The sequence below is a fragment of the Phocoena sinus genome, chromosome 4 (genome assembly GCF_008692025.1).
Source record: "Phocoena sinus isolate mPhoSin1 chromosome 4, mPhoSin1.pri, whole genome shotgun sequence".
Taxonomy (NCBI): Eukaryota; Metazoa; Chordata; class Mammalia; order Artiodactyla; family Phocoenidae; genus Phocoena; species Phocoena sinus.
In genome coordinates this window covers 145,491,180-146,062,090 of record NC_045766.1, presented here as the reverse complement: position 1 = coordinate 146,062,090, position 570,911 = coordinate 145,491,180, and the positions used below count along the sequence as shown (strand labels likewise).

Sequence of the window (570,911 nt, the reverse complement as noted above, 5' to 3'; positions counted from 1 at the left end):
GCACCAGCTGTGGCTCATCCTCCTCCAGGTTCTGGAACTGGACACTGAACCAGGCTGTGAATCCGTGGAGGGTGCCTGCCTTCTTGATGTCAAAGTGAAGCTCACCTTTCATCATCTGTGTTCAAGCAAATGAGTCAGAAAAGGGCGCTGGGGACCGGGAAGCAGCTCCCGCCTCCATGGGGCTCCATCCTGGATCCCACAGCACTGCCCCAGGCAGCCACGCCGTCTATTGCAGTAGTTATGCCACAAATCTGTAACTTGCTAGTTAGCTGAACACATCAAAAACCATATCTCCTCCTAGGGAAAGTAAATGTTAAAACCTGCATCCTGAACTCAAAGGCTGCAGATAATCAGAAAAGGTTTTGAGCAATTTGGGTCTCATTTGCCTAATTTTCTGTCCCCAGATTCAGGTGGAATACTTCCTCTTCTCAATTCTTTGTACAAATATAAAGCTCCAGACTGAGTCTCTACAATCCCCAAACTAACTAAAGCCTCAAAAGTTCAGTTTGCACGTGGTTTTGCCCATCTAAGCTCCAGAAGGGGCTTCCTCCACCTCAGAGCAGCCCTTATAATGGGGTCGTCCGGAGCCCACACACGCCACCTCGTGGCCACAGAGGGTAAGTAAAAGAATTTTAAGAATTTTATCATCAACGGGAGTTAAAAAACCTTAGAAAAAAAATCTAATTCAAATTCCATGATGAAACATATAATTTATTTGAATCTGAAGATGCTGAGAATATTACACATAAATCTAAAAGTAACTGAAGGCGTTAAAGAGGGTAACTATGAAGAAAATAACCTAAAAATACAAAAAAACAAAATCAGAATAGGAAAAAAAAAAGACTGTGGGAAAATCAATAGCAACAAGTTTAACTTGTTTATTTGAACAGGAAGGAAGGGTCACCTCTTCTCACCTCGAGGTCGGCGATCTGCACGGTTCTCATGTCCAGCTGTAATATGGTGCATGGCTCAGAGAGACAGTCTTCTGGTTTCAAAATGTGGTTATACTTGGGCTTCGAAAAAAACTCCTTAATTGCTAAAGATCTGGGGAAAAGTCAAAGCAATTTTGCTCAATATCATTTACCCACATCTCAGGCTATCACGCCTCCTCTGCGTCAGCAGGAATTCTAACTCACCGGGCGAGAGGCAGGGCTGAGACGGCCAGCCCTCCGGGGACCCTCAGTGTCCTACTCGCGGGGTCTCAGCACACACCCAGAGAACACGGAATCCACGGGAAATTAAATGTTAACGAATGGTGTGAGAGGAGAACAGACATCTCCTCCAAGGGGCCAACCAGTGTCCCGGATAACGTGCGGCCCCAGCACATTATCCCCCCACCCTCCAGTTCACGGTGCGCCTTTTCCGGACACCACAGACCGTGTTCAGAGCTTCCTCCGTCTTTCCTTGTCGCTTTCATTACGGAGCGTTAATTCGGGCAGCATGAGAAACCCCACCCCACCCCCACCCCCTGCTCTTTTCAAACCTTCCCAGCCCTTCCCACACATTAGTCCTACATGAACCACGGAACGACTCTGTCGGAGACCCTTCCTCTCCATCCCCTTTGGGATCTGGGTTGAGAGTACATTGACTAGGGAAGATTCCATACCTTTATGTTGATACATTTTCTTTTTTTGAGTTTTTAAACAAAAAACAAAAAGGCCCAGAGGCCCCCATCTTGCTGCCAACTCCCCCAGCTGGACACTTAGCAGGTGTCCAGGCTCATTGAACAGAAGCTTCTTTCTGCCTCTGACAAAGGGGCCCTTCCCTAATTCCAGGGCTGCTGCTGGGTCTCTCCTGCCCACGTCCCATGGCACCTCAGAGGGGACGCAGCCGACACGTGTCACTATCCTTCTCAGAGGAGGCGATGTGACAACCATGAAGGCCTTGAGAGAAGACTGTTTTATGTTAAAACCTGAAGCTCTACCACAAGCCTGATGTATGTTACACACGAGGAAATGAACTTTTGTGGAGCACCACTTTCTTTGCCAAATGCCAGCGATGCCTTCACTAACACATTTTCCGACTCCTGTTAAAAAGTTACGGCTCTTAGTGGGAACATCCATTTGTTTTAACAGCCCACGCATTTATAAACATGACTTTATTTTTCCCATTATATTTGGGGTCTTATAAATGGGACACTTCAATTTCCCATCACATCTGTTGGTTTAAAGCCCTGTAAGGCAACGTGCAAACTTCTTAGTCACGTGAGCAAACAGCTCAGCACGGTGGCAGCTCTGAGACCTGCAGCCCGCCCCGCATGCTCCCGCAGCCCGGGAGCGCCCGGTGACACTCACTTGAGGGCACTGAGGTCGAACTCGTAGGCGTTGTCCCAGAAGAGCACCTTGCTGCGGTAGTCCCTGTCGGCGCTGCAGGGCACCAGGTGCAGCGCGGCCGTGGTCGGCCAGATGACCCCGTCCTCCTTCAGCCACGCGTCCCGGGCATAGAGGATGGACTCGATCATGAACTCAAACTGCAGGGAGACGCACAGGAGACACCATGTCTGTGCAGCCCCCTCGCTGCTCAGATTCTGGGGTCTTCACGTCTGTCACCTCCAGAGGCACTGAACGGGCTGAGCTGCCCGGCCCACGGGAGGGCTTCTCTTGCGCCCACACGGCAGTGGTCACCGAGTCCAGTCACAGCCTGGGTTTAAGCGCCATCGAGCCGCGTGGAGCTCGGAACTGGGCATGGCTAATGGTCGGGAAATCAGCCTCTCGCCCACCCCACTCACTCAGCAGTCAGCTGTCCCCACGTTCCTAAAGCCCTCAAGTGTTTCAGGGTGTTAACTCTCCAGCAATATCAACCTGGTCTGGGGTATCCTCAGGATTCTCACCACCCTTTAAGTTGGCTGAAGTCACTTCTTAAAAACGTGGAACACCGGGGGCGGAGTCAAGATGGCGTACTAGGAGGACGCGGAATTTGCGTCTCCACACAACTAGGGCACCTACCAGGCACCGGTGGGGACCCATGGACACCTAAGGGGACGGGAGGAACCCTCAACGACCGGTAGGAAGTGGGGGGAGTGAGGGGGAAGGAGAAGCAGAGGTGGGACGGGATTGGCTCCCCTAAGGGGCGCCTGGGGGAGGGGAAGGGATCCCACACCCGAAAGGGGAAATTGGTGGACCGTTGGGAGGGCAAAGGATCAAAAGGGAGCGTGGCCAGGTCTCCCCTGCCCACTCGGGCCCCCAGAAGCCCAGCCTGATCCTCTGCCCTCCCAGCCTCCCTCCTGCTGTGCAGAGCCCAAGCCACACCCCTACACTCAAAGACCCCCTCTGAGATCTGCCCCAATGCGCTGGGTCTAAACCCCACCCACACACCCCCACTCAGGGCCCTACCTCCAAACTCCTTAGCTCCACACTCCAGACGCCCTCCTTTCCACGTGCTGCCTCCCCCCTTCCACCCTAAGCAGAGGCCCCACCCCACGCTCAAACGTCACCCCCCACCCACCTAGGTCCCGCCCCACCCTAAACCCCACCCCTGCCTATTCCACCTTCACCAGAACTCCGCCCTCATAGCCAAGGCTTTTTTTTTTTTTTTCTTTTTCTTTTGTCCTCTTTTAGATTGGGGTTCCATTTTACCTTGTTGATTCACTGTCATTGATTCTTTTAGATTTTTGTTTTTTCTAATAAACCTTTTATTTTTCTAATTTTATTTTATTCTTTATACTTCGTTAGTGATCCCTCCTCCTGGCTTGTTGCTCCCCCCCACTTTTTTTTTCTTTTTTCTGCTGTGGTTTTATTTTACCTTGTTGCAGTTGTTTCAATTATAGTTTTATTTTTCCTAATATATTTTTTATCTTTCTAATTTTATTTTGTTTTTCATTCTTTGATATTGTACTGCTCCATTTTTTCTTTATTTCTTCCTTTTTTTTTTTTTTTTTTTTTTAATGTGCCATGAAGCTTGCAGGATCCTGGTTCCCAGGCTGGAGGTCAGGCCCGAGCTCCCATGGTGGGAGCTTGGAGTCCAAACCACTGGACTAACAGAGAACCTCAGACCCCAGGGAATATCAATTGGAGCCAGACCTCCAGGAGGTCTTCATCTCAGCACCAAGACCCAGCTCTATCCAACTGCCTGCCAACTCCACTGCTGGACATCTCAGGCCAAACAACCAGTAAGACAGGAATACAGCACCACCCATCAAAAAATATATATATAATGACAAAAAAATATGTTACAGACAAAGGAGCAAGGTAAAAACCTACAAGACCAAATAAATGAAGACGAAATATGCAACCTACCGGACAAAGAATTCAGAGTAATGATAGTAAAGATGATCCAAAATCTCAGAAACAGAATGGAGAAAATACAAGAAACATTTAACAAGGATCTAGAAGAAATAAAGAGCAAACAAACAGTGATGAATAACACAACTACTGAAATTAAAAATACCCTAGAACGGGGCTTCCCTGGTGGCGCAGTGGTTGAGAGTCCGCCTGCCAATGCAGGGGACGCGGGTTCGTGCCCCGGTCCGGGAAGATCCCACATGCCGCGGAGCGGCTGGGCCCGTGAGCCATGGCCGCTGGGCCTGCGCGTCCGGAGCCTGTGCTCCGCGGCGGGAGAGGCCACAGCATTGAGAGGCCCGCGTAACGCAAAAAAAAAAAAAAAAAAAATACCCTAGAACGAATTAATAACAGAATAACTGAGGCAGAAGAACGGATAAGTGACCTGGAAGATAAAAGGGTGGAAATAACCTCCAGGGAGCAGAATAAAGAAAAAAGAATGAAAAGAATTGAGGACAGTCTCAGAGACTTCTGGGACAACATTAAACGCACCAACATTCAAATTATAGGGGTCCCAGAAGAAGAAGAGAAAAAGAAAGGGTCTGAGAAAATATTTGAAGAGATTATAGTCAAAAACTTCGCTAACATGGGAAAGGAAATAGTCAATCAAGTCCAGGAAGCACAGAGAGTACCACACAGGATAAATCCAAAGAGAAACATGCCGAGACACATACTAATCAAACTATCAAAAATTAAACACAAAGAAAAAAATATTAAAAGCATCGAGGGAACAGCAACAAAGAACATACAAGGGAATCCCCATAAGGTTAACAGATGATTTTTCAGCAGAAACTCTGCAAGCCAGAAGGGAGTGGCAGGACATACTTAAAGTGATGAAAGGGAAAAACCTACAACCAAGATTACTCTACCCAGCAAGGATCTCATTCAGATTCGATGGAGAAATTAAAACCTTTACGGATAAGCAAAAGTTAAGAGAATTCAGCACCACCAAACCAGCTTTACAACAAATGCTAAAGGAACTTCTCCAGACAGGAGACACAAGAGAAGGAAAAAACCTACAAAAACCAACCCAAAACAATTAAGAAAATGGTAATAGGAACATACATATCGATAATTACCTTACACGTGAATGGATTAAATGCTCCAATCAAAAGACATAGACTGGCTGAATGGATACAAAAACAAGACCCGTACATATGCTGTCTACAGAGACCCACTTCAGACCTAGGGACACATACAGACTGAAAGTCAGGTGATGGAAAAAGATATTCCATGCAAATGGAAATCAAAAGAAAGCTGGAGTAGCAATTCTCATATCAGACAAAACAGACTTTAAAATAGACTATTACAAGAGGCAAAGAAGGACACTACATAATGATCAAGGGATCAATCCAAGAAGAAGATATAACAATTGTAAATATTTATGCACCCAACACAGGAGCACCTCAATACATAAGGCAAATGCTAACACCCATAAAAGGGGAAATCGACAATAACACAATAATAGTAGGGGACTTTAACACCCCACTTTCCTCAATGGACAGATCATCCAAAATGAAAATAAATAAGGAAACACAAGCTTTAAATGACACATTAAACAAGATGGACTTAATTGATATTTATATGATATTCCATCCAAAAACAAACAGAATACTTTCTTCTCAATTGCTCACAGAACATTCTCCAGGATACATCATATCCTGGGTCCCAAATCAAGCCCTGGTAAATTTAATAAAATTGAAATCGTATCAGGTATCTTTTCTGACCACAACCTATGAGACTAGATATCAAAAACAGGAAAAAATCTGTAAAAAATACGAACACATGGAGGCTAAACAGTACACTACTAAATAACCAAGAGATCACTGAAAAGATCATAGAGGAAATAAAAAAATACCTAGAAACAAATGACAATGAAAACACAATGACCCAAAAACTATGGGATGCAGCAAAAGCAGTTCTAAGAGGGAAGTTTATAGCAATACAATCCTACCTCAAGAAACAAGAAAAATCTCAAACAACCTAACTTTACACCTAAAGCAATTAGAGAAAGAAGAACAAAAAACTCCCAAAGCAGAAGGAAAGAAATAATAAAGATCAGATCAAAAATAAATGAAAACGAAATGAAAGAAATGATAGCAAAGATCAATAAAACTAAAAGTTGGTTCTTTGAAAAGATAAACAGAATTGATAAACCATTAGCCAGACTCACCAAGAAAAAAGGGAGAAGACTCAAATCAACAGAAATAGAAATGAAAAAGGAGAAGTAACAACTGACACTGCAGAAATACAAAGGATCATGAGAGATTACTACAAGCAACTCTATGCCAATAAAATGGACAACCTGGAAGAAATGGACAAATTCTTAGGAAAGCACAACCTTCCACGACTGAACCAGGAAGAAACAGAAAATATAAACAGACGAAACACAAGCACTGAAATTGAAACTGTGATTAAAAATCTTCCAACAAACAAAAGCCCAGGACCAGATGGCTTCACAGGCGAATTCTATCAAACATTTAGAGAAGAGCTAACACCCATCCTTCTCAAACTCTTCCAAAATATAGCAGAGGGAGGAACACTCCCAAACTCATTCTACGAGGCCACCATCACCCGGATACCAAAACCAAACAACGATGTCACAAAAAAAGAAAACTACAGCCAATATCTCTGATGAACACAGATGCAAAAATCCTCAACAAAATACTAGCAAACAGAATCCAACAGCACAATTAAAAGGATCATACACCATGATCAAGTGGGGTTTATCCCAGGAATGCAAGGATTCTTCAATATATGCAAATCAATCAATGTGATAAACAATATTAGCAACTGAAGGAGAAAAACCATATGATAATCTCAATAGATGCAGAAAAAGCTTTTGACAAAATTCAACACCCATTTATGATAAAAGCTCTCCAGAAAGTAGGCATACAGGGAACCTACCTTAACATAATAAAGGCCATATATGACAAACCCACAGTCAACATCATTCTCAATGGTGAAAAACTCAAACCATTTCCTCTAAGATCAGGAACAAGACAAGGTTGCCCACTCTCACCACTATTATTCAACATAGTTTTGGAAGTTTTAACCACAGCAATCAGAGAAGAAAAATAAATAAAAGGAATCCAAATCAGAAAAGAAGAACTGTCACTGTTTGCAGATTACATGATACTATACATAGAGAATCCTAAAGATGCTACCAGAAAACTACTAGAGCTAATTAATGAATTTCGTAGAATAGCAGGATACAAAATTAATGCACAGAAATCTCCTGCATTCCTATACACTAATGATGAAAAATCTGAAAGAGAAATTAAAGAAACACTCCAATTTACTATTGCAACATAAAAATTAAAATACCTAGGAATAAACCTACCTAAGGAGACAAACGACCTGTATGCAGAAAACTATAAGACACTGATGAAAGAAATTAAAGATGATACAAACAGATGGAGAGATATACCATGTTCTTGGATTGGAAGAATCAACATTGTGAAAATGACTGTACCACCCAAAGCAATCTACAGATTCAATGCAATCCCTATCAAACTACCAAAGGCATTTTTCACAGAACTAGAACAAAAAATTGCACAATTTGTATGGAAACACAAAAGACCCCAAATAGCCAAAACAATCTTCAGAAAGAAAAACAGAGCTGGAGGAATGAGGCTCCCGGACTTCAGACTAAACTACAAAGCTACAGTAATCAAGACAGTATGGTACTGGCATAAAAACAGAAATATAGATCAATGGAACAGGATATAGAAAGCCCAAAGATAAAGCCGCACACATGTCACCTTATCTTTGATAAAGGAGGCAAGAGTATACAATGGAGAAAAGACAGCCTCTTCAAAAGTGGTGCTGGGAAAACTAGACAGCTACATGTAAAAGGATGAAATTAGAACACTTCCTAACACCATACCCAGAAATAAACTCAAAATGGATTAAAGACCTAAATGCAAAGCTAGACAGTATAAAACTCTTAGAGGAAAACATAGGCAGAACACTCTGTGACATAAATCAGAGCAAGATCCTTTTTGACCCACCTCCTAGAGAAATGGAAATAAAAACAAAAATAAACAAATGGGACCTAATGAAACTTCAAAGCTTTTGCACAGCAAAGGAAACCATAAATAAGACCAAAAGACAACCCTCAGAATGGGAGAAAATATTTGCAAATGAAGCAACTGACAAAGGATTAATCTCTAAAATATACAAGCAGCTCATGCAGCTCAATATCAAAAAAACAAAAACCCAATCCAAAAATGGGCAGAAGAACTAAATAGACATTTATCCAAAGAAGATATACAGACTGCCAACAAACACATGAAAAGATGCTCAACATCACTAATCATTAGAGAAATGCAAATCAAAACTACAATGAGGTATCACCTCACACCAGTCACCAAAAAATCTACAAAAAATAAATGCTTGAGAGGGTGTGGAGAAAAGGGAACCCTCTTGAACTGTTGGTGGGAATGTAAATTGATACAGCCACTATGGAGAACAGTATGGAGGTTCCTTAAAAAACTAAAAATAGAGCTACCATATGACCCAACAATCCCACTACTGGGCATATACCCTGAGAAAACCATAATTCAAAGAGTCATGTACCACAATGTTCACTGCAGCACTATTTACAATAGCCAGGACATGGAAGCAACCTAAGTGTCCATCAACAGATGAATGGAGAAAGAAGATGTGACACATGTATACAATGGAATATTACTCAGCCATAAAAAGAAACGAAACTGAGTTATTTGTAGTGAGGTGGATGCACCTAGAGTCTGTCATAAAGAGTGAAGTCAGTCAGAAAGAGAAAAACAAATACCGTATGCTAACACATATGTATGGAATCTAAAAAAAGAAAAAAAGGTTCTGATGAACCTAGGAGCAGGACAGGAATAAAGACACAGAGATAGGGTATGGACTTGAGGACACAGGGAGGGGGAAGGGTAAGCTGGGACGAAGTGAGAGAGTGGCATGGACATATATACACTACCAAACGTAAAACAGATAGCTAGCGGGAAGCAGCTGCATGACACAGGGAGATCAGCTTGGTGCTTTGTGACCACCTAGAGGGGTGGGATAGGGAGGGTGGGAGGGAGACGCAAGAGGGAGGGGATGTGGGGATATACGTACACATATAGCTGATTCACTTTGTTACACAGCAGCATCCAACACACCATTCTAAAGCAATTATAGTCCAATAAAGATGTTAAAAAAAAAAAAGTAACTGTTCCTAGATTATATTTGACTATGTCAATTTCCTGGCCTAATTTTGAATAAAATGTTGATGTTTATTTAACAAAGAAAAAAAAAGTGGAACATCAAAGCAGGAGTGCCACAGGGGTCACGTTGCACTGAAGTCAAGAGCGGCCCAGCGCCCCTAGGTGCCCCTCGGGAGTGTTGAATTTTGAGAATTCTTTGTATATTCAGGATACACACTGGATATGTGATTTGCAAATATTTTCTCCTAACCTTAGCCTGTCTTTTCATTCTCTTAACACTGTCTTTTACAGGACAGACATTTTTACTTTTGATGAAGTCCAATTTATCAACTTTTTCTTTAATAGATTATGCTTTTAGAGTCACACCTAAAAACCCTTTGACTAACCCAGGAACACTTTCTCCTGTGATTTCTTCTGAGAGTTTTATAGTTTTATGTTCTAAGCAATTAGATCTGTAATCAATTTTGAGTTCATTGTTTAGTATGAGGTATGAGGTTTAAAGATGAAGTTCTTTTTTTTTTTTGCACATGGATGGCCAACTGTTCCAATATAATTAGGTGAAAAGACTATCTTTTCTCCATTAAATTAACTTTGCCCCTCTGTTAAGAATCAGTTGACCGTATTTGTAGGAATATACTGTCTATTCTGTTCCATCGACTTACGTGTCTATCGTTTCACCAGTTTCACAGTCTTGACTACCAGAGCTTTATACTAAGTTTTAAAGTCAGGTACTATAATTCTTCCAATTTTGTTCTTTTAAAAATTGTATCAGCTATTCTAGTTTGTTTACATTCCACATAAATTTTACAATGAACTTATCTACAAAAACTCCTGCTTAGATTGTTACTGGAATTGTATTAAATCTACAGATTAATCTGGGGAGAAGAGACATCCTTAGAAGGTTGTCTTCCAGCCCATGAACAATGTGTATCTACCAGCATCACGTAGTTTTCAGCATACAGATCTTGTACGTTTTGTCAGATTTCATCATTTTGGAGCTACTGTAAATAGTATTGTACAGTGCTAGTATTTATATAAAAATATGACTGGTTTTTGTATGTTGACTTTGTGATCTTCTTAAACTTGCCTACTAGTCTAGGAAAGTTTCTGGAGATTCCTTGGGATTTTCTACAAAGACAATCATGCTGTCTGAGAAAGGGATGGTTTATTTCTTTGTCTTCGTTCTGTGTGCCTTTCACTTCTTCTCTCCCTTTTGCACTGGTTAGGTTTCCCAGTACAATATGGAGTAGAAGTGGTGGAGCGGCCCTCCCTGCATCACTCCTGCTCTTAGGGGGAAGTTGCCATTCTGTCCTAACAAGTAAAAAGCTGAACAAACTGAAACATCAAGAACTCTTCCTAGATCCGTAAGAGAAATGAGGTCACGGAGCAAACTGCTGCCCCCAAATAGGAGAAATTGAGAGACTAATACAGACGGTCCCCTACTTATGATGGTTCAACTTTACAACGGTGCAATAGGAATTCAGTAAAGGCTATGCCTCAGATTTTGAATTTTGATCTTTTCCCAGCTAGCGATACACAGTGCAATGCATGAGCCACACAAGCCACAGCCCTGTCAGCCATGAGATTGCTAGGGTGGACGACACTTTCAGTACAGTACTGAGTCAATTACATGAGATAGTCAACGCTTTATTATCAAATGGGCTTTGGTTATGATTTTGCCCAACTGTAGGCTCATGTGAGTGCTCTGAGCACATTTAAGGCAGGCAAGGCTCAGCTGTGATGTTCAGGAACTTAGGTGTGTTATGTGCATTTTGAAGTTTTTTGTTTATAAATTTATTTATTTATTTTTGACTGTGTTGGGTCTTCGTTGCTGCACGCGGGCTTTCTCTAGTTGCAGCGAGCGGGGGATACTCTTCGTTGCGGTGCACAGGCTTCTCATTGTGGTGGCTTCTCTTGTTGCGGAGCACAGGCTCTAGGCGTGCGGGATTCGGTAGTTGTGGCACGTAGGCTCTAGAGCACAGGCTCAGTAGTTGTGGCTCACAGGCTTAGCTGCTCTGTGGCATGTGGGATCTTCCCGGACCAGGGCTCAAACCCGTGTCCCCTGCATTGGTAGGCGGATTCTTAACCACTGCGCCACCAGGGAAGTCCCTGCATTTTGGACTTTGATATTTTCAACTTATGATGGGTGTGTCGGGATGCAGCCCCATCATAAGTCGAGGAGGATCGTACAGAGAATCACAACTTGCCAGGGGAGGAAACATGAACTGTGGTTGACAAGTTGCTGGGGCCCACTGTGGACAAGCCTGAGAGTCAAAGCTCCAGATGGGCTCAGTCACAGGGGTCCCCACAGTAAACGTCAGAGAAAAGTCCCCTCGTGCTTCTGACAAGTTCAAAAGGAAGCATTTGAAATACACCAGAGTATTCTGTTCTTCTTAACAGGGTCTGCACTCAGGAGAAACTAGTTAACAGAACCTAACCAGCTGGAGAACGAGAAATATCCAACTTGAGCCCCCTCCAGCCATCCTGTCCCACCTAAAAGAGGAAAAGAAACTGAGAAGCACCTGTGAAGTTCACAGTGCAGAGGCCCAGGCTCACTGAACACTGAGACCCCAGAAGGACCACAGAACACTCCCCGACCCACATCTCACCACCACATCACTACAGGCCTGTTTGCACTGAACCTTTATCCAGTCATCAAGCCTGGCTATCAGGAGAAAACCACAAGACATACTAACAGTATAAGACACACAGCAAGGCTTAGAACCAGACTCAGACACAGCAGGGATGCTGTAATTATCAGGCTGGGAATTTAACAACTATGATTCATATGCTCAGGGCTCTAATGGATAAAGCAGACAGCGTGCAGGAACAGATGGGCAATGTAAGCAGAGAAAGGAAAATTCTTGAAAAGAACCGAAAACAAATGCTCAAGATGAAAAACAATGTAACAGAAACGAAGGATGTCTTCAATGGGCTCATTAGTTAGGACACAGCTGAGCAACAAGCCTCCAAGCTTGAGGAAATGACAACAGAAACCTCCAAAGCTGAAAAGCACAGGAAACAGGCTAAAAAATACAACAACATATTCAAGGGCTGTAGGACAACAAAAGGTATAGTAGACACAAAACGGAAGTACCAGGAGAAGAATGAGAGGTGGGACCAGAAGAAGTAGTTGAAAAACTAATGACAGAATTTCCCCAAATTAATGTCAAACACCAACCCACAGATCCAGGAGTGCAGAGCACACCAAGCAAGATAAATGTGGGGGAAAAAAAAAAAAAAAGTAAAACTAGGCATGTCATTTTCAAACTACAGACACTCAAAAGATAAAGAAAAAATCCTGAAAGAAGCTGGGGAGAAAAGACACCTACCTACTGGGGAACAAAGATAAAATTTCATCTGAATTCTCAGAAACCATGCAAGCAAGAAGAGAGTGGCGTGAAATATTTAAAGTGTTGAGAGAAAAAACCCCACCAACCTAGAATTCTGCACCCTGTGAAATTATCCTTCAGAAGTGAAGGAGAAATAAAGACTTTCTCAGACAAACAAAATAGAGGGAACTTGTTGCCAGTAGACCTGCAAGAAATGTTAAAAGAAGTTCTTTAGAAAGAAGGAAAATGATATACAGGCAGATCTCATTTTATTGTGCCTCACAGATACCGTACTTTTTACAAATTGAAGGCTGTGGCAACCTTGCATCGAGCAACCCTGTTGGCACCATTTTCCAACAGCCTTTGCTCACTTTGTGTCTGTGTGTCACATTTTGGTAATTCTCGCAACATTTCAAACTTTTTCATTATTATTGTATTTGTTATGGTAATCTGTGATTAACATCTTTGATGTTACTATTGCAAAAAGATTAGAACTCACTGAAGGCTCAGATGATGGTCAGCATTTTTTAGCAATAAAGTATATTTTAATTAAGGTATGTACATTGTTGTTTTAGACATAATGCTACTGCACACCTAACAGACTACAGCATAGTGTAAACAAAACTTTTATATGCACTGGGAAACCAAAAAATTCGTGCAACTTGCTTTATTGCGGTGGTCTGGAACTGAACCTGCAATATCTCTGAGGTCTGCCTGTAGATCAGAAATACGGATCTGCATAAAGAAAGAAAATCACTGAAACAGAAATAAATGAAGATAAAACTAAAACTTTTATTTTTCCTATTCTTAATCAATTTAACATCTTGTCCAAAATAATAGCAACACAGTATTTAACCATGTATGCTTATGTGCGTATGTATATCTATACTTATATACAATAAAATGAATGAAAATGATGATACAAGGGACAGGAGGGAGAAATCAGGATTACCCTGTTATCCTAAAGTGCTCACACTAACCATGAAGCCTAAGAGTGTTAGATGAAAACAGACTCGGAACAGCTGTAAATACACATTGAAAACTGTACGGAAACCAATTAAAAAAGCAAAAAAGAGGGCTTCCCTGGTGGCGCAGTGGTTGAGAGTCCGCCTGCCGATGCAGGGGACACGGGTTCGTGCCCCGGTCTGGGAAGATCCCACATGCCGCGGAGCGGCTGGGCCCGTGAGCCATGGCCGCTGAGCCTGCGCGTCCGGAGCCTGTCCTCCGCAACGGGAGAGGCCACAACAGTGAGAGGCCCGCGTAACGCATAAAAAAAAAAAAAAAAAAAAAAAAAAGCAAAAAAGAGCAAGTATAACTGCTATGCTGAGAAAATGGAGTCATATAACATGCTCAATTAAAACCTCAAAAGACAGAGCACCTAAATATTATCGAAAATATTAAGAGAGCTGAAGAGAGAAATGGACAGCAATCCAATAACTGTAGGGGACTTTAATAGCCAATTTTCAACAATGGATAAGTCATCCAGGCAGAAAATCATAAGGCGACACTTGACTTAAACTACACATTAGACCAGATGGATTAACAGACCTGTACAACATTTCAGGCAACAGCAGCAGAGTATATACATTTTCTCAAGAACTCAAGGAACATTCTCCAGGATAGGTCATATGTTAAACCACAAAACAAGTCTTAATAAATTTAAGAAGACTGAAATCATATCAAACATCTTTTCTCATAGCAATGGTATGAAACTAGAAATCAATCACAAGAAGAAAACTGGAAAATTCACAAATATGTGGAGATTAAACAACATGCTCCCAAACAACCAGTGGGTCAAAGAAGAATTCAAAAGGGAAATCAAAAACTATCTTGAGACACACAAAAATGGAAATACAACACACCAAAACTTATGGGATGCAGCAAAAGCAGTTCTAAGAGGGAAGTTTACGGTAATACTGCCTACATTAAGAAAAAACGAATATCTCAAATAAGCAAATCTAACTTTGCACCTCAAGGAACTAGAAAAAGAAGAACAAATTAGCCCAAACTTAGTAGAAGGAAGGAAATAAATGAGATAGATACTAACAAGACAACAGAAAAGATCAACGAGTTTCCTTTTTTAAAAGATAAACAAAATAGACAAATCTTTAGCTAGACTTACCAAGAAGAGGACTGAAATACATAAAATTTTAAATGAAAGAGGAGCTATTATAACTGATATCACACAACGGATCATAAGAGACAGTATGAATAATTATATGCCAACAAATTGGATAACCTAGAAGAAATTGATAAATTCCTAGAAACACAGAGCCTACCAAGAATAAATCATGAAGATACAAGAAATCTGAACAGACCAATTACTATTAGGAGATTGAATCAGTAATCAAAAACCTCCCAACAAACAAAAGTCCAGGACCAAACTGCTTCACTGACAAATTCCACCAAAAATTTAAAGAATTCATACCTAACCTTCTCAAATTCTTCCAAAAACAAGAGGAGGGAACTCTTCCAAACTCATTTCTCATTCTACAAGAGGCCAGCATTACCCTGATACCTAAGCCAGACAAGAACACTACAAGAAAAGAAAATCACAGGCCAATATCCCTAATGAACATAGTTGGAAAATCCTCAATACAATATTAGCAAATCAATTCAACAATACATTAGGGGGAAAGGTCGGGGGAGGGTATGAATTGGGAGGTTGGGATTGGCATATGCTCGCTACTAAATGTAAAACAGACAATCAACAAGAACCTACTGTACAGCACAGGGAACTCTACTCAATACTCTGTAATAACCTACATGGGAAAGAATTTGAAAAAGAATAGATATATGAGTATGTATAACTAAGTCACTTTGCTGTACACCTGAAACTAACACAACATTGTGAATTAACTATACTCTAATATAAAATTAAAAATTAAAAACAATACATTAAAAGGATCACACACCATAATCAAGTGGGATTTATTCCTGGGATGCAGGGATGATTCAACTTAGCAAATCCATAAATGTAATATGCCACATTAACAAAATGAAGGATAAAAATCATATGATCATCTCAATATATGCAGAAAAAGCATTTGATAAAATTCAACTACCTACCATTATAAAACCTCTCAAAAAACTGGGTATAGGTGGGACATACCACAACATAATAAAGGCCATATATGACAAGCCCACATCTAATATCATACTCAATGGTGAAAAGCTAAAAGCTTTTCCTCTAAGATCAGGAACAAGAAAAGGATGCCCCTCTTACCACTTTTATTCAACACAGTCCTAAAAGTCCCAGCACAGCTATTTGGAAAGAAAAAGAAAGAAAAGGCATCCAAATTGCACAGGAAGAAGCAAAAATGTCTCCATTTGAAGATGACATGACACTATATATAGAAAACCCTAAAGACTCCACCAAAAAACTGTTAGAACTAATAAACAAAATTAGTAAAGTTGCAGGATACAAAATCAACAAAAATCAGTTGCATTTCTATACACCAACAATGAACTATCAGAAAGAGAAATTAAGAAAACAATCCCATTTATAATTATATCAAAAAAAAAAAAACCTAGGAATAAATTTAACCAAGGAGGTGAAAGATCTGTACATTGAAAACTAAAAGATACTAATGAAAGAAATTGAAGGAGACACAAACAAATGGAAAGATATCCCGTGTTCACGGATAGGAAGAATCAGTATTGTTTAAATGTTCATACTACCTGAAGAAAGCTACAGATACAATGCAATCACTATCAAAATTTCAATGGCATTTTTCACAGAAATAGAAAAAACAATCCTAAAATTTGTATGGAACCACAAAAGACCCCAAATAACCACAGCAATCTTGATAATGAAGAACAAAGCTAGAGGCATCACACTTCCTGATTTCAAACTAGAGTAATCAAAACTGTATGGAATTGGCATAAAAACAGACACATAGATCAATGGAACAGAATGGAGAGCCTAGAAATTAACCCATACATATGAGGTCAACTAATTTTCAACAAATAAGCCAAGAACACACAATGGGGAAAAGATAATCTCTTCAAAACAGTGCTGGGAAAACTCGATAGCCACTTGCATAAGAATGAAAGCTCCCTGAGACACTGGTCTTGCCAATAATTTTACGGATTAGACACCAAAAGCAAAGGCAACAAAAGCAAAAATAAGTAAGAAGGACTACATTGAACTAAAAAGCTTCCACACAGCAAAGGAAACCATCAACAAAGTGAAAAGATATACTATAGAATTGGATAAAATGTCTGTAAACCACCTATCTAATAAGGGATTAATATGCAAAATATATAAAGAACTCATACAACTCAATAGCAAAAATAATAACAAAAACAACCCAATTTAAACTGGGCAAAGACCCTGAATAGATATTTTTCCAAAGAAGACATATAACTGGCCAATAAGTACATGAAAAAGTGCTCAATATCACTAATCATCAGGGAAATGCTAATCAAAACCACAATGAGATATCACCTCACACCTGTTAGGATATGTATTATCAAAAAGATAAGCAGTAACAAAAGCTGGCGAGGATGTGGAGAAAAGGGAAACTCTGTACACAGTTAGTGGGACAGACACAGTGGAGCTCCTCAAAAAATTAAAGATAGAACTACCATATGATCCAGCAATTCCACATCTGGGTTTATATCTAAAGGAAATGAAACCATTGTCTCAAAGAGATACCTATACTCCCATGTTCACTGCAGCATTATCACAATAACCAAGATATGGAAAGAACCTATCCATTGACAGAGGAATAGATGAGGAAAATGTGATTTTATATATTCACACACACAATGGAGTATTATTCAGCCATGAAAAAGAAAGAAATCTTGCCATTTGCAACAACATGGATGAACCTAGAAGGCATTCTGCTAAGTGAAAGAAGCTGGACAAATACTTCATGGTATCACTCATATGTGGAATCTAAAACTAATCTGAACTCAGAGAAACAGTAGGAAAGTGGTTGCCAGGGGCTGTGGGGGTGAAGGAAATAGGGAGAGTCTGGTAATCGGGCACAAGCTTTCAGTAACGAGGTGAACAAGGTCTGAGGATCTGCTGTATACCATAGTGGCCACAGTTGATAACACTGTGCTATGTAACTGAAATTTGCTAAGAGAGTAGAACTTAAGTATTCTCACTTTAAAAATAAAGGTAAATATGAGAGGTGACAGATGTATTAATTAGCTCAATGGGGGCAATTCATTGACAATGTATACAGATATCAAATCATCATTCTGTACACTTAAATACCTTACAATTTTGTCAGTTATACCTTAATAAAAGTGAAAATAGATAAAAGAAGTGAGCTTCAGGAGAGAGGAATTTAAAAACTGAGAATTTTTAAAACTTGGAAATGGGCTATTAAGTGAATATCCCATCAATTTATGAAAACATATATATTTTTTAATTGGGGTATAGTTGCTTCACCACGTTGTGACGGTTTCTGCAAAGCAAACCAGCCATATGTACACACATATCCTCTCCTTTTGGGATTTCTTTCCCATTTAGCTCACCACAGAGCACCGAGCAGAGTTCCCTGTGCTATACAGCGGGTTCTCATTAGTTATCTATTTTATACATAGTAGTATATATATGTCAGTCCCAATCTCCCAATTCATCCCACCCCCCACGTCCCCCCTTGGTCTCCATATGTTTGTTCTCTATGTCTGTGTCTCTATTTCTGCTTTGCAAAAAAGTTCATCTGTACCATTTTTCTAGATTCCACATATATGCATTAATATATGATGTTTATTTTTCTCTTTCTGACTTACTTCACTCTGTATGACAGTCTCTAGGTCCATCCACGTATCTATAAATGACCCAATTTGGTTCCTTTCTATGGCTGAATAATATTCTATTCTATATATGTACCACATCTTCTTTATCCATTCATCTGTCGATGGACATGTAGGTCACTTCCATGTCCTGGCTATTGTAAATAGTGCTGCAGTGAACAGGGAACCCTCTTGCACTGTTAGTGGGAATGTAAATTGATACAGCCACTATGGAGAACAGTATGGAGGTTCCTTAAAAAACTAAACATAGAACTACCATACAACCCAGCCATCCCACTACTGGACATATACCCTGTGAAAATATGTATCTTAAGTTTACTTTTATCAAAGCATGTTCATGTCAGGCTCTAAACCAACATATGTGTAAGCACTGAATTAATTCACCCTTAATTCATGCTGATTAAACTCCCTACCTTTAGCTGCTTAAAACACACACACAAACACACACACACACACACACACACACAAACAGAAACAAAAAAGCAGAAAAAGAGAAGAAGAAAACAACAAAGAACAAGGGCAACAAATAGAAAATGGTAATAAATACTGTAGATATCAATCCAACTATATCAATAATCACTTTGAATACCAATAGTCTAAATACACCAATTAAAAGAGAGACTGTCACAGTGGATCAAACAACAAGAAACAATTATACATGGTCTATAAGAACCCACTTTAAATATACAGTTATAGATTAAAAGTAAATGGATGGGGGACGTGGTCCAGTGGTTAGGACTCTGCACTTCCACTGCAGGGGGCACAGGTTCCATCCCTGGTTAGGGAACTAAAATCCCACATACTGTGCGGCGCAGCTCAAAAGAAACAAACAAAAAAGTAAATGGATGGAGAAAGATTTACCATGTAAACACTAATCAAAAGAAAGCAGAAGTAGCTATGTTAATTTCAGACAGAGCAGACTTCAAAGTAAGGAAAGTGATCAGGGATAGTGAGGGGCATTACACAACGATAAAGGGACAGCTCTCCAAGAAGACATAGCAATCTTTAATGTGTACGCACCTAACAACAGAGCATCAAACTGCATGAGCAGAAAAGTGATAGAACTGCAAAGACCAACAGATCAATCCACTGTCATAGTTGGAGACTTTGACAACCCTTTCCCAGAAAGGGACAGAGCCAGCAGGCAGAGAACCAGTAAGGACATAGTTGAACTGACCACCACCATCAATCATCAGGATATAATTGACATTTATAGACTATTTCATCTAACAACAGCAGGATACACATTCTTTTCAAGCTCACACGGAACATTCGCCAAGGGAGACCACATTCCGGGACAAGAACAAACCTTAACAAATTTAAAAGAATAGAAATCATACAGTGTCTTCTCTCAGACCACAGTGGAAGTAACCTAGAAATCAGTAACAGAAAGATAACTGTAAAATTCAAAATACTTGGAAATTAAACACACTTCTAAATAACAAGGGGTCAAAAAAGAAATCATAACAGAAATTGTTCAAGTATTTTGAATTTTGTCAAATTTTTGTGCATTAATTGGTAGTCATGTGATTTTTCTTCTTTAGATTATTAATAGTCAATTACATTGAATGACTTTAATATACTGAACCAGCCTTGAATTCTGAAGATAATCTCTCCTCTGTTGCAGTGTGGTATTCATCTTATGTATTGCTCAATTCAATTTGCTATGATTTTCAAGGATTTTTACATCAATGTTCCTGAGTGCTACTGGTCTGTAGTTTTCATTTTTTGTACTAACTTTGGTTTTGGTATTAGTGTAATGCTGGTCTCATAAAATTAATCAAATATTTTATAGTTTCTCTATGTGCTTTGTTCTTAGAAAGATCTTCCCATTCCAACATCAGATATATTTTTAGTGATTGTTTCATGTTTCTTTCCTTAAAAAAAAAGCTTAACTCTATAACCCATCTGGAATTTATTTCAGCATATGGTATGAGGAGGAATCTAATCATTTTCTCCAAAATAATCAATTGCTTCAGACCCATCTTTGAATGATTATATAGCTGTACCTCACTGATTAGAAACCTCTTATTATTATAAACTAAATACACGTATATTTGGGGGTTTTCCCCAACTTTCTACATGTCAGCAGCAGAGTAGGAAGATGGGAGGGAGACTGGGGACCTGAGGTCTGAGAACAGGCAGTGGACAGGAGGGGAGATGCCAGGGAGGCAAAAAAGCACAGAAGAGGGGCAGCCACAGGGGACGGAGGGTTCTGTGCGGGACACGGTATGGTCCAGCTGATGGATTTGTGATACTGCCGGACTCACAGCCCCGTCTCCACGTCTGCCACTTGGCCCACAACGGCCACCACCGCCACACGGCCCCTCCCGGTCTGCACAAAACCACCAGGCCCTCCAGTTCCACGTGGTCAGGCACTTCGCCCTGAGCCACTCGGTACCCCAGGCTGTCCTCACTGTCCCGTCGCCACAGTCCTCACTGCCCCTCTGACCATACCTTCTGCAATGGACAGGCGGGGACCAGACTGCCGCAGGCTTTCTCCACCCCTTCGTTGCACGTGCTCCGCCCCGGCTGCCCCCCGAGACCACGCCCCCTACCGGCCCAGCCACGCCCCCTCCGCGGACCCGGCACCTGCCGGTGAACAGGCCTCCCCAACCCCGCTGGCCCACCCCTCCGCCCCGCTCCAGCCCTTTCCTCAGCCGCCCCCAGTGGCCTCTGCTGTGCGTGCAAGGCCCCTCCCCCGCACGCCCCAGGGGTCCCTGCACCGTCCCCCCTCTGCTCCGCAGGCCTCACTGTGCCCTGCAGTCCTGGGGCCTCCGCATCATGACCCCTACCCCACTCCTTCCAAGTCCTGGACGCCGCTGGCTGGCTACCTGACACACGCACATCAGGGGAGGCACAGAGCCCGAGTCCAGCCTCCCCCGCTGGACACACGCAGTCCCTACCCCAGCCCACACCACTGGGCTTCAGGCATATAGGGGCAAGGACACCGAAACCCAGGTTTCTGCGCCCCGCCCCCTCTCCGACCCCCTCACCCCTCCCCTCCTCCCTCTTCCCCCTCCCCGCCCCCCACCCCTCCTCTCTGTCTCCACATAACCCCTCCCAGGGGCAGAGCGGGACCCTAGGCAGCCAGGCTTCCCCGACCCGCACCGCGCCAAAGGACACATCACCGCAGCCGGGCTCTCTGTGTCCCCACCACCCCAAGGTGCTCAATAACATTTACCGAAAGAACGCTAGCGTTCTGGGGGCAAAGGCTAATGCCCACTTCATGGATTAAAGGTGTAGCAAGTCCCTTTTTCCCGTGCATCATCTTGGGAATCCACAGCTGTTATTAACAAAATTCTATAGTGGATGTTGAGTCTACTTACACTCTATCTCCAGACAACACAATTTCAACGAGGCTAAAGGCCCAATGTCATTTACTATCATTTTCCTCATCTTTGCGATCTGTAAGAAGTTAGGGCCGGCATTCTTGTCATTCATACAAGTTACTCACTTACTATTTGAATGGATTTCTTGCTGGAAACCCTGGTGGTGCTCTCCTCCCCTTCCCCCAGATGTCATTTTTCTGGGTTTTGACAGAGACTAAACTTCAGACTGCTGAGCCAGAAAGAGGGGTGGGCTGAGGGTCTGAGGAGACCCGCAGGCCCGGCTTCCACCCACCTCTCACTTACCCTCGGAGCACAGAGAGTTCGTAAGCAGGGTGGGTGGGCAGAACCAGAAAACACTCCACCCCGACCCACGTGAGACTGGGGAGAGAATGTGGGAGAGCCTGGGCCTCGAGCTGGTCACGGATGCAAATCAGGCGCTGCAGAAAAAGATTCTGCTGGCATTAAAAAGCCACACATCAAGCACTGGCTATTCGCAGGTTCCCAAAGAGAACAGAGTTTATGTAAATCACTCACGAGAAAGTCACATTAACTTTGATTTAGATTTCTCATAAAGGCATTTTTTTAATCAGTTAAATATTCAAGACATTGAGCCAATGTTCACTCAAGAAATCAACTACACATCACCTTAGGAAAAAGGTCAAAATGAATCATGATTTATGAAGATTCCAGAGCCCAGAGCAGCCGCCCCAGCAGTGCCCGCTGCCCCTTACCAGCAGGCAGGTCCCCATCCACTCGGACACCAGCACGTCCACCTTCTCCGGCAGCAGCACGTCCTCCACCTTCTGCTGGAACACGGTGATGATGTCAGCGAAGCCGTTCTGCATGACCAGCTGCCCTGTGTGCTGGGCCATCTCACTGGCCTCCACCGCGTACACCTGCACGTGACAGAAGCACCATCCGTGCGCGCCCCAGCCCCAGACCGCAGCCCGCCGTCCATTCCCCCAAGCCTGAGTCTCCTCGGCTGAGTCAGAGCCAGCAACAGAAGGCAGGCAGCGTGCTGGACGGCGGACGGCCATGCTGTGCCACCTCCACCTGACGGAGCCCTGGGAGGACCTGCCTCGACTCGTAACTCCACTTTCTGCCTAAACGCAGACACAGGGCTGCAGGTGGACAGAAGCCTCTGCACCCACGTGGGCCGCCCACCCCAGAGCCCCAGGTTCCAACACACGCAGCGACACACTCGGTAACCGACACAGGAGATTCTTGGCACTCAAGTGAACAGTCAGACTTTTAGGGTAGCAGCGGCTAATTACAAATCCAGATTCTCAGGAGGCCCTGCATGCTACCTCCTGGTCCTGGCAGGGTCTGGACTCAGACGGTCACTGCCCTGCAGTTGCACCTGTGAGCTAGGAACCTCATCCACCTGTGCTGGGGCCGTCGAGAGGCGGCACCTCTCCTTGGCCTGGACAGACTTTAACAGGAGGAGGACAGGAGCCCAGGAGGAGTCCCAGAGAGTGGTCCACCCTGTCCCTGCCAAGGGTCACTTTCGGCGGGGGAGGACACGGGACGGTGGTCTACACAAGCAGCCCAGCCCAGACACGTGGACGCACGTGTCTCCTTGCGTGACTGAAATAAGTTTCACAAACACAGCCCACCAGCTGCAACTCACTGGGATATTTTCTATTCTGTCCTATTCACCGTGCTGTCTGCGACTCATTAAACCCACGTCGCGGCCTCTGGCGGCCTCAGCCTACAAGAACGCGCCGCCGGTTTCACCTACGAGGCGGGCGCTTCACCAAGACCCGGCTTCGAAGTTGTGAAAGAGCTGCTGCCTCCTACTCACTGCTCTCGGCTGAGCATAATGTGCACAGAAGAGGCTGATGATCCCAGTTCCACAGCCGACATCCAGAATCACTTTATCTTTCAGGGATTCTTTATTCTGCAGGATAACGTTGTGGTACTTAGTCGTTCGTGGCTGGTCTGCCAACATCTCCAAGTGAAGTTTCTAGAGGAAATACACATGAAGGGAGGGTCACTGCCTGCAGCTGGAGCTCTGGCTTAAGGCTGAGGGTTAGAGCCTGACCTACCCGCTCGGCCCCACCACCCCACACCTAAACTACGAGTGACAGCGTTTAAAAAATAAAAGTCCAAAATATGCAGCAGACACAAGTCAGAGTAGACAGTGAAGGAATGACAGGGAAGCTTCCGGAACCCTCCCCGCTCAGCGCGCTGCACCGCCCCAACAGCCAGGCGAGCGGAGGGGCAGGTGTGGACCACGGAGACGGCGGCGGAGGAACGGCCACGTTGCCGTCCAGACGCAACGTGGCCACGATCCGCCCAGAGCGGACGGCCAAGACTGGGGGAGGCTGCGGGAGGCGCACGCCCCCGCCGCGTCCTCTCCGAGCGGGGCCCTCCAAGGCCCTTCACGTGACCCCCCCTCGCTGCCTGGGGACAGCAGGAGCCTCAGCGCTGGAGGGAGGAGCGACCCCGCCGGCGCTCGGGCCTGAGCGCAAGTCCCCAGCTGCACTGCGGGCGGGACTTCCAACCTGAGGACACACTCCACGGGAATCGGCCGGTCCCCAGGGAGGCACAGCAAGGCTCCTCCAGACAGTCTGGGGCCACAGAGGCTGCTGGAGCCCCGGCTGCCAGCGAGGCGGCACCCCCAGCACCCGTCCCCACGCCCCACACCATGGAGACCCAGCTCAAGCGGCACCACGCACAGGGGGACAGGCGGCCCGGTCCCCCAGACCAGGTCAGCACTAACAGGAGGCCTGCACGGGCCTCGCGGGCCCCATGGCTCCTCGGAGACGGACAAAGGGAGGCCACCGGGGTGGACGGAGTTGACACCCAGCTGTCCTGCCTTGCGGGGCCACCTGACGCGGAGTCAGAAGCAGGATGCGGAGGCCCCAGGGGAGGAGGCCGGCATGGCTGCATTCGCCTCAGACACGATACACTTCAGAGCGAAGAGCATCAGGTCATCACACGACAGGGATCACTTCAGCAAGAGGACATAATAATTCTAAATATTCTTGTACCTAATAACAGAGCTTCGAAGTACACACAGCAAAAACCAGTAAAACTGCAACAAGAAACAGACAAATTCCCAGTTATAGTCAGAGCCTTCGACACCCTTCTCTCAGCAACTGACAGAAGCAGAAAATCAAAAAAGACAGAGACGTGAACAACACTTTCAGCCAACTTAATCCAACTGATAGAACACTTCACCCAGCCATTTACAATAATACACAAAAATATCTAGGAACAGATTTACCTAGAAAGGTACACAACCCTGTATGATCAAAACCTTAAAACTCCGACACATCACACAAGGCTTAAGAAATGAGAAAAGTCATCACAGAGATGTCACTTCTCCGTAAATTAATGCACGTTTTCCATGTAACACATTAGAATGCCAGACAACTGGATGGCGTGGAGTTAGGAGCACAACAAAACGATAATAAAACTAGTTTCGTTGCAGCAAAAATAGAAATGAGACTTTTCTGATAAACAAGAACAACAAGCAACAATGAACAGGCTGGGGAAACAGCATAAACAGGCCTGAAAGAGTTAAGCCATCTTGGTTATTCTTTAGCTGTTACTACTAACAAACACTGGTAGCTAGACTTGTCCTTCACAAAGCTAAACAAAGTTAATTACTCTGATTCCACATGAATCCGTACCCTGCACCTGGCATTTACTCGATGCATTCACTTGTAGCAAATCACTCCTCGTAGCTGTTTACATTTCAGAAAGAAGGTCGCAGGCCGATAACCCAGAGATGAATGGACCCAATTACCAGGCTGCCTGACGCCAGCAGTGACTGTTTTAAAATACTGCAAGAAGAAGAAGAATGCAAGACCTACACCACTTTGATCCTATCACTTCTCCTGGACTGTGAGTTCTACCTACCAGACCCCCTGTAATTCCCCAGAGCAGGGGGGCACAGTTCTTCAGGCGCTAGCCTGCTGGGTCTTCCCTTTGCCTGGCAAAGAAAATATTTCTTATCCTCCAAATCTCTGTCTCTTTATTTCTATTCGGCATCGGTGCACAGGGAGCCAAAATTTGCTGGCAACAGTTTCAAAAAAATAAACAGACGAGGCCATGAAAATGCTAAAAATGAGGAGAACTGCTAGAGGCCTAGCTCTTCCAATCATTGAAAAGCATCTGGACCTGCAGAAGAAATAACCAGATAAATGACACAGAACAGAGATTCCCAAAACAGACCCTAACAATTTGACATATGATAAATGAGCGTTTCACATTATGCAGAAAAGGAAGATTAACCAAAAGCTGGAACAGCTGTATATTTGTGGGGAAATTAAGTCGGAATTTTACCTTATTCTTTACAAGTAAATTCCGGACTGATTAAATATTTCATTGTTAAAAAAATGCAATCACAAAAGTTCTAAAAGAAAGCATGGATATTTATAATCTCGGAGTGAAGGCCTTGAAAATAGGACACAAACGCAGAAGCTACAAAGAAAAGAAGGACAAATTAGACCATATAAAGATAAAAAGTTCCATGGGGGAAAAACAGCAGCAAATGGTCAGTGTGATAGATATAAATACAAGCTAAACTGCCTATTTAACATATAAATTGACAGAAATCAAACGAAAAATGGGCAAATTATATGAAAGTTTATCAAAAAATAAGAAATACAAAAGGCCAATAAGATATGAAAGAAGATCAATCTCACTTTAAAAAATGGAAATCAAAACCGAGATACATATTTCACCTTTAAGACTGGAAATCTTTTTTCACTCTGAAGACTTGTGGTGGTGAAATACCCCTTCTATGCTGTTGGTATCTTTCTGGCCGTCAACTTGGCAAGATCCACCCAAGTAAAAAACACATACATACACCCTTCAAATTTACCCAGTGGAAATTCCAGCAGAGGTTTAGCAGGATTTATGTAGGAGGACATCCATTACAGCATTGCTTGCTGTGATGAAAACTAAATATGATCCTTTTCAAATCAACACAATACTCCACAACTGTTGTAAAGAACAGACGTTCAAAACAGTACAGCTGCGTGAGAAGAGCAAGGTGAAAAACAGTGTGTGTGAAACTATTCCTCTTCTATAAATTTAAAAGAATAAAACAGATGCAGCTTAGATTTGGAAGAAGCATAAGCACTGTTGCTGAAAGAAATCTCAAGGAGCAGAGTGAAGAGACAGACTTCAGATTATCACTATGTCTTTCTTAGTAGATGGAAACCTCTAAATATGTACACACATCAGTGGTTTTTCATCTCCTTTAACATTTTTAATTGTCAAATATGACATACCTACAAAAAAGTACTTTAGAGTTTACTTAACATAGTTACATTCCAAACACTCTTGTACCCACACCAGAACCCTGCCAGTACCCCTGAGCATCTCACCCGGCCTTGCCATAGAACACCCCCGTACCAGTAACCCCCACCCAGATTCTCAGGGGAATCAGGTCCCTGATCTCTAGAGCTCCACAACTTATATATACATTCATAGGCAACGCCTTTTAACGCTGCCTTATAACTTATATAACTGAATCAAACATAAGGTATTCTTTGATGTCTTCCTTCTTTCACTCAACATTGTATCTGCAACGTTCATCATGCATTTAGTTTTATTTAGTTTAAAATATAAACAGGGTTGTCTGGACCACAGGACTTTGGGTCTTTATTCACATTGGAAAAAAAACAAACTAATAAGCTAGTTATTTATAGGTATTACTGTTGATTTATATAATTTTTTTGTATTTCATTTTTAATGTAAACGTTATTACTTTATTTTTTAAATACTGAGAAAGGTTCATAACTCCACTGCTCAAACAATATCTCTAAACCAGTGGTCTGCACATTACAGCCCGTGGGCCAGTCCAGCCCTCCACCTGCTTTTATATGGCCTACAAGCTAAGAATGGCTTTTACATTTTTAAACGGTTTTTAAAAATCAAAAGAAGAATATGACACATGAAAATCATATGGAAGTCAAATTTCAGTGTCTATGGATAAAGTTTTATTGGAACGCAGCCCTGCTCACTTGAAATTCTGTACAGCTGCCTCAGCATGTGGATGGCAGGGCTGTGCAGCTAAGGTGAAGAAAACATCTGTGGGCCCTGCTCTGAATGATGAGTAGAAGCCCAGAAATTAATTTTAAACTTAGAACCTAAAACTAGCGAGAAGCTAGCGCCAGCTGGCTGGGCGGGCAAGGGAGGCAGTACCAGGGTCCCGTAGCTGCCGAAGTACTCCTCGTCCTGCCACGAGTCCTCGGGGCCCCAGTCCTCCAGGTGCTTCCCCAGGTGGTTCGCAGGGATGTATCCGCAGCAGCCGGCACGCTCACCCCACCACCAGTCGGCGGTGGTTTGTCTCAGGATGAGAATTTTTTCTCCTCTCGAAAAGCTGAGCTATAAAAACATACAGAGAAATGAAAATTAAAGAAAAACCTGCAGTTCGTATTTCCGTGATAAATCCCCCATCACTGGGGCCCAAATCACAGCAATTTCGAAAAGGAGTCAATGGGTAAATGCATCAACTGACAAGATATGAAAATGATACCAGGATTTTAAGATTTTTGTGGAATATCTACACGAAACAAAAGCACACCTTAATTGATATTTTTTTTAAAAAAAAGATTAAACATTTTCAAACAGTGTAAATTTCTTAGAACAAAATTTCTAACAGCCTCTTCACCGTAACTCAGCTAGGTGGTAGCTGATTCGGTTACTGGAGGCTTATGCTAAGAAATTCCTATTACAAAGTAAACAATGCTACATTCAAGTAGATATTTTTATTTACACCCAATTTTTCATTAATTAGAATAGGTTCTAAGTAAGGGTTTCAAAGCAGAAACTGAAGCAGGTACCTCCACCCCCAGTTCCTCACCCGGGAATCCTTCACATCAGGCTTGGGACCCGAATTTGTTAGGCTGGGAGGGTCACCCACAGGTCTCCTGTGGCAGTGAAGTATCTGAATACTTCTTTATTTAAATCTGCCATGGCTTCTGCAAATTTTACATCTAATCCTGCCCCTGAACATGCTGAATCCACAAAGCATAACCCACATGGCTACCTGCGTCTCATCGGTGGCAGAATAGTCTGCGATGGCCACGAACTCCTCGGGGTGCACACCACCCTGGAGGTTCCCCTCCTCGCCCTGCACGGCGGGGTCCTCTCCCTCCTGTTCAAAGCAAGGGAGAAAGGGAGGTGACTGTGGGGCTGCCCTTCCTCTCCTCCCTTCTCTCTGCCTGTCTCTCCATCTGTCTCACTCCACCTCTGTTTCTGTCTCTCTCTCCGCCTCTGTCCTCTCCATCTGTCTCTCTGTCTCCGTCTGTTTGTCTCTGTCCCTCTCCGTCTGTCTGTCTCTGCTGTCTCTGACTCTCTGTCTCCATCTCCATCTCCGTCTCTGTCTCTGTCCCTCTCCATCTGTCTCCGTCTCTGTCTGTCTCTGCCTCTCTGTATCTCTGTCTCTGCCTCTGTTTCTGCCTCTTTCTCCGCCTCTGTCCCTCTCCATCTCTGTCTCTGTCTCTGCCTCTCTCTCTGTCTCCATCTCCATCTCCATCTCTGTCCCTCTCCATCTCTGTCTCCATCTCTGTTTCTGTCTCTCTCCACCTCTGCCTCTCTGTCTCTGTCTGTCTCTCTTGGCTCCAGGTTATTAGGATGGTTTCAAATCAAGATTCACATGACCACGTTTTCATCCTACAAACACTTGGGGTCGTGTCCACCAGCAGAATGAAAGGATCTCACCCTTCCTCCACCTTGACTTTAGTCTCTAGTACAAAATGACTCGCATCCGTAAGTGAACGTCAGAGAAAGAACAGGAGGCACCGTGAGTGACCACTTAGTGACTGACCCCATCAGCAGCGACGCTCTTAAGGTGGTGACCGGCCCAGGAGAAAGCAGCCCTGTCTGGGTGTCAGACCCAAGGGCAGAGCTGGGCGGCCGTGCTGAGGGCGGACAGGGGGCAGGGTGCAGCCCTCGGGGCGCACTGCTGCTCAGGACTCGGAGAGCGCGCCCTGGGTCTCGGGTCTTCGCTGCACGCGGCCCGCCTCCTTTTGTGTCCAAACGGGTCTCCCTGGAGGCCACCCCAGAGGCGGCAGGGCCCCAGCTCGCGATCCAGTTCACTGCAGCAACCCCGCCCGGACATACGTTTAAACAGATTTTCCTAAACGTAACCATCATTCATGTTCATTTTAGAAAATGTGTGGAAGAACAAGAGCACAAAGAGGAAAATTAAAACTAAGTGTGAGCTTTGCTCACTGGTCAGAGATCAATGACGGTAACATGCAACCATTACAGCGCTTCAGGCTTTCTTCACGTGCACACGCAATACCTCCTTATATGGTATTTACCGGGATCATAAAGTTCTGCCTCATGACATATTTTGCACTTATTAAATTCTGAACATTTTCCCCCATCATTAAATACACTTCTAAGCACATTTTCAGTATCTCATAGTATTCTATTCCATGAATTATTGTAACTTATCAAATCGCCTATAAACATTTAAACGGTTTTCAGTTTTGACTAGTATAAAGTATGTCAAGGTGAACTTTAATATGAATCGGTCTGTCCCTGATAGTTTTCTTAGGACAAATTCCTGAATATGACACTGAGGGTCAAGGTCTTTTACGGCTTTGACACCACCACCTGATGCCTTCCGTGGGGCGGCCGCTCGAGCTCCTGCACGCGAGGACACAGCCTCGTGAGTTCCCCGCTCCTGACCAATAGAGGATGCTCATCACTGCAGCCTCTGCCAGTCTGAAGGCGAGAAATTACCTCTTGGTTACCTCCATTTGCCTTCCTTTGATTATTAGTGATCAAACATGATTTTACCTATACACTGGTCGTCTTTTTTAATAATCACCTGTTTGTATCCTTTGCACATTTTCCTATCACAGTAACGCGATTCGTTTCTGCTCACCCTCGTCCTGTGCGGCTCCACCCGCACTGTCACCGGCCCCCCACACCCCCGACCCTCATGGTTGCCTGGTGTACACGGAGAGGGAGGAGGGTCCCCACACCTCCCGTGCTCGTGTCACACATGCGCGCAACTTATTTTTTCTTTTGACATCGATTTTTTTTTTTTGCGGTACACGGGCCTCTCACTGTTGTGGCCTCTCCCGTTGCGGAGCACAGGCTCCGGACACCCAGGTCCAGCGGCCATGGCTCACGGGCCCAGCCGCTCCGCGGCACGTGGGATCTTCCCAGACCGGGGCACGAACCCGTGTCCCCTGCATCGGCAGGCGGACTCTCAACCACTGTGCCACCAGGGAAGCCCTGACATGGCTTTTTGTAAGATACCAGACAGTTTAAAAATTTTTTTCTTTTTCACTCACACAATAACTTGTGGCAAACTCCCCACCTGCAGAACTCTACATAACATACGTATATATGTTACGTACGTACACATGTACATACATAACATATGGCTACATAACATTCCGCAGCAGGGATTCTGCCTGAGCTTTAAGTCATCTTCGACTGATGGACTTGCTCTGGATGTCCAGTCTTCTACCGCCACAACGTCTGTGCACATTTATCCTGACATGATGACATTTTATCTCTATGAGATAGAGTGACAGGGCTGAAACATAAACATAGTTTTCACTCAAACATTTGTCAGATTCTTTCCATAAAGGATGCGGCACTTCACACTTCAGCAGCAGTGCATGGAGTAACCGTCTTTAATTTTTGCCAGAGGAATAGGTGTAAAGACTCCAGAAAAGGTAAACATGTGGGGAAACACTATTACTTATACTTTATAAAAAAGACTTTTGATAGTATAGAGAAACAATAATAATTTATTGTGGGGTTTATAGCATATATAGAAGTAAAATATGTTACAACAACAGCACAAAAATAGCGGCTGGTAAATGGAACTAATTTAGAGGATTCTTGTGAAGTGGTCAAAAAAAAAAAGACTAGGTTAAGGATGCATATCGTAATTTCTCGGGTAACCATCAGAATAATATTGGAGTGGCCAAGAAGCTTGTTCAGGTTTTTCCATAACGTCTTCAGAAAAACGCAAGCGAACTTTCTGGCCAGCCCAAAAAGGTACAGCTAAAAAGTCAACAGAGGAAATAACATGGAATTACAGAGAATGTTTTATTAATCTAAACGAAGGCAAGAATGGAGAAAGGTAGAAAGGAAGAATTGTGACAAACAGAAAATAAACAGTAAGATGTTAGGCTCATGTTAGACTTATGTTACATGTTAATGGACTGAATACTCTGATTAAATGGCAAATATTATCCGACAGGAAAATAAAAGACATAACTATAAGCTCTTTACAAGAGGAACACTTTAAATATATGGAGTTAGTTTGGCTGAAAATATAGGTATATATGTGTCTGTGTGCCATGCAAACACTAAGACAAAGTAGATGCAAGGCAAGAAGTATTAATAGGTAAAAAGAGACTTCATAAAAATAAAAGGGTCAACTAATCTAGAAAACAAAAACTAACCTAAACATATGCACCAAATAACAGAGATTCAAAATATATGAAGCAGGGGCTTCCCTGGTGGCGCAGTGGTTGAGAGTCCGCCTGCCGATGCAGGGGACACGGGTTCGTGCCCCGGTCTGGGAGGATCCCACGTGCCGCGGAGCGGCTGGGCCCGTGAGCCATGGCCGCTGGGCCTGCGCGTCCGGAGCCTGTGCTCCGCAACGGGAGAGGCCACAACAGTGAGAGGCCCGCATACCGCAAAAAAAAAAAAAAATATATGAAGCAAAAAGAGATAGATCCAAAAGGAAATAACAAAAAAAACAGACAAATCCACAGTCACTGTGGAGATTTTTGAAACTCATCTCTCTCAGTAATTGATAGAACAAATGGACAAAACATCAAACAGGATATAGATTTGAGCAATACTAATAACCCATTTGACAGTGAAGACATTGAACTCTACACCCAACAACTGCAGGATAACTTAGCCTCTGCAAGTACACATGGAACATCCACCAAATAACCCTTACGATGAGACCATGAAGCAGGCCTGAATAAATTTCCAAAGATTGAAATGTTATATTTTCTGACCAAACATAATCAAACCAAAATTAAATAACAAAAATATAAAATTTCCCACGTTTGGAAATTAAGCAACACACTTCTGAATAGCCCGGAAAATTTCTAATTTCCATTGTGATATATTAGAAAGTATTTTAAGTGAACAATAATGAAAATACAATGCATTTAAATGTGTGAGGTGCAGCTAAAGCAGTGAATAGAGGAAAAGTTACAGCTTTAAAGATATATATATATATATATATATATATATATATATATATATATACACACACACACACACACAAATATATATGAAAAGAAAGGTTTAAAATCAGTGATCCAAGCTTCCATCTCAGGATGCTATGAAAAGAGAAAATTAGACCCAAATAGAATAGAATAAAGGAAATAAAAGCAGAAATCAATGAACTAGAACACAGATGGACAAAGAGAAAATTAACAAAGGTTTCTTTGAAAACATAAAATTGATAAAATCCTAAAAAGATAAAATGCAAACTGTGACTATCAGGCATCTCTTCTGTGATGAAGAATGTTATCACCAGGATGAACACAAATATTATTGAAATACTACCATGACTCATAAATAACCAGGAAAACTAAAATCACAAGATACCATTTCTAACCCACAGACTGACCAAAATTAAAAAGCCTGATGTTCTCAAGTGTTAGCAAGCACTTTGGGCTCCTGGCAGACCTGTGAACTTGGTAAACCACCTGGGAGAACAATTGCTCATTATCTAGTAAAACTGAAAATATGCAATCCCTTCCATCCTACAATGCCATTATTGGGTAAATACCCTGGAGCACATGTGCACAAAGAGACACATTGAAGGATGTTCACTGCAGCACTGTTTGAAATGAGAAAAACTGGAAGCAATGTAAGTGTCCAACAAAAGGGAAAGAGATAAAATGTAGTATACACCTAACGTACAACAGTAAGACTGAACCGACCTACATACCTACCTGTGAATGTGATACATTTCATATAAGGAACACACTACAGGGACCATCCTTCACGACTAAACCAGCTGTACCCATACATTAAAGACAAATCCCTCAAAAGTAACGTAGGTGGAAAAGGCAGGCTGCAGAGCACACACAGACTATGACACCACTTAGGTAAATTCTAAAAAGCACACAAAAACAATATCATATGCTGCTCAAAGATGCCTACTTAAGGTATAAAAGTATAAAAGATGGTGCAGGGCTTCCCTGGTGGCTCAGTGGTTGATAGTCCGCCTGCCGATGCGGGGGACACGGCTTCGTGCCCTGGTCCGGGAAGATCCCACAAGCCGCGGAGCGGCTGGGCCCGTGAGCCATGGCCGCTGAGCCTGCGCGTCCGGAGCCTGTGCTCCGCAACGGGAGAGGCCACAACAGTGAGAGGCCCGCGTACTGCGCAAAAAAAAAAAAAAAAAAAAAGATGGTGCAGAAGCACAAATATCAATTCATAATTCATAGTAGTGTTTGCACTTGAGACAGAGGAAGAAGAATGGGACTGGGGTTGGGGAACAAACTTTATTTATGTTTTTTTATTCATATATATACTTATATTCTGAAGTAAATATAACAAAATGTTAGCAAGTTTCCACTTCTGTGTAATATGTATTGATACTTGATGTCTGCAATGTTATTCTGTAAATGTTCCAGTAGTTTTTAAATTTCTCAAAAGAAAATTAAGAGATCCATGAAATTAAAACTTTTATGATTAATTTTAATCATATTTTAAGAATCATATTTTCATAATTTTAAGAAACAGATTAATGAAATGATCCAACTATAAATAAAATTTCTATATATAAAAACCCAAATGAATTTAGAACAATAATTAGAATGTAAAGAGCAAAAAAATGTTAAAATTGACATCACAGACATGAAAATGTTTTTTAAAAAACATCATTTATTAGAGTATTCTGGTTCTTAATTTTACATAATTGACATTCCTTTAAATTTAAGGTGACTTTTTTTTTTACTGTTAACTTGAATGAAATTATATGTGTGTCCCAGGCAGATAAACAGTATGAATATATAAATCTTTTCTAATGTCCAACCTGTCTCTAACATATTATGTCTGGGATGTTTTTAAACAACGAAAAAAAAAATGTGCTTTCTTCACCAGCTCAGGTGCCAAAAATGGAACCCTAGATTCCTGGGAAGTGTTTACAGTGCCCATTTCAGAATGTCATGTGTGACCTTTACACTGTGCATTTCCTTTATTTAAGCATCCCCTGGTTAGTGGCCACCCTCTAAGGTCCAAGGAAAATGCCATCACTCTGGGCTGAGCTCCACTCTCTGTAATGGTCCTGGTCTTTAAATACAAGTTCTCACACAGCAGAACTGAAATTACCTGCAACTCACTTCTGGGGCAGTCACCTGGTGTTGCCATAATTCCTTTGGGATCTGCACATAGCTGCTGCTTTAATGTTTCATTTTCCCCTCCATTTCTATTTTAAAAAGAGAATGAGAAAATGCTTGTTATGTTGCATAATAATTAAGTCCACATAACTTCTAAAGTCCACGAAAAAGGTCCTCTACCAAATGGAAATAAATGTAAAGAATGTAAAGAATGAACAGAAATGAAATTTATAAACACAATTCTTACAAAATCAATTGAAAGCATTTAAAATTTATGAACTCCAAACAGTGTATATTTTCATCACTAGCCTGCAAGGTGTTAACTTTTTCATTGGCCAAAGACTGTTAGTTTCTGTTAGATCACTGGGTTGAATTAAAACAATAAATTGATGTCAATTCCTTCCTTGGGGCCCTGACTACTTTAACTCCAATTAGAATTTCCTATCTGGGGCTTTAAAGTGTTTCCACTAACAGGAACCAAGGTCTGCATCTCTCAGAGGCTTTTCTTCTCATTCTCAATCTTATTTTTCCGGTGACAGTGTAACCCATACTACGCTCTGAGATGGATGTGTGCTTTTTTCAATTATACAGCAATTCTTTGTTTGAAATGAGGGCTTCACTTTATCAATCAAGACCCAATACTTCTTTGGGTGACGTTTGTAATTATAAATACTAATACACATGCATTGCATTTTCGCTGGAAACACTGCACTGGGGCCAGAATGGGGCTGGGCCGGTGGGAGGGCGGGGCCGGGTTGACGGATGGGGCCAGGGTGGGCGGAGCGGGATAATGGGGCGGGGCCTGGATGGGGCGGAGCTCGGTTGAGGGGCGGGGCAGGGTTGGGGGAGAGGGCCAAGGATCCTGAAGGGCAGGTGGCCAACGGGGTGGGGAGAGAAACAGGGGAAGAGAGGATGAAGGGAGGGGCAGGGCGTGACGCGTGAGCAGAATGGGTAGTGAGGGAACGGAATGTGACCTGCTCTCTGAGAGGGTGGGAGATCGGCCCGGAAGCCAAAGGCCGACTGGATGTGGGCGTGGCACTGGGGCGGGGCTAGGGGAAGGGCGGGGCACTGTGGGCGTGGTTGGGGAGATAGCGGGGCAGCGGGGCGATGGGTGTGGCGCCGTAGGCGTGCTCGGCAGGAGGGCGTGGCCCTGGCGGGGGCGGGGCCCCAAGCTCGAGGTCAGCACAGAGGCGGGAAGGCGCGGAGAAATCTCGATAGGGGGCGGCGGCCTCGGACCGTCCGCTGACGCACACTTCGGGCGAGGACCCCTCACCTGGCATGTCCTGCCCTACGCGCGGTCCAGCCGCCCGAGCTGCCCACGGGAAACCTACCTCAGCCGCGCTTCTCCGCTGAGGTTGGCGTCCACACCTCCGACACGGAGGGGCAGCCAGCACCCACCAAGAGCCCGAGCCGCCGCCCTCAGCCCGCGCAGGCGCAATGTACGCAGGCTGCCCGCGTAGAAAGCCCCGCCCTGGAACCGGCTTCGCGCGCATGCGCCGCCGTACACGCCCCGCTGTCCGGAGAGGGGAGCCAACGCCCTGGACTGCGCAGGCGCAGTGCGCTCGGGGGCATCCCGGCGAAGACCCGGTCCTGGACCGAGCGCCCAGCGCAGGCGCGCCTCGCGGATCCCGCCTTCGGCCGTTGCGCGAGCCCGGGCGCTGTGCTCCAAGCGTGCGGGCTCGGGCTTGCGTCCCCGGGCGCTGGGGGCAGCCCGGGGAGGGGGCGGGGTGGCGGCGCAGGCGACGGGGAGCGGGAGCCATCCTGGTCTGGGGGTCAGAAACCCGCTATGAATGACAGAAGCGGCTGATTTCCGGAGCAGGACCCGCTTTCTTGTGCTTTTCTTGTAGTAATTAAGTTAACCTTCCCAACCACACTGTGAAGTGTGAACCTTGTGTCGTTCTTTCCAGTTGACAAATGGAAGCAGGGTGATTTTTTAGTTATAAACTTCGGAGAGGAAGTTTGGGCTTTAAAGAAAAACAATAACGTTATTTATTGGCCACTGCTACGTGGTGGCCTAATGGGGGTGGGGCAGGTGGTGGCTGGAGCCGGAAAGGTAGGAGAAGGTGGTCAAAATCCTAGAGAAAGTAGGGTGGCGGGTGCCAGGGCCTGCGAGAGCGGAAAATAGGGAGACGATGTGAATGGGTGTAGGGTTTCAGTTTCACAGGATGATGAGAATTAACGGGGATGAATGCTGGCGATTGTTGCACAGCAATGTGAGCTATTTAATATCACTGAACTGTACACTTATAAATGGTTAAGATAAGTTTTATGTGTATCTTACCATAATAAAAAAAAGCAGGAACACAAATTACCAATATACGAAATGAAAAAGGAATTCAGTACAGATGCTGTAGATTTTTGTAAAGATAATATACTAATGTTATGAAACTTTGTCCAAAAATTTTAACAAATTAGACAAATTCCTTGAAGAACAACTTACCAAAACTAAACGAGAATATTTAGGAAATCTACATAGTTCTAGATTTTCGAAAGGAATTAATTTCATAATTAAAAATCTTCTTACAAAGAATACTCCAGGGGCTTCCCTGGTGGCGCAGTGGTTAAGAGTCTGCCTGCCGATGCAGGGGACACGGGTTCGTGCCCCGGTCCAGGAAGATCCCACGTGCCGCGGAGCGGCTGGGCGCGTGAGCCATGGCCGCTGGGCCTGGGTGTCCGGAGCCTGTGCTCCGCAACGGGAGAGGCCACAACAGTGAGAGGCCCGCATACCGCAAAAAAAAAAAAGAATACTCCAGGAGCAGATGGCTTCACTAGTAAATGCTTCCAAACATATAAGGAGAAAATAATACTGTTACACAAATTCTTCCAAAAAATAAAGAAAACTGAAACACTTCCTAACTGGTTCTATGAGGCCAGCATAACCCTGCTATAAAATACTAAAAGACACAGAAAAAAAGTTAAAATGGCTAAGACAGAGAGCATTGCTCACCACGAAGTTCTACAAGGGTTAAGTCGTAACCCACTGCGGTTGGACGACAGGGCACCCTGAGAGGAATTCAGGATTTGGCACTCTGTGCTTTGGATACACAGACCCCTAGATGCATCACTCAGGAAGAATTTCAATGACCTGGATTCTTGTATCTTCCCATACATAGAAAAGTACTAAAATCATTAACTTGAGATAACTGTGCTTTGTGATTAACAGCAATCTTCTACCAAAATGTATGCTTGACTGCATGTATTCCCAGGCCAAAAATCATACATAAACTGGCCCCTCCCCTACCTCTTCCGAGCAGTTCCCTCAGAGCCACTGAGAGGCTGTCTCCCGAGCTATAATGCTCAGCAAGACCCTACATAAAACTTAAACTCACAACTCTTATGTTGTGCGTCTTTCTTTAACTGGAATTCAGCAAAAGCAATCCGGTGATATATAAAATGATTACATATCATGACTGAGTGTGGTTTATTCTAGGAATGAAAGAATGTTTAATATTTAAAAATCAATGTTATTTCCACATTACAGATTAGAGGGAAAAAAACATGAGCATCTACATAGGTGCAGAAAAAAACATTTCATAAAATTCCACACCCAATAAACTCTTACAAAACTAGAAATACCTTAGTTTGTGAAAGGACACACAGATAATATTTAATAACAAAACAGTGGATGCTTTCCTCCTGGATTCAGGCACAGGACAAGAATGTCCTCTATCACCATTTCTATTCAACAGTGTACAGGCAGTCTTATCCAATTCAAGAAAGACAGAGAAAGACAAAGAATGTAAAGATTGAAAGGAAAAAGTAAAACTGTCTTTGTTCACAGATGGTATGATTGTGTTTGCAGATAATCCAAGATAATCTACAAATAAAGTATTACAATTAATGAGTGAATTTCTAAGGTCTCTGGATGAAGGCCCAATATGGTAACAATCAACAGTTGGAAATTCCAATCTAAAAATGTCATGTACAGTAGCACCAAGTAACATCAAATGTCATCTACCCTTTAGCAACTAACAGAACAACAGGACAAACAAAACAAACACACACAGTAAGGATGTAGAAGATCTAAACAACACTATCACACCCATGATTTAATTAACAATCAAAGTGTCAATAATACACCAAACAACTGCAGAATACACCTTATTATTAAGGTCATATGGAATGTTAACCAAGAGAGACCATAGACTGGCCCGTAAAATAAGTCACAATAAGTTGCAAAGACTGAAATCTTAAAGTGTGTTCTCTGACCATAGTGAAATAAAATTAGAAATCAATGCAGTAAGAAATCTAGAAAAGTCCCAACATTTGGAAATTAAGCAGCATATATCTAAATAACCCATGAGTGAAAGAAAGAAACCAAAGAGATACTATTTTCAATTTCAAATTGAATGTTAATGAAAATATACTCCTATGGACTGAATGTCTGCATCACCCCAAAACTCATATGTTGAAATCCTAACCCCAAGGTGATGGTATTAAGTAGCAGAGCAGTTCAGAGGAGATAAGATCATGAGAGTAGAGCCCTCATGAATGGGATCGATGCTCTTATAAAAGGGATCCGAGAGAGCTCCCTGCCCCTGCTACACATGAGGACACAGCAAGAAGACGGCCGTCTGTGAACCAGGAAGCCCTCACCAGACACAGGAAGTGGGCACCATGATCTTGGACTTCCAGCCTCCACGACTGTGAGAAATAAATGGCTTATGGTATTTTTGTTGTAACAGCCCACTCAGACTAAGATACATATATTAAAATTTGAGTGATGCAGGTAAAGCAGAGCTTAGAGAGAAATTGATGCTTTCAGTGCTTATGTTAGAAATGAAGAAAAATTAAATCCGTGATCTAAACTTCCAACTTAAGAAGCTAAAATTAAAAAATACAGGAAAAGAAAATTAAAACTAAAGTTTCAGCAAACAAAGTTTAGCAAGGTAAGTCAAAGAAGGAAATATTAAAGATATAAACATAAATTACTGAATGAGGAAACAACAGAAAAATTAACAAAGACACAAGTTGGTTCTCTGAAAAAATTAATAGAATTGATAAATTCCTAGCAAGATTTATCAAGAGAAAAAAAAAGAGCTATCAATATTAGAAATGAAAAAGGGACCTCACCCCAGATGACACCAACGTTAAAAAGATAAACGGTAGACTGTGACCAACTTTGTGCCAATACATCTGATAACTTGTATGAAATGGACAACTCCTTTAAAGGCATAACCTAACAATCCTGACCCAAGAGAAAATTAAAGAATATAGAGAGAGGTTTTAAATTTTGTACAAAAACCTTCCCACCAAGAAAATTCCAGTCCCAGATGGTTTAATGGTGAATTCTATCAAATGTGTAAAGAAGAAATAACACCAATGTCAACAAAAAAATTAATCAATAGTGAATCTACAGAAGAAGGGGAAAATATTTCTGGAGCCAACCTGAGGATTATAAGCCAGGAGACAGTCGTTCAGAAAGCTCTGAGAATTGTTCCACCCATTAGAGGTCAAACACAGTTATAGATAAGTTCTTGAGACAAAAGGTTATATGTCAAGTGACATATTGACCACTTACACAATCCAGATCTGCATGTATCAGTACAAAGTGAGTAGCGGGACACCGTGACCCTTTACGAGATTAAGAAGGAATGTTGTCTCCCAAGGAGGTTTGGTCAATGCAGATGCACGACACACACTCAAGGGGAGGGAAGAGGCCCAAACGGGCAGAGAACCATTTTATGTTTAAATTTTTCTTGTACTGCCATAAAATATGAATTTCATTTCATCACCAGTATTAAACAAAATCTTAAGAAAATAGGGCATGGACACTTCCCAATTGTTGTATGAGGCAAACATAACTCTATACAAACACCTCACAAATACAAGGAAGGAAAATTGCAGACAAATAAACTTCGTAAAAATAGATGCAAAAATCCTTAACAAAATATTAGCAAATCAAACCCAACAATATATACAGAGGGCAATACATTATGGCCAAGTGGAATTTATCCCAGTAATGCAAAATTGGACTAACACTTGAAAACCGACGTAAATCACCATTTTAACAGAAGCAAAAAGAAAAATCATATTGATTATTTCAATAAATAGATAATTTTACAAAATGCAACAATCATCATTTTTTTAATCTCAGCAAAAATAGAACATCTTCTATCTGTAAAAAGCCATCTATCAAAAACCATATCACTAAAATCATACTTAAGGACATTATATTAAAAGTTTTCATTAGAAACAAGGTAAATATATCCACTTTCACCACTTCTATTTAACATTTTATAGGAAATCCTGGCCAGCACAATAAGGCAAGTGTGAAATAAAATTCATATTTTATGGCAAGACAAGAAAAATTTATAAACATGAAAAATTTTCTGTGCCCTTTGGCCCCTGTCTCCCCTCACAGTGCATCATGTATCTGCATTAGGCATTGGCCTAACCCTAAGCCATCAGCAGGAATACCTGCTCGGTCGTAAAGAGCAGCATTCTCCCAGCATCAAGACAACTCCTTAAAGATAACATTCCTGGGAATTCCCTGGCGGTCCAGTGGTTAGGGCTCCACACTTCCATTGCAGGGGGCACGGGTTCCATCCCTGGTCAGGGAACTAAGATCCCACAAACCCCACGAAGCGGCAAAAAAAAAAAAAGAAAAGAAAAGGAAGATAACATTCCTTCTTGATCTTATAAAGGGCCACAATGACCCACCACTTTGTACTTACAGATCTGGATTGTGTAAACTATCTACGTCATTTAATGTACAGCCCTCCATCTCAAAAACCTGTATAACTGTGCTTTGACCTCTAGCAGGTGAAACAGTTCTCGGAGCTTTCTGAGAAGCTGTTCCCAGGTTAGAATCCTCAATTTGACTCGAATAAAATTTTCCATTTCTTTGGTAGATCGACTGATTAATTTTTTGTCAACACGAGTAAAGCAATAAAAAAAATACAAGGAATAAATATTAAAAAGGAAGAAATAAAATTATTTATATTCACCAATACTTAGAATGTTTGCATAGAATAGCCTAAGGAATCTACAAAACAATTATTAGCACGAATAAGTGAATTTAACAAAATTGTGGGTTACAAGATCAACCCAGAGAAATAAATGTTTCGATTTATTAGGACCAAAACATCAAAAATGAACTTCTTAAAAAAATCATTTATTGTAGTGTAAGCACCTGACAATTAGCTTTTCGAATATAATGTAACATGTATATGATGCCAGACATTAAGCTTTCCCTGGTTGAGGCATCTACTTCACAGACATCCATCTCAGAAAAGCACATCGCCAGCAACACAACTAGATAAAGAGCCAGGCCACCCCACCCATGATTTTCCCTTTTTCAGGAAACACCAGTTGACCTAGATAACTGACCCTTTGATGGCTTGCTTTCCCTTCCTGTCCCTTAATTCCCACACTGACATTTTAAATTCACCAGTAAAGATTGGGCCAAAAAAACTCTAGACCCTGCCCTCGACCCCAATAAAGGCGGAACCCCAGAGAGAGAGCTTCCTCTCTCCACCTCCCCGCGCCCCACAGTGCAACCTGACTGTGTGCCCCAGACACGCCATGTACCTTCCAGGACCTGTGAGTAGCAAAACTTGCCTGTTTTTTTTTGCAGCGCGCAGGCCTCTCGCCGTTGTGGCCTCTCCCGTTGCAGAACACAGGCTCCGGACGCGCAGGCTCTGTGGCCATGGCTCACGGGCCCAGCCGCTCCGCGGCATGTGGGATCCTCCCGGACCGGGGCACGAACCCGCGTCCCCTGCATCGGCAGGCGGACTCCCAACCACTGCGCCACCGGGGAAGCCCCCAAAACTTGTGTTTTCAAAGCCCTCTGATGGTGGTTGCTGAGGAGCATCTTGCAGTCCCAAGGAGAACCACAAGGGCTGGTCCAGCCGCAACCTGGACACAGCCTTGCGAGATGTCTGAGGGGGCTGCCACAGACAGTAAGGGCCCAGGTGAGGGCCCCCAGGCACTTCCATCTGGTAACATCACTATGGACAGGCTGAGACTGACCGAAATAAGCATTAACATAAAATGCTTAAGAATAAATTTAGCAAAAATATGTGCAAGACTCTACACTATAATAATTTTTAAATGATGAAAACTTGAAAGAGCTAAATAAGTAGAGAGAGAGTCCATGTTCACATATTGGAAGTTCAATATACTTAAGAAGTCAATTCTCCACAATTCTTCAAGCATTTTTAGAAAGATACAGTGGCCAAGACAGTGTGGAACGGGCAAAATGATAGATAAGGAGATCAATGGAACAGAAAAGAAAGTCCAGAAGTAGACCCACACTTTTACAGTCATTGATTTCCAACCAAGGTGCCCAAGCAGTTTGATGGGTTGAAGACAGTCTTTCCAAAAGGTGGGCTGCGAGAACAGGATGTTTGTTTAGAGACGATGAACCTGTCTGCCTGCCTCACACGAGACATAAAAGCTTATTTAGAATGGATCACAAACCTAAATGTAAAACTTTAAAGCTAGAAGCAGCAAAGATTCCTTAGACATAAAAAGCACTAAGTAAAATTAGAAATTGGTAAATTAGACCAGTGGTCAGCAAACATTTTCTGTAAAGGGCAGGCCAGAGAGTAAACATTTTAAGCTTTGCGGGCAGTCGCAGCCAGAATCACTCAACCTTGCTGTTGTAGCGTGAAAACAGCTATAGACAATATGTAAATGAATGGGTGCGGCTGTGTTTCAATAAAACTTTTATTTACAAATCCAGGCAAAAAGGTAACTGTCCCTAGATTGCTGGCAGCTGTACTAGACCATCAAAATTTAAAACTCTGGGGCTTCCCTGGTGGCGCAGTGGTTGAGAGTCCGCCTGCCGATGCAGGGGACACGGGTTCGTGCCCCGGTCTGGGAAGATCCCACATGCCACGGAGCGGCTGGGCCCGTGAGCCATGGCCGCTGAGCCTGTGCGTCCCGAGCCTCTGCTCCGCAACAGGAGAGGCCACAACAGTGAGAGGCCCGCGTACCGAAAAAAAAAAAAAAAAAATTTAAAACTCTGCTCATCAAAAAACACAATTAAGACTAGGCAAGTTATAACAGCAAAGGAAACCATCGATGAAAGGAAACGACAACATACTGAATGGAAGAAAACATTTGCAAATGATATGACAGATAAGGCATTAATATCCAACATATATAAACACCTCATACAACTCAACATCAAACAAACAACCCAATTAAATAATGGTCAGAAAAACTGAATAGACATTTTTCCAAAGAGGAAATGCAGATGACAAACTGGCACAAGAAAAGGTGCTCAACGCTGCTAATGATCAGCGAAGTGCAAATCAAAACCACATGAGAGGCCCCCTCCCACCTGTAGAATGGCTGCCGTCAAAAAGTCTGCGAGCGGCAGTGTTGGCTAGGATGCGGAGGAAAGGGAACCCTCATGAGATGCCCCCTCCCGCCTGTAGAATGGCTGCCGTCAAAAAGTCTGCGAGCGGCAGTGTTGGCTAGGATGCGGAGGAAAGGGAACCCTCATGAGAGGCCCCCTCCCACCTGTAGAATGGCTGCCGTCAAAAAGTCTGCGAGCGGCAGTGTTGGCTAGGATGCGGAGGAAAGGGAACCCTCATGAGATGCCCCCTCCCGCCTGTAGAATGGCTGCCGTCAAAAAGTCTGCGAGCGGCAGTGTTGGCTAGGATGCGGAGGAAAGGGAACCCTCATGAGATGCCCCCTCCCACCTGTAGAATGGCTGCCGTCAAAAAGTCTGCGAGCGGCAGTGTTGGCTAGGATGCGGAGGAAAGGGAACCCTCATGAGAGGCCCCCTCCCGCCTGTAGAATGGCTGCCGTCAAAAAGTCTGCGAGCGGCAGTGTTGGCTAGGATGCGGAGGAAAGGGAACCCTCATGCACTGTTGGTGGGAGTGTAAATTGCTGCAGCCACCATGGAAAACAGTAGGGACGTTTCTCAGAAAACTAAAAATAGAGCTACCATACGATCCAGCAATCCCATTCCTGGGTGTATATCCAAAACAAAAACAATAATTTGAAAAGATACGTGCACCTCAGTGTTCATAGCAACATTATTTACAATAGCCAAGACATGGAAACAGCCTAAATGTCCATCAACAGATCAATGGATAAAGAGGCTGTGGTATATATGTATATATACACAATGGAACACTACTCAGTCATAAAAAAAAGAATGAAGGCTTGCCATTCGCAGCAACATGGATGGACTTGGAGGGCATTATGCTAAGTGAAATAAGTCAGACAGAGAAAGACAGATACTGTATGATAGCACTTATGTGTAGGATCTAAAAAATACAACAAACTAGTGAATATAAAATAAGAGAAGCCGACTTACAGCTATAGAGAACAAACTTGCAGTTATCAGTCGGGGAGGGGCCGTATAGGGGTGGGGGAGTGGGAGGCACAAACTACTGGGTGTGAGACAGGCTACAAGGATGTATGTACTACACGGGGAATAGAGCCAATATTTTGTAATAACTGTAAATGGAAACTAACCTTTAAAATTGTATAAAAACGAAAGAAAGGGCTTCCCTGGTGGCACAGTGGTTGAGAGTCCGCCTGCCGATGCAGGGGACACGGGTTCGTGCTCCTGTCCGGGAAGATCCCACATACCGCGGAACGGCTGGGCCCATGAGCCATGGCCGCTGAGCCTGCGCGTCCGAAGCCTGTGCTCCACAACGGGAGAGGCCACAACAGTGCGAGGCCCGCGTACCGCAAAAAAAAAAAAAATTTTTTTTAAAGAATAGGCAAACCATAGACTGGGAGAAAGTATTTGCAAAACATCTACCTATCAAAAGGTTCCTATATGAAATATATGACTCCTAAAACCGAAAAACTAAATTAATAAACAAATAAATAAATAGAAATGGGCAAATGACTTAATAGACACTTCATGAAAGAAGATATACAGTCAATAAGTACATGAAAAAATTCCTCAATATTGTTAGTTGTTGGGAAAATGAAAATCAAAACTCCAATGAGATACTTTTACACAGACTGGCTAAACTTCAAAAGACTGACACCCAAATGTTGGGACGGCTGTGGAGCAACCATAATTATCATACGTTGCTGTGGGAGTATAAAATACAACAGGCGCTACGGGAAAATGTTTGGCCTTTTCTTGTAAAGTTATACATATTATGTAAGTTGGCTCTGGCTGCCACAATAAAATACCACAGACTGGGCGACTTAAACATCAGACATTTATTTTGTCTCAGTCTGGACGTCCATGATCAAGGTGCCAGCAAGTCCGGTTCCCATGAGTGCGCTCCCCTGGTTTGTGGATGGCCGCCTTCGCGTTCTGTCCCCACAGAGCTCAGAGAGACAGGCTCTGTGTCTCCCCCTCTTCTCATAAGGACACCAGCCCTATCGAATTAGCGCCACGCCCTTCTATCTTCATTTAACCTAAACGGCCCCCTAAAGGCCACCTCCAAGTGCAATCACACTGGGGTTGGAACTTCAACATATGAATACTGGGGGGTCACACTGGTCTACCCTACAGCCCAGAAAAAGAACTCCAAGGCATTCTCCAAAAGAAATGCAAGTGCCTTGCCCAAGAATGTTTATAACAAAAAAGTTGGTACCATTCTAAATGTTAGTGAACAGGAGAATGGATACACAGACTGTGGTGTATTCACACAATGAACACCGCTCACGAGATTTACTTTCACATCGGTGAAATCATGACAGCTTGAACTAAAAGGGGCTGAGATCATTCAAAATGAAACCAGGCTGCCGGGGACCCCGACCTTCTAGGCTGAGGAGTCAGAAAACGAAGGACGGGAGGCTGTGTGCCCTCCCAGGGAGCAGCGGGGGACTCGGACTGGGGAGCCTCCTGTAAGGAGCAGAACAGGCTCTAATCCAAACACACTTACTCCCGGGCCGGGGACCCTGGGAACTTGGCGCTGCTGATTTCGGGGCCGCAGCGAGCGGGCAAAGACAGTGCCTTGTGCTCCACGCTGCGTGAGTGGGAGTGTCTCTCATGTCTACCCTCCTGTCTCACCAGCATGTGCTGGGGGTGTGTGCAGGAAATTCAGACGACTTGTCTTCCTAGCTCACAAGTCTCTGCAACAAGAAGAGGTGCTGCTCAGGAGGCCCAGTGGCTACTAGACCTGACTGAAATCAAGAGATGCTGAGCTTCAAGCCTGATGCCACAGTGGGATAAGATTTGGTGGGCGGTGGGGGGCGGGGTGGGGGGGGGGGGTTCCGGGTACAGGGTGAGCAAACGCTTTATGTTTAAGGAATGTAAATACTTTGTGGCTAGAATGTTAAGTGTGGGAGATTGCAAATGCTGTCCTGAAAAACAAAGCAGCCAGTTATTTTACCAGCAAAATGGACTTATTCGGGAATAGCAGAGGAATCGTAATTTGGGACATGCAGGCTATGGCAAACTGCAGGCAAGTCTAGAGAACACAGGAGAGGAAGGCCATTTCGCAGAGAAAAGGGGCAATTGGGAGGGGCTTCTTTGCAGGCAAGTCCACTGGAGGGAAGGGAGGCTTCAGGGTGACGGCTTCTCATTGGCTGGGCTACTGCTGGGCAGGAAGAAAACCCTCCTTCTCCTGCTGGGTGTAAAGTTGGCTTCCTCCAGCCCAGGAATGTGAACCGAGCTGGGAGGGAAGGTACGGGGCAGGGGATCTCCCCATTCAGGGCATCCTGACTCCATTTTAGATGAGATTTCTCTTTAATTTTTGCCCCCAGATGGCCACAGTACTCTGCAGTTTTTCCCAGCAAGAAGTGGACCCGTTGAATCCTGGCTGGCCTTGCAATGCACCCACAGAAGTCGCAGAAGTGACCGTGTGCAATTTCCAAGTTTAGGATTCAAGAGGCCACTCAGTTTCCAATCTCACTCTTGAAACCCATACCACCGGGTGAAAAGGCATAGGTGAGCCTGCTGGATGAGCAGAGATAGAGGGCTAAATCACCCAGGCACATAAACACACACACACACACACCTGACAACCAGTCACCTCCAGAACCAAAGCCACCTGGCTGACCAGCAGTAACTACAGACAGGAGTGAGTCCAGATGACACCAGCATAAGAACTGCCCAGCTGAACAAATCCCAAATAACCAATGCACAGAATCGTGAGCTAAATAAATGATTGTTGTTTGAAAACACTAAATTTTGGGACAGTTTGGTATGCAGCAAAAGCTAATTGATACATCAAGGAATGCTAATTAAAACCACAATGAGTTGTCGCCATACGCCCATCAGAATGGTTGAAAGACTAAAAATACTGAAGTGTTGGTGAGTACCTTGACCGATTAGAGTTACACGTTGCTAGGGGAGGGAGGATATGAGCCGGTATAATTATGTTAGAAACTATTTGGGAGTTTCTGGTACAGTTAGACATATGCCTGTCCTGTGATTCAACAATTCCACGCATAGGTATGTGCCCCCTCCCCGCAAAATTTCATACGCGCCTCGACAGATAAGTGCAAGAAGGTACACAGTGGAGGGATGGCGTGAAGGAAACTTCTGGGGTCCTGGAGTGGGTCCGTATCTTTAAAAGGGTGCAAATGGGTGTTGTATACTATGTAAGCCACACAATGTAAAGTACACCTCAATTGAAATTAATCTCTCAATGTCTTTAAAAAGATGTGTGCCCTCCACTGTGTGTAAGTAATTTGTGGGTGGAGGGTGAACTGTGGGGGTTTTAAGGGCTGTAAAGTCTTTGACACTCTTCCCATCACATTCCTCTCCCTGAATCTGGGTGGGCTTTAATCAATAGAACAGGAGAACAGCTGTGACCTCTGAGGCCAGCTCACAAGAGGCCATGTAGCATCCTCTAGTTCTGCTGGAATGCTTGCTCTTGGGACCCAAGCCGCTCGGGGACCCACACACATGCCAGATGTGCAACTGTACAGGGGGCCAGGGGACCCACTGCCATCATTTGGGCCATTCCACTGTTCCAGGCTTCCCAGCTGTGGTCCCGGACATCATGGAGCTGAAGCAAGCTGTTCCCCTGCACTCTGACCGACGTGCACACTGAGAATGAGGAAGAGGTTGAGGGCTTTACGCTGTCTGCTGGTGTTTCTTGTGTGGCGGTGGGAACTGGGGTGGAGTTTGGTGCTTTGACGTGGCTGCTGCCAAAGCAGGAGCCTAAAGCCTACAGCACTAGCTTGAAATCAGGCAGGAGCTGGGGGGCCTTCGCACCGGGGGTGGAGGCGTGGTCGACCACGGCAGGGGCAGCAAGGCGATGCTCCTGGAGGCAGGAGGAAAGACCTCTGTTATTCAGCCCAGGAAGCCGGGCACCAGCGTGGCCTGCGTGCAAGTCGAGGTGATGCCAGGACTGGTGAAGCGGCTTCCAGACAGTCAGAGTGTCAGCGGGGGGTCTTGCAGCTACACATCTAAGCTATGGTCAGGGAGAGAGGAACTAAAGAAGGATCATCCAATTCGCAAACAGAACTTAAAAGAGCTATAAAGGAGCCACGATTGGCTCAAAAATGAAACTATTTTTCACCCCCACCCTCTCCCCAGGCCCCCACCCCCAGTCTCTCCCAGCAGAAGATTCTCAAACAAAGAGTGAGCTCAGGACAAAGACTGAATCCGAGACACTGTTGGGGAAGTGTGGTCTCAGAATAAAAGCAAGACGAGGTAGGATTGGAAAACCCTCTAAGACTCGGAAACAAGTTAATTGCTGCCTCATAGACCCGTTCAGGTGGGCAAAAGCCTTCTGTGGACCTGGCACTCGGGCCCTCGGATGCTCTTGTGTTAATCAGCCCCAAACCTGAGGTCACTGGACGCAGAAGTCTCATGGGGACCAATTAGAAAAGGGTCTGTTTCAAAGAGATTCGGGTGTAGGTTTTGTCAAAATGCATGAACACCGATGAACTTTGCAGAAAACCCACAGTTATTAAGAGAATGGTACCAGCAGAATCCACAGCAGCTTGCACTAAAAGAAGCAGAGACAGCACAAGATGGAAAGAGGCGTTTGGACCCTGAACTTCTCCAGGTAGGTGGAGGCTACAAACGGGGGCTACTGTTCATGGAAAAGGAAGAATGACTCAGAACATGGACAGGGGTCAAAGCCAAGTCAGGGGAATCATTCCTGGGCGCTGTGGGCTGATGAAGCCTGGTGCTGTGTGCTGGGCTGGACGGTGCTACCCTGTGCCTCCCATTTCCCCTTCAGAATGGACGGTCCAGCAAAAGCTGTTCTAATATGGAAGTTTATAGAAATTCAATCTCACCTCAAGAAACAAGAAAAATCTCAAACAAGCAATCTAATCCTACACCTAAAGCAACTAGAGAAAGAAGAACAAAGAAAACCCAAAGTCAGTAAAAGGAAGGAAATCATAAAGATCAGAGCAGAAATAAATGAAATAGAAACAAAGAAAACAATGGCAAAGATCAATAAAACTAAAAGCTGGTTCTTTGAGAAGATAAACAAAATTGATAAACCATTAGCCAGACTCACCAAGAAAAAAAGGGAGAAGACTCAAATCAACAGAAATAGAAATGAAAAAGGAGAAGTAACAACTGACACTGCAGAAATACAAAGGATCATGAGAGATTATTACAAGCAACTACATGCCAATAAAACGGACAACCTGGAAGAAATGGACAAATTCTTAGAAAAGCACAACCTTCCAAGACTGAACCAGGAAGAAATAGAAAATATAAACAGACGAAACACAAGCACTGAAATTGAGACTGTGATTAAAAATCTTCCAACAAACAAAAGCCCAGGACCAGATGGCTTCACAGGCAAATGCTATCAAACATTTAGAGAAGAGCTAACACCCATCCTTCTCAAACTCTTCCAAAAAACTGCAGAGGGAGGAACAATCCCAAATTCATTCTATGAAGCCACCATCACCCTGATACCAAAACTAGAAAAAGATATCGCAAAAAAAGGAAATTATAGACCAATATCCCTGATGAACATAGATGCAAAAGTCCTGAACAAAATACTAGCAAACAGAATCCAGCAACATTTTAAAAGGATCATACACCATGATCAAGTGGGATTTATCCCAGGGATGCAAGGATTCTTCAATATACACAGGTCAATCAATGTGATACACCATATTAACAAATTGAAGGATAAAAAGCATCCTGATTTTTATCTACTGATCATCTCAGTAGATGCAGAAAAAGCTTTTGACAAAAGTCAACACCCGTTTATGATAAAAACTCTCCAGAAAGTGAGCATAGAGGGAACCTACTTCAACATAATAAAGATCACCATACTCAACGGTGAAAAACTGAAAGCATTTCCACTAAGATCAGGAACAAGACAAGGATGTCTACTCTCGCCACTATTATTCAACATAATTTTGGAAGTCCTAGCCATGGCAATCAGAGAAGAAAAAGAAATAAAAGGAATAAAAATTGGAAAAGATGATGTAAAACTGTCCCTGTTTGCAGATGACATGATACTATACACAGAAAATCCTAAAGATGCCATCAGAAAACTACTAGAACTAATCAATGAATTTGGTAACGTTGCAGGATACAAAATTAATGCACAGAAATCTCTTGCATTCTTATACACTAACAATGAAAAATCAAAAAGAGAAATTAAGGAAATAATCCTATTTACCATTGCAACAAAAGGAATAAAACACCTAGGAATAAACCTGCCTAAGGAGGTGAAAGACTTGTACTCAGAACACTATAAAATACTGGTGAAAGAAATTAAAGATGATACCAACGGATGGAGAGATATACCATGTTCTTGGATTGGAAGAATCAATATTGTTAAAATGACTATACTACCCAAAGCAATCTACAGATTCAATGCAATCCCCATCAAATTACCAATGGCATTCTTCACAGAATTAGAAAAAAAAAATTTACAATTCATATGGAAACACAAAAGACCCCGAATAGCCAAAGCAATCTTGAGAAGGAAAAACAGAGCTGGAGGAATCAGGCTCCCTGACTTCAAACTATACTACAAAGCTACAGTAATCAAGACAGTATGGTACTGGCACAAAAACAGAAATATATAAGTGGTACAGGATAGAAAGCCCAGAGATAAATCCATGCACATATCGTCACCTAATTTACAACAAAGAAGGCAAGAACATACAATGGAGAAAAGACAGCCTCTTCAATAAGTGGTGCTGGGAAAACTGGACCGCTACATGTAAAAGAGTGAAATTAGAACACTATGTAACATCATACACAAAAATAAACTCCAAATGGATTAAAGACCTAAATGTAAGACCAGACACTATAAAACTCTTAGAGGAAAACCTAAGAAAAACACTCTTTGACATAACCACAGCAAGATCTTTTTTGACCCACCTCCTAGAGTAATGAAAATAAAAACAAAAATAAACAAATGGGACTAATTAAACTTAAAAGCGTTTGCACAGCAAAGGAAACCATAAACAAGATGAAAAGACAACCCTCAGAATGGGAGAAAATATTTGCAAATGAAAGAACGGACAAAGGATTAATCTCCAAAATATACAAACAGCTCATGGAGCTCATTATCAAAAAAAACAAACAATTCAATTAAAAAATGGGCAGAAGACCTAAATATACATTTCACCAAAGAAGACATACAGATGGCCAAGAGGCACATGAAAAGATGCTCAACATCACTAATTATTAGAGAGACGCAAATCAAAACTACAATGAGATATCACCTCACACCAATCAGAATGGCCATTATCAAAAAATCTAGAAACAGTAAATGCTGGAAGGGGTGTGGTGAAAAAGGAACCCTTCTGCATGGTTGGTGGGAATGTAAATTGATACAACCACTATGGAGAATAGTATGGAGGTTCCTTAAAAAACTAAAAATAGAACTACCATATGACCCAGCAATCCCACTACTGGGCATATACCCTGAGAAAACCATAATTCAGAAAGAGACATGTACTACAATGCTCACTGCAGCTCTATTTACAATAGCCAGGACATGGAAGCAACCTAAGTGTCCATCAACAGACGAATGGATAAAGAAGATGTGGCACAGATATACAATGGAATATTACTCAGCCATAAAAAGAAACAAAATTGAGTTATTTGTAGTGAGGTGGATGGACCTAGAGTCTGTCATACAGAGTGAAATAAGTCAGAAAGAGAGAAACAAATACCGTATGCTAACACATATATATGGAATCTAAAAAAAAAAAAAAAATGGTACTGATGAACCTAGTGGCAGGACAGGAATAAAGACATAGATGTAGAGAGTGCACTTGAGGACCCGGAGTGGGAGGGGGAAGCTGGGATGAAGTGAGAGAGTAGCATTGACACATATATACTACCGAAGGTAAAATAGATAGCTAGTGGGAAGCAGCCGCATAGCACAGGGAGATCAGCTCGGTGCTTTTCGATGACCTAGAGGGGTGGGATAGGGAGGGTGGGAGGGAGGCTTGGGGGGAGGGGATATGGGGATGTATGTGTGCATGTGGCTGATTCACTTTGTTGTACAACGGAGACTAACGCAGTATTGTGAAGCAATTATACTGCAATAAAGATCTATTTTAAAAAAAGAAAAGAATGGACTGTCTCAGTCAGGCTCTCTTGCCCCTGTCCTCACACTGGACGTGTGGCCAGCGGATGGAGTCAGGTAACCTGCCTTTTTAGGTCACAGTTTTGAAGGAAACATCCTCAAGCAGCTGTTCCCAAGGAGGCTCTGCGCACGTGGACCAGCTCCTGGGGCTCTGGCCGCCATGGTGGACGCGGCCTGGTAGGCCTGGTTGGCAGGTCTGGGAGGCGGCATTGCTGTGTATGTACGTGGGGTTTGGCAGAGCCTTTTGTCTCCCTTCCCACATGCTCTTCTCCATTGTGGCTGGGCCACCTCTCCATCCCCTCCCTGGGATTCCAGGCAGGCCTTCCACCTGTCTGTAACCAACGGGAAATGACAAAGGGGCCCCCACGACTTCTGAGGTCTCAACGGTGGATGCCACCTCCGCCGGTTCTGACGGGAGCTGCTCTGGGAAAGGCGGCCCCATGTGGGAGGTTGACCACCCCAGGACCACCTTGCTGGTGAGTAATACACACATCAAGAGAACTGTATCGACTTATTCAGTTCTATTATGGAGGCTACGTTGTTTTAATTTCCAAAAATAGTTTATCCTTCCTATGATTTTATCTAAGCATTCTTTACAGTTTTATTTATATTGGCACTCAATTGTACCATTAGATAATAAATATACCTGTGGACATATTTCAGTTAAACTAAAATTCTAAATATCAGGCCAACTCTTTACAGTGTCTTTAACTTAGTTTTTAACAGGCAAAAAATATTATTGTCCTGCAGTAGGAAAACTGCTAGGGATCAGGCTGCCAGATTTACGCGTTCTTGTGTTTAATATTCTCTATTTTGTTTGATAAATTGTTTATTTAAATCTCTAAATAAGTTAACTCATTCCCACCTCCCAGATCATTCTTCTTAGAGATGGTTCAATTCCACAGAGTTGGGTTTTTATTTCTTTTACTTTTTTTGGCAGTACGTGGGCCTCTCACTGCTGTGGCCCCTCCCGTTGCGGAGCACAGGCTCCGGACACGCAGGCTCAGCGGCCATGGCTCACGGGCCCAGCCGCTCCGCGGCATATGGGATCTTCCCGGACAGGGGCACGAACCCGTGTCCCCTGCATCGGCAGGCGGACTCTCAACCACTGCGCCACCAGGGAAGCCCTCCACAGAGTTATTTTTAAAGCAAGGTGTAGGAATCCTCATTACTGACTAATTTTAACAATTGAGCAGATTTTTGTTGTGGTTCACTTGGCTTCATGTGGTTGAATACCGTGTGCTGTGCTGTGTCCACGTGGGACAAGGCAATAAAACGTGCAGTGCTTATCAAGCAGTTAAACAAAAAACGTTCCCATTGAGTAAAAACACCAAGTAGGCTAATCTAGTGACTTTTTTAACCTTAAACCTGGCATGTTTTTATGGTGTCAACGAAAAATTAATCAGTCGATCTAAGAAAGAATTGGAAAATTTTATTTGAGCCAAATTTGAGGATTATAACCCAGGAAGAGCATCTCAGAAAGCCCTAAGAACTGTCCCGGCTGTGAGAAAACACAGTTAATATATAAGTTTTTTGAGACAGAGGCTATACATTAAATAACATATTATTGACAGTTTACATAATCCAGATTTAAGCGCCATCGTGGTGTGTCACGTGACCCTTTATAAGATCAAGAAGAAAAGTTATCTTGGAGGAGTTGTCTTGATGCTGGGAGAATGCTGCTGTTTAAGGTTGAGCAGGTGTTCCTGCCGACGGGGAGGTTTGGTGGATGCCTAATGCGGACGCACAACGCACAGTGGCAGGGGGGCAGGGTGCAAAGGGCAGAGAAGAATTTTGATGTTTAAATTTTTCTTGTCTTGCCGTAGATATGAATTTTATTTCACAATGGCAAATTTCTGAGTCCTTAAAAGTATAACCAGATAAATATTTGCGCTGAGTTCTACCAGGGAAGGCACTGGCCAGTCTCCTCTGGGTGCCTTTCCCAGCATCAATCACTTTCTCTCACATCCCCGGACACAGTTCCAGGGCAACAAACTACACTCACAAAGCAAGGCTGAGGAAGCAGCTTCGTGTGGGGCGTGCTGCACTGCTCCAACCTCCAGCGCCTTCTCAAAATTAAAAAAAAAAAGCACAAAAACAAAAACAAAAACAAAAGCTCTCTTGTCTTGAGCTGGACCCTGACGTCGCCATGGATCCAAAGCAAACCCAGCATCGTGGAGGCTGACAGCTCTGCTCACGCTGTGCTTGCCCTTCTCGAAGGGAGCTCTGGCTTCGGAATGACTGCTTAGAAACTAAATGGATTCATGGAATTTGATGTGGTATAAAAATAATAAAACGTGATACCCATGAAATACAGATGCTCTATCACAATTGGCCAAACTGGGGCCTCCTGGACTCAGAGTTTTCTAAATTAGCCAGTGAGCTCATTCTGCACTGCTGGACCCTGCTATCTGTGGCTCAGAAAGAAATCCCTGCCCTCTGCTTCTTCGCTGCTCTTTGCTTTGCTTTGTCTGCCTCCTGTACCAGGAGTTCACCGGACAGTTGCAGGTTCCTTTGATAGACGAGAATAGTAGCTTTTATGATGATAATGACCATTAATTGGGGGCGTTAGGCACAGCACACTATATACACACGTGTGTGTGTGTGTGTGCGCTCACGTGTGCGTGCACAAATTCCCCTCATTTACTGAGGCTGAGAAGGCTTAAGTCATCCGCCAAAGTTCTGTCCACAGAGACAGGATTTGAACCCAGCTCCAGACTCCAGCCCCAGAGCTGATGGCCGAGCAGCGGTCTCTAGAGCAGGAAAGGCAATTAACCCTCATCTCCTGACACTTGCGTTTGCTACAACAGCAGCCTTGTGTCCCTTCTCCCACATCCCTCTGGAACACAGGCGTCCTTTTCTCCCTGTGGACATGGGTCACTGTGACCCACCTCCTGAGCAGCTTGGTGGTGGATGGCACTGTCCTTTGTGCAAGAGAACAATGTCACTGCCCGAGGCCTTTCCTCCCGGAAACTCAAGCCAGAATGACTGCTTCCCCCTGAGCTGACTCTGCTAGGCTTGGCTCGGGTTACTGAATTAACTGGTGCTCAATGTTTGCCAGGTGGGTGAAGCCTGGGCAGGAGGAAGACCCTGGAAGGAGCTTTGTGCATCGGAGAGGGCACTGTTGACCCACCAGTGTCTCCGTCCACTGGGCGAAGGCACTGCTGCCTGGGAAGAGGACCCCTTCCCCACCATGACTGATGCTGGAAACCCCGCTTAGGAGCCCACCTTCCCTGGCCAGCAGACCCTCACCGTAGAGCACTCGGGGGCCTTTGGCACCAGAGATGCTACAGGGTCTGAGCCTCCTTCACCGCTTCCATTACCCCTGAAGTTCTGCAGGCGGAAAGACGGGGCACTTCTCAGCAATGCCACGACCACCAGCCAAGCGGATGGCTCTGGGCTGTAGAGACGGCAAAGCCGGGGGAGCCGCTTCAGCGTAATTCACAGTAGACACCTTCCTTCCAGGGCCAACGCCCAGCAGCCCCTTGGTCTCAACCTCCTGGAAAAACACCCGCAGTGATGGCCTTCCAACAACCAGCCCTGTCGGGGCTCTGTCTCCTCAAAAGTTTTTCTATTATTTGGGCAATAGTACATATTCCTTTTATAGATGGGCTGTTTATATTTACAAAGTCTCATTACATTTTGTGATATTGTGATATAATGAAGATATGTTTGGTCTTTGTTCCTGGTTCCTGTCACAGAGCTCCTAAACCCCTTGTAATTCCTGGAGTGACAGTGGTGAGAGGAAGATCTTTTGTTATTCACAATAAGCCCCTTTCAACCACACCTGACACCATGCTAACGAGGTGACCCTGAGGCCCCTGGAGAGCTTCAGGATGGGGCTGGTCCCAGAGGAACCCACCGTGATTAGGGGCTGGAACTTAGGCCCCACCCCCAACCTCTAACCACAGAGGGGAGAGGGGCTGGAGATGGAGTTAATCACCAGTGGCCAGTGATTTAATCAACCAATGCCTATGTAATAGCGCCTCCATAGAAACCCCAAACAAAGGGGTTTGGAGAGCTTCCGGGTTGTTGAGCACGCAGAGGGGCTGGCAGGACCGAGCCATGGTTAGGAGGCTGCAGGCCCACCCCCCATTCTCCAGGGTGAGAGGGGCTGGAGATGGAGTTACTGGTGAGTCAGGCCCACGTGAGGAGGCCTCCACACAATCCCACTAGCATAAGGTCAGGGAGCTTCGGGGTCGGTGAGCACGCGGAGGGGCTGGCAGGGAGAGGCACCCAGAGAGCGGGAACCTGGGCTCCTCGCCACCCCTGCCCTCGGCTTCTCCTCCAGCCGGCCGTTCCCGAGTTCTACCCTTCTACAATATACTGGAAACCACGCAAGTAAAATGCTTCTCTGGGTTCTGTGAGCTGCTCTGGCGGGTTAACCAACCCCGAGCAGGGGGCGTGGGACCCCGATTTACAGGCCACCCATGGCCAGGGTCTTGCAGTGGCCGCTGAAGGGGGCAGTCCTGTGGGACTGAGCCCCTAACCTGTGGTGGATGCTGTCAGAATGGACTTAGATTGTAAGACAGCCAGCTGGTATAGGAGAGTGGGTTGCTGTGGGGAAAAGCCCACACACTGGGTGTCAGAAGTGTTTTCTGTTGGTAAAAAACAGCTCGCAGCACATCGTTTGGGGGATTTTATACACTCAAAACTTAACACTTGATTTCTGGCATCAGTGCCTTTTTTCCCTCCACTTTGTCCCTTCTGCCAAGTTTACTCTTTCCTTAGAGCATCTTTTAAATTTTTTATTTTGAAATCATTTTATTTTATTCTTTTAGGTGGCCATTGTTTTTTTAATTTTTATTTGATATTGGAGCACGGTTGTATAACAATGTTGTGTTGAAACCACTTTAGACTAATAAAAGCGTAGTAAAAAATTCATAAAGCCTTTTGTTTTCCTTGTTACGTAGTGTATCAGCCTGGTTCTAATCAAGAGACAGAAACCACACAGGAATTCAAACAGGGCAAGTTTAACATAAAGAATTATGAACCTACAATCGGACAGTAACTGCACAGAGGAATCTAAAGGGCTGCAGGGGAGGGGCTGATGTGAATGCAGTGTCTGGAGTACATGTGTCAAAGAACCAGGGCGAAGTGGCCTCCACGCCAGGCCAGGCTGCAAGGGCAGCAAGGGCAGCCCTCGCTGGCCATGTCCTGGAGCCCAGTGCCAGGAGATGCTGTGAAGGATGGTGAAGCAGGACAGGACAGGCAAACGTGCTCCACCAGGAGGAGGAGAGAAGCTCCTTCCCCACGCAGGGCCTCGAAGGTCCTCCCTCCAAAGCACAACACCAGGCTCCCCGCCAGGAGGCCTGATTAGAGGACGCTGAAGGCAGCCGGACCCAAGAGGCAATGAATTCACAACAGGCGCCCCCGTTTGGTACTCAACGTCCACCAGCAACATTCTACACACGTCTGGACTCCCTTTCAGCAACTAAAGCAGCCCCAGAAGACACAGGTCTCTTTGTTACAAGTGAGCTATTCCTCCCCCAGTGAGAAGATGCAGTCGCCCAGTCATTGTGTCCATCGCTGGCTGTGTTGGTCAGTCCTGAAACCCACCATTCCACAGAAAATTGTTACCTAAAGATTAAACTGAAATGCTAACCTCCAACAACTTGTTTGTAAAATAAAAACGGAGACGCAGAGAAAAGAAAATGGTTAGTAGATAAACACAACATGTAACAAGCAAAACACATGCTCAGCTGCGGCAGCCTCCATCCGTGTAACCGGTCCTGAGGTCCTGGTCGACATGCGTGGCTTCCTTCTCCAACTACCCATCCCATCTCTCCCGGCCCTCAGCGAGAACCTGCTCTGGGTTCCTTATTGGACAGAGTGACCAAACCTTCATTCCTGAGCGGGCTGGGTCCTCAATACTCCTGCTTTAGTTAATTACTGATAATTCATGTTTTGGTCGCTCTGTTTTTTCATTAACCGTTACTACTGGTGGTGGAAGGATTAAAAGGAGCCCCCGAGAATCCCCAGGTTCCAAAATCCTCCCTGCCACCGTCATGTAGCAGTAACACAACTCCCCACCTTGGTATCACTCAAGCCAATGGATTAACCCTTTTTTTGCTTGTTGGTTCAGAGGCATAAGGGGCCCAAAGTGGCCAGTGGCAAAATCTCAGCTTCCAGGTCAGTGGGACCATTGCTCTGAGCCCTGGTGGAAGCCTTCCCCTCTGGAGAGTAAAATTTCCAAACCATCTCAAAGCTGCCAGGACAAGAAACAAAAGTTCTGCAAGGAGGTTATGAAGTGTACCAGTGAGAGGACCACTCATACTTCTAATTCTCGACTCCCACACCCATGCATTCTGGCTCTGGGGGACACAGCACCATATAATGGTCCCTAACTCAAAGTATGGGTCATATCCTACACCCTTTCAGGGTGTTGCCTCCCTCCCCTCCAGCGTTATAACCAACTCTTCAAGAAGCTATTCCAGCTTTCAACCGGGTCAGCCCCTTCTGGGTGATGGGATGTGTGGTAAGACTGCGCTTCCTTTGCTGGGAACTGAGTCCCCAGCTCAGACGCAGTGGAGGCCCTGGGAGGTCATGGATGCTGGTGCCGGCAGCAGCAGTGCAGGCAGGAACGTCTTCCACACCCAGTGCATGTTTATTCCCGTGAGGTCAGATCTCCGCCCCTTCTCTGATGGAAGAGGTCCAATGTAATCCACCTGCCCCCAGGCATCTGGCGGTCACCACGGGACTCAGCGTTAGTCTTGGCTGCCGGCAGACCGGGCACTCAGCGGCAGCAGTGGCCAGGCCAGCTTCGGTGAGGGGAGTGTCCGATTGTTGCTGAGCCCTGCATGCCTCCACCCCTGCCACGTGGCCACTTTGTTTGTGGACACATCGAGTGAGCCCTGGAGTGGCTGCAGTAGGCGCTAGCTGACACCCATGGGGCGGTCGTTCTCCACCTGATCATTGAGGCTCTTCTGCAGGGCACACCCATCGGTGGGCATCCGCCTGGAACACGAATGTGTCCACAGACTCTGCTCCTTCAGAGAGGTCCATCCCCACACCTCTTCCAGAGCCTTCCTTGGACCAATATTCCAATCCTGTTCCTTCCAAGTTGCTGACCAACCAAATCATCGGCAACCACCCATGAATTAATACAGATCCCTGCTCCAGCCACGTCTCACTCCTGACAATGGACAGCCAAACAACCCACTCCAAGTTCTGCCCTGAGAGGACTTCCCTTCACTGTGTCCTTCCGGGTAAGCCTTGGGTGGGGCTGCAGGGCTGCTTCTGTCCACTTCGGGGTGGTCCCAGCATGTCATGCAGACCCCCTGTAAAGCAGGCTCAAGCTTCTTCTTCCACAGCCAATTGGTTATAAGAAACACCCTGGAGACCCCGGACGTGGATTGAGAAGGGAGACGACGCCACAGGAGTCTAAGGAGACTCCAAGGAGTCTGGGCACCTACGCACGTCTCCTGCACTTTCCGTTTGATGGGACGCTGCTGTGACACACCCAGCCCTATGGCGAGGTGGGCTGCGTGGTCTCCTGAGGTCCCTGGGTTAGGTGTTTGGGAGGCTTCCACTAAGGCCCAACAGCAAGGCAGAAGCTCTTCCTGAAATGAGGATCATTAGCTGCCAAGGAGGGCACTGGCCTTCCGAAGTCCTGTGCTAGGATCTCCCGCTGGTGCTTGTCAGAGGGTCCGTACCAGTCCCAGTGCACCGTAGACACTTTGAATACCATCGGACCTGCTGGGCCCTGAGAACTAATGGTGAAGCAGCTCGTACCACAGCCTAAATCTGCTCTGGTCCCCACTTGGCACTGCCAGCCTCATGGGTGAAATAGCAAATGTAGTACATGGCATATGTAATTTCCCCAACCCCCAACTAAATGCTGTGCTTCTCTTCCTGGCAGGTGACGCAAGATGAAACAATTTGTCTTTCACTTGAAGGGGATATTTCAATGTGTCCTGCACCCCTGGAGCCCCAGGGGCTCCTCTGAGGTGGTGGGCCCGACATTTCTGCGGGGCTTATCTCCACTCTCTAGTTTCTATACGTCTTGCTGAGGCATCTACAGTACTTGCCGCTTCCTTCAGACCCAGTCAGCACACGGTCATCAGCAGAGCGGCCCACGGGTGGTCCAGGTCTCTGCAGACAGTGTCTGGCCTAGAGCAGAACTGACATGTCCCTGGGGTGACGCTGAGGGTGCACCTCTGGCCCTGACAGGTGAGAGCAAACTGCTGCTGGTGGTCCTTGGAAACTGGTTTGAAGAAAAAGACATTAGTGAGTCCATAGCTGCACACCAAGCGCTGGAGCCGTGTCGACTTTCTCTGTGGGAGACACCTCACCTGGCACACAGCAGCTGCAGTCAACGCTGAGGGTGGTTGCTTTTCTTAAGAGCCCACAGCCAGCCTCCCAGACCCAGCGGCTTCTGCACAGACCAAAGTGGCAGGTTAAATGGGTTTGTGATCAGCATCGCCCCCTGCTGTGCCAACCCTTTGATCGGGGGGCATTAGTTTCCCAGGGGTGACGCACAGCTTCTGGTTCACGCTCATGATAAGGGAAAGTTGTCCCAGAAGTATGGCCTGGAAATAGCTTGGGCTGTGAGCCTTGGGTTTGAGTTGACCGGCCTGGTCCCCAGCCTGTCCCCACACCCCGTAGCTGGGACCTGAGCCGCGTGCTTTGGCCCTACTTCCTCAGCTGCCCCACAGGCAGAGCAGGTTTGTTCGGGGAAGCACAGAACTTGCCCGCCTCCGAGGAAGGAGCAGCTGTGCTCTGGGGGCTTCACATGGGTGCCAGGCACCACCCCTGTGGGCCTTAGCCATGTCCTGATCTCTGGGTCTGCCCTTCAGTGTGCACAAGGAAAACTTTAGCCTGCTCCCTGAGGAGTAAAAAAAATAGTTTGGAATTCTCTCATCCAACTACTGCACTGCTGAGCGCAGGGCCTGCCCTCTGGGCGCAAACATCGGCCTCCTGGGACAGCCAAGGGCAGGCTGTGTCCCGCCCGGCTCCAGGGCCCACAGGGAGGAGGGGCCGCCCATCGGGATGAGACGGGCTTTCAGGTGCTGCGAGGCCCCCAGGATGGCATCCTCAGATACGGGCTCTGAGTTGATGCCCTGGACCCACCAGTCAAAGGAGGACTCTCTGGTGGTCAGGGGGAGTCTCAACACACTCACGGGGGGCCCAGCTGGTGCACAGAGCACCCCTGTAGTTACTTCTTAGCTCCTGAATGTACAGTCAAGACAGACATGCTTGGCCACTGCAGAATCCCCTCGCTGGCTCCCCTACAGGTAGCCATTGTGATAGGGAAAGCTAGTGAAAGTCCCAAGAACAAGACAGCTGTGTCCACAGACATTGTGTGCTGATCCTTCCGCGGCCACTGTGAACCCGGTCAGCAGAGGGCCTGATTCGGTTCAGACGTCCTTTGATGAGCCTGGGGCCAGTGCGCTTTGTATAATTTGTCTAAAGGAAGGCCTGTAGGGAGCCTCTCAAGACGGCAGTGGGGAGTCTGGACTTGACTTACCTTGGCTGGTTGTGAGGCCTCGGCGAGGGACCCCTGCCTGCACCTCCCCTAAACCGGAACATTTGGACAGGACGTGCCTGGGCACTGTCCAGCTCTGACAGTCTGCGGCCACTCACCCCGGCGGGATGGGGAGACCTTCGGGTGGGCCTGGCATGTGCCCGGGCTCATATTAAACTATTCGCCCCACATTTCAGTCCCTGCAGACGCTGGGCCAGTGGCTTAGCTCGGGATACTGATATCCACGGGTGCCCCGCCTGAGGGTTAGTGGGGCCAGAGCAGGGGCGAAGCTCAGGGGTCTCCCCACTGGAAACCGGCTCGCGGGCCCTGCATCCCTCGCATTCAGCCTGCGCTTGGCTGCACATTTGCTTTGTCGGTTTCAATCAATAGTTCGTCTCCTCTCCCTACCCCCATCCTTGCCTTTAGAGGAACATCAATATTCATGCATAAATTTAAAAACAGCACAAAAAGCTGACTCCCCGCTTTCTGCCCCACGGGCCTTTTTCTTCCTTGGCCCGAGTGCAGGCTTGGCTCCCCAACGAGTGCCCGGTGGCGCCGTCAATGCGGCCCTGTGTGCAGCCCGGCAGCCCCAGCACCCCCCCCCCGCCCCCCGCCCCCACCGGCTGCGGAGCCAGCTGACGCGCCGCCCCCGCCCCCGCCCTCGGCCCCCATTGGCTTCCTGGCCCGCAGGGGGACGGGCGCCGGCCCCGCCCCCGCCCCGCCATCGGCCCCCATTGGCTGCCTGGCCCGCAGAGGGACCGTGCCGGCCCTGCCCCCGCCCGGGAACGAATAAGAGGCTGCCTCCGCCCCACGCCTGCGACTCAGGACGCGGCAGCCGGGAGGTTCCAGGAGCGACAACCAAGGACCACTGACGTGAGGACACTCAGGGGAACCTGCTCTGGTCTTTTGGGGGCAGGGCCCGGAGGGTGGGCTTGGGAACTGGGTGGTAGTTAAAAAACCCCTTTGGGTAATTGGCAGCGTTTCAAAAGTGTGAATCTTACTACTGCTTTGTGGACACGCCTCCCTCAACTGGGGGCAGCTAGAGGTCCATTATGCTTGTTTTTGTCGCCACAAGTCGGGGAAACGTCACGTCTGGTGGCTCAGGTGATTGCTGCAAACAGGCCTCTTCCTTAACTCTTTGAGGACCAGGGGTTTGCGTCCCTCCGCGGAGAAGGACAGGCGGCCTGATGCTCCGAGCGAGCGTCTTCCCCTTGCTCCGCGCAAATGTCAGGGCCCCCTGGACGCCGTGCAGAAACCACAATACATGGCAAGTGAGGAGGTCTTTGCAAGTAAATTACACATCGAGCCCAAGAAATTGCGGTTTATGGCGGGTTTAACCTTCCTCAGTCTTGCAGTTTCTTGGGGAGATCGGTCCACTTGCCCAGAGGGACTCTCACATCTTGTGTGATGTGTCCTTCTGAGGAGTTAACCCCCAAAAGTTCTCTTGCTTTCGAAATAAAAGGTTAATGTAGAACATTCATGGAATGAAGTGAAAGGGAAACATGGATATTTGATTTCCATTTCTCTTAAAAGACAGCCTTTAACCATCAATTGGGAAGAATATAACAGGAAAAACTTTAAAAAGTTAATTTGTAGTGTGGTTATGAAGAAAATCACATTTTATGGAGTTTTCACACGTGGGATATATATTTTATGCCTTTCCTTTAAAAGAAACCCCACTAGTCATACTTCACACAAAGAGTAATTTAGCCTTCCCTCCCCCAAGTCATCGTGAAGCTTGAGAAGCGAAAGGATCACGCAAAAGTTTCTTAGGTTTTTTGTTTTTAAAAAAATTAATAATTGAAAACGAATGCAAAGGATAAGAAAGTATGAAATGCTAAAGATTTTAATCCATCTGCATTATTCTATCTATGTGTGGTATATCTGATTTTTAGGGACTTAGAGCAAAACAAAGTATACTGATTATTAATAGGGTGAATTTAGCAAAGATCAGAGGCCAAGGCAAAAATCCGCAATCCGTTTTCATTTGAAAATCAGAAATAAAAATAAGAATTTAAATGTTATGTTCCAATTTATTTTTAAGATGCAAATGATATTCAACCCAGGAATGGTTTTGCAAAAATTAGACATAATTCTTTTATTTATTTTTAACTATGACATTGCAAAGATTCTTTAATGATTAGAACTCAAGGCCAAAAGTTGGCAAATTTCTCTCGCTGAGTGTCTCGGTTTTGTGAAACAATTGACAAGCAGTTCTTTGTAAACTGCCTGATTCCCAGGGTTGAACAGCTGTTTCCTTAGGTTGCAGGCCATGGTATAAGGTATGCGCTGGGACGGGAGATGGAAGCCTCCTGCTTCGATAAGTGCCGAGAAGTGGATGGCGACGCCTCCATGAATACCAAGTGCCTGGCGGTGGCCCAGCCTCCGGCCCATTTGTTCTGGCTTCAGGGCTGGTGTCGGGGAGGAAGACATTTTCCTCCACCCTTCTAGGTTCTTCTGGCCGGTCTAAGAATTAAATAGACGTGAGACAGGTTAACAGAAGAAACTCAAACCATAGTTTAATAACATGCATACATGGGAGAGACCCAGGAAGACTGAGTCACTCACAAAAAACGCCCCAGACCGTCTGTCACCTTAAATACCATGATCAGCTAAAGACAAAGGAGGCTGTTGGGGGGTGGGGTGGGGTCTGGCAGTTCAAAGGGGAGGAAAGCAATTCAGACGGAGATGGAAAAGCACATGTTTGGTAAAGCAGTGTTTGCTGCGCCATGAAGAGGTGATGGGACACAGCGCGGACTCAGATCTCTAAGAGTTCCCCTACCCACCCTTGGCCCGTGTTCTTTGCTGACAGCTCTAGTGAGTACTCCATTCCTGTAACAGGCCCTCCATCTAAGTTCTGATTCAGGCAGCTAAGGGGAAGGTCAGTGTTTCTTCCTGAAACTTCAGGGCCTGGATCGTTTTCAGCCCAAAATAATCTGCATGCCAAAGAGACATTTGGGGTGGCAACTTTTCTCCCTACAACAGCTTCGTCAGACGACCGTATGATACGTGTTTGTTTCTGGTAGTCAAGGTACCTTTTTTTCATCTTCATTTTCAAAATAATTTGTGGCAATTCTATCATATTTATTTTTCCAGTTGAATTTTACAGCTGTTCCTCACCCATCCAAAAAACAAAAAAATGCCAGAGACATTTTTGTTAAAATTGAGTTTTAAAAAATGAGTTAAATTTATATATCCATTCGAAGGAAAGTAAGTTTCTACATTTTATGCCCTTAGTATCTTTTGGAAGGACCTGCACTTTTCTTGCTAAACTTATTCTTAGTAATCCATGTGTGCTGCTGTAAAATAAGAAGACTTTTCCACTGTGTTTTCTCATTGTTCATTGACAGAACATAGGGATCCTGTTGACTTTCGTATCCTCATTTGGTTCCTAGTCACCGCAGTTCATTCTAACAGCTTGCTCCCCTGCTCTGTCGTCTCATCTCGGAGCCAGGGCAGAGGGGGCCTCGGGTGGGGGTGGTGGAAGGAGTCAGTCCGAAGCCCCTTCACTGCTCTGCCTCTGTATTTTGGCTGAAGTTTCCCACTGGCCAAACCAACCAGAAGCCAGAGGGCGTGGGAACAGAGTGAACAGAGCAGGGGTGGGGAAGAGTGGCCCCAACGGGTGCCTGGAGAGATGCACCACTCTGAGCCCAAAAGGGGAGGTGAGCCGAGGCCGTTGTGCCCCCTGGGGGCTGAGGTCTGAGTAGGTAACACCTTAACTGTTCTGTGCTAGAAGGCATCTTTCTTTGTGGCCCCCAGGATGTCTGAGCTGGAGAAGGCCATGGTGGCCCTAATTGACGTCTTCCATCAATATTCCGGAAGGGAAGGTGACAAGCACAAGCTGAAGAAGTCCGAACTCAAGGAGCTCATCAACAATGAGCTTTCCCACTTTTTAGAGGTGAGTCTTGCTCTTTAAAACTGACAAGTTAATCTGCTCTCCTGTCTGCTTGTAAAACCACCTGTCCACTTTCTCTTCTGAGCTGCCCTGAAGGTGGTTCCAGGTCAGCGTCAGGACTCCTAGGTCGTTTCTGAAAACGTGTTTGCCCTGGTGAGCCCTCAGTACAGAGGCTGGCTTAGGTAGGCCCCACCGTATGCATTTCGTGTGCAGTAGGGGCATCAAGGAAAGACTGCTGTCTCAAATGCAAAAGTACAGGTTCCAAATAACACTGCCCTTTCTCTGAGAAATCCAAGGAGGTACAGCAACAACGATGACAAAAAAAAAAAAAAAAGACAAAAAAAAAGAAACAAGGGCTTCCCTGGTGGCGCAGTGGTTGAGAGTCCGCCTGCCGATGCAGGGGACACGGGTTCGTGCCCCGGTCCGGGAAGATCCCACGTGCCACGGAGTGGCTGGGCCCCTGATCCATGGCCGCTGAGCCTGCGCGTCCAGAGCCTGTGCTCCGCAACGGGAGAGGCCACATCAGTGAGAGGCCCGCGTACCGCAAAAAATAAAAATTAAAAAAAAATAAATAAAGATGACAAAATGGGATGGGAAATATACTCATGACTTATCATGGGTCACAGTGAACATATAAGAAGGCTGTTAAAAATAAGCTTTTGTTCTTGGGAAAAGGACTGTTTCGGCTTTTCCTACATGGTTACATGGTGATAAGATGCCGTTCACTCAGCAGACATTACTGAGCTCTCAGCTCGGTCGATGCTGGGAGAGACACAGGCCCCACAACCTGGTGCATCACTGAGTGGCCACAAGCTGCTCACAAGAGAGGCCCCGGGGCCTTGCAGGGGGCTCTGTGGGGCCAGGGGCCTTGGAGGGGAACTTGAGAAGCTGCGTGAGGGTGCCCAATGAGCCCCGTCCGGCCCTGGCAGCTCCTGCTCTGGTGGACGTGTGTCCAGGCTTCCCCAGCCGCTGCCTCCGCTGCCCTGGGATCAGCCACACGCATTATCTCTGTGGCATGAGCCCCGTGTCCTCGAGGCAATAAACTGCAGTCCACCTGGTGCCTGACCTTCCCTTGGTGCCCAGAACCAAGGTCACTGAAGTGACCAGTCACACACAGAGGAAATGTCCAGACCATGAACCAGTGCACTAGTGTCTGACCAAGAGCTAATTCCGGGGAAGATACGAGAGCCCCAGGCCAGGGCCCTGCCACACAGTGGTGGACAGCTGTCGTCCTGGGCAGGCTGGGCCACCGTGTAAGACAAGCCCCGGGCTCCATGTCCCATGTCTGCAGGGCTCCTCCCGCCCCACTGTCCCCGCCCCGCCCAAACACCCCATTGGCAGAGGAAGTGGCCTGCAGGCTTGGGGTGGGACCCTCTAGTCTGATTCCAGGGCTGGTGTTCTCAGGCGTCCAAGTTCACCTAGTGGCAGCTGCCCCATGCACGCTTTCACTTACCTGGTCCCCCCGATTCTGCCTCGTAACCTAACAATCAGAAGAAGGTCCCCGATTCTTCCATAAAACGAATTGTTGAAAGGATGAAATGAGACAGTGCTTGTCAAGTGTGGCTCAACAAGTGCAGCTACTGTCATTAATTATTGATTTAAAACATAGAAAAAGCTTAGCATGTGGGAACCACAATTTGTAAAAGATAAGTAATTCACAGTAAGTGTATCAAGGTATCATGAACATTTGCTGGCCTGGTTTTATGAGGTAGTTTCTGTCTGGAGGCAAATCTATCATGTAATTGAAATTAATCTTTTAGCAGTTGTGTATAGGTCCCACCCCAATGCCCACAGGAATCGCAACCTTTTACATGTTTTATATCCAAGGCAGCCACTGTACATTACACTCAACTTCTTCAGGCCAAGCTCTCCTGCCCTGAGGACTGGTTATCCAGAACATTCCGCTCAGTGTACCTCTTTCCTTCACTGTGTCCGTTCCTCTGAGACTCTTTCACCACCCACTTGGCTGCACGTTGGGCAGAATGTCAGGAAAAGTCCCAGGACACCTGGAAGGCAACTCAAGTGGCAAAAAGACACAGAAGTTAATAAATTTAGGGCATGTTCCCAAGAGTTATTTCAGCCAAAAACCACTTTCAAAACATGAAAATCCACTGGAAGCCCTCACTATAGGGCCTTCTACACACAGAAGCAATGAAAAACTTACAGGGGCCAAAGGTTCAGACATTTGCATGTAACATGCTCAGGCTGATCTAGACCGTACTATTCTTTTCTGGGTATTTTAACACAAACAACCCGCAGCTTTTCAGATTTTGGCTGTTCCATTCAGTCTTTAAGTAGGCCAGGCCCCACTGGACCTAAAGGAAGGTGGAAAAGAAGGCTCAGACCCCCAGAGACTTCTGCCAGCCAACAGCCTCCTGGTCACAGGACAAGTCCTTTCTGGCATTTTTCATTTCATGTCTGAGGTTGTTTCTGATACAAATTATTAAAGCCAGCCAACTTCTGATCATGTTTTGATATCCTTAAATTTCATTGAGCAACAAGCTGGACAACTGCTCTTATTTCTCTTAGGAAATCAAAGAGCAGGAGGTTGTGGACAAAGTCATGGAAACACTGGACAGCGATGGAGATGGTGAATGCGACTTCCAGGAATTTATGGCTTTTGTTGCCATGGTTACCACTGCCTGCCATGAGTTCTTTGAACACGAATGAACTAGAGAAAGCAGCCGGGCTGTTCCTGTAGCAGAGACGGAGGTTGGGCAGGGAAGCCAAGGCAGGGCTTGCAGGGTAGTAGGGGCTGAGCTTTCCAGCTGTGTCGTAGCTAATTAGGGAGCTTGATTTGCTTCGCGAATGAAAAATTGAAACCTCTTTGCAAAGGGCTGTTTTTAGTGGCCCCCAGCATTATTTCAGCGCTATTAGGCATCCGTGTTAGCTGACTGGCCCCAGGGACTCTTGGTGATCATCACTTAGGAAAGTCAATCCTCAGTCACAAAGCATGTGCTATACTGGCTATCCTGGCTGTATAGACCCCTTAACCCAGAAAAAACAAACTGATTACCAGAAATGACTGGAGCATTGTGGTTTCCGTAAGCTTCCACTATATTTAAAAACACAAAGCTTTGTCCACCATCCTTTGAAAAGGCTGCCCTTCATTAAATCTGCTCATCACTGGGGCAAGTGAAACCTAATGTGGTTGGGTGGCCTGACAGTCTGTCCCACCTACCAAAGAGCATGGTCACATTTAGAGCCCTTTCCTACAGGTGGGCTGTGATTATTGAGCGAGTAGTTGATGCTAACAGTTCTAAATGGAAAATCTGTTTCATAAGCCGACAAGTACTGACATGGTAACTGTAATCAGAACTGAGAATCAAGCTTCTACATTCAGTGGGGTTCTCCCGACAGGGTCACACTTTGCTGGATCTATGGGGCATGGGGCAGCAGGGGCAGGGGGCTCGGGGCGGATCTCAGCTCTGCCTCTGGAGACAGCTGTACCCAAGCACCCACGCCTCCTGTCCTGCCTATAGAATGAGGGTTATGACGGATGTGTTTGGTCTGTTGGTGAAGGTCATTCCCGACCTGTCTGTGCGCAGCAGACAGGGTCTGCTTGTGGCTGTTGGTGAAGCCAGGGAACTTTATGATCTTTATGCTTTTGTATCCACCAATCCAAATAAATCAAGTTACAAATATTAAGAATTACTTCCAGGAAAATTCAAATTAAGCTTATCCACCGTTTTTCTGTTTTGCTTTTTTTTAAGGACACAGACTTGGAAATCATAAACTAATTGTTCGCTTGTATTTGCATTAAATAAAAAGCATTGTAACAAGTCTCTGTAGCTGTAAAACATGAAATAAAAGCTAAATTCCTGCAAAACTGGGAAAAGGAATAAAGTCCACGCACCCTGACGTCATCAGAGCTGCAGATGCTGCACCACCCAGGCCAGGGTCAGGAAGCTTGGGTGGGGAGGGGCAGGTCCAGGGGGAGGGACATAAAGGAGTGGGTCTGTGGAGGGGCGGGGCCATGGGGAAGGACATAAAGGAGCAGGGTGTGGAGGGGTGGGGCCATGGGAGGGAGGTAAAGGGGCGGGGCCATTGGAGGGACATAAAGGGGAGGGGTGGGCCATGGGAGGGACAGAAAGGGCCGGGGGTGTAGAGGGATGGAGCTGGAGGGGCAGTGCCTGTCCGGAGGGATGAGCCTCTCTCTCCTCAGTTGCTCACCACCTCCTGCTAGGAACTTCCAGCCTGGTGGGCATCACGTGGCCCTCTCTGGACCAGTCGCCAGGGAGGGGAAATACACTGGTCCTGGCAGGAACGTCAGAAACCAGAAGTGGCCCCAAATGGGCACCAGCTCTACAGGGGGTCATGGGGACTTGCTTCTCACTTTATATGTGGTTACCTGGACCATGTATCCTTGGTGAACTTTATGCAAATTATCAGTATGTCATTTTGATGTACAATCCTTTGTCTTGAAAATGTATGACTGTGCCTTCAACTTTTAGCAGGTGGAACAATTCTCACAGTTTCTATTTGTCTTCCAGGTTATAATCCTCAGTTTGGCTTGAATAAAATTCCATTTTAAAAAATTTTATCTATTTATTTATGTATTTATTTTTGCTATGTTGGGTCTTCGTTTCTGTGCGAGGGCTTTCTCTAGTTGCGGCGAGCGGGGGGCTGCTCTTCATCGCGGTGCGCGGGCCTCTTACTGTCACGGCCTCTCTTGTTGCGGAGCACAGCCTCCAGACGCGCGGGCTCAGTAGTTGTGGCTCACGGGCCTAGTTGCTCCGCGGCATGTGGGATCTTCCCAGACCAGGGCTAGAACCCGTGTCCCCTGCATCAGCAGGCAGGTTCTCAACCACTGCGCCACCAGGGAAGCCCCATTTTTCTTCTTGATTGCTAGTTGAAGTTTTGTTGACACAGGGACATGCCAGGGTGGGGAGCCTGGAGGGTGGACCACACCTGTCTAGCTCAGCCCAGGGGCCAGCATAGCCTGTGCACGAAAGGTCAGCCAAGGATGGGAGGTGAGCTGGCTCTGGGCTGTGGTGCTGCAGTGGACACACCTCTCCAGCTTGCTTTCAAAACACGTCTCTATGCCTCTGTTCATCACTGCACCGTCTAGTTCCATGAATGGGTGGTGATGGTCCCACACGGCCCCTGGCAGGTGGCATCGCCAGGTGGGTAGGAGGGTGCCTGGGGCATGTGGTTGCGGGGATCACCTGTCTCAGGCATCACCAGGGAAAATCAGTTCGCAACTTTAGCCAGGAGCAAAGACAGTTCACTCAGGGCCTCGGAGACAGGACAAGGGGAACTCTGCCCCAGGCTGCCTTCCCCATGGTCCAGTTCAGCCTCACAGGACTTCCTGTGCTCTACTGGTTTATCAGTTTGGTCCACAGTCACCCAGAGAACTGTCCCTGAGAGAAGCATTGAGTGTCTCGGGGCGAGACCCTGAGGCCATGGCCAGGATCCCATCTGTTGGCCCTGCAGTGTCAAGTGCTGTCAGAGAGTCTGGGGCCTGCTGAGGACCCACCCTTCGCCCTCTGGACAGCGTGGACCACCCTGGCAGGCACGGCTGTCCCTGCCCGCAGTCCAGGCGACAATATCGCCAGACTTTCCTGCCACCAAAGGGAGGACTCCTCACCTCACGATCACAGAGGGAGGGGGGCTCGACGTTTCAGGGCCCCCCCCACCCCCGCACAGAGTCCAGCCACACCCCATCCTCGAGGCCTGCAGGGACCGCGATTCCTGACCCCTGGCCACGCTCCCTCCTTAGTCCTGGCCCTGCCCAGACCACCAGGAGCAGTGACGTGGAGGTGGAGGTTGGGTAGGCCCCCGGCCCTCCCGGCCTTCTCTGGCCCTGGGGTCAGTCCCAGGGGCCTCTGCCAGCCGGCTCTCACTCCCACCCACTGTTTTAGACCTGATCCTGCCCAGCACCGGCCCTGCTTCCCTTCAGCTACAAAGGGAAGCGAGCTTTCCCCTGGACCAGTGGGCGGCCCCACTCTGGGTTTCTTCCTGGGGACAGCTGGTCTCCGCACGATGGCAGCCCCTTGAGCTCCAGAAGCCTGTGAGCTGCTACCTGCAGGACCCCACCCTCATCTCCAAGGCAAGGGGGGCCCTTCAGCCCTGGCCTGCCAGCCCCCAGCTGAGGCCCCAGTTTGACAACTCTTCCCGGAAAGTTCTGGGAAGGCCCACATCTCTGCCCCATGAGGTTTGTTTGCTGTTGTTTCAGGGTTTTAATTTTTATTTACTTTATTTGTTTGAATTTACCAGTTCAAATTTATCACATTTATTCAAATTCAATGAAAAACAAGGCTGTTTTGACGAACACCAAGGATTATAATCAAAAGTAAAATCAGGGGCTCAGACGACAATTGTCTCGTATGAGCCTCAGCAGCCAACTCACATGGTTCATAGTATCGAGATTTTCTTGAGCAGGACATTTAAATTTAGGGATCCATTCCTCTCTGGCCCAGGAAACTTGGGTTCTGGTAACTACAGATGGTGCAGAGACCTCTGGGCGTCAGGACAGTGGCTCTCACCCTTCACCTCAACCAGCTGGAGCTTGGACATGACCTGGGCAGCCCCCGTGCTGGCAGCTGGGTGGCCTTTGGGCCAGGCAGGCGTGGACAGGGGGTGCCCGGTCCCTCATCCTGAAGCAAAGAGAGGGTCCTGCACCCCTTTAATTATGACCCTCATGGCATGTCTGCTAGCCGTCGGCAGAGTAAGACCCTTTCACAACCTCCTTTCACTGCATTTGTGGAGGAAAGGACTGGCCTCTTGCAAAGGAGGGCGTGCGAAAAAGACACGCTATTCAAGCACGTTGGCAGGAGGCCAACCAGGGAAGTTCGGCCTCTCGGCTGGAGCTGGAGCAGAGCCGAGGCTGAGACTGGCAACCTCCTCAGGGACAGAGCCTGACCCCAGCACCATTCACTTATCACGCAGGTCCCTGGAGTAGCTCGCACACAGAGGAGGCCACTCCCGAAATGTTCCCCTCTGTGCTGGGTTGGGTACGGACACCGGGTCATGTGGGCCCCACAGAGCCCTGAACACAAAACTCCCCTGGGAGCTTGTTAAATATCCAAGGCACCAGGCCTCCCAGATCTGGGATGTGACCTTGTCTGTGGGACTGTTTTAATAGGAACTCAGGTGATTCTCATCCTCAGGGAAGTCAGGAAACACCAGGTTAGCCTGGCTAATCCTTCTGGAGGAATTGTGGCTGCCCGCCCTGTATAGCAGGCCTCACTCGAGGCAGAGGGTAGGAAGGAGCAGGGACACTCCAGTCCCTGGCCAGTCTCACTGCACCTGGCCCCTCTGGACTGCAGCGTTCTCGTCCAGGAACAGGTGTTGGCTGGTGCGTGGATGTGCCCTAGGGTACCCCCTTCCCCTTCTCCTGGTTCTTACACCTTGTGTGATCCTCCCCTAAGTGTTCCTGATGGTAGGGGAAAGCATTCGGTCTTCCGTCATTAAGTACGATGTTAGCTGTGGGATTTCTGTAATGTCCTTTATCAGGTTAAGTAAATTCCCTTCTATTCCTAGGGTGCTGAATTTTGTCAAATGCTTTTTCTTCTGTATTTATTGAGGCTGATCATGTGGTTTTGGTTTTTATTCTATTGATATGGTATATTACTTTAATTGCCTCTCAGTTTAAACCAATCTTGCATTCCTGGGGTAAATCCAACTTGGTCATGGTGTGTGATTCTTTCTGTATGTTGATGGATTTGGTTTGCTAGTATTCTGTTGAGGATTTTTGTGTTCATATTCATAAGAGATATTGCTCTGTGGTTTTCTATTCTTGTTAATGTCATTGTCTGGTTTTGGTGTCGGGTAATATTGGCCTTATTAAATGAATGTTCTCTCTTCTATTTTTAGGAAGGGCTTGTGACAAACTGGTATTAATTTGTCCTTAAATGTTTGGTAGAATTCAGTGGTGAAGCCACCTGGGTGGGGAGTATTTGGGTTTTTTGTTTTTTTTTTTAAATTACCTATTCAATATCTTCACTTGCTATAGGTCTATTCAGTTAGTTTCTTCTTGAGTCAAGTTCTATAGTTTATATCTTTCTAGGAATTTGTCCATTTCATCTAAGTTATCTAATTTGTTGGCATACAATTATTTATAGTATTCCTTCATAATTTTTTTAAAAATTTCTCTAAGGTCAGTAGTAATGTCCTTTCTTTCATTCTGATTCTAGTAAGTTGAGTCTTCTCTTTTTTCTTGGTCCACCTAGCTAAAGGTTTGTCAATTTTGTTGATATTTCCAAAGATCTTGTTTTTGTTTCATTGATTTTCTCTATTATTTTTCTCTTATCTAGTTCATTAATTTCCACTCTCTTTTATTACTTTCTTTCTTCTGCTTGCTTTAGGTTTATTTGCTCTTTTTCCAGTGTCTTTTGATGGAAACATGTTATTGACTTGAGATCTTTCTTCTTTTTTTTTTTTTTTTTTTGCGGTACACAGGCCTCTGACCGTTGTGGCTCAGCAGCCATGGCTCATGGGCCCAGCCGCTCCGCAGCATGTGGGATCCTCCTGGACCGGGACGCGAACCCATGTTCCCTGCATCAGCAGGCGGACTCTCAACCACTGCGCCACCAGGGAAGCCCTCTTCTTTCTTAATATAGGCATTTACAGCTATAAATTTACCTCTAAGCACTGCTTTAGCTACATGTCATTCTTCGTTTTCATTAATTTCAAAGTATTTTCTGATTTCCCTTTTGATTTCTTCTTTGATTCATTGTTTATTTAGGAATGTGTTGTTCAATTTCTACATATTTCTCAGCTTCTCAAAAGTTTTTGTTGATTCTTAATTTAATTCCATTGTGGTTGAAGAACGTACTATGTACTACTTTTATCTTTTTAGAATTTATTGAGGTTTGTTTTATGGCCTAGCATACAACCTAGCCTAGAGAATATTCCATGTGTACTTAGGAAGAATGTATATTCTGTTTTTTTTTTTTAAAGCTTTGTATATGCATTTTATCTTTTGAAACAGAACCTATTACATCTTCTTTTTAAATTAATTAATTAATTTATCTTTGGCTGCACTGGGTTTTCGTTGCTGCATGCAGGCTTTCTCTAGTTGCGGTGAGCGGGCTTCTCATTGTGGTGGCTTCTCTTGTTGCTGAGCAGGGGCTCTAGGCGCACAGGCTTCGGTAGTTGTGGCATGCGGGCTCAGAAGTTGTGGCTTGTGGGCTCTAGAGTACAGGCTCAGTAGTTGTGGCACACAGGCTTAGTTGCTCCGCGGCATGTGGGATCTTCCCGGACCAGGGCTCAAACCTGTGTCCCTTGCATGGGCAGGCGGATTCTTAACCACTGCACCACCAGGAAAGTCCCTTCTGCTGTTCTTGGGTAGAGTGTTTTATAGATGTCTTTTAAGTCTAGTTGGTTTATAGTGTTGTTCAAGTCCTCCATTACCTTTTGATGTTCTGCCTAGTTATTCTATCCATTATAGAAAATGTGTATTGATGTCTCCAATATCATCCTTTGTTTTCTATCAGTTTTTGCTCCATATATTTCAGTGCTCTACTGTTAGGTGCATACATATTTATAATTATTAGGTCTTTCTAATGGGTTGGTCCTTTTATCATTATAAAATGTCCCTTTTTATCTCTTCTAGTAAATATTTTTGTTTTAAAGTGTATTTTATCTAATACTAGTAAAGCCATTACAGCTTTCTTGTGGTTGCTACCTGCATGAAATATCTTTTTCCATTGTTTTACTTTCAATCTATCTGTATCTTTGAATCTAAAACGTCTCTTGTTAGTAGCATATAGTAGGGTAATACACACAGAGTCTGAAAAATCTGCCCTTTGAATGAATTTTTTAACCCACATTTACTGTTATTATTGATATAGTTGGATTTACCTCTGCCATTGTACTTTTCGTTTTCTGTATGTCTCGTGTCTTTTTTTTTTTCTTTCTCTTTTTGCCTCTAATCCTCCTCTACCACTTTCTTTGGCATTAAGTAAATATTTTCTAATGAAGCATTTGAATTTCTTGACTGATAGTTTCACTATTTTTTTAGTGGTACGCATCCTAACTTATCAGAATCAGCTTCAGATTTATACTAGCTTACTTCCAGTGAGATATAGAAACATTGTTCCTATATATCTCTATTCCATTTTCCTCCTTTTTATGATTTTTAAATATATATTACATCTATTAATGTTACAAACCCAACAGTACATTGTTATAATTATTATTTTACCGTCTTAAAATTAGCCCAATACAGCTTTGCTCCCACCAACTTCTTTTGTACTGTTATTGGCAAAAATATTACACATACATTTTATTTCTATAAGGCCAAGATTACATTATATAATCATATTTTATACAATTGATTTTTAAATCAGTTGAGAAAAAATTATGCATTTATATCATCTTATAATTACCTTTATCTTTACCAGTGTTCTTTGTTTTTTCATGTGAATTCAAGTTACCATTTGGGGTCACTTGCTTTTAGCCCAAAGGACTTTCTTTAGTATTACTGGTAATGTAAGTTGGCTAGCAACAAATTCAATCGTTTTTTGTATATCTGGGAATGTCTTTATTTGGCCTCCACTTTTGAAAGGTACAATTCTTGGTTGATGATAGTTTTTTTCTTTCAGCTCTTTGAATACGTTACCCCATTGTCTTCTGGCCTCCATTACTGCTGCTGAGAATTCAGCTATCAATCTTATTGGGGTTCCCTAGTAAGTGAAAATAGTTTCTCTCTTGCTGATTTCAAGGTTTCCTCTTTTGTGTTTTGGTATTTTTACCATATGTCTGTGCATCTTTTTGTGTTTATCCTACTTGGAGTTTCTTGAGCTCCCTGATGTGTAGGTTTTCAATATATCTGGGGAGTTCTCAGCCATTATTTCTTTGAATTTTTTTCTGCTCTTTTCTCTCTCTCTCTTCCCCTTCTGGTACTCCCATTACACATATTGTTGGTGAGCTTGGTGTCCCACGTGTCTCTGAGACTATGTTCATTTTTCTTCTTTCTTTTGTCCCTCTCTGTTCTTTGGATTGCATAATATTTATCAATCTACTTTCAAGTTTGCTAATTCTTTCTTCTTCCAGTTCAAAACTACTGTTGAGCCCCTCTAGTGAATTTTTCATTTCAGTGATTGTACTTTCCCAACTCCAGAAATTTCTCTTTGGTTTACATTTATATAAATGATATCTGTAGTTATACATTTATGTTTATATGATACCTATATTATTTACATTATATAAAACATTATACATTATATTTAACATTTTAATCTCTTTATGGGTATTCTTTATTCGATGTGACACTGCCATCATACCTTTACTTCTTTAATCATGGTTTCCTTTAGTTCTGTGACATATTTGGCTACTTTCAAATCTGACATCTGGTTAATCTCACAGGCATTATCTGTCGTCGTCCTTTTTTCCTAGTGTATAAGTCATACTTTTCTGTTTCTTTACGTGTTTTGTAACATGGTGGGGGGGAAACTGGGCATTTTAGATAATACATTGTAGCAGCTCCTGGTTCTTGCCACTCCCTCCTCCCTCCAGGCCTTTGTTTAATGACTGGCTGGATTACTTCAGTGCAATCTCTTCCCCTCGGCCCCTGCAGAAGCTTCTGCTATTGTCCCTCAAGGAGGTGCAGCCTTGGGCAGGCTTAGTCGCCCTGGGCTGATGGTGCTGTTGGCAGGTCTCTCCAGTCCCTTTCCCTGACCACACCCAGCTGTGAAGTTCCACCGACTGCCAGCTCACTGCTCTATCATTTCAGCAGTGCTCAGGGGGCATAAATTGCTCTATAGCCGAATGTGATCCAATTCAGGATTTATTGAGGAAATAGTTCCCAAAGTCAGTGTTTGAGATTTGTTCTAACCCCAGGAGGGCTCTTCCTAGCTGTCTCTTTCCCTGGTTCTCCTGCAAACTACTTGGCCTACAAGTTAGCTTGTATCTTCATTGAATCTATGAACTTCCTCCCAATTGCCTTTCACCACACTTGTACTGCTTTTGAGAGTGTCCTTATGATTGAACTTCTCCACGCTCTGGTGCAAATGAAGTCAGTTCCTTTAGGAAGAGATGGGGAGATACCTGTTTTATAGCTTGCTTCTCCCCCAAGGCAAAATCTCCAAGCCAGGGTTCTGGGCCTAGGAGTGAGAACAATGGTGCATGTCTTTCTGAGTGACACCGCTGCTTTAGGAGCTGAGCACTCAGTGGAGTTGGGGGCAGTAGCCTAAGGTCCTCCCAGCTTGCCTCTCCAGGTATGGAACCACCATCTTAAGAGCTGGGAAGGGAACCCAGGGCCCTGTACCCTCAGAGGCACTTTACCCAAGGTAGAGGCTCCATTCCATGAGCAGAGGCTGGATGGAAGAAGAGATCTCTCATCTCTCACTTGCACTCACCCAGAACTTAGCTGCATCAACAGGTAACTGGGGGCAGGAGCCTGTGTTCTTGGCTGTGCCTGTTTGGAGTGGAATTTCTGCTTGGCTCATCTGGGAGGTGGGAGGGGAGGAGCAGTCTTGGTTCAAATAACAGACTCTTGCTTTTATTAATGAACTTTCGTGTATAGACATTTCTTCATTTGTTGTATACACTTAGGACCATTTCCAAAGGCTTAAAAGTTTTTAAAAAAATAATTTTCACCATTTTGCTGGCAAGCATGTCTATGGAGCTTCTCAGGCCATCATGCCAGAAGCTGACCTTCTTTCTTTATCTTCTCATGTAAAGTAAATGCTAAGCACTGCTTGTCTTTGAACTTGTGTTCCACCCCATCAGAGCACAACAGCCTCCAGACAGCCTCCATCCTGCTGCTTCCACCTGGAGCCCTGCAGCACCTGGGTGCACATACCTGCAAATCCAGCTCGCTGCTGCTGGGGGTGGTGACAGGTGACAATACCTCTGTGCCCCCTCTTCCCCTCAAAGCTTCATCTGGCCCCTTTTGGCCCTTCTTCAACTTTGGGCTTGTGGCATCTGTAATGAACATTCATGATATCTGGCCTTTTCAGTCAATTTCAGAGCCTGGGGAGTAAGGTGCACCATACTCAGTTGGCACTTAAAATTAAGAATAACACCTCGACTTCTCACTTCGCACTGCCCCCGGCAAACTTTACTTCCAAACCATCTCACGGCCTCATGTAAAAAGGTTCCCCCATTGAACCCCGAAAGGCAGACCAGGGGGAGGATCAGAGTGAGGAAGGGAGTGAGCTTACCTGGGGTGAGGCTTCAGGCTCTCAGACCACCCACAGCAGGGAGGGTGACCCAGCCGCCTGCATGGACAATTTAAAGACTATTCCTCTTGAGCACAACAAGTTTTGAAATTTTGCATGTAGTTACCTATTAAAAGAATTCCTCAGGACTTCCCTGGCGGTCCAGTGGTTAAGACTCTGTGCTTCCAATGCAGGGGGTGTGGGTTCGATCCCTGGCTGGGGAACTAAGATCCCATATGCCATGGTGCAGCCAAAAAACCAGAACAAAACAAAAAAAACAAAAAAGAATTCTTCATTACTGAAACTGAGTATCATACAACACTAAATGCACCAACATTCGAATTATAGGGGTCCCAAAAGAAGAAGAGAAAAAGAAATGGTCTGAGAAAATATCTGAAGAGATTATAGTCGAAAACTTCCCTAACGTGGGAAAGGAAATAGTCACCAAAATCCAGGAAGAACAGAGAGTCCCATACAGGATAAACGCTAGGAAAAACACACCAGGACACATATTAATCAAACTAACAAAAATTAAATTCAAAGAAAAAATATTAAAAAGCAGCAAGGGAAAAACAAAAAATAACACACAAAGGAATCCCCATAAGGTTATCAGCTGATTTTTCAGTGGAAACTCTGCAGGCCAGAAGGGAGTGGCAGGATATACTTAAAGTGATGAAAAGAGAAAAACCTACAACCAAGATTACTCTACCCAGCAAGGATCTCATTCAGACGCGATGGAGAAGTCAAAAGCTTTTCAGGCAAGCAAAAGCTAAGAGAATTCGGCAACACCAAACCAGCTTTACAACAAACGCTAAAGAAACTTCTCTAAGCGGGAAACACAAGAGAAGAAAAAGACCCACAAAAACAAACACAAAACAATTAAGAAAATGGTAATAGGAACACACATATCGATAATAACCCTGAATGTATACATGGATTAAATGCTCCCACCAAAAGACACAGACCAGCTGAATGAATACAAAAACAAGACCCATATATATGCTGTCTACAAGAGACCCACTTCAGACCCAGGGACACATACAGACTGAAAGTGAAGGGATGGAAAAAGATATTCCATGCAAATGGGCATCAAAAGAAAGTTGGAGTAGCAATACTCGTATCAGATAAAATAGACTTTAAAATAAAGAATGTTACAAGAGATAAGGGACACTACATAATGATCAAAGGATCAATCCAAGAAGAAGATATAACAATTACAAATGTTTATGCACCAAACATAGGAGTACCTCAATACATAAGGCAAATGCTAACCACCATGAAAGGAGAAATCGACAGTAAAACAATAATAGTAGAGGACTTTAACACCCCACTTACACCCATGGACAGATCATCCAAACAGAAAATAAATAAAGAAACACAAGCTTTAAATGACATAATAAACCAGATAGATCTAATGGATATTTATAGAACATTCCATCAAAAATGGCAGAATACACTTTCTTCTCAAGTGCACACAGAACATTCTCCAGGATAGGTCACATCTTGGTTCACAAATCAAGCCTCGGCAAATTTAAGAAAACTGAAATCGTATCAAGCATCTTTTCTGACCACAATGCTATGAGACTGGAAATCAATTACAGGAAAAAAAATGAAAAAAGCACAAATACATGGAGGCTAAACAGTGCGCTACTAAATAACCAAGAGATCACTGAAGAAATCAAAGAAGAAATTTAAAAATACATAGAAACGAATGACAACGAAAACATGATGACCCAAACCTATGGGACGCAGCAAAAGCAGTTCTAAGAGGGAAGCTTATAGCAATTCAATCTCACTTCAAGAAACAAGAAAAATCTCAAATAAACAATCTAACCCTACACTTAAAACAACTAGAGAAAGAAGAACAAAGAACCAAAGTCAGCAGAAGGAAAGAAATCATAAAGATCAGAGCAGAAATAAATGAAATAGAAACGAAGAAAACAATAGCAAAGATCAATAAAACTCAAAGCTGGTTCTTTGGGAAGATAAACAAAATTGATAAACCCTTAGCCAAACTCATCAGGAAAAAAAGGGAGAGGATGCAAATCAATAAAATTAGAAATGAAAAAGGAGAAATCACAACTGACACTGCAGAAATACAAAGGATTATAAGAGACTACTACAACTATATGCCAATAAGATGGACAACCACAAGGAAATGGACAAATTCTTGGAAAGGTACAATTTTCCAAGACTGAAGCAGGAAGAATTAGAAAATATAAACAGACCTATCACAAGTAATAAAATTGAAACCACAATTAAAAATCTTCCAACAAACAGAAGTCCAGGACCAGATGGCTTCACAGGCGAATGCTATCAAACACTTAGAGAAGAGCTAACACCTATCCTTCTCAAACTCTTCCAAAAAATTGCAGAGGGAGGAATACTCCCAAATTCATTCTACGAAGCCACCATCACCCTGATACCAAAACCAGAAAAAGATATCACAAAAAAAGAAAATTATAGACCAATATCCCTGATGAACATAGATGCAAAAATCCTGAACAAAATACTAGCAAACAGAATCCAAGAGCACATTAGAAGGATCATACACCATGATCAAGTGGGGTTTATCCCAGCGATGCAAGGATTCTTCAATATACTCAAATCAATCCATGTGATACACCACATTAGCAAATTAAGGAATAAAAACCACATGATCATCTCAATAAATGCAGAAAAAGCTTTTGACAAAATTCAACACCCATTTATGATAAAAAAACTCTCCAGAAAAAGGGCACAGAGGGAACCCACCTCAACATAATAAAGGCCATATATGACAAACCCACAGCAAGTATCATACTCAATGGTAAAAAACTGAAAGCATTTCCTCTGAGATCAGGAACAAGACAAGGATGTCCACTCTCACCACTCTTATTCAGCATAGTTTTGGAAGTCCTAGCCACGGCAATCAGAAAAGAAAAAGAAATAAAAGGAATACAAATTGGACAAAGAAGAAGGAAAACTGTCAACATTTGCCGATGACATACTATACACAGATAATCCTAAAGATGTCACCAGAAAACTACTACAACTAATCAATGAATTTGGTAAGGTTGCAGGATACAAAATTAATGCACAGAAATCTCTAGCATTCCTATACACCAACAACGAAAAATCAGAAAAAGAAATTAAGGAAACACTCCCATTTACCATTGCAACAAAAATAAAATACCTAGGAATAAACCTGCCTAAGGAGGCAAAAGACTTGTACTCGGAAAACTATAAAACACTGATGAAAGAAATCAAAGATGACATGAACAGATAGCGAAAGATACCATGTTCTTGGATTGGAAAAATCAATATTGTGAAAATGACTATAATGACTATATAAAGCAATCTATAGATTCAATGCAATCCCTATCAAGCTACCAATGGCATTCTTCACAGAATTAGAACAAAAATTTTCACAATTCTTATGGAAATACAAAAGACCCCAAATAGCCAAAGCAATCTTGAGAAAGAAAAACGGAGTTGGAGGAATCAGGATCCCTGACTTCAAACCATACCACAAAGCAAGAGTAATCAAGACAGTATGGTACTGGCACAAAAACAGAAATATAGATCAGTGGTACAGGATAGAAAGCCCAGAGATAAACCCACGCACACATGGGCACCTAATTTACGACGAAGGAGGCAAGAATGTACAATGGAGAAAAGACAGCCTCTTCAATAAGTGGTGCTGGGAAAACTGGACAGCTACATGTAAAAGAATGAAATTAGAACACTCCCCAACACCACACACAAAAATAAACTCAAAACGTAAGACTAAATGTAAGACCAGACACTATAACACTCTTAGCGGAAAACATACGAAAAACACTCTTTGACATAAACAGCAAGACCTTTTTTGACCCACCTCCTAGAGTAACAGAAATAAAAACAAAAATAAGCAAACGGGACTTAATTAGACATAAAAGCTTTTGCGCAGCAAAGGAAACCATAAACAGGACAAAAATACAACCCTCAGAAAGGGAGAAAATATTTGCAAATAAAACAACAGACAAAGGATTAATCTCCAAAATACACAAACAGCTCATGGAGCTCGATATCAAAAACACAAACAATCCAGTTAAAAAATGGGCGGAAGACCTAAATATACATTTCACCAAGGAAGACATACAGATGGCCAAGAGGCATATGAAAAGATGCTCAACATCACTAATTATTAGAGAAACGCAAATTAAAACTACAATGAGGTATCACCTCACACCAGTCAGAATGGCCATTATCAAAGAATTTAGAAACAATAAATGCGGGAAAGGGTGTGGTGAAAAGGGAACCTTCCTGCACTGTTGGTGGGAATGTAAATTGATACAGCCACTATGGAGAATAGTATGGAGGTTCCTTAAGAAATTAAAAATAGAACTACCATACGACCCAGCAATCCCACTACTGGGCATATACCCTAAGAAAACCATAATTCAGAAAGAGACATGTACTACAATGCTCACTGCAGCACTATTTACAATAGCCAGGACGTGGAAGCAACCTAAGTGTGCATCAACAGACGAATGGATAAAGAAGATGTGGCACAGATATACAATGGAATATTACTCAGCCATAAAAAGAAACGAAACTGAGTTATTTGTAGTGAGGTGGATGGACCTAGAGTCTGTCACACAGAGTGAAGTAAGTCAGAAAAACAAATACTGTATGCTAATGCGTATATATGGAATAAGAAAAAATGGTACTGATGAACTTAGTTGCACGGCAGGAATAAAGAGGCAGACGTAGAGAATGGACTTGAGGACATGGGGTGGGAGGGTGAAGCTGGGGCGAAGCGAGAGTAGCATTGATATATATACACTACCAAATGTAAATAGTTGGCTGGTGGGAAGCAGCAGCACAGCACAGGGAGATCGGCTCCGTGCTTTGCGATGACCTATCGGGTGGGATAGGGAGGACGGGAGGGAGGCTCAAGAGGGAGGGGATCTGGGGACACGTGTGTGCACGTGGCTGATTCGCTTCGTTGTGCAACAGAAACTAACACGATATTGTGAAGCAATTCTACTCCAGTAAAGATTTTTAAAAAACCCTTGAGGGACTTCCCTTTTGGTCCGGTGGTTAAGAATCCGCCTTCCAGCGCAGGGGACGCAGGTTCGATACCTGGTCGGGGAACTAAGATCCCACATGCCGCGGAGCAATTAAGCCTGCACAACGCAACTACTGAGCACGCGTGCTCTGGAGCCTGTGCGCCACAGCTAGAGAGCCACGCGCGGCACAGTTACTGAGCCCGCGTGCTCTGGAGCCTGTGCGCCACAACTAGAGAGCCACGCGCGGCACAGTTACTGAGCCCGCATGCTCTGGAGCCCGCACCACAGCTAGAGAGCCACGCGCGGCACAGTTACTGAGCCCGCGTGCTCTGGAGCCTGTGCGCCACAACTAGAGAGAAGCCCGCGTGCCGCAACTAAGACCCAACGCAGCCAAATAAATAAATTTTAAAAAAGAATTAAAAAAAAAAACCTGCCAAATAGAACACATCAAACAAATTAAAATGACCACAAACACGTGAAAACATACTCAGCATCACTGGACATGATACTTATTTGACTATCAAATTGACAAGGACTTATTTATTTATTGCTGGTGCTCTCAGGCTGCCAGGAAAATGCTTCTCCCACGCTGCCTTGTGCGCTTCCGAGGGCAGGGGCGCCCAAAGCTTCACACCTGGCACGAACTCTACCTGTAGGGACTGAGCCCAAGGCAGGTCTTGCGTCTGAACACACAGCCGCGAGGAGGTTCACGGCAGCACGGCTGAAACGACGCTGACACCGAGCAAGTGAATACAAGCAGCGTGCAGTCGAGCCCCCCTCCCATATGACACAGTCATTAAAACATTTAGAAGGGTATATGTAACAGATTAAAAGTCTAATTTATTAACTACAAAAGCTGATTATAAAATTATAATGAGCGATCCTAATTTTGTAAAAGTGTTTTAAAGGAAAAAATAAATCCTTGAAAGGATTTACATCAAATACTAATGCTGTCATCACCGAGAGGTAGGATTATGGGAGATTTACATTTTCTTCTTTATACTCTAATGTGCTTTGTAGATTTTATGCTGTAGCATAAATGCTTTTATATCCAGGAAAGAAGAATGCATAATAAAATACATCGTATTTGGGGTAATTTTAAAAACCTTTTCACACATTTCAAAATGCAGAATTACAAACAGTCAATAACTTTATTAACATAATGATATAAAAATTTTAGTGTGATATACAGAATTCCCAGAGAGTAATTTTAAAACATTTTAGTGCTTCTTAAAATCTTAATTTACAAGACATCTTGTCTTACTGCCACCGACCTTTCAATACAAAAATTTTATAATATTTGTTTGCTATAAAACTACAACATACAAGGCTGGGTAGTTCTTCCCCTGCTGGCCATTCTGTTATAAGGAATGCCCATTAGTCAACTCCTAGGACCTCTGTATGTCAAACAATAAATTACACAGATTATGTACACAATTACAAGAGGACTATTCAAACTCCAGTATGTTGTTACACACCACACCGCGGGCCAATGCTGCAGGCCGACAGCTACCGAGCGCAAGCCACTTGGAGCCGAATACGAGCCACACGTGAGAGCTGGCCCAGCAAGCCGGGCCTTTTTGGTGGAGAACGTAAAGTGGTAGAGAATTAGTAACAACTTTGTTAGGCACTGATCCAGGCGAATTCCAGAAAAGCCTGGTTGTTCTAGGAAGCATGCATGATTCATAAACTTTCCCACCCTCAGTCCCCGACAACTGGTAACATACTCTTCATTAGTGATACAAAAATACTCTGTCTTAGATTCGAGCTTCACTTCCAATTCTTAGAAGTAACTAAAGGATATCATGTTTTCTTCTTTGATTTAGACTTACTATAATATACCACTCAGTCTGGTCAAGTTAGAATAAAATAACTGAACATGATTTGGCCAGATCTTACAGGCACACAACTCAAAACGCAACAGCAAGGGGCAAGGCTCTCCTGGGCTGGGCCCCTCGGCTGCACTGCCAGTGCTCAGCGGACATCACCGAGGATGGAAACCTCACCCCACCGGGGCTTCCACATCTGCTGACGTGGAATAAAAATAATAATTCAGTACACTTCCGTGCAGTGAGAAGACCTTCTACTGTGGTTATGAAAACAAGCACTTCAGTTGAAGAGCAAGAAATCAGAAACTTAGAGAGTGGTTTAAAACTCAATGCTGGTTTATCTTTCCGAAACAGAGCACCTCACCTGACGGCCCCAGATGGCCCCTGTCGAGCGTTAGTGACCACACAGGCAGACAGCCGTGCACACCTGTTTCAAGAGAGGAAGCATGTGCGTCCAGTGCCTGGTCTGGGGCCCAAAGGTGTGCAGGGCGGCCAGGCCAGGCTCACTCCTGTCCACCAGCCTTTCTGGGCTCCACGCTTTCCTGTGAATCAGCATCGAAACAGCTGTACTTGGGCCTCAAATTCCTCCTAGCATAAATTCTATATATGAACTCGTCATTTGAAGTGAGAAAAACCATTTGAATTTTTAAAATTGAGAACTGTATTTTCAGCCTAAAAAAGTGCAGACTCACACCTGCAGCTCCCGCAGCGCCCACACCAGGCCTCTTTCCCAGTCACCCCATCTGTTAAAATACTGACATTCATTCTTCTGTAAATGTCCTTGATAATAAAAAGATTTCTTTGAATAACTCAGGAAGTGGTTTTTAAAATGAGATGGACCTGTAAGAGCGCAGGAGGCGGGGCACCGTGCTCCCAGGGCCTGGGGTCCGCTCCCTGGGGGCTGCAGATGCTGCCGTGTTCTCACACATCCTAGCACCTCCGACACGCCCCGAGGCCCCTCTCAGGGCCAGGGTGTGAGCTGTGCTCACATGTTGTAGGCGACGTAGATGGGGTCCAGCTGGTCGGCCAGGAAGCGTCACGCAGGTGCATGCGCTGCTTCTCCCCGCGGGAGTTGATGGGGATGGACACCTGGGTCCACGATGACCCACCACGCCCACCACCAGGTGATGTTCCTCCAGCACCACATTCGTCACCAGGGCCACCAGGTCCAGTGCATCCTGTTCCAGTCCATCCAGCTCCACCACCACCACCAGCAGGTTGGTCCAGGTGAACACGGCACTGCAGGGAGAAGGCGGACGGTGTCACACGGGGTCAGGCACAGGCTCTGGGGGCTGGGAAAGGGCATCAGAAAGAGACCAGTGGAAAAAACCAAAGTAGGTTCACTGACGTCACCCTCCTGCTCAAGGTCCGTTACAATTCAAAGGCCAAGTTAAGTGTGCTTTACAGGAATATCTATTCTAATTAAAGTTCTCACTAAGAATCAAGAATATGTGATGTCGAAAGCTGTACCTTCCCCAAGGCAAGCTCCCTAGAAAGTGAAGAAATCCTGAGTCTTAACCATTTAAATTAGGAACTTCATGTTAAAAGCAGAAGCATTTCAGGATAACCATGGAGCTCTCACGTTTTGCCTGTGCATTTGCGGACAGACTCAGCTTAAGACTGATTAGGAAGAGGAAAAACCAAGCAAACCCAAACAAGGGGTCTCTGGCCCACGACCCCAAGAGCGTGTCTGGGGTCTGCTCCTGGAGAGGCAGGTGGCTGCCTCACCGGCACGGCCGAAGTGCCTGCCCTGACCCCGGAGAGCTGGGTGACAGGCGCCCCGGGCCCTCACCACTCGGCGATGCTCCTGTGTGCCCGGATCACTGACGTCTCGATGTCGACGGGGTGATAGCGCATGCCCCTCAGCTCCAGCGTCTCGTCCAGAGACCCCACCACGTACAGCGCATCGTGTCGCTCTGTGGACAGCACAGTTCGCCCGCCTCAGCACGGCACGCGGTGCCAATGGCTGGCGACTCAAACCTTGCCTGACAACAGCCTCCTGCCACCCTCGGCCCCCTGAGATTCAGAGAAGTTACGCCCATGTCTGAATATGTATTTAACAATAACTTTTGCTATCTCTGGAAACGAAGCAGCAGCTACAGGGGCTCCCAAAAGTTCTGATGGCACCTGGCCAGCGTGCTGTGGCCAAGGGACTTTGAAAGCTTGGGGGGCCGTGTGGGGAGGGCCCAACAGATGCCTAGTGAGACGCGCCCACGGCTAAGCCTGGGGGGCCCACAGCCTCTGCCAGCAACCCCACATCCTCCACAGAGGCTGGGGTCCAAGACCAGTGAAGGAAAAAGAGTAATTTTCCGAGAAAACCGTGTCAGGGCACCTAGAGACGCGAGCTCCTAGCGAGGGGCGAGGTGAGTCAGCGGGGGCCCCCGAAATACCACCCGCATGGGGCTCAGGTGCCGGTGTGGGGCTGCACAGGGACCCCTCACCTCCACTGGCGTCGGTGAGCTCTGTCCTTCGGAGGAATCCCAGGAAGCCAGTCCTTGCCCAAACGGTCTGGGTGTCTCCGAAACTCAGCCGGGCACTGAAGTGGTCGGCGTGGAGCCCCTCCTCCCCGTAGACTGTGTAGTACCCAGTGGCGCTGTGCGGGCTACTCACCCAGACCTGGGAGCCCAGGGGACGAGGGGGTCAGTCGCCACAGTGCCCGGCACAGTCTGTGCCGATTCACGGCAGCAACGCCACGGCACACGGGGGCGGGGACGGGGCACTCGAGCTAAGTTACAACAGGCACGGAAAGCAGGCAAGTGACTGTCCTCCTTCAAACGAACCGTTCCCCTCCTTGGACCGCGGAGAGACGCCTGTGGGACAGCGATGTACCGGGAGCAACCTGCACGTGCACACGCACACAGGGCCAGCGAGAGTCGGGGCGCAGACCCGCCCGCACGTGGGCTAACGGTGCCCAGAGCGTCACGGGCCCCCAGGGCACCCTTCTAAAGCCAGGGCCCTCCAGGACCCACAGGCGGCTCCCGACTGACTACCAGGCTCTAGGTATTCCCCAAAAGCAGGGTCCGAAAGAGGAGACAGTGTGGCCACATGTGTCCCGGCCTGGGGCAGACCTGCCAGGACTGTCTTGGGACCCACTCCTGCCCTAACAGGCCTGGGCCCAGCTGGCCAGGAAGGGGGTAGGGTTGGGGCGAGGCCCCAGGCAGAGCACACCCAGCCCTGGGACTGGGACACCTTTCCTAGCCGATGCGGCATGAGCCCCAGGCCCACCCATGCCCTTGTCCCAGCTGGTCAGGGGCCAGGCAGTGTGTGTGGACACCCGTGGGTGCTGCCCTCCGCAGTGCAGGATGCTGGCCCCCAGGCCCGGAACTGGGAGCCGAGACCATTCCCACCGAAACAGACCAGCCTGGGCACCCAGGCTCCACCTGCCATCCTGGCCACCAGGTACTGGGTCCCACCTGTCCCGTTACTCTAGACCAGGTGCTGTACGCAGGCATAACAAGGACCCCAGCACAACCTGTGTCCTGGGGCAGTGAGGAACCCCCTGCCCCGTGTCCCCAGGATGGAGAAGACCATCCCTCTTAGCTATGGGGTCTGCCCCGTGCTGTCCCTCACTGGGGGCTGCAGGAACTTCTCTTCAAGGGACAACTGTTTCCTCCATGGCTGCTGGCTACTGCGAGGCTCCTTAAGCCACCCAGTGCCTGCAACTCAAGGTTTCCCTCTGCTAGTGGGGTAACAGGGTGGGGGGCTTCATCCCAAGGGCAGGACCCTGAAATCCTACCCAGGGACTGGGTCCAGGAGCACAAGCACTGTGGGGACAGGTTCCCCAAAGCACGTGCGACCCCAAAGGTTCAGAACTCCCGAATCCGGGGCAGAACGGGGAGGAGGGTGAAGAGCAGGTCCGGGGCACTGGGGCCCCGCAGCCTCACCTCGCCCAGGTGCGAGTCTCCAAGGGGCCCTCTGGTCTCGCTGTGGGCAATGATGACCTTCACTCCAGGGAGGATCTGCAAGGAGAACCGTGCTCCGGGTCAGAGGCAGCACAGCCCTCCCGACTCAAGTGCGTCAAAACAACGTCCTTCGAAGCTGGTCCAAAGGATGCGACGCATACATGGGGGTGATCAGGTTCAGAAGCCAACCTAAATCTGACTTTGAATTTTAACAGGAGAGATTTTAATAGAGAAAAATAAATTCTGAATCTTAGCAAAATCATCCAGTTCCTGAGAATGGACCCTATTTTGGACGGCAAGAGGGGTCGAGGGGGTCCTTCCCTGAGGCCCCTTGTGAGAGCTCACGAGTGCCGGGGGTCCACATGCCTCGGCTGCATCCCCCCCTCACCCCGGCCCCCCTGAGCCCCCGGCTCTGGATGGAAACCTGGCCCCCAAGAGGCCTTCCTGCCCCCAGACTCAGAGTGGAGCAGCTGCTGAGCACGGGCTCCGGGCCCACCAGGGGCCGTGGAGAAGACTCCAGGGGAGTGTGCCCCGGGTCCAGGACCCCCGCCGGGCCTGCGGGGCCTCACTGGGCTCAAGTCAGACCACCTGGCTGCTCCTGGACACCTGTTCTGTGTCCTCAGTTCCCCAGGTATAAAACAGGAGATGACAGTGGAGACCTGCAGGCAGTGGAGGAAGGGACGAGGGATCACAGGAGGTCGCCGTGGCCGGCGCCAGACCCTCCTCTCCTCGTGCTGCCCCTACAGCCCTGGTGGGGTCGTCCTGTTTCCCCAGATGCTGCTGACCCTCCGACCCCTCCCCGTGTGGCCCCACCCACCCACCCAAACCCTGAAGCCAGGGGTCTTTCCAGGACCCAGGTCTGTCAGCGCCAATTTATCATAACAGAGAAATACGGGGGGAAAGTCCATCAAAAACGGATGCAGAGTCATGTGTGATAGGAAACAAAAAGGCACCAGAAAGAATTAAGAATTGCGTTTGCAGAAAGGACAACGCGGACTGCACACAGGGCGTTTCTGTGCACGTGGGAAGGACAGGAAGGGAGCCCTGGCCTGTGTCCACACTCCCCTCCTCCAGGGTCTGTGCCTTCCTTCCCAGGCCCCATGCCCACCTGCCCACGAGAGCGCCCTTCTCTCCTCCTCCCCTCCCCCCAGTGCAGTTCCCGCACGCAGGCCTCCCCGTGGGCCCAGGACCTTTACGCCAGCTGAGCCTTCTCCCCAGGTCTCTGCTCCTCCTCTGGGGCGGCCCCTGCTGGTGCACAGCCCCCACCTGCTCCTCCCTCACATTCACCGCGGGCTCGTCCTGCGCTGCTGCCCGCGGGCACCTCCCCGTCTCCCTGCGGACAGCTGTGGCGTGCGCTCGGGCAAGTGCGAGCAGAGCAGGGGCTGTGCCGAGCCCTCCTCTGGTTGTGCAGCTGCAGAGGGAGGCCCGAGGCCGGGGCCGGGGCGCAGGCCTTCCCCCCACCATCACATCGTCTGACAGTTCCTGGGGGCCTTCTTCCTTCCTCTGAACCTCCCCTGCTTCTGAGAACGCCTGTTCTCCTGGCTCTATGTCTGCTGACCGCTCACGGTGGCTCAAAGTTTTTCCCTGGGTGCCCTCAGGTGGTCTCACAGCCCTACCACCTGAGCCCACTCTGGGCCCCTGAGATTGCACCAGGCCTGGACTGCTTTAATGGTAAACTGCCACTGTGGTGGGGACCACTTCCTGGCTGTCACCTGGGCCACGGGCTGAGTTCTTCCAGGCCCCAGTGCGCTGCTCCAGGGCCGCCATGAAGGCAACAGGCGCCCCGTGGCCTCAAGACCCAGCAGTGTAGTTCCTTCTAGATCTCTGCATCTGAGGTCCTCCCTTTTGGGAACTGGAGCTCAGATGTAGACGTAAAGACTTAGCAAGTGTGTGTGTGTGGGGGGGGTGTGGTGTGTGTGTGTGTATGTGTGTGGTGTGTGTATGGTGTGTGTGTGGTGTGGTGTGTGTGGTGTGTGTGTGGTGTGTGTGTATGTGTATGTGTGTGTGGTGTGTATGTGTATCTGTGTGTGGTGTGTGTGCGTATGTATGTGTATGTGTATGTGTATCTGTGTGTGGTGTGTGTGTGGTGTGGTGTGTGTGTGGTGTGTGTGTATGTATGTGTATGTATGTGTATGTGTATCTGTGTGTGTGGTGTGTGTGGTGTGTGGTGTGTGTGTGTGGTGTGTGTGTGTGTGCGCGCGCGCGCACGTGTGTGTGTGTGTTTGCAGAGAGGAGAGGCCTCTACGTCAGCCCAGCCCAGCCCGACCACAGGGGTCTGTGCTCATGGCGAGCACCTCCCAGGGACGATGCAAGCGTGGAGGCCCAGTCCCCTGCACTACCTTTCCAGACTCTGTCAATGGCAGACTGTGCGGAGAACCCCGTTCCACCAAACGTACCCTAAAAATTAACAAGGGAAAAATTTCAGAATAAAATTTACTACACAGACAACAATCTCTAAAAAGGCAATTCACAAGGTAGTCAGAAACTGATTATCACTGCGACAGCCAGTCCGTTGACAACAGCCAAGCCTTTAGCTTTTTGATCAGGACCTTGCTGTGACCTTGGAGCAGTGACTTCGGGTGCGTGGCGCACCAAGCACTGCTCAGGGCAGGAGCTGGCTCTATGTCCTCGGGGGGCCCCTGGCCAGCTGGCCTCGCCCCCCCGGGAAGCTCCACCATGGTTTACCTCAAGCTGCATTTGAGGATCCAGAACTGGGATCCGGCTCCAGAGCTGGGAGGGACCCCGACCCGCAGGTACACACCGTGGCCCCCGGGACATGTCTGCTGACGTGATGCCTCTGTCCTGCCCAACGATGGGCTTACTTGTTTTCTACCCCATAAAAAGCCACGTGTCAAATGCTCGGTCACTCTTGGAAGGTCATTCCCTTCCTGGTCGTGGGAATCGACTGATCAAGGGAGGACAGGGATGCAGGGGAGGCCCAGGCTGCCCGGGGGCCTGGGTGCTTTACCTGTCATGGCGCAGTGCCCTCATGTCCACGTAGACGGTCGTGGGGTCCGGGCCGGCCGTGCCCTGCAAGGGGAGCAGCAGAGGTACGTTCCACTCGGGCCTCACACCGTGGTTTCCAGGGGCATCTGCCTCCACACGGGTGCAGCTGGGGGACAGCCTCCTCCGGCCCTGGGGGGTGGGCGGGGCAGGGGGCAGCTGCTCTGCTCCCAGCAAGAGTCTGCCTTCCTGCAAACATCTACAAGGCTTGGTACCATCGAGGGAAACCTCCAGTAACACTGAAGGAAGATGTCAAGTCAAACAGTTCACATTTCAGTCCTGATAGCTCTATTCCCGCTGGTCTCTAAGAAACACTGCTATGGGTTTTGAGGCATTTCCACTGAGCCATGCTCGCTCCGACCTAATTCTCCTGAGGACTGAGCACAGCGAAGCCCCACCAGGGATTTGCCAGAATGACGTCCTCACTCTCTCTCCTCTCATCTGACAGCTGACGTTGGCCCTGATTACAGGACAGCACGTTCCTTTTCATTAGATAAGGAACATCAAGTTACACGGACACTCCGCCCCAGCATCATTCTCTGAAGATCCCAAAGCGACCTATGTTTGCCCTGGAATGAAAATGGAAATTTTTTCATTGAGACTAAACACAGCCTTTCCTCCAGAGGCAACTGATTAAAATGAAGGTTAAATGCTTCTGAAAATACTTTTTGTCTTAAATTCAGTTACAAAGGAGCTTTTGTAATATGTCAAATAACGTCCACTGTGAGCAGAAGAAACACGTATTTGTCTGGAGTTCACGAGAGGCCACGTGAACGCATGGGAAGCACAGAGGCACCTCGAGGGCGAGGTCAAGGTCGTACCTGCTCAGCCAGCTTTCCCAGCCAGTTGGGCGGACAAAGGAGGCCAGCAGAGGGAGACAGGGAGGAGAAGCCACAGGAAACACAGAGGGCACAGGCACGTGAGAAACACAGTTGAGAGAGAGCAAAGTGCGTCACTGCATCTCAAAGTGCAAACCAAGAACGTCCCAGCAAGACTTCTGCTGCCACGTGCTGATAAGCAACACAGATGCCATCGCGTTTCCAGGAAGGAGGGGCTGGGCTGCCAGACGCTGAGCAGACAGAAGGGCTGCGCTGACAGCCACCGACCCTGCGCCAGCAGCCGAGGTGCAGTCGCACTGTCTACAACAGGAGGACCTCACGAAGGACCACCCCGCTCCTCCTGCCACTCAGCAAGGGTCCCGAGCGAGACGGCCAGCCGTCTCCACTGTGGAGAGGCTGTCGCAGGAACGCCAGGACAACAGGATGCCGCCTCTGCAGTCGAGACCCTCCCTGTGTCCGGCAGGCACCGGCCAGTACGGGCTTGGGGAGGAGGAACTGTGGTTCCCGAGGCCTTTCCTCCCAGCAACTCCTGAACGTGGGTGCGTGAGGCATGCACCGTGGTTTAGAAAGAAGTGGGACTGAGGTACTAGTAGGAATCTGGAGAACAGGCAGAGTCCCCTGCGTTCAGCAGCAGTAAACAGCGCTGCGCTGGAGTGAGCTGTTCTGAAACTTCGTTTCCTTTTAATAAGTAAAATATCTTAATGTTCCAAAAGGAATCCTGGGCAATATAAATTATCACACTCGTTAATGTTTCACTCAAAATTGCTAGATGTCTTAAAAAGCAATTAGGTTATTCTTGCTTTAGAATAATTAATTGCATACCATATCCAACTTAGAAATTCTTCCAGATAATAGTCACTGGTCAAAAACATTTTGATTTTTCCAAATAAGTCTTTGTTCATCAAGAACAGAATCTCTGGGCTTCCCTGGTGGCGCAGTGGTTGAGAGTCCGCCTGCCGATGCAGGGGACGCGGGTTCGTGCCCCGGTCTGGGAGGATCCCACGTGCCGCGGAGCGGCTGGGCCCGTGAGCCGTGGCCGCTGAGCCTGCGCGTCCGGAGCCTGTCCTCCGCAACGGGAGAGGCCGCAGCAGTGAGAGGCCCGCGTAACGCATAAAAAAAAAAAAAAAAAAAAAAAAAGAACAGAATCTCTTTTAAAGTAAAATGCTCAGCTCTCAAAGCTAACGTGCTAATTGGAAAACGCAACATCAAAGGCTGGGAGGACCAGAAAGTACCCACGGCCGACGGAGAAGCACAGCGTGTGCACGTGGCGCCCAGCGGGAAACCCTGCCGCCTACCTGGAGGCAGATGGCCACGTTGACCCTGCAGCCAAACGTGGTGCTCACAGCGCGTGCAGGCAGACCCAGGTCCCTGAACAGCTTGGAGAAGGACTGTGTGAGCGCGATCCTGGGCCGCTCCTCGGCCACCACCATGCAGGTGCGCACGCACGACAGGTTCACGCCCTTCATCTGTGGGAGGAGTGGGCGCACACCGCCGGGTCTGAGCGTAAAGGCCAAGCTGCTCGAGCCTCGCTTCCTTGGTTCTGTCTCCCCCGCTCCGCCCTCTCGGTTCCGGCCCCTGAGGCCTCGGGGACCTGGGGTCGGGCCCACCCTGCCCTGCGCCCGGTCCCCTCTCCTCCCAGGAGGTGCACCAGGGTGTGTGTCGGGGTGTGGGGGGGAGCTCACAGCAGGGAGCGGGGCGCCCCGGGAGGGTTTTCGGCTGCTGGGAGAGGTCCGGGGCTCTCTCCAGGCCCGGACGGCACGCACCCTGAGCACCGCTGTCTGCGCGCCCAGGCCCCGGGCACACATCTCCATCACCGAGTAGGAGCAGAAGGTGACACGGGCCTTGTACTGGCTGACAGCCCACAGCCACAGGGACACGTTGGTCTCCAGCTCCGGCGGGGGCACCAGCACCGACTGGTGTCCCGAGTAGACACTGCGACAGCGACAGGGGCGGGGTCAGCACGTGTGCAGGCGCCTCTCCCCTCGAGGACACTGCCCTTCCCGGCAGAGCCCACCCTTTCTGCTCTGGCCGAGTGGGGCTTTCAGTAGAAAACTTGGGGGCGCAGGTCCCGCCACCAGCACTCAAGGATCCAGGGTCGCTGTCAGGGATGGGCCAGCCGGCAAGGACGGGGGGGTTCTGCTTACAAAGATGGGTTCCTACTTCCCTGTTCTGGATGGAATTAGTAGTAACGGAGAGTGTGCACTTAATAAAAAGGCATTTTTACTCTTTTACTCAATTTCAGACCCGAACTCCAACCCACCAAACACCCACACAAACCAACCCACTCACACATGTATCCTCTGCTTGGTGGGCGTCAAAAATGTACCTTAGAAAGGGGGCGTCTGAAGAAGCAATTCAGCTGGGGGTGGGGTAAGGAGTGGGGGGATTCTACCCGCACACCCACCCTCCACTCACCTGCACAGACACCACAGGGCAAAGCCGAGGCCACAGTAGGGGTCGAGGCAGATGGCGATCTGCCTGGAGGGGTACAGCTCACACTGCAGCTTGATGGAGCGGCACAGGGCGCTGGTGGCTGCGTGCGACATCTCAAGGAGTGAAAGGAAAGCTCTGCTCAGTGATGTGAGGGAAGAGGGAGGGCTGACGGTAGTGCCTGCTGCCCACAGCGGCCGGACACCTTCACTTCCTGAAAGGGTGGCTGGCCCCAATCCCACATACACCAATCAGTACCCAGGTATGGCACACTAGGAATCTTCTAGGCGAAAGTTCAGGGTAATAGAGAACTTTAGTGGAGCGTTTGGTGCCTGCTAATGTGACAGACTCATCCGAGTCACCTGGTCCTCGAGGCCAGATAGTCATGAATCAGAAAGTTTAGACATTACCATAAAACACTAAAACACGCGTCACTCTCAGGCTAACCTAATCCTGGGGTATATTGGTATTTAACACAACCTTTAAGGAGCAAAATTGCTGCTTTAAGCTCTGGGAGGAGGAAGGGCCTGCACACACCTGCAGCCAGCACCCTTCTGCCCTTTGCCCGCCCACTGTGTCAGGGGCCGGAGTGGAGGGGAGCTCCAGCCAGAGGACCCACCTTCACACCCGCCAGGATCCCCGTGGTCGACACGCTGAAGTCCAAGTATGCGAGCACGTCTGGGGACGGGGGCCTGAAGATGCTGGCCACCTTCTTCTTGGGTATGTCATCTGTCGGTCAGGAGACATGGGTGGCGTGGATGCTAGCTCAGGTTCTCGTGGGGAGAGAGGAGACAGGACGCACCTGGGGAGCTGGGGAGCTCAGAGCAGAAGTCAGGCTGCGGGAGAGCAGACCGCGTGTGCACGCAGGGAAGGTCACGTGGAACGGACCCTCGCGACCACGCCGAGCATGTGGGGATGGGGACAGGGGACAAGGTGGACACAGAGGGCTGGAGATGGGCCGAGAGAGCCCCACAGGAAAGCTCAGAGGAGCGGGGACTTGGCCAGGGTCCCAGAGCCTGTGATGGAGCCAGGATTACCGACATCTCTGTGCACAGTGAGTGCTAAGGATGGGCCCCCAGGGCTCTGGGTGCTTCACCGCGTTCCTTCAGGACCATGAGATGGGCACAGCACTGACCACGCACAGGTGGGCGCAGGCGAGGCAAGGGCAGGGAGCGGGTGACGTGAGGGGACTCCCCGGAGCCCATCTGCTCCCGGGCCCACCCCTGGGCGCCCCGCCAGCCGCCCTGGACCAGCTCCCCGTGCCTGTTGCTGGTATCAGGCAGGTGGCCACTGACAACACGGTCCCTGACTTCCTCTCGTGGGCAGTGCCCTGGTGGGCAAGGACAGGCACCTATACCCACCAGGTGCGATGGGGAAGGAGGGACCCCTCTCTGCTTGCCGGCTGGCACCCACGTGGCCGTGCGCCTCGAGTTACCGATGGAGCCTGCAGGGTGCTGCTGGTTTGGGGTGTCTTGATGGTTGACCCAACAGGCCAAGGCAGAGGGGGCCCACAAGCATTTCCTGGGGCGCGGGAGCACACACCCATGATGGGGACCCAGGACAGGTGTGTGTGTGCCGTGGGCACCGTCTATGTCCCCGCAACTGCCAACCGCTGCGTGGGCATGAAAGGCAGCAAGGGGAGCTTGTCCACAGGCGCCGGGCCTTGGAAGGACCTCTGCTCCCCACCAGCCGCCCTCCGTTCTGCGCGCCCGGCTCTAGGCTCGAGCTGGTGGACATAGGCTGTCAGGCACCCAGCCGGCGAGCCTCCTGTTAGTAGCCTCTCACCATTTACTGAAGCTGCTAAGCTGCTCTTAGCCAACCTTTATGTTTACGTGGCGACAACGCAATCCCTACAACAAAGGAAGGAAAGGGGGCTGATCCTGGCGGGGCCAGCGAGCACACCAACGCAGCGAGGACGCGCACCTGTATCTAGAATGGTCGGCCAGGTCCTGACGTCCACGGCGGCCAGTGCTTCTTTGGACTTGAGCAGCCGCGTGATGGCCTGCGTCGTGAGTACGCACGCAGACTTGCTGACCTGCAGGGCACAGGGGTTGAAGGCACAAGTGAGACTCGGCGCCTGGGAGTGAACTGCACACGGGCCCACGGTCAGGTCCGCCCTGCCGGCCGTGGTGCCTGCCTACCTCCACAATCATCTTGACGGTGGGAAGTGTGGTGGCGAGGTTCTGGGGGTGCGGGGGCCGCACAGTGACGGGCACGCAGCCGCAGTACAGGCAGCCGTAGAAGGCGGCAATGAGGTCCACCCCTGGGGAGACACAGGGTCAGAGGGCGTCAGCGGGTCAAAGGCTGCTCTCCACATCCAGGGCCATGGATCCACGAGAAAGACCGGGGGCCTCACCTGCTGTGCTTGAATAAAACCACCCTCCTCCACACTAACGGTGTGCACCGAACAGCGCTGTTACGGAGGGACAGAGAGCTACCCCGCTGCAGGTCACCCCCCGCCCAGACAGGAGGTGGGGGGGGCGCAGTCATGGCCCAGAGGAGGCCGTGGAGGGCGGGTAGGCGAGCTGCCCACCCCGGAAGCCCTGCACCTCTCGCGTTCATCTGTGCCCTGACATGGGGGGCCTGGCCACTTCTCCAGGGAGGCCCCCACCCCTGTGGATGGGCCAGGACGTCCCTGCCCCGCTCTCAACCCCGCGCCACAACGTGGGACCACTGGCTGCTCCTTCAACTCTTTCATGTGTTTCAAGTTCGGGGGGAACTGTACCACACTTAAAACCCATCTTCCCCTCTTGAACTCAGTCCGACTTGAGGACACCTGAGTCCCACACCCTGGAGACTCCTCCAGATGTTGTCAAATCACACAAGGCACTGCCTGACAACATCTGGCTACCAGACACCAGTCTCAGGCTGTTTTGATTCCAGGGTCAAAATAAATACACAACGTTTAACCCAGCTCACGGGTTTCACCGGATTACAAGTTCACGATGCTCCAGCAGGGCCAGGGGTACTCAGCACGGTCATCTTTACGGGCCTGAGCCCACCCACCAGGGACCACCCATCTGCGCTGTGCGTGTGGGCAGTTCAGGAGACAGAGCCAGCAGGCAGGTCGGCACGCGTGTGAGCATCCTCACACCCAGCAGGGCCACTCTGCCCCACGCGCCACAGAGGTGTCACCAAACTGAACACAAGAAAGCACCCTCAGCAACTCACTTCCACGCGCTCATGCAGCTCCTGCCGTCCCTGCGTGTGCACCTCCTCCTGTCCTGGCATCACCAGGCGAACATGTGGGGCAGCCCTGTCCCTGCCCGCACCCCACCTGCAGCTCCCAGAGTCACCCCAGGGCCACACACCCCTGTAAGGAGAAAGTCCTGGCCCCTCGCAGTAAATCAGGAAATGCACAACATGTGCGCGCGTGCAACACACACACACACACACACACACACCCCGGTGTGCATGTGCAAAACGTCAAGCAGGGTGGGATCTGCCCTCCGGCTATTCATTATACTCTCCACCTGCTGGTAAGGTTGTAAATTCAGGACTTCAACAAGTATTTTCCTTTATTCACTAAAAATTTTTTATAAACAGTGTCAAACATGCCCCAAAGAGAGAGAGGCGTCGGGCCTCCTTCCGTCTTTTCTCCTATTCTCCTGTTACTTCAGCATCCCTCACCCCCAGCATGTCCTCACGCTGCACGCCTGCAGCTGCAGCCCGGAGCCCCTGCATGGCCGTGGTCCTCCCAGGCTCTCCGCCGGTTGTGGACGGTGATGGCCGGGGCTCCCGAGCGGCTGTGTCCCTGGCCTCATCTCGGCCGGGGAGATGTCTGCCTCACACTGAGGCCAGGGAGACGAGAAGAGTGGGAGCTGCAATCAGTCCTGGAGAGAAGTGACCGCACGTTCCCGGGACCGGAAAGAGCAGCGTAACTGTAACGCCAGTGGGAGCCCGAGGTGTCCGAGCCGCCACGCGTCCACGTCCAGAAACAGGCCGGGCTGCCAGCTCGCCCTGGCTGCCGGGCAGGGAGCCCTCCACGGCAGCGCCCTGGGAAGAGGCCCCCAGATCCCACAAGCAGGGAGAAAGTGCCCAGCACAAGTCGTGTCCTGCCAGACACACTGAAAAGAGACGGTACCCAAAACCTGAGTCAGGAGTTCCAGAAGCATGAAAAAGAGGGAGAAAAGGCAGTAACGAAAAAGAACAGTTTCCTGAGATGAAGATTAAGTGGGCAGGAAAGTGAGAGAGGACCTAGACCCAGGCGTTTCCCAGTAAAATTCCTGAACTAGAACCAACAAGCGTCCAGACAAAACAACAACAGACTTATAAAGGGTGGAAAAAAGAAAATCACCTACAACCCTGGGGAAGCACCTGCCACGCCAGAGAAACCTGTGATTCCTGTTCCAGCGAAGGCCCAGGCCGCCCAGGAAAGGGAAAGGGAAAGGTCTTCCGAGTGCCACCACCTGTGTGCCAGACGCAGGAGAAAGCATCCCCTAACAGCCAAGCAGCAAACTCCCAGAGCCAGGACCCCAAGACAAGGCAGACGAGGCAGAGCAGGCACCGAGCAGGTGAGACGGCGCCGGCGGGAAGACGGGCTATAGGGGCCGCGCTGGGCAGAGTGAGGGGATTCCACAGGAGCCAGGTGGCACCAGAGGGAGCCGGGAGGGCTGGGAGCCCCCAGGAGGCCCAGACGTCCCGACTGGGGAGGCGCAGGCATCTTGTTCCCACAACTGTGGGTCTGATCAGAGAGCAGGGCGAGGGACGGAAACCGTTCACCCACTCACCGGCGCCAGTGAGCAGCGATGAGGGTTAGGGGCCAGCAATCCAGCCCAACACAGAGAGGCCCACAGAGTGGGGCTCGGGGCTCAGGGTGCGGGGCGCAGAAGGAGGCGGGAGGGGTGGGGGGTCCGTGTGGATGGCCCGGGGGCCAAGTCCCACCCAAGGTACAAGGAAAAGAATCAGGGGCAGATCGTCATCTGTCCAGACAAAGTCAGCAGATAAGAACTGCAGCCCATTTTAACATGTGCTAAAATGCATTAAGAAAATGATGCAAGACATGAAAGAATAACCGAAATCAGAACTAGAAAAATGAGGAAAGAAGTAGAAATTATAAAAAATCATTTCAGAAACGAAGATGGAACTAGAAGGAGCCCAAGAGCAAACAAGACAATGGACACAGAAACCACGAAGAGGACGAGACTGGAAACTCAACGGAGACACTCCTGGGGAAAACGACAGAGAAGACCTAACACGTGGGCCACGGGAGCAGTCAGGAGATGCGAAGAAAATCAAAGCAAGGGAAGGGACAGAGAAAAGACTACGGTTCTAGAAAACTTCCTTGAAATTAAAAAAAAAAAAAAAAAAAAAAGAAAAGATTTGCATCTTCTTATTTAGATACCTTATACATTGTACGGCATTGAAGGTACAGTGGTGAGCATAGCTGCCTTCCAAAGATACCTTAGGTAAGAGAATGCTGCCCTGTAATAATCAATGTTACAACCATATGCCGGACTTCAAGAAGGGAAAAAAATGTCCTTTTGGCACCTAGAGCAAAAAGGCCAGTGACTCATAAGAGGAAGAAAATTAGATTATCGTCAGACTTGATGCTTAAGGCCAGGAGAAAATGGACACATATTTGAGAGGCTCAAGAAAAGAAAATGTGAGTCAGGGATTTTTTTATCTAGCAAAAACAACTTTCATTACGAAGTGTACAGACTGTTACCAACAAGCAAGAACTCAGGGGATACTGTTCCCATGAACCCTTCCTGAGAAACCAATTAGAGAACCAGCGTGGCAGAAAGAGACTGAACGCAGTCACCGGGACTGAGGGTGAGGAGAGGCCGGCTTTGCAGGCCCCCAGCCCCACCCGCCCCGGTGACACAGAGAGCACAGCTACAGGGAAAACGGGTTGAGAAAGCACGTGTGAAAATATTTAAGCTGCTTTCAAAAATCACACAGGTGGTCACGTATTACTACCGTTATTTTGGAGGTGCTGCTTGTGACACAGGATAAAGCAAGTGAGTGATCTTGGGATATTTGAATTCTATCGACTCCCATCCTGGAGAATCAGGATTCTCAGTAGGGAAGAAGGGAGACACAGGCGTAAAGCAGATGGAACGTCAAGAAGGGTTCAGTAAAAGCCTGTAACCCTGAATCTGACCGGGTGCAGCAGTATGAACTCATGAGGCACTGCCTGTCTCCAAGATATAATTATTATACTCACTTTAAATCAGAGCTCTGTTCAAGGAAAGGGCCAACGGCCAGCGGCCAGCCCAGGAGGGACGAGCCCCTGGCCCAAACTGGTGCTGTGAACACCAGGCTCCACGGAGAACTGGCCGGGGCACCTGGTCCCAGCAGAGAGCAGGAGGCATTAGGGCGGGAGGTCACACCCGAGGACGTGGGAGCAAGCTCCCACTAGGGTGCGACAAGAAACAGAATTCATTTCATTGATAGAAGGAAAGAAGCAACACTTACTCTACCTTTCACAGCTGAATTCTACCACTGGGTGACCAGATACTAACGAGGGCTTATGGCTGATAAGTGAAAAAGAAAGGACAGAGTTAGAACACCACCATTTAGTGACCCTTAAAGCGTTAATGAACGCGGGACAGAGAATGTCAATGGCTGCTAGCGTGCTAATTCTGCAAAAGAAAGAAACAGCCTTAGGGTCTTGCGCGGGAGTCTGACCGGGGTTCCCTGTGGGAGCCCAGGAGCAGCCGCCCCGGCGGCACACACGGAGCCACTCCAGACGGCGGGGACACTCCAGGGCCACAGAAGAGATGGACAGAAGGCAGCCTGCAGGTTAAAGGAGACTTAAAAATATATCAGATTTAAAGAAAATCGGCAGACTAAACTGTGACGACTAGGACGCTCATCTGGGTGATCAAACTATGGAGAAATGGAAGAAATGGTGACCACAGAGGTCAGGACAGAGGCTACTTTTGGAGAATGGAGGAGGTGGTTGGGACAGGAAAAGCAAACATCCATTTCTCGACCTGGTTGGTGGTTACAAGGGTGTTTGCTTTCTAGTAATAAAACAGAGGGGAGAGATGCGGGAAGAACAGCCAGATGAAGAAAGCAAACAGAAAGGAAAGGCTGCACTAGGACAGGCAAGAGTGGACTCAATTACATACAAGTGCTCACAGGGGTGGAGGCACGTGTGACGGGAGCACAGGGTGGGCACGGGCAGAGGGCAGGCCGGCAGGTCCTTACCTGGGGGGTAGACCAGGGCCACGTGGGCCCCGGTGGTGAGCCTGGCCTTCTCCATCAGAGCAGCGGCCACTCTCTCAGCCTTTTTGTGCAGCTGGATGCAGGTGGTGGTGCTGGTGACTGTGCCCTAGGAAAGCAATCGTGGGCACTGCTGAGCGGGGGGCAGGGGACGACCCATGGACACTCTGCGCACAGCCCGTGTCTGAGCCCCTGTGGTCAGGAACCAGGACAGGTGCCACTCCAGACCCGTCTGCAGTCTTCTCAGAGCCTGGTCGTCCACCACGGTCAAAGACTTGGCGATTGAAGAAAACCCTTTTGGCCATTATGATAAAATATTTTAAATATAACAGTAGTATAAAGAACAATGTAATAAATATCCAGTTTTTCATTACCTAGTATTTTGCCACGTTGTTTCAATGTCTCTTTTATAAAATAAATCATCACCACTCTACATACACCCCCAATTCCATTCTCTCCCTCCCTAAAAGCAACCCTTATCTTGAATATAAACACACATAAGCAAATGAGAAACTGAACCTAAACTGAACCCTGACGCACGTTCAGGCACCCCATCCACCAGGTCCCGGGGCCTGGGCCGCCGCAGGCTGCTCTTTCAGGGAGCCTGGGCGGACGAGTGGCTGGTGGGGCGCCCCGCACCTGGGTCTCTGCGGAGGAGAGCTGGGCCAGGGACCAGCTCCGAGCTGACCCTCCCTCCCCCTGCCGACCCGAGTCAGGCCTCACAGCTCTCTCGGTCCTTCTCAGGAGGAGTACGGCGCCCCTCGGCCTAACCACCACCGGCCTCCAGGACAGCCCGGCGCAGCGTCCAAACCCCTCACTGCTCCTTGGCCGAGGCCGCACCACGCAGGTCCGGGGGCTTTGCACAGCAGGTCAGACTCTCCTCACACCCAAGCCGAGGTACAGAGCGCCATGCCAGGCACGCACCGGGAGCCCAAAGGCCCAGAGCCCCCCCAGTCCCCAAGGCTAGGGGCCACCTCGTGCCAGGGACACCACCTGCTACACAGGCCTCCTCCCGGGTCGAAAGCCGGCATATCCTTGGAGACCTAAGGACAATTCAAACCTGAGAAGGTTGACAAGCCAAATGAAGTGCAGAAACTTACAAGTCTTTGGAATGCACCTGGAGAAGGCCAGGTGGTCTTCTGTTGGTTCCTCCTAAGCTCTGAGCTTTAAAGACGATTATGGGGTCTTCTGGGCTGACTGTGCTCCTGGTGGTGTCTCTGGACACGCCCACCCACAGCCCCCTCCTCCCTGGGAAGCGCCCCATCTGCACAGGCACTCAGCCCCCACGCAGGCCACCCTCGATCCCGCGGGCCTGCCTCTGACCCCCCCCCCCCCCACGTGTCTACATCCCCACGTCCTCTTCTCTGAATGGCCATCTCTCGCCTGGACCACGGCCCCCTGGCACGCTGCTCCCACCCTTGCCCTCTTACAATCCAGAGGAGTCGCTCGGAATCACGGGCCCCGTCACACCCCTCACGGCTCACGCCTGGGGTCAGCCCAGTGCCCCGGCCTTGCCGCCTCACAGCCCCAGCTGCACTGATTTTCAGCTTCTCGCCATGAGCTGACTTTATCTTGGTCAACTGTTACTTATTGGCTTTAGAATTCCATCAGCCACAGGAAGACTTAATTCACTGTCTGGCGAACAGGGGCCTTTTCTGTCTTCTTTAACACTGTGTAGGTAGCAGGCAGCAATCAATGTTTCTGAATGAAGGAGCAGTGGCCAGTAATGAGCAGGACTGAAAGCCAGGCTGCTGTTTCTCTTTCTGTTGTTTTTTGGCTGCACCATGCGGCATGCACGATCTGTGTTCCCCAGCCAGGGACTGAACCTGGGCCCCGCACTGCGAGTGCAGAGTCTTAACCACTGGACCACCAGCGAAGTCCCAAGGCCAGTGTTGCTAAGACGTCAGAGCATGAGCGTCCTTGTGGGCCCGGGAGCGCCTGACAGCGAGTCACGTAGGGTTTTCATTGTTATTTTTCATGTTTCCATAGTTTGTCTACTGGCCCATAACTTACAGTTTCTCCTTTATACCCTAGAAGCCCCTGGTATCATGTAACGCCCGCTGAAAGGTACCCAGGATCAGGGCAGTAAGCAGTATTTGTCATGTTAAAGCTATCAACACATGTAGAAGGTCTAAATTCCTAATCTTTACAAAATAAACATTTCCTTTTAGTTTACTTAGGAGTACTTACATGCATACTATTCATTATCAAAAGACAAGGTAATGAGAATTTTCCTGTTAAATATAAAAGCCACAGAAAGGTAACTGTGTGGCTTGTGTGGAAGCTGAGGCTCCCACAGAGAGAGGCAGGCCAGCCGGGGCCTGGGTGCCAAGGCTTGCTGTTCTCCAAACGTGAGGCCTTGAGCCTGAGCGCCACGGCTGGGAAACAGACCTCAGCCCCCCTCCTAGGCGGGCAGTGCGTGGCCCGCAGGCGTGGGCGGCCTCACCTTGGCACTCAGCAGCAGGAAGAGCAGGTGCTCGGGCGTGGTGCTGGCCCGCCAGCGCAGCACGTCGGGCAGGAACAGGAGCTGCGGGGCGCACCGGGGTGGGGGGGGGGGGCGCTCAGTGCTGGCGGCTTCCCAGCCGCCAGGGAGGCCCCTCCTCCCTCCAGCCACCCGCCCTTACCTTCCTCGCCTGGTCACTGTCCTCCAGGTGAGACAGCTCCCTCCCCGAGGCCTGAGCGATTCTCTTCCCAGCGACCAGGTTCCCAACAACCATGGAGGCTGGCCCAACCTCTAGAAAATGAGGGGGGATGGCGAGTGAGAGGTGGGTGACGTCTGAGAGGCAATCATCACACAACTTTTTATTTGAACAGGCAGGCATTTAATTCTTCACTATGACACAGGTGTTCGGGAAACCAGCTACAAGGGTTATGTATGCTAAGTGACAAACAGAACCTCTCTCTTACAAACAAGCCAGATGGAGACCTTCACCACACGGCAGGTGCCCTGGGGAGGTGTGACTGACCTCAACCACAGCTAAACTCTTCATGGATTTATCTCATTGTTTTACCAGTGTGTTTCATTTAATGATATTTTATGTGTGTAATAATCAACAAAGGTTAGCATTGACTAAAAATTTACATAACCAAAGGAATGAAAAACTGTACATAAGAGTTAAACCAGGGAAGGGAAGTTGACCGTTTGTTGGGGCTTCCTAGGTCAACCCGGTGACTGTGGCTGATGACAGAGCCGAGTAGCAGCACGCGTGGCGCCCACAGGCCCCGTGGCCTCGGCGTGGCCGGCGCCCCACGGCACAATGGTGGCCGCAGCGGCGCTTTAGATTCCAAGCTCCAGGGCTGCTCTTGGGCATCAGTTCTGCCCCCAGGGAGCAGCCTCCACAGCTCAGACGCCAGGCCTGAATCCAGTCCTGGGGTGGGTGCTAACAGGCGGGGAGAACCCCCATGCTGGGGACGTGGGGTTGTGCTCTCCCCTGGGGGGCAGGAGGTGGGGACCGACTCGGTGTGCCGTTCGCTCTAGCTCTTAGCCCCGACCCCAGAGATGGAGCGTTCAACAGGGCTGCACCAGTTAAACACAAGCGTAGCTGCCGCAGTCTGAAGACGGAATAGACGTGTTGTGTGATGTACACTAACCTGGCTGCTTCTGGCGAGGCTTGGGAAGGTTGGTAACACACGTGTGAGGGCACATTAACACGTTACACGGGTGCAGCATCCCCTCCAGAAAGCGCTGTTTGGTTTCAGAAACGTGAATCCCTCCTAGAGGGGCCTTGGGCAAGGTGTTCGCAGGAACCAGGGCCAGACAGTACACGCCCACCTGGTGGATGCTGTCGATGGCCTGGAAGGGGGGGCATGAGACAGGGAACTGTGACCTCTGGGACGTTTTGCTAGAAGAGAAACATGGCGAGGTGAGTGTGCATTTCCTATCACTTACACACACGTTCTGTGTATGTACACAATCGAATATAAATCTGTAACTGCTCACATTAAAAAAAAGCCGTAAAAGTAGTTAAGTGACTTCCTGTGGGAGAAGCAGTGAACAGCAAGGCAGGCAGAAGCTGGACTCCTCTGAATACACCTTGCTTTCAAATTTGGAACCATGTATATATTTTACACACAAAAAACTTAAAATTTAAAAAAGCAATCCCTAACAACTGAAAGTAAAATAAAACAAATGAACTCAACCAAAGTGGAATCAGGTTGGTAGCACAGCCCCAGAGAGAATCTATTTATAGTGACTTTAAACACAGGAATTTCATTAATCCAGTCCCACGGGCAAAAAGAACTGAAAAAACATCTTAAGCTGCGCTCGGAAATTTCACACTTTGAGAGGTAGTGTGGAGACGGTTATTTGGAGACTGTGGTGTGTGCAGAGTGGCCTCAGGGCATGAGTACTTCTGCTGGAAGTATCACCACTGCAATTTTTCATTGTGGAGAAAGATCGGTGACTTAAGAAAAAACCCTGAGGTCTTGAGCTGGAACTAGCAGCATAAACCCATGATGCAGGTAATCTTGCAAAGCAGGCGGACATCACCTCCTACTCTGTCCACTGAAAAAAGCCAGTAACATCAAGTTCCCAGACAGTGCCTAAATTCCACTTCCCCTAGAAGGCAGCGGGGCCCCAGGAGTGTCGGGTCTAGGACACAAAATGCACCACCTCCCCAGGAATCGAGCTTCCTGTTCCCAGGTGTGGCCTCAAAGAACCCAGGAGGTGTGTCTAAAGGGCTCAAGAGCCAGTCCGAAGAGGCTCCCACTGACCACTGTCAAAAATATAACAACTATAATCCACTAGTTCATAGTGAGACAAAAAATTAAAAAAGACTTAAAAGCCTGGCCCCACCAAGTGCCATTTTTACCTTATTTTGATCCTGAGTTTAACACACATACTAAACATTAGATAATCCAGGAAATTTGAATAGTTGACTAAATATTTAATTATATATATATATATATATATATATATATATATATATATATAATTATATACACAATTACATCCAAAAGAACAAAATACCTAGGAATAAATTTAACCAAGGAGGTGAAGTACACACTTAAAACTATGAGACACTGATAAAAGAAATTGAAAAAGATACAAATAAATGGAAAGATATTCTGAGTTCATGGATTGGAAGAATTAATATTGTTGAAATGTCCATACTACCCAAAGCCATCTTCAGATTTAATGCAATATCAAAATACCCATGACATTTTTCACAGAACTAGAAAATACACTAACATTTGTACGGAACCACAAAAGACCCTGAATTGTCAAAGTAATCTTAAGAAAGAAGTACAAAGCTAGAAGTATCATGCTCACTGATTTCAAATATCATAAAGCTATAGTAATCAAAACAGTATGGTATTGGCACAAAAACACATGTAGATCAATGGAACAGAATAGAGAGCCCAGGAATAATCCCACACATATGTGGTCAGTTAACTTACAACAAAGGAGACAAGAACAGACAACAGGGAAAGAGAGCCCCCTCAATGAATGGTGTCGGGAAAACTGGACACCACACACAAAACTAATTCAAAATAGATTAAAGACTTGAATGTAAGACCTGAAACCGTAAAACTCCTAGAATAAAACATAGGCTATGGTAAACTCCTTGACATCAGTCTCGGTGATGATTTTTTTGGATTTGACACCAAAAGCGAAAGCAACAAGAGCAAAAATAAACAAGTGGGACTACATCAAACTAAAAGGTTTCTGCACAGCAAAGGAAACCATCAACAAAACGAAAGGAACCTATTGAATGGGAGAAAATATTTGCAAATAATATATCTGATAAGGGTTAAGATCCAAAATATATAAGAAACTCATACAAATCAACAGCAAAATAAAAAACAAAAATCAAATAATGCAATTAAAAAATGGGCAGAGGACCTGAATAGACATTTTTCCAAAGAAGACATATAAATGGCCAACAGGTATGTAAAAAGATGCTAAACATCACTAATCATCAGGAAAATGCAAATCAAAACCACAATGAGATATCACCTCACACCTGTTGGAATGGCTATTATCAAAAGGACAAGAAACAACAAGTGTTGGCGAGGATGTGGGGAAAAGGCAGCCCTCGTGCCCTGCTGGTGGGAAAGTAAACTGGTGCTGCCGCTATGGAGAACAGTATGGGGGTTCCTCAAAAAACTAAAAATGGAACTACTATATGATCCACCAATTCCACTTCTGGGTATTTATTGGAAAAAAACCAAAAATGCTGGACATCCCTGGTGGCGCAGTGGTTAAGAATCCGCCTGCCAATGCAGGGGCACAGGTTCGAGCCCTGATCCGGGAAGACCCCACAGGCCACGGAGCAACTAAGCCCATGTGCCACAACTACTGAGCCTGCGCTCTAGAGCCCGAGAGCCACAACTACTGAGGCCCATGTGCCTAGAGTCTATGCTCTGCAACAAGAGAAGCCACCGCAATGAGAAGCCCACACACCGCAACAAAGAGTAGCCCCTGTTCACTGCAACTAGAGAAAGCCTGCATGCAGCAACGAAGACCCAATGCAGCCAAAACCAAATAAATAAGTGAATAAAAAAATACCAAAATGCTAACTTAAAAAAAATATATGCACCCCTCTGTTCACTGTAGTATTATTTACAATAGCCAACATACCTAAGCATCCATCAATGGATGAATGGATAAAGAAACTGTGGTACACACACACACACACACACACACACACAGGAATATTAGTCAGCCATAAAAAAGAATGAAATCTTGCCATTTGCAACAACATAGATGGACCTTCATAGTATTATGCTAAGTGAGATAAATTAGATGAAGAAAGACAAAAACATATGATCTCTTACATGTGGAATCTAAAAACAAAAACAAAAAGATGAGCTCACAGACATAGAGAACAGATTGGTGGTTGCCAGAGGTGAGGGGTGGGGGGGTGGGGGGGAGAAATGGGTGAAGGCATCAAAAGGGAGAAACTTCCAGTTATAAGGTGATAAGTACCGGGGATGCCATGTACAGCATGGGACTGTAGTTATTAATGCTGTGCTGTGTGTTTCAAAGTTGCTAAGAGAGTAGATCTTAAAAGTGCTCACCACGAGAAAAAAATACTGTAACTCTGTGTTGACGGACATTAACTAGACGTAGTGACTCTTTCACTACATATACCAAATCAAATCATTGTGTGGTACACCTGAAACTAATACAGTGTTACATGTCAATTATACCTGAATAAAAATGTTATTGTTAATTTTTAAGATGTGATACTGGTACTTCTTTTTTAAAGAAAGAAATACTCAAATTTACAGGTAAAATCTGTGAGTCTGGGATTTGCTTCCAAGCACTCCCGAGGGAGAAGCGGGGAGGATGGGCGGGGCTCGGCTGGGGCCTTGACTGTTGGTCATTGCTGAAGCAGCGATGGACACACAGGGGTTGTTACACTCTCCTTTGTATGTTTCGTATATCAGAAATATTCCATAGCAAAACATTAAAAATTCTCATTAAAAATAAACGTTGTAAATATTAGTAGAAAAACCGATCCTCTGAAGCTCAGAGCTCCCTGGCCTCCCCGACACTGGACTTTGTCTGCTCTGTACAAGTGTCCTTTCTTAGGCGGCTGGGGCCGAGCACACGCCACAAAACCAACCGGAGCTGTCGGGACACCAGAGGGCTTCCCTGAAAAGCCACCAGGACTGAAATTCACCCAAAGATTTGTACACTATTGTCCACAGTAGCCTTATTCACAAGAGCCAAAAATTAACAACCCAACGTCCACCAAGGTGTGAACAGATAAGCAAAAGGACACAACTTGGCAATAAAAAGGAATGAGCCACTGATCCACACACCACGAGGAACCACACAAACGTGATGCCAAGGGAAAGAATGCCAGACCAGGAGCCAACACGGAGATTCGTCTGCACGGACGTCCAGGGAGGGGGCAGGGCTCATCCCCGGCGACACAAAGCAGCCAGCGGTTCCCCGTTAGACGGGAGCGCTCTTACCTGTGGTTACCTGGGTCTGTACGTGTGTCAAAACTCATCAACCTGGACACTTGAAAATGGGCTCCTTCTACATGTAAGTTACATTCAGTAAAGCTGAGTGGACACTTAGTTTGTGCTCTTTACTGAAGGCAAAGTTTACTCCCTTCCCGGCAAAAGAACTTGTTGAATCTAGTTCATTATTTAAGGATGTAAACGTGGACGTGTAGGGAAGGACAGTGCGCAGCACGCGGGTGAGGCCGAGGGCACGTGCGTGTCAAACGGGTGTCACGAGGTGGGAAGCACGCGGAGCCCCAGCCCAGGCGCGAAGGGTTCACTGGGCTGTGCTTCCACCTTGCTACACGTTTGAAATTCTCAAAGCACAACACCGATGCATGCAAGTTTACATCTCTCACCCCGGTGGATGGCAGCTCCGCGGGGCCACCCCTCACCTCGAGGGTCAGCTCGCGCTCAGCCAGTGCCCACACACACCCACCTGTAGCACACGGCTCATCCACTGGAAGCTGTCCTCCTCTGAGGCATCGGGCCGCTGCTCTGCCACCAGCACGATCCGGTCATCGTGCAGCACTGTCACGGAGAACACCGCGATCCTGGGGGAGGAAGGGACAGAGATGATGGCCCAGCAAGGGGGGCCGGGACGCGGACGCCCCATCCTGCCCAGACGGAAGCCACAGCAGGGCTGGAGGGAGACGCTGTCCAACAGAATTTAAAGGGAAGCAGCCACGAACCTCCTCCAATGTGGATGAAATAAGTTTCGATTCACAAAACAGAGAGCACTTCAGTGCACAGCAAACAACCAGGCACACGTTGTAAAGAACGTTTTCCTTAATTGCAATGTTAATCTATGTGATGTACTTCTTTATGCAGAAGCCTCTGTCGAGAAGTTCTGTTAATTATCTATTTCTTCGTCCAGATGAAATCTCGCACCACCCATCACTCTGCTCCTGTCTGTGGCTGACGGCAGTGGTCTTCTTTCTCGCGTCTGATCGAAGAAGTTCGACATGTTCTCCTTTTCTCTGTGCTGCCTTTTTCTTCCTTTGGACTTTGAGTGGATTCTCCTTTTCTTTATGAGACAAGCATCTGTCTCCCCATCACGCCCATCCTGCTGGCACGGCTGCCAAGCTAGCTCTGGGCCCTCACTGACCTACCTTCTCTGGCTTGCTCCTTTGGCCGCTACGCACAGGCACACACACATGCACACGTGCACCCACTCTCTTTAATGCAACAAACTTTACCCAGTATTAACATTTCCTTACTTTCACACATCTTGTTTCTCTTAGTACCTCACCCAAAAGTGTTTTCACAAACATGGTCTTTTTGTGACAAAACTTCTGAACCTCACGGACCCAAGAATACTTTCACTGCAACTGCACAATTAAGTGACATCCTGGGATGAATATAAAATCTAGGTTAATAGTCCCTCTGGGGCTTCCCTGGGGGCGCAGTGGTTGGGAGTCAGCCTGCCGATGCAGGGGACGCGGGTTCGTGCCCCGGTCCGGGAAGATACCACATGCCTCAGAGCGGCTGGGCCCGTGAGCCATGGCCACTGAGCCTGCGCGTCCGGAGCCTGTGCTCCGCAACGGGAGAGGAGGGCACAACGGTGAGAGGCCCGCATACGGCAAAAAAAAAAAAAAAAAAAAAGTTCCTCTGAAAAACTTAAAACGTTACTGCACTGTCATCCTCTGGCTCCAGCCCCTCCGCTGGGGAGTCTGACGCAGCCTGGCTGGAGGCCCACCCCACGGGCCCCCTTCCTCAGGGGCCAGACACGCACCCCCCACCTGAGTCTGCTCTCAGGATGCCAGCCCTTCTTGCTCCGCTTCCCTCTTAATCTTTCTTTTAAACTTTCTATTTCTTGACTTCTGGAGAAATTTCTTTATCTGGCTTTCCAGCTTATCAGCTCACTCTACAGCCGCCTCTGCCCTACATTTACTCCATCCGCTAAACACTGTCCTGTCGGGACACCGTGACCTCGTCCAGTGCACAGCTCCTCCCTGGTGGACGCAGGTAGGCACCTCTCCATCCGCCAGTGCGACCACCCTGCACCCCCACTAGTCGCTGGGCCGGCTTCACCTCCAGGTGCCATCAGGTGTCGGTGGCCATGCGAGGCTCCCTAACGCACCCAGGACCAGGCGTGGGCTACCCCGGAGTCCGCTCGGTGGACACTTGCACTGACGGTGTCTCCGGTTTCTGCTGTGAGTCCTGTGCGCCCCGGCTCCAGGCTGCACGCACCCACCAGGCCTGCCCACCCTGCTGGTTTCTCCCGAGTGCTTATTCGCGGCCGTCATCCTGACCCGGAGAAGGGCCGGCAGACCATGCTCACCTACCACTGGCAGAATTCCCTGATCGTTTCTTTAAGGTATATTCAAAGGACGGCTCCAGCCAGGCTTATAGGCACCTTAGCTTGAGTAACGAAAGCACTACCTTGAGAAGAATACAGTGAAGAAATGCAGTGGCTGAGTGGACCAACTAGGAGAAGGGGCCGCCTCCTCCAGGGCAAAGATAGCTCGGAGCTGGACAAGCTGGACAGGGCGCCCCCTCCCCGCCCCAGCTGCCCGGGGCCCGGGCCAGGGGCCCCCTTACGTGCTCTATGGACATGAGAATCTGTAAAGTGACTGCCTAACACATTCAGAGAAGGCGAACTGACTCTATCCCAGGAGACAACGGCCTCGGGTGATTTCAGGCAAAAGGGTGCCCTCCGCTCCAGCCCGCACTCCCGAGGCTCTCTGGCAGCTGCCCAGGTGCCCTCGCCCTCACGCGCACTGTGCTCCGTGCCCAGGTCGAGGTCTGGATCTCACCCTCTAAGGAACCATGAGCTCTGTGGGCGGTGAGGACTCCAACTCTGGCATCCTCGCTGCAAATGTCATCCTGTTCTTTGTGAAGTTCCTCTGATGAACAGGAATTTTTAGGTTTTGTGTATTCAAATCACCGGGCTTTCCTTCCACTGCAGGAGACCTCTCGAAGGTTAGCTAGAGAAGGAACCTAAAGGCACGGCAAGGGGACCCGCAGCGCATCACCTGCCTCTGTAGACAAACTTCATGGGCTCCACGGCCAGTGCGGTGGCCACGATGTCGTCCGCGTTGTGTCTGCGGACCCCCACCACCATCAGCCCGTCCAGCTTGCCCACGACGAAGACCAGGTTATCCTGAAGGCAAGGACGCTGGTCGGGCCCCGGACACGTGGGCAGGCCCTGTGGCTCAGGCCCTGCTACAGAGACCCGACAGCTCGGAGACCAAGTAACTCACAGGCAGGGCCAGCGGGCCCCCTGCCCACGGTGACAGGGAGACCCAGGCAGGGGCCACCAGGGGTGAAGAGGCCCTAAGCCTGGCAGGCTTTCGGGGCGGGGCGAGGGGCACCCAGGGCAGGCATCAGCACCGGAAAGGTCAGAGATGGGAATGCAGCCGAGGGTGAAGTCTGTCAAGGACTTGATGCCCCTGTGCCACAGAAGGGCTCCCCAGCTCGGCCCCAGTGACGTTCTGGAGCCGGGACTCTGCTGGGGGGCGTCCTGTGCACAGGGCACGCAGAGCAGCACCCCTCCCCAGCTCTGAGCCCATCTGCAGGCCCAGGGCTGCCAGCAGGACATACTCACAGGCCCGATGAAGCCCAGCAGCCCTGTCCTGGTGAAAGGTCTGTCGGAGACGGGCGCGCCCCCTGCCGTGACTGGGACAGTCTGCACAGAGTGGGGAGGACAAGGTCAGGCGCGGTCCACAGGGATCAAGCGAGCGGCAGGCGGGCGCGAGAGAGGGCCAGGCATGCGCTGCCCGCGCCGGGCGTGGCTCCTCAGACGGGCATCACCGCGTCTCCCTGGAGGGGAAGGGGCTCCCACCAGGGCCAGAGTCCCTGCCGTCTGGTGAGACCCCCTTCAGGCTCCCGGCCTGTCCCGTCCCGGCCTGGGGGCTGGGGGGCACTCGCTGGACTCTCCTGACGACCCCACGGCTCCAGCCCGGAGGCCAGCTTCCCTGGGCCAACCTGGATCCGTCAGGGCCACGAGGCGCCCACGCAGGGCTGGCCTGCCAGAGCGGGCACTGCCGAGAGCCGCACTATCCCCTCCCACCCCTCCGCAGCTGCGGACTCGGCCTCTGCACAAAGTAGGGACCAGGCACGGACCTCAAAGATGTTCTTTGTGATCCCAAGCAGCCCATAGTATGCTGTCGCCGTCGCGCTGGAGTTGACGCAGATTTCTCCAACTTCATCGGTTTTACAGAGGTAAGGGGTCCCCTCCACCTTCACAACACACATGTTAGCTAAAGAGAGAAAACAACCCTCAAGGGCACGAACAAAGAGGACACTGAGATGGGCCATCCCCAGAGACCCGCGGGCTTGGCCTCTGCAGGGTGGACACGAACAGTTCGTGTGCTCCAGGCTTGGACACTCACACCCCTCTGGCCACAAGCCTGCATGTTCCACACGCGGTACCTGAAGGTGACAGAAATGCTCCCAGTCACGCGGGCTCTGTCGTCCCCACCGGCACCGCCCTCCTGAACCCGCAGGAGATGGGAGGTGCCATCCGCTCGCACCTTTGCCTTTCGGGCTGGCTCCCACACCAGGCCTGATGACCCCACCCGAGCGTGGGCCCCTCCCGCGGCCCCATGACCCCCTTCTGTCTTCACCAAGCAGCGTGCCCACCGATGCGGCCGCCTGTGGCCCAGAGCCTCAGGAGGGCAGGCAGTGGAGGGTGGCGCTGCTGCGTGTGCGTTTCCCCCCAGATCTGCGCACTCGCCTGCATGCTAATACAACAGAGACCCCGCCCACGCCACAACCAGACCGAAAGGGACAACCCCGGCGTGCCGTGCTAACACAACCCTGGGGCTGACACAGAGAAGGCTGCGCATCTGCCGAAAACAAGACCCCCCAGGTCCTCACTGACTCAGACCTGCAACAATCCCGGCAACAGACACACACGCACCCAGGGGAGCACGTGCACAGACACACACGCACCCAGGGGAGCACGTGCACAGACACACACACACCACACGCACCCGAGGGAGCGCGTGCACAGACACACACGCACCCAGGGGAGCACGTGCACAGACACACACACACCACACGCACCCAGGGGAGCACGTGCACAGACACACACCCCCCCAGGGGAGCACGTGCACAGACACACACCCCCCCAGGGGAGCACGTGCACAGACACACACCACCCCAGGGGAGCACGTGCACAGACACACACGCACCCAGGGGAGCACGTGCACAGACACACACGCCCCCAGGGGAGCACGTGCACAGACACACACCCCCCCAGGGGAGCACGTGCACAGACACACACCCCCCCAGGGGAGCACGTGCACAGACACACACGCGCCCGAGGGAGCGCGTGCACAGACACACCCCCCCCCCGGGGAGCACGTGCACAGACACACACCCCCCCAGGGGAGCACGTGCACAGACACACACCCCCCCAGGGGAGCACGTGCACAGACACACACCCCCCCAGGGGAGCACGTGCACAGACACACACACCCCCAGGGGAGCACGTGCACAGACACACACACCCCCAGGGGAGCACGTGCACAGACACACACACACCACACGCACCCAGGGGAGCACGTGCACAGACACACACACACCCAGGGGAGCACGTGCACAGACACACACGCACCCAGGGGAGCACGTGCACAGACACACACACCCCCAGGGGAGCACGTGCACAGACACACACGCACCCAGGGGAGCACGTGCACAGACACACACACACCCAGGGGAGCACGTGCACAGACACACACACCCCCAGGGGAGCACGTGCACAGACACGCACCCAGGGGAGCACGTGCACAGACACACACCCCCCAGGGGAGCACGTGCACAGACACACACGCACCCAGGGGAGTACGTGCACAGACACACACACACCACACGCACCCGAGGGAGCGCGTGCACAGACACACACGCACCTGAGGGAGCACGTGCACAGACACACACGCACCCAGGGGAGCACGTGCACAGACACACACGCACCCAGGGGAGCACGTGCACAGACACACACACACCACACGCACCCAGGGGAGCACGTGCACAGACACACACACACCTGAGGGAGCACGTGCACAGACACACACGCACCCAGGGGAGCACGTGCACAGACACACACGCACCCAGGGGAGCACGTGCACAGACACACACACACCACACGCACCCGAGGGAGCACACACGTGCCTGGGGGAGTGTGTGCACACACACAGAACCTGGTCCAAGTTTAAGAATAAAACCAAAGTCCTTATACTTTCAATCAAAAGAATCACTATTACAATATTTCACCATCTTTTAAAGAATTACTGTGATCGCCACATAACAACTAAAAATCAGAAAGACCCTGCTCTTTACCCCTCATAAAATGTTTATGCTGGAGTTCCTGCCTCTACAGAACCGCTGAGTCCTTATTTTTGGTAGACTTATGCAAGGAAAAAACAACTCACGCTTCTAAGAAAGTGGAACTAGAAACAAACTCAAACGTCCCGCCTTGTTCTACGTGTCCGACCTCTGGCACACGCACAGGCCCAGACCACGGCCCGTGGCCCTCCCGCTGGTTCCCAGCCTGTCCCCGAGCGTGGGCGGCTCACGCCCCGCCCATGCAGGCCCTGTACCCCGGAGAGCAGCAGACGGGGCGACTGGCGCAGAGATGGGGCCGCTCTCTGGAGGTGCCCAGGTGGGTTGGCAGCTGCCCGGAGCCCAGGAGGGCCAGCACAGGGAGGAGGGGAGCTGGAGCAGCCACAGGGTCACTGCGGTGAGGGGCGCTCCCCAACTCAGTGCCACAGGGCCTCCCGGGTCCGGCTCTGCTCTCAACTCTCCCCCATGACCCTGCGCTGGGTCCCACGTGTGCTCGCGCCTGCGGGGGAGCTTCAGGGCACAGCGCCGTCACCTTCCTGCGCTCGCCGGCTGCCACGGCGGCACAGACACCCCGCGACGCATGTGTCATCTGGGCCCGGGGCCTTTCCGGGAGCACAGGGATCCCTGGGAACCTTCAGGGCCACGCTGCTCCCCTAACAGGCCCTTGTCAGGATGTAGAGACAGTCTCATCACTGGGTTACCTGCAGACGTCCAGGGGCCTGAGATTGACGCCTGGCCTCGAGAGAGGCGTGACGACTGCCTGGTGCGCAGTGAGCACCCAGAACCCAAGCTCTGGCACTACTTCCCCAACGGTGGGGAACCAGAGTCCGGTTCACAGGCCATAGACACACCTCGTATTTCAGCACAACTTTAACTTGATACAAAGGGAGGCAAAAAGCAAAAAATATGTTACTAATTAAAATCCCAATTCACATGGGGAATCACCTGAAGCCCTCTGGTGCTCGCGTGCTCCAGAGCCTCTGCTGCCACCCGGCCGCAGGACAAGACCATCCCCAGCTGTGACCTCACCTCCAGGCATCACCTGACCGACGTCCTGAACCGTCAGGACCGAGAGCTTCTCTTCCGCGTCCAGTCTGATCACCCCGTGACTGAGGCAGCTCATCGACAGCACAGCTCTTCTTGCAGGAGGGCCCCCCAGGTCAGGCGGCCTGGAAACAAAACTGATTAACTGACAAGGGGAAAGAGCCCGTGGGCGTGGGACCACGGCCCCCTGCCGACAGGACGATGAGCAGCCAGGTGCCCGTCTGCGCCGGCTGTGGGGACGTTGGCTGCAGGACCTTGGTGGGCAGCATGTGTCTCCACAGGTCTGCACGACGCCCCACCCCACGCACTCCTCTGCAGGGGGCCCCTGTGGGCCGCAAGGACGCTTCCACCAGGCCGTCCTGGGACATCCCCCGGAGCCCCGAGCAGCAGGTGAGCAGAGCGACACGCCTCCTGGGAGCAAGCCTGCGAGCACCAAAGCCAGGGGAAGGAGTCTGGGACCGCACGCAGGAACAACGCAGCGCCGGCCACTCCCCAGCCCGTGCCAGCCCGAGCCAGCCCGAGACCATCAAACTACCGGCAGAACTGCCCTGAGCAGCCCTTCCCGACCCCTGACCGTGGGAAGCAGGAGAGGCAGGAAAGTGACTGCTGCTGTTTGCGACGCCAAGTTTGGGCCGGACTAGTTTCGCAGCAGCAGGAACCAGGATGCTGAGAAACAAATGTCATATCTTCTCCAGCGGGAAAACACTACTCTGCCGAGCACAAGAAGTCACCATAGAACAAAGGAACGAAGACCACCTCATGGTCTGTGAAGAACAAAGACGCTGTTTTCAATGCTAATTACTACTAAAATTTTACCATCACTTACACCACCATTCATAAATACACACACGTAACACAAGACCGCAGCTGAGGCTAATTTGAGTCGAGGGTGGAAAATTAACACTAAGTCACCCTCAGCTGCGAGGACGCTGCCCTCTAGCCGAGGATGGCGCCCAGGGCAGCGGGGACGACCTGGGCAGGAAGGTGAGCTGAGGGGCACACCGGCGGAGGCCTGCGGAGCGACATGGAAGAGCCCAGAGACAATGCAGCCTGGGGGCGGCGGGGCTGGGGGCACCACTGGGAGGTCAAGGGTCCCGCAGGCACAGGCCCCCGTCCACAGCTGATGCGCGCTGGCCGCCGGCCACCCTGCCCCGGAACAGGGGCGAGTCCTGGCTGCAGTGTTTACTGCGGGACACAAGGCCTTCCGGATCGGAGGGACACTCGGGAAAACCAGCCCCCATGCTGCAAGAATCCAGGGATCGCGACCCAGGGAGCCGCTGTCGAACCTGCGCCACAAACCAGGCCGGTGTGCGACATGCGGCCAACACAGGCTGCTGGATGTGGCACCCGGGGCTGCCCCACTACAGCACCAACACGCCTGGGAAACGGGCCCAGGGCCGGTCGCTGCTCTCGATTTCTCCTGCTCGGGAACAGATCAACCAAATCTGCTACCACAGGTAATTCGGCTGAACGAGGAAGAACTAAGCGTCTACAGCACGGTCTACCTGCGGATGGCCACCGTGAGCGCCTCCGGGGAACTGGCGCAGGGACAGATCACCTCCGGCCTCAGCCCTCTGGCCTGGAAGACGTTGAGGAACGCGTCACAGGAGGATATGGACCCTGCGTGAGACAGAGTGGACGCAAGAGCTGAGTGCAAGGCTGACGGGCACGCGGCGTGGGGGACGCCCGGCGCCGGGCCTGGAGGCTGCACCCCTTCACCTCACAGTCAAAGTCTCACAGGGAGGTGGTGGGGCTCTTTCTATGAAAAACAGGGCGCGTTCTCAAATCACCAGCAAACAAGCAGCCAACTCTCAGCCCGGCGTTGTCTCTGAGGTCTAACCCACGGCCTCACCCGCCTCCTGGCAGCTCTGCCAAAGGGGAGGTGACCCAGGGCACTAATGGAGCCGCAGCCGAACCTTCCACCGCTTGAGGCCCCGGCCACGTGCGCGCCCTCTCCTGGGCGTGCCTTGGAGCTGCAGCCTCTGCCAAGCAGCCCTGCCGTGCCTCTCCTGTGGGCACAGCCTAGCTCTCTGTCCCTGCTTCTCCGCCAGTGTCACCGGGCCATGAAAACTCAGCTCCTAGGAGGCTGGGTGCTGCCCGCTCAGGGCCTGAGTCAGCACAGCCCTGCACCCACTGGGGCCCCGGGGCTGCACCATGACCTGCACCCTCTCTCTGCACAGCGAGGCTCCAGGGAAGGAGGGGACCTGCTCATGGGTCCTTGTGTCCAGCAGAGGACACACAAGACCGTCCAGAGGGCTCGGAGCTACAGGGAAGTGACGGGCACTCGGAGTGGTGGGATCTGGGGTCTGGGGGGCAGCAGCCCCGGGACGGGCTCCTGGTGGCTCGACGGGTGCACCGCAGTGGAGGCTCGGAGAAGCTGGCAGCTCCTGGTGCTTTGGAGGCAGGACGGCGGGGCCCTCGGGGTTCGGGGTGGGTGGAGGGAATGAGAGGCTTTGGGGTGCTAGAATGTAGGGTGCCCTCCCGAGTGTCGGGGCCACAGCTGGACAGGGTATTAGATGAAAGGCAGCCTCTGGTCCAGGGCGGATTCAGTGCACGAACAGTGACACACAGGTGTTAATAAAGCAGTGAGAAAACTCCCCGGGAGGACACGGGGCGGCCGGGAACGCGCAGCGGCCAAGCCAATGCAGTGGGGCACAGGCCACAGGCTGGGAGCCTGAACCGGGCTCTGGCTGTATCTACACTCTGGTCAGACCCGCTCAGGCACGGATCTCCCGTCCACTGTGTCAAAACCACTTTAAACGGAGAGTCCTGACAAACACATCTGAGACGCACCCGTGAGTCACCACGAGACCCCGAGTCACAGAGCAGGAGACGCACCCGTGTCCACGGGGCACCCAACACGTTCCGGCTCAGCCCTGAGCCCCGGCGGCTGGCCCGCGGGGGCGGGGGTGGGCAGGCGGTACTCACACGGGTTCGCACCGTCGGCCACGACCAGCAGGCGCAGGGAGCTGAGGCTGACGTCCCTCTGACCTCGCTGTGCCAAGAGCGACCAGTGCATGTCGCGGGACTTCACCAGCGCGGCCCGGGCTGCGGGGGGGCGGGGACGCGCCTGCGTCAGGGGCGCGTGCACACAGAGCAGGCCGCGTGCTCCCTGCCGCCCGGCCTCCCCGCCCAGCCTACCCAGAAATCAACTCGCTCGTTCGCAACTGATTCTCTCTCGGAGCCTCTCTGCTCTCCCCACACCTGCCCCTCCCTCTCGAGCTGCCCCTCCCACAGCCGTGAGGCTGGGCCTGCCCTGTGCTGGGGGCCCCGGGGACGTGGGGCTGCGGGGAGGCCCCCGATGTGAACAGACCGGCTGGGTCTCATTCCCGGCCCTGCTCTCACCAGCAGAGGCACCCGCCAAACGCCCCACCGGACTTTGGTTCTCCTCCATTAGGCAGGGTAAACAGAGACAGCGTCCAACACGCCGCAGAGCACGGCCCACGTCCACATCGGCAACTGGCACCATCATCGGTGCAGTCGGCAAGCACACGGCCACCCGGGACAAGTCAGTGCGAAGAAAGCCCGAGTCCCCCTCAGGGGTGACTAAAGGTGCCCCCGAGCTCCGCCGAAGCAGAGCCAGAGGGACGCTCAGACCACGCAGGTGTGGCCGTGCTGGGGAAGCACCGACTGACCACAGGTGGACAGCAGGGCAGGCTGGGCCCCACGGGCAGCCCCCTCACTCTGGGTCATAAGCCGCTTTGAGTAAACAGCTTTGCTACTGGTAGCTTGAAGAGCCCTAACTTCAAATCAAAACCACCTCAAGGACTAAGAATTAGGAGCATTTCTGTGAGAGAATAAAGTTAGGAGTCTACGGCCCTTGCAGAGAAGAGCTGTCCTCCACGACCCCCCAGCTCCCCAGCGCTGGCAACTCAGACCCACCACAGCTGTAGGGGAGCCTGGCCCCGGCCCACACACGCCTGCGGTTCTACATGCTGCTTTATTTTTTCTTAATCGCCAAAGATGAATTCAAAGAGACTTCTCTAATGAAGGATGAATGGAGAGATGGTGCTACTTCCGTTACCTTTATACGCACACACTTTCTGAATCCAGGAGAGTGGGTTCGCCTTCATCAGCGCGTACGGGATGCTGACCACGTGCATCCTGTTCATGACACTCTGCAAAGAGACGAGCGGGCGGGGCTGGGCACGAGCCCGCCAGGAAAGGCACAGAGAGCGTCAGAGCTCTGCTCACAGGACAGCTCGGTCCAGAGACGCCGTTCGCACCAACACGACTAAGGGTTACTCCATCAGCTACGATAGGGTTTGCTGTCACCCACCGACGTGAGACGTTAGCAACCCTCCCTCTAACAGTCAGGTCGTTTAGACACAGCACTCACTGTTAACACTCCGTGCCACAGGCCGGCATCCCTTTTGAAATCCAGCACATTTGTTAATGTTTCGGCTGAAAGAGGACAAAGATGGTTAAACCACGTGTTTAACCATGACTTGTGGGGAGTGACCCTCCTCACAAGTCATGTGCATTTTCAGAGAAACCCTGAGATGGTTACATCATCAACATATAAGAGTTTTAGGAAAGATACACAGCGCTCCCAAATGCCATGCACCAATCAATCAATAATCTTGGTTATCAAGTTACTTGGTTATTCAAATTACTGGAAAAACATAAAAGTAGAAGGTCATACAACTGTGGATTAAAACAGAGAATCTGCTGATCACTAATCTGGAAACACAGGGAGCAGCATACACTCCAGAGGCTGCAGGCTTGGATGTGGAGATGAAGGACCGTGGCGGGTCTCTCACCGCTCAACCCTACGCCCGCACACTCCCACTTCTCACGTCATCCTGCAGCCCCGGGAAATGTCACAGGCTCCCCGTGTCACTTCCCTTCAGAGATGTTCCTTCCCTCCTGCCCACTCTCTCTCCCAGAGGCTGTGCCGAGCGTGCTGTAGGGCGCAGCGGTAGCTGGGGTCCCAGGGCCGCTTCCAGCACAGCCCTGAGCTCAGAGCTCAGGCAGAGGACAGAGCCTGGGGCTGCCAGGCACACCCACAGGAGGAACACCCAACAGTGAATAGGAAGTTTGGTTTGTGTGCCAGGAAATGCTGCTGCGTTCTGCTAAGAATACTGTACACACGTTCCCTTGTTGGCTAAAGAGCCCAAGTTATAGGTGATACATGTATGGTTAGCACTGGACCTGAAGAAAAAGGAAACCGGGGGACCCGATTTGATAGAATTTAAAAAAAATTACGCAGGCCCTTGAACACACCTAAAATCCTTTTCCAAATGTCTACCGAAGTCTTGCCCGCTGCCCTCAGCTAGCCCTTGCTTCTAAACACTGAGATTTCAGATTTTACACATACCACTCAATTTACTTCCTAGTTTTGTTCAATTCCAGTATTTTAGTGGAAAGAAGTAAAGTTCTCTACGTTACATAGCTGATATTTCACAGTAAAGGGGGAGCTGCCGGTACATTGCCAAGAGACAAGCCCTGACCACAAATATTCCACTGGTACAGCTGAGTGTGTGACAGCTTAAGCCAAAGCCAGCCACAGAAAACAGTACGAAAAAGTGTGTCCCGATAAGAAAATGCAAAATGCGCTGCCCCTCAGCCCACTGGGCACAGACCAATGGGTAGTGAGTGGGTTTCACGCTCTGTAACGCCAATGTCCAAACTCCACCTGACCAGGAGAGCAGAGGCCCCGAGCTCGCGAGCCGCGCGACCTGGATTAAACAGCAGATGCTACGCGGACAGCGTCCAGGTGCCTTGTGCCCGGCTGGAGAGCCGCCCCACACCCTCACCTTCTGAGTAGCCGCATGCCTGGGTCAGAGCCTGGCACTGTGCCAGCAGGGATGCGTGGGACACTGCGACCCCCACGGTGCTGCCTTCTTTGCTGGTTTTATACTGAAAGATTTCAAAAGCACAAGCTTGTTAGGCGATGTCTCTGGAGGCCGTCCCCCTTCACCAACCATCGGTTCAACTGGAGCGCACCTCACGCCCAGGCCCTCGAGGTGACACCCTCAGCTGAAGTCGGGTCACCCTGGGCAGGTACCGAGGGCGACAGGGCACGCGGGCTGGTCCCCAGGGGAGGATCTCAGTGAGTTCCCACAAGACACCTCATCTTTCTGGGGTGAAGGCAAAGCACAGAAGCTGTTGCCTGTGATCTAAGCAGCAGCAGCTACACTCGGGGAACAAGCCCTGAACACGGGGGTCTGTTTCAGCCTCGCCAGGCGAGGTGGCTACCTCGATGTAGGCGGTCCCGGCCCCCGCGTCCTGCGCCGATGGGTGCCAATCCTTGGGGGGCTTAGTCAGGTGCTTCCCGTCGATCACCAGCCAGGTGAGGGGGGGCCAACCTGTGAGGGTGCAGACAGGGACACGGCAGAGGCGAGGGTCAGGAGTCTTTGCTCCCCGCAACGGCGCCTCTGCCGCCCAACGTGCAGCCCGAGCTGCTGACAGCTGAGGAGCCTCGCCTCACTGAACCTTTATGAACTTATGTCTGACGGCCAGTGGCCCCCAGGCTGGACAGCACAGGTCGAGAGCCTGACCCAGGCGAGGAGGAAGATTCCCCAAGGCCTAGAACACGGCCTTGCTTTTCCTGAAGGCCCTTCCGTCTCTGTAACAGTCACTGGCAGGAAAGGACGCCCGAGGGCCTGGTTTGGCAGAGAACTGGGCCACATGCTGCCCGCCCACAGGCCCACCTTTGAAGGCCGCCACCTCTCCGGTCTGGGCCTTGGGCAGGCCTTTCTGACAAGCGTCCGTGGTCAGGGCCAGGGCGACGCCACAGCTGCCCAGCAGAAACCCAACCTGCTGGCTGCCAGCGTCCTGCAGAAACAGAGAAGGCAGAGGTGCTCAGCTCACACAGAGCAGAACTCTTTCTCTCAGCCCGTGGAAAATTAGGACAATTCAGCCCTGTGTAGGTATATACCATAGGTATATACTATGTTTTCATCCAAATAAAATACAATTGTTTTTAAATTTGAAAGATATATTTTCTGCCATGACATATAAAGTTCTGGGTAATGGGCTAATTTCTCAAACTTTTTTCTTGCAAATGACATTTAATACCGTTTTAATAAACTCCAAACATAACAGCATTGAAATTTACTGATTAATATGGGCAGGCCTAACCTTTAGCAATCTTAATTATTTCCACACAGAATATGTCCTTCAGTAGAGTTTTATCATTTTCTTCTTATAAATTCTACAAACTCTAGTTTTACCCTAAGAATCCTGGTATTCGAATATCTGTTCACCATATATTGTCCTTTGGGATATACTGCTTTGATTCACAAGTTCGCCTTTGGGATCCTTGAATATTTCTTGCTGGTAACGCTCACGTGAACCACTGCCTGAACACTGGGACACCACAGAAAACGAGGATTTTCCAAAACACATGCTGAATCTACTCCTAAAATGATCTATTCTTCAATAATCAGATTACTGGCATTTATACCTAAAATGTAATAGCTACCTAGAACACCAGCAACCCGCCCCCTGCCCCGGCCAGAAGTCATCTGTCAGCGATGAAAGCTGCTCGCTGTTATGCAAGTGAACAGAAACGCAAGAGAATGTCATATGTTTAAAACTATCACTTAGAAGCGAGCTAAAAGACATCTCTGTAATGATTTACTTATCCCCAAGAAATGAAAGTTATTATCAATAAACACACCATTTTGAGAAATGATTTAACAAAACCTCATCAAATCCCAACTTCTATGCATTGGAGGAGAAAATGTTAGTTTCTGTTGGGAAATTCAAGCAACTGATACTGGCCCCACCAACAGCTGTTCCAGTGCCCTTGTCACCAGCGAGATACGTAAAAGGAGCGTCTGGAGATGAAGCTGCTCTAATCTCTCTGAGACCCGCCGGCCTGTCCCCCGGCTCCAGACGGTACCTGGAGTGAGGAGACTAAGGCCTGCGAATGGACACGTGGACTTCAGGACGCAGCCTCAGAGACCGTGAACCTGGGGCCTGCACCGCGCTTGCTACCTTTCTTGTTAGTGGCACTTCGATGGGGACAGGAACCAGCTCTGCCAGGAGACACCCATAGAACGCAACAGTGAACATGACAGGGTCGCTATTAGGAAACACCAGTGCCACCTACGAGAGTACAAAGGAAAACCGTGAAATCCACTGGTGAATAATTCAGTCATCTGAATGCCTGCTGCTGAGACAGAAAACGTTACTTTGAGTGCTAACCCTTGGTCCATAAGTGTCTGCAGCCATGTAACTTCTAATACACAGTCTTTAGGTTACGGTCTTTACCTCGCACGCGACAAAATAATGTTAAACTCCTGGGGCTAGAGGCAAGCGCAGCTGGGTCTGCCCGCGGGGTCTAGGTCCAGCTCCGTCCACTCTGACCATCTGGGCAGCAGCGACTCAGGGAAGGACGCGATGGACCATCACCCACCATCAAGTAGCCCAGGTGAAAAACAATTGGACATGAGGAGGGAACCAGGAATCAAAGTCTATCAAAAGGTCTTCCAAAAGAAAAAATCCTGACACCAACGGTTTACTTGGACAGACCTTCGCTCAAGACCGAAACATTAACAGAGGAGGGTGGTGGGCAGAGAACTCCGCACGACCCCTACGGCTGCCCTCTCAGAGTCTCCACGGGGGGCCCACTCCCTGCTCCCACCTGGTCATCATGCTGCCACTGTTTAAATTACATATTCTATTACATTTACCTTACATTTTTATTTTTATGAAAAAAGTTTTAAAACACAGAATCAAAATGACGAAAAGTACTAACGAAAAGCAACACCCATATCACCCTTCCCCACTCCCCAAGACAGCCACTTTTAACATGTTTTATATCCTCTTTTTGCCAACTGCTCTCATTTTTTTCGATACTATGCTCACACTGCCGTGTCTTACCTGTGAAGGTATTTGGACATGTGTTTTATTTCCTGTTACTGTAGACAAACACTGAGCCCTCTTCATTCCCCACCTTTCTCTTCTCCCATCATCCCACTTCCCATTTCTTATAATGTCTGGTTAAGTTAAAAGCCATTTATGGGATGAGGTTTTTCTAAGTCCCAAATGTTGTAATAATAGTGTGCTCGAAACCTACATAAGTCAGAATAGTATTTGAGGGGACCGTCAACACAGGGCCTTCGAGGGCTTTGGATAATTAATAACCCTGTACTTCATAAGACAAAATTTAAGCGGTATCTGTATCAAAATTCTGTACTTGAGGACTGGAAATCAAGTTTCTAATAAGTTTGTTGAAAACGGCAAAGATCTCCTTTGAAAGTTGGTGTTAATAGCATTTGTCCCACGATTAAGAACTGTGACCTTTAGCCTCAAGACTGGATGTCTGGTAGAACATACATGTCCTTAGAGAATCTGTTATAAAGGTTGTGTGTGTTCACTTTTATAAAGTATATTATCACAGGAGGATGAACTTGCCATTCATTTCCAATCACTAAATCAATTGCTAACTGTGATTTCATCAATCCTTTATAATTAACCCAATTACATGGATTCACTTGCAAGTCAAAGAAGTATCTGGAAGTCCTTGTCCTTGCAAGAACTTTCTTCAAGAGAAAGAAATTTGTGATTCTTAGAATCATTTTAAAGCACAATGTAAGTCAGGGGTTCTGAGAGGTTTGTTCTAAAACACCAGGTATCATAAGGAATCATTCCTGTACTGTTTACGTTTCTACAGCCAAGCGTGCCCCTTCTCTCTGGTGGTGACAGCCACTGCCTCTTTCACCGGCTTCCCTTCCTCTGTGTGCACTGGCCAGCTTGCTCGGAAACGCCCCGCTGGGTGTGTCAAACCTGTCAATAGTATTTCTAAATAGCCAACCGGTCAGGTAAGCTCCTGGGTTTCACCAGCTGCTGACCAGCCTGCCCACCTGGGGCCTCGCCCTTCTGGTCCTGTCCGGCTGCTCCTCGCCCGCAGCTCGCAGTCACCCTGGGCCACCCTGGTGGCTCTCCTGTTTGGACCGCTCACTCCTTTGTGGGAGCGCTCCCTCTGTGAGCTTCCCAAGAAAGAGCCCAGTCTTCTGAGTCCTGCCTGTCTGAGAACGGTGCCCCACCCTCACATCCGCCGACTGCCCAGGAAGACCGCACTCCCTCTGGGCTTCCGAAGCACAGCTGTCTCCCCCAGTGCCACACTGAGAAACTGAGGCCCCCTGGGGTTGCTGGCCTCTGTGCACAGCCCACTTTCCCCAGGAGGCCGCGAGGTTCCTGCCACCTGCCCTAGCAGCACTGAGGTAAGCGCCTCGGTGGGGGTCCCCGCACCGCCTGCCGGTCCTTCACCCCCCACCCCCCACCCCCCCCACCCCCCCCCGCTCCGGGGTATAGTCTTGCATCATCATTAGCATTAAAAACTTTCTACTCTCTGTTCCCCCTTCTCTTTCTGGAAATCCTATTAGTCAGATGTCGGCCTTCTTGATCAAGTCTAATCTGCACCGTTTTTCCTTCCTACTTTCCATCTCGGTCTCCCCCACTAGCATCTTCTTGTTGATTTATGGAGCAATATCTTCACCTCAGATCTCCAGGGATATTAAGACTAATTAAAAAAAAAAACAAACTGTTTTCTGTATCTAGCTTTCCTCCAAGTAGGTCTGCTTCCTCTTCCTCCCTCCCTCCCCCCACTTTCCCCTTTTCTTTTTTTCCCCATTTTTTGCCCTTTGGTTGTGCTCTTTCACGTTGAAGTTTCGTGGTCCATAAATGTCCTTGGCTACTGGTCCACATTAAAGACTGAGGCACTTGAGAGCAGTCTGAAACCCCACACCATCCTGTCAACCTACAGCTTCCCTGCTGGGTGACCTGACCTCAGGCAACCTTTCTCACTGGGGATTTCACGGCTGAGTATGCTGGCTTTCACCATGCTGGACCTCCCGCTACACCAGGGTTCCCCAAGTCTGGCTCAGTTTGCCTAGAGCAGTGCTGTGTAGCAGAACTTCCCACAATGGTGGAATCGTTTTTTCTCCGAGCTATCAAATATGGTAGTTAGCTGTCAGCCACACGCAGTGACTGAACCCTGGAAATGGGGCTCGTGCAACTAAGGAACTAAAACTCTAATTTCATTTAATTTGGGTTAATTTAAACAGCCCCCTGTGGCTATTGCCAACCATGTTGGGCAGTGCAGGACGAGGAACTAAGCCCCAAGCCTCCTCTGAGTTCTGTTCTGGCCACATGGAAGAGGGAAGGAGATGAATATAAAACACACAGAGTTTCAAAGTAAGGTCAACGTTTCTTCACAAAACTTAAGCTTTGGAAATGTAGCACTGATTAATATCTGACATTAATATTTTTATTAAAATCAACACATATGAAGTCAAAGAGAAAAGAGGTTTAAGAATCAGGAAAGGGGCAATAAGGGGGAATGAAAGGAACGATCATTTTACCTACATCAACACAAACTTTTTCCACATTTAATATGTTTTCATTGCTGACTTAAATCCCTTGTATTAATGCTGTAAATCGGAACAACTGAGAGCACACTGATGTCAATGAAACAGATTTTTAGTCTCCATTCTCACTCACTCCAACAAAGGTGCATTTGGTTACTTACTCTGTCTCCGGGTTTAAGTAGCGGTTCATTCTTACTAGTCAGTTTATTAAGTAGAGTATAAGCTAGTTTTAAACTCCGACTCCAAAGTTTGCCTAAAATAAAATAAAAATACTAAGCAATGTAAAATTGAAGAAACTAATAATTAACATTTTAACGTAGCAATCATAACATCCCATTATTACTCTATTGCTGAAATTCAGGTAGTTTCCAATTGATAATTATTTTGCACAATGCTGCAATGAAGTTTTCTCTTAAAAACAACTTACAGATTTATTTTTTTAACAGAAAAGTAAAACAGCATTTTATTATAGAAAATTTAGAATGTAGAAAAGCCAGCTGAAAAAAGCATTCTTTCTGTTATATATGTATACACACAGACGCACACACACACACACACACACACACACACACACACACATATGCATAATTTTTAAGAAATGGGATCATACTTCACCCTTTTTTCAATCAACATTGCACTGTGAATGCGTTTTCCTGTCTTTGAATGTGTCTCAATTATATCCCTGATAAGAGTGGCATATAAATCATTTAACCTTTACAACAACAATTCATGAGGTGGGTCCATCTTCATCTCTGCTTTCACTCAAGAGGAGACAGTCAGGGAGATGTTAGGGAACCTGGCAGAGCCACGGGCGGCTGGAGGGGAGCGTCTGGACCCCTCCTGAAGGTGCCCAGCCCTGTGGGTGCTTCCCTGAGGAACGCGGCACATGATACGCGGGACAGTGAAGGGCAGGGGGAGAGGGGGAGGAAGACAGAAACGCCTGAGTCCACCCCAAACCGGAAGCAGCCCTCCCACTCACCCTGCGCGCGTGTGTGGTGCTGAACGCAGGAAGACAGAGCCGTCCTTCACCCTCCCCACCCCTGGGCAAGCACGCGGCAACCACACGCCCTTTGCTGTAAATAGTCTAAACTCGGGCACAACGTTGTGAGATAAGTGAACTGTGGGGCCTGAGAAATAAATGAGAAAAATAGTCAGCTCAAAACACCGCTGCCTTTGCCCAACTAGAAAGGTCAACTCAAGATGTTAATAACTGTAACGCGTAAAGATTTCCAAACTGAATCCAGATATTTATAAAAAGAAAAACGCATCATGACCTCTCTGCAACCATGCAAAGAGGTTTAACAGAAAATCAACATAATTTGTCACATTAACAGAATAAAGGTGAAAAAAACTAAAATAATTTACCATTCAGGATTTTAAAAATCCTTCTTAAATTTGGGATGAGAGGAAACTTCCTTAATGTGATTGTTAAAAGTCATCTTTAAAAATTCCACAGGCGGCATCATAACTAATGGTCAGATATTGAAAGCTCTCCCTCAGAGAGCAGGAGTAAGTCAAGGACAGCTGCCTTTTACTGAAAGTCTCAGCCAATGCGACTGGGGTGAAAGCGGCAGAGAAGGTAAAACAATAAGAAGCAAAACTGTCATTATTTGCAGAAGACGTGACTGCACATATCATGAATCCTATAACCGAAATCAGCAAGGCTACCAGATATAACAGCAATACGCAAATAGCATTTAATATCTATGTGCCATCAATAAACAGCAAATAAAAATTTTAATGATACTATTTATAATAAGATTTAAATAAACATGCCAAATATCTAAGAGAATGTGTTACAAAAAATATGCAAAGTCTCCCCCCAGAAACTTATAAAACAGTACTGAGGTTGAAAAAGATTTGAATGAACGGAGGAACCTGTTATGTCCATTTGCTAGAAGGCACCGTAATGCAAACGTGCTAATTCTCCTCAAACTGCTCGAGGCAACGATAACCAAAACCTCAACAGGTGTGTTTGTGGCACCTGACACAAACTGACACTGAAATACCAGGGCGAGAGAAGCCTAGACATTCTGGAAGAAGGAGACAAGACAGGAAGACTTTCTCAATGGACATCAAGACTATTATAAAGCGACAGCAATTCAGAGAGCGTGGCTGGGACTTCCTGCGGTCCAGTGGTTAAGACTTCGCCTTCCAATGCAGGGGGTGTGGGTTCGATCCCTGGTTGGGGAGCTAAGATCCCACATGCCTCGAGGCCAAAACACCAAAACATAAAACAGAAGCAACATTGTATGTAACAAATTCAATAAAGACTTTAAAAACTGTCCACAACAAAAAAATCTTTAAAAAAAAAAAAGGCCTTCCCTGGTGGCGCAGTGGTTGAGAGTCCGCCTGCCGATGCAGGGGACACGGGTTCGTGCCCCGGTCCGGGAAGATCCCACATGCCGCGGAGCGGCTGGGCCCGTGAGCCGTGGCCGCTGAGCCTGTGCATCCGGAGCCTGTGCTCCGCGGCGGGAGAGGCCACAACAGTGAGAGGCCCGCGTACCGCAAAAAAAAAAAAAAAAAAAAAAAAGAGCATGCTATTGGCGTAAGGGTAGAATATAAATCAACGTGATAAAACAAAAAACCCCAAACAGACCCACCCCCGTGTGGACAACTCCACTTACAACACAGGTAGCACCGAGGGGACAAGAACGGGACAACTGCCATCATTCCTGAAGAACTGACCCGGAGGCCAGGCCCACACCACACACACAAACTAAACTCCCTCCGGGTGTGCAGCAAGTCTAAACGCGGGTGGGAGAACAGCAGAGCTAGAGCCCAGGAGGGGAGGAGGGAAGCCTGCTGCAGGGCCGTGAGCGGCCAGGGCGCACAGTAAGCCACCAACAAGGACTGGCATCCAGAACACACAAAACGCCCACAAATAACCCTGTATAAAAATGTGCAAAAGATTCAACAACACTTCACAAAAGAGAAAACCCAAATGATCAAAAACAGGAAAAGATCTCAACCTACTTAGTCATCAGGAAAAGGCAAATTAGCACCACAACGACTGTCACCATATTCTCACCAGATTAGCCAAAATTAATAAGCCTGCCAATGACAGGGAGAAGGTGGGACTCATACACTGATCAGGTAAGTGCAAACTGGAAAAGTCTGGAATTATCTGATAAATGTAAAGATGTCATAATCCCAGAACTAGCTAGCACCTCCTCTCCTAAGTTCATACCCTACAAAAATGCACGCTTACACACCAGGTAGCACATACCGGAATGTTCCCGGTAGCACTGTCTGTAACAATTAAAACTGGAAATGACCCAAAAGTCCATCAGCAGTATAATGGAGACATATATTCTGAAATATTCAATATTCATACCTCAATAGAAATGAATGAGCTACAACTATACACAATGATACGGATGAATCTTAAAAGCATAAAGGTCAGAGACTCTGCTTCTACACAGGAAAAAGCAGTGGTGGCAGACCAGCACTCGCACCCAAAATGACTTAAGACTGGATAAAATGCAAAACCATCTGTCGGAAGCAGCAAAGACAACTAGAGGAGTTAAGACCCCCGGGGAAACCCTTGGGAGGTGAGCTGACCTTCGGCAGCCGTTCTTACAAAAGCGGGGGGGGGCGGGGCTTAGCGTCTGGCACCCACAGGAGACGAACATCTCACGGCCTTGCGCCCCTCGGAGTGCTGCTGCTGGGGCGCGGAGACTGGGGCTTCAAGAGGAGTCTGCTGAATCTCGGGGCCATGCACAGCGCGTGGAAACCTCTGAAAGGCCAGGCAGAGCCCCCAAGTCGCCACATAAGACAAAACCCATGGTTGGGGACCTCCCCACAAGAGGAAAGGGTCACACAGATCACACCAGTTTTATAAAATGTGAATAAAGGAAAACAGAAAATCTCCAAACTGAAGTATATATATAAAAAGGATGCCATGGGACTTCCCCGGTGGTCCAGTGGTTAAGAATCAGTCTTGCAATGCAGGGGACGCAGGTTCAATCCCTGGTTGGGGAAGTAAGATCCCACATACCGCAGGGCAACTAAGCCCATGCGCCACAACTACTGAGCCTGCATGCCACAACTAGAGAGCCCACGTGCCACAACTAGAAAGAAGCCTGTGGGCTGCAACGAATAGCCCACGCACCACAATGAAAGATCCTGCATGCTGCAGCTAAGACGCGACACAGCCAAAATTAATCAATTATTAATTTTTTAAAAAAGAACGCAAAATATAAAAAAGGCACATGGGACCCAGAAAAGGTACTAATATAAATGTAATCAGACTCCCAGGAGGATAGGAGAGAAATGGGGAAGAAGCACTATACCAAGAAACTATGGCTATAATTCTCCAAAAACTGATGAAAGGCACCATTCCATTGATCTACGAAGCCCTGTGGGCCCCAAGCAGGAAACTTTCAAAGAACATAACAGCTAAATATGTACATCACAGTAAGACAGATGCAAGCCAAAGCCAAAAAGCCATCACAGGGAAAAAGACACATCCTCATCCAGAGAGGAGCAATAATCTGGCATCTCACTCCTCAAAAGATATCACAAAAGTCTTCAGAGTGCTGACAGATGCCTGTCGCCTTCACAAAGGAAGATGCGGGCAGCCCCACAGCCAGCAGGAGAGGTTACAGTGGGAAACGCGGAGTGGCAGGAAGGAACATTCCGCAAAGGAAAGAAAAAACAGCACGACTCCTGACTTAAAAAGCAAGAATAGTGAGTGGTGTCTTACGGGTGTAGTGGATACAGACTTAAAACGCAAGACAAGGAGAGAAGGACCACAGGCTGGGGTCTTCAGGAAGCACTGAGGCAGAGCGAGGCACAAGAAGGGCTCCCGGGAAGTGCAGGACAGTGAATGCGGGTGACGCCGTCCGGCCGCAGTCCCTGCAGGCTCCCTCACAAGGGAAGTCTGTGCTGAATGGAACACAGGCCTGGTCCCAATGCCTCGTGTAACCCGCACCCGGAAGCTGAATTCCAGGTGGAGGCTGTCAGCAAAGCACACTCATGAGTGCGCAGCGAGCTCCTTTCTTAAAGAATTACAGGGTTTCCCTGGTGGCACAGTGGTTGAGAGTCCGCCTGCCGATGCAGGGGACACGGGTTCGTGCCCCGGTCTGGGAAGATCCCACATGCCGCGGAGCGGCTGGGCCCGTGAGCCGTGGCTGCTGAACCTGCACATCCAGAGCCTGTGCTCCGCAACGGGAGAGGCCACAACAGTGAGAGGCCCGCGTACCGCAGAACAAAAACAAAAACAAAAACAAAACAAAACAAAAGAATTACAGAGCCATCTCTCTAATGAGCACAGATGCGAAGACCCCAAACAGCATACTGGCCACTAGAATCCGGGCGTTTATTGAAAAGATATCTTGGCCAAGTGGGATTTAATCCAGGAATGCAAGGGCTGCTTTACATTTGAAAATTAATCAATGTAATTCATCAAATTAGTGGAGGAGGGCAGAGAAACTGTATGGTCAGCTCGATGAAGCAGAAAAAGCCAACCCATGGTGCGAAACTTTCAGCAAACTAGAAACAGAACTTCATTATGACAAAGAATTTCTACCATAAAAGAAGCAAAAAAGCTACAGTAAACAGCGTACTTCAAGACCAATTGCTTTCCACCTAAGACAGAGAAGGATTCACACTGCACTGGCGGTTCCAGCCTGTGCAGTGAGACAAGAACGGAAACCGAAGGTGTGAGAACTAGAAAGGCCTAGACAACACCGTCATTGCTCACAGGGGCTCAACTTGTGCACAGGATGTCCAAAACTACTCATTAATAGACCAAAAAGAATTAACATGTCACTTTAACAAGATCACTAGATACAAAGTCACCATTTAAAAGATCAATTGCATTTCTATTTACAAGCAGCAATTGAGTAGAAAAAAATTTAATCATTCCATTACAATAGGAATAAATCTAACGAAAGAAGCTCAAGACTCCTGGACTCAAAAGCGTAAAACGTCACTGAGAGAAACTAAAGTAGGCCTTCAAAGGCGGGATATTCCAGGGTCATGAGCTGGAAGATCCCATAAATGCAACGACACCGATTCGCCTCAAGCTGGACAATGGGTTCAGTGCGCTGCCAATCAATATCCCAGAAGGATTTTTTTCTGGAAATGGACAAGCTGATTCTAAAGTTTACTTGGAGGGCTTCCCTGGTTGATGCAGTGGTTAAGAATCCTCCTGCCAATGCAGGGGACACGGGTTCGAGCCCTCGTCCGGGAAGACCCCACATGCCACGGAGCAACAAAGCCTGTGCGCCAAAATTACTGAGTCTGTGCTCTAGAGCCCGCGAGCCACAACTACTGAGCCCGTGTGCCACAACTACTGAAGCTCACGCACCTAGAGCCCGTGCTCCGCAACAAGAGAAGCCACCGCAGTGAGAAGCCTGCGCATTGCAACAAAGAGTAGCTGAGTAGCCCCCGCTCACCGCAACTAGAGAAAGCCCGCCTGTAGCCACGAAGACCCAACACAGCCAAAAATAAATAAATAAGTTTACTTGGAAATGTAAAGGGCCAAGAATAGTCAAGGAGGGCTTCCCTGGTGGCGCAGTGGTTGAGAGTCCGCCTACTGATGCAGGGGACATGGGTTCGTGCCCCGGTCCGGGAAGATCCCACATGCCGCGGAGCGGCTGGGCCCGTGAGCCATGGCCGCTGAGCCTGCGCGTCCGGAGCCTGTGCTCTGCAACGGGAGAGGCCACAACAATGAGAGGCCCGCGTACCGAAAAAAAAAAAAAAAAAAAAAAAAAGAATAGTCAAGGAAATCTTGAGGCGCAATCGCAGAGCTGGAGGACTGACATCCAACACAGACTCGTAAAGCTCCAGCAACTCAGCAAGCGCGGATGGTGAAGAGGACAGACCCACAAGTACAGTTTTCACCTGACGGATGACAAAGCCATATCTAGGGGAAGGGCTGCTTCTCAACAAATGATAGTGGGTCAATTCCATTCAAAGGAGAGAAAATGAGTCCAAGTTCACACCATACACAAAACTAAACTGTAGATGGATCATAACAACAAGTGTGAAAAGTAGAACGAGTCTTCAGAAGAAGACTCGGAGGAGGAGAATGCCTTTGTGACCTTAGGTCTGGCAAAGACTTTCTACACAGAACAGAAAGCACAAACAACGGAGAAAACAGATAAATCAGACTACATTAACCTAAGCCTAGGTTAAGGCTTCTTATTCATCTAAAGCCACAATTAAAAGTGTTAAAAGGCAGTGCAAAGGGTGGAAGAAGATATTTGCAAAACATGTACTGGACAAAAGGTGTGTATCTGAAACATAAAAAGCATTAGCAAGCACACAGAAAAATGAGCCAAAGATCTGGGTACTTCATAGCACGAGGTGTTCAAGCTGCCAGTAAGCACGTTAGAAGCACCCTCAGCACCAGGCACCGGACACCACGATGCTCCTCAAGGAAGGCGAATGGGAACAGGCAGTACCCAGTGCTGGGACTCCTCCCCCAGGGCTGGGGGCGTGGAAAGAGCTCGCCAGCTCGTCCTGAAGCTGACGTGCGAGTCCTACGCCCACAGCAGCACGAATGCCTACACGTCCACCTCAGACCCACAGAGAACGTTCACAACAGCCTGACACGCAGCAGCCCCAGAGCGGACACAACCCAGACGCCCACCTGCCGCTGAGCTCAGACGTTGCATTCTCACAATGAGATACCGTCCATCAACGAGAATGAACTGACCACGCAGCACACAGCACAGGGATGAACCTCAGACAACGCTGAGCAAGACGCAGCCCAGAGCACCTCGGACTGGCTCACACCCAGTGGTCAGCAAGGCGCTGGCCTCGGCTGTGGGGGGCGCCGGCCTGGGGGCCAAAAGTGCCTCGGGGCTGAGTGCTCCGTGAAAACATGTCCAGCCAAATGCATGCGATTCGTGTTACATAAACACATAGAATGGAACCAAAAGACGCCAAACGAAAAACACATACTGCTTGACGCCACTTGTCCAAAGTTCAAAACGAGACAAAACTAAACTCCACTGTTCAGAAATGCACACAGAGATGTGAACTCTCGAAACCACCAGGCAGGAAGTGGTCCCCCGGTGGGGGAAGGGCAGTGGCCCGGGAGGGGCCCCTGGGGGGAGGCGAGGTTCTGTTTCCCTGCCAGTTGTGTCAGCTTGTCAGGAATCTGTTCTCTCACGGTCCTCAAGCTGCACGTCTGTTGTACGACATGTAATATTTCACAGCTAGCCAGCGCCCAGCTGCTTTCTGTTGACACTTGCCATAGGTGAGGGTGTAGACGGCCTTCCCCGTGGTATCCAGGGCGGTCAGGCACGGGGCTTTGGGCTGCGTGGTGCCCCACTGCTGCAAGGTGGCCAGCAGCGACGGCGGCCAGGTGCTGCCCACGGCCAGCAGCTCCCCCTTCAGCACCGCCGTCTGGCCGCCCTCAGGCTTCGGCTGATCTGGATCTGGTTGCTGCGCTACAAGCAAAACCGAGCATGAAAAGCAGCATTTCACAGAACCAGGCACATACTCTACCGTTAGGCATTCACATTTTATACTTTTCTTCCTTAAAAATACCAATTTTAAGAAGGCTATTAGATTTCCCCATCGTTGTAACAGTCACAGACCAACTGAGCAAGGATGGAAAAAGAGCCAGTCATGGATCAAGATGAACCCTGGCTACTGTAACCCCAGGATTACAACGACCCCCAGGCTTTCACCCAGAAGGCACCTGAGAAGCAGGTGTCCCCACTTATAACGGATGAGAGTAGAATCACCACTTCAATTTAGGTGCTCAAACCACGTTGAATGAAAAGAATAAAGTAAAATCTATTACGTTTCCAGTGGATATGTCATCAAGATTTGCCCAAATGTACGAAAGACTTCCTAAAAAGCATTCATAGCATTGAACTCTGAATTTGAAAGGCGTGATCTGATTACACAGACGTGCCCTAACAGCCATGTCTAATCCTCAAGTAGGAGGAGACACCAGAGCTTGTCTGTGGGACTACCGCACAGCAGAGGTGCAAGGCCGGGGGCAGGGGGTGGCCTGGTGTCCCGAGGCCCCAGCCACACGTCACACGCTGCTATCTTGTATGGGGCTTCACTTCTCCTACTTTTCTACAGATTTATACTCCTTTCTGTTTCTTGGTAATTAAAAAAAAATAAGTCTATATTTTTTTTCTCTAAATATATATATCATTCATAAATGAGAGGCTAAAATCCTGAAAAAGAGCCCAAACTTTGCTAAAGATATAATACTTTAAAACCAAGGGGAAAATAAATAAATAAATAAAACCACGGGAAGACAAGTATTTCACATTTAAAGTTTAAATAAAAATTTAAATCGTGGAAGTAAAATGAAATCTTAGATGTATTCTAACAAAGTACTAACCACTGGACCAGAGGCACAGAGAGACGCTGTCTCTTAACTACGAGCTGTTGACACAGAGCCCGAGGTCATGTGTGATGCTGAGGTCCCCACCACACACGATGACCACAGAGTCTGGGTCTGACCCACATATGAAGGATGTTTGCCTGTGTCCTCAGATGTAACGGCCGCCCTGTCTGCACAAACTAGTGTGCCAGAGTTGGGACACTCACCTTCCAACACCTCCTCCAAATCATCCACGAAGAACTCCTTCAGTGGAGGGCGCTTTGGTTTCTTCAGGGTGTTAAGAAGCTGCTGGATCTTGGAGGACACTCTGCTGCTCACGGGGACACCTGCCACGGGAAGAGAGCACTGAGGCTGGATGCGGAATCCAGGTCCAGAGACCACCCGCGTGAGTGCGTCGGAACTTGTAAATCCAACCAAGCGCTGGCCCCCTCAAATGGCCGTTTTGGAATTTATTAGTTCATCTGACAAATGTATACTGAATGCCTTCCAGGAACCAGAACTTGTTCTAAGCTAGCGGTTTTCAGAGTGGCCCAGGGACCCCTGGGGGTGCCCGAGACCCTTTCAGGGATCACATTATAGACACCATTTGCTCCTTCCCTCTCCTCTCTCACACGCGCACAGTGGAGGTTTCCAGAGGCCACACAGTGCGGGACGCCCAGCAGACGGAACCCACCCAGACGCTGCCCTCTCGCCAGCTATGAGAGACCAGCAACCGCAGCAGACAAGCCTACCCTTCTCACGGCATCTCGTTGTATTAGAACTGTTTTCATAAATATGTGCTACTTATGTTAAGAGATAATAAGCTTATTATTTTTTTAAATGAGTTAGTAAATATTTTTTTACATCTTTAGTTTTAATTTCTAATATGGTAAATATACAGAGATATAACCCGCATAAGCTAAAAGCTCTCTGGTGTCCTCCATAATTATTAAGGAACGCCGTTCCGGGAGATGTAAAGTCAGCCAAGACAGATAAGAGTCTGCCCTCAAACAGGTCACCGTCTGCTGCACAAAACCCAGCAGAAATACATACATGTGCTGGTGGAACAGGGCACCAGCCTCGGTGACAAGCGCTCCGAGGAAGAGGCACGTGGGAACACAAGCAGGCGCTCTGGCAGAGGAGGCGAGGGCAAGGCCTGGGGCCCCAGCCACCTCCGTGCACCGCGAGGCAGCTGGCACCTCCCTCCTCCAGGGCTGGGCCAGCGATCGAGAGCTGCACTCACTGGCCTGGTCAGCAGTCTCCCTTGTCCTTTACAACACCAGCACTTTGAAAGAGTCCAGTTCTTTCCATCATTAAGTAGCACTTACCTCATCCTGCGCTTGCTTGAGGTTTTCTCAGGATTCAAGTCAGATGCTGCATTCCTGGCTGAAGCAGTACCTGAGCATCACGTCCAGACCCACGGGACACCCACCTACCCTCCGGGAGACGCAGGTTTCTGTCACCCGGGCCATGTGCCGTGCAGGGCTCCACTATCGGTACTATTTTTGGCTTGTGCCACCAATAAGAGTGTGAGAGGAGACACTTCAGGACCTCACGAGTATCCCGATCTTCACCCAGCTCTCCCTCCATTTAACAGCCACTGGTCGTTCTGCCAGAGGCAAGGTTTACTGCAACGGTTGCCGAATTACTTTCCAGCTTGAGCAGTCCACTGACACTTACAGCTGACGCCTGACTTCCTTCCTCCCTTCCTGGTTCTCCTGAGAGGGACAGGTACTGAAGGCCAAGGCCTGGCGGCTCGGTGTGCTCACTGCTGCTGCTCTGTGTCTTTCTTCTTCTAACACACAGAGCTGAGAACGTATGCTGTGCACATGCACATGTATGTATCCATGGATATGCACACCCCCTACACATACAATACACATGTGCACACGGGCCGCGTAACAGATACAGGTCTCTATCCTAGAGCCCCGAGTCCACGCCAGGGCCCCCAGTGCTATGCTCCACGTCTGGGCGCCTTCCTTCTGCAGCGAGAACCCTGGCTCCTAACACCAACACCTTCGCTCAGTGCTATCACAGATACAGAATCAGTTCCAACTGTTGTACCCAAACCACTACAGAAGCAAAGCTAGGAACAAGAGTTCAGAATTGGTTTTCTGTGCTTCCTACACAGCCTTGTCCCAGACCGAGGGTGCTGTGTCCATCACTGACCTCTGTCAGCTCTCTCCCCTCACCCTCTTAAGGGTGACTACGTAGTTCTTGGAAATACAATCAGGTTTGTTTACTTACGACTCCTTCTAGTTTTAGGGTTTTTCCCTTCCTTCCATCCATTAAGTTTATGTTTCGAATGTGTAGAATGTACTTCTAAAAATCACAACTATATAAAAAGATAAACTCAAAGAAATGTCACTCCCTCCTAAAGTCCTTCTGCCCACCCCACCCCATGCACCTGCGGGTTGAACCAGCCCACTGCTTTCTGGCTTATCCTTCCTGCATTTCCTTCTATAGAGATAGTAGGTTTATGCTTGCTTTATTTTCCTATTTCTCACACAAAAGGCGGTGTACTATAAACGTTCCTTTACTCTTCGCCTTTTCACTTAATGTCTCCTGGAAAAGCACCTCATTCCGGGTCATAAAGGTCTTCTCGCTACTCCTGGCAGCTGCGCGGTCCGCCACAGTGTGAATGTACCAGGTTTATTCAACCGGTTTGAGAGGCTTGGTAACAGGTACTTCCCAACATTTTGGAGGTATAGCAGTGCTGCGACGAACGACCTCGTGTGCGTGTGTTTCCTATTGTTAGAGGTGTGCATTCAGGGTAAACCCTACACTGGCACTGCTGGGTCCAAATGGAAGCACAGACACAGATCTTACCAACTGCTCTTCCAGAGAGGCTGAGCTGCTTTGCATTCCCACCAACAATGTGTATTTCTCTAATTGCGAAAAAGGCTGAGTGAACATCATGTGTAAGAACTATTTTTACATTTCTTTTTGTGACTTGTCTGTATTTTCTGCTTATTTTCCTGTACTAGGAGCTGGCAAACTTTTTCTTAAAGGGCTAGAGAGTAAATATTTGGGGCCGTGGCACCGTCTCTGCCATCACAAAAGCAGCAGACGATGTGGGAGGGGCAGGCGAGGCAGCAACTGAATCAAGACGAACAGAAAAACCTCTCGATAAACACATTCTGGATTTAAAATAAAGAAACTGGAAGAAGAAGAGCAAAGGAAAGCCAGAGTAAGGAGAAGGAAAGAAGTAATATATATGAGTAGAAATAAATGCAATAGAAAAAAAAGATAAACAATAGAGGAAAAACAATTACACTAAAACTGGTTCTTTGAAAGATAAACAAAATCCATTGAACGCTCTAGCTAGAACGATTAAGATGAAGGGTGAGGAGACCCTAACTGCTGGTGTCAGGACCGGGCAGGAGAGCATCACAGGTCCCACACCAACCCACAATGAGGGAACCTGTGGAGTGGAGGCAAGACGGACAAACTCCTCCAAAGACACAAAACTGACGTGAGAACAGAAGAGGAAGGAACACTGCTCAGTTCATTTGAGATGAGTATTATCTTGATACCAAAACCAGACAAAAATCCCAGACCAGTATTTATCTCAAACATAGACACAAATCCTTAACAAAATACTAGTAAATCAAATCCACAATATGTAAGAGGGGTAATACACCATAACCAAGTGGGGTTTATCTTGAGAACACACCTTTGGCTTAATCTTCAAAAATCAGTCAATGAAATGTACTATATTAACAAACTATGAAAGAAAAACCATGTGATGAGTTTAACACATTTTAAAAATCATTTAACAAAAATCATGATAAAAATTTTCAGAAAACTAGGGGAAAAAAAGGAACGTCCCCAACCTGATGAAGAGCATCTATGAAAAACCCATGACTAACACCACAATTAAAAATTGAAAAGCGGATCTTTCCCCTAAAATGGGAAACGAGGCAAGTTGTGTCCACTCTTGACATTTCTAACTGACGTTACTACAAGTCCTAGACACTGCAATAAAGCCAGGAAACTGAATGTTCCTACAGGCAAACAATTTGGAAAGAAAAGTAAAATGGTATTCATAGACAACATGATCATACACGTGGAAATCTTACAGAATCTACCAAAAAGACTACTAGAATTAATGTAAGGTCAATATACAAGAACCGACTATCTTTCTCTAGATGAGCAATAAACAACTGGAAAAAAATTTAAATACCATTTGTACAATAATAGCATCAAAAAATATAACGTAATTTTTTTAATGTACACATTTTTAAAGTATTTATTTATTTATTTGGTTGCACCCGGTCTTGGTTGTGGCAGGTGGGCTCCTTAGCTGCAGCAGGAAGGCTCCTTTGCTGCGGCTCGCAGGCTCCTTTAGTTGTGGCATGGATCGAACCCGGGCTCCCCGCGTTGGGAGCGCAGTCTTAACCGCTGCGCCACCAGGGAAGTCTCTATTCTGAGATAATTTTAACAAAATATGTGCAATACCTGTACACTGAAAGCTACAAAACAGTGCTGAAAAATTTTTTTAAAGAGTTAAGTAAATGGAGAGATATACCATATTTATCAATTGAAACATATGGTATTGTTAAGATGCCAATTCTTTCCAAATTGATCTAGAGAGTCAGTGAAGTACCAGTCAAAACCCAGCAGGAATTCTGGTAGAAGTTAACAAACTGATTTTAAACTATATATTAAGATACAAAGGAACTGGAATAGCTAAGGCAATTTTTTAAATGAAAAGAAGAGTTGAAGACAAACTACAGTACACAATTTCAAGATCTATTATATAATCCCCCCCCACACACACATATACATATATGATCATGACAGTGTGGTACTGGTATAAGGACAGACAAAGCAGTGGAACAGCATACAGAGCCCAGAAACAGGCTTCTCTCATATGCGGTCCACCGATCTTCACTAAAGATGCCAAAGAAACTGGATAGGGAAAGAAGGGTCTTTGTATTACATGATCCTAGAACAACTGGACACCCATATACAGCAAAGTGAACTTAGGTTCATACCTTGCACTGATATTAAACTTAACTCAAAATGAATCATACACCTAAACATAAAACATAAAACTATAGGAGAAAACCTTTATGACCTCGGGTTAGGAAAATATATCTCAGATATGACACAAAAATAGGATCCATGAAAGAAAAAAATGGTAAACTGGACTTCATCAAAACTAAAAACTTCTGCTCTCTGAAAGGCACTATTAAGAGAATGAAAACACAAGCCATAGACTGGGAGAAAGTACAATTTGTAAACCTGATAAAAAACTTGTATCTAGATTATATAAAGAACTCTCAAAACTTAGTAAGAAAACAAACAACACATTTTAAAAAGTAAGCAAAAGATTGGAACAGACTCTTCTAAAAAGATATATAGATGGCAAATAAGCACATGAAAAGATGCTAAACATCATCAGTCATTAGGGAGATGCAAATTAAAACTATAAAGAGATACCTCTACACACCTATTAGGATGGTTAAAATTTAAAAACCGACAATACCAATTCTCGGCAATGATGTGGAGGAACTGGGACTCTTTTTTTTTTTTTTTTTTGCGGTACGCGGGCCTCTCACTGTTGTGGCCTCCCCCGTTGCGGAGCACAGGCTCCAGACGCGCAGACGCAGGGGGCCATGGCTCACGGGCCCAGCGGCTCCGCGGCATGTGGGACCTTCCCGGACCGGGGCACGAACCCGCGTCCCCTGCATCGGCAGGCGGACTCTCAACCACTGCGCCACCAGGCAAGCCCGGAACTGGGACTCTTATCACTAACAGCGGGGATGTAAAATGGTACAACCACTTGGGAAATCAGTCTGGCAATTTCTTAAAAAGCTAAAACATAAACCTACTATATGATCCAGGTTTTCTTCTAGGTATTGACCCCAAATAAATGAATGGAGATACCCACACAAAGACTTGTAAAGGAATAGTCACAGCAGCTTTACCTCTAATAGACAAAAACTGGAAACACCCCAAATATCCATCAGTAGGTGAAAAGATAAACTAGGGTGCATCTGTAGGATGAAATAGATCAAGAAAGGGAATGAACTGTTGATACATGCAAGAACATGGATGAATTTCGAAATGATTTTGCAGAGTGGCAGAGGCCAGACAATAAAGAATAAATGCTGGGCGATTCTATTTATATAAAATCCTAGAAAGTGCAAACTAATCTATAGTGTCAGGAAGTAAATCAGCGGTTGTCTGAGGGAAGCCAAAAAGGGCAGCAAGGACCTGTTACAAAGGCACACAAGGAAGGAAGCCTCCAGGAGCACTGGGTGTGCTGGCTGCAGTGGGGATTTCACGGTGCACATGTCTCTTAAAGCTGATAAAATTACACACGTTAATATGTGCAGTAGAAAATATGTCATTTATACCTCAACCAAGTTCTTAAAATATTTTAAATAGGGACTTCCCTGGTGGTGCGGTGGTTAAGAATCCGTCTTGCAATGCAGGGGATGCTGGTTTGATCCCTGGTCGGGGAACTAAGATCCCACAGGCCACGGGGCAACTAAGCCTGCGAGACGCAACTACAGAGGAGCCCGCGCACCGCGCGCTGCAACGAAAGACCCCACGTGCCACAACTATGTCCCAACGCAGCCAAAAAATAAATAAGTAAATAAATAAATATTTAAAAAAAGAAAATTTAAAGAGTACAAATTAAAATTTTAAGATCTATCTAACAAATGTAAGAGCCTGCTTCATGTTGACTGTTTCTCCTCTCGCACCTGAACAAGGAGCTGAAAGACCTCAACAAAATCTGACCACTGCTCAGGAGTATAAAACACTCCTGAGATACTCTGGATTTTTCTGCAACTCAAATTTGGCACATTGGAAGGAAAACTCCATGTAATTCTGATAAAAGATACTGGAAACTGTTTCAAAAGGAAATAGTACAAATGAGGAGACGAGACTCAGGCTGACATCTCGGGGCCTGCATGTGGGACAGCCCAGCCATGGCCGCACTGATCACAGGGCTGCTGAGGAGGGAGACTGCAGGGGCTGCTGTCCCAGGCGGGCTGCTGTCCCAGGCAGGGCTGCCCTCATCCTACTGGGTCCACGAAAGGAAACTTCCCCAGCTTCTCATTTTCCCACAGTATCGTAGACCCAAACTCTGGGCGCCTGATTTAAATGTGAAGGCTTTCTCCTCCCTACTCCCCTCTTTCCCTATCTGACCAATTCCGAAGCTATTCCTGATTATTTCTCCGCAAGATATACACACGGGCAGTTTAAGTGCACCAGGATGATACCTGATGGCTGGCTCAGGTTTGCTAAACTGAAGACACCAAGGTGAGGTCCAATACCTGGGCTCTGCTGTCTCAAAAGAAGGAAGAGAGGATGCTCACCACCTGCCGTCTCTAGGACGCTCACCGCTGCCCCCCCGAGGGGCTCCTCTCACGGAAGCCAGCTGTGGACGCTCACAGTAGGTGTGCTGATGCTGTGCGAGGCCCGTGGTGACATCGGGAGGGGGCAGAGTGCAGATCTGATTTTGAAAAACAAACCCAGAATAAAGGTGATGTTAATTCAGAAGAGCACTAACCTTAAGTTGCTGTTTAAACCCCATTCGGCTGAAGCTTCACTAGCTGAGCTCTAAGCAAGGCATGGAGCATTCTGACTCATTTTGCTTTTCCGGTTGACCGAGGCACATTGGATCCTGTGAACTCTGAACTCCGGACATGGCCCGACAGCACTGCGTGCAGGTGGCCATCCAGTTCTCAGAGGGAACTAGACCAGAACGACCAACTACGGCACAGAGACGGTGCAAGGAATTCGCCTTTTCCCACGCCTAATGAGGTTTACTTAGAAATCTCCCTCAATGAAGCAGAAACACATTTAAATCATTGTTGTTGGAAACATTTTTCATTGTATTATGAGAAAAATTGCCAGGCTTCTATAACCTATCCCCACGTCCCCAAAAGGCAAGTTGGCTGTCATGCAGACACGAACCTTTGCAGTCTTCACAGAGTAAGCCTACACAGATTAAAAACTATCCCTACTGCCAGTTCAAAAGCCTCACTATTAAGAGGCTGCAATCAGTTCTTAAGGCAGAATGTATTAATGTCATATTTAAAGACAAACTATGTCAGATACAGAAAATGTTTAAAGTCACTCCTCCCACTGTCTGAATGTCGACTCTGGGTTTCGTTTTCACTGTATGGCATTTTTATCTGTTCGGATACTGGTTGGCTGAGAGCTGCTATAGCATCTCTGCTACAACCAAGCCTTCCACCAGGAAAGTACCAAGTCTGGACCTAGCGTGACGCTCGTCTACTCTTGAGAATCGATACTGATCTGTAATCTCTTTAGTCTTCAAATGAATGCTCCCACCATCATAGATGGCACTTTGATACTTAAAATTTTTTAATGCCAATCATTTATCTATCATTTCATAACCTAGGCAGTATGCAATCTAAGAATTTTTAAAAATATGTAGAAAGATGAAATTATGTGGCAGAAAAACACAAACTCACTATTAACATAGCAGAAAACACCACCTGGAAAAACGTAACTTTTTGACAAGAGTTTTCACAACCCTTGAAAAAGCTTGATATTAATGAAATTAGCATTTTAAAGTACGCCTATCCAAAGTTCTTTCAGTTTAAAAGGAATTTCCCTGCCCTTCCGAATCTAGCCAAAAAAAAAAAAACAAAACAAAAGAGTGATTTTAACAGCTATTAATGAAAAAAGGTACAAATGGTAATCTCAACTACAAAGTAGTTTCTTAATAGCTGCATAAAAATAAGCAAACTACACTCAAAATAAAAATTAACTACTAGAACTTACTGGTGGTGCAGTTGTTAAGAATCCACCTGCCAATGCAGGGGACACAGGTTGGAGCCCTGGTCTGGGAAGATCCCACGTGCCGCGGAACAACTAAGCCCGCGCGCCACAACTACTGAGCCTGCGCTCTAGAGCCCACGAGCCACAACTACTGAGCCTGCGCTCTAGAACCCACGAGCCACAACTACTGAGCCTGCGAGCCACAATGACTGAAGCCCGCGTGCCTAGAGCCCGTGCTCTGCAACAAGAGAAGCCACCACAATGAGAAGCCCGCACACCGCAACGAAGAGTAGCCCCCGATCGCCGCAAGTAGAGAAAGCCTGTGCACAGCAATGAAGACCCAATGCAGCCAAAAATAAATAAATAAATAAATAAATAAATTTACAACAAAACAAAACTGAACTACTGTAATTAAATGTACTGCTTTTAAATATAGGTATCTAATTCATGCCCAAATGTTTTATGTATATGATTTTCCTAACCCAAAATTGAAAATTATATATATTTTTAATTACCTTTACCTAACATTTTCTGCCTCCAATTTTTTGTAGTCATCTTCTTTCTACACTTCTTTCCTTAGCCCAAATTGAAGAATTCTCTAGTGTCAGAAACTAAAACAAAGGGTGGTTTTTATAACAAGGAGAGGGAAATGGAGTATTTTTCAGATTTAAAAATTCAGGTCAAACAGGTAGCACATGAAAGTTACAAACAACAGTAAGGTATCAAGTAGAGTCCGAGTTAAGATGTTTAGAATCTACCAGAACGAATCACACAATGTGTACGTGAGGCCAGGCGAGCAGGACGCGAGAAGAGTGGCCTCAGCCACAGCTGCACACCAGGAGTCCTCCACCCACAGAGGTGATAAACCCGCCTGTAAGTCTTTACAGCCAGGACCTTCCGGGGATGGAGACGCCCACTCAAACACACCTTATGTTCAAAACACCCCACAACCCTGAGGAGTCGAGGGCTGTCTGCTTAAACATGCTGAACTGTGGTCAATTTCTCACGCTAAATATGCTTCTATTTCTAACCCACCAGGAAGCCGTGTTTACGACAGCTCGGCAACGGCTGATACAAGCAAACTCTGCCCTATTCCCCTCACCGTCGAACGCAGAAGAGAGCTTCGGGAAGCTGAACTAAGCGAAGAGAACATTCAAACGCTACCGCTTTCCTCACACTGGAGGTACCTGTGTATTTCCAAAATGTGAAATCGCCGTGACAAACAGGAAAATATATCCATCTCAAGCTGTTTTCAAGCTCTCCACTGTAAACCCCCGTGAGGGCAGGTGGGCTATAAACACCAGCCATTTTAGGACCCCCAGGAAAGCTACCGAAACAATCCTGGCAGGCTGTTTCCAAAGGAGCCTTTTTCTCGTAACGCAAACTCCCCAGGACAGTCCTGACAGCCCGACCCCAGCGGTCTTGGAGCCTCCTCCACCTGCCGGAAGCAGGTTGAGGCGTCATGAGTTCTCACCCAAGACTCACAGCACGAGCTCCACAGAAATGTGCAGACGTCTGCAGTGACACAGCCAATGACAAACAAAGAGCGTCCCTGATGTGCCCACAGAGGCCACAGATGGAAGACGTCAGTCACTTAACAATGCCCAGTCCAGCCAATGACCAAGATCTTACATAAAAGCAGTTCAGCACCTGAGAACCTGGGCCTGCCTGGGGGGTGTTAACCCACTGGGAACCCCACCCAAAACACTGGCCAGTCATGGGCACACCTCTGATGCACCATTTTGGTTTTAGCAGAACAGCAGCTAACAGCAAAGAAAATGAACAGGAATCAGAAAACTGTGGGCCAGCCCCGGCTCCAGCACAGCCAGCTGTGTGGTCTCAGGCAGGCTGCAATCACGCGACTTAGCTCTTCCCTCCACACCTGGAAGGAAGAGGGTGTTCAGATGACCCCAGCAATACTGATCACCATCTGAGAAGTACACTTTTTAAGGTACTCGTGCAAGAATGTATATGGGCTTTGCATGCCAGCTACGTTACTAGTTTTGCTTTTTAAAAATGACTTTAAATGGTGAAAGGCTTGCAATGTTTTCCTTCTAAGATTAATGTTATTTATTTATTTATTTATTTTTGGCTGCGTTGGGTCTTCATTGCTGCGCGCGGGCTTTCTCTAATTGCGTTGAGCAGGGGCTACTTTCACTGCAGCGTGCAGGCTTCTCATTGCAGTGGCTTCTCTTGTTGCAGAGCACGGGCTCTAGGTGCACAGGCTTCAGTAGTTGTGGCACGTGTGCTCAGTAGTTGTGGTGCGTGGGCTTCAGTAGCTGTGGCACGTGGACTCAGTTGTGGCTCGTGGGTTCTAGAGCGCAGGCTCAGTAGTTGTGGCGTGCGGGCTCTAGAGCGCAGGCTCAGTAGTTGTGGTGCACCGGCTTAGTTGCTCCGTGGCACGTGAGATCTTCCCGGACCAGGGCTCAAGCCCATGTCCCCCGCACTGGCAGGAGGATTCTTAACCACTGCACCACCAGGGAAGCCCCTAAGGTTAATGTAGTTTAAAGGGCTGGGTGACTTGGAAAAGGTCTGGGCACCCGTATGACTGAGTTCTGACTGACATCTCTTTTCAGGTTGAGGGCTGTCTAACCCTGGTATGTGGAGGAAGAAAGGCCGGACGGCGGCTGCAGCCCCAGCCCTGCCTCGGGATGCGCAGTGCAGGGACAACCGAGGGCTCCAGCTGTACACACAAGGAAGGAGCAAAGGCGGGGACCACGTGCAGGCAGCAGGCCCCCGATCGTCAGGGACTGTCCACCTGTGTGGGGCCGCCCCTCCAGAGCGGAAAACACCAGGCACTCATCAGGGACCCCGGGGGAGGCCCACACGCCACAGGGTCTGGCTGGGGCTGCCAAACCACAGAAGCATCAGGAACCACTTTTGTTACCGAAAGGACATTTTCCGTAGGAAAAGGAGAAGGTGGGTCTGGCTGGGCGCGGGGGCTCCCCTGCCTGGAGGGGCCCCCGCGGCTGTACTGACCTACGCGGGCGAGGGCCTCGGGGCCTGAGGGCACGGCGGCGGCACTGGGCACGGCGGCAGGCCGCCCTCCCGGGCGAGATGAGGTGCAGGATGCGGCGGAGGAGGCGGGCGAGCCCTGAACGGCCTGGTCGAGCCAGGGTGCGACGCCGGCGTGGCTCTGGAGCGGCGCGGAGGCCAGTCGCCCGGGCCGCTGTAAAGAGCCCTCATCTTCTGAGGCGGACGACGTGTCTGTGGTCAGAATAACGAGGACAGGCATGAGGGGGGCGTCCTCCGGGGCGGAGTCCCCACTGGACCCAGCCGGCCCGTGCCCTGGGCCCCTGCACAGCCGCGCCTGCGGGTCCACGAGGGGCCTGCGTCTGACCGGCCGTGAGCCCCGCGGCCGGGCTCCCCCGGCGGCTCGGTCTCGGGGCGCCACGCCCAGAGGCGCAGCCAGCTGCAAGACTGACGGCCTCAGTGCACGCTGTGGGGTCCCGGGAGTCCACCCCCAGGGCACCTGCCTCCCCTCAGCAGACGTGACTGAGCTCTGAAAAGAGCCCCTGCTTGAGACCACCGCCACGGGCAAGGAAAGTGAGGTGAGTTCTGGTTTCATCCAGTCAGCAGGACTGCGTTTTATCACGGGTTTCACAGTTATCAGTAAGTTCTTTAAAAACTGGGTAGTATCTACGGTTATATTCAGTAGAAACAAGAATTTGACAGCCATTTCTAAGACTTTTTTCAACAACATAAACTTTTTTTTAAGTGAGGAAGCATCACCAAAACGCTATGCTTATCTTGCAGACCTGGTGTGTTTGGTTTTTTTACCATGTCTTCAAACCAAACATGCACGTCACCAGTTTCATGACTCAAATAACCAGACAGGCAGCAGCCTCGTGCCCTCAAGCACCTGGACAGGGTTTTCAAAGAAAACTAAGACATACTAACTATCCTGAAGAGAGACTCCACGTAAAAGTTTTCATTTCTAATGGTCACGACAACAAAAGCACAACAACAAAATAAATAACCCTCCAAATAGCCTTATTCTTTCCCATTTAAGGCCTGGTAACAACATAACAAGTAATAGCTAATGAGATAGAATAATTTTAGAATTCTGAATTCAGGGAACTCTGTCATTCCATGAAGCATGTACTCCAGGTTCCTCTCTTTACTAAAAGACACAAACTGCATCTTAGTGAAAAAATTAAAATACACACAGATGTCCTGTAGAAAGGAAGTCGGCATCCCCCCCCCCACACACACCCACACACACACTCTTCACGACAGTCGGAGGCTGTGCCGCCCCAACGGGAAACCCCTCCCAGGCCACCGTGACCCTGCCCAGTACCTGGGGGCGTGTAGGCCTCCACGGCCGTGTGCGTGAGGACGGAACGCCTCTTGGAAGGCATGGGCATCTTCCTCTCTTTGTATTTGGCCAAAGCTGCCTGCACGGCCTCGGTATGAACATCTGCACGGAAAGAACAGCAACAAAAACACGTGTTACAAGATTCCTTATGAAGTAACAAAACCATGGTTCACGTCTTTATTTGTTTTCACTGAGTGTAAAAGGAACACAAGCTCAGCCTACACGTGGGTCCCACACATTGGTCCTAGATTTCCATAAATATTCCTCGGCTTGTAGATTTGACTTTGGAAATATTTTCAGATTTAAATCAAAAAGAAGAAATCCCCCAAACTGAAAATAAAATGAAACATGAACCTAATGTGCTCTGACTGTGGCACAAACCACTCCAAGTGGCGCTAAAGCCCTGTGGTCAGACCGTCAAGTCACTACCCCAGACAAGCCCCAGGACGGCAGAACCGCACAGGGAACGCAGGCTTTCCTGCAGTCTTGCTGCCGGTGGTCACGGGGGCCCCGTCACACTGCCACGCTTGTGGTCAAGTGTGAGAGAGCAAACAAAGAGGGGCCTGACGGTCCCGCTCCATCGCCCCTCCCTGGAGACCAAGACACTCGTGAGGGAAACAAGAGACACAAACAGAGACCAAAGAAGTGCGGGAAAACCCTGCAGTCCTGAATCTGACTGAAAATTATCAGCGTGAACACATGTGGCATTTTATCTTTAGATAGTATGTCTTAACCTCTGTCCCTAAGAATGTCTAGGTATGATGACAAGCCCGATAGCAATGAGCATCCCTACCACCCAGACTGTGGTCGTAAAGTACCATCCTCACTGCAAGCACCCTGAGACATGGCGGATTCTAGGGAGGGGGCAGGGAGCACACAGGGGAGCCTGGAGCATTGCATCCTAACAGCCATAAGTACACGGCCCAGTGACCCAAATGCCAGAGCCGATGTGGAGACGCTCCCAAAGGCTCATAAAGATGGGGCAGTCGGAACATCACCAAGGATAAATGCTGGAAGGACTGAATATCAACTACAGTGCTAAAAAACAAGATAAAAGAAAAGAAAGGAAGGAAGAGAGGAAGCAAAAGTAATTGGCTGCCTTTGGAGGATGCCGGTGACCTAACCCGTTATTTTAAAAAGGAGTAAACAGATGGAAAGAACTGAGCGTTTCTCCAGGCTCTCCTGTGCCCTGTGGTGAGCGAGCACAAGTTTCTCTCCATAGAAGCAGTCCAGCCATTTTGCCACCCTAATGAACAAATGGGTCTGCCAGCATCCCGAAGAGGAGAGAGACTCAGGCCTGCAGTGCCTCTTGATGAGAGAACACAGAACCCTAAGTGACCTGCTGGAGCCATGGAGCCGCCGGACCACAGCCCAGGCCCCAAGACCGAGTTATCAAAGGTGGAAACACACATCAGCCACCTGAGGTATGTGCAACCACATTTGGATCCTGGGTCCAAATAAACTGTTTTTTTTTTTTCAAACAACAGGAACATTTGGGTATTTGATACTAAGGAATTATTGTTAATTATTTTGCGACAATGGCATTATCTTTTAGAGATAACATGCATTCTTTTCAGATACAGAAGCCAAGAATATTATGACCTCTAAATGAAATAACATGATCTCTGAGATGTGCTTCAAAATCACATGGGAAGGGAGGAAGCAGGGGATTGATGAAGAAGCCAAGACTGAGCCTGAGCACGGCAGGAACTGTGGGGGCTGGACGAGTCTGGGGCTCATCACACCACCAAGTCCACTTTTGTACGTGTTCAAATTTTCCCCAACAAAATGTTTTTAAAGCATTTAGAAACCTTATAGTAAAATGGCTCATAGGGTACTATCAGGAAAGATGAAAAATTCACATCTAGGCGTATTAAAGTACAATTTACAAATATCAAAGACAGCCAGCCAATCCTAAAAGCTTCCAGAGAGAAAGAGCAAATCATCTTGAAGGCTCAGGAAACAGACTGACTTTACTCAGGAGTAAACACCGGGTGCAAGAAAGCAACACAGCTGAAGAAACAAGTGTTGAACCTAGAATTTTATATCCAGCCAAAGTATCATTTAAACTTGAGGGTCTAATAAAAATACTCCCAGACATACAACCGAAAACACTCATGAAAGACAGTGCTCAGGAGAGAGACAAACCTAGGAGCCCCTGCAAGAGATCTGGCTGTGATGGGCTGAGCACACACCTTAAACGTTACTGCTGCTTTAGAAACAAACAAAAACCTAAGTACAGATAAGACAACCAACAACTCGAAATCTAGACAATATCAACATTACAGGGTATAAAGCAACAGATCCAAGAAGCTCAACAAACCCCAAGCACAAGAAACAAAGAAAACTACACCAAGGCCCATCATAATCAAGTCACTCAAAACCAGTGACAAAGAGAAAAATCTTAAAAGTACCAGAGGGGAAAAAGGCACAGTATATACAAGGGAACAACAGTAAGGAATAAACTTGGAGGAATAACACTACTGATGTGAACCCATGATTGTTAAGCTACAATCATTAAGAGAGCTGGCTCTGCCATAACAACAGACGAACACATCAACAGAATAGAACAGAGTCCAGAAAGAGAGTCACACATGCGTGCGACCGCTTTTAGACAAAGGAGCAAGGGCATCGGGGACGACGGGATTACCACATACAAAAAAGTAAGCTGTGCGCCATACCTTGAACCATACTAAAATTAACTAAAATCTAAATCATAGACCTAAAGGTAAAACCTAAAACTATAAAACGTCTAGAAGAAAACCCAGGTAAGAATCTTTGTGACCTTGGGTTTGGCAAAGATTTCTTAGATGTGAGAACAAAAGCACTATTCATGAAAAGGAACTGATAAGCTGGACTTCATTCAAATTAAAAACTTCTGCTACAAAAGCCACTGTAAGAGAGTTCAAAGAGAAGACAAAGCCTTAGGGAAAATATGAGCAAACCACATTAATGATAAAGGTCTTGTTTTCAGAAAGTAAAGAATGAGAACCAGATACAGTTCACAAGGGCAGAAAGCAGGTCATCAACGTCAGTTACATGGAAATGGAGGGGGGACAGGGAGTGGGGAGATGAGGACAAGCAGGGACAGGAAGGAGACCTCTGGTGACCCTACTTACGGTGCGTGTACATGCGTGTGCTTTTGTACCCGGGGCTAAAGAAGATGGTATCAGTGGAATGTTGATGGGGCCGTTTCTAATATCCTATGTTACATGTATCATTTATGTAATCAGAAAAGAAACTATTATCAGCGCGAGGAAGTTTTTAAAAATGTATATTAAATTGGTAAGAAATTATCTGATCAAAATTTCTCAAATCACTTCATCACACTCCCATGTTGACATAACATTTAAAATCTTAACGTTCTTTTTAGGTATTCTTAAAACAAAACGGCCATTTCTTTATCTCTCTTGAAAGTTTTTCTTTATACAAAGGTTTACTGAGAGTTTAAATACAAAGGAAATATACAATCACACAATGGTGAAAATGTTAAACAGGCAAAAGAGTGTTCAAAAGTTATCCATATGTAATCTATAATTGAAAGCACAAATTTTTTCAATGGATGTCCTGATGATTCAAATAAAATATCAGAGACAAATTTAAATATTTATAAAAGCACTGACAGAGTGGCAGAAATCTAATTAGAAGGAAATCTCCAAAATTAGAGAGAGAAAAAAATACTAAAACACCTACAGTAGTAAAGCGGTCCTTGATGCACAAATCCACCAATACCAACCCCAAAGATCTAGGTAGAAAAATGGACACAAACATTTACAGAAATTATTCTAATGGGGGAAGGAAGATTTAGCTTTCTCCTGAGATTCCTATGAGCATCCCCTAAGAGGAGAACACTTACACTCCAGGCTACATTAAAACATACTATATTATGTGGAAGTTATATTTTTTCTTGAAAAATATGATGTGGTAAGTTATGGTTCGAGTGAAAATAATTTCCGAATGGGAGGGGACTCTGGGGGAGAATGGATACGTGTATGTATATGTACAGCCGAGTCGCTTTGCTGTGCACCTGAAACTGTCACAACATTGTTAATCGGCCCTACCCCACTATAAAATAAAAAGTTAAACAAAGAAAGAAAGAAAGCAATTTCCTCAGCGGAGACGTGGTGTCCGAGCAGAGGCCCGCAGGCCTCTGGTGCCTACCTGACCTGAAGCGCTCGTCCCGGGCGTGGCTGGGCCTCGTCTTCTGCTGTTCGGGCACGGGGGCCGTGGCTTGTGAGGGCCCGGGGATCCTAGCCTCTGCTCGTAGGGATGGATCTACTCCTGAAACACAGTTTTACAGGAGCACCTGCTGTGAACAACTTGCTTTTCCAGTCATGGAAAAACCCATGTAAAACAGCCCACGCTTCCCGCCCACTGCTGCACAGCAGCCGCTACACGACCACACACGCTGTGGCGGCCCCAACGCCAGGAGACCCTGAGTTTGGAGGTCAGGGCGTAGACGTCAATGTCCGCTTCCAGTCCCACCACGCACAGCCCAGCGCAGCCCCGCGGCCTCACTGCCCACCGGCACCCAGCCGTCCTGGGCCCCGAGCTGGGCACGTGCGCTCGCAGGGCCGGCTCTCCCGCCCCCTCAGTGTCCCTGGTGTCAGCAAGGCCAGTGGGAAACAGACCAAAAAGCCATCACTGGGGGTGTCGCCAGCCGCCCTCAGACACAGGGACGAAGACGGGTGCCAACCAACCCCAACGGGCGGCCGGCCAGCTCTCCACGCCCTGTCGCAGCGCCCCGGGCTCTCACGCCCACAGCCCCGACACCCAGGCCCTCGGACGCCACGTGCCACGGCGCACGAGTGTGCAGCCAGTGTGGCCTGAGCCCTAGTTTGCTGGCATCTGAGAAGAGCACAAAGCAAAGCCTTCAGCTGGGCTTCAACAAAATAATCTGTTCAGTGTTTTAGCCTTTGTTTCAAGACGTCTCCGAAAAATCACCTCCAGGGCCCCCAGCCCTTATCACTGCCCAAAAAGCAGCAGCCTATCCCCACCTGGGCCCGGGTGGGTCCTGACCTCCAACGCTGCTCATGAAAGGCCACCTGTTCCCCAGCTCTCTGTGACGACACACAGAGAGGACAGAGGGGACGGGGGCCACGGGCGCTCGGCTGCCCAAGCCTCCCGGCACTGACGCCACCCCTGTGACTGAGGAGCCCCCAGAACACCAGCTCTGGCTCCACAGGCAGGGAGGAGCTGCCCTCTCAGCCAGGCCTACCTGCAGGTTTGGGGGCAAAGCGCTGCTCTTGCTGTTGTTTCACCTACCAGGTTTGGGGTGTTAGTTATGCAGCATGAGAGGACAGCGACACCCCCCGGAAATCCATGTTCAGCTCTTCGAAGTGTGAACATATACACACATACATATATGCGACATACAGCAATACTGGTCAGCACTGCTTCTGGCTTTTTGCTTCTTGTGACTGGATAAAATTTCTTTAGAGTCCGTAACAGAGAACACAGAATCTTACGTGTTACAGACTATAACCAGGCATGCTGCTAAGTGACATATATGCATATGGACATCCTCACAGTTTTACTCCAAAATACACTGCTTTTATTGAGATCGATTCATTTATTCAACGAAGATACAAAGCCCAGTGGGAAATCACTGGATAAGAGTAGGTATATTTTTAACAGGTATCAAGAGAGAACTTCTCAGAAAGGTCACAGCAATTTGCACTCCCGCAATGTGCTATTTCCCCACGTCTTTGTCAGCGATGGATGTTATAAGGTTTAGAATTTTGCCAATCTGACAAGAGAAAAATGGTTCACTAATTTGCATTCCCATATCTGCTAGTGAGGTTGAACATACTTTACTGTTTATTGCCCATCCGTATGTCCTTTTCTTTGAATTTCTGTTAATTCTATCCAGCCAAGGAGCGCCCCCAAGTGACCTGCAGAAAGCCTCGGGTCAGCTGGAGGCACCACCCTGGGCTGTGCTCGCCCCACAGGCCATGGCCGGCTGGTCGCAATCACTCTGCAGTTTTCATTTCTAGGGAGACAATCATAACCTGTTTTTCTTCCAGGTCTCCTATCTTGTAACCCCCACTCAAAGGTTGTTCAAATGTTCTCTGGAGTTTTGTAGTATTTTATAATTACAAACATATTTAGAGCTTTAATCCTTCTAAAGCTTACGTTCGCTAATGGTGGAGAGGAAGAGGGTCCCACTGTTGCCTCCAAAGGGATGGCGCCGGTTACTAAATAAATCTTCCCTCCTTTGAATTGTCCTGAATCGTTTCTAGACGCCCCTCTCTTACACTGTTGGGCCTTCCACACCGTCCACCAACGCCCTCCGGTTGGGACTAGAAAGTGCATGCGAGCGGGCTGAACACCATGAAGCCCAGGCCTTTCTCACTGGCTCCTTCCCAAAAATGTACTGGCTACTTGAAGAACTTTTCTCCTTCAAGTGGGTTATTACTTCCAATGCCAGGTTTCAGGAAAAAAAAATCAGCCACTGGTATTCCGAATGGACTACATTTTGTTCACACATTAATTTGGAAACTACTACTTTTATAATATTAAATTTTTCCATTTAGGATATTGGTATATTTCTTCATATTTTAGGGTCTTGGTTATTTCTTTCAAACAGACTGCAGGATCCTAACATAGGTCCTGTGGCTTTCTTGCTAAATGTATTAAAAACATTTGATAGTTTATTGCCATTACGAACGTAAGTTGTTTTATAAAGAGCAATATTGCCAGAGAAAAGTTATTGATTCTTGCATATCTGTCTCCTATCAGACCAAAGCTCTTACTAATTCTAATAGCTAAGTAAGGAGTCACCTAGGTTTTCAAGGTATAAAATAACAGCACCTGTGCAAGGATGGCATGCTGTGCTCTCTAACTCTCGCCTGCCTTGTCTGTCTGTGACGCTGCACAGGCACTGGCCACCCCGACGGAGGGCCTGGAAGTGGCATGGCGGGCATGGCTGCCGCTGAGGAAAGGAAGTACGATGGCACATGAACGCCTCGTTGGACAGCTGCTGCTGCTGCCTGGCAAATGGGCTTCAAGATGTGCTCTTTAATAGTTTCCTCCAATTGTACTCAATTTTACTTGTTTTTCCTTTATTTTGATGGATGAATGTCAGTACATAAAGCACCTCCTCAGTATTCTTCTTGTTACTGATTTATTGTAAAATATATCATACCAATACAGGCAGAATAAAGCATGTATTCAGTTCAAAAATTATTACCCAGAAAAAAACTCAATGTAACAACTGCAGCAGTTAAGAAATAAACACTCATGTGCCTTAGAGCTCCTTGTGGCTCCTCCAGTCTCACTCCACACACACAGAAATGCCACACTCACTTCAGGGAAGACCACTTCCCTCCTCCTCTTTCTTTACCAGCTACAAAAAGGTTTGAGAAGTGGCAGTTCGGTGTTTTTTTTAGTTTTACAGGCTATATTCCCGTGTAATCGTTTTATCCCTCCCCGTTAACGCTTATGAGATTCATCCTTGCTGACACACGTAGGCATCCTGCTGATGGATGTGTGAGCACCTGGCAGTTGAGTGTAATCGTTTTATCCCTCCCCGTTAACGCTTATGAGATTCATCCTTGCTGACACACGTAGGCATCCTGCTGATGGATGTGTGAGCACCTGGCAGTTGAGTGTAATCGTTTTATCCCTCCCCGTTAACGCTTATGAGATTCATCCTTGCTGACACACGTAGGCATCCTGCTGATGGATGTGTGAGCACCTGGCAGTTGAGTGTAATCGTTTTATCCCTCCCCGTTAACGCTTATGAGATTCATCCTTGCTGACACACGTAGGCATCCTGCTGATGGATGTGTGAGCACCTGGCAGTTGAGTGTAATCGTTTTATCCCTCCCCGTTAACGCTTATGAGATTCATCCTTGCTGACACACGTAGGCATCCTGCTGATGGATGTGTGAGCACCTGGCAGTTGAGTGTAATCGTTTTATCCCTCCCCGTTAACGCTTATGAGATTCATCCTTGCTGACACACGTAGGCATCCTGCTGATGGATGTGTGAGCACCTGGCAGTTGAGTGTAATCGTTTTATCCCTCCCCTTTAACGCTTATGAGATTCATCCTTGCTGACACACGTAGGCATCCTGCTGATGGATGTGTGAGCACCTGGCAGTTGAGTGTAATCGTTTTATCCCTCCCCGTTAACGCTTATGAGATTCATCCTTGCTGACACACGTAGGCATCCTGCTGATGGATGTGTGAGCACCTGGCAGTTGAGTGTAATCGTTTTATCCCTCCCCGTTAACGCTTATGAGATTCATCCTTGCTGACACACGTAGGCATCCTGCTGATGGATGTGTGAGCACCTGGCAGTTGAGTGTAATCGTTTTATCCCTCCCCGTTGACGTTTATGAGATTCATCCTTGCTGACACACGTAGGCATCCTGCTGATGGATGTGTGAGCACCTGGCAGTTGAGGGAAAACAATGAACATTCTTGTGCACAGAACAAGAACAGGGTGCAGGCATCCAGAGTTTCTCCAGGGCATGCGTGTCCCTGAAGGAGAGCTGCCGGCTGCCTCTGCACCTCTTCTACTCTGCCAGGTCCCACGAGCCGTGCACACCCGTCTGAATCCTCTCCAACAGCCCAAGGTTTAATGTGCATCTCTCTGACTGCTACCAAGCTTAGGTAAGTATCTTTTCGTTTGCTTGCTGGCTATTAGGGTTTCCTCCAATAAAATACTTACTCAAGTCTTTAGCCCATTTTCCTACTGGGCTTTTTAAAAAATCATGTTGGGGGACCTTCTGGCTCTTTAAAGTTGAAATTAATTAAAATTAAATTAAAAATTCAGTCTCTCAGTCACACCACCACACTTCAAATGCTCAGGAGCCACACGTGGCAACGGGTCAGTGTACCAGACAGGGGAGCTACAGACCATTCCCACTATCGCAAAGGGCTCTGCTGACGCTGCTGCCTTGCAGGCTCGGAAAACTAGTCCTTTTCCTGTTATTTCTGCTGGGATTATCCCCTCCCACGCTGTGGCTTGTCTTTAGTCTCTTTATGGGGACTTGTGATAGAATAAAATTCTCAACTTTAACACACCCCGATTTACCAATTTTTTCCTTTACAGTTGCTGCTTATTGGTACCTTTAGGGACTTGAGAAATCCCTCCTATTTAGAGATGGTGAAAGTTTTCCTGTGTGATCTTCCAAAGGTGCTATAATTTTTGCCTTTCTCATTTAGGCCCTTAATATCTGGTTTCCGTGTCTTAAGGAACTGTGCCAGCACCGGGAGCAGCAACACCACCTCCACCATAAGCCTGGTCTCCACAGCGTGCATGTCTGTCTGGGCCCATGTTCTGCTCTGCAATCTAGCTGTCTTCCCTTGTGCCAAACCAGGCTGTCTTAATGACAACAGCTTGATATTAACTCTTCATATCCTGATCAGCAAATCCTCCCACCTCCTTCTTCTTTTTTATCATATTTTGAATCCCTTGGCCCTTTAAACTTGTATATACATTTTTTTTTTTAATAAACCTTTTTTTTTTTTTTTTGGCTGTGCCGCATACAGCACATGGGGTCTTAGTTCCCTGACCAGGGATCGAACCCGCGCCCCCTGGAGTGGAAGGGCAGAGTCTTAACCGCCGGCCTGCCAGGGAAGTCCCAAACTTGTATATAAATTTTAAAATTAGCTTGTTAAATTCCACCCCCAACAACTCTGTTGAAACACTGAATGTGCACTCTACAGATCAATCTAAGGTGGGAAGAACTGACATCTTTATAATATTTGTTCCAAACCTAAGTAAGGAAATGTTCCTTACTAAAACCATAAAAATAATCATGGTCTATGATCATAAAAATAAAAGAAATCCTATTTGGGAATGAAATCTACACCAAACCAGAGATATAAATTATACTCTATGCCTTTGGATTTTATAATCTTATAGTAGACACGCTATTTGCCCAGACCTTCTCAATAAAATATGAAACTATATTGTCAAGCTCTAAAATCAAATTTTAAATCGGTTTTATGAGACACGTGCTGACCTTACCTTGAGTGAGTGGTACATAACGTGCAAGCAGCTTTCCCCTTTTCTTTTCATATCCTTTCTGAGTGATGTCACCTAAAACAACAAGGGAAAAACAGAATTACATTTCTTCTGAAGTTCCCAAAATTTTTTAATTAAAAATTCATTCACAATGGAAACACTGGAAACACTTAGGCCCTTCAGCTGGTGACTGGATAAAGAAAGCATGATGCATCCACACAGTGGAATGCTAACCAGCAGTAAAAAGGAACAAGCTACCGACAGACAACAGTCTGGGTGGATCTTCCACGCACGTTGCTGAGTGACGGAAGCCAGACTCAGAAGGCTACATGCCGAACCATTCCCGTCATGGGACGTTCTGGACAAGAGTCAAAACTGCAGAGACTCCGAGGCCACACCCCAGACCGATAGAATCTGCATCTGCATTTTACCAAGATCCCCAGGTGACCTGTGCAGGTTCAAGCTGCGGAAGTACTGCTGTAAGGGACCCACAGGAAACCAACCCTCGCAGGCCACGGGGTGTCCCTGGGACAGCACTCGGGGAATAGGACCTGAAGAAGAACAGCCTAAAAATGAATTAACCTACCCAGAAACAGGGCAGGAAATGTGTCTGCAGGGAAACACTTCTCAGTCTAAGCACAGCAGCTGGTTTCCTGGATAACTCGGAGCACTCAGGGCAGATCCAGCACGTCTGGGAGACTTTATTTCGACCAGAAGCATGTATCACGGTGTCCACGAGTACCTTGCACTTTGGGTGAGTGGTCTTCAACAGAAATCTTCCAGTGCTCTGCAAGCCCTCCTGGCACCCACTCCGCGCTCCTCCTGCCCCTGCCCCCCGCCCACCCACCCCAAACAAACAGGCAAAGTGGTGAGGCCACCGCACAGAGCCTCCGCTTTGAGGACTGCGCACCCAGTCGGGCGCCCACAGAGCCGCTCCCGGTTGCCACCGACACCCTTTGACTCGGCCTTGATCTGCACCTGATCCCCCACCAACCCCACACAAAACTATTCTACTGCCTTGCGGGCCTTTTAATTTGAATACGTTCTGCAGAACGTATCCTGCCTTGTGTCCGTGTATCTTTACTCTACCTGAATGACATCATATAATAAATCTCACTCTGTTGTCAATTCTTCACTAAGCACTTCGTCTTTATCATCATCCAATCTGTGATGTAATGAGCACACCTAATCCACTGCTGACTGCAGTGGCCCATGGGCTGCGCTGTCCTTGTCTTACACTCACTGGACACTCACAGACCCTGACTGGATCCAGGATATGATTGTATGATTTTGCTTACTGAGTTTCAACTTGTGAACAAATTTAAAGCACATGTGTTTTTTTAAACAATATCTACTAAAAAACTTGTTTCCTCCAGAACATATGAAAATATGTAATTAAGACAAATTTAAATGAAAACAATATTGCAACACTAAACTAAAACAGATAAATCCTCATTTTAAAGCAGAGCATTGGATTTTGCAGGATTTATTTTTCATTTTTAAAATTAATTTTTATTGGAGGACAGTTATTTACAATGTTGTGTTAGTTTCTGCTGTACAGCAAAGAGAATCAGTTACACATATACGTATATCCACTCTTTTTTAGATTCTATTTCCATATAGGTCATTACAGAGTATTGAATAAGGTTCCCTGTGGTATACGGTAGTTTCTTATTAGTTATCTACTTCGTATATGGTAGTGTGTATATGTCAATTCCAATCTCAGAATATTTTAAAATTAAGTACTCATTTCCTAGAAACTGTCTCTTCTCATGCTCCCGTTTCAAATGAACGCTTACATGGTAAAGGTACCAAGAGCATTCAGAAAGGAAACGTGCTAATTCCCCGTTTGGTGTTCATGATATCCTGAAAGCTTTCCAAACCAACTGAATACAACCCGCTACACATTCTCGCGTGTAACCAGTTAGCATATTTTCAAGTATCCAATGTAGACACCAACCTGACACACCTCTGAATGCAAAGCTTCCAGCCACAGACAGCAAAATGGAATCCAAAACAGACTCCAGGGCAAAACTAATGAACTAATAAAGGGACTCACATCCAAGATTTCTGACCCCAGGTTCGGTAAACGCTAGGGAGAGACCAACAGCAGAGCAAGCTCCTCAGTCTGCTGCACAGAACCGGGATGACCCTGACCACCAGCCAGAGGGAATCCCAGACACAGTGGAGGTCTCCCCTGCGTGGGCACCCCGGCCCCAGGGTGATTTTGGAAACACACCAGGCCATCGCAGAAGGTGCCTCTCTGGTGGCCTGTGGGCAGCTGCTCTCACGAATGCTCCAGGCAGGGGCACGATGTGTGGCTCGGGTTGACCTCCACGGCCACAAACCAAATTCACTTTGGATTATAAAGGCAAAACCCCGAATGCTATCATCATGTCTCTACCTCAGCAACACAATTTCTAAAGACCTATTCTCGAAGGCACTCAGTAGCTCCTTAAGGTCACGGGAACGAGGACAGGCGGTGCACATTACATGTAACAGCAAAGTATGTGAGAAAACCTAACTGTCCACGAAAACAAGTAGGAAGAAGTGAATGTGATGCCATACATCACTACTACAGGATACTGTGAGTCCTAAAAAATACTCTGGTACTTGAGGGGGCGGGGAAGGGGTGGGTATCACTTACACGGATTTCATGATATCCTACTGAGTAAAAACAGCAAGCTGAAAAACAATGTACATATGAAATGATGTAATTCTGATAAAAATTTAAAAATAAAACTATATTCACATGCATGTAGGTATATATATTTCTGTATATGCACAAAATGTCTGGAGGTACCCAACAAATTATTAGCAGTGGTTACCCCTAGGAAGTGATTTATTTATTTGGCTTGGGGTGGGTGTTAGATTTCGCTTTTTACTTCATGCACTTTTGAACTCGTTAAATCTTTTAACACAATAATCATACAATTTTTATATATTAAGAATATAATTAAGAATATATGGAATATGGTTTGATAATGTACTATGGCTATATAAGATGTTATTGTGGGAAACTGAATGAATTCTATGTACTAATTTTGCAATTTCTTATGAGATTAAAATTATTCCAAAATTAAAAGTTAAAATATACATGAGAGAGACTATGTAAAATTGGTGTTATTTCTTTTTTAAATGTTTGATAAATTTTGTCAGTGAAACCATCTGGGCTTGTAGATTTATTTTCCAGGTTTTTTTTTTTCCTTCTCTCTTTTGCTTTATTTTACTTTTTTTAGAGCAGTTTAAGGTTCACAAGCAAAATTGAGGGCAAGGCACAGAGAGTTCCCATCCATCCCCTGCCCGCCACATGCACAGCCTCCCCCAATATCAACATCTGCCACCAGAGTGGTGCATTTGTCACAGACGATGAGCTACGCTGACACGTCATCATCACCCAAAGCCCATATGGTTCACTCTTGCTGTCATACATTCCGTGGGCTTGGACCACCGTATAATGACATGTATCTATCATTACGCTACCATACAGAGTATTTCACTGCCCTAAAAATACTCTGTGCTCTGCCTAGTCATCCCTCTCCCCACCCCCTGAACCCCTGAACCCCTGGCAACCACTGACCTTTTTTACTGTCTCCATAGTTTTCCAGAATAGTTGGAATCAGTAGCCTTTTCAGATTGATTTCTTTCACTGAGTAACGTGCATTTGAGATTGTTCTGTGCCTTTTCTTGGCTTGATAACTCATTTCTTTTTAGTGCTAAATAATATTCCATTGTCTCAATGTAAGAGTTTATTTATCCATTCAACTACTGAAGGACATCCATCTTGGTTGCTTCCAAGTTTGGGCAATTATGAATAAAGCCCCTATAAACTGCCACGTGCAGGTTGCTTTTAAACATCCCTTGGTGAGATAAAACGACACTATGGTATGATTCACACTGGATGCTCATGACCAGAACGCAGAACACTCTTGCAGCTGAAAGGAGAACTTAAATATCATCCCCTCCAGGGTTTCCCAACTTTTCAGCTGCACAGCTTCCACTCGAGCGAACTCTTCTGAGGAATGTGAGTGAGAAACTGTGCTGCTGAGGCAGAGGTGGGCCTGCCCTCTGGGCACCCCTTCCTCCCAATGCAGTGGCGTGGCGGACTCCGGAAACCCCTGAGAAAGGCACCCTCTCCTCCCCAGCGCAGAGGCTTCCCCGCCTCAGCCCTGCCTCCCCGCTCCCGCCCCGACCTTGCTCACTGTGCCGACCGACCTTTCTGACTTTCCAGAATCTAGACTGCTGTCAATTTCCTTTCAATTTTTAAAACTGCTACCATTTCCGTGACATCTGGGGAAGGAGAGTCATCTTCACCTGATGACTGGTCATGCGTATTGACCTAGAAAATCCTCCACCCCAAGTAAACGCTCCCTGGCTAGAGACCCTCTCCAGCCTCCGTGCACAGAGGCCCACCCCCTGCTCTGCTCCTGCTGTGGTGTCTTCCTTCTTCAGTCTCCTCTGTGGTCTCCTCCTCTGCCTTTCCCTCTGGGGCTTGGTCCCTCGAGGGTTTATCCTAGGCCTTCTTTGCATTTTTCAGTTCTCCAGACGGGGCAATTGTTGTACCAATGACTTCCAAATTTCTACTTTCAGACTAGCCCTTTCTAAAAGTGCCTGTCCTACACATCCAAATGTTCCCTGGACACCATCCCTCGGATCTCCCAGGGGCACTTCACGCTCAACAGGTATGAAGCAGATGTGTTCTTCCCATGTCCCACATCTTCAGTGAAGAGACCCATCATCTCCCCGGCATTCATTTCAGAAACTCGGGAATCATCCTAGAGCCCCCCAACAAGGGGTCATCCTCCGACGTGCCCCTCTTCACACCAAGGCTGCTGCTTCTATTTCAGAGCACTCTCCCCAGCCCACTGGCTCAGCCTCCAGCCAGGTCAGCACGGTCTCCCGCCCTGGAGCACGGCAACATGCTCTTTAACGTTTCTTATCCCAATGTCACACGCATCCAAACCACTCTCTACATGCCACCAGAAAAATCATTCTAAATCTGAGAGAGAGAGGAGTAAAGAGAGACAGACAGAGATCACACAGGAATATTTCACTTGCTGCTTAATACCTTAAAACCCCGCCGGCTCCATCATTTATGAAGGAAGACCTGCTTAAAGTAAAGCACCCAAGGGTAACCACTCCCTTAGTCCTTTTTCAAAAACAGAAAATTGGCCATCTCTCTTTTCAAGATTTTGTGGGTTCTTGAACGCACACACTCATTTTAATCTTCTCCCACTGTTGAGAGCTGGGGTAGAAGACTGCATAAGGTATACGTTGACGGCATTCCTCTTTTTTAATACAATGCCTTTAGCAGACCACACACTTTGCTGTGTTGTCCAATACAACAGCCACTAGCCATATGTGGCTATTTAAATTTTCATTAATTAAAAGTAAATTAAATGACTATTTAGTCCCCCAGGCCCACCAGCCACATTTCAAGTGTTTAATGCCACAAGTAGCCAGTGGCTACCACACCGGACAGCACAAAACATTTCCACCACCACAGAAGGTTCTACTGTGCCTGTCACCTCACATCCACAACACCCACCTGGCTGCAGGCAGCATGTGAGTTTGTTCCAACACTGGTCTAGACTCCAGAGTCCGGTCCGAATTCCTCTCTGGCATGCATAAATCCTCCTGTGAGAAGCCCCGTCCTTCCAGCCTGCTCTCCCACCACTGGCCAGGGGGACACTGTCTGGACCCCCAGCTCACTCAGCTCTGGCTCACCCTCCTCTGTCCAGCACGTCCTTCCGTGCTCTTCTGCTCCACCCTCCTCACACGTGCCTTCAAAACAAAGCTGGAGGAAACTCTATTTCCTGCTTGCCCAGCCCCGATGGTCACTCCCCTTTTAGTGCCGACGGGGCCCGCACACTTCACCGCACTGCCAGTTCACGCATCTGTCAGCCCCGCTAGGTCATGAGCCTTTCTACTCAGTCTGCTGAAGGTTGCTGAAGGACAGGATGACACGCCGAGGGTCTTAGTCTGCTCGGGCCACTATACCAAAATGCCACAGGCTGGGTGGTCTAAACAACGGTTCTGGAGGCTGGACATCTGAGATCCACATGTCGCAGCAGGGCTGGTCCCTCCCGCGGCCTCTCTCTTCGTGTGCAGACAACCGCCCACCCGGGTCATCACGTAGTCTTTCCTCTGTGTGTGCGTGTCTCTCTCTCTCTCTCTCTCTCTCTTATGAGGACACGGCTCCTAGGGGATTGGGGACCCCACCCTTAGCACCTCATTTAACCTTAATCACCTCCTTAAAGGAATACAGTCACACTGGGGGTTAGGGCTTCGACATATGAATTTGGGGGACACAGTTCAGTCCATAGCACCAAGACTATGTGACGATGAGATGAGAATCTCTATTTCTATAACATTTCTATGACCTTCATTTCAAAACGATCCTAGTTTTAGTGTTTCCTAGCTGTTTCCTGAAAACAGCTTAGCCTCCTTCACCTTTAGAGGTAACCTAAGGACACAAACCCATGAGTCATGGAGGAACTTACTAGGACATGCTCTTTTGAGTTGCCTGTTTTCAACAAGCATAAGCATAGCTTTTGACGTTTCAGATACTCAGTTTAAAGGTTCTTTACCAAAGACCCTGTAGAAAATTTGTGAAGTCTGAAAGGGAATAAAAGTTCCTTCTCTGTTTCCAAAATGGTAGTCTTAAATCACGAATAGTCAGTGTAGACTGAAGGAACAGGATTTCTAGTCTTTCCTTACGGCTGAATGACACAAAGCCAAGTCTGAATGGAAACCCCTGCGTGATCACTGTACCCCGGCGATTACTTGAAGTGCTGCCCCAAGAATGCAGGAACTCTCAAAACACAGGCCATTCATCTCCTGTGTGAAAAGTGGGAAGGAAGCCCTTGGGGGGCATCACTCCAAAAGATTCTTCATCAACAGACGACAGAGGTAACAATGTTTAGGGTTTCCTTCCCTGACCACAGAGGTTTTTCTTTGCCAAATAGTACCTAACTTCCTAGTCATTTTAATACAGAAGCACAACACCAGAAATGTTGGATAACTTACGGGTATACAGACTGATCCACAAGGGTTATGCTGGTCTCACTCAGAAGCAGCTCACTGCAAACAAAATGCTCCAGGAAGAGTCTGTCTTAAGGACGTGCCAGCAGTACGTTTCCCACTCCCACCACCCTGCTTCCTTCCCCCCCTTTCCTCGGCCGTGTCATAGCAGAGTGACCAAATGCTTTGTAGGCGTTCATTTTATATTAAATGGTGTATATCATGTCAGTTAAAAGATGAAAGAGAGATGTGTCTTCAAAGTTACAAGTCTCTGGGTCTTTCCAACTAAGACGACGGAGCACTCACCCTGGAGCCCGACGATGACACGTGCGGGGACGCCCCATGGGGGTGCGGGCCGCATCGGCAGGCAGGGACTCCACCCCCCGGCCCCGCTCCGCGAGGACTCTTCACCCCAGCATAGCAGTGCCCCCGCCCTGGTCTCTTTTCAGACTCTAAGTCCTGAATGTATATTGATCTCACTTTGCGAGGCTGAAGGTCAAAGGAGGGCAGGGAACTGAATGACCACGGAGGCTGCCACGAGTGCACGACTCAGACCCACACACCTGGGCTGAGGCCTGCGCCAGGCGGCTGCCCCCAGAAGGGCACTGTGCCCCGACACACCCGCTCCTTCCTGCCCGCCAGCCGAGGAAAGGGCCTGGCCAGACTGGCCAGTGCCGAGCAGGACGGCAGTCGCTCTCCCCCAGGTGCTGCGACTGCCGAGGGGGAGACGGGACCCTCACGTCTCCATCCCGCGTCCTGGCCCGTGTCACGCGGGAAGCATTTACTGCACAGGGTAGCAGGCGCGCCCCTCCAAGTCTTCCCAACACAGCGGAACGATGGAGCAGACTGGCTGGGGTCCCCACCTCACTCACCACGCCACTCTCTGCCTTCAGCTTCATCCTAGGCAACCAGTTCACTGCCGGGACAGAGATCCGGCACGAGGCACCTGCCAGACCACGGCCCTCCTCCACGGAGCCCCACCCCCCCGGATAAACACTGATACTGCGGAAGCACAAGGGGTCCTGGGGAATCTCCTCCAGCCGCTGCTTGTCCCCCTCTGCTACACACACACACACACACACACACACACACACACACACACACACACACACACGAGATAGTCCTCTCCTGCCCTGGGGCCTCCTCACCTGCAGAGCCCTGCCCACAAACAAACCTCCCAGCAATGCAGTTTCTCTCTGGATTCAAAGGCCCTCCTTGGGGAGGCCTCCCTTGCCCACCCTGGGGAGAACTGCAGCCCCCCCCCCGCCCCAAGTCTACAAGCGTTTCCTCCCCGTCCCTCTTCCCTCCCGGTTTCTCTCAACGCACTTATCGAAATCTAATGTTGCGTACGTTTTTATTCATCTGGCCGTCTGCTCCCCCCACTGAGGACGCACGTCTGTGAGGGTAGAAATTTCTGTCATGTAACACCTCCACGCGGCCACCTCGCACACGAGTCACGGCCCGTGTGTTCGCGCGAGCTCTTCTGCGAATAAAGGAGCAGCCACGCTTTCCCTCAGCCCGGCCCTCCCCGGCCCCTCCCATCTCACGGGGCACACGCAGCAAATCTTGGCGCTCAGTCCTGACTCCTGGCCACCCTCCAGCAACAGCGACAGCGATGCCCTCAGTCCTGATCCGGACCCGCCTCCGATCCAGCCGCGTTTCAGCCCCGTAGCCGCTGCCCTGCGTCCGAGCACGTGCTGCCGCAGCACCTGCCCTGCAGCTGGCCTCGGGCTCGCTCTCCCTCCTCCCAGCAGCCAGGGAGTCTTTAAGGGCACCAGTGGTCAGAGCAGCAAGAGCTCCAGCGGCTCCTCAGCGCACTTGGCGCAGAAGCCCAGGGCCCAGCACACCCGCCCGGCCGGCCCGGGCTGCCTTCCTGGCCCGTCTCCCAGGGCCTGCCCCTCGCGCCGTGACCCGGCCGGCTCCCTCCTCTGCGGCCCCGGCCCAACCAGCCCGCCAGCCGCGACCGCTCCCTCCCCGGCCACAGGGACGGCTCCTCCTGACCCAGTCTAAGGCTACCTCCCCGAAGGCCCAACCTCCCTTTGTCTGCCAGGTGTTAACAGAAGGCAAATGGACAGAGCAAATGGCGCCTTTCTTTACGACAGAGCCTGGAAGTGTAACAGGTCAATGGACACGGCCGATACTTCGGCGGCTCTGGTGCCTGGGACACCGAGGAGAGCAAGGTGGGCTCGGCCCCTGCTCTGGTGAAGCATCACGATGGTCAACTAAGCCAGAGCTGGCCGCGGCCAAGAGAGTCCTGAGAAGAGCAAATAGTTCAGTTCAGTGCACGATGACCACCAACTACGTGCCGGGTACAACCTCGAAGGGCAGACCATCGACGAGGGAGACACACACGTAAACCAGAACACCAAATAAACCAGCCCTCCCAACACGGGTCTAAACCCATGACCCTGTAGGCAGTTCAGGTCCTCCAAGAAGCACACATCATGACAGGATCAGACGTGAAGAGATTTAGGTGGGAAAATGGGGAGGGCCCCGGAGGACGCTGGCGAGCTGTCGGGTGAGACTGCAGAAGGAAGAAGAAAGGCAGGCGGGTGGGGCAGGAAAAGTCCTAGACTCCAGGCAGCCCTAGGAAAGTTTCAGGCCACGTGGGGTCCTTGAGCCAAGGTCCCTATTGGGAGTCACAGCTTCCCAGGCATGCAGCAGCTGCTGTACTCCTGCGGCAGGAGTCGTGACCTCAGTTGTGGTCAGTGTGGACCCGGACCCCAGCAGGGAAGGCCCAGGGGGATCACGGCCACTGTGGCGCCAGATTAGACTGGAGTCTTGGAGCTCCACGTGGCGGGGCTGGACTCCCAGCGCACTCATCTCAGCCTCTTTTCCTCCTAGGAGTTCAGAGCAACAAAGACCACATCCTGGTTCAATGGCTCCCCGAGGCACAGGTCAGTCCTCCCAGGGCTTCACTGAATCTGAAAAACTATTATCAAAAAGCTAAGTATTCAAGCCAATTACGGAGGATTCTTGATTTAAAACTGAGAATAAGCACCATGCGTGGGTCACTCTTCTATTAATTCAGCAAGCGCTCAGTAAAACGCCTAAAATGTGCTAGGCGCTGAGGACATGACGATGGGCAGATCAAACTTCCTCTGGAATTGCTCCCTATGAAGTGGCAAAGAAAAGCCAAACAAACAATAAACACAGAATTGGATAAATCCTGTAAGAATGACACAGTAAGTGCTACAGGGACAAAAAGAGCAGGCACCTAACTTTGAGCGGGCTGTTCTCAGAGGAAGGCAGAGCTTCAAAGAGAAAGTGAAGTTTAAACTTAAGTCTTAAAACGAAGGAAGGAATTCAACACGTACAGAGTTGGCAATGAACAGCATGTGCAAAGTTTTACGATATTAATGGAAATCCTAGTATTGATATTCTTTTAAAAATTTATAAATCAATATTCTTTAAAAAGACAACTGCACTAGGATGATTTGCTATAGAAAGAAAAACATTCTAAAGGGAATACACCTGAATCATGATGATGGATTTTGCGTAAAGTGGGACGGATGTACAAGCAGCTAGTCAGTAAGTACAATTTTTAAAGATTTTCAAACATATGTTTTATAAATTGAAACATCTGATTTCCCTTAAAAATATAAACAGAAATCACATTATACCAGGCAACAGCTAAAAAAATGTTACACAAAGTAAAAGAAAAATACCTCTCATTGGTTCTCCCTATTCCAGTTCATCCTCCGCAGAAATTGCAAACTGTGCCAAACAGGAGGTTAAAGGCACTGACTCTCCAAGTGGGGAGATTGTTAGTAAAGCATCTGGAATGGCGAACCCGAGTACCAGGGGACGAAAAATGAGATGCGTTTTAGATGTTGACATCTAGGTATCTCCTTAAAAGCCCTGTTAGTGTTACGTGGTCTGGTGGTTCTCAAAGGTGTTGCCCTCAAGAACCCTTCACACGCTTAAAAATTATTGAGGACCCCAAAGAGCTGTTGTTTCTTTGTGAGTTATCAATGTTTACCATATTAGCAATTAAAACTATGCAATTTTTAACATTTAATTAATTTTAAAAATTTTATAATGAACCTATCATGTTAACATAAGTAATATTTTAAATTAAAAAAATAATAGATTTCCAAAGCATTTAGTGAGTACAGGTATTGTTTTACTTTTACATGCGTCCTTAATATCTGGCTTCTTAGAAGACAAGTGGATTCTCATATCTGCTTCAGCATTCAGCTGGCTGCAGGATATGTGGGTTGAAGTCTATGAAGCAAATCCTGTCTATGAAGTCTATGAAGCAAAGCCTCACACACACATGGGTTAGAAAAGGGAGGAGTATTTCAGTACCCTTTTCAGATCACTGTGGACATTCTGCTTTATACCACACCAAAACTAGGCAAGTGGTAGTTTCTTAAATGACAGCTGCAATGTAGAATCTAAAACCTTGTCAATGAACTTTTCGTACTGCGACTTTTCGTTGCAATCTATTGGTATATCTTTGAATGGATCTTTTACCCATGCACAAATCTGTAACGTGATACACTGTTCATTTGGAAAATGCTGGTTCACAGAATTACACAGCTCTTCCTAACATTGACACATTTCACTAAATAATATCAATAACTCACATTCATTAATATTGCCACCGATCCCATCAAAATAAGTCTTTAAGTACTGAGAGGCTGTCAAGCTCATGGTAGCAGACAGAAGTTTTAAATTTTTATATTTTTGCTTGAAAGCACAAATATTATCATTGGCTACAATTTCTGACAATTGTTCTTCATTTCTCAGAAAACATCCACCACATACCCAACTCTGAATAACTGTAGCTTGTCTGTCACTCACTTTTTCAAGTAAAAATCACGCTCCACAACAAACGTGGCCCATTTGTTCTGCAGCTCAAACTGCACAACAGGGCCGTTCACAGGCTCTGGACCTCTCAGTGTGGCAGACGTGCTTTACGTACACCTCCCATTCCTCACGAGGAGACTAGAACAAGTACTCAGGGTTGAGATTTAAGAAAGTTAACTGTTACTGCTTCAGCAAGAAAGGATATGTCTAAGTCAAAGTGGCACTGTTTCTACTGCAAGTGGGGAGGTGGTGAAGAATGCACTGATCAGTGTGATTTGGGGCCCTTGCCTCACAGTTTCTGCCAAGGCACCAGTAGTTTTATCCATCACTGCTCCTGCACCATCAGTACAAACATGGAAAACAGAAATGACGTCTTAGTATTATTATAAAAAGACAGTTTTCCCTCATAGGCCCCCAGCAACGGTCTTAGGGAGCCCGGGAGGTGTGTGAACCACTGTATGGGAACCACGGGCAGATTATTTCTAGAAGAAAACACAAGAAATGGATACCACGGGCCACGTCTGGGAAGATGCCAGAGGTAGGAGGGATGCTCACTCCAGCCTACATTTCCTTTAAGTTGTTTCATTTCTCTGCAATGTGTATCTACGTTCCTATTTTAATACAACATTGTGCAAAGCCTTATGATCAGTGGAGAAACAACGCTAAACCTGACCACTACAGCCAAAACATTACCTAGCCCCCAGCAGGTACACAATAATTACTGAATGAATGAATATATATAAATAACAAACGCAAAAAACAAAAGGTGGCAAGAACTCCAAAAGAGGGGGCAGGGTGATGAGAATTCTGAGAAAGGAGCCTCATCAGAGAGGATCAGGAAAGGGTCACGTAAGACACTTGGGCTGGGCTTTGGCAGATGAATGGAATTTGGACATGAGAACTTTAGTATACCACAGAATATTTAGGAAGCACAACAAATGTTTATCGATGTGAAGGCAATGTCAGGCTGTCATTTTGAAAACTAGAGAATTATCAATATATCACAAATTTTAGAAATTAAAGACATTTAATGAGGAAAAACGCTTTTTGTGAAAAGAAGTCCCTTCCTCTACATCCACAAATGGAGCTTTTCCCCTTTCTGGTTGACTCCATCCAGGCTGGAGCCCCTGCACTATCAAACTGCATGAAAACAAGAAACAGACTAAAGTTAAAGCTACAGAATAGACCTATTAACCAGAATGAAAAAACAGGAGTGGGATAAATGTAACCTATTGTGTAGGAATTTGCTCTCTAAACCTCTGCAGGCAACTAAAACAAAGAACAAACTTCACACCATCACCCTTGGTTTTTTGTGAGGTTTTTTTTTCAGGTTTACGAAAAGTTTATTTGAAACAACAGAGATTTCCCACACATCCCCTGCTGTTTACATCTTGTATTACTGTGGTACATACGTTCTAACTGATGAATAAAATTGATACATTATAACTGAAGTCCGCAGCTAACATTAGGGTGCACTCTTCGTGTTGTACAATCTCTGGGCTTTGACAAATGTGGAATGACTTGCATCTACCATTACTGTATTGTACAGAACAGTCGCGCTGCCCTAGAGATCCCCTGTGCTCCACCTGTTCACCCCATCATCCTCGTTTAAAGCAGTTCAGCAGCAACAGCCCCAAGACACTGTTCGGCACCAAAATTAGTTGTGAGGCAAATCGAAGGTAATTTCAGACAGTAATAGGCAAAATGTAAGTGTTTGGGAATTAATTCTTTTAAAAAAACAAGATTATACCTCTAATAAGCTCATTTTCATGCACAGACATTCTGATCCGCTTTGAGGAGCCACATACGTGAATTCTTCTGAGTATGTTCACGGGGTGGGGGGGGCTTCTAAGAAGAGTGAGCTCTGTGTACCTCCACCCGTCACCCTCAACTTCATCTGAAGAAGACCCCTGAGTCAGGACAGGCAAAGCAGCCAGGAAAGCTAGGGCGCAAGAGCACGGCTGTGCCTGTTTCCCTCTGGAATGAGAAAGTCCGCAGACCTGCTCTATGGGGAGAAATGAGTGCCTCCAAAGACAAGAACCATCCCTGAGGATGAAGCCCAATTTCAACAGTCAGTGAGAATCCAGTGAGGACGCTGGAGAACAAGGCCCGTGCGAGTTATGAATAAAGGCAGGGGTGTATTTTCTCCTAGTCAAGGCCGGGTACGGGCTGAGGGGACATCATGAAGGCTTCTCCAGGTTACCCCGGTATCTGACAATGACCCCCGTCTCCATGTGGGCAGCGTTTTGCCTGTGTTAAGCTCCCTCCTCCCTCCAACCTGCCTCGTACGATGTCATCTCGAAGTTTTAAGCAACTCCTCATTCAGACAAATGTGAGTGCCATGAAGGCACCCTATTCCGACTTGACTTTATTCTAACTTAGAAGTTCCTCTCAAACGGTGGGGGGAGGGGGGCGGGGGGAGAGACATAGCAGGTAGGGCAAAGGGAGACCCACTTTCTACTTCTACTTGATGAAAATATAAAAATGATAATGACAATGACACGAACTTTGGTTGCTTTAGGAGTGTGCTTCGTTAATAACACCTTCCTTTAATGACGTAAATAAAACCTCACCGGTGTGGGTGTGGGACAGAGGCCGGGGCTCCTGCCTCCTTGGCTGCACCGCACTCTGCTGCCCCTTCCCCTCAACACTGTCTTCTCCTTCCTCGGCTTAAGCTACGTTTCCAGGCTCCTATCCACCTATGCGTAATCTTGTACCCTTCACCCAACTGTACATCCTCTACATGTGTCTAAAATGACAGCAGCATAAAAGGATTCAATAGAGAAGCATTTCTTTTGTTGAAGTACTTGTCTTTGTGTTCTGTCACACAAATCATGAAGCTCTCAATCTTATCTGTCAACTCCTAGAAAGAACTTCAACATCCAACCACAAAACAACAAGGAATTGAGGAAATAACTAATACACTGGGGAAGAAATTAAGAACAATCTGCAAAAACATATTTGAAATTGTGTAAAATCTAAACGGCATCTATATGATATTTCCCTCGATGAGAACTATAACAAACTCAGGACAGTAGTTACTGTCAGAACCATTCCTAATCTGAGTTTTTCAGATTTTCCAGGAGCACCTAATCACCAAGAATTCTCAAATCCACCCTTTTCCAATTGCACTTCCATTAAAAAAAAAAAAAATGCCACATGTCACAGAACGTTTAAAAATTTGGATTTTGAATTCAAAGCGGTTGCATGTAAATGCTGTATTATCTGTAAAACAAAGATAACAACGGCACCTACCTCCCGAAGGCTGGTGAGCAGTCAGTACAGTCCGGGGCGTATTTATTAGACAGTGGTAACAAGTCACTACCCCAACCGGAGCGAAACTTGAACTGGGTTCAGACTATGGAGTAAATGGCTGCTGACAGTTGAAAACGCATTTAAGTGTCAAGAACAGTTAAGCCTTTAGTTGCTTCTCTTCAACGGCTACGAGGCCTCCCTGATCCCGGACAAGAACTAACTCTGTGCGCCGACAGCCACGCGGAGTTCAGGACACGAGCCTTGGGGTAACAGACGGAGGGGTAACACCATCCACGCCTCTGAGGCCTAATCACTCAGTCTATTTTAAACAAACAACCACTTATTGAATATGCTTTTTAAATTTTTAATAAAACTTCCCTAAAAGGGGCTAACAACCTCGTTCGAAGTGTTCAGTGCTTTGCACCTGCTAAGGCATTAGGCTCATACGGGCGCCGAGAGGCAGGTGCTCCGACCACCCCGTCTCAGAGGAGGAAACCGAGGCACGCGGGGCTGCAGCCGGCGCGGCTGCCAGGGCGCTGACCCGCAGCCCTCGGCTGGGGCAGCCCGCTCGGACAGCCCGCTCGGACAGAACGGTGATCCCCGTCCAGGTTCCCGCGCCTTAGGCCAAACCACCCAAAGCGCGGCCACCCGCCGGGCGCCGGAAGCCTGACGGGGGTCGGGGTTCGGGCGTGAGGGCCGGGCGGGGGTCTGGGGAGGAGGGCAGGCGGGGGTCCCAGGCGCCGGGCCGCTCACCTTCCGACAGCTCCAGCTCCAGCTCGGCCAGGCTCTCCCGCACCTCGGCGGGTAACGGCACCGCCTCCAGCGGGCACCCGCGCTCGGCCATGGCCCTGCCGAAGGACGGCCGGTCGGCCGGCTCGACCCGGGCGGGGTCGCGGTCTGTGTCGGGGTCGGGCCGCGCCGAGCCGAGGCGGCGGCACTGGCGGCAGCTACGTCGCTCCCCTCTGCCCGGCGACCCGCATCGGCCCGCGGGGATCGCAGGCGGCGGGCAGGGGCGCGGCCCCGGCGGCTCCACAGAGGCGCGGGCACGAGCGCGCACGGCTCCTCTGGCGCCGCCACCGCCCCGCGCGCCCCCGACCGCCCGGCCGACCCTGTACAGAGCGCGCGTGCGCGGCGGGAAGGGCGAGACGGGTAACGCGGTGAGTCGCCTGCCAGGTGGGAGGCCGGGCCCGCCCAGCAACACCAGAGGCTCGCTCCCATTGGCCGCGAGGACGCGGCGAGGCCGCTCCGGGCTCCCATTGGGAGAGCAGGGAGAGCGTCACTCCCGAGAGGCTCTGCGCCGAGGGCTTGGATCGCCGACAGTCCGGAACGCGGGCTCGCCTCTCAGCGCGGTCACCTCAGTGTTGGGGTTGCGGGCGCGAGACGCCCCTCGCCCCCGGTGTTGGGGTCGCGGGCCTCAGGCGAGCGTCCGTCCACGGCGACCCCGCAGGCCCTGGTCTGGTGTCCGCGGGGACGCTGAGGGTTCGGGGTGCGCTGGGCTTGCGCTGGGGCGGGCGGGGGGCGTCCACACGCTTCCTCCCCAGCACGCGTGGGCCTTATGCGTGGGGCTTTTCACGACTCTCGGGAGTGAGCAGGACACCCTGGGCACCTTTGGACGTCCTTCGTAGACGCGCTGTGACGTGTGTTAGCCCATCTGCTTTTCAAAACAGCCTTGGAAGGAGCTCCAGCAGCCTTGGAAGGAGCTCCAGCAGCCATTTCAGGCCGTGGGGTGACCTTGGGAAGTGCGAGGACAGACATGAGGGAACTACAGACGTCCGGAGCCTTGGGGGCTGGTGGAGCTGAACTGAGACCCCCCGCCCCCTACACACACACACACACACACACCGGGAATCCTGAGGGAGCTGATCCCCGGTGTGGCGGGAAGCGTATCTGCCAGGTGCGACGGTGGACTGTGGTGGCCGCGAATACCCGCCCCTGTCCACAGAGGGCCACCTTCCTAGGTCGTATCCTTCTTGAGGTGACTGAGCCGGCCTGGCCATTGGGCCCAGCGCTGACAGGCTGCCTACAGCTTAGCCGGGCCTGATGGCCCTCTCCTTCCTAGGCTCAACCCTGTCTCCTTCCCCTTCCTTTCACAGGTGTTGATGCCATATAAACTTGTACCCCAAACTCTCTCTCACCATCTGCTTCTGGAGAAACCATCCTGCAACAGTTGGTACCTGGGGTTTAGATGGCAGGTGACAAGATGGGGTGAATCACTCACCACTCGCGGATGGAACACTCACAGCCCCTGGCACGAAGTGATCTAATTGTTAACCTTCCATCCGTGTAGAAGAGTGAACCAGAGAAGTGAAATGAATACCCTAGAAGCCTTTTACGTATGATGGAAATATTAGCTATAAGGAAGGGTACTGGGATTGGGTAGCCATTCCTTAACACTACTGATGCCCTTAAGAGAAATAACGGACAGTGGATGGCTACCAACAGACCATTGAAAGCCATGGAGTCTCTTCGGTTGCCTGCAAAAAAAGCCTCATCTCCTGCATTGAGACAATAAAGACAAGGGCCAGGCTCAAGAATTAATATCTCAAAGATGGTAAACACCCAGCCAAGGCAGTTCTGTGATGCTAAGTTTGGGGCCCTGGTTGGGAAAATCTGGGCCCATGACACATGTCAAAGAGATCTCATACCTGGGTAGGTGCCCTCAAAGCTTCTGACCACTCCCCACCCCCAAGACTGCCTTGAACCTCTGGAGCCTGCCCATGTGGCTCACCTTTCCCTACCAACCGAGCACTCCTTTCCCCAACCTGTTGGACACTAGGCATATAATTATGGTAATTTCTTAGCATAATTCAGGTGGACTATAGCCCCCTCCCCCTCAAAAGAACATATTAGTTTGCTAGCGCTGCAGTAACAAAGTACCACAGACTGGGTGGCTTCACAGAAATTTATCTCACAGTTCTGGGGGCTGGAAGTCAGAACAAGGTTACAGGGCTGCGAAGGAAGGATCTTCCATCCCTGTCTGCTAGCTTCTGGTGGTTTGCTGGCAATCTTTGGTGCTACTTGGCTTGTAGATGCATCATGCCCATCTCTGCTTTCATGTTCACATGCCTTTCACCCTATATGTGTGTCTGTTTCTGTGTCCAAATGCCCTGTTTTTAAGGACACCAGTCATTGGATTAGGACCTACCCTAATTAATTCATCTTAATTTGATTATCTGTAAAGACCCTATTTCCAAATAAGGCTACATTCACGGGTACCAGGGGATTAGGACTTCAACATCTTTTGCAGGGACACAGTTCAACCCGTTACATGTTGTGAGAACCAGCCAACTGCCAGGAGCTAGGGAAGTCTGTGTGGGGCTGGATTATAAGTGTGCTTGGTGAGTGGTGGCCCCCAGCATCCTTGTTTAATTCATCAGCATGACCCCTGCTGAAATCAGGAGAGAACTGGAGCGTAAAATGGGGTAGAAGACTATTATGATCAATCTTCTAAGATATGGGATTTAACGCCCAGGCAAAGACTGGTAGCAAACTCCCTGAAAGGATGCTCCTAAAATGATGCTGTGTTTATTGCTATATACACACTTGGTGGCTTGAAACAAGAACCATTTATTATCTCTTTAGGGTACTGTGGGTCAGGAGATAGTGGAGATGGCTTGTCTCTGTTCCACAGCATCTGGGGCCTCAGCTGGAGCAGCCTGAAGGCCAGGGGTTGGAATGATCTGAAGGTTCATTTACTCACATGTCTGACAATTGATGCAGGAGCCTGGATTGGGGGTGTCAGCCAGCATACCCACACACGGCCACTCCCTGTGGCCTAGACTTCCCCACAATGTAATGGCTGGATTCCAAGGGCAGTTGTCCAAAGACAAAGGAAAGCCATGGCCTTTTTGTGAACTAGCCTCAGGAGTCATATACCATCACTTCTGCTACTCCCTAGCTGTTAGTAAATCTCACCTATATTCAGGGGAGAGGCATCAGACTCCTTTCAAAGGGAGAAATTTCAGAATTTGCAGATATATTTTTAAAACACTACACGTAGAAAAAGTTATGGTCCACAGTAAGCAAAGTTGAAATGACAACTGCTACAGCGGACTGATGGAAAGGAGTACAAGGGTCAGGGATGTGGGTGTGCTGAAATTTAAATACTCTGTGCTTCCTGAAGACCCACCAGATGATTATATTCCACATAAAGGCACAAATAACAAATTTTTACAGAAGTCCAAAGAAACAGACTGATGAAAGGGGTACTGATGTCACTAGTCAATGGTGGCTCACCTTTTAGGTGAGAGCTGACAGTAGGAAAGGCTGTTCCAGAACAGCATTGAGGACGATAGGATCCTAAAACAGAAGAGGCCAGGAAGCAGCACGGAACTGACAGAAGTCTGAATATTGCAAATTACAATAGCCAGCAAGGTGTGCACGGCAGCCAAGGGAGCCTGAGCTGCAGAGAGCTGCAGAAATGCTTCATAAAACACAGCATCCCTAGAGGCAAAATAGATGGGCAGTTGAAGGTACTACCAGCAGAAAAAAGTCAAGGATGGATGACTAGGAAAATCAAGCTGGTTGCCCAATATAAAAAATCAGGATCCCACAGCCAGTTTCTGGACCTGAGCCAGATTTCAGACATGGAACTGAAGAGGTGGCCAAATACCAAGAAGGACCCTGCAATATACCACAAGTATACATAGAAATGAATCCCAAAGGCCTTTCCTTTGGTAACTACACCCGGGGAAAAGTAGGTAGCCAAACATTTTGAAGATTGATGGACACAAGGTCTGAACTGACTTTGACACCCAGACCCCTGGATCATCACGGCTCCCCTGTCAGAGTGGCTCATGTGGTGCCCAGATCATTAATGGAGTCCTGCCCAAGTTCCAGCTTACAGTAGGTCCACTGGGTCTGTGAACCTGCTTGGTGGTCATTTCCCTGTCCCAGAGTGAATAATTGGCATTGACATGCTTGGCAATTAACATTACTCTCATTTTGGGTCCCTGACCTGTAGGGTTAGAGCTATCACAATAGGAAAAGCCAAGTGGAAACCTCTAAAACTGATCTATTCCTATCAGGATCATAAAACAACATCACATCTGGGGGTGGGAGGGATGGCAGAGATGGGTGCCTCTTTTAAGGATCTAAAGGATACAGCATGGTGGTCCCCAAAACCTTTAGTTCACCAGCATGATCCCTGCAGAAATCAGAAGGATCCTGAAGGATGAGGGTATACTGCAAACTCAGGTCAGTAGCAGCCCCGAGAGTAGTCTCTGTGTCAGATGTGGTAGGTGGCTGCTAATCCAGTGTGTTCTTTTCTGTCCCTATCAGAAAAGAAGATCAGAAACATTTCACATTCACGTGGAACAAAGATGCAGTTTTGCCTGAAGCCTATGTTACCTCTCTTGCCCTCTCATAGTCCAAAGACTTCACCATCCTGAAGAACATCACATTGTTTCCATTACATCAATAACATTATAAAGATGCTGGAGCCATCGGTAAGATACAGGTGCTCCAGAGAGTAGCAGATAAACCCTATGAAGATTCAGCGACCTGGTACACTTAGAATATTTTTAGGGATCCAGTGGTCAGTGGTGCCCTAAGGCATCCCTTCCAAAAGAAAAAGACAATTGTTGCGTCATGCACCTTCAACCATCTTTTAATAAAGGAAGACACTCTTGGGCCTCTTCAAGTTCTGGAAGCAGCATATTCCACACCTATAAATACTGCTCTGGCCCAAATACTGGTTGACTTGGAAGACTTCCAGGTTTGAGAAGCGCCCAGAAAAGGAAAAGTTTCAGTCTCAGGTCAAGGCTGTGGTGCAAGCAGTTCTGCTGCCTGGGCCATACGGTCTAGCAGGTGGTATTGGTGGTGGGGAACAATGCAATGTGGGGTTTCTGGCACATCTCAGCAGGAGACTGACAAAGCAGGAACCCTAGGTTCTGTGATGCCACTGGAAGCAGAGAATTACATATGCCTTTTGGGGGGAAAAAAACATCTTGGTGTGCTTCTGTGCTCTGACAGAGATGGAACATCTGACCTTGAAGCACCAAGTGACCCCGCAGACAGGACTGCTTTGTGAGGTGGGTTCTGCCAAACTCACCAAGTCATCAGGTCGGTTTGGCCCAGAAACAGTCCACTACCAGGTGGAAGGAAGGAGCACATTCAAGACTGAGCATGAGACAGTTCAGAGGTCACAAGGGAGTGCAAAATAGGTGGCCCAGACCCACATGGCATCCACTGCTGTCGTATCAGAGCCTCTCTGTTCCTTCGCATCTATGACCGTGTGGGGAAGCCTTCAGAGCAAGTTGACAGAGGTGGAAGAATCTTGAGCCTGGTTCACAGATGGGTTGGCTTGGCTGGCTTGGCATGTGAGTTCAGAATGAAAGTGTACAGCAGCTACATTACAGCCTCACTCAGGGCTGGCCCTACAGACAGTGGTTAAGGATATATATACCCTCCCCGTGGGCAGAGCTCCTAGTCATTCCCTTTTCTGCGTAAGGAGTGGCCCAAGGTGAGAATATATATGGACACACGGGCAGTATTGGATGGCCTGTGTGACTGGCTAAGGGTTTGGAAGGAAAACAATTGGAAAACGGGGGACAAGGAAAGCATGTGGGAAGACATACTGGGATAGGCGCCAAGCAGGGTGGTCTTGGTATAAAATAGTAATGCCCACCAGAGAGCACCCATGAAAGTAATAAACCACCAAGCAGACAGAACGACGATTCAGCCAGTTGACCCTGGACAGCATCTCTTACTTGGCAGCCCCTGTACTGGCATGATGGGTACAAGAACAGAGGAACCAAAGTAATGAGGTTGGAGGCTACTCGTGGGCCCAAAGCTGATCTAACCACTAGCTGACACTGAAGGTCTAACCTGCCAGTGGGAGACCAATGCTGAGCTCTGAATGTGGCTCCTTCCTCTAAGAAGGTCAACCAGCCAAGTTTGCTGTATTGGAACTCTTCCATCCTGGAAGGGCCAGGAGTTTGTTTTCACAGAAATAGATTCATATTCCATATATAGGCTTGACTTCCTGCCCACAAGTGTCAGGCAACAGGGGCTTATGGAGTGGTAGTTCCTCTGGCACAGGATCCCACGTGGCATCATATCAAACACAGGATTCACTTTATGGCAACGGAAGCGCACAGCAAGGAGTGCAAAGACCACCGGATCCGCTGCCTGACAGAGCACTGGGACAGTCAGCTAAAGGCACAGCTCAAGTACCAAATCGGAGGTAATGTTCTGCAAAGATGGGGTGCCATTCAAGACCTAATATGGCACTGTGTTCCCAACAAGAAAGATACCTGAATCTGAAACCCAAGGGGTGGAAACAGGAGTGGTCCCACTTAACCATCACCTGCAGTGATCCACTGGGGGCTTTGTGCTTCCTGTCCTCCCAAGTTTAGATTCTACAGGGCTAGAGGTCCTGGTCCCCAAGAGGGACACTCCCTGGGGAACACACCAAGTGTTCCATTGGATTATAAACTATGGATGATGTCTGGGAACCTTGGGGTCCTGCGTCTAGGAACCAGCAGGTGAAAGGAGGAGTCACTGTCTTGGCGACAGAGAGGGTAGGGCTGCTCCTACACTCACTGCACGACGGGGAAGAATGCGAAGAACCTGAGTGACCCACAGGGGTGTGGCTCCGTACTCCTTTGCTTATCTGCGGTTGAGAAACTAGAGAATCCAACTTGCACACGCAGTGGAAGAGTCTGCCTCTTGATTTTCAGACCCCTGCAGTCTGGCTGTAAGGGAAGTACATGATACACGTGCTCCTAGTTTTAGGCATACACCAGTTTGCAACTGATTTCCAAGCTGGCGCTGACAGAGAGCCTTCAACCAGCCATTCCACTCTTCAGCCCAGACAGCCGCTTCCAGCTGATGGGACACACGGTATTGGTTCGTAAACTTGCCCCTGTACACGAGGGCAAGGAGAGACCGAAGAGACACAGACACTCCAGATCAGCAGGTTTAATAAGCAGGGAACTTACGAGGTTTGTCCTGGCGGCCAGAAGACGAACAGATCCCCGCACCCGCCCACCAGAATCTTAAGAGCTTATACAGAGGCCCTGACTGGGTTCAGTCGTGTACACCTTCCAGATGGCCTCCACACCACCTTGCTCTCTCAAGGCTGCATCCCTGGGGCAGCTGCCAGTGTGGGGAGGGCAAGTGCAATGCACAACCCAAGGATGGGGAGCTGGTGGGGAGCCTCTGATGGCCCAGGGCCAGCTGACAGGTCAACCAGCGGTCATGTCCTCTTGGCGACCTCCTCCGACATGGTAAGACCAGTGGATTCTACGTGTGAACTCATCCTGCACTTCCATCGCTTTAAAATAATGCTGCTGCTAAGGGCAGTGTCATGCAGAGCTACAGCAACGAACAAGACGTCTCCAAGGGCACAGAGAGTGGTGTTGGCAGATGCACTGCAGACAGGGAAGCAAAGAAGTCGCACCTGGAGCGTGTCTATTCCTGGCGGGACCGACCACTGCGTCCTCTGTGATGGAGGAACCAGCTCGCCACATCAAGGTCTCAGCCCTGGCCTCTGCGGTTGGCAGTTCAGGCACTGAGAAGTGGGAGAAGCCAGGAAGCCTTGGTGAGAGGAGGTCTTGTTGCTGAACCAGTGCAAGTCTCTTTTCTGCCACCTAAGGAAAGAGGCTGAGTGACACCCATGAGCAAGTCATCCTGTCCACCGGACTGCACTTCCGCAGTGGGTGGAGGGAGGAAGGTCTTCTTACATACCCATCCTGTAGATGACCTTGACCCCGCTTTGCAATCTTTCTGCCATCGAGTATTGACCAGCTGGACAGTCAATTACTCATGAGAATGCTTATGGATCAGGAACCCAGGTCAGTTCTCCTTCCACATGGAATGGAGCACCAATGTACTATCCGAAGTTTGCCAGCTGGAAATCTTCCAAATCCCATACGCTGCGCGTGGCAACTGTCTACTCTGGCTGAGGCCAGCACACTGTGTAGATCCAGCTGCAGAACCTGTGCTTCTTCCTGTTCCGCCAACTATTCACAGGGAACGTCCCACAAGACCACAGATGTGGCTGAGACAGTGAAACAGAAGATCCAGCACCATGAGTCTGACTACCGACCATGTCATTTACGTACGTCTTCTGGATCTTCTCACGCCCAGCTCTGTGTGTACCTGTGATGGACAAAACTCCTACGCTGAAATCCTGCCCACAATGGGATGGCATTGGGAGGTAGAAGCGCTGGGAAGTAGATGAGGCTGTGAGGGTGGAGCCCTCCCTTACGGATGGGATTATTGCCCTTAAAAGAGCCACGAGTGCTTGCTCCCCCTGGCTTGCTCCCCCTCTCTGCTCTCCACCACGTAAAGATACAAGGAATAATCAGCCATCTGCAACCCAGGAGAGGCCCTCAGGAGAACCCCACCCTGCCGGCCCCCGGATCTTGAACTTCCAGCCTCCAGAACTGTGAGACACACATTTCTGTTGGTTATAAGCCACCCAGTTTATGGCATTTCGTTATAGCAGCCCAAGCTAAGACAATACTGTTTCTGGTTTTCAATGGAATGCTGCTGTTTACATCCAGTTTCATTATTTGTTGTACTTCTCTGGCTACTTTGGGATAAACTCTTGATATGGGTCCAGAAGTGATGGCACCTGTCCCAGGTACAATCATAAAAGGTTTTACATTTAGGCTCCCTTATCATTTTTTTTCTCAATACCAATTAGATGATCAATTCGATTTCAACTGGCAGGGACAACTTCCCTACCTTACCTGAGGGTCTTTGTTTAGACATCGTAATATCATTTTGATGCATTAAAGACATCATGGTAATTGGTCCTAATGAGCAGGAAGAAGTACCCTAGTTGCCTTGGATGGTGAGAGGTAAATTCCATGAAAAATCAGTGGTCTGTAGACTATCATGGTCTCCCTTCCAAAGTGAATGACAAGCAGCTACGCCTTGCACTGCCCACAACTAAGAAAGGCCCAGGCCTGGCGTGTGTGGACTTTGATATGACCACATCTGGGTGTGCTGCTCCCGTCTTCTGAGGAAGCTGTAGGCTGTTGGTTTCGCAAGACCTGGACAAGGACCCGCAGCTCTGATACTCAGGACAGGTTTGTAGCCGGCCAGGCAGAAGTGTGGACAGCCTGGGGACTCCACTGACGGCCGCTGTCTAACGTGGCTGTATCCTGGGACTGAGTCCTTTTTTTTTTTTTTAATTAATTAATTAATTTATGTATTTATTTTGGGCTGAGTTGGGTCTTTGTTGCTGAGTGCGGGCTTTCTCTAGTTGCAGCAAATGGGGTCTACCCCTCGTTGCGGTGCGCGGGCTTCTCATTGCGGTGGCTTCTCTTGTTGGGGAGCACGGGCTCTAGGCATGCGGGCTTCAGTAGTTGTGGCTCGTGGGCTCAGTAGTTGTGGCTCGTGGGCTTAGTTGCTCCACAGCATGTGGGATCTTCCCAGACCAGGGCTTGCACCCATGTCCCCTGCATTGGCAGGCGGATTCTTACCCACTGTGCCACCAGGGAAGCCCCTGGGACTGGGTCCCTAACGTAGTTTCTGTGCTGACCCCAGGTAGTGTCAGAATTGAACTGTAGGACACTCGGGTGGTGCTGGAGAGGAGGTGGTGAATGGTAAGACTCAAGCGGGTCAGGAAGGCAAAAGTAAACCCCGTGAACAGATGGCCAGGGTTCCCAGAAAATTTCTCCCTCTGAGTTGTCCTTGTGCTGTCTACTCCTGTTCTGCATATGGACTTGCTGTCCCTGCCCAGAACCCATCTGGGGACTGCCCAAATTACTTACTCACCATCGCTGCTTCTGACCAGAAAACCCCTCTCATAGCAAAAGTGCGGCACTAGGCTTACGACCATGGGATTCCCTGACGTCAACCCAGAAGCAGCTCAGCTACTGACAGAGGGAAGGCTGCCCTACTGCAGACCCACTTATGGCCATTTCTCCCACAGCCAGAATACATCAGCCTGGGGCCATCAGAAGATGGGAAGAGCCCCTCTTACTGCTACGCCAGATAACCTTGGAGGAATTTTTGCTTTCCATCCTGACCCTGGGCTCTGCTGTCCCAGGGGTGGGGGGAGGCTGCTGCCACCGGTGACAGTGGTCCCCCTCTGAACCAGCAGGGATAGGGTTCCTGCATGGGCTGGTGGGATTGATCCCAATTACTGAGGGGGAGCCTGGAGGCCGGCACAACTCGAGGACAGGAAAACCTGTATCTGTACCTGACATCTTCACTGGGCACATCCTCGTACTTAGTACTTCCAGGTTCGACTGTAAAAGGAAAGGAAGTCCTCTAAAAACAAGACTGTTAAGGTCTCAAATCTTTCAGAAAGGACAGTGAGGCCCAGAAAACCAGGCCTACATGGTAGAAGGAAGACTCTTTGAAACGGGGGCGCAGGCCTGGTTAATGCTTGCTCTGGACTTCTCCTCACCTCCCCCACTTGACATGACATGCTGGGTGTGTTAACTACACCAATTAGCAAAGGGCAGACCCAGCACCGAGGGAGGAGTCCGGCATTACCTGAGAGCCTGCATCACTGAGATACGACACCTCGTGGGCCTTCTTCGGTATGAAGAATGTTTGCCCCACATCAGGTGGGTGCATTTTGGTAACTAAGTATGGGTGGGTGAGAACAAATTCTTCGTAGCCAAAGGGTCACCTGCCAGTGTGCTTTCAGATCAATTCTTGTCTGCTCTGCACAGGGTGCCGACTTCTGCAAGGAACTGTCCCAGGCTCCCTGTCTAGTTTGGCAAACAGGAGGGCAGGAGGAGAAAGATGGGTGTCTCTCTCCCTTCCACAGTGATGCTGATGCACCTCCCCTGAGGGGTCAGCTCCTGCTGGAGGGGGGCTCTGTCCCTGTGTCCCAGTAACCGTTCTGCTGACCCGCCAGCCACAGGGAAAGGGCTCCTCCACCATCATAATGATCAAACCCTTGTACTGGATCCCCTTAGCTGTAAAGCCTAGCGTGGTTATGTTCTCCCACCTGGGCTGACACAGTCCTGGAGTTGATTAAAATGTATTGGGTCAGACTTCAGTTTGGTCATGACGTTTTTTTCATCTTTCATTATGAAAATTTTCAAAAAATAAATAACCATATACTAACTAGATTCAATCTAGATTCAATATTTTTAAAAGATTTTGCAGGTTTACTTAATTCATATATGTGTACTCTCTTTCTAACAGAACCATTTCAAAATAAATTGCACTTGTTACGGCTCCTTTTTCTTAAATAATTCAGCATACAGCTCCTAAGAAAAGCAGCCTTTTCTCATATAACCATGACCACACCTAAGAAAGTTAACACAAATTCCCCTAAAATCTGCTATCCAGTACATACTCAAATTTACCCCGTTATCCCCCAAAATGACTTTATAGCTGCTTTTCCCCAATTTAGGAACTAATTAAGTTTTGCACATGCATTTATGTCTCCTTAGTTTCTTTTTCTTTTTTGCGGTACGCGGGCCTCTCACTGTTGTGGCCTCTCCCGTTGCAGAGCACAGGCTCTGGACATGCAGGCTCAGCGGCCATGGCTCACGGGCCAGCCACTCCGCGGCATGTGGGATCTTCCCGGACCGGGGCACGAACCCGGGTCCCCTGCATCGGCAGGCGGACTCTCAACCACTGCGCCACCAGGGAAGCCCTCCTTAGTTTCTTTTAACAAAAAACAGGGCCTTCACTTTTGTTTTCTGAGTAATGTCTACTTGATGAAACCAGGCCAGTCACTTACAGAACATCCCATGTGTCTCTTTCCTTGTGGTTCTGTGTCACTTGTCCCTCCATATGTAAACTGGGGGAGACTGTGCATCTCACACGGCATCATGCCAGTCCTGCCATGAGCCGGGGTCACAGTGGACACTCCCAGGCCCCTGCACTGTGAAAGTGGAACTTCGCCTTGGTTTTAGGACTTGTTGATGAACCCACCGTGAACCGATTATTTCGCTGGGGGCAGAATTGGTGGTTCTCTAATTGTATTGCTCCCTCTATGTTAATTAGCTGGGTGCTTTACCGTGAAGAATTTCCCTCATCAGCAGGTATGACCTGTGTTCTTCCAGGAAAGGAGGGTGAATGTCTCTTTCTTTTTAATTATTAACCCCCATGGTAACAAGTTGGTGTGATGGTTACGTCCACTGGTGGCTTTAAATGGGCCTTCCCTCCCTCATTAGCTTAACATGGATGACATGGATATTTATGTTTTCAGTATTTGATCATCAATTTCAAACGTCATTCTTCTGGAAAGTGAAGAGACATTTCTTGGATTCCTGCTCCCAGAGCTGGTCAAGATTTTGCTTCAATAACATCAAGCAGAAGACAGGACTCAGTGGAAAAGGTGGGAAGATTATAAAACAGTGACCATATGGCAGTGTTGGCTAAGAAGAGGAAAATGCAGACATGCACTGGAAAGAAAAATCTAAAATAAGTAAGCAGACATCTAAATAAGTAAGTCTAAGATCTAAAAATCGAAAATAAGTAAGTAGCGATTAGGAAAAAGTTGTTTTATATTATAACCAAGCCCAGCAGAATAAATGTTATGTTCAAAGGTCCTAGAAACACAGACATACTTATAAACATACCTTTACAACAGACGTTTGGGTAAAGGACACTGGCTAGATACCACCACCAGGCACAGATGAGCATGAGTGAAACATGAAAAGATCAGAATCATGAGAAATAAATACGTAGTGACAGCGTCTGACAGAAATAAAAGAAGAAACCAAGCAAGATGAATCAATAGGCATGTGGCTATTTGTCTTACTAGTGCTTTAAGTTCCACTGAAAATTTTTGACTTACAGAAGTTCAATATGAATTCTAAGTCTATGTTTTATTTTTTTGCCCGTGATAAAAGCAGACTGGATAAAACAAAAAAAAAAACCACAGGGCTATTCACAAACACACCAGGGCTTTAATTTTATTCTTTTTGTTTTTGTGTGTGTTTTTGTTTTAAACCAAGCTGTACACTTTAAGAAAATAAACAACAGGAAGCCATCCTCTGCTTACCCTTCGTGGGTGGGCAGGGAGGCTCGACCAACAGAGAACCGGGCAGACGCCCGTCACTCATGAGCGCACAGCTACCTCATCAAGGTAAGAAGCTAAGATGTGCTGAAATCACACAGAAAATACTCCACTTGGCTTTGCAGCAAAGCGTAAGGGTGAGAGCACCTAACTGACGACACCGGGGCTGGCGCTCAGCACCACTCAGCACACGCACCACATCACAAGCTCCCACAGAAAATCAAACCTCTTCCTCAAATACAATCGTCACAGGACTTTATTCACTGTTTATTCTTCTGGCAGCAGGACTTCTCTGAAGTAGAATCTAAACACAAGTAGAAATGAGGAAGCATTTTGTTAGAAGGCTTCACATCTTCTAAGAAGAATTTCACAATTTCGAAACACTATCACTGAATTAACCTTATTTTTGATAACAATAAGAATAGCAATTAAGATACGCAGTGGTTTACGTTATGAAAGTTGAGAAACGCTGGACAAACGACATCCTGTAAACACGGTCTTCATGGTCGCTGTGAGTCTGAGACACCGTGATCCCCACGCTGTGCGTCCTTCACACCCACCCCTGGGTGTCTCCACTCACAATCCTCCTTCTGATACTATTAATTATGGCCGATTAGCAGGACTGAAACTAACAAGAGTAACTAAGCTGGACCCCAGCCGTCTCCTCTCCAGGACTGGACACTCCTGGGTCACTCAGATCCCGTCAGAAGACAGAGGACTTTCATTACCTGGTGGTACGTCTCCCAGTCTTTGCTGGATCATTTCTAAGTGGTGAATGTATTCCGTCAAGGAATGTTCTGGATCTTGAGAAGCAGTCAGGGATCTTTCTGATCTGGGATTTGGGGACGGATGGGATCTTCAAACATACAAACCAACAAACAAACAAAAAGAGTTGAACTCAGCAGACGGTTTGAACGCAGCCAGTGCGGAGGGGCAGTGGAGTTGGGCCTGCTGACCAGACACTCGTGGGAAATGGGGCAAACTAGGCGGTTGTTACTTTCCTATATTTTCTTTACCACAGAGAAAAAATAGTAAGGGTTTTTTAAGAAGTGCTACATAGTGCTTTAAAACTAACTTCGTTACAACGTCTCCAAATTAAAACAACTAAAAACTACTATATATTATTTAATTCACTAAATCTTCACATATGAGTCTATCATCCCAACTGGATTCTGCCCAGCATCCTTCACAGGGGTCCCTTCCTCTTGGCCTCCAGCTGGGCCCAGGGAGCCCCGTCTGCGTCACTGCTCACTTCCTCTCCAGGGTAGGGGGCGTCTTACCTGTGTGCCATCCACAAAAAAGAGGCCTTGGCCACCACCTATTCCTTCAAAGGTATCACCCACTCGGGAATGGGGGAGCCACAGCCAGACCGAGAGCCCCTGCCTGCCCTCCCCGAATAGAACCGGGCTTCTGGGCCCTCACGGACTCACACTGCTGCACTCCCTGCCTCGCTCTGGGACCCAAACTTTCAGAACACGTCTCTGTGAGGAACCACACACGCTGGTGGGTTCCCATCGGCAGAGACGCAGGGTGAGTGGGGACACAGCCTCACGCACGGCGGAGCCACCCACGCTCATCGGTCTGGCCTCCCCCATCAGGGCAGTTACGCCCGAGATCGTCACACTCTTAACACGCAACTCGTACGGAGGTCTCATCACCAACCGGAGACCATGGAGCGAGAGAGCAAAGGTGAGCATTTTATCCCTGCTGGTCCGATGTCAGAGGTGGACGATGCGTTCTGCTCTGACGAGCTTGTTTTAGAACCCCAGGAAAGCACGCACAGAGAGAACAGACGACATGCCTACACGAGCCGTCACATGTGTGTGACAAATACCACAGACACAGACTGAGCTTTCTGTTCACTTCACGGGTAGGTTCCAAATACTGGAGGAGTCGTAGTCAAATGAATTAAATAAATGACCTGTAATCATACTCGAGCATTTGCATAGGATTATTATTATTTGTGCTTCAGTCTGGAGAAATGGAAATGGAAATCACATCTCCCACAAGCAGCACCTGGATAAGAATCTCACGGTCAGGAAAATGGCTGCAAACCATGATGAAGGCGATCAGGGCCACACCACACAGCCAGGTTACACCCAGGGCTCAGAATGTGACAGTCACAGCCGTCAGGGAAACCTTTCTTCACCTGAATTTTTAAACAAAATTCCATTCTACAACTTAACCACAAGCCCTCTTAATTATATTTTTAATTGAAAACAGTTTTTTCCCCAAATAACCGATGGATGTTTAACATTATCACTGTAACATCTCAATTGCCAAGTAAGTTGTAAGTATAAAAACACATTACGTGTGCAAAAAACCCCCCAACCCCAAAGAAAAAGACTAAGTAAAGCTAACACCACGGCCTTGCATGTATGTGTGTGTGCGCGTGTCGGGGGGGGGGTCGCGTGTGCCCGGGGGCCCTTCCATCACAGGCGGGCCTGAGCACCTGCACAGATCTGCCCAGGGACACCTCCGTGCGTGGCCCTGTCTCTGCAGACGGGGCTCCTGCTGACGGCTACAACCCTGCAGTGGAAAAGCAGCTGAGGCACCACCGCTCACCTTTCCCTCCTGCGTGGGGATGCTTTTGGCACAGGGCCCCTGGCGTGGCTGGAAGACACGTCCCGGGTTGGTGGGGATGCGCGGGTGTCGGGTGGAGACTGCTGCGGCCGTGGCACCAGGAATCCTTCCCCCAGGATTATTTAGCAACGAAGGGATTAAGAAAAAAAAAGAATGCATTTTAGTAGGGAGGCCCATCCACCAAAATTTTAAATTTACAAGGTTTTAGGAGTCTGCATGGCAATTTCAAAACGTTTAAAAAGTACTCGTTAGGGCTTCCCTGGTGGCGCAGTGGTTGAGAGTCCACCTGCCGATGCAGGGGACATGGGTTTGTGGCCCGGTTCGGGAAGATCCCACATGCCGCGGAGCGGCTGGGCCCGTGAGCCATTGGCCGCTGAGCCTGTGCGTCCGGAGCCTGTGCTCCGCAACGGGAAAGGCCACAACAGTGAGAGTTCCGCGTACCGCAAAAAAAAAAAAAAAAAAAAGTATTCATTATAAAAACTGTATTAAAAAAATCTCTAGAAGAAACATGAGGGTTTTTGCTTTTTGTTTTTTAAATGTATTTATTCAGTTAGTTATTTATTTGGCTGCGTTGGGTCTTTGTTGCTGCGTGCGGGCTTTCTCTAGTTGCGGTGAGCAGGGGCTACTCTTCGTTGTGGTGCGCGGGCTTCTCATTGCAGTGGCTTCTCTTGTTGCAGAGCACAAGCTGTAGGCGCACAGGCCTCAGCAGTTGTGGACCGCGGGCTCTAGAACACAGGCTCAGTAGTTGTGGCTCACAGGCCCAGCTGCTCTGCAGCACGTGGGATCTTCCCGGACCAGGGATTGAACCCGTGTCCCCTGCATTGTCAGGCAGATTCCTAACCACTGCGCCACCAGGGAAGTCTGAAACCTGAGTTTTGAGCACCTGCATTTCATTCCTGCAAGGTCAACCCTGACCCCCGTGTCTGTGTGGGCAGCGCCCTAGAGAAGCACTCAGCACCCTGATGGAGTGAGCAGGGCGCCAAGTGGGCCTGGGGTGGGTCTCCTGCACCCAGCTCTGAGGAGTGGGAAGGGCAGAAACCCCGGCGACCACCAGGTGCAGCCGGGGGGCAGGGGGTGTGGGGGGACCCCTCCTGAAGAACCTCGAAGCCAGCTGATTCCGAGACGTAAGGATTCACACGTGGAAATCAAAGGGGACTGGCACCACCAGGGAAGCCCAGTGGCCATGAAGGCTGCTGCCCACTGCAGCTCCCCCAGGCAGCCCGGCTACACCTGGGCAGCGGCCCGTCACATGGGGCAGAGGACAACCGCAGCCTGGACGGGACTGAGGCAGAGGAGGCAGTGGTGCTCCCAGGAGACGTGCACAGTGCGAAGTGGAACTTCACTCCATTTGAGAGAATGAAAAGCCTTTTCACTGAAGATAGCTATTTGTCGATACATTTAGCACTTCTGTAGTTTTCAATCACTGCGCTCCTCTGAACCACTTTTATTCACCAACATTAACTGTAAACTTGTGCTTGTTCCCAAAATAAAACCACTTTCCTTCAAAAACCCTTTGCCTCCTGACAAGCGCACTGGCTGAATTACTGGTTTCTCCCACCAGGCGGGCACTGAAGAAGCCCATGGGTGGGGTGGCATGGGGGGTACCTGGGCGGGGTGCTCGGCCCGGCGCTAGGGCTCCTCTGCCATCTACTTGTTGCCATTTCTTAACCAAAAAGCGTAACCTACAAAAAAAGATAGAAAACATTGAAAACTAGAGCAAAACAGGAGTGAAAAGAACCAAGAAAATCCAGACGTGATGGGACCATGGAGTGAGAGCACGGCCCTCTACCCGGGCAGCCGCCAGCACCTTCCCGGCCCCGTCCCCGGACCCTGGGCCCCCAGGCCCCCGACCCTGCCCCTCCACTCCCAGACCCGCCAGCTGGGGTCTGTCTGGTTCACCGCACTCCCTTCCATCGCTAATGCACTTGACGGGCCCCGGACAGCTGGGGGAAATGGAGACCTTCGCCCTCCACGTGGTGACGGGAGGTGCAGCGGTGTAGGGGCCCCTAGACCCCTCTCCTTGACGGCCCCCAGCAGCTCCCTCACAGCAGTGCTGCCTCTGAGACGCAAAGCCCAGAAGGCACCTCCACTTCGTGTTGGTGGAAAGACGGAGGCAGAGTTTGGGGGTCTCCCCACCCCAACCCAGCATCTGACATACTTCCTGGCACGGGGCATGTTCCCCGAAAATACAGAACAGATGGATGGACAGGTGACAGACAGAGTGACAGGCAGGTGGGTTGACAGTCTGTGGTCCGGAAAACTCAGAGGGAGGGAGGGCGCTAAGTCCCCGGAGGCCGGAGGAGGCCTCCACCCTGCGGGAGCTCCTGGCAAGTGTGCGGCTGGACCGTGTGTGGTGCTGGGTCTCTGAGGGCAATGGGACCCACACTGCCTTTTGTGGTGCAGTCCAGGGAAAGGCCGAGGGGGCCCAGCCCACCCTGCTGTGTCTGGTCCCACAGGTGGAGGTGAGCGCGGCCCCGAAAAGGCAGCTCCGTGGGCACCAGAGCAGACACAGTGGCACAGTTCTTAGTGGGACAAACATTTTTAGAAATACAGCAGATTTAAAAATTATAAAATAAAATAGATTTTCATCACTGTTAATTGTGAAATAGTCAAAATTCCCTATCACACCAGGGAGTCCACCCGTACTCCAAAGTGGCGCCCTGCATGCATAACGGCGGCAGCTGGGCTGGGCTGGGCTGGGCCGGGCGGACACTTAGGGGTCAGGTGTACCTCCCCGCTGGGGGGCCCACAGCGTGTCCTCCTGTGCACATGGCACCCTTTATGAAACACAAATTTGGCTGAAATATAAGAAACTGAAACACGAAGAAGTGAAATGCAGTTTTAAGCTCGATCAGACACGTCTGTCATCATAAGAATACCATTAATGGGAAGGCTTTGTTTTACAATAAAAAGGCAGCCTTAAACCCTTCCATCTTAGAAGGTGCAGTTCTACATAACATGGTTTCCGGAAGACAAGGGTCGTCTATGTTTTAAGGCCTCAAATATCATTCATCTTAAAAAAGGGAACAACTGTAGCATTTCCAAGACTAAACGACCCCAGGCAGACAGGAGGCACGTGCCTCGCGGTACCTTAAGACAGCAATCACCACCCTGACGGCAGTGCGGAATTTTGTAAAAGGGCGTGCCGCCACCGCTTTCTTATCCGCCTTGGAAGGAAATACTCCCAAGTGGGCGATCATGGAGAGCGTTTCTTGTTCAGAGTCCTGGAATCCACCAATCAACAGCAAAAGATACTTCTTTTGATAAATCAGGGCTTTTCTAAAGCTCTCTGCTCTCAGATAATGCAGGTACAACTTTTCCATCTAAAAGAAAACGAAAAACCAGTGAAACTTAACCACGGGACAAAGACACCCTTCTCACAAGTCTCCATAGCACACTTGTACCAGGTGCTTTAAAAAGAACCAGACATCTTTCCTCAGCAAATTATCACAGCAGTCAGCTCCGCACGACATCTATAACCAGCAACAACCTTGCAGTTCAGAGTTGGATCTTGTTTATCTGACAAAACGCAGAGCACAGACGACCCTTCACCAGCATCAGAGGAGCCCCGCGAGGGCCCAGGAATCGAACCACTAAGCACGGACCAAACTGGGGGCAGGTGGGGGTCCCATCACAGGTCTGCGGGCATCAGGGGTCGGGGAGACCTGAGGTCACAGGCAGAGGTTGGTGTCCGTACCCTAATACGGCTTTTCCCTCCAGAGAGACCCACAGCTTGGGCCTCACCATCAGAAGCGCTGACTGAACTGTGGGCTCAAGGCTTTTCCAGGCTGTGGACACTATCGTCTGTAATTCAAGCACCAAGACTTTCACCTCTTAACCCAGGATTTTAGAAAGCGCCACGGGTGCCGCACAGAGGATCTCTAGGGCAGTGAAAATGCTCTGCATGGCACCGTTGTGGTGGACATTCGTCATCTTACACTTGTCAAACCCACAGAATGTGTGGCCCCAAGAGCAGCCTGCACGCGATGACAACGTGACGCTGTGGGTCTATGGACTGCAACACACGCACCGCCTGGGGGGAGTGGATGGTGGGGCACAGGATTTGGGAAATCTCCGTACTTTCCCCTCAATTTGGCTGTGAACCTAAAACTTGCCTAGAAACATAAATCTTAAACAAGTAAGAAGCAGCCACGAGACAGTGTCTGCACACCGAACACCACCCATGGGCTTGGTCTTACCTTGGCATTGCAGGCGCCAGCTTCTGGTGTGGGCAGTGCTGGGTCTGGGTGTCGTGCTGAGCCCAGCAAGCCCATCCTGTCCTGCTTCCACACAGACCTGTCCGACCTCTGCAATGACCATAGACAGCGTGTCTGCACAGCTGCTCTCCCAGGATAGCATCTCAAGAAAAGTGGCTGAGGGCTTCCCTGGTGGTGCAGTGGTTAAGAATCCACCTGCCAGTGCAGGGGACACGGGTTCGAGCCCTGGTCCAGGAAGATCCCACATGCCACGGAGCAACTAAGCCCGTGCACCACAACTACTGACCCTGCACTCTAGAGCCCGTGAGCCACAACTACTGAGCCTGTGCGCTAGAGCTTGCGTGCCACAACTACTGAGCCCACGTGCCACCACTACTGAAGCCCACGTGCCTAGAGCCTGTGCTCTGTACCAAGAGAAGCCACCGTGGTGAGAAGCCCACACACCACAATGAAGAGTAGCCCCCGCTCACTGCATCTAGAGAAAGCCCGCGCGCAGCAACAAAGACACAACGCAGCCAAAAAAATGAACAAAGGGAGGGAGGGAGGGAAGGAGGGGAAAAGAAAAGAAAAGAAAAGAAAAGAAAAGAAAAGAAAAGAAAAGAAAAGAAAAGAAAAAAGAAAAGGAAAGAAAAAGGGGGCTGAGAGCACAGTGGTGCCCGCTCCCAGGACCGAGCCGCCCCCACGCTGTGCCCTCCGGACACGGGTGGGCTGGGGCAGGTGCCCGCCACCTGGGTCCCCCTTCAGCCTCTTCTCAGTGACATCCCGGTTGTTACATGATTATTTTATTACACTCAAGGGTGGTTACTACACACTGTTTACTGAAGTATGATTATACAAAAGGCATGTTTTTACTAAAAACAAAACCCTCACATTTGAGAAATCACCCTGAATTCAAAGCTTTAAGCCTATTAGACACCCCTGTCCGCCCTGGCTCTAGAAATGCTGCCCCTGGCAGACGCAGACACCCAGCTCTGTTCAAGCGCCATCAAGCCACACACCCTGGACACCTCAGGAGGGGCCCACACCGCACAGAAGGGATGTCGTGACCAGGCCACATGTCCCAACACTGGCAGCGTGGCCTGGACACCACACTGTGCTGAGCACCCCAGAGCTCCGGTGTGGACACACGAACAGACGAAGGGCCCCACAGGGAGGGCCAAGGCTGCTGCCCACAACGGACAGCCAGGACCGCCTGTCACCGAGGCCAAGGCCAGCTCGGAGCACTCTCGGGGCCATGTGCTCAGCTGCCGCCAAGGCAGCCTGGCTGCGCCGCCCACAACTCAGGGCAGGACTCGGAAGAGGGAGGTGCCGAGCTGGGTGACCTCCCTGCTGGGACAGAAGGAAGGGACCACATTTCCCGGTTCTAACAGAGCCTGGTCTCTCCGGGGAAAAGACACTCTAGCAACAGAAGTGACCCCGACACAAAGGAGAAGACGCTCCAGTCTGTCCACCCTCAGCCTGCCTCTCGCTCGCTCATTACATTTATTTCCTGATTCATTACCTTCCAGGCGAAGGACAAAGCGTCCCAGGTGTGGTGCTTTAGTCCACCCCGAGCGCCCTCTGAACAAGGAGCCCCCGGGGCAGCAGGCCGTGCTCGGCGCCAACGGCACCTCTTGTCTCTGCAGTCCCTCCCAATGAGGCACTGGGCCACGGGTCTGCCAGCAGTTGGGCCCCACGAGCAAAGGAGCCCCCTCAACCCCACAGCGCTTCAGACAGACAAAGTGGAACTGGACAGAACTGAGAAGACGGAGGTCCCACTCGAGGACACACCACCGCCCTCTGGTAGCTGCCAATGGGACCTGCCTGGCCTTGACAGGGCACCCTGCCCAGGAGCACCAGAAACACCAAGCCCTGCACAAAGAACCTTCCGGAAGAGAAAATACTAGGCACGGATGGTCTCCCTGGTGCATCTTAACAAGCATTTCAGGAAGGAATGAATACCAGCTCTACACAAATCTCTTCCAGAACCAGGAGGGAACACGTCCCAGCTCACTTCACACGGACGAGACGGAAGACAATGACTAAAACCCTCCAGGTTAACATCCCACACGAAGCCAGATACGAAAACGTAGCCAAAACATATGCAAATCGAACCCAGACTGCAGCCAACCGGGGCCCCAGGACACGTACCCTGCGCGCGCAGACCTCCTGCGGGGTCCCCGGGGCCCGGAGGCTCCTCTCCAGCTCGGGACACGGCCCTGCACAGCTCCGCCCTCTCCCGCGTCACCGTGCTGAGCGCTCTGCTCAGGGACTCGTTGTCTTCAGCAGGGACGTCCACAGCTGGACCTGCAGCTCCACCGTCGTCTTCTTCTTGAGGAGAAAACGAGATCAGAAAACGTTTTGTTAAAAGCCGTATTCGTGGCTTTTACTGTCAGCTGTTTTCAGGGATTGTAACTTTAAACATATTTGGGGTTGGTGGGAAGCTCGCGGGGCTGGGCAGAGTTCCATGTACGGGAAGGAGAGAGCAAAAGCCATCAGAATCGCTTTTCCCCTCGCTCTCCCATGAAACAGACTTTGCACGAAAACCGGGTACGGACCGAGGAAGGCTGTCCACAAAACATGACCTCTCCCTGTTCCGACAGCACCACCGGCAGAGGCAGGACGTGACGGGTGGCGTGGGGAGCACGCTCATCCCTGAGGGTCCCTCCGAACAGGCGCATTCTTTCCAGGCCCCAGCGGGCGCAGGACACCGGCAGGGTCAGCTCTCCTGCGTGCCTGTGCTGCGTGCTGCTTCCACGACAGACCTCACGACGTCCTGACCGCCACGGAAGTTTGTCGGGAATTCACAGCAGCAGTCAGGACTCCTGAAGCACCCCCAACGCTGCTGACGGGCAGCTCATTTCCAGCCCAGAGCCTCAACACAAGTGCGTGAGCGGCAGATAGGCCGGGGCATCGGCCATGGAGCGGGACAGACCAGCGCCCCCATGGGCACGAGGAACAGTGCATTGAACCAACCATGCGACAGGCCGAGGCGGAGGCAGGTCCGGCACAGTGAACAAGAAAGCTGGTCTCACCCGGCAGGAGCTGGATGCGCCCAATTCAGACTTGAGCGTCTCCAGCGTGTGAAGCAAGGACGCCACTGCCTTCTTTCTCGTTTGACGATGTCCAATCACTGATGGTCCTGGAGAAGCACACGGACACTCAGAAGGTGCGTGTGGGTCCCGGGCGGCAGGCACTCCGCGCAGCGCCCAGGGAGCCTGGCGGTGACTGTGGCAGCCGGGAGGCAGCACGGCCTGGAAGTGGGCAGTCTGTGAAGCCCGGAAGCCTCCAGCCACTGAGCGCTGACCACAGACCACGGAGGCTCCCTCAGTGTGTCCACCTCCCCCTGCTGCTCTCTGCTGGGACTCTGAGTCAGCTACTAAAATGCTGTCCCTAAGCAAGACTTTGCTGCTCCATTAACTAAACCCAATTACAGACAAGAGAGCTGTATGGTCTGAGCTTCCGTGTGCTCAGAAAAGGACAAATCAACATTGGTTCCCGCCAAACAGCAGGGTCGTGGGTCCTCGACCAGGCGGACGCATCCTGGCCCCATGGGCAGCGGGCCAGGGTGTCAGGCGAGGCAAACGCCGCACAGACACCGGGCACCAGCCCTGCCTTGGGGGACTCAGGTGGGAGGGGGGCTGGCCTTGGGCCAGACCCTCTGGGTGGTGAGCAATGGAAAAGGGACACAGAGAGACCTGATCTGAAAGACACCTGGATTTCCTGTCACATGAGAATGCAAAGACCACAATGCTGTCATCATCTTTCAAGAGAATGCTGCCCACGAGTTCATCCACACACGTGGGATGAGAAATAGAGTGCGTTTCATGAAAACCTGAACCCGAAATCAAAGACACGCCCCACTCAGAATTTTTTCCAAACATCAAAGGTGCTGGGCATATGGCCGGGGCAGTCCCGAGAGACTTGCCTGTCCACTGTCTGGTTGATGAAGCTGGTCAGAAGCCCCGCAGCACACAGCAGCTGCTGCCGCACCTTCTCTAGGCCCTGCTGCTGCTCCCGGGGGCGCGCGGGCTCCGACTCTGGCTCCGGGCGGGGGCGCGCGGCCTCCCTCGCCTGCAGCTCCCTCACCGTCCGCTGGAGCTGCAGGATCTTGTGCTCGTCCCGCTGGCGCTGCAGCTCTAACTCCCGCTGTCAGCAACGGCGAAAAACAGAAGCGAGCCTCACACACGGTCCGGGGTGGAGACCGGGGCCAGGAGCTCAGCACAGGGGCCGCCCAGTCCGGCCCCGGGCCCCGACCGACCAACCCCCAACTCGCGGCACATGGGGCTCCAGGTGCGATGCGGAGTCAGGGTCCCCCCACTCCGGGGATCCGGGACAGGACCCGGGATGGGACGAGCCACAGCCCAAGTCCGGCCCCCCACCTCAGTACGTATGGGGGCACTGAGTGGGTGCTCAACACCGAAAAGGCGGGCCTGAGCCTCAGGAGGCCCTGTGCCCCCCATTTGCGATCCCCGTCCTTCACTGCGGAGATGCCAGGGGACCCAGCCGGCCAGTCCACTCCCTGCCCCACACCCAGGACCCGAGTCTCCACAGGGAGACAGCAGACCACCGACAGAAACTGTAAATAATATTTATCTCCACGTGCTAAGAAGTTCAGGGAGCGATGGGGGCTCGGAGAGCATGGGGGCTGACCCCAGGGGATGACGCCTGGGGAGGGGGGATCCAGGGAAACAAAGACGGCCAGGCCGGGCAGGGCGGAACCAGACAGGGCAGAGAGGGCACAGGCCCAGCCCAGCCACTCCTCAGGCCGGCACACAGACCAGGCCTGCTTCCCACCCAGCGTCTCCCGCCCTTTCCCAGCATCACCCCCATTCAGTGCTCGAGCCTCCTCAGGAAACTGTGATCCTTTCTGATCTATTTTCCAGATGAGGAAAGTAACAAAACCAAGAGACCCACTGGTTTATTTTGTTTAAAAAAGATGAAATTGGCCCTGAAATAACTATCAGAGGCCTGGGCCACTACGGCCAGAAAAAGACCCCATAACCCAGATCAAGTTAATTACCTACAGTAAAAATGACACCAAAAGGACAACATACTTAAGAAAGAAAAATACATATCAAGGTGCATCATGAGGGACAGTTACCAATTTGACTTGGAAAACACTTTGTTTATATATTTTTTTAAGCAATTACATTTTTACAAACCAAAAAAAAAAAAAAAAAAAAAAGAAAGAAAAACAAAAGAAATAAAACCCAAAATTAAATTAAAAGGTTTGGCAGAAGACTCTGGATAAGGTTTGGGAAGCCCCTTGAGAAGCACACGAAGACAACAAACCTCTCTCCCCTCACACGCACAAAAAACCTAGAACACGCTCTGGGGGTCCCGAGTGACCAAGGCCCACCCAGGGCCGTGACTCTAGCCGCCTCTGTCAGGAAACCCCCGGCCTCTGCCACAGCCCCAAACGATTCCTCCACTTCCACGATCTCTAGTGATGAAACACGACTGCATTCCAGGCTGTTTAACCCCACCAAAACCACGAACCGTTACACACACAACACGCGTGAGCCTTGAAAACCCCATGGCAGGAACCAGACACAGAAGAAGGCCACATACCGTGTGATTCCACTGACACAGAACGACCAGAAGAGGCAAATCCAGAGATGGAAAGTAGACCAGTGGGTGCCAGGGGCTGGGTCCCCACTAAGAGGCCCAGGGGTCCCTTGTGGGTGATGAACATGTTCTAAAATTGACTGCAGTGACATCAGGCTGCACAACTCCTGAATATGCTGAAAACCACTGAGCTGTGCAACTCAAAGTGGTGAACTCAGCAGCACGTGAATATGGTATCTATCTCACTGATATGTATTCCTGGACCATTTCATGGCAGCCTAACCATTCAAAAGACCAGGCCATTGGTTTTCCTTGTGAACTCAGCAGCACGTGCATGGTGTCTCACTGATACTTATTCCTGGACCGTTTCATGGCAGCCTAACCATTCAAAAGACCAGGCCATTGGTTTTCCTTGTGCATTTTAAGAGCTTTTTATAATTTCCCAAAACCCCCAAAAATAAATAACAAAGGTAATATTTTTGAAGTTCTAAAAAATATTTTTAAAGAGAGCAAAATAAAGGTCAATCCATGAGAAAACACAGGATATAATTTCCTCAGAAACAAATGCTTTTGGTCAATGTATAATGTATCTAAAATTAAGACCCATCCAAAAAATAAAGGAGGGAACACTTCCCAGCCCATCCTGCAAGGCCAAGATCTTCCTGATATCAAAAACAAAAGCACCACAAGAAAAGAAAACTACAGAACATATCTCTCATAAATATAAATGCAAAATCCTTAACAAAATACTAGCAAACTGAATCCAACACTATTTAAAAAAGAATTATACACCAAATTCAAGTGGGATGCATCCCAAGAGTGCTAGGATGACTGGATATATGAAAACCAATGTCCTATATCACATCAAGAGAAGGACAGAACCAATGTCCTATATCACATCAAGAGAAGGACAGAACCAATGTCCTATATCACATCAAGAGAAGGACAGAACCAATGTCCTATATCACATCAAGAGAAGGACAGAACCAATGTCCTATATCACATCAAGAGAAGGACAGAACCAATGTCCTATATCACATCAAGAGAAGGACAAGACCAATGTCCTATATCACATCAAGAGAAGGACAGAACCAATGTCCTATATCACATCAAGAGAAGGACAGAACCAATGTCCTATATCACATCAAGAGAAGGACAAGACCAATGTCCTATATCACATCAAGAGAAGGACAGAACCAATGTCCTATATCACATCAAGAGAAGGACAGAACCAATGTCCTATATCACATCCAGAGAAGGACAAGACCAATGTCCTATATCACATCAAGAGAAGGACAGAACCAATGTCCTATATCACATCCAGAGAAGGACAAGACCAATGTCCTATATCACATCAAGAGAAGGACAAGACCAATGTCCTATATCACATCAAGAGAAGGACAAGACCAATGTCCTATATCACATCAAGAGAAGGACAGAACCCAGAAATCTGAAAAGGCACAGAAAAAGAAAATCCATACTCTCTCATGATTAAAAATAAAAAAGATCGAATAAACTAAAAATAGAAGGGAATTTCCTCCAGTAAGGAGCATCTACAAAAATGGCACGACTACCATCATACTCAGCAGTAAAAGACTGACTGCTCCCCCAAGATCAAGAACCAGGCTGGACGCCTGCACCACACGCTGTGGGTTCTGGCCAGGGCAGTCAGGCAAGGAGAAGAGACAAAGGCGTCCAGGTTGGACAGGAACAAGTAAAACTATGTCTATTTGCAGAAAACATGATCTTCTATATGGAAAATCCCAAAGAATCCATTAAAAATATTGGAACTAATAATAAATCAGTTCAGCAAGGTTACAGGACGTAAGATCAAGGTGTGAAAATCACCCACATTGCTACACATTCGCAACAACCTGAATACAGAAGTCAAAAATAATCCCATTTACAACAGCATCAAAAAAATAATATTTAGGAATAAATTTAACAAAAGAAACGCAAAGCTTATCACCTGAAAGTGACAAAACATTATTGAAAGAAACTAAGGAGCTAAGCAGACAGAGAGCCCTTCCGATTTCATGGATGGGAAGACCTAGCATTGTTAAGGAGACAACACGCCCCAAAGCGATCTACAGACTCAGTGTGATTCCTACCAAGATCCCAAGGGCTTTCACGCAGAAGCGGAAAAGCCGATCCTCAGACGCACACGGAACCGCAAGGGGCCCCGAGGATCCAAAACCACCTTGGGAAAGAACAAGGTCGGAGGACGCGCGCTTCCCGACTTCCAGCCGCCGCGCTGACCAAACCAAGGGGCAGCCCGGAGCCAGGACAGGCCCTCCGGCCGTGGCAGGCTCACCAGCGTCTCCCTGTCTGTCTGCCACCTGCTCCACTTCTCCGTGTCCGCTCGGCTCGGCCTCGGCTGCACTGCCGTCCTGGCGGCTCTAAACTCCCCCACGCTCTCGGCAGTCTCCACGGGAGGCCTCGGCGCCGCACTCACCTCCTGCTCCCTCTCCACGTCCTGGCGGTGCACGTGGGCCTCAGCCTCCAGGGCTCGCTGCCGCGCGGCCTCCAGCGCCACCTCCAGCTCCAGCACGCGGGCCTCGCAGCCCCTGAGCTTCTGCAGCAGAGCCGGCTGCGCCTGCTTGTCCTGCGGCCGCCGGCTCAGCCGCTCCGTGAGCAGGCGCTCGTGCTGCAGGGCCTCGGACAGCTCGCGGGAGCGGCCCTGCTCGGCCTCCAGGCTCCGCTGCAGCTCCGAGAGGCGGCCACGCTCCTGCGCCAGCAGCGCCTCGCAGCGCGAGGCCTCGATCTGCAGCTCCTTCCGGAGGTTGTCCTTGGCCGTCTGCTCGTGTTTTAGCGCCACGCACAGCTGGTTACTCTGAGCGCACTGCTTCTCCAAAGACGCCCTTAACTCCTGCATCGGGGAAAAGTGAGACGAGGCAAGGGCATCTAAACAGCTCCTGCAGCTAGAGCTTCTGACGTTATACTTTGGGTAGAAGGAGGGCGAGCAATAACCCCTCTTCTCGTGGCTCCGCCGGCCTTCCTCGGGGATGAGGCGCTGCTCTGAGCACAGTGCAACGTCCCAGGTTCACCTCCCTCCCTGAATCAGGGGCTCCGGTGCTGCTGAAGGGCGGGCCCTCGACCCCCTCACGGTGCTCGGCTCAGCCAGGCCTACGGGTGGCCTCAGCGTGGCCGCACGGCTGCCGCACAGGACACCGGCCCGAGGCCTCCCCTGTGCACAGGCGGGGCCCCCATGCGGCTCTGAGGCTGCACTGCCCTCACGGAAGCGAATGCCCGGAGGCGGGGGCCGCACGTGCAGGGACCCTCTGAGCCCTGAAGGTGTAGCCCTGGCCCCTGGGCACAGTCGCGGCCGCGCACGTCACCTCCAGGGTCCTGGTGCTCTGGCCCTCCTTCTGCAGGCACTGCAGCCGCTCCTCCTCCAGCCGGCTCTGCAGGGCCCGCTCCTTGGTGCGCTCGGCCTCCAGCTGCTGCAGCGCGGCCTGCAGGTCATCCTCCTTACTGTCCAGCGCTGACCTGTGTGGGCCACAGGCTCTCAAGGGGACGCCGGCCAGCAACCAGGCTCCCAGGGCAGGGAGGGCAGGGAGGGCGGGCCCTGCAGTGTGCGTGGCCCCCCACGAGCCTGCAGGAGCAGAGGCTCCTCCCCAACACCCATCACGACAGCCTGGCAAACCGCGGCTTCGGACGGCATCTTTCACTTCAAGGCCAAGAACGTGGCAGGGGCCACGTGACTTCCAGCATTGTTCAGCCGGAAGCCTGAGGGCAGGACGGGGCTAGAAGTTGGAGCCTTGCCAGTGGGGCCGCACCTCAGCTGAAGGACCTCCTTCTGCGCCTCGTCGAGGGACTTTAGCAGCCGCTCCTTGTCCTGTCTACACTCGCAGAGCTCAGATTTCAGATCTCTGACTGTGTTCTGTTCCACCACCAGCAGCTTCCGGACGTTATTTGCTTTCTCTTGCTCTTCGTTCAGGGTTTTCTGCAGGTCGCTTACTATACATTTTTCCTGCTCAAGCTTATACACCAATAACTCAACTAAGGAAAAGATTAAATGAATTAAAATAGCATTATTCACGAGTCCAAAGTGAGCCACACATATGATTTTAACAAATCAGTAACAAACCAGCAAAGGAAGGGAATGTGTTCACTCTGGGGGGACAGGAAGCTTCTATGACCCAGAAGCCACTGTTTCTGATGGAACCCAGATACTCGGGACACATGCCTTCTGCTCACACCCCGCCAGCCTCGCCCTCGTGGCCAGTGAGCATCCAGAGAGAGACACACGGGCAGAGAGCGGGCAGGACCACCCAGCCGTGCAGGTCATGCGATGCAACGGGGTTCCGGGGTTGGGGGGGCACACGCCCTCTCGACCCCTGCGATGTTCAGGCCCGGAGTCTCCCAAGGGCAAGGCTGGAGCTGGGCCGAGACAGACCTCCATGGAGCCCACCCAGCCCGGGCAGCTTCGCAGAGAACCCGCCCAGAACTAGGAGCACACACACCCACTCCTCCAGGAACCGAAACCAGAAGAAAGAAAACCGCGGACCAGGACCCTCGTGAACACAGATGCAAAATGCGAGCGAGTCTGGCCCAGAAGTGCCCAGCGTGAGGCAGCATGCCGAGGCTGGGGCTCGAAGGCAGGCGGCCCCACGGGACAGAGCCCAGGCCTCACTCAGCACTCAGAGCATCCCCAGGGCAAGTGGCAAGAACAGGAGGAGAGGAGATGGGGAAGAAAAGATAAGATAAAGTGTTCTCTCCCTGCAGGTGACATGAGTGTCTGCGTAAAAATCCCGGAGTTTAAATCAAACTCAGAAACCTGCCACAGGCCGCTTCAGCCTCTTGCGAGCCCCAGTGACCCTCACGGACGTGGGCCTGCGGCGCCCAGCATGCTGGCGCCAACGCGGCCCCCACCAGCTGCTCACCGGGATGCTAGGCAAGGCCTCCACCCTGACTGGCACACATTCCGCACTCGATGGCCTGGGGAGTCAGCGAGGGGCTCACTGGCCTGCCTGCCACCTCCTGACAGGTGAGTGTCAGGATCAACGTTTCGGGACGCAGCCGAGAGACCACACCCACCCTGCCTCCGCAGCTGGTGCTCCTGGCGGCTCCCGCGGGCCTCCGCACTGGTCAGTGCCACGCACAGCTGCTGCAGCTTCTCCTGGTTCTGCAGGTGCGTCATCCGCAGCTGGGCGCGCAAAGCCTGGATCTCGGACATCAGGCTGCTCCTGTCCGACAGGCGAAGGTGCTCCAAGGACCTCTCCTGCAGGTCCCCCTGCAGATGGGGTGGCAGGGGATCAGGGCAGGGGAACATAAGACGCGTCAGAAGAAGGGGGTCCTGAGGGCTGGTGTGCCAGGCAAGAGCAGCTCCCGGCGTCGCTGCCACAGGAGGACGCAGGGGACAACCGTGCGGCATGAACGTGGGCACAGTGGCCCTGGAACCCTCAGATTGCACGCAGCTCTGCCCCCAGCACCTTGGTCTCGCTTGCTGGGCCCAGTGGACGCTCGCCATGCACCCTGCCCTCTCTTACGAGGGAACTGGCGGGAAGCAGGCTCCCACAGCCCTCGCGGTGTCGACCCTCCAAGCCTGGGCTCAGTGCTCACAGCCTGGAGCTGGGCCGCCTAGAAAGCCTCCTTTGCTTTCAAGGAAAGGCCAGTTACTTCCAGAACAGAGTGAGATCCTGAAGGAAGATAAGTGCACAGAGTTTTCCACTTCACGGAATTCACGCATAAAAACACAGTGTTATCTGTGGACTGCAGCAGGATTTGCTGCTCAGTCACTGCCTTGCTCTAAGGTCGGGCGAAACACGTTCCGTCACCCTCTGTGTCAGGGTGGGCTCCGGGGGGAAGCCAAGGCATGAGCTCACCTGCTCCTGGACCATCTTCTCCAGCCTCTCCAACAGGGAGCCGCAGCCCCCAGGGCCTAAGCCACAGGGCCGGGGCCACAGCTCGACTCTCAGTATCTCCCGCTCCTTTTCAAAGGCCTCTTGCACGATCTGCAGAAATTCCCCTCTCCAGTCGAGGCCCACATTGGAAGGTTCCTAAAATATCGAAACAAAGAGCCCGTGTCCCTATAAACACATCCTGCAGGTTCAAACAGACCCACCCCGACTTATGGGGACACACAGACGCCCATGACCGCCTAGGGGCACGAGGAGCCAGCTCTGGGCAGAGAACCCCCCCCAACATGACGGGGAGGTAAGACAGAGTGAATGTCAGCAAGCAAACCTCTCTTCCGGCCGCTGCACATGAGCCCCGGGTCCAGGGGAGGCCAGGCCCTGAGTGGCGGAGACAGTGTGTGTGCGTGTGCCTGCGCGTGTGCATGTGTGGGGCATGTGTGTGCGTGTGTGCAGGGGTGGGGGGCATGTGTGTGTGCATGTGTGTGTGTGCATGGGCGTGTGAGGGGCGGGGGCGTGTGCATGTGTGTGTGCCGGGTTAGGGTTAGTGTCCACACAGGGAGCGGTGTCTATACGGGTTAGGGTTAGTGCCCACGCCGGGGGTGGGGGGTGTCTATACAGGTTAGGGTTAGTGTCCACGCGGGGGGCAGTGTCTATACGGGCCACACATGGGCTGGCTGTCTCCTGGCCACCTGCTTGGGCCCACCTGCCCCCTTCCCTTAAAGTTGGGGGTCTGCCCACTGCTCCGTCCACACTCCATGGCCGGCTGGCTTCCTTGCACACGGTTCAGCATCGGGCCCTCACCTCCAGGTTGCCCCTCGGCCCGGCCCCCATACCCATCTCTCCATCCAGAGCCTCCCTGCAGGGCTCCAGCCGGCCCCTTCCCCGCAGCCTCTCCTGGAGGCTGGAGCCCAGGGAACGCGAGTGGGAGGGTGGCTGACCAGGCATGGCCTCCCTGCCTGCTGCTGACCCGCCTCTTGCTCCTCTACTCCCACTTCTGGGGCCAAGAAAATCCCTCAACCAGGTCCATGCCCACTGCTTCTCGTCTGTATCTAGAAGGCCTGTACCTTCTCCCCCTTTGGGGGTCCTGGGGTGGGATGCTCCCTGGGAGCCGGTGCTGCCTCCAGCAGGCCCTGGCCCCCCATCGTGAGGCACCCGAGGGGGGCACTGGGCTCGCCCCTGCTCAGGATGCTCGGGGGTCCACGGTATTCGGACAGGGCCAGGATGTGGTGGCTCTCGTCACACACCATCTGCAGCAAAGCCTGAAACGGACAAACATTTCAGAGAGGAGGAGAAGCAGCTTGAAACCTCTCACCGTCACTGCCCCGCTGTCACCCGCCAGGGCTCACCAGGCCGCCCCCACGGCCTTTGCACCAGAGACTAGAGTTGCTGCTCTGACCGTGAGGTTCTCAAACCTTCCTCCCCGTAGCTGTCACAGACAAGTAAACCAGCTTTGAACGAGTGAACTTCTGTGTGAGCTGCTCCAGCAAAGGCCCCACAATCCAGCCATCCCGCCTGCACCCTCACAGAAGATGCTCAGCTCAGGGAAATCTACAGCCAAGTCAGCAAGATGCCAGGCACCTCCCCGGCCCTCCCGGGACCACAGCGCCCCACGAGGAGGGAGACCCGAGAACTGCACAGGGACACCTCAGGGGAAAGGCACCTGCGGATGGTACCAGGCCAGCTACTGGCCACTGCAGCCCTCTCACGCCCCCGGGGGTGCCCAGAATATGTGAACACAGGAAGGGGTCTTCCACCCCACCAGGATTTGGAGTGGTAGTTACAGAGTGATGGGACATGGGACCTGGGACGTGCACGCCAGCCTTCTGTGCTGCCCATGGAGGCTGAGAGAGGAAGGTGCACCCCACCCAGGGCCACCCTTCTGCATGGCTGGTGCTACGGCCAATGCAGAGCACAAGTGACTGTGACCATCCTCACACTGCGTGTCAACACAGGTTCCCACAAGGGGCACGTTAGGGAAACAGAAAAATAGCAACGAAGAGGCCTATGACAAAGAATGACTAGTTACTTAACTAGAAACAGGTCTTCCTCTAATTCTAATGACGTGACCAAAAATGTGAAACAGTAACATAAAAGCGCTAGACACCAAACTGTGTACTGTGTTTACTTTACAAGCGGCCATCTTTAACACTCTACAACAATTTCACTTTAAAAACAATGTATGTGATACAGAACGGACACAAAACAGCCCTGGGGAAGGAGGGGTAGGAAGGCGGGGAGGCTGTATAGTGGACCGGGCCGCAGGCCGTAAACACCTTCTCCTGGGTCATATAAGGACAATAAAAGGTGTTCTGAAAAACACCTCTGGAAAAGAACAGCTGTGACGAGCGAGGTCCTCCGCCCTCGCCAACCGGGCGCACGGCAGCCAGGAGGACGGACGTGGAGCGGCCCCCGGGCCACGGGCACGGTCAGGCCGTGAGATCCCGGAGCCTCCTGCCCTGAGGACCGCGGAGTCACAGGGGGCCTCGGCCTGCGGTCTCACAGCCGCACGTGAACCAGCCGGCCCGTGGGGTCCGTCTGCCCAGCTGACACGCGCTTCCCGGCGTGACGGACCTTCACCAGCGTCGCCGGCCTCAGGGCGGCCAGAGCCGCGACCGCACGAGGCTCCTGAGACTCGGCCCCGCGGCGAGTGGCCCCCGCGCCCCACTGAGGATGGTGCAGCAGAGGGGCCGGCAGGGACACACAAGCCGGCTGACTGACCCAACAGGCTGCTGCGGGGTGGCCGCTCCTGACTTTCTCTCCTGCCGCCTCAGCACTTCCGGAAAAGGCTCCAGGGCCTCTGCTAGGTCCCTTTCTTTCTTTTCTTTTTTAATAACTAAGGATCAAGTATTAAACCTCAAAGCCTAAGCATGAAACATTGTCATTAACAACCAAACTTTTTCCTTAAAAATTAGGAATTCTAGTATTTATGTCATATAAAAAATTGAGGAATGCACAAAAAGAGAAAACAGCTAGAAGACACGGCTCCAATTTCAATTCTTAAAGGAATAAAACCAGTTTCATTTCAAATACAATTTCAGAGAAGATTTTACTTAACATCAAAATCGTTTCCTTTGGGAACACTTACTATCTGAATTAGAGAACCCTCAAAGCGTCCTGGGAAAGCTTCCAAGGCCAAACAAGCAAAAACCACAACTGCTTCCCAAAACAGGGTCACGAGGTCTGGCACCTGAACGACACTCAGGAAGACCAATCCAGTTTCGCCTTGCGACTCGGGAGAGCGCCACGCGTGCAGGCCCTCTGGGCGCTGTGCTGTGACAGGCGCTGCGGGAGGAGCTGCCCCCGGCCACAGCGCCCGTGGCCCCCAAGCGTGGCCAGGCCCCACCTGGGACACTGTCCCTGTGGTCCTGCCACAGCGGCGCATCTCCCCCCTTGGAGCCGCTGCACAAGGCACAAAGTCGTAGCAGGGCTGAGGCCAGCGCAGCTGCTGATGGGCCAGAGGGGAGGCCCCTCGAGCCCCCTCCCCTGCTCCCCACCAGCTAGTACCTTCACTTGCTTCGGATGGACTTCCTTCTCCTTCCTGGCGCCCAGCGGCCGTCGGAACCCCCGGGGGGTGAGAGGCGCTGCGGGACCAGCAGTGGGTGCTCCCGGTCTTCCCGAGCCTTGGCTTAGTGTCTTTCCAAACCCCGCGCCATCACCTAGAAACACACCGCAGAGTCAGGGCCTAGACCCGCGACTCTGGTGGCGATCCTCGGGGACGGCCCCGAAGCACCGGGAGAGCCACGGCCAGGCCCTCTCACCAAAGGAAACATCGATGGACACCCCCAGACAGTAAAAATGTTTCATAAAAACGTAAGATGAGAGCTACACACGTTAAGTAAGAAAACGTACATTTTGCACATTTAGCATGTTAATGTCCGTGATTTGAACATAAACCCTCCTGGCAGCTCAGCTCATTTTCACAGACGCGATATGTGTTTCCTCACCCCCCACAGACGGGGCAAATCGGCAACTGTGCCGAGCGCCTCGGAGGACGGACGAGAGGGGCAGTGGGACACGAGGAGGGGGCTGAGTGGGAGGACAGGCCCAAAGCACCTGGCCGTGGGGCGGGGGTGCCTGATCTGGGGGTGGGTGCAGAAAAGCCTGGACTGGGCAGCCTGGCTGCGGAGCCCTCAACAGAGTCTCAAATTCGAGACTCCAGGAGCCTCTGTCTGATGGGAGGGGCCTCAAAATAGAACTCCTAACCTCTCGGAAGCATGCAGCTCCCTGAGCTGTTCCTGAGCCTTGAACTGTGGCCAGTCCAGGAAGGCTTGGAAGCACACACTCTGGAAAACGGAAGGAGGCACACGGTGGGAAAGCAGAGCCCACCATCCCCACCAGCACACAGCTCAGGGAGGGCAGGTGGATCTCGTGGAGCCACTGGCAAGGCCCCTCTGAGCACAGAGCTGCCATCCAGTGAGCCGTTCACGACTGCCCTCTCAGAAGTCTACCTTCTCAAACGTGCCAGGGAACATTCAAACACAAAAGACAGAGAGAAACAGAGACTCAGAGAAAGTGTGGAAGAAACAGAGTAAAGGCAGCAAACAGAAGAAAACATCAGAAAAATTAGAGCATCCCCAGAGAAATAAGAAGGGGAGTATCGTTCGGGAAACAAGGGTTAGGGTTAGGAAAGAGGACTAGTCAGAAACTAAAATAGCAAAAATAAAAAGAGTCAATACAAAGCTTAAGAAGTAAAGCTCTGAAAAACCCCTTAGAAATGAGAACAAGAATACAAACATGGAAAATGAGAAAATTAGTACAAGAGGTCCAATATGTGATCAATAAGAATTAACAAGACAGACGAGACAAAACCGTGGGGGAAATGACCAAAGGACGAAGCAGAGTTCTCGGGGTGGGAGGACGTGCTCCAGGGGACCATGTGCTGCTCTCATGACACCCGGGTCCAGGACGGCGGGCTCCACGCTCTGAAGGAACCCAACTCCCCACTCAGGGTCAAGCCCAAGTCCAAGATGCCGACATCAGGAAGATGTCAAGGTTCACACACAAAGTACCCGGCACACGCTTTGCCTCCAGAAACTTGTAGGGGGTCCAACCCGGAAAGCAAGGACCACGTCCAAGACGCAGGGAAGGCCGTCATGGGCAGCTCATACCTGCACTCAAACACGCATCCTCGAAGTGCAGACACTCGGCAGTGATGGGCAGAAAGTGCAGGTGGGGCCGTTTTAGGGGGACGGGAAGGGAGGTGTGTGGGGTGTGCTGCATAAACAAATACTAGAGCAAATTTCTGGAAGTTGAACATGACATCCTCAGGAGACGGCGACTCCAGGCAGGGAGACTGGACGAGAGGCTGCTCCTGGGACACACCTCACAGAACTGCTCAAATTGTTACACCACGCGGCTACTGCTGGGAAGAAGTGAGAGCACCAGCTGAAAAGCTGTTGGCCCCATTCCGCAAATGCCAACATGGCCAGTGAACTGGACTTCACTGCTGCCTTGTCCTCAAAAGCACCCAATGAGCCAATGGTGACTTTTTTCAAAAGTCAAAACACCTTGAGGTGACTGACTTGTAAAAATCTAACAATTATAAAAGAAGGTATAAGGTTAGAAAGTCATGGTGTGGCAGCCATCACAGTGAGAAGGATCCAGGCAAGACCACCAAGAACCATCAATGGAGGCCAAGTGGGTCCGAGCTTGAGGACAGAACGTCCCAGGGTCTCGAAAACCTACCCAGGACATCGGCCATTCAGAAGGAACAGGATGAAACCTGGCAACACAACTGCAGAGTCTAAACTGACCCACATGAAGAGCACGGCACCGCCAGGGCGCTCACGGAGTCCCACGAGATGCACACATGCCGACGAACCTGCCGCGAACATAGAGCCAGCCTTCATGGGGTCCAGGCCCGAGCACTGCGCCAGGCACCTGGCCTGCTCTCAGTAGTCTCCAGCCCGCAAAGGACATCTGGATGCATGGTGGCAGCCACTGCTTGTTTCTGTAGAGAGCACTAACGGGACAAAATCTCAGTGAAGTATGCGGACGCGATGCTGCCCTGGGTCAGGGCGGATGTCCTGGCGTGGACTGGACACCATGAAATACACAGGGACCTTCTCAGGAGTCAAACGACATCAGGTCCTCAAGTAACAGAGCACAAACCCAGAGGGAGACAGAGACACAGAGAGAGAGAGAGAGAGAGAGAGAGAGAGAGAGAGAGCGCACACGCAACATGGCAAGTTAACACGGGACGTGCGAGGGGGGCACAGGGACTCTGCACCATTCTATACTCTGAAGCTGTAAAAATAAAGTTTGTGACTGACTCACTTTTTCCATCGCTTTTTCCTTCTAACCCAAGAGGAGGTGATCTTGACTTTTCTTGAGAATCAAGAGACGTTATGATAAAATCTTCAACATCTTTCTCCTGTTCAAACAGGTAGATGTTTAAATGGTCATAAAATGATAACGTGTTATATCATGGAACTGAACTTGCCAGATGGAAAACTTGCTAAGTCCTGAATTTATCATCTTCCCACACAGAACTCAAAGTGTTCACAGCTTGTGGACACGAGGCCATACGCTCATAATAATTTAATCAAGTTCACCCACAGTTCTCTAGGAATAGTTTACAAAGTCCCTGGCAAATATTTCAGATTTTCAAAATTCTGCATGATGTATTAGCATATGGATATGAAATGGAAGCATATGGATATGAAGTGGTCGTATATGGATACCTTAAATTACACATATCCCGTAATTTATTTTTCATTTTATCTAATCTAAGATACACAAAATCTCAGTTATGTTAGATAAAGTATAATCTAACCCAAAAATAATATATTGAAGTGTTCTTGAAATTAATAACATTATATGTAGAACCTGTTAAACATGATATAGAACTGAAAATAAAACTAAAAAACATCTTCCAGACAAAGAACCCATATGCAGACCACACATGAAGATAGGTTTATGATTATACCTCCCAAAGCCAGTGTGAGTTAGCAAAGTTAGGCCTGTGGTGAATTTCTGAGTAAGAGTAATGCATTTCATGTATTTTTAAAAACAACCAAAGTGCTGTGAATGTTCCTATGACAGTAGACTTGGGTCCATCCTGCAGAACGCTGACTGTCCCTACACTTGTTGACCAGGGGGCTGCTCACGCAGGCCTGGCCAACAGGCCACAACAGGAGGTGAGCCAACAACGACTGCAGCTGTGACCCAGCCATCCACGTAGACACAACCCAGTGGGAACACACTGGGGCCTTGGGCATCCCATGGACCCAAACCAGGACAGCACTCAGGGAGACCACTTACCACAGGCACCCGCTGAGCATGGTCGTTGGTGGAGGGGGCCCCGTCTGCAGCTAATGGAGACCCCGCCCACTTAGGGGCCGTTCCTGCCGCTGACTCGCCCGGGTAACAAAGCAGCCCCAACTGGTCAGCCTGGAGCAGCTGGGTGCTCGTCCTGTCCCACAGGGAGGTGTCCAGACTGCACTGGCTCAGGGCATCCAAGCAGGGTGTGAGGGGCAGGCTAGGGGGGCACTCAGAGATTGAGTCCTTCCTGACGACCTCAGGGGAGCTCCAGGAGGACAGGTCCATCGTCCTGAGCACTTTCTTCAAGGGCTTGGTCCCCTGGGTGTGGGAGAGGTCACGGGAACACCCGTACAAGCTCCCCTGTGAGCAGAGTGACCTGTCTTGCAAAGCAGCCTGCTCTCCTGTGGAAGTATCTGGCACCTCGTTTCGTATCAGCGAATCTTCAGTTCCAATAATGTCAACTAGATCCCATGTGACATTAAATGCATCAACAGGAGATGATCTGTCAGTTTCTTCACTGTTACTGGAACTATCACTCGCATTATTTTCTAAAACATGTGGAGATTCCAATGCCTGTTGAAATCTAAAGTCCTCTGTCCTGACGTTTTGGAAGCTCATGCAATGTACCAGATGGTTCAGTTTTTCTTGAAGTTGTTTCACCTGATCTATGAGATCAACTTTCCGCAGCTGACAATCTTCCAGTAGTTTTTCCTTACCCTACAGGTAAAAAAGAACACGCATACAGTAAAATAAGTGAATTACATGTTGTCGCGTTTGTTATTTATGAGCCAATTTCAGAGACTGTCTGAACAATTAAGGATAAGATTCCATGATGAACCCTTTGTCCCTCTAGACTCTTAAGATTTCAAGTTTTTAAAAATCCTATGAAAGACAGACTCAAGGCTTAAAGCTCATTGCCTAAAAGGCAACTGTTGGAGAGGCTCCTAGAAGGATGGCAGAGCCGGCAGCACCGGGAACCCCTCTCCCGCCTGGGCAACTACTGCACTGGCAGAATGTACCTGATGTAACTATTCTGGAAGTCTGCAGTCTGCTGAAGGCTTGCAAATTCCAGGGGAAGATTTGGAGGGTTAAACTGCTCTCAGCTCTTAGCACAGGAACAGCTACCCATTCCCCACCCCAGGACCCAGGAGGCAGCTGTACATGTGTCCCTGGAGCATCTTGCAGGACCTAGGGTGGGCAAAAAGGACCCTGTCCTCCAAAAACTGGGAATCAGCTCTGAATGATGCTTCTGATCACAGAGGAGCAGGCAGAGAGGCAGGAGGCCACGGCTGTTGCACCTGCCCCCAACTGTTCCAGCCCCTGCCCTTCTGGCTGAAGTGACTTCCAGGGGATTGAAAGGACTGGTGCCCCTTTTTCCCCACCACTGCATTTTTCTCTTTTTCCCTTTGGGGAAAAATTTAAAACTAGGACATTCAAAATCAACTGCATATACAGAGGAAATTCTAAAGTGAATGCGTGTGCCTGGGTAAAGGCATAGGCTCAGAAAGGATCTGAGAACTTAAGTTTACATCTCAAGCTGATCCTTAGCACAAAAACATCAACCAAAAAAAAAAAAAACAAAAACACACAGTAACAACAACAAAAAAGTAAATACTGAGAAAGAGGGAGAGTCTGATTTCTAGATTTACCACATTAATAGATTAAAAATATTCAGTGTTCGACAACAACAACAAAAATCACGAACAAGGAAGTATGGCCTAGGCATAGGAAATAAGTGAGTCAACAGAAACCATCCCTGAAAAAGACCTGATGATGGATCTACTAGACAAAGATTTTAACACAGCCTTCTTAAAGATGCTCACAGAACTAAGGAAAATGTGAAGTGAAAAAAAAGCATGAACAAAATAGAAATATCAATAAAGAAAAAGAAATGAAATTCTGCAGTTAAAAAGTATAACTGAAATTAAAAACTCACTAAAGGGATTCAAAGGTAGATATGAGAAGGCAGAAGAAAGATTCAGTGGATGTGAAGACAGAACAATGGAAATTATCAAGTCTGGGGAAAAGAAAAAACAAGATCGAGAAAAGTTAAGTGGAGCCTCAGGTAACTGTGGGACACCACTGAACAAACCAACATACACATAATGGGAGTCCCAAAAGAAGAGAGAGAGAAGGAAGCAAAGAGAATATATGAGGACATAATGAATGAAAACTTTCCAAACTTGATGAAAGATATGAACATAAATACCCAGGAAACTCGACAAACTCCAAGTAAGATGAACTCAAATAGACCCACACCAAAGACACATAATAATCAAACTTACACAAAGCCAAAGACAATGAGAAAATCTTGAAAACAGCAAGAGAGAAGTGACTTGTCACATACAAAGGATCCTCGATAAGCTTATCAACAGATTTCTCCACCAGAAACTTTGGAGGCCAGAGGACAGTAGGTCAATATAGTCAAAGTGCTAAAAGAAAAAGAACTGTCAACTAAGAATCCTAAATACAGCAAAGCTCCATCAACAGTAGGTTAGAAATTAAGACATTCCCAGATAAACAGAAGTTGAGGGATCTTGTTAGCACTAAAACCTGCCCTGTAAAAAACGTTCAAGAGAGTCCGGCAGGGGAAATGAAAGAACCCTAGACAGTAACTCAAAGCTGTATGGAGAAATAAAGACCTTAATAAAGGTAAATACATGGGCAGTTATAAAAGCTAACGTTATTGTAACAATGGTTCATAACTGCGCTTTTTGTTTTCATCATGAACTAAAAGACTAATATACATATTCCTAAGTTATTGGTCTAAAAGTATTACCGTAACTTTAGTTTCTAACTCCACGTGTTGTTTTCTACATAATTTAAAAGATTAATGCATTTAAAGGAATTATTAGTTTATGTTTAAAGGCACATAAGTATAAAGATGGCTTTTTGTTACATCATAAACCAAAAGGAGTGGGGATGGAGCTACAAAGGAACAGTTTTATGTGTTATTAAACTTAAAGCTGGTATAAATTCAAGTCAGAGCGCTTTATGTTAGGATGCTAAATGTGAAAATAGCAAAAGAATATACACAAAGAGAAGTGAGAAAGGAATTTAAACATTTCACCATTTTAAAAAATCAATTAAACATAAGAGAAGAGGGGCTTTCCTGGTGGCGCAGCGGTTGAGAATCCGCGTGCCAATGCAGGGGACACGGGTTCAAGCCCTGGTCCGGGAAGATCCCACATGCCGCGGAGCAACTAAGCCCATGGACCACAACTACTGAGCCTCTGCTCTAGAGCCCGTGAGCCACAACTACTGAGCCCACATGCTACAACTACTGAAGCCCGTGTACCTAGAGCCCGTGCTCCACAACAAGAGAAGCCACCACAGTGAGAAGCCCGCGCACTGCAACGAAGCATAGCCCCCACTCGCCGCAACTAGAGAAGGCCCGCGCCCATCAACACAGACCCAACACAGCCAAAAAAAAAAGACACTATCCACAGAGTAAAAATGCAACCCACAAAATGGGAAAAAATATTTGCCAATCATACACCTAATAAGGGATTAATATACCCAGAAATATATAAAGAACTTGTAAAACTCAGTCAAAAAAACATACAACCTGATTCAAAATTTGCCAAAGGACTTGAACAGACATTTCTCCAAAGAACATATACTTGAAAAGATATCCACTATCACTAGTCATTTGAGAAATGCAAATCAAAACTACAATTAGATACACCTCACACCCATTAGGATGACTACTATCAAAAAAAAAAACCAGAAAGTAACAAATATTGGTGAGGATGTGGAGAACTTGGAACTCTTGTACACTTTTGATGGGAATGTAAACAGGTACAGCCACTGTGGAAAACACTACAGCAGTTCCTCAAAAAATGAGAAGTAGAATTACCATATGATCCAGCCACTCTAGTTCTGGGTATATACCTAGAAGAACTGAAAGCAGGGTCCCAAAGAGGTATTTGCACATCCATGTTCATAACAGCACTATTCACAACAGTTAAAACGTGGAAGCAGGACTTCCCTGGTGGCGCACTGGTTAAGAATCCGCCTGCCAATTCAGCAGGCACAGGTTCAAGCCCTGTTCTGGGAAGATCCCACATGCTGCGGAGCAACTAAGCCCATGCGTCACAACTCCTGAGACCGCATGCGACAACTACTGAAGCCCGCGCGCCCTAGAGCCCGTGCTCTGCAACAAGAGAAACCACCGCAATGAGAAGCCTGCACACCGCAATGACGAGTAGCCCCCGCTCGCTGCAACTAGAGAAAGCCTGCATGCAGCAACGAAGACCCAACGCAGCTAAAAAAATAAATAAATAAATTTGTTTATTTATTTTTAAAAAAGTGGAAGCAAACCAAGTGTCCATCGACAGATGAATGGATAAGCATACTGTGGTGTATACATACAATGGAATATTATTCAGCCTTAAAAAGGAAGGAAATTCTGATACCTGCTATGACATAGATGAACCTTGATGACATTACATTATGCTGAGTGACATAAGTCAAACACAAAAAAACAAATACTGTGAGATGCCACTTATGTAAACACTTAAGAGTATCTCAAAAATCATACGGAAACAGAAAGCATAACGGTGGTTGCCAGGGCCTGCGGGAAGGAGGAAATGGGAGTCATTGTTTAAATGAGTAGTTTCAGTTTTACAAGATGAAAAGAGCTATGGAGATGCATGGTCACACAACATTATAAATGTATTTAATACGATTGAACTATACGTTTAAAAATGATTAAGATGAAAAAGAATAAAAATAAAAAATAAAAAGAAACGTGAACTTAATATGGATACGACAGAGGTGAAAAAAAAAATGATTAAGATGTAAATTGTACATGTATTTTGCCACACACGACACAAAGAGAGGCAACTGTTATAACCTATGTCTGTGGCAATTTATTGAGGATGTAAGTTTCTTGTTTTTGGGTTTTTTTAAGGAAAAAGGCCTGGAAGGTTCTATATGCAAACATTGGAAAACACAGAATTGTAATTTATGGAATGAATTTGGAATTTCCTTGTCAGTGTGTAACTCCTAAAAATTTGGCGACCAGCTCAGGATATCCCAGGGCCGAACTCTCTTTTAAGAATTTAAAGAAATGTTCTTATCACAAGGATGCTGAGACAAGTTTGCTACACAGAGTAGGTGAAGGTTCTCTCCAAACAGAATGTATTTCCTGAGGGCATCTGATAAACACATGACATCAGATGCAGGCTTCCTCTAGCAAAACTGCAGACCCAGGGCTTCCCTGGTGGCGTAGTGGTTGAGAGTCCGCCTGCCAATGCAGGGGATGTAGGTTCGTGCCCCGGTCCGGGAAGATCCCACATGCCGTGGAGTGTCTGGGCCCATGAGCCATGGCCGCTGAGCCTGCAGGTCTGGAGCCTGTGCTCCGCAACGGTAGAGGCCACAACAGTGAGAGACCCGCGTACCGAAAAAAAAAAAAAAAAAGAAAAAAAACCTGCAGACCCAGACCCAGAGGCCTGTGTGCTGTGGGATTCAGAATCTTCCAATTTCCAACACGGTGCATGTGGCCCGTGGCACATCCCAGAAGCGCCCCCAGGAGGTGAGGGGCTGGAACACCCAGCGAAGTGTGCAACGTCCACACCAGCAGGGTGAGTGGCTCATGAGAGCCCGCATCTGAGCAGGCTTCAGAACCAAGCCCACTTTTGGTTCTCAAACATCTCAGCTCTGCAACAATTTGATGCTGCCGACCTGCACCCTCCCCACCCTGGAAAAGAAAAGGCAGCCTTCTTGTAGCTTCTGTCCTGGTGATCAGAATTTAAAACTGTTGAATCGTAGATTACTCTGCTCTTCTTTGCTGGGAGGACAAGTGAAAACATGTAGGGAAAACACCTGAGGTTCAAGCAATAAATGTGAAGCCTTTGCAAGTGATGAAGGTTGTGGAAGCAGCACAGCTGTGGGCAACTGTCCTCACACGGAAAATCCAGACACAAGCCCTGAAGCCCAGTTAAATCCTACTGGTATCAACTATGAGGAAAAAGTAACTGACTGCTCACTTTTCACAGCTGATTAGACCGTGGGAAATCTCAAAACGGATCTGACCAGCACTGCCAGAGCGGCGGGCCTGGAGAAGGCGCCCCTGGCTGCGGTCCTTGTAACCTGCCGTCGCAGCAAAGACGCCGAGGGGGTGTCTACCCGCGACCAGCTGCCGTGTCCTGTGCCCCCCCAACCCCCGAACATGCCCAGGCACCTTAGCTGTTCCCGACACTCCGCTCTCTGCAGGCAGGCACATTTCCTTTTTCACTAACAGCAGCTCAGACTCCAGTTGCCGCTGGCAGACCGCGAGCACCGACATCACGCTGTCCTGCTGGCTGAGACCTGCGCGGGCCAACGTCGGCAGGGCTTTGGCCAGCTGCGGATCCTCCTTAATAGGGCTCTGTGATGAGCAGAGAAAACAAGGACAATGCTTATGAGCACACAGCCAAAGGCATCGCAAAGTCAGAAGTGCAGTGAGGCTACCTCAGAGTCCCAGGAGCTCTGCAGCCGGAGCACCAGCTAGCAGGCGCCGAGGGAGAGCCCACAGCTCAGGGCCAGAATCACACACATGCATGGAGCAGGAGACCAGCGGTGCACACAGCAGGTCAGCAGGTGCTGGAGCTGGGCAAGCCACGAAGACGGCCCCCAGCAGACACGGAGCACAGCACAGCTGCCCCCCAGCTCCCCACATGCACCCCCAGATCCCAGACACATGCCAGCTCCCCACCTGCATCTCCCCAGACACACCCCAGATCCCCACCTGCACCCCCGGCTCCCAGACACATGCCAGCTCCCCACCTGCACCCCCAGATCCCCGGACACACCCTGACCCCCCACCTGCACCCCCAGCTCCCCAGACACACCCCAGGTCCCCACGTGCACCCCCAGATCCCCGGACACACCCCGGCTCCCCACATGCACGCAGCTCTCTGCACACATAGGCTGCACCACCTGTGGCCTGATGAAGAAGGAGCCCACCTGTGGGTTACCGCCATGGCCGTGGGGGGCCTCAGCCAGCCACCTGCCACACACGTCCTGTTCCACCTCTTCGTGGCAGGAGGCCTCTTCTCCCCAGGATGCCCGCCCCCCGGAACTGCCTGCCACTTGGGCCCCGTGCGCCTGCCGCTCGTCCGGCTCCTTCTGGCACCTCAGGAAGCGCTGGTTGAGCGCCTGCAGCTGGCAGCTGAGGCGGACGCACTGCGCCCGGAGCCGCTGCAGCTCGGGGGGCTCCCCAGAGGCCGCCAGGAGCTGCTGCTCTAGGGCGCGGCGGAAGCGGGCCACGGCCGCCAGGATGGCCTCCAGCTCGGCAGAGTGGGCTGACTTCTGCCGGTGCAGAGCATCGATTTCTAACTCTCTCTCTGCGATCTTTGCTTCCTTGGCTCGCAGGGCAGCTTCAAACTCGCGGATCTGGGAGGCCAAGGCCTGGACCTCGGCCTCCCTGAGGGCGGCGCCGGGCCCCGACGCGGCCAGCTGCTGCACGGCCACCTCCTCTGCGGCCTGCAGGCGCTGCTGGAGGGCCTCGAGGGCCTGGCCGTGCCCGCGCTCCTGCTCGGCCAGCAGCCGGCTCAGGGCCTCCTTGGCCTCGAGGGCGGCACGCAGCTCGCCCTCCAGCTCCACGCAGGCCTTGGCTCCTTCGGCCGGGAGGCCCAGCAGCTCGCTCTGCAGGCTGGCGGCTCTGCCGTCACCGGCCTGGGGCGCTGCAGGTCCCCCGAGTGGGAGCTCCCTCTGCAGTTTCTCGATGACCTCATGGAGCTGTTCAATCTCCTGTGCTTTATCCTTCTGTAACCTCTCTTGGTTCTCTCGCAAATTCTCAATAATGGATTTCAGCTCTTCAATTTCAGAACTTCTGTTATACGCAACCTGAAGAAAAAGCACATTTCAGAGGCAAATGACATACATCAACTTCAGAAGTTCCCCTTTCCACTTACAGCTGGGCCTGAACTCATTCTTACAGAAGTGGAGACTTCGCATCTTAAGAGTAGCTGTGGAAGTAACTAACAACATCACCAAATGACACTAAGATCTGAAGAACACCCAGAACACCCAGCTGCTTCAAGTACGTCAAAATGGTCAAACATTCGTATCTGCAGTTGCTGCTTTGCTGCTCGTTCAAACGCTTCATTAAGGCCACACCCATCGCTGCGACAGACCCCAACCCTCGGCTGCCAGGGTTCAGGGGAAGCTCTAACTTGGCCACGTCTCAGTCGATGACACTACACATGAATGTTTTCACCACCTTTTAAATGTCTATTTTCTTAACATTTAAACAACTTTGATTTGTTTGATTTTCCTAAAGGGGTATTTAGATTTTAGATGTCATTCCAACACCAGAACAGGAATAAAAGTGAGAAGATCGGCTGAGGGCTGAGGGAGTTTGCAGTCATGAAGAACATGAACGAGCCAGAGCACACAGCACGCTTTCCACACTGTGCACTGCGGGGATGCGGGGACTCAACATAGCGGGCATCAAACGATGCTTCTACTTGTGCTATTTAATCTAATTCTCAACAATTTTAAGATAAGAAATGTTATTGTTCCTACTTAAAAGATGAGACAGTTGAAATCTAGATATGAAATATCTTGCCAAGACCACAAAGACAGTAAATGGAAAATCAGAATTGAAATCTGTGCCAATATGGCTCCAAATTACATTCTCTTAAGATTACATCAATAGTAGTGACCGAAAAATTTAAAAGTTCTAACCAATCTGTGTTCTAGTTAACAAGTTTCAAGCAACTGATTACAGTAACATCTTATATGTCCTAAAAATTAAGAGTTTCATACAATTCTTGGTTTCACTAGTACTACTTAACCATTACTTCAAACACAAATCCAAACCTGGCCCATAGTGAAAACAAAAATAAGAAAACTGATGTTTGGTTTTGGTTTGGATGGCGTAAGCTGTACATCACACTCAGCACATCTGACGCCACGGTATGTAGTTGGCAAAAGAAAAGTTCTCAGTGTGAGGCAAGACCCTCTACCCAGCCCCACGCTGTGTGCTGCACAGACCCACGTCTCCCCACCCACAGACGACTGAAGGGAGCGGGGGGTAACTCTGTCTGCATACGTTTGGCCTGATGCACTCAGCGCACTCAGCACACTGAGATGAAAACGTGTGCACAACAAAAGCGCCCAAGTCACAACACAAGCATCACACTTTATCAAAGCTAGCACGTGAAAGTGGTGTTAAAAAGTAAGACACTAAAATCTAAAGTAAGTCCTCTAAGATACAGTGCAGTTGGAGCAAGTGAGGAAGCAGAGGCGCAACGATGGTCACAAAGCCCAGAGAGGGAAGAACAGAACTGCAGTTGCAGAACATAGAAAAAGGGCCAGAACACGTGTGTCGCATCTCCCTGAATGCGGGAGGAGTGGTGCCTCTGACACGCGACAGTGCACAGTGCACGGGACAGTGCCACGCACCCCAGGCAGCTAAGAGTGAGGCTCAGAGGGTGCTTCTCTCTCAGCCAGCGGATTCTGTGGGCATCTGGAGAGTCAGCACCAGCACGGCGTCACAGAGGGCCCACAGAGCTCCACAATGGGCACGCAGACCGACTCCGTGAAACCCAGAGGTACATCCCACCTGCCTACAGGCCCAGGACGTCATGCTGGGGATTCTGATGCAGCAAAGGCTACCAGGTGGGGGAGTTTCCATCTTTCAGGCTGTGCCATCAGGCAGTGCAGCCAGATGAGGCCGAGAAGAGGGAACTGGGGCAGCCAGGGCTGCCAGGGCTCTGGAGAGAAAAAGACAACAGACAGAGAAGCAGGGAAGGGAAACCAAACTTCATGTGATCTCTACAGGCAAGACACAGTGCAAACTTTAAGTCCGACCAACATGACTACCACTAAAAGAAAAATCTCACTGTTTTGGGAAGCAAGAGTTTCCACAACATTATTTGCAGAATATCAAGGATGCAAATCAAAATTATTTTTAAAAAAATCAGCATCACGTGGCCTACTCTGACATGAAAAGACAACCAGTGACAACTAAACTGAGATGACAAAAATGCTGCAAGAAGCAAATAAGGATGTTATAGCTGTGTTCAAGGACATAAAGGTAAGCATGTTCATGATAAACAAAAAGATAGGAAATTTAGAAAATCACTCCAATGGGCTTGAGAAAATCCTGAACATGACAGAGTCCAAACTCTGAAGAGTCACAGACATTATCCCATCAGAGGAAAAGAATTATAAAAAATGCACACAGCTTCCAATACCCATAGGACGATGTAAAAGGCATGGCGTATTTGTAACTGGAACTCTAGAAGAGAATGATGCAAAAAAATACCTCAATAAATAATGGCCCAAAACTTCCCAATACGAAATATTAATTTAAACAATCCCACAAGTATTGAGGAAATTGAATTTGTAATTTAAAAACAAAAAGAGAACTTGCCAGGCCCAGATGGTGTTACTCAACAATTAACACATTATTGACAGGAGACATATTAATACGTCTTTTGTTACCCGAATGTTATTGACTGGAGACGTATCAATACGTTTTTAGAGAGTGATACAATTAACATCACTGCGCAAAGATGCTAAAGCTTAAAACGGATCAAGGGTTCATTATACAACTTACGATTGTCATTATCATTCACATTTTGCTCTTAGGTTTTTGTTCCAACATTGTGTATATTATAAATGTATAATTTTCAAAAATGACGCCTCGTGAAATTTTGACTGAAGAAGAATTTTTCAGTGAATTTTTGCAGATACTTTCTCTGATTGTCCAAGCAACATATATACTAGTGTCTCAGAAAATGGTAATTCTTCAGAATATAGTTCTGATTCAGATGATGTGAATATTAGATCAACAAAAAGACAGAAAACCTTAGTGATTAATTCCAATACGGAAAGTGAAAATGAAACTCATGGTGCTGGAGAATGCTCCTTTGCTTCTACAGAAGCACGGACTGAAGACAACATTTCACAAAAATTAGGAGACTTTACAGGTGCATTAGGTGTAACCATTGTAATAACCTGCAAAGTGTTACTGAAATAACAGAATTATTTCAGGCTGGGCAAAATAAAAGTCGCCGGCCACAGGTGTTAGTTTCTGCAAAAATCCCCCCATCAGTAATGAGTTAAATAATAAATAGCACTAATACTGAACAATCTTTTACAGAAAACAGAAGAGGCAACAATTCATTCAGTGAGGCCAATATTACCCTGATACCAAAACCAGACAGATATCACAAGAAAACTACAGACCAATATCCATGATGAATATATAAATTCTTAATAAAACACTAGTAAAGGGGCTTCCCCGGTGGCGCAGTGGTTGAGAGTCCGCCTGCCGATGCAGGGGACACAGGTTCGTGCCCCGGTCCGGGAAGATCCCACATGCCACGGAGCGGCTGGGCCTGTGAGCCATGGCCGCTGAGCCTGCGTGTCCGGAGCCTGTGCTCAGCAACGGGAGAGGCCACAACGGTGAGAGGCCCGCGTACAGCAAACAAACAAACAAAACACTAGTAAATAGAATTCAGCAGATATAAAAGAACCATACACCATGACCAAGTGGGGTTTATTCCAGGGATTCAGGGCTGGTTCAATATTTGAAAATTCATCAATACAATCTACCATATTAGAATTTAATGTTAAATAAAACACACCGTATTTTAAATTAAATGAACATATCATTTAAGATAGCACAACAAAAAATAAAGTACCTAGATATAAATCTAACAAAATATATACAGGATATATAAAATTGAAAACCACATATCACTGAAAGAAATCCAAGAAAACAAATAAATGGAGACTTACACCATGTTCATGGTTTGGAAGACACAAAATTGTTAAGGAAGTGCTAATCCCTATCCTTTTCAAACAATTCCAAAACACTGAAGAGGAGGGAACACTCCCAAACTTATTCTGTGAGGTCATCAGTACCCTGATACCAAAACCTCAAAAAGACACTACCAAAAAAGACAGTTACGGCAATATCTCTAATGAATATAGATGTAAAAATCCTCAATAAAATATTAGCAAGCCAATCCAACGATACATTAAGAAATCACACACAATGATCAAGTGGGATTTATTCCAGGGACGCAAGGAGGATTCAATATCTGTAAATCAACCAATATGATACACCACATTCCCAAAAGGAAGGATAAAAATACACAATCGTCTCAATAGATGCAGTAAAAGCATGTGCCAAAATTCAACATCCATTCATGATAAAAACTCTCATCAAAGTCAGTAAAGAGGAAATATATCTCAATATAATAAAGGCCATTTATGACAAATCCACAGCTAACATCATATTATTGGTGAAAAGTTGAAAGCCTTCCCTCTAAAATCAGGAAAAAGACAAGAATACCTACTCTTGCTACTTCTATTTATCATAGTATTAGAAGTCCTAGCCACAGCAATCAGACAAGAAAAAGAAATAAAAGGCATCCAAATTGGAAGGGAAAAACTAAAACTATCGCTATTTGCAGATGATGTTAATACTTTATATAGAAAACCCCAAAGTCTCCAACAAAAAACTATTAGAACTAAACTGAAATCAGAAAAGTTTAAGGATACAAGATTAATATACAGAAATCTATTGCTTTTTCTATACATTAATAATGAAGTACCAGAAGAGAAAGAAAACATCAAAAAGAATAAAATACTAGGAATAAACTTATCTGAGGAGGTGAAAGACCTCTACTCTGAAAACTATAAAACACTGATGAAGGCAACTGAAGATAATACAAAGAAATGGAAAGATATTCCATGTTCAGAGATTGGAAGAATACTGTTAAAATGTCTATAGTACCTAAAGCAATCTACAGATTTAATGCACTCCCTATGAAAATACCCATGACAGGTTTCACAGAACCAGAACAAATAATCCTAAAATGTATATGGCACCACAGAAAACACCAAATTGCCAAAGAAATTTTGAGAAAAAGAACAAAGCTGGAGGTACCATGCTCCCTAACTTCAGACTACACTATGAAGCTACAGTAATCAAAACAGCATGGTACTGGCACAAAAACAGACACACAGATCAATGGAACAGAATACAGAGCCCAGAAATAAACCCACACCCTTATATGGTCAATTAATCAACAACAAAGGAGGCAAGAATATACAATGGAGAAAAGACAGCCTCTTTAATAAGTGGTGCTGAGAAAACGGGACAGCTACATGTAAAAAAATGAAATTAGAACATTCTCTAATACTATATACAAAAATAAATTCAAAATGGATTAAAGACCTAAGTGCACAGGACTTCCCTGGTGCTGCAGTAGTTAAGAATCCACCTGCCAATGCAGGGGACACAGGCTCAATCCCTGGTCTGGAAAGATCTCACATGCCACGCAGCAACAAAGCCCATGTGCTACAACTACTGAGCCTGCACTCTAGAGCCCGTGAGCCACAACTACTGAAGCCCGCGCGCCTAGAGCCTGCACACCTCAACTACTGAGCCCATGCACTTCAAATACTGAACCCATGTGCTCTAGGGCCCACGTGCTACAACTACTGAGCCCGTGTGCTGCAACTACTGAAGCCCATGCACTGCAACAAGAGAAGTCACTGCAATGAGAAGCCTGCGCATGGCAACAAAGAGTAGCCCCCTCTTGCCGCAACTAGAGAAAGCCCGTGCACAGCAATGAAACCAAACAGCCAAAAATTTAAAAAATAAGTTAAAAAAAAAAATATATATATATATAGCTCCATGAAAACTGTAAAAAAAAAAGAAAAAAGACCTAAATGCAAGACCAGATACCATAAAACTGCTAGAGGAAAACACAGGCAGAACACTCTGTGACATAAATTATAGCAATATTTTCTTGGTGCTGTCTCCTAAAGCACAGGAAACAAAAGCAAGCATAAACAAATGGGACCTAAATAAACTTAAAAGCTTTTGCACAGCAAAGGAAGCCATCGACAAAATGAAAAGACAACCTACTGAATGGCAGGAAATATTTACAAATATTAGGACCAATAAAGGGTTAACATCCAACATATATAAACCGTTCATACAACTCAACATCAAAAACACAAACACCGGGCTTCCCTGGTGGCACAGTGGTTGAGAGTCCGCCTGCCGATGCAGGGGACACAGGTTCGTGCCCCGGTCCAGGAAGATTCCACATGCCGCAGAGCAGCTGGGCCCGTGAGCCATGGCCGCTGAGCCTGCGCGTCCGGAGCCTGTGCTCTGCCACGGGAGAGGCCACAACAGTGAGAGGCCCGTGTACCGCAAAAAAAAAAAAAAAAAAAGATCTAATATTCTAATCGATTTAATAATTATTAAAATCACTTTGAAAGATTTAAAGTATGTGCCAGAAAAACTTACTGTCCTATAATCCACATAGAAATGTTAAAATTACAAAGCGTACACAGTAATGACAAGCCCACAAACTGTATCGCTTGGATGTCCTGTCCTCTACACAGAAGCGCAGGGGAGGCCACCAGCAGACACGGAGCAGTGAGGGGACACTCCCACAAGGCCCGCCCCACACGCACCTCGTCCTCATGCTGCAGCAGCATCCTGTGCACCGCCTCCAGCTGGACTTCTGCATCGTCAGGACGGTTGCCCGCAGGTGACCCCAGGCATTTGCCCTCATCCAGTTTAGACTGCAGTGTGGACACCAGGAGCAAGTTACTCATCTGCTGTTCCTGTAATGCCTCTTTGTCCTATTTAAGAAAAAAAGATTTATTTTAGGCAAGTGTTTCAGGAAATTGGGGGCCTCAAACTGCAGCTTGTTATTAAAGTGTAGGTCATCCTCAGCCCTCCTGGAGCACACCTGCGCACACCTGCACATGCCAGACACGCCATCCACAGACCCAGCCATGCTCCAGAGCAGATGCCTGCCTAGTGGAGGGTGCAGCCCAAACAGAGCCGCCACGTGCGCCCGAGATTCTACTGCAAGGAACTTATCCCAGTCATTATTCAACAAGGTACCAAAAGGGTCTCCAGACCGTCAGCAAATTGTTTTAACTGGGAAGAACCTGACAAAGCACAGGGCAATGGCTGACAACACATCCACGCAATGAGTGTTAGTAGCCCAGTAAAAAGTTTTCAAGGAACATTTACTATGGATGGAATGGTCACAGCACATTAAGTAGGGAAGAAATAGGCATCCAAAATTGTACACATGGTCCAACTTTGCAGAGGGAAAAAAAGGCATTTTCTACAGCCTGGTGCCTAGTAAGCTCGGTAGCTGTTGGCTGGAGGAGGGAGCCGCCCAGAACTGTCCCCAAGCAAGGGGGGACAGAGCGAGCCGCTGGCTGACTCAGGAGCCATGGGGCCTGTGCTGGACTTCCTTCCCACATAGCACATCCTCAAGAAGGGGCCTGGGCTTCACCTAGTGGTTCTCATCAGCATTTTCAAACCAAACACACCTGATAAAACCCTCCTCCTTGAGCCAGGGTTTTCTTAGGGCCAAAACGATTCCAAAATAAAATTTCTTATTGAGCCTCAGACTTTCAAGTAACCTTTAAACCCCCAGTGACACGAGATACAAGAAACTTGGATTCCTTCAGGCTAAATGCTCAAAGGAGGGGCAGCGCTGACTGGAAAGGCCCTCCTATGCCGCCCTGCCCTACTCCCAATCAGGGGACCTGCCCACACGCAGCTTTCCCACCTCATCCTAAACTCTTAGACACAAGAACGTGCACATCCCTGAGGCGTAATTCCAAACTACAACTAGAAGAACTATCACCGGAGGTGTTTTCACTGAGGAGCTGACACAAATTCCTTACTCAAAAATTAAAATAATTATAACTAGGCTCTATGTAAAGTATTTAATAAAATAAGCTTTCTAAACCTAAAATCTTGAAGATTTACTTAATTACTAGCGATAAACTCAAGAGTACTTGAGAGACAAAGGAGTGCTATAAAACTGGTATGAAATGTTATTACACTAAATGTGACACTGTGATGTGCAATGAGAAACACGCACCTGGTCTCTGTCCGATGCCTGGCACAGAGCGCCTGACACCTTGGTGCTCCCTGAGCGATGAGAGTGACGAAGGTGCCCTACATTCCCAACAAGCCCCTCCAGCCACATCTGAGTCTGTGTCACAGAGGTGACTTTGGGGAAGCCCCAGGCCACTGGGGCTGCTTGCCAGGGGAACTGACCATGGGGTTAAAGGGTCAGAACTTTCAGTCCCAGCCCTGGCCTCCAGGGAGGGGAGAGGGGCTGAAGGGTGAATCCATCACCAATGGCCAATCATGGCTGCATGATGAAGCCTCCATAAAACCCAAAAGGATGGGTTTCCAGGAGCTTCTGGGTCAGTACGCCCTCCCCACCCGCCCTCTGCACCCTCCATCTGGCTGTTCCCCAATTGCATCCTTTTATGGTAAACTGGCAACCCAGTAAGTAAAGTGTTTTGAGTTCTGTGAGCCACTCTAGCAAATTTGTTGAAACTCAGGAGGGGGTCGTGGGATCCTCAACTTATAAAAGTTGGACCTGAGGTGGGCATCTGGGTGCGGGGACAGTCCTGTGGGACTGAGCCCTTAAGCTGCGGGGTCTGACGCCATCTCCAGGAAGGCGGTGTCAGAGTTGAGCTAAGTCGCAGGACACCCAGCTGGGGTCGCCGGGGACTGGGGAGACCCCCACACGCTTGGTGACCCTGTGTCCACAGTGGAGCAGTCAGAGCTGGGGGTCTGCAGTGAAAAGGAAGCCCCGCCACAGCAGCTTCCCCCCTGGCCGCCCCCCTCCGCCCTGGGACCGCACGCTCGCCTGCTCCAGGTCCCTCGCAGCTTTCTGCTGTCTCTCCAGTTCTCCCTGGAGCTGCATCAGTTTTCTTGTGGTGCTGGCGTTCGTCTCCTGCAGACGTTTTATCTCCTCTTCCTGGATTAATACTTGTCTATCTGCCAACTCTTTCTTTATAATCAGTTCATTAAGTCCATCTGATTTTTCTCTCAATTTTTCTTCTAACAATTCAATCTAAAAACCACAGAAAATGCTTCAGAAGCAATAGTTTAAAAAAAAAATCCCACCTTGCAAAGTAAAGAGAGTACAACAACACAACTGTGAGAAAACTGATCCTCTACATGGTTTTCTAGACCCACGCTGCACAGTGAAGCCTGGTGAAAGAATAAGACAGAATTCTCTCTGTAATATGATACACAAAAAATAACACAGAATTTGTTGGTAAAATAAAATAAATTGTGGGAGGAAGGAATGGAAAGCCACTGAGCAGTTAAAAAAAAAAAAAGAACCAAGCACAGATAGGTACAGCACCGCCTGGGTCAGGGTCGAGAAGCAGGCTGGGTGCAAAGGTCACACCTATGGTCCATTTGCACAACAGCCTGGAAATTACAAAGCTGTGGAGAGAGCGCGGGTCAGCGGGTGGGAGGGAGTGGGCGCCATCTCCTGTCTGCATGTCCATACCCTGGCTGGGGCCTCCTGCAGGACATCACCATGGGGGGAACTGGTCTTATTTCCTCTAACTGCAAGTGAATCCATAATCATCTCAAAGTAATTTTAATTTTTAAAAAGAATAAGCAAATCAACTCCAGCGACCTCAGACAGGAAGAAGCAGACAGATCCGACCCCAAGCAGAAGGAAGCGAGAAAAACAAACCAGAGACAGGGCCCCGTGCACCAACCCCTCCCTGTCTGGTCACGCAGAGAACAGGCGAGGGGCAGCAGCACCAAGGGAGCAAACGGACGACGCACAGACACAGACAAGCACGGAGCACTCGCACCTCACCATCCAGCTGCACCGGTGGTCATTTTCGTGTACATGAAAGGCAAAAAAGGGTTTAAAGGTAAAGCTTTTTTTGAAAGCAGCGCAGAGAACCGCTCCCCACGGGCGGGGCCTGGCATGCGGCGGGCGGGCTAACTTACGTCGCTGTTGCAGGGACCCGGCGGACGCAGCCGGGCTGCCTGGCAGAGCTGCTCCTCCAGCCTCTGGATCTCCTGCTGGAAGTCCTCGCGCTCGCGTTCCCACTCCACCGCCTGCGCCTGTTGCGAGAGGCAGCCTGTTTGGACCATTTCCCCGAGCGTCCCCACCGCCCTTTGCAGGCAGGAGCGGAGGACGGGGACCAGGCGGAAGGGGCCCCCTTGTCATGGGCACCGCGAATGACGGAGCCACATGAAGAGGCCCGGCCCCCAGGTGGGACCCGGGGCGGCTTCTGAGACATGGGCAGGAGAGACAGAAGGCAGACAGCAGAGGGCCAGCAGACACCGCCCCGGACCAGGGCAAGCTGTGCGTGCACAACACCCGAGAGACGTCCGCCAGGCTGTGCTCACGTTCATCCCGACGCCAGCACAGAAACTACTTAACAACCTAGAATGAAGTTCACGCTACGAAGATGACCTCCGGTGACGCAAACAAACTCATCGCTCGAGACTCTTACGTCCATGAACTGGCGCTGGCGGCGCAGCTGCTGGTCCAGGGAGCCCATCTGCTGCCTCAGGGCGGAGAGCTCCTCGGCCTGCCGGGCGCACGCCTGCTGCCGCGAGAGCTGCTCCTCCAGCTCTGCCTCTAGGAGCCTCATCTGGGACAGCAGCGCTGAGCGGTCCTTCTCCGACTGCTCCTTGGTCTCCGACTGCTCCTTGGTGAGCGACTCCACTTCCTTCTGAAGAGCTGAAGGTGCCGAGGAAACAGCTGAGGAGCCCAGCTCAGGGAGCCGTGGGCCAGCAGAAACGTGGAGACGCGCGTTTCTCCAGTGATGGAGCGTGCGGGGCGGGGCAGCATGCGTATCCCTCCACCCCCCACGGGCGTGTGACTCAGCCAAGGACACAGCCGCCTCGAGAGGATGGATGTGCACCCTTGACCTGTCAGATCCCGAGCCCACGTCCTAATAAACAGCCACAGTTCTGCCAAAACCCACTGAAAACAAAACTGAGTACTTCTGCGGGGGGTGGCGGGGAGGGAGGAAGGAAAAATTATACTTTTTAAACGAAAATTGGCTAAAATAAAAAATTTTAAAGCCTGAGAAGAGAATACATCTTTGTGTCCCCAAATGACATATCAGGTAATTTTCTGGGAATTCTGCCTTCACGTATATTCTCCAACATGGAAAAATAAAATGTAACTTAAAACCTCCACCAGAGGAAACACCAGCCCCGCTGCGGAGGTTCCCAGCTGATGTGCTAACCGCACAGGCCTCCCTACACACCCGGGGGTGACCTGTCTTGAGGAAAAGGGTCGAGCCGTCAGCAAATCTAAAGCCGACCTAAAACGGATGGGGCGACGAGGCCACGATCCAAGGGAAACGACAGGTTAACAAGCATCTTTGGAAAAGAGGTCTCCCTGCAATGGATCCCAAAGTGTTGAAACTATCCTGAAACTGAAATGTTAAACCCATATGTTTGTATTTACATTTCACCAGCTTTCCAAAGTTAATTATTTTGGTTTGTATAAATCTGTCTTTTATGACAAACTATCACCCCCACTAATGTAATATTCTCAATATACTTCCAGGCTAACAAGTCAGCAACGATGGCAAATTAGGCTTAAACATGCAGTTAGAACAATGTCCTTCACGGGCCTCAGAGACTAGAAACCAGGGCTCGTGTGCCACTGCTGTGATGACCAGTGCTGCCTGGCCAGACACCCAGACAGGACCCGCTTCAGGGTCACACAGCCTTCGTGCAGGCAGGACTGAGGGGAGGTGTCCATGCGGCCACTAAGGCCACACAGAGGGCCAACTCCAGAATCAGGAGACCTCCTGGGGCCCCCAGTGCAGGCCCCCAGCCCAAGGACGACTATGGCAAGACGGGCTTCCTGCGGCTCAGTAACTGCAGTTAAGCATCGTTGAGAGAAATGCTTGCCCATTTTTATGTATGAATATTGAAGATCAAAGTTATCTTCCATGTAGTAGTTTGCCACAGAAGCTAAGTACTTGTCCTCTTTAGTAAAAAGTTGGCAAAACCTGACGCAAACATACAGCATATCACACAGAAGTCACTCATGTGCTGTTACAAACCTGAATCCTTGTGTGCTATAGAAACAGGAGTGCCTATAAATGAAAACACACAGCATTTTCAGAAACGAAAACAGAAAACTGGGTGACTTAGGATATGAAAGTTAGAAATAAGAGAAGGGAAAATGTCAGCAGCAGGACTCCAGGAAATGTTGTGGCCTTGATGCCAGGCCTTGGACAACCTCTGAAACGTGCGTTATTTCCGTGATGCCACTGCTTGGTCCGAATGTTGTGCCCCCAGAATTCATATGTTGGTGTTTGGAGGTGGAGCCTTCAGAGGTGATGAGGTCCTGAGGGTGAAGCCCCATGAGGGGATGAGTGCTTCTCTTATAAAAGAGGCCCCACGGAGCTGCTGCCCCTCCTGCACGTGAGGGCCCAGCGAGAAGGCGCATCCACGAGTGGGAGGCGGGCTCGCACCAGAAGGTGACCGTGTCGGCACCTTCACCTCGGATTCCCACCTCCAGGACCGTAAGGGTGAGTAACGGCTGCAGCGTAAGCCGCTGGGTCTCTGTTGAGACTAAGGCCACTGTTGGCCCTCGTGTTGCAGCAGGTCCCAGCTCCCAGGGGCTTTGCTGCTGACTTTTAAAGACAACAAGGAAAAACACAGAGGACAGATGGCATCGCCCTGAAGGTGGGCATGAGACACGCGAGAACAGGTGAGGCTGAGCTGAATTCCCCCACGGGCGCCAGGACCCCCCACCCTTTGGAAGCTGGCCAGTGTTCACGAGGAGCCAAAGCAGAATCGGGACCAAGTGGCCCCCAAGACCGCGCCTGGGAAGGGAAGGGAAGGCCAGGTGCCAGGCCGGCATGCTCCTGCAGGGCGGCAGCACAGCGGGAGTCCCCAGATGGCCGGGCAGCTAGAGACAGGGACCAGGCAACAGTGAGGAACTAAGGTGGGTTAGCCATGTAAAGATGAAAGCAAACCGAGAGGACCCAAAGGAAACACGAGAATTTCCTGGGGATAAAACAAACGCAGGAGGAAAGACTGGCCTGGGTTGGGGAAAAGGTTCCATGGATCTGCGCCCTCCGGCCAGCCCCTACCACACAGGTGGGCTAGACCTCTCTGCAGGGGTGAGGGGCGGTCACAGTGGACGCAGGGGAGGCGCCAGGCCTAGGGCTATGTGGCCGTTCGCCTGACCCCATACCTCTGCATCTCCCACAGGGTCCCGACTCTGAAGCCCTAACGCCCTGCGCAGGGAGAGCAGGCTGGAGGTACGAGAGCCTGTGACAACAAACACAGGTCTCAGACGCGGAGGGCCCAGCCACCACTCGGACCCACAGGCCGGGACGCCAACACCCGGGAACAGGAGGGGGCCCCAGCCAGGACACTGCCCCACTGGGACGTGTGGCCCAGGGCGTCTGGGGACAGCAAAGTGTGCGCACGGAAGAGACATCGGCCAAGAAGTAATGACAACAAAGCCCCAGATGTAACAAACGTCCAGCCGCCGGCAGAGCAGGGCAGGCATGGGAAACCACTCCAGATACGGTTCCGGGACATGTGAACATCCGAGCAAAGATAAACTTCTAAAAACACCTCCAAAGAAACACGATCAGATGTGCCAGCAGGTGTCTGGATGCAAGAAAACAATGGTTTTTAGTCTCAAAGTATTCAAGTAAAAGAAACCAAATCTAGAATTGTGTCTTTCCAGCTACCACTTCATTTAAGGATGAGGGACACAGAACTGAGAAGATGCCACGGGTCCGCTCTCAATTAGCACAACATCCATTAGACACAGTTCAAGTATAAAAAAGACAAAGCAAAGGAGGAAAAAAGAAAGCAGGTTAATTTTTTACCGTCAGAAGTTCACATCAAAAAATGGAAAAGAGACAAAAGAATGTTATACATGTTAAAGCTAAACAAGAAGATGAAGTCTGGAGATGACTGTAAATAGTTTTAATAACCCGCGCGGATGGAAACCAAGATGATGGCACAAATCACTCTTTGCTTCAAGAGGCTGCAAGCCCGTCGGAGCCACACATCCACTCAAGAGCCATGGGAACATGAGTCTCGCCCAGAAGAGGTACCAAAGACGAGGGCAGAAACTAAACAGACAACTGTTTGTTTATTAATCGGAAAATTAAAAAGAAGAATTGGAGGAAGAGAAATGAGTTTTCTGAGTTGCTTGGGGTGGTGGCTCAGCAGGAGCCCCTGAAAGTCAGAAGGTCGCTGACGCCTTTGCTGTGCGGTGGGGGCAGCAGAGAGGTGGGCCTGGCCGGACTCGCCCCCCCCTGGGGGGGGGGGCGGGGCGGTGGGGGCCGCAGGGAGAGGAAGGCAGGCCCTCAGGGGGCGGAGCGCAGGCACCGTCCCAGACAGGCCCTGGACTCGCACAATCACTTCTCACAGACTTCGCTGCCCCCACCGCCGCCACTGCCCACAAGCTCCACATTTTAAGCTTTTTATGTTTTAATGTTAAATATTTTAAGATCTAAAATTTCTAAGAATCTGAAACTATAATGACCTGCTTTTGTTAAAACTGTATGTCAGTAAAGCAATTATACTCCAATACAGATGTTTAAAAAAAAACAAAATCAAAAACCGTATGTCTTCCTAGCTAAGGTTAACACTTTTCTGGTAATTTTAAAGAAAATTTTTAAGTAGCCCTCATTTTTTCCACATTCTTCGCTATTTATCTTGTGAAATGTGAAACAAAGCAGAGTCAGCATGTCAAGGGGCTTTAACACGGAACCTGGGGGTCATTAAGGAGTGGAACTCAAGCCGGGCCCCAGCGAGGGGAGCCGTGAACTTGGGACCTGGGCCGAAGCTCAGAGATTCCAGGGGCGCAGCAAGAACCGCACCTGCTCCCATCCCCGTAACGGGCCTTCTCCTCCCTCGTGACGGCCTCGGCCCTCAGGTACGTTCAGCCCAGACTGGCTTCTGCCTCTGACTCCAATTAAATTCTCTGTAGGCAAACCCCCCTGTCCTCACCCTCAAAAGCCCCAACTGTTTCTATTGCCTAACGGGACCCGAATCTGCGCGCTCCAAACTGCAATTCTTTCATCCCAAACAGACACTCCCTGCTGGACCACTGCCTCCAGGATGCCGAGGCTGATGACCGCACACAGGTGGGCGACGCCCTGGCCAGGCGACCCGGCCTCAGAGTCAGCAGCCTTTCCTACAGCACAGTCAGCCACCGCAGCTGCCCTCAGGCCACACGCAGCCCTGCGACCCTGCAACCTCGTCCTCTCTGCCCTCAAAGCCTCGCGTCCGAGCCAGCCCGGCTCTGCCCGCGCCCCCGGCTGCAGCTCGGCCTCCTTACCGGTCTCCCTCTCTCCGGCTTCCACAGCCAAGGCTTCCTTCTGGCTCCACAGCACGGAGTTCTCCTCCTGCAGCTCCGCCTGCCGCCGGGCCGCACACTGCAGCTGCTGTCTCAGGCCCTCCAGCTCAGCCACCAGGCCCTGCTCACTCGCCTCCTTCCGGCCCAGTGCCTCCTGCAGGCCGGCCCTCTCCTCTGTGAAGCCCTCGACGATGCCTGCGGTCCACGCGGGAGGGCGCTGTAAGGCCCCGGGGGCGGGGGGGGGGGGGGGGGGCCGGGGCGGGGCGTCCTGTTCCCCCAGGGACGGCACCGGACCACCCTCCCCGCGAGGCACAGGAGTGGCAGGCAAGACGAGGGCCCAGCGCACGCGGCCACCGTGAGCGAGCGCCAGGCACCAGGCGCGCGGGGTCGGGGCGGCGGCGCGACCCCAGGAAGGCGGCTGACGCCCTTGCTGTTGAGACCCCAGCACGACGCGCGTCCCTGGCAGGCAGGCCCCGCTCACCCTCCGCCGTGTGCAGCGCCAGCTCGAGCCGGGCCTTGGCCGCGCGCTCCGCGTCCAGGTGCTCCAGCAGCTCCTGGTGCTTCCGCACCACCTGCGCCGTCTCCTCGCTCTTGCAGCTGAACTCCTTCTCAAGACGAGAATGAATCTGACGTGCTTCCTCCAGCTGTGAAACACGTTTGAAAATGGCATTTTGGACCAAAAGTAATCAAAGCTTATACTGACACCAACAGAGTTCTATTTGCATCGAATTCTGGGGAAACCATAAATATCCTGTAAGAAACAGCAATTTCCATGTTCAACGTTATGTCAGTTACTAAATAAGCAACAAATTTTCAAAAAAGTAAAGTTCTGCACATGGAGACACAGACAACACTGCACGGACACACCGTTTGTGACCGTCGACCCCACATGTGTCTGCGTGGAACATGGCGGGGGGTGGTCATTTCAGAGGACACACTGACAGGAGCCTGGCACCCGGGCAGGCACAGGCCCCCTGGTGACTGCAGGTGGAGGATGGGAAAGGCTCCTGGCTCATCACCACACCGGGCAGGGCACCTGACACGACCCTCCCTCCCCAGGTCAGACACCATGGGACGCCCCCCTTCCCAGGCACAGCCCAGGGCCACAACCTCACCTTCCTCCCGAGCTCCCCTGGTGGGCATGTCCAGGCTGAAGCCCCCAGGCCACGCACAGGCTGGAGGGCCCAGGTTAATCTCTGAATTCAAAACGCCTACACCCAGCTGGCCTGACCGACAACTCGGCACCTGGCCCGGGCCCCCTCAGCCTCCCCCTGCGTGTAACCAACTCTGACCCTTCCAGACCCAGCCTCTAAGGAAACCTGTTGGTTTTACCTTGAAAACAGCCCCCGGCGCTGCCTCTCCTCATGCCCTGCTGTGGGCAGCCTGCCCGAGTTCTTGGCAGCCACTGCCCCTCGGGCAGCCCACCACTGACCCTGACCTGAACAGGGGCTCCTCGCGCCCCTCTGGCCGCTGCCTGTGTCAACTCCCACCTCCCTCCCCTGCTTCCCCGCTTACACACCCAGGTGCCCCTGCAGAGCACACAGTGGGGACAGCGGGGACGCAGGACCGTGGGCCAGATCAGACTGCAGACTGGACGGCGTCTGTTCCGTTAACTGCGCTTGGGGACAATCCAAAGCACCTGATTATTTATCATAAGATGCTGCCCAACTCTGTCCGGTTTCTGAGAGAAGATGGGACGCAACCAGAGGAGAAACTTCAGAGCTCGCCACTGTGGCTCTGCCTGCATTCGCATCTCAATATTTCTGAGACGTGAACAGCGATGCTTCACGTGAAAATGCTTACTTTTTAACTGGGAAACTTTGGGAAAAGGCTCTCTATTGCTTTCCAAGCTTTCCTACTTAATGTCTGTGCTAATTGTCTGAAGCATTCTAAAAGTTTAACAAATTCCCATCTTCAGTAATAATCTCTAAACATAAGTATATTCAAAATGGAATTAAAATGGTGTGCAAGGTGCAGTAAAAGAGGCTGAACACACAGGATCTAAATTAAGTGCACTGAGGTTTTACTTTTCATTCACAGCAAGCCTACTTCCCCAAGAATTTCGGCTCAGAAAAGACTCCTATTTGAGGAAAACATGTGGGCGAACCTCCGAGGGAGTAACAGGCTCAGAGCGACACCCGGCAGAGAGAGGAGAGAAAGAAGTCAGACCCGCCTGGAGAGAGGAAACCTCCGTCTCGCCCGCACGGTCTGGTGGAGGATCAGAAACCCTGACTGCCCAGCACCCGCAGGCACCTGGGGCTGCGCTGGCACTGCCAGGCAGCCTCCGTCACCCACCGGCCCCCCGCCCACTCCTTCAGCCTGTCACCCTCCTCTGCAGAGAGGCCGAGGGGCCGTGCCTCACCTGCCTGGTGGAGTCCAGGACCATCTCCAGGAGGCCATCCACCGCCAGGCCCAGGCTCCGGTAGATCCTCCTGACGGGCCGCTCATACTCCAGCGTGCTTTCTGGGCTCATGAAGAAGCTCTCACAGACATGACTGCTAATCTCAGCCACTGACGACGTCTCGGCACACTCGGGCGATGCGCTGTCCAGCTCCGGCAGGGCCGCGTCGAGCCCGGGCCACACCTCGTCCAGGGCTGGGGCTACAAGCGAGCAGACACAGGAGCCATGCTGCCAGGAAGACCCCCGGTGCCCAGCCTGGGGGCTGCGGGCACAGGGCTGTCGGCGCTCACCTGCAGGCGGGCTCTCGTCCTCCAGGCAGAGCCCCACGCGCTCACCGATGCGGCTCTTCAGGGCAACGGCGGCCTTGAGTGTCTCCCCAAACAGGCCCAGCAGCCTCCTCAGGGCGTCCCGGAGAGCTCTCCTGAGAGGGGCACACACGGGCAGCGTCAGCCGAGACCCCGCCCGGCTGACCGCATGCCAGCAGCACCGTGGGCGACCTGAGTGTCCCTCTCCTGGAGGTCTGCGCCCAGCCCAGCACGGGGGCTTCATCCGGGAGCCCCTCCCAGCTGCTCTGCCCGCAGTGGCGCCACCACGAGCTGCACAGACCCAGCCTGCCCCCCGCCACAGCCTCTCTGGCACTCAGGAGCAGAGCTGGGCGCCAACGTGGCCCCTGAGGCCCCACCCTCTCAGGATACACCGGCTCAAACGCCCAGGTCACCCCTTGCCCACAGCCCACCAGCACAGGAAGGCGCCGTGTCTCCCCGTGTCTCTCTCTGGGGCCACACAAACACGGAGTTTGGGGTGTGTGGTTCCCCTAGGACAGGAGTCCTGTCTCTGAGCCGCACCCTCCCAGACCAGCCCGTCCAGCTGGGGGGCATCAGCTGGGGCACGGTGACCCCGCCCAGGCCGTGGCTCTGGTGCCCACGAGACGTCAGGGCTTGGCCAGCCCCATCCGCCCGCGGCTCACACCCCTCCCTCAGGCCCAGCACAGGGAAACGCCACTCAAGACATGGGAAGAGCTGCCCCTCAGGAAGCTGACACCCCAGGTCAGGGCCAGAGATGGTGAGAAAGGGACGCGGGGACGTGAGGGGCGGGGGCAGGCGGGGGCAGACTGCAAACGGCGGGCCCGACAGCCCCTGCTGCTGCCCAGGCCCCTCGGAGGGAGCGTGCGGGGAGGGCATAAGGACCACCCCCAGACGAGCTCGGGCAGGCGGTGTCTGCTTTGCTCTGAGAGAAAATGCCAGAAGGCCCCAGCCGCCCCCCCCCTCCTTGGGCCCCGTCCAGGCCATACCGACCCCTGGTCCCTGAGAAGCCTCATGAACGCCAAACACTCGTGGGTGTCCGCGCATCTCACCTGCCGGGCACGCCCCCCGAACGCCTCGGGGCCTTTGCTCTCTGCCAGCCCCCCGAGGGCAGGGCCAGGCCTGACACGTCCTGCCCTGCACTCCCCTCATCGAGCGGCAAGGCAGCTGGGCACAGCACACAAGGTCCTCACAGAGATAATGAAGCCGTGAAAGCATGAACGGAGAGATGGAGCCCACGTGAGCGGCACCCGCCCTCCGCACAGCAGCCCTCCCCCCTCCTCCCCGACCCTCAGCGCCACATATACGGTAGCGCCGCGCTGCTGAGGACGAGGGTCCAGGGGCAGCAGGGACCCCAGACCAGCAGGACCATGAGATACGGGCAGGGACAGGCCAAGGGATGCACAAAGGGGCCCAGAGAGGCCGGCCAGTGAGCTGCACCTTCCCGGGCGATGCTGAGCCAATGGCCCCGACAGGCAAAGACGAGAGCGTCTCCTGACATCAGGCAAACACAACTGAACAGCTCACTCCAGAAGCACACGAGAAGCGGAGCTAAAACCTGCCTAGCGCCAGGTGGGAAACTATTTCCTAAATAAGACTCCCAAACAAACAAGAAAAGGGACGGGTCGGTAACTGCCTTCATAGCAGCATCAAATCTTGTAATCTGGCAAAATGAGAAGGTTTGGCAAAGCGAGGTGGTGGGTACGTGGGTGCCACGACTCAGCGCTCATCTTGAAGTTTAAGGCCCTCCTGGATGAGAGGACCACGCAGCACAGGGTCCCATCCACCAGGTGCCAACATGCACTCCAGCCCGAGAAGCAGAGGCGGCCACTGACCTCTCGCCGTGGGACAGGTCGATGTCGGACTTGAGCATTGAGATGAGAGTTGTTTCCTCCTGGTTCTCCCTTTCCCGCCTTTGCTGAAGCCTCTCCAGTTCGGAATGGCGCTCTTCTATCTCGCGACTTAAGGATAAAATCTGGTCTTTTAGCTGTTGAAGAAAAATTGTTAAAGCTTTAGTTAAGACAATTTAGTTAAAACTAAGTTTCTGTAAGGAACTTTCTTTATCCAACAGCAGGTCTGTGGTTTGTGGGATGGAGAAAACGGATGATGGGACACCAGCGTGGGGCCCATAAAGCACGCAAAGCACAGGCCAGAGGAAAAAGAAGGGTGTAATTTTGAAACCAATTTACCGAAGAGAACAAAGGGAACAGAAAACAGTTTCAATGCTGTGCATAGAGGGAACCTGCGAAAAAAGTGTAGCTCTTATAAACCACTGGGCCATATAGGTCGCTGGTAAAATGAAAGAAAATGGAATAAGTAAACAGAGAATGGCAAGTTTCAAGATGGCAAACAATGACCAAGAAATGGACAAAAGAGACACAGAAGATGAACTGCATGCCCGGATGGCTCGAGGCTGGGGCGGCCCCAGAGGCCAGCGTGGAGCTGGCGGACGGCAGACCCTTCCCTCTGCTAGCCCTGCTCCCTCACCTGCATTCCTATCAAATCTTCCTCCACTTACAATGGGGTTACATCCCAAGACACCCATCCTAAACTGCAAATACCATACATCGAAAATGCATTTAAGGACCTCCCTGGTGGCACAGTGGTTAAGAATCCGCCTGCCGGGCTTCCCTGGTAGCGCAGTGGTTGAGAGTCCGCCTGCCGATGCAGGGGTCGCGGGTTCACGCCCCGGTCTGGGAAGATCCCACATGCCGCGGAGCGGCTGGGCCTGTGAGCCATGGCCGCTGAGCCTGTGCTCCGCAACAGGAGAGGCCACAACAGTGAGAGGCCCGGGTACCGCAAAAAAAAAAAAAAAAAAAAAAAAGAATCCGCCTGCCAATGCAGGAGACACGTGTTTGAGCCCTGGTCCGGGAAGATCCCACATGCCGCAGAGCAGCTGGGCCCATGCACCACAGCTACTGAGCCTGCGCTCTAGAGCCCGCGAGCCACAACTACTGAGCCCACGTGCCACAACTACTGAAGCCCGTGTGCCTACAGCCTGCACTCCACAACAAAAGAAGCCGCTGCAACGAGAAGCCCGGGCACTGCAACAAGAGTAGCCCCCCCTCACCGCAACTAGAGAAAGCCCGCGCACAGCAATGAAAACCCAACGCAGCCAAAAATAATTAATTTTTTAAAAAAGGAAATGCATTTAACACACCTGTGAATGAAAAGGGTCACCTGCCATATCAGCAAACAAAGGATGTTGCAGCCATCAAGCCACCACAGCCGCCCAGACAGTGAGCTCTGAGTGGGCTCAGGATGGGAAAGCACAGGATACTGGCCCCAGGTAGAGGAGGTACAGATCAAAAAATGATTTCAGTGAGCCCAGACTTTGCTTCTTCCCGTACACAGAAAAGCGCTAAATTCATTAACTTGAGATGCCTGGTTTCTTTAATTAACAGTAATCTTTTGAAAAGGAAAAGCAGAGCGGCTGGCTGTCTTGGTCAAGAATGGCTGTCGGCGCATCAGTCGTTCACCTTTCTGGTCGTGTGGCGGATGGGGAGCTGTGGCTGCCCTGCCCAGCATCACAGGAGAGAACTGGACCACATATCACTAGCCCAGGGAAAGATAAAAATTCAACATTCAAAGTACTGTTTCTATTGAATGTACACTGCTTTCACACCATCGCAAGTCAAAAAATCCTTCCTAAGTCAAACGACTGTAAGTCAGGAACTGTCTGTACTCAATAAGGTAATAGAGTTAATTCATCAATGAAGAACATTTGTTCATCAAAAGATGACAAAAGGGAAGAAAAACCCCACAACTTAGAAGAAATCCAGAAATACAAATAAAAACTTCCCTAAATCAGTAAGAAAAAGAAGAACAACTGTTTTAAATAGAAAAATGGCCAAAGATACAAAAAGGTATTCCACAGAAAGGGAAACAAATGGATCACAAACATAGTAACACATGCGCATCTTCTCAGCAAATTAAGACCACCAAGAGACACCATTTCGTTGCCACAAAACTGGCAAAAATTAAAAAGCAAGAACATTCCAGGAGAGGATGTGGAGTAACAGGAGCTCGAGTGCACGACTGGTGGAACCACCCAGAAACAGCCTTGGGGTTACCCAGCAGGGGCAGAACCCCACAATCTGGACACGCACTTCTGGGTTTAAGAAGCTCCTGCACATCTGGAGTAAGAGGTGTGTGTAGGAAACTCAGGGCAGCTTTATTCATAATGGCAGAAAGACAGAAACAGGCCCAAGTCCACCGATGAGCACACACGCAATGGATGCCATTCGGCAGCTTGGGTGGCAGGTACGGCCCCCCCAGCGCCATCTGTGAACCTCCAGTCAACACGGAACGAGGGAGGCCAGCACACACCCCCTTGTGAAGGCCGGAAAGGGCTGAGGCTCAACAGCAGAGTGTCCAGGAATAAACACATCAGTGAGCAAGAAACCTGCAATGATCAGAAGGGTGGTTGCCTCGGCGGGGGGCAGGGGGCAGGGGGCAGGGGGGTCTCCTGAGGTGCTTCACGTGGGTGGTGGGACACCATCCTTACTCCACAGTATTACTTTAACCGAACATGTACATTTTAAGGACACCTGTAACATAATTTCACAGTGGAAACAGCTTCCCGCAGAGTCTGGTTTCCTGAAGGGTCGCACGCCCTGCTCCGACCGGGGAGCCTCTGGGCAGCGGACGCACAGCCTGGCCCACCGGCCCAGGGGAGCCTCCTGCTGCCCGCCTCCACGCGCCCGCACAAAGGCGTCCCCCACTCCTGGCGCCTCTCAGTCTTTCCTCCCCACCTTCTCTCACACTCCTGCCATCAAGCCACCATCCCCCCTTTTTAAAGGTAAATCGCTATGTATGTTTTACAATTTCTCTCTTAATTCAGAATTTAACATTTCCTTTTTAACTGTAGTAATACTTTTATTAGGACTGTTATTGTTTCTGGTCCTTGAGGTATAAAATCGCAGAGGCTTTGAACGGTGTATTCTGTACAAACTTTTAGTATTTTGTACAGAATGAGCTGTTTTAAGAATGCATGTCACGTACCAGCAGAAATGCCTGGTATACTGAAGAACAAGCTTAAGAAACACTTCGAGAGGCTCGTTCTTCCTCATGGAGCCCCCTCCTGCCTAAGCCCTGGTGCCGTCCTTGCTCCCCTGCACGTGCCCCCCATCCTCCTGCCTTCTCGTTGGCTGGGCTCCCAGCACAGGAGGGGCCTCTGCAGCCAGGAACATGCCCCTTGACGGGCAGCTAATGACTGACCTCCACAGATACATGCTGCCCTGAGTCTGGCTGGGAGTGACTTTGACATCTCCGGTACCAAATTAAGTCAGACACACCCCTGTGCAGTGTTTACAGTCAGAAGGCCTGGCCCCACCACTTGGCAGCCATGGACTTTGAGCAAATTAACGGAGCCTCTCCTGGGCCTCAGTGTCCTGAGAGGGAGAGAGCTGCACAGAAATGAGAAAATTCTACATCTAACGTGCTTAGCGTGGTGCCTGCACACATTCATAAGAAAACTGTGCCTCCAGTGTGTGAATAAGTTCAAATCCAGTGACCCTGTATGATGATAAAGTCAAAGAAAGCAGCAGTACTGTTATGACTCTGAAAGATCACACAGTGGGACTATCTCTAAAAATAGTATAAATACACATTCGTATTTTCAATAATAATAATGAAAAAAACCCAATTCAAAAATTGTCAAGGACCTCAGCCATAAAAAAGAATGAAATAATGCCATTTGCAGCAACATGGATGGACCTAGAGAGTATTATGCTTAGTGAAATAAGTCAGACAGAGAGAAAAATACTGTATGATATCACTTATATGTGGAATCTAAGAAAATGATACAAATGAACTTATTTACAAAACAGAAATAGACTCTCAGACATGGAGATATATTAGGAGTTTGGGATTAATATGTAGACACTACTGTATATAAGATAGATAACCAAAAAGGACCTACTGTATAGCACAGAAAACTACATTCAATATCTTGTAATAAGCTCTAAGGGAAAAGAATCTGAAAAAGTATACATATACACTTTATATATATATATATACACACACACATATGTATATACATATATATAACTGAGTTACTTTGCTATACAGTTGAAACTAACACAACATTGTAAATTAACTGTACTTCAATAAAAAAAAAACTGTCAAGGACCTGAACAGACAAAAATGGCCAATAAACCCATGAAAAGATGTCCAACGTCACCAGTGATTAGGGAAATGCAAATAAAAACAAGATATCACCTCATATCCATTATGATGGCTATTACTTTAAAAAATGAAAAACAGCAAGTGTTGACAAGAATGCAGAAAAATTGGAACATTTGTGCACTGTTGGTGGAAATGCACAATGCCACAGCTGCTGTGGAAAACAGTTTAGCAGTTCCTCAAAAAGTTAAACACAGAATTATCGTATGACCCATCAACTTTGTTCTTAGATATATACCCCAAAACTCAAAAGCAGGGGCTGAAGCAAATACTTGCATCGCAGCGTCCACAGCAGCATTATGCGCACAACAGCCAAAGGAAGAGCCGACCATGAACAGATGGCCACCAACAGACGAACAGATCAACAAAATATGGTGTCTATATACAGTGGAATAATATTAGTCGGCCATAAAAAGCCATGAATGTTGATACACCCACAACATGGATGGACCTTGAGGACATTATGCTAAGTGAAATGAGTCAAACACAAAAGAACATATATTGTGTGATTCCTCTGAAATGAGATCCCTCGAGGAGTCAAATTCACAAAGGCAGAAAGTACAGTGGTGGGTACCAGGGAAGGATGGAGGGGGATGGGAGCTATTATGTGTTTAATTAATTAACTGATTTATTTTTGGCTGCACTGCGCGCGGGCGTTCTCTACGTTGCGGCGAGGTGCGGCGCACGGGCTTCTCGTTGCGGTGACTTCTCTTGTTGCAGAGCACAGGCTCTAGGCGTGTGGGCTTCAGCAGTTGTGGCACACGGGCTCAGCAGTTGTGGCTCGCAGGCTCTAGAGTGCAGGCTCGGTAGTTGTAGCACACAGGCATAGGTGCTCTGCGGCATGTGGGATCTTCCCAGACCAGGGCTCGAACCCGTGTCCCCTGCATTGGCAGGCGGATTCTTAACCACTGCGCCAGCAGGGAAGCCCAGGAATTATTTTTAATGAGGGCAGAGCTTCTACGTGGGATGATGAACAAGTTCTGGAAACGGAGAGCAGCGATACTTGCACGATACTGTGAATGTGGTTAATGCCACTGAACTGTGCACTTAAAACGGTTGAAATGGTAAATACTATGTTATGCACATTCTACCATACACAAGAAAAGAATTAACAAAGAAAAGATGCATCCCACATACCTGCAGAATTTGGTTATTCTTCTCCCGAAGCTGCAGCGACAGAGACTCTTTCTCTTTTTGGTAAAGAGACTGTGCCTGCTCCCGCTCAAGTTTATGTATCGCCTCTTTTTCATGCAAAGCAGCTTTCTTTTCACTTTCAAATTCACCCTGTACAAAAGTACATTAACAACAACAAAAAATGCCATTAAGTTATAAAATTATAAGGATAATTTCTCCATTTCTCTGCTGTTCACTAGAATTTAGTTCATTCAACAAATATTCATTGATTCCGTATTCTGTGCCAAGAACAATGATCAAAAAGGCCAAGGCCACTATCCCCAGTGAACATGCGTTCAAATGCGCTTATCATAAAGAGTACAAAAGAAACAGCCCGCTACCTTTCCCAATGGTCACGTTAAGAAATTCTCCATCATCAGGGGATCATGACCATCAAAATCCAAGATATTTAGAAACCTAACTTCCTCAGGTTTTAAAAAATAAACCCTGTTTCTTCTTAAATAATAAAAAATATTTCTTAATAATGTTCACCTAATGAATTAAAATACATTAATGAAATAAGCTTTTTTTTTTTAACTACAGAGATAGCCCTTCCAGAATGACAGAATAAGGACTTCCAAAAATCCATTCCTCTACAAGAGCACTGAGAACACTGGCAAAAACTGTCAAAATCAACTTTTTCATAGCTCTGGAAATTAAAGTGTTTATTAAAAACAAAGGCTGAGTCGCCATCAGAACAGGAAGCTTTGAGTGTTTGAACCTGCCCTAATCCCATCACTCCAGTCTCTGGGATAGCCTTGAAAATGCAGCCCAGGGAATTCCCTGGTGGTCCAGTGGTTAAGACCATTTCAAGCTTTCACTGCTGTGGGCCCCGGGGTTCAACCGGGGTTCAATCTCTGATCGGGGAACCCGCCAAAAAAAAAAAAGAAAGAAAATGCAGCCCAGCAACCATGGGGGGAGGAGGAGAAGAATGGGTTGCACCAAAGCACCACCACCAACTGTCACTAACTGACCTGTCTAGCAGCTCACTGAAGAGCTCCATTCTCAAAGCTGGTTTTTTACTGGCTCTGATTCAGAGCTCACCTCAACAATCCTGTGCCCAGCAACTGTTTAACAGCTCAGCGGCCTGAGGCAGTGATAACAACTGGAGCTAATAAGAGGCTGATCAAAAACCTTAAAAGGAAGTGAAAGCTAAGGCAGAGATGTATACTGCCTGCCACAGCATTAAAGGCATGCCCAACCAGAGCCCCACAATAAAGAGATAAGATTATAAAATGAAACCCAATAGATATTCTGAAGCTGAAAAGCACAATTACTGAAATAAAAGTTTCACTAGAGGGACTCAACAGCAGATTCAAGTGGGTAGAAGAATCAGCAAACATGAAGACAGGTCAAATGAGATTATTCATTATGGGGAACAAAAAGGAAAAAAAAAGAAAAAAGAAATAAAGTAAGGAGGCTCACAGGCCTTTAGGACATCCTCAAAGACCAACATACACATCATGAGTGTCCCAGAGGAAAGGACAAAGGGAACACGGCAAAAGAATACTTGAAGATAATATGCCTAAAAACTTTGCAAATTTGATGAAAAATATCAATCTATACATAGAAGAAGCTCAATGAACTCCAAGTAGGATAAACTCAGAGATCCACACCTGGACACATCATAATCAAACTGCTGAGAGACAAAGAAAATCTAGAAAGCAGTGAAAAGCAAGTAATTTATTTTGTCTTCTATGTTTATGTGTATAGTTTGTAATTCTTTTTTCTATGTGATTTAGAAGACAAATGCATAAAGAACGAGCATAAAGTGTATACAGATGCTCTTTGTATGACAATATTAGCACAAAGGAGGAAGGAAGGAAGGAAGGAAGGAATGACGCTATATCAAAGAACAATTTTGTGAACTATTAAAATTAAGTTGGTATTAATCTGAACCATATTGTTATAAAATGTTCAATGTAATGCCCAGGGCAGGCACTAAAAAAATTAAAAGCAAACAAAAAAACAAAACAAAAACAAAAACCAAAAAAATATAGAAAAATAAACATCAAGGAAATCAAAACAAAAGGCGGCAGTAATGGAGATTTAGAGGAACAAAAGAGACAGAAGATGTATAGAAAGCAAACAGCAAGTACTGACACACCCTATAACATATATGAACCTAGAAAACATTATTCTAAGTGAAAGAAGCCAAACACAAAAGGCCATATTTTGCATGATTCGATTTCTAAAAAATGTTCAGAAAAGGCAACTCCACAGAAGCGGAGAGTAGATCAGGGGTTGCCAGGAGCTGGGGGAGGGAAGAGACTGCTAACGGGTCGGGGGTTTCTTTTGTGGTGATGTAAATGTTCTGGAATTAGACGGCAATAAGAGTTGTACAACTTTGTGAATATACTGCAGACCACCGAACTGTATATTTCAAAAAGAGTGATTTTTATGATATGTGCGTCATATCTCAATAAGGTTGTAATTAAAAACAAAACAAAACCACAGTAAAAATCATTGCGAGAAGTAATGCTGAATGCTCACTCATCCCGCGCAGACACCCTTCCGTGGCAACAGGCCCCTTGAAGCAAGAAAAGGCTTGACGTGGCCGCTGCTGAGTCACCAAAGCAAGGCCATGAGCAGGGCTCAGACTTTCCCAGGCTTAAATACAGCTGGCTCTTTACCATGGGGCTGGACAGTGTGGGTCCACTTACCCTCGGATTGTTTGTTTGGGGCCGTGCTGAGCAGCATGGGGCGTCTTACCTCCCTGACCAGGGATCGAACCCAGGCCCCCTGCACTGGGAGCGAGGAGTCTTAGCCACTGGACCGCAGGGAAGCCCCACGGCTTTTGTTTCGATGGCAAACACTACAGCACCACACGATCTGCGGCTGGCTGGGCGTGCAGACGCACAGTGACGGCGGATACGGAGGAGCCACGCGTACCGAGGGCCAGCTATCAATCACACGCAGATTCCCAACTGTGCAGAGGGCCGGCACGCTTAATTCCGTGTTGGTTAAGGGTCAACTATTTGATGACAATTTCTTAAAAGAAAAGGAATGCTAACTAGTCAACTTAAATATAAAAATGAAGGAAAAAAAGTTGCCTTGAAAAATCTCAGTTTCTAAGACAATGAATACGTTTTAATTTTGCATATCAAAATTAATTTAGAATACATTTTTCTTACTTTGCAGGTGAGAAAGGATAGCAATGAAATAGATCACCCTTGAGCCCAGTACCTTTAACTGTGTGATGTGCTGCTCCAGCAGCGCCTCCGACCGACACTTCAGCAGCTCAATCTCCTCCCGACAGCAGAGCCGCTGCTTCTCCTCCTCTTCCATCTCCGCAGGAACCGCAGCGCCCTGCTTGAGTGGGGAGGAAGGTCAACACTGGGCCTTGCCCGTGTGCGTGGATCTGTGGTGAGGCTGGAGCTCAGCTTATTCCACATATTTCCACGTGACGACACGCAGCAGTCAGGTTATAGCTCACAGAAAACGTCAAGTCACTCTTTGTGGGAGCTGGATTCTCACCTCAGTCACAAGCATCAGAAAATGGGGTTTGCACAGCACAACACTGAAACTATACTTTGAAGTTCTACAGACCGTTTCTGAATTAACACAGAACATTTTTATAAACTTCCTCTCCTGGAATAGGTTTAACTCAATCCTTTAAAAGGAAGAATCAAGTGCAATTTCAAGTTGGGACATGTGGCAGTTTCCAAAGCCCTTTAACTGTCTCATCTGCACCACAAAACCACTTCATGGGAAGGACGGGGTTCACCCAGATGGTTCACAGCCAGGAAGGAAGCTGCAGGCCTGACAGTAACCAGATCTGACCACGGATGTTGGCTCTGTGTGTGCCAACCACAAAATGCTAGTGAACAAGAACAAAACCCCGAATGCCAACGGGCACCACAGACCGGCAGGGCAGGGCCAAGGGAGAGGAGGACAAGCCACACTCCCTTTCCCCAAAAACAGACTCCAGGACACTGAAGGACGCTGGGAAAAATAAGAAAACATCAGCACCCAAGAAGAGGCAAATCCCGCAAAAGCACATGATAAACAGGACCCCGCGTGAGGACCGCTCTTCGGGTGCCCGCCCGCCCGGCACAGGCACCTGCGCCCCTCCCCCTCAGCACCTTCAGCAAACAGGTCCTGAGGGTGGACCCCGCACGCTCGCTGGCCTGTTAAACGCTCCGGTTGACAGGTCGAAGCGTAAGCCCCTGCTTCTTGAAGAACTTGTGCCACAGATCACATTCTTCAGGCAAAACTTTCACGGAAGCCAAATGTATACAAACAGATAAAAGTGAACTTCTGTTTGGGGTCAGGGTCAGAGTCCAAGAGCACCCCACACCCCGGCGTGCCTGGAGTCCCGGGGCCTGCAGGCTGCACTGTGCACGTGAGAGCCCGGGCCCGGGGACTCAGGCTGCTCTTCCTGGCCACGGGGTCCCTCCAGGCCTTGGGGTCACTGCCCACAAACAGAGAGAGCGGAGGGTGGGTGCCGTACGGAGCTGTGGCTGGGAAGGAAGAACCAGCCCACCGATGCCAAGCGCCTGGGTCGTCTGCCCCACTGAGGCCCCACGGGCCCCAGCACAGAGCAGCCCTTGCTACAGGAGCGGGAGGCACGCACAGGACTTGTTGCCCAACCTCCACGGCCTCAGGAAGGGTTTCCAGGCAGCTGGCAGAGACACGCCAGGTCCAGCAAGACGTCCCAAGCGCAGTCAGGAGCAGCGGACACACAGCACCCCTCCCAGGCGCCCTGTGGGTGGGGGAAATCACCCTAACCTGACACCTGCGAGGGGCAGTGGGGACACCGCGACCTGCTCTGCCCAGCGTGCCCCCAGGTCTGGAGCAGGACAGTCAGGGGAGGCCACAGACGTCATTGCGCATTCAGCCCCGCGACCTGGACGCCTCAGCACCCCCGGGCTGGCTGTGTGACCTCGGCCCCCGTGACCTGACCGGACAGGGTCAGAGGGGGTTTTACTTGTGCCACTCCCTGCATCCCCTCAAGACCTCCTTACACACAATCGTTCTATTTCCAGCCTGACTAAACTCTCTTTAATCTGTTCCAAATGGTAAAGTCAATATAAGCAAAAGATGTTTTTAAAAAGTTATTCTCGGGCTTCCCTGGTGGCGCAGTGGTTGAGAGTCCGCCTGCCGATGCAGGGGACGCGGGTTCGTGCCCTGGTCCGGGAGGATCCCACATGCCGCGGAGCGGCTGGGCCCGTGAGCCATGGCCACTGAGCTTGTGCGTCTGGAGCCTGTGCTCCGCAACGGGAGAGGCCACAGCAGTGAGAGGCCTGCGTACCGCAAAAAGGAAAAAAAAAAGTTATCTCGAGTTTTTCTAAAAATCCACAGAATTACGTGGGAAGTGTCATATATACTTTAATCATTAGAAAAACAATGGATACACTTAAAGAAGAAAAAAATAAGTAGTTCTGCACAAAGAATACCAACATAGTATTAAGAATAAATTCAACTGATAATGAATTAAAGACATTCAAACTATATCTAAAATAACCAGAGGTTCTCTTAATATTTTTTAAAAATCACACGAACAGATTTTTTTTTCCCCAAGAAAAGATGACACTGCCTGAGCGAGCAATCAGCAGTGGTCACACGACGGTTAACTCCTGCTTTCCTTCCACTGCTTAGTGTTACCAATACAAGGGTGATTTCTTTGCAGGACACTTAGCTCTAAGAAAAGGAAATCAGGCTTATGTTTTCAGAGAACTTTTCTCACAACCAAACTCCAAAGGGAAGTAACCTGAAAAATAATCCAATCGCTTCACAAGCGCTGCGTAAACAACTCTTCTGAAAAGTGACACTGCTTTTCAAACAGGTGCAGAGATATTTGTGGCGCAGATAAAACCCCTTCACAGAGGAAGAACACCACGTCCCTGCTATTTTGGGGACAATGGCCACAGCATCCCAGGAGACACCCAGCAAGGCTTTATGGAATATCTGTCTGTGAGGTCAGCCTGAGGGAAGACGGCAGGAAGAAGAGGCCACCACCTGGAACTATTCTCACCAAGCCATGGACCTGAATCCCATCCCGTGTGTAGACTGCTGACACGTTCACAGGCAATAAGGGGGAAATGTTAGCCAACGTCACAGGAAGCAGTAAAAACAGATTCAGCACAGCTCAGGCCCTATGTGGACCCCAATTTGACCAGCCACAGGGAGAGACTGGAACTTAGGCTGGACATGTGATGAAGTTAAGGGATTACTGTTAACTCTGCAGGTTAGCGTGGAGCATGTTACGGTATATTGGGGCGGCTAATGCACTGAGACTGGCGTGTACCCATGGGCAGTCAGATTCTGAACTGTCCTCTGTTTCTGTATATGTTGAAATTTTCTCCAATAAAAAGTTAAAATAAAATAGGGGAAGAAACTGCATATCCCACCTTCCCACAAACTCAGATGTTTTCTCCTGTGAAATGAGCTAGACAAAAAAGGTCACTTAAACAGTATCTAATACTCACATCCTTAGTAGCAACGTAAAAGAATGACATACTTGAACGAACAAATAGAAAAATACTTCCCAAATGATCTCAGCGCTCTAAAGAGAGTCAACACGGAAGTACAAAAATGCCGAGCCGAAGAGCAGGACGCATGTCACGACCAGGTAACAGAACCATCACAGTGAACAAACAGGATCCAACAAAGGTTCTTTGGAGAGAGGATTGTAAGCCAATAAATACCAGGGAAGGCCAGCGGCAGAGTCTGACTCTTCAGAGGATTAGAGAAATGAAACTCAGACACCTCCACAGGTCAGCAGGTCTCAGGGCAGCGCCCCAGAGGAGGACGTTGCTCACGAGGGCACGAGAGCACCGAAAGCAATGACAGCAACGAGAGCACCGAGAGCATGAGAGCAATTGGGCTGCAGCCAGGACCACCGTCTCCTCCACGGTGCCTGCAGCAAGCACCATCCCGGCAGCCATCTGACCCCTCTGTAATGGCCCCTGAGGACTGAACTCGAGGGGCTGGGGCACTTAGGACACTGCAGGGACAGAAAGCGGGCTGCGGCGGTGAGGGTGACCTCAGGTGGCCTCGGCCTGCAGCGGCTTGAAGCAGGATTTCAGTTCCCGACCACAGATTGAGGTCGGGCAGCGGCAGTGAGAGCGCTGAGCCCTGGCCACTGGACCGCCAGGGACCAGCAGCCAGTGACAAGGCCCTGGCCCGTCAGCTATGAACAAATGAACTTCCGCAGAGAGACGGAAAGTAGTGAAGCAAGTACAGTGTTTTTTAGAAGGAAAAAGAGTACAGTAGACACACGGGCAGGCTCAGAGAGAGCGTCACGCCCTCGTGGCAGTCTGAATCACTTTCGTGGGCATTTCTTCCCGGGTTCCTGTGGCCAACCATCCTGCTCTGCCTGGTTCTGAGCCCGTATTTGGTGTATCTCAAGGTCCTCCCACGCGCGCGTACACATCTCTTAGCCAAGATGGATTCCAGCGAAGAGGCCTATCTATGGGTAGTTGGCATCACTTACTATGAGGTGGCGCCCCTTCCTTTTGGACCTCCAAGGAGCCCTTCTGCGCATGTGTAGTCGGGAGGGTCTCCTTGACTTCGAGAGTGAGGAATATATGGTCTCTTATCTTCTATCTGGGCAGGGCCCAGCCTCCTCCATTATCCTACTTTTATGGAGCTTCTGTCCACAGGGGAGAAACTGTTCAGCCTGGGCCCATCTATCTCCTGCCTCAAGGGAAAACTGAGGGGATGCTGAGGAGACACTGAGGGGACATGGGGGCTGAGGGGACGCTGAGGGGACACTGAGTGGACATGGGGGCTGAGGGGACACTGAGGGGGATGAGGGAGTTTTGTCCTCTTTAATGAAACCTGAGTAAGATGACATTGTGAAGAGAAGATGGTTTGTGTGACTTTATCAGTGACCAGCTGCAAGTCTGGTCTCAGCCAGGCTTTTATCGTGTTTCTCTGAGCGTTTTGTGGGCATGGGCTTCCTGGGTGTGGATCCCTCCTGTCCTCTCATTCCCCAAACATGGGAAACCCGGATTCAGGGCATCTCAGGGTCCAAGGAGCAAACCAAGAAAAATGCCAACTCCCAGACTTTTCAACCAAACAAAAGGGATAAATGTCATATTTATGCTTCCCTTTATTTTTCTCCAATCCACTAATTCTCATTCTGGGAACTTCCATGTGAAAAAACAGGTTACATGCTAATTTCAGATCGGTCAACATGTACATACACAGCTAAGAGCACTGACTATTAACCTAGGAAACCTAGCGAATGCCAGGCCTTATTTTACGGTTCAAAATGAGCCTTTAACACGTCCTTTTGAAAAGCCCCACAGAAAAAGTACCTACAAAAATTTATAGCCTCAATAAGTTTGTACATATGCTTCACAAAAAACACCAGTTATCCTTACCCCCAGGAAGACCAGAAGATGCGGAGACACAAGTATTTCAAATCTAAGAACACCAAGGCAGAAGGGCCTCAGGGGCATCCAGCCAAGTGTCCTCAGATGGACTCCAGGGGCTTTTCAAGCCCTGCGAGGACGGTGTGCAGAATTCCGTGCGTACACACGTCTGCACGTGTGCTACGCGTGTGCACTACACACATGCAGGGCGGGCAGGCGGGGCAGTGACATCACGTGGGGCCTGGCTGCATGGCGTCCGCACACACCTCTGCCATCCTGTGTCAATGCAAAGGGCGCTGAGGGGTGTGAGCCCCACACGGGTCACGAGAACCCGGGCCAGGTCCCAGCCTCCATGGCAGCCCCGCGTATTCCAACTGCTTTGTTAGACTCCACTGTAACCTCGACCTCGCAATTCGACACGTTGCTTATAAACGTGGTGATGCGCAAAGTTAAAAATCCAAAGAAGTGGGAACTCCCTGGCGGTCCCGTGGTTAGGACTCCGCACTTTCACTGCCTGGCCCCGGGTTCAATCCCTGGTCAGGGAACTAAGGTCCTGCAAGCCGCCCAGAGGAACCAAAAAAAAAGAAAAAAATCTAAAGAAGAGCCCATAGCGTGTGCCGATCCCTATGAGCAGCTGCCGGGGGTGGTTGTTCTGCGTGGACACACGTCACCCACACACCCAAGCAGCCCGCCTGCTCCATCCTCCTCCACAGCCACTGCCTCCTCCAGCCTCCCCTGGGTCCAGAGGCACAGGCCCTCTCCCTGGCCCCAGCAGACCCCCGACACCACCCGCCCCCGGGCTCCCCGCGAGCCTCGGTCAACCTAGAGCAGGGCAGCTGCCTCCACCAAACGGCCCCCATGGGACACATCCGGGCACTTTGCTGCTGCCCTGCCCTCCAGGGGCCCTGCCCTCGGTCAGGTCCTTACTGCCCACCTGACCTCCGAGATCCTAGTGACACTGTGTGGCAGGGCCACGGGCACCTCGGCAACAACTGCCCTGAAGAGGTGTGCAGGACGGGGTCCCTGGCAGCAAAACCCTCCCGGGCGCGCTGCCCTGGAGCCCCAGTCTGGGCACCGCTCTGGGCCCGGGCCGCCACTGAGCAGAGCGCAGGCGAGAGGAGCGCAACACGTGGCACGCGCTCCACAGGGGACGCACCGTGGGCCATGCAGGGCACAGGGCGCGGGGCCATGAGTCCTGGACGGAGGGGCCATCCCAGAAGGAAGGGCTCATGGAGAAAACGATTTGACGAAAGAGAGGCAAGAGTGGGAGTTTCCAGGTGGGGGACAAGGCCAAGTTCAGAGGAGGTCACAGCCAGGGTGTTCCAGAAGCTGCCAGGCAGCAGGTGTCCGGCACCAGGCCAGAGGGCGCTTGGGCGGAGTCTGTGCAGGGCTGTGCCCCCGGGTTGCACCATGGGCCCCAGGGTTTGGGGTGCAGCACGGGATGCAGAGGACATGGAGCTCCTGGTGCCCCCTGAGAGACGCCACCCCTGCTGAGCACAGGCCCCGGGCCCTCCTGGCAGGTGTGAGGCCTGCCCAGCGTCCACCCCACTGCGGGCCTCACGTATACCCGAGGGCTCTGGTCACGAGGAGAAGCCTCAGGAGGCCCAGCGGTTTTGCTGATGTCACCGGCATCCCTGTGGGGGCCAGAGCCTGACCCCCAGGCCATCCCTGAAGCCACCGCTGCCCAGAAGGAACCTGTGGGGCCCCCTCCTGCGGAGCCTCCTGCACCTGCTTCTCGGCCACGTGCCCGGACCTGAGCTCCTGCACGGCTGCTTTTGGCTGCTGCCCCAGGGGCAGGCCCTCAGCAGGCCACACCAGCTCCACCTGCAGAGAGCGAGTCCACAGGGCCCTGACTCCCACACACACCTCCCACCTGCAAGATGGGAAACACTCCACGTGCTTCCTACAAGTGCGTTTTACACTAATAAAATTAAGCCGTGGTTTAAAATACATAGCTTTCTCATGTAAAAAATGCGTACTTCTTCCTCTTGATATTCTTTTAGAACTTCATCTTCTTCAAACCCTATAATCCCAGGGAATCTAATTTAAATCCACAGGCTGGGAACAAGCCCCCTTCCCCACACATCCATCTGCATGGGAGGAAACTGAAGCTGACACTGAGAGCTCACTGGACTGGCCTGGGGGTACCACAGCGCTCCAAATTCACACCAAAAGGACACCTCCCAGGGAGGAGTTGTGACACCTGCCCTGCGGCCTGAATTCAAGGACAGGCCAGAGGCTCATGACCCCAGGTGGAATGTGCTCAGCCCTCGGGTAATTTGTTCAATATCTCGCCTGCAGGGACTTCCCTGGTGGTCCAGTAGCTAAGACTCCATGCTCCCAAAGCAGGGTGCCAAGGTTCAATCCCTGGTCAGGGAACTAGATCCCACATGCCGCAACAGTTCTCACGCCGCAACTAACGATCCCGCACACGGCAACAAATATCCCGCGTGCTGCAACCAAGACCCAGTGCAGCCAAATAAAGAAACATTTTTTTAAAAAAAGGAAAAGATTTCGCACGCAGACCACACAGGACAGGCAGAGCCGGAGCATAAAATGAAGCCACCACGCCTCTCAGCACTAGGCTGCCTTTTTCCTTCCATCCTTAAACAAGCTAAACCAGGAGCAAAGGAGCTTAAAACCCCCCTGGGAACATCTCATAAAGCACGTCTCAGTCACGAGCGAAGGTTCTACCTGGCCCTTGTGTTCTCACAAGGCTGAGATTTCCTGCTTTGTAATTTTGGATATCTACTTCTTAAATACGTGACAGAAGTATGAAGGCGCCAGAACAGGATCATTCCTGAGTGCCTGGCGCGCACACCTGGCCCAGTGGGCCCAGAGCAGCCCGTCCCCACACTGAATTCCCGCTACGTGATGATGTTCTAGCCAAATAAATGCATCCTATTCGCGACGTACAAGTGCCATGGGTCTGCAGATGAGGAAACGGGAGCGCTGGCCAGGGCAATGGGGCCGTCTCCAGAAGCTCCTTTCATACTACCGCTGAAAGCACCTGCCAAGGGGACAGTTGCTGCTCTTGACACAGGACAGAAGGTTTAATCTCACAGAAATCGGTAGAGGCCCCAAGGAGCGCTCTGAACCCTTTGAAATCTCACAGGGAACGCTGTGCGCAGGCACAGGCGCACGTTTTTCCAGGATCAGAGATCCAAAGCCTTCACCAAGGAGCCTGGGACCAAAAAACGCGTAAAACTCACTGTTCTGTACCCGCCTCACCAGGAAACCCACCGCTGTCCCTGGGACGGACACACACACACACACACACACACACACACACACACACACACGTGCAGCTGACACACATGGGCAACAGAAGACACCAGTCCTGGGGAAGGGCAAAGCCCCGCACCTCACCTGGCGAGCTCCGCACAGCCAGGAGGCTCTCACACCCTCCACGTGCTCTGTGTTCTCTCCCGCTCTCAGGCCGTTCTCTGTGGACTGGGGCTCTTCATTGTGTTTCAGCTTCAGCTTCTCTAACACCCAAGTCAAGACCATGTGGTGAGAAGCATCCTCTTTCTGTAGTTGCTCCTCCAGGCCCAGCAAGGTCTGCATCTCAGACAGGTAACGCGACTCCAAAGCGTCCAGGCGTGACGCGTGTCTGCTCTCCAAAGCACTGATTTCCGCAGCGTGTTTTGTCTGCAGCTCAGCCACGCGGGCTTCTGAGAGAGCCCACCACTCTCGCTCCAAAGAAGCCCTCAGCGCGTCCACCTCAGCCTGGTGCCGGGTCTCCAGCCCCGCCGTCAAGGACAGGACGTGCTGCCGGTGTCCCTCCTGGAGCAGCTGGAGCTCGCGGGCGTGCTTCTCCCGGGCCTCCCTCAGGAAGGTGTCTTGCTCTGCAGCGAATTTCTCTGTGATTTCTCGACGTTCTTCTAAAAACCTGAGGAGACAAGCCAAGTGAACATGGAGAGCCAGCGTGCAGCCACAAAAGCATCAAGCTCACATTCCTCACAGGAGACACCACTTTCTACTGGTGAGACCATCGTGCCCAGATCTTCCCTGCTCTTTCCACCTCCCGGGGCTGCAGGTGGTCTGAGCCCCACTGCCAGCCGTGAGCGGAGAGCCAAGGGGCCCACGAAGCCAGAGGAGCTCGGACGCCAGAGCCCAGGCGTCCCCGGTCACAGACTGAAGTACAGGACGCCCAGCAAGAAACCACACACACATTTCCACAGACACCACAGGGAAGCAGGTGTGACCGCTCCTTGGGAAGGAGAGGACCTCAACAGGGAAGGGGCGGCGGCATTGTTCACAGGAGCCAACAGGGCTGCAAAGAGCATTCAAGAGACCCCCAAAACCCCTTCGGGGTGAATTAGGGGCATGAATTAAATGAGTTGCAGGTGACACTGGCTAGCAAACACAGAAGCAGGCAGACGCCCCTCTAACTGAAGCACCCAGCACCCCAGCAGGGAAGAATCTCTACAGGGCACCCATTACACATTAGCACCACATGGTACGTTCAGGTGAGTGACAAGAGCTGGGATGGGATTCAGGTACTAACTGTGGACCAGACACCACGAAAGCCTTTCCACTGATCAGCCCATGCAGGAGGGCGCTAAGGCCTCATGAGTGTGTCCACCGTGCCTGCGTCCTTCCAGCTCACACGGTGGGTCAGGATTTGAACTCAGTTCTCAGACCCCAGAGCAGAAGCTCTTGCACCTGCCTCATGACGCTGGGGAGCAGCTGCCGCGTGAGAAGCAGCAAAACCAACAGTAGCTCCGGTGACATCAGGGCTCACCAACACCCCTGGTCACTACAGCCCAGATGTGCAAAGAGGCAGCAAACCAAATCACACTCTAAATCTACTTAAAGCTTCAGAGAAGTACGTACATAGTTCAGAAAAACTCTTTATTTTTTTTCAAAAATCTGTTTGAGTTTAAAATACACAAGAAACTTCAGAAATGAACCACACGTCCTTATGATAAATGAGGCTGAAGTTCTGCTACTGAAACCGTAAACCGTGCAAAGAACACAAACGACTGTCACAGATGCACGCAGGGCAGCGTGGATCACGGGACAGGGGCTCCACAGGAAGGACGGGGGTGCTGCTGCTGCCAGCAGGTCCCGCAGCCCCAAGAGCCACGCGTGCCCTCCTGGGGACCGGCCTCACCCAGGCAGGCGGGCGGCTCCGTACTGAACAGGCGGCCACAGGAACGTCACCCACCTGCTCTGGGCCAGCTGCAGCTGGAGAGCACAGTCCTCCTTCAGATGGTCCCGGTCCGTGGGGGCCAGACCACCGCCCAGCTCCCGGCCACACTGGCTGCACTGCAGAGACTCGTCCCCCAAGAGCCCCAGCTCCAGCTGCCTCAGGCGGCCCTGCTGCTCCATCAGCGACCCCTCCAGGTCCAGGATCTGGGCTGCCTGCTGGTCCTGCAGCTGCCTCATTTCGGCTTCTCGAAGCTCAAACCTGTGCATCATGGACAGCTTCTCGGACTCAGCCTGCTCCCGCAGCTCGAGGAGCAGCTGCGTCGGCCTCTCTTCGGCCCCTCTCCTCGGGTCCTCACTCGTGACTTCCCACTCGGCCTCTCTCTCGCTGAGTTCTCGTCTCATTAGCTCAAGCTTCTCCTTAGCGCTCTTCAGTGCTTCCTGGTGGGCTTCAACTAAAGTACACTTCACCTGCAGAAAGCACAATTTTATTTAAGAAGGAGGAAATTAAATGAAAAGATCACTGGCAGCAACGACCCAAATCCATCTCTGAAGATGGAGAAGTTCCACAACATACAAGCACTAGTTCCATATCACACTGAACAGAGCAATGGCAATGTTTCTTATCCTGATGGGAATAAAGGAGCCTAAAATGCACAAATATAAGACTCTTTGCTTAAGTAAAACGTGTGTGCATCCCGGCACCTGGCCCCGACTGTTACCTCTGGGGCTGGCAGGTCTGGACACACACGCAAAGGGGAGCTCCTCTGCGGTGCCAAGACCAGCACAGGGGATCAGACACGTACGGGGCCTCCCGTCAAGGGAAGGCCAACCCCGCAGACAAAGGAACCACCACCAGCCAGGACGGAGCCACAGGAGAGCAGCAAACAGCGCCAGGCCAAGTCTCTGGACTTGCACAATGAACGTTCCAGGTTCTACAAGGGACCCCTCGGAGGACTCCGGCCAGTTGCCCTGAGCGCTGGAGGCCCCTGTAAGGAGCACACTCGGGCCCCAGCTCAGGTGGCATCCCAACCCAACCCCGAGGAAGGCACCCAGCAAGCAAACACTGCTCCAGGTGGAGGGCGTGGTGGACGTCGGGGGCTTGCGCTGACCCTGACCGGTTAACACGGGGCCCCGGTGGACGCGGGAAGTGCAGAGTGGTGAGGTGTTTCAACTTACTTGCTCCAAGTCCTCTTTTAGGCGGATTTCGTGCTGCAATTTCTCGTGTAAATTTCTATTTTCTACTTTTAAGAGGTCGATTTCTTCCTTGAGCTCCGTCAGAAGAAGCAGGAGATGAGCCTTGTGCATGGTTTCCAGACCCAAGTCTCCGGCTGCCCCCTCCAAGGCCGTGCTGTGTGCACACAGGAGGGGCACCCGGGCGAGCTCTGCAGGGGACCAGGGGGCAGGACCGTCAGGCTGACCCGCAACTCAGACTAGACACCTACCTTCAGAAGCCTCAGACAACTGCACGAAGATCCTGAAACTCCCCGTGTGGGCTTGGTGTCAGAAGTGGACATGACACACCCATCTTCAGCCAAGTGGTCACTGAGCCCCAGGGCCAGACGAGCAGGCCCGTGCTGAGCGGCCCACACCTCCTTCCGCCTGGGTACCGGGTGACCTGGCACCCCCAGAGCTCCTCTGGCCAGAGCCCATCACCGTCCCAGGCTCGATGAAGAGCCAAGCGTGGCCAAGGCACCGGTTGGCAGGAATGTGCCGAGCAGCGGCCGTGGGGCACCCCTCACACAGGAAGGAGAACAGGGAGGGCAAGACGCCAGCAGGCGTGACCCAGCTCTCTGGGCCGCATTCTTCCCCTGGCGGGGACCCTGAGCCGCCGGCCCTCACAGTGGGACCCTCTGCCTTGCCCCCCCCAGCTCTACGCAGGACCCACCCTCTCCTGGGCTTGTGTCCAGGGCCGGCCTTACGTCTGCTCTCCTGGGTCCCTGACCATCCCCGGGGAGGACCACAGCTTCTCCGTCCCCGTGACCCCAGGCAGGCCCTCTCCTGACACGCCCAGGCCTGCTCAACCCCCGAGGAAGGGCCCACGGCGCCCACACTGCAAAGTGAACGGCCAGTGTGTGCAGGTGGCTCTCGTGGGAATCAGTCACCGCCCAGAACGTCCCCTGCAGGCCAGACTCCCGGCGACCCAGCAGCACTGAAGGCACGCACCTGGGCCGGGCTCTTCCGAAGGCCCCACATGCTGCTCCCCTTCCAACACCTGGGTCCCCGCGAGGCCCGCCTCCTGCTGGACTTCCTGGGAGGACTTCCCCGCTGCTAGTTGGCGCTGGTGGTCTCCTTCTAGCTGTGTGTGCAACCCCAGGCTCTCCTTTGGGAAATCACAGAGAAAACCTTCTAATGACTCTGTCAGCCTCGTTCCTGAATCCCTGCCTCCCAGGGAACCCCCCAGGGGACCCACCCCCACGGAACCTCCCACGGAGCCTCGCCACGCATGGGCACGCCGCCTGCTGCCCCATGTCTCGCTTCCAGCAGGGAGGCGGGCCTACTCCACCGACGCCAAGCTGTGGGCACTGAGTCCCCCACCGGACCCCCGTCCCTAGCCCTCCGCACCCCGGGCCAGGCCTCCGGGACCAGCCACACGGCCAGGGCCTTGGTGCAAGGCGCCCTGCTCCACCTGCGGCTCCCGGGTTTCTCCTCACGCCCTGCCCTGCGCTTCCCATCCAGAGCCGGGTGCTGGGCCTGCCCCCCGAGGACGACACTCTGGAGTGCAGGGTCCGAGAGGCTCGAGGCAGTGTCAACGTTTCCTGTGCCCTCAAGACGCAACCAGTCACCCCATCTTCCTCAAAATCACAGAGAGGCCACGGCAGCCTGAATGTCCAGCTCTCAATAAGCTTGAGTTATCTTTTAAGTCAAGACTGGAGTCCTCATACGGTCACAGGAGAGAACGACTTGACTGACGGGTGGACTCGAGCGCCCCCAACACAACTTGGCTTACAAGGGTCAGGCTTCCCAGCAAGTCGGACGAGAGCGACTCGCCATCCCGGGAAAGAAAAGGGGGCCAGCACCTCACCCCCACCAGGCAGCAGCCAGTTGCAGACGACAAAAGCAAAGATAAACACAGGGAAATCCTGCTGTGCCTGGAGCCTGGGGACGGGGCAGGAGCCGAGAGCAAGGGGCTCCCGGCCCCTGAGCAAAGGGCAGAAACGTGGCCGTGACAGCCACACAAGCCAAAGGACACTCAGCCTCAGGGACAACCAAACGGTTGCAGCCAGAGAGACACTGGCCAGGGGTCGGCGCCGACCAGAGGGGCATGGGGGTTCCCAAACCCACCTGGGGGAGCTCCACCAGGCACCCTCAGTCAACATGGCGCGCCAACACGCCAAATATACGCCACGCACGCGCACACACCGCACATGCCATGCGCCACACATGCGCCCACACACGGGACTTCTGCTTAAACACATGTATACTCTATCGTTTTTATATTCCCTCAGATGATAGGAGACATAATTTAATTCATAAAACCTATGAGGAGAAGAAACAGTGAAAGAGGTAATCAGTAAGCCAAAGGTGACCAACTGCTGGAAGACGGGAATCACGGATGCTCACAGAGGTTGAACGGGGAGCCGCCTGAGAGCTGCCCAGACACCCGGGAGGCTGGGAAACGGGTACAGGGGGCACAGAGGTGACTGCACGACCCCCAGGGGCTGTGGACCAGGGAGACTGGCGTGGGGACCCCACTGTGCTCCTCCTCTCAGGGACCCCAGCAGGAGGCTGGTAGAGACCAATGGCCTCAGGAGGGGAAGCCACCCCCCAGCCCCCAGGTGGAGCCTGCCTGGTCAGACAGCCCCCCAAGACCCCACGGTGCCTCACGCTTCGTGACGGCACAGCCTCAGGTCACCAACCAATGCACGGACCACAGACGCCCCACACAACACAGAGACGCAGACGCACGGAGACGCGGCAGGAACTACACGGAGCCTCAAGAGGCCTCTTAACACCAACGGCCGCCTTCAGGGAGGAGACCAAAGACACCCCGTCCCTGACGCTGAGCAGAGGACACAGGAAAGAACACAGAACAAGAAGGCAAAGCCCCAGAAATTAAGAATGACAATGGAAATAAGATAGCCAACTGCAGAATTAGAGGAGAGGGCAGAAAAAAATCTCACCCCCCCAAAAAAAAAGCCTAAAGCAACATAAAAAGAGAAATGAGAATTGAAGGAAACCGGTGGTTCCAGCCTGGAGGTGCAGTGTGAAGCTCGCGGGAGTGTCAGAGAGAGAACAAACCACACGGAGGAACAGCTGTCCGAACACGCTGAACAGCTGCTCAAGACTTCCCAGAAGTGGAGACAGAGTCAAGGCCCTGCCTGTTCCTGGTGTGAAAAGTGGACACAAGCTGCCATCTCAGGACTCCCTGGAGCGCGGCCGGGGGCCCAGCCATGCCGACAGCGCGGCACCTCCACCGCCAGCGCCAGGGGCAGGAGGACAGGGGAGCCACTGGCTCCTCGGAGCTCCGCATCAGAACAGGCGCAGAAGGCTTCCACTGTCACAGAGAGCTGTGTGAACACCGCTGCCCACAAAGGTTAGAGATGCCAGAAACAAACGGCATGGAGGCCGTTCAACGAAGAGAAACGTAAAGGCCAATAAAAAGGTGCCCAGCACGCACTCACCCCAGCGCTTCACTCTCCAGTCATCAACACGCACGACGCAGGCGGTTGGGGAGCTCGTGGAGAGCGGCAGTGTGACCGCGCCTGCATGGGATGCAGGCAGGACCCGACCTGCCAGCCACCCGCCTCCAAGTCATGCCATGAACCTCGGGTTGTTGTTTTAAACAAGCAGACACAATGCAGCCTGTGGAGTCACCAGAGACACAAAAGCAAGCCTCCCTCTGCTTGTCAGTGTCACAGAAGGAAGCTTTTGTGAAAAGGATGGAAATTCAGATTTGATAACATAAAGACAGTCCAGTTCCCCACTAAAGATTAATGAAACACAACCTTTCTCAATGTTTATGGAGACGCTCATATACCTCAACAGCAAAAAAAAAAAAAACACCTGATTAAATAAAAAACAGGCAGAAGACCGAACAGATACTTTTCCAAAGAAGACACACAGATGGCCAACAGGCACATGAAAAGGTGCTTAACATCAGTAATCCTCAGAGAAATGCACATCAAAACCATGAGATACCCCCTCACACCTGTCAGAATAGCTATTATTAAAAAACCAACAAATAACAAAGGTTGGCTAGGATGTGGAGAGAAGGGAACCCTCGTGCACTGTTGGCGGGAAAGTAAACTGGTGCAGCCGCTATGGAGAACAGTATGGAGGTTCCTCAAAAAATTAAAAATAGAACATCATCAAAAAATGCTGGAGAGGGTATGGAGAGAAAGGAACCCTCTTGCACTGTTGGTGGGAATGCAAACTGATAGAGCCACTATGGAGAACAGTATGGAGGTTCCTTAAAAAACTAAAAATAGAACTACCATATGACCCAGCAATTCCACTACTGGGCATATATCCTGAGAAAACCATAATTCGAAAAGAGTCATGTACCACAATGTTCACTGCAGCACTATTTACAATAGCCAGGATGTGGAAGCAACCTAAGTGTCCATCGATAGATGAATGGATAAAGAAGACGTGGCACATATATATACTGGAATATTACTCAGCCATAAAAACAAACGAAATTGAGTTATTTGCAGAGAGGTGGGTGGACCTAGAGACTGTCATACAGAGTGAAGTCAGAAAAACAAACACCATATGCTAACACATACATATGGAATCAAAAAAAAAATGGTTCTGAAGAACCTAGGGGCAGGACAAGAATAAAGACACAGACCTACTAGAGAATGGACTTGAGGACATGGAGAGGGGGAAGGGTAAGCTGGGACGAAGTGAGAGAGTGGCATGGACATATATACACTACCAAACGTAAAATAGATAGCTAGTGGGAAGCATAGCACAGGGAGACCAGCTCTGTGCTTTGTGACCACCTAGAGGGGAAGGATAGGGAAGGTGGGAGGGAGACGCAAGAGGGAGGAGATATGGGGATATATACATATACATATAGCTGATTCACTTTGTTACACAGCAGAAAGTAACAGAGCATTGTAAAGCAATTATACTCCAATAAAGATGTTAAAAAACAAAAAGAACTACCATATGATCCAGCAATTCCACTCCTGGGTATTTAACCAAAGAAAACAAAAACACTAATTGGAAAAGACACACGCACCCCAACGATCACAGCAGACCCTATTTACAACAGTCAAGATATGGAAGCAACCTAAATGTCCACCAACAGATGAATGGATAAAGAAAATGTGGCACACACAAACGTACGTACATACACACAACGGAAACAGTACTCAGCCATAAAAAAGAAGGAAATCTTGCTATTTGTGACAACATGGATGGACCTTGAGGGTGTTATGCTAAGTGAAATAAGTCAGATTGAGAAAGACAAATACTGTCTGATCTCACTTCTATGTGGAATCTAAAAAACCTGCCTCATGGAGAACAGACTGGTGGTTGCCAGGGGTGGGAGAGGGGCTGTGGGCAAAATGGATGAAGGGGTCAAAAGACGCACACTTCTAGTTTGAGGATAAAAAGTCCTGGGGTGTCGTGTAGAGCACAGGACTACAGTTAACAATGCTGTATTGTGTCTCTACAGGCTGCTAACAGAGTGGGTCTTAAAAGTTCTCAGTGCAAGGAAAAAACTCTACCTCTGTGTGGTGGTAGACGTTACCCGGACTGACCCTTCACAGCACACCCAGGCATCCAGTCATCATGTCATAATGTCCTGTGGCAGCTAGACCTCAAAACAAAACAACAGTGTCCCATCACCTCGTGCTGCTCCAGCTGAAGGCCGAGTTGATCAAGACGGTCTCTTCCTTCTTCTTCAGGCGTCTCTTCTGAACAGGCACTGGATGAACTGAGAAACTGTGCTGTAACGACCTGACACGGGTGCCCCTCCACCGAACTCCGCTGTCCCTGGGATCCCGCTTCTGTGCCGAGGACAGGATGACCGCCGGCAAGGGGGCGCAGCGGGGCTGGCGCCGACCCACCCCGGCAGCACAGCGCTGTCTGCAGCCTGCGCGCAGGTCAGACCAGCGCCCAGCTTTAATGTCATCTTGTCTAGACCCCAATCATAAACGTGTTCTCCTGCGCTGCTTTACCTGATTCCCTCAGCCTCCGGCGGGGAGCTGTCCTTCCCGCCCTGCAGCCGCTGCTGTAACAGGGTCAGGTCCTCCTGGTGGCCCCTCTCAGCCTCCCTCAACTTCTCTTCAGAAGAGATTCTCAGCTGTTCCAGTTGAGCCTCGTGCCTGGTTCTCTCCTGCTGCTGCTGCTCTAAGGCCCGCGCCAGGTGTTCTAGCCCCTCCACGTGAGACGCTTGGGCCAGGAGCTGCTCGGGTAACTCTTTACAGGATGAAAGTAAGCCATCATCTCAAAATGAAACACTTAGGGGAAATCAGAAGCTAGTTAAGAGCCTGCAGTGTGGTGCTGGGGGCAGAACTGTAAAAGGTCCCCCCATCCCAGAACCCCTGAATGGACCCTCCAGGGCTTATGCTACGTGGCACAGGGGGCCTCGCACAGGGAGACCACCCAGGCGGCCTCAGTAAACCCCAGAGCCCTGAGGGCAGAGAGCTTTCTCAGGCCAGCACAGACGTCAGGCGGATTGGAAGTGTGAGAAGCACTCCACGTGTTGTGGGGGCCCTGAAGACGAGAGGGCCGCGTGGCGAGGAACGGGGGCAGCCCCTGGGCCGACAGCCAGCAAGGAAATGGGACCTCGGTCCTACAAGCACAGAGACGGGACCCTGCTGACCGAGGGAGCCGGGCCAAGGCCCAGCCCAACGTCTGGACTTCGGCTGTGGGTGACCCTGGGTGGTTTCAGGCTGCTGAGTTGGTGGTATTTTGTTAACGGCAACAGAACAGTAATGCAGACCGTAAGAGAACTGTCAGCCTCACAGTTCTGACCCAGAGGGTGCTGCCAGCCAGTCCACCAGAGCTAGTTATTAGCTTTCAAGTAACAGGGATGGAAACAGGTCACTATCCCAAATCAACGTTCCCCATGAGGGTCCTTAAACGCACGGGGGAGGGTGCAGTGGAAGGCGCACACGCTGAAACTGTGTGTGAGAGCACGCCTGAAGCCCACCCACAGGTCAGTCCGCCAGCTCCGCCTGCAGCTGCCCGGAGCCTGACTGGGGTGGGGACGGGAGGCCTATCCACCCACCCAGACCGTCAGGTGTTACTGCGGGTCCCTTCTCATAACTCTGCTCTTTGCTCCTCAGCAACACAAGGGCAGACCCTACAGTTCCAGGCCTGTCTGGAGAGACAAGCCCACGTCTCTCTGCCCCATGTCTTGTGACCTCCTCCCTCTGAAGGTGCCACTGGAGAGCAGAGACTCCTCTGACTTGGGGTCTTGTGAGGGGGAGACCCAGGTGAGCTGCCCTCAGTAAACGTGGCATCACCCTCCCAAACCAGAGCTCAGGCCCCCAGGAGCCTGACAACACCTGACGCAGGTGAGCTCACAGGACGCAGGAGGCAGTGTACACCCACGACCCGAATGCCCACTGAGAACTGCGTTTCGACAGCGCTCAACCAAGCCCCAGCGTGAGCCCAGTCGCACACGTGAACGGTGCGTGTCCACACGAGGACACAGGCTGCCAGAGTCATTGCTCACCAACGCGCCTACGAGGAAGCCAAGGCTGCCACCAGCAGCTCTGCACCGTGAAGCCACAGACCTCAAAATTCACAGAAGTTTACTAAGCCACCTTCTTGGGCCTGCAAAACCGTTAGGTCCTAGCTCGGGGCTTCAGCAGGGGGAGCTCAGCCCTAGCCGCTGGGAACCTGGATTCTGAACGCGAGGCTCCTCACCACTCGGCTCCTGCCTGCTGGACCTTGCAGACTCCAGCTGGGCCCCCAGGCGCCGGATCTCCTCCTGTGACTGGGCCTGCAGCTCCGTGTACGAGGCGCGCAGGTTCTCCAACTGGAAGAGAAGGCGATGGTGTGGGAGCCCGACCAAGACCCAGGCCCGAGGCAGTGCCGGTGATACCCGTGCAGCACCCGATGGGCACCAGGTGAACACGCGCAGTCTCAGCTCAAGCCCACCCACCTCCAGGAGGCCCCGAGAGCGGACCAGAGGAACCCGCGGCCACCGCGGCCTCTCATGTGGACGCCTCCCAGGCCTCGGCCTCGTTCCCAGCAGAGACCTGTCCCCCTACTTTGTCAGGGAGGGTGGATGGGCCCCCTCCATCTGTGACCACGGGCTCCCTCACCCTCGTGTGGCCTGTGTGGTTTTCTCCACGTTCCCTGGTCAACCTTTCCGGGAAGCGACTCTTTCAGGGATGAACAGAGCTTGCACACCAAGTGTGTGCCGAGGGCCAGCCGGCCCTGCACCGCCGGAGCTGAGAGTGGCTCCACCTGCCCTCCCGGGGCCTGGGTCAGGGTGGCCACCCAGCACCCCAAGTCACAAGCACAGGGCCGAGCGCTTCCGGGGGAGCGTGGGCGGTGCTGGCCTGTGGCTGCTCTGCTGCCTTGTGGAACGGGCCTCTCCTCACCCAGGGCACAGGGCGGAAGGTGACCTCCGGCCACCTCTCTCCCTGGATGAGGGACAGCCCGCAGGGCCCCGCCTGGCCCTGGTCCTGCCCGGCCAAGCTGGCTTGTGTCTGGAGGAGAGCGGGGAGAAGCAGGTGCGAGAGCCGCAGACACGGCCCCTCCTGGGCTCCACGACTCTCCTCCCTGCAAACCCACACACGGGCCTCGGCTAACTCCGTCTTCCAGTTATTTCCTTTCTAATTCCTTGAACCAGTGCTTGGGGCATTGCCTGACTCTTGGTCTTGGTGATAAAGGCCCTTCAGGTCCTTGAGTGAGATCTGGCCACATCACCCACATTTCGGTATGTAAAGTTCCAACGGAAAAGAGTTCTGAATACGTGAGCCACAGAAATGTTTCTTGCTAACTTCTTGTTTATTGAGTCAAGGTCAGAGCATGTGCCCTTGCACCCCTAATGGCTGGAGCCTGTAGACATCCCAGGGGCACTCGTCAAGGGCACGAATTCTCCAGGTGTAGGACTGAACACCATCATTAAGTCAAAGTCACAGACTCTATATCCTGACATGGCTCCCTACCATATCCACCAAATACTGAGGGTCTCTTTAAAGAGGGGCTTAAAGTATGGAGGTCCCTCAAAAACTAAAAATACAACTACCATATGACCCAGCAACCCCACTTCTGGGTATATATCTGAAAAAATGAAAACACCAATTCGCAAAGATACATGCAGCCAATGCTCATAGCAGCACTATTTACAACTGCCAAGACAGGAAGCAAGCGAAGCATCCGCTGACAGACGAACGGATAAAGAAGATACAGTGCATATGTACAATGGAACACGACTCAGCCACAGAAAAGGACTGCTGCCATCTGCAGCAGCACGGGTAGGCCTGGAGATTACCACACTAAGTGAAGTTAAGTCAGAGAAAGACAAATACCGTATGATATCACTTATATGTGGACTCTGAAAAACAGAACAAATGAATGTGTACACAAAACAGAAAAAGTCACAGTCATAAAGAACCAACTAGTGGTTACCACTGGGGAGAGGGATGGGGAGAGAGGTGAGTTAGGGGTAGGAAATTAACAGGTACAAACTACTGTGTATAAAATAAGCTACAAGAATACACCGTACGGCACAGGGAATACAGCCAATATTTTATAATGAAGTACAATCTTTAAAAATTGTGAATCACTATGTTGTCCATCTAAAACGTACATAATATTGTAAATGAACTATACCTCGATTTAGAAATAAACACAAACATACACATATTAGGGCTTAAGCTTTAGGCAACAACAGAGTGTGAAAGGACCCCAATCCGAGATCTCCCCCAGCCCCCTCGTACAAGGCCTCTACCTCAAGCTGCTTTTCCTTTTCCTTTTCTCTGAATTTCAGCTCCAGGTCTTCCACGTACTGGCAGTGTTCCAACTGCAGGTCCGCGCGTAACTTGCTCAGGGCCGCCTCGTGCTGAGCCTCCTGAGTCTGAAGGGAAACTGGAGACGGGCACGAGCCTCACTCAGCTTGTGACGACACAGCGTCCTCCTCCTCAGTAGGGGCGGCTGCAGGCACGGCGGGCCCCCCAGGCTCTTCCAGACCCCGTTCTCAGGACTCTGCTCTCTTCGGGGAGGAAGGGAAGGGAAGCCACAGGCCAGCAGACAGCATCTACTGACCACTGGGCCCCACCGTGTAACAGAAAGGGAACAATCACAAACTACTTTTTCAGTAGCAATTTAGTAGAAGAACAAAAGATTTTGTTTGTTTGCAAAAGATTTCTCTGAAATGAAGGTTTCGGAAGGTTTAGGGAACCTGAGATGCCTGTGACCAACGAGGAGGGACCCCAAGGCTGACTCTCCTGCCAGCCAGTCACATGGCATTTTTTCTGGGATGACACACGAAAACTCAGTCCCCTTCCAAACTTGCTCATTTTTTTTTTTTTTTTTTTTTTTTTCAGTACGCGGGCCTCTCACGGTTGTGGCCTCTCCCGTTGCGGAGCACAAGCTCCGGACGCGCAGGCTCAGCGGCCATGGCTCACTGGCCCAGCCGCTCCGCGGCATGTGGGATCCTCCCAGACCGGGGCACGAACCCGCGTCCCCTGCATCGGCAGGCGGACTCTCAACCACTGCGCCACCTGGGAAGCCCCAAACTTGCTCATTTTAATGAGAGACTCACATTCAGCCTGATTTTTGTCTTGAAAAACCTTCTCCAACTCAGCCTTCTGTTCTGCCAATTCTTTCTTAAACTGGTTTTGTAAATTCTCCAGTTCTGACCGATGCCTTTCCGATAATTCTCGGCGTAGCTTTTCTAAGCTCAAGTCTCTCTCGGATTCCCAGTCTTGCTTCAGGGTCTAATTTAAATAAGGAAAAAGTAGATGATGGCCAACAGTTTATTACTGCGGTAAAAAAATTTCAACTGCGCATTCGAAAACCGTCACCCCCGCCCAGACCAGACTGTGAGTACAGGACACAGCTCGGGACGTCCAGTCACACAGGAACAGCAGCACCTGCAGGCAAACAGCCCAGGACACGAGCACCAGGACCACCTGCCAGAAACAGAACTGGTCGCTGAGCAAAAGCACAGGAACTCGGCCGGCAAGACAGGCATTCGTCCCCCACGCAAGACCCGGGCACTACAGCGACACCGTCGAGCTCTGACGGGGTCAGGCTCTGTCCCAGGCGCCCTAAGAAACGAGTCCCCTCTGTCCAGCTCAGAGGGCAGGGGCTGGGGCACAAGGCCATCCTCCACCCACCGCCTGTCCAGAGTGGCCAGGGCACACCTCTCCCCTCAGCCTGACGTCACACATCCCCTAACACTACACACTTCCTCGGCCATCACTAGCGCCAACGGCCCTTCTACAAGCGTAGCCTTGAGAAAGGGATGGGTCACAAGAGTCACGCTCATCCCACCCCTCCACCCCCCGTGGTTCCCCGAGGCCCATACACGTCACTTGATCACCAACTCTGTGGCGTCCACATCCCCCGTCCGTGAGGACCAAGGTCTGTGTCCCAAGCACAGCCAGGGCCGCGCCACAGGGCTGCTCAGAACCAGATGGGAGGAAAGAGACTCGCATCACACCAGGCAACACAAAAGCCCACAACCAGCTGCTGTGATGAATTCACATTGTGCAGAGAAAGCAGCCCATCATGCTTCACCCCCGCGACTCCAGCTCTGACTGCATTTTGTTAGAATCAAGGGGCGGGGTCCCGGGTGGGGATGAGGGAAATACCGCGTACACGGAATGAATTTTCTTATCCTGTGTACCTCTATCATCTGGGCATTTTTCTCCATTTCTGATTGTAGCTTCTCCTTCAGGTCAGCTGCAAGAGAAACATAAAAAGTCGCTCAGATCACCGCAGCTCAGACTTTTCCACAATCTGATCCCCCAGGAAACGAGAAGGCTCCCGGCACCTCTGGCCGCTCCACCGAACACTTGCCGACATTAACAGGACAGGACACGTCTGTGAGAAACAAGCAGGTGATGATGTCTGGGTTAATTAGCAAATCACACTCATGCCTGACAAAGGACGGGTGACGTCCAGCCAGAGCGACAGTCCAGGAGGACCGGGCGAGGCCAACTCTGGGGCTTCACAGATCACTGAGCGCTGAGCCTGCATCATGCTTCTGCTTACAGGGACCTCGGCCCATCCACTCCACACTAGGCCACTGTGCACCCGGGGCCCCGTAGTCCAGGATCCCGCTGAGCCAGCTTCCAGGCTGGGTGCTGGACCACAAGTAAATGGAGAGAGGTAAAGACGTTCTAGGTCCCAACAGCTCCCCGCCTGAGAGAAGAAGCACAAGAAAAGAGGTGCTAGGCAGAGGAGGCTGGACCAGCGGGCACGGCCAAGCGTGGGGTTGGGGAGGAATAGCACCAGGTGACAGCCAGCAAGCCCTGGGCGCGAGGAGGGCGTGGGGAAGGCGGCCTGGACAACTCCAGAAATCACGCAAAGGCCCAGAAGCCAGCCTCCGATGGTAGGTCCCGCCGGGTCCACAGGGGCCCCACCTGCAGCAGAGCTTCAGGGACCCGACGGCAGGGTGGGCCTCTCGGGGGACCGTTCCCAGGGGTGCACATGGAGGAAACAGCATCGAACAGGCCTAACTAAGGAAGGCATATTTCATATTTTTAAAATTTAACAAAAGCAGGGGAGGACGTGGAACTATCTCCTTGTGTTTGCCTGAATCTAGGTGAAGAAACAGGCAAGGCATCAAAGGACCGACAAGGCTGCTCCTCCAGGTGGGTGGGCCCCCAGGAGAGGGAGACTCTGCAACCGGGGCAGGTCACAGGGAAACGGGCCAGGGTCTCTTCTCCGGGGGAAGAACGTTCTAAGCATGAAAACACGAAAAGCCACCAAAGAGTTGCCTTTAAACACTTTAAGTGGATGAATCATGTGGTACATGAACTACAGCTCAATGAAACTATGTATGACTTTTACAAAAAGTACTAACAGGGCTTCCCTGGTGGCGCAGTGGTTGACAGTCCGCCTGCCGATGCAGGGGACGCGGGTTCGTGCCCCGGTCCGGGAGGATCCCACATGCCGCGGAGCGGCTGGGCCCATGAGCCATGGCCACTGAGCCTGCGCGTCCGGAGCCTGTGCTCCGCAGCAGGAGGGGCCACAACACTGAGAGGCCCTTGCACCACAAAAAAAAAAAAAAAAAGTACGAACGAAAGATATACCAAGAAACATTAAAATGAAATCATATAAGTTCACCTTGAGGCCAGCACATCGCCAGATTGAGAGGCACCTGAGCCACCACCTGGCACAGGGCGCAGGGGGGGACAGGGGTGGGGGCGGGGGCGGGCTCCACGAGGCCTGGTCGCACACAGAGGCTCAAGCACAGCACAGAAGCCAGGCGCCTCCGACGACACCCGCGGGCCGGCCGCCGAGCGTACCTGCCTCCTCCCGGACCAGCTCCAGCTCCCTGTACGCGCGGCTCTGCAGCAGGGCCCGCTCCTGCGCGTGCCGCCCGGCGAGCTCGGCACGCAGCTCGGCCAGCGCCGCCTCCTTCTCGCGCTGCAGGTGCGCCTGCGTCAGCTCCAGCCGCGCCGCGTGCATGTCGCTCAGGCTCAGGCGCAGCACTTCCAGCTCCAGCTCCTGGAGGACACCAAGTGCAGTGAGATAAGCCAGGCCCACGAGACAACTACACGATTGCACTGCCCCACTGCCGTGAAGCATGTAGGACCGCCAAGTCACAGAGACAGAAGGTAGAATGGCGGCTGCCAGGGGCTGGGGGGCGTCGCTTAGCAGACGGGGTTTCAGGTTGACAAGATGAGAAGAGTTCTGGAGACGGATGGTGCTGACGGTTGCATAACCGTGTGAATGTACAAACACCAATGAACTGTGCACCTAAAGTGGTTAAGATGGTAAAATTTATGAGTGCTTTACAATTAAGAAAAGGACTGTGACAAAAACGGAGGTTGAGGGAGTATAAATGGAGTTTTAGTAATTACTATGCAAGAGGAAGGTGAAGCTGTTGATTAAATTTAGATTTAGATAAGTATATATGTTGTATTTAATAACCTCACCATTAAAAGAATAGAAACTGTATATTATTACTTCAAAATGAACAAAGGGAGAATTTTTTTTTAATCCCCTGATAAAAAATAATCCAAAGAAGGCAAAAAGGAGAAAAGAAAGAAACAAAACAGGCAGGACAAATAGAAAGCCCAATTAAACGTCTGATGTAAGTACAAGCGCATCAGCGATTACAGCGATTACATTAGATATAAGGGAATTCACTGCCCAGTAACTGTGAGAGTCAGTTAAAAATCAACCCTATGCTGCTCACCAGGCACACATCTCAAATAGAAGGATGCAAAGATGCTGAAGGTAAAGGAGAGAGAAGACCAGAACCACGTCTGATCCATTCACACAAAGCTCTACGTCAGAATCGGCCAGGAGCGTGCTCACTTCAGGGTGGGCAGCAGGGAGCAGGGTCCAGCACCGCCCTGCCCCTGAACTGTAGAGACCACGTGCTGTTCACGGTGTACTCATCTGTTGGGCTATATCTAAGTTTTGTGTACTTTTCCACAAAGATGCTACAAGTCGCAGTTTAAAACAAGTATGAAATGTGTATTTAAGGCTGGGTTTTACGGACCCCACTAGAGACCATTTCTCCAGGCCCTGCCAGGCCCTCCTCTGAGCTAGATTTCTCCTGCAACAATGCAGACTAAAAACCAAACTTGCGGGCTTCCCTGGTGGCACAGTGGTTGAGAGCCCACCTGCCTATGCAGGGGACACGAGTTCGTGCCCCAGTCCGGGAAGATCCCACATGCCGCGGAGCGGCTGGGCCCGTGAGCCATGGCCACTGAGCCTGCGCGTCTGGAGCCTGTGCTCCGCAACGGGAGGGGCCACAGCAGCGAGAGGCCCGCATACCGCAAAAAAAAAAAAAAAAAGAATGGATTAAAGAAAAGTAATCAATTCAACACTCATGGAAGTCACACCAAGCACTGTGGTACAAACTGGGACGGTAAGACCAGCGCCCAGCCGGCAAGCCCGTCCCCCAGTGCGTCTCGCGTGCGGAGCTGCCCACATCGGCATGGGCATCGAGGGCCAGGCCCAGGAGGCACGCTGACCCCACAGGACCCTGAGTGAAGGAAGGGCGACTCTCCCTTCCATGCCCACCACCAAGATCAAAGGTCACAGGAAGACCGCCTCCAGCTTCCTCAGCTGGCTCCGGCCCCCACGCACGCAAGGGAGGCGTCCTCAACCGGGACACACCTTAACCAAGAACCCAGGAAAGGCATACCTTCGTCATCACCCCAGGCTGCTCCGGACCGTCGTCTTCCAGCTTCTGCAGCGTCCCCGCTCCACCGGGCTCCTGCAGCTGGAGGGGAAGGGCCAGGAGCATCCACAGCGGCTCCAGGGGTAGCCCGCCGCCGTCGCCGCCCCCCCCACCCCCGGCCCCGCCCACCTCCAGGCCCGCCAGTTCCATCTGCACTACTCTCCTTCTACACAAATCTCACGCTCTAAACATTCTTTATGTAACCTGCTTCCCTAATGATGTCGCTGCCCGATTTTTAACGAATTCTGCTTCTTTTATTTCACCGCGTACTTAACACAAATCACTAAACTTTAGTTGCTCAACACATATTTTCTAAGCTCTTAACTTTATATAAATTCAAATATTTCATCTTAAAGATTTTCCTTTAGATAAATCTTTTCCTTAATAATTTGCAGAAGAGTATTTTTAGTTTCTTTCTGTAAATCACCTCAAAATTGAGTTTAAAGCTTTCCAATGAATTTTCTCCCAATAGTTTTGACCCATAAGTTTACAAGAATTGGAGCTTTTATCTGCAGGAAGGCTCGGTACGCACGACTTGGCGACTCGCGGGCGGCTTCCACCTCCATGTCCACCTCCACCTCCAGCCCCGACCACACATCACTCTGCCGCTGTCAGGGTGAGCGTTAGCGTCTGCTGGACCTAACTGCACTTATCAAGTTTCTTTTCTGGTCAGTTATAACTGCTTGAGAGGACTGGCATAATTTTATTCCTTCTTACAGGTCTTCCAAAGAACAATGAGAAAATTTACTTTTTTTTTTCTAGAGTAAAACATTTTACCTTGCAATCACTACCAGACCCCTGCATCTATCTAAGACACAAAACGGATCTGAGCAACCTTGCTTCTCCCATATCACGATGCTATTTCATCATCCTAAGGATTGTTCTGTCACACTCAATTATTCCTAACCACACCAACACCACCTTAAATAATGAGGGAACAGAAGAATGAGGGAACCACCTAGAAGGACGAGGAACAGTGAACTCATCCACCCTCCAGTTTGCTAAGTGACTGGAGAGGCCATCTCAGTAGCCTGCTTTCAACATGACAATTCAGGGACTTCCCTGGTGGTCCAGTGGTTAGGACTCTGAGCTTCCACTGCAGGGGGTGCGGGATTCCATCCCTCGCTGGGGAACTAGACTCCGCATGCCGCAGGGTGTGGCCAAAACAAACAAACAGACAAAAAGCATATCTAAGGACAAACAAAACTGAAAAGGGTCGTCAACACTGACGCCACAGAAGAGTATTCCTACGAATAACTCCATACCCCAAACTGGAAGATTAGAAGGACACATTCTGAGAAAAAGCACAACTGAATAGTCTGGTAACTGTTCAGTAAGTTGACTCTGCAATCAAAGGTCTTTCCACAAAGAGAGCTTCAGTCCCCAACAGCTCCACCATCTTACACCAGCTCATCCACAGAGCAAAGGACCCTCTCAGCGCGTCACGTGAGGCCAACAGAACCTCAACACAAAAACCTGACAAGAGAAGAAAATTACAGGTCATTCTCTCGCAGGACACACTTTTTCTAAATAAACTGAGAAGACCATATGACTTTTCTCCTTTAGTCTCGTAAGTGAATCACACTGATTTTTTTGGAATGTTTGACTAAGCTTGCACTCCCCTAAAATACACTCCACTCCACACCCACCAAAACTGTTAAAATAGAAAACAAATGTCAACACCAATCACAGATGTTATGGAACAAGGAAAACACTCATATGCCACCACTGAAAATATAAACTGAACAACTGTTTTAAAACACAGCTCAACATACCCAAGTTGAACGTATACCTAAATACTGACTCAGACATTAAATATCTAATTACGGCCCCATAGAAACGTGTTCACACAGACACCAAGAGACTTGTATGAGAATGTTCATAGCAAATGCCAATCAACAGCGGAACAGAAAAACCAAGGTACATCCATACAGCAAAATACTATACAACAACGAAAACGAAAGAACTATAGCCTTTAACTCCTAAAGGATGCTGGATAGGAAGACCCAGACTCAGGACATGCATACTGGATTATTTTATTTATAAAACACTCAAAACCAGCAAAACTAAACCATTCTTCTAAAAGTCACGGTGCTCCATACACAGAAAGTTAACTTGAGATGGATCACAGACTTAAACATAGAAACCAGGCCATCAAGCCTCAAGAAGACACTGGGGATTATCTTCACAACCTCAGGACTAGGGGAGACCTTTTGGACAGGACACAGAAATCACTAACCATAGAAAAAAATGATAAATTCAACATCAAAGTTAAAAATATTTGCTTATCACAAGACACCATTAAGAAAACAACTTAAGCAAGGTAAGCAAGACTAGGAAAAATATTCAAAGTACATATATCTAACAAATAACCTGCGAATGCTAAACAATAAACTTCGGAAAAATAAAGACAAAAACAACTACAGGTTTCCCCCACTACCAGAAATAGAGCATTCCTATGAAAGCTTTCATAAACCAAGATGGCATAAAGGTAAAGAAGCAATTAGATTTCTTCATAAAACTGAAAATCCTCTTTGAATCTCTTTCTGTTAGCAGAAACAGGTACTAATGTAGATCTTTTGTAAAAGTGAAGTGGTGTAAAGCGAGCTTTCGAAAAGTGAGGGGTGGCTGTGTAGACAAATATTCTATAGTTAGTAAATTTATTTTACTGGCATGAGAAGTAGCAATTCTGAAATTAATTTGTGTGTATTTTAAGATTGAGCAAATAAGTAAAGATACTGTGGATAAGCCTCTTCCCCATTTTCTCACTATGGGAAAAAGGAGCTAAAAATAAGGAGGGGGAAAAGCTAGAATAAATTCTGTGCTGTTGGATTGGAATTGAAGATATTAGTGTGAATTCATGGTTTTGATTATACATGCAAATAGACAAATAGATATAGATATGTGTGTATATACATACATTTATATTTTCTGGCTCTGTCTATTGAAACAGCCTAGAAGCAACCATACCCCGCAAGCAATAAGCACACCTAGCACCCAGATCTTGGATTCTAAAACCATGCTCCACCGAAAGGAACCAGGGCTCCTTGAAGAAATGGCTGGTTTGGGGCTGCAGAAGGAAAGGACAAAATAAGCCTAGAAAATCTTGGTGCCAGGAATTAAGGCGCCAGAAAATGATGAGGGCATGTTAAAAGGTTACATGCCAATTCAAAGGCACTCCCAGTGGCCGAATGTATGTATTTCAGCAACAAAATAAACATTGATATGATGGATTAAAACCCGTAATCAAATAAGTATCTAGGAGTCCATGCTGATATAAATAATTGAATAAATAAACTGCGGAGAAGCAACAGTTCCTCCTTAGAGTAAAATGCCAATTAATATATGTAGATGGAATGATGGAAACAAAGTCATCATTTGGCCAACACCATCACAGTAATTACTGCAGGCAAGAATCTTCAATAGAAGCTAAAACTAATGGAAAGCATCATGAGAAATGGAGTATTTACAGGGTCTCTAAGCACCTCCACATAATATACTTATTAACTACAAAGGGGAAAACAAAAACTTCTCTGTCAGCAGAAATCTGGCAGGCCCCCCAGCAGTGAGACATAGCTACCACCACACCACCTGTGCTTCTTCTCAGGATGTACTCAGCAGACATCATCATCACTTCCACCGTGTTCCTGCCAAAACGCACAACCTGACTTCAATCGGAAGGAAACATCAAACAAACCCAAACTGACAGGGATCCTACAACATAACTAGTTAGTACGTCACAAGTGTCAAACTTATAAAACACAAAGGAAGACTGAGAAACTGTCCAGATTGGAGGAGACTAAGGTGACAAGGCACTGAAATGCAATACAGAATCCTGGACCAGAAAAATCGGAAAAATTAGAACAAGCTCTATCAATCAGCTCACAGTATTGTTTCAATGTTAACTAAAACTGACGTGATTTATACTATGATTACATAGGTGTCAATATTTCAGGAAGCTAGGTGAGGGATCTCCAGGAACTCTGTGTTATTTTTTGCAATTTTTTTGTGGGTCTGACATTTTAAAATGAAAAGCTAAAAACCACAAAATCTTTAACTTAAAATAAAAAAGACTTGCCTGATTTGAAAATAAAAATATGAAATTAATAAATGATATTTACATTGCGAGGCTTTCTCCTCAAAGAGCCTAAGCAGGAAGCATACAGAGCAAAGCCACTGAGAGTCAGGGCTCAGCACTCTCAACGTGGCTTCCGTGGACTCAGCTGTGACCCGCAGCTCGACCCCAGAGAAGCAACAAGAGCACGAACATGAACCGAAAGTAACATCCAGCCTCAGGTCCCTCAGACCACAGGGAGTGGAGGCAGAGTGAGCTGGGCACAGGCTGGTCCAAAGACTCAGGCACCAGGGTTCTGGGCAGCTGCTCCCCAGGCAAACTCGGAGCGCCACGGCGAGGTCTTCCAATTTTTCCAAAGAAGGAGCATTCTATAATACATTTGTAGGTAGAATATCATAAACTTTATATGCTAGCAATCATTCCTTTTTTTGCAATAAGGCAGTCCAGACACAGCATGACTTTTGAGTCAAATTCTGCCCTCAACCACCAGTTTTCAGCTCATTCTAGCAAACACCTGCCCCTGCCCTGCTGCACACAAGTTAGGGGTACTCCCAGTTCAAGTACACACATGAGAGGAGGCCCCAAGGAGACCCACATGCAGGCAACCAGGAGGCCCAGAGAGGCCATGCACCCTCAACACCCAGGTCCACACCCGCCCCTGCAGCTCACAGGGCCTCGAGCAACAGACAAGACACCATTTCTGTGACACCTTCAGCCCTGCCCTCCTCACCCCACATTCAGAAAGGCGGGAAAGGACAAAGACCAACAAGCAGGTGGATTTGACAGCAGGTGAAGGGATATTACGGCTTAAGTGTCCAAAGATACCTGTCAGGGGGGCTGATGCACAGCCACACCCGAGGAACCCACACTTGTCAAACTCCCGCTACCACGCCGAGCACCAATACTGACCCCTGCCTTCAAACAGTTCACCCCAAATTTCTCAAAATCATGGGGTGAAGAAAAATCTTTAATTAGAAGTGAAACCACAAAAATATATGCCCCTTTTGCAAGATAAAATAAAACCCCCTTTCCCCACTTTTGATAGGCAAAAACAGACCTAAGACCACTTTTAGTAAATTACGCTAGCAATAACCAGGAGATAAGCAAAACGTGAGAACACAGAGCCGAGCAAATCTACCTGAGGGGCTCCTGCGCCATCAGGGGTGTCGCTGCACGACGCGTTCTTGCCAACGGCCCGGCCTCCCAGGAGTCCGGCGGCCTCGGACGCAGCTACCGGACTCTCCTCCTGGTCAGCCGCATCGACAGCCGCGCCCTTCCTCTTCGCCGGCGTTTTCTTCGAATGCGCACAGTCACCTTTTGTTTTTCTCTGTCGGAAGTGAGCAAGCTGCGCAAAAACGTAGAGAGGTAGTAGAGACAAAGGTAAGTGAGGAAAAAGTAACAGAACCACAAAGACAGCAAGCTTGTGGGGAACATGAGGCTCTGGGGCTGGCTCAGTCCACACGGCCACACCTGGCCAGACTCACATCAACCAGGCCCCGTCCCAGAAACACCACCTCCATTAACATCTACGATACTGGGAGTTAAAGCTCAGAATGACACCCGAAGAATCTAACAGTAAGGACTGTTAATGATGCCTCCAGACAAAGGAAAGCAATAAGGCTGACGGGCAGAATAGCTGTCCCAGCCCCTGACAGTTTACAGAAAAATTCAAAAATTATAAAGTACATCTATTTTAAAAACTGACAGCTTAATCAAGGCATGTTTAAGGTTTAAAACTATATAGAAAAGCTAAATTCTCCCTTTTTGCCCCATTTTCCCCCAATCAGGGAAATACATAGCCTAGCCAAAACTTCCTTGCCATAGATTCTGAGACAAGGTACAGAAATAGCAAAAAATTAATTAAGCCAGGTCAATCTAACATCCTCCTTTTTGGAATCAGATGTTCTATTTTTCATGACGCAGCTCACCAAAGCACCAGGGACCTCCGCAGAATGTCCCCATCAGAAGGCACACCTGGCTCTGTTCAGTCCCACAAATCTGAGGGTTTAGACTGTTCACACACCATCTCCCACTAACACCTTATTCAAAAGGTAGGATAGCTAACGTCAGCTTTTCACAGGAGGACAAGGTCCTTCAAATGACAACTCTGGTCATAAAAGCAAATGCATCTAACGAATGTTTGTATAAATGATAACAGAAGTGCACAATTTCATGGACACAGGAAAATCACAAAAGGCAATTTAAGTGAGAGAAACCATCTCCCAAGAACAGACACTGCCTTCAAAACCAGTCCCAGATTCGTTTCTTTTGTGCCCAACTCCATCAAATCTAACTGTCTGTGAGATCCCTTCCTGCATCACAGACCCAGTCTCTGGCCTGTGGTCACCCAACAAGAAGCATCTGTTTCTTCTCCCAAGGTGAAATCTTCTCATCACCATTAATGCTCCTTCAAGCAACATTTAGGCACATTTACAAACCATGGTGAGCTCAGGGAAAACAGTGAGTATTAAACTCTGGCTCGCTTCCAATCTCCTTCCTACGTACCAGGCACATGCAAAGGGGAAAAAACACACTACAGCCTCACTCTTCAAACCCCAGTCAGAAGTCTGACCTGCACAGGAAGCCCAAGGAGGCAGCTCTGTCCTCTGCCTGTCACCACCTCACACCACTCACCATGTGTTCTGAGTGTTCCCTTTAATGCAGTGGCCCTGTGGTTTCCTCAAGGGAAGGAACTAGCACGGAACTGAACACCCCTGCTGGCTGATCCATGTGAAATTCCCAATGTCTGACCTCAAACAGCAACCTCATAGGGCTCTGCCTAATAGTCGCGGGCACTGCACAGCGGCTCCCCCTGACAGCCGGAGTGGGGTGGGCCAGGGCAGCACAGCACATGTGCCCAGGCTTTCTCCATTGTCTCTAGGGCCCGCATCTGGTCGGTAAACGGCTCAATGGCCACAACACGCCCAGAACAGTGAGTACCGGACGGTGCCTACGTGGATGACAAAGGCCCACTCCGGGACCGCACAGAGCTCCCGGGGGCATCCGCAGCGCAGGGACGTGACACCTCCCAGGAGGCTCCGTCCGGGCGTCTGGAGCTCCCAGGCCCGGCGCGGGGGGCGGCCCCGGCAGAGGCCCTCCGCCCTCACCTGCCCAGGACTGTCCACCTGGGCCCCAAGCAGCGAGGAGGCGGCACAGGCGTTTCAGGAGCCCCGACACCAGGGCGTGGGTCGGTGGGAGGCATTCCACAGGATGAACAAGTCCCGTGCTCGGGAACACCACTCTGAACTTCTATAGCACAAAGAACTGCAGAATTCCGTGTAAAACGATCTCTGCACGTCGTTTTAACCGGATGGAAGCTGAGCTGAGCCCTAGGGGGAGCGCCCGTGTCGCCCAACTGCAGGGAGTCCCGGCCTCCAAGCCCTCCAGGAATCCGGGCGAGGACAGGGAGACGCGCAGGCGCCAGTAGGTGTGCACAAGAGCGCAGGTGTGGTGACAGCGCCCGTTCCCGCACCTCGGGCTCCGGGAGCGGGCGGCCGTCAGGAACGCCGCGTCCGGAGGACACCACTGTCTCTCAATGAAGCCGCCTCGCCGGCTCCTCTGGCAGCTCTCCGGGGGTGGTCGGGGCTGGGGTGGGGGTGAGGGGGTCCCGGTGGGAGGGGAGGGGCCGGGACGCCCGCCTCCCACGGCCCCACCCCTGCCCGGCGCAAGCGCAGCCCCGCCAGTCCCGGCGTACCCCGCGCCCGACCTCTCCGCGAAACGCCGCGCGCCCCCGGCCGCTGATTGGCTGTGGCTACGGCGGGGGCGGGCCCAAGCAGAGAGCGGCGGATTCAAGATGGCGGCGGCCAAGGGGCGGCTTTCAGCCCAGTCGGCGGAAAGGGCAAGAGTGCGGCGGTACCGGTCTCCTCCTGGCCGCGTCCGCTCCTGGCAGGGGGCGGTGGCAGGCACCGGAGCCCGCCCTGTGGAGCCCACGCCGGGACAGCGAGGGGAGGAGGCGCTGCCGTTTACCTTCGCTCTCCCGGCCTCCACTTTTCTGCGCCGCTGCTCTTGCTCATCTTCTTCCATCTTACTCCGAGGCTCTTCGCAGGTCGCGGGGGGGTGAAGGGGCCGATGCGCTGCCGCCTTCGCTCTATTTACACTCCCTCCCCATCGCCTGGGCTCACCCTCCCCCCGCGACAACTGTCACGCAGACGTGGGCCCGCCCCGCGTTCGGCCCCGCCCCGGGGCGTGCACCCCCGGCCCGCGGCCAATCAGGGGCCGCGGTCCTGCCCTCGCGCACGCGCGTTCAGGGCGGTGCCCTCAAGGAGGCGCGGCCCGGCGGAGCTCCGCCCCTGCGTCCGTTCCTCCGATTGGCGCACAGACGCTCCCGCCTCTTCGGGCAGGACCATTGAGCGGGGCGCGGCAGCCTCGGCGCTCTTTGTGGTTGGTCGGTTTGAAGGACCCCGCGCACGTGGGTCGTCGGGCCCGGCTGGGACTGGCGCGGAGGCCGGTTCGCGTTCCCGCGAGGTTGAGGCCGCCCTGGGGGGAGTCTGCGCCGGTGTCCAGTTGAGTCAAGCTTCGCGAGCCCCCGGGGATAGACCAGGAGGCCGGGCCCCACTGCATTCGTGCGCCAGCTCAGGGCTGCCCCTAAAATCGCTCCGGGTTGTGGCAGTGCCCGGGGGTGGCAGGACCCAAACTTTCGTCTCCAGGGGTCCTTTCGGCGACCGGGATGGTGGCCCTGTTCGTGTCACGATCGCAGACAGCCAGCAAAATCACTTGATTCCGTTCCTAGGAGTCCCTCCTTTGGGTCCCGCTGGTGCCTGGACCCACAGAACCGGAATGCCGGGGGCGGCCAGAGTTAGTCAGTGGGAATCGGGGCCGGCATCCCCAACCCACGGAGCCCAGAGCTACAGGGACAGGAAGCCACCGGCGGTGCTGCCACTCCTGGACCCATGGATTCTTCCCACTGGGGATACAGTGCCATATCGAGGGCTCTGGCTTAATGCGTCTGCCCCCAGCTTGCACAGTCAAGGGTCCAGCCATAAAGCAGTGCCCTGCGTCAAAGAGTGTTAGCAGGGACCCCATGCAGTGAGAAACTCTGAGAGAGGGTCAGGCTGAGGCCCTGCGGGCAGGAAAGGCAAACCCACACCCGGAATACAAGTGTATTCCTGTTAGGACAATCCCTGGAACCCCAGCGTGGAAGGGGCTCCATAGGGCCAACTTGCCAAGAGGCCTGTAAGGATGCAATTTTAAATGATACAGTAATTGTACGCAGTTCTAGATCACCAGAGGGAGAGAGCTGTTTCAGTGAAAGGCAAAAAAGTCTCTTCTCACATGGAAAAGTTTTAAGGCCTTGAAACGTTTGGGTAAATCAATCCAAATATATTGTAAATGGTTATTAAAAAGGAATGTGCTGTACTTCCTGTTCAAACTTCCGTGAAGCTAAAACTGCTCGAAAAGATAGTCTGTTAAAAGTTTTTTTAGAAAGAAAGAGAATGTGATGTGGGTTATGAATTCATGGTCCGTGTGGGAATTGGAGTCTCATGAAAGCATTGTTTGTTCCTTAGCTTCAGACGCCACTTAAGCCTGTTTGTCCAGATGAGGAAGTAAGGTGAGGTTTTTATTCCTAGCCCACGGTTTTGATTAACAGTCAAATGCTGCTACAGTTATCAGGCTCACTGGAAGCTGATAAGCTCTGACTAACTGACACTGATCCGAAGCGTGTTGTTGGCACCTCTTGTTACTGTAGCGTAAATGTGCCTGGGTGAGCGTTCCCTTGCGGAGGGTGGGGGGGGGGGATGCTCTCACCAACTGGTGATGGTTACCTAAATGGCGGGGGGGTTGCAAACTCAGGAAGAAACACAGGAAACCCCTAAGCAGCTGTGCCTCGGTTTCCCTGTGTGAGAAGTGAAAACACCCACAAACTTGCCCCCACGTCAGATCTGGCCGGGGTAGAGCTGGGTGGGGTGACAGCGCTGCAAGCGGCAGCTGGAGAAAAGGTGGCGTATCAAGCAGCGCTGCTGCGGGTTAACTGTGCAGGGGTGTCGGGCGAACACGCTGCGGGTTTCTGTGTTTCCTTCACTCCTGTGCCTTCAATGCAGTAAGGTCTGTGTGCGGGCCGTGTGCCCCCTGTCTGCTCTCTGAGACTGAGTGCCAGTAACTATGCTCCTCCACGAACGTGCTGTAGTGACTTTACTGACACAAGCTCACCTTTCAACCTGTGTGAACATGTGAGTCTAAGCAACCGCAACTTACACAAATCTTCAGGGAGCCCTGGAAATTCAACCACCTCCTGTGTCAGACCATAGCCCTCTGTGTGGTGAGTGATGCTTGCAGTCTTGGCTCACAGACACGAGGCGGTGGCCTCATAAGACCAGGGGTAGGCAGGCAACACTAGCAGACCACAGGATCGGATTTCCCAGGAGCAGTCAGAAACTCAGATCTATGCCTGAATCTCTCAACCTTTACATGTTGCAGTACATCTAAAACTTTGTGGGGGGCCCACGTGTTTGCCCACGGTGCTTTGGCCAGTGGTTTTCAAACTGTGTTCCGAGGAACCCCAGAATCATTTCCATGGCTATTCTATATATTCTGAAATGTTGGATCTGACTCTTAACTTATTTTTAACAATTAAACAGCTGTCCAGATATGTAGATACTCACCTTCAAGGAGGGAAACACAACCCCCCACTCCTTATGTATGGGCTGTGCATAGCTACTTCCTCCTGAAGAAGACAGTGTGGAAAAGGAGAGAGAAATAGTAGCTGTGCAGTGGTGAAACCTGACAGACACACGTCCACGAGGTAACTAAGGTCAACGTCCACAGTGTAGGTCATGTTGACGGCACACACCCTGGATGGGACGTGATGAGAAGGGCCTTTTGCCTCTGTGGTCTTCCTCCCAAAAACCCATAACCCCAGTCCAATTGTGAGAAATCATCAAACAAATCCCAATAGTAGAGGGACACCCTACAAAATGCCTGATACAGTAGGTATTGATACAATATAAAACAAAATACGATACTACTCAAAACTGCCCTTCCTGGGAAGCATTGAAATGAAGCATCATTTAGAAAAGTCTTCCCTCCCATCACACCCCCTCCCCATGCCAGCCCTGTGGACATGCCCTCTGCTGGGCAGGTGGGTCACCCACCGATGGTCCACCTCCCAGGTGCCCCTGCCCCTCAGGCACTAGGAACCCCTGCCCCTCTCTGGGCATGGGTCCCGGCTGGGCAGTCCCCCTGCTGGAATCACATCCACTCTGAGGGGTGGTGCCTCGCGGTGGCCCCGTGTCCTCTGAGGTGCCAGCTGGGTGCCTGTGGGGTGAGCCCACCTTGAGCTCCCACCCAGAAGCCCCCAGGCACCTCGTTGGCCAGCTCCCTGGTGCCACGCAGAGTTTCCTGAAGTCTGCAGGGAGGTGGTGGTCACACCCTGTCTTCCAGTGTTCTGGCCTTTACTCCCGTCTGGCTGGGAGGATCCCTAGGAAAGGCCAGGGGCTTGCTGGCCTCCTGGAGGCCATAACAGACTGAGGGCAGGGGTGGCAGGCCCCCATGGTGCGTGGGGGGTGGATGCCATGCCCCTCCCCACCCCATCCTCTGGGCTCTGTCCTCCCCACCAGGGCTGCACTCTCCCCCTCGGGCCCCAGCTGCTCCCCACTTTTTCCTTCCCAAGGAGCCCTGCCTGGCCACACCTGGGGATCAGCAGTGTTTACTGGTAACCCCTGCATGGGGACAGGCGGGGCCTGGGAAGGACTCTCAGTGGAAACCTGGCAACTGGGCCTCGCCATGTCTGCGGCTCCTAGCAACCACCATGGCGATGCCCGACACTGTGCGTCCAGGGCGTGTGCCCCCCCACACACACGCTCTCCTCTGGCCGTGGAGGCCAGAAGGCAAACCGAGCCCGGCGTGGGATTCTTTCAGTGACCCCAGGGCTGGGCTGCTTCTCTCCGGCTGAGCGGTTCTTCCAGAGGGAACCGAGACGGGGAGGCTGGGCCCGTGTCGCCCCTCCTGTGGCCCCGGGATGCTGGACTCCTCAGTGGTAGATCAGTTGACCCGGCTGACCCTGAAACTCCTGGAGAAGGTAAGACAGCTGGGCACTCGTGTGTTTAACAGCTTGTTACAGAAGCACAGCTTTGAAAGGTAAGATTATACGTGTAACGAGCCCACTTCCATAGCAAAACCTTTCCAGCGGCTTCAGCCTCGTAGTGAAGAGCTGCGGTTCCTTGGCTTTTCTTCTTTGTGTTTGTACAGAAGCAAGTAGGTTCTCCTGGCAGTTTCTGCAGCCGGGAGGCAGGCCCGCACCCACGGGCTGGAGCACCGCCAGGGCGCCCTGATTCTCTCCCTCGGGGCCTCCCAGCTTCCGAGTTTCAGGGCGCGGCGTCTCGGCCGGGCCTGGGGTGGGCGGCCGGTGGATGCCCTCAGGCCGGCCCCCTTCTCCTCCTCCGAGGGTCTGCGGGGTCCTCACGGCTCCCCCCACCTCACCTGCCTGCTCTGTCCCTCTGCCCCCGACAGCTGCCCAGAGCGGCAGCAGGGCTCACTCCGGAACTGGCTCCCTGCCCCGCAGCCCCCTCACACGCTTCCTGCTCCCAGCCTGTCTGTCTGGGCGCTGGTGCCCGGCCTGGCCCCCCACACTGAGCCCGCGCCTGGAGCACTGTCCTCGCTCTGCTCTCTTCTCCTCACAGAAACTGAAGCAAGAGCGCGAGGATGTGGAAGTGGATTCTGAGGACCCCCAGCTCACGCCCGGTAAGAGCCCTGGGCTGCCTGATGCTGCACAGGCCCCGGAGCAACCTACACACACACACACACACACACACACACACACACACACACACACACACACACACACACACATACACACACCCTCATATCGTATCACATCCAGCCTGCATACCCAGGAGGGCACGTTCATCATTCCTGTTTCACAGGTGAGTGCTAGAGGCACAGAGAGGTTAGATAAGCAGCCCAGGCTGCCCAGCTTGGATCGCAAGTGGCCACACCTGCATCAGACCGTGTCGCCCTGAGCTCGCTGTGCGGTGTGGGTGTGGAGGGCCTACCCCACCTGTGTCAGCCTGCGCATCCTGGGCACCCAGACCAGACGCCCCGTCGTCCCCAGCCTGGCTGGCGGTCAGATGCTTAGGCCACAGGACCCAGGGCAAGGACTGCTTTCCCTGGTGACGGGCTCCGGGCTCAGGGACATCTAGGCGAGGTGCTGAGGAGACACTGCTTGTTCTTTACTATGTGGCGTAGCCCCTTGGGCTGCGGGGGTTCCAGGCAGCTCCCAAGTGCAGCAGACAGAGCCCAGGGCCCAAATCCAGATAGAAAAAAATCCCAAACCAGGTTACATGACCAAGGACAAGCTCAGAACATGGAACAGTACAAATGGGCCAGGGAAGTGGGGACTCCTGGAGGGAGAGTGGGGACCCCAGAGGACAGGCAGCCCGGGCATCGCCGGCTCTAGGGGGAGGCGGCAGGCCTGGGGGGAGGGGACAGGCCCGTGCACCCAGAGGAAAGGAGCTCAGGGACCACCAAAGGCATGGTGTCCAGGACGCTGCAGGAACCGTTCCCTGAGGCTCCGTGGAACACGCCAGCCTCCAGGCAGCTTGGGGCTGCGGGGTGGCTCCAGGTGGCGGGAGGCTGGGCTCTCAGCCCCATCCCGTGAGGGCCTCCTTCCTCTCACCGCGCCCCGTGGAGCCCGCGGGACTTCCCGGCAAAGGTGCAGGAGCAACGTGGTGCTCGGGCCCCAGGGGAAATCCTCACTCTGCAACTTCCGACTCCTGTCCAGGAGTAAGATAGACCCCCCCTGAGAGACTGAGCTCCCCGCGTGCCCCCCACCATTGCCCACGTAATCCCCACAGGGCAGCCCCCCGAGCTCTGTCCCCAGGCACCTCCCTCCTTCTCTGGGACGGGCGTGCAGGTCCCGGGGTGGGAGCTGCCGGGGTCTGCAGTGCTGAGCCCTGAAGCACGCGCTTCCCTCCAGGAAATGAGGACGGGCCAGAGGCCGCCCTGCGGAGCGCCCTGAAGATGAGGAAGGACCTTCTGCAGAGACTCTGGGTAGGCCACGTGGCCACAGGGAGCCTTGGCCCGAGCTCTCTGCAGCTGAGACTGCGGCCTGAGCTCAGAGCAAACACGGGCCAGTGGAGGTGGGGGCCCTTCTGGAACCCGTGCTGGTTCTGCCATTTGCGACTTGGGGGCGGACAGCTGATGGGCCGTGAGCAGCTGAGGGGCGTCATCCCCGATCACGGACTCCAGGGAGAGAGGAGAACTCACCTGTTTCCTGTAGGCTGGGCTCTCACAGGGGGCTGTTAGCTGGAAAAAACTGCTCTGTTTGCACATGATCAGAGGTGGAAGTGCCGTGTGAAGGGTCCGGTTCCCCTGGAAGTGGGATTCCAAGACGACCAGGGCTTCGTCCAAACCAGAGGCACCAGCAGCAGGGAATGACCATGGGAAGGGGTGCGTTCGGGTCCAAACGATAGTTGTGATAAACTCACTGCTTTGTGGTGAAGTCGACCTGGAAGCATGCTGGAGAGACAGAATATCCTCTATAGGCTGGAAAAAGTCGTTCGGGGTCAATTTCTCCTGTGTGCACCATGCAAGGGCCTTCAGGCTTTGCCTCCAGGGCCTGGCTCCAACTCCGACCCAGCTGCGCCCTGGGCCTACCATCTGATCATGCGCCCGGGTGGGGTGGGAGGGAGCCTGGTGCACGGGGGTAGCAGGTGGTCCTGGGGCCGCTCCCCCACTGCGGGGGCCACACGCCTGTGAGCTGGCGCTGTCGTGCCAGGCGGGGTGAGGGCCTGGGACACGGCCAGCCCGCTCCGGCTGTCACAGCTCCCTGCCTCCAAGCACGGGCTCTGCTTTGGCGTTGCAGGAACAGCACCTCCTGGAAGAGGTCTCCCGGGCCCGCGCCTGGAGGGGGCTGGACGGAGGAGCCCATGGGTCAGTGCTGCCCCCAGAGGTGCCCCCCGTGGGTGTCCACCCCGCTGTCTCCCCGGCCCCACCCACCCCGGACCCACCGCAGATCACCCAACACCCAGTAAGTCTTCCTCGCGGTGAATCTGGGGGGCAGAACCAATGCAGGGAGGGTGCCACGCCCCCAGAGACCTCTCACCTAAGCAGGGATGGCGGTGTCTCCACACCTCCGTCTCTCGCCTCTTTCAGCACCTTAGGGAAGTGCGCGGAAGGGGCCGTGGGCTGAGCGGCGGCCGTGGCTGCATTCCGTGTCTGGCTCTGTCGGGGCTAATGTGTGTCATCAGGCCTCACAGGTGCCCTGAGAACTGGCTGGGGGTAGGGGGTGCTTATCTCATTACAGGTGAGAGGCTGGGGTCCCAGCTCCGCCCCACGTCCTAATCTTTGCACTAGGAGCAGAAGTATTAGGAGGTTTCAGTATCAGGAGGGCCTGAATTTGGGGAAGAAGTGTGTCAGCTCCTTTCCCAAACTTCAAAATGACTGGGGAAGCTTAGCCCCTAGTCTCCAGGGCAGAATTGTAAAAGGTGGAAGACGGTTCCACTTCTGAGAGCCTCACGCCTGCATTCAGCATCCTGGGTTACAAGCGATGGAAAGCAGCTCTGACTTTCTTAAGCAAAAGGGATCGTATTAGGGGCAGCTGGATGCCCAGAGCAAGGAGGGATGGCAGCTGGGGCCTGGCGGGCTGCGGCCTCGGGGGTTGAGTGCATGAGGAGAAGACCAGGCAGGAGGTGGGCGGGGCCAAGTTGAGAAGGTTCTGGATCGGCTGGCCAGGGAGGTTGGTGGTGCCCACAGGCTGGGTCCGTGACCTGGAGGGCGTTTATCCTCTGGGGGGGGACCTGGCAGCCCACGTGGAGGGAACAGAGAGGGAAGGGGCGTGCCAGCAGAGCCCCCGGAGCCCCCTTTGCCCCAGGAATGGTGGGGTGAGGGTGTAGGTTCAGGAGGCTCCCCCAGTCCCAATGTGCGCATACTTGCCGCAGTTCCTCAGGCCCAGTCATGCTTGGGTGTTTCAGTCTCAGCCCCAATGACACCACGAGAGCAGGCAGGGGCCTTGGTGGCTAGGATGAATGTCCCAGAGACTCTGGGGTAGGAGGTCCCCTCTGCCGCGAGAGCACCACCGCTGTGACTGCCTGCTGGTCTGTGCAGGGCGGGGGGTGGCCTGTGGGAGGGTGGCCGACTATGGCTACAGGCCAAAGCTGGCTGCCACCTGTGTCAGTAGGACCTGTGAACTGAGAGGGGTGGTACACTTTTAAATGTTTGGGAAAGAATCAGGGGAAGAATGATAGTTTGTAACACATGAAAATGATATGAAACACACATCTCAGGGTTCATAAGTGCTTACATGTCTGGGGCTGCTTTCCAGCTGCAAAGGCAGAGGTGAGCAGTGACAACGAAAGCCGTGTGGCCACAAAGCGGGAACGATACACTGTCCAGCCCTTTACAGGAAGTTTGCCAACCCTGGTCCATGCCATCCTTTCCGTGAACTGAGAGAGAAGGGACAGGGCAGGGGGTTAAAATAGAAATCAACGCCTGGTGTGCACCCCAAATTTTTGTGCGTTTATTTTAACTCAGGAGGGAAGCCAGAGGGTATTTCCATGCCAAGATCCTTGGATGCCTCTATTAAAGCAGAATCAATGGGAGCAGGGATGAGCTTAGCCCACTAAAGCCGGGAAACGTGGGGAGCATGAAAAACGCCATGTCTTACTCAGCTTGGGCTCCACTACAAAATAGCACAGTCTGGGCACTTAAACATCAGACGTTTACCTTCTCACCATCTGGAGGCTGGACGTCCCAGATGAAGGTGCCGGCCAATGCAGTTCCCGTGAGCGTGCTCTCCTGGCTGGTGGGTGGCCGCCTTCTCACTGTATCCTCATGGGGCAGACAGCTTCTGGTGTCTCTTTCTCTTCTTACAAGGACACCAGCCCTATCAGACTAGAGCCCCACTCTTACGACCTCGTTCCCTTTATCACCTCCTCATAGGCCTCATCTCCAAATGTAGTCACTTTGGAGGTTAGGGCTTCAACATGTGAATTTGAGGGGGGACAAACATTCAGTCCATAATATTCCATGTCCTAAGTGATACCCAGACTCAAATATTTATCTATTCAGCCATCTGTTTAACCTCTAGGGTTTCTCATTTAAAGTCCCCCATGGATGGCTTGTGGATGGATGAGTGTATTTTTTTTTAATTTAATTAATTAATTAATTTATTTATTTTTGGCTGTGTTGGGTCTTCGTTTCTGTGCGAGGGTTTTCTCTAGTTGCGGCGAGTGGGGGCCGCTCTTCACTGCGGTATGCGGGCCTCTCACTGTCGCGGCTTCCCTTGTTGCGGAGCACAGGCTCTAGATGCGCAGGCTCAGTAGTTGTGGCTCACGGGCCTAGTTGCTCCGCGGCATGTGGGATTTTCCCAGACCAGGGCTCAAACCCGTGTCCCCTGCATTGGCAGGCAGATTCCCAACGACTGCACCAACAGGGAAGCCCCTGGATGGGTGTATTGATGGATGGATGGATGGTGGATGGATGGATGGATGGATGGGTGGATGGATGGTGGATGAATGGTGGGTGGATGGATAGTGGATGGATGGATGGATTGATGGGTGGATGGTGGGTGGGTGGATGGATGGATGGATGGATGGTTGGATGGGGGGATGGATTGATGGGTGGATGGTGGGTGGATGAATGGATGGATGGATGGGGGCATGGATGGTGGATGGATGGATGGTGTGTGGATGTTGGATGGATGGATTGATGGGTGGATGGTGGATGAATGGATGGATGGATGGGTGGATGGATGGATGGTTGGGGGATGGATTGATGGGTGGACAGTGGGTGGATGTTGGATGGATGGATTGATGGGTGGATGGTGGGTGGATGGGTGGTGGGTGGTTCTGTAGGTCACTATTCCCGGGGCACATTCAGGTAATGGGTCGTCTGGCTCTTCTAGGCACCCCCACCTCCCACCACCATCATCCAGCCTCAGCAGCCACTCATCGCACAGATCCGCCCTCCCCAGGCCTTCCCCACTCAGCAGTCAGGAAGCGTCAAGGAAGGTAAGTGTTCAGAACGAATGTTGTCACGGGTTTATGCAATTCTCTACTGAAAAAATAGTTTTGTAAGCCAGGTAGTCTTTTAGGGCCAGCTTTTGACTACTCAACTGAAGCTATGTATTTACCAACATGAAAATAATTTCACTTTGAAAAATCCTTACTGATGGATATCGCTGAGGGAAGAAGCTTGGACTCAGATTTGAAAGAACTGTGTTCCAGCCCAACTCGTCCAGTGATTAGCTCAAAAAACCCTTGGTTAAACTGCTTTTTCTCTTTAAGTAACTTTTAAATACTTGAATTTTAGAACAGCTCTATTGAGGTGCCGTAGAATAAATCGCACACTGGTAAAGAGTACAGTTTGATAGTGTTGACACCTGTGAACCCATCGCTAAAGCAAGGCAGTGAACACGGCATCACCTCAGGCACCTTTTCCCGCCGTCCTAGCTGCTTTGTCACTCTGCACCAGTCTGCGTCTCCTAGATTTTTGTGTGAGTGCAATCGCACAGTGTGCACTCTGTCCTGTGTGGCTTCTTTCACTCGGTGGCACTGTTTTCAGACTCATCGCTCTTGCTGGGCGTAGCAAACCACGGCTCCTTGAAATCGCCCAGTGAACTTACATTGTGTGGATGGACTGGTTTGTTATCCTTTCACCTGTCGATGAACACTTGGGTCGTTTCTAGTTTTGGTTATCACCACAAAAGCTCCATGGACACTCACGTCTGAGTCTGGATGTACATTTTTATTTCTCCTGGGTAAATATCTAGGACTGGGACGGCTGAATCATGGCAGGCGTGTGCTTAAGACTGCGATGCGTGAGAGGTCCAGTTCCTCGAAACCCTCACCTGCATGTGGTGCGGTCAGCCGTGTTGGCAGGGGTGGTAGTCGCTCACTGGGGTTGTAGTTTGTGTTTTCCTGACGATGGGAGGTATTGAGAGTCCGAGGCAGACTTGTGTGTAGAACCACCTGATGAATGTTCTCAACTCTGTCGCCGGGACTGTAGCACCACTGTGTACGTGCTACATGTCAGGCCTGGTCCATGGCGGCCTGCAGCTCCCCAGGGGGACCGTTCTCACCGTGACACACAGGAAGGTGGCCTGGAGGTGCAGAGAGGACAGCCCGCTGGTCTCTCCTCACCACCCTCCTTGGCTTTTCCAGATGAACTTTAGTGACTGTCAGGCTCTAGAGGTGAACCCAGCATACCCTGTATGTGTGTGCGTGTGTGTGTGTGCGTGCGTGTGTGTGTGTGTGTGCGCGCACGTGCACGCAAGTGTCTGTGTGCCTTTAAAAAGTGCATTTAAAATCACTGGTAAAAATGAAACAGTCAGTAAGTAGCTAGTTATTCAGAAAAGTCAAGTCACGTTCCTTACCCCACTCATTATACCAAAACAAATTCCAAGTGGATCAAATATTTGAATGTAAAAATAGGGACTCTCCAAAGTACTACAACAACCCCTTTGGAGAACTGATGGGCTGCTTCTTATGAAGTAGATACGCGGCTTCTGGAGCTCCACTCCACCCCACTCCCCGCGACTGCTCTCCATGTCAGTTCTACCTTTTCGGAAAACTTCACAGAAAAGACACTGGTATAACGTCATACAGCAAATACATTTGAATTAACTCACCCTTTATTGTATCTCAGACCATCCTCCTGGAATCCCTTCCTATCATCTGGGAACAAGTCTTTTACAAGGTCCTGCAGGACAGGCTTTTGAAGCTGCCGTAGTGTTCACTTTCTTTTTATTTCCCCTTGTTCTTAAACACTAGTTTTGCTGGATATTCAAGTGTAGGTTGATAGTTATTTTCTCCCAACACTTTCTAAGGACCCCTGTGATAACATGGGGACCACCCAGATAATCCAAGATAATCTCCCTATCTGAAGATCCTTTTTAAAAAAAGTTAATTTAAAAAATTGTGGTAAAAAACACGTAACATAAAGTTGACCATCGTAACCATGTTTAAGTCGTGCTAACTGCATTCAACATTGTTGTGCAACAGATCTTTAGAATTTTCCGTCCTGTAAAACTGAAACTCTGTCCCCAGTGAACAGCTTCCCATCCCCCTCCCCCAGCCCCTTGCGCCCACCAGTCTGTGTTCCACCTTCTTGATTTTGATTGGGCTACATGCCTCATAAGAGCGGAAGCACACAGTATTTGTCTTTGTGTGTCTGGCTTATGTCACCGAGCATAATGTCCTCAAGGTTCATCCATGTTGTAGCCTGTGTCAGAGCATCCTGCCTTTTTAAGGCTGAGTAATATCCCACTGTGTGGCTGGACCCCATTTTACTTATCCCTTCGTCCGTGGGCGGAGACTCCGGTCGCTTCCATCCCATCTCAAGAATCTTAACTTCGTCACATCTGCAAGTCCCTTTCGCTGTGTAACGGGACACATTCGCAGGTTCTGGGATCAGGATGTGGGCGTCTCTGGGGCCATTTTTTAGCCACCACGCTATTCAGTCCCTCAGACTGTGGGCCCATTTGGGGGGTTGGGCGTTCCGTTTCTGCGCAGCTGGGCTGTTGCCGCAGTGCTTCTCTGCGTGCCTTCTGCTGAATGGACGTGCTCGTGTCTGTGGGGCACACACCCGGGGATGGGATAGCTGCTTAGGAAATACTGCCAGACAGTTTTCCAAAGTGCCTGGACCCATGTGCACCCCACGGGAGGGGAGGAGAATTTCGGTTGCCCACAGCAACTTACCAACACTTGATGTTTTCAGAATTTTTCATTTTCACCAATCTGGTGGGCAGGCCATGGTAGCTTCTTCTGGTTTTAATTTGCACTTCACCTTTTCATATATTTTTGGCCACTTGAATATGCTTTTTGTGAAGTTCCCATTCAAGTATTTTGCCCATTTTTCTTTCCGGTTTTCTGCCTCTCTTATTGATTTCTAGGAATTCTTTATGTATTCTAAAAATGGGTCATTTTGACATATGTATTGCAAACAGCAAGTCCTTTTTGTGGCCCTTCCACTCTCTTCATAGTGTGTGTCTCTGGATAAAAAGAAGTTCTTAATTTTAGTGAAGTTCAGTTTTTCAGGCTTTACTCTTTATGGTTGGTACCTTTTATGTCCTGTTTAAGAAGTCTTTACCCGTCAAGGTCAGGAAGACGTTCTTCTGTATTTTCTTCTGCGGCTCTGTCTGCCTTTCACATTTAGATGTACGATCCACCTGCAATGGATTTGTGTGTGTGTTGTGAATTAGGGATCAATGCTATTATTTTTGCCATGGATACCCTGCCCTTTATTTGACCCCCTGCCCTTTATTGAAGACTGTTTGCCCACTGCACTGACGTGTGCCCTGGTGGTGAGGCTGTAGATGTGGGTCCCTTTCTCTACCCCCACATCTGCCGACTAATCTTTTCATGCTCGATTTTACTCGGGGGGACCCTGTGGGGCTGATGGGGAGGGCTCCCTCTCAGAGGGCTCACTGTGGGTGGGGCTCCCCAAGCCCCGACCCACGTGGGTCTCCTCAAGGGCCTTTGCCCCCTGTGGGGCTGCCAGACGCAGCTTTTGCACTAGCAGTCTGGCTCTGGCCCCCTCCCCAGAGCCCCCCGGCCCTGTGCCGACATCTGTGTCAGTCAGGGCTCGGCAGAGAAACAGAACCAGCAGGGTGTGTAATACAGCGAGAAAGACGTGCTTTAAGGAATTGGCCCACGTGATTGTGGAGGCTTGGAAAGTCCACACCTGCAGGGAGGTCCGGGAGAGCGGCCTGAGGGGGAGGCTGTCTGCTGCAGCCCCAGCTCCAAGGCGCCCACGGGAGCCCCAGGCCTGGAGGCCCCATCTGCGTGGCTGCGTGTGTGAGTGGTCCTTAGAGGCTCGCTTTCCTTTGGTGAGGCCAACAGGGCCTGGAGGGCTACCTAATTTCCAGGGCCTAGTTGCTGTGGAAAGAGGCAACATTTATGTCCCACACTGACCAAAATTAGCGTTTCCTAGTGTCCCGAGTTGGTGAATATATTAGCTTCCTGGGGTGGCTGCGACAAAGCGTCACAAGCCGGTGGCCTAAAATGACAGGACTGTGTCTGCTCCCAGTCTGGAGGCTGAGCTCCAAACTCAAGGTGCGGCAGGTCCCGGGGAGGGTCCTTCCTGCCCCTCCAGCTCCTGGGGCTCCGGGCGCCCCTCCAGCCTCCGCCCACCGCCTCTGCGTCTTGCCTCCTCTTCTGTCTCAGAGCTCTGTCTGCCTCTCGCTCAGGAAGACACTGGCCTTGGGTTTAGGGCTCCCCTGGCTGATTTCATCTCAAGATCCTTAACATACCTGCAAAGACCCTTTTCCAAATCAGACCACATTCAGAGGTCCTGGGGATTAGCATGTGGATACCGTCGGGGCCACCACGCAGCCCAGCTGACAGACGAGAGGAATCCAGTAGCAAGAAAGCTGCACCGTCAGTAGGGTTCAAAAGGACGCGTCTGAGCACACAGCCCGGGACCCGCAGACCCACAGGCCTCCACGCCTGCTCGTAGAGCTCTGTGTCTGCTTCACCTGAGCTCCGTTCCAGGAGCAGCCCGGTCACCGGCGGCCGTCCGTGCGTGACCCAGCCCTCCGTGCCCTCCCTCAGACATGGTGGAGATGATGCTGATGCAGAGTGCACAGATGCACCAGATCCTCATGCAGAACCTGATGCTCAGAGCCCTGCCCCCATCAGCACTCGCACCCGCCCCCCTGCGCCTCCCCCCACAGGTAGGCTCCACACCCAAACCAAGACCAGAGGACCTGGTGGCTCTTCCTCCAGAAATCCATGCACCTCTGTAGCTCTGAAAAACACATTACTGGCTCCAGCTCTGTGCTCCAGCTTGAAGCTCCCCAGCGCCCCCCAGTCCCACCCAGATGAGGAACGGGTTGACCAGTTCAGGGCCCAGACAGCGGCCCCCTTGAGCCAGATGAGCTCTGCTGGAGCCTGCCCCCCACCCTCCTGCCCTCCTGGACCCCTGCCCACCGCTGCTCTGACCCTGACCCCATCCTGAGTCAAGAACCACGTGGAGGGGAGGGGAGCCCAGGAGCAGCCGGGGGCCCGCTGAAATGTCCTGGTGTGTGTCATGCTGAGGACCCGCAGTGGGCTCGCCCCGCCGTCCTGCGAGCCAAGAGGCAGAAGCCGCCCTCTGTGTACCACCATCACCACTACACGCCCGCAGCCCCGCTGCAGGCCAGCCCCACTCCTGGCTCCCCGGCGGGTTATTCCACGTGGCCCCCGGTGGTCTCCGCCACTGCCCTCCCTCCTGCTGCCAGCTTCCTGCCCACCATGTGGCACGTGGCCCGTCCCTCAGTGGCCGCCCTTGGCACGTAAGTCCGGGCTGGGCTCCGGGCCAGCCTCCTGGGCCTGCGGGGCGGGAGGACCCCAGGTCCTGGGTCGGCCCTCCTCACCCTCTGTCAGGCCTGTAGCTGCAGCAGGAGCCTGGGGAGGCCTTGCCAGCTCCCGAGGGAGGGGTGTGGCGGGGGTGGGAGGTAACCCTGGCAGTCTCAGTCCTAGCTGCCACGGCTGGGTGTGGACCCCATGCCCTCCTCCCACGGGAGCTGCCCAAGGCTTGGGTCATTTGTCCAGCCCAGCAGGGGAGGGCCCAGTATAAGCCCGGCTGTGAGGGCCCCCACGGAGCCCTGGCGGCGAGACCCACCTGAGCGTGGTGTCTGTGAGCCAGCTGCATCCAGAGACATCCTCCTTCCTCTAGGGCTGTGTCCGACGGCGTCCTGCCCACACAGGCTCCAGGCCTGTGACCCCACCACGGGCTCGGGTAAGCGGCAGGGCCTCGTGCTCCCCCAGGGGGTGGGCAGCCGCGGCCCTGCATGCGGGGCGGGGAGGGTCACGAGGAGACACGGCTCAGGAGCCAGGAGAGGAAAGGTCGACTGAGGTAGCCACACGAACCTTGAACCTTGAACCTTCCTGGGGGAAATGCCACGAGCAGAGTGACACTCGTGGTGCCCGGCGGCCCAGGGCAGAGACCCCGGCTCGTCACAGCAAGGGAGCAGCCGCAGGACATGTGCCTGGTGTGTCTGTGTGAGGGCAGAGCTGCAGGCCGGTTCACTCACGTAGCTTCTCCTCCTGAAGCCAAGCACCGGAGGCTGGGCCGAGGCAGGGCTGTCTTCCATCTGCCTCTGGCTGGATTCTCCCCACGGGACGAGTTACCTTTACTCCACTCTCTGCCCCTCTTTTAATTTTTTCTGGTGGAATTATGCTTCCTGGCTGCTTTAATATAATTTTCTCTCAAGTGCCATTTTCAAGTATTACGCATGTTTTCATTGGCCCCTTTTGGGATAAATGGTCTCTTTCCCCAAGTTCCACAGGAGCAGGAGCCCTGCTCCAGCCTTGCATCTTTGGACCCTCGCAGTTGCCAGAAGGGTCGTCAGAGGAAGCGAGATGACCTTGGAATTGCCCTTTGGCTGCACACAGGCGCCCCCTGGGCTGACCTCGCCCCGTGCAGCTGCCCAGCGAGGAGAGGGCCGGGGCCTGGGCGCCTGAGTGCAGCTCGTCTCGACAGACGCCGCTGTCTTCTTAAATGTGCAGTTAAACGTCTGAGCCGATTTCCTTATTTTCATGTTGATGTTTTCTTTCTTTCTTTCTCCCCCAGCAGTGCGGCCTGCGGGGGGCGGGGAATGGGCACCAGGGAATTCCCATTCAGTTTGACGTTTTCTAACATGGCTTTTCCCTTTGGTTTTATTTCTCAACGTAATTATTAATTCAATAGAGGGAAGAGATTTGACAGAAGTTCACCATGTTTGGATGGTCTGGTAAATTGGAAAAACTCAGTTTTGTTTACCTCCCAAATCAGGAAAGCCCTGCCTTCCCTCCTATGTCTTTCTCACCTGTGAGTGTCCTTTACTTTCACACAGAACATTTCACTTCCGTCACCAAATGTGTGGGGTTTCCCCACATCAAGCAGTCCTCTGTGACCCCCGCATGGGTGTCCTACAGTCCAGTTCTGACACCACCCACCGGGAGATGGTGTCGGATCCCACAGGTTAAGGGCTCAGTCACAAATCCAGGCTGCCACCTGTGTCCCCGTGCAGTGGGGTGTGTCACCCTCCTGGTATGTGGCTGTGTCTGCCGACCTGGCCCCCCCGGGCCTTATGCTGTGGGGGCTGCACGGAGGCCTGATCCACGGGCACCTCCATGTCTAGTCTAGTCCCCTCCCTACTCTGGAGAATGGGCGTGGGGCGGCGCTGTAAGCTCTAAGGTTCTCATCCTGTCTCGGTCTTCCTGGCGACCAGCCTCCACCCAGGAGCCGCCCAGAGTCACCTCATTAGGACAAAAGGGGCTCCTGGTGCTCCTGTCACTTGGGAATTTATGAGGAGGCCCACGTCAGGAGACAGGGGCAGATACCAACATACATGCCTGGCCTTGCTGGGTCAACCGGGTTGAAGGAAACATGTTCCTGAGTCCGGGAGAGTCCGGTGCCGGGAAAAGCCCGGCAAGGACACCATTGGGGGGCCTGCAGGAGGGGCGGTCACTGCTGAGGACGGCCGGGCGGGAAAGCACCCCGAGGCATGCCAACCTGGGGAAGCTGAAGAGGTCTGAGCAGGTCCTGGGAGTGAGGGTGGGGCTGCTAGGGAGGCGGGTTCTGGGGCCCGGGTGCCGGGAGTACAGTGGTGGCATGGCGTGATACCGCAGCATAAGACGACATGTCTATCTGGTTTTGTCCTGGGTCCTGGCACAGAGCTCGTAAAACCTTTGGATTCCTGCGACTGTGCTAACGAGGTGACTCGGGCGCTGGAGAGCTTCAGGGTGGGGCTGGTCGCCGGAGAAGCCAGCCCTGATGAGAGGCTGGAACTCAGGCCCCGCCCCAACCTCAGGGAGGGGAGAGGGGCTGGAGGCTGAGCCAATCAGCAGAGGCCAGCGATTTAAGCCCCGCCACCCTAACAGAGCTTCCACAAAACCCCTAGAAGATGGGGCTGGTGAACACATCTGGGGGGTGCACCCCAGCTCCACGGGGACATAAGCCCCCAGATGTCCTTGGAGGGTCTGTGGCACCGTGGTCAGTGTTTGGAGGCCCCGGGTTGGCTCGGCGCCCGCCCCTTCCAGATCTGCTCCCACCCGTGATGCCCGAAGCTTGTGCACAGCTCTGGATAAAGCTCTGGGGTAAACTCCTGGGTTTATTTTCATATTCACACGGCAGGACATACTGACAGGAGGGAGGCTTTCCTACAGGAGGATGGGACGTGGCAGTCGGGGCTCTGCCACGCCGGGGCCACGGCAAAGGACTCGAGCACAGTCTGTGAGCAACTGCCTGACCGCGACCGATGGGTAGGGGTGGGTGACGGCAGGAGGCGTGCTGAGGGTGCCCTGCGGGGGGTAGGCCTGGCCCTGCGGCCACCTCGAGGGTCAGCCTTGTCCCTCACCTTGCAGAGGCACCGAGCAAAGGCTCCAGGCCCCAGTGCTCCTGAGAACTGGATGGGACCGAATCCAGCAGGATTGCAACGGGAAGTGGGGGCAGGCCCACCTGGGCTGCTTGATTTGTCCTGAAGGGATGCAGATGTGGGAGATGCCTCTTTGTCAAAGGCAGAGCCGCAGGGAGGAGGTGGCCAACACGCCCCACCTCTGCATCCTGAGCACTTGGAACTATTTTATTTACAACACTGAAAATAACACACCTACTGTGTCCTGAACAAAGAAATGAGTGGAAATTTCTCTCGCGTTTTTTGTTTTTGTTTTTTGTGGTACATGGGCCTCTCACTGCTGTGGCCTCTCTCGTTGCGGAGCACAGGCTCCAGACGCGCAGGCCCAGCGGCCATGGCTCACGGGCCCAGCCGCTCCGCGGCATGTGGGATCCTCCCAGACCGGGGCACGAACCCGCGTCCCCTGCATCAGCAGGCGGACTCTCAACCACTGCGCCACCAGGGAAGCCCTTCTCTCGTGTTTTAAGAGGCAAATTCCACTCGTGGAATTCAGCGCCTGCTAGGGCTGGCACTTGTGCAGCCCCACAGGACAGCAGTGCCCAGCAGGGACCTCTGCGCGGGGAGCCCTGATCCCTGGGGCCCGGGGGGGGGTATCCACTTTCCCTCCACACGGTGGCACTTCGGTCAGAAGAGGTCCCTGCTCAGGGGCTGAAGCCTGGTCCCTGTGTGCTTGCTCAGCTCCTCAAGAACCTGCCTCTCCTTCTGGTACATCTGAAAGAAAGGGGCAGAAACAGGTCCAGATTGGCCCAGAGGCCTGGCCTCCTCGGGCCCTGGGGTTCCCTCCCCGAGGCCCGGGGCCTTCCACACAGCCCAAGGCAGGCCACGGTCCCAGTGCACAGGGAGCACCGCCGTGCTGCCCGGTGGTGTGTGAACCCTGCAGCCAGCAGGCGGCTGGGAACAGGTGCTGGGGCGGTGGTCTGTGCATGAAGAAGAGCGCCTGCCTGGGTCGCAGGAGAAGGGGCCAGACTGGGTGGCCCGGCCCTGAAAGCACGGGAGCAGGGGTGAGGACGGCCCCCCGGGGAAAGGGCAGGCCGGTGGGAAGCGCGCTGGAGGCTTTCCTGAGATGCTGCCTGCGTGTGGGAAGCAGTGGGGCTGCGCAGGGGAGCCAGGCGGCCACAGCAGGGCTGGGCGGGGGCGTGGGGGGGAGCCAGGGTGTGGCCCGTGTGGACCCAGCAGCCTAGGAAGGCCGGGGAGAGGCCCACTGCCCGGAGACTCCCTCGTTAAGGAAAAAATGCTTTTCTTCTATGCTGTTCAGGGAACCCATGTGATTACGAATGTAATTCGAGTTAATAAAACACAATACGGTGTATCTACCAACACAGACCTTCACAGACAGAGTAAACACTGGCAGCCTTCCAGGAAACAGAACTTTACCTAACAGGTCTGGATCAGACACCCGCACGCTCTAAGTCCAGTTTCCACTGACAAATACCATCACACTGTCTCTTGTAAAGGTTTTTTAACTTGAAGCCATTTGAATTTTTTTTTTTTTTTTTTTTTTTTTTTGGCGGTACCCGGGCCTCTCACTGTCGTGGCCTCTCCCGTTGTGGAGCACAGGCTCCGGACGCGCAGGCTCAGCGGCCATGGCTTACGGGCCCAGCCGCTCTGCGGCATGTGGGATCTTCCCGGACCGGGGCACGAACCCGTGTCCCCTGCATCGGCAGGCGGACTCTCAACCACTGCACCACCTGGGAAGCCCAGCCATTTGAATTTTATAGAATTTATGGAATGTAGCGTCTCTCCTCAGACCTTTCTTTCAACAGTGAATAAACAATGCAGTTAACAGCATTTAGAGCGTCCAATATTTAAGACAAACACTGTCATTTTTATAAAGCAGGCATTGTAAGTTCCTTATTTCACTGCGCTTCTCCATTTGGTTTTCATACTTGACTGCAAGGGGCAGGTGGTGCAGCCCCGGCTCCTGGGGCCTCGGGCTGCAATGCCCCCCGTGTGTGTGCTGGGGACAGGGGATGGCTCCTACCTTCTGCCACTCGGCCTCCGTGCTGTGTGTGAAGCCCAGCAGGTGACAGAGCCCGTGGGTGGCAGTCACCTGTCAGAACAATTAAGAAGCTGCCTCAGGGGGCGGTCAGGACCAAGCCATGAGCCAGGGAGGAGGGGCAGGAAGTCAGGGAGAGCTCAGTGGATGCCTGGTGGGAGGTTAGGAAGCTTCCTCCGGGCCCAGGCAGGGCTGTGGGCAGGTGGTGAGGTCACAGGGGTGGGGTCTGGGGAGCGGCAGTAGGCCTGGCCCGTGGCAGGATGTGGAGATCAGGACCTCCTCTGGGGTGGGGAAGGGGCAGACGGGTGGGTAGCTGTGGAGACACGGAGGACCAGGGCAGGGGAAGGGGGAAGGTACCCCAGGCTGTTAGAAGGTGCCAACGTGCACCGGGGCACCAGCTGGGAGGACAGTGGCTTGGCCTGGCCCTGTGCCGGGGGATGAGGGCCCTAGGAGTGTGGGCTGGCCCTCCGCTGGGGGCAAGAGAATCCTCAGGAGGTGTGGGGGAGTGGAAGAGGTCCACAACTGCCCCCCAGCCCAGAGCCCCCAGGGGTGCACAGCTGCTGGCCACAGAGATCCCAGAGCTGAGACCTGTGCTGACTAGTCCTGTCTATGCTGCAGTTGCCCCAACTCCCAGGGAGAAGGCACACCCTCCTCCTGGCAGCACCCTGACTCCTGAGCACAGGGCGTCTTGCTGGGAAGCTCTAAGCTCTGCTTCAAGCCTCGGAAGCACTAGGCTCCCCAAAGGTGATAATTCAGGGTGTGGCTGTTCGGCCAAAGGAAAACACCTCAATCGAATCCACAGGAACGTTAAAACACAACTCAATCACACGCCACTTTCCAGAACACTCCCACCGCCCTTCGTGGCATCAAGCTGAGGAGACAGACCTGAAGGTCCTGGAGGCCAGAATCCTGCCTGCTTTGGAAGGTTTGGTAAGAAGCTCACGCAGCAGGTCCGAGCTGGCTCAGCACAGCCTGCTGACCTCCAGAGGTGAAGCTAAGAACAAAGCCGCTTTTGGGGCTCCCCCTTCAGTTATCCACGTAGATGTGCCCTGTCCTCTCCCCTCACCCAGCAGTGCCATGGGGCACGCAGACCCCACGGCCCAGGCTCTCCTCTCTGAGGGATGGTGAGAGGGCGCTGCCCCTGCCTGTGGGTCTCCCCCAGTAACCTCTGTCCTACATGAGGACGATGGTGTGTATGCCCGTGTCGCCTCCACCTCTTCTCATGGCCTGGATGGAGGACATCAGCCTTTGCTTTGCCAATCAGGATCTGTCATTTCAGCACTTACAGTCAGGACGTCATAGTAATCTTCATTCTCTTTGCAGTGCTGGAAGATATACTCCACTCCCAGGAAGATGTCTCCTAAATTATAGTCGTCTGGAAACTCAGGCTGCGGAATGTCCCCTGCTTTCAGGTTCTGAAAATGAGGAAACACACATTTGGAGAACTCGACCTCACAACACTAACCGACCACAGGCCTACAGATTTCACCCCGCAAGACCCTGTGCCGCTAGTTCCAGGCAGACAAGTTGCCTTGTGTTGAACTGTGGCAGAGACACTGCACACGACTGACTGAAGATGTTCCCACCCTGTCGAATGAACCTTCCGTTTCTTTCATTCTTCCTAAGGCACAACCACCCAGCTCCCTAACTTCTATGGAGCTAAATCACCACATCGACACAAGCTTACGTTTCTGTTTTTTCCAGTTGTTGTTTTGTCCTAAACAAATGATCTTTCTCATTTTCCCACATAAAGACCATAAAGACCAGTCCATTCAGTTGGGGCCTGTTCACACGAAGCCAGTCACCTATGGCTTGATATTTAGGGTGTCAGTATTTTTACTTCCTATCAGGAAGGATGATAAGTAGATACTTTAATACATTTTTATGTTACACATTGAACATTTTATTTTCTTCCCATTTATTTCCTTAGGTGTGACACTAGTGGATTAAACAGTAATCAAGATTTACTTCAAGAAATCTGCCAGATTGCCTTCCGAAAGGGCTGCCTCAATTTATGCTGTTACGAACAGTGTGGGGAGCCTCGGATGGATCATTCACATAACATAGGTAGTGACCTGACAGATATCACGGCTTTGTTTAAAATAGTCACCCAATTCTGTCCTTTTATTCTCAGAGTTATTTAAAAGTTTTCCATCTATACATATGCATTATTGAGTCACACTTAAAACCGCAGAAGCACTTTCTCTTTAATTCACTGATACAGAACGTGGGGTCGGGGGGGCAGTCACCTCCCCTCCTCCAGCGGTAGGATCTGATCAATAGGGGATGGTCACACGGTACTCTCTCATTTTGTGTGTATTTGAAATTTTTCAAAGTAAAACTTAAAATCGTGTCTGTGCTATAATTAACAGGGATTTACAGAGGAAGGTAGGCCAGACAGGAACAGGAAAACAGCTTTTACCTCGTAAAATGGAAAGGAAAGCACATCTGTTGGGGTATTTTTGTCTCTGTAAATTCTATTAATCTGCTGAATCTTTCTGTTGTCGACACAGACGACCCCCAGGTCGAACCTCTGCACCCCCAGGGCTCTCCGCACCGCCTGCACCTTCTCGCGGAGCCGCGCCCGCCTCAGGGGCACCGCCCGCTGCAGGTTCCTCACAACCAAGCTCATCGCGGCCGGAGCCACTGCGCCCTAGAAAAGGCAGACGAATCAGAAAGCCATCCTAAATTCTGTAGAAACACCCGCGCGCACACACTCAATTCATCTTGTTTGGTGGAATTCGTTGAAAAACGTCATGGAATGTGCCTTTCACCATAAGGAAGCCATAACACGGAAGGACGTGTACACGCCGTGGAGTCAGGCGCGCCAGACAGACGTCAACAGCCACTAGGAAACCGGGGCAGCGGGGAGGAAGGGCCCAACGGTGAAGGAGTGCACAGTGGGGGCGGGGCGGAGAGCGCCCCGTCGGCTCCGGGCCGCCCGCGGGGAACGCCCGCCGCCCCTCTTTGGGGAGGAGGAACTTACCGGGCGGAAGCCGGTGGGCCCGGGCCTGGACGCCGCGTACCAGAAGCTCCGCAGCCGCCGCCCGGCCAGAAGGCGGAATCCGAGCGCGTCGGGGCCCAGGCGCGGGACGGACCGGAAGTGGGGCCGCGTAGCTTTCTGCTCGCTGCGCGCAGTGAAACGGTGAGTCTCTGTCTGTCGCGGTCCTTGCGGGCGGCTCCAGCCCGGCGCCAAGGGGCCGTGGGACGGCGGGCGGCGGCGTCCCTGAGCCGGACGTTGAGCGCGGCGCGGGGCCCGGGCGGGCGGAGGTCTCCCCCTGTGCCGCCGCCGCATCCGTGTCGCTGACGGAGTGGGGGGGGCCAGGGGCGCCGGGAGGGCACTGGGGGCGCGGGGGGGAACACAGCGGGTGCGGGGCCACTCACCGCGCCGCCCGAGGTTTGGCTTGCGCTGCACCGGTGCCCCTGTCCCTCGGCGGTCTGGGGTGGGGCAGCCTCTCTGCGTGAGCACTCATGTTCTTCAAGCCAGCTCCTGGGGGTAATCGCCCGCGTGTAAAAACGCAAATTATTTCTTTGTCTGGAAAGAGTATTTGGTGCTCTGGTTACTCGGAGAAAAATTAGACGGGAGGAAACACTGAAACACTAATGTTTTAACAGTGTTGCATTCTAATTCTCTGGCTGTCGAGATTGAAAGACGTCAGAAACCTCCTGTCTTTAAGTTGAAAAGAGTAACGGCATGTATTTTCATATTGTTATTTGAGGTTTTACCGTGAATTTACCGATTCAGTAAAATGTTTTGAATTTTTGTTTTTAGTTTTAGACGCTCATGCTTTAAAGCTCCGTAACAAAGTAATTTATTTGTACCAACTTCTGCCCCGCGCTCGAAACCAAACCAAAACAAAACAACCCCACCAGTTGGCTCTCAGAAAATAAGAATACTTAGCCCTTTGCTTTACCTGACATGTGATTAAATTTCTTTTCTTAGTCTTCCAGCACTGCATAGCTGTGATGGTCTGAAATTTTGTCTTTCAGCGTATTGTGAAGATGAGGGGGGGGGCTCCCTAGCTGAACAGATCGTTTGAGGAAGGGGACTACTTTTCTGCGCATATTTATTACCTTCCAGTAATTGGATCAGAAGATGAATCCAGCTAATCCTTTCAGTGGGCAGCAGCCTAGTGCTTTTCCACCATCTTCTAGTGGTTCCATAGGGACATTTCAAGCTAAGCCACCATTTCGGTTTGGTCAGCCCTCTCTTTTTGGACAAAACAATACATTATCCGGGAAGAGCCCAGGATTTTCACAGGTGTCCAGCTTTCCAGCATCTTCTGGACAAAGTCCTCCTTCTTCAGTGCAAACATTAGGATTCTCCCAAACCTCAAATGTTGGACTCTTTTCTGGACTTGAACACATTCCGGCCTTTGTAGCTACCTCTGGGTCTTCAAGTTCATCTGTGCCTGGAAACCCAGGATTTAGTTTTAAATCACCCAACCTTGGAGCATTCCCAAGTACTTCTACTTTTGGACCAGAGACTGGAGAAGTAGCAAGCTCTGGTTTTGGGAAAACAGAATTTAGCTTTAAACCTCTGGAGAATTCAATGTTCAGACCAATATTGGGGGCTGAATCCGAGCCAGCGAAAACTCAGAACCAAATTACTTCCGGACTTTTTACATTTTCCCACCCAGTCAGTAGTGGACATGGGGGACTGGCCCCATTTTGTTTTTCTCAGGTGACAAGTAGTTCAGCCACCAATTCAAATTTTACCTTTTCAAAACCAGGTAATAATAATTCTTCATCATCTGCCTTTACTTCTGCTTTGTCAAGTCAGACTGTGGAGGAAGAGAAGAGAGGCCCAAAAGCACTGTTTGGAAGTTCTAATAGTGGCTTTACTAGCTTCCCCATATCTTCTTCAGGGTCCTTGGGTGAACCCTTCCCAGTTAGCAAAACAGGTGTCAGACAAGGATGTGAAGAAGCTGTTTCCCAAATGGAGCCACTTCCCAGCCTCATGAAAGGACTGAAAAGGAAGGAGGACCAGGACCGGTCCCCAAGGAGGCACGGTCATGATGCAGCAGAAGATTTGGACCCTCTGCTGAGGGGCGATCATCCTCCAGATAAACGACCCGTCCGCTTGAATCGACCCCGGGGAGGTACTTTGTTCGGTCGGACAATACAGGATGTCTTCAAAAGCAATAAAGAAGTAGGTCGTCTGGGCAACAAGGAATCTAAAAAGGAAACTGGCTGTGCCGAGTCTGGGGAAAATGACCACTTGGCCATCCCAGGAGGCAGTCAGTCTGTCCTGGCACCTTCCCGGCTTCCAGGTGTGAATAAAGAGGAAGAAACTGAAAGTAGAGATAAAAAAGAAGGTGCGTTCTAAAAATGTACAAAGTACTGTAAATTCTGCTGGCAAGTTCTTGGTAAATTTCCCTGGATGTTAGTTTGAATTTTGTAGTAAACCCCCTGTAAACATTAGGGATCCTAACATACCATAGGATCTCAGAGCAGGTCTTACATCCATGAAAATTTCCTTTGCTCTTACCTGCTTGATGCCTCCTATTGTTTGAAAACATTGCATCTGATACATTTCTGTCCCCGTTCTGTGATCCCCTAGATTCTCTAAGAGGAACTCCTGGCTGTCAGAGTAAAAGAAGTGAGAGCACAGACAGTCTTGGGGGCTTGTCTCCTGCTGAAGTCACAGCGATCCAGTGCAAGAACATCCCTGACTCTCTCAATGACAGAACCACTCTGGAGAAGCACTTTGGCAAAATTGCTAAAGTGCAGCGCATCTATACCAGGCGCAGCAAAAAGCTTGCAGTGGTGTATTTTTTTGATCATGTGAGTACTCCGACAAAGTTAAAGTGAACTTTGTCACTTTAAAACCTGTTTTTTAAAATCTATCAGTTTATTTGCTTGCTAGAATTTAGAAAAGTACTCTAATGTCTTGACTTAGAGAGACTGGAATAGCACTATCTATTTCATAAGTTAGAGTCATTTGGGAGAAGCTTGCAGTCCCCACTGAGTGCGGTGTTCTGAAATGCTGGGCGAATGATTCCCGCGAGGTCACGTGGGAGTGTCCCTGTAACCACATAGCACTTTTTCAGGCTTGAGTTTTCTTGTTTTGTTTTTGATTTTATGTAGTTATAGTACATGATCACTGTAAACGTTCAGAGCAATGCAGGAAAGGTAAAATCTTCTTGTAATCCCATCCTCCAGGGAGAACTGCTGTTAATCGCTTATATACCTTGACTTTAAATCTGTGTATGTGCACGTATGCGTGTAACACATTGGTTGCAGGGTGCACACGTACATGAGCTGCTCACACTATGTAGCTTTATATATCTTGTTATTTTTTCTGAATATTCTTGTGGGGAATAATTATGTTCTATAGAAATTTACAAAGCATGTTTTCATACTTTTTTGAATGATAGAAGTATTTATTACCTGTCAACATAGGGAAAAAACCCAGAAAGTCCTATGGCAGGGGGCACAAAATCACCCATAGTTCTATCCTCTAAGATATCAACTATGAAGATCATGGTAGACGTCTTTGTAAATACATAGTCACGTTGTTTTTACGCAGATGGGGTCACAACCACATATACCGTTTGGTAACCTCTTCACGTGGTAATCTTTAGTAGCTTCTGAAATCCATGAACAGTGTAGCTGAGGATGGGGTTGTTAAGTGCTACATGGCATTCTATCCTGTTTACCTACTTGGCTAACTTTCTGTTTGTGGACATTTTTGTGCATATGTTTCTGAATATATCCTTTGTTTAAATTCCTGAGAGTGGAAGTTCTGTGCCAAAAAAATGTGCAGTTTTAGGGGGTTGCCATTTATTCCCTTCTGTTGATTTTTTTTTCTCAATTTAGCAGCATTAATTACGTTCCCAGTGTTATACAGCCATTACATTGTCTAGTTCCAGAACGTTTTCATCCTCTGAAACAGAAACTCTGTAACCATTAAGCAGTAACTCCCCATTCCTTCCTTCTCCCAGCCCCTGGTGACCTCTCAGCTACTTTCTAGCTCTATGAATTTGCCTGTTCTAGATACTTCAGATAAGTGGAATCATGCAATATTTGTCCTTTTGTGTCTGGCTTATTTCACTTAGCATAATGTCTTCAAGGTTCATTCACATGGCTGTATTTCATTCTTTTCTTCCATTGTATGCTACCACATTTCATCTGTCCACGGACGTGGGTTGTTTCCATCTTTTGTGTATTGCGAATACTGCCTCCATGAATATGGTGTGCAAATATCTCTTCAAGACCCTGCTTTCAATTCTGTTGGGTATATACTTAGGAGTGGAATTGCTGGGTCGTACAGCAATCCTCATTTTTTTAAAGTTATTTTCTAGCTATTGCAATGTGCTTTTTCTTCCAGCTGAACCCTAAAAAAATACGTAAAAAATAAAATATATAAATACATTGTCATTGTAAGCGGTTCATTGATAATGGAAAGTTGAGGTCCTTCATCACCCCCATCTCTCCCGTTAGAGCAAGCACCAGTATCTAGCGTGGTGAGTGTTTTCCTAAACATTTTCATAGGTACATCTATAGGTATACTAACATATAGTTGGTTTTGTGTATGTACATTTTATGGTAAATTGTCCCCCGTGGGTGTCGTTCTGCAGCTTCCTTTTGGGTTTAAGTGGCTTGGCTGTCTTTCTGTTCCTGTATAGCAAGTCAGCTGGTGAGGCTTATCTCACCAAATGCCAGTGAGGCCAAGTTTATGGGTTCTGTCATAGTAAAGTGATGAATTTCGAAAAGGAGAAGGGCAAATACATGCTTGCGAGACAGGCAAGGTAGGTGAGGGCTTGGCTGCCGGGCTGAAGGCAGATGGTGTGTCAGAACATGTGGCTGGCAGAGATGTAGCTCCACTGCATAGAATTCTGCTAATTGCATTTGAGACCTTCATTTCCTTTGGCCTCCTGATGTCCTCGTACTTTGTGTTGTGGACTGTTTTCCAGGCATCTGCAGCCCTGGCTAGGAAGAAGGGGAAAGGTTTGCATAAGGATATGGCCATCTTCTGGCACAAGAAAAAAACAAGTGAGTTTTCAGTTGATCTTTGCACAGTCTCTGCTGCTTTGTGTGCAAGGCCTTCGCGCTTTGAGTGGGGTGGGGGTGGGGTGGGGCTGCCTTGTAGTATTTCCTTGGGATCCTTTGTAACATCCTGTCACAATTACAATATTACTTTTTCAAGAAAAAGTAAAGTCCAGTGTCGAGTGACTTGTGATATCATAAACTCTGTTGTGACTCTTGTGTCCTCAGGTCCCAACAAGAAACCCTTTTCCCTCAAGGAGAAGCAGCCAGGTGACGGTGAAGCTGGCCCGGGCACCGAGGACACACCCTTTCAGCACTCCCCTCTTGGCAAGCCCGTGGCCAGGGCTGCAGCCGGCAGCCTGAATAAAAGGTGCGGCTGGTCCTTCCGAATGGCTGTTTTACAGGGCAAGTGGGTTCTGTGACTTCTACTGTCACTAAACAGGAGGGATTTCATAGCCATCATGACAGCATGAAAGGCAAGCGGGTGATATGCTGGCACCTAAGTAGGGGCTGAAGGGTGGGAAGAGGGCCTGCGGAAGGGGAAGAGGGAGGAGGCCCTGGAAAGGCCCGGGCGCCTCACCTCCCTCAGTCCCACAGCCCAGGCAGTCGCTGTCGTCAGCCCGTCTGACGTATACGTGTATAGGTGATCACTTTTCCCCTTAAAACGTCTAATTGGCTGTAAACCACGTGTTCCTAATAATCGCTTCTAGCAATTGTTATAGCTGTGCAGCCGTGTGCAGCTCTCAGGCCAGGTCTGGCACTCGGTGTGCACTTCAGAGACCTCCCCGTGTGTGTGGAATCTCTGTTCCCGAAGGCTCCTCCCTCCCTCCCTCCCCTTGGCTCCTGGCCTCAGACTCCCGTGTGACCTCACCTTCCTTTCACATCAGGCCTGCTTCTGTTCAATCCTTCTTCACATATTTTGGTCAATGCATAGTTTCCCTCACGATTTGCAGTCACCAGTTTAGTTGCGGATTTGCTTTTGTTTTCTCCTTTCCTTACATCTTCTTTGACATTCAAGTTCATGGAATGTTGAAAGCCAGCTAGAACATGGGGAAGCTGAGAGAGAACGCCCGGTTCTTTTTAGTACATCCTTCTACTGAAGGGGAGCTGTGTATGAAAACGTGTAGGCATGGTATTTTCTCATGGCGTTAAAACGTTCTTTTATTCCACTGTTAGTTTCATTTCTTTGAGATAGAAGTCTACAGATAATTCATTTCAGCTGTTTAAATGGGCGCATCTCACTTTTGAAGAACACGAATTACGCGCAGTATGAGTAATGCCTTCACGTCATCGCCAGTGTCGTCAAGGCGGCCTCTCTTCAGCGCTGGCCTTCCCAGCTGTAGAGGAGCAGGGTATCTTGGAGGATAAGGGAAGTGTTCGGATGTGGAAATGACCCGAATGCCTGATGGACACACAGCTCTTAGCATGTCATCTTCCTTGTAGCTCTCCAGTGAAGAAGCCGAGTCTTCTGAAGCCCCCTCAGTTTGAGGGAGACCCATTTGACGAGGGCTCCGAGGGCTCCGAGGGTCTTGGGCTGTGTGTGTCCTCTCTCAGTGCCCTGATAGGTACTGTGGCTGAGACATCCGAGGAGAAGTACCGCCTGCTCGACCAGAGGGACAGAGTCATGCGGCAAGGTACGGGGCTGCGACTCGGCTGAGGCGGTCTTCTCGGGAGCCATGAGGGAAGGGGTGACTTCCGTCTGTGGGCTCCACTGCCGTTGAGTCTGCACGTATGATCTTTGTTGCTTTCTAGTCTCCTGAGGCCGTGAATGTAGACATGGAGGTAGTGCAGATGTGTTTGTAATGTAATTTTGTTTTTGGAAGAAAGGCAACAAACCATTGATCCACGCTAGATTAAATAATTTAAAAGGGCAGTTTTTAGATATTGAGAAAGCACACATTAAAAAAATAAAAACTTCCTATTTAACAGAAATCACCACAAATAAAACTACACAAATAAAAGATGTCAATCCAGGGGAAAAATCTGTAGCTCATCACAGACAAAGGGCTGATTTCCCAGGTACTGAAGTCCTGTAGAGTCAGTATGAAAAAGAGCAAATCCAGTAGAAAGACGAGTAAGGTCTGAGAGGTTCAGAAAAGGAAGTGTCAAGAGCTCTTGGGACTTCCCTGGTGGTCCAGTGGTTAGGACTCGCTGCTTTCACTGCTGAGGGCCTGGGTTCAGTCCCCGGTCGGGGAACTAAGATCCCGCAAGCTGCTCGGCGTGGCCGAAAAAAAGAGAGTTGGCTCTTAAACATGGAAAATAGAAATGGGAAGATGCAGATGCCCTTGTCCCGTCACACAGCATCGAGAGATTGAGAGATGCAAACCACACCCGCTAGGGCGGCATCTCCCCATCGGGCCCCAGTGCTGCATCCTTGGGCAGGCTGCTCCCGGGGAGACAAGTTGGCAGTGTCTTCAGGCTTGGGGACACTCACGCCTTTGACCCAGAATTCCACTTCCAGGAGTGCGTCCCACAAACTACCCCACCACGTGTGTACGATCCACTCACAAGGTTGTTTGTGATGACAGAGATTGGAAACTGTCCATACAGTGGGATTCTAAACAGCCTGAAAGAAGACTGGGGTTTCTTTATGGAAAAGTGACCAGTATTTATTGTGAAGTGGAAAAAGCAAGGCGTGGGAAATGTCTACCAGTTGTGTACAGAAAAGGGGGAAGTGTGTGTATGTCCGTATATACGTAAGCGTACTTGTTTATGTGTGTGTAAAAGTCATGGAGGTGAGAAAGGATCGCTCACGCTGATGGTCAGGATGGGAGCAAGGCAGGGGGGCGTCCCATCTTGGACATTGTTGCACCTTTGGAATGTTGAACCACGCAAATGTATTTAAAACCTACTCAAAAAGCAAGTGTCCTGTTGACACTGAGCAATATGTGCAGTGACCCCAAATAAAACAGCACATGTACCTTCTTTGCAAAGTTTTTTCAAAAGTAAGTTTACCCTGTAGGATTCTCCTCTCTGGAGAAGCTGTAATGGAATAATCACAGTGTCTCCTTAACACGGTAATAAAACCTGCCATTGTACGTTATGTCATTAACATGTGATTTTTGTATTGCAAAAAAAAATTATTACTAGATATTGGACTTTTTAAAAATAAAAATAAGAGGGCTTCCCTGGGGGCGCAGTGGTTGAGAGTCCGCCTGCTGATGCAGGGGACACGGGTTCGTGCCCCAGTCTGGGAAGATCCCACGTGCCGCGGAGCGGCTGGGCCCGTGAGCCTATGGCCGCTGAGCCTGCGCGTCTGGAGCCTGTGCTCCGCAACGGGAGAGGCCACAACAGTGAGAGGCCCGCGTACCGCAAAATAAATAAATAAAGTAAAAATAAGATGTGAATGTTTTAAATTTTAGGTTGTTGCATTCCATTTCATTTAAAAGATACTTTTGTTAACTATTTAACTCTGGGTCATCATAGTGGTTTATTTAGGTCAGGACCCAGCTAACTTCCATTATGTGATTCCTGTTATACTAAAAACATGATGAAATACTGAGAGTTTTAGAATACTGGCAAATTTTGAATATTTTCATTTAACAAATTGATCCTTTTAACAAAAATAACTGTAGCACGATTGTGTGTCATTGAGGTCATTATAGGAGCCATAAACACCCACGTGTGCGCCCCCCACCCCCCACCCCCGCCCCTGCCCCCAAGAGTGCCCTGAAGGTCTGTGATTGTTGGAGACCCATCTGGAAAGGGGAGAAACCCTGGAGGGTCTTCATGGGCCTTGATGGCCTGTTACCTGGTGTGGTAGGCTGTGCTTTCCTTTCTCTAAGGCCCAGTGTTTTTAAAATTTCTTTCTTTTCCTTTGTGGTTTGATGTTTATTTTTATTTCTCCTTTTATCATTATGAAAGTGCACTTCTCTGACTTCCTAGTAACTGTGTGGTGCATTCTTACTTTTTACTTGGTGCCTTCAGCTCGGGTGAAAAGGACCGACTTGGACAAAGCGAGGACTTTCATTGGGACGTGCCCGGATATGTGTCCCGAGAAGGAGCGATACATGCGGGAGACCCGGAGCCAGCTTAGTGTGTTTGAAGTGGTCCCAGGCACTGACCAGGTAGAGCGCCACGCCCCCAGGGTGCTCGCCAGGCTGCTGGCCGTACTAATCACTGGGGTGGAGGGGCGTGTGCAGGGGAGGGAAGGCTGCACTGGTCCTTTCTGTCCAAATTTGGCCTGGTGTTTACTTTTCTAGAGGGCAGTGGGGATGTGCTATGAACAGTCGTGTTCCATTGTCTGCATTGTGAGGTGTGTAGGAAGCAGTCTTGCATAAGGTGACTGGACCGTATGGTTTCCTAAAGAAATAGACACAGATTTGTTTCATAAATTAAAAAAAAATTTTCCCATTTTTTCTTTTCACAGTTGTATTCCTGTCCTTTTTTATGCTTATATTTTGTGCTTTTGAGATGGTGCTCTAGGTATGATTCTGTGTGAATCTTTTTCGCTTAAAATTTTATCGGAGCATTTTCTTTTGTTATGGTAAAGTCTTAATAAGATTCAAAATTTTGAATGTAGGCATATTATTTGATTACGTAGCTCTGTCCAAACTCCCCATTTTGCAATCACTAGGCTGTTTCTGATTTTTCAGCGTTATTAAGAATTCTGTCGGGCATACTGTGTGTAATGCCTCTAAGGTGTTCAGCTTCCTTCCTTCTGATGGATCCTACGCGTGAAGTGCTGTATCAGATGTGTGACCTTTCTTAAGGTTCCTGAATATGTGTCAGTGCACGTTCCCAATTGTTTCCCCAGAAATCTGAACCATTTTAGATTCTTTTGCTGTTAATTTTGCTTGCGGGCTTCTGCTCCTTTCCTGGCCGGTGGTTTCACACAGCTGCCTTCGCCTGACTCAGGGTCCCTAGCTAGGCAGCAGTTGTCAAGGCAAAGGCCCAGCGCTCCTGCCCCAGGAGATGGTGATGACAGCTCACAGCCGGTGCCCAGGGCCTGGGCTTCTGGGCGTCTCTGCTCCACCCTCAGCCGCACCTCTTCAGCCTCTTCTTGCAGGTGGAAGATGCAGCTCCAGACTCTTGAGGGCCTTCCCCAGGCCCTGCTGCTCCCCTGCCCCACCTCGCCCTCCGCACTGCCGGCTCCATTTCTGGTCCGTGTAGACTTAATCTGGTGCTTGAGCGTGGCTGAGATCTTTTAGAATCTTTAACGTCCTTTACCTGTCACACCTCTGTGCTTGGAGCCAAGCAGGTGTGTCGTCACTAAAATTCCTCTGTGTGTTGGTGTGATAGCCTCTTATCTTCACTTCTTGTCATGTTTGCCAAAAACAAGTTTCTCTGTTTTGTCGTTGAATTTTAATTGTTACCTTCAAAGAGAAATTTTACGTTTTAAAACTATTCTGTAGTATTGACCTTATTTAAGCGTGTGTGTGTGATTTTCCCCATTTTCGGGCACAGCAGCTGGGGGGCCGGCCTAGCACCTGCCACCCAGCTGCTCGTCTCTATTTCCTGCCCTCAGGTGGACCATGCGGCAGCCGTGAAGGAGTACAGCCGCTCCTCAGCAGACCAGGAGGAGCCCCTGCCGCATGAGCTGCGTCCCTCGGCGGTGCTCAGCAGGACCATGGACTACCTGGTGACCCAGATCATGGACCAGAAGGAGGGCAGCCTGCGGGACTGGTACGACTTCGTGTGGAACCGCACGCGGGGCATACGGAAGGTATCAGCCACTTGTGAAGTCCAGAGTGAAAGTGAGAGTTCTTGTCATTTTACTCAGTTACATTTCATCCGTAACAAAAAATACTGTTACTTAAAATCATTACAAAGTCCTGTTAAAATGTACTTCATGGGCTTTGTTTCAAATTGAAATCTGAGAAATTCAGGTAATAAGCATGATTTTTCTAATAGTTGATTCTTATGTATGGGAATATGTTAATGAGATCTATGTGTATACGAGAAACGCGTACGTAAGGTGTGTGTGCGTGTGTGCGTACAGCGCACGTGCATGTGTAACCTTGCGCCTCACTCGTGTCCAGGACATCACGCAGCAGCACCTGTGTGACCCAGTGACGGTGTCTCTGATTGAGAAGTGCACCCGGTTTCACATCCACTGTGCTCACTTCATGTGTGAGGAGCCCATGTCCTCCTTTGATGCCAAGATCAACAATGAGAACATGACCAAGTGCCTTCAGAGTCTGAAGGAGATGTACCAAGACCTGAGAAACAAGGGCGTGTTCTGTGCCAGCGAAGCGGAGTTCCAGGGCTACAACGTTCTGCTCAATCTCAACAAGGGGGACATCCTAAGGTGAACTTCCCAGTTCAGAAGCCAGCCTAAGCCAGAGGGAAAGGCAGAGCTTAACCAGGAAGAGAGCACTTAGGATTAGTGGTGCTGGGAGCACTGAGTTTTCTCTGGTGTCGAACGCTGGGATGTTAGTGAGAAAGCTGGGCTCGGCTGTGCAGCCCCTGGAGCCGAGCCACTGGGAGCAGAAGGCTGGGGATGCCTGCTGGCACCGGTGCATCCAGAGTGGGCCCCAGGTCCTTTCTGAGGACAGGTTCTCCTTGTCAGTGGGAGAGCACGAGGAAGGAATCTGCTGTATGAGCAGAAAAGGCGAGTGAACTAGGACAGGAAAGCTCAGGGTCCCCTATCAGAGCTGCCGGCGCGTTGCCTCGTGTACGTGTGCACACAGACCTCGTCAAACGTCTAAGTCACAGGGCTTCCCCGGTGGCGCAGTGGCTGAGAGTCCGCCTGCCGATGCAGGGGACGCGGGTTCATGCCCCGGTCCGGGAGGATCCCACATGCCGCGGAGCGGCTGGGCCCGTGAGCCATGGCCACTGAGCCTGCGCTCCGCAACGGGAGAGGCCACAGCAGTGAGAGGCCCGCGTACCGCAAAAAAAAAAAAAAAAAAGGTCTAAGTCACAGGAGAGGAAAAAGTTGTGTGAAACAAATGCTAAGGGTAGGACATTAAGAATGAATCTTAAACCTTGGCCTGATCTATCTGGAGACATTTATATGAGAAATATGTTAGAGTCCACTAGCCTTCCGTTCCTGTCACTGGTAAACTGGGCCCCCAGTTTCCCTTCTGTATGCTGAAACTCTCAGCTTGCAGAATGTGTAGGTGTGTGACTGATTTTAAATTAAGCCTTGGAGATAAACTAGGGAAAATGGCTGTGTAGTCTTTTTGTCCCCTGTCTTGAGCAATTCTTGAATAATTAATAATTGTTTTTTTTCGGCCACACTGCACAGCTTGTGGGATCTTAGTTCCCCAACCAGGGATGGAACCCGGGCCCTCAGCAGAGAGAGCGCGGACTCCTAACCACTGGAGCATCAGGGAAGTCCCCAAATCCGTTTATTTATAAATAAAACAAAGTTAAACTTTCTTAGGTGTCATCTTCAAACACACAGCTGGCAGTCAGTTGGCATTAAAGTAACTCTTTGATAATCAATTCTTAAATTATTGCTTCAATTTGTTTACTTTATTATTCATCATCTTTTTAAAATTAATTCATTAATTAATTTATTTATTTTTGGCTGTGTTGGGTCTTTGTGGCTGCGCGCGGGCTTTCTCTAGTTGTGGCGAGTGGGGGCTACTCTCTGTTGCAGTGCACGGGCTTCTCATAGCGGTGGCTCCTCTTGTTGCGGAGCACGGGCTCTAGGTGCGCGGGCTTCAGTAGTTGTGGCTCACGGGCTCTAGAGCACAGGCTCAATAGTTGTAGCACATGGGCTTAGTTGCTCCGCGGCATGTGGGATCTTCCTGGACCAGGGCTTGAACCCGTGTCCCCTGCGTTGGCAGGCGGATTCTTGGCACTGCGCCACCAGGGAAGTCCCTCATCATCTTTTTAAAGAAAATCTTTGTTACCACTCCAGCCCGAGTGGTGGCTTTGACATTGGTAAACCATGAACATATTGGCACATGTGACCATATCAAGACCTTCTTTTTCAGTATAGTTGAAGTCTGTTTTATTGTCAGATCTATTTTCATGGAATTTTGTCTACTTAAAGGTCAAATTCTAACCCCTTTCGTCTCCTTTAATTAACAGAGAAGTGCAGCAGTTCCATCCTGCCGTTAGAAACTCCTCTGAGGTGAAATTCGCTGTTCAGGCTTTCGCTGCGTTCAACAGTAACAATTTCGTGCGATTTTTCAAACTGGTCCAATCAGCTTCTTATCTGAATGCTTGTCTTCTGCACTGTTACTTTAATCAGGTGAGTACTGACACTGTACTTGCAGAATTGACAGACAGCTGGTTGCTCCTTGTGACGTCTGAGAGCTTCTTTATGACAGGAGCATCTCAGCGGGTCCTGGGCTAAGTCTCGTGCAGCAGCCCCTGAGGGGATACTGCTGTTACCTGTTTATGGGGTTGGCACAGTTGATCACCGATGGAAAGGCTGTGCAGTGGGGAATACTCTTCTTCTGGTTCAGATGAGAGAAATCTCTCCAGAATGATAACTTGCGTTCAGAACTATCATCTTCCATGGAAACAAGCCAAAAAGCAAACTGCACGCACAGACCCCTGACCTAGAACTTACCAGTGTTATCAGTCTTCAGTTTTGGAGTGAGCTTGACGTTGCTAAATTCATCTCGGTAAATATCTAAAGTGCCTGCTCTTTGTTGCGCTGGGGTTACAAAGACGGGGCAAGACCAGTCTCTTACCTCAGGAATTGCATAGAGTGTGAACTCCTGGGCTCAGATTTCCAGAGTCAGGTCTTCACCTTCTGAAGCACTCGGGGACGATAATAGAGCAGCCTGCACGCCCACCTCACACAGCAGCCCCTGTGCTGTCCCGCAGCTGCGGGCGGGCGGGCGGGGTGGTGGTGGGGGAATGCCCAGAGAATGCCGCCTGGAGTCGTTGCTGGGAGCCCCTGGCGGCCGCCGGGTGGGGAGGAGGTTGCCTGGGAGATCTCGGGAACCTGCCTGGCTGGTTTTGTGACTCCAGGTCATTTTTCTTCTTTGGTCACAAGTCCTCTGGTAAACAGTGACTAAACCCACCATCACATCCCAGGCAAAGTCTTCTGCAAGTTTGCTCATTGTCAGATCCGACAGTTTCCAAGAGAACTGAAATTCTGGAACAGATGAAAAGATTTCTAACGACGTGCCGCTTGGGGAGCTCTGTGCAGTTGATAAATACCAGTGATAGTCGACCATCTGTACCCATTTTAATAATTTCAAACTCAACAGAAATCTAAGTGTTTTTCTTTAGAAAGACAAAGCGTTTCACTAACAGTGGCCAACGGTGGCCCACAGTGGCCCATTGTCTCCTGGACCTCATCTCCTCTCCCGTCTTCCCTGGCTCCACCCCCAGCCCCCCAGCCCCCAGCACGCGCCTGCCTCAGGGCCTTTGCGCTGGCTGTTATCCGAGCGCGCAGAGCTCCCCTCCACCAGGGCCGGGCTGGGCTCCCCTTCTAGGCAGAGCGCACCCTGCCCTCCTCCACGGCTCTTCTTTCTGTTGCACTGTCACCGTTAAACGCACTGTGCATTTTGTACGTTCGTTTTGTTCAGTGTTGGTGTCTCCTGCCACGTCAGCTACGTGAGGACAGGGGTCTTGTCTGTCCACTGTTGGACACTCAGCATGGACGTGCATGCCAGCCTTGAAGTAACTGTAGATCCGGGCTGAGGTGGTTGAAGCCCACTGAAGAGGAGAGGCAGGGCCACCGGGGTCCTGGGATCAAACTGACCTGTCTGTGCCTTCAGGGTTCCCTCCGTCCCCGTGTTCAAAATGCTCAGTGTGAGGCTGCGAAGCACCTTTCTCTCGGACTTTTCCTCAGTTCCATGTCACGCTGTCCATGGCATTCCATCACCTCTGCAGTCATTTCCAGCAGCTGTACGGCTTTCTGTTGAGTGGCGGATACACAGTGTACTCTCCCTGCCCTGCTGGTGGGTGGTTGGTTTTCTAGTTTTTCTTATAAGTAAAGCCTTCGTGGCCCAGCCTTTTCCGTATGTGGAACTGTTGCTTTGCACCATTTCTGGGCATTCTGCTGAGCAGACGGCCCGCTGAGCGCTAAGCTTGGGACCCGGGGTGCTTTCCAGAGGGACTGAGCCGTCTGCGGTCACGGAGCGCCTGACCCTCTGCGACTTAGTAACTTGGCTTCTCTCAGATCCGCAAGGACGCGCTCCGAGCGCTCAACGTGGCGTACACCGCGAGCACTCAGCGCTCCACCACCTTTCCCCTGGACGGCGTGGTGCGCATGCTGCTCTTCAGAGACGGAGAGGACGCCACAGGCTTCCTCAGCTGCCACGGCCTCACTGTCTCCGATGGGTAAGCACCGAGGCCCGAACCGCCGGGCCTCTCTCCTTCTCTCCCTTTTAACCCTGGGAAGGCTGGGAAGTGCCAGCTGCGCGCCAGGCCCTGGAGAAGGCACATCCCGCTGCCTGGGCTGCAGGGGAGCAGGCGAGGCTCAGGGCCCCAGGTCACACGCTGTTCGTCAGCCGGTTAGGGTTCAGACTCTTCCTGACTTTGCCCAAGTTACTCAAGAAGCTGATGGTCGAGGTTGGGGCCTTCCTTGTTCTGTCCCTGAGGATGGCCTCTCTGGCCGGGCCAGGGCCTCTCCTCTGCTGCAGTCAGAGTTTTGAGAACGTGGTAGGACTTGTGGACCCTCTCCCAGAAAATGGCTCCATAATCTGTAGCCTGTCGTGTCCGGATCCGGGGTTTCCCTGAACCCATCCTCCTCTGACTCCTCAGCCCTGGCCCCGTCTGCTGCCTGTAGACCTGTCCTCACGGGATGAGCCGGGAGCGTGTAGGGGAGCGTTGCTATACCCAGGGCTGCTAACAGTGAGGCCAGGTGGCTCCCGAGTCAGAAGGAAACGCTGGCAGTGGTGGATGCCGTGGGCTGGGCCTTGGGCTCGGCCTTTGCTGCCTCCCCTCATTTCCACATGGCCGTCTGGCGACGCAGTGACTGCAGGGCACTGAGGAGGTGAAGGGTGGCCTCTCGCCTGTGTAACGCCTCTCCGTGGGTTCTCTGTGGTCTGGGTAGCTGTGTCGAGCTGAACCGATCCTCGTTCCTGGAACCAGAGGGTTTATCCAAGGCCAGGAAGTCGGTGTTTATTACCAGGAAGCTGACGGTGTCCGTTGGGGAGATCGTGAATGGAGGGCCGTTACCCCCTGTTCCCCGTCACACCCCCGTGTGCAGCTTCAACTCCCAGAACAAGTACGTCGGGGACAGCCTGGCTGCGGAGCTGCCCACGGGCACTCAGAGACCCGGCTTGGACGTGGCGGGTGAGTGAGGCTGTGTTCTCAGGAGGGCACCAGCTGCGCTCCCCTCTAGGAGGCCTCATCCTGGGGCCCGGCGGCATCAGCTCGGTGCTGCCTGAATGGCTCCCTGGCGCCACAGTGCTTTGTTCCCACGGGTGAAGCGCACATGGCCCCCCGGCTCGTGGCTCAGGAGGCACCCTGTGGCGGTCAGCTTGGGGAGGGTGGCCAGTCCTTAGGGTCACTGTGGGTGGCCAGGGCTTGTCCTCGGTGCCCACGTTTGCCTGTTCCTTCCAGGTGTAGGGAGAGGAGAGGAGTGCAGTACGGAGGGGGACGAGACCCTCCCGGCTCTCCTCCTGCAGCCCCTGCCCACCCCTGTGGCAGCTTCTCCTCCACAACTCCCGGTACTGCCCTTGAGCATGGCACCCAGCCTCTTCCAGCCCCCCGTGCAGCCCCCCGTGCAGCTGGAGCTCCTTCCCCCAAAGTCTGCGCCTGTGTACTCGGACGAGGTAAGGAACCTTCCTGTCAGGGCTCTGAGGGCCTGTCGTGGGCAAACATCCAGCTGCCTCTGCTGTCCAGTCTGACCACTGTCTGTGTCCCTGGGGTGTCCCTGGGGTCAGCATGCCTCTGACAGGTGGCCCCGGGGCTGAGCAGGGCCTACCCACCACACAGGTCGTGTGACTTGATCTCGCCACCCTGTTGCTTGGGCAGGCACTGGGCACCTCCCCACTGGGGGATCAAGGAGGCCTGAGGTGGGGAATGAGGCAGGGCCACAGAAGCCGGGGACGTGTGATGTTGGGGTGTGGCACCGTGGCCGTCTGAATGGCCATTGTTGAGCAGGCAGCAGGCTTGTCCTGGCACCTCCAGAAGGCTCCTCTCTGGTTATTAGCAGGAACCCTTTCCAGGAGCGCACAGCCGAGCCGCGTGTAAGGGTCATTAGATGCCTCCAAAGAGCTTCCGGTGATGAGGTCTTGGAGGGATTTCTGAGCTGGGCAGACGGTCCATGATGTCTCTGTGGTTCCGGGAAGACTTTCAGTACCTTAGGCTGTGGAGGCGATGGCTTGGTGGTGCGCTGGGGCTGGATCGGGGCGGCGTCCCCAGCCAGTGATCGTGGCCCCGTCTGCCCTCTCCTTAGGACCTGGCGCAGGTGGTGGATGAGCTCATCCGGGAGGTTCTTCAGAGGGACTGCGAGGAAGTTGGCGCCGCCGGGGCGGCCTTCGCAGCCACAGCCCTGGGGTAAGTGCGGTGCCTCTCGTGCTCTGAGGCCGTCTGTGCTCCCGCCAGACGCTTCCTCTCAGAAAGCTGCTCTCAATCTTCGACAAGAGATCACAGCCACCCCTTTGCACAGGCTTCAGTGTCGGTCCTGCTCGCTGGTGGGTATAGTCCCTCACGTTCCTGATCTGCGTTTGTCGTTTGCAGGTAGTTTCTATGTGTGTATGACTTTTGAGTAGCATTAGGTTTATTAAAGTTGTAAATTAGAAACCTGTTTTTCTTTCAACTTTAAACGTGATCAAAAATCTAGTAATAATTAGTTCATTCTCTGTTAAAAAATAAAACACTCACTTTACTTGATCTTGGATTAAGTCACAGTTTATAAATTTGACAGATTAAATTCCCTTAAACATTTTATACCATTTGCATTTAACACCATGATGAAATTTCCTTAGACATTTCAAACTACACTTACAAATTTTATAAAGCTGATTTTGTGGAACACTTTAAGCATCTAGTCTTTTTTTTTTTTTTTTTTTTTGCCGTACGCGGGCCTCTCACCGTTGTGGCCTCTCCCGTTGCGGAGCACAGGCTCCAGACGCGCAGGCTCAGCGGCCATGGCTCACGGGCCCAGCCGCTCCGCGGCAAGTGGAATCTTCCCGGACTGGGGCACGAACCCGTGTCCCCTGCATCAGCAGGCGGACTCTCAACCACTGCGCCACCAGGGAAGCCTAGCGTCTAGTCTTGATAAATTTAATAATCAAAATCTTTCTAGACACTTAAGCAACTTTTGGAGTTAATAGTTAATTAAAATCTGCCAAGTTCAGTAAGTCAGACTTTCTTAAGGATTTCAAACTTGTAAAAATTCTAGTACATATAAAGTGACACAATTATACGAAATGGTATTATCAATACTTAAAAACCGAAGGCACATTTTGGCCAACCAGATATTTCCTTGTATAAATGTAGTTTACACAAAAGGGTCAGTCTTGTTCATAGGTTTGTTCAGTTTTTTATATACTAGAATTAGATACATACTTTCTGTTTGATGGAGCTAAAAGTAAGATTTCCATGGGTTTGTTTTTTTTATTGTGGTAAAATATAACAAAATTGACCATTTTAACCATTTTTAAGCTCACAATTCAATGGCATTAAGTATATTTACAGTGTCGTGTATTCATCACCATTCTCTGCTTCCAGATCTGTTTCTGAACAATACTCCATTAAGTATACGCACACACATACACACGTATATGTGCCACACTTCACTTATTCACCCGTGCTTATTAGTAAGGTGTTTCCGCCTTTCGGCTATTGTGAATGATGCTGCTGTGAACGCTGGGGCACAGATAACTGTTTGAGTCCCTTCAGTTCTTACGGGTATGTGCTTAGGTGTGGAATTACTAGATCATATGATCTAGTTTTACGTTTTTGAGAAATCAGCAAACCGTTCTCGGCAACAGCAGCACTATTTTTGCATCCCCACCAGCAGTGCACAAGGGGTCCAGTTGCTCTACATTCTTGCCAACACTTGCCGTCCTTCTTTTTTTTTTTAAATAATAACCATTATAATGTGTGAAGTGGTAACTCACTGTGGTTTTGATTTGCATTTCTCTAATGACTAATGATGTTGAGCATCTTTTCATGTAATTATTGGTCACTTGTGTATCTTCTTTACAGAAATGTCTATGTAAGTCCTTTTCCCATTCTTTTTTTTTTTACATCTTTATTGGAGTATAATTGCTTTACAATGGTGTGTTAGTTTCTGCTTTATAACAAAGCGAATCAGCTATACATATACATATGTTCCCATATCTCTTCCCTCTTGCGTCTCCCTCCCTCCCACCCTCCCTATCCCACCCCTCCAGGCGGTCACAAAGCACCGAGCTGATCTCCCTGTGCTATGCGGCTGCTTCCCACTAGCTATCTACCTTACGTTTGGTAGTGTATACATGTCCACTCCTCTCTCTCGCTTTGTCACAGCTTACCCTTCCCCCTCCCCATATCCTCACGTCCATTCTCCAGTAGGTCTGTGTCTTTATTCCTGTCTTACCCCTAGGTTCTTCATGACATTTTTTTTCCTTAAATTCCATATATATGTGTTAGCATATGGTATTTGTCTTTCTCTTTCTGCCTTACTTCACTCTGTATGACAGACTCTAGGTCTATCCACCTCATTACAAATAGCTCAATTTCGTTTCTTTTTATGGCTGAGTAATATTCCATTGTATATCTGTGCCACATCTTCTTTATCCATTCATCCGATGATGGACACTTAGGTTGTTTCCATCTCCGGGCTATTGTAAATAGAGCTACAATGAACATTTTGGTACATGACTCTTTTTGAATTATGGTTTTCTCAGGGTATATGCCCAGTAGTGGGATTGCTGTGTCATATGGTAGTTATATTTTTAGTTTTTTAAGGACCCTCCATACTGTTCTCCACAGTGGCTGTATCAATTTACATTCCCACCAACAGTGCAAGAGGGTTCCCTTTTCTCCACACCCTCTCCAGCATTTATTGTTTCTAGAGATTTTGGTGATGGCCATTCTGACTGGTGTGAGATGGTGTCTCATTCAAGGTTTGATTTGCATTTCTCCAATGATTAATGACATTGAGCATTCTTTCGTGTGTTTGTTGGAAGTCTGTATATCTTCTTTGGAGAAATGTCTATTTAGGTCTCCTGCCCATTTTTGGATTGGGTTGTTTGTTTTTTTGTTATTGAGCTGCATGAGCTGCTTATACATTTTGGAGATTAATCCTTTGTCAGTTGCTTCATTTGTCCTTTGCCTATTCTTGAATATTTTTGTTGTTGAGTTGTAGGAGTTTTTTCATATTCTGGATACTAATCCTTTTTCAATATTTGATTTGCAAGTATTTTTTTCCCAATCTGTGGATTGTCTTTTCACTCTTTTGATAGTGTCCTTTGATGCACAAAAATTTTTAATTTTTATATAGTCCCAATTTATCTATTTTTGTTGCTTGTGCTTTTGGTATCATATTCAAGAAATCACTGTCAAATCCAATAATGTGAAGATTTTCCCCTGTGTTTTCTTCTAAGCGTTTTATAATTTCAGCTCTTAAATTTAGGTTTTTGATCCATTTTGATTTTGTTTTTATATATTGTGTAAGATAAGGATCCAACATTGTTCTTGGGTATCCAGTTTTCGCAGCACCAGTGTTGAAAAGGCTGTCCTTTTCCCTTCATATGGTCTTGCCACCCTGTTCAAAATCAGTTGACCATATATGTGAGGGTTTCCGCCTCTCCCGTTGCGGAGCACAGGCTCCAGACGCGCAGGCTCAGCGGCCATGGCTCATGGGCCCAGCTGCTCCGCGGCATGGGGGATCTTCCCAGACCGGGGCACAAACCCGTGTCCCCTGCATCGGCAGGTGGACTCTCAACCACTGCGCCACCAGGGAAGCCCTATATGTCTGTTTTTATGGTAGTACCATATTGTTTTGATTTGATTACTATAACTTCGTAGTAAGTTGTAAGTTTTGAAATCTCAAAGTGTGAGTCCTTCAGCTTTGTTTCAACTTTCTCTTTGAAGACTGTTTCCCTATTTGGAAACCCTTTAAATTTCATAAGAATTTTTGGATGGGTTTTTCTACTTATGCAAAAGTTATGTGGGGATTTTGATGGTGATTCCAATGAATCTGTAGATTGCTTTGGGTAGTACTGGCATCTTAACGATATGAAGTCTTCCAGTCCATGAACTTGAATGCCTTTCCATTTGCTTATGTCTTCCTTAGTTTCCTTCAGCAGCGTTTTATAATTTTTATTGTACAAGTCTTTTGTTTCTTTGGTTGAATTTGTTCCTGATTAGATTATTCTTTTTGTCGCTATTGTAGACAGAATTGTTTCCTCAATTCCACTTTCCGAACGTTCATTGCTCGTGTATAGAAATGCCATTGACTTTGGGTTGTTGATCCTTATATTCCAACCTTGTTGAACTTTTTTTTATTGTGATAGCTTTTGAGTGGATCCCTTAGGATTTTCTACATACAGGATCCTGTCATCTGTGAATACTCGTAGTTTTCTTCTTCCTTTGCAGTTTGGATGTTTTTATTTTTCTTGTCTAATTGCTCTGGCTGTAACTTTCAATATGGTGTTGAATAGAAATGGCAGATAGGGCGCTCTTGTCTTGTTACTGATCTTAGAGGAAAAGCTTTCTATCTTTCATGACTGAATATGATGTTAGCTGTGGGTGTTTCATATATGGTCTTTATCATTTTGAGAAAGTTCCCTTCTCTTCCTAATTTATTGAGTGTTTTTATCATGAAATGGTATTGAATTTGTCAGATGCTCTCTCTGCATTGAGATGATTTTGTGGGTTTTTTCCCCTTCACTTTATTAATGTGGTTGTATTACATTGATTTTCATTTGTTGCATTCCAGGAATAAATCTCTCTTGGTAGTGTGAGATTATACACTTGGTAGTGTATAATCCTTTCAGTATATTGCTTAATTTTGGTTTGCTAGTATTTTGTTAAGGATTTTTACCTCAATGTCCATAAGGGATATTGGTCACTAGTTTTCTTGTGGTGTTTTTGCCTGGCTTTGGTATCAGGTCGGGGGAATGCTGGCCTCATAGAGGTGTTAGGAAGTGTTCCTTGTGCCTCGAAGAGTTTTTTCGAAGAGTTGGTGTTAGTTCTTCTTTAAGTGTTTGGTAGAATTTGCCAGTGAAGCCTTCTCATCCTGGATTTTTCTTTGCTGGAAGATGTTTTAAAATATTGAGTCAATCTCTTAACTAGTTACAAGTTTATTCAGATTTTCTTTTTTTCCTGAGTCAGTTTTGATAGAGTGTGTGTTCCTAACCATGGGCTTGGTTTTTCTGCTGGAAGGCAAATAGGTATTTTTTCCCTTGCTAGTATTAGAAGTCTAGTAATACGGTTTGTGTGGCTTTTATTATTTATTTAGAGCAATGTCCACTTTGCTCTGTCTAGTGTTTCCAATGCTGCTATGGAGGAGCTGTTAACAGCTGCAACCATGGGCATTTTGAGGCACATTGCGAGTGAAGAAGTGACTAAGGAAAGGGAGCGGAAAGAGGAAGAGAGGCGGCGGGCTGAAGAAGAGAGGTGAGGGTGTCTCATCCTTGCAGTGCCCGTGGGGGTGGAGTGTGTGGATGAGGGGAGAACCTGCCCTGGCCTACGATGCTCTCGCTTTTGCCCACTGCACTCGTATCAGATCCACGGCTCGCCCTGCGCCTTCGTATGCTATGGCCCAGGGAGCGGGCAGGTCCCACCTTGTAAGCAGCAGCCGCTCCCCAGCCAGAGGGGGTGTGGGTGGTGGTCAGGGAACTGGAGTGGGCGTGGCTGTGTGGCCTGTTTGGTGGAACCGGAGGGGTCAGGCAGCACAACTCAGATCCCCGCTCTCAAGGTCACAGAGTGTGACGCCTGTTACTTCTTGTGCTCCTTTTCCCTCAGGTTGAAACAAGAGAGAGAACTGGTGTTAACGCAGCTGAGCCAGGACCTAGCTGCAGAGCTGACAGAGCTCGTGGTGACAGAACGTGTGAGGGAAACCTGCTCCCAGGAGTTGAAGTAAGTGAAGCGCTGGCACCTGCAGCGTGAGGCGGGTGGGCGGCTGGTAGGAGGGTTAGAGGCCCCGTGGCCAGGCTGGTCCAGCTCACGCTAGCTGGCTTTCATTTTGACAAGGAGCATATCTTCTGGTTAGCCAGACACTGACAGGCTGTCCCTGTTCTTGTGTGCGTTGCTTCCAGGGAGGCCCTCACCTTCACTCTCATCCTCCTTGTTGACCCCGCCCTGGGCGTGGGGATGTGTCTGTCAGCAAAAGAATTCACTGGTGGTCTTCTCCACACCAGGTTACTCACCGTTAGTTTTTCTCAAGTAGAAGATCCTTTCCTTTGTTTCGTATGTTAAAAGATTCCTTTGAGCTATTTCACTTAAGAACTTTATTAATTTCAATGCCAAGCTGCAGGGAAGAAAGAGGTTCAGTTGTGCTGGGAAACCTGTCCTTGCGTTTAAGTTCCCCTGAGATAGGTCTGCAGCCTCTGGTGCAGATGGGGAATATAGCCAGGAGGCAGAGTATATTGTTTAATTAATATTTCTTTCCATTTCTATTAATTGGGAGTCTATTTCACTGTTTACTATAAGCAAGAGACCTCACAAATGATGGGTGTTTGTCTGTTCTTAATCCCAGGAAGGGGTATTAAGAGATATGTAGGGCTTCCCTGGTGGTGCAGTGGCTGAGAGTCCGCCTGCCGATGCAGGGGACACGGGTTCGTGCCCCGGTCCGGGAAGATCCCACATGCCGCGGAGCTGCTGGGCCCGTGAGCCATGGCCGCTGGGCCTGCGTGTCCGGAGCCTGTGCTCCGCAACGGGAGAGGCCACAACAGTGAGAGGCCTGCGTACCGCAAAAAAAAAAAAAAAAAAAGAGATATGTAAAACCTAGGACTCATTGACGTGCAGGGAAACTGCTATTCTCTGCAGTTCCAGAAGACTTGGACTACAGCTCGGCCCAGGGCTGTCGCCATCACCACAGAGGACAGCTATCGGAAATGGGTCTTGCCTGTCTGGGCTTCTTTGACTTAATGGCTAAATATATTTGATAAAGGCCTCTGTGATCCCTTGGTTGATAGGATTTTGTTATAAAAAATCTCTTTCAGATTCTGGTTTATCTGAGGGCCACTGTCACATGACCTTAGGCTGTCAGCCTCTGTAGCCAGCTATCATATACTTGAGACATTTCTAATTGCAAACATCAGATGTTGTTGATGAGACGATATTTCAGTTGTCTCAATGGTCATTTAAAAATTAAATTTCTAACTATAAGATACAGGGTTATCTCTTGACTATTTATAAGGGCCCTGTTGGATCTATAATCTTGTACCCTGTACCACTTTAGTTCTTTTTTCTCTAAATTTCCAGATGTCTGTGCATTATATAAAGTGAAATCTTCAAGCTTTCCTTGCAGCAAAGATATCATTACATTTCAGTATCAAGGACGTGGACTCATGCTTTTAAGGCAGGCCCTCAGGGTGGGGCCTTGGGTGCAGTGTCTCTCATGCTGATTGCCCTTTTCCCTAGGAGTGCAGTGGAGACAGAGCAGAGGCTCCGCATGGCCCGTTGCTGTGAGGACGTCTGTGCACACCTGGTGGACTTGTTTCTTGGGGAGGAAATTTTTCAGACTGCAAAAGAGACCCTCCAGGAACTTCAGTGCTTCTGCAAGTATCTCCAGCGGTGAGTCCCGTGTCCTTACAGATAAAATCAATGCATACAGGGAGAGTCTTTTACAGAGATTATACTTTCAGAAACAGCTGACAATATGCACATGTAACATGTTCCTTCCTAAAGGGTATAAACTAAGTAAAGAATTAGATTGGGGTGGGGGGACCGCTCTATATTTCAACAGCCTTCTGCTGTTTACCCAATGTGCTAGACACAGGGAGAGGGCCATGAACAAGCCAAATGATAGCTGTATGCGCCCACATGGATGAATTTCTGAAACATAATTTATAGTGAAAGAAAGCAATTCTTAGGGAAATGTGTGCAACATACAAACTGTATATTCAAACTAAATGGATTGTTTTGGATTTATATATAGTAGTACAACCCTAAAGAAGGAAAATAACAAACATAAGCCCAGCATAGTGGTTACCTTTGGGAATGAGAGGGTGTGTGACTGAGCAGGGCCCGTGGGGATCAGCTGCTGGTCTTGGCCACCCATTCTCCACTGCATGGAAGGATGTGGGTGTTTGATTTATCATTAATCTTTAAAATGGGTGTACATGTGTTACATATGTTATATAATGATTCATTTCATAATAACGTTTAAAGAAAGTAATAGTGTACTTGACAGTTGCAGCCGTGTAAAAGGGGATTCAGTGAGAAATGAGTCTCCATCCCACGAGGACCTCTGACCTTTGTGTGGTGGTTGGCAGAGGTGGGAGCACGTTCCCTACTCTGTGCCAAACTTTTCTTGACTCTCTGTGACATAGGGCGGAGACCTGACTGCAGCAGCACGGTGGCCTCTCCCCGTTGCCGTCAGTGCACTGAGGTGGCGTTGCCAGAGCACGTGGTAGATGACCTGCCTGGTCCCACTGGTAGACTTTCACATGGCTTTCTCTCTCTAGCTGTGACAAAGAGTGCTGCAGTGGCATCCTTGCGCAGACATTTCACACAGGTGCACACAGGTCTGGAGAGAAAATCCTGTCGGTGGTGTCTGCTGGGTCAAAGGGTGTATGGATCTGTGTTTGTATCCAGATTGGCAAGTTGGCCTCCAGAGATTGTTCACTCTTTTTTTTTTAATTAATTAATTTATTTGGTTGCACCAGATCTTAGTTGTGGCATGCGGGCTCCTTAGTTGCGGCTCGCAGGCTCCTTAGTTGCCGCTCACTGGCTCCTTAGTTGCGGCATGGGCAAACTCTTAGTCGCGGCACGCATGTGGAATCTAGTTTCCTGACCAGGGATCGAGCCCAGCCCCCTGCATTGGGAGCGCAGAGTCTTACCACTGCACCACCAGGGAAGTCCCTCGGCATTCACTCTTAAGTTCAGTAGTTTCATTGCCCACCACTCATTCATTATCATGCGTCCCCCATACCTTGAGTTTCAGTTCTGATCCATTTCTTAGCTTGAGAACTGTTGCTGAAAAAGACCTAAACGTACTGGCAGAAAATGTTTCCCATGTTAATGCTGGAGATGTTTTTGCCTTGTCCCCATGGCAAAAACACCCAGTGATGATACTTTGGTCTCTCCTCTAGGTGGAGGGAAGGTGTCGCAGCCCGGAAGAAACTGAGGCGCCAGATGCGGGCCTTCCCTGCGGCGCCCTGCTGTATGGACATGAATGACCGGCTGAGGGCACTGGTGCCCAGTGCAGAGTGCCCCATTGCAGAGGAGAACCTGGCCAAGGGCCTCCTGGATCTGGGCCACGCGGGGAGAGTGGGCATCTCCTGCACCAGGTCAGCAGCCCGGGGCCTCCTAAGTGCCTCCTGCCCCAACTGGCTTCATCGAGGGTGTGGATTAACGCGTCTGTTTGCAGGGAAGATGGGTGGAGTCAGAGGAGGTGAAGGCGGACGCAGGATTGCGTTTTCGGAGTGAGAGTTGCTCTACCTGCTGTGATTTCACCTGCCTTTTCCCCTTAAAACACTCCTGGTCCTGCCAATCGAATTTTCCCTGGAATTACCTGTTTCCTCCTTGCCTTCCTAGCTTAAGGACACATCGTGTCCATTCTCAGTGGTGGAGCCAGAGGTCCGTGTTGGCCTCACCCCCACCCCCACCGCGACCCCTCTGCTACCCTGGGTCTGCGGTGGCAGCATTTTAGCGACTCCCCCTCCTGCCATCAGGTCTCTTCTCTTACAGGCTCCCTCCCTGTGTCCCCTCGCATGGCCCTCCCTGCCGCTCCTCCTGGCCACCCCGCATGTACCCGGCTCCCTGCCCAGGTCCTGGCTTCAGCTGCCCAATCCTGGCCATGCAGGGCTCGGCCTCTCTCTTCAGACCAGGCCGCCGTCGCCTCTGGAGAGGAGCCTCCCAGTGGGGGACTAGGAAGATGACACAGAGGCCCAGTGGCAGCCCACCCTGCTGGGGTCTCGAGGCACATCTTGTCCTCGCCTGGGCTATCACCAGCTCCACGCCTCTAGCAAACTTTGTGTAGCTGCCCACGTCCCCGGGTCCTGTGCCTGCGTCGGCGAGCAGGGTGGTGATGGTGCTGGCCTGTCTCTGATGTGCTGTGCGTGTCGGGGCCTTCAGCCTTGGCCCGCTGCCTCCTGGAGTCCTGGCTGTGTCACCTGTGTCAGGACGGCCCTCTCTCTGTCCCCTCCCCCTCCCTCCAGCACAGCCGCGCTGGCCCCTCTTCTTCCCCTCTGCCTCCTCCCCTGGTAGTCTTTTTCCATCCTACACGCTGACAGCTCGCTACGTGCATCTCCAGCCGAGGCCTCTTCCCCGCGTCCCCAGTTCAACATCGGAACCTAGTCTCCGCCTGGCCTGCTGCCCTCGGTGCCTCCTCTGGCTCACAGGATGCCAGCCTGTCCTCCCTGGGCTGGGTCACACCTGGACTCAGATCCACCATCCCGCGGCTCTACCCTCACCACCTCCCCCACCAGCCCCTTTCACGTAGCCACCTGGCCCGTCTGCTGGCTTCCGCCCTTGACCCCTGCACCCTGGTGTCCTCACCACCACATCAGAGTCAGGTCGCCTCACGTCCCTGTCGACGTCCCCGGGCTGCTCTCTGAGTTCCTTCACAGTGGCCCCCACCCTGCCCTCTGGCTGCCCCCGCTGCTCTCCCTGTTCTCATTCTGTGTACCTGCCAGGCCCACTCCTGACTTGGTCTGGCCTGTCTCCCAGAACTCACATGCTGGCGCCCCTATTTCCTTCAGTCTTTGCTCCCATATCACCTCTGGCCACCCTGTGTACGTCCACAGCCTGCCCACCGCGCCTGTCACGCCGCCCACTAACAGAGGCCCTTCTCTCCCTACAAGGCGTGCGTTCTAGCGGGGCAGAATTTTTGTCTGTTTACTGCTGACCTGCCATGACTGGAACACGGTAGATAACTGCTTGATATTATGGAATGAACAAGTCCTCTGACTAAACTGTGTCTCTATCGGCAAAGGTTTCTTGGTCTCCTAAGTATTCCCCACTGGGAGACACTCACTAACCAATTACTTTGCACTCAGAACATCACTAAGCGCTTATCAGGTTCCTCGGTGGGTGCCGAGTGGGCCTCACGTAGGCTCTGTGTGGTTCTTCCTTCGCAGGTTAAGGTGTCTCAGAAACAAGGTGGCGCACCAGATGAAGGTTCAGCACTTCTACCAGCAGCTGCTGAGGTTGGTCACCCCCCGCCCGCCGTGTCTGCTGCTGCTGCCGGGGGCTCGTGTGGTGGCTCACCTGTGGTGCTCTGTCCCTTCCAGTGACGCGGCATGGGCACCCCTGGACCTGCCATCCCTCGTGGCTGAGCACCTCCCGGGGGGGCAGGAGCGCGTGTTTTGGAAGCTGGTGCTGGTGTTGCCTGACGGAGAAGAGCATTCCCCAGGGAGTCCTGGCAGGTCAGGCAGGTCTCCCCCTGTGGGGCTAGATGCTCAGCAAGCGGCCGGGAGGCGGGGTGACTTCTCCAGAGCATCTGGCAGCTGAGTGCTGCACACGGGGGTGGCCGGGTGTCAGCCAGTGTGCTCCTCTCCTCCTGGGGGCCCTGACGCCTGCTTTCATTTTGATGCTCAGCTTTGCAGGCTGTTTCGTTTGTTATTTGAAGTTGACGCTTTAGATTATTCACATTTTTATTTTGTATCGTTGGCAACAGTCTTTGTCCAAAAACATTTCAGACTTGATTGTGACTTAAAGCTATGCTGAGGTATGCCTGCTTCATTTTAGACTCTTGGGGAAGACAGTTTAGTTTGTTTGCTATAGTTCCATTTTTTCCTTAGGTAAAAAACTTCTGGCATTTTTAAAAAGAGATCGAAAAAGTTGACATGCCATTGTTTCTTGTAACCAAGTTGCTTCCAGAAACCATACTTGAGCGGTACGCGGGCCTCTCACTGTGGTGGCCCCTCCCGTTGCGGAGCACAGGCTCCAGACGCGCAGGCTCAGCGGCCATGGCTCACGGGCCCAGCCGCTCCGCGGCAAGTGGAATCTTCCCGGACTGGGGCACGAACCCGTGTCCCCTGCATCAGCAGGCGGACTCTCAACCACTGCGCCACCAGGGAAGCCCCAGATAACATACTTTTAAAGCAACTACGGAACATGTTACTTTTCTTTTTTAGATGTAATTCACATATCATAAATTTCTCCCATTTAAAGTGTACATTTCACTGGTTCTAGTATATTCACAGAGTTGTATAACCATCACAACTATCTAATCGCAGAACACTTTTTCACCTAAAAAAAAATCCATGCCCGTGATCAGTCCATCCCTTCTTACCTGCAGCCCCTGGCAACGACTAATCTGTTTTCTGTCTCTATTCATTTGCCTATTCTGGACATTTCATACAAATAGAACCCGAAAACACGTAGTCTTCTATGCCCGGCATCTTTCACTTGGCATAATGTTTTCTAGGTTCACTCACGTTGTAGCATATATTAGTCCTTAATTTTGTGGCCGAATGATATTTGATTGCGTGAATATATCACATTTTATTTCTCTGTTCACCAGTTGATGGGCATTTGTGGTGTTTCCACTTTTTGATTATTATGATAACGCTTCTGTGAACATTGACGTGTAAGTGTTTGTGTGGAGATATGTTTTGCAGTTCTTTTGGTTATATACCTAGGAGTGGAATTGCTGGGTTGTATGGTAAACTCTAAGGACCTTTTCTGTTGCTCAGAATCTTTTCTTAGTGCTTCAAAATCATAAATCATGGGGCTTCCCTGGTGGCGCAGTGGTTGAGAATCTGCCTGCCAATGCAGGGGACACGGGTTCGAGCCCTGGTCTGGGAAGGTCCCACATGCCGCGGAGCATCTGGGCCCGTGAGCCATAATTACTGAGCCTGCGCGTCTGGAGCCTGTACTCTGCAACAACAGAGGCCGCGATAGTGAGAGGCCCGCGCACCGCGATGAAGAGTGGCCCCCGCTTGCCACAACTAGCGAAAGCCCACGCACAGAAACGAAGACCCAACACAGCCATAAATAAATAAATAAATAAATAATCTTAGATCACATTAGAATGAGTGTCCTCTCAAATATATAACCCAGTAGAGTTCCTAACTCCATTTAAAAAATCACAGCCTGTTTATTAGTTCAGATCACCTTTATAGTAAGATTTGGTGTATGTGTATTTACATCTGTGTAATATTTCTCTTTGTAGTTCACATTTAGGATTAGACTCTCCTTCAAGTGTTATTTTCTTTTATTCACAGAATTCTAGCAGATTGGTTAAAAGTCAAGTTCATAGGAGATGATGGCTCAGTGGATGACACACACCGTGATGGTGGGATTCAGACACTCACTCTCTTTCACACTCTGAGCAGCAAAGGGAATCAGACAGTTTCTGTCAGTGTGTGCGTCAAGGTGAGTGACCGTCACTTAGTGTATTTACTTCTGGGATTTTCTCATTTGCGCTCACTCCCAGATGTGATTGGAGCCATATAACTTCCCTGAAGTGGCCCTGAAACAATGTGGGAGGCTCAGAAGCAAGTGTCCTCTCTGTTCCTCCTTGCATCTTGACGACATCCCATGCACACCCCCTTGGTGTGAGAGACCAGGCTAGATTCTCGGGAGTGCAGTGAGTCTTAACTCTCTTGGGTCACAGACCTCTCTTTGAGAACTTGGTGAAAACCCAGAACAATCCTGAAAAGTCCATATGTTCACCTATAATTCAGAAGCCCTGAATTCCACGGACCTCTGGTAACTAACCCAAGAGGGATGAGACAGAGCATTACAAAAAAATGCAGTGGCTGTTGCATCTCATATGGTCTGTCAGCTGCTGAAATCTTTGTTAGATAGCTTCCTGATATATCAGGTCTTACCAAAAGACTAATGTTTTTTAATCCTATGCAGTTTTCACTTAGGTTCAGTAGTGGGCATTTCAGGTTTTGGTTTTTGTTTTACATTAAAGTTGTCCTCAGTTTTTGATTATAAGTTCTAATTTTCTTTCCTTTCGTTTCCTTTCCCTTCCTGCCTTCCTTCCTGTCTCTTTCTCTCCCTCCCTCTCTTTCTTTCTCTCTCTCTCTCTCTCTCTCTCTTTCTTCCTCTCTTTCTCTTGGCTGCGTTGGGTCTTCGTTGCTGCACATGGGCTTTCTCTGGTTGCGGCGAGCGGGGTCTACTCTTCGTTGCAGTGCATGGGCTTCTCATTGCAGTGGCTTCTCTTGTTACGGAGCACAGGCTCGAGGTGCGCAGACTTCAGTAGTTGTGGCACGTGGGCTCAGTAGTTGTGGCTCGTGGGCTCTAGAGCCCAGGCTCAGTAGTTGTGGCACACGGGCTTAGTTGCTCCACAGCATGTGGGATCTTCCCAGACCAGGGATCGAACCCATGTCCCCTGCATTGGCAGGCAGATTCTTAACCATTGCGCCACCAGGGAAGTCCCTAATTTTTGTTCTTTATAGGTATTTGTGCAATACTGAGCTTAATTGGTTCCCTGAGAGATACTTGTTTAATGAGAACCTGTTTCCTCATTAGATTCAGACCTGCATAAATGAATTTGAGGTTTTACTGTGTGTGTTCAGAAGTAAAACCAGATGTATATTTTATTTACTTAGAAAATAGCAGTGCAGGGCAGGAAGTGTGGGCTTCAATGTTGAGCAGACCTGGTGTTGGTAGCTGCTGCTGTGGCCAGCTGTCCGACCTGGGCCTGGTGCCTCCCATAGTGTGGCGATCACGACCGGCGGCACGCTCAGAGCGGGGCCCAGTGAAAGCGGCCCTGCCCACCATGTCCTGACCCGAAGTCTCCACGCCTGACCTCTGCTTTTCCTGACAGGCACGTTCATGGCACACCCGGACATCTGCATGCGGCACTGTAGGGCACGTTCCTCCTGTCCTTGGAACTGCTTCAAACTGTAGTTTGACTCTAGAATTTTTGTTTGTTTCTTTCCATTTTAATACTATTTATTGTATTTCTTAAACGTGAAAGTAATACATATATAAAACTAAAAACATAAGGAAATACAGAGGAAGTATAAAGATTATAAGAGCCATCTAAGCTCTCACCATTCAGAGGCAACAGAAACATCCTGGGGCGTGTTCTTCCCTTTTTCCTATGATGACAAAGTCAGACTTCACCTACTGGACAATTAGTGTGTTCTTGCCTTTATTCTTAAAATTTTAAGTCAAAATAATACTTGCGTGTAGTTAAAAACTCAGATAGCACCACATGATGTATGATGAGAAATCGCAGCCCCTGCCCCTTCTTCTAGCTCCTTTCCCCGAGGCTTGACTTCTGTCCTGTTTCCATATCATGTCCTTACACTGCCATTTCTCTTATTTATCCACTTTAGATGTTCTCTGCCGACTTTGCATTAAAATATGTGTATTAGTTATCTATTGCTACATAGCAGGTTACCTCCAGATGTGGCAGCTTTGGGAATTCCCTCGCGGTCCAGTGGTTAGGATTCTGCGTTTCCACTGCAGGGTGCCTGGGTTCGACCCCTGGTTTGGGAACTAAGACCCCGCATGCTGTGCGGCACGGCCAAAAAAAGCAAAAACCAAAAAACATCCAAACGTGGCAGCTTTAAATAACAAACGTTCGTTACTCACAGTTTCTGTGGGGCAGAAGTCCAGGTGGGGCTTAGATGGGCCCTCTGGCTCAGGGTTCCTCACCAGGTGTAAGTCAAGATGTAGGCCAGGGCTCTGGTCTCCTCGGAAAGCCCACGCTCGTGGTTGTTGGCAGGATTCACTTGCCTGCAGGCCACGCCACGTGGGCTTCTATGAGGCAGCTCACAACAGGGCATCAGCTGGCTCCCATCAGCTGAGCAAGCTGGCGTAATCTCTTTGTAGCCTAATCTTAGAGGTGGCACCCCATTATGTTTGTCTGATACCGTTAGAAGCGTGTCACTGGGCCAAGCTCACACTCAGGGCAGGTGACGGTGCACGGACATCAGCTCGAGGAGGTAGCATCGTGGGGGCCATCCTGGGGCTGCACACCCCACTGTGGGAGGCGTGAACTCTTAATACCCCAGCTCCTCTCAGCCTCCCCACCTTCCAGGTGGCTACATCGTTACTTTATATTATCTCAGCAAGCGGGGCCACGTGGGTGCGTGTGTTGTGTGTGCGCGCGCGTGCTGTGTGACGGCTATTTGCCCCAGAACCGGCAAGTGTTCTGTGACATTTGTTTATTTTTTTGCAAGTAGTAGTCGTCCCATTATCTTACTTAAGTAGTTTTATCTTCATCTTTCGTTCATATTACCCAGATGTGCCGGCACATGGGCTGTGCATGTCTCAATAGAGTTTCCTAAGTGTTCTGTCACTTCACCTTGTCCCTCCCTCTGAGAAGGTGCCACCCTCCTGCTCCCCTTGAGGCGGATAACATGTCCCACGCTGTGGCTTCAGCCGGGCCCTCCAGACCGAGAGCTCGGTCCCGCTCTCCCACCCCTAGCTCTGGCCCTCGTGGCCGGGCGCCGCCTGTGGGTCAGTGCTCTTACTCATGATGTGGTTTTGCCAGGGAGGGAGAAGCCAAAACACATAGCCTGGGGCCACACAGCTGCTCCGCGGCGCCACTGCGCACAGGGACCCTTGAGGGCCAAGTGAGTTACACAGACGGAGCGCAGTCCGACGCATCAGGCCCTTACGCGGTGCTGCCATTGGCGGCAGCAGCAGCAGCGCGTTTCCTTGGTTTAGTCTCTTGTTGGATGGAGCACGTTTTCCACTTTCTTCCAAAGGAAGAATGCGTGGGAGGAGAATTTTTGGCATTCTTGCCTGTCTGAAAATGTATTTACTCTCACATTTGCTTCATAGTTTAGCTAAGTTTGTAGAATTATGGATTGAAAGTTATTTTCCTTCTAGTTTGCTCCACTGTCACCTGCCATTCAGCTTTGCTGTTGAGATGTCTGAAACTGTTCTGTTCCTTTCTCTGTGGCCCACTTTGTTTCTCTTTGGAAGCCTGCACTCTGTCCCTGGGGCCCTGGTGCTGACTTCCTTCCCTCATGGTTTGGGCCTGGTGGGTCCTTGTGGGCTGGAGACTGACGTTTTTGCATCTTGATGACATCCGCTTTCCTTCTCATTGATTCTCTTCTCTCTTGAACTCCTATTAGACTGATGTTGGCCTCATCAGTTGAGCGTCTGAGCCTCTTAATCCTTTCTATCCCATTTTCTCTTGTTTTTAAATACTGTTTTCTGGGAGATTTCCTTGACTTTGTATTCCAAATGTTCTATTGAGTTTTTAATAATATATATATATTATTGATTTCCTTTTTCTTGTCCTTATTTGACTTTTTCATATCATCTTATGACTGTTTCCAGAGGCATCCTCAGAGGAAATTAGGATTTTTGCATAAGTTTTCTATGTGCCATGCGGTATCTGTTTCCTTTGGGTTTCTTTCTTTCTTTTTTTTTTTTTTTAATTTTTAAAAATTTTTGGCTGCGTGGGGTCTTTGTTGCTGCACACAGTCTATCTCTATTTGCAGCGAGCGGGGGCTACTCTTCATTGCAGTGTGCAGGCTTCTCATTGCGGTGGCTTCTTGTTGCGGAGCACAGGTTCTGGGTGTGTGGGCTTCAGTAGTTATGGCACGTGGGCTCAGTAGTTGTGGCTCGCGGGCTCTAGAGCACAGGCTCAGTAGTTGTGGTGCACGGGCTTAGTTGCTCCACGGCATGTGGGATCTTCCTGGAGCAGCAATCCAACCCGTGTCCGCTGCCCTGGCAGGCAGATTCTTAACCACCAGGGAAGCCACCGGGGAAGTCCCGGCCTACTCGTTTTTCACAAGCCTGTTTGAGGTAACTGTTAAGATTAAATTGCTCCAACACAAGTCTAGCCAGAGGCTGCATTACCTGTGACTAATTTCCGTACTAATTCTCGGCCTCACGGCGGGAGGCTGACCTGGCGTGAGGTGAGCATCTGGCTCTGCTCACTCTGGGACCGAAGCTCACTGTTGATTTGTCCCCTGGTGCACCCATCTTGATGGCCTGGGTGCTGTTCCAGGTGGCCCACGGTGCTCTTAGCGACTGTGCCCTCGATGCTGTGGAGACACAGAAGGAGCTCCTGGGAGCCAGCGGGCTTATGCTGCTGCTTCCCCCCAAAGTGAAGAGCGAGGACGTGGCGGAGGAGGACGTGTACTGGCTGTCGGCGTTGCTGCAGATCAAGCAGCTCCTGCAGGCCAAGCCCTTCCAGCCTGCGCTTCCGCTGGTGGTTCTTGTGTCCAACCCAGGAGGGGACGCCGTGGAGAAGGAAGTGGAAGCTGGTGTGTGAAGGCAGTTCCATTTATGAGCTGGCATGTTAAATAAGTGGGTAGAGCCGGGGGTATAAGAAAGTGCTGGCAGTGTGGTGTCTGGAGTCATGTGACAGCAGCTGCTGCAGTGACTGGGGGCAGGGCTGGGCGGGGTCGGAGCAGTGAGATGCCTTTGCTGGCCTGCAGACCTCTACCAGGAGACAGGTGACCTACGTCTGTTTGTCTTAAAGGTCTGATGCTACAGGATTTGATTTCAGCCAAGCTGATTTCAGATTATACCGTTATTGAGATCCCTGATTCCATTAGTGATTTACAAGGCACGACTAAGGTAAGGTTTTATCATTTTTAAAGGTCCGACAAGATATTTTCAGTTTTTTCCCTTTCACTCTATCTTGAATTTAGTGTATGTTACTGCTTGCATCTTTAATTTTATGTTTTGACAGGAAACTTTCTAAAAATGTAAGCAGAAATCAAAATAAAAGATAAAATTTGCCCACAGTTCTGCTATTGGCAATAAATTAAATTGTTTGTGTAAATTTTTTTAGAGGTTTTGTTGTTATGGATTTAAAATATGACAATTCATGTCTTGTATCTCACGGTCAGATGTATAATTATTTTTGTAAGTGGTTGTCCTTGGAATATGAAGAAATAATGTTATCAGAAGTTTCCTTAAAAAAAGGAAGTCTGTGCTGACAATTACATTTAGGCAGAGAAGTGCCAGGAATTAAAATAAAAGTAATAACTACAGGAGGAAAGATAACTACAGGATGTGAAAGCATCCAGGCATGTAGTGAAGCTGTTAGCCCTTCTAAGAACGGGAAGACGTGGCTTCCTTTTCTGTGTGAGGTGAAGAGGATGTGTAGGGCTGGTTTCCCCTGGGCCTCCAGCCCTTCCGGGGCGGTCCTTCAGGCCACGCTCCTCGGGGGCGAGGGGCACGGGAGCCCTTCTCGGGGTCCCTGCTGTGTGGGTCTCCAGGGCCCTGGGAGACCAAACTGAACTGCAGTGGAAGCTTCTGCTCCCCTTCCTGGTGTGGTTGAGAGGCTGCTGCTCCGGTGGCACCTGCTGTGGCAGCTGTGGGCGGGGCGCCTTCAGGAATCTCTTCCTGAAAAGCAGTGTGAATTGTTGAACCAGATCTCTCCCCACTGTCTTTCCTTCTCAGGTTTCGCAGGCTGTGCAGTGGCTGGTCTCGCACTGCCCCTGTGCCCTTGACCTTTGTTGCCAGACCCTCATTCAGTACGTGGAAGACGGGGTTAGCCGGGAGTTTAGCGGCCGGTTTTTCCACGACAGAAGAGAGCGGAGGCTAGGCGGCCTGGCCCCGCAGGAGCCAGGTGCCATCATCGAACTGTTCAACAGCGTGCTGAGCTTCCTGGCCTCTGTAGTGTCCTCCGAGCAGCTCTGTGACCTGTCCTGGCCTGTCGCTGAGTTTGCCGAGGCAGGGGGCAGCCGGCTGCTTCCTCACCTTCACTGGAACACCCCGGAGCACCTGGCCTGGCTGAGGCAGGCTGTCCTTGGCTTCCAGCTCCCACAGATGGACCTTCCGCCCCCGGGAGGTGCGTGCTCGCGCTGAGGGGTCCTGGCTGGGAAGCAGTGTGCTGCGGCCGAGTTCCCCGCCTCCTTCGCGCTGTAGAGACTCCCTGGCCGGTGTCGGGCACCAGCGTGAGGTGGCCCTTCTCCACCGGGCACCCCGGCCCCACGCTGCGCCCGTCCACACTTGCCTTTGGATTCAGGAGTCAGGACGAGCTGGGGTTCTGTGGAGTTAGCCCTGTTGGCCCTTCACCACCATCTGAGCGGTCTGTGGGTATCTGTTCAGTCTCGGGAGGAAGGTGTCAGGAAGAGTGCTGCACCCAAGGCCTGGGACTCCTCAGTTAACAGCAGGTCCCATCCTGCCTGTGCCATGGCATTTGGGACCAAAAGGCATGGGGACTGTGCAGTCCTGTCCCCACGCTGCTGGCTCTGCTGGGGCCACGGCACTCAGTGCTGCTTTAACACCAGTGTTCCTTCTTTGTCCAAGAAGCTCGTTCTGTGGCTCCGGCTGTGCCCGAGTGAGGCTTTTGGGCTGTTCTCACGTAGACTTTATGGGTCCCTGTGCTGTGAGGAGGCTGCCCCTTCCCTTGCTGATGCTGTTAGGAGGGAACAAGGCTGTTTGTGCTCACGTGGCGCAGCACATGGCCTTAGCAGGGCCGTTCTGCTTTAGGCCATTGGAACAGAGGCCTCAGGCTTCATTCTGAATTTTGAGGTGCGCTCTCCAGTAGGTCTAACAGACGTCTGCTACTGAAGGAACCCAATGGGGAATACACTGCACTGCGCAAATCCTCTGCCGCGAGCTAGGCTGGGGCTCCCCGAGAGAAGCCCGTGCCTCTGGGACCAGACGTCCCTGAGTGCTTGGTCAGATACGGGTTCCTGCATGCACCTGCAGGCCTGTGCAGTCAGAGCCTCTAGGATGGATCCTTTGTTGTGAAGTTTGACCTGGGTGGCTGCATCCCTTACCTGGACGTGGGGAGGGAGATGTTCTTTCCTTAACAGCTGTGGTTCTGTTGTATTCAGAGTTGAAGGCAGACTTCTCGGCTACGGAGTTGCCTTTTCCTAGGAAAATACAGAGTGAAGAACATGGCATGTAGATTTGCACCACGGTCTGTGACTCATGTGGCGCTTTCTCTCCAGCCCCCTGGCTCCCCGTGTGCTCCATGGTTGTCCAGTATGCCTCCCAGATCCCCAGCTCTCTCCAGACGCAGCCTGTCCTGCAGTCCCAGGTGGAGAGCCTGCTCCGCGGCACACACCGCAGGTGGAAGAGCGGGAGCCCCTCCCCAGGCCGGGGGGCGCGGCCCTCAGTTGCTGAGATCCCGTGGGATGACATCATCGCCTTGTGCATCAACCACAGGCTGAGGGACTGGACACCCCCCAGGCTTCCCGTCACACCAGGTAGTTAGTGCTTGGTGCCGTGGGCCGGCTCCTCAGGAGACTTTCCTGGTCCAGTTTCAGCAAAGGAAGATGTTTACTTGATGGTTGTTTCCTTCCTGCGGGTCCCCACCCTTCCTCTCCTTAGGGCTACCTCTCCAAGCCAGTGACCTCCAGGTGACTTATAAACATTGGGAAGAGCTGAGAAGGTTCCAGGAGAGCCTGCATTCATCTCCCTGAAATGGGCCCCCAAGGCTGGCTTTAGAGAGACATCTCTGAGTAGTCACACTGGCCATGCAGGTCTGGACGTGAGCCTCTCTGGACCTTGAATGACCCATGGAAGCTTGGAGCATATGTAGCTCAAGCATGGGAGTCACATAATTGTGTGACTTTAATCGGAAGGGCTAGTCCTTAAGTCAGTGAATTTAAGCAGACATCAAGTGGTCACCTGTTGCTCTTTTGATATTCTTTTCTCTTCTTATTTTTGTATCGTTTTCTCAGAGGCACTGACTAAAGATGGTCAGATATGTGTGTATTTTTTTAAAAACCATCTGAAAAACTACGACGTTCCTTTGTCGTGGGAACAAGCCAGAATGCAGACGCAGAAGGAGCTACAGTTGAGTCAGAGCCGGTGAGATCTGTGTTCAGTGTGCGTTTCTGTCATCCCACAACCAAGAGAGTGAACTGCATTCTCTAACAGAGTATACAGCAGAAATTCACATCCTATACATGAAATCCAGCCCATTGTGGGGAGATTCCGACAGATGCTGGAGGAACAGATCATTCCCATGTAGTAGAAACTGTTGTAGAGCAGGGGGAAGCAAGCATCGCATTTCATTTATTGGACAAACCTGACCCTGAAGTCGTAACATAACCAGGAGAGTGCAGACAAAAGAAAGCTGTTGTCTGATCTCACTTACAAACCTGGTTCAAAAATACTAAGTAAGATGTTAGCACTTGCAGTTTTGCAGTACGTAAAAAACTCACAGGCTCGCTTTATACCATGCTCTACAATATCAACAGCAGTACACAACTATTTGTGTAATTTGCTGCCATAACAGAAAAATAAGCGGTCATTTCACTAGGTGTTGAAAAGTTTTCCTTAAAATTTATACCCATTCCTTCTCCCTCTCCAAGAAAACAATTTATACCCGTTCTGATAAAATTTCCTACGAAACTTGGGTAGAACAGTTCTTTAGCTTGATAGGGCTGTCTGCCATAAAACTCCTAACAAACCCCATGCTTCTCGGTAAAACATCAGAAACACTGAAGTGAGAGCCAGCCTTGAGCTGCCCTGACATCACTGCTGTCCACTGTTGTCCTGGAGACCCTGCCCGGTTTAGGGCGTAAATACCAAGAGAGGAGGACCAATTATTTCCAGACAGTAAAACTGTCCGTTCAGGATCACCGACAGTCATACCCTTAGAACTGTTCGGCATTCAGCAAGGTGACCAGACAGACCAACCTACAATGCACAGAAATTCTCATCCACAGCAGTAACAAATCTAGAACATATGGACACCAACTGACCAGGAGAGGCGCCAAACCCCTGTGAAGGGGATTCTCAGAGCCCTGAAGGTGCAAAGAAAACCTTGAATAAATGAGGGGCAGGCTAGGCTTTGCTGACTGGAGGATGCAACGCTATAAAGATGTCAGTTCTCAAACTATAAAGTCAGGGCATTTCTAATCAAAAGCCCAAAAGGATGTTTCCGCCTGGTCTTGACAAGTTAATTCTAGAATTCATCAGGATGAGAAAATGTGTAGCAATTGCTGAGAAAATGTTGAATAAGAATAACAAGGAAGGTCTGCTCAGCTTGATCTCAAAACATATAATAAAGTTGCAGCAGACAAATGGGTCGGGATAGAAAGTGCAAGAGCAGGACCACAGGTGGTAAAAGCGCCGCGCGCCAAACGCGGGCCATGAGTGCGGAGAGGACAGACTTCGGCCTCTGTTTAGAAAAAGCATTAGACCCTCATCTCCCGCTGCTGTAAACATTACTTCCAGGGGAATTCCCTGGCGGTCCAGTGGTTAGGACTCAGCGCTTTCACTGCCCAGGGCGCGGGTTCAATCCCTAGTCGGGGAACTAGGATCCCACAGGCCTCGCATCACAGCAAAAAAAAAAAAAAAAAAAAAAATCCAGATGGATTTAGGAGCTACATGAAAAATAAGAACCTTGCCAGTATTAGGGAAAAACAGAGACTGCTGATGACCCTGGAATGGGAAGCAAAACTCAGAGTAGAGACGCTTCGGGAGCCTTGCTGCCCAGGAGAGGGGAAGCTGCTGCAAGGCAGAGGCTGCCCTTCCTCTGCGCCTGTGCCTGACCCCAAAGCACCCCACTCTACCTGATGCCAGAGGAGCCCTTTCTCCCTCTCCTTCCTGACCGTAAGCATTTCAAAACGTGTACTTACAGTCTGGGGATAAGATCTTTTCATCCTTCTGCAAACAAGCTTCGCACTCCGTTTCTTCACGGGCACCGCAAAGGGAAGAGAGGTGTGGAGCGCGGCCGAGAGGGGCGGATTCCCGGCACCGACGACCTGATGCACAGAGCCTCTGCCCAGGAGCTCCTGGCCCAGTGTCTGTCCAGCAGCCTGCTGCTGGAGAAGGAGGAGAGCAAGAGGTGAAGCCCGTTTCCGGGGTTCGTTTTGTCCTTTAGGCCGCTTCATGCTGGGTTAGCAAGGATCCCAGAGACGAGACTGTTTAAAAAAGAAGGCAGGTCAGACGTGTGAAGGATAAGCTCTTTGAGGACAGAGGCAGTGCCCTCGATAGTGTGCCTTCGACTTTTATTATTTGAAATCGGTTTCGTTGATTGTTTATCACTGAAAGTCCCGAGTCTCCTAGTGGGGAGTGAGTGTAGCTGGCTAACTAAGCCTCTGTGGCACGTGGCTGGCACGCTCTGCCCGTCTGGCCAGCCTGGGCGTTGGGGCATTCCCATACTGCGGCTATGCAGGAGCTGGATGGAGCAGGGCTTCCCTCTGCCTCTCCCACCACCTGTGTTCATGGTTTTACTGAGGAAGAAGAGACGGCAAGAAGGGAGTTTCCACTGTCGTCCTCATGCCTCCCTCTGCCCTGTCCTCTCCAGCAGCCTCCGTGTCCAGCCAGTAGGCAAGGTCAGCCCCTCCCCTTGGCCCACCTTGTGCTCACTTCTGGCCTCTGCTCACATCTACTCAGTGAGGACCTCCTTACCCATCTCACCAGTCCTCCCTGTCTCCATGTCTCTGCCTTGTCTTTCTCGTCTTCAGACGTCTCCTTTGTCTGTCTCACCTCACTAGAATGTCAGCTGCCTCCAGCTGGGCCTTGTCTGTTCTGTCTCAGTGCTGTGTCGCTGGTACCCAGAATGATGCCTAGCATTTATTTGGTGGAGGCTTGATAAATATGTGTTGGGAGAGTGAATGAATGTGTCATGATTTCTAAAAGTAGATTTTCCTAGGTCTGTATCATTTAAGCAGTTTGGACCAGATTATATTTCTTTAAAAAACAAGTATATGGAGTGGACAGCTCTGGAGTATGTTAGGTGTCAGTGCGATGTTATTTTGGGTTAATTTTAAACTAAAGCAGCAATCCATACATTTTGGATAATCCAAAGAGATCCAAATTAATTATAGACACATAATAGCAAAATAAGCCAGAGAGGATAAACCAAGTGAGAGAAGTACAAGTAATGTTAAAAACCAGTTGTTTTGGATAAATGCCACCTTTTTCATTAAATATAAATCAGTTTTATAAGTTAAAGAGAAGATACTAAATTTTTTTAAACAGTGCTTTTCTGCTTCTTAGTTGATGTCATAACTTAGTTCCACCCTTAGTAAAAAGCAGAGCTTTAAAAGATTTAAAGCGTATATAGGAGAAAAGTGAGTGACAGTTAAATTTTTGCTTCCTAATGCTCAAATGTTTCAGGTTTGAAGATCAACTTCAGCAGTGGTTGTCAGAGGACTCGGGAGCATGTACAGATTCAACTTCCCTTCCACTCTACCTTCCTCAGACTCTGGTGTCTCTGCCTCAGACTGTCGAACCTGTGATGAAAACATCTACAACTACTAGCCTTCAGGTGAGAAGAGAGTACATTTGGCATTTATATTCGACTTAACAACTGAGAGAATGACTGGGAAAAAAGTAATGTCTCGAGTCATCGTATGATGTCATGATGACCAATAAATTATTAGCTTAAATTAGATCTTTTCTTAAACTTAATCTGTCAGTATTATAGTGGCCCAACTAATTCCGAGTTTCTGCTTATGAAATGAATGAAGAATGGAATTGAAACATGCTTAAGAACTGAACAAAACCCATAACCATGTTATGCTGACATGCAGTAAAGTTTGGAGGAGAACAACAAAGGTGACAACAGTGGTTCGGTTTATGGAGCACAGACTGTCCAAGCTTTGGCATCACCCGGACCTCCCTTCTGGTATTAATTTTCCGTGAGGAAAATTAATGAATGAGGAGGGTATGCGCGCAGAAGTCAAGGGCCTCACCCAAGAGTGTTCAGCTGGTCAGTGGCAAAGCTGCTTTTTAAAGCCAGACCCAGCTGGCTCCGAAGCTCAAGGTCTTTCTACTTCACCATTCTTCCTTCAGTGATAAAAGAAACAAAAGCAGAGTTTATATGTATAATGCTGGACAGGCAAAATGTATGCTCCTGGATTGGCTTTTAGGAAGCCCTTCAATTGCGGAGAAAAACAAATTAAGGTGACATACTATTTCCAATTATTAGTTTGGCAGATACCTTAAAAATATTTGTACCCTTTGACTTAACAATTCTGCCCTAAAGAAATTACTGATGACAAAAGTTAATGTACTTGTTCACTGTAGCATTAATTATAGTACATGAGAGTGGAAACTAAACATCCAAAGATGAGAGTCTGGTTCAGCAATTACAATACATATGATGGCATAGTTCGTAGCTCTTGACAACGATGTCTTATAAAAACGACTAGAAGTTGTTCATGGTAGAATCAGAAGTGGAGGGACTTCCCTGGTAGTCCAGTGGTTAAGACTGTGCGCTTCCAATGCAGGGGGTTTGGGGTTTGATCCCTGGTAGGGGAACTAAGATCCCACATGCCATGCGGCATGGGCAGAAAAGGAAAATTTTAAATATAAATAAAGAATCAGAAGAGGAAACATTCCATGGCAGATGATGGCAACTGTATGTGTATGTGCTGGAAGGGGCTGGAAGGATGTGTGGTAGATGCCAAGAGAGGGGTTTGTTGAGCCTAGCAGGCCCCAGAAGAGGTTTCTAACGTGAGTCAGATCCAATGCCTTTAAAGAAAATATATCTTGGCTTGTGGGTATCCCAAAGCTATTTTTGGTTTCTTTTTTTGTTCAAATAGAATGACAGGACAGGGGAGCAACTGCAGATGTCAGAGGCAACAGGCACGTCTGTGACCGAACGGCTGAAGCGCCTAGAAAGGCTGATCCGGAGTTCAAGGGCAGAGGACGTTGCCTCTGAGCTCCATCTCTCTGCACTACTGGACATGGTGGACATTTGAGCTGCTGGACCTGAGAGAGGGTCTAGAAGATGTTCTTTTAACTCAAAATAATGTTATTCTCAGATGCTTGATGCATGTTGGAATGTGATTATTAATCATGCAAATAAACCACTGGAATATCTAATGAGGTCTTCCTCAGTTTTCAGAATGAAAGGTTGTTTTCTCCTGTGTAATGTCTTTGATACTCTTACCTGTTTTCATGATCTCTTCTGACTGTTGTGCACCAACACATGCTCTTACATTTCAGTGCGTAACGGTGGTCATTCATTGTCCTAGCAACAGTTGCAGTCCCTGATGTGCCAAACCAGTAGTGCAGGGATGAATAAGGTGCAGGGACCCTGCCCACCCGGCCTGCCCTGCTCACACCTCAGAGAGCCAACAGGTGTACTGAGCCAACTGCATATGTACATAGCTCTCCGAGGCATGGGGCATGTGCCTGCATTGGAAGCAGGGGGAGACAAGGGGACTGGGCAGAGGACAGAGCAGAATTCTTGGAGAGGAGTGCAGTGGTATACCCAAGAGGATGTGATGAAAACCTGGAGGTGCCAGTTTGGTAGTACTGCCAAGTGAGGGGATAGGCCAGACCGCCGAGACCCTTGCTGCTTTACTGTGAGTGCTATGGGAATCAGCTATTGGAGGATATTAGGCAGAGAAGTGATTTGGTCACATTTTGTTTCAAAAACTGCATATGGGGAACAACAGTGAGACAAGCAATGGATCTCGAAAGGAGGACGCTGCAGCTGTCCAGGCGAACGAAGACGGGTATAATCCTGAGGCTGCCAGCAGTTGGTGTGGAGAGAAGGGATACATTTGAGCCATAGACAGAAAGAGGCATTAACAGACTTGATGCGGAGTATGACCGTCAGTCTTAAATTGGCACTCAGCATCTCCCTACCATATCCCACATCCCCTGGAGTCTCTGAGGGAACTATTTCATCTCTTCTTGTTCTCTTCAAATCTACAACATTCCTAGATGATGACCTGCTGCTTATTTCATTGAGAAAAAAGAAGCAATAGGAACAGAACTTGCTCATCCTAGCACCACCAAATCTACCAGCCAAACCCTGCATCCGCCAGAACGAACACTCATCAACTCTTAGGGATTTCTTCAGTGATTAACTTCATGTTCATCAGTAAAGACTTAAGTAATGCTATTTCTTAATCTCGATTTTAGACATCTGTTGATTTCCTACAATAGAAAATGAGTTCGCTCTCATACTGTCCTCTCTGCAACGTGTATCACCCACACGTGCATACTACATTTCCTCTCCCACTAGTCTCCCCAAACGATCTAAGATGTTAGCTGAAATCTGCATTCAGAGTTCAGTATGACTATATTAATACCGTTTGCTGTCGAGCCCTGTATTGGTTTATGATTACATTTCCTTTAGGGACAACTTTCAGTTGTACCTGGAGTCAACTGTCTTGCTTTTTCATTTGCTTGGTTTTCTGTGTTCCTAGCACTACTTCACCCAAACCTCTCCTCGCTAAGTGTGAAGCTCCTCCCAACACTCAGGTGCCTCAGGTAATATGCTAGCTCCATTTTCTTCTGGAAATGAACTGCGGGGAAATCCCCCGTCTGTGCCACCTTGGACGTCTCCTGGATTCTGAGTCGTATACCTTCCTCTTCTGTGGTCTGCTTTCTCATTTTGATGGAGCTCATCTTTTAGAGCCTTCTGAGCTTGCATGTCTAAAAGATCTTTATTTCTACCCTTATGTTAGAGTCATCATTTGAATGGAAGTAGAATTTTACATTGGAAATTATTCCTCTGCATTTTTGTTTGTTTTTTGTTACTGGGAGTTTTTTTTTAAGATCATCTCTATCCCTGGTGGTCTCAAATTTCTCAACAACATGCTTGACGTATTGGTTTGCCTCTAACGTGATGCGGAATTTATTGTGCTCGGCATGTTGTAGTGCTTTTTTCCAGTAGTTTTTGCTATGTAACAAACTACCCCAACCATAGCTTAAATTTGGGAAGGACAGGCTGGGAAGCTTTCTCTTGGGATCTCTCATGCAGTTGCAGTCAGGTATTGAATGCAGGTATTGGGACTGTGGTTATCTGAAGTCTTGACATCTGAGACAGCTCACTTACATAGCGGGCAGGTGATGTTGCACTGTTGGCTAGGGGCTCTGCTGGGGCTTTCGACCTGAGTAGCTATACGTGACCTCATCATGTGGCTTGGCTTCCTCACAGCAAGGTGGCCTCAGATAGGACTTCTCACATGGCATCTCAGGGCTCCAAGTGCAAGTGCCCCAGTGAGCGAAATGCAAGCCCAGCTTTGGAATCTGTGCAGGATCACTTCCACTTCATTGTATTGGTTACAAGCATCTGGTTATAGATTCAAGGGACGGGACAAAGGTCCTATTTCTCAGTGGGGATGAGTGGTAAGACCACATTGTAAAAGAGCATGTGAGATGGGAGATTTTGCAGGCATCTTTAGAAAATATTCTCCCATGCTTTTTCAATCCAGAAAACTTTCCCCAATTCTGGGAATTTTTGGAAATTATTTAATACAATTTTCTCCTCCACGGTTTCCCTTTGGAACTCCTAATACTCAGATGTTTGACCACCTGTATTGATGCTCCAATTTTCTTTTCAATTTTTGTATATCTTTATCTTTTTATTCTACTATTCTAAAATTTCTCTATCTCCCTGTTCTAGTGATTTTAAAACTGCTACCATATTGTGAACCACTATATTGTACACCTGTAACATATAAAATAGCACATCAACTATACTTCAATAAAAAAAGTTTAAAAAATGTTAAACTGCTGCCATATTTTTAACTTCTGAGAGTTTTTCTTAATGTTTCTTATTAGAGACGACTCCTATTAATTCATTCATTTATTCAGTATATACTTTTGGAATGTTTACCATATGCCAGGCATTATTCCAGGTGCTGGGGATATAGCAACAAATGAAACAAATTTCAGCCCTCACAGAGCTTATATTTTAGTGGGGGAGATAGACAATAAACAAGATAATTATGCAAAACATTTGGTATGCTAACTGGTGATAAGCACAGAAAAAAATAAGTCAGGGAGGGAAAGAGTATGTCGGGATGTTGCACTCATGAAACAAGAACCATCTATCTCTGTGAGGACATGTTTTCATCAAAGTCCTCTTCTACGACTTTCAATCATCTCCATTTCTCAAAATTTCCTTTTTCGGGACTTCCCTGGTGGTGCAGTAGTTAAGAATCCGCCTGCCAATGCAGGGGACACGGGTTCGGTCCCTGGTCTGGGAAGATCCCACATGACTCGGAGCAACTAAGCCCATGTGCCACAACTACTGAGTCCACGTGCCGCAATTACTGAAGCCCACGCGCCTAGAGCCCGTGCTCTGCAACAAGAGAAGCCACTGCAATGAGAAGCCCCCGCACCACAACGAAGAGTAGCCTCCACTCACCCCAACTAGAGAAAGCCCGCGCGCAGCAACGAAGACCCAACGCAGCCAAAAAAAAAAAAAAAAAAAAAAAAAAAAAATTTCCTTTTTCGTTGCCTTTCGTGGTAGAGGTTTTCCTCAAATGTTTGGCTCATGTTGATGATCGGGCTCTGAGGAGCTTGCTGGAAGCTCTGTGCCAACAGATACAGCCTGCCAGCTGATAGGCTTCTCTGTTTTTCCACTGGGTCCCAGGGGCCAATGTTTGGAGGTCTTTGCGGGGAGGGCCATTTGCTCCAGAGAAATCCTCCTATTGCCCGGAGCTATACGACTGAGTGGGAGAAGTGGAACTGCCACAACAGTGGAGACTTTCACTCAACACCCTGCTTTCAGTGGCCCTCAGCTATGTCTTGTGCCTGAGTTCACACCTGCTCTGACTCAACTGCTGCAGGCTTCCGTCCAGGTAGGGGAAGGGGTCTATTGTCAGACTGCTTCTTGTTCAAACTTTACACCAGTTCTAACTTCCGCACCTTCCTGGGGCTCACGGGCAAGAATGGTCTTTTTCCCCAGTGGCTTCACCCCGACAGTGGGTTGCAGCTTCCTCTGGCTTGCTAAGGCAGTGAGTACTCCTCCTTGCATTCCTGGCCTCTCCAATTTTGTTGACCTCCCTCGTTTACTGGTGCTTCCTCTCCCATTCTTTCACTACTATGCATTTTTGTCTCTTTTATTACTTTATGAAAGTAGGGTTTAGTGGGAAATGGAAGTCAATACCTGTGCTCAGTCTGACATGTTTAATAGGAAATCCCGCCCCCCCCCCGCCCCCCGCCTTTTTAACTACTGCTGGGCTTTTCTTCTCACATCTCCTGAGATTGCTCTTGTCAGTCACCAGTAAATTGTCTTGCCACACCTAGTCGCCAATTCTCAGACCTCATTTTACAATCCCTTTAAAATCTCCGCACAGATCACCATGTCTTCACCTGGCTTCCCTGACTCCACATTCCTCTAGTTTTTCTCCTCTCTCTGGCCACTCCTCCTCCTCTAGGTTGGAAATGGTTGGTGCCCTAGGACTGATCCTGGAAATTCTTCTCTTTGGAACACTCACGCCCTAGCTGATTTCATCCAACCTTATGTTTTCAAACATCACCTGAAAACAGGCGACTCCCAAGTTTCTCTCTCTAGTTCTGTCTTCTCTCCCGAATACCAGCCTGTCTACTCAGCCTATCCACTTGAATGTCTAATGGGCATCTCTGTCTTAACATGTTCCTAATCTAAGTTGAAAGTTTTCCCCAAACCTTCTTCTCTACTTTAGAAATGACACTATCATATGCCCAGTTGTCCATGCCAAAAACCTCAGAGTCTTCCGTGTCCTGTTTATTGGACAAGCAGGAATTGGTAGGGTGCAAGTGGAGAGAAGCATTATTTTTTCTCATGACTCTCCCTAGAAACTCTTGTCTGTGATTCTCAGATAGATTTTATAGGTTTTTCCTATCTTAGAAATTTTTTTTGTATAAATTTATTTCTTTCTTTATTTTTGGCTGTGTTGGGTCTTCGTTGCTGCATGCAGGCTTTCTCTAGTTGCGGCGAGCAGGGGCTACTCTTCGTTGCGGTGCTCGGGCTTCTCATTGTCGTGGCTTCTCTTGTCGTGGAGCACGGGCTCTAGGCGACAGGCTTCAGTAGTTGTGGCACGTGAGCTCAGTAGTTGTGGCTCGCGGGCTCTAGAGCACAGGCTCAGAAGTCGTGGCGCACGGGCCTAGTTGCTCCGCGGCATGTGGGATCTTCCCGGGCCAGGGCTCGCACCCGTGTCCCTTGCATTGGCAGGTGGATTCCTAACCACTGCGCTACCAGGGAAGCCCCCCATCTTAGAAATTTTAAAAAGAGGATTATTGTTTTGCTCATAAAAAGTCCAGTCCAGTAAAATATCAAAACTCAAATTCTGCTCCAAGCGAAACCTATTTCCTCCCTTAGCTTGACCAGAGTCAGAGTTTGAGATGTCCATGTAGGCTGGAGCCCTTATTCCCATGCTTTGTGTTTCCACATTGGAGGGACGTCCCTGGAGAAAAACTTCCAGCCTTTTCCCCTCTCCCAGGGAAGTGTGAATTGGTGAATTTAGGAGAACAGACAGGGTTGACCGTGCTCAGGCTCCTCTGGGTATACTTTCTGGGGTCAGTAGGCTGACAGGCATCCATCTGCTTGTTGGCACCTGGCTGCATGGTGCTTGGTGGGACAGCTCTGTGGAAGCTGCAGTTGTCCCCCTGGGCCAGAGGCTGGGAGGTCTACGTGTCTGATTTAGAGGTGGAAGTAGCTAGCCGTCTTGATCGTCAATCTAAGCCATGTCTTCCAAACTAGTTTCTTCTCTGTAGCAAGGCTGCGTCGTCTTCATTGGTTTCTGAACTGGGATAGGGAGAGGCAAGTGTCCTTTACTGACCATCTAACAGCCTGATATTCCACTAGGGGAAGGTGTATGTGTGCTTTCATTTGCAAATCCCCCCTTGCCCCCTGGCTTGCTGGGGTTCATGGCACGGGGATAGGACTCAAGGGATGGGCCCAGAAACACTCACCTAACTGGGGAAGCTGTGACCTGATGTCAGGGCTTCTGTGGGGAAGACGAAGAAATGGTGGGGCTGTCCGTGACTTCCTGCGGAGCCGCCTTTGGGACCTCAGTGTCCGCAGTTTCCTCCAACTCCGCGGAGCCCCGGCTCCTGCTGCACGCCCTGCGGCCGCTTTATCCTCACCCAACCTACCCCCAGTCCTTTCAGCACATTCTCCATCTTCCTCTCGCTTCCCTTTACAGTCCAGGCCGTCCACATTTACTTCGCCGGGACCGCAAAACTGCAGGGCTCTCTCTGAGTGGCACAAGCTCTCCCAGTGTGGCTCCCTCCCAGGGCCAGTAGGTGCTTGGCACGGCTACCTCGAAAGCCCCACGGCAAAGCCTTCAGCCTGCCTGAAGATGCACTGCCCCTCACCTGTCAGCCCCTCTCCTGCCGGCTCTCCTCTCCTGCCGTCTCCTCTCTGGTGTCATCTCCCCTCCTGTCAGTCGCCCTCCCATCAGCTCTCTCCTGTCAGTTCCTCTCAGGTGCCCGCCAGCGCCCCTTCTCCCCCCGGAAGCCTTTCCCCCGCGCGTCGCGCCCTCCGCGGGACCTCGCGGCCATGTCTCCCCTCACTCACTCACCTATAGCCTCGGGCCTCTGGCTCTTCCTCAAGGGCACTAGCCGCTCCCCAGACCTCCTGCCTTCCGGTCTCGGGTGGGACCCTCCCCAAGTGTCATTCAGTCTCAGGCGCCCCCTGGTGGCCTCGTCCTGGCGCTTCGCCCCACGAGTCGCTCCGAGGCTGACAGACTCCGGCGTCAGGCGTGACTGGCATCGCGTCCCTCCCGGCCTCGCCCACTCACCAAGCCCCGCCTAACCACCCAGTCCCTCCCACTCAGCGCCCCGCCCCCACGATCCCGCTTTGTTCAATGTTCTCCGGCCCCGCCCCCACCGCTCAGACCTTCGCGCTCCACCACTGAGCTAGCAGGCCACGCCCCGGACCCACCCTCACCGCTCTCTGATTGGCTGCGCGGGCATCTTCCCATCGCCTTTTCCGGTCACCAGGTTGTGGCTGGTCCGGTTGCGGGGCGCAGGCTGAGGGGAACCGGGAGCGCGCGGCGGTCATGACGGAGGGCACGTGAGTCCCCGCGCCCCTCGAGAAGGGAGGGCGCGGTCGGGGGCGCAGCGGAGGGGTCTCACTGGGTCGGGGGCTTCCAGTGAGGCTGCTGCGCCGTCCGGCCCCGCCCGCGGTCAGTGGAGACCTGCGGCACCGGCCCTGGGGGCCGTGAGGGGCGGTGAGGGGCACGCTCTCCTTCGGCGGTGTCGCCCGGGGACCTTCTGGGGCCGGGCCGAGGAGAGCCGGGTGGGGCTGGGGGTCGGGGTGGGGACCCGGACGTGGGCGGCGGTCCCTGTGGCCTGTGTCTCCTCTCCCGGAGAAATAACGGCGCGGTGTTCAGGTGCAGAAGCGCGCCAAGAGGGTTTTTATTTTGCAAGGTAAGGGAAACAGTGGTCTGCTCGCAGGTCGTTGGGGTGAAACGGGAAGTTCGTTGCGCCTCTGGCCTCTGACCTGGCGAGCAGGTCACTTGAGCACGATCGCTTCCAGGTGTCTGCGCCGAAGAGGGGGACCCTATAAGACAGAGCCCGCCACCGACCTCAGCCGCTGGCGTCTCAGCAATGAGAGGGGGAGGCAGACGTGGACATACTTCCAAGGAGAAGAAGACCCTGGGCGAGGGCAGTCTGGCCTGGAAGCTCACTTACTGGGCTTGGACACCGTAAGTGCTGATTCTGCTCGCCCCGTGCAGTGTCTGGGACGCCACCAGACACCCACCTGCCTCCCTTCTTAGCAGTGGGCACCAGGAGCCGGTAGGAGCCTTAAGCAGCTAGATGTGAAGGGCATTTTTTTCTCTGGTACAACAGAAGGGATGTGTACTGTGCACCTGTGTCTCGTGTCGCCAAAGCTGTTTCCTACCGGAGTTAATCGAGGTAAAGATAGAGCATGAAGTGAATGGGCCCCTTTGCTCCAATCCCTTTGTCACTAAGCTGTGTGTAAGAAACTGCTCTAACTTCATTTTTGTTCAGAAAAAGAAGTTTCTGATCTAGTGAATTTCATAAGAGAAATTCAGTTAGTTAGAGAGTATGACATAGAAACGGGGTCTCCCTGTCACTGTGCCATCCCGTGGCCCCTGCCCGAGGGAGGCCTGAGTTCCAGGTCTGGGTGGGCATCAGTGCCCCGCCCCACACACTTGGGCACCTGCTTTATTCAAGATGTCTTGGAGAAGCTGAGAAGAAATTTGCAAATGTGTGACTGGAACGGAGAACCATGAGAATGTGGAACCATTCATTTGCTAAGGTTGGCAATACCATCGTCTGAGTTTTAGGCCTTTTCTTGAAACAGCTGAAACTTTCAAAGCAATTCAGGTTTGTTACTTTGACTTGGTCTCTAAGTGCCAAGGCCTCCTCTGGCCTAGCTGCAGACCACTTAGCTCTCCACTCCTTTTTCTTCTTTGCAGAGGAGTCACTTTAAGGACTTGCCGAAAGCCCACACAGCCCGTGAGGGGGCTCTCAACGGGATGACGTTCTACGCTGCACTGCAGGCTGAGGATGGCCACTGGGCGGGTGATTATGGTGGCCCGCTCTTCCTCCTGCCAGGTAGGAAGGTGCTGTTGTGGCCTGTGGGCGAGGCCACCCTGGGGCATCCTTGGCGTCTTGGCTTGATCTGGTTCAGGCCTTTGGTGAACGTCTGAGGTGTGAATGCGTGAACAGGTGAAAAACTGGGAGCTCACATAGAAAAGAACTGGGGAGGTTGCCCTGTGCCTGAGTTGTCCTGCTGTCGTTGCCAGGGGACGGGAGCGAAGGCCCAGCTAGCTCGCGTTCTGAAAAAGGAAGCAGGGGGTGCTTTGGGGGCCGGGGGAGGCTCTTGAGTCCCAGTGCAGAGCAGGGGCATCAGTGGAGGGCCTAGCCTATGCCAAGTGCAGAGGTGGGCAGGAATCTTTTAAGTCCTGTGTGGGCAGCTTGTGTGTGTGAACTCACCTGAAGTGCTGGCCAGGAGAGCTCAGATGGGACCTGTAGGTGCAGGTTGGTGAGTTGTAGGAGGACTGCAGTTGGAGCCCTTGGGTACTGAACTGGTTTGGCTAGACAAGACTGTTTTGCATCCTGGGAATGTTTCTCTAAAGAAATGCTCAGCTTTGTAGTCCGGAAAATTCCCTGCATTTATGCAGAAGGACCTTTTCCTTTAGTGGCAGTAGCACTGGGAGTCCATCAAGCTCCCACCTCTGCTTTGACTCCAAGCCCTGCTGCCTCCTGGACTGTACAGCTTTGTATCTTCCTGACTAGGGACCCAGGGGCCTGATCCTTGGGGGCAAGTCTTTGGGCTTTCTTCCCTTGGTCTGACCTGGAGCCTGTTGAGACTTTTCCCCAGGATCTTCATGGGGAAGCAGTGACTGCACTGGCTTGCTCTGACCCTGGGCAAGGTGACAGGACTTCACCATGCCTTGGCTGACTCATCTGTGATGTGGGGATGATGGGAATTGGGTTTGGTCCCATGTGCCTGGCGCCAGGTGCTCAGTGGGTGATTGGTCCTGGGGACACTGCACTGGTTTGTGCTTCTGCTGTAGCTCTGGGCTCAGCCTGCTGCCCCACCTGCCCTCTGCAGGCTGTAGGTTGGGGCTTTCCTCTCTCCCTCTGGACTCTGGACAGACCATCTTTCTCAGGTGGACACTGGCCTGTTTGGGGGTGCCGTCTCAGGGTTCTTCCGTGGCTGGCTGAAGTTTGACCTGTCTTTTTCTGCTTTAATTTGGCAAATGCTCATGGAGGTCATGACTCTGTGTGGCCCGTGTGGCACTGAGCATCACTGTGGTGACCACTGACTCTGGGGTTGGACCTCCTGGGCTCCAGCCCCAGCCCCACCACTTAGGGGCTGTGCCTCAGTTTCTTCGCCTGTAAAATGGGGAAGACCTGCTCTGCTTCCTGCTTGTGTGTTTCCCTGTCTTGACAGCGTCGTACCTGTTATGAAAGGAGATGGGCTTATTTCTGTGAACCTCTGTGCTGTCTCCATATCTATCTGCCTTTCCAGAGTGTGCCTGTGTGGGTGTGTCTACTGGGGCTTCTCATGCCTCTGGCCGTAGTTGGGCGTCCATTCCATGACACGTTGTTGCTGGGGCCTGCCTGAGACCCCGCGTGCTCGGTGCCGTGGGCACGTGGCTGATGGAGTCTAGGCCGGGGGTAGGGTGGAGGGGCGGGGGGTAGCCTGTGAACACCATGCTCAGGAGGGCTAGGCTGGGAACAGAAGGTTCTTTGTGGGTAACGTTTATTGTTGTCCATCTTGCAAAGTGATGTGTGCTATTAAAATTAATAAAACAGGAAAATGTAAATGTAAGCGAGTAAACTACCCCATCCAGGGATGACCTGTTTAGTGTTTCTTTCCCGTAGGCATGTCAGTAGTGTGGGACCTTGGGAGTGGCTGGGTGGGCTCTGCACGCCCCATGTGATATGTGTCACGTGTGCTGTTGCCGCTGCGCCTGGGGCCCCAGTTCTAAAGTCCCTGATGGGGTCGGGAATAATAGCCTTCCCAGGCTTGTTTGCACAGGAAGGAGACCCTAGCGGACAGCTGCCTGTTACCTGGGGTTCTCAGGAGGAATGGGGCCTGGGCTTAGCAGTGCTGAGTGCCTGCTGAGGAGTATCTTTTCTGCCGCACAGGCCTCCTGATCACGTGCTATGTGGCGCACATTCCTCTGCCGGCTGGATACAGAGAAGAGATTACGCGGTACCTGCGGTCTGTGCAGCTTCCTGATGGCGGCTGGGGCCTGTGAGTCTGCCCGACCCTGCGTCGCTGCGTGTGTACGCATGCACGTGCACCCCGTTCTTATGTGGGAGATGCACCTGTCAGGGGTGGGGTGACTGTGGCTCTGGCCCTGGGTGGGCAGGGAGAGCCTGTCAGAAGGGAAATGGGCTGGAGGCTACATGCAGGCTGGGTCCGGGTTTCCCTGGGGCTCTCAGAATGGACCTGTTCACTTTCCGGGCCTCGGTTTTGCAGCTCGTGTTGTAATGAGTTTCATGACTGATTGAGAGACTCCTGAGACCCTTATAGCACAGTGAAGACCATTTGCTGTCATCACTAAGGCAGAAGAAAATTGTCCTTGACCCTGGGATGGCAGCAGGGAGAGGCAGGCGGGGCAGTTCTCCCCATGTTTCAGCCTGCCTTTCTGTGGTGTCGCTCGCTCTGGGAGCAGGGCCCTGTCCCAAGGTGGTCAACTGCCTGCCCACCTGGCTGTGGGGCCCTGGTGCTTCTTGTCCTGCAACCAGGCCCCTCCTGGGCTGGCCACTCCCAAGGCCCCTCCTGGGCTGGCGAACTCCACACCACCAGCCTTACAGAATCCTAGGAGGACAGCTCAGCTCTGCTTGCCTCCTGGATGGGGTCGTGGGCATCTCGAGCTTCAGATCCCAGCTCTTTGCCGTCTGCGTCCTGGGACAGACTTGAGGTCTCACCAGTGCCTTCGCCTGCCCTGGCATGCTGCCTCTGGAGCTTGCTCTGTGGGCCATAGTGATGTAGGGTCTGCTGATGGGCCACTGCCTGGGGTCATGTTGATTCAGGCATGGGAAGTAAACGGACAGGGCCGGGGAGGTCCTGGAGGGAAGTTTTGCTGTGCTCTGCAGCATGCGGGGTCTTAGTTCCCCCACTAGGGATCGAACTTGCGCCCCCTGCATTGAGAGAATGGAGTCTTAACCGCTGGACCACCAGGAAAGTCTTGAGGGCAGTTTTGGAACTGCTCAGGTGTCATGGAGGTGCAGGAGCTCCTCCTGGAGAGTGGCTCTTCTGGATGCTTCTCGTGTTGTTACGTCATTCTTGATTTGCTGAGGAAAGTTAACGGAAGCGTTGCTTAATTTCTTACAAGTAATGGAAGACGTCATTTTCTCACCTGTCTCCTGCTTCTGTAGGCACATTGAGGATAAGTCCACGGTGTTTGGGACTGCGCTCAACTATGTGTCTATGAGAATTCTGGGTGTGGGGCCTGACGATCCTGACCTGGTGCGAGCCCGGAATATTCTTCACAAGAAAGGTACACCCTGCATAGCACGTGCTACGTAATAAAGAGTTCACGTTACCTCAGCATAATGAGTGCTCGAAAATGGGAAATAGAAAGGTGCACCTGCACTTCACATACAGCAAAACACATGAGCCAGGAAGGTGTCAAAGCAGAACAGGAGGAAACTGTCTAACCTTGCCAGTAAATTTTTAAAACACAAATAAAGGTCGCCATATAATTCTGTTTGTTTCGCAAATGGGCAAAAGGACTCACGAACAACGCGCTTGTGCGTTGCTTGTGGGAGTTCTCCTTCCTGGGGCAGCCTGGCCGCACGAGAGTGGTGGGAGCTGGTGGGGCTCTGCCTGCACCCTCCGCCCTCGCTCTCCTGTGTGTCCTATAGGGCTCCTGGGGTGACTCCCTCCCCTCGGCCTGGGGATGCCCTTCTTCTCCTGCTGCCCCAAGAACGTTCACTGCTCCTCTGCAGAGCCCGGAGCGTCTCACCCGCCTGCCCTCCTCTCACGGACATTCCTCAGTCTGCTCACCCGCCCTGCTCTGTGCTCGCACACAGGGGCTTCCCATCAGCACCTCGAAGCCCCTTCCTGCTTCAGGGCTCCGCAGGAAGCCGCTTCGTCTGCCTGGGATGTCCCACCTTCCAGCCAGCCCCGCTGCCTCGGGGGTTCCTTCTCACGCCTCGCCTGGCACCTTGCATGTCACTTCCTGACCTGCCACGTTGGGTGACGCCTCCTGCTGCACTTTCTCACGAGCCTGCATTCTTCACACGTGTGTTGCTCTTGTAACGAATCCATCGTCAGCTTCTGGGCTCGCTAGTGTGAGGTCGCAAGGCTGATTTCTGGGTCCTTGTCTGGGAAGGAATGTCTTCAGGCCACGCTTCCCTAGTAGCTTTGTGGGTTCTTTGCTTTCTGCACACCTGGGTTTGGGGTGAGACCTCCTTGTGAATCGTGTCCAGGATGGTTTTTCTGTGCTTGGGACCAGTGCTGCTGGGGGTGGCTCCAACACGGGGCCACGAGCATCCCCACAGCCACAGTCCAGACCGTCTGCTGCATGGGTACCGTGTCGCGCGGGACAGCCAGGTGGACTCAGGAGGGAGAAGGCCGAGCGTGCACAGTCAACTCCCTCATCACCTCCAGGCCCATGTGGACAGGGGCTGCCGTGTGCGCCTGGGCCTCTCACCTTCCCAGCTTCTACTTCCTGGGGGCAGGGGCCAGATAGGCTTGTTCTGGGGAAGACGTCGGTTCCACCCAACAGCCCTGGTGTTGGGTGGTCCCGAGTGGTTCTGGAGCCTGCGTCTTACGACAGGGAGAGGATCCTTAGCAGGCCTGCCTTTTGAAGGGGACTGGATTCCTGAGGGTCTCATGTTCACAGTCAGAGGCAGGTGATGGGGCCTGTTCTCTCCCCACAGGTGGTGCTGTGTTCATCCCCTCCTGGGGGAAGTTCTGGTTGGCTGTCCTGAACGTGTACAACTGGGAAGGCCTCAACACTCTGTTCCCAGAAATGTGGTACGCTTCCCCATCTACGATCACCACTCTCTTCGCGAGTAGAGTGAGGCCGCCCTGGGTCACTTGCTGCCTGTTAGTCAGATGAGGGGCTGTCCGTTCAGTGGAGTTGGGTGGCGTTAGCCTTCTGGCAGAGCCCCTGCTTGGCTGAGTCCTACAGACGATAGGAGAGCGTTCCCTCTTGGGCAGGAGGGAGGGAGGTGCAGGGGCGTTGGGCCATGTGGCAGGTGGCTGGGGTCCCGCCTTGCTGGTTACAGAACCTCTGGTGTGGGGCGTGACGTGCTGCCTTTGTTGCATAGATGCCTGTGACTGTCTTGTTATGGACATTTTGAGTATCTACAGAAATAAAGGAAAGGAGGTGACAGCCCATGCAGGCCTCCCCAGCCCAGTGTTGGGTGTGCCATGCTGACTGTCCCCCTTGTCTTTTTTGCTGGTGAATGTTAAAGTTGATCCCAGACATTCTGTTTCCCCTGCAAACTCTTCAGTGTGTGTTTTTTTTTTTTTTTGTACGCGGGCCTCTCACTGTTGTGGCCTCTCCCATTGCGGAGCACAGGCTCCAGACATGCAGGCTCAGAGGCCATGGCTCACGGGCCCAGCCGCTCTGCGGCATGTGGGATCTTCCCGGACCAGGGTACGAACCCATGTCCCCTGCATCGGCAGGCGGACTCTCAACCACTGCGCCACCAGGGAAGCCCTCAGTGTGTGTTTTTAAAAGATAAGAATTTTCTTTTAACAGAACTACAGTAGTGCTTAAAAACTCAGCAAAATCGACATTAATTCCATATTGTGTGATACTTATAAGCCAGAGATTTTAAACATTTTGTGAATATCTAATGAAATCTCTGGACATGTGTCCCGAATACATTCATATGCGTATAAGTACCCCAATATCACCTTCAGGAGGTGAGGTCCCTGGAGCAGGGAGCTGTCAGGGAGGTTGGGGGGCCCTTGCGCTAGGGAACTTCAGTAGAGGAGAGGTGCGAGGTGAAGGGGCCGATCAGGAGATGACAGCAGGGGCCTGATGAAAGGACCGACGGCCCAGCCTCCACCAGGGCAGACCTACCCAAGGCTGGCCACTCTGGAAGGGGTGGGAAGTGGTCTGGGGCCATTCCAGCGTTCCTTACCGGTGGGCCTGCTGGCTGGACCTCGGACCTACCCGGTGTGTAAGGAGCCGCAGAGGAAGGCACTGAGCAGGTGCTGGGAGGGGTGTGGTGTCAGAGGCGGGTGTGGGGGACTGTGTTGGCTGCATCCCCGCGCCGCAGGGCCCAGGCCGTGGTTGCCGGGCCTCTTGGTAACTAGGGCACTGCTAGTCTTGGCGGAAGGTGTTTTGGAGGGCATAGGTTAGAGTGTAAAGGGCAGGTGTGCAGGATGAAGGACCAGAGACCCTGAACCGCTTCAGCTGCAGGAAAGCTGGAAACGTTGCCCAAAATGTAGCAAACGCCCTTTAAAGTGAGTGGAGGAGCCCTCGAGAGTGAGGCCAGGGGTGGTGGGGCTGAGGACATCCGCCCAACCCTTACGCCTGGGAGCAGGGGAGGCAGGTTCACCTCCCCATGGCCTCCACGTGGCCTCCCCTCTCACTCGAGGATGGAGGCTGAAAGGGGCGGGTGGAGAAAACAGCCCAGGCGCGCCCCTACCTGGGAGGCTAGCAGAGCTGTGCTCACGTCAGGCTGCATATCTGGGTGAAGCACAGCAGAGGTAACGATCAAAGACACAGGCCTTGAGAAGATGTGGCAGTCCTGAAGATTTTTAGGTGAACTTTTTATTTAGGAATAGTTTTCAATTTCCAGAAAAGTTGCAGAGATAGTCCAGAGCGTTTCTGTAGACCCCTCACTCAGTATCTCCGTGATTAACGTTTTTGTTACTGTGGCACGTTTGTCACAACTGGGAACCCACAGGCAGTCCTCACCGTTTAGGAGCCAAGTCTCCTGGCTTTAGGAGGCACCTGGTGAGCCAGGAGTTGTCGGCTTCTGTGGGCTGCGCCCCTCAGGAGCACGGCTGTGCCCACTTGGGCCGGAGACAGCCGTCCACCCCGTGTTCAGGCTTGAAAGGGCCCCGGGCTGCAGTGGTGGGGGGCCCTGTTGACACGCTGTCCCGCCAGGCTGTTTCCTGACTGGATGCCTGCGCATCCCTCCACCATCTGGTGCCACTGCCGGCAGGTGTACCTGCCCATGGCCTACTGCTATGGCATCCGGCTGAGCGCTGAGGAGGACCCGCTGGTCCAGAGCCTCCGCCAGGTGAGCCTGACCATGTATGCCCGCTCTCGGGGGCCCCACGGAGCCGAGAGCCCCACAGAGTGGAGCCTCCACCTCCTGTCCCTAAATGACTGCCTGGGGGCTTGTGCAGTGGGATGGGTTGCAGGGCACCTGTGAGCAAAGGCCAGGCCCCAGTGTGTCCCTGGGGAGCAGCCCTGACATGGGGCTTGGGGAGCAGGGTGGGTGCTCATCGGTGCTCGGGAGGGCAGGCAGCAGAGGGGACGGGCAGGTCTGGGGCTGAGGCGCTGCCGCCCTCAGGAGCTCTACGTGGAGGACTACGGCCGCATCGACTGGCCGGCGCACAGGGACAGCGTGGCCCCCGATGAGCTGTACACGCCGCACAGTTGGCTGCTCCACGTGGTGTATGGTGGGTGCCCCCAGGGGCTGGCTGGGCCCCCCGGGGGTCGGTCGACACCTAAAGTGACAGGGAACGCGGAGGGACATGGCCCTACGATGAGTCCTGGCGTTGGGGTCCTGTGGGGACAAGGGGGCCGGCGTGCACACCTCGTGTCCAGCAGACCCACCTGGGGCTCGGGCTCCTGGACAGAGGATTCGGAGCCCAGGGCCTTGAGGGGCCGGTAGTTCCTCCTCAGTGGGAGAGAAGGGGCGGGACCCCACGAGGCCAGTCCAAGCCCATCTCCCGTGGGTCCTCCTGGCTGCTCAGAGCCGGGTGGCCTCCCCTTGGAGCCTGGCGGGTGCTGTGTGCGCAGGCGGCCACGTTCCCCCTCATTCATTCGTTCATTCCCTCACTGGTCCTGCAGATGGGCCCTGGGGTGGGAGCTGGGACCCGCCCTGTCGGCACTGGGAGGCAACATGCTCTGCACGGCTGTGGGGTCTGCAGGGCAGCACCAGGATGCCAGGGAGGGGGCTGCACCAGCAGGCAAGGAGAGTGGGTGAGGGGGTGGCAAGGGGGGGCCCAGAGACTGGCCGCCGTGGGCCGACCGCCCTGGGGGGTCTGTGCTGGGGCTGGGACTCCTCTCCGTGTCTGGTGCCTGTTGACGCCCCCCCTCCCTCGCAGCGATCCTCAACCTGTACGAGCGCCACCACAGCGCCGGCCTGCGGCAGCGGGCCATCCAGAAGCTGTATGAGCACATCGCAGCCGATGACCGCTTCACCAAGTACCTCAGCATCGGCCCGGTCAGCGCCCCTCGCCCACTGGCTGTCTGGGCCTGGGGTGGGCGAGGACTGGGGGCGGGTTGCCCAGAGGCCTGTGTCTATGGAGCTGGGAGTGGGGGTCTCCCTGGAGGTGAGGTCTCCCACTGGAGGCTGTCACACCTTTACGTGGGACCTGGGCCTCTGATCCCCCAGGACCCCTGTGCTTGGCCCGCCCTCCCGTCCCACCACCTGGTGTGTCTGGAGCACTGCTTCTTGAGGCCGCCTCCTGAGGTCTCTCTGGCCGGTGGGGTGGGCTGCTTTTCCTCCCCCGGTCTTCTCCCCTTCCCCAACCCTAATAACCCACCATTTGCCTTTCTCCTATGGGGTTTGCAGGACCAGGGTGCTTGCGTTCCACTCCTGATTCCTGTTGAGGCTGGTGACTCGAGACTTGCTTCTCAGAGCCTCTGGGCTCCTGACTCTGCACTGCCCCGTGGGGCTGTGAGCCCGGGTGGCCAGTGCAGGGTCGGGAGGCTGGCCCGCAGCCTTAGGGCACTGGGTGCAGGAGGCAGCGCTGTAGCGAGCCTCGGGCGGCCGTGACCGTGGCCACCGTGCTGGGTCAGCCCACGGCTTCTCTGTGTGAGCCCAGTGGGCGCAGTGTCCATGAGCCCCACGCGTGACCCTGCTCCCAGGTGTTTTCGAGGCCGGGTGGTACCTGGGGGATGTCAACTGCCACCGCCCCACCGAGGGGCCAGTTGTTTCCCTTTCAGCGCCAGGGGATTCTGCGTGGGCTCTGACCTAAGGCTGCATAAAGCAAGTTAGAAACGCGCTGTAATCGGACCTTGGCCTAGGAGGTCCCGGGGTAGGAGAGCTGGGCCTCTAGAACATCTGCTCTGAGCAGTCAGGCCCTGCGCCTCTGGTCTCACCTCCGAGTCGCTCCGTCTCTCCCGTGGCCCTCAGCCCTATCCTCCATCCCCTGAGTTATCTCAGGCAGCTCAGGACACACCACAACCCATGTGCCCACTCAGGGGTCCCCGCCTTGCCCGTCACCCTCGTGGCGGTTCTGCTCACCAGCTGGCTGGGCTCCCGTCACCTCTACAGGTCACCCTGTCTCTTCCCTGCTGCCGTCCCCCTCCCTCCTTGGCACACGTGCCTTGGCCCATTCCCACCTCTCCCAGGGCAGGGCTGCAGCCTGGTAGCAGTGAGTGCTTGGGAAAGGGGTTAGAACAGAAGGTCTGGCCTGCAGCAAGGCCGTGCTGGGGCCTCGGTGGGGTAGGTCTGCGGCCCTCAAGTCCGGGAACCCGGCAGGTGTGGAGCAGAGTCCTGACAGGACTGTCTCCTCCAGATCTCGAAAACCATCAACATGCTTGCGTGCTGGCACAGAGAGGGGCCGGCCTCCTCTGCCTTCCAGGGGCACTTGTCCAGGATTCCCGATTACCTCTGGTGAGTGTGGTGGCGAGGGCGTGGCCCTCGGGAAGGGCGTGGCTGAGAGCCTGAAGGCCAGCGTGTCCCATGCAGGGAACTCTGTGTTTGAGGGAGGCCTATTCCCCTGGTGGGCCCTCCACACAGCTGGGTGGGGGGGTGGGAGCTGTCCTCACGTGTCCCCTGCTGCGGGGGCGCATTGCTCTTGGGACACGGGCTCTGGGCCCCTGACTTCCAGCTCTGCCCTTGCTCCCTGACCTGGACTCTTCTCCTCGCAGGCTGGGCCTCGACGGCATGAAAGTGCAGGTAAGGGCTGTAGGGCCACAGCTGCTTGCTTCCTTGCAACTGTTCCTGCCTTTTGGGTTTGTTAAGATCCCCAGTCACTCCTCCCGATGTGTTCTGTCAGCGTGTGGTAAGTGGCTGCAGGTCCCCCTTGTCCCACATCTGAGGGGCACCGCCGGGCACCTCCTGGGTGTGTGCTGTCTGGCAGGGATGCTAACAGGCCCTGGGGGGTGGTGGGAGAGCTGAGGGCCTGCAGCCACACCACGGGAGCAGTCTGTATACCAGAGTCATTCAGAGCTGCAGCTCGGGGTGGGGGGACGAGGGCCACGGTGGTTCTCAGACACCAGCCCAGCTGCTGCTGGACAACTGATGATCTCACAGCTCGCATGCTGGGTCTGGTGAGCGGGGTCAGGACAGCAGCAGGATGCGGTCAGAGTAGAACCCGTGCCCTCTGCTGCCCCGTGAGCTGAGCATCCCAGAGGTACCACCTTCAGAGTCCTGAGACACACTCCCCGTGGCCCCTCTCCGCGTACACCGCACCTCTGTTTTGTACCGTTTGCTGGTTTCCAGTGTCTGGGTGTTGTAGGTGCTGTTCCCCCAGCTTACGTCCTGTGTGTGTCCCTGGGGGTGGGGCTCCTGGGTCCCTGGGCAACCTGGGCTGACCTGGTCCTGTCCCGGCTGCAGGGGCCCTGGGGTCACCGAGCGGGAGCTTTTGTCTCCTGTCACTCAGTGTGCAAATGTGGTGCCTCCAGCAATGTCCTTGGGTCACACTGACCTCTGGGCCCTTTGGGACGAGTGCACATGGGCCCAGCCACCCCCCCCAGGTGCCCTTGCCAGGTGCACTTGAGCCCCACTTCCAGCTCCCTGGCCCCCATGCTGCCAGTCTTGTGTGAAGATATTCCTGAAACACGTGAAGTAGAGGAGGGCGATGAGCCCTCACGTGGCTCCCCACCCGCTTTGACACCTCCAGCCCTGGAGCTTACGAGGGCTTCTGGTCCTGACAAAAGTGCTGTGCCGTCCGCACTGAGTTCACGGCAGCCCCCGGTGGGGTTTTGCTGTGTGTTCATTGGTATCAGGATCCAATCCGGGAGGCTGATCCTTGCTGTTGCCTTTGTCCTACAGTCTCCTGGTGCCCTTCTCTTCTGGGTCATTTGTCCCTAGCATGTCTACCTTCTGCCTGCTCTGCACCCCAGATTTTCTGCAAACTGGCAGTTCGGCCCTGAGGCTTGATCTGGTTCAGGTCTTTTGGGCCAGATGCTGTGTGTGTTCTTCCCACACATGGTCCTGCCAGGCTGCAGTGTCTCGTGTCCCTTAGTGCCACCGATTTGTCTGGGCTCTGTGCTAGTGGGCAAGCAGTGGAGGCCATGGCGGTGGTCTTCCAAATCCTGGAAGTGCTCTGAGGAGCTCTGTCCTGGCTGGTGGCCTGGCTGCCTGACCCATGTCTCCTTGCAGGACCAGCCTCTCTCAGGGCCTCGTGGGCTTTAGGGGTACAGAGCCTGGGGTGAGGAGTCGACTGGACTCCTACCTCTCTGTAGGAGCTGGTGGATGCCCCTGCACCTTCCTTGGCCCTCTAGGCACCCATCGGATCTGGGAAGTTGGGGTGGGGGTGGGAGGTGGCTGCTGTAGTGCTGTCCTCTTTGCACAGGGTACCAATGGCTCGCAGATCTGGGACACCGCGTTCGCCATCCAGGCTCTGCTGGAGGTATGTGGCTCTGTCCCTCATTCTCCAGCCTCCACCTGCTCTTCCTGTATGTCCACCCCTGCATCCAGCCGGACACGGCACCTGCCGGCCCTGACCCTTCGCTTACCTGGGCTCCGAGACAGTGGTCTTGCTGGCAGCTCTAGGTGTGGGGCTGGCTTGAAGTCTTCAGGGGCAGGGAGACCTGTAGGGCTGTTCCCGAGGTGACGAGGTGGTGGGGTCTTCTGTAAGGGGGAGCAGGCTCCAGGCCCTTCTCAGTGCTCAGATTGCTCACTACGGATACTTTTGAGCACGTACTAGAGAGAAACAGGAGCGTGTCTTTATGCTGGTGGGAATGAGGTTGGCAGGATTTGGGGAGGAGTCTGGGCCACGTGGGGGCCTGCCTTAGATGGGCAGGGGCCCTGTGGGCACAGGCTGGGGCTGGGGCCAGGGTGGTGTGGACCATCTCTTCTGCTGTCGCTCCACCATGTCTTTCTGACTTGGCGGCAGAAACCCGAGAGCCCCGAGACTTGGGTGGGTTTGCTCCTGGTTCCCAATGGTGGCCGGGTATCGCCAGGGTCGTCCAGGGACCAGCCACGCGTGCAGGCATGTGCCGGCTAGTGGCTCACCCCCTCCTCTTTCCCAGGCGGGTGCACAGCACAGGCCAGAGTTTTCGTCCTGCCTGCAGAAGGCTCATGAGTATCTCCGGGTCTCGCAGGTGAGACCAGGCCTGGTCCGTGCCTCGCACAGGCAGGGCGCCCTGATTGTGGGTGGGGGCGGTGGGCCACGTGGGTGCTACCTGGAGGGTTCCCACTGGCACTGGTGACCATGAGGGCGGCGGCACTGGGTCCCTGCATGTCCTGCTGTGCTGGCCCCTCCCTGCCCGGTGTCTGTGTACTATGGTGGTGACGTGCTCCCTCCTGCCCCTCGGATTCTCACCAGGTCCCAGACAACCTCCCCGACTACCAGAAGTACTACCGCCAGATGAGCAAGGTACCGCGGCCAACCCCACCCGCCTCAGTTAGCCGGGCTTTGCCCTCGAGGAGGGCTCTCTCCTCGGCTTCCTGTTCTGATAGATGCACAGTGCGGGGTTCCACTGATGTACCCAAGATATTCCTGACTGAAGAGTGTGCGTAAATGCAGTAGCTGAGCTCTGTGGGCTTCACCCCACCATGTCACACACTGTGTGCACTTAGCAGCACGTGCAGACATTAAATAAGCTGTCAGAACATGAATGGCAGTGGTGAGGGGAGGAGTGGGGAGGGCAGTTCTTGCAGCACGTGGGGGCATGGACATGGCCATGGCTGCGTTCTCACAGCGGGTTGCTTGTGCCCGTCCCCCAGTAGAGCCTGAAGGCGGTGACGGGCAGAGGCTGCAGTCCTTGTGCTGGAAGTTGGAGGCCGTCCACGTGTGTGTGGCTTGGGGCTGTGGCTGTACCTCCACTGTGGATGGGCCTCGGCTCTGTGCAGGCGTGCGAGGTGCCATGGCCTGGGGTGGCCAGGTGTGGGCTTGGCCTCCACCCTTACAGCCCCACACTTTCCAGGGCGGCTTCTCCTTCAGTACACTGGACTGTGGCTGGATTGTTGCCGACTGCACAGCTGAGGCCTTGAAGTCCCTCCTTCTCCTGCAGGAAAAGTGTCCCTTTGTCACCAAGCATGTCCCACGAGAGCGGCTCTTCGATGCTGTCGCTGTGGTGAGGCTGCTGGGTGTGGGGCTCTGGTCACACAGCTGAGGGCACTGTGCACGTGGAGTCTTGGCCACCCCACCACAGACCCTCTCAGCACACCCAAGTTTTTTCCAATTTTTACGGTGGAGATCACATAATTTGGTGGCACACGTGTGCTTTATAAGTGGTAAGCATGCACGTGCCGGGGAGTGGTCCTGGGCGGTCACGGAGTACCTGGTTGATAAAGGTTGCAGCCCACTGTTCTGGGCGCCTGAGGGTCCTGGTTTAACATGAAAACCGGCTCCCTGTTTCCCATCCCTGCTCCTTGGTTCCTAGCCTTGGGGTGTTTCTAGAAAGCTGTGCCACAGCCTGTGGGCCCTTGCACGTGCTCAGCGCATGGGTGAGTTCTCAGGATGTTCCCTCTGGTTTTAGCTGCTGAGCATGAGGAACCCTGATGGAGGGTTTGCCACCTACGAGACCAAGCGTGGGGGACACCTTCTGGAGCTTCTGAACCCCTCGGAGATCTTCGGTGAGTGGTCGGCCAGTTACGTGGCCACAGACTCAGGGGCCCTGCGTGCCTGAGGTTGGACCTCTCGCCAGAGCCTGGAGCTCTTTCCCCTGGCGGGAGGCAGTACCGACAAATGTTCTGGCCGATGCGGGCGGATGCTCTAAGGAGCCCCCAGGCACCAGAGTGTCCCGTGCTTCTCGACTTGCCAGGGTGCGGTGACCCTGGTTGTGGATAGAAAAGCTGCAGTCTGCCTCTCGGAGGTGGGTGGGATTCACACCAGCTCTCTGGCCCAAGCCTGGGCCGGCTCCTGCTCTGTCTTCCGTGGAGGCCGGCCTGTCTCCTGAATGCTTCTCACAGAGCCCACAGCTCCTCACAGGGAGGTGACAGTGGGGACCCGCTCGCCTGTGTCCTCCTGCTGCGTCTGTGTGCGCCCCTGTACCCTTCCTCCGGGCCTGCATTTGTTGGGCTCCTGTAACTGGCAGATGTGCTCCTGTGGAGGCCTTCTCAGGGTGGGCTGCAGCTCTGCTGTGTGCGCTTCCCTGTTACCCTCCCACTGGCCTGGCTGTCCTGCAGCACAGATGGGCCTCCAGGTCACCTGTGTAGGTGCCTCCCTCCCACCTGGTGGCCACGTGACCGGGCTGCTCGCTGGTGGCGCTTCCTCCGTGCCTTTGGAGGATGGTCAAGCACGTGATGTGTTGTACAGGCTCTGCATGTTACGGCGTTCTCCTGTGTCACGGTTTGGCCTGAATTGCCGAATTGGGCAGCTGAGGTAAAGTTCACATTTCTCAAGCCTTCCTTTTCTTTCCCAGGGGACATCATGATTGACTACACATATGTGGAGTGCACCTCGGCTGTGATGCAGGCGCTGAAGCATTTCCACAAGCAGTTCCCAGACCACAGGGCTGGAGAGATCAGGTAAGGGCGGCCTTGGCACAAGGATGCTCAGTCACACGGCGTGGGTACCATTAGCTTGGGGCCAAGAAATCAGACAACCTTGATGTCATTGAGAGCAAGCCGTTTGCTCACTTGGGGTGCTCAGGCCGGGGGCCCATCTCAGGCAGGGGGCTCTGGAATAAAACTCATTTAAAAATGGAAGGGGTTTCAGATGCTCCTGAATCCTGCTGTAGGCCCTGAAGTATATCAAATGTGTGTACTGGGGGTCAGAGTAGCACAGTTATAACACAAAAATGAGTTTTTTTTTGCATCTTCTTAGTAACATTGAAAGAAGACACATAAAGGTGTACCTAGGAGATACTGTGGGTTCAATTCCAGCCACTGCAAATATCACAGTAATGTGAGTCACGTGAATTTTTGGTTTCCCAGGGCATATGAAAATTACGTTTACACTATATTGTCGTCTGTAAAGTGTTCAGTAGCGTTATGTCTAAGAAAACGATGTACGTATCTTAATTAAAAATATTTTATTGCTAAAAAATATTAACCATCATCTGAGCCTTCAGCAAGTCAAATTCTTTTTGTAATAGCAACATCAAAGATTACTGATCACAGATCACCATAATAGATATAATAAAAATAAAAAAGTTTGAAATACTGTGAGAAACACCAAAATGTGATAGAGACATGAAGTGAGCAAATGCTGTTGGAACAATGGCACAGATAGCCTTGCTCGATGCAGGGTTGCCAAAAACCTTCAGTTGGTAAAAAACACAGTGTCTGCGAAGTGCAGTAAAGCAAAGCACAATAAAATGAGGTATGCCTGTACCCACAGCTCCACTTGTGCCCAAATAATGGTAGTTTTTAAATAAACCTTTCCTGTTGAAGTCTGGCTCATGTTTAGAGAAGTACACAAACCATACATATAGCCCTTGGATTAATTATGAAGTGGACACACCCATGTGACCACGTCGGGCAAACACATTACCAGAAGCTCCCCCCCGGTTCTCCTCTGCCCACTGTGATCCCAACGTGGAAGCCCACGTCTATCTCTCTCCACTGTCGAATGCAGACGCCATGCTTCGTTTATGCATGTGCTTGTTGTATATCCTTCAGGGCCTCTCAGTGGGTTATTATGAATCATCCGGCTGTGAACAATCTCAGACTTGTGTTTTGGGGCACAGAGGTTCCCAGTTCTTGAGGATGTGGATGTGGACTTGCTGTGTTATGGGGCTTCTGTGCGGTTCTTGTAGATTTTCCTTCATCCTTGTATGATTCTGTTGTTTCATGGCTCTTGGTAAACCTGGTATAGATTCAGCTTGGTCATCATGTGCTTTGCTTTTTATATATTGTTGGATTCAATTTGATAAGGATTTTGTCAAAGGTTCATAAAGAGCTAAAAGTAAAGCCAATGAATCATTAGTAAAAACTGATCACGTACACACCACAAAGACAGTTTGCAAACCAAGAGTGCACAAACCAAAACATTGAATGAGGCTCGGGTATATATTGTTATAAAGAGCTTATATTGTGAGAAGGCAGTAACTGTTTATTCTTCACAGTGATTGGTTACAATATTAGAATTTTCAGTGATTACCTCGTATCAACCTTGGGAAGCAGTTCAAGTTTCTTTATGATTTCCAGAGGTGTAAACAAGAAATGACCCAGGTCAAGTTAGTCTTGCAAAATAAGCTAAATTAGCCTTTGTTTGTATGATTAAACTGGTTTTGTCTGCTCAGGGAATTTTCGAGGCTGGGCTCTGTTTGTTTTTGATTTTAACAGTTCCCCATTTTGGTCATTGTCTCAGCCGGCTGAGAGTATCACCAAGCAGTGTAGTGTTATTCTCTCTCTCCACCGTTGTTGTAGTCAGGCTGAAGAGTCACGTATTTGCTGTTTTCACTAGTTGAATTGACAGGTTGGAGGGCCATGTAGTCACCATCTTCATCATTCATGTGGTTATTGCAAATTTCATCCAGTTGTCTGATCCTGATACCATTTGGTATGTGAGTGGCTGCTGGTAGGCATTTAAAACTGTTGCGAAATTAATGTGATGACCATAAAAAGAACAAAAATCAAGATTGAAAAATTTCCCAGAGCCCAAATTTAATCAATTAAATAAATCAAATGGGTTATAATCAGATTCGGGTATTACCTTTCTAAGTCAGTCTACAAAAACTTTAAAAGTTGTTTACGGAGGTGCACATGCTGTGTCAGCAATCACATGTCCTCAGTGTTCCTCAGGACAGGATGCACCTTGGGTGTTTACTTCAGGAGGCAGCATCGTAGATGTCTTTCCACATAAATTAGGCCTCTATATGATCTGCACAATCAGGTAATTCAATGAGAGGCATTTCTATGGAAACAAAAGAAAAATAATGGTAAATAATTCAAAGAAATTATAAATTCAATTTCTGAGTTTGGAGAGCAGCTAGTTGAGACGACTTCTAGATGCTGGGTTCTAAGCATCTTCAGATGCAGTGAGGACAAGTGTGGCAATTAGACAGATTTTCCTGGTTTTCAGTGTGAATGTCTCTGGTGATCTTTCTGAGTGGCCACACAGCAACAGACATGAGAATTGTCCTCACATGAGCTGTTGAAGTTTGTATCAAGTTGTCCAGCTTTTGCTTGCAGGGCTTCAGGAAAAGGGCAGTTTTAGTTTCATAGTGATTCAAAAATCAAAAGAGTGGAAGAAAATTGTAAGAGTTCTAGCCACATATTGGAGGAAGTCAGAAGAATTCAGGATTCAGTCCAGTTTACACTTAGAAAACAAATTTAAAAGACAATTAATAGTACTAGAATCTGATGTACATAAAGGTGTATTATTGAAACATGATTTTTCTCTCTATAATCACCTCCACTTCTATCAAAGATAACTGAGTCTAGTTTCAATAAACTTGGCCTGATTATTTATAAAAGTGCAGCAGGAATAGCGACTGACCATATAGGCTCTTTAAAATCTGTTTCGTTGGAACTTTTCATGAGGAATCTCATATTGGATCTTTAAAGTCTCTTTAGGCTAAGAGGCCAAGCCAAGGACTTGTCCAGTTGTGTCCTGTTACAAGAACAGATTCTTACTTAACTTTTATAAATATGTATTGTTATGAAAAAATAAGAATATTTAATAGGAGTTTCAGAATTCTTGAGGGACCAGGTAGGGAGAAAAAGATAAGTGTTTACTGAATTGCTGTAAGTTGCAGACAGCTTAAAAGAGGAGAAAAAGGGTCCTTTAATTTTGGAAAACAGAACGCTAATGAATGAGCCGTTATCAGAAGCCTACATTCTAGAGTACTTGTGAGGGTCTTTTCCATGAATCTCTTTGAAGATGAAGCACTTTTGCAGGAACATTTTTGCAGAAGCATCAGAGTAAAATAATAACTGTTTGTAAATGAAAAGAGCTGGAATTATATCAGGGCATACCAGATTTTTGGGAATTTCATATGATTACTGGAATATTTATTTTATTTATTTTTCAATAAATTTATTTATTTATTTATGGCTGTGTTAGGTCTTTGTTGCTGTGCACAGGCTTTCTCTAGTTGTGGCGAGCAGGGGCTACTCTTCATTGCAGTGTGTAGGCTTCTCATTGTGGTGGCTACTCTTCATTGCAGTGTGTAGGCTTCTCATTGTGGTGGCTTCTCTTGTTGTGGAGCACGGGCTCTAGGCGCGTGGGCTTCAGTAGTTGTTGCACGTGGGCTCAGTAGTTGTGGCTTATGGGCTCTAGAGTGCAGGCTCAGTAGTTGTGGCGCACGGGCTCAGTTGCTTCACGGCATGTGGGATCTTCCCAGACCAGGGCTTGAACCCATGTCTCCTGCATTGGTAGGCGGCTTCTTAACCACTGTGCCACCAGGGAAGTCCTGGAATATTTATTAATAATTTCCACATAAATATTTCCTAAAAAAAGTTCAGCATCACTTCTTTTTTGAAAATGCTTCCCATGAAATTTAACACATACGAAAAGTTACATAGTTGTAAAAAAGCTTGTCTCTTTTAACAGAGAAGACTCAGTTTTCTTAAGTAATCAAAGACCCAAAAAAGACAAATCATAGAATCTTAGTTTTCTAGACATATTACATTAAAGGTAAAGAAAAACATTTGTTTACCCTTTCTTATTAAGAGCAGACCAATAATCTAAGAAAACTATCCTTTTTTTTTTTTTTTTTTTTTTTTATGCGTTACGCGGGCCTCTCACTGTTGTGGCCTCTCCCGTTGCGGAGGACAGGCTCCGGACGCGCAGGCTCAGCGGCCATGGCTCACGGGCCCAGCCGCTCCGCGGCATGTGGGATCTTCCCAGACCGGGGCACGAACCCGTGTCCCCTGCATCGGCAGGCGGACTCTCAACCACTGCGCCACCAGGGAAGCCCCCAGAAAACTATCCTTTTAACAGAGAAAAACAAATTCTAATTTTGTACCAGTGTAATTTTTTTTGTTTTTTAATTTATATTTGGCTGCATTGGGTCTTTCTTGCTGCGTGTGGGCTTTCTCTAGTTGGAACGAGCAGGAGCTACTCTTCGTTGCGGTGCACGGACTTCTCATTGTGGTGGCTTCTCTTGTTGCGGATCACAGGCTCTAGGCATTGGGTTTCAGTAGTTGTGGCACACGGACTCAGTAGTTGTGGCTCACGGGCTCCAGAGCACAGGCTCAGTAGTTGTGGTGCACGGGCTTAGTTGCTCTGCGGCACGTGGGATCTTCCCCGACCAGGGCTCGAACCCGTGTCCTCTGCATTGGCAGGCAGATTCTTAACAAGTGAGCCACCTGGGAAGTCCCAGAATCAGTGTAATTTTGATATTAAAATTCTTCCTTTTTTAAAAACTTGTATAAATCCATTCCAGTCTTAGTCAACGTGACTACACATAAAATTCCTTTCTCCAGATTCCTTTTCTATAAACCTACAGCTTTTTATATCCATTCAAGTTTTGTCCTTTTTCCTTTCTTATTCTGGAACAATCATTTTACTTACAACAAAATTACTTTCTTTTTTTCCTTTCAACAAAAATGCATCCTTATTCCTCATACCTTTTTTTTTTTTTTTAATATTTATTTGGTTGCACTGGGTCTTAGTTGCAGCTCACCGGGTCCTTAGTTGTGGCAGGCAAGATCCTTAGTTGTGGCATGCAAACTTCCAGTTGCAGCATGCATGTGGGATCTAGTTCCCTGACCAGGGATCGAACCCAGGCCCCCTGCATTGGGAGCGTGGAGTCTTAGCCACTGTGCCACCAGGGAAGTCCCCCTCATACCTTCTACTGAAAACACACATCCAACTTTTCATATATAGTCATTTTCTTTTATCTCTATTTTCTAGTAATTTTGTAAACAAACAAACTTTAGCTCTTTTATGAATCAGTTTTGGCAAGGGAACTTCTATAGCAGTCTGTATTTTTTTTTTTAAAGCCTCTTTTTTAAAAAAATGCTGATTTTTCAACTTTATTAGTTCAAATGTTATTTTCTCAATTTCAAAGACTTACAAAGCTTACCTAGAGAAAAAATGATGCAAGGAAGTTGTTACAGAATAATTACACGTTCACCCTTAGAGGATAGCATAATTGCCTGTGAACGACATTAAATGAATATAAATTCTTTCTACATAATACAGCTAAAATAAAATATATGCTTTCTGGAAATTACATTATGAGATTCTCTGGTGTCTACAGGTTCATCCCAATGTTGCTCTACTAGACTGGGAAACATAGAACAGGCAGGGGCTGCAGGATCCTCACATCACTGCTGAAGAGGGTTGCTCTGCGTTGAGTAGGCAGAATAAAGATTTGAAGGATGGAGAACAACCTCTAAACTGATCGCTGAGCTATAACTGTATGGGAGAACGCCACCAGAATTCCCAGGCTTGCAAGTAGTTATAAGATTGCTCCCTGGCTGCAATCTGAAAAGGCGAGGCAACAAAGCCTGAGCCTATCAGAGAGGTTGCAGCCTGGCCTTAAGGAGCCATCGCTGTGTGTACAGGGCAGAAAGGGTGGCTGTGGTTGGAATGGCCTATCCAGCTGGCCGCGCGGTGCTTCTGTTGCTCAGTTCGCCGTCGTGTAAGAGTGGCCGTTTTCCAGCATGGGCCATTCCTTAGTGAGAGACGCAGTGTATATCATGCCCATACCTTTGTGTATAAAACCGTACAACTAACTGAGACAGCAGTGTAATAAATGGACACATATTTCTTATTTTCAGTATATGGCATGTGTGCATCCTATTTTGTATTTTATGAAACTATTGCTTACATACAGATAATAAATAAATCTATTAATAAATCTATAAGGTACAGCTAAAATTAAAGATGTATACTATCCCTTTATCTATATAGGTATAAATAATATGTATATTTTCAATTTAAGTAAATGTTAATCATAACTCACCAATGGTCTGCGACCACGGTTTGAAAAATAAGAAGTTGCAGTAAATCCTCCCACAGAGGAGAAAGCTCTCTTTGATGGATGCTTAGATAAATGATTTTCAGGCTTTCTTTTTAAATGTACACTTAAGTTTATAAGTAAGTTTTGATGTATCGTTCAGTTAAAAGCATTTTCTATTTCTATTGTGAGTTTTCTGGCCCATGAGTTATTTAGGAGCATGTTGCTTTATTTCCAAAAAAATCGGAGGAGTATCCAGTCATGTTTTTGCTGGTTTCCCTCTGTCTGGCAGGCTGTGCAGCCACAAGGGGGCACAAGCGGGCACTGTGTCTAGTCTTCATTTTGTCACCCAGGCCAGGCTGGTCCCTTGGCTGTGTGCTGTACATGTGATCTGGGGTCCTTTCCTTTGGCAACCTTGTCCTCAGAGATGCCCTCACAGGATTGACCTTCCTTCTTACTCATCTTTTTAAGAATTATTATAATAAAAGTAAAACAAGCTCTTTGAAGGAGACTTGGACGATACAGAAAAGCACCAGAAAGAAAGCCAGCTGCCCTTCCTCACCCCTGAGAAGAGGGTGTTCTGACTGTTTGATCTCCACGGTGCACCTTTCACGTAACTGGCTCCGTTTACCGTGAGGTTCCTGAGAGCAGCTGATAACTTCCCTTGTCGTTTGGCATCTCCTCCAGTATGGGTTGTGATGGTTATTTCTGAATTTTCATTGCTGTTTTACAGCTTTTCCCCATTTTAACCTGAGCCAGTATCCTCTTGTTAAATCTTTGTTCAGGACCATTATTCTTCCCTAGAGCCATGTGGGCTTGGAGTCAGCCTGTCTGGGTGGATGCGCCTGCCCCTGCCCGTTCTCTGCTTGAGATCCTAGTCTAGTCACTTCACCCTCCTGCCTAGGTTCCCCCTGCCACATGCGGCAATAGTACAGCCTCACGGAACTGGGAGGATTGAGATACCACACAAAAGCACTGGGAGATTGGCATGTGATAAGCACAGAATAACTATTGTTATTATGTAAAAACTCCTGCTTTGGAAGGTAAATTATGATAGTTTTCTGGTGGATTTACTTCATTTGTATTTCTTTGGAGATTACTGAGCTAAAATATTCTTTCCAGACGTTTATGGGTCATTTCTGTTTCTTCTTTCACATATGAATTGCCATTCATACCCTTTCCAACTTTGTTGCTGGGATGAGTTTTCTTCTTGCCTTACATGTTTATTAAGCACAATAATTCTGTATCTTATGTTACAGATACTTTCCCCCAATTACTTTATTATTTTTACCTCTAGAGAGTTTGAACATAAGTTTTTATTTTTTAAACAAATATATTAACTTGTTATATTAAGATTTTTAATTTAGGAGTGTTTTTAGGTATAGTTTGAGGGCGTCAGTTACTCTAGTAATACATATATGGGATATTCCATTTTACTAGATTGACTTGAAATTCTTCATTAACTTCAAAATTGTAGGAAAGTTATAAAGGAGTAAAAAGCACTGCTATTTACCTCTTCCAACTATTGCTCAGTTGTTAATGTTAACTCTTATAATACAATAGCCAGTTCATTTACCAGCAAAAGGGAGTTTATTCAGAATAGCCAGAGGAATTGCAATTCGGGACATGCGAACTGTGACAGATCACAGGAAAATCCAGAGAATAAGAAAGGGAACTTGCTTTTATAGGGGCTGTGATAACCAAAGAGTCTGTTGGAGGGGTTGGGGATCCAGAGTATGGAGGCTTCCCATTGATGGGCTGCTGCTGTCTCTGATTGGCTGGGCTGTCGTGGGAAAGAGAGTTTTCTTCTTCCTGCGGGATAGTAAGCAGAGACACCTTCCTGCCCGAGATGTGGAGGGCCATTTTTTCCTGTTTGGGGTAATTGATGATGCCTGGTGGGCCTGAGCACTTCCCTTACAGGCCTGTCTTGACTCCAGCTTTAGGTGAAGTTTCTTTAATTAATTCCACTTTAACATTTTACTGTATTTCCTTCATCATACTCCCTCCCATATGTTTTTTTCTGAACCATTTGAAAGTAAATTGCAAATGTGATTACCTTAATCCCTAAATACTTTAGTTTTTTTTTTTTTTTTTTTTTTTTGCTGTACGCGGGCCTCTCACTGTTGTGGCCCTTCCCGTTGTGGAGCACAGGCTCTGGACACGCAGGCTCAGCGGCCATGGCTCACGGGCCCAGCCGCTCCGCGGCATGTGGGATCTTCCCGGACCGGGGCACGAACCCATGTCCCCTGCATCGGCAGGTGGACTGTCAACCACTGCGCCACCAGGGAAGCCCTTTAGTATTTTTTAAAAATAAATAAATTTATTTATTTATTTATGGCTGTGTTCGGTCTTTGTTGCTGTGTGCGTGCTTTCTCTAGTTGTGGTGAGCGGGGGCTACTCTTCATTGCAGTGTGCAGGCTTCTCATTGTTGTGGCTTCCTTTAGTATTTTTTTTAATGAGGTTATTCTCTTATGTAAATATGAGTCACAATATTAACATTGGTATAATACCATTATTTAATCTATGGAACTTATTTAAATTGTCCTAGTAGTACCAGTGGTGTGGTTTATGGAAACATTTTTCCTCAAGGTCTAACCCAGGGTCATTGTATTTAGTTGTCATATATTAGTTCTTTAACCTGGAACAGTTCTTTAGTCTTTCCTTGTGTTTGATGACTGACATTTTTGAAGAATATGGCAAGTTATTTTGTAGAATGTCCTCAATGTATGTTTTTCTGTGTTTGCCCATGACAAGATTTAGGTTATAAAATTAAGCATTTTTGTCGAGCAAGTAACAAAAGTGATGGGGCTTCTCAGTGCCTCATATTAGGAAGCATGTGTCAACACTGACTGTTGATTAAAGAGATGGCCACTTGTTTTCCCCACTGTAAAGTTAATACTTTTCTCTTTGTGGAAGAAAGTTTTTTTTATTTTAATTTTTGAAATTTTATTTTATGTACTTTTTTATACAGCAGGTTCTTATTAGTCTTCAGTTTTATACACATCAGTGTATACATGTCAATCCCAATCACCCAATTCATCACACCACCATCCCCACCCCTGCTGCTGCTTTCCCCCCTTGATGTCCATACTTTGGTTCTCTACATCTGTGTCTCAACTTCTGCCCTGCAAACTGGTTCATCTGTACCATTTTTCTAGGTTCCACATACATGCGTTAATATACGATATTTGTTTTTCTCCTTCTGACTTACTTCACTCTGTATGACAGTCTCTAGATCCATCCACGTCTCAACAAATGACCCAATTTCGTTCCTTTTTATGGCTGAGTAATATTCCGTTGTATATATGTACCACAACTTCTTTATCCATTCGTCTGTTGATGGGCATTTAGGTTGCTTCCATGACCTGGCTATTGTAAATAGTGCTGCAATGAACATTGGGGTGCATGTGTCTTTTTGAATTATGGTTTTCTCTGGGTATATGACCAGTAGTGGGATTGCTGGGTCATACGGTAATTCTTAGTTTTTTAAGGAACCTCTATACTGTTCTCCATAGTGGCTGTATCAGTTTACAATCCCACCAACAGTGCAAGAGGGTTCCCTTTTCTCCACACCCTCTCCAGCATTTGTTTTTTGTAGATTTTCTGATGATGCCCATTCTAACTGGTGTGAGGTGATACCTCATTGTAGTTTTGATTTGCATTTCTCTAATAATTAGTGATGTTGAGCAGCTTTTCACGTGCTTCTTGGCCATCTGTACATCTTCTTTAGAGAAATGTCTATTTAGGTCTTCTGCCCATTTTTGGAGTGAGTTGTTTGTTTCTTTAATATTGAGCTGCATGAGCTGTTTATATATTTTGGAGATTAATCCTTTGTCCGTTGATTCATTTGCAAATATTTTCTCCCATTCTGAGGGTTGTCTTTTCGTCTTGTTTATGGTTTCTTTTGCTGTGCAAAAGCTTTTAAGTTTCATTAGGTCCCATTTGTTTATTTTGTTTTTATGTCCATTACTCTAGGATGTGGATTAAAAAAGGTGCTGTGATTTATGTCAAAGAGTGTTCTTCCTATGTTTTTCTCTAAGAGTTTTATAGTGTCCGGTCTTACATTTAGGTCTCTAATCCATTTTGAGTTTATTTTTGTGTATGATGTTAGGGAGTGTTCTAATTTCATTCTTTTACATGTAGCTGTCCAGTTTTCCCAGCACCACTTATTGAAGAGACTGTCTTTTCTCCATTGTATATCCTTTCCTCCTTGTCATAGATTAGTTAACCATAGGTGCATGGGTTTATCTCTGGGCTTTCTATCCTGTTCCACTGATCTATGTTTCTGTTTTTGTGCCAGCACCATATTGTCTTGATGACTGTAGCTTTGTAGTATAGTCTGAAGTCAGGGAGTCTGATTGCTCCTGCTCCAATTTTTCCCTCAAGACTGCTTTGGCTATTCCAGGTCTTTTGTGTCTCCATACATATTTTAAGATTTTTTGTTCTAGTTCCATAAAAAATGCCATTGGTAATTTGTTAGGGATTGCATTGAATCTGTAGTTTGCTTTGGGTGGTATAGTCATTTTCACAATATTGATTCTTCCAATCCAAGAACATGGTATATCTCTCCATCTGTTGGTATCATCTTTAATTTCTTTCATCAGTGTCTTACAATTCTCTGCATACAGGTCTTTTGTCTCCCTAGGTAGGTTTATTCCTAGGTATTTTATTCTTTTTGTTGCAATGGTAAATGGGAATGTTTCCTTAATTTCTCTTTCAGATTTTTCATCATTAGTGTATAGGAATGCAAGAGATGTCTGTGCATTAATTTTGTATCCTGCAACTTTACCAAATTCATTGATTAGCTCTAGTAGTTTTCTGGTGGCATTTTTGGGGTTCTTTTTTTTTGCAGTACACGGTCCTCTCACTGTTGTGGCCTCTCCCGTTGCGGAGCACAGGCTCCAGACGCGCAGGCTCAGCGGCCATGGCTCATGGGCCCAGCCACTCCGCGACACGTGGGATCTTCCCGGACCGGGGCACGAACCCGTGTCCCCTGCATCGGCAGGCGGACTCTCAACCACTGCGCCACCAGGGAAGCCCTAGGGTTCTTTATGTATAATATCATGTCATCTGCAAACAGTGACAGTTTTACTTCTTTTCCAACTTGTATTCCTTTTATTTCTTTTTCTTCTCTGATTGCCATGGCTAGGACTTCCAAAACTATGTTGAATAATAGTGGTGAGAGTGGACATCCTTGTCTTGTTCCTGATCTTAGAGGAAATGCTTTCAGTTTTTCACCATTGAGAATGATGTTTACTGTGGGTTTGTCATATATGGCCTTTATTATGTTGAGGTAGGTTCCCTCTATGTACACTTTCTGTAGAGTTTTTTTTTTTTTTTTTTAGGTATGCGGGCCTCTCACTGCTGTGGCCTCTCCCGTTGCGGAGCACAGGCTCCCGACGCACAGGCTCAGCAGCCATGGCTCATCGGCCTAGCCGCTCCGCGGCACGTGGGATCTTCCCAAACCGGGGCACGAACCCACGTCCCCTGCATCAGCAGGTGGACTCCCAACCACTGCGCCACCAGGGAAGCCCCCTGTAGAGTTTTTATCATAAATGGGTGTTGAATTTTGTCAAAAGATTTTTCTGCATCTATTGAGATGATCATATGGTTTTTATTCTTCAATTTGTTAATATGGTGTATCACACTGATTGATTTGCGTATGTTGAAGAATCCTTGCATCCCTGGGATAAATCCCACTTGATCATGGTGTATGATCCTTTGAATGTGTTGTTGGATTCTGTTTACTAGTATTTTGTTGAGGATTTTTGCATATATTCATCAGTGATATTGGTCTGTAATTTTCTTTTTTTGTAGTATCTTTGTCTGGATTTGGCATCAGGGTGATGGCAGCCTCATAGAATGAGTTTGGGAGTGTTCCTTCCTCTGCATTTTTTTGGAAGAGTTTGAGAAGGATGGGTGTTAGCTATTCTCTAAATGTTTGATAGAATTCACCTGTGAAGCCATCTGGTCCTGGACATTTGTTTGTTGGAAGATTTTTAATCACAGTTTCAATTTCATCACTTGTAATTGGTCTGTTCATATTTTCTGTTTCTTCCTGGTTCAGTCCTGGAAGGTTATACCTCTCTAAGAATTTGTCCATTTCTTCCAGGTTGTCCATTTTATTGGCATAGAGTTGCTTGTAGTCTCTTAGGATGCTTTCTATTTCTGCGATGTCTGTTGTAACTTCTCCTTTTTCATTTCTAATTTTATTGATTTGAGTCCTCTCCCTCTTTTTCTTGATGAGTCTGGCTAATGGTTTATCAATTCTGTTTATCTTCTTAAAGAACCAGATTTTAGTTTTATTGATCTTTGCTATTGTTTTCTTTGTTTCTATTTCATTTATTTCTGCTCTGATCTTTACAATTTCTTTCCTTCTGCTAACTTTGGGTTTTGTTTGTTCTTCTTTCTCTAGTTCCTTTAGGTGTAAGGTTAGTTAGTTTATTTGAGATTTTTCTTGTTTCTGGAGATAGGCTTGTATAGCTATAAAGTTCCCTCTTAGACCTGCTTTTGCTGCATCCCAAAGGTTTTGGATTGTCGTGTCTTCATTGTCATTTGTCTCTAGGTACTTTTTGATTTCCTCTTTGATTTCTTCAGTGATCTCTTGGTTATTTAGTAACATTGTTTAGCCTCCGTGTGTTTGTGTTTTTTACATTTTTTCCCTGTAATTCATTTCTAAGCTCATAGCATTGTGGCCAGAAAAGATGCTTGATATGATTTCAATTTTCTTAAATTTACTGAGGCTTGATTTGTGACCCAAGATGTGATCTATCCTGGAGAATGTTCCGTGCACGCTTGAGAAGAAAGTGTAATCTGCTGTTTTTGGATGGAATGTGCTATAAATATCAATTAAATCTGTTTGGTCTGTTGTGTCATTTAAAGCTTCTGTTTCCTTATTTATTTTCATTTTGGATGATCGGTCCATTGGTGTAAGTGAGGTGTTAAAGTCCCCCACTATTATTGTGTTACAGTTGATTTCCTCTTTTATAGCTGTTAGCAGTTGCCTTATGTATTGAAGTGCTCCTTTGTTGGGTGCATATATATTTATAATTGTTATATCTTCTTCTTGGATTGATTCCTTGATCATTATGTAGTGTCCTTCCTTGTCTCTTGTAACATTCTTTATTTTAAAGTCTATTTTATCTGACATAAGTATTGCTACTCCAGCTTTCTTTTGATTTCCATTTGCATGGAATATCTTTTTCCATCCCCTCACTTTCAGTCTGTATGGGTCCCCAGGTCTGAAGTGCATCTCTTATAAACAGCATATAGATGAGTCTTGTTTTTGTATCCATTCAGCAAGCCTGTGTCTTTTGGTTAGAGCATTTAATCCATTCACGTTTAAGGTAATTATCGATATGTATGTTCCTGTGACCATTTTCTTAATTGTCTTGGGTTTGTTTTTGTAGGTCCTTTTCTTCTCTTGTGTTTCCCACTTAGAGAAGTTCCTTTAGCATTTGTTGTAGAGCTGGTTTGGTGGTGCTGAATTCTCTTAGCTTTTGCTTGTCTGTAATGCTTCTGATTTCTCCATCGAATCTAAATGAGATCCTTGCCGGGTAGAGTAATCTTGGTTGTAGGTTCTTCCCTTCCCTCACTTTAAGTATATCATGCCACTCCCTTCTGGCTTGTAGAGTTTCTGCTGAGAAATCAGCTGTTAACCTTATGGGAGTTCCCTTGTATGTTATTTGTCGTTTTTCCCTTGCTGCTTTCAATAATTTTTCTTTGTCTTTAATTTTTGCCAATTTGATTCCTATGTGTCTTGGCATGTTTCTCCTTGGGTTTATACTGTATGGGACTCTCTGCACTTCCTGGACTTGAGTAGCTATTTCCTTTCCCATGTTAGGGAAGTTTCTGACTCTGATGTCTTCAGATATTTTCTCGGGTCCTTTCTCTCTCTCTTCTCCTTCTGGGACCCCTATAATGCGAATGCTGTTGCGTTTAGTGTTGTCTCAGAGGTCTCTTAGGCTGTCTTCATTTCTTTTCATCTTTTTTCTTTATTCTGTTCTGCAGCAGTGAATTCCACCATTCTGTCTTCCAGGTCACTTATCCGTTCTTCTGCCTCAGTTATTCTACTATTGATTCCTTCTAGTGTAATTTTCATTTCAGTTATTGTATTGTTCCTCTCTGTTTGTTTGTTCTTTAATTCTTCTAGGTCTTTGTTAAACATTTCTTGCATCTTCTCGATCTTTGCTTCCATTCTTTTTCCGAGGTCCTGGATCATCTTCACTATCATTATTCTGAATTCTTTTTCTGGAAGGTTGCCTATCTCCACTTCATTTAGTCGTTTTTCTGGGGTTTTATCTTGTTCCTTCATCTGGTACATAGTCCTCTGCCTTTTCATCTTGTCTGTCTTTCTGTGTATGTGGTTTTTGTTCCACAGGCTGCAGGATTGTAGTTCTTCTTGCTTCTCCTGTCTGCCCTCTCGGGGAGATAATTTTAAACTATGTAAATATCCTGTTTCTCATCGTACTTCTACCCATTCGTTTTAGCACCTGATGATGATTCTTGCTTGCATCAGTTGTTCATATAATGATTGTAAAATTGTCATTCCTTTCATATGTATTAGTTGGTGTTCTATTAAAAACTTTTCTTTGCCCCTGTTTACTTATTTGCTTATTTGTTAGTGTGGACTCATGGATTCTTATGCTACTGATTTTTTTCTCTTGTGTTAAAATACATGTAACATAAAATTTACTATCTTAGCCATTTTTAAGTGTGCAATCCAGTGGTGTTAAATACATTCACATTCACATTGTTGTACAACCATCACCACCGCCCATCCCCATAACTCTTTTCATCTTGTAAAACGGATACCCATTGAACAATAACTCCCATTTCCCCACTCTTCCCAGCCCCTGGCAACCACTATTCTATTTTCTGTCTCTATGATTTTGACTACTCTAAGTACCATGTGTAAGTGGAATCATATAATATTTGTCTTTTTGTGTCTGGCTTATTTCGCTGAGAGTAATATCCTCAAGGTTCATGCACGTTATAGCAGGTATTATTAGTAGTTCATTCCATTTAAAAGCCGAATAATATTCCATTGTATGGATGAACCACATTTTGCTTATCTGTTCATCTATGATCGACACTTAGGTTGCTTCCACATTTTAGCCATTGTGAGTAATGCTACTGTGAATAGCATTTAAACCCCCTGGAAGTCACTTCAGCCAGAAGGGCAGGGGCTGGAACAGTTGGGGGCAGGTGCAACAGCCGTGGCCTCCTGCCTCTCTGCCTGCTCCTCTGTGATCAGAAGCATCATTCAGAGCCGATTCCCAGTTTTTGGAGGACAGGGTCCTTTTTGCCCACCCTAGGTCCTGCAAGATGCTCCAGGGACACATGTACAGCTGCCTCCTGGGTCCTGGGGTGGGGAATGGGTAGCTGTTCCTGTGCTAAGAGCTGAGAGCAGTTTAACCCTCCAAACCTTCCCCTGGAATTTGCAAGCCTTCAGCAGACTGCAGACTTCCAGAATAGTTACATTGGGCACATTCTGCCAGTGCAGTAGTTGCCCAGGCGGGAGAGGGGTTCCCGGTGCTGCCGGCTCTGCCATCCTTCCAGGAGCCTGTCCAGTTGATTTTGATATTGATCTTATAGCTAGACAATCTGCTAAACTTAAAAAAATTAATACACTTTGTCTTATAGAGCAGTTTTAGGTTTACAGAAAGATGGCACAGGGAGTTCCTGTTTAGCCATTTCGCTCCCCCTCCCACCCCATTTCCCCTATTATTAATATCTTGCATTAATTTGGTACTTTTTAAATACAATTGATGAGCCAATATTGATACATTATTATCATCCAAAGTCCATAGTTTACGTTCAGATTCACTCTTTGTGTTGTACATTCCGTGGGTTTTGACACATGTATACAACATATGTCCATCATTACTCTATCATGCAGAATAGTTCCACTGCTCTTAAAATCCTCCATGATCTGCCTATTCATCCTCCCCCCTCACCCATCCCCTGGGAACCACTCCAGTATGTCATATAGTTAGAACCATACAGTCTGTAGCCTTTTCAGATTGGCTTCTTTCACTTAGTAATATGCATGTAAAGTTTCTTCATATCTTCACGTACCAGTTTGTTTATCCATTGCCTATGGAAGGACATCTTGGTTGCTTCCAAGTTTTAGCATTATGAATAAACCTTCTATAATTATTCCTGTGCAGGTTTTTGTGTGGACATGTTTTCAGCTCATTTCAGTAAATACCAAAGAGCATATGGTTGGCTCATATGGTGAGAGTATATTAGTTTTGTAAGAAACCACCGAACTGTCTTCCAAAGTGGTTGCTCCATTCTGCATTCCCACCGGCAGTGATGAGGGTTCCTGTTGCTCCACAGTCTCACCAGCATTTGGTGCTGTCAGTGTTCCGGGTTTTGGCCATTCTGACAGGTGTGTAGTGATATCTCATTGTTTTAATTTGTAATTTCCTAATGACGTATAATGCTGAACATCTTTTCATGTATCTATTTGCCATGTGTATATCTTTGGTGAGGTGTGTATTCAGATCTTTTGCACATTTTAAATTTGGGTTGTTGTCTTATTGTTGAGTTTTAGAAGTACCTTGTATATTTTAAATAGCAACCCTTTGTCAGCTATGTATTTTACAAAGATTTTCTCTCAGTCTGTGGCAAGCTCAGGTCTGGCTGCTCTCCGCTCAAAAGCCAATACTTGAGAGGCAAGTGTTGTAAGAAAGGAAAGGTTGCTTTAATCAGAAGGCTGGCAATGTGGGGAGAAGGTGGGCTCATGTTCCCTGAATCAACTCCAGAGATTCTCCTCAGCCCTGACAGGTTTTAAAGGGGAAAAGGGGAAAGAATCTCAGTGAACCATCAAGGCAGGAGGTCAAGCTCTGTGTCCTCTCTTTGCGTGCAGGCTGGCTGACTCCTCATGAGCTTTCTTCAGATGTTGTCTTGCCCACATGACCTGCCTGCAGGATTGCTAAGGGGGCTGCTGGGGGTAGACAGCTAGTCACTCTTTAACTGCTCAGTTCTTAATTCCTACTTCTTTTCGTCTAGGGAAAGGACCGACAGGTTAGGCAAGGCATGGTGTGCATTCAGTAGAGCGTGAGTCAGGAGTTAGGTTAAATGTCACCTAGTGACCTCATTTCTGTAAGGTTTGAGGGCAACAGAAATGGGCAAACAGGAAAGGGTCCAAAGAGCTCCTTACATTTTCATTCTGTCGACAATGTCTTCTGCAGAGCCAGAGTTTTTCATTTCAATGAAGTACAGCCTATCAGTGTTTTCTTTCATAGATTGTGATTGGAGCGTTATATCTAAAAAGTTTTCACCAAACCCAAGGTCACCTAGAGTTTCTCCTATGTTATGTTCTAGGAGTTTTATAGTCTTGTGTTTTACATGAAAAGACAAAAATCTGTGATTCATTCTGAGTTAATTTTTGTGAATGGTGTAAGGTCTGTATCTAGATTTATTTATGTTTTATGTGCTGTTCAGTGTTCCATTACCATTTGTCAGAGACTCTCCTTTCTCCATTGGATTGCCTTTGCTCCTTTGCCAATGGTTACTTGACAGTATTTGTGTGGGTCTGTTTCTTGGCTCTCTATTCTCCATTGATCTATCTGTGTATTCTTTCACTGATACCACACAGTCCTGATGACCGTAGCTTTACAGTAAGTCTTGAAGTCGGGTAGTGTCAGTTTTCCAACTTTATTCCCCTTAAATAGTGTGTTTTCTATTCTGTTTCTTTTGCCTCTGCATAAAACTTTGGAATCTGTTGATATCTATGAAATGATTTGCTGAAATTTTGATTGAGATTGTGTTGCATATATAGATGAAGTTGGGAAGATCTTTTGATTCTTTTATCATAATTTTATAGTTTCCCTCTTATAGATCTTATATATATATTTTTAGATTTATACCTAAGTACTTAACATTTTTTTTTGGTGCTAACATAATCGGTATTGTGATTTTAATTTCAGAATCTAATTGTTCATTGCTGGTAGGAAAACAGTTGTCTTTTGTATATTAACCTTCTATCCTGCAACGTTGCTGTAATTGCTTAGTAGTTCCAGGAGTTTTTTGGTCGGTTCTTTGGGATTTTCTACACAGATAACCATGTAATCTGTGAACAAAGACAGTTTTATTTCTTCTTCCCCAATATGTATACCTTTTATTTCCTTGTCTTATCTTATTGCATTAGCTAGGGCTTCCAGTATGAAGTTGAATACAAGTGGTGAGAGTAGACATTCTTGTTCCTGATTCAGCAGGAAAGCGTCTAGTTTTTCTCACCATTAAGTATGATGTTAGCTGTGGGTTTTTTGTGGCTGCTCTTTATCAAGTTGAGGAACTTCCCCTCTGTTCCTAGTTTGCTGAAAGTTTTTTTTTTTAATCATGAATAGGTGTTAGATTTTGTCAAATATTTCTGCTACAGCTATTGATATGATCATGTGATTTTTTTTTTCTTCTTTAGAAAAGAAGTTGATTTGATAGATTGCATTAATTGATTTTTGAATGTTCAACCAGCCTTTCATACCTGGGATAGATCCCACTTGTTTGTGATATGTAATTCTTCTTATACATTGTTGGATTTGATTTGCTGATATTTTATTGAGGATTTTTTATATCTGTGCTACTGAGAGATATTTATCCCTAGTTTTCCTTTCTCATAATGTCTTTGTCTGTTTTTGGTATGCTGTCCTCATCAAATGAGTTAGGCAAAATTCCCTCTGTTTCTGTTCTTCGGAAGAGATTGTAGAGATGGTACAATTTCTTCCTTAGATGTTTGGTAGAATTCACCAGCGAATCCATCTGGGTAACTCTTTTTATTCTAATTAATTGCTGGTAGATTCTTTTGGGTTTTCTCTGTAGACAATCATATCACTTGTAAATGACATATTTTTCCTTTCAATCCATAGGCCTATAGTTTATTTTCTTGTCTCATTGCCCTGGCTAAGACTTCAGTGTTTTGCTTAGCAGGAGTGGTAATAGTGCCATCTTTGTCATATTTCCTGATTTTAAAGGGGAATGCTTCTAATATTTCTCCATTAAGAATGACATTTGGGAATTCCCTGGTGGTCCAGTGGTTAGGACTCTGCACTTCCACTGCTGGGGCCTGGGTTCAGTCCCTGGTCAGGGAACTAAGGTCCCACAAGCTGTGTGATGTGGATGAAAAAAAAAAAAGAATGACATCTCCTGTAGGTTTTTGGTAATTATCCCTTTTCAGGTTAACAAAGCTCTTTTCTCTTCCTAGTTTGCTAAGTTGTTTTTTCTCTCTGTTGTGAATGGGTGTTGTATTTTAGCAAACGATTTTTCTATCTCTATTGAGATGATTATACATTTATCTCCTTTATCTGTTAATATTGTAGATAATTATTGTAGATTTTTCTAATGTTAAAACACCTTTGCATTTCTGGATAAACCTCACTTAGTATTGGTATATCTCTACTGTATGTAGTTTCCCAATATTTAATTTAGAGTTTTGCATCTGTGTCCATTAATGAACAGCCTGAAATTTTTACCATATTCCTCTTGTCTGGTTTGTTGAGAAGCTTATGCTGAGTTCCCAAAATGAACTAGGGAAAGTGTTCCTTCCTCTTTCTATTTCCTAGGAGAGTTTGTGTAAGGTTAGAAGATTGTTCTTGATAATTTAGTAGAATTCACTTACAAAATGTCTAGACTTGGAGTTCTTTTTCTGGGCAAAGTCTATGCTTTTTACGCATATCTTTAGTGGTTGTAGGACTATTCAGGCTCTTTATTCTTGAGGCAGTTTCAATACGTTAATTTTCTGAGTAATTTGTACATATTGTCTAAGTTTTCAAATGTATTGCCTGAATTTTTCTTATCTTCTCTTTACTTTTTAATTTCCACTAAAGCTATAGTCATACCGCTCTTTTTGTTGCTAATGTTGTTTATTTGTACTTTCACTCTTTGTATTAACATGTCTTGCTGAGTTGGTGGCTCAAAACAGCACGTTTATCACCTCGCAGTTTCTGTGGGTCAGGAGTCCAGGCATGGCTGAGCTGGGCCCTCTGCTTCGGGATTTCCCTGGGTTGCAGTCAGGATGCTGGCCAGGGCTGGGGCCTTACCTGAGCATTGACTGAGGGTCTGCCCCAGGCGTGTGTGGTTGTTGGCAGGTTTCCATCCCTTGCGGATTGTCAGCCTCCGGCCCCATTTCCTTGATGACCATTGGCTGGAGCCACCCTTAGTTTCCTGCCACGTGGGCTTCTGTATGGCGGCTCCATGAGAGCCAGCAAGGGAGGGATCAGTAGAGCCAGGGAGTCTGTCTGCCAGCCAGGTGGGAGCTGGAAGCAGCGACCATCAACTGTGCAGGGATCAGCTGGCTACAAACAGGACACGGGGCTGCCGCTCGAGAGGGATGACACAGGCTGGGTGCCTGGAGGCGAGTGAGCGTCATGGGGGGCGGATCACCCTAAAGGCTGTATTCATACCTTCACCTCTAGTCCTTTCAGAGAACCAGGTCTTCTTTGGAAGTACCAGTTAGACCTGTGATGGATCTTCTTTGTCCTCTGAATGTATTTTCTCTCTCATTTTTTGTTTATTTTAAAATTTTCATTTATGTGATTTACTCAAGTCTGTGTCACTGACCTTGTTTTCGGTGATATCGATCCCGTTTGTAGCTGCTTCTAATGTGGGTTCGTCCCTGAGGTTTTCCTCTCCTTAATTTCTTTTTTTCACTGCCACTTTGTTCCCCTCCTGTGGCCTGTAATCGCTGCTTCTTTGACCTTGTATCTCCTCCCTGAACTGTTTGTTTTTACGTATTTTTAAGGAAGACCATGCTCGTTCTTTTGAGGCCGTAGAGTGGGGGGAATGGGGGTAGCAGGTAAGTTGCTGTTTTGCTGGACTGTTCATTGGGCATGTTCATCCTGCTGTGTTCCAGGGAGACCCTCGAGCGGGGACTGCAGTTCTGTCGGCAGAAGCAGAGGCCTGATGGCTCCTGGGAAGGGTGAGTGATGCCTGTGGGTGCAGATGCGTGTGGGGTGCTTGTGCTGCCCCAGGGGTTTCTGGACATGTTCCTGGTGGGCCTTGCTCCTTTCTGAATGCCCAGCCTCCCCCGGTGGTGACTGCTCAGCGTGCTGCTAAGGCAGTGTGGCTGAGGGCGTTGGAAGGGCGTGGTGGCCTGGTGGCTCTACCCCTCCTCTGGCTTTGGATCCGTTCTCATCTGGCTTTGGATCCAGCACATGGAGCCACCCACGGAGGCCAGGTTGGGTAGGTCTGTCTTAGTGCTGAGGCCTTGTGGATGCTTTTCCTGAAGACAGCCGCAGCCCCCTGTACACCCCATGCTGGAGGGAGACCCTGCGCCCGCTGTGAACGAGGACTCAGGGGCCGGGCGCTGTCCCCTTCTTCCTCCAGCTCCTGGGGGGTGTGCTTCACCTACGGCACCTACTTTGGGCTGGAAGCCTTCGCCTGCATGGGGCACACTTACCGCGATGGGTGAGTGTGGACATTCCCACCTTGGCGGGATGGGGGTCTTCTCAGCATGACACTCTGCTGGGGGTGATTCTCCCTTTGTTGTTTGATTTTGGGGGTGTTCTTACATGTTTTTAAACAGTGAGATAAGATCAGGATTCCAGAAAATGTATGAGCCACTGTGCCTCACTGCTCTGCGCAGCCTCTGGGCTCGTGTGGGGGAGGGAAGCCTCTGGCCCTCTGCCCTCCCCCAGCTCACCCGCCCATACCCAAGCCCCACACCCAAGTAGGAGCTGGAGCGGCCGAGGCCAGGACACTGGCTGAGAGAAGGGAGGAGGCCTAGGGTCAGCTGTCTCCAGACACCTCCCCGAGGGCTGCTTTGCTGGTGGGTCACGTCCAGGAGGCCATCTGCAGATGCACGGCATCTCCCTTTACCTTCCAACAGCCCTGCGGTGCCGGCACCTCTGTCCTCCTTCACGTCCCACGGTGGGCTGGGCCTGAGTGCGGGGGCCCACGCACCCCTCTCCGTGACCCTGAGGGGCCTGGCCAGGGCGAGAGGGGGGGCAGGGACTTCGCCCGGTATGATGGTGTCTCGTGTCTTGCTGGTCTCTGCAGGACTGCCTGTGCAGAGGTCTCCCAGGCCTGCGACTTCCTGCTGTCCCGACAGATGGCAGATGGAGGCTGGGGGGAGGACTTCGAGTCCTGTGAGCAGCGGCGCTACGTGCAGAGCGCCCGGTCCCAGATCCACAACACGTGCTGGGCCCTGATGGGGCTGATGGCCGTCAGGTGGGGGCGACAAGGCCCCTCCCAGAGCCGCGGGGCTGGGCGAAGGAAGGGCGGTGAGCCGGCAGCCTGGGCGGGCACGGCAGCTGAGCTGCGAGTGCAGCAGTGCAGCAGTGGGAGGACGTGAGGCCTGCGGGGCCCCCTCAACAGGCTCCCAGGGCGAGGTGGCAGGTCCTGCAAAGAGGCCCCCCGACAGGGACAGCCAGGGGAGCAGGGCCGTCAGCAGTGTGAGGTGTGGCAGCACCTGCTCTGTGTCCGCAGCCGGCCCTAAGCCACACACGTGCTCAGGCACGTGTACATAACACACACATGCAGACGTGTGCACGCAGATGTGCACACGGTGTCCCAGTCTGTGCTGGGACCCCTGGGAAATCTCCCTAAAGCCCCCTCAAAGGAAGGCCAGGTAGTGTGGGCAGGAGCGGGCAGGCTGAGCTCCGTCTTGAGCCATCGAGCCTTCTGGTGTCTCGTCAGGCCGGGACGAGCAAGCTTAGCACATGTGGCTTCGGTGGCCCTCAGAGGGCCCTGAAGACCAGTGGCCGGGTGGACAGGAGAGCATCCCCTCGTGGCAGGGACTGCCGCCCGGCCACGCGTGGGCTGCCCTCCTGCCCGCTCGCCTCTGCCCCGGTGGCGTTTGCTGCTCCTCGGGGTGTCTGGTGGGCCGACTGTTACCGGCAGGTCTGTCTGTCATCGTGCAGCGTTTCACATCCTTGTCCCTGCGCTTGGCTGCGTGAGGGTGAGGACGCAGATCTGTCCGCAGCCGGAGGGGGGCTCGTGCAGAGTGGTTGTGGGAGTGTTCAGTGCCCGTCTCCCTGCAGGCACCCTGACGTAGCGGCCCTGGAGAGAGGAGTCAGCTACCTGCTTGGAAAGCAGCTGCCCAATGGCGACTGGCCCCAGGTACGAGTGGGGCCGCGGGTGGGGTTTCACCTTGGGGATTTGAGAGTCACAAACAGCACCGGTGAGTGGCCTGTGTGGGAAGCAGGTCTGTGATGGTGGCGGGCCTGAAGGCCTGGGCCGTTTGCAGCTGAAGCACTGGCTTGGTGGCAGGGCTGGTGGCGTCGGGGAAGGAGCTGGCAGGGGAGAAGCCCACGGGCCAGGACACCCTTGGGCTGATCCTGACAGCCCCTCACTCAGAAGGAAGTGTGGAAGGGCATGGGGTCACAAGGTCACGTGAGGCTGGCCCCGCCTTGGATGAGTCCGGGGTTGGTGGGGCTGCGAGGGGCTGGTGGCCCGGGCTGGAGGGTTTGTTGCAGGGCCTGGGGTCCGAGAGCTGGGGTGGTGGTAGGCCCCGCCTGCTGAGGTCAGCCGGCCAGCCCTCCAGCCAGGGTCTCAGTTCAGGGAGCTGTCCAGCCACCTGGTGGAGACGTTGTGTTCATTCCCTGTGTCCTTTCAGGACAACATCGCTGGGGTCTTCAACAAGTCCTGTGCCATCAGCTACACAAGCTACAGAAACATCTTCCCCATCTGGGCCCTTGGGCGCTTCTCCCGCCTGCACCCCGAGAGCGCCCTCGCCGGCCACCCTTGAGAGCACATCTGGTCATGCGAGTTCCAGGCGAGGCTGGGGCATCTCAGAGGGGCCGAGGCAGCCCCCTCCCTGCCCGCTTCGGCGGAAGCGCTGAGCCTGGGCCTGTGGCATGGGCAGGGCTGGTGCCTTCAGACTTGATTTTCAGCATAGCATTAGTTCTGAGAACAGTTGGTAGAGCTCGGGAGAGGGAAGGAACTGGATGAGCCGTGAGGGTGGGTAAAGCACAGTGCGCTCCGTGGTACCGCCTGGCGTGGTATGTGTCCTCTCTGTGGGCACGGGGCTGGGAGGGCTTTCCTGACCAGTGACTGAGTCCTCAGGAGCGGAGCAGCTGTGCCTCGTCTGCGTCCTGCCTCAGGCCCTCGAGGACCGGCTCTTCCTGTCTCTGTCTCTGGCTGAGGGATGGGACAGCTGCCTGGAACGGCCTGGCAGTAGAGGCTGGGCCTGCCTGTTCACCGTGGCGGCTCAGGCTCAGTGGGGATCGGGGACCAGACGCCGCAGGCCGGCCTGCCCCGGGTCTCGAGCTCGCCAGCGCCGCGTCATGGCTCAGCCGGCCCGTGGGGCGCCAGCATCGCTACCTCAGAGGTGGCAGTCGTCTTGTAGTGACAGATGGGAGGCCGAGCGTAAGGAAGGGTGAGGGGTTGTTAATGGCCACGCAGCAGTGGGACCCTGATGTGTGTTGGGGATACCCCTCACCCCCCTTTGTGCTCCAAGCTGCAGGGAGGGTCACATTTCCAGGGTGCTGCCTCTCAGGTGGTGAGCCTCTGAATTCCCCTCTGGCTTCTAAACCCGTCTGGCTTAGCGTGTGTGGACTTGGGGCTCAGGATGGAAAATCCAAACCCTGGAATTGCCTCTGACCTACAAGGATGAGCAGGAGTGTGGCTGTGAGGGTCACTGAGAGCGTCGATGAGGGTCAAACCCAGGCCTGGTGTCGCCCCAGGGGCCCACCTGCTTCTCGTTCCCCCCCAGGGCCTTCTCCTTCTGCTGTTCCTCTGTGCCTCTCCCTGTCTGACGGCTGCCCTGGCTGCGCGGCCCCAGTGTACCACCCTCCCTCTGACAGCCAGAGAGACGCCTGGGTGCCCCCCGCTCCCGCCACCCCTGCCCAGACCCTTAGGGTGCTCTCCAAGGTTTGCACCACGTGGCCTTGCTTCCGCAGCTCTCGTGGCCCCCGAGCGCTCTCCCTGACTCTGCCCGGGGCTCGCCTGCGTCCAGCCTTTGCCTGAGCTGCCCCCCACTGCCCTCCTGCCCCAGGTGGTGCTCTACCTGCTCTGAGCCCCGCAGGGCCTGGGTGCGCATATGCGCTGGCAGGTCCTGCTGGCTCCACCGGCTGCCACACTGTGGAACATAGCGGGTGTTCAGCTGGCGCTAGTTGGATGTCAGCACTTGCCCCAGATGTTTTTAAACTAGGGTTTATTTTGCTGAGGAAGCTGCGCTGGGCCCCTTTGAGATCTGTCAGTTACTCTTGCACCAGCAGCGCAGAGGGTGATTTCCAACGGTCTGCTTCTTGCAGCGGTCAATGCCCAGCCATTATCAGATCACTGGACGAAACATAAAGCTTCCGGGAAAGAAATGAAAATCAACTGTTACACTGAAACATTATGGAAGGTCACCTGTCTTACCGGCTACCTTAATACACAGACATTTGAGCCCCTTAGGCAGACGCTTGTCGTGCATGTGTTTTGTTTCATCCTGGAAACCGTCATGGATTGGGGTCTCTCGTGCCCCGTGTTGGACCACCACCCCTCAGTCTCAGGGAACAAGAGAAATTGTTCCAAGATAAGCAGGATGCACCTCTAGTTATTTGAGGGGAAAATATTTGCCTCAACCTGATTAAAAGTCAAGTTCTCTGTCCTGGGAGAATGATTAACATGTCTTGAATTCAAATTGTTTTATTTTTGGTTATCAGGAGCAAATTTTGAATGTTGTGCTGGGAAGCTTTCTCTGGAGCCAGATTAGCTTTTCTTGTTCAGCAGGATGTAAACTTCAGATCTGACCCTTTGAGGGATTCTCTAACTGGAAATGCTTAACTCACAATGGAAACTTATCTCCAAGAAAATACTTACCTTACTGAACATAACCAATGTCGATATGTAGATTTAAATTTTATTCAGACAATAAAAATGTTTGAACAATTGATACAATCAACTGTTGCTTCCTCGTTCTTCTCTCAACTCTCAGCAGCTAATTATAGGTTAATTGGTCAGCTTGATTTATTTTCATCTCTCCATCTGCAATATAAAGTTTTATTTATAAGGTTAGAAACACAAGACAAGGGGACACAAAGGCGAGAAAGTTAGAGGGGACTGGCAGGGATGTCACACATGAGGTACCTGCCAGGGGCTTGATTCTCTTGCTGTTGTTGGTCTCCAAAGTCAGTGCTCAGCTTTCTCACTGATTGTGGGAAGGGGGCGTCTGGTCACAGCAGAATTCACAAGAACCGCCCTCGCAAGTGGCAGCCGTAGGAAGCTGAAGACGCAGCTCCGAAGAGCTCGGTAAACTTACTAGGGGCACTGGGGCAGCATGTCTTGACCTTGGGCTCCCCTCAAAGACATGTGCCTGGCATTTTCACTTGGAATTTCTGGTGCTGTTTTGAAAACCCTCTTTCCTCACTCAGGATTAGGGTGATAGCGATAACTTCAGAGTTACTTGTTTTCTTCTGGGAAAATAATTCAACCAATAGTTTCTGTGTGATGACTATTATTGGTATGTGACTTGCAGCTTTCCTCCCAGGGCAGTGGTGCCCCAGGGGCCATTTGAGACCCGTGCTGCACATGGCGGAGAACAGCTACTTTGGTGGCTTTAGGCAGCCTCTGATGCCTGTCCCACGGCCAGGCCTCTTGTGCAGGATGCAGCCAGCCTGAGGCCTCGTGTTCCCTGATGCCCCTGGTTCTTGGGAAGGTAGGGGAGCAGGGCTTGCCCTTGGGCCCTCTAGGAATAGGTGAGCGTTGAAGCGGCCTGACGGTGGCCAGAAGGCTTAAAACATCAAACAGAGCTTCAGTGGCCTGTTGGATAATACTGAGTGGTCCAACACGTGTCATCTGAGACCTAGAAAAGCGGGAGGGTGGGGGGAGGGAGGCAGAAAAACATTGGAAGAAACCATGGCTGAAATTTTCCCAAACACAAGACGTGTAAGCCCACAGATCCATGAACCTCAGCAGACAGACCAAAAGCCCCACCAAAACCCACTTTAAGGCTCGTGATACTCTGATGAAGACCAAGGACGAATAAATCTTAAAAGCAAACGAAACAGGCACGTTATGTACTGCTGAGCGAAGACAAGGGTGACAAGCAACTTCTCATCAGGAACAGACATGCCGGAATGATGTCTTCAAAGTGTTGAAACCTTAAATTCCATGTTCAAAGAAAACAGAAATGAAGGCAGAGTGGACCTTTTCCAGATAAACCAACGCTGAAGGAATCGTCCAGCAGCCTTCCCTTACGAGAAATGTTCAGTTGTTTAGGTGTGGGAAAGAGATACTGGGTGGAAGCTGATCTTCAGAGAATGAGGAGCACCAGGTGGGAAGTGTGTGGTAAGTATAGAAGCTTTCCCCCTTTGTCTAAAAGATTTCTTCTTTAAAATTAACTTTTTTTCTTTTAATTAATTAATTAATTTTTGGCTATGTTGGGTCTTCGTTGCTCCACGTGGCTTTCTCTAGTTGTCGTGAGCGGGGGCTACTCTCTGTTGCGGTGCACGGGCTTCTCATTGCGGTGGCTTGTTGTGGAGCATGTGCTCTAGGCACACGGGCTTCGGTAGTTGTGGCACGTGGGCTCAGTAGTTGTGGCGCATGGGCTTAGTTGCTCCGCAGCAGTGGAATCTTCCCGGAACAGGGCTCGAACCTATGTCCCCTGCATTGTCAGGCAGAGTCTTAACCACTGTGCCACCAGGGAAGTCCCTAAAATTAACTTTTAAAAGCAAAAATAATAATGGTGGTTTTAACATAAGAAGTAAAAGGTATGACAACACAAAGGATATTGAAGGAGGATGGAGGCTCCTACCTCGTGTATAAGTGATGCTACGTTAAAGGTAGACTGTGATAAGCAGAAGAAACCTACTGTAAACCCTAGAGGAAACCACTAAAAAAGAAAGAGGTACAGCTGGTAAACTAATAAAGGAGGTAAAATAACCCTCCTAAAATACAAGAAGGCGAGAAAAAGAAGACAAAGGACAGATGGGACAAATAGAAAACAAATAAGATAATAGGCTTAAACCCAACTCTTATGGACTGAATTGTGTCCCCCCCTGCCAAACTCATATGATACTGCATCTGGAGATGGGGCCTTTAAGAAGATAATTAAGGTTAAATGAGGTCCTAAGGGTGGGTCCCTGATCCAGTAGAACTGGTGTCCTTGTAAAAGAGAGAGACACCAGGAACGCACACACAGAGGAAAGACCACATGAGGACCCAGGGTGGGCCGTCTGCACACAAGTAGAGAGGCCACAGGAGGGACCAGCCCTGCCAGTACCCTTGTCTTGGACTTCTGGCTTCCAGAACTGTGAGAAAATAAATGTTTAAGCCACCCAGTCTGTGCTGGTTTGTTATGGCAGCCCTAGAAGACTAATACACCAACCATTTAAATAATTTTATTAACTGTAAAGGGCCAAGCACTCTGGTTAAAAGGCAGAGATTTTAACTACAGATTGTTAACATTGGATGAAAAAGCATGACCCATCAATGTTGTCCATAGAAATTTTTTTTTTTTTTCATAGAAATTTTTAGTGTAAAGATACAGACAGGATAAAAGTGAAAGTTTAGAAAAATACATAATATAGAAACACAAATAAGAAGAAAAAGTGCTATATTAATATCAGTAGATTTCAGGAAAAGGAATAGTACCAGAAATAAAAAGACATTTACTAACAAAAAAAATGTCAATTCATCAAGAAGGCATAGCAATCTTAAATGTATGTGCACCTAATAACAGAGCTTCAAATTACATGAAGCAAAAACTGGCGGGACTAAAGAAAGAATTAGACAAATACACAATTGAAGTGGGAGACTGTAATACTTGTCTCAGCAACTGTAGACAAAACCTTCAACCATCTTGAGGAATTGGCATCTGTACAGCTCCCGGCCTTCTTTCCTAGTGCTCATTCACTAAGATAGGCCATATGCTGGATCATGAGACAAGTCTCAAGAAATTCAAAAGGATTGAAACTGTACAGAGTGTACTGTGACCACCGTGGAGTTAAATTAGAAATCAGTAACAAAAAGACTTAGAAAATCCCAAATATTTGGAAATGAAACAATACATTTCTAAATCATCTATAGTAAAAAATAAAAGCACAAGGGGAATTAGAAAATATTTCAAGCTGAATGAAAATAAAAACATGACGTCAAAATTTGTGGGATGTAGCTAAAGCAGTGCTTAGAGAAATGTTTACAGGCTTACATATTAATGCTGTAGATAAGGTTTAAAATCAATGATTGGGCTTCCTTGGTGGCGCAGTGGTTGAGAGTCCGCCTGCCGATGCAGGGGACACAGGTTCGTGCCCCGGTCTGGGAAGATCCCACATGCTGCGGAGCGGCTGGGCCCATGAGCCATGGCCGCTGAGCCTGTGCATCCGGGGCCTGTGCTCCGTAACGGGAGAGGCCACAGCAGTGAGAGGCCCGTGAAAAAAAAAAAAAAAAATCAATGATTTAATTGTCCATCTTAAGAATCTTAAAACCAAAGTAAGTAGAAGGAAGGATATACCAGACAAAAGGGTAGAAGTCAAATGCTACAGAAAACGTAAAAGAAGATCAATGAAACCAAAAGTTAATGCTTTGAGAAAAGTAACAAGCCTCTAGTCTGACCAAGTTAGAAAGAAAACAACCTATATCAGGAATACAAAAGGGTACCTCACTGTAGATCCTGCAGAAATAAGTTGTCCAGCCTGCCCCCCTAAGCCTGGCCACCCTTCTCCCTGGATCACACGGTTCCCACATGCTCTGCTTTACATGCTCCGGCAAAAACCTGCTAACACTGTTTCTGCACTTTCACATTTGGTTTTCTGCCTCGGCTGGACCTATTAGTCCTCAGAGGCGTAACACCTCAGAGAAGATAATAAGGAAATATGAGCTATGTAATGCCAGTACTCCACAATGTAGATGATGTGGACAAATTCTTCAAAAGACACAGTTGTTGTCTAGATGGGCATGAGAAGACATGGAAAACTTAAGTGACTTTATATCTATTTAAGAAATTGAATCAGAAACTAAAAGCTTTCCTGGAAGAAAACTTTAAGCTCACTGGCTTTGCTGGTGAATTTATCAACCATTTAAGAGAGAAATAGCAATGTAACACAACATCCAGAAAATGGAGGAGGGAACACTTTGCAACTCATTATATGAGGTCAATATGACCTTGATAGCAAAACCAGACCAGGACATGACAAGAAAAGGAGATACAGATCAATTTCCCTCATGAATATAGAAAATACTTAAAATATTAGAAGTTGAATCCAGTGATGTGTTAGAAGGGAAGTGCATTATGACCAGGAAACTGGCAGGATGTTCCCAGGTCCATGGCCGGAGGGTACCACCTTGAGAGGGTTTTCTTGTGGGGGGGAAGAAATGGCATTGTAAGTGTGAGGGGAGGGGCCCGCGGAGGGGAGCTACTCACGCCCGGCCCTGTTCTCAGGAGGCTGGTGGGGCATCTGCCCTGGGGCCTTCCTCAGAGGCCGCTGTCCACGTTCCCGCCGACCTGTCAGCTCTGTCTCGGGGTGCAACCCTTCTCCACAAATCCCACCCGAGATTGGGTGGGCGAAGTTACGCTAAGCTGTGAGTCTGGGGAAGGCAGGGCTGCGTTCTGCATGGAGGTTCCTCCCCCTCCCCCTGCCCTCGAGGCATCGAGGCGTCCGCTGAGGGGAGAGAAGACCCTGCTCCTGGTCTGGGCTGTGTCCCCAGGCAGAGCAGCAGGCGCCCCACCTGCTGCCTTTGGAGCCAGGAAACAGTGCTGAGTTTATGCCCCTCCCGGGTAGTTACTGGGAGTGGAGGGCGGTCACGGAGGTCACCCTGACCGAGGACTAGAATCTGGCAGGACTCTGCATGTGGTTGGTCCAGACGGCCCAGGGCCCTGGCCAGGGGTCCTCGGGTCCACTAATGGTCAGTGTCCCTGGCACTCAGTGCTGGTGGTCTGTGTGGGGACACTGACGTGCTGCCTGGAACCTCTGGACTAGGGGAGTGTGGTCGGCAGGTGGCCTCCAGCTGCCAGCCCCCTCGAGCCTGCTGGGGCTGCATGGGCTGTGGGGGCCGTCGAGGGGCTCCCGGCCTGCCTTCCTTGCGTCCACAGCCTCCTCTCCCTCAGGGGTGCGGCCCAGAGTTCTTGCTGTTCCTGGGACATGCCAGAACCTTCCTGTCTGGGCCTCGGCCTGAGCTGTTCCCTGCGCTGGGGTGCCCATCCCGCGAGGTCGCAGGCGCCCCCTACCCACCCTCCCGCCCCCTCCCCTCCGCTCCCTCGTGGCCGCGGGGCACCGCTGCTTTAAGGGCGACATCACAAGGCTGCGGAAGGCCAAGGGTGTGGAACTCCGGGCTCTTCTCTTGGTGTTTCTGGAGCGCCCCTGGGCTCTGGATTTCCACCTCCATGGGGCCACGGGCCCACACGTGAGCACGGAGGACGCGGCCATGGCTGAGGGCAGCGAGCTGGTGAACAGGTTTGTGATCTAGAACGCGGACCTCAGGAAGCAGGTGCGCCTCATGAAGGAGAACCAGGTGCTGAAGCGGCTGCTCAGTGAGAGCTGCCAGGAGAGCTGTGGGCACGGGGGCCGCGACCTGCTCATCCCCAAGGCGCCTGCCTACCCCGAGGCCTGCTCGCCTGGGCCTGTGTCCTCAGGCAGGTCCGCACCTGGGAGGAGGGCGGGCAGGTTACCCACTTGGGCTGGTGGGGCTCTGTGTCCGTGGTGGCCGCCGAGGTGCTGTCACAGAGGCTACAAACAGCACGTCCAGGTCCACCAAGGTCAGCCCGGGGGTGCTGGCGGGGCCGGGCCGTGTGCGCCTCTCCTTTCCTGGGAGCCGGGCCCGCCGGGCCCGCTCAGCCCTCGTCCGGGGTAGCTTTGCCCGCCGCGCTGGCCATCAGTCAAGGCCCGTCGCCTGGACCCCGCGACAGGAGCGGGAAGGGCGCCCAGGAGAGGGGAGCTGCAGCATCACCAGCAGGAAGTGAGTGAGGAACCGTAAAGCAGCGCGCCCTGTGGGAGCCGCTGCAGAGGCCGTGACACTTGCTGTGAAAGTCAGTTCGCTGTGCTTTAAACATTTTCATATGTGGAGTATGATTTAGGGCGTGGTTGGAGCCCTGACCTTGGTCTGAGTGGTTGGGTTGTGGACAGTGGGCCCCTGACCAGGCAACCTCCTTGTCCCTGGAGGTGGTGATCACTCACTGCCCAGTAGGGCAGGCAGAGTCCACACCCCAGCCCTCGCCTGGGGGTGCCCACGCTCGTGGACCTGCCATCTCTTGGGATGAGACGTTTTTTTCGACTGGGTGTGAGATGGTTTCCTTTCCTTTTGGAAGCAGTTGAAGCTGCTTCCAAAGCTGCTGCCAGTTCCGCAGCAGGTTGCCCGGCTGCTCCGGGGACCTCCGTTGTGTGGTCACCTCCTGGAGTCCACCGAATGCCTGCTGCCACCCTGAGCAAGCAGGCCCACGTGGAAGGTGGTGCCATCACCCATCAGTCCCCTGCATGCAGCTTGTGGGCGCAGGGCCCCGTGAGCGAGCGTGTCCCCAGGGTGCAAGGGTCCCTCACGGCATCTCCACACCTTCAGCCTCAGGGGGGCCTTGAGGAAGGAGCTCAGACAAGCAGGGGGTCCTCGTGGGGGATGGAGGGTAAAGGAGGGGCAGCTGGAGAAACCCGGGGGCCCTGCCGGAGCTCAGGACACACACTTGTCCTCAGGCGCTTGCTGAGGAGGGGCTTGGCCTCACGGTGCTGTGTCCCGCGTGTGACGCCTGCAGAGCGTCCGTGCCGCCTTCGCAGGCCTACGAGGGACGCCTAGTGCACGGAGGCTCATGAGGCACTTGTCCCAAGGCCTCGTCTGCACTGTGACAACTGTCAACAGTCACCTGCCTTGTGCCGCTCTGTCACCCTTCATCCCAAGAATGGAGTTGTGCCAGGGCCTACCCTCAGGGCTCAGAGCCATCCACGTGGTCAGCTGGGCACAGGCTCTCTGGGCGCCCCCCTCACTGGGCCGGAAGGGTGGGCTGCGGGTGAGATGCAGGCCCTCGCTCAGGCTGGGCTGTTCCCCGTCAGAGTCCAAGTCGGGCCAGAGTCTCCGGGACCGTGGCCAGCACCCCGCCTGTGGGCAAGCCCAGATCCTGCTGGACAGCAGTCTTAGGAGGAGCCCCAGCCCCTGGCCAGCCCGCGGCCACCAGGCCTTCCACAGAGAGGCCTTGGAGCCCCAGCTGCAGGGCGTGGGCCAAGGTCGGCATGGGCCCCAGCCATCCTCAGGGTCACCTCCATGCCCAGGGTTCAGCCTTCAGCAGAGGGTACAGCCTTGGCCTTGGGGCTGGACTTGGAGAACCAGCAGGTGTTCCTGCGAGCAGCTCAAGGTGCAGACGGGAGAACTGCCCCCACAGCAGCTCGCTGTCTGCATTCGAAACAGGATGTGCTCTGAAGACCCGTTTTTCTCATTTTACCAGAGTCACTCAGGGAACATAACTGCCCCCAGGCTGAGCCTGAGCTCCTGACCGCACTCCCAGAGGCAGCCGCTGCCAACGTCTACTCGGCGTCTCTCTGACATTGTCAGTGGCTATTTGTGTGTGTCTAGGGATCCTTTTAGTTTACATAAATGGGGCTGAGCCGTTCTACACTTTGATTTCCCCAACTGTCCATCTTGCTGTCATTGCCCATCGGCCCTCTCCTGGAGGGCACACTGTTCCCTGTGGGTTCACCACAAGCCCTTCAGCCTGGACCCCACGACAGGAGCTCCTTTCCAGCTCCCTGTGACCACGGATGGCCCCACGTGTGCATCTGTGGCCTGCCGAGGGGTAGCTGTCAGGAAACGCTTAGGTCAAAGGCCGCGTGCAGTTGAAACGTTGAAGAGGACACTGGGGCCCTCTCCAAAAGGCTTTGGCCTCTGCACCCTGCACCTTCCCAGTACATGGCCTCACCTGTGGGAGCTGAGCCAGGCCACACCGGGGTCTCCCGAGGCCGCCTCGAGCAGATGGTACACATGATCCAAGGAACAGAGGCGGGGGCAGCCTCGACCGTCCCGGCCCCTCCCTCCTGGGCTTTATTCCTTCAGACCATCCTGGTCCCCGAGCCCCTCGAGTCACGGAGCTTCTGCTGTTGCCTGGACTCCTTGCTGTCCTGGGTGCAGTGTCAGGTGATTTAAGTAGTTTCTGAGTATCTGTCTGCCTCTTTCCCTTTAACACCATGATGTGGCTGTGTCTGTACTGTCATAAATACATTTCAAATGGCTGTGTCATATTCCAAAAATCAGATGAACCACAATTTAATGAACTCTTCTTATGTTTGAAATGACAGTTCTTTTTTCTTACCCCGAGGTAAATACCACAGCAAAACACTTTATATTTAGGGTTATTTCCTTAGGGTATGTTTTCCTAAAAGTAGAATCACTGGCTCAGAAGGCAGGGGTAATTATTTCACATTTCTTCTGTGTACATTTACCCAGAGGATGATTTCATCTACTGCAGTTTTATTAAGCTCTTTTGGCTCTGTTTCTTCAAGTCTCTTTAGCCATTTCTCACACATAAATCTTTCACATTAATTAGTTTATTCCTGGAGCACTTTATGTTACTTGTAATCATGGATGGATTTCTTTTTCCACTGTGTTTTCGTTATCAGTGTTGCTATGTTTTGGAAAGCTGTTGATTTGTAGATATTTATCCTATATCCAGCCCATTCGTAAGCTGTTTTATTCTGCTAAGTTTTTCAGTTCATTCTCCTATGTTTTCTAAGTCTGTAGTTGCTGTTTACAAAGGATCATTTTAAACGAGGTTGGCAGCTCATACACTTGTTTCTGTCTTTGTCTTTGTTCCTCAGAACTCCCAGGACCTTTGGCCTTGGCAGCCTCCCTTATCCTCCTGGTGGGTGGTGGGCAGTGAATGGCCCTGTCTGCCCAGGGATCGGGGGGTGTGCAGTCTGGGTGCTGGGGAAGAGCCTTTCTAGTCCTTTTTTTTTTTTTTTTTTTTTTTTTGGTACGCGGGCCTCTCACTGTTGTGGCCTCTCCCGTTGTGGAGCACACGCTCCGGACGTGCAGGCTCAGCGGCCATGGCTCACGGGCCCAGCCACTCCGCGGCATGTGGGATCTTCCCGGACTGGGGCACGAACCCATGTCCCCTGCATCAGCAGGCGGACACTCAACCACTGCGCCACCAGGGAAGCCCGTAGTCCTTATTTTTAAAGAATAACAACAAAAAAAAGAATTGAGAAACGGCTCATTTTGTTAAATTTTTATGACCTCGTTTCGGCATCGGCGGAAGTGCCCTCAGCTGCTTCTCACAGCTCGTCTGTGGGGTCTTGTTATGCTGCTTCGCTGAGAGACCCCGTGGGTCCTGGGTCAGAGCTGTGTCTGTTGTGGCATCTGTTTGGCTGGGGCTTTGCTTAGGATCTCTGCACTCTGTTCCTACATGAATCTGGGCTACAGTTTCCTTTCTGTGGGCTGTCTTTGCAGGGATTTGATATCAGAGTTGTGACAATTTATAACCTTAATAATCAAGCATCTTTTAATTTTTTCAGTGTTCCAACCTCATTTATATGATGTAGGGATTGTGAATTGTTTGGGAACTTGAAAGAACTCACTCACCAACCAATCACCCAGGCCTGCAGCCCTTTGCAGCATAATTATTCTGTAACTTCTAGGTTTTTCTTTTTTGCTTATTAGTCCATTTAGGTTTTCTACTTCTGAGTCATTTAAAATAATTTCCCAGATGATCTCTCCTTTTATTAAAATTTTCAATTAATATTCAATTGTATATAATATCAATACTTTTATAATTTAAACATTATCTTCCTAGTCATTCTTATATCACTTTTCTCATTTCCAATTTTATTCCTTTATGTTTTGTTTCTCTAAAGTAGCTTTCCACAGTTTCGCTATCTCATTGGACTTTCCCTAGAGCTGTTTCGAGTTTATTTCTGCTGCCATTTTTATTATTTTGTAACTTTTTCTTTCTTCAAGAGTTCATTCCCATATGAATGTTTAATTTTTTGGTGATATTTTAGAAGTAATTAAAGGATTTAAGTTACCAATTTCACTCTAAATACAGTTTTTTTTTTATAAAATATTTTTTTAAATTTATCTTTCGGCTGTGTTGGGTCTTTGTTGCTGCATGCAGGCTTTCTCTAGTTGTGGTGAGCGGGGGCTACTCTTTGTTGCGGTGCATGGGCTGCTCATTGCATGGCTTCTCTTGCTGTAGAGCATGGAATCTAGGTGCGTGGGCTTCAGTAGTTGCAGCACATGGGCTCAGTAGTTGTGGCTCGCAGGCTCTAGAGCACAGCCTCAGTAGTTGTGGTGAACGGGATTCCTTGCTCCGCAGCATGTGGAATCTTCCCGGACCAGGGCTTGAACCCATGTGCCCTGCATTGGCAGGCGGATTCTTAACCACTGTGCCACCAGGGAGGTCCCTCTAAATACGGGATTTAAAAAAAAATTTTACTTTATTTTTTTATGCAGCAGGTTCTTATTAGTTATCCATTTTATACATATTAGTGTATATATGTCAATCCCAATCTCCCAATTCATCACACCACCACCCCCGCCCACCACTTTCTCCTCTTGCTGTGCATACGTTTGTTCTCTACATCTGTGTCTCTATTTCTGGCCTGCAAACTGGTTCATCTGCACCATTTTTCTAGGCTCCACGTATATGTGTTAATATATGATATTTGTTTTTCTCTTTCTGACTTACATCACTCTGTATGAGAGTCTCTAGATCCATCCACGTCTCTACAAATGCCCCAATTTCTTTCCTGTTTATGGCTGAGTAATATTCCATTGTATATACGTACCACATCTTCTTTACCCATTCTTCTGTCGATGGGCATTTAGGTTGCTTCCTGGCTATTGTAAGTAGTGCTGCAATGAACATTGGGGTGCACGTGTCTTTTTGAATTATGGTTTTCTCTGGGTATATGACCAGTAGTGGGATTGCTGGGTCATACGGTAATTCTATTTTTAGTTTTTTAAGACACCTCCATACTGTTCTCCATAGTGGCTGTATCAATTTACATTCCCACCAACAGTGCAAGAGGGTTCCCTTTTCTCCACACCCTCTCCAGCATTCGTTGTTTGTAGATTTTCTGATGATGCCCATTCGAACTGGTGTGAGGTGATACCTCATTGTAGTTTTGATTTGCATTTCTCGAATAATTAGTGATGTAGAGCAGGTTTTCATGTGCTTCTTGGCCATCTGTATGTCTTCTTTGGAGAAATGTCTATTTAGGTCTTCTGCCCATTTTTGGATTGGGTTGTTTGTTTTTTTTAGTATAGAGCTGCATGAGCTGTTTATATATTTTGGAGATTAATCCTTTGCCCATTGATACATTTGCAAATATTTTCTCCCATTCTGAGGGTTGTCTTTTCGTCCTGTTTGTAGTTTCCTTTGCTTTGCAAAAGCTCTTAAGTTTCATTAGGTCCCATTTGTTTATTTGAGGTTTCATTTCCATTACTCTAGGAGGTGGATCAAAAGAGATCTTGCTGTGATTTATGTCAAAGTATGTTCTTCCTATGTTTTTCTCTAAAAGTTTTATAGTGTCCAGTCTTACATTTAAGTCTCTAATCCATTTTGAGTTTATTTTTGTGTATGGTGTTAAGGAATGTTCTAATTTCATTCTTTTACATGTAGCTGTCCAGTTTTCCCAGCACCACTTATTGAAGAGACTGTCTTTTCTCCACTGTATATCTTTGCCTCCTTCATCATAGATTAGTTGACCATAGGTACGTGGATTTATCTCTGGGCTTTCTATCCTGTTCCATTCAACTATATTTCTGTTTTTGTGCAAGTACCATATTGTCTTGATTACTGTAGCTTTGTAGTACAGTCTGAAGTCAGGGAGTCTGATTCCTCCTGCTCAGTTTTTTTTCCCTCAAGATTGCTTTGGCTATTCAGGGTCTTTTGTGTCTCCCTACAAATTTTAAGACTTTTTGTTCTAGTTCTGTTAAAATGCCATTGGTAATTTGATAGGGATTGCATTGAATCTGTAGATTGCTTTGGGTAGTATAGTCATTTTCACAATATTGATTCTTCCAATCCAAGAACATGGTATATCTCTCCATCTGTTGGTATCATCTTTAATTTCTTTCATCAGTGACCTATAGTTTTCTGCATACAGGTCTTTTATCTCCCTAGAAAGGTTCATTCCTAGGTATTTTATTCTTTTTGTTGCAATGGTAAATGGGAGTGTTTCCTTGATTTCTCTTTCAGATTTTTCATCATTAGTTTATAGGAATGCAAGAGATTTCTGTGCATTAATTTTGTATCCTGCAACTCTACCAAATTCACTGATTAGCTCTAGTAGTTTTCTGGTGGCATCTTTAGGATTCTCTATGTATAGTATCATGTCATCTGCAAACAGTGACAGTTTTACTTCTTCATTTCCAATATGTATTCCTTTTATTTCTTTTTCTTCTCTGATTGCCGTGGCTAGGACTTCCAAAACTATGTTGAATAATAGTGGTGAGAGTGGACATCCTTGTCTTGTTCCTGATCTTAGAGGAAATGCTTTAAGTTTTTCACCATTGAGAATGATGTTTGCTGTGGGTTTGTCATATATGGCCTTTATTATGTTGAGGTAGATTTCCTCTATGCCCATTTTCTGGAGAGTTTTTATCATAAATGGGTGTTGAATTTTGTCAAAAGCTTTTTCTGCATGTATTGAGATGATCATACGGTTTTTATTCTTCAATTTGTTAATATGGTATATCACATTGATTGATTTGCGTATGTTGAAGAATCCTTGCATCCCTGGGATAAATCCCACTTGATCATGGTGTATGGTCCTTTTACTGCATTGTTGGATTCTGTTTGCTAGTATTTTGTTGAGGATTTTTGCATCTATGTTCATCAGTGATATTGGTCTGTATTTTTCTGTTTTTGTAATATCTTTGCCTGCTTTTGGTATCAGGGTGATGGTGGCCTCCTCGAATGAGTTTGGGAGTGTTCCTTCCTCTACAATTTTTTGGAAGAGTTTGAGAAGGATGGGTGTTAGCTCTTCTCTAAATGTTTGATAGAATTCACCTGTGAAGCCATCTGGTTCTGGACTTTTGTTTGTTGGAAGATTTTTAATCACAGTTTCAATTTCATTACTTGTGATTGGTCTGTTCATATTTTCTATTTCTTCCTGGTTCAGTCTTGGAATGTTATACTTTTCTAAGAATTTGTCCATTTCTTCCAGGTTGTCCATTTTATTGGCATAGAGTTGCTTGTAGTAGTCTCTTAGGATGCTTTCTATTTCTTCGGAGTCTGTCATAACTTCTCCTTTTTCATTTCTAATTTTATTGATTTGAGTCCTCTCCCTCATTTTCTTGATGAGTCTGGCTAAGGTTTTATCAATTCTGTTTATCTTCTGAAAGAACCAGCTTTTAGTTTTATTGATCTTTGCTCTGATCTTTATGATTTCTTTCCTTCTACTAACTTTGGGTTTTGTTTGTTCTTCTTTCTCTAGTTCATTTAGGTGTAAGGTTAGTTTGTTTATTTGAGATTTTTCTTGTTTCTTGAGGTAGGCTTGTATTGCTATAAAATTCCCTCTTAGAAAGTCTTTTGCTGCATCCCGTAGGTTTTGGATCATCGTTTTCATCGTAATTTGTCTCTAGGTATTTTTTGATTTCCTCTTTGATTTCTTCATGATCTCTTGGTTATTTAGTAATGTATTGTATAGCCTCCATGTTTTTGTGGGTTTTTTTACATATTTTCCCCTGTAATTGATTTCTAATCTCATAACGTTGTGGTCAGAAATTTTGCTTGATATGATTTCAATTTTCTTAAATTTACCAAAGCTTGATTTGTGACCCAAGATATGATCTACCCTGGAGAATGTTCTGTGCACACTTGAGAAGAAAGTGTAATCTTCTGTTTGGGGCTGGAATGTACTATAAATATCAATTAAATCTATCTGGTCTATTGTGTCATTTAAAGCTTGTGTTTCCTTATTAATTTTCTGTCTGGATGGTCTGTCCATTGGTGTAAGTGAGGCTTTAAAGTCCCCACTATTATTGCGTCACTGTTGATTTCCTCTTTTATAGCTGTTAGCAGTTGCCTTATGTATTGAGGTGCTCCTATGTTGGGTGCATATATATTTATAATTGTTATATCTTCTTCTTGGATTGATCCCTTGACCATTATGTAGTGGCCTTCCTTGTCTCTTGTAATATTCTTTATTTTAAAGTCTATTTGATCTGATATGAGTATTGCTACTCCAGCTTTCTTTTGATTTCCATTTGCATGGAATATCTTTTTCCATCCCCTCACTTTCAGTCTGTATGTGTCCCTAGGTCTGAAGTGCGTCTCTTATAGACAGCATATAGATGGGTCTTGTTTTTGTATCCATTCAGCAAGCCTGTGTCTTTTGGTTGGAGCATTTAATCCATTCACGTTTAAGGTAATTATCAATATGTATGTTCCTGTGACCATTTTCTTAATTGTTTTGGGTTTGTTTTTGTAGGTCCTTTTCTTCTCTTGTTTTTCCCACTTAGAAAAGTTCCTTGAGCATTTGTTGTAGAGCTGGTTTGGTGGTGCTGAATTCTCTTAGCTTTTGCTTGTCTCTAAAGCTTTTGATTTCTCCATCGAATCTGAATGAGATCCTTGCCAGGTAGAGTAATCTTGGTTGTAGGTTCTTCCCTTTCATCACTTTAATAATACCATGCCACTCCCTTCTGGCTTGTAGAGTTTCTTCTGAGAAATCAGCTGTTAACCTTATGGGAATTCCCTTGTATGTTATTTGTCGTTTTTCCCTTGTTGCTTTCAATAATTTTTCTTTGTCTTTAATTTTTGTCAGTTTGATTATTACGTGTCTTGGCATGTTTCTCCTTGGATTTATCCTGCCTGGGACTCTTTGCACTTCCTGGACTTGGGTGGCTATTTCCTTTCCCATGTTAGGGAAGTTTTCAACTATAATCTCTTCAAATATTTTCTCAGGTCCTTTCTCTCTCTTTTCTCCTTCTGGGACCCCTATAATGTGAATGTTGGTGCATTTTAATGTTGTCCCAGAGATCTCTTAGGCTGTCTTCATTTCTTTTCATTCTTTTTTCTTTATTCTGTTCCACAGCAGTGAATTCCACCATTCTGTCTTCCAGATCACTTATCCCGTCTTCCTCTGTTTTGCTGCTATTCATCCTTCTAGTGTATTTGTCATTTCAGTTATTGTAGTACCCATCTCTGTTTGTTTGTTCTTTAATTCTTCTAGGTGTCTGTTTTTTAATTCTTCTAGGTCTTTGTTAAACATTTCTTGCATCTTCTCGACCTTTGCCTCCATTCTTTTTCCGAGGTCCTGGATCATCTTCACTATCATTATTCTGAATTCTTTTTCTGGAAGGTTTCCTGTCTCCACTTCATTTAATTGTTTTTCTGGGGTTTTATCTTGTTCCTTCATCTGGTACATAGCCCTCTGACTTTTTGTCATGTCTATCTTTCTGTGAATGTGGTTTTTGTTCCACAGGCTGCAGGATTGTAGTTCTTCTTGCTTCTGCTGTCTGCTCTCTCCTGAGGAGAATTTAGATGATTACTTTTATCCATCAGTTCATTTTCAGACTTGCTCAGTTTGTAATGCTCTTAAAACATCCAGGTTCAGATGTAGAGTCAGCAGCATCAGAAACTCAGATGATAGATCTTGACTGATGTAGACGAAGATGAATCAATAGTCAATCTAATGATACCAAGGGACTGCTGCTTATCGAAAACCCAGTCTTCAAACTGAGAGCAGAGTTCTTCCCGTTACATGTTAAATCCTCTCTGAAATCCTGCTAGTGTTGGAGGGTCTCCTGCAGAGGCGCGGGTGGCTGTGTCTCACTGTGAGGACAAGGACACTGGCAGCAGAAGTTCTGGAAAGTACTCCTTGGTGTGAGCCCTCCCAGAGTCCGCCTAAATACAGTTGTTTTTTTTTGAACAAATCCTACAGCTTGGCTTGGGTTGTTATTCTTTTAAAATTTATTTATTTATTTGTTTATGGCTGTGTTGGGTCTTTGTTTCTGTGTGAGGGCTTTCTCTAGTTGGTGGCAAGCGGGGGCCACTCTTCATCGCGGTGTGCGGGCCTCTCACTATCGCGGCCTCTCTTGTTGCAGAACACAGGCTCCAGACGCGCAGGCTCAGCAGTTGTGGCTTACGGGCCTAGTTGCTCCGTGGCATGTGGGATCCTCCCAGACCAGGGCTCGAACCCGTGTCCCCTGCATTAGCAGGCAGATTCTCAACCACTGCGCCACCAGGGAAGTCCCTAAATACAGTTTTAAATGTACTGATGTCGTAGTATATATAGTGTTCTGATTTTCAGTATTTTTCAATAATCATTTTCTTCCTATTTTTATTTCCTCCTTGATCTGATCATTACTTAAGAGAATGCTTTTAATTCTGAGGAGATGGAGTTTTCTATTGACTCTCATTTTTCATTTACAGTTTTGTTGTAATGTGACCTGAAAATTTGGACTTCACTGAGGATTAAATAAAATTTTTTTTTAACTTTTAACACAAATTTATTAAGGCTTAGGAATAATAGAAGGGAATTTCAATTCACTAAACAGAAACTAAATAAAAAGTGCAAACCCACCTGGCCACACAACAATCCCTTTAAAACTGGGTCATAGATGTGGCTCTTCCCCAAGTCCACGAGGTGAGTTTTTCCAGCCCCTGCCCACTGCTGGAACAGCCCACCTCCCCTCGGAATATTTGCATCCTGAGCACAGGGCTCCAGGCTCCTCTGGGGCTGAGCCAGAGGAAGAATCCAGCTCTGGGGACCCTTGATGGCTCAGCCTTGTTAAGTTCCTGAGGCGTGTCCCATTGACAGTTTGTGGGCTGTGTGTTTGGCAGGGGATGCACATCGAGGGACACTGATCGCGGCTTTGCTTTCACAAGGAAATTTGGAAACAGCCCCACATGCCTCAGTGGGATGATGGTTAAAAAAATCTGTGTCTGTGCACGTGAGCCGGGAAATGGTTAAATGAACCAGTGAGCTACCAAATGACTCAGTCAATGTGGATAAATCTCAACAAAAGATAAGTTTCGGAATAAAACGTGTCAGATGATACCATTTATGTAAAATTTAAGAAGCACATAACAGTCACTGTCATAGTGTGTGGATGCACAGGCTGGAGGAGGCATCAGAGGCACCCACGCTCACTGTCCCCATGAACCTGAGGCTGCTGGTGTCCTTGGGCGCCAGCGCCCATAGCTGTTTCACCCACGTGTCCGTCACCTCCTCCAAAGCGTAAATGGGAGCAGGTGTCAGAGCCGGGGCAGGGTGTGTGCGTGTTCTTAAAGTGGTCTCTACACTTTTCGGGATGTTTCGGGAACCTCAGCCTGACGTCTCCTTCCTCTCCTCCCTGCCCTAGTTCCAGATTTTGGAAGGTTCAACGGTGGCCCTGATGCACCTTCCCAGCTGCAGGCGTCCTCCCTGGAGGATCTGCTGTGCTCACACGCCCCCTTCTCCAGCGAGGACGATGCCTCCCCGGGCTGTGCAACCTCCTCCCAGGTGCCCTTCAAGGATTTCCTCAGCTCCCCAGAGCTGTCTGCGCCCCGTGGCTCTGACCGGAAGCTGTCCCCACTCCTGAGTTCCTTGCAGGACCCGCTGGCGGACAAGAGCCTGCTGGAGCCCAGGGAGGTAGGCCGGCCCAAGAAGGTGTGCTTCTTGGAGAGCAGCCTGCCCTCCGGGGACAGGACCAGGAAGAGCTTCTACCTTAACGGTACAGCGGGCCAGGGGTGGGTGCAGGGTGGGAGGCGCTGCTGGGGAGAGTGGTCCGGGCTCTGTGCTGCTGCATTTATCTGCGTCAGTATTGATTCCAATACACAGTGTCTTAATGATTGTAGCTTTATAATAAGACTGTAAATCAGATGGTATAAGTTCTTCAACTTTGTTCTTTGTGTCCAAGTTGTTCTGCCTATTCTAGGTTCTGTATGAATGTTAGAATCAACTTGCCCATTTCTACAAGAAAACCTTGCTGGCATTCTGATTGGAATTGTCCTGGACCTCCAGGTCACTTTTCAGAGAAATGGCATTGTAACAATATTGAATCTTCAGATGTGCAGACACTGTACTGGCGTATCTTGTTCTATTGCACTTTGCTTTATGTGTGCTTCACAGATATGGCATTTTTTACAAATTGAAGGTTTGTGGCAGCCCTATGTGGAGCAAGTCTATTGGCACCATTTTTCCAACAGCATTTGCTCACTTAATGTCTGTGTGTCACGTTTTGGTAATTCTTGCAATATTTCGTACTTTTCCATCATTATTATCTTTGTTGTGGTGATCTTTGATCAGTGGTCTTTTTTTTTTAATCTTTATTGGAGTATAATTGCTTTACAATGGTGCTGGTTTCTGCTTTATAACAAAGTGAATCAGTTATACATATACATGTGTTCCCATATCTCTTCCCTCTTGTGTCTCCCTCCCTCCCACCCTCCCTATCTCACCCCTCTAGGTGTCACAAAGCATGGAGCTGATCTCCCGATCAGTGGTCTTTGATGTTACTATTATAACTGTTTTGGAACACCAAGGACTACGCGCATACAAGACGGCAAACTTAATGCATATATGTTGTGGGCATTCTGACTGCTCCAGCTACCAGCCCTCCCCTGTCTCTTCCTCTCCTCAGGCCTCCCTATTCCCTGAGGCAAGACAATATTGAAATTGGCCAATTAATAAGCCTACAATGCCTCCTCGTGTTCAAGTGAAAGGAAGAGTCACATGTCTCTCACTTTAAACCACAAGCTAGAAATGATGAAGCTGAGTGAGGAAGCCAGGTCAAAAGCCGAGAAGGGCCAAAGCTGGGTTTCTTGTGCCAAACAGTTAGCCAAGCTGTGAAGGCAAAGGAAAGTTCTGGAGGAAATTAAAGTGCTACCGTGATCACACGAATGATAAGAAAGTGAAACAGCCTTATTGCTGATATGGAGAAAGTTTCAGTGGTCTGGATAGAGGATCAAACCAGCCACAACATTCCCTTCGGTCAAAGCCTAATCTGGAGCAAGGCCTTAACTCTCTCCAATTCTATGAAGGCTGAGAGAGGTGAGGAAACTGCAGAAGAGAAGTTTGAAGTTAGCAGAGGGTGGTTCATGAGGTTTAAGGAAAGAAGCCATCTCCATGACATAAAAGTGCCAGGTGAAGCAGCAAGTGCTAATGTAGAAGCTGCAGCCGTTGTCCAGAAGATCCAGGTAAGATAATTCATGAAGGTGGCTACACTAAACAACCAATTTTCAATGTAGATGAAACGGTCTTCTGTTGGAAGAAGATTCTATCTAGGACTTTACAGTTAGAGAGGAGAAGTCACTGCCTGGCTTCAAAGCTTCAAAGGACAGGCTGACTCTCTTGTTAGGGGCTAAGGCAGCTGGTGACTTGAAGTTGAAGCCAGTGCTCATGTATCCTCTGAAAATCCTAAGGAAGGCCCTTAAGAATTATGCATTTATCATCTGAAAATCCTAAGAGCACTCTGCCTGCGCTCTATAAATGGAAAACAAAGCCTGGATAACAGCACATCTGTTTGCAAAATGGTTTACTGAATATTTTAAGTCCCCTACTGAGACCTACTGCTCAGAAAAAAAGATTCCTTTCAAAATATTACTGCCCATCAACAATGCACCTGGTCACCCTGGAGCTCTGATGGAGATGCACAATGAGATAAAGGTTGTTTTCGTGTCTGCTAGCACAACATCCATCCTGTAGCCCATGGATCAAGGAGTCATTTTGACTTTCAGGTCTTATTATTGAAGAAATACATTCCATAAGGTTACAGCCACCACAGGCAGTGATTCCTCTGATGGATCGCGGCAAAGTCAATTGAAACCTTCTGGAAAGGATTCATCATTCTAGATACCATTAAGAACATTCATGATTCATGGTAAGAGGTCAACATATCAACATTAACAGGAGTTTGGAAGAAGTTGGTACCAACCCTCATGGATGACTTTGAGAGGTTCAAGACCTCAGTGTGGGGCTTCCCTGGTGGCGCAGTGGTTAAGAATCCACCTGCCAATGCAGGGGATACGGTTTTGAGCCCTGGTCCTGGAAGATCCCACATCCTGTGGAGCAACTAAGCCCGTGCGCCACAACTACTGAGCCCGCATACCACAACTACTGAAGCCCGCATGCCTAGAGCCCGTGCTCCGCAATAAAAGAAGCCACCTCAATGAGAAGCCCTCGCACCGCAACAAAGAGTAGCCCCTGCTTACCGCAACTAGAGAAAGCCTGGGCGCAGCAACGAAGACCCAATGCAGCCAAAGACAAAACAAAACAAAACCCTAATATTTGATTATTTTTTAAAAAAAAGACCTTAGTGGGGGAAATAACTGTAGATGTGGTGGAAACTGCAGGAGAACTAGAATCAGAAGTGGAGCCTGAGATGTGACTGACTTGCTGCAATCTCAGGATAAAGCCTTCATAGATGAGGAGCTGCTTTTTATGGATGATCTAAGAAAGTGGATTCTTGAAATGGAATCTACTCCTGGTGAAGATGCTGTAAAGATTGTTGAAATGACAACAAAGGATTTAGAACATTACGTAAACTTAGTCAATAAAGTAGCAGCAGGGTTTGAGAGGATTAACTTTAATTTTGAAAGAAGTTCTGTTGTGGGTGAAATGCTATGAAACAGCAATGCATGCTATGGAGGAATTATTCTTGAAATGAGGTGCAGTCAACGTGGCAAACTTCATTGTTACCTTTTTAAAGAAATTGCCACACCAACCCCAGCCTTCAGCAACCGCCACCCTGATCAGTCAGCAGCCATCAGCACTGAGGCAGGGGCCCTCCCCAGCAAAAAGGCTGTGACTCACTGAAGGCTCAAATGATGGTTAGCATTTTTTAGCAATAAAATATTTTAAAATTAAGGTATGTACATTGGGGTTTTTTGGGATGTAATGTTATTGCACACTATAGACTACAGTATAGTGTAAAACTAATTTTATGTGCACCGAAAAACCAAAAAAGCTCATGTGACTTGCTTTAGTGTGATATTTTGCTTTATTGTGGTGGTCTGGAACTGAATCAGCAATATATCCAAGGTATGCCTGTATATCTCTCCATTTATTTAGTTCTTTAAAAATATCGCTCAAGCCGCCGTCCTTATTAGTATAGTGGTGAATATCCCCGCCTGTCATGCCGGAGACTGGGGTTCGATTCCCCGACGGGGAGGCAACACGCCCTCGGGACTTCCCCGGTGGAGCAGTGGTTAAGAATCCGCCTGCCAATGCGGGGGACTCGGGTTCGAGCCCTGGTCTGGGAAGGTCCCATATACCGCAAAGCACCTAAGCCCGTGTGCCACAACTACTGAGCCTGTACTTTAGAGCCCGTGAGCCACAACTACTGAGCCCGTGTGCCACAACTACTGAAGCCCGCGCACCTAGAGTCCGTGCTCCGCAACAAGAGAAGCCACTGCAATAAGAAGCCCGCGCACCACAACGAAAACCCAACGCCTCCAATAAATAGATAAATAAATAAGTTAAAAAAATATTGCTCAGCAATATTTTATAGTTTTCTGTGTACAGATCTTGCACGTTTTTGTTGAACTTATCCCTTAGTATTTCATGTTTTTGATGCTGAAAAATAAATAGTATTGTTTTTATCAATATGAATTTCTGATTGTTTCTAGTATACGGTAACACAATTGGTTTTGTATATTGACCCCATGATGGTTAATTTTATTTGTCAACTTGACTGGGCCATTAGGTGCCCAGATATTTGGTCAAACATTATTCTGGGTATTTCTGTGAGGATGTTTTTGGATGAGTTTAATATTTAAATCAATAGACTGAGTAAAGTAGATTGACTTAATGTGGGTGGGCCTCATCCAATCACTTGAAGGCCTGAATAGGACAAAAAGGCTGACTCTCCCCTAAGTAAGAGGGAATTCCTCCTGCCTGACTGCCTTTGGATTGCAACTGAAATCTCAGCTCTCATGCCCCCAGTCCTTTGAACTGGAGCCACACCATTGATTCTCTTGTTTCTCAGACCTTGAGCTCAGACTGAGACTATATCATCAGCTCTTCTGAGCCTCCAGCTTGCTGACTCACCCTCACAGATCTTGGGACTTGTCAGTTTTCATAATCACACACACACACACACCAAATATGGTTCTGTTTCTGTTTCTCTAAAGAACCCTGACAAATAGAACCTTGTATCTTGAACTTAACTGAACTCACATATTTGTTCTAGTAGTTTTTTTTTTTAAGGTTCTTTAGGATAGATATCATGTCATTTGTGAATAAAGACAAAGTTATTTTTTCATTTCTAATCTGTATGCCTTTAATTTCTTTTTCTTGTCTTATTGCATTGGCTGGAACAGTGTTGAATAGAAATGGTGACAGTGGGCATTCTTGTCTTTTTTGGATGTAGGGCGAAAGCATTCCATCTGTCACCATTAAGTATGATGTTAGCTAAGTTTTGTAGATGCCCTCCATCAGGTTGAGGAAGTTCCCTTTAATTCCTTGTTTGCTCAGAGTTATCCTGGATGTATTTTGGAATTTGTTGAATGCTTTTTCTGCACCTATTGAGATGAGCATTTGGTTTTCATTTGTAGTTTGTTAATATGGTAAATAACATTGATTGATTTTTGAATTATAAACCAACCTTGCATTACTGAGATAAACCTCACTTGGTCATGATGTATTATACTTTTTTGTATTGTTTGATTCAATTTACTAAATTTTTGTTAAGAATTTTTGCAGTCTGTGAGGGATATTGGTCTATAGTTTTCTTATAATGTCATTTTTTGACTTTGATATTGGGTTAATGTCAGCCTCAGTGAATGAGGGAGAAAGTGTTCCATTCTCTTTAATTATCTAGATGAGTTTGTGTAGAATTGGCATTATATATTCCTTAGGTGTCTGGTAAAATTCATCACTGAAACCATCTGAGCATTGAATTTTCTTTGTAGGAACATTCTCTCCCCACCCCAATAAATTCAATTTCCTTAGTTGATATAAGGCTGTTCAAATTTTTTTAAATTTCTTCTTGAGTGAGATTTGGTAGTTCACTCACAAAAAAAGATACAAAAGTGAGCTTTTGTATCTTTTAAGGAATTGGTTCATTTCACCCCAGTTGTTAAATTTATTGGCATAAAGTTGTTGTTAATATTACATTATTATCCTTTTAATGTCTGTAAAATCTGTGGTGATGCCATCTCTCATTTCTGATAGTGGTAATTTTTGTCTTCTTTTTTTCTGTAATAAGTCTAGATAGAGGTTTATCAATCTTACTGACTTTTTTTCTTTGAGGAATAGGTTTTTGGCTGCATCTTGGAAGGCCCAAGTTGGCTAGACATGATTTCTAGATCCTCTCAGGTGTAGCTCGTTTCTTCTGCCTAATTTATACTTTAGGGAAGCAGGGAGAAGGACTGATTTCTGATGAGATAAATGTATTAATACAGAAGGGGGAAGTTTGCACCCTGCTCCTCCATGGGCCCCATTTTCCCTAACATGTTTCTGTGTAGTGTATCTGGTTCTCAGCTTTAATTCCTGGGTACCTTCTACAGCACTGCTAAGTGATTAAGGAAGGAGAACACTGAAAACTATAAAACATGGTTGAAAGAAATTAAGACCTAAATAAATGGAAAAAATCTTGCAGTCATGGATTAAAAGACTTACTATTATCAAGATGGCAAAACTCCCCAAATTGATCCACAAATCTCAATGCAAATCCTTATCAAAATCCCACCTGGCTCCTTTGCAGAAATTGACATGCTGATCCTAAAATTTGTATGGAAATGCATGGGACTCAGAATAGGCAAAGCAATCTTGAAAAAGGAGAATAAAATCGGAGGACACACATTTCCCAATTTCAAAATTTACTATAAAGTTACAGTAATCAACAGCATGGTACTGGTATAAGAACAGGCATACAAGTCGATGAAATAGAGTAAGTCCAGAGATAAACCCATGCATTTACAGGTTTGATCTTTGACAAGGGTTCCAAGACAATTCAGTGGGGAGAGAAGAGTCTTTTCAACGAACGGTGCTGGGAAAGTGGATATCCAGGTGCAAAATAATGAAGTTGGACTTCACACAACGTAGAAAATTAACTAAAAATAGATCACAGACTTAAAAGACCTAAAACCATAAAACTCTTAAAAGAAAACATAGACATAACTCTTATGACCTTGGATTTGGCAATAGAGTCATAGCTGTGACACCAAAGGCATGAGCAACAAAAGAAAAAACAGATATATCAGACTTTATCAAAGGTAAACACTTTGGTATTTCAAAGGAACATTTCAAAAAAGTGAAAAGTCCACTCACGGAAGGGGAGAAAATATGTGTAAATCATGTATCCGATAAGGGAACAGTATCCAGGATATATAAGAACACTTACAACTCCTCAGTAAAAGACAAACAGTCCAATTAAAAATGGGCAAAGAATTTAAATAGACATTTCCCCAAAGAAGGCAGACAAACGGCCAATAAGCACGTGAAAAGATGTTCAGTATCCTCAGCCATCAGCGAAATGCAAATGAAAACTGCAGTGAGACACCACTTCACATCCACCAGGATGGTTATAATAAAAAAGACGGATGGGGCTTCCCTGGTGGCGCAGTGGTTGAGAGTCTGCCTGCCGATGCAGGGGACGCGGGTTCGTGCCCCGTTCCGGGAAGATCCCACATGCCGCGGAGCGGCTGGGCCCGTGAGCCATGGCCACTGAGCCTGTGTGTCCGGAGCCTGTGCTCCACAACGGGAGAGACCATAGCAGTGAGAGGCCCGCGTACCACAAAACAAAAACAAAAACAAACAGAAAGAGACGGACGATAACCAGTGTTGAAGAGGGAGTGGGGGAATTGGAACCTACACACCTTGCCGCTGTGGAAAACAGTCTGGCAGTTCCTCAGAAAGTTAGACTTAGAGTTACCTCGTGTCCCAGCAATTCCGTTCCTAGGCATATCACACAAAAATGTTTATGTGAGCGTTCATAGCAGCATCATTCACGTTAGCCAGCAAGTGGAAACAGCCCAGATGCCTATCAATGGAGGAATGGACAAAGAGAATGTGCTGTATCCATACAGCGGAATGTTATTCAGCCATAAGTAGGACTGAAGTCCTGACACACGTTACAACATGGATGTGCCATGAAAACATGCTGGGTGAATGAAGCGTCACGAAAGACCACATATTATGTGATTCCACTGATATGAAATGTCCAGAGTAGATAAATCCATAGGGTCAGAACGTGGGTGTGTGGCTGCAGGGTGAACTGTGAGTGAGCGCTAGTTGGGTGCAGGGTTTTGTAGGCTGTGGTGATGGCTATACGACTTGGTGAATATACTAAAAGCCACTGGATTGCATATTTGAAGAGTGAATTTTATGATGTGAATTACATCTCAATAAAAAGAGTTAAGAGTCATTGGGAGGCAGCGAGCCCCTCAACCTCAGTTCCTCTGTGTGTAAGTGGCTGAGGCCCCTCGCAGGCTCATCGTGCGGATGAGTCAAACCACGGAAGGACCAGAGATGCTCCTGGAGGAGGGAACGGAAGCAGCCCAGCCTCAGCTGGGTTGGTTGCTCGGGGCTTCGAGGGCCCCTCTGAGGGGGTCCGAGCCCCTATTACCAGGAACCTCCCCGTCACCCCCGGTTTAACCCTGAGTCCAGAGCCTGTCCTGCCGCTCCGGCCGCAGCCGTCAGATTACTTTCTCGACACCCTCTGTGGCTCCCTGTCTCCACAGGCTCAGCCCAGCATTTCTCCTGGCCCCTCGGACACCTGGCTCTCTGCCGCCCCCAACCCTGTGACCGTGTGACCCCAGGGCCCTCACAGGGCTCTGGGTCTTGTGGCTCAGGGGAGGCCCTCTGCCCCGGGCACCCACACCCCCTCGGCCCCTCTGCTGGCCCACCCATCTGCCCGGCCCACATCCCCTGAGACCCGGACTGCTCTGAGTTCGGCCTTGTCCTCCCCGCTCAGCACCTGCACAGGCCCGGCCGAGGGAGCGGAAGGACAGATGTCCCCCCAGCCTCTCCTGGTGTCCACAGAGGAGGAGGCTGCCGATACCTGGCCTTGATAAGCCCGTGCTGACTGGCAATCACGTTCCTATGGAGAGTGACCGGGCGGGGTTCTGGGATGGGGGGCTGTGTGGACAGTCGCAGGATGGGGCCGAGGGAAGCAGAACAGCTGCCCGAGGTCACGGGCAGGGTTGGTCCTGGAGCCCAGCGCTCATGCCCACACAGACAGCCCGCAGGAGCAGTTCAGCAACTCCCCGGGCCACTGAGCCCTGCCGGCATGGCTGGGGAGTCAGGCCGACCTCTCTGTGTGCTGGGGGTCCTGAGCCTTCGGTGGGCACAGGTGTTTGTGGGTAACAGGCCGGGGGGCCGGCTCTCCACGCAGAGCACCCATCCCGTTTGTGCACTGCCTGCCCGGTGGACGGACCCGGCAGGGCTGTACCATCCAACACCCTTGGAAGGGGTTTGGATCACGGGCGGGTTTGAAGGTTGCAGGGCTTTAGGAAAAGCTTTAGAAACGGGCACGTTATTAAATGTCTCCCGTGGGGAAGAAAGGGCAGAGCGTGGAAGGCACGGGATCCTGTGCCGAGAGCCCGCGCCCCCCCAGCCGGGCGTGTCCTGGTCAGTGAGGGCACCCCGGGCACCGTGAGGCAGGCCCTTTCTCACTCGGCCGTCTCTCAAGGTCAGGTGCACCCGGTGATAACAGTGGGCAGTGTGACCTTCAAAGAGCACGGTGGTTTGGAAGGGTATTGATCGTATCACGGTTGTCAGGTGGAAGACTTGCTGACATCGGAGACTGCTGTGGGGAGGGGAGATTTGGAAGCAGGTTTCGGAGGGGAGGGCGGTTGATGTGCTGGGGTGACGGTGGGAAATAATTAAAATTAGAATCTCCTGCCAACGCAGCAATCCTATTCACAACGAAGGAAAGTCTTATTACCGAATAAGCACTAGACCAGCATGCGATGCACACAGGCTGCCGAGACAGAGCCTCACCGTTTCACGTAGCTACGCAGACTGGATCCACACGTGTTACTTACATGTCCTTCAGTTAACCAGACCCCACCCTCAGGTGGGGGACATGCCTAGCCCGTCCCGAGTTCACCTGGTCACAGGGCTGGGGCCTCTGAGGGGTCAACTTAGACTGGGTGCTGAGCAGACTCGGGGACAAGAAAATAATGCTGGGCTGTGAAACAGGCTTTTAAAGTGTTTACGCCCATCTTTGTTGGGGAGTGGGGGAGGGGTGGAGAAAGGACCTGGGATCAGGGCGCGCAGGGAACATGCCGAGAACGGGGAGGAAAGGAAAGCTCTCTTTCCCCTTTGGCAACAGAAAATTCAAAGTTTCCTTTTAAATTTGTGTTTGCCTCACAGTGGAGGGCAGGTGTCAGTGGGGAGGAGGGTGCCCCCTCAGGTCACAACCAGGGCCTTGCGGAAGGCTCTGCCGGGCTCCCGAGGCTTCACCGCAAACCCACAGTGTCTGCGTTTGGGTCGGTCCTCTCCCTGAAATGGACCCTGGAGCACAGGCGGGAGGAAGGTGGGTGGCCCCTGACCCTCCGAGTCCTGGCCGGCCTGTCTCACTGGCCCCCCCCGTCCCCCTCCCCCTTGCAGAGATCCAGAGCTTTGCCGGCACCGAGAAGGACGGGCGCATCGTTGGGGAGATCGCCTTCCAGCTGGACTGGCGCATCCTGGCCTATGTCTTCCCAGGGTTGACCCGGCTCTATGGCTTCACTGTGGCCAACATCCCTGAGAAGATCAAACAGGTGCGCCTCCCTGCCTGGGGGCCCTCCCTGCCCTAGGACACCCCCTGCTCTGGGGTCCCCTTCCTGCCCTAGGACCCTCCCCCTGCCCCGGGGTCCCCTTGCTGCCCCATCACACGTGGTGCCCACACAGCTGCAGCCCTGGGCGAGCCTGAGTGGTGTCTGAGGCAAATGTGCCGGGGACACGATGAGCTGGTCCCGTGAGTCCCTTTGCTCCCGCTCCTGGCTTGGGACAGTCTCAGGAGTGGCTCCAGGCCGGGGAGTACTTTGACGCTCAGCCCCAGGCTCAGCAGGCACCTTTTTCAAAAGTCAGGAATTGCAAGACAGCGACTGCAGCGCTTTAAACCACGTGCCCGCGTGCCGCTGTGTGGGTGCGCCCTGCCGGCGAGGCTGGCGCAGGACGGGCAGTTTACTTGGGAGATGATTCAAGGAAGCAGGAGCCCCCAGGAGAAGGGGAGCCAGTGTGCAAAGGGCGTCGATTTTCTGCCTGGTTCTGGGATCGAGAGCCCTGGTCCCTTTGGTTGGAAGGTGGTAGTAGAAACCAGCAACCGGGTGCTGGTGAGATGGCTTTTTCCTGTAAATGGTGGAGCTTTCTAGGGTCCCCTATTCAGGAGCTATTTTTAGCACCTGCCAAAAATTTTAATGTCTCAAAACTGCCCCCAAGAACTGGTCCCACTCCCCTGAGATAGAAAAAAAATAGAAAAGAAAAAAAAAAACTGGTCCCAGCATCACACTGGGTCCTGTCCCTGCATCTTGCGTTCCCAGCCATAGCCAAGCCCTGGCCCAGAACCATCTCTGTAGGACACACAGCCCCACTTCTGCCAGAGCCCTCTGGCCCCCAACTCTCCTGAAGCCTGGAGAGGGCAGGTGGCCCCCTGAGGCTCTCCAGTCAGGACACCTTCCTGGTTCCTTCTCTGCTGTAGGTATGAGGATGAAGGTGCTAGGGCGCCCTGTCCCTTGGTTGTCACAGCCTTGTGTGTCCCAGATGCACTGGCCCCTGTCTCAGTCAGCTCAGGTGCTATAACAAATACCACCGACAGGGCGGCTTAAACAATAGAAATTTATCATCTCACAGTTCTGGAGGCTGAAATCTGCGATCCAGGTGCAACAGGGCTGGTTCCTCCTGGGGCCTCTTCCCTGGGCACGTGGACAGCCGTCTCCTCCCTGTGTCCTCACATGGTCATCACTCTCTGTGGGTGTCTGTGTCCTAATCTCATAAGGATGCCACTCCTATGGGATCAGGCCCACTCTAGTGACCTCATTTTAACCTCATTATCTCTGCAAAGACCCTGTCTCCAGGCACAGTCATGCTGGGATTAGGCCTTCGACATATAAATTTGGGGGCGGGGGTCACAGTTCAGCCCTTAACAGACCTCATCCCTCCCAGCTGCCAGACACTACCCTTGCTGAGACTCACCACCACCTGGGGGCCCTCTTCAGGACGCAGGGCCGTCTGGTGGGCACTTTGGGCCCCCACCCCTGGGCCTGAGGGCTCTTTTGGGTGGGACCTGGCGTCGGGGCCTGAGTTTGGAGAACTGCCCTGGTTAAGCCCTTGCAAAGGGCCGGGTGCTGCCAGGGTGCCCATGTCCCCTCCTGGGACCTGGGGGGCAGGACGGCCATCACCCACGTTCACCCACAGTCAGCCCAGGGAGCCACAGCTGGACAGGACGGGCCTGCCCCTAGCCTCCAGGGTCTCTGGGCTCGCCCAGCCCTTCTCCCTCTTCCAGTCCCCGTGAGCAGCTGCTGGAGGGGTGGGCTTCCCAAGGACCAGAGAGCTGCTGACCCGAGAGATCTGGGCATCCCCTCCCCTGGCCCTGTGGTGACTGCAAGGGGTGAAACAGCTGCAGACGCTGACCCCACAAAGGCCGCGTGGGGTGCCCGCTTCCGGGAGGACCATGGATGGGTGCAGTCTGCTCTTGGGAGGGAGGAGTCTGAGGGGGTCCATGTGCTGCCAGGATGACCATGTGATCGGTGGGCCTTTGCAGAATGGAAACAATCTCCTGTTCAAAAATCACGAAGGACTTCAAGACGGTGTTGATTCGAGCTGGCTCTCTGGGCTCAGGGCCCTGTGCTGCTGACCTGGGGTGCATCGCCCTTGTGGGGACCCTCCGGCCTCAGGGAGCACAGCCAGCAGCCGGGAGAGCTGGGCCTCACCTGCCCGCCCCACCGGCAGACACGCACCCGCACACACTCACCCTCTGCCCCTTCTCCTGCCCGACCAGGCGCGCTGCCCTCTGCTGAGAGCCGGGGCTGGTGCCGGGGCCTCACACATGGTCCCTCTCATCCCCCTGCAGCCCTGAGGCTTGGCTGTTCTGCCAAGGAACAAAAGGCCTGGAGGGTCACCGTACGGTCACCCAGAGGGTCACCAGGGGGCCCTGGACCCAGCTGGGCCTCAAACCTGGGCTGACCTGAGGCCGCCGCCTGCTGAAGACTCTCCCCCGAGGGTCCAGGTCACAGGCACTTCCTTTGCAGAGCCCACGCCCACGTGGGTGGAGGCCTCAGTCCTCGCCCTCCACTGGCAGCCTCTCGGGGTCCTGGCTCTGCCCCTCCCCCATCTACTCGGTTAATAAGAAGCCTGGCCCTGGGGTGGGGCGCCGCCTGAGGGCATAAAGGCCCTGCTGGCCTCCTTCCCACCTCTGCTGGCGTGAGGAGCGTCTACAGCAGGGCCTGGACCATGTCCCAGCTGGTGGAATGTGTCCCCAACTTCTCAGAGGGGAAGAGCCAGGAGGTGAGGCACCTGGGGGCGGCAGGGGCGGTGTAGGGGGCTCAGGGCAAGGAGACTGCGGCTCAGTGCGCGGTTTGGGGGATTGTCTTCTCTGGAAAGGGTGAGGAAGGTGGCAGCAGGCAGGCAGCCACGTCCTGGCCCAGGTCTGGGCCTGGGGTCCGGGCGGGTCACTTGGCCTCTTGTGTGAAAACAGGGCCCCTGAAGCCTGACCCCCAGGGCCATTTCAGGGTCCCCGGGGGGTACCCCATCTCCCTTTCCCACCTTCTGAGGTGGGTGGCGCTCTCATCCCCACGTGACCTGCAGGAAACTGAGGCACAGAGAGCTGGGCAGGCCTTCCTGCTGCCTCAGAAGCTTCCGGGCCCTTCACACTCCCCCACCCCAGATACAGGTGGCCTGTGGGCTGGGGCCCTGCCCCTCTGTGACCTTGGCCTGTGGGTCACCTCCTCGGGGCCCTGAGAGCCCCTGTGCCCGGGTTCTGCTTCCTGCCTCGGTTTCTCCCGGAGGGTGCTGCCCGGGCGCTGGCCCCCATATGCCCAGGTCCTCGCCCCGCGTCGTGTCTGAATGGGGGCAGGGCGGGCACGGCCCCTGCAGCTCCCGTCCCCTCTTCCGCGTGGGGAGACCGAGGCGCAGGCCTGGCTTTGTCCCCAGGTGATCGACGCCATCTCCCGAGCGGTGGTGCAGACCCCAGGCTGCGTGCTGCTGGACGTGGACGCTGGCCCCTCCACCAATCGCACCGTCTACACCTTCGTGGGGAGCCCCGAGGACGTGGTGGAGGGGGCCCTCAACGCCGCCCGGGTCGCCCACCAGCTCATCGACATGGGCAGGCACAGAGGTGAGGGCCCGAGTGCACGCGGCCGGCCTCGCCCGCAGGACTCGCCAAGGGCATGGGGCCATCGTGCTGGCTGGAGGCTCCTTGGACCCCGTCCACATTTCAGGGGGCCCTGGAGTGGCTGGCAGAGAGGTGATCGCACTCTGTGCAGGCCCTGGGCGGGGGTGGGGGACACAGCCCGATCTGTCAACAGCCCACAAACCAAACACGTTCTTTGGGAGGCAGGGTCAAAGGTCGGTGGACACACGGGGAGCTGGTCAAAAGGGCAGGTTCTCTGGACGCCCACAGAGGGGGAGGGAATTCACAAGAGATCCCAACTGGTGAAGAGAGATGGAGGCTTATCTCAGAGGAACCGCCTGGGGGGAGGGGGCCGCGGGGGCCGCCATCTGACCCGCAGTGGGACTCGGGTTCTGAGAAGGACCCTCTGTAAGGCAGCCGGGTGACGGCGCCCCTCCCTGAGGGCTCGGAGTTATCCTCTCGGCTCTTAGGAGAGGGAGGGGTTTACCCCTGAGATGCCGCAGAAATCGGGGGCTGCTTCTCCCGGGGCCCTGGGGTCAGTGCGGGTGTGCGTGTGCAGCGGGCTGGAGGGCAGGGTCTGCCCCGAGCTCCACACCTGGGCCCCAGCTTCCTCAGCCCCCATCTCTGTGCAGGGGAGCACCCTCGGATGGGCGCCCTGGACGTGTGCCCCTTCATCCCAGTGAGGGGCGTCACCATGGACGAATGCGTGCTCTGTGCTCAGGCCTTTGGCCAGCGGCTGGCAGAGGAGCTCTGTGTGCCAGGTGCGTGCCTGGGGAAGGGCGGCCTACCCCAGGGGCTCCCCCAGCCGGCCCCTCCTCACTTCACTTCACTTCCCAGCAGCCTCAACCATCCCTTGAGGCTCTCTGCTCTTGCATCCTTAAAAATGCATTTTAAGAAAAAAACCCAAAAACCCTACCATGCAGGTTTTTGACAGGTAGGAATATGTCCCGCTTCTCCTGCAATGGGACAAACCACAAGGACAGGGTCCCAGCTGTCAGGGAGGCAGGGACCGAGTAGCCGCTCTGTAAAGGACTTGAGCAGGATGGATGGGGAGCCCTAAACAGTCTCTTTGGGGAATTAACCAAATCAAGGAAAAGCCCAGCACAGGGCAGCAGGCGGACCTGTGAGCCCGGCCATAGGTCCAGCCCCCTGCAATGTGGCTGATGGACGGGTGTCACCTGCCCTGTGCAGGTGTCAGAGCTGGTGGTGAGTTTTGTTTTCTCTCCTCCTCGTTCCTTAATTTGCGGGCGTGTTGCTCGTTCAATGAAAATGCACTTTGGAGAGAAACACGAATATCCTTCCAGACCCTGTTGTGGGTGGGCAATGGCTTTTTCTGGGGCATCTGTGCAGGGGCAGTAAGGGTGGGCAGAGGAGGGGTCCTGGCCCATACAGAGTGCCCATCAGCGACCACCCACACCCATCTGACGGGACTCAGAGATGGGGGCGCTGCCAGCAAGACGGAGCTGCGGGAATGGGGGTCCTGCAGCGCCCGCCGGCCCAGGGCCTGACCGGCCAGGCCCCTTGCAGTGTACCTCTACGGCGAGGCAGCACGGACGGCCAGCCGCCGCTCTCTGCCGGCCATCCGGGCCGGGGAATACGAGGCCCTGCCTGAGAAGGTGCGGTGTCCCCTCCCAGTGGGCGGTCTGGGGGCGGACCCCGCAGGGTGGGCCCTCCTCCCCCTTCCCTCACCCACTGGTCTCCCCACAGCTCAAGCAGGCTGAGTGGGCGCCCGACTTCGGCCCCAGCTCCTTCGTCCCCAGCTGGGGGGCCACTGTCACGGGGGCGCGGAAGTTCCTCATCGCGTTCAACGTCAACCTGCTCAGCACCAGGGAGCAAGCGCACCGCATCGCCCTTGACCTCCGGGAGCAGGGCCGCGGGGCGGGCCAGGTGAGGGCGCGCGCGGGGTCGCCGTGAGGGCACCCGTGCCACCGCCGGAGAGGGCCCAGGCCCTGCCCCGTGCATGGGGCTGCTGACCAGCCTGCCTCGGGGTCCACGCCACGTGGGACCGGCAGGGTCGGGGTTCCAGGGTTTGAAGCTGGGGAGCAGGTCTTTAAGGACATTTTCCACGGAAGTTGCAGGGCTGCAGCTGTGGTTAAAATACTGCATCATTTACACACTGATAGGAAAACAGCCGCTTCTGCGCCCCAGGTACCCCTAGGTGCCCCCATGTACCTCCAGATGCCTCAGGTACTTCCAGGTACCCCCAGGTGCCCTGATCCACCCAGTCTGCCATCATAGCTGTCACCTAGTGTGAGTATCGCTCCTGCAGAAAGTTCGAGCTGGACACAGACACAGAGACACCCGGTGAAGGAGGCCCTGCCCACCTGTCAGGCCCCACTCCCAGAGCCCTGGGCCTTCCAGGCAGCTGAGGCCCTGGGAGCCCAGCTTCCCTGCCGAATGCTCAGTTGTCTGCAAACACAATACACAAACACGGCAACTCCCGAATCCTTCTCTGTGCTCTGCTGACGTGAAGGGTCTGCTAAGCCCGAACGGTAGACTGAGTCGCCCCAGGCAGTGAGGGCCAGGAGCTGGCCTCTGGGGCAAGGGGTGGAAGGGGTGGGAGGTAGGGACCCGCCCCCAGGACAGGGACGTGGGCGGGATGCCCAGGCCGCCCGGCCTGGTCTGAGCCTGTGGCTTGTGCAGGGCAGGCCCCGCGGCACCGACCCTTCGGGGCCTTGGTTTCCCGTGGTGGGCAGGCCCTTTCCCAGCTCAGATGAGAATGGGCGAGTGAGGAACAGACCTGCCTGAAGCCGGCTGCCCGGCTGCACCGCACAGTCTTCAGGCCACGGCCCCCCTCGTCCAGGTGTCTGGCGTGGAAGGGAGCCCTCTGGCTGGCTGGGGGATGCAGGGGGAAGGGGCTCTCAGTGTGGGGTGCAGGAGAGGCTGGGCGGGGCCGGGCTGGGCAAGCCTTCTCCTTGACAGCCAGGACGCCTGAGAAAGGTGCAAGGCATCGGCTGGTACCTGGATGAGAAGAACCTGGCTCAGGTGTCTATGAACCTCCTGGACTTTGAGGTCACAGGGCTGCACACGGTCTACGAGGAGACCTGCAGAGAAGCCCAGGTGAGCAGGGTGGGTCCCTTCCCCTGTCTCTCAAGCCCAGCCCCCTGGGCGCTGAATCCCCAACCTCCGACCTCTGACCTCTGCAGGAGCTGAGCCTCCCAGTGGTGGGCTCGCAGCTGGTGGGCCTGGTGCCTCTGAAGGCCCTGCTGGACGTGGCCGCCTTCTACTGCGAGAAGGAGAACCTCTTCGTCCTGGAGGAGGGGCAGCGGCTCCGGCTGGTGGGTGGGGCTGGGGGTGAGTCAGGGAGCAGGTCGGGGGCTCCGGACGCCTGCACCCCGGGCCTGGGGCCCTGTCTGCGGGGCCAGGCCTCCTCCTTCTTTGTTTTCTTGTCTGTGCCTGGAAGTTGAGATCACACTGTTTTCACTTGGGGGACACTGTTGAGGTTTTCTCTGTGACCTAAAATGTGTTCAGTCTTGTGAAACTTCAGCGGAGAGGACGGGGCCCGGTGCCTGTCCTGGAGCCGCGTCCCGCGGATGGAAGGACCTGCCCCTCGTCCGCTCCCTGCCTGTTGGGATTTGGGTGTGTGAATCTAGTGTCCGTGGGTTATTCACAAAGTTGTTCCTTTGGTCCCAGGTCCTACCGCCTGCTCTGGGTGTGGCCGTCCTTCTCAGTCCTGTTGCTCTGGCCTCGGAGTCATTTTGTCTTGAGGGCGTTTCTTATAATGAACACGTGATTGGATTTCTCTGAAAGTTTTATTTATTTATTTTTGGCCGCGTTGGGTCTTCGTTGCTGGGCGCCGGCTTTCTCTAGTTGCGGCGAGCGGGAGCTGTTCTTCGTTGCGGTGCGCGGACTTCTCATTGCGGTGGCTTCTCTTGTTGCGGAGCACGGGCTCTAGGCGCGCGGGCTTCAGTAGTTGTGGCTCACGGGCTTAGTTGCTCTGTGGCATGTGCGATCCTTCCGGACCAGGGCTCGAATCCGTGTCCCCTGCATCGGCAGGTGGATTCTTAACCACTGTGCCACCAGGGAAGCCCTCTCTGAAAGCTTTTGTCTTTTGGTAGTTGAGTTTATCCTTTTGTATCTAGTAATTTAGCAGGTATGTCTGGACTTACTGTTGTCCTAGTTTTAGGCATGAGAGTATGGTTTCCTTTGGGCTGTATGGAGGAGTTAGTCTATTTTTAGGGATTCTGGTAATTACCTTATAACAATATATTTATCTCTATTTTTTGATTTATTAATTAAAAAACTTTATCCAAATGTATCAGTTTGACTTAATTTTTATCAGCACAGGCACCTTGGAGATAGCATAGCTTTGGTTCTAGGCCCCTGCAAGAAAGCGAATATCGTAATAAAGCAACTCACACGATTTCTTTGGTGTCCTAGTGTGTATAAAAGTTATGTTTACACTAGACTGTAGTCTATTAAGTTTGCAATACTATTATGTCTAAAAAAGCTGTGTACATACTTACTTTAAAAGTACTTTATTGCCAAAAAGTGCGAACCGTCATCTGAGCTTACAGAGAGTAGTGATCTTTGTGTCGGCGGAGGATTTGAAATACCGCAAGAATTACCAAAATGTGACACAGAGACACAAAGTGAGCAGATGCTGTTGGAAAAATGGTGCCAGTAGACTTGCTTGAAGCAGGGTTGCCACAAACCTTCAATTTGTCAGAAATGTACTATCTGTGAAGTGCGGTAGAGGGAGGTCTGCCTTTTGCTGGGTGGCGGAAGCCAACAGAGCGTATACTCAGCGGTGTAGCTTTGAAGAAATAATCATCTGAAAGCATAATATACACTTTAAGAAAAGAATCTACATTCCCATAACATGAGACACAGGAAATGAATGAGAAAGTAACTACACAGCATTTACTGCTGTCTTTCTTCCTTCTCTATTTCCTGAGTTTTTAGACTTGTGCTATTTTTTAGGGAGCTGGTTATTTTGGTGCTTAAATATTTTTTCAGTTGTTTAAATTATGGTAAAATAGACATGACATAAAGTTTGTCGTCTTTTAACCATTTTTAAGTGCGCTGGCCACTGGTGTATGTGTATAAAGCTGTGCAGCTGGCACCAGTGTCCGGGATGGGGTTTCCTATTTCTGCAAAAGACGTTGTCAGGACTGTGATGGGGCTCGCGCTGACTCCGCAGGCCACTTTGGGTGGTGGTGCTGTCTTACAGCACTGTCTTTCCAGCCCTGGACGTGGGCTGTGTTCCCCTTCGTTTGTCTTTGCCTTCTTTCATCATGTTTTGTAGTTTTCATTGTAGTCTTTCACCTCCTTGGTTAAGTTAATTAATTCCTAAGTATTTTATGCTATTGAAAACGGAATTGTTTTTGTAATTTCTTTTTCGGGTTGTTCACTGTTAGTGTTTAGAAATGCACTGACCTTTGTGTGTTGACTTTGTATCCTGCTACCTTGCTGAATTCATTTATTAGTTCTAGGTGCTTAACTTTTTAAGTTTAAATAATGTATTTAATCCTTTAGCTGTTTATCAATATTAGACAATGTCTGTTGACTCCTGGTGAAGAGAGACAAAAAAGTTAATGCGCTTGTGTGAATGGTCATCTCTGTTCCAGATTTAAATTGCTTTGTTGTTATTTTTACATTGTCAGCGTATAACATTGACCTTCTGTAACCATATCCACACATACTAAATACCCACAGATGTTTAATCTTGGTTCTATACACAAGTGAGGTCACTATGCATCTCTGTCCTTTCCCATCTGTCTGGCTGGATTTCACAGACAAGCAGATTTTTAAAGAAAGGCTCACAGGGGCTTTATTCTGTGGGTTCTGGCAGGTTTGGGAATGTCTTTCTGTGACATTATGCTTTTTGCAAGACCGTAGGACAACCAAAAACTCAGGTCACAAGTCTTTTCCTGAGAACGTTGCAAACACGTTGTTACCACCTTTGGAATGAATGTCCCTGTGTGGAGGTCTAAGGCTAACCCTAACCTGGGGGCCGGTTCTTTCTCCTGGACGCTTGAAGAATTCCATCTTTATCCTTGAGAGTCAGCGACTCTGCCACAAGAGTCTTGCTGTGGATTGCTCTGCATCATTGTTTTCTCTGGAACAGGGTTTCTTGTGATTCACAGGTTCATTCTTGTTTAGCTTCAGGAATATTTTCTTCCGTTGTATTTTTGATCCAGTTTTTGGTCCTTTCACTTTACCGACACCCGTTACACTGTGGTAGCATTTTCTTCCACATATTCTGCCTTTTTTGTACTTTCTTTCCCCCGTATTCACTGTGGTTTTCTCAGGCTTCATTTTGCAATCACTGATGCAGTTTATGGCTGGGTCTATTCTCTTTCTAGCAGTTACAAAGTTTTGTGTAACTTTTTATCTTGATGTAATTTCCTACTCGCAGAAGAGGTGCGAGTACAGTACCAGGAGCTCTTTTATGCGCTCCAGGTTCACCTATTGTTGCATTTTGCCCCATCTGCTGTATCACTCTATTTCTGTATTCCACGCATAATCATATTTTTTTCTGGAACATTTTAAAGTAGATTGAAGACACTGTGCCCTTTACCCCTTGTTTATTCAGGGTGTAATTCTTAAGATCAAGGACGTTCTCTTACACAATCACAGTGCAATGATCAAAACCGGGAAATCCAGCACGGTACAGCCTGGCGTCTAATCTGCAGACCGGAATCAAATCGCATCAGTGCCCCCCTGTCCATGGTCTGCCCCAGAGCAGCAGTGGGTTCGGCTGGCTTGTCTTTTATGGCCTTTAATCTGGATCAGGTCCCCAGTGCTCCCCGTCTTTCCTTGACCGTGACGGACTGTGGAACACCAGCTGGTGGCTTTGTGAAGCGCGGCTCGCTGGGCGCCGGGCTGACCTGTCTCAGGGCTGGGTGCGCTTGTGCGTTTCTGGCAGGAGTAGCACAGAAGTGACAGAGTGCCCCCCTCAGGGCGTTACCTGGGTCCTCTGGTCGAGCTGGTATCCCTGACCCAGGGTCATCACTGCAGTGTTTCTGTTTTCCTTTTGTTGTCAATAAGAACTCCCTGGGGAGGTAGTTTAAGAATGTGTAAATGACCTGTTCCTCTTAAAATTCCAGCCGCAAGTATTAGGAGCATGGAGAATTTTCTAACTTCATCCTTTTTCTCTAAGAAGCTTTCACCTCTCCCACATTTATTTATTCCTTATTAATGTGTTTGACTCTCTCTACTGTCTTTTTTTTTTTTTTTTTTTTTTGCGGTACACGGACCTCTCACTGTTGTGGCCCCTCCCGTTGCGGAGCACAGGCTCCGGACGCGCAGGCTCAGCGGCCATGGCTCACGGGCCCAGCCGCTCCACGGCATGCGGGATCGTCCCGGACCGGGTCATGAACCTGTGTCCCCTGCATCGGCAGGCGGACTCTCAGCCACTGCGCCACCAGGGAAGCCCTCTATGTCTTTTTTTTTTTTTTTTTTTTTTTTTTTTTTTTTTTTAAATTAATTCATTTATTTATTTATTTATTTTTGGCTGTGTAGGGTCTTCGTTTCTGTGCGAGGGCTTTCTCTAGTTGCGGCGAGCGGGGGCCACTCTTCATCGCCGTGCACGGGCCTCTCACTGTCGTGGCCTCTCTTGTTGCGGAGCACAGGCTCCAGACACACAGGCTCAGTAGTTGTGGCTCACGGGCCCAGTCGCTCCGTGGCATGTGGGATCTTCCCAGACCAGGGCTCGAACCCGTGTCCCCTGCATTGGCAGGCAGATTCTCAACCACTGCGCCACCAGGGAAGCCCCTCTATGTCTTTTAAAACATATTATTTTATATCTTTTATCTGAAAGTGCTGAGGTCTGCGGTCTTTGAAGGTCTGATTTTGCAAACTGTTGTGTCTGCTGGTTCTAATGGTGGTGCTTCTTCACGTGCTTTGTGATTTTTGATTGTGAGTGCCTGTTCTTTAGAGTTTCGTCTGTGGTAATTCTTGGTCACCTGGTTTACTTTGTATTTGCCTCTGTTAGATGTTTGGACCACTTTAGACGAGGCTTTTGCTTGGAGCTTTGGCGCCACACAGGAAGAGAATTCTGTGTGAACGGTGGCCCACCTCCCCGTCAGGTTAGAATTTCCAGGAAAGATTTTTTTTCGTGCTTCACCAAACGGAAAGCCGCGACTGGGAAGTATCCCAATATTTCCTGTGATGGGCGGTTTTTCCCAGATTCATCCTTGGAGATGTCCTCTTTCAAGGGTCTCCCGTCTGACACAGCTCTTGTGGGCTCGAGACCACCCCTACTCGTGAGAGGTCTCAGATGTCTCCAGGGTGGACCCAGCTTCTGGGAGAGGAGGTCTTTCTGGGCATTTCTGGTCACTTCTGGCTGTGAATGGTTTCCTTTACTTTCTGCCAGCTTTGCCGGGTGCTGAGTTCCATTCTGACAGTTCTGTTCCTCACCCTGAGGTTTTCTGCGGCAGGCGGGCTGCTTGCTGGCTCTACCGCCAGCTCTCGGGCGCTCTCGGCCCCATTTCCACATCCTCAGGGAGACCTCATGACCATCCCCTGGGACCTGCTGCTTCGTTTCCCTCAAGCTGCACTTGTCATTTTCTGTTTTGTGTGGAACATATCACCTGTGTGGCTCAGAGGGGTTGGAACTGTGTGACGGCATCGAGCATTATAAAGTGTCCTGAGTGGTTTTTGGTGGAAAGAATTCTACTCCAAAATGGGGATATTTCCAACTTAACGTTGAATTGGGGTAAAATTCACTTTTCCTCACATATCAAGTCTCACATTTGGGCAGACCACGCAGCTCCCAGCCTTTAAGAACCAGAGAGACCCTGACACCCGAGGAGCTGGAATCCTGTCCAAAGAGGCAGTTTTCTTGGTCCCTTTCTAGCACAGGCTCTTGTGGGGGCAGGATGGGGTCACCACGGGCCTTGGTCTCCCTGGAGCAGCACGGTGGGTGGGTGGTGTGTCCGGAGCCCAGGTAGGGTACCTGCTTTCGGCGAGGCCTTCAGCCGGCAGGGCTGCTGGTGGGCATGGGGTGTGGCAGCTGTGCCCCTGCAGGCTCCCCACCAGGGCGGGGTGCCCCGCGGGCGGCAGGGGTGGGACCTACCGGTCAAGGGGACTCCACTCACCGGCCCCTCTTCCAGGTGGTGAACCGGCTGGGCCTGGACTCCCTGTCCCCCTTCAACCCCAAGGAGCGGATCATCGAGTGAGCAGCCCCCGCCCCCTGCCCCTGCGTGGAGACCCCCTCAGTCCTCCAGAGCTCTGCTCTGTCGCCAGGCGTGGGGCTGGGAGCTTGCTGGGGGGCCCGGTGGGGTCCCGACAAGGTCCCACTCTGTCCTCACGCAGCTCCTGGCTGGTCACAGCCCCTCCCCGGGGCAGCCACTCTGCATATTGGACCCACATCCTTGCCCCCCACACACTGGTGCGAATGAGGGGCCCCCGGCCTGGCCAACCCCACCCTTACGGCCTGGCTGCAACGACCCAGGACCCTGTCCCCGCCCCTGCACGATGCAGACCCTCACTCCCAGCCCCACTCCTGCAGGTACCTGGTCCCCGAGGTCAGCCCAGAACAGAGCCTGGTTGACCAGCCCCTGCGCACCTTTGTCCGTGAGGTGGGCGCCCGCTCGGCAGCCCCAGGGGGCGGTTCCGTGGCCGCAGCCAGTGCAGCCATGGTGAGTGGGGCCTGGGCCAGGATGCGGGGGGGACGGCCGGGCTTGGGGGCGTCGCCCAGCCTGGGGCTGGTCCCACGCACAGGGCACTCTCCCCAGGGTGCCGCGCTGGCCTCCATGGCCGGCCTCATGACCTACGGGCGGCGCCAGTTCGAACACCTGGATGCGACCGTGCGGCGCCTGGTCCCACCCTTCCACACGGCCTTGACTGAGCTGACCGCGATGGTGGACGCCGACGCCCGGGCCTTTGAGGCCTACCTGGTGAGTGTGCAGACGGGCCTCCATCACCAGCCCCGCAGAGGCAGCCCCGAGGGAGAGTGGGGTCGGTGGATAGTACGGGGTCCGGACGAGAGAAAAGTGGGTCAGGGTCACAGGGGGAGGGGGAGGGGCTGCCACGAGCACAGTTGTCTGTAGACCCTGGGGGCTGGAGGGAGGAGACAGTGGTCTAGCCCTTCTTGGGCACTCCCCTCCCCCCACCCCCCACACCCCCCCCCTGCCCCCCCCCCCCCCCCCCCCGCTCGTGCAGGGCCAAGCTCGGCGGGTGTGGTGCAGGCGTGACTCCAGGTCGGGGTCTCTGCAGGCTGGGGGAGGGGCAAGAAGGGCACCTGTCCTGAGGGTCAGCCAGGCTCAGCGTCCCCCTGCCCACGTCCCTGAGTCCCGCTGATGGGTGACGCGCAGACCTGCAGATGCCGGAGGAAAACAAAGTCCCCAGGGAAGAGCTCCCATCCCGGGAAGGGCGGGAACAGGAATCTTCACAGAAGAAACGCTGTGGGTCATGGTCTCAGAGATCAGAGAAGATGTTCAGCCATGAGACACAAAGGGCCCCCGGGGGGCCGGGCACTTTCAGCAGCACAGGACGTGGGCGGCTGCATCCAGGCAGTGCCCATCCAGGGGGCAGTGGAGGAGGGACGTCCATCAGACCGGGCGGGGGATGGGGAACTTGCAGGAAGGTCGAGGTCCGAATTCAAGGTCAAGAAGCCCCAGGCGTGTCTGAGGGCAGATACAGCAGAGAGGACCCGAGAGAGGCGGCAATGAGGGCGCTCGTACCCCACGGGGGTAGGAAGACACGCCTGGGAAGGAATGAGCTCCCGACAGACAGCAGGCATCCAGAGCCGCCTCGGGGGTGGGTGGGGGACGGGGCAGGAGGACCTGGGCCAGGCGACCTCGGGGGCTGCTGGGCTGGGCGCCCCGACGTGAGTGCCGCATCCGCACGGGGACAGTCTAGGATGTCGCATTGCGGGAGGAGGTGACCCTGCGACAGAAGCTGGGTCCCCGGGGGCGGGGTACAGAGACTGATCACCTTTCCCCTATGCTCTTTTACGTTTTAATTTCATTCATTTGCTTTTTAAAATGGGCGAAAGCTTCAGGGGTTCAGAGTTCACAGGGGCAGAGGGCAGCTGGTGTGTTGTCCCCCTGCCCAAGCAGGTGCAGCCCCAGTGCGTACGTCTCCCTGAGATGTTTGTGTGCATTTGGGCAGAACTGGGTCTCCCCTTTCTCCTCCTTTCTTACGCAAATGGCGTCAGGCAGATGTCCAGTTGCAGCTTGCATATTTCACCTTACGTCCTCCTGGAGCAGGGACATCCCCGGCTCAGTGGCCCGGTGTTCTGGGGTCGCCTGGGGTGGAGGCCTTGGACCAGCCCTGTTGGGGATTCTGGCCAGGTCCAGTCAGCACCTGGGACAGGCAGTGTGGACAGCTGGCCTCCGTCACTGAGCACTCGGTGGACGGGCTGTAGGAGCGACTCGGGGACGGGCTTTCCCCCCAGGGCGGGTGTGTTTCCCACGTGGAGGGTGCTGCCCAGTGGCCCTTGCAGAGGTTGTGTGGATCGAGCCCTGGAGTGGCCCTCCCGCCGTCTGCCCCGACACCGCAGCCACCGGACCTGGTGGTCACGTGCGTCTCTTGGTGCTGCCCAGGTGCAAGCGTCTCACGTGGGCGGGGCAGGGGGAGGAGCGTTTTCATACTTTCTGCAGCGGTTTTATTTCCTTCTCAGGAAAGTGAGGTGTCCTTTTCTTCTCTGTTCTGCGTGGTGCTGCCTAGGCCTTTTCATAAGCCAGGGAGTCTCAGCTTGTTTGACTTTCAACTTTGCTTGTGCTGGTTTCTGACCCTAAGAGCCTTGTGTTTTTACGTCGTCGAATATTCAGTCTTTCTTTTGCTCTTTCCTTGGTGTTGTGTCGTAGTTTAAACGGCCTCCCCAGGCCAGAATTATTGAACTTCTCTCAGGATACCTCTAGCTACCTGTGGTCTGAGACACTTCAGACACTGAGAGGGGCTTGAGTAGAGGCATCAGCGTGCATATGAGTAATAACACGTAATTAAAGACAGATATTAAACATTCTGACCACTAGAGATCAGAAATAAGACAAATATAAAACAACTGGGGGGGGCAGTAGGAAAATGAAAATCTGATCCAAAGGCAGGAAGGAAAAAGAAAAGTAGTCAGCAAAGAGGTGTGGTTTAGAGAAAACCTAACATAAATGGTTAGACTGAAGACACACCCGACCGGCAATCACACACACACACGTGTGAGTGTGGTAGACGCTGCACTGGTCTATGTCCCCAGTGAGCAGCAGGAAGACAGACTTTTGAACAAAACTAAGAAAACATCCTTATCTTGCACCGAACACATGAGCGATCTCTAGGTGGAGTCAGCAAACAAACCTCACAGTGAGTCAGAGAATAAATCAAACTGCAGCCCTGAGGGTGGGCAGCCCCCCTCAGCCAGGCACAGACGTGGCCACGTGAAAGTCAGACGACTAAAACAAGCAAAGTTCTGCCCAGTGGAGACCCTCCTGCCCCCCCACCCCCCCCCTGACCTGGGTCTGCGGCAGAGTCAGCAGGTTCCCGTGTTCGGGAGGAGCTGCTGTGGGTCCACACGGAAGAGAGACACGTGTCACAGGAGACAGGAGGCCGGAGGGGCGCCCAGGGAGACTAGGGCACGTCAGGATGGTGACAGAACCCGGTTCAGGTCGGGTCCAGGATGGTCACAGAATCTGGTTCTGGTCGGGTCAGGATGCTGATCGAATCCGGTTCGGGTCGGGTCCAGGGATCCTTTACGCTCACGCAGCGTTGATGGACCAGCTGACTGTTAACGGCTTTGGGCGGAGATTTGGTGAAACCTACAAAACCAGCAGGGCACGTTCCCCACCGGCTACGCCTTTGGACCCGGCACGCAGGCCTAGGGTGCTGGTGTGAGCGAGCGGGGCTGGACGGGTGCTCACAGCACGGGGTGCGGGATGGGGGAGGCCTGCCCGGCAGCGGCGAGGTGAGCGACACATGGGCTGAGGGCTCCTCAGGGGAGGCCTGGGTTGTGTGGCCCCTCGGGGATGCGCGGACACGGCCTGAACCGGTACACCTGGACTTCGGGGGTTGTGCGGTTGCCTTGCCTGGAGGCTGGGAGGCCTGTGGCTGGAGAATCCGCTCCCCTCCACCCTCCTCTCCAGCCTCCAGTGCTGACCACACGGGGCCTTGCTCCGGGTCGCCTGCCCTCCTCTGTTAGGGGCCCAGGGCTCTAATCCACGGAACCGACCTCGGGGGTGGTGTGGGCCCTGCGTGAAGCCCCTCCCTGCCCCAGGCTCCCGTGTCCCCTCATCACAGTCAGTCACCCGCGTGTTTCTGTGTTTGCTCCGGCAGAAAGCAACGAAGCTGCCCAAGAACACACCTGAGGACAAGGACAGGTGAGTGCAGTGGTGGCTGCGGACATCCGGACGCCTCAGGAGGCCCTGGTACCAGTCAGTCCCCCACTGGTGTGTGTTGTGATTGAAGAACAGTTTCCCTGTGGTCCCCACCCTGGTTCTGTCTGCTCAGAGCGGAGCCATCAGGTGAGTCCAGCAGTGTCTGGGCGCCCCGGGCTCTAACCACTGACCCTCTTGCTTCCAGACGCGCGGCTGCCCTGCAGGAGGGGCTGAGGCGGGCGGTGGCCGTGCCCCTGGCGCTGGCGGAGTTGGTGACCTCGCTGTGGCCGGCGCTGCAGGAGCTGGCCCTGTGCGCGAACCTGGCTTGCCGGTCGGACCTGCAGGTACGCTGTGGAGCCCCGCTACGGGGGCGACGTGCGGGGGGCACTGGGCATCACAGCTTTTCACCAAGCCGGGCAGGCACAAGCGCTCACAGGGCGTTTCGGTCAGTCTCAGCCCGCAGGGCCGGCTCCGTCACCCATTAAGTTCTTGTGCAAGGTTGTGCGGCAGAGAGAAGCAGAAACTCGAGTGTGTCTCCAGAGGCCACCCCTAACCATCCCCCAGACCCCGTCCCTTCCCTCCTTCCCACCGCCCCTCTTCCAGAAAACCCAGGGGCTTGCAGATGTGCACAGGCACCCCTGTCCGCAGCCCATGCCGTGCGCAGAGGCTCGGGGACCAGGAACGTCAGGGCCGGCTCTGCGTGTCCGCAGCCCATCCTGAGGGGAGGAGCCTCGTTTCCTTGGGCTGGTTGTTATATCCGCCTCTGGAGGGGGCCAGGCCGAGCTGCTTCTCTCTGTGGGGAGAGGGCCGGCCCTGCCGCCTGGAGGGAACCCTTGGGCTGGTCAGTTTGCCGTCTTCACGAATGAGGCGTGAGGCCCCCAGGCCGTGCCCCTGGGCTGAGGAATGGGCAGGGCAAGGCCCTGCTGCCCCCCGGTACCGACGAGGGCCCTGCCCCTTGGCTGTTGTAGGTGGCGGTGAAGGCCCTGGAGACGGGTGTGTTTGGCGCGTATTTTAATGTGCTCATCAACCTGAAGGATGTCACCGATGACGCGTTTAAGGACCAGGTGGGCAGGGGTGTGGGCCGGGCCTGCCGAGGGCACTGGAGGCTGCCCTCGGGCCGTGGCTCCCAGACCTGGGGCCCAGGGCACCTGGCCAGCAGGTCCTCAAGGGAGGGAAGTGTCCATCAGATAAGTAATTCCTCTAGCTCCTGCGGGTGGACGAGGCCTGGCCGGCAGAACGCAGGCGTCGGGGACGGCCGGGGCCGCCTTTCAGCACCTCTGTGGAGGCAGGTGGCCTGGGGGCATGCCGGCACCCCCTAGTCCCCTCCCGGGGGGCTCTGGCCAGGGCTGGGGTCTCTCCCAGGTGGGCTGGGCTGTAGCGCTGACAGCACAGGGTCTCAAAGAACAGGCTGCAGCCTAAGCCGTGCTCCCACTTCAGCGTTTGTGATCATTTCCTTGTTACTGTTTATTGGAGGAAAATTCACAAAACGTGCAGCTCACTGTGTGAGATGATACAATTCAGTGGCGTTAAGCACACTTACGGGGTTGCGAGACCGCCACCTCTATCAAGGTCTGGGACATTCTCATCACTCCAAAGGATGCCCCACAGTCACCCCCATTCCCAGCCCTGGCCACTGCCCATGTGTCTCTGTGATTTTGTGACGATCTTTAAAAAGTGATTTCGCGGCTTGGAATGGGAGGGCCACGGCCTTTTCGAGCGTCAGCCTGTCCCCACCTGCCTCTCCAGCTGGGCTGGGCTTGGCCATCAGGGAAGGCCCTGTCCACCATGGAAGCATTGAGATAATGGACAGGCCGCTTGAGCTCTGGCCCTTAAGGCCTCAAGGACACAGCCCTGTCCTTGGCAGTCATGGCTAAAGTGGGGAGACCGGGAGGGTGGGGGCTGGCTGGCCCCAAATCTCAGGAAAGACAGAGGGGCCCCTCCCATCACCACCAAGAGACCCACGAGGAGCTGGGGACCCCTAGGTCAGGGGCTTGGGGTCACCCAGAGTGGACAGCCCAGGGAGGTGGCGGGGAGGTGGGGCCAGCGGGGTTGGTGGCGGGCTTGGGGTGGTGACGGGCCCCCTGTGTCTGTCAGGTCCGCCAGCGCATCTCCGGCCTCCTGCAGGAAGCCAAGACCCAGGCGGCACTGGTGCTGGACCAGCTGGAGGCCCGGCGGGAGTGATGGCCGGGCGGGGGACCTCACTGGACCCTGCTTCCCCTTGAGGCCCTTCCAGACACATCCCATGGGGCCCAGAGAGGGGAGGGTGTGAGGGGCAGGTGTGTCTGGGTTCGTGGTGTCACCTTCTGTCACCTGGGGCCTCCAGTAAAGTGAGGACACACTGATGCCTGTGGGGTGCATGCAGGGGATCAGTGGGCGGGCGGGGGGAGGGCTGAGCCGAGCGGCTGGGACGGGGACCCCGTGAGGTGCCAGTGTGGGGAGGCAGGTGGGGGGAAATGGAGGTGCAGCCCAAGGTGACACAGGGTCCCAGAGCACCTGGAGTCCTGGGGGAAAGAGCCCGTCACATGGAGGGGTGAAGGCCGCGCTGCCTGATGGGCGGGGACCTGCCGAGGTGAGGACAGGCAGAGGGCCGGGAGTTCCTGGGGAGGTGCTGCTGACATGCGGCCGGGTCCCACGTCCTGGCGGGAGAGCTCAAAGCGTTGGACCTGGGCTCTGGGAGGGGGGTCCTGGGCACTGGGCACCGACTTCCCTCAGTGGAAGCTCAGGGGCTGAGGCCCAGTGGTGGGGGTCCCAGGAGGGTCCCTGCAGGGCCTGGGCAGTGAGGGAGGTGGGGGTGCGGTGGAGAGCCCCCTGGGCTGGGGGCAACCGACCTGGTCCAGGTGCTGCAGAGCCAATGATGCCCGAGGGAGGGACGAGGGATCCTGGGGGGCGAGAGGTGTGTGTGGGGCCCTGCGGGGATCGTGGGAGAGGCCCGGGCAGGCAGCCGTGTTGCCCCAGTAGGGCAGCATCCTTGAGGCTTGGAGCTGTAAGCGTGCGAGCGTCGGCGTTACTTGAGGAGGGCCAGGAGACACCAGGAGCTGCAGGAGGGCCCCAACCTGTTCTTTTAAAATAGGCAACGCATCACGTAGTTCAAAAACCAGGGCTGTGCAGAGAGTCCCCACCACCTGGTCCCCAGCAGCCTTTGCGTAACCTCTTCAGGAGATCACTGAATTCCCTCTTTGTGCCCATTCAGTGTTCATGCAAACACAAACACAGTGCACATATACTCTTCATTCTTGCTTGACTGCGTTAAGAGGGCAGATCAAATGCTGACTTCTGTTCTAGTTAACACGCTAGCCTGGAGGCCATGGCCCGGAGCCCTTTCACATCAGCTTTTATTTTAGAGACTCCTGCTTACTTTATTCACTTGTCCTTTCTCCGTGTTTCCTTCACCATTTCATTGTGAAATAGAAGATACGTTCAGGAAGCTGCACGTCCTGATCGGCCTTCTCCCGTCACAGACCCCTTCTCACCCTGACCCCTGACCCCAACGGCCCTGCTCCACGGTGACCGCACTCTGGCTTCCCGTAGGCCATCCGGCACAAGGGCACACTCCCCACGCAAAGGCTCAGTTTTCCCCGTGGGCTGACATTTGGGTAAACGGGGTCGTGTGTGCCCTTGGCGTCTGCTGTGTCTCTCCACCTTGCGTGCATCTTGCACAAGGCTCTCGGGGTGGGGGGACCGCTGAGTCCTGGGGTGTCGCCCTCCCGAGCGGCTGTACCACTGCACTCAATCTCCCCTTGTCCCCGTGGCAGAGCTCGGAGGAGTTCTCACCACTGACGGTGGAGTGTGTCCCTAGCTCTCAGATGCTGGGATGGGGGCTGAGGGTGTGAGCACGGTGCCCACTGGGCCAGAAGGGCCTCACCTGTTTCTCACCTGTTGCCTGCCTGGGAACCCCTGACCTCTACCCGAGGACAGCTTTCCCCAGGTGGCCACTGCCATCGGCCTGAGCCTCCCCACTGACCCACAGCCCCTCGGTGAGAGTCGGACCTGAGGCAGCCCCAGGAGTCTTAAGCAGAGCTGCCCTGGCTTATTCAGGAATGAAATAAATTTCAACTGTCCCATCCATGAGACGTCATGGCTGGTTGTTATGTAGCAGCAGCTGACAGATACACTTCCTAACTGAGTGTATTGTCAAACTTTGAGGGTTTTGCCTTGAGAGGTGGAAGATGGGTGTCAGTATGGTTTAATTGTCTTTTGTTATATCTGAGGTTGACTGTCTTTTCATATCATTAACGATGGATTTCCTTTTCTGCAGTCTGTTCATGTGTGTAGCCTGTTTTTCTATTGGGCGCTAGACTGGCCCTAAACATCCACCAGCCTCCAGCTCCTTCCCAGGGGGCGTCCTTGGCTGCATTTGATCTGCTCTCTTTACGTAGTGAAGGAAGAATGAAGAATATATATTCACGTATTTGTGTTTGTAGCCTCCTGCCTCCAGGAAGTTCCTGTTAAAAATAATTTGAAAAAATCATCACACACTCAAATTCCTTCCAGACAGGCTGTGCACATGGAGAAACAAAAAGTATGAACGTACTTGCTAGGTAACCATACAAGATATTAAAAGAAAATGATTTGGGGAGTATATCCTCCTTGAGCAAGCCAGAGAACCCAAATGTTCTACAGGGAAGTCTTACTATCTAAAAACTTAAAAACTTGTTTTGTGGGCTTCCCTGGTGGCTCAGTAGTTAAGAATCTGCCTGCCAATGCAGGGGACATGGGTTTGAGCCCTGGTCCGGGAAGATCCCACATGCCGCGGAGTGGCTGGGCCCGTGCGCCAAAACTACTGAGCCTGCGCTCTACAGCCTGCGAGCCACAGCTACTGAGCCTGCGTGCCACAACTACTGAAGCCTGCGTGCCTAGATCCCGTGTTCCACAACAAGAGAAGCCACTGCAATGAGAAGCCCGCGCAGTGCAACGAAGAGTAGTCCCCGCTCGCCTCAACTAGAGAAAGTCGGCGCGCAGCAGTGAGACCCAACACAGCCAAAAATAAATAAATAAAATAAATTTATTAAAAAAACCCAACCCCCCCAAAAAAATTTGTTTTGGTAAAAGACATCCTATCCCAAAGTAAATGTCAAGAACCTATTGGAAGGATAAAACCCAACATAGATAACAGGTAGAGTTACTATGACCAATAGAAAAGCTCCTACAAATTAAACTGACAAGGACAGTGTCTGAGCAGTTGTGTGGTGGGTGTGCTTGTCTGCGTGTGCAAGCCCGTGTGCGTGTGTATGTGCAAATGCAAGGACAGCTCCAGGAAAGTCCTCAAGGGGTAAACTCTGGAAAGGGCGTGAGCCTGGGGTGCAGGGTCTCCGTTACCTCTACCGTATTCTCCCAGTGGAGTGTGGGCACAGGCGAGGGGCCTGCAACCGTGTAGGCTAGAGGCTCTCGTAGGGGCCCCACCTACACGTGGAGCAGTGGGGGCGGGGGTGGTGTGGGGGGCTGTCCTGGGGAGGGGACCTGCAGGCCCGTATGGGGAGGGATGGAGTTCCTTCCAAGAGGCTTAGGGGAAGAACTGCAAGTGGGTTTAGAATCCACCCCCCAGACGGCGCATCGAGGGTCCGGGCTGCCCAGGCGGCACCGCGGCTCCTTCACGACTCCCTTCATCTGCTCTTTCTTGCTTGCATCTGAGGCAGTTGTAATTGCTCATGGTCGTTATTTTTATTGGAAATCACAGCGTCCCTGACCAGGAGGCCCTCTTCGTGATCCGGGAGCTCGTCTGCTGCGCGGGCCCTACTCCACCCCAGCCCACTGATCCGGACGCTCCGCGCCTCCACCAGGTCCCTCCTCAGGAGGGGTTGGAAGGCGAGGCGCCTGGGGTCTCGCCGTGTGTGTGTGTGTGTGTGTGTGTGTGTGTGTGTGTGTGTGTGTGTTGGCTTGGAAACGCGGGGTCTCCGCTCTCCTTCCCCACGGCCCCGGATCAGCTTGACCCCGGACATCTCAGGGCGGCACCCAGGACCCTGCTTGGCGCCCACCGCACAGCGGGACCCGGGGCACCGATCCCTGAGCGAGGGGAGACCCGCCGTGCCCACCCTCTCCCGCAGGACCGGGGATTGGGGGGGCTCGTCCGGCTCCGGGGCGCTCACGGGAGGCCCTGCAGCCCGCCCGCCTCACCTCCCGCCTTCCCCGAGGGCCCCCCAGCGCTGCTCCGTGCCCTTCCCCCACAGGTACTGCCCCCTCCCCCCATGGTGGGACGACCTTCTGCAAGACCAAGGGGACCCGGCTTCTGCCTCCAGACACCTTTCATCCTCAGCAGCGACCATGTGGCCCGTTTCTTGTGACAGACCAGGGGGTGCCCTGTGGGCAGATGGGAGGGACCCTCCCCTGGCAACACCGAACCCAGGGAGACTCTGATCTCTGGGGAGATCCTGTCTTTGGGGACTCTGGCCTGGGGACACCCTGTCCTCAAGGGACCCCCACCTGAGTTGGGAGAGGCTCTGCCAGGCAAATCCGGGGGTGTCCCTCAGCTGATCCCCCACAGGAGGCCATTCCCAGTCTCAGGTATTTCACAGGCTTTGGGACAAATGTCTGTGCTTCCAGATGCTGCTGGAAAGATGCTCCAGCACTCTCGGGTCTAACTGATTATTAATGATTTGCCTTATACAAGCACGTGCCTGTTGGCCGTTCATACTCACTTGACTTTCTGTCTGCTGAGGCTCTTTGCCCACTTCCTTGGAGTCACTTTCCTTCTTATGAATCTGGGGGTTTCTTATAGTGCAGACACAGCCCTCGGCTTGTCACATGTCCTGTAATGTCTCTCCAGTTTGTTTCTTTTTTTTTTTAAATTAAATTAAATTAATTTATTTTTATACAGCAGGTTCTTATTAGTTATCTATTTTATACATATTAGTGTGTATATGTCAATCCCAATCCCCCAATTCATCCCACAAGCCCCACCCCCGCTTTTCCCCCTTGGTGTCCATACGTTTGTTCTCTACATGTGTGTCTCTATTTCTGCCTTGCAAACCGGTTCATCTGTACCATTTTTCTAGATTCCACATATATGTGTTAATATACGATATTTGATTTTCTCTTTCTGACTTACTTCACTCTGTATGACAGTCTCTAGGTCTGTCCACGTCTCTACAAATGACCCAATTTCATTCCTTTTTATGGCTGAGTAATATTCCATTGTATATATGTACCACATCTTCTTTATCCATTCGTCTGTCGATGGGCATTTAGGTTGCTTCCATGACCTGGCTATTGTAAATAGTGCTGCAATGAACATTGGGGTGCATGTGTCTTTTTGAATTATGGTTTTCTCTGGGTATACGACCAGTAGTGGGATTGCTGGGTCATATGGTAATTCTACTTTTAGTTTTTTAAGGCACCTCCTTAGTGTTCTCCATAGTGGCTGTATCAGTTTACATTCCTACCAACAGTGCAAGAGGGTTCCCCTTTCTCCACACCCTCTCCAGCATTCGCTGTTTGTAGATTTTCTGATGATGGCCATTCTAACTGGTGTGAGGTGATACCTCATTGTAGTTTTGATTTGCATTTCTCTAATGATTAGTGATATTGAGCAGCTTTTCATGTGCCTCTTGGCCATCTGTACATCTTCTTTAGAGAAATGTCTATTTAGGTCTTCTGCTCACTTTTTGATTGGGTTGTTTGTTTTCTAAATATTGAGCTGCATGAGCTGTTTATATATTTTGGAGATTGATCCTGTGTCCGTTGATTCATTTGCAAATATTTTCTCCCATTCTGAGGGTTGTCTTTTCGTCTTGTTTATAGTTTCCTATGCTGGGCAAAAGCTTTTAAGTTTCATTAGGTCCCATTTGTTTATTTTTGTTTTTATTTCCTTACTCTAGGAGGTGGATCAAAAAAGATCTTGCTGTGATTTATGTCAAAAGTGTTCTTCCTATGTTTTTCTCTAAGAGTTTTATAGTGTCCAGTCTTACATTTAGATCTTTAATCCATTCTAAGTTTATTTTTGTGTATGGTGTTAGGGAGTGTTCTTATTTCATTTTTTTACATGTAGCTGTCCAGTTTTCCCAGCACCACTTATTGAAGAGGCTGTCTTTTCTCCATTGTATATGCTTGCCTTCATTATCAAAAATAAGGTGACCATATGTGCGTGGGTTTATCTCTGGGCTTTCTATCCTGTTCCATTCATCTATATTTCTGTTTTTGTGCCAGTACCATACTGTCTTGATGGCTGTAGCTTTGTAGTATGGTCTGAAGTCTGGGAGCCTGATTACTCCAGCTCCGTTTTTCTTTCTCAAGATTGTTTTGGCTATTCGGGATCTTTTGTGTTTCCATACAAATTGTGAATTTTTTTGTTCTAATTCTGTGAAAAATGCCACTGGTAGTTTGATAGGGATTGCATTGAATCTGTGGATTGCTTTGGGTAGTACAGTCATTTTCACAATATTGATTCTTCCAATCCAAGAACATGGCTTATCTCTGCACCTGTTTGTGTTATCTTTGATTTTTTTTGTTTTGTTTTGTTTGGTCTTTTTTTTTTTAACCTTTTATTTCTTTCATCAGTGCCTTATAGTTGTCTGACTACAGGTCTTTTACCTCCTTAGGTAGGTTTATTCCTAGGTATTTTATTCTATTTGTTGCAATGGTGAATGGGGTTGTTTCCTTAATTTCTTTTTCTGATCTTTCATTGTTAGTGCATAGGAATGCAAGAGATTTCTGTGCATTAATTTTGTATCTTGCAACTTTACCAAATTCATTGATTAGCTCTAGTAGTTTTCTGGTGTCATCCTCTGGATTATCTATGTATAGTATCATGTCATCTGCAAACAGTGATAGCTTTACTTCTTTTCCAAACTAGATTCCTTTTATTTCTTTTTGTTCTCTGATTGCCGTGGCTAGGACTTCCAAAATTATGTTGAATAATAGTGGTGAGAGTGGACATCCTTGTCTTGTTCCTGATATTAGAGGAAATGCTTTGTTTTTCACCATTGAGAATGATGTTTGCTGTGGGTTTGTCATACATGGTCTTTATTATACTGAGGTAGATTTCCTCTATGCCCACACTCTGGAGAGTTTTTATCATAAATTGGTGTTGAACTTGGTCAAAAGCTTTTTCTGCATCTATTGAGATGATCATATGTTTTTTATTCCTTAATTTGTTAGTATGGTGTATCACATTGATTGATTTGTGTATGTTGAAGAATCCTCGCATCCCTGGGATAAATCCCACTTGATCATGGTGTATGATCCTTTTAATGTGTTGTTGGATTCTGTTTGCTACTATTTTCTTGAGGATTTTTGCATCTATATTTATCAGTGATATTGGTCTGTAATTTTCTTTTCTTTGTAGTATCTTTGTCTGGTTTTGGAAGATTTTAAATCACAGTTTCAATTTCATTACTTGTGATTGGTCTGTTCATATTTTCTATTTCTTCCTGGTTCAGTTTTGGAAGGTTATACCTTTCTAAAAATTTGTCCATTTCTTGCAAGTTGTCCATGTTATTGGCATAGAGTTGCTTGTAGTAGTCTCTTATGATGTTTTGTAGTTCTGCAGTGTCCGTTGTAACGTCTCCTTTTGCATTTCTAATTTTATTGATTTGAGTCCTCTCCCTCTTTTTCTTGATGAGTCTGGATAAGGTTTATCAATTTTGTTTATCTTCTCAGAGAACCAGCTTTTAGTTTTATCGATCTTTGCTATTGTTTTCTTTGTTTCTATTTCATTTTTTTCCTGCTCTGATCTTTATGATTTCTTTCCTTCTACTAACTTTGGGTTTTGTTTGTTCTTCTTCCTCTAGTTCCTTTAGGTGTAAGGTTAGTTTGTTTATTTGAGATTTTTCTTGTTTCTTGAGGTAGGCTTGTATTGTTATAAAATTCCCTCTTAGAAATGCTTTTGCTGCATCCCGTAGGTTTTGGATCATCGTGTTTTCATTGTCATTTGTCTCTAGGTATTTTTTGATTTCTTCATTGATTTCTTGGTTTTTTAGTAACATATTGTTTAGCCTCCATGTGTTTGTGTTTTTTACGTTTTTTCCCCTGTAATTCATTTCTAATTTCATAGTGTTGTGGTTTGAAAAGATGCTTGATATGATTTCAATTTTCTTAAATTCACCAAGGCTTGATTTGTGACCCAAGATGCGATCTATCCTGGAGAATGTTCCATGTGCACTCGAGAAGAAGGTGTAATCTGCTGTTTTGGGATGGAATGTGCTATAAATATCAATTAAATCTACCTGGTCTATTGTGTCATTTAAAGCGTGTGTTCCCTTATTAATTTTCTGTCTGGATGATCGGTCCATTGGTGTAAGTGAGGTGTTAAAATCCCCCACTATTACTGTGTTATTGTCAATTTCCTCTTTTATAGCTGTTAGCATTTGCCTTATGCATTGAGGTGCTCCTATATTGGGTGCATATATTTAATTGTTATATTTTTTCTTGGATTGATCCCTTGATCATTATGTAGCGTCCTTCCTTTTCTCTTGTAACATTCTTTATTTTAAAGTCTATTTTATCTGATATGAGTATTGCTACTCCAGCTTTCTTTTGATTTTCATTTTCATGGAATATCTTTTTCCATCGCCTCACTTTCAGTCTGCATGTGTCCCTAGGTCTGAAGTGGGTCTCTTGTAGACAGTCTATAGATGGATCTTGTTTTTGTAACCATTCAGCGAGCCTGTGTCTTTTGGTTGGAGCATTTAATCCATTCACATTTAAGGTAATTATCGATATGTGTGTTCCTATTACCATTTTTTGAATTGTTTTGGGTTTGTTTTTGTAGGTCCTTTTCTTCTCTTGTGTTTCCCACTTAGAGAAGTTCCTTTAGCATTTGTTGTAGAGCTGGTTTGGTGGTGCTGAAATCTCTTAGCTGTTGTTTCTCTGTAAAGCTTTTGATTTCTTCATCAAATCCGAACGAGATTCTTGCTGGATAGAATAATCTTGGTTGTAGGGTCTTCCTTTTCATCATTTAAAATATATTGTGCCACTCCCTTCTGGCTTGTAGAGTTTCTGCTGAGAAATGAGCTGTTAACCTTATGGGAGTTCCCTTGTATGTTAGTTGTCATTTTTCCCTTGTTATTTTTTTAAATATAAATTTATTTATTTATTTTTAGCTGCATTGGGTTTTCATTGCTGCACACAGTGTTTCTCTAGTTGCAGTGAGCAGGGGCTAGTCTTCGTTGTGGTGCATGGGCTTCTCATTGCTGTGTTTTCTCTTGCTGTGGAGCATTGGCTCCAGGCGTGCAGTCTTCAGTAGTTGTGGCACGCGGACTCAGTAGTTGTGGCACGTAGGCTCTAGAGCACAGGCTCAGTAGTTGTGGCACATGGGCTTCATTGCTCTGCAGCATGTGGGATCTTCCGGGACCAGGGCTTCAACCCATGTCCCCTGCATTGGCAGGCGGATTCTTAACACTGCGCCACCAGGTAAGCCCTCCCTTGTTATTTTTAATAAGTTTTCTTTGTCTTTAATTCTTGTCAATTTGATTACTCTGTGTCTCGGCGAGTTTCTCCTTGGGTTTATCCTGCCTGGGACTCTCTGCGCTTCCTGGACTTGAGTGGCTATTTCTTTTCCCATGTTAGGGAAGTTTTCAACTATAATCTCTTCAAATATTTTCTTGGGTCCTTTCTCTCTCTCTTCTCTTTCTGGGACCCCTGTAATGTGCATTTTGGTACATTTAATGTTGTCCCAGAGGTCTCTTAGGCTGTCTTCATTTCTTTTCATTGTTTTTTCTTTATTCTGTTCTGTGGCAGTGAATTCCGCCATTCTGTCTTCCAGGTCACTTATCCGTTCTTCTGCCTCAGTTATTCTGCTATTGATTCTTTCTTGTGTATTTTTCATTTCAGTTATTGTATTACCCATATCTGTTTGTTTGTTCTTTAATTCTTCTAGGTCTTTGTTAAACATCTCTTGCATCTTCTCAATCTTTGCCTCCATTCTTTTTCCGAGGTCCTGGATCATCTTCACTATCATTATTCTGAATTCATTTTCTGGAAGGTTTCCTATCTCCACTTCATTTAATTGTTTTTCTGGGGTTTTATCTTTTTCCTTCATCTGGTACATAGCCCTCTGCCTTTTCATTTTGTCTATCTTTCTGTGAATATTTTTTTCCCCACAGGCTGCAGGATTGTAGTTCTTCTTGCTTCTGCTGTCTACCCTCTGGTGGATGAAGCTATCTACGAGGCTTGTGCAAGCTTCCTGATGGGAGGGACTGGTGGTGGGTAGAGCTGGGTGTAGCTCTGTGGACAGAGCTCAGTAAAACTTTAATCTGCTTGTCTGCTGATGGGTGGGACTGTGTTCCCTCTCTGCTGGTTGTTTGGCCTGAGATGATCAAGCACTGGAGGCTATAGGCTCTTTGGTGGGACTAATGGAGGACTCTGAGAGGGCTCACGCCAAGGAGTACTTCCCAGAACTTCTGCTGCCAGTGTCCTTATCCCCATGGTGAGCCACAGCCACCCCCTGCCTCTGCCGGACACCCTCCAACACTAGCAGGTAGGTCTGGTTCAGTCTCCTATGGGGTCACTGCTCCTTCCCCTGGGTCCTGATGCAGACACTACTTTGTGTGTGCCCTCCAAGAGTGGAGTCTCTGTTTCTCCCAGTCCTGTCAAAGTCCTGCAATCCAATCCCACTAGCCTTCAAAGTCTGATTCTCTGGGAATTCCTCCTCCCGTTGCTGGACCCCCAGGTTGGGAAGACTGACGTGGGGCTCAGAACCTTCACTCCAGTGGGTGGACTTCTGTGATATGTGTTCTCCAGTTTGTGAGTCACCCAGCCAGCGGTTATGGGATTTGATTTTATTGTGATTGCGCCCCTCCTGCCGTCTCACTGGGGCTTCTCCTTTGTCTTTGGATGTGGGGCATCTTTTTTGGTGAGTCCCAGTGTCTTCCTGTCGATGACTGTTCAGCAGTTAGTTGTGATTCTGGTGCTCTCGCAAGCGGGAGTGAGCCCATGTCCTTCTACTCCACCATCGTGAACCAATTGCTCCTCTCCCGTTTGTTTCTAATTCTGTTTATAATAGCATTTTGGTTAGAGTCAGTTAAAAATTTTACAGTCAAATTTATTATATATATGCTTATCAACTACAGGGAAGGGGAGAAGGATCTAATTGCAGTTTCTGTTTCTCTTTTTTCACTGAGAATGTACTAGGACCCCCCCCTCCACTATCCCCACCTGGGTGGGTGCCCTCCCGGGCCCCTCACACTATGGCTGGAGGTCCTGGCATCAGCCCCTCGCCTCTGACCTCCCTGGACAGCAGCAGGCCCAGCCGTGCGAGCACAGGTCCGTCCCCGGCTGCCTGGAGGTGGGGCATGGGGCCTTGGGGGCAGGGAAGGGAGATGGGCCCTTCTGTCTGGGGAGCACAGCTACACCTTGACAGGGTGGTCCTGGGAGAATCTTACTTCCTGATGGAGGCAGCTGAGTGCAGGTAGGGTGGGGCACAGAGGCTGCCCTGGGAAGGTCAGCTGGGCCTGGTCGCAGCACCAGTCCTGGACCTGGAGGGAGTTGTCCCAGGGGTCTGGGAAGGGCCTCAGGTGCTCGGGGACAGCCGTGATGGGGACTCACTAAGTCAGGCCCGAGTGGCCACCATCGAGCTGTGGGACTGTGTCCTGTCGGCCCCGGAGTGGCCTCCTTGTCCAGGCAGCCTCCTTGCTGGGGCTGCAGCTCTGCTTCACCCTGCCTGAGAGCTGATGGGGCCCTGCCCCAGCCCTGTCCTGTCCTCTCCCTGTCCGCCAGCCCTGCGCCCTGCCCAGGCCTTTCTAGGGATGGCTGGAGGCTGAGCCTGTGCCTGGGGAAGAGACGTTGGTGTAGAGGGGTCAGCGGGAGTACACTGGGGAGGTCGTGTGTGAGGGGTGATAGTGAGAGGTGTTACCGTGGGGGAGCTGGCGAGGAGGACTTAGTGAGGGGTGTGGGTGACAGGTTGCTTGCTGCTGAGAGGGCGTTAGTGACGGGTCTTTGCTGAGGCGGTGTTAGTGGGGGGTGTTCTTGTGGGGATGTTGAGGTGACATTTGTGAGTGCATAGTTTTGAGGGTATGTTAGTGAAAGGATGTTGGTGTGGGGACTTTGCTGACGAATGTTCGTGAGGGACAGTGTGAGGAGATTTGGTGGGGAGGCCTTGGTGAGGGGACATTTGTGCGAGGACACGGGTGAAGTGGTAATGGTAGAGACAGTGTGAGTGTTACTGTGGGCCGTCGGTGAGGAAATGTTGAGGGAGCATCTGTGAGGGACGCTCCTGGGGTATATTAGTGAGGTGACGTTAGAGAGGCATGCTGGTGAGGGGACACTAGGGGCAGTCAGTGTGGGGAACTAGTGAAGGGTGTCGGGGAGGAGGCTGGTGACGGGTCGATACTGAGAGACGCTGTGAAAAGTTATTGAGGGGAGAGTAGTGTGGGGGTGAGATCGTAAGGGCTTGTGGGTGGGGTAACATTGGTGTGGCCGTTGCTGAGTGATGACCGGATGGTAGTGAGGGGACATTAATGTGGGACGTTGGTGTGGGGACATTAGAATGTTGACACTGGTGAGGGTCCTGGGTGAGGAGGTGTTTGTGCAGAGATGTTGTTGAGGGGCTGCCGCTGAGGGGCCTTAGTGTTGGGCTGCTCGTGAGGGGATGCTGGTGAGGGATGTGCCGCTCTCAGAGGCAGGAGTGTGGCTGGCTCCTTACGGACACTTTGAGGGTCTACAGCACTCTGGCCTGCGTCTGTCCTTCCTGTGGGGGTGGAGTTGACAGGCATGACATCCACTCAGGCTAAGGGACCACCTCGAACACTGTGTCTCGGTCGCAGAATAGGGCGTGGTTCCTCAGTATGAGGACCCCTGGCCTTGTGCACACTTTTGAGGCCTGGGGAGTCCGCTGGGCTCCCCCGAGGACTGCACGCTGGTGATGCCTGCACAGCGGCCGTCCTGGGCGGGTTCCATGGCCACTCCACTGGCTTCCTTCTGTGACCTTAGCCCCAGGTGAGCCCATTTGGGTTCAGCTGTGCCGAGTCTCCTTCACTCATGCCCTCTGCTCTCAGGAGACGGGATCCATGTCCGAGTGGGGCTGGGTGGCAGTGAGCAGGCAGAGTGGGGACGCAGCTAACCCCGGCTGTAGAGAGGGCCTGAGGGTGTCCCGTGTGTATGAGGGAAGGCTCTTGTAGGAAACCGCAGAACCCTAACTCAGACACCACACGTGGCAGGGAGTGTGTCTGAGCGTCCCTCCAAGGGGCGGAAGGCTGGGGACGTGGGGCCTCAAGGAACAGCCCTGACAGGGAGCTGGTGCCCTTGCCCTCCAGGGAGGTCGGGGCCCCAGGGGAGAGTGCGGGGGACACCAGCGTGGCGGGCGCCCTGCGGGTCCCCAAGGTGGCCTGCGCCCGGGAAGGACCCCGCCCACCTGCTCTCCGGGGTCGTAGGCCAGAGTCACGGAGAGGGACGTCCTTTCTTCTGCAGAGGGGACCCCGTGCAGGGTCCAGCGGACAGAACTCCAGATCCGTGGAGGGAGGGGCCCCTGCCTCCCCCCCGGCCCCGCCCCCGGGAAGTTCACAGGCCCCAGCCCTGCGGCCTGAGGCCTGGGGCTGCCAGGCTCTTCTCTTTCTCGTGCAGGCGTTTCGTACTGTTCTTTGCGGGGAGGGAGGGGGGCAGAGGAAGAGAAGATACTCGGTGTGACGCCCTGCCTTTCAGCTGCAGGCCGTGTAGGCAGATGACAGGAGAGGCGGAAGTGAGTCAGTCACCCCCAAAGGGGGGTCAACAGGGTGTCATCGTGTTCTGGGCTGAACTGTGTCCCCCTCCCCCAAATTCCCATGTCGAAGTCCTAGCCCACAGTACCTCAGAATCTGACCTTATTTGGAAATAGAGACGTTGCAACATAATCTGTAATTAGTTGAGATGAGGTCATCCTGGGGTAGAATGGGCCCTCATTCAAAATGACTGTGTCCATGTCCAAGAGGGAAACGTGGACACAGACGGGCCGTGGAGGAGGGACAGGAACTGGCGCGCCTGGAACGGTCCCTCCCGAGAGCCGTCAGCGGGGGCGCAGCTTGGGGACACCGGACTCTGCCGACTGCTGGCCTCCAGGCTGTTGTTGCAGCCCCCAGGTTGACATACTTTGTTAGGCCAGGCCCAGCAGACTAAACAGCCTGGGATTTAAGAGGGCACTTCCCAGAGGGTGAACTTGAAAGACCTGGGCGTCTGGACAAAAAGTCACTGCGGCTGCCAGAAAGAGCCTCTCATTTCTCCCCTGTCTATCTATCATCTATATATCAATCAATTATCTATCTACTTCTCTCTCATCTGGGTACCCGTCATCTATCTATTATCTATATATCAATCATCTCTCTCTCTCTCATATGTGTACCTATCTCTATATCTATACATCAATCTTTTATTTTTCTCCCTCTCTCATCTGTGTACCTGTCATCTGTCTACCATCTATCTGTATCACCTCTCTTTCTATCATCTGTCATCTCTCTATCATCTATCTCTATCCACAAATATCCTTATGCAAACCAGCAAACATCCCTAAAGTTCTCTGGCCCCGTTTTGGGGACAGAGTGAGACTTCACTGACCAAATACTTTGTTTTCAGCCCAAAGCCAACTAGACAAAGGTGGATTCCACGGTTGAGGCCATCCAGTCGGTGCCCTTGGGAGTGGGGTGCCTGTAAGGACAGGGGGCCAGGCCCGGCACCCTCTGGGTGCACAGAGCAATCCGGGGGACCCCGGGGTATGATCAGTCCTGGGGCTTATGTGAACGGTCTCAGCATCCCCACTGGCACAGACACTTGGAAGCTGGGGAGCAAGTGGGGTTCAAAGCCTTTATTGGACTGGGGTGTGTGCACACAGGGAGGTGCAGGGCCTGCTGTCACAGCTCAGTCTGATGGGGGAGGTGACGCCCAGAGACCTGGGAGCGGGCCGGAGGGCTGGCAGAGAGCCTCTGGAGGGCACTCGGGGGAGGACAAGTCGGAATGAGGCTGGGCTGAGGGAGGCCAGCCCCAGATGTGCTCCCTGTGAAGCCTCTGGGGTCCCGGGAAGGCACAGAGGGCAGGACAAGGGTGGATGGTGAGGAGGGGCAGTGCGCTCAGGGTGTCCAGGGCTGCGGGGTCCCCGGTAGGAGCTGGGGTGGGCGGGGGTCCTCCGCTCCTGACTTTACACCCACACGTGGAGAGACTGAGCCCTCAGTGCGCTGGACCTCTCCGGTGGGGTCTGAGTAGCACCACGGACAGGAGGATAGCACCCGCGGGGCAGGGGTCGCGGGGCTGGTGGTGGGGGCGGGCAGGGGGCGCTAGCAGATCCAGCGGATGAACCTGTCGAAGAAGCCAGGCTGGGCCAGGCTGTCGTAGTCCTTCTCGCGGAAGATGGCGGCCGGGTCACCCAGGCTGATCTTGGAGAGCACGTCCGCGTCCACGTCGCTGCCCACGGCCACCACGGTGGGCACCACGTTCTGCTTGCGCATGGAGTGCACCGCCTCCTCCAGGCTGTCGTTGCCCGTGACGCCGTCCGTGAGGAACACGAAGTCCAGCTCGGCGTGGCGGCGCGCTCCGGCCCGCGCGCTGCGCACCACCTGGTTGATGGCATGCACGATGCCCAGCGCCCACGTGCGAGAAGGAGTTGAGGTAGCGCGCGCTCGCCAGCGCCTCCTGGATGACGGTCAGGTTGGAGGTCAGCGGGAAGGCCACCTGCTGCTCGCGCGGGCCTCCGAACTGCAGCAGCGCCACGCGCGCGTTGAGCGGGTCGTCGTCCCTGCGCGCCAGGGTCAGCCGCCGGGACACCTCCTCCACGAAGCGCCGCGCCTTGTGGAAGTTCTGCTCGCCCAGCCGCTCGGAGCCATCCAACAGGAAGACGATGTCCACGGGCCGCTGGGTGCACTGGGCCACGTACAGCTCTGGGGGCGAGACGGGGTGGTGCGCGGGCGACCTGGGTGAGGCCCCGCTGCCCCGCCCCAGCCGCGCCCCCCGGGCCACGCCCGCCCCGGCCACGCCCTGCGCCCGCCTCTCGGCGCATACCGCACCCACAGGAGCCACTCAGACCGCTGGAGCTTCACCCAAGGTCACCGGCGGTCGGGAGCCCTCCACAGCACCCAGGACGTGGGTCCAGGCTCCCACCCTGTCTCCCTGGGACCGACACCGTCTCTCCTGGTTGTGCTCCCACCAGGAAATGTCCCCAAACCTGAGGCTGAGGGGTCCCTTTCCACTCTCCCAGCACCATCCCTGCCCAGCGACCTCCTTCAGGCCTCACGGGCAGGCAGGCAGGGATCAGTAAAGCCCCTTCTTTTGGCCCAAGAACTGGGTGCGCCCAAAGGACCACAGGGCATGGGGAGTAGGGGTGGGGGAGAGAGGTGTCATCACACCTGTGATCGTGTACAAAGACCTCATGGAGATCCCCAGATGCAAGGACCCACCTCTGGAGGCTGGGCCATATTTCTCCCAGCCCTGGGAGCATCAGGGAGAGAAGGGGCCTGTGTCCCCTCGACTGGCTCAGGCTTTGGTGGGCAGTGGGCACAGGTGTGGCCAGACCCCTGTGGCAGCCCGGGTGACTCCCTGTTTACCTGAGACCCTTGCCTCTTCCGGGCAGTCACCAGCCCAGGACATGCTGGACAGTGTGAGGGCAAGGCTGCCACCAGGGCTGAGGCTGGGCCTCTGAGGGACGTGGGCGCCTCTGCACAGCCTGAAAACCTGCTCCACACACGGGACCACAGGCTGGGTCTCCATCCAGGAAGGCGCAGCCAAGCCCCTCGCCCAAGGCCCTGCTGAGATCTCAGCTCTAACGGCCGACGGGGCTCGGCAGCGGCGGGGCTGGTCCTCCCTCTTGAGTCCAGCTCTCAGCCCCACGGGCACCCTCCTGACCTGGGCAGGAGAGGACTCCGCTCACAGCCCAGGCGTGCTGACCCAGGGCCGGGAGCACAGGGATCCCATCGGAAGGAGGTCCTGACTTGTGGCACCAACCACGAGGGGCTCAGGATCCCGCTTGGGCCCCGCAGGCACCAGGTGCCCCCCTGTGTGGGCAATCCCCGAGGTCCAGGCGAGCAAGCAGTTCGCCCCAGCAAGTCGCTGACCACAGCACACATTCACACTCGTTTTTCAGCTTTTATAGAATGTACGAGATGCGCACACAGCACCTGAAGGACACTCTTGGGGGTGTCACCTGCAGTACTGGGCTACCCGCGGAGGAGCGAGTGTTTCTGGCAGATTTTTTTTTTTTAAAGGAGCTTATTTATACGGCAGTGCAGATGAAGAGCAGCTTCGGCTTTAAACCCACAGAGCTGGAGGTGAAACTGCCCAGCGAATCCCCTGTGTGCCCCTGGGCCTCTCAGTCCCTGCGGTCAGAGTCAGAAACGCACGGACTGCTTGTTTGGGGGCAGTTCTCAATGCATCAACCAGGGGGGCGAGAGAAGCGCACAAGGGGTGACCTGGGCACAGAGGCCAGAGGTGAATCCGGGAGTTGGGGCCGTTTATGAGGCTCTGGTCTTCCCTCTTTCTTTTTGGCTAAATAATGGCCCCCAAGAGATGCCTACGTCCTAATCCTGGAGCCTGTGACTATGACCTTATATGGCAAAAGGGCTTTGCAGACGGAATTCAATGAATAATTCCCTTGAAATGGGGAGACTCTCCTGGATTATCCGGCCCTAAATGCCACCACAAGTGTCCCTGTAGGAGGGAGGCCGGGGCAGGGCGGGGCGGGGGGGAAGGGGAGAGGCCATGTGTCCACAGAGCAGAGACGGGAGCTGGAGAGGCAGGAAGGGCCTCCCTTAGAGGCCCAGAGGGCGCGCGGCCCTGGGACACCTTGCTTTTGGACTTCCGGCCTCCAGACCAAGAGAACAGCTTCCTGCTGTCTTCAGCCCCGCAGTGTAAGGTAGGCAGCCCTGGGAGCGCCTGCAGCTGGGGGGCCGCACCCTGTGGGCTCAGCAGAGCGCCAGCACGGTCTCGGGGTCCCCCACGATGTCCCTGTGCACCAGCTTAAAGGCGTCAATGAACAGGTCCATCCAGTCCTGCCGTTCGCCTCCTGTGGCGAACTTGGCCCGCTCCGCGGTGTAGACCAGCACAGCCACCAGCCTGGAGTAGGCGGCTGGGTCCTGTGTGAGCTCCGTGGCGTTTAGCAACTTTTGGATCAGGGGGATGGTCCTGGGGAAGGAGGCGTCCGGGCCCTCTTCCGTGCGGAGGAAGGTGACCGGGGGCTCGCCGCCAGGCCGCGGTCCATCTGCGGGGGATTCCAGAGAAGTTTTTCAGGGACTTGGTCGGCGTGATCGGGGCTCCAGCCGCCTCTCTCCTCGGAGACGAGGAGGGACCAAGAGGTCAGCGAGGGGGTCAGACGAGGAGCCGGGGAGGCTGCAGCTGCCCCGTGCTGACCACGGGGTGCCAAGGCGAAGCAAATGGGGCTTTGGGGAGCCCAGAAGAGACGGGGAGCAGAAGCTCGAGAACTGCGAGACTCCTGGCACAGATGGCTGCTGAGGCTAACCGGGTTCTGGCGGCCCTGCCCTAGGACGACCCCAGCCCCCTTAAAATGCTCAGCACTGCCGGGGCAACTTCCTGCCTGTTCCAGCCCGGTCTGAGATAGGCAGCTGGGCCCCTTGAGCCCCTCTCAGGGAGGTTTCTCTAGCCGGCTTGTGATTACAAATCCTCCGCCCTTCACCTTCAGACGTAAACCTCCCCGCCCTGCGCCGTTGCCCTGAGGACCAGGGAGCAAACGCTCAGGGCGCCCCACGCTCTCCCCTTCCCGTCCCATCCCGTCCCGGGGGAGGTCAGGGCCTACCCTCCGGGCCCCTCGCTCCAGGCGCAACATGGCCTCCTGTCCGCAGGGTGCCTCAGACACGTCCAGTTAGCTCGCCCGGGTGGCCCGGCCTCACGGCCCCAGCCCTGCCCTGCGCCCTTCCTTTGGGGCACCCAGCCTTCCGGAGCCTCCTGCCTTGGCGTGAGGGGCAGGGCTCAGGTCTCCCTGGCTCTCCCCCTCCCGCAGCAGCTGTCGCGGAAGAAGACCTGCCTTGGCCGCCTTTGCCTGGCGTCCGCCTTTGTTGCTCTTTGACAGCCTCGTGGTTCTGCCCCAGTTGAGCTGCCCCCCTGCCTTGGTCCAAGCCCAGATGTGGCTGAGCCTCTGGGGTGGAAGGGGCCATTTGGCCCAGTAGGTCAGGGCTGTGCCAGAGCAGGCAGCGTCCACCCAGCGCCCCATCTGCTCAGCCCTCAGCGAGCGCGCCAGAGTCCACTCGTGTCAAGGAGGCCATTTGTAAATGCATATTCTGTAGTTACAGCTACTTTCTTCCCTTCTGGTCACAATGTCTAATTTACTTGGAAATTTCAAATCGCTTTAAAGGAGAATGAGATTGTGAGTTTAGCAGAGGAGGGACTTAGGAGAACAGGGGAGGGGTCCCTAAGGGGGCTGTTCTCTTTCACTGTCAGGTCCTGGAGGCTCAGGGGAAGCGAGATCACCAGCATTACCCTAGCATCAAAACCAAAGACATCACAAGAAAGGGCACGACAGCCCAAGATCTCTCACAAACACAGATGCAAAAATCCTCAATAAAATATTAGCAATCAACTCTAACAATATATATGTATTATACATCATGACCAAGTGGGATCTATCCCAGGTCTTGGAAAGCTGGTTCAGCGCTCAAAGCTCAATGAGCATAATCCATCACATCAGCAAAGCTAAAGAGGAAAAACCAACTGATCATATCAACAGGTGCAGAAAAAGCATCTGACAAAATCCCACACTCATTCACGATAGACTCTCAGTACCTAGGAATGGGGGGCCACCCTCAGCTTGATAAGGAACATCTACAGAGACCCTCAGCGGATTCCCCCATGGCGAGAAATTCACAGCTTCCCCAGCAAAATCACCGCTGGGCCCTGGCACCAGGGGCTGGGTCAGGTTTCTGCCCTCGAGGGGCCAAGCTGACCACGGCACCCGCACCCTGGGAGGAGTCAGGCACCCTGAGGGCAGGGGCACAGACCAGGGGTTAGTTGGGTCTCTGCGTGGACCCAACCCCCTTTAGCCCCCGGGGGAGACTGGGGTTGGCGCTATTGGGCCAGCCTCTGGGATTTGGGGTGGCTCTGGGTGCCACACACAACCATCTTCAGCTGACTCTGGGGACCCCAAGCCCAGGCCGTCTCTGGGATGACCCCACAGCTTGCCAACGGCCATGGCATAGTCATTGGTACAATCTCGGCGAGCACTTCCTTGGAAGTTCTCTGTCAGAATAAGTGTGTGGACCCCCGTCCCCAACTCAACACGGTCCCTTACCTCAGGCGGCCTTGGTGCCTTTGAACCTGCCCGGGGCCCCCTGACGCCTGGGAGGAGCCTGCCGGAACACTGACCTCGTGGCAGACATGGATGTGGACGCAGGCCCCAAGGTTCCCATCGGTGTTGGCCCTGCCAACAGTCCAGCCCGACTCACCCTGCCCCCCCGCATGCTGCGGAGGACCCACCACCCAGAGCCGGCCCCGGGGGCCCCTCCGAGGCAGCAGCAGGATGCCCAGAGGAGCTGGTCGATGCATCCTGCCCCTTCCCCGCCCCGAGGGACCCCTTGGGGGCAGCCTCCGTGGGTCCCCAGCCCCCAGCCTCCCACTGTAGTGCAACCACATAGGGCTCGAGGCACGGCCCCCTAAACATATGTGCTCTGGAGAGAAGAGCAAACCCCAGCCGCCAGGCAGCAGCTCAGGGCGTCAGGGCAGAGGCCCGCTCTGCAGCTGCCCCGGTGGCTGTGGATGTGTTCGCCTCCCTGAGAGTTTAAGACCAGCCATTTCACTTACTGGATCCAGGGCTTCCGCCTGCAGGAGCCGGGTGGCCCTGGGGTGTCTGTGCCTCTGGGCACCTCAGCCCAAGAGGCCGTGAATCTGTGTTCGAGACCAGCGGCCCGAGAGCTTAGCGCACCCCCTCCCCACATGCGCCAGGTGGGTGGGGTGGCCGAGCGACTCCAGACGTCAACTGAACCCTGAGCCCCCTCCTCAGAAGTGCCAGGGTCCCGGAGGCCAGGCCACCGCGAGTCTGGAATCCGAGGCTTCTCGCTGGGGTGGCTGCAGCGGCAATTCCTAGGGTCCCTGCACAACCCTCCCCCTGGCTCTGGCTGCCGGCTTTCCTGGGGGGCCAGCAGCGCCCGCGTTACCTGTTTGGCAGGGAAGTTCCGGGCACACGATCTGGGGGTCTAGGAGAGAGGAAAAGAGGCGGGGGTCCCGGTGGCTCCCTCGAGGCCTGCGGAGACCTGGCCCCTCCCCGGCCACACGCCCCTCCCCTCCTCTCCTCCGGACTCACCCGGGCACAGCACGTCCTCCATGTCGTCGATGAACTTCTCGGCCACCAGGTCGGAGAAAAGCGTCATGTTGCGTACCTGCTGCGGCTTGTCGCAGGCGATGGAGTACAGGTTCTCGCTCTCGTGCTTCTCGTGGAACATGTCCCCGATGCCGATGGCCGTCACCGTCACGTCGCGGTTGCACAGCGCCCGCAGGTTGAGGTCGTCGTCGCGGGGGTCGTGGCGGCCGTCCGTGATGACCACCGCGAACACGCGGGTCTTCTGGCGCCGGCTCTCCTTGATGAGCTGGTCGTAGGCGAACTTGAGGGCTGAGGGCGTCCAGGTGCCGCCCGCGATCCACTCAAGGTTCTTGACGGCCTCCTTGAAGCTGGACAGTGAGTTGATGCGCTCGTCGTCCAGCTGGATGGCCTCGAAGGTGCCGTCGTGGCTGTACTGCACGACGCCCACGCGGGTCCCTGCGGGTGGGCGCGGGCGTGACGGCGGCCCTCGGCAGAGCTTGGACCCCTCTGAGACCCCTCCCGTGGATTTCTACCCGGACCTCAGGCGTCCTGCGGCCCCTCTGCTCGAGAATGCGGCCTGGTGCCCCCTGCCCCGCCGGACCACGCCCCCAATTGCGGTGCCGCTGACCTGTCTCCGACTTGGGGTCCTTGGCGATGGCCCCCAGCCTGTTGACCACGTTGATGACGAAGTTCTTCTCCAGGGTGAAGTTGGTGTAGCCAATGCTCTCGGAGCTGTCGATGACGAACACCACGTCCAGAGCGCCACAGCGCTTCTCACAGTCTGCGGGGGGGCGGGGTGAGCGTGCGGGGCGGGGTGAGCAGGGGGCGTGACCAGAGGAGGGCGTGGCGAGCGTGCAGGGGCGTGGCTAGAGGAGGGCGGGGTGGGCGGGGGGCGTGGCAAGCAGGCGGGGAGGGGCGGGCGGGTGACAACGCTGAACCCCGGCCCAGGGAGACAGCCTGAGACCCCAGGGGCGTGCAGCCAGGTGCACCGTGGGAAACACTGAACGTGAGCGGGAGGGGAGGACTCGGACGGATGACCCTGACCCCGGGACAAGAGCCCCCAAGGACACAAGTGTCCCAGTCCAGCCGCGTGGGGGCCGCAACTCACCACAGCACCCGCACGTCTCCCTCACGTAGGTCATGACGTCGCACTCCTGTGACACAGCGGGGTCAGCCCCCAGCCCAGAGCGCAAACCCTGGGGAGGGGCTGGAAGCGCTTCTGCAGGAAGCCCCTGCCCACCCCCTGCTCTGACCTCACCCCTGCTGACCTGCCCTTCAGATTTTTAGGAGGGAGAAGGACCCTGAGTCCCACCCCGACTGAAACCTACCGTGAGGCCGGGGTCTCCTGGGGGGCCAGGCTCTCCCTGGAAGGGGGAAGGATATCAGTGAGAGGTGACACCTGTCATGGCCGAGGCTGGGAGGGCTGGACTTGTTCTCACGAGGCCACTCCAGGACCCCTGCATGGTTCGGGGTGCCACTTGGCCTGGATGGCCCAGGGACTGTGGCCCGAGGGCCAAAGGGATGGGCGACTGACCTACCTCGGGTCCTGGTGCTCCTCTCTGCCCCCGCGGGCCTGGCTCACCAGGGGGACCAGGATCTGCCTGAGAAGGAAAAGGGCAGGTGGGCTCTGGCAGTACCTTGGGTGGTCCCCCCACGCGGCCCTGTCCCGGGCAACCGTCGACAGGGCGCAGAGGTACTCACAGGCTCGCCCTTCTGGCCTTTCCTCCCGGGTTCTCCTTTGGACCCAAAGTCACCTCTGCCCCCCTGTGACACAGGACACCCGTGTTAACAACGCAGAGAGCTCGGCAGCTGGCCCTGCTCCCCTGCCGTCCCCCAGCCCTCCAGGGATCTGCCCAAGAGGGACACGCCTTTTCAGGAGGAACCTGTACTCAGCAGTGCGGGGCCGTCAGATGCAGCCCCACACGGCGGCATTTCAGGGCGCAGCCCGCTCCCACCAGCAGAGCTCAGCACGGAGGCCCGCTGCACAGACCACCCCGCGGTACGTACCTCGGGGCCGCGGGGGCCAGGCTCGCCTTTCTCTCCCTGGGAAGCAAACACAGGGGTCACTCAGCACTGGGCTTAGGGGTGATGGCCGTGCAGGCCCCTCCCTTCCCTGACGGGTGGGCTTGGGCATCGAAATCTGTACAGAGCCACAGAGGCTATGGGAGAATGCTTGATTCCCGGGGGACCTGGCTCTGCTCTTGATGGTCACCCCCTGCCCCCAACCCCAGCCTCACCCTGGGCCCGGCGGGGGGCCCTGGCAGGAAGTAGCAGGAACCTTCCAGTCAATGGAAGGCCCTCCCGACAGTGCCCACCCCCTTCCCCAGTCCCTGCCCGCCCCCAGGACTTACAGGTGCTCCTCGGAGTCCCGGGTAGCTGAAGCCAGGCCTGCCGGGGTCTCCCTAGGGGACACGGAAGGCCAGTCAGGGCAGGGCCAGTGGAAAAGGTGGAGACTGAGTCAGTCGGCCTGGACTGGGGGTGGGTGGGCAGGGCCCGCCTTGGGAGGACATGCCACCCCTGAGGGTGAGAACACGGGCTGGGATGGGAGGTTGCTGCCCAGGCCCCTGATGTCCTCCCTCACCAAGGCATGCTCCCGGCAGCCTTACTCAGGAGCCCTGGCCCAACCTGCCTGCCGGGTGGTTAGGGGGCATACCTTGGGGCCAGGCTGTCCCGAGTCTCCGCGGGGGCCAGCATCCCCAGGGTCTCCCCGAGATCCCTGAGGGCAGAAAGGAAGCAGGGGGTCGGCACAGACGAGGCTGACCTCATCCAGCTCTGACCCCCAGGCAGCATCGCTGCCCTGAAGGGCTGGCCATCCTGAGGGTCTCTCCTCTCCACGTGCCACGTCCCGGCTCCCCCTGGCACACCCCCCCACCTGGTAAAGCCTGACCCCTCAGGGCAGGATGGCGGAGTGAGGTGCGTGGGGGCCCTTGGCTCCCTGTCCCGCTGCCCAGGTTTACTGTGCGGACAGTATCCTGCCTGCCCGAGGACAGGAGGACGCAAAGCCATGGGCCCTCCCAGGCATCCTGCTACTGACCTGCTTCCCGGGCTCTCCAACAGTCCCTTGGGGACCTCTGGGTCCAGGTAAACCTCGGTCTCCCTGGACAGAAAAGAGACGAGGGTGCTTCAGAGACGCTGTTGTCACTCACTGTGGACTTCGGCAAGGGCAGGGGGCCCTGCTGCCCTCCAAAAGGTCCTTAGCCCTGACCCCAGTGGCCCCAGGCAGGGTTTGCAGGGTGGAGGGCAGGAGAGGGGCAGGGGGCCCTGGCGGTGCCACCCCAGGAGGGTATGTGGCCTTTGTGGCTGCCCACCCGCTGCCCCACTTGCCTTGGCTCCTTTGTTGCCAACCTCTCCAGCCAGGCCCCGGGGCCCCTCAGGGCCAGGGTCCCCCTGTGGGAAGAGAGGCCAGGTTAGCCTGGGGGAGGTGAGGAGAGGACATCATGAGCTCCCCGGGGATGAGGCCCCAGATGGTAGAGGGTGGTGCTGGAACAGCAGGCCTGCCCGCTCGGCCTCATGCAGCAGGGCAGGGGTCACCGGTCCCAGAGGAGGGAGCCCCTCCTTTGAGACCTTCCCCCACATCTCACAGGCAAATGGCTGCCCTTGGAGTTCACCACAAAGACAAAGGCCTCCTGCGCCAGCTACAGGAGCACATGTGTGCGGCGGGGTGGGGGGATGCTGGAGGGTGGAGCAGTGCACAGCCTGCACAGCTGTGCATGGCGTGCGTGGAACTGTCCTTGCCCAGGCCTCTGATCAGGGAATAACTGCTGCTCTCCCAGACCCTGCAGGGAGTGCACCCTGACGGCCAGGCCCTGGGGGTTGCCTTTGTTCTCCTAGGTGGACCGTGGAGGCGGGGTTGGTCATCCCTCGTCACAGGGGCTCCACCGGCACCACGGTGAGACTCCGGTGTAGACACAGACACGGCAGACAGCGCCTGAGACTCCCCCGTGCGGACACTCACCTTCTCGCCCTTGGGGCCATCGCTGCCTGGGCTGCCCTTGGTTCCAGGGTCTCCCCTGCGCCCCTGCAGAGAACAGGCACATGAGAATGTGGGGTTCCAGGGTGGGAGCCCCACTGGAACCCCACACTCTGTTCTCCCCACAAGGACTCTGGCTGTGGGATCTGGGGGCCCCTCCAGAGGGCCTCAGCCTAGGCCCTGTCCTCTGCTGGGTCGGTTTGGTCCCAGACGAGGATTTAGGAAATGACGGGGGCTGGTGAGCTTGTAAGTCTGGGAGTTCAGGTGACGTGACTGGGACCGAGCTTGGACCAGCTCTTTGCGAAGTCCCTCTGTTCCCTCCGGATCGGGATGCGTCCCCTCTGGGGGTCAGCCCCGGGACTGGGCTCCACCCACCCCATGGCGAGACCCTCAGGGATGGCTGGGTGGGGTCGCCGTGTGGACCTGCAGAGTGTGTGCTTGGGTCTAGGTTGAGCCCTCGGGGGGTCCTGCCAGCGGGGCGGGTGGGGCCCCGGGGCCACTTAATGGGCACCGAGCGTCCGGCAGGGGCGTGCCTGGGCCCCGCAAGCCACTCCTCAGCGGCCCTCCGTGGCGGCTGCCGTGCGGGGGCCAGGAGGCTCAGCTGGAGAGGCTGGAGGACGCTGGGCTCACAGAGGCCCAGAGCAGCGTGCGCCGAGGCAGCCCTGCGGGAGGGTGCAGCAGGCCGGCCGGGGCGCCCAGGGCCTGTGCGCGGGTGAACTCACAGGTTCGCCTTTGGGGCCTCGGGGCCCAGGCCCACCCTTGGCTCCTTTCAGACCGGGACTTCCTGGGGCTCCGGTGTTGCCTTGGTAGCCCTGCGGGGAAGAGACAGCTCAGCTAGGGCCGTGACCTGCCCAGGCAGGCGGACAGCTGTGGGCAGGGCCCAGCCCGTGTGGACGCATGCCCGCCGTCTCCGGTGGGGCCGTGTTTCCCTCGCGGTGCGGTGCGCCGTCACCTGGCAGCAGGGACAGACGAGCTGGGGGCGCTCAGGGCCCAGGGCTGGCCTGCCTGCCCACCCCCCGCCATGGGGCACCACGGGAGTGCGGCCGGAGCCCGCCGGGAACACTTGCCTTGCTTCCTTTTGCCCCGTTATCCCCGGGGGGCCCTCTGCGTCCCGGGCGGCCAGGGTCTCCCTGGAAAGGTTTGGAGAAATCAGCCTCATGCTCTTCAGATGCCAGCAGCGGGGCAGGACCCCGGCGGGGCTGGGGGCACGCGCTTCCCCTCCCGTGTCTGTGGAGCAGGTCCCCGTGTGGGCACCCACGGCCCCCTCCCTGGTTTGCAGGGCCAGGTCCTCTCTGCTGGGCGTCTCGGCCCGGTGCTACAGGCAGGGAGAAGGCCCCTGGGAGGCTGGCGACCCCCTCTGCTCTGGCCGGCCCGCCACCTTGGCCAGGCCGCCTACCTTGGAGCCTTGATCTCCTGGCTCCCCAGGGCTGCCGGCTTCCCCCATGTAACCATCCGGGCCCTGCAAGAAGGGAGAGGGTTGTGCTGGGGCTCTGGCCGGGAGCTGTGCTTGCATTTTCCCTGTGGGGTCAGGGCCAGCTGACCAGGGGGAGGGTGACCAGCACCCCATCGTTGGACTGGCTGCCGGGACCCCCGGCCTGGGTGGGAAGACTGGACAAGCCGCTGGCCCGGGAGCCCTTCAGGACTCTGGAAGCAGCCACCCTCCACCTGAACCGGGAGCCCCTGAGGCCATTTGTCATGTTGTGACCCCAACCCCGGCTGAACCCTGGCGGGGTTCCGGGACAGGCGGGGCAGAGGCTGGAGGGAAGAGCTCGACGCAAAGCCTCAACGCCGTGCTCACCCGATCCCCGGCGTCTCCCTTGCAGCCAGGAGGTCCGATGCGCCCCAACTTGCCCTGAAGGAGAAGAGGGGAGCAGAAGGTGCGTCAGGGCCAGGATTCGGAGGACACAAGCCCCGATGACAGAGGTCAGTGGTGCCGGGTCTATGTGCACCGGGCACCCCACTGTGGACGTGTGCGTCAGTGGCTGTCAGAGTGGCAGTCGAGAGTCTCCGGGGTTGCAGCCGGGAGCATGAGTGCCTGTGGTGCCCCCTCCAGCAGTGTGCATGGTGCGTGCTCACCTGTGACATTTGTGTGTGTGCTGTTTGTGTGCACCTGTGCACGTGTGTGAACCGCCAGTCAGGCCAGACGTGGGGTCTGCAGGCCAGGCAGGGAGATTCCTGCAAGGTCGGCCCTGCTTTTCAGGAGCAAATGTCTGCTTCTGCTCTTGCAAGGTTCCCGTGTGTCATGTCCACTGGGTAGATGCAACCACGGGCCGCCCAAGCCACAGGTTGTGCGCAGTGGCCAGAGATGCCCAGAGGCCTGGCCCCTGGAAAGACCTGAGAGTCTTGAGGGCGTGGTTGTCATTTCGCGGGCACCCTTGCTCCGCCCAGGGACGGAGCCCCAGCGCACTCTACCTTCTGTCCATCCGTCCCGTTCTTGCCCGCCAGGCCGGGGGCACCCTGGAGGAGAGGGAGGAGGGACCCTGTTAGCCCTGATGCTCCTTCCTTCTGAGCAGTGGGGAGGTAGGCGCCCTGCCCCCGCCCGCCTGTCCGCTCACCTTCCGCCCTTCGGCTCCAAACTCGCCCTGCACAGGAGGAAACGAGGCCAGTTAGCGCTGCTGACACATCACAGATGCCACTGCATTAGGCCCAAGTCTACCCTTGGACAAAACACGAGGCCAGAGCGGCCCCAGAAGGCTACTACCAGCACGACACCAGGTCCCATGCCCCAGCACGGACCCCCGGCTCGCTGCCGGGCACTGCTGCCAGGGTTGGGGCCATGCGAGGTCCGGCCGTCCAGAGTCCACTCTCACCTTCTCTCCTTTGAAACCAGGAACACCCTGAGGTCGGAAGTAAAGAAAAGTAGCGTTACCAGTGTGTGTGCTGGGACCCAGCAGGCCTGGGGGAGGAAGCGGGGACGGGGAGGTGGGGGGACGGGGGGTAGGGTGGTGGTCGTCAGGCTCGGGTGCAGAGGCGCCACCAGGGACGTCGCTGGAAATGCAGAAGCGCCTCCCTTCCTTGGGGCAGGGGTGGGAGCGGTGGGCCACGCCAGACACATCCTGACCCCAGCGGCCGGCCCCGCCTGGAGCCAGGGAGCCCTTGGCTTGTCCCCATGTGTCCCGCCCCCCGGGCAGGGTCCGCAGCAACTTGCCTTGGGTCCTGGGAATCCGATGGGGCCTTCGATGCCTGGATCTCCCTGTGGAAGAGCAAAGGGCCGTGGATGTAGTAACCTCAGTCGTGGGAGCGGGGGCCGCCGGGACGGGGTGTGGAGGGTACTCACCTGTCGCCCCTTCTGTCCAGGCTCTCCGGGCTCACCCATGTTGCCCTTGGCGCCCTGAAAGCAGATGAAAGAAAAAGGAATAAATCAAGGTGGGGAGGTAGCAGATGCATCTGGCCAGCAGCCTGGCAGACGAGCAGACACCCCTCTCCCGAATTTAGAAAGAAGCCACTTGGTAATAACTTTCCCTGTAACGGTGTTTCAAACGCTCTGTCTCATGTCCTCAGAGGTGTCTTTCACTCTCCTGCCTTTACACTGTTTGACATGAATCACTGGTGTTTCTGATTCCCTGGCAGTAATTGTGGAAGGATTTCATTTGCTACACCTCTGTTGTTACGAAAATGCAGGGCCAACCTAACCCCTTAAAACCTACTTATGTAACAAGTGACAGGACTGAACGCCCTGTATGAATTAGCGCCATATTACCGAGAGTGACGGAGTGCGTGTTTCCTTATGTACTCGAGCACGTTTGTTTACTTTACAGGAGTCTTTTATGGGCAAATCTTAATTAAAAAGTATTCCTACTTTTCTCAAAATGCCATATAAAAGGCAGCTGATAAAAGCTGAATTTTAGTTCTGCCAGGGTGAGAAGTGGTGAGTCCATCCGAGGTGCAGTGGCCCTAAATCTGGAGTTCAAGACAGGTTGGGGGCTTTCCTGGGAAACAGACCCCTCGGGTCGACTGGGCATCTTACCTTCTGTCCGCGGTAGCCCTTGGGGCCGGGGGGCCCGGGGATCTCCAGACAGCTCACCTTGTAGCACTGAAACAGGAAGCAAGGGGCAGTGCGTGAGGCTAGCACCACAAGTCCCAGGAGGGAGGGAGGGGGCGCAGCCTGTGGCCCACTGGACACTGGGCCACTCTGAGCTGGGGGCTGCATGATGGGACAGACTTGGGAGGTACCCAGGAAGCCTCTGTGCCCACCAGGGGCGGGTTCAGGGGCCCACACCAGTGCTCTAGTCAAGTTTTGGGAATCAACGCTGCATTAAGCAATAACCAACAGTAGAAAGTATTAAATCGCTGCTGGCCAGTCCCCCCTGTGCTTGCATATTACATTGCTGTGGTATTGAGCAGCTGCTCCAGGAAAGGGTGCACTTGTAGTATCCTGGGCTGTGAGCTGGTGCTGGGGAAGCTCAGGCTTCAGGTCCTGTGCTGCAGGTCCCGTGCTGGGCACCCAGCTGCCCACCTGCCTACTCCTCCTGGCCTCCCTCAGGTGGATGGAGCCCGTCAGCCCAGAGGGCAACCCTCAACCTCGACCCTCATCTTTTGGCTGTGTAGACCCTAACGCTGACCTCCTGCGTTTAAACAGCCTGGTTTTGGCCAGGATCCCTCTGTCCAGACTCGAGTCTCAGGCCCCACGTGGAGCTGAGGGGTCTTGCTCCCTGGCCGGGCCTCCCTCATTGTCCTAGACCTCGGGAGCCCCAGGGAGTGGGGCACGGGTGATCGTCTCTGCTGGGTCAGAGGCCCCAAGCAGCTCCCGGCAGGGCCGGCAGGGATGGAAACGCTCTCACCTCTCCGTAGGCTTCATGTTTCTGTGGAAAAGACCCAGAGAGAAACCCTGGTTAGTGGGGAGCTGGAGACATGGTCAGCTCCGAGTCTGGGCAGGGACGCAGAACACCGGAGTAGACAGGACCCTGCCCGGGGCCCACCCTCTTCAGCCACCTCATTCAGAGGGGGTAAACTGAGGCCCGGAGCGGTGGACTGCCCCCTGCCACGCGGGTGAGCGGATCCCAAGGCTCTGGGCCCCACGCTACGTCCCTGCTGCTGGCGGGTGGAAGTGGCCTCCGGCCCAGCGACTCACCATGACCTTGATGATGCGGTTGATGGTGTCCTCGTCGATCTCGGTGGAGTCGGGCCGCATGGTGGCGTAGTTGTTCCGGTAGAGCTCGTGCGGCGTGCTGGCGATGTCCCGCAGGCCCTGCTCGTTCAGCTTCAGGTTGGGCGGCACCGCGAAGAGCCGGATGCCCTCCTCGCGGGCCCGCTCCGCCTGCAGCTTGATGCCCCCGCACGGGCTGCCCGTGACGTGGCCGTCGGTGATGATCACCGCGAAGTCGACACTGCCCATGAGCCGCCGGACCTCCTGGGTCATGTTGGCCAGCATGCAGTCGGTGAAGGTGCCGCGGCGGAAGGAGCTGATGCCCTGCAGGCTCTTGGTGAAGGAGGCCCGGTCGCTGCCGGGCGGGCTGAACACCTCCACCAGGTCGGAGAAGTGCAGGCCGCCGTAGCGCCAGCTCAGGGCCACCTGGTCCAGGTAGAGCTCGTCCTGCAGCTGGCTGATGAACTGCAGCACGAACTGCTGCATGTGGTAGAGCAGGCTGTCGGTGGGGGACTGCATGGTGATGCTCTCCGACGTGTCCAGCACGAAGTACACGTGGATCGGGCAGTCGGCCTTCTCTGGGGACGCACACGAGTCACCACGGCGCCGGGGTCCCTTGCGCGGGCTGGGGCCGGGCTCAGCCCGCTCCGCCTCCCCGCAGCCCGCCCCGCCCCCGCCCCGCCCCCGCCCCCCGGCCCCGCCCAGGCCCCGCCCAGGCCTCGCCCGGCCTCGCCGCACCCACCCCGGTGGTACCTGGGCAGCTGTTCCTCTCGGAGGTGCTGGGGCTGATGACCTCCTGCTGCTGAGCGTGGACGGCCCCCAGGAGGCCCCAGAGCAGGAGGGCGGAGCAGGGGCCTGGGAGCATCTTGGCAGCGCCCGTGCGCCCCGACATCCTGCAGCAAGGGAGAGCGGCGCTGCAGACGGTGCCCCGCGCGCCCAGCACGGTCCGAGCCCTACTCCCCAGACGGTGGGGGCGGCACACACGCGGCCGGCCAGCAGCTGGGCTCAGGGGGCCCCTATCCCCCTGCCCTGGATGGGCCACAAGCATTGACTGGGAGCAGAGACGGCAAGCTTTGGGCTCCGCTCCGGGTGGGACGCTCGCCACTCCTCCCTGCCCTGCAGACCCTGGGTGCGCTGGGCAGACAGGTGCGTCCTGGGAACTGAAAAGCCAGTGACTGGCATCAGTGAGGACAGAGGGGGTCCTGCGGTGGGCAGGGCAGAGGTCGCTGGGGGCGACTGGGAGGAGGGGCACCCGGGGAGGGGAGAGAGGCCCAGGCTGGGCCGGGGTGCGCCTTGGTGCTGGACGCCATGCTGACTGGGGGGAGGGGACGGCCTGGGGCGTGGAACGTGGGCGCTGATGAGGACAGGCCTGGAGGGCTGGCAGGCAGTGGCCTCCGGGTCCTGCTTTGCTGAGGGACGTGGGACGTCTGCAGAGAGGTCACCGCGCCCTGGCATGTCTCTGCGGGGCCTGAGGTGGTCCTGATGCTGTGGCCTCTGCAGCCGAGCACACCCTCTGCCGGACAAATGCAGCGAGAGGACCTCGAGGTGCGGCGGGGTGGGCTGGCTGGGCTGCGGGGACACGGTGTGAGGGGAAGGGGAACCCTTCGCGGGAAGGCGAGGAAGGGGCTTGTCACCCTGCTGTTCCAGTGGGGACCCTGCAAACTGGTTCACTTGGCACCCCTGGAACGGAGGGTGAACCTGGTGAAGATGCAGCCCTGCTGGGGACTTGGGCTCTGCTGGCAGCCTGGGCCCCCGCATGGCTGGGTGCGAGAGGAGGCACCTGGAGAGCTCTGGAGGGAAGCAGAGGCGTCAGGGGCGCTTTGGTGCTGTTTTCGTGGTGATGCCCCTCAACACTGTGGAAACCTCTCATTTTTGAGAGGAGGTGAATTTGCACTTGGGTTTAAGGTGAGAGGGGTTATTCCTGGCGTAGTTAGGGGTGCACAGGACGTGGTCCTGCCTCCCTCCGCATGGGGTCATGGTTAGCTCAAGAGGCTGTGAGGCTACAGGTAACGGTCATGACCCCACAGGGTGGCGACAGTTGCTGAGATTAAAGCAAGCCCCGTGGGAGTATCAGGAAATCCAGGAGGGCTTCCTGCAGGAGGTGATGGATGTGCCCAGACTGAGGGAATGGCCAGAGGAAGGAAGCTCCTGGCCGAGAGGAGTCTGGTTTAGGGAGGTCTGGGGGCAACGCTCAATTGAGGTGAGGACTAAGAAGGTGGGGTGAGGGGCAGGCCAGGGGCTCAGAAGCACCCAGAGGCCAAGAGGGAGTCAGACTGCACCAGCCAGAGCCAAGGGTCCAGAGCCATCAGCCACCGGCGACGGCCACCGTGGGACCTTAGTCAGGGGGCCAGTCAGGGCTGACCACTGAGATGCGGGCCCGGCTTTGTCCTCCACTACCCCTCACCCCGCTGCCCCACAGAGAGGGCACCGTAAGGCCCACCATGTCCTGTCTGCTACAGATGAGAGGGGACAGAACGGAGGGGAGGCTTGCCCAGCTTGGCACTGTTCTCCATGTGCACACGTCACACGCCACACACACACATCACACACACACACAGACATCACACACACATCACAGACATCACACACACATCACACACACACACAGACATCACACACACATCACACATTACAACACACCACACACACGTCACATGCCACACACAGCACACACAGGCATCACACTCACACATCACAACCACACACACACACACACCACACCACACACGTCACACGCCACACACACACATCACACACAGCACACCACACACACGTCACATGCCACACACAGGCATCACACACACATCACAGACATCACACACCACATCACACACACACACAGACATCACACACACATCACACATTACAACACACCACACACACGTCACACGCCACACAGCACACACAGGCATCACACTCACACATCACAACCACACACACACACACACACACCACACCACACACATGTCACACGCCACACACACACATCACACACACACACACATCACACATTACAACACACCACACACACGTCACACGTCACACAGCACACACAGGCATCACACTCACACATCACAGACATCACACACACACAGACATCACACACACATCACACATTACAACACACCACACACACGTCACACGCCACACACAGCACACACAGGCATCACACTCACACATCACACACACCACACACACACACAGTGCACACATGTCACACGCCACACACAGACATCACACACAGCACACCACACACACGTCACATGCCACACACACACATCACACACACATCACACATTACAACACACCACACACACGTCACACGCCACACACAGCACACACAGGCATCACACTCACACATCACACACACCACACACACACACACAGTGCACACATGTCACACGCCACACACACACATCACACACACACAGACATCACACACACATCACACATTACAACACACCACACACACGTCACACGCCACACACAGCACACACAGGCATCACACTCACACATCACAAACACCACACACACACACACACCACACACATGTCACACGCCATACACACATCACACACACACACAGACATCACACACACATCACACATTACAACACACCACACACACGTCACACGCCACACACAGCACACACAGGCATCACACTCACACATCACAAACACCACACACACACACACACCACACACATGTCACATGCCACACACACACAGACATCACACACACATCACACATTACAACACACCACACACACGTCACACGCCACACACAGCACACACAGGCATCACACTCACACATCACAAACACCACACACACACACACACACCACACCACACACGTCACACGCCACACACAGACATCACACACAGCACACCACACACACATCACATGCCACACACAGACATCACACACACACACAGCACACACACAGGCATCTCACACACATCACAAACACCACACACACACACAATCACAGCACACCACACACGTCACACACAGACATCACACACACAGCGCACACACACACACAGACATCAAACACACAGCACACACACAGACATCACACACGCACATCACAAACACCACACACCACATCACACACACACAGCATACCACATGCAGACATCACACACACATCACATACACCACACCACACACACACAGTGCACCACACACACATCACATGCCACACACAGACATCACACAGCACACAGACATCACACACACAGCACACCACACACACGTCACACGCCACACACACATCACACACACACACAGACATCACACACACATCACACATTACAACACACCACACACACGTCACACGCCACACACAGCACACACAGGCATCACACTCACACATCACAAACACCACACACACACACACCACACCACACACATGTCACACGCCACACACAGACATCACACACAGCACACCACACACACGTCACATGCCACACACAGACATCACACACACACACAGCACACACACAGGCATCTCACACACATCACAAACACCACACACACACACAATCACAGCACACCACACACGTCACACACAGACATCACACAGACACACAGCGCACACACACACACAGACATCAAACACACAGCACACACACAGACATCACACACACAGCACACCACACATGTCACACACAGACATCACCACACACACAGACATCACACACAGCACACCACACACACGTCACACGCCACACACACACATCGCACACACACATCATACACCACACACAAAAACACACATAATAAATTAAAAGAAGCCCACATAATAAAGTGTACTGGTGGAAAATCTTACTCTCAAATGTAATGAAAAATTCTAAAACTATCTACCCAGGGGAAAAACCCAACAGCAACAACAAAATACAGAAAACACCCAAAGGGAAAAATCGCTTTGGCCTGTGGTAGGCAGCCTCCAAGGTGGCCCCCAATTACCCTTGCCCGTACAGAGTCCTCTCACCCCCTGAATGGTCTCTGGCCAGTATGACCAACAGAATAACGTGGAAGTGATGCTGTGTGACTTCCACGACTGGGTCGTAAGAGGCAGGTGCCTTCTGCCTGGGCCCCTCTCCACTTGCTCGCTCTGGGGGAAGCCGGCTGCTGTAGCGTGAAGATGCTCAAGCAGCCTTTGCAGAAGCTCATGGGGGAGGTGATGAAGCCTACAGCCGACAGCGGTGAGTGAGCCATCGTGGAGGCAGACCCTCCACCCCAGCCAAGACTTAGATGACCGAGGCTGTGGCCGATATACTGACTGCACCTCATGGGGGACCCTGAGCGAGAACCACCCAGCGAAGCCTCTCCTGAATTCCTGGCCGGAATAAATTACAAGATAGTAAATGTTTATTGTTTTAAATCACTAAGTTTTGGGTACTTTATTACACAGCAATAGACCACTAATAGAGGCATAAAACTTTTTCTCCACAACGTTGTAGACAGAAGATGAGACAATAATTCAGAATTTAGACGGGAAAATAAAATGACCCAAGGATGTCTCCCCAGCCAACTTATCTTTCACGTGTAAGGATAAACATCTCAGAACACTAAAAATAGAGCTACCATATGGTCCCGCAATCCCACTCCTGGGCATATATCCAGACAAAATTCTAATTCAAAAAGATCCGTGCACCCCTATGTTCATAGCAGCATTATTCACAAAAGCCAAGACATGGAAGCAACCTGAATGTCCACTGACAGATGAATGGATAAAGAAGATGTGGTATACTTATACAGTGGAATATTAGCCATAGAAACCCACAAAATAATGCCATTTGAAGCAACATGGATGCAACTAGAGATTATCACACTAAGTGAAGTTAAGTCAGACAGAGAAAGACAAATACCATATGATATCACTTACATACCGAATCTTAAAATATGACACAAATGAACTTATCTACGAAACAGAAACAGACTCGCAGACATAGAGAACAGACTAGTGGTTGCCAAGGGGGATGGGGGATGGGGGAGGGATAGATTGGAAGTTTGGGGTTAGTAGGTGCAAACTATTATGTATAGAGTGGATAAACAACAAGGTCCTACTGTATAACACAGGGAACTATATTCAATATCCTGGGATAAACCATAATGGAAGAGAATATAAAAAAGAATGTATATATGTGTATAACTGAGTCACTCTGCCATACAGCAGAAGTTAACACATCATAAATCAACTATACTTCTATTAAAAATAAAAAAAGGATAAACATCTCAGATGTAAATGGGTTCACATCTATGCCACCCACACACCATTCCTAAAAATATTCTGCAAGGAATTTCTGCAAACAATAGAGAAACGAATAAAGATAAATGAAAAGCAAAGAAACTTGAGATGTACAGTAAAATATAGAAAATGAAGGGAAAAGAACTGAAGCATAAAATTAAAAGCCAGAAATTTCACATAGATCAGTTGTGACAATAAAGGTGTATGGCTTAAATTCTCCTGTAAAGACAAACTTTCCTAAATTGGGTCAAAAAATGAAACCCATCGCAATGAGGTTTATGAATCACACTTTATGTAGAAAGTCACAGATGGTGTAAAGAAAATGGAGTGGGGAGGGATAGTTGCAAACGGAGAGAAAGACGGGGCAGTGTTGTTGAGACACTAGAATTGAAGACAGAGGATGAGGGATGGGGCCCAGGAAAAGATAAAAGCTGCTGCAGTCCAGTTATAAATCTTTATGTACCTAATTTCATAACACAATATTACTTAAAGCACAATCGGTGAAAAATCAAAGAAAAAACTGACAGACTGCAACCAAGTAGACTTTAACTCATCTTTTTATGTTATTGACAGATCATATTAAAAAAAACAGAGGATCTGAATGTCATGTTTTATAAAACTTTGATAGTAACAAGCAGGGATTATGTATTTTCTAAACATAAAGGATTTGGATAATGTGCATAAAACACACCCACATATTACATATATACCTATGTTTTCAAAACCTACAGGTAGGGAACACACACTCTTTTAAAAATTTTACAGAATTCAATCCTAGAGTAAGCCACAAAGAAAGCTTTAATTTATTAAAAAAATGGAAATTTTACAGATAAAATTCTTTGAGCTACAATGCAAAAATTGTCACTAATAAGACATAGGAAAAAACCCCCCAAAACAAAGCACTTGAAATTGAAAAACTCTCGCAAAAACTACATAGGAATTAGTGACAATGACGATGTACACTTAAAAACAAATATGAGAAGGCCAAAGCTATCATCGGGGGAAAATACCTAGCCTCAGATGCTTTATGTTATAAAATAAGAAATTAGTGTAACAAATTAGGCATGTGGTTAAAGAATAGGGACAAAAAATACTTAAAGAGATAAATCTCAGGAAAGCAAGAGAGAGAAAGTGGTAAAAAAACCCAAAAACAATTGGTTGAAAAAAAACCTACAGTAGAATAATAAATACATCTAAGAGCTGGTTCTTCAAAAAGGCCAATAAAATAGAAAAAATTTTAGCAAGTCTAAGCAAGAATAAAAATGATGTAAACACAAATATAGAAATATACAAATTTAAGGAGTAAAATAATAATAGACGAGGAGAGTTTTTATTGTTGTTTGTTTTTAAGAGCATACCAAGTGCAGCTTTGAGCTAGTAAACGTGAAAGACCGTTTTCTGGGAAAGTGGTCTCACCTCTAGAGAGGAGGTGAGGAACTGGCTGGACTCTGACTTGGAAGGAATGGAAACACTGGAAGGAAACACGTTTCCAAAGACTCTGGCCCAAACAGCTTTTGGGTGAGTTCTTTTGCATTTTCAAGGACAAACACTACTCTATTTAACTTATTTCAGAACATAAAAAGATAAACTTTTCAATTCATTTGTTAACTTGGCAAAACCTAAGACCAAAACTTGATAAAAGATATCCCTAAAAGGAACTCTATAGATAAATATCACTTTTGAATACAGTTGCAAAAATCCTAACTGATATTAGAAAATAAAATATAGTAGCATGTTAAGGACTACTAAACCAGTACTAAGATGAAGTTAGTTAAAAATACAATGATGCAACATTAGGAAACATATTAATGTAAGTCACATTAATATAAAAAAGAAAATCATGTATAGGCATACCTCAGAGATATTGTGGATTTGGTTCCAGACCACCATAATAGAGCAAACATTGCAATAAAGGAAGTTGAAGGAATTTTTTTGGTTTTCCAGTGCATGTAAAAGTTATGTTTACACTATACTGTAGTCTATTGTGTGCAATAGTGTTACGTCTTAAAAAACAATGTACATAACAATTAAAAATACCTTATTGCTAGAAAAAATGCTAGCCATTATCTGAGGCTTTAGTGAGTTGCAGTAGTAACATCAAAGACTGCTGATCATAGATCACCATGACAAGATAATAATGAAAAAGTCTGAAATATTGCAAGAATTACCCAAATGTGACAGACATAAAGTGAGCAAACGTGGTTGGAAAAATGGCGCTGATAAACTTGCTCAATGCAGGGTTGCCGCAAACCTTCAATTTGTAAAAACCAAAACATCTGCAAGATGCAATACAGTGAAGTGCATTAAAATGAGGTATGTGTGTAATTGCTTTAAAGGAGCCCCAAAACATCCATTCGTGGTTAAACAAACAAACAAATAAGTCAAAACCTCATAAGAGACTTAGGAGTTGGATTAACATTATAAAAGTAAAACCTCATAAGAAACTTAGGTGTTGGATTAATATTATAAAGGATGTAAATTTCAAATCAACAGCCACTATCAAATTTTACACAAAACCTAAATAGGTGTTCTTATCTTTGTGGGTCACAGACTCCTTTAAGAATCTGGACAGTTTCACCTGACACATATGCACAGATTACTCATATACAGAAACCAAAGTCCTCATTAATTCAGGGGGTCCATCTATGGAACTGACTCTGGATTAAAAACTCCTGCACTTGAAGAATGACCATTAGAGTACAAAAAAATAAAAGGACAAAGAGTGTTGATCTCATTATATTATTCACTGTTGTGTTTGAAGCCAATGCAATAAGACAGCAAACAGAAACAAAATGTAAGTCTTGGAAAGGAAGAGATAGGAACTGTCCTTATTAAAGATGGGACTGTCTACCTAGAAAATCCAATAAAATCAATTGAACAAAGTTTAGGGGAGAGAGAAAGGGGTATTCAATGAGGCAATTATAAGAAAAAAAATACACAAAAATCTACAGATTTTCTTCTATCAGCAACAACTGATTAGAAAACGTAATGGAAAAATAACTATTTACACTAGCAAGAAAAACAACTTAAATCCAAGGAATAAACTTAATAAGAATCTACGGATGTGCAGGACTTATGAAAAAGTTTCTAAGGAACATAGTGGAGAGACAAACCTTGTTTTTGGATGAGAGACACAATATTTAAGAATATCAGTTATTTCTAACTGAATCTATAATTGAATGTAATTTTGATTAAAATTTCCAATAAAACTTTTGGCTTTTTTTTGCCATTATGTGTTGACAAAATGAATCTAAGATTTACCTGGAAGAAAAAGAGTAGCTGAGAAAAATAAAAAATGAAGGGTGATGAAACTTGTGTTATCAAGTGCAATAATGGAATACAATTACAGTAATAAAGCATTAGTGGTTTTGGTGCTGGAATGGCCAACAGACCACACAGCAGTGGCATAACACCATATGAGAACTGAGGAAATGAGACGGCTGCTTTTCAGAGCACTGAGAGAAGGCTGGGAAAAGGGGTCACGATGTGATTAGAAATAAAGTAATCCCACCTCACAGAGTACACCCAAATAAAGTCCAGGAGAAGTAAGTAACTGAGTGTAAAACATGGACCAAAAAGTCTTTGAAGGAAACAGAAAAGATGAAATGACAGTGAAATGTCTTATGATTACTCTGCACCAGACACTATACTACATCTTTCCTTTTAACCCTCACAAGAGCCCTTGTGGATAGCACACTGGTGCTATTATAATCCCCATTTCATAGATGAGGAAACTGAGACTGAGACAGGTAACTTGTCCTCGGTGCTCAGATAATAGCTGAGATCCAAATCCAGGCAGCATGGTTCCGAGTCCACACTCATGATAACTGGGCTCCCACATATCACCTTCGTTAAAACAAAACACGTGAGCAGAGTGGAAACATGCCAAGAGCCAGGCAACCATATTCCCAATGCATTCTCAAGGTTTAAAATTCTTTTTTTTTTTTTTTTTTTTTTTTTTTTTTTTTTTAAATTATTTATTTATTTATTTTTGGCTGTGTTGGGTCTTCGTTTCTGTGCGAGGGCTTTCTCTAGTTGCAGCAAGCGGGGGCCACTCTTCATCGCCGTGCGCGGGCCTTTCACTGTCATCGTTTCTCTTGTTGCGGGGCACAGGATCCAGACACGCAGGCTCGGTAGTTGTGGCTCACGGGCCTAGTTGCTCCGCGGCATGTGGGATCTTCCCAGACCAGGGTTCGAACCCGTGTCCCCTGCATTGGCAGGCAGATTCTCAACCACTGCGCCACCAGGGAAGCCCTCATATTCTTAAGGTTTAAAATTTTGATGGCCTGTTATTGTGTAAACGTTTACAAGTGTAATATATTTTTGTTGTTTTAAACTTTTTATTAATATATAATGTCCTTCTTTGCCTCTTGTAACTCTTTTTGATTTAAAGTCCATTTTTAATCTGGTGTTAGTATAGCTACGCCTGCTCTCTTTTGGTTCCTATTTGCATGGAATAACATTTTCAATCCATTCACTTCAAACCTATTTGTGTCTTTGGTTCTAAAATGAATCTTTTGTAGACAGCATATAGTTGGATCTCATTTTTTTAACATCCATTCTGCCAGTCTCTGTCTTTTGCTTGGACAGTTTAATCCATTTACAGTTAAAGTAACTACTGATAAGGAGAGACTTACTTCTGTAGTTTTGCTATTTGTTTCCTATGTAGTTATAGCTTTTTTGTTCCTCATTTCCTGCATTACTGTTTTCTTTTGTGTGCAGCTGATTTTTGTTGTAAAACATTTACATCCCTTCCTCATTTCTTTTTCCTTTTTCTTTTTTTTTTTTGCGGTACGCGAGCCTTTCACTGTTGTGGCCTCTCCCGTTGCGGAGCACAGGCTCCGGGCGCGCAGGCTCAGCAGCCATGGCTCACGGGCCTAGCCGCTCCGCAGCATGTGGGATCTTCCCGGACTAGGGCATGAACCCATGTCCCCTGCATCGGCAGGCGGACTCTCAACCACTGCACCACCAGGGAAGCCCCCTCATTTCCTTTTGTGCATATTCTTTTGGTACCTTCTTTATGGTTACCATGGGATTACATTTAACATCCTAAAGTTATAACAATATAATTTGAATTTATGCCAGTTTAACTTCAACAACACATAAAAAAATCTGCTACTTTAAAAGCTCCCTCCCTATCCCTTTCAGTTATTGATGTCACAAAATTACATCTTTACACATTTTGTGTCCCAAAACATAAGCAAATGTTATTTTTAATGCATTGGTCCCTTAAATTATGCAGAAAACAAAATGTGGAGTTACAATAATGCTAGTTTTAAGAACAGAGCTGGAAAAATCATGCACCCTGACTTCAGACTATACTACAAAGCTACAGTAATCAAAACAGTATGGTACTGGCACAAAAACAGACACATAGATCAATGGAAAAGAACAGACAGCCCAGTGCATAAACCCATGCATGTATGGTCAGTTAATCTATGACAAAGGAGGCAAGAATATACAATGGAGAAAAGACAGTCTCTTCAATAAGTGGTGCTGGGAAAACTGGACAGCTAAATGTAAAAGAGTGAAACTAGAACATTCTCTAACACTACATACAAAAATAAACTCAAGATGGATTAAATACCTAAATGTAAGACCAGATTCCATAAAACTCCTAGAGGAAAACATGGGCATAACACTCTTTGATATAAGTCAGAGCAATATTTTTTTGGCTCTCTCTCCTAAAACAAAGGAAATAAAACCCAAATTAAACAACTGGAACCTAATTAAACTTAAAAGCTTTTGCACAGCGAAGGAAACCATCCACAAAACAAAAAGACAACCTACTGAATGGGAAGAAATATTTGCAAATGATATGACCAATAAGGTGTTAATATCCAACACATATAAACAGCTCCTACAACTCAACACCAAAAGCACAAACAACCCAATTAAAAAGTGGGCAGATTTCATCAAGGAAGGCATACAGATGGCCAAGAGGCACATGAAAAGATGCTCAACATCACTAATTATTAGAGAAATGCAAATCAAAACTACAATGAGGTATCACCTCACACCAGTCAGAATGGCCATTATCAAAAAAGCTAGAAACAATAAACGCTGGAAAGGGTATGGTGAAAAGGGAACCCTCCTACACTGTTGGTGGGAATGTAAATTGATACAACCACTATGGAAAACAGTATGGAGGTTCCTTAAAAAAGTAGGAATAGAACTACCATATGACCCAGCAATCCCACTACTGGGCATATACCCTGAGAAAACCATAATTCGAAAAGAGACATGCACCACAATGTTCATTGCAGCACTATTTACAATAGCCAGGACATGGAACCAACCTAAATGTCCATCAACAGACGAATGGATAAAGAAGATGTGGCACAGATATACAATGGAATATTACTCAGCCATAAAAAGAAACGAAATTGAGTTATTTGTAGTGAGGTGGATGGACCTAGAGTCTGTCTACAGAGTGAAGTGAGTCAGAAAGAGAAAAATACCGTATGCTAATGCAGATACATGGAATCTAAACAAACAAACAAAAAAGGTACTGATGAACATAGTTGCAGGTCAGGAATAAAGAAGTAGGTATAGAGAATGGACTTGAGGACATAGGGTGGGAGGGTGAAGCTGGGGTGAAGTGAGAGTAGCATCAGCATATACACATTACCAAATGTAAAATCATTGGCTGATGGGAAGCAGCAGCATAGCACAGCGAGATGGGCTCCGTGCTTTGCAATGACCCAGAGGGGTGGGATAGGGAGGATGGGAGGGAGGCTCAAGAGGGAGGGGATACGGGGACACGTGTATGCATATAGCTGATTCACTTTTTTGTGCAACAGAAACTAACACGGTATTGTGAAGCAATTATAAAAACAAAAATGGGCAGAAGAACTGAATAGACATTTTTCCAAAGAGGAAATGGCCAACAGGCACAGGAAAAGATGCTCAACATTGCTAATCATCAGGGAATTGCAAATCAAAACCACAATGAGATATCACCTCACACCTGTCAGAATGGCTATCATCAAAAAGAACACAAATAACAAATGCTGGTGAGGATGTGAAGAAAAGGGAACCCTCATGCACTATTGATGGGAATGTAAGTTGGTGCATCCTTTGTGGAAAACAATATGGAGGTTTCTCAAAAAACTAAAAGTACAACTACCATATGACCCAGCAATTCCACTCTTGGGTATATATTAGATTAATAATTTAAAAAAATGTATTAGTCTTTCAAATCATGTAGAAAAAAAAAGCGAGTTACATGCTATTGTTACAATAATTATTGTTATAATAATAATAGCTTTATAATTGCTCATGTATTTACCTTTACTGAGAGCTTCGTATTTCCATATGACTTCAAGTTACTGTCTAGTGTCCTTTCATTTCACCTGCAGGACCCTCTTGAGCATTTCTTACAGGGCAGGTCTAGCAGTAATGGACTCTTTCAGCTTTTGTTTATCTGGGAATGTTTTAAGTTTGCCCTCACTTTGGGGGGACAATTAGGCTGGATGTAGAATTTTCAGGCAACAGGTTTTTTTCCATTTAGCATTTTGAATATATTAACGCCCTGCCTTTGGTCTCCAAAGTTTCTGACAAGAAATCTTCTGGTAATCCTATTGAGAATCCCTTGGATATGATGAGTCACTTCTCTCTTGCTGATCTCAAAATTCTCTCTTTGTTTTTGTCTTTTGACAGTTTGATTATAATGTGTATCAGTGTGAGTCTCTTTAAGTTCATCCTACTTGTCTTGGATGTTTATATTCATGTCATTCATCAAATTTGGTAAGTTTCTTCACATATTTCCTCTGTCCCTTTCTCTCTCATCTCCTTCTGGGACTCCCAAAACAAGTATTCATGTCCTTTAGGTTCTGTTCACTTTTCTTTAATCTTTTTTCTTTCTGCTCCTCAGACTCATAATTTCCATTGTCTTATCTTCAACATCACTCACACTTTCTTCTGTCTTCTCAAATTGGCCTTTGCATCCCTCTAATAAGTAACTAACAGTCATTGTATTCTTCAGCTCTATTAAATCATTTTGCATCTACCTAGGTTTTCTATTTATTGATATTTCTATTTTGTTCATACATTATTTTCTTGACTTTCTCCACATCTTCCTTTAGTTCCTTGAGCATCTTTAAGATGGTTGTGTTAAAGTCTTTGTCTAGTAGATCCACCATCAGGTCTTTTTCAGGGACAGTTTTGGTTGGTTTATATTTTTTCCTTTGAGTGGGCCATACTTTCCTGTTCCTTTGTTTGCCTTTTGATTTTTTGTTAAAAACTGGACATTTGAATCTAAAATGGTAACTCTGGAAATCAGATTCTTGTCCTTCCCTAGGGTTTGCTGTTCTTGATTGTTTGTTTTCATTTTTATTTTTTGTTTTTGATTGTCGTAGGCTGTCTCTGTGCCAAGGTTCAGCCTGAGGAGTAAAGGTAAGGTCTTCTCATTTCCTTCCTGAGCCTGCACTTTCCCCCAGGCATGTGCAGTTCCTGTCTAATTTCCCCTGTATATGCAGTTGCTTTTGAATGTCATAATCTTCAGTGTCTGGCTCCCAAAAGGAGAAAAAGAGAAAAATGAATGGGGGAAAAAAGGTGCCAGCCCTTTAAATCTCCTGGAAGTCAATTCAACCAGAGAGGGAGAGGCTTGCAATGATGAGGAGAAGTGTAACAACAGTGGAAGCCTCAATAAATTTAAAAAGAAAATAACATAAAATGTATCTTCTCTAATCACAATGGGATGACTTTAGAAGTCAGTAACAGAAGGAAAACTGAAAAATTCACAAAATTGTGGGAATTAAACAGCTCACCCTTAAACAACCAATAGAATAGGTCAAAGAAGAATCACAAGGGAAATTAGAAAATACTCAGAGACTGATAAAAATGAAAACAAGACACAGCAAACATATGAAACACAGTAAAAGCAGTATGAAGAAGAAAATTTACAGCTACAAATGTTTACATAAAACAGCAAGGAAGATCTCAAATTAACAACCTAACTTTACCTTTACAACTTAAGGAACTAGAAAAAGAACAAATTAACAGCTAGCAGAAGGAATGGAATAATAAATACTAGAGCAGAGATAAATGAAATAATAGAAAAACAATAGAGAAAAATCAATGAAACCAAAAGTCAATTCTTCAAAAAGATCAACAACACTGACAAATCTTTAGCTAGATGGACTAAGAAAAAAAGAGAATACTCAAATTACTAACATCAGAAATGGAAGTGGGAAATTAGTACTGATTCTACAGAAATAAAAAGAATTATAAGAGAGTACTATAATCAGTTGTTTGCCAACAAATTAGATAACCTAGATGAAATGGACAAATTCCTAGAAACACAAAACCTACAAAGACAAAACCATGAAGAAACAGGAATTCTGAATAGACCTGTAATTAGTAAGGAGTTTGAATCAGTAATTGAAAATCTCCTTTCAAAGAAAAGCCCTGGACCTGATGGCTTTACTGGTGAATTCTAGGAAGCATTTAAACTAGGAAGCATTAATTCTAGGAAGCATTGAACTAACATCAATATTTGTCAAACTTTTCAAAAAAATTGAAGAGGAGGGAATACCCCCAAACTCATTCTATGAAGTCAGCATTACCCTGATACCAAAGCCAGACAAAGACACTACAAGAAAAGAAAACTACAGACCAATATCCCTTATCAACATGGATACAAAAATCATCAACAAAATATTAGCAAACAGAATTCAACAGGTTAGAGAAAGGATTAAACATCATGACCAAGTGGGATTTATTCCTGGAATGCAAAGATGATTCAACATATGAAAATCAATTAATGTAACACACCACATTAACAGAATGAAAGAAAAACCCACATGATCGTCTCAAGTGATGCAGAAAAATCTTTTGATAAAATTCAATATCCTTTCATGATTAAAGAATTCAACAAACTAGGAATAGATGGAAACTACCTCAGTATAATAAAAGACATTTATAATAATCCCACAACTAACATCATACTCAGTTGTGAGAGACTATATAGGCTTTTCCTCTAGGGTCAGGAACAAAGCAAAGATGCTCACTTTCACCATTTCTATTCAACATAGTATTGGAAGTCCCAGCCAGAGCAATTAGGCAAGAAAGAGAAATAAAAGGCATTCAAACTGTAAAGGAAGAAGTAAAATTATCTCTGTTCACAGATGATATGATTGTATAGGTAGAAAATCCTGAAGAGTCCACAAAAAGAAACTGTTACAATAAATGAATTCAGCTAAGTAGCAGGAAACAAAGTCAACACACAAAAATCAGTTGCATTTCTATACACTAACAATGAATAACACAAAAAGGAAAATAAGAAAATAATTCCATTTACATTTGCATCAAAAGAATAAAATACTTAGGAATTATTTTTACCAAAGAAGTGAAAGACTCATTAAAAAATATAAAACATTTATGAGAGAAATTAAAGAAGATATAAATAAATGGAAAGATATTCTGTGTTTATAGATTGGAAGAATTAATATTAAGATGTCAATACTATCCCAAGTGATTCACAGATTTAATGCAATCTCCATCGAAATCTCAATAATGACTTTTGCAGAAATGGAAGAAACCACTCTAAAATTCGCAAAGAATCTCAAGAGACCCTGAATAGCATAAACAATTCTAAAAGAGAAGAACAAACTGAGGAACAAACTTCGTGATTTCAAAATTTACTACAAAGCTACATTAATCAAAACAGTATGGCACTGGGATACAGGGACATCTAGACAAATGGAATAGAATAGAGTCCAAAAATAACCCTCACGTATGTAATCAAACAATTTTCAACAAGGCCGTCATGACCAGTCAGTGGGGGAAAAGACAGTCTTTTTCAACAAATGGTGCCAGAAAACTGGATATCCACATTCTAAAGAATGAAGTTGGACCTCACCTAACACCATACACAAAAATTAACACAAAACGGATCCATGATTTAAGTGTAAGACCTAAATTTATAAAACTTCTAGAAGAAAACAGAAGGCAACACTCTTCACAATACTGGATTTGGCAATGCTTTCTTGAATATGACACCAAAAGCACAAGCAACTAAAGAAAAAAATAGGCATACTGGATTTCATGAAAATTTTAAAAATTTGTGCATCAAAAGACACTATTCAGCCTGGTCCAGGGCACTCCTTTTCGTGTCCTTCCAGCAGTCACGGGCAGGGTCTGAGCGGTTCACTGGGGGCGGAGATGCATCTTTGGGGAGGGCAGTGAGGCTCTGGGGCTGTGAGGGGAGGGCGGCCTGGCACCAGAGGTGGCAGCGCAGCCTCAGAACACGAGGCTTCGGGACCCAGGATGAGGAGTCCCCAGGCCAGCTGCTGCCTTTGGGACCCCAGGGTAGCACAAGAGGCGAGGTTATTGTAATTCAGGATGTGAAGGGCACAGTCGATATGTACCATCTTCTGGAATGTCCACCAAGGAACTCTGAAAATGATGACCTAGCAACCAGTTTGGTCCTTGATCCCTATTTCGGTTTTCAAACACACAAAATGAATACTAGCTTTCGGGAAGGCAAGAAGAACTAAAGGAAGTGATCGAACATTTTAAGAAAGACGAGCACTTGGAGAAAGCCGTCAAATGTCTGACTTTGCAACAACAAAAATGATGCAGGAGGAGTAACTAAGCCCGTGCACCACAACTACTGAGCCTGCGCTCTAGAGCCCGTGAGCCACAACTACTGAGCCCACACACCACAACTACTGAAGCCCACATGCCACAACTACTGAGCCTGCGCTCTAGAGCCCGTGGGCCACAGCTACTGAGCCCACGTGCCACAACTACTGAAGCCCGCGTGCCTAGAGTCCGTGCTCCACAACAAGAGAAGCCACCGCAATGAGAAGCCTGAGCACCGCAACAAAGAGTAGCCCCTGCTCACCGCAACTAGAGAAAGCCCGCGCGCAGCAACAAAGACCCAATGCAGCCATAAATAAATAAATAAATAAATAAATAAACAAAATAAATTTATAAAAGAAAATGATGCAGGAGAATTTATTCAAGGAACACGTATTTATTTACTTGCGAATGTTTGCAACTGACAGTGGATTTGAAATAATGCCTTGTAACAGATACTCATTAGAACAAAATAGAGCCAAAATAATTGCAACAAAAGAGTGGAAACGCAATGACAAAATAGAATTACTGGTGGGTTGTGTGGCTGAGCTTTCAGCAATTGAGGAGAACATCCTACTTGGACCCAGAGAAAACGACTTCAGTGCTGTGTGTTCCAGAAGGAAAAGCCGTGCTCAGCTCGCCTTGGTCCCGCTACACTCACAAACCATGACTGCAGACCAACTGTGGGTTTGTGTCAGTTGGCCAAGACACAGCAAGTGCGAAGGCTCTAAGAGATACTGAACCTGGAGAAGAAATTCTTGTTATTATGGAGATGGGTTTTTTGGGGGGCAATAATGAGTTCTGCGAGTGTTACACTTGTGAAAGATGGCAACTGGCGCTTTTAAATCCAGAGCGGGACTGCTTGCTTCTGCTCCTGTTATCAATAGAAAATATGGACTCAGAGAAACAGTAAACCTTTAAATAGGCTTAAAAAGTTAGGTGACAGCAGTAAGAATTCAGTCAGTTCTAACACTGATGCAGATACCACTCAGGAATAAAAGCAAGGCAAGGTCGTCATACATTTGAAAGAAACCTTTCCACGGTGTTAGTTTCTCTGTGATGATGCTGTCAGGTCCCACGAGAAGACAAAGGACGAGGTGGCGTCACACAGGCACACATGTGTTCCACGCCTGGTCAGTCTGTTAGGCTGGATGGTGGACTTGGGGAGTTCATAGTGTCTGGCCTCAAGGCTCCCCACCCCCTTTTTACAACTTGCTTGCCTTTTTCAAAATGAGCTGACGCAATTCACCAAATCACCAGTTTCCAGACTCAGAACTGTGATAGAGGAGCATTCTGAATGTTGCTCTACTATGACGTGTTGTACCAGCCACTCCTCAAAGTAGCAAGAGAGATGAAGAGGAGGAAGAAGTGAGCTTGAAGGTACCAGTGGCGAGTGCAGGTAGAGCCCAATGGAAACTGGAGAAAGACAGAATGAAGAATAAAGAGAAAAGAGAGAAGAAAGCCTAAACAAGCAAAAGAAAACACATCATGTTTGTGGAGCTTTGAAGTCCTGGAATCACTGTGATTGCTACTGTTTTGCATCTGGGTGGCACCAGTTTTCTCTAGTTGCCCCTAAAGCAGTAGCCTCTTTAGTCTGACTTGTCTCTGACAGGAATAAAGTTTAAAAGTTTTAACCTGATGGTCCCCACAGCACACCTGTTTTGGCACTATAAACGTCCATACATACCTCTCAGCACGTAAGTACCGTCTGAGGTCTGATTATTTCGGCTCTTCTCCCTGTGTCTTCAGATGTCTTCAGCCCAACTCTGGGTGCTCCTCTCCACTACAGAAGAGCCCAAAGAAAAGGGAGGGTGTCTCCCACGATGGTGACTGTCACTTCCATAAAGTCTGACTCTACCTGCTGCTGGGGGTCAGAGGCCAGGGCTAACCTCTGCTGTGGAAAAGTGATACTGTGTTCCTATTCCAGTCTTTAACGTCCAAAGTGAAAAAGACGGGCAGTCAGTCTGTCATTTACCGTTGACTGTTGGTTTTAATAATAAATGCAGAACAATACAAAAGAGACACTATCCAGAGAGTCAAAGGGCAGCCTACATAATTGGAGAAAATACTTGCAAATCATATCAGATAAGGGATTAATATCCAGAATATATAGAGAACTGAAACTCAACAACCAAAACCCCAGCAACCCGATTCAGAAATGGGCAAAGGGCTTGAACAGACATTTCCCTAAAGGAGTTATACCAATGGCCAATAAGCACATGAAGAAATGCTCAACGTCACTCATCATTAGGGAAATGCAAATCAAAATTACGATGAGATATCACCTTACACTCACTAGGATGGACAGTATCAGAAAACAAGAAATGTTGGAGAGATAAGGGGAAATTGGAATTGTTGGTGGGAATGTACAAATGTAGAGCTGTATGGAAAACCGTACGGTGGCTCCTCAAAGAATAAAAGTAGAATTACCATATGATCTACCAGTCCTACTTCTGGGGATATACAGACTCAAAGGAATTGAAAGTTGGGTCTCAAAGAGATATTTGTACAACAATGTTCATAGCAGTATTACTCAGAATAACTAAAATGTGGAAGCAACCCAGGTGTCCATCGATGGACGGATGGATAAGCATAATGTGGTCCATCCATACAATGGAATATTATTCAGCCTTGAAAAGGAAGGGAATTCTGACACATGCTATGACATGGATGGAACTTGAGGACATTATACTGAGTGAAATAAACCACACACAGAAAGACGAATACTGTATGATTCACTTATATGAGGTACTTTGAATATCTCAGAAATCATAGCGACAGAAAGTAGAATGGTGGTTGCCAGGGGCTGGGGGAGGGGGGATTGGGGAGTTAGTGTTTAATGGGACAGTTTCAGTTTTACAAGATGAAAAGAGTTCTGGAAATGGACGGTGGTGATGGTATCACAATATGAAGGTACTTAATAGCACTGAGCTATACATTTAAAAATGGTTCAGATGGTAGATTTTATGTTATGTGTATTTAACCACAATTTTGAAAAATTAGGGAAAAAAATCTCTTACAAAGTAGTAAAAAATGAGCGCCCATTAGGAAGATGGGGAAGATGAGGAAAGTAACAGCAGCACAAATGGTCAGTGATCGAGCTGCACAAAAACCAAGGACATGCAGGCAAACCATCAAGGCACCATCCCTCATCTATGAAACTGGCAAATAGGACAGAAAACCAGACACTGTCCACAGCCAGAGCACCAGGGCCCGTCTCCACTCCTCTGGTGGCTCTGACAACAGGTTTGGAAGCCTTGACACTTTTCAGAACTTTTGACCCAGACTCTGCTCTCCAAGGTGCAGCCCCCCACAGCGGGGATGCCCACCCTCCGTCTGCCATCACAGGGTCTACAGTGGGCTCCCGGAGGCTAACCGCTGGCGGGGCGTGGGGATGCCGGCCTATTCAGATCTCCGCGGCAGATCTGCACCCGGTCTTTGCAGGGTGTTGCTTTCTGATTTGGCCCAATCCCAGCACATGCTTCAGGGCGGGGACCGGCCCCCCAGGTCCTGTTCAGTGGGCAGCACCCCACGAACCCTGCTTCTTTGCAGGTGTGCCCCAAACCAGGGTCCCCCGGCTTTGCACAAGTGTTTGGAAGGAGCCACAGGAAGGAGAGACCCACTGGAACACGGGGCTGTGTTTAAAGGAAAAGAATCAAACTATTTGAGTTTTTCTTCAAATAATCACAAGAGCTAGGTTTCCCAGCATTGTAAAACACTCGTGGCCGCAAACACGGTCTCCCTATACCCTGTGCACCTAGAGACCTTGTTCTACAGATGAAAAGCAGCGCCAGAGAGGAGGCTGGGCTTGGCCCACACCCTCTGCTGAGGTCCCAGGAAGACCCCTGGGTCCTGCTCCTCTCCCAGGCACTGGCCCATCCCAGGGGGCTCATCTGACACCTGAGGGACCTCAGGCGGGCCTGCTGCACAACAGAGCTGCCTGTGCTGGCTGGCGATGCAGAGTCTGCTGGGCGTGGATGTGCCCTGCCCGGTGCAGGGCTGCACTCCACCCGACCAGGTGACCCAGCGGCTGGAGCCTGGCTTTCACCTGGATGTTGCCTTCCCTGTTGTTTCCACTGTGGACATGCCCAACAACTGCCCCCAACCTGCCGCGGTCTTCACAGGCCTCCCAGTTCACTTTCATCAGCCCAGGGTGGCAGCTTCCCAGGGGCCAGAGTGGCCCAGTGGCCCACTGAGACCCACGTCCTGCCAAGGGGACACATCTGCACCCCTTGCATCCAGCCCCTCCAGTTACCTATGTCCTGGGGGCCCAGGCCCTCTCCCCCGCCCAGCTCTCCTGCCTCGGAATGGCAGAAGGAAGGCAGACCACTTTCCTCCCTCCTGGGAGCCCCCAGCGCCCGTCCAGCCTCCTGGCCCTGGTGAGGGAGACAGGGAATAAACTCCAACGCAAGATGGCCTCCAAGCCAGAACTTCTTTGCTGGAAACAAAACCCAGGGAAATCTGTATACCTCAACCCTCCTTCTATTTGGGTGTCCCTCTACAAGTGCAGATCTTTCCCTTGGGGACAGTTGGGTGACCTGGGGGTGCAGGGGCCATCAGCTTTCTCCCTGGGTTCAGGGGACCATTCTCTGGGGCCCCCAGGCAGGATGCCAGGCACCCCAGAGCGCCACCCTGCCGTTTTTGGTTGTTGTTACCAGCATCAGCTGATACTCTCAGCGGCTGATCTCCCCACCCCCTCGGTGGGTGCTGGGCCCTGTCCTGGGCTCTGCTGGGCCCGTGAGGAGCCCTGGGTGGGTGTGGGGCCCGACCAGCAGGGGAGCCGCCCTGGCACAGTCCGTCTGGGCGCCCACCTCCCTCCCTGTGTCCCACTTAGTCTCCCTTAGCAGACTTTGTCGGGGGGATGCCGGTGCGCCCCTCCAGCCTCAGAGGAATAGGGGCAGGCTGGGCTCCTAATGACTCCTGGGTAGAGTGGGGTGTGACCTGTGCTCTCCCCATCCCTGCTCACCCCTGCTTCCGGGTAGCAGAGACCCCCTCCTCCCCTGCAGTCCGAGTGCCCGGGAAGCTGGCCCCTTAGAGTTCATTCTAGGGGCCAGTCCTTCCAGGGGGAGGAGGGACATCCGCTCCCTCTCAGCCGAGCTGAGGAGGGGGGCCAGCACCCCTGGAGACCCTGTGCTCAGTTCCGTCGCGGGGGGGGTGGGTTTCCTCTCATGGGAGTGAGCTGGGCTCCTGAACCTCCGGAGATGTCCCCGGGACCGAGAGACAGAACCAAGCCTCCCAGGAGCGGCCAAGGGTCTGGCTGCAGATGGGGGACCCGGGCAGGGACGGCAGGCGCCGTGGCCTCAGCACCGCGCCGGGAACCGGGGCCCCAGGAGAGGCGGGGACAGACGGACGGGCCCCCGCGCGAGGCGCCCCAGGCGCGGACCCGGGGGCGCCGAGCGAGGCCGGCGGTGGAAGTGGGGGGACCGCGGCGGGCGCGTCCCGCGGCGAACGCCAAGTCGCTGCGTCCCGGCGCCGAGACGGACCGCGCTGCCCAGGGCCTTACCTGACCACACGTCGGGAGCCTTCGCCGGACTCTTCCCGAGCGGAGGCTCCGGGTCCAGTCGGTGCGAGACGGCGCCGAGTGGGCAGGGGGAGGGGCCGCTGCTAGGCCCCGCCCCTGCCCCTGCCCCCGCCCCGCCCCGCCCCGCGCCCACAGGGGCCACCGGGAGGCGCTGCGGCCCCGCGCATGGAGGCGGGGCGGGGCCGACAGGGGACCCGAGGGGCCGGGAGGGGACCAGAGGGGGCAGGGGTGCGGGGAGTCTGGGAACGGGGCGGGAGAGCGGCCCCTCGAGGACAGAACCCCTCCCCGCCCTCGGCCTGCTGCTCCGACAGGACGCCTGCCCACCTCCCTGCCTGCTGCCGGCCCCCGCCCATTTCCCCGCGACCAGCGGCGTCTACTCCGGGGCCTGGGGCGCCTCGGACTCCCCAATCACTCGCCCCTTGGAGGAGCAGCCCTGGGAGGCCGCAGGGTCTTCCCGCCCGGCGTCCCCTCCCCACGTCCCCCTTGCTCAGGACCAGCGAGCATGGGGTCTTCTTCCTCGTGCAGGGACACGCAGCTCTGTGACCCACTGATCACAACGTGTGTCCCGTTGTGGGGTCCCCGCCCCTCAGGGGTGAAAGGCCGGCGGGGGAGGGGCAAGGGCAGCCAGGACAGTGGGAGCCTCAGGCGCTCTGGGTGGGGAGCGAGGGCCTAGTGGAGCTGGCTGGGCCCCGGTTTCCTTGCAAGAACCCACAGGTGCTCTTGGGGCTGGGCCCTGGGGCCACTGTGATGGCCCTACCTGAGCCAAGTCTGGGAAAGGGTGAGAAGGGTCCTTGTCAGGGCTGTGGTGGGGTTCGCCACTCCCCCGCCCACCCTGGAGCGGCAGCCCCCCAGGACCAGTGCTCCTCCTTGAGGGAGGGTGCAGGCGGGACTGGGGGTGAGGTCCCTGGGCTCTGGGATAGGGCGTGCCACCGCCATCCTTGAAAGGGACCCAGGCAGCAGGAGATGTGGCTCCAGCCTCAGATGAGCAGCTTTGCACATCTCTGACTTAGCCCCTCAACCCACGAGGAGAGAGACCCCAGAGCTTCTTGGTCACCTGCGTGTGCCCAGGAGGACTTCCCCGCTGCGTGCAGCCCCGCTGGTCTTCCTGGCCACCTCTTTCCGACTGTGCCCTGATTCTGGTGCAGCTGGCTCCCATCTCCTGTTGGGACAGTCCGGTGGCCGAGGCCAGGGGTCTTTGTGTCCTCAGTGAGCCCAGCAGTAGTGACTTGAAGCAGAAGGGGAGGCACATGCCGCCCCTGCAGCCTCGAGACAGGACGGCCCTGCTCTGCCACCTGAAGGGCTTGCCAGTTACTCCTTGGCTCCAGCATGCGGCCTTCCACCTGCTGCCCCTCCTGGAGGCCCTCAGGCTGGACGCCCATCAGTGCCACTCCACCACCCACTGCCCACCCGTCCCTTGGCAGCACCAGTCACTGTCTCCTCCCAGGGGCCTTTCCCGTGTGGATGGGCGCCGGAGCCAGGGGGCACTGAGGTGGGGGTGTGGCTGTGTGAGTGTGTGGATCTGTGTATGAGTGTGTGGGTGGATGTACAGTGTGTGTGTCTGTGTGCAAGTGTGTTGAGTGTGGCAGCTGCGTGGTGGCCAGGAACACGAGCCCAGGTTCCCTGTTCCTGCAGTGCTGCCACCTAGGGCCCTGCATGGTGCTGCCCCGCTGGGTCCACCTGTGCTCTCTGGGGCAACACTTCACATGGGGGCTGCTCCCAGGGCTATGAACGCAGGCCCATTCCTACAAGACCCAAATCCTTTAAGGGGCTAAGCTGGCTCCAGGTGTCCCTGTCAACATGGCCGGGACAGTCTAGGAGCTGCTCTGTGGGCGGCCACTCGCCCTCCCCAGCGCCCTCCCCGTGTCCTCCCAGGGGTCTCACCTCTGGTCCGAGGGCTCCCCCATCATCCCCAGCCCCCTCCCCTGGATCCTTTGCAGCCATTGTCCCAGTAAATTTCTAGTCACATCCCGCCTGCCTTGGTGCCTCCTTCTCGGAGGGCCCCAGTGGACAAAGGAGTGCAGGGGGCATTGGTGCTGCGTCTCCCAGCACTGGGGACCCCGTCCCGGTTGGTGTGGGGGGGGCAGGGAGTTCTTGGCACAAGGTGGAGGCCCAGTTGCCAGATTCCACCAGGGGTGACCTGGGAAAATGTCCTGTTACAAGGAGCACCTCGCAGGTATGACGACTCAGGAGTCTGAAGCGGTCGGAGGTCTACCTGGCTAGTGCTGAGTTGCACCAACGGCCCTGCAGCGGGTAACGGGAGACTGAGGCAGTCAGCCAACGGTTAAGGGCACAGAGTGAGCACCAGGGGTCTCTTTGTCCTATAAAGAGATCCCATCTCCTTCGGGGGAAGAACCGAGGCTGAGCAGCGGCTGAGAATGATAGGAGCACCCGGCTCCAGGCGCGGTGACTGCTCGGCCATCGCTGGTCTGTGGCGGTCAGGCCCCGGCCGAGTAAACCCGAGACCCTGAACCTGGGTGGGGACATCCGGGTGGAAACCCTGAGGATGAGGCTCTGCAGACCCCTGAGCCCTCAGAGCTTGCGGGGCCCCACTCTTCCCTGGTAGAGCCAGCACTTCACTGTGCTGGGAGTTGCTGCAGGGGCCTCCCTGCTGCAAGGCAACAGATGCCCCCCTTGGAGGCCACCCCAGCCCATCTCCTGGCTGCCAGGCCAGTGGCTGGGAGAGAGTCCAGTGTAAGCTGATGGGGACCTGTGGGCCGGGTCAGAAGGACGGAGGTCGTATGTCAGAGGAGCTGCAGGAGAGCCGGCTCGCCTGCCGGCGCTGGACAGCAGTCCTGGGGTTGGATTTGACGGTCCTTGACCCAGAGGCCAGAACAGAAGACTGTGAAAGCAGGAATTCTCAACTTGGAGGCACTTACTCGGAACTTCGGATTTAAGTTCCTGGCACGTCTTCAGGTCACAGGGCACACTCAATTCTGGGATGACTCGCAGAGGCCTGGAGAAAGTTCTGGCCCACAGTGAGCAGAATAGAAGTGCTGAAGCTGCCCTGGTAGATGGCGGAGGAAGGAACGAAGAGGCCGAGGCCAGGGACTCCAGTGAAGGGGCGGGGTCCCGACTCTGTTCCCAGACTTCACGAAGTTCCCATCGGAACCACTGACTGCGGAGGTGGCCGGGCGGCCATGAGGAAGGACCGGGCCACGCCTTGGCCAGTTTTTACCGTGAGGCTCCCCGACGCTCCCAAAGACCTACAGCATTTACTTGGGTGGCCCGAACGCTCTGGTAGGGAACTCTCAAGACGTTTTGAGGATGATTGGACACAGAATCTGAGGGGACACTGGACACCTGGAGACCCACAATGTCACCATGGCCTCCCTGTTGGAGGGGGGGTTTACCAGGCCGGGTAAGAAAAGAATCCTGGCCAAAGTGTTGGTCAGACCACTCAGTGGTCATTTTCCTTGTCCCCAGTGTGCAGCTGGCCACTGGAGTAACTGCACGTTGGGCTCCCTGCCGATGTGGTCACAGACAGCCCAGCAGGGAAGCCCAAGGGGAAGCTTGGACACGGCCCCCTCGTGCCCCAGAAGGTAAACCACAAACTACGTGTTGTCCTGGAGGTCACGGCCTGGAGGATGCAGGCAGGGTGGGCTGTCGGTCTCTGTGGTGACAAGGGCTGTGGAGACTGGCTGGTGCTGGAGAGTGTAGACCCCCGAGGCTTAACCAGGGAGCAGCCCAGCTGCACCTGCTGCGCTGGGGTGATGTCCTCGTGACACCCTTGCTGTAGGTCAGTAAGGCCGTGGATCAGTGATGATGTCCTTTTCCATGTCAGTTAGAAAAAGAGGGTCAGAAACAGTTTGCGGCCACGTGGGAGGGATCATAGTGCTTATTTACGGTTTGGCCTCAGGGCTGTGCCAGCTCTCGCCTCTGTCCTAACACAGTCAAGGAGACTGGGCCCCTGGACGTCCCCAAGACAGGACATAGGCCCGTCGCAGTGAGGACATCAGGCACTGGGCAGGACGAGCCAGGAGGCTGTGAGCAGAGGGCCTTAGGACACGTGTGCCCCAGATGTGGGAGGGGAGCCCTGTGAGATGCAGAGAGCTGTGCCTCAGGCAGGTTGTAGGGCCGGGGGTCGGGGGTGATGTCCCCCCAAAGTGAGAGACGAGTTGCTGCGCCTGGCGTCCCCTTTCTAGGAAGAAGCACAGGCCCCGGCAGGCCTTTTGGGTTCTGCAGGCGCACCTTCCACTCTTAGGAATATCGCCCCGCCCCGTGTCTCAGGTGACTCGGGCAGGGAGCAGGTGTGCCCGCGCAGCAGGCCGGGCTGGGTGCAGGCGGCCCTGTGCTTGGAGCCCTGGCGTCGGAGGTGTTGGTGGGAAGCGCCCTGCGGGCTTTGGGCAGTCCCTGGGCCCCGGAGCGAGGCCGTGTGTCTGTGGATGACCCTCACCTGTAGAGATGCTTCCCAACTCCCGATCACCGGGAGCACCCGGGACACCAGACTCCGGGGGAGGCTGGGCACTTTGCGGCCTTGCTGGGAGCCTGTGTCCCCACCCCGTCCTCCGGGGGGGGGGGGGCCATCAGCACCCGCCGTGCTTGCAGCTCTGTCTGCCTATCCAGGTGGTCACGACAGCATCAGTCACTCGATGGCTTCCCACTTCTTGCCGGACACTGCACGCACACGGCTCATGGCACCTGCTGCACGGCACCCTCGGCTGCAGAGGAAACAGGCCCAAGGGCACAGGTAACCTTCCCAGGAAGAGAGGGCGAGGAGGCGCCTTCAGCCTGGGAGGCGAGGCCGGCCTCCTGCGCCTTTGTGCCTGCAGGGCAGGGCCCGGCTTCACCGCGGGGAGGGGGCTGCTGAGCCGGTAAATCCTGAGCCTCAGATGCAGGCTTTGCAGGGCCCCGATATTCTCCGGAGATTCGTGGGGACCAAGACCCTGAGAGTTGCCCTCTGCGTCCAGCCCGTCTCGGCTGGGGGTCTGTGAGGTGTCCGACGCAGTGAGAGCAGACACCCCGCGTTCCCCTGAAAACCACCAGCGCCTCCTGCTGTGGCTGTATTTAGAGAGTTCTGGAGGCGCCACTTAGCCTTTATGGTCCCTTGGGCCTGAGGAGCCTTCCCCTTGCTCCTGCATGGCTGTTCCCCCAGGATTCTGAGGTGCAGAAGGATAGGGAGGGAACCCGGGTCAGCCCCAGCTCAACCAGGTGTCCTGAGTCCAGCGGCCCTGGCAGCTTTGGCCCCGGGCTGCTGTCTGCACTGCCACGCTGCCCGATCCGTGCAGCATCCCGTGAGGGACCTGGCTGGGGGCTCATGGCCCTGAGGGGTGTCCGGGAGGAAGCCAGGTGCCAGGGTCACTCCTGTCTGTGGGAAGAGTGCGGGGGTGAGCAGCACAGATGCACTTTGAGGCCTGGGGGACCAGCGATTCCTGAAGATGTGAGTGTGCCCTTAGTGAGGGAAGGAGCTGCCCTTGGCTGTGGGCCCTGCCGGCCCCATCTGAGGGATTAAGAAATGCCATTTCTGGGACTTCCCTGGTGGCGCCGTGGTTAAGAATCCACCTGCCAATGCAGGGGACACAGGTTCGAGCCCTCGTGGACACAGGTTCGAGCCCTCGTCCGGGAAGATCCCACGTGCCGCGGGGCAACTAATCCCGTGCGCCACAACTACTGAGCCTGTGCTCTAGAGCCCGTGAGCCACAACTCCTGAGCCCACAAGCCACAACTACTGAAGCCCACGTGCCTAGAGCCTGTGCTCCGCAACAAGAGAAGCCACCGCAATGAGAAGCCCGCACACCACAACACGGCTCCTGCAACTAGAGAAAGCCCGTGTGCAGCAACGAAGACCCAGCGCAGCCAAAAATAATAAATACATTTTTTTAAAAAAGAACTGTCATTTCCTCCTCTGCCCACATGTTCTTAGGCCGGGGGAGGCCTTAAGTGGCTCCATGTGGACAAGCCCTCCATGGCTTTCTCATGCTCAGTGGCTCCTGTGGGACTTTTCCGGGGGGCGGGGTGGGGCTTTCACAGCCTCAGAAATGCATTTAGAAGAAGACTGTGGACTCACATTTTCCTTTCCTCACCCATGGGGCCGACAGAGTAACTCCACTGTCCGCTTTCCAGACTCAGAAATGACAAAACCCGTCATCAACGGGCGATGCCAGGAGTCAGTGTGTCACAGTGTGTGTTCCAAGTTGGTGGGAGGGCGACACCTTTTACGGTTTTAAGCCAAAGCTACCTCACTGGTCTGGATAAATTTAGTGGGTGCTGGGCAGCAGAGTGCTTGTATTCATGACAACCTAGGGCACTGTGACAACTTGGCACGGACCACCATTCACATCTCCAGTGCGAGCCAGGACAGAGGGGGACCCCGGCGAGGGGCCTGCCTGGGGCCAGGACACCGGGTGGCAGGAAGGTTGGGGGACACGTGCTGTTGGGCAAGAGCTGCCCCCTTGATGGAAAGAGGATGTGAGTGCATGGTGGCCTCCGTCCAGCCATGCGACGCTCCTGAGGGTCCTTACTTCCCCTGCACGTCTGGTCATTTCTCGGGAAGTGAAGCCAGCCTGAGGATAGCAGCTCCCCAAGGTGGCATCCACAGAGCTTCCTTCATACACCTGATCTAATGGATCCTGTGTCACGAGAGCCTCACAGACAAGAGATAGATGCTCACAGGGAGGACAGGTGGGGGAAGAAAACCTGAGAAGGTGGCGTGGCCTTCCTGTGCCAGCAGAAACTGAGTTGCATGACATTTTGGGGGCCCTTTCAATTCAGTACCACACGGCTGGTCAAGAGGAGGCATAAATATTCTGAGGCATTTTGTAAACTAATTCCATTTGGTTTAGATGTACTCGGAGGTGACGGAGGGGAAAAACCACCACCACTGGTGGGATGAGAAGTTCAAGACCCAGCCTTTGGTTTACAGCTGTTTCACTGTGATACACCTAGGAGCGGTGCTCTTTGTACTTACCCTGTTTGGCTTATGTAGATTTCTTTTTTGAGTCTGCAGTATATATCCTTTATCGGTTTTAGAAAATTCTTGGCTGTTAGCTCCTCAAATATAGCCTCTGCTCCATTCTGTCTTTATTCTCTGTCTGGGCCTTAAATTTTACATATGTTAGACATTTTCATCATGTTCCATTTATCTCTTATGCTCTTTTCTGTATTTTCTATCTGTTTTTAATTTGTCCTTCAGACTTGACCATTTTCTATTGACCAATTTTCCAACGAATTTATCCTCTCTTCTGCCATGTCTAATCTGTTGTTAATTCCATCCATTGAGTTCTTCCTATTAGTTACTGTATTTTTAATTTTTAGAATTTCCATTTGATCTTCAATTTCTAGATTACAGTTCTCTTATTCAGTTCTCTACCTTACCTTCCATTTGCTTGAGATATTAACCACATTTATTTTAAAGTTCATGTATGATAACTCCAAAACCAGGTCCACTTGTGAATCTTCTTCTCTCGTTGGTATTTTTTTCCCATAGAGTCATATAGTCCTGTCTCTTGACTAACCTGATTTATTTTTTATTAAATCCTGGACATTATTAGTGAAAGACTGTAGAGGTTCTTCTTAATGTCATCTTCCTTTTTATAGGATTTAATTTTATTTTGCTGGGCAGTTAGTTTAGGCCTGGATTCCTTTCTCCAGTCAGGGATTGATATAATTCAAATCTAGGTTTATGCCTTTGTGAAGACTGGTAAATGACCAGTTCTTCATTACTTTTAGAGCATAACTTTCTAAGTGACCCAGTTGAGAACCTGGCGTATTTACCAAGGCTTCCGTTTCTTTGAAGGTCCAGAATTCTAGGTGTTGAACTGAGAGAACAGCAAAGGCTATGCATAGCTTAAAAAAAAAAAACAGATTTATTGAGGTATATTTTACGTAACACAAAGTTCATCCTATTCAGGTATGCAGTTCAGTAATTTTCAGTAAGTCTGCCGAGCGGTGTAATCGTCATCAGAAATCAGTTTTGGACCCTTTTCATGATCCCAGTAAGAGCCCCCATGCCCAGTTAGAGTTAGCCCCCTTTCCATCGCTCAGCCCCCAGAAACCACTAGTCTACTTTTCTCTCTATATTTCCTTTTCTGGATGTTTCATGTAAGTGAAATCATATAATATGTGGGCTCTTGTGTCTGGCTTCTTTCACGTGGCCTCATGTTTGTGAGGTTCATTAACGTCATAGCATGTTTCAGGAGTTTATTCTTACCGAAGCACAGTAGTTTTTCTTGAATAAAATCTTCAGGTTGTCGTAATCCTTTGGTTAATCTCCAGAGCTCAGAAAAAGTTAATTTAGGTAATTTTGCTAATGATTTCGTTGCTTTTAAGAAGGAGCAGATTCACAGAGGTCCTCGCTCCACCATTCCTGAGGTCCTGCCTTTTACTTTTGTATATTGATTCTGTGCCTTGCCAAATTCACTTATTGGTTCTTGCAGCTTTTTCTGGGTAGATTCTGTAGAATATTCTAAGTACACAATCATATCACCGGTGAATACACAGTTTTACTTCTTTCCAATCTAGATTTCTTTTATTTCCTTTTCTCACCTTTATGCACTATTTAGACCTCCAGTATGATGTCACGTAGAAGGAGTGAGAGTGAACACCTGTTACTCTGTCCCCGAATTTAGAGAGGAAGTCTCCTGTTTTCATGTTCAATACAATATTAGCTGTGGGGTAATTTTGGGTTTTTTGTTGATGATGTTCTTTATTAGGTTGAGAAAGTTACCTTCAATTCCTAGTTTTCTTACAGTATTTTCATAAAAAGGTGTTGTATTTTGCCAAATATATTTTCTGCATTTATTGAGGAGGTCAAATGGGTCCATCATCTTTATTCTGTTAATATGGTGAGTTATATTGTTTGATTTTTTAAAATTTTCAACCAAAATTGCATTTGGGGGATAAACCCACTTGGTAATGGTATGTTATCTCTTTTCTAAATTTGTAGGTTCAACTTACTAATGTTTCCTTAAGGATTTTTGTGTCTATATTTATGAGAGATGTTGGTCTGTACTTTTCTTTTAATATCTCTGGTTTTGGTATCAGGGTAATACTGGCCTCATAAAATGAGTTGTGAAGTGTTCCCTTTTCCTCCATATTTTGGAAGAGTTTAAACAGGATTGGTGTTACTTCTTTCTTAAATGTTTGATAGGATCCTCCAGTGATGCCCTCTGGGATAACGAATTTATTTTCCTTAATAAATATCAGACTATTTCTTCTTGAGTTAGTTTAGAAAAATTTGTGTCTATCAATGAATTTGTTTATTTCATGTAAGTTGTCTAAATTTATTGTTATAAAGATGGTCGTTATATTTCTTTTCTTCTTTCCTTTTTTCATTTTTTTGAAAATGAAGTGGAGAGAGAAGAATTCTCTACTTTAGTGTTTAAGAACCAGGGATAAAACAAATCTGAAATCTGTAAGTCCAAGGTCTTCCGAGTGTGATTCCTATTGTGTTGACAGTTCGGTGAGGACTTTGCTTATGCCTCTCTCTTATCATTGCGTTTCTTTATTGTTCCTTATTGTCTGTCTAGTGTCTGTTGGATCTATAGTTATGTTTTCTCCTTCATTCCTGATATTAATAATTTGTGACATCTCTCCTTTTAAAAATTAGTATGTGTGGAGTTTTATCAAATTTATCGATCTTTCCAAGCAATCAGCTTTCTGTTCTGTTGATTTTATCTTTCATTTGTCTGTTTCCTACTTCAGTGTTTCTACTTCAGTGACTTCCCTGTGTGGCTGGGCCTGTCTCTCTATCTGAGATGATGAACAGTCCCGTTCAGGTCAGTCCGTCTGGGAGATCAGTGCCTCTGGCTGGTCCATGATGACAGTGGTCAGGATCATGGGCCAAGGCACACAAGTGACCAGTCGCAAAGAGCACAACTCCAGAGTCCCATCTGTGCCCTGTGATGCTGGCCAGGCCTCGGAGTCGCCCGAGCTATGGCTTCTCCTCTGTCAAAGGGATCTTCCTAGCACTTGTGTCGACGAGCTGTCCCGTGTAAGTGACTCTGCAGGGTGCCAGGGTCAGGACAGCGCTGGTTTGTGACTTGGCCCCTCTGGCATCTTCCCCTGCTCACCTGGCAGGTGTTAGCACCACTGGGTGGACATATGTGCTGTCTGGCATGATCATGTGAAAGCCGTCCAGCTGAACCCAGGAAGCACAACTGAGTGTCCCATATGGAAAGGAGGAGAAAAGCCAAAAATGCTTTTAACAACACCCAGCACCCATCCTGACGAGCCCTGTTCTCACATTTTTAGAAATGCACACTCACACTTGGCAGTGAAACTGCATGTGCTCCTGTGTGTCCCTATTTTCCCACTGGCATGGTGACTGCTTCCTGCCTGGGCTCACCCCTGCTCTTCCCACTGTGCCTTTACTGCGTCGGGCGTGAGAGGTCAGCGCCTTATCTGGTTGGCAGCCCCCTCCATGGTGCCCACCCGCTCCCCATTCCTCCCGAACGGCTGTGGCCTGGCCGCCCCGGATGGCGAGAGTTTGCAGATGCAGACTGCTGGCAGCACGGGAGCCGTGGTTAGAGGTGAGGGCACACCACAGAGCTTGGGACAGGGCCCTGGGTCCTCTCCCACAGCTGGATTGCAAGGCCTGGGGCCACAGCGGACCTGGGGTGATTTAGACCCAGAGGCCGGAAACTGACTCTCAAAGTCAGGCTGCTACTGCTGAGATGCCTGTGGCCTAACATGGGGACGGGCCAGGAGGCGGAAGGGCCTCTGAGCACAGGGTGAAGCCCAAGCATCATAAATAAAGCCCCCCTGCTTGGAAGGGACCTCAGGGGCCCCCTGGAGGGACACCCATTTCACGTCCCCCCTAGCTCCTCCCCTGCAGAGCCAGGATTCAGGGACTTCTGCGTCCTCACCAGCAACCCACTTGTACTGCGAGGTCCCTGTGATCAGAAAGGGTGATGGTGGTACCAGAGCCGGCCTGGGGCCCTGCCGGCTTTCCTTGGGATGAGAGTCTCCTGACGTCCACAGACCCCTCGGCTGGTGTGCGCCCACTCCGGGGCCGTCTGGCCCCTCCTCTCCCCGTGGGCTGAAGCTGGGAGGGGGCCCAGCAACCTCAGCCACAGAGGAGGGTCCCTTCCCTTTGATGGAACCGCCTTCTGGCAGGAAGAAAATTCAAAATTGTCTGACAAATCAAACCTTAAACAGAACCAGCTTGTCTGAGGATTACCAGCCTTGAGACGCGGAATTCCTACAGACCTACATGGAGGGGGTGAGCGGCTCTGTGGGCGGCGACTGGAACGGATTTGAGAGTTGGAAGGGACTTCAAGAGAGTCCCGATTCCAGGGCTCAGGATAATCGCGGGTGTGGGATTTTCTGAAATGCCCCAAGAGCCCCATCCATTTCCCCTCAGATCAAGGGCTCCCAGGGTCGGGAGGGGCCCAGGCTGCTGCTACCACCGCCCTGCCCTGAACGGCCCGGGGGGACAGCCAGCCCCACTGAACAGGCCCGTCCTGGTCACGAGGACGAAGTTGAGGGAGGCCAGCAACATGTCCCCCCCAACCCCTCCCTCCAGTCAGTTATTCCACACACTTAGACCCCGGGCGTGGGGACACGGCGGCAGGTGTGGGAGGGATGCTGGGGTCACTGCTTCCACCTGGGGGCCTGGACTACGCCCCTCCTGAGGGCAAGCCCTCGTCCACCCAGGAAACTGACGAGGAAGCAGCCCAGCCACCCTTGGACACCTTTCCAAGCTCAGGTCCAGCTGCTGAGCGTCTGGCCGGGTTGCGTACTCCTCTGGCTGCGGCCCAGCTACCCCGCCCGTCCTGCAGGGGCCTGTGCCCATCACCACGTCTGAGCCTTGGCCCGTGGAGAAGCCCCACCCCAGCCAGCTCTTCCTGGAGCCCCCTTCCACCAGCTCCGAGACCCCCTTACGTGGTTACCCTGGCCGCTCCGCCCTATCCCAGGTCCCTGGCAGCCTGTCCTCTCACTTGGCCTGTGTTTGGTGACCTGGCCTCGCCATTCTGAGTGGCCTTTCTGGAGGAGGTTCTGGTCCTCTCTGTCCTGCTAGATGCCAGGTCCCCCCGAGCCCTCTCTCCCCACTGGTCCAAGCGGCTGCCTGGTAGCCAGGAGTCTCAGGCTCAGCACCAGGTTTCACAGGGCCCCAAAGCGAGAGCCCCCAGTGCCCTGCCCAGCTCTGCCATCGAGGCCTGGCCCACAGGGTGGGTCAGGCCTGGGGGGGGTCTCTGGGACCCAAGAACAAGGTCCCCTGGGCCAGTGGTCAGAGGGAGAGAGGGGCAGGCAGCTGCTGGTGGCCCTGGAGGGCCCAGCGGTGCCTGGAGGATGCAGCGGTGGGTCCTAAGTGAGTGGGTGAGGGACCAGGTCACTCCCTACAGGAGGAGGGAGAGCAGCGTGGCCCTGCCTGCTCACTCCAGGACTGACCTTGGCCTCCTAGGGGCTCTGCCATGGTGGCCCAGCCTTCAGCACTGTGGTTGGAGCGACGGCTGGTGCAGGGCAAGTGGTTGCCGGGGTGGGTGGCCAGGCTTGTGGATCTAGAAAGCCATTCCTGACACAAAGCCCCTGAGGTCCCAGCCTCTCAGCCTGGCCTCATGGGCTGCCCTCCTGGGCCTGGGCTTGTGCACAGCCCGTGCTGGATGCTCATGGTCAGCCTCTTTGGGCCGCGTGGTTGCAGCATGGCGGAGGGATGGCTCCCCCCTGGACCTCGGGATCTGGGCACTGAATGGTGGGCAGGGTCTCCAGAGTCCGCCTCAGTGCCCGAGCCCTCTGACCTCCACCCACACACGGCGCTGACGGAGAGCCAGGCTCCTGGAGGCGCACCTTGTCTGCTGTGCAGCCAGAGGCCAGGCGTTGGCTCCGCGTTGGCTCAGTCTCCCCGCCGGTAAAAAGGGCGGGCACGTCCTGTGAGGAGGTCAGTCAGACAGAGCACATGCCCTGGCTTTCAGCTGAGATTCTCCAGTCCCCACGTGAGGGCGCTCCACCTGAGAACAAGGGAACGACCCACGAAGGCGAGGACGTTGCCACCCCTTGTGTCGCCAGAGGAGATTCCATCGAGCAGTCGGTCCTGAGTGCTGGTCAGGTTAGATCCGCCTGCCCTCGAGCTCGGGGTGCCCTGCCCGCCCAGCCCTCTTGGGTGGGGTGCTGAGAGAGGGAGTGCCAGGAATCTGGGCGCCAGAGACGTGGTGACTGGCCAGCAGGGATGCTGAGGCAGGGCCCCTCCCCCTCCTGCCCGCTCTGGGCCCACCTCTCAGTACCTAGGGCTGGGGACCAGGGAAGCGTCACACTGCTGGGGAGAGACACGGCCACAGCCCTCCCCCGGGCCAGACGACTTGGCCACGGCAGCTCCTGTAACAACGCGCTTTCCAGAACCTGGGCCGCTGAGCCCTATTAGTCACTCCAAAAAAACGTTCTGAAAGTAGTTGGGTCCAGGTGAATGTGTCACAGCAAATTTGTCAGGAAGGAATTCGGGTTGTTTGTGAGTAACTGTGGAAACAGCGAAACACCCACATTTTCTGCAGAACCAGCCCGTGTCTGGTACCCGGTGGAGATGAAATCATTTGGCCGATGTCTCTGTGTCTCTTCCTCCGTCCCGCTGTCCCAGAGAAGTCGCTCTATGCCCCATGCGGTTTTGGGGGGCCGTGTGGTGGCTGTCTTGGTCTTGCTGCCCAGGAGACCTGCCCTCCCGGCGTCCAGCTTGGAGGCCAGCTCTGTCCCGTGGTACAGGATTCTGAGATGGCCCCTGGGCCAGGCCTGAGTGCCACGGCACGTTTGCAGTGTAGCTGAGGTTGCCAATCAGCCGATCTTAGGATGGGGGACCATGCGGGTGGCCTGACCCGACCACACAGCCCTTACAGAGCTGAGTTCTCTCTGGATGGAGCTGGGGGAATTTGGCTTGAGGGAGGTGAGGGCTCTCTGTTGCAGAGATGGAGTGACCTCGTGGCAGAAGCTGAGGGCAGCCCCAGCTGACAGCGGCCAGAAGACCTAGTCCTACGGCCAGAGAGAACTGAACGCAGCCAGTGACCCGAATGAGCCTGGAAGAGGGTCCTCAGAGCCCCCAATCTCACCCTAGCTCATCTGTCCTGGCTGTCAGCGTGTGAGGACAAGCTGGCCTCGTGGGCTTCTCACCCAGAGACAGTGGGCTAAGGGTGGGTGCGTATAAGCTGCAGTTTGTAGAAAACTAATACGCTCCCTGGGGCTCCCTTCTGCTAAGTCCTCGCAAGGCTGGCAGCCTCTCTGCACCTGCCCTGCAGGTTTAGCTGCTGTTTTCTGATGCCACTGGACTCAAGGGCTGGCATCGCCCGGCAACCACTGAATGTGCTCTAGACTCCCAGAGAGAAGCTCACGTTCCAAAGAAGACATACAGATGCCAACAGGTACAAGAAAGGTGCTCAACACTGCTGAGCATCAGGGCAATGCACATCAAAGCCACAGTGAGGTATCACCTCACACCCATCAGGGTGGCTATCACCAAAAAGACAAGAAATGAGAAGTGCTGGAGAGGGTGTGGAAAAAGGGAACCCTTGTGCACTGTTGGCGGAAATGTAAACTGGTGCAGTCACTATGGAGAACACTACGGAGGGTCCTTAAAAAACTGAAAATAGAACTACCACATGATCCAGCAATTCCACTTCTGGGTATTTATCCAAAGGAAATGAAAACATCACCTCAAAAAGATACATGCACCCCCATGTTCATTGCAACTTTATTCACAGTAGCCAAGACATGGAAGCAACCTAAGCGTCCACTGATGGGTGAATAAAGAAGATGTGGTATATGTATACAATAGAATATTACTCAGTCATAAAAAAGATTGAAATCTTGCCATTTGTGACAACATGGATGGACCTAGAGGGTGTTATGCTGAGATCAATTAAACGGAGAAAGACAAATACCGTATGAGCTCACTTACCTGTGGAATCTAAAAAAAAAACAAAACCAAACAAAAAAACCAAGCACAAAAACGAGCTCATGGATATAGAGAACAGATTGGTGGTTGCCTCAGGTGGGTGGCGGGGTGTGGGCAAAATGGGTGAGGGGGTCAAAAGATGCACACACTTCCAGCTTAAAATGAAAATGCCACAGGACGTCATGTACTTAATAATAGGGTGTTTGCTGCATATTTGAAAGTAGCTAAGAGAGTGGATCTCGGAAAGTTCCCATCACAAGAAAAACATTTGTAAGTATGTGTAGTAATGGATGTAAACTGGACTTACTGTAGTGATCATTTTGCAATGTATGCAAATAACGGATTATTACATTGTACACCTGAAACTTATTTTAATGTTATGTCAATTACACCTCAATTAAAAAAAAAAGAAACTCATGGCTATTCCCTGCTCACCTGGTAGTGGGCTCTAGAGCTGGGAAGCCAGAGGCCACGTGGGTGTGGCCAGGGCAGTTAATCTGGACCATCCTCCAGGGAATGAGAGCAGGTAACACAAGGATGGGGTACAGAAGGTGCTCAGGCTGATGGGGCAGGTTTAGGAGCAGGTGGCACGTGTCCTGTTTAATCCCCTTGGTGCACACACCCCATGGTGCACACACACCCCATGATTTACACCACCCATGGCACATACACCCCATTGTGCACATATACCCCATGGTGCATACACTCTATGATTCACACCCCGCACGGCACAGACCCCAAGGCACAACCCCCATGGTGACACCACAGAGCAGGAATGATTTGCTGTGAGCATGAAGGCTGCTTTTCAACAGGGGATGAGGGAAGGCCATGGGCTGGCAGGAGGGACTGGGTGCCCTTTCCATCCCCACTGCAGACAGCCTGCTCTCTGCTGCGTTTTCCCAAAGCAGAGCCCCTGGAGAGGCTTGGGGCATGGTCCTGGGAGTCCCGAGTGGTCACTTCAGTGAGCTGGGATCCCACGTCCCTGCAGGCGTGAGGAGCTGGTGGAATGTGCTGTGTGCACGTATGAAGGTGTACATGTGTATCTATGTGTGTCTGTGAGCATGCATGTGAGGGAACGTGTGTGTATGTATGCAGGTATGTAAGTGTACCTGTGTATCTGTGTGTGTCTATGTGCACGCACCTGGGAGAACATGTGTGCATGTATGTAAGTGTACATGTGTGTCTGTGTGTGCCTTTGTGCGTGCATGTGAGGGAACATGTGTGCATGTATGCAAGTGTACATGTGTATCTACGTGTGTCTGTGAGCATGCATGTGAGGGAACATGTGTGCATGTGTACACGTGTATCTACGTGTGCCTGTGAGCATGCATGTGAGGGAACGCATGTGCATGTATGCAAGTGTACATGTGTATCTACGTGTGTCTGTGAGCATGCATGTGAGGGAACATGTGTGCATGTGTACACGTGTATCTACGTGTGTCTGTGAGCATGCATGTGAGGGAACATGTGTGCATGTATGCATGTGTATATATGTAGCCAGGTGCTCTAGGGAAGGATGAGGAGCTGTGGTGGCCCCTCTCCCAGAGTCAGGCCAGACGTGCATGGGAGCAGAGCCTTCTAGAATATCCCAGCTGGATGAGATCAGCTCTGTGGCCTACACATGTCAGCCAGACCGAAGCGGGGGCTCACAGGAAGTGAGTCCCCAGTTAAAAAGCCCGTGTGAGCTGGTGGGGGAGGGTGGCGCCTTCTCCCTCTGAGTCATAAGCAGGTCTGTTTCTAATTATGGTCCCGCCAGCACAGAGCCTGCCTTGTGAGGGTCTGGAGTCTGGGAGCAGCTCCGCGTAGCCTCCTGGACGCTCAGACCCACAGGGGCCTGCGTCCCTGTCCACCCTGGGCCACTGAGAGGGCTGGGATGGGGGAGGCTGGTGACCCGACGGGGTCCGGTTGCACGGCAGCTGCGTTGGCACTTCTGACGCCACATCTGGGACACCTGGCCTGGACCCTTGGTTGGTTGATGAGTTGGCAGCGTGGCGGGCCGGGGTCCCTCCTGAAAGCACAGGGCTGTGGCTGCTCGGGGCTGCCTCTCCAGCCTGGCGGTGCCCGCTCCTCTCTGGGGCGCCCCTGCGGCCCTTTGCGGCCACACTAGGTGGTGCCAGGACCCGCGTTCTTCATTTCCTTACAGCTCAGCCTTCGGCCCCGGGGACCACAGCTGTTAAATCCCTGTCACCGCGAATTTCGGACCCTCTCCAGAGAATCCCAGGAGGCCCCTGGGGGCAGAGGCACGGGCAGGGGACAGTGGGGCCTCTGCTGCTGAGAACCAGGGACATGCCCTGCCCAGCACCCAGGCCCCAGTGGCCACAGAGTTTTTTCTGCCGGGGCCTCTTGGGGACTGTGGATGTCCCTTCTGCTCTGACTCTGTGCCGGGGGGGGGGGGGATTCCAGGAGGCTGCGGCCCAGGTGGCCCTGTTGTGGGGCCCATACACCTGCCCAGCCAGGTGGATGTGGGTGGTTCTCGTCAGTTCCGCTGCCAAAGTCGCCTTTCCCAGGCTCAGCCTGTAAGCAGGATCTTTCCAGAACCTTCCACCTTACCTTAGGCCCTTCTAGCCCCCTCAGTTACTAAGACCTTGAAATACGAACATGGAAAGAGTGTATAGGCCCTCCTTCCTATATCAGTTGGAGCAGAAGGGCCGGAGGTGCAACCGATGGGGAAGCAGCAGCACAGGGAACCCATCCGACACTTCCGACCATGGCAGCCCCCATGGGCCGTGCAGGGTGGTCCATGGTGGCTGCCAGGGCCAAGTCGTGGAGAGGAAGGTACAGGATGGTGATCTGGTCCAGGAAGAGGCCCAAAGGATGACGAGGTCTTGGCCTGTCACTGGCCCCTCGCCCCCAGGCTGTGCGGCCTTGGCAAGAGTATCAGTCAGGGTCCTCCAGAGGAACAGACCATAGGATCTGTATCTATATTCATATCTCGATCTATAGATCTATAAATAGATCTGTATACAGCCTATAGATCTACAGGATATTTATAGATCTATAGATCCTGTATATAAATATGTCCTATAGATATATGTATAAGGATCCATTTACATACAGATATGCGTAAGAGGAGATTTATTGTAGGCATTGGCTCACGTGGTTCTGGAGGGCGAGAAGCCCCGCAATCTGCCCTCCGTAAGCTGGAGGCCCAGGGCAGCTGGTGGTGTACTTCAGTCCAAGCCCAAAGGCCTGAGAATTGGGGGGCTGATGCTGTAAGTCCTGGTCTGAGTCCCAAAGCCCAAGAATGAGAAGCAGCAATGTCCGAGGGCAGGAGAAGGTGGACGTCCACTCAACGAGGGAGAGCGAGTTACTCCTTCAGCGTGGGCCCGTTGTCACACTTTTTTTTGCTGTGAAGCGAGCAATGCCGTGTGGAATGCGTGATGGACACGGTGTTCTGTAAGCCCATGGGTGGTAGTTCGGCAAATCTGAATCCGCGGTGTCTATTCCTTTCCGTGACCGAGGGGCCCAGTGTAATCAACCTGCCACCAGGTGGCTGCCGGCTCACCGCAGAGTGGTGCCGTATCGGGGCTCAGTGTTGGCCTCTGCTCCTGGCAGGTAGGACGCTCAGCAGCGCTAGTGGCCAGGTCAGCCTTGGTGAGTGGGGGCCCACCCGTCGCTCCCCACACCCCGCCACCGTGGCTACTTTGCTCAAGAGCCCATTGGGCGATGGCAGGGCTGGCCAGGAAAGAGGCTGAGCGGTACTCACAGGACAGGTCACCTGTCCACTTGATAATTACAATCCTTCTCCACTGAGGTCACCCTTCGGGGAGCATTCTCACGGGACATAGTGTCTTCACATTTTTTCTCCATTTAGAGAGGTCTATCCGTATTCCTCTTTCCCAAATTTCTTTGTCACCACTTTTCCAGTCACGGTCCTTCCAAGACCCTGACCGTCTAGCCAAACCACGGGCCGCAGCCCGAGAATTGGTGTATAACCACACAGCCGGCCACTTCTCCTTCTAAGCCAAGTGCACAGCCAGGTGCGCTGCCTGAAGTCCGGCTCCCTGGGGGGTTTCCCCTCACCAGGTCTTCGGGGGATGTCCCAGGGCGAGGCTGTGGTCCCGGAGTCGCCCGCCTGTGGGTCCTGCTGCATATCGTGCAGAGCCATCTGCACACCAGGCCCGAGTCCTGTCTTCCTCTGTCACGGATCCTAGGGAAGTAAATCCCCCACAAGGCCATAGGTGCTGGCTGGAGAGAGAAGGCAGAGGACAGGCGTGGGGACCTGGGGCGTCTGAGCCACTTTCTCATGGGACTTCCCTGTGCCCTCAGGGCCTGCTCGGGCCCCTCACACACACACCACTTCCATTTGATGATGAAGTGCTGCTGTGCCGCTCCAACTTTATGGCTTGGTGGGCCAGATGACACCTGGTTCACGACGGGCCGCTCATGTCTCATGGTAACGCGGTGGCCCATGTTCGCATTCAGTTTCATCTAAGGCCCAGCGGCAGGCCAAGAGCTGTTTCTCAGAAAGAGTAGTTGTCTGCGCAGGGCGGCAGGGCCTTGCTCCAAAGTCCTAAAGGCCTGCGCCGAGATTCACCTACACCAAAGGCTCCAAACAGCATCCTTTCTGCCACTGCCACTTCAGGCATTGTTGGATCTGCTGGATCTGTGGTGCAGGGCAGAGAAGCTTGCCCCGCAGGCTGGACCTGCAAGGAGGCTTTTCTTGTTCTGGGCCCCACTCCGAACCAGCAGTTGCCCAGGTCACTTGAGAGATGGGCCTGAGTAGCGGCCAAAGGAGGAAAACGATGCCTCCAAAATCCTACGGGGCCGCAAGGCATCATGCCTCTTTCCAGGTTCTAAGAGGGGCCTGATGCAACAGCTTACCCTTCACCTTAACAGGGATATTTCAGCCTGTCCTACACTGCTGGACCCTAGAAATCTCACTGAGGTGGAAGGCCCCTGATTTTTTTGTTGGATTTACTTCTCACCGTCGGACACACAAATGTCTTACCGGTAAATCTGGAGTAGCTGCTACTTCTCGCCCCATAGGCCTAATGAGCACAATATCATCAGTGTAATGGACTGGTGTGATAGCTTGTGGAAGGTAAAGGTGATCGAAGTCCCTGTGAACTAAGTTACGAGGTAGGGCTGGAGACTTGATGTGCCCCTGAGCTAGGTGGGGGAACTTGTATTGCTGTCCTTGTCAGAAGAAAGCAGACTGCCTCTGGTGGTCTTTATTGACAGGGATGGAAAAAAGGGTGTTTGCCAGATTACTAGCTGCAGACTAGGTCCCAAGGGAGTTAGTTCTGGGGTTTCTGGAATTAGCTCTCTAATCTGATTTGCTTTAAAGACACTAAAGACTATTTTCAGTCGTCAAGAGAGCACTGATAGCCCATGGCATGGACATAGAGATGGACAAAATACCTGCCTGGGATACCCCTAATCAACCACTGATGAAAAACAAAGAGCTGGGTGACTCTGTATATGATACTTTCAAACATTTGGAAAACGAAGGCATATAAAGATGTTAGTTGGTCGCTGCTAATATCACTGGACGAAGCGATGAAAGAAAAAGATGAGCTCAGGAATTCAAATTCCCAGCGCAAGCTGTGCACGATGATCCAAGAGCTTCTGGATTTGCCCTAAAGGATACGAGGGATGGAACTGCTCTAAATCAGACGCAGAACCTCACCTGCGTGATCACCTCGTAGAATATCCACTGTTAGTGTGAGGGCATTCAGTGTGAAGGAAACGGCTCCTGTAAGTTGGGTGGGGATGTGTGGGAAGACCCTGCTGGAGCTGTGGACATTAAGCCCCTAAAACCTGGCAAGTCTTCTCTGCCAGTGGAAGAGACCTCTCCAACCCAGCAGAAACGGCCTTCTCTGCAGACTCTGCATCCATGGGGGTATCAGCCTTCCCACCTTCATCTAAGGGGGTTGACCCTGCGATTCCTGGGGAAACCTTACTGGCCTCCCACAAGACAACGCTGATTGTACCCAGGACCCACCCCACCGCTCTTCTTTGCTTCTAGACCTATATCTAGACTCAAGTCCCAAGAGGCCCCTAAAGGTAAGGAACAAAGTGTGACACAAGAGGAAGTGTGCTGCGTGCACTCCAAAAGAACGACTTGAGTTTTCTAGTTTATACAAGCAGAAATCTTGGAACAGGTGTGAGAACGGATCCTAAATGTGTGGGATCATGATAGAAGGAGTATAAAACTGGACCAGGTCAAATTTATGGATATGGGTCCATTAAGCAGAGATTCTGCGTTTAATGTTACTGCCCCAGGAGCTAGAAAGGGCTCTCAGTGTGTTTTGTTAGTTGGTTGGCTGAAACATGATCCAAAAGATGGCAGAGGGTCAACTCAGAAACACCTGACCTCTTTTGGTTGAAAGTAGAGGAAATGATTCAGAAGCTTAAGGAGATTGCAATGCCCGAGTGCATTTGTCATTTAAGACCTACACATTCATCCTGGGAGGGTCCAAAAGACATACCTTTCACTACCACTATGAGAAATGAATTTCTCATCCTTGGAGAGCTCCTCGGAGAGCTCCTCGATAATTCTTCTCTGTAGCCCGGACCTTATAGTGGGAACGGCAGCCATCCAATTGGAAAAACTAAATGCAATGGAGTATTTGGATGCTGGGGTGTCAGGGGCCAAGTGGTAGCTTTCAATCACCAAAGGCAAGATGGGCATGGTCCCCATAACAACAGCAGAATCAAGAAAGCAATAAGAATTGTCTGATTCGCCTAGACCTACAGCACTGGCTGGTTACACGTGATGTTCCTGGAGAGAAATACATAGGAAGTCTACTAAATCCCTGCTTGCCCTGCATAAGCAGAAAAGTTCTAGCTCAATTGAACAAAGGTCTAACTCAAATGATAAAAACAGAGTTATGGCCCCTCAGTCAATTCCCAGACTTGAGCTAGTTTACAGACCCAGAACCCCTTGGATGAAGGGGAGGCCACGTTCCCTTGAGGAAGGACCCTGGCCCACCATCCAAAAGTTATACTGTTAATCTTTCTCCCAGTCTTTCCTCAAAGGAACATAGAGCCTTTTACCAGAGTAACTGTGCTTTGGGGAAAAGTAAATAATCAGATGTTTTGGGGGCTACTGGGTAATAGATCTGAACTGATTCTGATTTCAGGAGAAGAAAACATGGCCCCCCAGTCAGAGGAGGGGCTTACGGAAGTCAGGTGATCAATAGAGTTTTAGCTCAGGTCTGTCTCACATTGGGTCAGTGGGTCCCTGAACACAACCTGTGGTTACTTCTCCGGTTCCAGAAAGTATAATTGGAATAGACATACTTAGCAGCTGGCAGAATTCCCACATTGGTTCCCTGACCTGTGGAGTGGGGGCTATTATGCTGAGAAAGGCCAACTAGAAGCCATTAAAACTGCTTCTACCCCGGAAAATAGTAAATCATAGCAGTACCACCTCCCTGGAGGGATGCAGGGATTAGTACCACCACCAAGGACCTGAAAGATGCAGGGGCAATGATTCCCACCACATCCTCATTCAACTCTCCCTGCTGGCCTCCGCAGAAGACAGACGGGTATCGGAGAATGACAGTGAATTGTTGTAAGTTTACTGAGGAGGTAACCCCGTAAAGGCCACAACAGTGAGAGGCCCGCGTACCACAAAAATAAAAATAAAAAAATTACAACTTACGACTGTTCATTGCCAGAATATAGAAATACAATTTCTTTGGGGGAAGGCACTTACTGACCTTGCATTCTGTGATTTTGTTAAGTTCCTATGTCAATTTTTTTAGTAGATTTCTTTAGTAGATTTTTAAGGTATGCAGTCGTATTGTCTGTGCATAAAGACAAGTTCACTTCTTTCTTTCCAATCTGTATACTTTTTATTTCTTTTTCTTGGAAAAAGGCCAGGCTTAGGGCAAGGCTAGGCCTTTGAATACCATGTTGAATAAGGATGGTGAGTCTACTTTGATAATAATATAGCAAGTTCATTTTTGCCTTTTTTCTTATCTTAAGAGGAGGACATTCAGCCTTTCACATTACATTGAAATTAACTATGAGACTTTTGTGGATATCTTTTATCAGGTTGTGGAAATTTCCTGCTATGCCTGGTTTCTAAGAGTTTTTATTACAAACAGCTGTTGAATTTTGGCAAATGCTTTTCCTACATCTATTGAAATGATCACACTGTTCTTTAAAGACATTCTATTAATATAGTGAATTGCATTGTTAAATCTTTGAAAGTTAAATGAATCTAGCGTTTGTTGGAAATATCTCAACAAGTTTGATCAAATTTGAATTTGATCATGATACATTAAAAAAATACATTGCTGGATTCGATTTTGTTAAGGACTTGTTGAACTATGCTCATGAGGGATCCTGGCCTGTAGAAGAGTTTCTATTTTTTTTTCCCCTTGATTCAGTTTGGTAATTTGTGTCTTTTAATGAATTTTTCCATTTCTTCTAAATTGTCAGTTTTGGGAGGAATAAAGATCTTTATAACATTCCCTTACCTTTTTAATACCTGCAAGGTCTGTAGTGCTGGACTTCTATTTTATTCCTGATATTGGTAATTTGTGTTTTTTCTTTTGATCAGTTTATCTGGATATTTCTCAATTTTATTAATATTTTCATTAAACCAGCTTTGGTTTCATTGATTTTTCTCTAGTTTTTGGTATGTTTTAAATTCCATTGATATCTACTCTTTTCTTTTTAATTTTCTTCTTTCCACTTATTTTTGGTTTAATTTTTCTTTTTCTAGCTTCTTAAGAAGGAAATCTAGATCTTTGATTTCAGATTTTTTTCTGCTCTAATATAAGCACATAAAAAGCTATGTATTTTCCTCTAAACATTACTTAGCTCTACCGCCTATCTTGACATTTTGGATTTTAATTTTCACTCATTACAAAATATTTTCTAATTTTCTTTTGATCTCTTCTTTGAGCAAAGTACTATTTAGAAGAGTACTGTCTAATTTCAGAATATTTGGGGATTTTTCAGATATCTTTTATTACTGACATCTAGATTTATTCCATTGTGGTCAGAGAATATACTCTGTATGATTTTACTCCTTTTAAATTTGTTGAGACCCATTTTATGGCCCAGCAGATGGTCTGTTTTTTTCCCTATCAATTATTGAGAGAGGTGTTGAAATCTTGACTATAATTGTGGGTGTGTTCATTTCTCTTTTCCATTCTGTCAGTTGTGTTTTTTTTAAGAAGATGTTGGGGGTAGGAGTTTATTAATTAATTAATTAATTTTTGCTGCGTTGGGTCTTCTTTTCTGTGCGAGGTCTTTCTCTAGTTGTGGCAAGCGGGGGCCACTCTTCATCGCGGTGCACCGGCCTCTCACTATCGCGGCCTCTCCTGTTGCAGAGCTCAGGCTCCAGACGCGCAGGCTCAGTAGTTGTGGCTTACGGGCTCAGTTGCTCCGCAGCATGTGGGATCCTCCCAGACCAGGGCTCAAACCCGTGTTCCCTGCGCTAGCAGGCAGATTCTCAACCACTGTGCCACCAGGGAAGCCCTCATTCTGTCAGTTTTTGATTCATGTTTTCTGAAGATTTCTTATTAGATGAATATTTCAGATTATGTCTTCTGATGAATTGACAATCTTATGATTAAGTAACACTCTTGTTTATTCCTCATAATATTGCTTGTCCTGAGTCTACTTTGTCTGATTTAATATAACAACTCTAGTTTTCTTATGATTAGTATTTGCATGGTATACGTATTTTTTATCCTTCTATTTTGACCTACTTGTGTCTTTGAACTTAAAGTATGCTTCTTTAAATATTGTTGTAGCTTACATTTCTGTGCACTCTGATATCTCTGCCTTTTAGTAAGAGTGTTTAGACCATTTCTATTTAATGTAATCATCAATATGTTTGGGATTAAATCTACCAATTTGCTAATTATTTTTTATTTGCCCCATCTATTCTTTCTTCTTTCTTCCCTTTTTTTTCTGCCTTATTATTATTATTATTATTTTGTGGTACGTGGGCCTCTCACTGTTGTGGCTTCTCCCGCTGCGGAGCACAGGCTCCGGACGCGCAGGCTCAGCGGCCATGGCTCACGGGCCCAGCCGCTCCGCGGCATGTGGGATCTTCCCGGACCGGAGCACGAACCCGTGTCCCCTGATTCGGCAGGCGGACTCTCAACCACTGCGCCACCGGGGAAGCCCTTTTTCTGCCTTATTTTTGACTGGGTATTTAATATTCTACTTTACCTCCTCTATTTGTTTATTGGCTATACATTTGTTTTTTTCCCCCTACGGTTGTGCTATGGTTTGAAATATACATCTTTTACTTTTTTCAATTATCCTGTGTCATATGTATTGTAATAAACTCATAACTGTGAACGTGCATGTCTCTCTCCTACCCTGTAGGCTATTGCTGTTTTACATTTTATATGTATATATGTTATAAACCTCAAAGTACATTGCTCTTATTTTTGCTTTAAACAGTGAATTATCTTAAGTAATTTTAAAATGAAAAAAATTCTTTTATATTTACCTACAGTACTCATTATTTTATGTAGATTTCAGTTTCCATCTGGTATAATTTTCCTTCCTTCTAAAGAACTTCCTTTTGCATTTCTTATAGGCACAATTTTGCAGGTGAAGGATTCTCTTAGCTCCCCAACCCCTCAAGATAGTAAATCAGAAACAATACCGCATTCCAAAGTGGATGACAGAGAGTGGTACCACCATTAAAGACCTTAAATATGTAGGCTCCCTATCGTAGCTCCATTTAAATTCACCCCCGCAGCACCAGGTGGATCCTGGAGAATGATTATAATCCACCACGAGAGTAACCGAGCAGTAACTCAAATGCAGCTGCTCTTCTGGCCATGGTATTGCTGCTAGAACAGATTAATAAGACCTCATGTACATGATATGTGGCCACTGATTTGATGAATGCATTCTTTTCTATTTCAATTAGAGAGACTATCAGAAAAGCCTGTAATCATATGGGATGGACTAAAATACCCACTTATTGTTTTGCCTCAGGTTCTGTTAACTTTTCTGTCCTCTGTCGTAAGGACGTTGATCAGTTACATTGATGACGTCATGCTGACGTCATGCTGATCAGGCACGACGAGAAAGTGGGATTCGGGATCAAGCCCATTCCATCTATAGCTGAGAATCACAGGCACTCAGAGAAATGTTTTAGTGTCTTGATAGGAGGGAGCACTTGTCTAGGGGACGACTGACCACGTGTTGAGAGCCCATCCAGAGGCAGAGCCTGTTGGACTCACCATGTCATAAAGCCACATATGCTCAGCAGCGGTCTTTCAAAAAACGGAAAAGAGGGGATGAGTCAGCTGCGTGAGAAGGTAGTGTTGACTCTCACGTCACCCCAGCAGTGACAGTGGTACCCCTCCCCCAGCTCACACCTATGTGGGGGAGGCTCTGTCGACCACATGCAGAAGGAGGGGAAGGTCTGAGCTTGGTTTACAGAGCAGTCAGCTCAGTATGGGAGCCGGCTGAAAATGGATGGTGGCTGCACTCCAGCCAGAGGCAAGCACATCTCTGAAGGCAATGGAGGAGACAGCTGCCCAGTGGGCAGTGCTCCAGGCACTTGGCCGTCCACTCTGCAGGGAAGGAGATGTGGCCAAGATGAGAATATGTACAGATTCCCAGGCAGCAGGCACTGCATGGTTGTCTGGTCAGGAACCCAGAAGGAAAAGGCTGCAGGATCAGGGATGAGGATTCTGGGCTAGTGGCATGTGGATGGACTTTTGGGAGTGGACATGAAGTGTGAAGATTTTTGTATCACTCATTAACACCCACCAGGAAACACTCACCATAGAAGAGGCTCTGTGACTCGGCCAGTAGACACCAGCCAGTTTTCACTATCAGTTAGTTACCCCAGAACCAGCGTGATGGGCACACAAGTGGAATGAGCACAGGGCAGAGATGCAGGCCATAGTGGAGATGGACCCAGCAGTATGGATACTCACTTCCAAGGAAGATTCAGCTACCTCTGAATGTCCAACCTGCCAGCAACAGAGAACAGCACTGGGTCCCCGTTATTCTTCAGGAGACAACAGAATACTTGGTGGTGAGTCAGCCACATTGGGCTACGTCCATCCTGGGAGAGCTTGGTGAATAGATACTCCAGGCACAGTTTCACCTGCTCACAAGGCCTCAGCCACATGGTCCCCAGGCATGGAATCTCATGAGCGTAGCATCCAACCAGGGGACCCACTTCACAGCGCAGGAGCGTGGGATTGGGCACATGACCCTGGGGCCCACTGCTACTCCCAGGGTCAGGCGGCCCCCCGGGAGGCTCGAACATCTTTCTCAGGGCGAGCTGAAGCACTGACGAGGAGGCGACACTGAAAAGGGGAGTGCCCTCTTTCAGGAGGCAGCGTCTGTGCTGAATCAGAGACACTCACATGGCGCTGCGTCCCCAACAGGAAGAATATGTGGGCTCAGGAACTGAGGGTGTGAGCGGAAGTAGCCCCACCTACTATCGCTCCCTCTGGCCCATTGGAGGGTCTGGGGCTTCCTGTCCCTGCAACTCCGGACTCTACAGGGTTGAAGGTCCAGTCCCCAATGGGTGCCATTGGACTAACAGGGCACATTGGATGGCTTATATCCAGGGTCCAGCAGACGAGAAAAGGAATCACCAGTTTGGCAGGGTAACTGGCGCTGATCACCAGAAAGCAGAACCACTCCCCGCCATGGAGGCTGGGAAAGACACCTGTGATTCACTTGGGTGCCTCTAGGCAGTCCCTTTCCCAGTCCTAGTCGTGAATGGACTCGTGCACAAGGGCTCAGACTCCTCCAGAAAGAAGGCTTGAGTCACACCCCCAGGGAAGCCGGGGAGACCTGCGGGTTGAAGGCTGCCCAGCGTGAGGGGACTCAGAAAGGATGGTGGACGAGGGAGAGGACCAGTGTCTGTCACGGCGCTGAGACCTGCTGCAGCGATGGGGGCTGTGGTCCACCCCACTGACCCCACCTCTAAGTGTCCCCCAGAAGCGAGGCCCGTGGGAAGCATGGAGGAGCTGGGCCCGTGCAGCGCAGGGCAGGCGGCCGTGGAGGGCGCGCTGGGGCAGCAGGAGTGACTGACGGCCCCCTGGTGCCTTTTTCAGACCCCACGGTGCCCTGGCATGCTCCAGCCCAGCGACTCAGCTTGTGGGAGCGGGTCGCTCCTGTGACGCACAGACTTGACGAGGGAGTGTGTTTGGCTCCAGAGCCCGCACAGCCTGCCCCCTCCTCCTCTATCCCCCGCACCTCCCCCAGCCCCTCCACCCTTTATCTGTCACAGAGGTTTCCCCAGGACATCTCCCGTGTCCTTTCTTGGTATCTGCTTCTTTTTTTTTTTTTTTTTTTTTTTTTGCGGTACGCGGGCCTCTCACTGTTGTGGCCTCTCCCGTCGCGGAGCACAGGCTCCGGACGCGCCGGCCCAGCGGCCATGGCTCACGAGCCCAGCCGCTCCACAGCATGCGGGATCCTCCCGGACCGGGGCACGAACCCATGTCCCCTGCATCGGCAGGCGGACTCCCAACCACTGCGCCACCAGGGAAGCCCCGGTATCTGCTTCTTGAAAGACACTAACTAGCACCTCTTCTTTTTCTCGAATGGTAGCATGTTTTATTAAGGCCAGCGATTTTCTTTGCTCTGTGTTTTTGCTGGAAATACATGTAAGTGGCGCATGGCTTACAGTCATGTTAGGACTCAGATGGGCCCTGCCTGAGACTGAAGTGTGCTCCCATCAGCATTCCTCCACAGCCAGATGAAGGGAGACAGGTTTACGGCGAGTTTCCGTGTGTAGGTTGAGATCCAGCATCCGGCGAGGGGCGCCATGGCAGCAGGAGCTGCAGACAGTCCCGGAAGGGAGTGGAATCTGTGCCACCAAGGGCTACTAGTGCAGGTACAGTCCTGAGGTCTCCCCAGCTGCTGATGTGACCCAAATGCTGCCACCTCTCAGCAGAGACCTGCCCCAGGTCCACCCTCCCTCTGGCCTTGGGTCCTGGGCTGGGGTTCCTCACAGGAGGAGAGCCTCAGACAGCCTCAGTGGGTCCTGACTGGCTTGTCACTTACACAGAGACCTGGGCCACAGACAGCCTCTCCCTTGGCTTTTAGCCTGAACACATTTTTAAGGGGGGTGGGGAATTTCTAGCCCAGAGAAGTTAAAGGGCTTCTGGTTGGGAGAGTTATTTATTTATTTATTTATTCTTGGCTGTGTTGGGTCTTCATTGCTGCGGGGCGGGCTTTCTCTAGTTGCGGCGAGCAGGGGCTACTCTTTGTTGCAGTACGCGGGCTTCTCATTGTGGTGGCTTCTCTCATTGTGGAGCACAGGCTCCAGGCGCGTGGGCTTCAGTAGTTGTGGCACGCGGGCTCAGTAGTTGTGGCTCACGGGCTCTAGAGCACAAGCTCAGTAGTTGTGGCACACGGGCTCAGCTGCTCCGCGGCATGTGGGATCTTCCCGGACCAGGGCTCGAACCCGTGTCCCCTGCATTGGCAGGCGATTCTCTACCACTGCACCACCAGGGAAGCCCTGGTTGGGAGAGTTAGATATTGCTTTTCAAATTACTATTTTGCTTGAAATTCTCTCCCCAAACTTTACTGTCAGCTGTAAAGTACTGTAAACTTACATTGTATTTATCTTTGCATGTATTCTCATTGTATGGTAGGTGCTCAATAAAATCATGTTTAGCAAATAAGAATAAGATAATCTGAGAGTCTCCTTCCTGCTTATCCAACCCTGCAGAGGTCTGGACTGAGCAATTACCACAGGTGAGCCGGTGAGAGGAGGGCTGTGAAGAATACCTGCACGAAGAATAACCAGACGCTCGGAGTTTGTAGAATTGGTTTACGATTCTGTTTCCTGTGAATGTTAATATCAGAGTGTGCTGCTGAGAGGCCAAAGCAACAAATATTCTGACCCTGGAAACTACCGTGGAAGGGGAGCACACTTCCATGCAGATCTGTGTTCGCCCTTGTGGTCGGCGTGGCCTGCATCACCCATCAGCGGTCTGTCGGCTGCCCTGCAGGAGGCCAGAAGCCCCTCAAGCTCTCGAGAGCAGAGACCTGGTCTGCTCCGTCCCTCCCGTTCTCACCATACAAAGCCTTTCTCTTAGTAGGTGTTGAATAACCATTTGGTGAACTAATGAATAGAAGGGGAATTCGGTTGACATGTTAGTGTGTGTTAGGACAGTTTCTGTATTGTCAGAGTACATATTTGAGATTCAAAACTGGGTGGAAGTGTGAAATTCCTTATGTAGAACAAAAATAGAACAAGTCAGCAAAAACCGAATCAGTGAAGCAGCTGGTTCCTGGAGCCTGGGGCCATCTGGACGCAGCAGCCTTCCTCGGCGGGGACCGGCCAAGCGGTGGGAAGGAGACACCGGCGCTCGGGAACGAGGACTTTGTCACTAATTGGCTGTGTGGCCTTCTCTTTGCTCCTTAGCTGCTTCATTTTACAATGAAACAGTTGGAATAAAGGAACAATACTTTCCTAGCCACCAAATTCCGTGATTTCCAGAGACAAGGAATCCTTAGCCTTGGTATAGAAAGCCTATTCCACCATCAAAAGCTCTGGCTGTTAGGAGAAAAGGCACGTGCTGCGAGCTGTTTCGCTCTTACATTTATATCACGAGCAGGGTTGGAAGACATGGGAGCAGAGTTCCCCCCGCCCCGGCCTGATCTGGAGCGAAGCCTGCTCCAGGGCGGTAGAAAGAACAGCCACAAACCTTTCTCCTTGGTGACCCAGAAGACTTTTGTCCAGCTGGCTCCGTGGCACAGACTGAAAAGGGGGAGAAGGAGTTAAGTGAGAGTTAGGATTTCTGGAGTCCAAGTCTTGCTGAGTTTCCAGCCCTAGGTGCCTGCTGGAAAAATGTAGCTGGGAGCCAGGTGACACAGCTGTGTGTGTGTTTGTTTTTGATGTTACCAGAGAAACAAGAGGGAAAAATACAAAAATAAAGTTTCCACAAAAACGCAAACTGACTTCAAAAAAGGCTGTGTGCATGCGGAAAGGAGAACCAGGCAGCCCAGGCGCCAATAACAGTGCGCTCTGTCCTGCCTCGGCCGTCCCCACCCCGTCCCACCCCGGCACCCTCAGACACGGGAAGTGGGAAAGCAAGTTGGCTTTTCCACGTGGGCACGGCTGCCCCTCTGCTTCAGTGCTGGGAGCAGTGCCACGACGTGAAGTAACTCTCAGCCACGGTCGGGAGAGACGCACTGCTCTAACTGTGAGTGTTAGATTGCTGAGTGGATTAACTAGAACCACCCAGCCACAGAGACACTGGGCTGCTTTATTAAGTGGCTATGAATAGGTGGGGAGGGATTGCTATTAGCAATTAGACATTAGGAATCAGAGGACTGGAAGGGAGGAAGCTGTGAACTTAAAGAAAAGGCAGAGCACCAGATGAGACATGGGCCAGTGGAGCTGCAACTCACCTCACAGGACCCGACGCCAGCTCTTTTGCAACTCAGGTCTTTCCAGGGTAGACGAGATGCCACGTCCTGCCGGTGCCCTTTCCATGGCGTGGAATGGGGTGGGACCAGTCTTCTTCTAACCAGGCCCCAGAGGAAAGGGCACTGCACACACAGCGTGCCGGGCAGGCATGCCAGCGGGTAGATCTTAGCTCTGCCGCCAGTGGGTCCCTCTGGGCAGTCACTGGCCTCTTGTCTACCTGTAAGATGCCCCCCCCCCGCCCCAGCATGTACATTTCCACCACTCCTGCACTACTGCCAGCATCACCACTGATGCTTTCCAAGGCAGCGCTCCTCAAAAAGACTCAGACGCAGTGCCTGGCCTCAAGGCACCCACCACACGGATGGTTGGCTTAGGCTGGCTTGCTTCCTTCCTTCCAGATAAAATTCACCATTTTAACCATTTTAAAGTGTACGATTCAGTGGTGCTTAGTACAGTCCCGCTGTTTTAACAACCATCAGCTCTACCTAGTTCCAGAACATTCTCATCACCCCAAAAGGAAACCTTGTACGGGTGAAGCCGTGCTCCCTTCCCTACTCCTCCTCCCAAGCCCTGCCGACGTGCTTTCCATCTCTGTGGATTTGCTTCTGCTGCACAATTGATATACATTGACTCATACAATATGTGACCTCTGGCATCTGGATTCTTCCACTGAGCATCAGGTTTTCAAGCATCATCCACATTATCAGTACACGATTCCTTTTCATGGCTGACATCCCATTGTGTGGATATACTATTTTAATTATCCATTCAACCCTCTGATGGACACTTGGGCTGTTCCCACCTTTGGGCTGTTGTGAATAATGCTGCAACGGCCGCCCTTTCTTTTGCAAGTTTTGTAATATTAGCTTCACTTCTCCCCATCTGCTGTGCAAGGGAAGCAGAGGTGGCCAGGAGGAACTATTTCACCCAGAACCGATTCTGGACAGGCGCCCAGGCAGGGCTGGAAGTACCCTCAGCACTCAGTGGACTTTCCACCACCAGCGAGGGGACCCAAGGCTTGGGACCTACAAAGCTTCCCGGGGCTTCCGGGCTCAGGTCCATGTGACTTCCGGCAGGGGCGGGACTTCCCTCCCGGGACCTCCTTCCCGGGAGCCCGCTGACCGGGGCCCACGTGACTTGTGACTTCCGGTAGGGGCGTGTGCTTCCGCTTCCCTGGAGAGGAGGTGCTGGCTTCCTTCCAGGTGGGAGGCCTGCCTGCCCTGCCTCCTCTTGAGGGTGTTTAGGGTCGGACGCCCCCTGGGTGTTATGGGGATGTGCTTCTCCTAAGCTCTGCTCCCCTCATCTCAGGCCGGACCCCGGGGCCACTTCTTGGTGGTCCTGGGCAACACCGCAGATGAGGGTTGTTTCGGGCTTATTAAGGCCAGTAATTGAAAAGCAGTGAGAAGGGGTGATAAAGCCGCAGTGGGCCGTGCAGAAGAAGCGGGAAAAGGACCAGCGGAAGGTTGGTGGTGACATCATCAGAGCCTAGGGTTTAGCCATGAAGAGTTAGACCCCTTATGCAAAGGTTTAGGATTCATCTGCGCCCTTCTCGTGGTTGAACTGACGATGAATTTCATAAACAAAGCAATGAGGGATTCATATTAAAATGTTGGCCCCACTTGGTTCTCTTTCCTCCAAATTTGCATTTGCCTCTTTTGCAGAGTGGGTGAAGAGGGGACTCAGGGAACGTCACCTTAGCGCTCCTCAGTAGAAGCTGCTACAAGTGGACTACGTACGTGTTTTCTGTGTGGGGGGCAGTTGTGTCTAGAGGACCGCGCTTATTGACCAGAGTACACTCGCATTTTTCCGTTGCCGTGGAGCTGCGCCATCTAATTTCACCCCTAGCACTCCACACTTGAAACCCGGATCTCAGACAACGTACCATTCTGGAAAACCAGAACCAGAGTCCATGCTGTATACAGCTGGGAGTTAGGGAAATTCCTGCCTGGTTTGGGAAAAACGTAAGAATGTCTTACAACAACCAAAATAGGGGTCATGTAGAGGGCCTAAAGAGGTATGGGAAGGGGAAAGGGCGGGTGGAGGTGTGCGGTCCCCACCGAGGCAAGGTCTGTATTGACAGCTCCTTGGGTGGTTTAAGGGTGAGGGAGAGTCAAGCGCAACTCTGAGACTGAGCCTGGGGCCTCTGGGAACCAGGACAGAATTAAGAAAGTCAGAAAGGAGGGAAAGCATTGGCATGAAGGGGAGAGTGTGAGGGGATGCTCTCCACCCGATAGCAGCCTGAATGCGAGAGCTGGTGACTTGCGCTGTCCGAGCAGGTGCTCTCCAGTCCCCAGGGATGGGGCAGGAGGTCCTTATGTTCCTCCCAGTGTTTGAAATGCCTTTCCCACAGCTTCCATTTATCCAAATCTTGACCACCTTTCAAGACCAAAAAATGATTCCTGCATGAAAACTCTTCCTGATATCATCCAAATTTATGTGCCACCCCCCTCCTTTGAGATAACGTGCAGGATTCAGCAGAAGTAGATCCATAAAAAGGCAACAAGCATTAATTTTAAATTGAATAGAGTTGCGTTGATATCCGTAAGTGTTTCCACTGGGACAGGTCATCCATCCTTCTTGGGTCAGAAGTGAAGACTTTCCGCTGGAAATTCCCAGAGGACTCAGCCAGCCGGGGGCGGGTGTGTGTGTTCTGTACCCCAACCAGAATGATTCACTGTGGTCACCCTGTGACCCATTTTCTACTGTGAGCTTTGGCTGAGTGGATTCTCATGATAATTCTTTTTCACCATGGGCACCTCATCACTGAAGAAGCAAGGCTAAGTGAAGCAGTAGCTGGAAAGTCTGAGCTTCACAACGCCATTTTTGAGGGTGGGAAAAGGGAATTGGAGAGGAAAAGGCAGGTCCCGCAATACTGTGGCATTACCTGGTTGCTTTTCTCCTCCAAAACTAAGTAGTTTCTGCCATGTCTTCCTGGAACCACAAGTCCTGTGACTAGCGGGAGAAAAGAGCCTGGGTGGGTGGGGAGGCGACTTGCCCAGTGAGCGGTGAGTCCAGGGCTGGAAGCGAAGGGCTCTTACTTTTAAGCCACATGGCTGTTCTGTCAGGGAAAGTTAGGTGCTCCCTCTCCCCCAGGATCATCTAAAAATGAATTCGTAGGTGTGACTTTTTAACAAATACCTTTATCCACACGACCCCCTTGACCTTCAGAGAGCTCCAGTATGAGGTGTTCCGGCTCTCTGTCTACCCATCTGTGCCCTGGTGTGTTTCCCAGAGCGCTTGGAGGGCTGAAGTTGGGGTGGGAACTTGACTTTTAATTGATCACTATCAAGCATTCCCTTTAGAAATATAAAACATTCTGTTAATTTTTCAAAATTTATAATATGGTACATATTACTCTGCAAAGCAAGTACTATGAATAGCAACAATATTCTGATATTTTTGAGGTGGCCACATAGGAGAAAAAGAACAAAAATGAGAGATAAGTAAAAACACTGAAGGATGGGGGAGGTCAGGAAAGCACTGATGTTCTAACACCCCCACTTGCAGCCTTTGGTTACTTAAAACTTGGAAATAAAGCAAGAAGGTGAGTGCTGTGTCCTCTCAGTGTCATTCTGGCGTATTGTTCAGCCAGCGCACCCCACGGTTATTTAGGTCTGTGTCCTTGTGCACCTGTGCTTGACATCACCATTCACCAAGGGCTCAGTTTCTGTGATGTCTCATGCTGGCTCGCAGGTTCTTTCCAGGACAGATGCAAATAATCTGTATTTGGTTGAAAGTGTCGAAAATAATCAGTATCTAGGCTGCGAAAAACAAAGAGTTTATTTGGGGGGGTCCTGAGAATTGCAGTTCTGGAGACACAGTTATGGGTAAAACCGAAAGAGTGTACTGGGGAAGAAAAAGAGTCAGGGGCTTCTAAAGACAAAAGGCTATAAGGTCCTTAAAGTTGCCCAGCGAGATCTGTGATTGACATAAATCAGGAAACATTTGTCCTGAGGACTCAGGAGTTATTTTAGGGTAAGGGACCAGTGAGTATCTTGAGTTTCTGTCAGATGTCCTGGATGCGTTTGTTGGGACAATAAGTGGTCAAAAGGTCAGATTTCATCCGGGCTGAGACGGGCATGAGCCCCACTTCCGTGGTGGCTTCCTGGCTTATTTAGAGCAACACCGACACCATTGTGATTTTCCTTCCACAAAAGGGTAACTGTTTTGTGCCCGTCTCACTATATCAGTAAGCAATGTTGTGGTTGGACCTGTCCTTGTGTTTCTTATTATAATTGCAAGATGCCTTTTTTCAGCAATAACTATCAGGAAACTTTGGAAAAGTCAAGACTTATTACTTACAGGACCTGGAAATTACACAGTTCACCTGGGGCTACATAGCAAGGTTGTGGGTAGAGAGAGCATGTGTGGGCCTGGGGTTCTGCTTTTACTGGGGTCTAGGATGGAGGCCCGGGGTTTCTTGGACTCACTCTTTATTGGTGAATTTAAAACATAAGAGTGGCAATTTGAAGAGTGGGAAGAGAAAAGCGGGAGGCCCAAAGGGTCAGTTAGCTATTGAAAACCAAGCACGACCTCTAAGGAAAAGGAGCCTCTGTGGGTGATGGTGGGGTGGGGAAGGTGGCCTGGCTCTCTATATCTAGTCTGTGGCCGGCAGTGTGTTCATTTGAGACAGCAGGCTTCGAAGTGGATGCCTTGCCTTGGCGATCAAAGCTAAAGTCAGGCACTCAAATTACAAAAAAGGTTAAAAAACCCAACTGTCAGGGTTTCCACTGCAATAACTCTAAAGGTTATGGTTTGACTCCTAGGATGTAACTCGGCACGCTCATCTCAGAGAGCCCGTCCTCATGGACAGACCATCCCTGCTCCTGCAAGGCCTGTCTGAAGCAGCCCTACCCTCTCTCTCTTCTCACCAGCGAGCTGGAGAGAAGCTCCGCCATGTCTTCATCCTCTATTCGTGTGAGAGGCACGTCACTGTATTTTGACGGTGAGGATGAGTAGGTCCCCGAGGAGCCTTTGCAGTCGCAGATGAGGGCGGCAAGGCCAGGTCACCCCCTCCCCGCGTCCCAGGACGCGAGGACCAGCCTGGGGCAGAGAAGCCCTACCTGCTTTCATCCAGACGTGTTCTGGGCACACAGACAAGTATCCAGGCCGTGATGACGGGTCAGACCTCTCCTTGGGCGAGCGAGGAAAGCCCAGCCAAAAATGGGAAAGCCTTGTTCTTTCTAGGAAGGGATGGTAATTCTGGGCACGAGAGTGAGTGTCTTGAGGGAAGCCGTGGAGTAAAGCTCACGGACAGAAAGTTTAATGCCCTCCTTCCTTCCACCGAGCCCCCGGCCTGGTGGGGAAGACAGCCCCAGCTCTCAAGGTGCTGTAGTCCTGGTGACAGAACTAAGACGCAAACACTGAGTACCTTTCTCTTTAATGTAACACAAAGGGAGAAACTACGGTTTTGAAAATTGGCTGCCCTTTAGCTGATAGCTCAAAGAAGGATGGGAGGTTTCCTCTAAGGAAAGACTCCTCTGTGGTTGGGGTCTCCTTCCCGGCGGTGTAGGGTGTGGAGGAGACCCCTGCCCACCTAGGCCCTGGCGGTCTGCGTGGAAGAGGGGTGGGCTGCACAGAGGGCCGGGGTCCTTGGAGAGAAGAGATGGGAGCGAGCCTTCCGGGCACGAGGAAGGTGCCAGGGCTTGGGGGCCGGTTCCCAGGGCAGGCAGTCCTTTTGCCTGGTCTCCAGATGTCTGGGGCCATCATGGGCACCCAGCCCCATTCGAGGGTGCGCTCGGGGCTGAGGCAGCGACCAGCCTGGGGGCCCCCCACCCTTCACCCTCTGCCCCTCCCCAAAGTGGGCAGAGTGGTTCCTGCCCCAGCGAGACTTACAGTCTTCTGGGGCCATCAGACAAATAATAAACAGAACGCACCGGGCGCTAAACCCACTGTTCCAGGCCCTGGGGCGGCACTGCTGCCCCAGCAGGCGTGTGCTCCGCGTGTGACGGTGTCTGCGAGGCGTGCCTGGTAGCACAGCAACGGTGCAGACCCCAGTTGGGCGCGGGCCCTTCCCCCGGCCAGCCCCTTGCCAGGCCGGCGTCTGTCCTGTCACCGCCCACGGAGCCGCCTTCCACCACCAGCCCCTGGGCTCTCGCTTTGGCTGCTCTGTGATGCTGTCTGTTCACTTAAGCTTTCCCATCTGTGTGACCCAACTGGGAAGACCAAATTCTAGCCATAAATGGAAACATTTCGAGGGGGCCCCGGACAACTGCCAAGTGACTTGGGCGATGACTAATCAGCGAGGGAAGGAAAGGCGTTTCGTGGCCCAGAAGCACCGGCTCTCGTTTTGGAGGATGGGGCAGAGGGGCAGTGTGTGAGTCACATGACACGAGCTGCAGAGGTTCCGCAGGGAGCGCCTTCTGGTAAAGGCTGCGTCGGAATACTCCCAGTTGGTAAAAGGAAATCTCAGGTTTGACCTCTTTGGAGTCAGTTGAAGGTTAATGAAAAAGTACTTCTTTTACAAAGTTAAGAGTGAAGTTGGCAAAAATCAAAGCGAAGCTATTCCTACGTGGACTTGGACGTGGTATTTTTGTCCATACCACAATCAAGCACCAACAGATGTGGTCAATCTAATGAAAAACAGGCAAGAGAAGTAATTGCTTAGTTTTTGGTTTTTTAAAAAAGTTTTTCATCTATTACCACGTGGACTCAGTTCTTTAGTTGCAAAATGGCATTTTCTCTCTTTCTTTGTTTCCCATTTCTCCCAGTTTTCTGTCTAGAATTCTACAATACTACAGCACAGCACTGATATGGTCACTGATATAGAACAATTTGTATAAAAATGAGGCAGTGACGAAAATGTGTGAAAAGAGTCATAGGCTGGGGAAAAGCCGAGGCCTGTGGGGCAGGCACAGCTAACTCCTAACAGAGTGGCGGGTTTCTGGGCTTCTCCAGTTGGATGTCCGTCAGGCCAGCGCGTGTTCGCAAGGTGGGCGTGTGGGTGGAGCCACCAGAGGGGGGCCTCCTGACGTGAGCTGTAGCCTCTCTGTCGCCCCTGGGTACCACTGAGGGTCTCAGAGCGGCAAGTGGCCAGAGAGTCACAGCGGAGGTCAGGAAGGCACAGAGCACCTCCTCGGTGAACAGGAGACCCCGACCCAAGGGGCAGCTCGTGCTGAGCTGCACAGGTAAGGAGGGGCAGGTCTGGGACTTGAACCTAGGCCCACTGCGTGTTCACGCAGCGCGTGGCGACACGCCCTTCCCCCCGCCTCCTTCCACGTGGCTGGGCTCTGGCCGTGGACCGTGAGAACGTGACGGCTGCTCTTCCCGCCCTGGCGTGTGAACGTCCTCCGTGCGGGCCCCACGCCCCTCTTCCCTGTCGCCGGCCTGGGTGCGGAGGGCTCCAGTGACCGTCCCCGAGGCGCCAGCGGGGGCAGCGCCACCCAATGGGAGGATCTGACTCCCGGAGTGAACCCACGGGTCGGCTCGCTCTGAGCTGTGGCAGGAACAGCGGTAAGCCCTTACGAGCTGAGTTGCCGAGATGTTACCCACCTGTTAGTCACCTGTGACGGTGCTCAGCTTCCCGCAGCTGGCCTGAGAGCTCCCGCCACTACGCCCCCTGCCCCCAGGCTCCGGACGTGACTGGGTCCTGAGCACTGCTGAGGCCCGGTGCCACAGAGGACGCGTCAGACGATGTTAAAGCTGATGTCTCTGCTGAGACCAAGATGCGGTAGAAGAGAAACTCTCGGGTGAAGGTCCAGATCACCAAGCGCAAGTCTCGCGCCCGGTGGCTGAGCCCTTAGGATGCGTCCACACTCACACACTGTCTCGGACGGGTCCAGAGTGGGGTGGGGAGGTTTGGTGAAGCCGTTTCTTTGGGGGCAGCTGCTGCGGGGCCTTCACCTGGGTGAGCCTGCTTGCTGGGGGCTCAGCCAAACCGCTGCACAGGGCCGAGGAGGCAGAGGGCTTGGCTGGGGACACAGCAGGGATCCTCGCAGGGAAGGGGGGAAAGGAACGCGTGTGTTTGGGCCAGATGTGGGCCGTGTGGGCGAGGAAGCTGGCAGTCCCTCTGAAGTCCTGCCAGAGGGCACTTGGGGCGGGGAGAGGGCTCCAGCTGAGACAAACCCAGGGACAGACTGACTTCTGGGGCTCTGGGCTCTGGGGCATCAGGGTGGCTGAGGGAACAATGCTCCATCCCGTCACCGGACGTGGGCCAGTAGGGGCTGGGCGTCGGCTGGTGCCTTTGGAGTCCTTTCCCAGCGTGCACTGCTTCGTTCTGTCTGAGCAGAGCTGACACTGCAGGCCTCACACCCACGCTCTCCTGCAGGATGCCACGCTGATATGTGGATTCAACTGGATTTCTATATTTAAGCAATGAAAAAATTTTAAATCTTTTTTTTCTACAGCATCAAAGACTACATGATCCTTAAGGATAAATGTAAGAAAATAGCTGCAAAGGCCAAAACCACTGAAAACTAAAAATCACTGCTGATAAATACGGAAGACTTAAAAGGTAGGGAAATAGACCATACTCATGGAGTGGGAGACTCAATATCATTAAGCTTAGAGTTTTTCCCAAACTGATCTTTAGATTTAGTGTCATCTCAACCGAACCCACCAGCCTAAGTAGACATTGAAAAGTTTATTCTAAAATTTATATGGAAATTCAAAATCATCTTTAATGGAAGAACAAAGTTGGAGGCTTTAAACCACTTGATTTTAAGACTTACTATAAAGATATATTAATTTTAACATATATATATCGTAGATCATAGTTAACATAAGTAATTAATTTCATGTACATTAAAACCACAGTGAGATTCCACTGAACACCCACTAGTTTGTCTATAGTTAAAAATACTGACAGTGCTACCAACTGTGGGTGAGGGCAAGTGAACTCACACACTGACTGTGGGAGTTCCAAGTGGCGTGGCCACCTGGAAAACTGACAGTTTTGTATAAAGTTAAATTTACACTTCCCTGGTGACCCCGCTTTTCCACCTCTGAGTGTTTCCTCCAGAAAAATAAAAACACATGTCTTCACAAAGATTTTTGCAAGCACGTTCACATCAGCTTTATTCGTAACAGTGGAAAAGTGGAAACACCCCGAGCCGGTCAAGGAGAGAGGCTGGTCGGTTCCACACTGTGGTCACGGCTGCACCTTCAGACCACCAGCTCCTGACACGTGACAGCCCGGGGTGTGCGGGAAAAGTCAGACACCGAGGGATGTGTGCCATGCAAGTCTGTCCCTGTGAATTCTAGAACAGGCAAAGCCATATTTAGTGACTGACAGCAGATGAGTGGGGACCTGGGCGGGCGGGGGGACAGATGCGTCCTGTACCTGAGCGTGGCCGGCGTACGCTGCGCGCATTTGTAAAAGGTCGTGAGACCGTACGCTTTATATACATACTCTTTGCTTTGTGTGAATTGTATGTCACTAAGGTTGACCATAAAACGTATAAGGAAGGCACCAGTGTTTGTACAGTACAAGTGAGGTCTGCTTGCCCTTTGCTGAGCAACGGTGGCGGAGACCCAGCCACATCGTGGCATTCCGTAGGGATTTGAGGGGGAGGCAAGCCATAGTCCTGCGGTCTTGCATCTTTTGCCAGACACACACTACATTTTTCCCTAAGGATTGTGGGGCAGAAGAGAGGGAGTAACCATAGAGCTGGGAGGAAAGGGGCGGGGGTAGGGTGAAGGAGTCGGGATGCTGGGCCCAGGATGTCACGGCTCTTTGGGAGAGAAGGGCCGGCGTTTTCTTCTGGAAGCCCTCACTCTGGGGGCCCATGTCCTGTGACTCCCGCCTGCAGGGGTGCTGGATCCAGGTGCCCCCACTCTGGCTCCCACCCCCCCGACCTCAGCCACAGCCACATCTGGTACCACAAACCTCTTCCGCTCGGACAGAAGCGGGAATTGCACAGAGCTTCACGTCCGCCAATATTTATTATATTAGAAATTAAAACAGAAATTTAAAAAATCCATTTATTGATCCATTTCAAATTTAAAAGGATAAACCCCTTGCATGTTAACATAAATAACACACTTTAAATGAAAAACCTATATTTTCAAAAAAAACCAAAACCAAACCCTGTGGGAGGAGTGGCACTCTGGTTCACTTGTAGAAGACTGTAACATCCGGAAGAAAGCTGGATTCTCAGGTCTGCTTCTGTCTTCAAACTCTCCTGATAGGATGTTTCGGGTAAAATCTGTGACGGAAATCTGGCCTCATACACACATGGAGTCGGAGGGAAACTATTTTGAGAATCTTTTCAGATAATTGTGGATACTCTTTGATATGACACCAAAACCTAATAAAAGGTCATTTCTTGATGGTTTGTTGCAATGTGGGATCTGAACATATATTTGTGAGAGAATGAGAACGAGGAAGGGAAACGTCGTTATTAAAACAGGTTTGGGGGCTTCCCTGGTGGTCCAGTGGCTAAGACTCTGTGCTCCCAACGCAGGGGGCCCGGGTTCGATCCCTGGTCAGGGAACTAGATCCCGCATGCCGCAACTAAGACCTGGCACAGCCAAGTAAATAAATATTTATTTAAAAAAAAAAGCAGGTTTGGCCTCACAGACCCCTGAAAGCATCTCGGGAGCCCCTAGGATCCCCAGACCACACTGAGAACCACCATGCTAGGTCATCAGAGGGGAAGAAATATTCTCTGGGCAAATTGGACCTGCTGGAGCATCGGTGGGGCTGGAGAATCGATATTCCTGTGAAACTCCCGGTGAGTCTTGTGATCAGCTGGCTTCAGGACTCACTGCTGCGGGGAGCAGACATTTAAGGAGCCCTGTGGAGACATGATAAGTAAGGAGCAGGTGGGACATCACACCTCCACCTCACAGCCCTACACCCTCATTCACCCACCATGGAGCACCCCAGCCAAGCCCAGAACTGGACTCAGTGTTTCCTAACGGTCAGACCCTGGCAGTGACCAGACCACACAGTGTTTATTCTCTTACTTAGTTTGGCTCCTCTATAACACCATCAGGGAGGACGCAGATCCTGTCTCCCTGCTCTGTCACCCTCTATATAACAATTACCTCGTGGTTCATGATGACTGCTGGAGCTGCTGCCCTCACATCTGCATCCCAGGACAGCAGCAAGAAACTTCAGGGAGGGACCCGAGGGAGCTCTTACTGGAAAATTCGATTTCCTCCCAGTGACCTCTGTGATGTCCCCATATTTCCACTGACAGCTCATGGGCCACTAGCTGCAAGAGAGGCACATGTTATCCTCAAGTGGCTGCTGTCCCGAACACCCAGGAGGAAGGGCAGGATAGGTGTGGGGTAAGCAGCTGCCTCACCCCCCACCATGCGCTCTGCTGGATGAGGATGCCTAGCTGGGAGCTCCAGGGCCCCTTTCACCTGGCCTCGGGGAGCCTCAGGCTGGTTCTCTGGCCTTGACTCTGGTCCCGAGCACCCTCTGTAGGACACAGGTAACCAGCCTCCACTCCGCCTGACCCCGGGGGCTTGTCTAGAGTCCCCACAGCTCCCTGTGAGACCCTCCCCCATGCCAGCCTGACGCACCAGTTGGGCCGTCTGGCGTGGTCAGCGGGCCCTGAGCCCCTGGCCTTCCTGCTGTCTCTACGTTTTGAAGGTGACTCAGGACCCTCCCCATCATGTCCCCGGACCCCCATCCCTCCCAGTAGCACCCCACACTAGAAGGCAGACCACTGAGCTCCATTTTTCAGGGGAAGAAGAATAAGAGAGGGAGAGGGAGAGGGAGGGGGCAGTGGGCGGGGACCGGAGGATCACCCCACCCGGTCCCTGGGGCTGGCGGCTGGCTCTCCACGGGAAGCCTGCGTGCCAGCCAGTCTGGCAGGCCTGAGGGGTTCCAGATGTGGGCCTCCGCGTGACTCACGGAGTGGCTGGACTGCATTAGGCTGTCCCCAGGGACGCCCTGTGCAGCCAGGGATGGAGCCCGGCCGCCTGCCCTGCACATCCTGCGTCTGTCCCTCTGCGCTGGGATTCGCCCCACTCGCAGCCACCAGCTCAGCCTCGGAAAGCTCCAGGCCGCGCACCCCAGCCGGCTTCCTCCCGCGGTCCTTGAGCGCCCCCGGCAGCCCCGTGCAGCATGCCTCGGGGCAGGGGAGGGACTAGAGGAGGGGCCTCAGGGCCCAGGGCGTTGCAGCTGTCTTTGCCGGGGGAGGGCTGCAGGCGAGGTGCATCTGCGGATCCGAGTGGGTTAAGGATGCACAGGCCTCGGTGAGCCTCTTGCGTTAGGGGTCACTGACGGCCTCCTGTCAGGGCGAAGCTGGGAGTAAACTCAGAACCGCGCCGTCTGGGACCCCTCCTGACTCTGCGCTCCTGCGCACAGCTGTCCAGAGCTCCGCCTGGCCCCAGGGTCCCCCAGGCCACCTCCACAGCGGTCAGGGCCTGTCCAACCTTGGGAGCTCGCAGCACTTTAGGGGCCCAGGGTCTCCCCAACGTCAGCCAGAGGCTTTGTTCTACCTGTTGAATGGCTAGGAAGGGGGTTCTGTGTAAAATCGGGTGGAGACGGATGGAGGCCCCATGCCCCTCCTCTCCCCGTCTGACCCCGTCCCGCCTCCACAGGCACAGCTGAGGCCCATCTGTGCCTCCTTTGGACCCCGGGGGGAGGCTCCCTGCCGCCTTCTGGGACCAGGCCAGCTTTGGCCTGGCCACCCCCCTGCCTGTCACCTGCTTTGTCCCTCCCTCAGCTCCCCTCCTGCAGACCGCGGCAGAGGTGTTGTCACTCTTCTTTTTTGCTGAACAGCCCCCGCCCTGGGCCACCTGGTTTCCAAGCCTGGGGGTGTCTGATGGGAAGGCTGACGAGAGGGACCCTCTACAGCCCTCTGAGTTGGAGCTTGATCCGTGTCCTACACGGTCCCCATGCCAGCCTGGGGGGCCGGGCTGTGGGGTGGTGCCGTGGCAGGGGCTGGACCTCCACGTGACCTGTGCAGCCCCTGGGAAAAGATGCTCCAGGTGGCCCAGGGCAAGGCCGCTGTTCCTGACTGAGGGACGCTGCCCTGTTTCCCGGAGCAAGTGGGCGGAGAGCTCTGTCCTGCCAGCGTGTTCATAGAGCCTGCCGGGCATGGTGACCCTGGCACCTGCTTTTCTGTCCACTCTGAGAGCATTGCCCCTTCATTCTGAGCTGGGGGCCGGGCCCTACGCCCTCTTTTCCAGGTCACCCACTGAGTGGACGTTGATGGGTTAACCTTGAGGGACGCGAGGTCCCTGGTTGGTCACCAGGTCCTGAGAGCCTGGGTCATGGGTGGGCTCGTTCTGTGGGGACATGTCCTACCCAGAGGAAGGAAGGGGTTCATTCATTTGTTGGCCTGTCCCCGACCTCCTGACTCTGGGACCGATTTGGGCCCTTTGCCATCACCTGCTTTTTAAAAAATAATATGACCATCCGTGTCGCCCGTGAAAAGCTGCAGTTTCCAAGCAAAACTAACATTTCCTCCTCAGGAATAGGGAGTCTCCCAGTACGAATCTTGAATTAAATGTTTTTCTGGTTGAAAAAAATCTACATACTTAAAAATAAGAGTAGCACACCTGATGAATAACAGATCTATAGGAAGAGTGAAAAAATAAATAAATTTGCTCCCCTGGGGGGAAGCGATAGATGATCGCGCGCAGAACAGAGCTGACGAAATGGTCTTGGAAAAGACTCTTGAAACTTGTAATAAACTGTGAAATTTCCGTTCGAATCCCTGGGTTCATGCTTTCTCCCCAAATAAACAGCCACAGAACACGTCAGGCCCGAGTCTAGGGGGCAGGGCTGGCTCCTGTGTCGATCTCCTTTTCTCTGCGAAGCTCCTCTAACTGTCCCGCAGCACTTGCCTGCATTTCCTCTGGATTTTGATTCGTACAGATGTCTGGTTATGCAAGACTCTTTCCCATTTTTGGCAAAGGAAGTCACTCAAGGAGGCTTGGAAAGGCACGTCCTCGGGCTGCCAGCCAGCGGAGCCGGGGCAGAGGCCCTGGGCGCCCCGGCTCTTCCTGGGGATGTCTCCTTGGAGCAGGGTGCCTTTCCAGAAGCCCCAGCAGATTCCTTGCCATGTGTGGGTCATGCGCTCCGGCCTGAGCAGAGCCTGGTGACGAGGACCTAACTGTCCTCCCCGCTCTGGGGCTGACCCTGGAGCTGAGCCGTGCGCGGAAGGTGGACAAGGGAATACCACGGGGGCCAGTTACGAGGAAGGAGGGGTGGCGGATGGCAGGTGGACGGCAAGTCTCTGCTGCAGCGACGGCTCGCCGACCGTCGCGCTCTGGAGAGACTCGCGCGAGTTGCAAAGTCATAAGCGAGTCCCAAGGGGTCCCTGATGATAGTCACTGGAGAGCAATGGTTCTCAGTGCGGTTTATTACCCCATGGGGGCATTGAGAAACGTAGGAGGGGCTTTTAAACATCAAATGCATTGAGATATAGTATGTATTGTATGCATACGTATACATATAATAGGATGCACCCATTTTAAGTGTACAGTTTGATGCATTTTGACAAATTTATATAACTGTGTGACTATTAGCACAATCAAGACAGAGGACATGCCCATCACCCCAAAAGTATTCCTCATATCCTTTTGCAATAAAGTGCCCCCACCCCATATAATTACTGACTGACCTTTTGTAATTATAGATTAGTTTTCCATGTTAATTCCGTATCCATAGAATAAGACAACGTGCGCTCTTTCGGCTTCTGCATGTTTTTGAGGTGCATCCAAATTTAATTGGTGAGTATTTAATCTGTGGATATACCACAGTTTGTTTATCCATCCCCCTGTTCATGGACATTTCCAGTCTGTCAACCCGTTGTTTCCACTTTTCATGAATAAAGCTGCTCAAGCCTTTGTCAGGATGTGTCTTTGCATTTCTCGTGGGTAAATATGTCGAATGGAATGGCCGGGTTAAATGGCAAGTGACTGACTAAAAGTGCCGATGGCACAGTTTATGCTCCCACCAAACACGTGCTACATCCGTCTTTGTCATTTTAGTCGTTGCTGTGGGTGTGAACTGCCACTTAATTGCAGTTTTAATTTGCATTTCCCTATGACTGATGAAGCTGAGTACTGTTTCACAGACTCACGGGCCATTTGTATATCTTCTTTTGTGAAGTGTCTGTTCTAATCATTTGCCTCCCTTTAAAAAAAACTGTTTTATTTTGAAATAATTTTAGATTCACAGAAAAGTTGCAGATACAGTACAGAGTTCCCTAGGACCTTTACCCAGCTTCCCCAGTGATATTATCTTATATAACATTATCAAATCAAAGCATATCAAAACCAGAAAACTAACATTGGTACCAAACTGTTAATTAAGCAACTTGTTTGAATTTCACGTTTCCTCCTCCTCTCTCTCAGTATCGAGTCCATGAATTTATAGATTTGTGTAACCATGGCCACAATCAGGGCGTAGAACTTTTTCATAACCCCAATAAACTCTCCCATACTATCCCATTATAGTCACATTCTCTCTCAAATCCCAACCCCTGGCAACCACGATTTTGGTCTTTAGCTATATAAGTTTGCTATTTTAAGAATATTATATAAATGGAACCATACAGTATTTAATCTTTTGAGGTTGACTTTTCTCCCTCAGTACAATACATTTGTGAGCCATTCAAGTTGCTGCATGGATCAGTAGTTTGTTCCTTTTTTGCTGAACTGTGTCCCTTTTTATGGATATGTCACAGTTTATCCATTCACCCATTGAAGGACATTTGCGTTTCTGGAATAAACCCCACTTGGTCATAACTTATTATTCTGTTGATATATTGTTGTATTTTCTTTGCTAACGCTGTTGATAATTTTTGCATCTTTGTTCATGGAAAACATTGGTACGTTTTCTATTTTTTGTGATTTCATTACCTAGTTTTGACATCACGATGCTGATGCTAGTCTCATGAAATTATTTGAAGTGTTTTCTCCTATTTTCAGGAAGAGATTACGTAGAATTGACGTTATTTCTTCTTTAATTGTTTGGTAGAATATACCAGTGAAACCACCTGGCCCTGGATAGTTCTTTTTTGGAATGGTTTTAACTACAAATTCAATTTCTTTAAGAGTTTTAGAACTATTTAGATCATCTGTTTCATCTTGGGTAAGTTTTGGTAGTTTGTAGTTTTTGAGGAATTGAGTCCTTTCATCTAAGTTATTGATTTTATGTGTTCAGAGTTGTTTGTAGTATTTGCCAAGTTTCCTTTTAACGTCTACAAGGTCTGAAACGTTGATATGTCTTCTTTTATTTCTGATATTGGTAATTCATGTCTGCTCTCTTTATGTTTGGTATTCAGTTTTGCCGAAGTTTTATTGATCTCAATTACTTCAAAGAACCGGCTCTTGTTTCCATTGATTTTCTCCATAGTGCCTTGTTTTAAATTTCATTGATTCTTTTTCTTTATTTTTTTCCTTCCTTCTACTTGATTTGAACATATTTTGCTCTTTTAAAATAGGTTCTTGAAGTGAAAGCTTGGATTATTGTTTTGAGATCTTTCTTCTTTTCTTTTTTTTTTTTTGCTGTACGCGGGCCTCTCACTGCTGTGGCCTCTCCCGTTGCGGAGCACAGGCTCCGGCCGCGCAGGCTCAGCGGCCATGGCTCACGGGCCCAGCCGCTCCGCGGCATGTGGGATCCTCCCGGACCGGGGCACGAACCCGTGTGCCCTGCATCGGCAGGCGGACTGTCAACCACTGCGCCACCAGGGAAGCCCTCTTCTTTTCTAATATAAACATTTAGTGTCATAAATTTCCTTCTAAGAGCTGCTTTAGCTGCATACCACAGATTTTAATATGTTAAATTTTCATTCAGTTAAATATAATATTTAATTTCCCTTGAGGCTTTATCTTTTTACTTAGATTATTTAGAAGTGTGTTATTTACTTTTTAATCATTTAGAGATATTTCTTATCTTTCTGTTATTGATATCTAGTTTGGCTCCATTATTATTAGAGAATATACTTTGTGTGATTCAATTCTCTTAGCTTTGTTAAAGATTTTTAATGACTCTAGGTATCATTTATTTTGGTAAATGTTTCCTGTGCACTTGAAAAATACTTGTGTTCTGCTCTGGTTGGGTGAAGTATTTAATAAAATCAGTTAGATCCCACTGGTTGACACTGATACTCAGTTCTTTATCCTTGCTGATTTTCTAGCCTATTTGTTTTCAGAGAGAAGTGTTGAAATCTCCAACTATAATTCTGGATTTGTCTATTTCACCTTCTACTTCTGTCTTCATGAATTTTGCTTCATGTATTTTGAAGCTGTGTTATTAGGTGCATATACATTTAGGATTGTTGTATCTTCTTGGTGAATTGACACTTCCATCATCAACTTCCCTTTTTATCTATGATATTTTTTTCTGAAGTTAATTTATGAATTTTTTTCTCTGAAGTCCGCTTTATTTGTTATCAATATAGGCACCCCATTTTAAAATTTGTGCTTGCACGGTATATCTTTTTCCAACCTTTAAACACTAACCTACCAATATTATATTTGAAATGAGTTTCTTGTAGATAGTATTTTGGTGGGTGATTTTTAAAAATTCATCCTGAAAATCCCTGTCTTTTATTTTTATATATATATTTAATATATTTATATTTTATTTTACATACTTATATATTTATTTCATATATATAGTGTATATATACTATTATTTATTTTTTAATTTTAAAATATTTTTTGGTTTCGGAACTAATCTTTTTATTTATTTAATTAATTTTTTAAACATCTTTATTGGAGTATAATTGCTTTACAATGGTGTGCTTGTTTCTGCTTTATAACAAAGTGAATCAGCTATACATATACATATATCCCCATATCCCCTCCCTCTTGCGTCTCCCGGCCACCCTCCCTATCCCACCCCTCTAGGTGGTCACAAAGCACAGAGCTGATCTCCCTGTGCTATGTGGCTGCTTCCCACTAGCTATCTCTTTCACATTTGGTAGTGTATATATGTCCATGCCACTCTCTCACTTCGTCCCAGCTTACCCTTCCCCCTCCCCGCGTCCTCAAGTCCATTCTCTACATCTGCGTCTTTATTCCTGTCCTGCCCCTAGTTTCTTCAGAACCTTTTTTTTTTTTAGATTCCATATATATGTGTTAGCATATGGTATTTGTTTTTCTCTTTCTGACTTACTTCACTCTAATCCCTGTCTTTTAATTTAGACTACTTACTTCGAAAGTAACTGTTGATCTGTTTGGATTCAGGCCCACCACTTTATTATTTGCTTTTTGTCCCCCCTCCCCCTTCTAAAAATTCTTCTGTTTCCTTGTTCTTGCCTTTGATTTGGTCATTCGAACATTCTTTGGTATTCTACTTTAATTTATCTATTGCATTGTTGATTATGTATCTTTTTACATTTTTTGGTAGTTTCCTGGCAATTACAATATGCATACTTAAACTTTTACAGTCTACTTAGAATAAATATTTTACCATTTCAAGTGTCTTGTAGAAATCCTACCACCACGTATGTTGCTGTGCTCTCCATCCTTTATGTTGTAGTTGTCTTATATAATATATCTACATAGGCTGAAAACTGCATGAGACAATATTATAAAATTTGCTTTTGATAATCAAACATATTTTAAAGAACTCAAGTGGAGAAGAAGAGTTTCCCAGATACGTACCATATTTTTTGCTCTTCCTTCCTAGGTTTCCCTTATGTGCAAAGAACTTCTTTTAGTTATTCTTTTAGGGTATATTTGGTGGTAGCAAATTATCTTAGTTTTCCTTTATCTAAGAATGTCTTTATTTCACCTTCATTCCTGAAGGTTATTTTTGCTGTGTACAGAATTCTGAGTTAATTTTCTTTTCTTTCAGTGTTTGGAAAATGTACCACTTCCTTCTGGCCTCCATGGTCTCTGGAGAGAAATCTTCAGTCATTCAAATTACTGTTCTTTGATAGGCAATGTGTCATTTATCTCTACAATGAAGATATTTTTCTGTCTTTAGTTTTCAGAAGTTTGATTGTGAGGGTCTGAGTGTGAATTTATCTGGCTTTTTCTTGTTTGGAGTTCACTTAGCTTTGTGAACCTGAGAAGGAGAGAAGGATAAGAGGGAGGGTCAGGCTCTGCCTGTGATGTGGGCAGAAACTCCTCAGCCAGACCTGTCTACAGAGCTACATGTGGTGGAATTTAAGGTTCTGCAAAAAGGAGCTGCAGGAGCCCCACTGAGATAATTATTATACTGGTGTTTTCCAAAGTATGTCTTGGTCAGGTTGGCCAAGCAGATGGAGACAATAGAAGTTCCAGGGCCTGGATGTGTGCCTTAGCTCCTGTTCAGGGCCTGCCGTTGGCCTCTCTACACATGATTCTCTGGTCACTGGGACCACCCATGGTGGCCTAAAGGGCTTGAGTTTGGAATGACCCTTTTTCTTATCACTGATGTGGGAGGAGGGAACTTTAAACAGATGAACTCAATGGGCATCTGTTGGCCAACTTTCCAAGGATGCCTCCAAATGTGCAGGGCCGTTAACATGCCTGTTGAGGGCTTGGCTGGGGTGGGCACAAGTTGGGGGAAGCATGCAGCAGCAGCCAATGGAGAGATGGTCCAGGCGGAGAAGAGAATAAGCAGATGTGATACAGTCAAGTGACCTCTCAAGAGGTGGCCTGGAGCCATTGCTCCCGCTACTATCCCCTCTCAGACCACCTTCCTCTCCAGGCCCAGCCTGTCTTACCTGGCACTCGGGGAACTGAGGTCTGCTGGTCAGTCTGCATGGACATGAATGCACGTGTCCTGGCTGGGTGAGGACAGGCTGGAACCAGAGGGGACAGACTGAGCAGGAGGGGCGGTGGGGCACTCCTCGGCATTGATGCCAGAGGAGAAGTGGGGGCTGCTGGAGAGGACACCCCCAGGTGAAGATTTTAAAGGCAGAGCTGCTCTGGGGCCTCTGAGCGGATGCAGATGCCCGAGAGGAGACCTGGCTGCAGCACAGATGGTTGGGAAGCTAGAGGCCCAGGGGGCAGCTGGGCAGCCCACCTAGGGCGTGTGCTCCCCTGGGCAGGGTGCAGCGGGGTTCCAGGCTCGGGGCCCAGTGGCGCATGGGGTTCCCTGGGAGGTGGGGCTGGAGGGGAGGGTGGAGGGATGTGGATCCACAGTGTGGAGGGGGCGCTGCGGCTGAGCGTGGGCCGAGATGCCCTGTCAGGGGCGGCCTGGGGGCAGGGCTGCCACACAGCACACACACGGAAGTGAAGCCCTTCCAGAGCACGAGGCCTGGGGAACAGAGCCGTGATGAGGAGCTTTGAGTATCCACTGCCTTGGCTTTAATACAACTTACGGAACTGTAAGCTTATATAATTTAGTTTTTGGTAGTGGGTGTGTTTGGCAACTGCAAAATTCCTGAACATGTATCAGCCTCCATGTGGGCTCTGATGCGCCGCTGGGTGCGGGTGGGGCGTGGAGAGAGCATCGTGGTGGTCGGGGTGGGCCGTGTGCCTCGGGGGACACAAGGAGATTTGGGCCGAGGGGCCTCGCGCCTGCTGCCGGCTCCACAGGAGCAGGACCTCAGGGCCTCCCATGCCCGCTGACTCACTGGGCCCCTGGCTGCTCTGGGCCGCTCACTTCCTCACGACACACGGGTCGGCTGCCGCTGCCTACACGTGTTTCAAATCCGAGGGACATGGCTTCGTGCTGACGTCCCAGTGCCTCTCGGAGGCCCTGGCATGTGCCCAGTCGGGCCAGCTCCTGGGCCCACCAACAGCTTCCGAGCAGGGGGAGCCGGGAGTCCTGGGGCCGGGCGCTGAGATCCCTGGAGGCCCCGAGGCTGTCCCAGGCCACAATGACCACCAGCCTAGCCTCCCTCCCTCATCTGTTTTTTTTCAACTACTCTTTTCTGAGCACCCGGCTGCCCGCTCCTCTTGGGGTATGAACGGCACATTTTGGGACAAGACTCAGTCATGCCCGAGCCCCCTCAGCCACTGGCTGCAGTCCATGGGCCGCAGTCTGTGGGCCATGCTGCTGGGCGGCCTGATGGGCAGGGAGCGCTAAGCAGTGTCCGCGTCAGCCCGCAAGGCCCACAAACAGACCCTAGTCATACCTCTGCCTGCTGTGTGTACTTAAACGACGGTCCTGAGCTGTACTCTCGCTTTATTTTGCTTTCAGCAATGTATTTTGATCCATACATCACATCCTGGGCAAGTTATCTTTGCAGCCATTTGAAGTCAGGCCACCCTGGCCTTGAGTCCTGGCTCCTCCCGTCTGGCTATGAGTTTGGCCTTGTTTTCAGCCCAGCTGACAGTGAGTGGCGACAACACTCACCCAGAAGTTGTTGAAGGAGTGAACATGTGAAAAAGAAGTCTTTGCAGAGAAAATATTATCGCACATTGACAATGGGAGTTAATTTCCTAACTCAAGGACATATCCCAGCTGGTGACTTTTCTGGGTGTTTTAGTTGTTCTGTCTGTGGGGAGTTGGTCACCTCTCCAGACCCCATGGGAGAACCCCAAAACCCATTATTGGGCCCAGGGCAGGTCCAGCCCCCGCTCCCTTTCCTGGCCCAGAAGAAGGAGGCGTCTGGGATTTGCTCAGCCAGCGGGAAGACCCTGTCCATCTCCCGTGGACCGAGGGTGCCTCTGCTCGGAATCAGGGCCGCTGTCTGGGCTGCGGTGCCCGGGCAGTGGGCTCTCCTCAGCCCTTTCCCTGTGGACGGGCCCAGCCTGTCGCTGTAAGGAACCCTCGTCGTGCCACCCAGCCCTGGGCCCCCTGCCTCCCCTCAGGGCTTGTGGCTCTTCGATTAGGGATTATCTGAGAGATGCCTATCCCCCTCTGGACTGCGGGGTCCAGCGCCCCAGGCAGCCCCAGGGCTTTCTGTCTGTCCTGGGGTTTGCGCCCCGCACAGCCCCCTTCTGTCTGGGTTCTTTCCCTTGTTCTCTGCTCTTCATCCCTTTTGATGCTTCGGTTTCTTTCTGCCCCCATTGGCCCTCACGGCCCTCTCTGTGGTCAGCTTCCTTTTCTCCCCGGCAAACTGCTGAAATCCTCAGAAAACCCACAGTCCCAGAGCTGAAATGTTTCGGCCTCTTTCCTTCAAGAAGCCACAGGGCGAGAAGGGGGGACTTCCCAGAGCTGTCAGGGGACGTGATGGAAGCCATCTGGGGCCACGTCCAAGCCAAGAGTCTGTCCTCCCTAACCTCAGCTTTCCGCAGAAGTTGAACGCTCCGTGGGACAGTGCCCGGAGTTGGGTGCGGTGTGGAAAACTGGAGGAGTGATTCCAGAATCTGGTTATCTGAGCTCCATCCTTTAAAGGCCCCAGGCCTTCCCCGAGCCTGCCCAGAGACCAGAACCGAAGGGCGGCCTGCAGAACCGAGGAAACTGCCCCGCCTGCCCCTGAATCGGCTGATGGGCGTCTGCAGCTCCACAGAAGGAGGGCTGGTGGTGGGCCGGACCCAGGGGCCCCAGCTCAGCCTGCCCGACGCCAGCAGTTCCAAGCAGAGGACTTCCTAGGATGCCCACCGCCACTGTCCTCGGGACAGAAGTCCAGTGGGCTCACTTCTCCGTCCCCTCTAGTTCCAAAGGTTCCCCACCGCCACCCCCCTGCTAGAATTCTGGGTCTAGGGTGATCAGCCTCGGTGAGTCCCTCCGACGTCCAGTTCTCCTGTCTGTCCTCTGGGTGGTCTGGACCCTGTCCTTCCCTCTACGTCCTTCACTCCAGGACCTATTGTCTCCAGGCCCAGTGTAGTTTCCAGCAGGCCCGAGTCTAGGCCAAGTGTGTCCCCTTGCTGGGTCAACAGAGGACTAGCCCTCCAGCCACTTTGGAACCTTGGGGACAGTACCTCCGAGTTGCTGTCAAATGTTCTGCTCCACCTTCCTCTCGGCCTAGCCCCTCAGGCCAGCATTCTCTGGTCTGTGTCCAAGCAGCAGGCTTCCTTCCTTCCTCTGAGAGGTTTTCCCAAACCCACCTCTGCCACCATGGAGCCTGGCCTCACCCAGCCTGGGGGCAGAGCCATTGCCAGGCCACCTGAACCTGGCCATGCCGGCCAAGTCCCCACTGCCGTTCTGCCCTTGGCGTGAGCCATTCACCCCTGTGTCACTGCTGGGATCCTCACACGGCTCGGTCCCCACCATTTACAAAGCACAGGCCATGTGGTCAGTGCCACGAGTGGGGCCCTCACCTCTGTGAAGGTCGCCCCCATCCACACGCTGGGATCCTGAATGCTCCCACAAAGGGAACGTTTCCTTGTGCTGAGAGGTTTTCTGTGCTGTTGGACATTTACACTGCCTCCAGAATTTGAGTAAATATTTACATTTCAGACTAATTTATTAGTAAATATTCCTAAAAAGAGTCACTGACTCCAGAGGAATGAAATTTTGTGGACGTTTGTGCCTATTTTTAAATCAAGATCTAATTTCCAGTAGGAAAAAGTGCAAACCCTGAGTGTACAGCTCTGTAGACGTTCCCTATTGTTCCTCGCACACCACCTCCCAGATTAGGGGTCCCCCTACCCCCAGAAGCAGCCCCTCTTCTCAATACCTTAGCTTCACCTCCAAGTAACCACTGTTGTGATCTCTATTGCCGTATGTTAATTTTGCCCAGCCCAGAACTGCGTATAAAGTATAAGCTCTGGTATCTGGATTCCATCGCTCAGCATAAGAGTTTTGGTGTGTGTGCCAGTTGTTCATTCCTTTGTATTGTCCAGTGGTACCCCGTTGTATAGCTGTACCTCATCTGCTGACTCCTTGATTTTAGGGAGATCCATTTAAGACTTCTGACCTCCCAAACTCTAAGATAATAGATTTATGTTCTTTTAACTTTTTGGTATTTTGTTATAGCAACAATAAGAAACTAACACAGGGGTGCTGGAGTAATCAACTACAATTGTGGATTTGTTTGTTTCTCCTTTCAGCTTTTTTTTGCTTTGTATATTTATATTTTGCAGCTCTGTTGTTTGCTACATACACATTTAGGTTTGTGATGTCTTCTTGATAGATGGATCCTTTCATCATATGTAACGTCCCTCTCTGTTGGTTATTTTCTTTTGTCTGAAGTCCACTTTATCTGATATTAATATAGTCACTCTTGGTTGATGTTTGCGTGATATATCTTTATCTATCCTTTTACTTTCGAACTGCCTATATCATTATATTTAAAGTTAATATCTGTGGACAGTATATGGAAGAAGCAAAATTTCTCTATAGCGTGATTTTGTTTATAGAAAATTCTGAAGAACACGCAAAAAACTATTAGAATTAATAAGAGAGTTAGCAAGGTGACAAGATACAAGATTAATATAAAAAATCAACTGTATACACTATACACTAGTAATGAACAATTTGAAATGAAGTTAAGAAAACAATTTCATTTACAATAGCATGAAAAAGGACAAAATACTTAGAAATAAATTTACCAAAGGAAGTGAATGGCTTATACGCCAAAATTTACAAAATAGTGTTGAAAGAAATTAAAGAAGATGCAAGTAAGTGGAAAGACACCCCATGTACATGAATTGAAAGACATAATATTGTTAAGAGGGCAATACTCCCCAAACTGATCTACAGATTCATCAAAATCCATATTAAAATCCCACCTGGCTTTTTTGTTGTTGTTGTTGCAGAAATTGACAGGATGATCCTAAAATTCATATGGAAATTCAAATCATATATCTGATAAGGGACTCATATCCAGAATGTATAAAGAACACTTAAAACTCAACAATGAAAAGACCGATTAAAAACTGGACAAAGCGGGGCTTCCCTGGTGGCACAGTGGTTAAGAATCCGCCTGCCGATGCAGGGGACACAGGTTCGAGCCCTGGTCTGGGAAGATGCCACACGCTGAGGAGAGACTAAGCCCGTGCGCCACAACTACTGAGCCTGTGCTCTACAGCCCGCGAGCCACAACAAGAGAAGCCACTGCACTGAGAAACCCACGCATCGCAATGAAGAGAAGCCCCCGCTCGCCGCAACTAGAGAAAGTCTGCGCGCAGCAATGAAGACCCAATGCAGCCAAAAATAAAACAGATAAATTAAGAAAAAAAAAAGAAAATTGTAAAAAAAAAAAAAAAGTGGACAAAGGGGACTTCCCTGGTAGTGCAGTGGTTAATACTCCAAGCTCCCAACACAGGGGGCCCGGGTTCCATCCCTGGTCAGGGAACTAGATCCCACATGCATGTCACAACTAAGACTTTGCATAAGAGTTCACAATCTGCAACTAAGGAGCCCATGTGCTGCAACTAAGAAGCCCGCCTGCTGCAACTAAGACCCAGTTCAATCAAATAAATTAAAAAAAAAAAAAGTGGACAAAGAACTTGAATAGACATTTATCCAAAGAAGACATAGAAACGGCTAATAGTACGTGAGAAAATACTCAATATCATTAGTCATTCGGGAAATGCAAATCAAAACGTCAAAGAGATACCATTTCACACTCACGAAGGCTAGCGTAAAAGACACGGGTATTATTAAGTGTTGGGGGGATGCAGAGCAATTGGAAGCTCATCCACTGCTCGTGAGGATGTTAAATGGTGCAGCCACTTTGGAAAACAGTTTTCCGGTTCTTCAAAAAGTTAAACATAGAGTTACCATATAACCCAACAATTCTACCCCTCGGATACACCCAAGAGAATTGAAAACAACGTACACGCAAAAACTTGTACTCCAATGCTTACAGCGGCATTACTCATAATAGCCAAAAAATGGAAATAATCTGTACATCCATCAGCTGGTGACTGGATAAACAAAAGGTGGTCCATCCACACAGTGACATAATTCAGCCATAAAAAGGGATGAAGTACTGACTTATGCTACAACATGGATGGGCCATGAAAACATTGTACTAAGTGAATGACTCCAGTCACATGAAGCCACATGTTGTATGATTCCATGTACATGAAATGTCCAGAATAGGAAAATCCACATAGACAGAAAGATTAGTAGTTGCCAGGCCCTGTGAGGGTGGGGAATGGGAAAGACTGCTGGCGAGTAGAGGGTTTCATTCCGGATGAAAATATTCAGGAATTAGATGATGGTGGTGGTGCACCTCTCTGTGAATATACCAAAACCCACTGAATTTTACACTTTAAAATGGTGAGCTTTATGGTATGTGAATTATATCGCTAAAAAACTTAGTTGTACTCCTGGTTTAAAGAAAAAAAGAGAGAAAAGAGAAAAAGAAGTTGCACAGGTTCCCCGAGAAATGTGAGCCTATGAAAAGTATAAAAAAATAAATTATAAATCACCCGTAAGTCCACTTGTAATAGTTTTGTATATAATCTTCCACAATATTTTCCACACATGCGTACATTTGCACATCCATACTTTTTTTTTTTTTTTTGCGGTACGCGGGCCTCTCACTGTTGGGGCCTCTCCCGTTGCGGAGCACAGGCTCCGGACGCGCAGGCTCGGTGGCCATGGCTCACGGGCCCAGCCGCTCCGCGGTTGTCGGATCCTCCCAGGCCCGGGCACGAACCCGTGTCCCCTGCATCGGCAGGCGGACTCCCAACCACTGCGCCACCAGGGAAGCCCCCATACGTTGTTTTTAAAAGCAGGATCCTCTGCAGGTACCTGTTTGTAACTTGCCTTTTTCCCATGTATCAACATAATACAAACCCCTTTCATTTCAGTAAATATACATTGCTGTTTAAAAAAATAAAAAAATCAAGTGAGTGTCCCTGTGGTCAAAGGACAAGGACCACAGCTTGAAGGAGGCAGCCCTTCCGGCCTTCGTAGCCCGACTGGCTTCAGTCTGCAGAGGGCAGGACAGACATGCGAGGGAAGTGGGGGCCACTGAGAGAGAGGCGGACCACAGGGGACGCCGAGCTCACAGCCCCTGGGGGTACCAGCCAGGAGGGGAAGGGTGGCCCCGACCCCAGAGCAGGTATGGGTGGGTTTCAGGATGTACAGAGGGCCCGGGGCTCAGCCCCTGCGCTGCGGGCGGGATGCCCATCTGCCTTCCAGAGTGCTCTAGCGTGCGGGCAAACTGCGTCATGTCTTCATTTTTCACTAGTCGGGAGGATTAAAATGTTATCAAAACAGAAAAAGAAATATTATTCATGGGACATGGCCCAACTGTGCTGTCTCTATGTTCACATGCAGGAGAAGGGCTTTGAAAAAATCACAGTTCACCAGAAGGAGACCGAGAATCTAAATATTTACAGGCTTCCAGAGCAGCAGCTGGCCTGTGGCTCCCACCTTCTGCCCCACGTAGAGAGCTGCCTCCTCCCAGGGGTCTGGGTCAGCCCCCAGGTGGACTCGCCAGCCCCGCCGTGCCCTTCACTCTCAGCTCAGCGGGGACATGGGGCATGTCCAAGGTAGGGGCGGGAGGGCCTTGGCAGGCTGCTCATCTGTTTGTGGCCGTGCACGTGGCGTCTGTGCGTGTGCATGTGTGTTCACGTGTGCCAGTAAGACAGAGAGAACCCCTGAGGCAGAGACATGGAGGGGAAGAGGGCGATGCGCCGGCAGGGAGACCTGCTTGGACTCAGGGTGCCAGTGAGAGCACGGGCAGGTGGGTCCCCGTGTGGGTCACCTGGGCCCGTGATGAACCGTGGAACCTTTGCCCGGTCACACAATACAATAAACATCTGTATGTTGTTGGCCCATTGGTGACCCTCAAGTCCTTGGAGGTGCCTGAAGATCGTGGCTGCTGTGACAGAAGAATTCCGGGTTTGGACTCGGAAAGCGTTGGGTCCAACTGCCCGGTCTGCTCCCCTGATGTCCACGGCCACCCTGTCATCCAGGGCCCCTACCCCTGTCCCTGGTGGACATCTCAGTGAGGGGTGAGGGTAGGACCACCCAGCCAGGTGAGCTCACCTGCCATGTGCCTGCCGCTCGGTGCCACCATCCCCCACCCCCGAGCTGCTGTCAGGCTGTGGACGGCTCAGACCGCCACTCGGAGGCTCTCACCCCTCTGCTCTGCGTTGTTACTGCTCCTCCCGAGGCCGCCAAGTCAGATGACCCCTTTCGCTGTCATCAAGTCCTGGAAACGCCTGGCTAGCGGGCCTGGGTGTCTGCTCCTCTCCATCTGTCGTCACCAAGGGTGGCCCACGCTGTCCCCTGACCCTGTCCAGCCTCCCGGTCTCTCCTCTGGGCTGCCCTGGGCTCTGCAAACTTGAGGCCTTCCCAGGGCACCTAAGAGCTGTGCGGTTTTGGGGAAATCACGACTCTCCCTGGAAGGGCGTCCTCACCCCACTGTGACAGCATAGGAGCCCGTTACCTGCTTGGACGCAGCGTACGTGCAGGCTCCTTAAATCAGGGGCCCACGGGGAGGGTGCTTTACTCCAGGAAATAATGCTGGGCCATCTAGGAAAGAGGTCCCCACCCTCTGTTAAATGCCGGTGGTTCCCAGCAAACACTGGATCTGAGCCCACCAGCTGGGGCCTCAGCCGGGCTAGGGTGACCTGCCGGGAGCCCATGCTGGGGTGATTTCGTCTGCACCTCCAAGGCTGACTGGCGGCTTCCTGGAAGTCAGGAGGTCACTCCATCTGGACGAGTCCCCGCCCACCCAAGGCTGCGAGGCCTAGTGCACGACGCTCCAGCTGGAATCTGGTGGCGGTTAAGGTTAGAGTGACAGTTAGGAATCTGGCGGGGGAGGCGTGGGAGTGGGGCGGGCCTGGCTCCTGCTGTGAGTCCCCTGCCATCCCCCCTGCCATGGTGGGTGGGTGAGGGAGGGCCTGGGACCCTGGAGGGCGGCCGTGTGCTGAGAAGGCAGTTGGCCGAGGTGCTGCCTCCCTCACCCCTTCTCCTGCACGTCCCCTCGTGCACCCCAGGCGGGGCTTGGCACTCTCCCCACTCAAAGGCCCATTTCCTTTCTTCTGTCTCAGAAGAAATCCTCCTGCAGATGTGTTCTCCTCAGCGTGTTTGTTTAGAGTCAAGTGACATGTTACAGGGAAGGGGTGATTCACAGCAGCCCTTGCTCCTGATGCAACACGAGAGGCCCAGGCTTCCGGAGTGGAGACCAAGCCCCGACGTTGTCTCGATGGTGTGTGGGAGTGGGCAGGAGACGGGGGAGCGGACAGGCACATGGACCCAGACCTCAGCCCTGCGGGGTCCATTTCCCAGCAGGGGTGCGGGCAGGCCGCTGGGCATATCCTCCTCCTTCCACGCCACGGGATGCCCTACGTGGGCCCAAATGCCCAGACCAGGGTCACCTGCGGACTCCAATCGGCAGACGGAGGCAGGTGCAGCCGCTCTGACAGCAGGTGGGCGAGCCCCTCCCCTGTCCAGCCCCTGGTTGACCTTGGTGCTGTCACCAGGTGTCCTCTGACACCTGGAGCTGGGACGACATTGCAAGGTTAGCAGAAGACCTTTGGAGTTATTGGGCCTTTCCGTCTGCAATGGGAAACATGCGATGCCCTGGTGGGCTTGAGTGAGCCTGACTCGGGCCGGGTCACCAGATATGCAGCGAGCAAATAAGACATAAAAATGAAACCTCTGTTTCCAGCTTCTGGTAGCTTGTGGATGTTTGTTTCCTAGCCCCTCTGACTGATTCAGACCCCGGATACCCCAGAGTGCGACGGGTGACCAGATACCCCAGAGGGCGACGGGTGACCAGATACCCCAGAGGGCGACGGGTGACCAGATACCCCAGAGTGCGACGGGTGACCAGATACCCCAGAGGGCGATGGGTGACCAGATACCCCAGAGTGTGACGGGTGACCGGGGCCTCCATGTGGATGAAGCAGGTACCGGAGGAGGAGCAAGGATGCGACCTTGGCTCGTGGTTTTGTGCGCCTTGCCGTCTGGTTTTGTTCGGGGGGTTGAAATGTGTGGTGTGGCGCTGGGCCGACAGCTGCTTCCGCTTGAGGCCTGCGGGCCGTCTTCTCACCGCAGCCCCTGCCTCCCCCTGTGCGATCCCCGCCGGCTTCAGTACAGCAGCGGACAGAGGGCTTGGAGGGGTCGTGTGGGGCTGCAGCTCAGCCTCCACGAGCCTCAGTTTCCTCCCTCTGAAACAGGGGTTAGGATAGTGGCGGCCTCCTCAGGTGGACGTGGGGCTGGCTCAGCTGAGAAAACCCTGAGAACCATGGCCCCTGGCAGCGAGCAGGCTCTCAGGAGGGTCAACATACCTGCCGCTGTCACCGAGGAGAGCATCGTGCTGGCCTGGTGTCGGCCGCAGCTTTCACGCAGTTTACTGAAGTGTGACACGCATGGAAAAGTGCACTCATCGACTGTACGTGGCAGCCAGTTCCTGGGATGGGCGCCTGGTGCATTGCATCCCGATGGAGAACAAAGCATCGGGCCCCTCCAGCTGCCCCCTCCCCAGGGCGGCCACAGTCCTGATTTCTAGCAGACCTGTGGTGTTGTCTGGCCTTGAACTTTCTATGAATAGAATCTGGCTTCTTCTGTCAACACGGCATCTGAGAGACCCAGTCTCACTGCTCTGTGGTCCATCACTCTATAGATTTCCTGTGAATCTGCCTTCATCTGCTACTCCATCCTAAACGGGCACGTGGGGCTCAGTCAAATGGAGACTTGACGTTCCTGTTGGGCACCTGCGGGAGTGGGCCAGCTGGTCCTGGCACAGGCACGGGGCGGCTTTTCTGAAGTGCAGGCACCAGTCCCCACCGGCAGTGCTGCTGTCCCTGCCACCCACCCCCGCCGGCAGGCACCAGCTCTCGTCTGTGGCATGCCGCGGTAGCGTCACTTGCATTTAACAGCCGGCTTTGGTGGAGCAGGGGGTGGGGTAAGTGGTGGGGACCGGGGTCTGGGCTCTGGGCTCTGTGTCCACCGTGACGACCAGGCCCAGGGCCAGCACTGCTCCTCTTGGCCATTGGCTCCTGCACAGTCTCTGTGTCCAACAACCTATGAGTGTTTATTTTTACATATGGTGTGAGGTTAGGATTTTTACATATGATGTTTCAGATTTGTTCTCAATACATCTTAAGTTTTCTCTCATATTTTTTCAATTCATATTGTCTTCTGTACCCTAGGAAATTTTCTTGAGCTTTTCTTTGAAATGATCTGGTTTTCTATAAAGTCCAAACTGCTCCTCATTCTTTGTAGTTTAAAAATGGTGTAATATGTCAAACAAAAAGAATACAGAAACAATGTTATCAACACCCATGGAGCCACCACTTAGGTTTAATGTAAGTTGGCATTTTGTCATATTTGCTTTCTTTAAGAAATAAAACATTGTAAACAAAATCAAGCCTTCTTGTGCTCTTCTCTGATTCCAAAAGACACTGATCCTTTAAAGAAGAGGTAATGATCCTGTTCAGCGTTCGAAAACATACTAACTGACAGCACAACACGAATAAAGAGAAAATCCACACAATCACGATACTAGGTGCAGTAACAGCATTTGATAAAATCTGATCTAATTCAAAACATAAATTATTAGCAAGCAGGAATAGAGGGAAATGTTCTTAACCCGACGAGGGTATTTATCAAACATTCATAGTTAATATTGAACGTAGTAGTGAAACTAGAACATCTCCATTGTAGTCAGGAGCAAGACGAAATTGCCCACCACGGAGGGTGTATTTTCCAGAGGCCACAAGACGCTCTCATCCTACCTGCTTGCAAATGATAAGCCCCAGGTTACGCACTGTGGTTACCTAGGAGCCAGAGAGGGCAGGGCCGCTCATCCTTAAAAACAGTGTTTAAAATGCTGTTTTGTCTAATATCAATATAGACTTTTTGTTTACTTAGTGTTTACCTAGTCTATATTTTTCCTTATCTTTAGTCTGTCAGTGTGGTTTATTTTAGGTGTGTCTCATGTAAGCAGCATTAATTGAATATTATTTTATTTTATTTTCATACAATCTATTGCTGTTTATCCTTTAAAACATGAGTTTAATCCACTTACAGTAATTACTGACATATGTAAAAATTTTTTTCTACCATTTTATTTTGGATTTTCTATTTACTAGGATTTTTTCCCTCTGCTTCTTTCTTTCTTTCCTGACTTCTGATGGATATATATATATGTATATACATATATATGTATATCTATCTATCTATCTATCGTCTATCTATCTATATTTCTCTCTTTCTCTGCTAGTTTGGAAGCTAAGATTAATATTTCTATATTGTTAGAGGTTATCTTAAATTTTTATCATACATTATACATTAGAAAATTTCTAAGAAACTCTAAAGTTACTCAGTATTTCTATCCTTTTCCAGAACATGAAACCCTAGTGTGCTTTAACTATTCATTGAACTCTGCCCTATCTTCTTATTATTGTCTATTTAGTTTTACCTTTTTAAAAGACTAAACTTTTCAAACAGTAGTTTATTATAGATGCCAAAATTAACTACTTTTTTTTATAACCCATGCCATTTCTTCAAATTAATTTTATTTTTGGTTGAAGTATATCCTTTAATCTTTCTTTTAGTGAGGACCTTTATTTTATTTTTTAACATCTTTATTGGAGTATAATTGCTTTACAATGGTGTGTCAGTTTCTGCTTTATAACAAAGTGAATCAGCTATACATATACATATATACCCATATCTCCTCCCTCCTGCGTCTCCCTCCCACCCTCCTTATCCCATCCCTCTAGGTGGTCACAAAGCGTTGAGCTGATCTCCTGTGCTATGTGGCCGCTTCCCACTAGTTAGTGAGGACCTTTAAATAGAAAGGTTTTTCAATTTTTGTTGTAGTTTTCTATTGCTGATTAGCAAATCATGATGAAATGCACTATTGATAATAAAAGATTATCAGTCCCAGATTCTGTAGGTCAGTAATTCAGACAGAGTACAACAGGAATGGCTTGTTTCTGCTCCCTCCATGGTGTCTGGGGCAAGACAAGAAATGCTGAGGGCAGGAATCAACTAAAGCTTCTTCACGCAACATGCATGGTGTCTGGGCTGGGGGGACTCCAAGGATGGGCCCAACCGGAGGTGTTGACGGGAGCACATACACGCACGGACTCTGTACAAGACGGCAGCTTCAAGGTGGAAGTTCGCGTGGCGGCTCAGAGCCCCCGGCGCAAGCATCCAGCTACCGGGCAGGAGTGGCATCGCCTTTTATGAAGGTCCAGCCTCAGAGGCCCCATCGTGTCCCTCCCACTGTGCTCCGTTAGTGGCAGGAGTCACAAGCTCATGCAGATTCAGAGGAACGGGTCGTGAACGGCTGTCTCTGGAGGGAGAAGGGTCACAGAGTTGGCGGCCACGTCTTACAACTGCCACAATCGCTCTCTGGACAGAAGTTATCTGTATTGCCCCCCGGAGCAGAGTAGACTCTTCCTCCCCAGACAGGCTCATTCCATCCTTCTTTCAGTCACGTGCTGAGAGTTGAGGATCTTTTCCCCAGTCAAGTCCACGTGTGAATAAGACCCCTCAGGTTTGGTTCCCTGGGGAAAAGCTCCTCTTGTTTCGAAGGCTTATGGAAAAAGGGGCAAGTTGTCTTCCCCGCACACTCAACATGCCGTGGTGGACAGGGACGGGCCCATCTCAGTGGACACCCCTGACCAAACGGGAGTGATGTGCGAGGCACCAGTGGTTGTTACTTCCCGAGAAGTCTCAAGTCTGGCTGGGCGTCCGTCTACAGCCCGTTCGCTGACCCACCCACATCTTGGGAGAAACGTTTCCTCTCTCAGCTCTGTTCTCTGAGCCCTTGTTGGCCCCTGAGTCATCCTCGTCTCCCATAAGAGATGACAGTGTTTGCAGATGTGTTCCTGGCCTGCTTCCTTTCTGCAGAAGTTCAGGAACCCGAAGACTCCTTTTAATTTTGTACCACTCTGTTCCCTTTAGACTAAGCCGATGTATTCCCTTAAAAACAGTGTGGGGCCCAATTCTCGTGAAGTGCTTCAGCCAAAGCCACACCTAAACATAGGTCCTTCTGTGCCTTAGCGGGGATTCCAGCTTCCTCTTTTCTTACCTTGTCGACAATGCAGTGCCATGGAGCATGGTACTATGCTCATTTGGAAGAGAACAGAATTTGGAGCTGTGCAGACCTGGGATGGAATCCAAATTGCCACTGATAGTTGTGGTCCTGGGCAAACAGCTGCTATCTGAACCTTACTGTTCTCATCTGTAAATGGAAGATAGCACCATCTCCCTTAAAGGGCACATGGAGGTGTTTGGGGCACGTAGCAGCTGGACTGCTGGCTGCGGCTGGGGCTATAACCAGCTCCCAGGTGCCACATTGTCCAGAGGAAGAGACAGGACGAGAAATGGGAGAAGAGAGCCTTTCTCTTCCCTCGCTCCCCGAGCATTCGCAGACGCGAGGGCACCTCTGGCTTCTCTTGGTACCACCAGGTGGATGGGGTTGCTGTTTTTGGCTACCACCTCCTTTATTTTTCTGAGAGGGAAGGAGATTCACGGAAGAAGGAAAGCTGGCTCGCCAGTCCCTGGCTTACTCTGTGAGTTCATTCCAGAGCCTCCAAGTAACGTTCGTCAGAAGCCCCTGAGCAAGCCCTGAAGAAGGGGGAGCACGTGTGAGGTTTCAGCGTTTGCTGCCTTTTGTCGGAGGTCAGCTCGTTTTCCCTAACACTGAGGCGGAAGGCCGTCTCCAACTGGATCTAGGTCCCTGCGTGAGTATGCTTGCCTGTTTCACAATTGCTTAAAAGCAGGGTGATACACACGTGGATTTAAAACACATTTAGAATTTATTTCCTTCAGAACAAAGCAAGTGCACTGAAGGGCTCTGAAAAGACCAATTAACTGGCTTAAAACATAAGGACTTGCACTGTGGTGCAGGTGCTCCAGGTGCCCCATTTACCCAGTCTGGTGCTCCAACCCACCTGAGGCTGATGCCAGCAGAGAGGAGGAAAGCCCATGGGTCAGAGCAGAGGAAGAGACCAGATCTGTTCTCATGAAAACCCTGGCAGGCCAGACAGCCCTCCCTCCAGCAGATTCCCCGGAAATGAAGCTGTTTGTCAGAGA

General features: G+C 50.4%; 11 protein-coding genes, 2 long non-coding RNA genes and 1 pseudogene across 29 annotated transcripts in view; 9 read left to right on the top strand and 5 right to left on the bottom strand.

The window, feature by feature from the left end:
* Positions 1–36,695, bottom strand: part of PRMT2 (protein arginine methyltransferase 2) — a 39,373-nt gene extending 2,678 nt beyond the window's left edge. For 2 of the 3 annotated variants that reach the window (XM_032631238.1, XM_032631237.1), the window contains exons 1-9: positions 36,562–36,695; positions 35,223–35,319; positions 28,927–29,034; positions 28,080–28,262; positions 23,719–23,880; positions 22,646–22,810; positions 2,295–2,470; positions 915–1,044; positions 1–115 (exon numbers count right to left, since the gene is read on the bottom strand). The exon at positions 1–115 is cut by the window's left edge and continues 22 nt beyond it. In XM_032631238.1, the coding sequence (XP_032487129.1) occupies positions 1–115; positions 915–1,044; positions 2,295–2,470; positions 22,646–22,810; positions 23,719–23,880; positions 28,080–28,262; positions 28,927–29,034; positions 35,223–35,261 (1,078 nt within the window). In that variant the 5' untranslated portion in view covers positions 35,262–35,319; positions 36,562–36,695. Of the gene's footprint in view, positions 116–688; positions 800–914; positions 1,045–2,294; positions 2,471–22,645; positions 22,811–23,718; positions 23,881–28,079; positions 28,263–28,926; positions 29,035–35,222; positions 35,320–36,561 lie in introns of those variants that run through there. The other variant, XM_032631239.1, reaches the window with a different exon arrangement.
* Positions 36,696–63,922: 27,227 nt separating this feature from the next.
* Positions 63,923–70,907, top strand: S100B (S100 calcium binding protein B). The gene is made up of 3 exons (XM_032629340.1): positions 63,923–63,988; positions 66,875–67,013; positions 69,540–70,907. Exons 2-3 carry the CDS (start codon positions 66,876–66,878, stop codon positions 69,678–69,680), a joined length of 279 nt encoding a protein of 92 aa, XP_032485231.1. The 5' UTR covers positions 63,923–63,988; position 66,875; the 3' UTR covers positions 69,681–70,907.
* A 17,062-nt stretch (positions 70,908–87,969) lies between these two features.
* On the bottom strand, positions 87,970–179,509 carry DIP2A (disco interacting protein 2 homolog A). Its single transcript, XM_032629611.1, is given in 43 exon segments — positions 87,970–88,019; positions 88,022–88,067; positions 88,069–88,089; positions 88,091–88,223; positions 88,777–88,900; positions 89,426–89,600; positions 90,869–90,943; positions 93,226–93,283; positions 93,855–93,916; positions 96,024–96,194; positions 96,492–96,660; positions 97,144–97,274; positions 97,778–97,887; positions 99,082–99,193; positions 99,300–99,421; positions 104,317–104,440; positions 106,778–106,858; positions 106,956–107,065; positions 107,923–108,124; positions 112,733–112,847; positions 115,272–115,399; positions 115,844–115,924; positions 116,362–116,498; positions 119,614–119,753; positions 121,134–121,248; positions 122,557–122,676; positions 123,653–123,746; positions 123,968–124,032; positions 125,388–125,490; positions 125,830–125,939; positions 126,285–126,408; positions 127,576–127,686; positions 131,114–131,205; positions 139,163–139,360; positions 140,487–140,606; positions 147,597–147,618; positions 147,620–147,718; positions 147,720–147,733; positions 152,011–152,238; positions 153,332–153,451; positions 157,511–157,630; positions 163,334–163,405; positions 179,177–179,509. Coding segments are annotated over 43 exon segments (4,695 nt in total). The 5' UTR covers positions 179,268–179,509.
* A 12,733-nt stretch (positions 179,510–192,242) lies between these two features.
* On the bottom strand, positions 192,243–288,991 carry PCNT (pericentrin). The gene is given in 48 exon segments (XM_032630312.1): positions 192,243–192,678; positions 193,103–193,230; positions 194,940–195,063; positions 196,563–196,639; positions 198,048–198,280; positions 199,157–199,264; positions 201,305–201,454; positions 201,457–201,484; positions 202,189–202,263; positions 202,265–202,295; positions 203,082–203,302; positions 207,180–207,593; positions 208,063–208,213; positions 208,504–208,726; positions 209,765–209,960; positions 210,553–210,726; positions 211,650–211,844; positions 214,090–214,241; positions 216,862–216,958; positions 217,849–218,565; positions 224,036–224,221; positions 224,800–225,681; positions 232,291–232,461; positions 234,513–234,719; positions 235,483–235,494; positions 235,625–235,741; positions 236,137–236,366; positions 240,966–241,178; positions 241,465–241,627; positions 243,346–243,584; positions 243,675–243,805; positions 245,522–245,673; positions 251,010–251,156; positions 254,232–254,357; positions 262,739–263,261; positions 264,543–264,994; positions 265,703–265,908; positions 266,690–266,846; positions 271,328–271,406; positions 271,660–271,900; positions 273,359–273,470; positions 275,397–275,533; positions 276,210–276,384; positions 277,299–277,354; positions 278,926–279,127; positions 280,782–280,859; positions 286,031–286,237; positions 288,859–288,991. Coding segments are annotated over 44 exon segments (8,634 nt in total). The 5' UTR covers positions 288,916–288,991; the 3' UTR covers positions 192,243–192,678; positions 193,103–193,230; positions 194,940–195,063; positions 196,563–196,639; positions 198,048–198,236.
* On the top strand, positions 288,947–305,516 carry C4H21orf58 (chromosome 4 C21orf58 homolog). 4 transcript variants are annotated; one of them, XM_032630317.1, is made up of 9 exons: positions 289,125–292,906; positions 293,508–293,568; positions 294,803–294,876; positions 295,691–295,855; positions 298,730–298,835; positions 303,378–303,499; positions 303,864–304,099; positions 304,483–304,545; positions 305,088–305,516. In XM_032630317.1, exons 1-8 carry the CDS (start codon positions 292,847–292,849, stop codon positions 304,526–304,528), a joined length of 870 nt encoding a protein of 289 aa, XP_032486208.1. In that variant the 5' UTR covers positions 289,125–292,846; the 3' UTR covers positions 304,529–304,545; positions 305,088–305,516. The 4 variants fall into 4 exon arrangements, 2 of the variants coding, with proteins under 2 accessions (XP_032486208.1, XP_032486207.1); XM_032630316.1 differs by lacking the exons at positions 303,378–303,499; positions 303,864–304,099; positions 304,483–304,545; positions 305,088–305,516 and having other exon boundaries at positions 289,125–289,394; positions 290,397–293,568; positions 298,730–299,193; XR_004349668.1 differs by lacking the exons at positions 295,691–295,855; positions 298,730–298,835; positions 303,378–303,499; ... (1 more) ...; positions 304,483–304,545; positions 305,088–305,516 and having other exon boundaries at positions 288,947–291,148; positions 292,747–293,568; positions 294,803–294,986.
* A 1,365-nt stretch (positions 305,517–306,881) lies between these two features.
* On the bottom strand, positions 306,882–312,322 carry YBEY (ybeY metalloendoribonuclease). 3 transcript variants are annotated; one of them, XM_032630319.1, is made up of 5 exons: positions 312,187–312,322; positions 311,623–311,853; positions 310,487–310,615; positions 309,186–309,254; positions 306,882–307,915 (listed from the first exon to the last, which is right to left on the bottom strand). In XM_032630319.1, exons 2-5 carry the CDS (start codon positions 311,830–311,832, stop codon positions 307,829–307,831), a joined length of 495 nt encoding a protein of 164 aa, XP_032486210.1. In that variant the 5' UTR covers positions 311,833–311,853; positions 312,187–312,322; the 3' UTR covers positions 306,882–307,828. The 3 variants fall into 3 exon arrangements, with proteins under 3 accessions (XP_032486210.1, XP_032486209.1, XP_032486211.1); XM_032630318.1 differs by lacking the exon at positions 312,187–312,322 and adding an exon at positions 311,975–311,993; XM_032630320.1 differs by lacking the exons at positions 309,186–309,254; positions 312,187–312,322 and adding an exon at positions 311,975–312,070.
* On the top strand, positions 312,048–355,819 carry MCM3AP (minichromosome maintenance complex component 3 associated protein). 2 transcript variants are annotated; one of them, XM_032630313.1, is made up of 29 exons: positions 312,048–312,345; positions 313,191–314,518; positions 314,764–314,987; positions 317,120–317,198; positions 317,421–317,562; positions 318,636–318,826; positions 321,120–321,259; positions 322,660–322,857; positions 323,174–323,442; positions 325,176–325,338; positions 327,229–327,389; positions 328,105–328,346; positions 328,617–328,828; positions 329,455–329,555; positions 334,479–334,610; positions 334,959–335,072; positions 336,579–336,731; positions 338,252–338,449; positions 340,241–340,309; positions 340,394–340,528; positions 342,332–342,482; positions 347,041–347,299; positions 347,518–347,615; positions 348,447–348,837; positions 349,949–350,206; positions 350,684–350,813; positions 352,594–352,800; positions 354,078–354,228; positions 355,508–355,819. In XM_032630313.1, exons 2-29 carry the CDS (start codon positions 313,297–313,299, stop codon positions 355,664–355,666), a joined length of 5,949 nt encoding a protein of 1,982 aa, XP_032486204.1. In that variant the 5' UTR covers positions 312,048–312,345; positions 313,191–313,296; the 3' UTR covers positions 355,667–355,819. The 2 variants fall into 2 exon arrangements, with proteins under 2 accessions (XP_032486204.1, XP_032486205.1); XM_032630314.1 differs by lacking the exon at positions 313,191–314,518 and having other exon boundaries at positions 312,215–312,345.
* A 6,790-nt stretch (positions 355,820–362,609) lies between these two features.
* LSS (lanosterol synthase) lies at positions 362,610–405,085 on the top strand. Of its 7 annotated transcripts, XM_032630394.1 has the most exons (24): positions 362,610–362,712; positions 363,178–363,346; positions 363,492–363,557; positions 364,085–364,223; positions 366,270–366,378; positions 367,509–367,630; positions 369,018–369,114; positions 371,210–371,345; positions 371,622–371,730; positions 372,382–372,500; positions 373,801–373,898; positions 374,156–374,183; positions 375,805–375,861; positions 376,484–376,555; positions 376,780–376,830; positions 377,381–377,530; positions 377,936–378,032; positions 378,821–378,926; positions 400,113–400,178; positions 400,586–400,666; positions 401,258–401,428; positions 402,241–402,319; positions 403,914–404,071; positions 404,455–405,085. In XM_032630394.1, exons 1-24 carry the CDS (start codon positions 362,699–362,701, stop codon positions 404,495–404,497), a joined length of 2,337 nt encoding a protein of 778 aa, XP_032486285.1. In that variant the 5' UTR covers positions 362,610–362,698; the 3' UTR covers positions 404,498–405,085. The 7 variants fall into 7 exon arrangements, with proteins under 7 accessions (XP_032486285.1, XP_032486286.1, XP_032486288.1 ...); XM_032630395.1 differs by having other exon boundaries at positions 402,816–405,085; XM_032630400.1 differs by lacking the exon at positions 362,610–362,712 and adding an exon at positions 362,719–363,068 and having other exon boundaries at positions 402,816–405,080.
* A 5,463-nt stretch (positions 405,086–410,548) lies between these two features.
* On the top strand, positions 410,549–435,031 carry SPATC1L (spermatogenesis and centriole associated 1 like). Its single transcript, XM_032629465.1, is given in 6 exon segments — positions 410,549–410,746; positions 415,490–415,493; positions 422,408–422,758; positions 432,583–432,734; positions 433,041–433,289; positions 434,954–435,031. Coding segments are annotated over 6 exon segments (1,032 nt in total).
* Positions 435,032–435,321: 290 nt separating this feature from the next.
* Positions 435,322–451,898, top strand: FTCD (formimidoyltransferase cyclodeaminase). 3 transcript variants are annotated; one of them, XM_032629305.1, is made up of 14 exons: positions 435,322–435,459; positions 436,105–436,288; positions 436,936–437,064; positions 437,831–437,919; positions 438,011–438,190; positions 439,226–439,363; positions 439,450–439,581; positions 445,363–445,424; positions 445,761–445,890; positions 445,987–446,148; positions 449,516–449,559; positions 449,762–449,900; positions 450,525–450,620; positions 451,651–451,898. In XM_032629305.1, exons 1-14 carry the CDS (start codon positions 435,406–435,408, stop codon positions 451,735–451,737), a joined length of 1,626 nt encoding a protein of 541 aa, XP_032485196.1. In that variant the 5' UTR covers positions 435,322–435,405; the 3' UTR covers positions 451,738–451,898. The 3 variants fall into 3 exon arrangements, with proteins under 3 accessions (XP_032485196.1, XP_032485197.1, XP_032485195.1); XM_032629306.1 differs by having other exon boundaries at positions 435,376–435,459; positions 436,087–436,288; positions 445,761–445,830; XM_032629304.1 differs by having other exon boundaries at positions 435,376–435,459; positions 436,087–436,288.
* A 14,342-nt stretch (positions 451,899–466,240) lies between these two features.
* COL6A2 (collagen type VI alpha 2 chain) lies at positions 466,241–505,198 on the bottom strand. Its single transcript, XM_032629849.1, is given in 29 exon segments — positions 466,241–467,024; positions 467,026–467,321; positions 472,536–472,574; positions 472,682–473,134; positions 473,307–473,459; positions 473,787–473,832; positions 474,007–474,042; positions 474,217–474,279; positions 474,380–474,442; positions 474,686–474,721; positions 475,030–475,080; positions 475,332–475,394; positions 475,713–475,775; positions 476,003–476,065; positions 476,634–476,696; positions 477,371–477,460; positions 477,716–477,778; positions 478,045–478,107; positions 478,447–478,500; positions 479,061–479,105; positions 479,204–479,230; positions 479,459–479,485; positions 479,797–479,841; positions 479,926–479,979; positions 480,616–480,681; positions 481,430–481,450; positions 481,720–482,312; positions 482,488–482,627; positions 505,080–505,198. Coding segments are annotated over 28 exon segments (3,078 nt in total). The 5' UTR covers position 482,627; positions 505,080–505,198; the 3' UTR covers positions 466,241–466,721.
* On the top strand, positions 467,350–475,766 carry LOC116752838. The gene is made up of 3 exons (XR_004349606.1): positions 467,350–469,288; positions 474,454–474,677; positions 475,630–475,766. It is a non-coding gene; the product is annotated as an uncharacterized LOC116752838 (long non-coding RNA).
* LOC116752837 lies at positions 477,785–480,602 on the top strand. Its single transcript, XR_004349605.1, has 3 exons — positions 477,785–478,571; positions 479,239–479,490; positions 479,946–480,602. It is a non-coding gene; the product is annotated as an uncharacterized LOC116752837 (long non-coding RNA).
* Positions 491,990–502,354, top strand: LOC116752835 (annotated as a pseudogene).
* Positions 505,199–570,911: the final 65,713 nt, after the last annotated feature.

Bases quoted from the DNA above. Each gene is read 5' to 3' on its own strand.
- S100B (XM_032629340.1), top strand. From the start codon at position 66,876: ATGTCTGAGCTGGAGAAGGCCATGGTGGCCCTAATTGACGTCTTCCAT. The intron at 67,014-69,539 runs GTGAGTCTTGCT...TATTTCTCTTAG, and splicing joins AGCTTTCCCACTTTTTAGAG to GAAATCAAAGAGCAGGAGGT.
- C4H21orf58 (XM_032630317.1), top strand. From the start codon at position 292,847: ATGCTGGACTCCTCAGTGGTAGATCAGTTGACCCGGCTGACCCTGAAA. The intron at 293,569-294,802 runs GTAAGAGCCCTG...GCTTCCCTCCAG, and splicing joins GGACCCCCAGCTCACGCCCG to GAAATGAGGACGGGCCAGAG. The intron at 295,856-298,729 runs GTAAGTCTTCCT...TGGCTCTTCTAG, and splicing joins CGCAGATCACCCAACACCCA to GCACCCCCACCTCCCACCAC.
- YBEY (XM_032630318.1), bottom strand. The intron at 310,616-311,622 runs GTAAAAGCTGTT...CCTCATTTTCAG, and splicing joins TTTCCTTTCCATTTTACGAG to AACCTGAAAGCAGGGGACAT. The intron at 309,255-310,486 runs GTAAGTGCTGAA...TTGTTCTGACAG, and splicing joins ATTACTATGACGTCCTGACT to GTGACTGCCACCCACGGGCT.
- MCM3AP (XM_032630313.1), top strand. From the start codon at position 313,297: ATGAATCCAGCTAATCCTTTCAGTGGGCAGCAGCCTAGTGCTTTTCCA. The intron at 317,563-318,635 runs GTGCGGCTGGTC...TCTTCCTTGTAG, and splicing joins GCCGGCAGCCTGAATAAAAG to CTCTCCAGTGAAGAAGCCGA. The intron at 352,801-354,077 runs GTGAAGCCCGTT...CAAATGTTTCAG, and splicing joins GAGAAGGAGGAGAGCAAGAG to GTTTGAAGATCAACTTCAGC.
- LSS (XM_032630394.1), top strand. The intron at 369,115-371,209 runs GTACGCTTCCCC...CTGTCCCGCCAG, and splicing joins ACTCTGTTCCCAGAAATGTG to GCTGTTTCCTGACTGGATGC. The intron at 372,501-373,800 runs GTCAGCGCCCCT...TGTCTCCTCCAG, and splicing joins AGTACCTCAGCATCGGCCCG to ATCTCGAAAACCATCAACAT.
- FTCD (XM_032629304.1), top strand. From the start codon at position 435,406: ATGTCCCAGCTGGTGGAATGTGTCCCCAACTTCTCAGAGGGGAAGAGC. The intron at 436,289-436,935 runs GTGAGGGCCCGA...ATCTCTGTGCAG, and splicing joins CGACATGGGCAGGCACAGAG to GGGAGCACCCTCGGATGGGC. The intron at 438,191-439,225 runs GTGAGGGCGCGC...TCTCCTTGACAG, and splicing joins AGGGCCGCGGGGCGGGCCAG to CCAGGACGCCTGAGAAAGGT.